Raw genomic sequence first — 576,716 nt, forward strand, 5'->3', positions numbered from 1 at the left:
TTTTGTTCTAAGATAGAATGAAGAAAGGGACATTAGAAAAGAGAAACTTCGTTTTAGCTTCCTTATTTTTCAACAGTTCTTGTTTGTTTGTTTGCTAAATTTGCCTTCTGTTTTCTGAAAGTTAAGCTGATTCTTCCTTTATTCTTGTGCTCAAAATTAATCATGGCCTTGCACTTCACATTTCTCTAAAATATTAGTTACCACAAAATGCTATTCACATCCCAAAGATTTCAAACTATGTTGTAAATGAGAATCACTTGGGTGGTATTGTAAAATGTGAATTGTTTGAGCCCGCTATCCAGGAATATTTATTCATTGAGTCTAATGTGAGGCTCAGAAATTGGTTTCTTTTTTTTCACTCTGGTTTTTTTTTTTAAATCAACTCCATGAATCTAATGCTGGGTGGGGATGGGTCGCACTTTGGGAAACATACTTTAGTCCATCCTGGCTCAACTGATGGGAGGAGTGCTGAGGAAAAATCAAAGCATCCATGTTTTATGTCTTAATTTCTAATTCATTTTTTCTTCAATTTCATTTCTATAGGAACGAACCTTTCTTCTTCTGTGACTCTGAAAAGCAATGTTTATTTCTAAAGTTTTCCAGGTTCCTTAGCCTTTTGTTCTGTTTGCTTGACAGTTTTACTCATTTGCCCTTTTAAAGAGTTTAGGGGGAGTGGGTGGAGAATGCCCCTCCCTGTCCCTAGATCTCCCAATGATCTGCACAACTTCCAATTCCTCTGTCACCTCTCCTCTCTCTTGCATTTCCTACAGCTCGTTCTTCTGAGCAACCCATGACCATGGTATGTGAAACTCACAAGTAATAACCAAATAAACACTAGGCACTTTTGCTATTATTAGCTCAATTTACGGTAATCAGAAAGGTTAGCTATTATATCTAGCATTTTATTTACTTTTTAATTCTCAGTGTTCTAAGAACTGTACAGATACCTTCTGGCAATAGGCAGGTTCAGAGATTCATAAATACTTGCTGTTTCTTGACCCTTATTGGGAATCCTAAACCCCATTTTGACTTCCAATTTTTAAAGGAAGATGAATTTTTTTATTTAGATGCACTAGGATATATTGTTTCAGCTGGCTAACATCTGGATGCTTTCTCAGCACATGCTGAAGCCGACATTTCTAGCACTGAGTAGTTTGTTCCAGGAACACGAAGAGCTCGTTATTTACCATTGTTATTTTCTTTGACTCTAGAGAAAAGTCAGTGCTACAAAAGTATAAACTCGAAGGGAAAAATGAATTAAAGCTGATAGAGTTCAAAATGTTGATATTCTGATTATTGTCTCCTGGATTCACCCTAAAATAATTTTTTCTTTTTTGGAAAAGCAGAAAAGAAAGATGAAGTTAGATTAATTTTATTTCTATTTAAATAGACCATATATATTCTAAATTTTCCATTTTTTAAAAACCTCTTGGAGTCATAGAATGCATCACTTGACCTTGAAGAGACCTTGGAGGTTATGGAGTTCTGCCTCCCACGCAGCTCAGAAACATCCTCTGCTCAATCTTTGGCAGGTGGTCCTTCAGGCTGTCTGCTTAATGGCCCCTATTTGCAGAATGCTCTCCCTGGACAAAAACCAGCCCTTCTTTGAGTTAGTTTGAAATTAGGTTATTAAACACCATTAATAAGATGAAAAAAAATGGGTGCAATTAATCATTCATCTGTTCATTCATTCACTTTTCCACCTGGTTCCAAAGGAGATTTAATGTACTTTATGCTGGAAGTGGTAAAGGATGGTGGGCTTTGGAGTCAGACAGACCTGGGCTTGATTCCTGACTCACAAACTTGTTTCATGACATTAAGATAGTTGGTTATATTTCTAGGCCAAATTTTCCTCATCTGTTAATGGAGATTTTAATAACAATACTGACTTCATTGAGTGATTGTGAGGATTGAATGCATGTTGGGAAATTAGTAAATAATTCATGTTAATCACTATTATGATTTAATAGTTTTTAATAACTTACTGTAGCAGAAAGAAAAAATGCCAGACTTTAACAATGTACAGGGTCTGTGCGTGGTGGCTCATGCCTGTAATCCCAGCATTTTGGGAGGACAAGGTGAGGGGATCACTTGAGGCCAAGAGTTTGAGACCACTCTGGACAACATAGCAGGACTCAGTCCCTACAAAAATAAAAAATTAACCGGGTGACTGGGTGTGGTGGCCTACACCGTCATCCTAGCTACTCTGGAGGCTGAGGCAAGAGGATCGCTTGAACACTGGAGTTTGAGGTTATAGTGTGCCATGGCTGCTTCACTGCACTCCAACGTGGTGGAGAGAACAAGACCCTGTCTCTAAAACAACAACAACAAAACACACACACAAAATATACAGAGATGGTAGCAAGATTCATTTGCTAATTTGGGTGCCATATTAATTTGTTCGTGCAAAGGAAATCTATGATGCTAGTCCACCTTTGGTGAGGAAGCAGATTTCAGAGAATGAGAATGCCCAGGAGCCGTGGCCTATAGGATAGGCAGGCATTACTGAAGGAAAGCCTGGAGCAGCAGGTTCGTGTAAGACGAAGAAACAACACAAAAGAGGCCAAGTAATTCCTTCCTCCTTACATTCCTTCACCTTTTGGATTTTATTAAAATACCCATTGATACTCATATTTCTACTGCAGTGAGGGAAAGAAAATGATAATCCCAGAATACTGGAGAACATGTGAATATTATAATTTATCATTGATATTATTATTATTACTATTATTTTGAAATGGAGCCTCCTCTGTCACCCAGGTTGGAGTGCAATGGCGCCATCTCAGCTCAGTGCAACCTCCACCTTCTGGGTTCAAGATATTCTCCCGCATCAGCCTCCCAAGTAGCTGGGATTACAGGAACCCGCCATTATGCTCGGCTAATTTTTGTATTTTTGTAGCAACGAGGTTTCACCATGTTGGCCAGGCTGGTCTTGAACTCCTGATCTCAGGTGATCCACCCACCTTGGCTCCCAAAGTGCTGGGATTATAGGCGTGAGCCACCACGCCCGGTCTAATTTATTTTTAGATATTATATATGATACAGAATAACAAAAATGAAACATAATTTAGCTATTCATTCAGCAAATATTTATTGAGCTCCTATCTGTTGTAGTTCCTGGAGATGCTCTGGAAAAGAAAAATAAAAGAAAGAAAATCTATTTTTCACAGAGTTTACATTCTAGCAAGAGAGTAACAGAAAATAAATAACTACGTCATAGGCAAGTAGTACGTGCAGTGTCAGGGGATAGTGATGAAGGACGGGACAGGACAGAGGTCTTTTTAATTAAGTGAGCAGAAACCTGAAAGTTGTAGGAGTGAGCTAGAGAAGATGAAGGGATGTGCATTCCAGGCAGAGGGAAAAGGAAGTCCACAAGCGCCAAGGTAGGATTCCATCAGAATGACTGGAGTGGGCACGAGGCTAGGAGTGTGGAGGAAAGGAGTTCAAAGGGGCAGCCTGGGGCAGCTGAGAAAGAAAAGGGAAAATAAGGCTAGGAACAGAAATTGAAGCAGAAAATGATGCATTGTATATGATGAAGAGACATTGGACTAAAGTCTGTGAGGCTTCTCTTAGGGAACTCTCATGACATAGTATCCAGATGTCAGATGAAGGTCAGGCCTGGGGTGCCATCAGTAAGAATGAAGACAAAGTAATGGATCAGAAACTATTCAGAAAAAGAATGAAGGGCTTGGAAAGTTGGACCTAGAGGATGAAGGAGAGGGCTAATCCAAAGACTATCCTAAAGTCTCAAGTCTTAGTGATTGGGAGAATTCTGTCATGATACCACTAACCAAGAGAAGAAAGCTAGGAATGCAACCAGAATATTGAGCATGAGCATGGATACGATTGGCATAAGCTGGTGGCAGCAATTCCTGGGGAAATTTCCAATTAAAATTTAGTCCTGTTATGTGGTGAAAAGGGAACACTTATACACTGCTGGTGGAAATGCAAATTAGTTTAACCTCTATGGAAAACAGCATGAGATTTCTTAAAGAACTAAAAGTAGATCTACTATTCAATCCAGCAACCACACTAGTGGATATCTACCCAAAGGGAAATAAGTCATTACATCAAAAAGACACCTACATGCATCTGTTTATTGCAGCACAATTTCAAAGATATGGAACCAATCTAAGTACCCATCAACCAACAAGTAGCTGAAGAAAATGAGGTATATATACTACATGGAATTCTACTCAGCCATTAAAAAAGAATGAAATAATGTCCTTTTCAGTAACTTGGGTGGAACTGGAGGCCATTATTCTAAGTGAAGTAACTCAGGAATGGAAAACCAAATACCATATGTTCTCACTTATAAGTGGGAGCTAAGTTAGGGGTATGTGGAGGCAGACAGAGCAATATAATGGACTTTGTAGACTCAGACAGTGGGCAGTGGGAGTGACGGATGAAAAACTACATATTAGGTCCAATGTGCACTACTCAGGTGATGGGCATACTAAAATCTCCGACTTCACCAATAAACAATTCATCCTTGTAATCAAAAACTACTTTTACCTCAAAAGCTATTGAAATAAAAAATATATTTAAAAAAGTTAGGGTACCTATTCAAAGATCCTGGCAATGAAAGGAGAGAAGGCACATGGTACCGAGACAAGACAGTAACATCACACTTCTCAGGTTGGGGTGGATGCAGTAGAGGGTCATGAAAAGGACTCAGAGGTGCTATTAGAGGTGGATAAATGTATGGCTGGGCGCAGTGGCTCATGCCTGTAATCCCTACACTTTGGAAGGCTGAGGTGGTTGGATCACTTGAGGTCAGGAGTTCAAGACTATCCTATCCAACATGGTGAAACCCCATCTCTACTAGAAATACAAAAAATTAGCCGGGTGTGGTGGTACAGGCCTGTAGTCCCAGCTACTCCAGAGGCTGAGGTATGAGAATCACTTGAACCTAGGAGTCGGACATTGCAGTGAGCTGAAATCGCACCCTGGGCTGGGTGACAGAGCAAGACTCTAACTAAAAAATAAAAATAAAAATGTAAGTGCAAGGCCTTTTGGAATTTGGCAAAGAATAAAATCTAGAATTCTGTAATGTGAATGGGTGGCTTAATCATCTTAAATAAGGTCAATTTTGCTAAGAGGACCTAGGTTTTTTTAGATGAGTTCATTATTTTGAATAGTTGACAAATATTAATCCAAAACCACAAATTCCTTTGTGTTTAATTTCAGGAGCTCAGGGAAGTAGAAATAGTATTTGTTGGTAATCGGCTATATTTCCATAAATATGAGTCAGAGAACAAATAATCTTATAAAACCAAACTAAAAGGTAGAGGTGGTGAAAGGACTGGAGTAATATAGAGAAGATAAAGGAGATGACAGGCTACACAAGGCTCTGTGAGTTTCTGAGATCCAACTTCTTTTATTTCTTTGCTCAACAAATACTTGTTAATCATGTTATGATGTAACGGTCACTGTGCAGGGTTTTAAAGATTCGGAGAAAAAGTAGAGAAATGTGGCCCTGCTCTCATGAAGCTTCAGTCTAAAGAGGAGAGCAGATATTAAACAAATAATTACACAATTAAGACTGAATATGTTAGCACGTGGAGAAGTAGAGCGTGAAAAAGGCAATCCCTACATTCAGTTTCACAACCTTTCTACGTAATGGTGAGAGTGAGTTCCTCATGTACATTATCTGAGATTGTAATTTTTTTTTAAAGGAAGTTACCAACCCCATCAGTGTTTTACACTTATGGTAACTATATACATCATCATTCAAACCAGTTCACTGGTGTTAATCATTATGCCAGATAATGGCACAAAACAGGACCAAAACTCACTCTTTTTAAAGGGGCAATGAGGAGAGGACTCAAAGCAAATAAAATAATGACAGAGACAACGATACATTTGTTCAGGAAGTAAACAGTATTTTTCCTATGATGAGGTAAATAAATCAAGGAGGAAAGGAAAGAACTATTTAGAGAAGTCCAGTAGAATGTAATTAAGACTAATAGCATGAACCTAAACAGAGGAAAAATTGAGCTAAGTAAAGTACCAGCAACAATTTTCTAACAGCTAAGACAGATTATAAAAATCCTCTCAAGGGAAGGCACTTCAGCTAATGTGAACTGAAATATTAAAAATTAAAATGGAGAACATCCATGATACATATACTAGAAGAACTACGCCTTCACCATTAAAAGATAATTGAACAAAGACATTTTTTCTAGCTCTAATTCTTAATATTCTTGAAAACTTTCAAAGTTTTCATTTTTTTTTTCTTAAGGCAAAAAGCCCTTCTTTGTGACTGTAGTATCTAATCTCACTTGAGGTACTTAAAATCCCAAGACCAAACATTGGCACAGCTCAGATCATATCCTGGTTTTAATCTGTTCACTTAGTTTCTGTCTTAAAAACAACAACAACAACAACAACAACAAAGTCCATGGCTGAAAGGTCCAAGAGTTCTTTCCTAAAAGTTTCATTTACAAAAGACGCAATTTAAATGAACGTCTTCATTGGGCACCACAGAGGGCCAATCCAAGATACCCTATCTCCAAGTGTCTACTTTAAAAAGGCAAGGGAAACTGGCTCTGTCTGGGATAGGAAAGTGGGCAAGGCAGAATTCTAGTTTCTATAAATATTATATGATTCTTTTAATTTGGAAAGAATCAAAATTCATTTGGCCTAAAATATTTGGATACGTGTCTCAATTACTCTGTTAGTGTAAGCCCGACCTCCTCTCTGCTAGCAGAAAGAATTGGCAGACAAAATACATGCTGGTGACTCAGTGTGAGGTGTTCTCTCCTCCTTGGGGGGACGAAGCGGGAGCAGAGAACACTGAAGCCAGAGGCACTGACTTAAAATGGAGCATCTGATCCTTAAAGATCCCCTGGTATTTGTTGTCAGAGATGTCAGCTGGATTTCAGTTCAGATAATTACATTTTGCTTGTCTAATGCCCCTAGCAATTTCCAGTGGGATCTTCATTTCCCATCAGAAATTGCTCTGCATGTGATGCTGTGCTTCATTAAACAACTGCCGTGTGCTAGCTCACAGGTGGTGTTTGTTTCAGTGGTCACTGAAGTAATCTCTCCGCAGGCCCATGCCAGCCATACTGCCCAGACTTGAATTCTCTCCAGAGAAGTTTCTCATCCAAGATCCCCAGTAAAGAAAGTAAGTCAATCTTTAAGAAAGGGGAGTTTAGAAATGAATGACTACAGAGCGGGTTTCAAGAGGGTGTGTTTTAAGAGGCTGAATTTCGACATGTCTCTTCAATATGTACTCCAGTGGACCAATTTAATCTGGGCTGTCTAAGTTTTCTCCTTTTTACAGGGATCTTAGGATCGATTAGTCCTGATAGAAAAAGTGAAATGATGGTAAGGTCTATGGCAATTAACTTTCATTTCAAGGATTTGGGAGAACTTGGATAATTAAACTGTCAGGGAATCCTTACACATGTTTTCTTTGTTTTACATTTTCTCAAAATAGCCTCAGCTAAAACATTTAATTTGATGGGAATTAAGGTGGAGAATCCAGATACAAACTACCCCAAGAAAGCACTGTACTGAACCAAAGGCTGATAGCACACCTCAGGACTCTTTTATTGTTCTTGTAAATGCGTTTTAACTATAAAGTTTTCCATGGGCGTGTCATAATCCAACCACAGAAAAATTTATAATTAAAAAAATAAAAATTACTTTCATATTCTTTAACACAAGTAGGATGAGTTCTTTATAGGGGATATAGAGTGAGAAACCCCACTGTTGTGATGGACACAATATATTGTTCAACTACGTTAAAATGCCAATTTTTTATAAATTAAAATTACAGAGAAGATATTAGTTGTGATTGTCAAAAAGATGGAACATTACAATTTTGTGATTTCACCTATTTTTAGAAATATAATAAATATAGTAAAGAGGGAAAAATCTGGTAAATTATGGAGTTTATTTCTGTACTGGTTCATACAGATGTATTATCCTGTCATGATTTTAATAATAGTACTGTGGTGTATATGGAAGACAAGCCTGTAATCATTGGTAATTTGTGTTGTCTTGTTGTAATATGAATATTGACAATTAAAGTAAGTTCATATTATATTGAATATTTAAAATATCAAATGATTATATATATTTTTATTGAATACACCAGTACATCAGTTGTTTTTACACAGGAGAAATCCTTCTTTCTTCTCATTTGCCAGGGACTACTGAAGGAAAAAGGAAAGAAAATAGAGCTTCTTTCATCTTTATTCTGGGGTTTTCTGCAATTTTTTTAAAGAGAAAGGTAATGCATGTATTCAACTACATGTCTAGCTAAAAATACACTCTAATATAAAGTTTTAGAAGAGAAAAAAGAAACATACATTATTTATCTGTTTTATGAACTGAAAGAAAAAAATCAGAAAATAGTAGCAGTAACATGTTCTCTTATCAGCTACCCAAATCCCCACCACCGATCTCTATTTTTATGCTTTCCAGACAACTTTAGAAGAAAAGTTAAAGTCGGTATTTCCAACTTGTTGCTGATATGATGAAGCTCTTTAGTGAAAAACCAAAATCCTACTGTCTGAGAAAAGCATCACATCAGCAATGTCATAGGTCAGTCTCTCGGAATAAGTTATCACTTTGACACTTGTGATTTAACCACCATGCGAGTTATCTGACACAATTTTTCACCATAGGGTGATGTCTTTTCTGGAATATCTTTCACATTTCTAAACTCTTATCATCCAGTTTTGCTTATTCTTTAGTACATTTATCTCCTTTTAGTGCTAGAGAACCGTTAAGATGGCTTATATGGATACAGAAAATAAGACAAGATTAAATGAAAACCAAATTACATGAATAAAGAAAATGGGCTCACAGAATGAGAATAGGAACAAAATCATGAAGTTAGGAATATGCTGCTAGGTAAATGCTTAAGGGTTCTTCCCTGCTGAAAGGGGGTCATGAATTTCATTTACACTTTTAGTAAGCAATATAAGGGTAAAAGGAATCATTTGCTCAGGAGAAGCCCAATAATTCTTGGTACTGAAACTGACAGTGGCCTCTCCCAGGAGTCCTCATCGAGGGGAAACTGCGATTTAATGAGTAATATCCTTGTAGCAGCCTTACATTTTATGGAGAGAGTGTGGTCCAGTTTAGGAGCTACCTAGTTAGGCCTACATTTGAACAGGCTCTGTACTTTCATCACTGGCTATGTGACCTCAGGAAATTAACTTATGAAGTCCCAGGTTGAGCATTTGTAAAGTGTGTCCACCTCATATGAGGTGAGGATTAAATGAGACAAGGCACATGAAATGCCCAGCAAAACCACTGGTACCTGGTGAGTGCTCGATAAATGTTAGCTTTTACTAATCTGTGGTTACTTGGGGAGTGCAAAGGCACTTCAGTGTTAGCTCAAATAACTATGCATACAGAAGTAATTTGATGTGAAAACAAATAATATGAAGCATTGCGAAGTCTTGAATGTATATATTTGAGCTTACCCACGTGTGTGCACACATACAGAATGTTGATTTTTGTCTATTCCTTGGCCCTCTATTATATATATAGTAACTTTAACCTAGGCATCTAGTGTATGTTGAAGAAAGTTTAGCATTTATGTTTTACCAACTCCCAGGTTGGGTATAAGAACAAAAATTTGCAAAATAGGTGCCTTTTTCAAGTGCTGAGAATGGACTTGAGTTCCTAGAGTCAGCAAAGATGTGGATTAGGAGATAATTCAGACCAGCTAAGTAGACAATAAATGAATCCTATTATTGTTTTTTTTCCCCTTTCTACAAATCATTTCCTCATTTTAAGTAAAGAAGGAAATAGAAGGCTGAGAACTTTGGCTGGACATGGTTTTTTCAAAGCATTTCTCACAAGTGAGAAAAGGAACCGGGGTTGCCAGCTTCTGTAGGAAGAACTCAGTATCCACCACACAGAGATGAAAGAGGCACATTTTCCTAAGTATTTTTCTGTGATTGGAGTTTCAAAGAGTGATGAATTTGAAAGGTCAGCAGTTGATGCTTGTTTTTTAGTGTAGTTCTGGCTGGGAAATGGTATGATCAGAGAATGGAACTCTGACAAGTGAATTCTAAGTCTTCCACAGAAAGAACTTCAATAGTAGCAAAAAATTTGGGCAGACGAGATGGTAGATCCACTAATTTTACTGAACAATCAATTTGGTATGCCAAAATCTGCCGATCCGTTTTTGGTTTTAAGTCCTGAAACAGTATAACATGAGAAATTTTGTTAATATTTGTTTTGTTTTGTTTTCTTAGAGCATGAAGTAGCATAAAGATTATTCTGTATATTTCTCTTCTCTTTATCTTGCCTATGCCAGAAGTTTTACTGGACATGTTATTTACTTTAGGCATTTCCTTTAGGCCTTCTTTGCACAGTTTTAATAGTTTTTTGCTTTAAGAGGCTCCTATCCTGATTTCCTTCCTTTTGTATAAAGAGGAGAACATGATACCGTGAAAAAACCACTGTCTTATGTTAGGGGACCTTAGGTTCTTATTCTAGCTGTGCCTCTAGCTGCTGGTATGATATTGTTCTCTTCAAATAACTTGTCTTTGATTGTTTCACATTTCTGCTTCTAGACCAACTTAGTGGTTATGCTTCTTAAAGTTTCTTTTTTTCAAATCGGCAGAAACATTTTTTGAAGTAAAAATTTTCCTCAGAAGCCCAATATGTAAATTAGATGAAAGCCAAATCCCCTTGTTGAAATGAGATGTCTTACTGTTCTGAGAGCTTCTCCATCCCTAAGCTCTGGCAATAACCTAGGGCAATAACCCCCTAGGGCAGTTTCTCAAAGCATAGTCCATGGAACACTTGTGGCCCCCGATGATCTATGGGTGGTTCATAGGTGTTTTAGTCATTTTAGACTGAAATGTTTTCTCACATACATTTCTTAAATTTGAAGTATAAGAACAATAATGATTTTTTGCAGAAATGTCTTTATGTTCTGAATAATTATGTTTTCAAGGATTGTATATGTGCTACAAGCTCTTATTAATTTGTCTAAATAATTTATGTTTACATATTTCTGTATTATTGTTTTTGCTTACTGGTAATCCTATTTTTGTTGTTGCTGTGATCATAGTGCTGTATATATTCCAAATTCGCAACGTGGATCAAGGACTCAAAATACAGTTCACCAAAACATTAAAATAATAGTAAAATATTAGTACAAATGCTAAATACAAAATAGTTTTTTAAGTACTAAGAATAAAGAAGATTTCAGTTTGCTTATGCAATATGAATATTTTGCTACAGGGACAAGTGGAAATGTAAGTATGATGAATTTATGAGAATAATCAGAAAGCAAAAGCTTGAGTCAGAGACAGGTTGATGAACGTTTAAAAACCAAATTTTATTAGCCCTGTGGGCCATTTGAACCTTGTCCTTAGTGTGTTGTGTGTTACAGAACTTTTTCAAATAGTGAAAGGAAACCATAGAAGGTTTTATGTTGTTCTCATAATTACGCAGTAAAATCTGACAAATCAGTTGTTTTCATAATGAGAAAAAAAAGTAACAAAAAAAGAGTATTGTCACCAAAATGAAGACTAAAGATAGATTCAAATTTTTAGTTCTTATATTAAAACCACATACAAGTTACATTCTAGCCAAAAGGTTTATGAAATCATTCTCAGAATTAGTGATAATATCATACTTGGAAAGAAGGCATAATAAACATTTTAAATATTATTTTATCTCATAAGGTCACGGCATGTTCTGAAAGAGAAAGTATTACTGTATGTGCATGAAAGTAGGTATTTAAATTGGATACAATCATTAAAATGCAGATTAAGAATCCTTGTTTGCTCTATATGCGGCATGCGTATGAGGGAGAAATGTTTGATTATCTTTTGTTTGTTTGTTTGTCATTGAAACTTCTTGGTACTCAAAAACAATTCTTTTTCTTCAATTGGTTAACAGCTATTTTATGAGCTGCTTTCCAAATAGCAGCATTTTTCAATCAGTGACTCTCTTGATTCTTCCTTGTCTTCCTGACACAGCAGCCAGAGTAATCCTCTTTTTTTTTTTTTGAGACGGAGTCTCACTCTGTCGCCCAGGCTGGAGTGCAGTGGCGCGATCTCGGCTCACTGCAAGCTCCGCCTCCCGGGTTCACGCCGTTCTCCTGCCTCCGCCTCCCAGGTAGCTGGGACTACAGGCACCCGCCACCATGCCAGGCTAATTTTTTTTATTTTTAGTGGAGACGGAGTTTCACCGTGTTAGCCAGGATGGTCTCCATCTCCTGACCTCGTGATCCGCCCGCCTCGGCCTCCCAAAGTGCTGGGATTACAAGCATGAGCCATCACGCCCAGCCTCAGAGTAATCCTCTTAAAAAGTGATTCAGATCGTGGCATGCCTACGCTCAAAATCATCAATGGCTCTCATGTCACTCAGAGTAAAAGCCGAAAGTCCTTTTTATGACCCACAAGGCCCTACAGAACCTTCTTCCCACCCTGGCCTGTTTCCTCTCTCACCACAACTCCTCCTAATCTCCCTTTCTCCACCCTGCTCCAGCCACATGTACTTGTGTGTCATACTTTTTTTTTTTTTTTTTTTTTTTGAGATGGAGTCTCGCTCTGTCACCCAGGCTGGAGTGCAGTGGCGTGATCTTGGCTCACTGAAAGCTCTGCCTCCCGGATTCAAGAGATTCTTCTGCCTCAGCCTCCCACGTAGCTGGAACTATAGGCGCGCACCACCACACTCGGCTAATTTTTGTATTTTTTTTTTTTTTTTTAGTGGAGACGGGGATTCACCATATTGGCCAGGCTTGTCTGGTCTCAAACTCCTGACCTCGTGATCCACCCACCTCAGCCTCCCAAAGCTGGGATTATAGGCGTGAGCCATTGCACCTGGCGTGCGTCATCCTTAACATGCTTCCTCCTCACTCAGCACCTCTGGCCTTGTTCTCTGTGACAGTGATGTTCCCCAAATCCATGTGGTTTCTTCTCCACTTCTTTGCTGGTTTTTAACCAATGTCCTTCAGGCTTTGAGTCAAGTAAAGTTTTTCTTGGCTGCACTATCTAAAATCGCAAAATCCACCAGCAAAACAGCTCTTCCCTGCTTTGTTTTTATGTTTTTTGTTTTTTTCTCCACCCCACCCCACCCCGGCCCTTAGCATTTATCACTGTCTAATAGACAACTCATTTTAACTGATCTTGTTGAGGGTCTATCTCTCACACTAGAACGTAATCTACGGCAACACAGAGTTTAGGTATCGCAGCACCAAAATAAGGCCTAACACATTGAAGATGTTCAATACATATTTATTAAACAGGTGAATTAATAAATGCTTTCAAAATTAAAAAAGAAAACTTTGTAAGCTGCTTTTTACTTTGATATACTAGATTCTGTGGGTTCTGGTCTCAAAGCCATATCACTATTGTCTCTATTCTGCTAGTCAGTATGTAACATGGGCTCTACTTATGAATACACATCACATCACTTTACACACAGAAAACCCTTTACTTCTCCAGACAGGGAAATAAAAGGTGTTTTAGATGTGCTTCAAAGGACTATCAGTTAATATACATTTTAGCTTAATTATTTGATCTTTTCATTTAATATACATTTAATGTATATTTTAGCTTAATTATTTGATCTTTTCAAATTCTGTCTCTGTGAAAATGGTATAATTAATATGAAATCTAAAAAATTAAGCTAAATTCCTAGACAGTACTTAGTAGTGTTCTCTGTTAAGCAGAAGTTGAGTATGGCTTATTAAACTAAGAGAAAGGAGCATAGAGGTGGAATAAAAAGTGTAGTTTCCATATGTGGTTAACCTATTTCTCATTTACATTTCAACAGCTGCATGTGTCACTACAATTCTCCACATAAGGTCCAAGCCAAAAATAATGTTATTCCCAGATAGCAAAGTTTTTCTGTACATGGGAAGTAATAAAAAAAAAATCGCAATGATGCCACCTAGATCTTTGAGAATAACATATTTAAAAAAAAAAGAGAACCTAAAGTTACTACATTAGATTACAATTAGCGAAATTCTACCTTAATAACAGATGTAGATATATTAGTTTTCGGACTACAGTGGTAAATTAAGAGTTGCAGGGTGTTTTATTCTTTTAAAGTATATTTTAGTTCTTAATCTAGCTACTCAGTTTCTGTTGTTTTTAATAACAAACTTATTGAGTGAAACTCCATACAGTTGGTTCATTATTTTCCTATTCTTTATTTTAGGCCAAGTGTATTTGATAGTAGTAGTTTGAGTCATTATATATTAAGAGAATAATGAACATTAGTGAGATATTTTTCTGTTGAATTTCAAGGTAGTCCTTTGCACAGTCAGGGTAGCACCAAAAAAGCCACTCTGACTATTCCATAGATGCCTTGTGGGGTGGGGTTACCTGGGTAATTTGTAATGATCCAGACCTTGACCTCCAGCCTTCTAGACTCAGTGGCCTGGTTTTCTAACACCCTAAAAGTTTTTTTTTCCTCTTAGAAAAAGATTTAAACTGCAAGCTCAAAACCCTGATATGTAAATCAGAATGGCCAATTTGTTAACCTACAGCAGCACATAAAAACATCAAATGTACAATGTATCGTTTACATCTGATCAGTATTTATCTCCTTATAGGTAAGCTACATAAAAAGGAGTTTGCTTGGTGAGCAATGGTGGAGTGAGGCTCATGATTTGAGTATTTCAAGATGTCAACTAAGGGCACCTCAACCAAATGCACCTCATGCCCACTGACTCAACAGGTCGAGACCTTAAGGAAATGCGGCATTCCATTGCATAATGCTTCAGTAAGTACTCACTATTTTTGTCTTTCAAAATCTCTTTTTTTTTTCTTTTTTTGCTTTATGGCTACTATTTTCTTTCTTTAGATATGTTATTGCATTTAAATATGATTTTTACACTATTTTCACTTTAAATCATGATGGTTTAAACTCAAGACTTATTGTCCATAGGACACTATTATTTCTCTCATTTTCAAGTTCTTGTAGGCAGAGGGTGTATATCTGTAGTAAATAACATATTTTGCTATATCCAATTTTTAAAAATATAAGCCAGAAACATTGCTTCTCTATTAATTAACTGATGGGTCTGGTTTATTATCAGTCTAGTATCCTGAAGGATTTTAGAGATGTTGCCTTCTAGATTATTTGTCAAAATTAGGTGATTACGGGGTGTGGGGGTCCTAGATGATCATTCATTTTCTATTTTCCTAGAGATGACCCTGCTGCTCTTTTAGAGTTTATTTTTATCTGGAAGTGGGCTGAGGGAAGAGGTAGCTGTATACAGTCACACCCTGCATAATGACATTTCGGTCAACAACAGAGCACATATACAACAGTGGTCCCATCTATTATAAGGGAGCTGAAAAATTCCTATCACCTAATGACAGCAAAGCCATTGTTGTATCTTAGTGCAACTTATTACTCATGTGTTTGTGGTGACACTGGTGTAAACAAACCTACTACGCTGCCAGTCATATAAAAGGGTAGCATATAAAATTATGTACAGTACATAATACTTGATAATAAATGAATATGTTACTGGTTTATGTATTTACTATACTACACTTTCATTGTTCTTTTAGAGTGTACTTCTCCTACTTATAGGCACTATTCACAATAGCAAAGACTTGGAACCAACCCAAATGTCCAACAATGATAGACTGGATTAAGAAATTGTGGCACATATACACCATGGAATAGTATGCAGCCATAAAAAATGATGAGTTCATGTCCTTTGTAGGGACATGGATGAAGTTGGAAACCATCATTCTCAGCAAACTATTGCAAGGACAAAAAACCAAACACCACATGTTCTCACTCACAGGTGGGAATTGAACAATGAGAACACTTGGACACAGGAAGGGGAACACATGGACATGAGAACATGAACAGGAACATGAACAGGAACAATGAGAACACATGGACACACACCGGGGCCTGCTGTGGGGTGGGGGGAGGGAGGAGGGATAGCATTTGGAGATATACCTAATGCTAAATGACGAGTTAATGGGTGCAGCACACCAACATGGCACATGTATACATATGCAACAAACCTGCACGTTGTGCACATGTACCCTAGAACTTAAAGTATAATAATAATAAAATTAAAAAAATTAACTGTAAAACAGCCTCAGGTCCTTCAGGAAGTATTCCAGAAGAAGGCACCGTTATCATAGGAGATGATAGCACCATGCATGTAATTGTCCCTAAAGACCTTCCAATGGGACAAGAAGTGGAGGTGGAAGACAGTGATATTGATGATCCTCACCCTGTGTAGGCCTAGGCTAATGAGTGCATTTGTGTCTTTGTTTTTAACAAAGCACATTTAAAAAGTAAAAAAAATTAGAAAATTAAAAATAGGAAAAAAGCTTATAGAATAAGAATGTAAAAAAAATTATTTTTGTACAGCTGTACAATGTGTTTGTGTTTTAAGCTAAATGGTATTACAAAAGAGGCAAAAAGTTTTAGGAAATTAAAAAGCTTATAAAGTAAAAAGTTCATGGTAAGCTATGGTTAATTTATTAATGAGGAAAGATAAGTTTTTAAAAATAAATTTAGTGTAGCCTAAGTGTGCAGAGTTTATAAAGTCTGCAGTAGTATACAGCAATGTCCTAGGCCTTCACATTCACTCATCACTCACTCACTGACTCACCCAGAGCAACTTCCAGTCCTGCAAGCTCTGTTCATGGTTAGTGCCCTATATAGGCGTAGCATTTTTTATCTTTTATACTATGTATACATTTTTTGAGATGGAGTGTCGCTCTTGTTGCCCAGGCCATAGTGCAGTGGCATGATCTCGGCTCACTGCAACCTCTGCCTTCTGGGTTCAAGCGATTCTCCTGCCTCAGACTCCCAAGTAGCTGGGATTACAGGTGCCTGCCACCACGCCTGGCTAATTTGTTTGTATTTTTAGTAGAGGTGGAGTTTCACTACATTTTCACTGTGCCTTTTCTATGTTTAGATGTATTTAGGTACACAAATACCATTGTGTTACAGTTACCCATAGTATTCAAAACAGTACCATGCTGCACAGGTTTGTAGCCTGGGAGCAATAGGCTATACCATAGAGCCTGAGTGTGTAGTAAGCTATACCATCTAGGTTTGTGCATGTGCACTCTATGATGAAATCACCTAACAACACATTTACAGAAAAGTATCACCGCCATTAAGTGACACGTGACTGTACTCTTAAGGTGAACATTACTAAAGTAGCTCCAGAAAAATGGCTCCATGCACCCACTCTAGGCTCTCCTTTGACTTTACTGAATGCTAACCAGACTCACCACCCATGCTGGTTACTTTATATGTAGACCCTCTGCCAACTGCCTGGACTTCTAGTCTCAGCCTGTGGAGGGCATATGGTCCTTTGATCTTTAAATAAAAATGGCTTGAAGTTCCAACGTGTCCTCACAAAATAAGTGGCACTTTCTCCTGGTCACTTTTTCTTCTAAATTCCTTTTTCCATTCAAGTTTCTACTTTTCTTGAGCCTTTCCACTACCAACTGGGGACTCCGTTCTTCTCCAGGTCAATGGAATCCAGCCACTTTTTTATTTCCTCAAATGCCACTCATATACTTTAGTGATAGGTTTATTAAGAATGATCTGTAGCTCATTCAACAAGGTTGGGGGAGCTACATTGAAGAACAGTTATCATCTCCTTAGATGTTTAAGTCGTACAGCCTAGCCCAACATTAAGAAGAAAAAAAAAAACTTATTTTAAAAAATCTTACACTAAATACTAACCATTTGGTTCCTAAGATTCCACCAGTCATTCCTTCTTCCAGGCACTGCTCTCTTAATGTTCTTTTTTCTCAGGTCCCAGGCCCCTGCCCTTGTGCTCTGTCTGGGCTGGCTTCTCCCCAACTTTCCTCCTCTGCACCCCTCTGTCCTCTCTATTCCTGCTCGTAATACCTTCCCTCTTGGGCCGCTGTTGGAAACCCAGATTTATGTTAGGATGTAAAATTTAATTAATTTCTCAATTGTCAACTACCCTATCAATGTGCTGAGGGTTTTCTTTTTACAACCAAAGTCAGAGGTCAAGTTGATTTGCTTCTAAAAGATAATTCTATTTCAGAATAATTCTCCTATCAGCTTTTATTTTTTGTGCCCTTTACGTGCCCCCAATCATGACTACAGGTATGCTAAACCCAAAACTGGGGATGTTCAACCATGGTGCTTGTTAACCCATCCTGATGTGCCTTGATTCCTAGGCTTTTGATTATCTGGGACTCCTAATTGAATGAGTACATTTGCCCAGCCTTCTTAATAAACACATGCAAAAACATTCACACTTTTTTCCCTTTTGCTTTACAGAACAGTCTGTAGTGTATTGTTCTTTAAAGGCTTACTCAAAATACTCTTACTTATTTCTATAAGATCCATATAGGGTTTTTGACATGTTTGTAAGGATGCTAAAAACCAGAAAACAGTCCTAAACAGCTGTTTGTTCCTATTCTTTAAAGCCTCTGGTTATTTTTTGACCTAATGTTCTGCCAAGAAATAAAATAATTTGAATAATAAAGTCCTAAGTACACCATGATCACCATCTTTAAATAGTGGGGCCAAATTTCCTCTGCACATCCAAGAGATCTAGAAACACTATTTACATTTCTGAGCTAAGGGGAAAATAAAGAAAAAAAGAAATATTTTTCTCCTGGTTTTTTATGGCATGGGAAACTGAAAAAAGAAAATGTTCTCTAAAGCTGGATAGTACTTGCTAGCAAAACATGCATTTCATTACTGGTGGGAGTTTCACAGTGTTCAGCAGAGGGTTGCTCGTTATCCAGTGGATTATAGATGGGCTCTATTCTGAAATTGCTGGGCAGCTTAACTGTGAACCTCAGGGAAGTAAGGGGTTAGGATACCATGATGTGATTGCGGAAATAGACACCATCAGAGTTTGAACATATTATACAAAGAAATAATATGATTCCTAGGAAAAGATCTAGGGAAAAATTAAGTTTTTATTTTGGGCCAGTGTAATCTCACATTCAAAGGAAACTTCCCTGCATTCATTCAGACGTTGGTCTCAGGAGCCACTTAGATAACAAGGAGGTTGGAACAGAAAAAGTAATTTCAACATTGGCAACTAAAAAAAGTTAACTTTTGTTCTTGGGTTTTGGCTATAATTTTGCGGGGGGGCAGTTGAGGGGCCTCTGTAATGAGTCAAATTATAAAACTTTTACATAAAATGTTTGCAAAGTACTTAGACAAATTGAGTTATTCTTTTCCAAGAGATTTTCCTGCAAATTTCAGTCATGCACATTTGGTTCGTTGACATACCTTGGGCTAGATTACAAACAGTTTTTATTAAAAACTAATTTTCAGGCTTTTATCAATCCAGCATCTGGAACGTTGTGCATTTGAACTTGCATTTTTCCATAGGTAGGTAACCCAATTATAATAATTACATTATGGAAAATTTATGACCTTCTTCTTTGCTACTCAGAATTTATTTTACCTGCTCAGAGTAAATTGTTGAGAATCCGAGAATCACAATCATTGCTGAGAGTGGCCCAAAAGTATTTTCCAATCCCATTGCTATGTGGGCATGGGATGCTTCAGAATATAAATTATCATCCATTTTAAAATCATCTAGCCAACACGCCAAATTCTACAAAGGTATTATTCGAATGAAAAAATTATAAATACTTAAAACAAAAATAAGAAGAGGGCTTTTTTGGCATCTATTTCTTTGTTGTTCACTTAAGTCATTTTTCTTATTGTCAACTGAAGTCCCCTTCCTTTATTTCTGTCTAAAAGTGAGTTATTAGTAAGATAAGAAAGTAAAAACTGGGACATAAACTATATTCAGGTATAAAATATTCCAATAAGAAAGTAAAAGTTTACTACTCCCTAGAAGTAAAAAATGGCCAGGGTTGTTGAACTATGGAATGTTAAGTGTCCCCAGGTGACTTTGCAACAGTCAAGAAGGGTGAATGTGCAAATCTGGCTCATCTTCGCAAGAAGGATTTTGTTCAATATTTTGATATGCTTCATTCTACAAAATTAAGTTAATTTGGAGGGATTAGTCACAGTTAGTCGTGATGCTTAGAAGAAACATAAACTGTCAAAAGCAGCTGTGCTCTCAGTTTTATTATCATTTGAATAGTTTTCTAAACACTTAAAAGCCCTAAGGCCTTAAAACTAAAGTTAAATCCTAATGCCTGTTATTTTTGAAGAGATGACTTCCATTGCATACCTTGGGTATCTATGAGTCTTTTACATTTCATAAAATTAGGAGCTCATAATGATGAACTGGAAATATCCTATTTAGTCTTTACAACTGTAGAAAACTGAATTCGTAAACTTAGCACTGTGGAGATCTGTGCTCGTGGGAGAGAAAGGATCATTTACTCAGTTGGCATACACCAAACACTACACCACATTGGTAAATAACTATTGTAACTCTAAACATCTCTGTTTGTTGTCTGTGATTAATTCATTCTATACACGTATATCTATTCTCCCCCTCTATCTCTCTATCATGATTTATATCTGTGAACACGTGTATGTGTAGTTTATGCATGTATCCACACATAAAGATGTATACATATATATCTATATATACATGTGGGTATGTGTTCCTTTCCTTCTTTTAACATTTAACGTATTTCACAAGCTTAAAAAAGACTATTGCATACCACTAAGAAAATTATGTGACTCATTCACTAAAATTATTTTTAATAGTGTGAGGCACGTAAGTTGTTCAATTTATCATGAGCACAATTGATTGATTCATACCCCAAATGGATACTGTGCAGAATATTATAGGCTTCCCTCTCTATCCTTGGGCTATGATTTATAACTTTCTGACAAATTTATTTGAATCCGTGAAAAAATGATTGAATGATTTCAGCCTATATTTAAGTGTTATTGGAGGCAATAAATCATACTTTGAAAGACTTATGGTACTAGAGAATTGCTCTTCACAAGTTGACAGAATTCACTTTTAAGTGGCTTCATCCAGCACTGTGGTGGTCCTTGTAAATAAAGGAACGAATCCCTACTCACTCATGGAATTTAATAGTGTATAATTGGACCATTGGCCTTAATATCTCAACACAGTTACCAGAGACTTTTTTTTTTAATGTGGCTCTTGGAATGTCACCTGCTTTTCCTTACCTTCCATTTAGGAAGAGAATGAGATGTCTATCTGACATATCTGAGTGCCTTAGAATTATGGGAAGCAGGCCATGGAGTTAAAAAAATGTGCTTTATAATTGTGTAAATGAAATGTATATTTCCATGAATAGGCAGTGGGAAAACCTTATGAGAGAAACACAGAACGAAAGCACACTTAGAAAGAGGAGAGATTTTCCAATATCGATGAGGGATTTAAATGATGACCAATACTAAGAGATTTCATAGTTTTTGGAGAGTAAGAGAAGTACAGGAATTAATGGGCAGAACACAGCAGTCAGAATGTGCATTGCAGTAATGCCTTGTATCAATATCTATATTGTTTTATATCATAACTGAATAATGACAACATAATGCTAGAAATTGGAAATGGGTTGAAAGAAAAGCTCAAAGCCTAAGTAATTCTGGCAAACAGAATTATTTCAAAATAATTTCTGCTTTTTTCTTTTTACACTTTAAGTGTGTGCAGTACTCAATCGATGCATTCCTTTCAGTTTAAATCTGAAAGTAACTGCTCTGAACAAGTCGGGATAGAATGGCCTTTGTGGAGAACAAACATAGCCAGTAACTGCCCCAGTCCTCTCCCCATGATTCGAAGGAAAGTCTGATTTATGGCTTCATCTCTGCTGTTGGACAGAGAGGCCTCAGCCCATTGGAAATCTCCAGAGCCGTGGGAGAGGGGTGAGGCTGTGGTCCACCACAGTTGAGGATTTTCAAGGCCTCGTTTTCTTTTGGCCAAGTCCAAATGGTAACAGTGTGTTACGGCCTGACTTACTGACTCTAGCTGGGCTAGGAAACTATAGATTCTAAATGGCATCTCTGTGATTTAAGACAGTATACATAATCAGCTTTCTTTTTTAAAATTTGCCAGTTACACATGAATGTTTCATGGAAAATAAGTCAATTGTAGCGTTCCCCATTTTTCAAAAAAGCAAAGGATTTTTTTTCTTTTACAATATGAGTAGGAAATGGAGCATAATGGGAAGCCAAATTGATCAATTGTTGTTTCTAAGTAGAGTGATTTTAAGATTTGATTTGGGAAGAACTGTTTCAATTTACTCTGCTGTCCAGCCATATTTTTAATAATGCCCCCCTTTCAATCTCAAAAGTCTTCAAGCTTAGGCAACAAATTCTAAGATCATCCTATTTTTACATATATAGATACCTTTTGATTTTCAGGTAGGCGTAATATTTTTAAATGGTAGCGTACTGAAAACAGGCTAGGATTTTAAAAGATGTAGAAATTTGCTTTTTGAAACTCTTCCCACCAAATGAAAATCATCCCCAGTACCCTAGAGAAGCTCACCCAGACACTTCTACAGTTTTAGGAACTAATTTATGAAATAAAGACTCTACCAAGGAAATTCTTGTGTTCTCATATTTTATTCTTAAATTATTTCAATGAGAATGCTTATTTTTTTTTCTACAAGAGCAGGACAAGTGAATTTCCCTTTTCTATACCTTTTTTATCCATATATGAATTGAGGAGCATCTTGAAAATGTGATTTTCAATGTGCAATAAGAGGTCATTTCAACCTACTGAAATACAGAAGTGATTAAAGTAGAAGAGGAAGGATGATCAGAAGAAGAGGTGAGATTAAGAACACTCTGACTATAGAGCTGACCTGCAGGTGGGATCAGTAGCATTTTTGTCTCAGATCTATGCTTTTTTCATTTACTCTTCGTGCAAAGTTGGGATCATGGTTTCCAGATTTCACTGTTAGTTTTTAGTTTAAAAGCAATTGTAAGCCAGTTTTACCTTCAAATAAAAGTAGAAGGTTGAGCATGGTTCATGCCTGTAATCCCAGTGCTTTGGGAGGCCAAGGCATAAGGATTGCTTTAGGCCAGGAGATCAAGACCAACCTGGGCACCATAGTGAAGCCCTGTCTCTTCAAAACTAAAAACTAAAAACAAAACAAAACAAACAAAAAAACACAAAACACACTTGGGTGTTGTGGCATGATCCTGCAGTCCTAGCTACTTGGGAGGCTGAGGTGAGAGAATCGCTTGAGCAGTAGTTTGACGTTACAGTGAACTATAATCATGCCACTGCACTCCATCCTGGGCAACAGAGAAAGAGACCCTATTTCTAAAAATAATAATAATTTTAAAAAGTAGATTTTCAGTTACAGCAGAAGTATAGCTGTATAAAACCCACTGTAATCTAACTTACTTGATTAAATTATACTACAGTTACTATACTCAACATCTTAATTATAAGAACTAAAACCAGATTAAACTACATCAGTATTTTGGGGTAGGTCTATAGTGGGCATCTATAGTTTTGTCTGTTCACCTTTCTGTCCTTCCATCTGTGGGACCAGCCCTGCCACCTGGAGGCTAGAGGAAGACCTGCCCCAAGTGCCAGCAAGATATCCTCCTTTCTGTCCTAATTGGTTGGTTGAAGTACAGACATCTGACCCAAACTGAGCCAACCTGAGACCTCCTTTGGGATTCTTCATACTGTAATTGAAAAAGAATTAGTATCTATCATGTGGAGAGACTATGAGATATGAAATGTGTGAGCTGCCACTGTCATGTGACAGCAATTGTCTATAGGTCTCAAGAATGAAGCTAGAACAGAGAAAGAAATAGAATCAAACTGGAAGGAGGATAAAACAGGATTTTCTCACTGGTTCCAGGTTTTCTGATGAACAGTTTTCCCTCTGTCCATGCCACTTTCTTATTCATTTTTTTTCTTTTTTGAGACGGAGTTTCACTCTGTCATCCAGGCTGGAGTGCAGTGGCACAATCTTGGCTCACTGCAACCTCCGCCTCTGGGGTGCGGTGGCTCATGCCTGTAATCCCAGCACTTTGGAAGGTTGAGGTGGGCAGATCACTTGAGGTCAGGAATTTGAGACCAGCCTGGCCAACACGGTGAAACACCTTCTCATTCTTTAGCTCTTTCTTGAACTCAGTGATCCAGTAAAGTCCCTCCCTTGGTCTAAATGAGTTTGAGTTTGAGTTTGAATCCTGATGCATAAAGGACCAGTATGATCTCAGCTACAGTTGTACTCTCTTTAAAAAATACCTACTATTAGACAGAATAGTGGCAGCGGCAACTTTTTAATGTTAGTATCTGGTAGCTACAGAACAGCCAAGTGTAAGTTCTGGAGAAGAGAAGAAAGATTATAGCAAGAGAGAAAGAATGAAAATTCAGGAACAGTCATTGACTGCCAGCACAAAGACAAAAGATTGCTATTTTGAGATTTGGTGCTAAGAGGAAGGCTCTTAAAAATAAATGGAGGTAAATGGATTTGTTATAAAAAGTAGCAGGGAATGTAATTAGAGAAGGATTCAGGGAATTTGTTTTGAGTGCACCAAAGCACCCATCAAACATTTTTGATATTATAGTAATTAAAAGAAAAGGCTGCATTTTAAGTGTGTGATAGAATTGGGGCCCAGTTAGGTTTAAAATACAGTCATGCATCCCTTAACGATGGGGATACTTTCTGAGAACTGCGTTGCATTAGACAGTTTCATCATGCAAACATCATAGAGCGTACTTACACAAACCTAGATGGGTTTGCGTAAGTAATACACACCTGCGCTAATTGGTATAGCCTAGTGCTCCTAAGCTGCAAACCTGTTCAGCATGTTACTATACTGAATACTGTAGGCAATTGTAACACAATAATAAGAAGCTGTGTATCTAAACATATCTACAAACAGAAAAGGTACAGTAAAAATACAGTATTATAAGCTTTTGGGACCACTGTCATATATGTGGTCTGTCATTGACTGAAAAGTCTTTATGCAGCATGACTGTGCAAAATGTTTTAGCCACGATAGGTTAGATCTGGCTTCGTAATATGCAATTACAATGTCTCAGAGACTCAAGAAAACAAACATTTAGTTCTTTCTGTGGGTCCAGGACAGATGCATATCAACATATGCTGGAGAAGGGAAGGCTAGAGAGTCTTGCGCCATTAATTAAACGCTTTTGCTAAGATGTGACATCATTTCCATGGACATATAGTTGCTGAAACAAGTTACGTGGCCATGCCAAGCTTTGAAAGCGATGGGAAGTATAAACTTTCCATGTCCCTGAAGGAGATAGCCATTAGTGGCACGAATGTCTGCCACAATTGAATTATGAACAGAAAACCTGGAACACTAGGTCATAATACCAAATTTTCCACTTCTTAGCTCTCAATCCACTTGGCTCCCCACTGGGAAAGTTTTGCTTTGATTTGAAAGTGGCTTAACACCTCTAGTCTATGTGGATTCTCTAAGCCCTGTTCCTCCACCTGTAGGAAGAAGTTAATCATGCTTCTCAGATATTACTGTTGTAAGGATTAAAAGCAACTTGAAAACACTGTTCAAATATAAAACAGGTAATAGTGTTAATAGTTGGGTTTTTGCATTCCCCAACCTCCAATTTCTCATGAAACACTATTTTTTGATTGATTATTCATATGGTGCTACTTTAACATGTAAAAACATCCTGTTAATAAGAAGATACATTAAGTAACAAATGACCTTGAATAATATTTAAAGCCATAAAATTTCTTCATTACTTATGATGGCTTACATCAAATATGTTTTTGCTTTCCACTCAAGCAGCTTAGAAATTGTGACCTTCTTCATAAACTTGGGTTATTAAAGAGGCTCACTTCCATTAATTAAAAAACATTAACTACATCATTAGAGTTTTTGTGTGCTGGTTTACCTTTTCTAAATGCACACATTTCTTCTTTAATCCCAATTTCACAATAAGAAGAAAGTTAGTTCATTTTTTTAGAAAGATATTTTGCTGGTTTCCTTAAGATACTTAAGTATACATTCCTCAGTGCCACAAATGTCAAAATGCAAAATGTAAGTATTGTTTACCTAACATATATATAAATCTTAGATTGTTCCTTCAAAGTTTATTTTAATTATGATAGAGATATAAATGAGGCAAACTATTATGTCTTCTTTGAATTCTCAGTAGGAAACTTTTGCTCAGTTTCAGGCAGTTGTATTTCACTGTGAATCATTAAGAAAATTTCCACTGATCTGTGACATAATATTTTAATCTCCTGGGGCTTTATAACTTGATTTATAATGTTGAGGTTGAAAGACTAATTTCAAATAAGGCATTAAAATTACACATAAATGTTCTTTTAATTAAAAAAAGTAGACAACTTTATAACATGCACTTTGTCATACAAGAAATTAGGTAAGGGAAGTGGGCTTCTTGTAGATGATTTAGATAAATCCAGAGAATTAGATTATGTGGATAATGGCTTCAGAAAAGATGTCTTCTATATCCCCAGAGTATTTCTCCTTTTCTATCATTTTCACTTTAAAAAAAATTCACTCCTGATGCTTGACTAAAGTGTATTTTTTCATCGCCTCTTTTCTTCTAATTTCTAAATCAGATTACACATCTTAACCATTTTGTTTTTTCCATTCTTTTTTTTTTTTTTTGAAATGAAATCTATGAAATCTTGCTTTGTCACCCAGGCTGGAGTGCAGTGGAGCAAAATTTCTTTGAGTGAAATTTTGATTGCTCACTGCAATCTCCGACCCCCAGGTTCAAGCGATTCTCCTGCCTCAGCCTCTCGAGTAGCTGGGATTACAGGTGCCAGCCACCTCACCCGGTTAATTTTTTTGTATTTTTAGTAGAGACGAAGTTTCACCATGTTGGCCAAGCTGGTCTGGAACTCCTGACCTCCGGGGAACTCCTGACCTCAGGAGATCTGCCTGCCTCAGCCTCCCAAAGTGCTGGGATTACAGGCGTGAGTCACTGTGCCTGGCCTCCAGCATTTCTGATCTCTTCTCGTGTCTCCTCCTTCTTGACTAATGCTGTGTTTAATTGATTTTCCTCTCTCCAAATGTTTTCAAAGGTAAATACCCTAAGGCATTTTTAAATTCAAATAATTTCATTTTTAACCATTTAAAATTGTATCTATAATGTGATCAGCATCACATTATAGATTTTTCTAGTCCTCTGTCATCTTCTCAGTGGCATTTATATCTAATTTCAATATAATTTATGACAGTTCACAATTACTCATGTGGAAGGACCTGGAAATCACAGTGGCAAAGTACAGTCTTCTTAATTTTGATATTAATTCCTTTGGTGCTGGCCTGTAGAACTTTCTGCAATGAAATAAATGTTCTATACCTGCTCTGTCCAATATGGTAGCCATTGGCCATATATGGCTATTGAGCACTTGAAATTTAGCTAATGCAACTGAAACACTGAATTTTTAACTTATTTTCATTTTAATTACTTTGAATACAAGTAGCCATATGCTGCTAGTGGCCGCCATATTGGATATCACCAGTAGATGATTAGGAAGGATTCATGTGCTTTCCTGCTTAAGCATAACTCAACCCCTATCAAGTAGCGTTGATTCTGTTACCTAACATTGCACTATATTGATGGAGGCCACATTCTGTTTTCATCCATCTTTCCATGAGGAAACCTCCAGAAGGACCTGGAAAGGAAAGTGAAAAGGTTTATGAATAGGTCAATTAGTGAATTACCCAGTTTAAAAAGTGCCATCTCCTCCATGAAGCCACTGCCCACCCTTCCAGAATTTCCTCCCCTGGGCCTCCTGCCGGGATCTGTTTCCTTTTCTCAATCCCATGGCCGTTTATGCCACTCTCATAGTTCTTGTCAAATTCTACCCTGTATTACCGTTATTTGTGTACCTGGCTTATCCTTTTCTAGACACTTTGAGGGTAGAATTCAGAACAGAAGCCTGGCTGATTTGGGCATTCCTCAGAGCACCTAGTGTAGTAGCTTGAACAATAAATACTGGCTGGATGCATGAAATGTCTGTCTTCCTGTGGAGGTGAACATTCTAAAGGTAACCGTCAGTTGGAGGTCTCCCAAAGTCTCCACTGTGTGGCCAGAGCTCAGATACAATGCATGGCCTCAGCCTGGAAAGGTTACCTTTGATTTCTATCCACAAGAGGCTTTGGTGAACTCTGACTTCATACTCATTTGACATGGCCTTCCACTGTGACCAGCTTGAATATTTCCTTTACTTTGTTCTACTTCCTCCTTTTGCCATTTTGCCTCTAAAACTCACAGCACTGTGATGAGTCTTTGGCTTCTAAAGCAAATCACTTTTGTTGCAAGGGCCATTGTCTTTTCATTCATATTTTTACAAAGTGTTACAGTAAGCTAGCAGTGACCACTAGGACTTATTAGAGGAAACACTATTATATTCTATTATTCAATCTTCAGTGACTTTCTTTCCAGACTGAATCTTCAGTGTCTAAAAAGCAACCTGTAGCAGTTATGATTTGGGGAAGCTGTGGTGTAGTTAGGAAAACAATGACATGGTCAACTGAAATGTTGCAGGCCAGAGTAGACAGGTGAACCCTCATCGTTGCACTGCTTCTCTTTGTTAATGGCCACAGCACACTGGGATTACAAATGCAGTAATATTTCCATGCTGGTCTCTGCGTTGTCTCTGTTGAACATCTGTGTGCTGAGAATTATCCATGCTATGTCCCTTTGACCTGTTTCATGTGAACTGTTCTGGATGTAAATTTTTTTTTTAACCATTAAATCTAAGTGCAGGGTGTGAATCACAGCTGGGCGATGATAGGTAATTGGACAGGGAACTTACTAGGGGCATGAGAGCATCAGAGATCTCAAGTTCTCAAAGGAAAGACTTTTTTCAATAAAAGCAATGTAATATTGGGAGGGGATTTTTTTTTTTTATTTTCCTGGAGAAAGCAAGTAGATTTTTCAAGAAATTTTGTTTCAAAAACAGGCCAAATGTTTTAACAAAGTGCCTAAGATTATGAAGCCAAATAGTAAATTTAATATTTTCCCAACACCTAAATTAAGGGATCTTTTAAAAACCTATGTTATGGGAATTGGAGATATACATATATATATATCTCTCCTTCACTATGGGATACTTTGCTGTGATGGAGACCACAGCACTTAGTAGCTACAGGTCTTTCATGTATAATGACGCAATACAATTTTTGAAACTGAAATTGGAAAACTGACGTTTTCCGACACCACAGCACTGTCTTTTAGAGCTAATACTTTTATGTTTATAGGCGTAATATGAAATCTCCTTTGTGAAAAGATAATATTTTGGCCCAATTATAGAAAGAAGATTCTTTTCCCATGCATATTATCGAAGTGTTTGCATTTAAAAAACAGAACACAGGTAAAATGTATGATTGCCCCACAATGAGCACTCTCCAAACATGGAATGAAGTGAAAAGAAATTAGAGATTGAGGCTGGGCGCGGTGGCTCCCACCTGTAATCCCAGCAGTTTGGGGGGCCGAGGCAGGTGGATCACGAGGTCAGGAGTTCGAGACCAGCCTGGCCAACATGGTGAAACCTCATCTCTACTAAAAACACAAAAATTAGCCTGGCGTGGTGGCACGCACCTGTAATCCCAGCTACTCAGGAGGCTGAGGCAGAAAAAATTGCTTGAACCTGGGAGGTGGAGGTTGCAGCAAGCCAAGATCGCACCATTGCACTCCAGCCTGGCCGACAGAGTGAAACTTCGTCTCAAAAAAAAAAAAAAAAAAAAAAAAAGAAAGAAAGAAAGAAATTAGAAATTGCTAAAGGAATTTTAATACAGAGTAGACAGAAAGTACTCTCTTAGATTTATTCAACAACTTGTCCATTCTTGGCCCTGGTCCTGGTATAGCAGTGTTGAACCAAGCAAAATAAACACTGAATTGGTAAATGGAAGATACCAAAGTGCTTCACATATATTTCAGTTCTCTTAGTAAAAATTTGTGTAACTTTTTAAAAAATTACTGATACGGATTATTTAGGAAGTAAATATTTCTAGCACTATTAGCAATTGATTTATCATACATACTGTAATGTCAGACAGAATTCAAATTACCCCAGAGAATACCATATCACTCAGCTTTATGACATTTTCAAATGAAAAAAAAATTGCCTTACAAGCAGACAATTTCAAACGGAAATGTGTTTCTCCAAAATTTTCTGAGTCTTGCCTAGACTAGCTAATTCCTTCTCAGTCCTTACACCTCCTTCCCTATTTGTTTGCTAGTAGAAGAAATAGCATTTGGTTTAAAAGCAAATAGTTTGGTAAGTAATTGACCTAAGGATTTCATTTGGCTCTAAGCTTAAAATGAATCAACGGTGACACAGATGTTGAAAAAAAATGGAATCTTACATAGCATTAACAGAAGTATCATCTCCAGATGTTCTGACAATACTCTGGAAATAGAAAAATAACCTTGACAAAATAATGAGTTTCCACAGGAGGGGTGACCAAAAGGGTGAGGGATTTGTAAAACTCATACAAGTAATGATTGATAGACCTGGGAATACGGAGCTCAGAAAAATATAAATCTAGGTGATTATAGTTTCTTTCTTCATCTCTCTCTATCATATGAATGAGAGCATAGATTTACTTTATGTGGTCTCAACAGGCAAAATAAGACCAATGGTTGGAAGACAGAGGTAAGCGGATTCCAACTTTATATACAGTTGACCTTTGAATAAGGGTTGACCTTTGAATAAGGGTTTAACTGTGAGGGTCCACTTATATGCAGATTTGCTTCTGCCTCTGCCACTCCTGAGACAGCAAGACCAACCCACTTCTTCCCCCTCCTCTTCCTCATCCTACTCAGTGTGAAGACGAAGAGGATGAAGATCTTTCCAATGATCCATTTTCACTTAATGAACATATTCATTAACACATGTTCTCTTCTTTATGATTTTTTAAATTTAAAGTTCAGCGATACAAATTTAACTTTTAAGTGCAGGTTTGTTATCTAGGTGAACTTGTGTCATGGGGGTTTGTTATACAGATTATTTCATCACCTGGTACCCATTAGTATTTTTCCTGATCCTCTCCCTCCTTCCACCCTCTGATAGGCCCCAGTGTCTGTTATTCCCCTCTTCGTGTCCATGTGTTCTCACCATTTGTCTCCCACTTACAAGTGAGAATCTGTGGTATTTGAGTTTCTGTTCCTGCATTAGTCTGCTGAAGATAATGGCCTTCATTTTATTTTCTCTAGCTTCCTTTATTGTAAGAATACAGTATATAATATATATGCAATCTACAGAATATGTGTCAATTGACCGTTTGTGTCACCGCAAGGCTTCCAGTTAACAGAAGGCAATTAAGTAGTTAAGTTTTTAGGGAGTCAAAAGTTATACTTGTATTTCTAACATTGCAGGGAGCCAGTTCCCTTAACTCCTGCATTGTTCAAGGGTCAACTGTAGCTGAGGTTATCTACATGTCAAAGGTGATAAATGGATAAAAGGTGATAAAAAAAATTTTTTGTTTGTTCATTTTTTTTTTTTTATAGTTTAGCTGTCAGTGAGAGTGTCCTGGTGAAAATTGTCCGTGATTTCATAGAAGGTGTTCATAAATTGGGAGACAGGTCATATTTTATAGCCCCCATTCTCCTAATTCTAATATTCTGTCAGATTTTTAAATAGTTTTATATTTATTATTAACTTCAGAAAATATTTTTCATTCATTTTATTAAGCTGAAAGACAGAAAAAAAAATCTAGGCAGATATCATTAAAACAGAGGCAGAGAATAGTTGGCAAAACATTCCAAAACAACTGGAATCATTTCTAAGTATGAGTAGGAAAAAGAAGGTAAAAGCCAACCATATTTCTCTTTAAGTGGTCATAATTCAAATCGTACCATTAAAAATTTACTTTGTACAAGTATATTTTTTATCTCAGAGCCATTTTAGTTATTTGTACCAGATCCCTGAAGAGCTCTAGATTTGGGGTGTTGGCTAAGAAATTACAGATGACAGAGCCAGCTGTGAGCAAAGCAGGGGTCTTGGTTAAATGTGGTCAGAAGTATGCAGAAGTCAGGCAGGCAAGCAGTGGCTAAGCAAAACTATGAGAGACTGGTACAAGGAGACTGCCTCGATGTCCCTAAGCCGCAAAGCAATCCTTTGCCTCAGTGAAGAACATTTCTGCTGGGACCCACAAGTGGAAGCAGAGAGCGCAAGAGCAGGGCGGGAGCAACCCTGGGGCTCCAGTCCCACCGCTGCTCCAGCTGTGCTGGCTGCCAGGTATTTGGCACATTGTTTAATACCAGGAATTCATAGGCCTGCATTATTATTAAAATATTTCACAATACCAAAGTCCTGCTGAGGATAGTTTTCCACAGGCAGCTGAGGATCATATCTTCCTATGGTTTTCTATGACTGATTTTTCCCTTAAATCCCCCACATTGCAATTGACGCCAGGCTTTGAACACGAACCCTGCAGATAACTATAGTGCCAGGATGTCAGAGGAGGCAACCTCTGCTCTTAAATAGGGTGCCGTGCTGCACTTTTACTTAAACCTCGGGTAACTTTTCACCCAGTGTTTTCTCAGTATGTAGAATCAGACAGAAAACAAAAATCTTGGGATTAAGGAAAAGGAAACTTAAGACTTCACTGGCCTCTCATTAACTGATTTCATTCAGTGCTCCAATTCAGAACTCATCAGTACTAGCATAGTTTGCTTGCCCCCGACTATGTTCAGAGCCTCTTCCTCAATCTTCTCCTTTCAATCATCCTTTATGCTACCCTAAGTTGCTAAAACTCATCTGAGGTTCCTCCCTATTTAACATCAGCTTAGGCTTCTTAGTAAAGCAGTCAAACAGCATTTTTCTGCCACTCACCTACACTTCAGTCACTCTAGACTTTACTCATGTTACACAAATACAGCACACAGGCTAACACTTCTGTGCTTGTTTGTTTATTTTGTTCTTGCTGGTTTCTATTCTTGGAATACCTTTACCTTCTGGCCTTCTTCCCTCTATCATTCTCCCCCACCTTTCTGCTGGATGACATATACCTTCTCCTTCCCAACAGAACAAAAATTTACATTTTCCAGGAGACTGTCACTAACTTTTAAAACATTAATTATTAACTCCTTCATGCTCCTGTATCTGTATCTCTGTTAGTGAGCTTGGTCATATTGTAGTTTAATTTTGTTCTGTATGAATTTTTCTTCCTTCTATACTGTGAGCTCTCTAAGGGTGGGGCCAATTATGTCAACTTTTGTAGTTTCAAGATCTGGGACTTAGTAGACATTCAATAATACAATACAATTCTGGCACATAATATATACTAAGTAACTTTTGGATGTCATTGAATTTTATCTGTTGGATATTATCATTTCCCAGGTCCCTTTTGGATCTAAAATTCTATGATTCTTAGTGGTACTATGGGGATTATAAATGTTATTATACAATTCAGATGGAAGTGGCTTCGCTGAACTCTCCTAAGTGGCAAGTTAAATTACCTTGTGGCTTGTTAAATAGGAGAGCCAAGTCCAGAAACTACACGATTCTGGGTCAGCTTAACATTTATCGGCTTTCAAAGTCTATGTGGCTTTTGGTTGTTTAAAGGAACTACTGGTTTGTCCATCTAGGATTCAGTTATGGTTTTTCTGGGGCATCTTGGTAGAAACAGCCACGGGAGCATATAAGGAAAGAGAGTAGGCATGTGTTTTGTGAGATTTTCCCGCTTGCAGCTCCCCTGCCACATACTAGTAATGATAAAAACTCAGTATAAGCATGGGAGGCCTAGGAGATTGTTTGTCCCCTCTAGCAAAATCAGTTCCCCCTGAGTGGATATAGTGTCACAATTACACTAATTGAACTTGACTAACGTTTATAAACATCTGCTTGATGTTTTATTATTTCATATATTTATTATTTTTAAAAGCATTCTCAATACTAGAATAACTCTGGATAGCAGCCTGGGAATGAATGTCACCATTAAAGTAAATATCAGCAAAAGATGATCTCGTGTCAGTTTTGAACGGCCAAGGAAAATAAGATCCATTCTGATAGTCAAGGTATATACATTGATTCTCAAACACACAGGCATATACTTTTTCCTCCATCCATGTTCCCTCAAAACAATGGCAAACTCATATCTGACATCAAGTGTTTCCTCTTGGGTTTTGCCTAAGCTCCAGCTTATTATTTCTGGCACATCTCTCATCAGTGCCTAGCGGTTTTAGCAGCAGGATTTGGCCAATAATGGCTCTGGCCAATGGGTGTAACTGGAATTTAGGCACATATGGAAGGGTTCATCTGTTTATCATAGCAGCACCCAGCGGTGGGTCTGTGAGCATTTCCTTTCAAAACTGTTTTCCTGAGAGGTTTGAAGTTTGATCTTCAATTTCCTATTGGCTTAAAATTCGTCAACAGAGATATTTGGCTTTTTAATTAAAGTCTTGACTGGTCCAAACTTTCAGAAATACTGTTTAGTGAATATATTTTTTTTCCACTGGTTTCAGGGAAAAAAAGAAATAAGATTTACTAAGACTTCATGTTTCTTCCTAGTCTGGTATGATTCAAGTTATTAAGTTCACAAACATTTAGTCATTGTGTCACTTGGAGGGGATGAGCAGTGACCCAAAGGCTCTTGTAAGTTTTCTTAAAAGGTTTTTCTACCAAAGCCAGTCTGCGCTCTGCTGAATAAGCATTTTCTAATATACTCCTGTTTATAATCTTGACTACACAACCCTAAATTGACAACAGATCCACTCCTCATTGCCTAAGGACGAGGACTTTTAGGAGGCCAACTGTTCTCATGGACCTGAAAAAAGATTCATATCAATATTTCCCATTAAATACTCTAGGAATTTGGCAGAGACATCCCACTGCATGAGACTGTAAGAGTCCTGATGTGTTCCTCTCCACCAAAATTCACCATTGTGGCTTTAGTTCCACAAAAAGAATGTAAGATCCTTTAAAAAAAGCAGCCTATATTCTAAATACCTAGGCCTACCAAGGAGTTCCTGGGCCTCCTGGAAGCCTCTAAAAATCCTCCTTTTTTTTTTTTTTTTTTTTTTTTAACACCCAGATCTTATATTTCCTTATGACCTTTTATAAGAATAGCCTACTCGTGTATCTCACATTATGAAATAAAAAAGTTCCTAAAATAATTAAATTTTTAAAAATGAGAGCTACCATGTATTGAACACTCACTTTCTCACTGCACTTAAAAAAAATTAAAATTTTAAGTTTACTTATTTTAAATGGAGAAATAACACTCTATGTTTTCATCACATACAACATGATGTTTTAAAGTACATGTACATTGTGGAGTCATTAAATCTAGCTAATTAGCAAATGAATTACCTCACATAGTTATCATTTTTGTGGTGACAGTACATAACATCCACTCTAAATTTTTCAAGAATGCACTATATTATCATTAACTATAGTCACCTTGCTGTAAGGTATAAATTTTACCTTGCTGTAAATAAATTTCTCTTGAAATTTATTCCTCCCATCTAACTGTAGTTGTGTATCCTTTGACCAACGTCTCCCCATCCTCCCTAAGCCGTAATCATTTCAGCCCCTGCTAACTACCATTCAACTCTTTCCTTCCATTTGATCAGCTTTTGTAGATTCCACATATGCATGAGGTCAGGCAGTATTAGCCTGTGTGAAAACCAGTATGGAGTTTCCTCAGAAAACTAAAAATTGAACAACCAAATGTTTCAGCAACCTCACTATTGGGTTTATCTCCAAGGAAGTTGAAATCAATTTGTTAAAAGAGATATCTGCACGTCCATGTTTATTGCAGCACTATTCGCAATAGCCAAGATATGGACTCAACAGCAAATGTGGTACATACACACAGTGAAATATTATTCAGACATAAAAATGAATGAAATCCTGCTATTTGTGACAGCACAGATGAACTTAGAGGATGTTATGGTATGTGAAATGAGGCAAGGACATTTTCTTTTTATTACTTCATTTCATCCTCATATCAGCCCTACATGATGGGGATATTATCCACTTATCTAGCAGATAAGTAACGTGAAAGAATCAGAAACTTCATAAATGATCCAAGGTCACAGAGGCAGGAAGCTGAGTGATTAAAATTGGAGTGTTTGACACCAGGTCCTGTTTTTCATCTGCAGCAGCTTCCACACATTTCACACATCAAGGACCGTTTTTGAGATCCAAATCACCATGTGATTTTTGGCCTGTAACTAAGAAGGACTTTCGAGATTTGAGGGGCATTCATATAACTAAATTATTTTCATTTCTATTTATTAACAACTTTTTTTCAGTAGAGCCTGTCTCTTGCTAGCAATAGATAATATTTATCCTTGAATATATAAATAATTTTAATAGGCCATTCGTTGTATTCAAAGATGCATTTCTAAAACATGCTTTTTATAATGAATAATCATTTTTACCTTACTAATATATTTATGTTGTTTGATCAGTTGTCTAATAACAGTACTAATAACTCAATCTGGAAAAATTTTTTTTAAACTTAGACCACTATGATCATAGAAAATTTTAAAACTCTCTAATTTCAATTTTGTACCTATTCTATTACAGAGAAATGTAATTAGATGAACAAAAGCAGACTTTTAAGTTTAAAATGTTATATCTGAATAAAATCCTATGACGGATTGTCAAAAGGAAATATGAACTCAGAAAGAAAGTGGGATAATGTAAATTTTGGATCTATGAAAGAAGAGATTGTTCTGCATTTTTCAAGTGGATAATGGTTGGTGGATATCAAATATTTTTGGTATTAGTTTCAACTGAATACATTTAAAGGAGTGACAGAATAGTACTAAGTAAAATGTTCATGTTTATAATATGCTGTTCCTTACATCCTCTACAGTCAGTGGGATGGATGGTAAATTTACAACAAGCTCCCCAGGGCGTTAATGCCCTAATTTGTAGCATTTCCTGATTTTCATAATGTGAATACTTTCACCCTAGCTGATTTCAAGCTACCAATAGTTTAACAACTGAATGACAAAATCTCCAAAAATTTAACAACTGGCTCTCACAATCTCTACAAGCCAGAGCCAGTGCATTACTTATTATATCATGTAATATTGAATGTCGAAATAAAAATATGTGAAGGCTACATTATTTTCAAGTTCCTTCGTTTGAAAGCCCTTGCTAAAATTTTATGAGAACTTCTTTGAAATATAGATAAATCTTCAGTCCTATGTGCACCCTAAACTTCTACTTAAAGCATTCACAATGATCTTGTCTTTTCCTTCTGTCATAATTTCTCAAATTAGCTATTCCTAAGAATTACATATGAAACTTTGGGAAAAAATGCAGATGTTAGGGCCCACCTCATACCTATTAAATAAGAATCCCGGCCGGGCACGGTGGCTCATGCCTGTAATTCCAACACTTTGGAAGGCCGAAGCAGGCGGATCACCTGAGGTAGGGAGTTCCAGACCAGCTTGACCAACGTGGCAAAACCCTGTCTCTACTGAAAATACCAAATTAGCCTGGCGTGGTGGCGTGCGCCTGTAATCCCAGCTACTCAGTAGGCTGAGGCAGGAGAATCACGTGAACGTGGGAGGCGGAGATTGCGGTGAGCTGAGATCGCAACATTGTACTCCAGCCTGGGCAACAAGAGCGAAACTTGGTCTCCAAAAAGAAAAGAAAAAAAAATCCCTAGCAATAGGACCCATCCATGTTTATTTTAACAAGCATCATAGATGATCCTGAGACAGCCAGCCTAGCACTTCTGCTGTCCTGGAAGATACTGCTCTATAAGGCTGAATTGAGAATAGGAATTGAGATAGAAGCCTTTTCTCACTCTTTCAATGTGAAACAATTAGAAAACCTCAATGGGCTGGTTTTGTGCTTTTTTTTACTAGAGAGCTAGAAAAAAGTTGTGAGACTGTTTTTTCTGTACTAGATGAATTAGTTCCTGAGTTAAGTTTTGAAGCAACACTTGGTTGTGGTCAAAGAAACAAGACAAGCCATTTTCTGGGATGACTGTGGGGAAAGAATGATAGTCCTGAGATCTTGACCTGAAGCCAAGGAATGTGCCTGTGAAGCTTTCCATTCCCTAAAAATTCTGTTTCTCTACCTTATCCTAGAGCCTCTGCTATGGACTAAATGTGTCCCCCAAAATTCATGTGTTGGAAACTTAATCCGCAATGCAATAGTGTTGGGAGGTGGAGCCTTTTGAGAAGTGTCTAGGTCATGAGGACAGCACCTTCATGAATGAATTAATGCTGTTATTGAAAGGGCTTACAGGAATGACTTCTCTCTCTTCTGCTCTTCTGCCATGTGAGGACGCAGCATATCCTCTCCTGCCCTTCCTCCTTCCACCCTGTGAGGACGCAAGAAGAACCATACCAGGAGCTAGCACTTTGATCTTGGACTTCCCAGCCTCCAGAACTATGAGAAAATGAAATTCTGTTCCTTTTAAATTACCCAGTTTCAGGTATTCTGTTACGGCAGCAAAAATAGGCTAAGGATGCCCCATTTCTGCCTCTTATCAACTTTTGTGACTTTCCCCAACAATCCAAAATCAGCGAAACTAGGAGGTTGTAAGCATTTAATGAATCGTGTATTTGAAAGTGCTTTATAAAAGTTAAAGGTTCTAGTTTACATATTAAGAGAACAAAGCCCTATTTTAATCCCAAACTGATATAAAAGAACAGCAGCCAATGTCCTCCCATAGAAGTGTATCTCTGAGTTCCAGGCTCAGCATTCTCTGGGACCCACAGTGTGATCATTCATTGTTTGGCAAGAGCAGAGCTGTTCTGTGGGAAAGTCAGCTCTGAAGATGACTAACCATAAGGTCCTTGGGATTCTTTTTCCATGGCTGCACAGAACTCCACCACTGTAACTAGATGTCAAAGTTCAGTCCTGGGCTGTCCTGGGCTTTTCTAGGTGTTAGGACCTCACCTGTGATGTCCACCCATCATATAGGACCTTAGTTGTGTGTGTTCTCACTATTGTCTGTGTCTGTGGATGATAACAACTCCCTCAAACTTACTATTATTAGAAGAGAAATGTTTCAAATTTTGAAGAAGTGCACTGCCTTCTCCCACTCCCACTCTTTTCAATTATCCCTGGTCCCTAGAGTAGGCTTTCCAGTAGGCAGTCCCAATAATGAATCCAAATACAGGACCAAAGATGGTCTAAATCCTTCCTGAGAGTGTGAGAATTGTTCCTCCACTACTGCTTAGAGTAGCAGATTGCCTCAGGGGACCAGGAGCTGCCAGTTGGATGGGGCTTTCCACTTGAATTTCCTTTGTTACTCCCAAGAGGCCCTTGGAATATAAAGTGTGCAATCAAAATCATTATAGGAGGTTATATTCTTGTTCAGGGCATATTAAAGCATTTGTGTGAGCAATTACTATTAGACATTTCCTGCTGAGATATTCCCAGGTGCTAGAGAAGTTGACTTATTTGCTATGAGAAAACACATTACTCACTTTAATAAGTCCAGTGTCTTTTGTCAAGCTAAATTTCTCATGAAGTGTTAAAAACGTACAGAAAATCACAGATAATATAATATAACTAACATCCACTATGCTACAGATACAATAAAATGTTACAGATACAATAAAGCATTTCAGATTTAATTGAAAGGCCTGGATAGCTCTTCTTGGTACTGTTTACTTCTCACTCTCTCAGAAGGAGCCATTCCTCTAAAGTTGGACTGTTTCTTTGTTATGCATGAATTTGTATTTTTACTATATGCATGTATTTCCATAAATAATATGAAAAGATGCATGTTTTGAAATTTCATATATGAGAAATCTGCACTTTTAAAACATGTGTCAGTCCGCACTTTTTCCATGATGGTTTTTTTTTTTTTTTTTTTTTGAGACAGAGTCTCACCCTGTCGCCCAGGCTGGAGTGCAGTGTCGTGATCTCAGCTCACTGCAACCTCCGCCTCCTGGGTTCAAGCGGTTCTCCTGCCTCAGCCTCCCGAGTAGCTGGGGTTACAAGTGCATGCCACCACACCCAGCTAATTTTTGTATATTTTTTAGTAGAGACAGGGTTTCACCATGTTGGCCAGATGGTATTGTTCTCTTGACCTCATGATCTGCCTGCCTTGGTTGGCCTCCCAAAGTGTTGGGATTACAGGCGTGAACCACCACACTCGGCCCCATGATGCTTTTAAAAACATTTATATGTACAGTATATAATTTTATATAATTCAATTTTATTTTTCTTTTCACTATATGTACGTATATACCTCAATTTCTTTATTTTAGCTTTTTTCCTAGTTTTTTACTGTCACAAGAAATTGTAAAAAGAGCCTCTTTGTACATACCTTCTTGTATATGTAGAGTGGAAATTCCTCTAGTTTTTTGGGGGTTTTTTTGTTTTTTGTTTTTTTTACCTAAAAATGAAATTGCTTGGTCAAAGCTCATCGTTGTCAGGTCAGCTTTACTCTCATGATCTTACAGTGTGTTGTCTTCCAAAAGCTTCAGAGTCAACCTTGCACAGTTAGAGTTTTAATCCATCTAAAATTAATTTTCTGTTTTGTGGGAGGTAAGAATCATGAATAACATGCAAAATCATTTGTCCTAACAAAACTGATTGACTAGCTCATCCTTTTCCTACTGATTTTCCTCCACTCCTGTTGTGTACTAAATTTCCAAATTTCTGAGTTCCCTATTCTTTTCCACTGTTCATCTCCTTCTGTACCAATACCACGTGGTGTTAATTACTCTGATTGTATAACAAGATTGAATATATTATAGTTAACTTATTCTTCTTCAGCACTCTCTTAATTATTCTTGGTTCTTTATTCTTCCATATGAATTCTATCATCATCTTTTGAAGTTTTACAGATTTCTTACTAAGATTTTTATTGGAATTTCAGTGAACTATAGATCAATTTTAGGAGACTTAATACCTTCAAATAGTGGAATTTCCTACGTATGTGGGGCTTCTATTATATATTTCAATATTATTTTATTATATCTTGCACAGTCATTTGTGGATTTATTCTTATGTACCTCAAAGTTATTGTCTCTTTCGCCATCACTGGAATTTATTTCACTGCTCAGAATTCAATGAATCCTTTCAATCTGAGCCTTGTGTCATTCTTCAATTTAGAGAAATTTTATTTTATTATTCCTTATTTTTTTTGTCTTGGTTCTCTCTTTTGGAAATTTCTTTTAGACAGATGTTGAAATTCCTTTTTTGTTTTTCTTTTTTCTGAGACAGAGTCTCACTCTGTGGTCCGGGCTGGAGTGCAGTGGCAAGATCTCTGCTCACTGCAACCTCTGCCTCCCGGGTTCAAGCAATTCTCTTGCCTCAGCTTTCCAAATAGCTAGGACTACAGGCACGAGCCACTGTGCCCGGCTAATTTTGTATTCTGGTTAGAGACAGGGGTTTCACCATGTTGGGCAGGCTGATCTTCAACTCCTGACCTCGAGTCATACCGCCTGCCTCAACCTCACGAAGTACTGAGATTGCAGGTGTGAGCCACTGCGCCCTGCGCAGATGTTGAAGTTATGCTAACACTTCATGTCTCAGTTTTTCAAGCTTTTTGTGGTTTTTGTTCTGTGTTTTAAAAGACTTTCTTAATTTCATTTTCCAAATTACTAATCTAATCCTCAACTATGTCCTTTTGAGAATTTGGTCCATCTTTGGATGTTTTTATTTCAGTAATTATACATTTCATTTCAGAGAACTCTTTCTCCTACTCTGATTGCAAAGTTTTCTTGTTTTATGGATTAAATATTCTCTTCTATTCCTGAGGGTACTATTTAGAATATTTTAAAAGTTCTCTTATGTTCTTTATATAATTTATTTTTCTCATCATCAGATACTGTTTGTTAATCTTGGTTTTTGCCCCTTCCAGATTGATTTTTCTCAAATACCTGTTGTCCCTTTGTATGAAAAGCTAGCCTGACTGGGATAGGTAGTGACTACAGATTTTTCCAGTTGTTGGAATATAGGACTGGACTAAACACTACCTCATCCAATTTCCAAAATAAAAAGGTCCAGGCAGTACAGCATTTCATTCACTTTCCTCCTGGGTCCAGTTGTGTTTTTTTCCCCATCTTTCTATGATTGCTATTGACATCTAAGTGGCATACTGGATAAAAACACAGACCTACACAGCTCCCTGAGCATATATCGCAGCTACACTGTGCATTAGCTGTGTGACCTTGGGCAAGTCACTTGACATCTGTGTTTCTCATTAAAATGGGGAAAGTAGCAGAATCCACACTATAGGGTTATCATGAAGATTAAATAAATCAGTGCTTGGAAACTGCTTGAAACAGGGCCCAACACATAATAGCTGCTTTATAAATATTAGTACTGCCTGTAAACTATGTTTTTATATTCATAATAGCATAAATTACAACTCAGCATTCTTTTTTTTCTTTTTCTTTTTTTTTTTTTTTTGACAGAGTCTCACTCTGTTGCCAGGCTGGAGTGCAATGGCACAATCTCGGCTCACTGCAACCTCTGCCTCCAGGGTTCAAGCGATTCTCCTGCCTCAGCCTCCTGAGTAGCTGGGACTACGGGCATGCACCACTGCACCCAGCTGATTTTTGTATTTTTGGTAGAGATGGGGTTTCACCATGTTGGCCAGGATGGTCTCAATCTCTTGACCTCATAATCCACCAGCCTCTGCCTCCCAAAGTGCAGGGATTACAGGCGTGAGCCACGGCACCAGGACAGAACTCAGCGTTCTTAAAAGAAGACTTCCCTAAGAGGATTTCCTCCTTTTTTTAGAGAGCAATTTAAGGTTATTGACCTATTTGAAAATAGTGCTTTTCAGCTCAGTGGGAGAGTGGAGAGTAGCAATAGAGACAAAACTGTTATGAACATCTTTAATTCTTTACTTTGAAGTATCACTGAAAACTTTGGTAGTTTTCTTCTGTGTGGTATTGTGGTCCCCAGTTTCTCCATTCTTATTCTTTTTCAATCTATCAATTTGCTGTTAATGTTTTAGTAATTTTTCAAATTTTCTGCTATATTGATTTTAGCCTTCCTCATTTCTTAGTAAAGTTGTAGATTTATCCTTTATTAAAAATCTTTATATCATCTCAAGAATTATGTTGCAGAAAGTGAGATCCAAAATTATGTTTGCTCCATAACCTTGATCCAAATGGCACCTTCTGGATTTTGCAAAGAGAAAATTGTGAGTGACCTTGGCGATAGCAGGTTTAATGGACTGGTGGAAAGAGTGTAAATTTTAGCGAGTTGAAGAGTAGGTAGTAGATGTTGAAGCCACTGTAGCAAGTATGGACAATGGCCTGGACAACAGGAACATTTCCAAATTCTACTATCATTTGAGATATTTGGCATGCAATATGTATGTCCATATAATAGATATAGTGGAAGTAGCATGTAATATTTCAGAGGAACTGAAAGTGTGGAATGCAGCATGTGTTTCATAGCTGTGAAAATGCATATCTCATATACACAGAGTACAGGACTCAAGAAGCTGGAAGCTCTAGTTCCAACAGCTGTTCAAACAGATTTGTTAACTTGCCTTGAGTAAATAACTTAACCTTGCCAATAGATTATTATTTCTTGTCCCATCCCTTGCTCACTGGAGTTACTCTGGGAGGACTTATAAGCAAAGCACTCACATTTTTAATAGATAAATGTGCATTATATATATATATATATACACACACACACACACATATATGCATACACACACACATATAAAATCTTTCAAGGCTATTCACTGATAGGTCTCCAATTGCTCATTTCTCCTCTGAAGACATGTTCTCTACTCCAGTGTTTCTGTAAGATCCATGGCCCACCTACTTTATAACAACTTGGGTTTCACTGTTAAAAAGATTCCTGAGGTGCAGCCCAAACCTACTGAGTCACAATTTCTATGGATGGGCCTAATAATCAGCATTTTTCAAGTTCATGAGTGAATATTATCCACACCAAGGTTGAAGGACCACCACTTTAGTGTGGGATGCTCTCTATATGACTGTCAACAAAAAAGCAGACTCATGTTCCTGTCAGGTTACATGCATTTCTATGTCAAAGGACAACTACTGTTTAAAAGAGGAAACTGATATTTTAAAGAGCATAATTAGGATGTTCTTCAATGACAGCAACTAAAATTTGAGGAGGAAAATTGGCTTGGTCTATAGCATACATTTGTGGATGATCATATCAAAATGTGGGAGATTGTTTTACATTTCTTTCACCTTCATTTTGGAATTTGTTGCTATCACCTCAAACAGAGTTCTCAAGGCAAAATTTGAGAGTTTGGGGTATTATTAAGCCCTCTTGTTTTCCCTGATCTCCTTTTGCAGAGGGGACTAAGAAGAAACTTAAGAAGGTCTCCAGGTCCTTCCATATATCACTGTAGACAAGTGATAGAAAGGAGGAAAACCACTCTGGCTAAGCAAAACTTGTGTAAGAGGCCCAGCCTTAGAAACCTTTTCAGGAACTGCCAACAATTCTAATGGGGCTTTTTAGTTAAAGAAGCCTGGAGACTGGAACTATGTAGACACAGAGGAAATCTTGTTAACTGTCACCAGGTTAATCATTCGGCCCAGCGTTCTTTAAGTGAGAGCTGCTTTGCCACTCTCCTGTTCTGCGTGCCACAGTGCCTGAGTCCACTCCCAGCCGAGTGCCCTCCTGGGGACAACTAGAAGCACTGGCAGGTGCTCCAAGGTCCTCCTTTCCCTCTTCCCTGCCCCTGCTCCCTAACTGATGTGTGAAACACTCTAACTACTTGACCCATGGTATGAAGGTCTTTCAGTCTTAACATTGAAGGAAAAGCAATAAGTTGAATATCAGTATGTCTTGGTGAAAACTTTCTCTGTCATTGATTCCCCAATTTTAGTTCTAAAACAAATTGATTTTACTATATCAAATAACTGAAAAGTCTTATTTTTACTAAATGAGTAGTTTCTTTGAAATAATTATACTTAATTTATTGTTTTTTTCTTTTTGAAATTCTCATAGAATTTGCATTCCACTAACTGTTGTACTTAAATTTTCTTTCAATAGAAGGATGAATAGAGTCTTGATAGAAGATAACTTTGTACCTCTTACCTCTATAGCCTCTTGTCAAAATTCTTAAGGGAAATGCTAATGAGGTAATGAATACGTTAGAAATCTCTGTCTGAATCAAAGCCAAACAGTTCCCTACATGATCATCATTATAATAGGAAATAATTACCAAGCATGTTGAGCTGTGGAACAGTGCAGGTCTTATTCCTTTAAGGTATCTACTAGAGATAGATGAGGAAAATACCTAAACACACTGAAAATGTTTCAGAGAGTGCCTTGTTACTTTAGACAAATGTTGAATGAATTTCTCAGTCATCTGGGAGCTTCTATATTAGGTCTTAATCAGAGAACACATCAGTTAGCTGAAGAGCTAAATGTCCATTAAGTATAAACTTTGATTTTGTTTCCAATAGTTAGGACAAATATTAGCTAACAGGGACTTGATTTCAGTATTTTCCCAGGAGTTATTCAGAAGAAGTAATGAAGAAAGCAGGTACTTTTATTCAAAGCAAAGCATAGAGTTGAAGAGTCGGTTATTTCAGTGCTGAATACTAATCTGTAATAATTAGCAAAATTTAACATCTGAATGAATCACATCTTTGTTTTTATTTTTCAGTAAAGGCAATGAGACCTTAATGAGTCTCTGTGTATAAATGAGGTATTTAGTCAGTCCCCCGACCTCTCCCAAGCTTTTACTCTCCTCTTCAACTTTTCAGTAAAGGTTTTGGGTTTTTCCACTGTTCATGTGTAATGTCTATCAGATAATGGGCAACTGAGAGGGGAAAAGGCACAAATTCAATAAAATTGTCAGGATGCTTGCCAAGTCAGTGGGGAAACACCCAGTGTTTACCTGGCTATTTCTGTAACAAATTGCATTACAGTGTATGTATTTCACAACAACACTGCTAACATTTTAACTCCTTCATGATTTTATGAACTGTGAGCTCCTTCAAGATGCAAACCAAATTACATTTTCTACTATTTCCATACAGACTTGCTTCATGCCTGGCACACAGAAAGTATTCCATTAACACCTTCTTAATTAAATGAGGTTTTGCCACCCCTTGTTTTGTAACTCACTCAAGTACACAATTTGCAAGTTTAAATGCTACAGATGAGAGTGCATGTAACCTTTGTGGAACAATATAAAAGTGAGTTTTCTTCATGAATCAATTATTCATGGTCTGAGTTCCCAGTGACTCAGAGAGTGCCGTCTTTCAATGCTTTAATACACTAAGGAGAGAAACTCAGTAGATGATTGGTAATTCTAAGAATCTTTAGACCCCAGACCAGGAATTTGAGGCTGTACGGCTTGAGATAACGCACAGATAAAAGATATGTTTTGCTGAAAACAAAATATTTTTATAATAGGGAATTTTGCATTAAAAATATCTAGAGTTCCAACTTCTCTGGATTTCAGGAGGTTGAGCAACCCTTGGCAATAATCCTTTGGAGCTGATGAGGGGCTGCTTTCTTATAATCTCAGTTCTCCTGTGTCATGTTTCCCTTAACTTGTATTGTTTTACTTTGGACCCTTAGATATTTTAATTTGTTACCTCTTTCCTCCCCATCCCCCCATTATAGAGGCTTAAGACTTAAAATTAACCAGGATATGTTGAATATTTTTTGGCAATTTTGAAACTCTGCAGAAAATTTGCTGTGAATTAAATTTCTACTTTTGTGTTCTATCCATTTCTGGAAATTGCTAGAACTCCATCAGGAGTTATATGTGTCTCTCAAGGTCCTACTAGGACATCCATTTCCAAAGTTAACTGGACTGTCACTCAAGAGCATATAGTAAATGGCCCTCATGATAACAGAAGAACCAATGAATAATTCAACATTGTCTGATAAGCCCTGGGGGCCCACCTTCTAACATCCCTAGCTTAGAAGATCCTGGTCCTTGGTCTCAACCGATATCATGAAGGATATTGGTAAGACATGATGAGAGCGCTGGATGACATGACTCTCTGCCACCCTGACCCACACCAAGTCTTTGCCTGCTTCTGTGTCCCATATTGAAGCAATTCTTCAAAAATGGCCAAATTATCTTTATGATAATTTTAATTGTGCGGTTAACATTTTAGCATTGCTTGTGAGTTATTCTAAAGATCCTTGGAATACAGTAATTTATAATTGTGCTGGGTCAAGTATTGGATCAAGCATGGTGGGAGACTGGTAGTTAGAACATTAATGACTTCACTAGTTAGTGAGGCTCACAGACCGCACACACGCACATCTCCATGTGGCGTTGTTGCCACGTTTTTATTTTTAAGTCTGTATTTTATGGTAGTGTATATATGTAACACTGTAATTGTAGTCTCAAAATAGGAAAATGTCATGGATTTACTCTAATGATAACTATGCAATTTAAATAGGCCCTCCGTTTACTCCAAGTGCAGATTTAAAATATTTTTTTCAGATTTGGAAATGATTTTCAGTAATAATTCATAGGACATGTTGGCAGAAACATTTCTCTAGGCTCTGTCTTTAATTTTGGATGTTGCTAGTATAGTTCTTTTGCTCCATCACAGGCCTGCTTCTCTAAGTTCTATGAGGTTAGTAATATCTTTATGCAGAATCACAATAGCCCTATGTCATTCATCCCAGTAATATGCATGAGCTGAAAAGTTGGCTTGTCTTACAAATGCTAAGAAAAATGCTTCATGCCAAACTTCTTAACAGTGGCCCCTTCTTAGAGAATAAATCATTCTATGTTTTCTTTAAGATTCATTGCCAACGTTTAAATATTTATAACTTCAGATGAAGCAGGAATCCTGGTTTTGAAGTCCTGGAGCATGAGCTAAAGTCTTAAGCTCTATAATTAATAATAAGCTACATGTTTGTACAGATACAACAGGTGTGTAGAAGATCTATGTTACCTATTTGACAAGGAGAAGTGAAAATTGAATTTTCAACATGCAGGCTGATTTTTATGTTAGCAGAATAGAAAAGGGGCCTATTTTTTATCAGTTGAACAATTTAATCTCACCGTGTAGTGGTGTCTGTCACAATGATTTGAGGGAAAAAAGTCAAGAGGCAGGCCAAGAAAAGCAGGGCAGACCAAATGCAAGCATCAGAACACTCATGCTGCAATGGCCTGGTAAATGACAAAGTCTGAGAAGTCATGAAGACTATGGAGCAAGACCAAAGGTCCAAAGTCCCTGCAAGTGTTTTCTAATCATGGCATCTATGGGAAAGGGGAGAGCTAGGGCAAGCAACACAATTGAAGAACATGGATGCAGAAAGTTGGGAAAGGGCTTGGAACAATTAGTTTTCCTAACCTCAACTTCCTTTCCTCATTCTCCCTGGTTATTGTCAACTCCAGTAGAAGTTGACAATAGGAGTACAGGTGATGCTAACTAAAAACAACTGGAGGAGAGTGTGGACAGGGTCAGGGAAAAGTCACTGTTCTTTATAACAATGCAAAAAAAAAAAAAAAAAGGAAGTATGAACTTAGTATCATTCTTGAATTCCTCCCTTAAGTCAATTTATTTCCAGTCTAGGAGGCAATGTGTCTCTGTGCTTTATGGCCAGTAGCCAAGAATCTCTCTTCCGTTATAAAGAAACTTTCATAAGGATGCAGAATGGGAATCAGAGAGCAAATGGAGAATGAAAAAGTTGTGGGACTAGCGACCACTCCTGGCCTAGTATTAAACCAATCCCAAAGCCCCACCCCACTCACCAAGTTCAGCCTCCCCTGATCGCCTCCATGTGAGGCTGGCAGCCTTTAGAGAAGGAGTTGCTTCTCTTTGACAACTCTGGTTATAATCCAATCATCTCTTCTACTCTCCTCATTCCCTTGAAATGTTAGCTTTCTCTGCCCTTGTTCTCAAATACAGCTTAAGTTTGGAATCTTCATTCTTAAAGGATCAGCATTGGTTCTTCACGAGAATAGTAGTTAGAATGATTTTGATCTCTTCCATCAACTCTATCCAGACCTGTCAGCTCAGATTGCCCTGAGAGACTAGTAGAAGTTAGATGTGCTGATTTTTAACCCTGATGTCTGGTCAAAAGCCAGAGTGAATTCTAAAGATTTAAAGCAAATATCTCTATTATTTAGAAAGAAATTATGGCCTGTTTAGAAACTCTTGACATAGTCTGGTAGGTATTGTATTAACTACCACTCACTCTTCAGTAAAAAGCTGTCAATTAGTTAACTCCTTCTGGGCCATAATGAGCTAATAATGTAGATTGGTGTTGTCTAACTGACGTATAATGTGAGCCACAAATGTGAACTATACATATAATGTTAGATTTTCTACTAGCCACATTGAAAACAAAGGAAAAAAACAGAAAAACAACCCCCCACCGGTGAAATTAATTTTAATAATATAATTTATTTATCCAAATACATCCAAAGCATGATCATTTCAACATGTAATCAATATAAAACTTATTCATGTAACATCTTACATGTTTTTGTACTAAATATTTGAAATTCATATACTTACAGCATATTTCTATTTGGACCAGCTACATTCCAAGTGTTTAATGATCACTTTCACCAGTGGCTACCAGCCTTAAATAGAGGGCCTGGTGAGGTGGTTTTTCTTTCTCAGATTTACTGAGATTCCTTTGAGCCGCTGTATGAGTCAGGGTTCTCTAAAGGAACAGAACGAATAGAATAGATGAATATATAAAGGGGAACTTATTAGGAGAATTGACTCACATGATCACAATGTGAAGTCCCACAATAGGCATCTGCAAGCTGAGGAGCTGGGAAGCCAGTCTGAGTCCCAGAACCTCAAAAGTAGGGAAGCCAATAGTGCAGCTTTCAGTTTGTGGCCAAAGGCCCCAGAGCCCCTAGCAAGTCACTGGTGTAGGTCCAAGAGTCCAAAAGCTGAAGAACTTGGAGTCTGATGTTCCAGGGCAGGAAGCATCCAGCACGGGAGAAAGATGGAGGCCAGAAGACTTAGCCAGTGTAGTCCTTCCACGTTCCTCTGCCTGCTTTTATCCTAGCTGCCCTGGCAGCTGATTAGATGGTGCCCACCCAGACTGAGGGTGGGTCTGCCTCTCCCAGTCCACTGACTCAAATGTTAATCTCCTTTGACAACACCCTCACAGGCACACTCAGGAACAATACTTTGCATCCTTCAGTCCAATCAAGTTGACACTCAATATTAACCATCAGAGTCACACAGTTCTCTAAAACAAAATTATTTCCTAAGCTCTCTGTAATTTATCTTTATGATTTTAAAATGTATATTTCAGATAAGTTCAGACGCTTTTTCATTGATTGCAATTCAGATTCCTTCAAATGTCTTCCTTTCTCCAAGTAGATGGCTATCTTTGTTTCTCTACTCTATTCCACCTCCCCACTCCCACTCCCTCCCAGAGAAGAATTTTTCATAAATTTAAAGGGCCACACATTTTTCCCAAGGTGCTAAGATTTGCTCCAGACAGATCATTAGGGCTTTCTGCAACTTATCCTACAACCTGAACCCAGCCCACACCATCCTCATTAGAAGGCAGCCTACAGAGCATCAGCAAAAAAAGCTGAATTTTTTAAAGGAGAATGCCCTTCCATAGGACAGAGACAACAGAACAAGAATCTAAGGACTATGGGTCACACTTTCTAAAACTCAGCAGATCTGTCTGGAATCAATGTAGTAGACTTGAAAAATCAATTTTTCTAGTTATGCAAATGAGTTTAACTGGCTTTATTTTAAATAGAGAAGATTGACTGTGTTGGATCAGTCCTCTTTTTATTCCAATCAAATGCAGAGTAATATAAACAAAGTATGAGCAGAAGAAAGTTGGGTAGAAAATTATCTAATATACACTATATAAGAGTTCTCCTATGAGTGTGATTCCTTCTGCAGAGGGTTGCCCTGTTAGTCTTCTTTTCTTCTGGGTCTGGTGTGGTGCCTAGCACCTAGTAGGTCTCAATAAATATTTGTTGGATTAATAAACAAAATACCCAACTTTAAAAATTTCCATTGTGTGTACTATATGAATAATATTGAAAGGTACTCAATTAGTATAGGGTGAAGAATGCATGGTCCAGCTACATTGTTGTTAGCCGAATAGTTGTTAAATTATTGTAATTTAAAAGAAGTTGGAAAACAACTCCCCACCACCAGCAGCCCTGCCCTCACTGCTCAGTCCCTCCCTCATTATCCCACCTCCCAAGATCCACTCACTGAAGAACGAGGGCCTGGCGCCTTCACTGGCCATCAGTTCTAATTGGGCACATTCTGGCTGGCAATGTCTGGATGAAAATATTTTGAATATAATTCTCAAGTGTGTGTTGAACCAAACCCTCTGGAAAAGCATATGACGTAAAGTGCCTTAAGTTATATTTATTGTCCATGAAAAAACATTCCTGATAGAAATTTTTAGAAGTTTTTTATTGCTGATATGTTTTCATAAGACTATGGAATACACTGTGAAAGAAACTAATTGTACATAAGGATCCTTTTGTGAAAATAAATTTCATTCTGATTTAATATAAACCCATTAAAACATCTCATTTACCTCTCTTACAATTGATTTTGTTGTATTGTTAAAAGGTTTTCTGTACAAATTTGGCATTGCAGAAGTATGTTTCGAATAGTATGGGAAAAACAAATTATCAGAGTTTATCAGGGGTGGGGAATATTTACAAATCCTCAACAAAACTTGTAGTGTTTGGTCACACGAAGACAAAAACATGAAAGAATACCTGAGAAAAATACTTGAGACAAAGAGAGAAGAAATAAAGCTGTTAGTCATGGACACTTCTGATGCATTTTGTACAGGTATAACTTTCTATACTACAGTGTATTCTTATTTATCTTGCAGATAAATCCTCCCTTCCATTTTGAGTTTTGAAAGGGGAAAAATAGACAATTTATGAAAGCATGAAATATATTCAAAGAGCTCTCATAACCCGATTATGTGTTCTTAAGCTCTCTCTGAAGTTTTGATATAATCAAGTGAATAAATAATTTTCAAAAATCGTATGTAATACATTTGTAAGAGCATATCTTATTGCAGATAATTTCTTTATAGAATTATGCTTCAATACATGACAGGAAACTGAATTTTATTAGACAACTAAAACCATAAATAAACAAGGTGAGACTGTTTTTACCGAATTGGGAGATAGAGATCTTGTGAAGGTTTTATTAGCAACTATCAGCTAGGCCCAACAAATGATTATGGCGAAGCTTGGAAAGACAGTAGTCCATCTTAACATAGTCAAAAAGATTTCAATACAAATAAGTGTCAGGGTTCAAACAAACATATACATCCAAAATTGCTTTGCCTTGGGATAAATCCTGTCTTTGTACCACTAGTCTCATGAATTTCAATCTTCCATAGTAAGTTTGTAGTAAGGCAAAAGATAAATAAAGACATAGGGCATCCAGTAAAGTCATGGAGCCCTGTGAAGTCTTTACCCTGAGGATTAAAGAAGCAGGTGGTAGGATAATCAGATCTTATTTGTGGGCCTGGTTTTCTCAAATACGGTTTGTGCTTTATCAAATGTTTTCTCCAATTTTCTATACTTTTTCAAATCTCTTTTTTTCTCTCTCTTCAAAATCTTTATCAGACTCTCCCTTAAAAATACTGTTTCCTTTAATAATTCAGAGTATTCAGAGTATTGACGATCTAATAGATTCTTAAATATGCAACATAAAAATAGTTGGATGCGCCAAATAAATTCCTGTATTAAGGTACTATAATTTTATTTTTCACCATATAAAGAGAGCATCATCTGAGAAAGATATTTGGGAAGTAATTACCAAACAAGCTTCCACATAAAAAATGAGGATAGTTGCTGGTCAATCCATTCCCTATTTCAAAACCATTGTGTAATGGATTATAAAACAATTTTATAGCCTATCTTTAAGAATCACAGTGGACTAATTTACACTCCACCAACAGTGTAAAAAGCATTCCTATTTCTTCACAGCCTCGCCGGCATCTGTTGTTTCCTGACTTTTTATTAATAATCACCATTCTAACTGGTGTGTGATGGTATCTCATGGTTTTGATTTGCATTTCTCTAATGACTAGTGATGCTGAACTTTTTTTTCATATGTTTATTGGCCGCATGAATGTCTTCTTCTGAAATGTGTCTGTTTATATCCTTTGCCCACTTTTTGATGGGGTTGTTTGTTTTTTTCTTGTAAATTTTTTTTAAGTTCATTGTAGATTCTGGATATTAGCCCTTTGTCAGGTGGATAGATTGCAAAAATTTTCTCCCATTCTATAGGTTGCCTGTTTACCCTGATGCTAGTTTCTTTTGCTATGCAGAAGCTCCTTAGTTTATTTGGATCCCATTTGTCAATTCTGGCTTTCCTCAAGGATCTAGAACCAGAAATACCATCTGCCAGCAATCCCATTACTGGGTATATATTCAAAGGATTATAAGTCATTCTACTATAAAGACACATGCACATGTATGTTTATTGCAGCACTATTCACAATAGCAAACACTTAGAACTAACCCAAATGCCCATCAATGATCGACTAGATAAAGCAAATGTGGCACTTATACACCATGGAATACTATGCAGCCAGAAAAAAGAATAGGATCATGTCTTTTGCAGGGACACGTGTGAAGCTGGAAGCTCAGCAAACTAACACAGGAACAGAAAACCAAACACCACATGTTCTCACTCATAAGTGGGAGTTGAACAATGAGAACACAGGGAGACAGGGAGTAGAACATCACACACTCGGGCCTGTTGGTGGATGGGGGGCCAGGGGAGAGAGAACATTAGGACAAATACCTAATGCATGTGGGGTTTAAAACCTAGATGACGGGTTGATAGGTGCAGCAAACCACCTTGGTGCATGTATACCTATGTAAGAAACCTGCATATTCTGCACATGTATCCCGGTACTTATAATAAAATAAAAATAAATTAATTAATTAAGAAAAAGAATCACAGTGGAATGAGGGGGCCTTAATTCTTGGAGTTGGGAAAGACATTAGAAATAATCTAGTCTGTGTTCTTCATTTTATAAATGAGGGAACTGAGGCCTGCAAAGGTCCAATCACTTTTACAAGATTATACATCTAGGTAATGGCAAAGCTAAAACTCCTCCCTAGGACTCCTGCTCTCTATTCCAGCACTGTGCACATTATACCATTCAACATCTTCTGTAGTAGTAAAAATATAGGTATCATTGCAGAACATTCCACTTTTGACTGATACACATTCAAATCCCACTATCCAGTATGCATATACAGCCTTAAATGAGAGTCTAGTTTAGAACACAGCAACTGGCAATGTGTTGTTTTCTCAGTTACTTCAATTTCTCTCTATGGAGTCTCCATCTGTCCAGAAAAACATACGTATTTTGATGAAAACCTTAAACTTCTAAGGAAAAATCACTTGAAGGCTAATGTTAGATACATTTTTAAAAAAGCAAATAAACTTTTGTCAATAAGTAAGGAAAAGAATTATAGAGTAAGCTCTCCAAAGAATAGACTATTCGGTTCCAACCTCTCTCTGAGGTGTGTTGAGGTTCCTCTACACTCACGGGGCATTAGACAGTTGATTCTTTTTCTTCTCTAGTGCATCATGTGCATAGAGTAGTATTAAAAATTGGTTTGGACACAGGAGTCCATCTTAAAGCGGATCACGTGTGACCTTGTACATTGTTCCCACACTTAGGTAAACTCCTTCCTCTTCTCTTCCAACCCCTGTGCCAAAGCCCTCTGAAAATCCCATATGTTATTGCTTTGCAAAACTCAAATCCTGTACATTTGTCCTTGAATATGACAGTAATGTATAGTTTATTTTCCAGATGGAGAAAGTCTTTGTCATAAAAATCAATAACTTTAAAATGTATATATTAGTTAACAGTAACTTGGAAGTGATTCAAAGGAAAAATAAAGCTATTTTCACCATTAGTAAGTCCAAGGGACTCATAAAACTTTCAGTGGTGTTTGAATCAAAATATAGGCTGCTCTCTCTTCAATTAATGGAAGTTGCATAGGAATGTAAGATGGCCTTAATTTATGTAAGTTCTTAAATTTTTTTATATTTTTATTATGTATTGCCTTTAGTTTAAATTTCTACATAAAACTAAATGACTGAGGCATATTTTTGCATGTACATATTCAAACAATATTTCTCTCAAAATATTAAGAACAAAGTATATTAATTTCAGATATCCCAAACTTGACAATATGTTAAGGTTATGTATATTATTAGTTTTTCTATATAACTCTCATGCTAAACTAATTGATATTTAATTTAAAATATTATTATATTTTAGGTCACAATTTGGCTCCTTAAAATCTAAAAAGAAAAACATTTTTAAAACCTAATAGAAAGATTTCTGAGAATTTTAATGAAAGTTAAAATGGACTAAAACCATTAAGCTGTACAGGAAAGTAGATTTCGCTGCCTGGATTAAATTAAGAGCTGCCTTAAAAATACATATTTTGATATATAAAATATTTTTTCAGAATGTTAAATACATGTCTATAATAACATTGCTTTAAAAGTGAAACCAATTAATTTTGTTTCAATATTCAAACTGGGAAAAATACTAGAACAAAAAAAAGTAATGAAATAAAATACATAGGTGGTGGCTGATTTATGTCTTTTTTAGTCTTTTAGCTATTTTATATGACTTTCAGTTTAATAATTTAGCATAGTATTACAAGCAAAAATTAAACTTTCTCTCTGTGTATCCAATTTCTTTCTGACCATGCCACTTCCATGTGTTCTCTCAGATATGAGTTAACAAGACAAATGAGCAGAGAAACTATGACTCTCCATGCTGCAGAAGGAAAATGCTCCTAGCGAACATCTGCTTTGGGTAAAGTAATTTAATTGCAAAGATCACGGTGGTATGTTGAGATTTATTTCAAGGGAAGAGCAAGGAAGCAAAAGAGGGCAGTGGGAACCCTTGACACCCTCCTTCCTTATGGAATTTTATCATCAGCGGTGAAGGGGCCAAGAAAAATCTGTCTTCTTTGCTTTCCTTTGTATCAATTTCCTCTTCTGAAATAAGGAAGTCTAAACAAAATAGTCTGGACTTTGAAATATTTTATATATGTATGAAATATTTTATGTATATCTTTTTCTGTACACACATGTGCAAAACATACACACACACACATACACACACACACACACACATAGTCTAGCCCTTGCCATATTTAGATGTGTTCTCTGGACAGTAAAATCCACCTTAGCTTATAGAGGCTGCTAATTTTCCTGAGATTTCCAAGCCTATTTAAATCTATACAACGAGCGAATGTCATTAAATGAATCTGTAGGCTCAGGATAAGTGGTTCACCTATATACCTCCAAGACCAACAATGAAAAGCATTCTAACCAAGGCTTATGTTGAGGCAATGCTCATTTAGGAAGTAACATGGACTAGACTGTGATTTATGGAGAAATGGTGGCATAGATACATGTAGACAGATAGGTAAGTTGATTGACTGCAGCAGAAATCTGCTGTTGTACAATCTGTTCAGATACTTGGCATCATTAGAACATTTATGGAATAATGTCTATTGTGTAAGTCATTACCATAATTTTTTAGAGATAGTGGTTGAGATAGTAAATATTCAGAATTTAGGGCATTCATCGGATCTACTAAGACGGACAGGCAGGGAGCACACAGTGGTGTTATAGATGTCAGTAGGTTCCTAGGGTGCCCAGGTTAGGTCTTCTCTTTCTCTTCAACAATTCCAGTTGCCTTTCAGATACATACACGAACTAAGAACAACCCTTTCCACTTAGAGAAGTGGAAGGAAGCAAGGAGAGTCTTATGATACCATTTTGAATGAAATAAAAAACGTGGACTCCATGACAAGTCAAGCAGATTCAAAACATGCAAATGAATAGATTGAAGTAGATGCTAAGTGACATCTCCCAAAACATACTTCAAGGCTGACCAGTGAGTTGTGAGGCTCATCCGTGGAGGCTCAAAATGGATCTTAACATGCAAGTCCTTTCCTTCATTCCTACATGTGGGTGGTCTGAATGTTCTTGGACCACTTCTATGTTCTTGTATCATTGGAGGTCACTCAATAAAACTGAAGTGCATTGTTGATAGTTGCTAACATTTGGTATGCATAAACTAAAATTAGCATGATACTTAAGTTTGCTAAAGACTTTAATTCCATAATCCTAATAGATTTCCAGTGATTGAACAATATTATACATCTCCTCTTGTACAGGAGCTAATGAATGGTAAAAGTAAAGACCAGAAGCATTTCTCACACTAGCACAGTGCTCTTAATAGTCCATTCAGCTAAATAATAGGTTGGATCACAAAAAAAGAGACTTTTACATACCTTCATAGTCCAGAATAGGAGGTCAAATCTAAGAAGAGGAAACTTGCATAGGAGTAGAAATTGTACACTTTTAGACTTCATTTTGAAATGCCAGATGCAAAGTACAGGATTAGAGAGTCTTTGCTTTATATATATTCGTGATAAACAACATCACATTTCAGTAAGAACGTTGATGAACTTGACTTTGTGCAGGGAAGGATGAATGGTCTGGGAAACATACAGTTGAAAGAACTGAATATGGAGAAAGGATTTAGAGTAAGTAGTTGTCAGATGGAAAACTGATTCATTATTCTGTAGGGTTCTGTGGCTTCATTTGTGAAAATACAGAAAAGAGATGTGTTAGACAATTCCATAAAAGGGGATGCTTTCTTCTGCATCTCAGTTTCCTACTCTGAAAGAGGATAATTTTATTAATCCTTGGGCCAGAAACAATGAGGGAACATCTACTTAGCATCTAAAATCTTTATAACATGTAGGGAATGATGTGCTTTTCCCAGTTCCCCTGTTTGAATGAGGGACTAGTTTTCCTAATTACTGGAAGTGCTTGCCGACTGACAGCTCTCAGGTATCACAAGGCTGTGGAGTGGTACATCCAGAATCAGACACACATAAGGCTGGGACACACAAATAAGCTGCAGGTAGTCCAGATATTAGAAACCCCCTGATACCTATCATTGATGCCCCAGTGCCTCTTTCTCCACTTATTCCTGTTATAATATCAAGGACACTCACTTTATAGCGAAGGAAATGAAGCAGTGGGCAGAGGTCCATGGAATCTAGGGCTAGTGTCCCATATCACAGCCCCAGAAGCTGCAGGGCTGACCAACCTAATCATTTAGGATGCTGCGTACTCTCTAAATTGATAGCTTTATGATGTTGTGCCCCTAGTGGGATAGAATGAATGGGCTTGAGAACCAACATTCTTTCGTCCTCTTGGAGAAAGTTTGCTTCCCTTCCCCAAATCTCTGGGGTTCTGTGCATTTAAATGTCTTGGTTCCCAAAAAGGGAGTGTTTCTAGCACGTGGCCCAGTATGCATCCCACTGAACCTAAAGCTACACTGCTACCTACACACTTCAGAATCCTCAGGCCAAGGTGCCAGCAGGCAAGATGAAGAGTTACCATCATGGCAGACATAACTGACCATGATCATCAGAGGGAGGCACAGGTGATGACATACAACAGGGGCAGGGAGGAATGTGCTTGGCAAGCAGGTGATCCATTTGGGCATCCCTTGCCCAATTTTGATGGCAAATGGATGTGTGCTGCCACCTGAGAAGAACATGATGACAAGAGGTTCACATAACTCAGGGATGAAAGTCTAGGTCATGCCGGCCGGGCTCGGTGGCTCACGCCTGTAATCCCAGCACTTTGGGAGGCCGAGGCGGGAGGATCACGAGGTCAGGAGATCAAGACCATCCCGGCTAACACGGTGAAACCCCGTTTCTACTAAAAATACTAAAAATTAGCTGGGCTTGGTGGGGGGCGCCTATAGTTCCAGCTACTCAGGAGGCTGAGGCAAGAGAATGGCGTGAACCCGGGAGGCAGAACTTGCAGTGAGCTGAGATCGTGCCACTGCACTCCAGCCTGGGCGACAGAGCAAGACTCCATCTAATAAAAAAAAAAAAAAAAAAAAAAAGTCTAGGTCATGCCACCAGGTAAACTGCACAGAACAGCAGAAGTGAGAGTTGAGGGTGAGCAGTGTCTGGAATGGACTGAAGAAGACAATGAGTATTGTTGGTGGCCTTGAGACCAGTAATGTGGGCTATAGTTTGTCCCATCCTTTTCCTTTTATCAGTTTTCCTCAGGAAAAGAGTTCCATCAGAATCATGGAGGAACTGCTCTCAGAACTTCAATCCCTCCTTAGGCTCCAATGCCACCTGCTATTCAAGTCACTAACATCTTTCACCTGAAACAGTGTCTTGTCTCATAGGCCGGCCATTATCCACCACATCACAGCTAGAGGGAACTGTCAGCAACAGAAGTCAGATCATGTTATTTTTCTGCTAAAAACACCCCCAATGGTTTTCCAACGCCCTTAAAATCAACTTGAACTTCATGGCCCCAGGCTGCTCCACAGACCTCGTCTCCTACCGCTCTCCCTCATGCCCACGTGGGCCAGCCATATTGGCTTCACTCTCATGAGTATGCCAAACTCCTTTCATATCAGGAGCTTTCTCTACCCTTCTGTGTCTGGGATGCACTTTCTCCTGATCTTCACACGGCTGGTGGTGTCACTTCCTTTATGTCTCTGCCCAGATGTCACTTCCTCAGAGGGGTCTTTCTAGACACTATATCTAAAATACCCTATGTCATCTACAACCTAACTGATTAGTTGGCTTTATTTTTTTCATTGTACACGTAACAATTTCTAATGAGATTGTTATTTTATTATTAAAATGTGATTTAGGTATTAAATATTATTTAGGTATTACTGTGAGAATCCCTCATTTAGTGTAAGCTACATGTTTATCTTTATATCTCTAGCACCAAGAATAATGCCTGCCATGTGCTAATTCCTCAGTAATTATTTATTGAATTAATGAATGATGCATATATAATGTTTATTAAAGATTAACCAATGAGTGCCTTCAGTGAATTTGTTGCCATCATTTGCAGTGGATTTTGTTGCTTTTCCTTTTAAAGAATAAGCCCAAACTACAGACCACTCTTAAGAATATTATGAATGAAAAATCTGTATATCTATCATATTTTTTAAAACTATGGTTATTACATGACTAGGGTATATAGTATATTACCCTGAAAAAAATTCCACTCTCCAGCTTACTTTGGTAAGAGTATTTAATTTGCCTGAGCCAGATTTTAGTTACAAACTTCCAAATGAGTCATTGTTTCTTTGGGAACATTTATCCTACCTGTTTCCACCACTTCCTCTGGGGAGGTTAATCTAAATTCTGATAATACCAAGAAAGGCAGAACTTAAGTTTTGTTCTTATTATTAACAAGTTTAAATGACTACTTTTGAACTTTTCCTTTTATTTGAAACACATAATTGTGACTTTCTAAATTGAAGTCAGCCATTAATATATAATTCAGAGCCTACTGGATGACTTTTCTTTGTGGATACTGACGTCATTGTTCTCTTTCTCAATGGTACAAACAAAAACACTTCAGAAAGTAAACCCTTGTCTATTGTTACAGTAAGGTGCATAAGTATTCAAGCCTAATTTTTCAAGGTAACCTTTTAGGTAATTACAGACACTGTCCTGCCATTTTATGGAGGGGAACTTATTGATTTATATTTTTTTAAAAAACAAAAGGATTTGATGAAATGTTCAGTTAGCCAACCTGACAACTCTTTTATTTTTGTTTTGTAAGAGTCAAGCTTGACTTCTTACAAAATTACAATTTAGATGTTAAATGACATCTCTTAGGAACATTCAGAAATAGAGATAATTAGAAAAATAAATTTGGAAATTAGCTTGCAGGGCCCTTGGTTAGGGATCTTTGGGCATAGTGAGCCATCTCTTTAAAGAAAAATGAGGTACTATCTTTAAGAGAACTGAAGTTACCTGGACCAAATCACAGCATGGCTTATCTGCTTCCTCCCTCCCTCAAAGGTAAAATCCTCTCTGAGACACAGAAGTATCTGGTTAAATTTTATCTCAAGATAGCCTACTTGGGACAACATGCATTTACCTGCTGTGGTAGACAGAATAATGCTTCCTGGAAGATGTCCATGTCCTTCTTCCTAGAACCTGTGAATATGTTAACTTATATGGCAACAGGCATTCTGCAGATGTGATTAACAACCTTAAGATGGAGAAGCTATCCTGGGTTATCCAAGCAGGCCCAATGTAATCACAAGGGTCCTGGTAGGAGGTCAGAAGAGTCAGTGATGTGACAATAGACACAGGTCAGAGTTATGTGGCCATGAGCCAAGGAGTGTCGGCTGCCTCTAGAAGCTGGAAAAGGCAAGGAACAGACTCTCTCTTGAAGCTTCCAGAAGAAACTGGCTGTGCAAATACTCCATAGGACTCATTTTGGCCTTCTTATCTCCAGAGCTGGTAAGAGAATGAATTTGTTGTTAAAGCCACAAGGATTGTGATGATTCATTACAACAGCAATAGAAAATGAATACACCTACATTACCTTGACCACAATTTTGGGTGAAGACACTAGTTAAATATTTGCCTGAAGCTCACTCTGTACATTTGGGCATAAGAAAAGCTCTTCAGACTGTGGTTTTGAGGCAAAGTGACACAAGGGAGTACAGATCCTCTTCAGCATGTAAGTTTAGTTTAAGCTTAAGCATACTTTACATCTTAAATTTTTTAATGTATCTACTCAAATCTAGTCTAAATCTAGTGTAGTAACTCTGAGCAGAAGGCATAATTCTAATGAAAGCATAGAAAAAATCTCAAGGATTATATGTGTAGTTTGAGTAAGGCATGGCTTCGTTTCAAATGAAATGAAATCAGATCATGAGATTTAAGATTGAGAAACGCTGACTTAGAGGCACTGAGACTTGTCTACGTTTCCTGGGAAATTCTTCTTATACTTTATTTTTCCTCTTCACTATCATTATGACAGTTTCCTATTGTATTACATTTATTTAGTTCCTTAACTACACCATTGATTCCTCTGTGATTAGGATCATGCCTTAATCATTTATGTGATTCACACTTAGCACAGGGATAATGATTTAGTTTATGCTCAATATGTGTTTAATAAATTTGAATTCTCATTCTGGGATTTTAGGATCTTTTGCTGAATATCTATAATTTTAAGATCCTTTGCCAAATATTGTAGAATTTTTACCATGCAGATGCCAATGAAAGCATTTGGTACTGCTGATCAATAAATAATTGTTTGGCTCTATTAAAAACTACACACTTGTATCCTGTGTCCGATTTTTATCTCCCAATTATTTGATAAATCTTCATTGATTGTTTTATTTAAAAATTATTTTTTCTAGAATGTTAATGACAGAGCCTTTAGAAATAAGTTACATAAGATTAATGTTTTATTTTGTTGGTTGACCTCTCAGGGCTTTTTTCCATTTTGGCCTTCAGAAGTCAACAAATTAAATTATGAAACTATTTCTTCCCTTATTCTTTCACATCTTTGCTCCCTATTTTTTTCTTTTGCCTCATCCAAGTGAGGATTCTCCCGCCTGGATTTTAACTGTCTTGATTTGTAGCTGGCTCTTTTCTATAATGTACTTATGTCTTATTTTATCTGTAAACTATTATGTTAATCTGAACCCTAGAATCTTTTAAGCGACGTAATCACTTACAATGTTACCAATATCTCCTTCAGAAAATATTATTTTGATCTGAGAGTTTCAATCTAATTCATCGTGGAATTGTAAATTTCTCTGAACTACTAACTTTAGCTACCACCACTCCTATCCCTCAATGTCCCTGTTCAGAAAGAACAGGGGCCAGAAAGAGTTCTCTTTTTTTTTTGAGACAGAGTCTCGCTCTGTCGCCTAGGCTGCAGTGCAGTGGCACGATCTTGGCTCACTGCAAGCTCTGCCAAGCAAGTTCATGCCATTCTCCTGCATCAGCCTCCCGAGTAGCTGGGACTACAGGCGCCCACCACCACGCCCAGCTATTTTTTTTATTTTTGGTAGAGACGGGGTTTCACCGTGTTAGCCAAAATGGTCTCCATCTCCTGACCTCGTGATCCGCCCACCTTGGCCTCCCAAAGTGCTGGGATTACAGGCGTGAGCCACCGCGCCCAGCCCAGAAAGAGTTCTTAATTTCTTCCCTATATATATCTAAAATAAAAACCAAAAGCTTCACTGGTAAAGGTTACTACCCCATTGGATTTTTTATTCAAGTGGTCATAATTTTAAAAAATTAAATTTTGTGCACTTTGTAGACTAAGTTTTGTCTGAAAGTAGGTAACTTTGAGGTAGAGCAAACCAATGCCTCAAAAAGGGATTTCCTTTATTACCAGCTAAGGAGTATTTTTGAATATCGATCACAGCTAATAATTTCTGAGAATGCATTTACTTTTTAGAATATTAACAATTTTGATCATACAGAATTATTTTTTTTTGCACTGAGAAAGAGAAATCTCTATTCTTCCTATAGTGAAAGTGCATGGCACATAACAGTGCAATAATTTTATCACTTTCACTCATAAAATAATTGCAGAGTGGGAAAAGGCATCCTACCAAAGGAAAAAAAAAGTAAGGAGAAAACCTATGTTAAATAATGAAATATCTAACTGTAGAAATGTTTTTAAAAGTAACATTGTTCCTTTAAATTTAATGCTGACCACAATGCTTTGTAATTTTCCTTACGAAAACTGGATTTTCCCAGCATGACACCCAGTGCTGGCATCAATATCAGACGCTTAAAAATACTCATGCCAAGGAGTTAACAGGAAATATCTTGGCAAATTCAGAGTCCAAAGGAAAGCACAAAATTGTCAGAACGCATATCGTGTTTCTCAGAATTATCTGTATCATGTTGGAAGTTTTTATACGGAAGTGTGTGTTGACACAAATGATTAAGGCCAGGATTCCTACAATTGACAGGAAAATGACCTATAAATAATGACCTCTGATGGACTTGTCATGCAGTCATTAAGTGAAATATTCTAGTACCAGTTTCCTCTCTTTGGTATCCCAGTTTCCGGCTTCTGTGAAGTACTTTTCCTTTGCGAAGATCACTCATTTTACCTGAGACCATCAGATTTTCTCTGGGCTTTATGAAATGATAATTTCATTTACTGTCTTAGCAGATAGCAATATCAATTGAGTTTCACAGCCTTTTTGGGGCACAATTTTGGTTACACGAAAATTTTTTCTGAAGAACCTCTTATTTCTATTGTTATCTAAAATGCAAAGTAAACTGCTTGAAATATTGAAAGTTTAGGATTTTTTCAAGTTTAAGATAAAAGTTAATTTTTAAAGTCATTAAGCAACTAGTTTGCCTATTATTTTATATAATGTATTGTCGATTTTTCATTAAATTTATACATTTCAATATAATTCCTTGGGAAATGGTATTCAGAAACTTGCAAATGAGATATTATATTTCAATTATCTCACCATATATGTATATCATAAATGAAATGTAAATTTCTAGAAAACTAATTTTATTAACCAAACTGAGGACAGTGAATGAAATCACAGTTCACTTTTAATTTTCATAGGGCCCATTCAGGTTTTCTTCTCTTTAGTCATTTCTCCTTCTAACCCCAAAACACCCTATGAACCAGTGGTCTATTTTTTTTCCTTCTTCTTTCCCTTTTTCCCTTCCTTCCTTCATGTCTGTGGGTAAGAGATTGCAGAGGAAAAGTAATAAGTGATAAGCCCTGTCTTCTAAACCCACAAGCAAGATGCATGGATTTAAGCACTTAAAGGAAAAGAAAAATAAAGAATTTGAAACTATGTCACAATATCACCATATTATATTACATCAGTAAATAACATCATTGAAGCAAACATATAATTGAGCCTGAGAAACACTTACAGGAATCAAAAGCTGAGGGCTGCACCACCAAAGAGAGAATCAGTACCCTATAAATTCTACATTTCATGACTTATGTTGCTCATTCTAAATGCTAATCTTGGGATAACATTTTTTTAGGAGCACTTTTTTTAAAATTTAATTTTAATTTTAATTCATTTATTTTTTGAGGCAGAATTTCGCTCTTGTCCCCCAGGCTGGAGTGCAGTGGCACGATCTCAGCTAACTGCAACCTCCGCATCCAGGGTTCAAACAATTCTCCTGCCTCAGCCTCCTGAGTAGCTGGGATTACAGACATGTGCCACCATGCCCAGCTAATTTTTTTATATTTTTACTAGACGGGGTTTCACCATGTTCGTCAGGCTGGTTTCAAAGTCCTGACCTCAGGTGATCCTCTGGTCTAGGCCTCCCAAAATGCTGGGATTACAGCCTGGCCTTAGGAGCACTTTTAAAATGACCACTTTTAAAACTCCCACATAAACAATCTCACATTAGAAGATATGTAAGAAAGAAATAATATATTGATCCTGTAACAAGGTATAGAAATTCAAAATGAAAAGGACCTTAGAATTATTTCATTTAAACTTCTGATTTTAGAGCCAATGAAAGTGAACTTGAGAGAACTTGGAGCCAATGCGACTTGCCTACATCCACAGGGTCAAAAATAAAACTGGTCTCTAATCAACGAGAATCTGATAAAACATGCTGTATGTTCTGAAACCCAATTCTAATCATGAGCCTTGGATTAATTAAAGTCCCTGGAACTTGCAATTTCTGTTCTCTCCCTCTGCCTCCTCATACATTCTCTTTGGATGGCATGTGTACCAATCAACATTGCTGTGTGGTTTACACTAGAGGCTGGAGACTATGAGAAGAGGAATAAGACCCAACACCTACCTTTATAAAAGACTCACAATCGGCCGGGCGCGGTGGCTCACGCCTGTAATCCCAGCACTTTGGGAGGCCGAGGCGGGCGGATCACGAGGTCAGGAGATCAAGAACATCCTGGCTAACACAGTGAAACCCTGTCTCTACTAAAAATACAAAAAAAATTAGCCGGGCCTAGTGGCAGGCGCCTGTAGTCCCAGCTACTCGGGAGGCTGACGCATGAGAATGGCATGAACCAGGGAGGCGGAGCTTGCAGTGAGCTGAGATCACGCCACTGCACTCCAGCCTGCGCGGCAGGGCGAGACTCTGTCTCAAAAAAAAAAAAATAAATAAAAATAAAAATTAATAAAAATAAAAAAAGGACTCACAATCATGAAGGAGAGATAAAACATGCACACATAAAATAAAATAAAAGGAGAAATTCAATACTTGACAGTGAAGTCTGATGCCATCCAGAAGAGTCTTAATTGGAGTCTCTTGAGCTAATATCTTTGCCCCTTGAACCACTTTGATCAAGGCTTCATGAATAACCTTTCTAGAGCACCTCTGTGACTCTACTCTTTTCCTACTTGAAATCAATGGGTGGCCGTATCAGAAAAAAAATCTAGTCAGCACTTAATACAATACGAACTCTCCTTCCACCCTTCCTCCAGATCTTTTCCTAGGGCTAGGTCTCATTAGCCCTAAAATGGAAGTGATCTCCAGCCAAACGGCACAGCCCACTATTGCCTGACACACTATATTTTAAAAATTTGCCTCTTTTCTCCTGTTTGTGACATGCTATGTGGTATGCCTTCTCTTCATTCTTGTCTATCAAAATTCTACCATCATTCATAGCCCAGCTTGAGGGCTGCCTTTGTCATAACGCCTTTCTTGCCCAATCAGGAGTAATCTTCCCATGCCCAGAACAGCTTTGGAAATAAGGCTATATTGGTTTGTAGGCACTTAACACATTTGCCCCCTAACTATACTTCCATTTTTTTTTTCTAGTATAGTGTATGTTCATTGAGAACTAGGAATATCAACCTCAGATAAATAATAAAATTTGGAAAAATGGCAGTACAGCTTTCTAATAGAAAATCTCAGGAACTAATTTTTAAAATGCTAGTTAAGAAGGAATTTAACATTTACTTGGCCTAACTTGTCTCTCAATAAAGAAAGAAACAAAAAGAGCTGAATATTTTATGAGAGAGTAGGTTTCATTTTTAAACAATTATAATTGAAGAAAATCTTTGATGCATTAGAATAAGCCAAGATTTCTTAGGACAATGAAAGCACAAACCATATAAAAATTTTTTTAGTTGGACTTAATTAAAAGTAAAAAGTTTGGCTCTACAAAAGGCACTACTAAGAAAATGAAAAGTCAAGTCATAGAAAAAATAATTCACAATACGTATATTTGATAAAGGCATTGAATTTAGAATATAGAAAGAAATCTCATAATTCAACAATAAAAAGGCAAAAAAAAGAGGAAAATATTTGAACAAATACCTCACAAAAAGACATACAAATAGCTAATAAGATTAGAAACAGATGCTGAACTTCATTAGCCATCAGGGAAATGCAAATTAAAACCACCACAAGATACTACTACATATCTACTAGACTAGCTAAACTTGTAAAAACTTGACAGCATCATCTGTATTGAATACACACAGCAAATAGTACTCTCATACACTATTAGTGGGGTGTAAAATAGTAAGCCACTTTGGAAAACAGGTTAGGCAATTTCTTATAGTTAAATATGTATTTTTAAAAATGGACCCAGTAGCTCACTTCTAGGTATTTGCTCAAGAAAATATGAAAACATATACTCACAACAAGATTTATACATGAATGCTTATAGCAAACTTACTCAACCTGGAAACAGCTGAAATGTTCTTAGGTAAATGATAAATTGTGAAATACCACGTAACGAAGTACTACTCAACAATAAAAAAAATTACTACTATACATGCAACAGGATGAATGAATCTCCAAATTGTACTGAGTGTAAGAAGCCAGACTGAAAGAAATCCACAGTGCATGAGTCCATTCCATAGTGGCAGAAATGGTTCCCACGTTGAGGGTGGAAAGGGGATTATCTGCAAAAAGGCTTCAAGAAGCTTTTGGTGTGATGGGGGTGTGCTGTATCCTGATCATTCAACTCTTATGACTGCACAGTGTAAAAGAGAAAAGATTGTATTTACCTCTACAAAGGGTGAATGTCCCCCTTCCCTGGAAGGCTACTTATTTTTACAGTAATAGGTTAACTATGGAATATATACTATTATTTCAAACTAATTGAAATATATCAATTGAGTGAACTATCACAATCGTTTCAAAGTGAATCATACTGAAAATTCACTCATGGCAGCTTTTCTTTAATTGCAACACAGCAGAAAATGAAAGAGAGACATTCCAAAATTCATTTCCCAAAATTCTTGGGGCTAGATGTGCTCTGGTATTCAGAATTATTTGGATTTTAGAATAATAATGTGGTGCATATATTATACCCCATCTGTAGCAACCCTTAATTAATATATTAATACTTTTGTTGTGAAACACATGAAAATTCATACAAAGTAAGTTAAATTAAGACTATTTATAGCCTCATGTCAGTTCAGAGCATGTTTTTTAGCCAAATAAGTTCTAATACCACAGTTACCCAAATCTTCAGTTTGGATTTGGGAATTGCAAGTAAGGAAATGTGGACCTGTTTTAAATAATCAATTTATCATTGATTATTAAAATGGTTCAATAGAGAACATGCTTGCCGTGTTCCAAGGTTATATACATGCTTGTGATGAACTGGAACTGTTGTCAAGTATAGGAATCTTGGCTCACACTAAATTCATGGCATTATTCTTTGAGCGGGGAAATTTAATCCTAGACGAAGACAGAGTTTTTGGTTTCAGTGGACTTACAATGAGGATAAAGTAACATTTCTTTGACTTGAATGAAACATCCTTTTACTTTTATTTTCATTTTAAAATGTATACCCATAACACAAAACTATATGAAATGATGGATCTCTTTATACAAAATACAGTTTTCCCATTAAAATGAAAAATCAAAAAGTTTAACATGGAACTGAAGACTAAATTTTAGTCTTAAATATTACATTTTTCACTGGAATCATTGCTTAGTTCTCATTCAACCGGGCCTGATAACTTCTATGTCCTGGCCGTGCTTATAGGCACAGGTGTGTGTATGGACATCTGCCTCCATGTCCTAAGGAAACTCTGATAGACATGCTATAAAATGGAGGTAATGTGATACAGTACAAAGAGCATGAAGATGGGGGTTAGTCTCAGATTCTAAGTTCTCTCTTAAAAACCTATGACTGCAAATAATTCAGCTGTTCTGAGCCTAAGTTTTATCAACTATAATTGAGACCTGTAAATAAAACTTTTTAGAATTGTTTTTAAGATTTCATAAGATACTGTCAAGCATTCAATACAGAGTAGGCACTTGATAGGTGGTAATTATAGTGAGTTTATTTTAGTATTAATAAACTTTAACAGAGAAATCTATGGTTAAAAAGAGAAGTATATAATTGTGTTAGAGACTGGCTTAAACTTCATCTTGTGAAAATGTTATTCACTTCTACCTATAAAACTATTACAAATTTCCAGCACAGGAATTTGGCAAGAGATATGTTTCATAGTGTTTGATGAAACCACACATGACCGACTGACTTACAACATCCCTTATAAAACCCATGGTCAGGAATCACAATCCAACTAGTGTAAAGAAAGCTCAGAATTATAGAAGAAAAAAATTACAGGAGAAAAAAATTCATTCAAAAGGAAAGATGTAAACTGTAACCAGTGATGCTCAAAAATTGAAGGTCTGATTCAATTTTGACATAGCGAATGAAATTGGACTCATTTTATGAAAGCTTGGCTATATTATCTGATGAGGCAAATGAGGGAAGAAGGTGTTTTATTGCAAAACATTAACTGTAAACAATCAACTAGAATCCATTAAGCTGTTTATTCTTGAAATCATTCTTTCAGACTGATTACTTAAGTATCAAATGCAATAAAGCAATCAGCTTATTCTTCTTTTATTTATTTGTTTTTTTACTACTTAGTTCTTATGGGAAATTCTATCCAGGTCATCATAACACAATTGAAAACAACTGATAATGAAAAGAATGCTAATTGGTTTCCTCTCTCTCTTATCACTGATCCGTACACAGTAAGTAATGCTTCCACATTCTTCCTCCTGTTTGTATCCAACTTTTCTATATATCTAGACTTTAACATTTTTTGGAAGAAATCATGAACTAACAAAGCAATGCACGGCATTGATAAGCTATGTTAAATAGTAGACAGTGCAATGGAATAGAAATAGTGTGTTTAAAGTCATTAGACCAAATATTTATTGGGCAAGCACTAACACAAGTGCCAAGGTTAAAAAAATGATACCCAGGCTTTGGCTTTGGGAACCCAGAGTCTAGTAGGGGAGATATATAAATACACAAATACAGCACAGAACAATACATGTAATAACAGACTGTAGCCAAAGTAATAAACATTTAGACAAATAATAAACAGGCTGGCCCACAGAGACAGGGTCATTACGCTACTCAAAGCCTTGTGTTCTGCTCTGCAACTTCTGTGACTAAATCAAATCATCTTAAGTTGGGTCAGCCAAAAGCTGTCTGCCATTCCAGTCCTTCAGTACCACCTCCTTCAAAGAGACTACTGGTAGGATTAAATTCCTGAGTTCTCAGGCCTGTAATTCCTGTTTAATCCAGCCAATATCCAAAGTCTCAGTGACATCCTTTTTAAAAAAATAGTATTAATACAATCTATGTGCCACATTTTCTTTATCCAGCCTATCATTGATGGGCATTTGGTTTGGTTCCAAGTCTTTGCTATTGTAAATAGTGCTGCAATAAACGTACATGACCATGGCCATAATCATGACCATAACCATGATTGACTATAACCATAACCATAACCGTGATCATAACCAATACGATAACCATGACCATAACTTTAACCATGACCATAACCATAACCATAACCATAATGCTTCTTATCTTTACTGCCCTCCTCTTCAGCTTGGATTCCACGGTCCCTTTTTTCAATTACTCTTTTCTTCCCTCTGAACTCCAATTTCCTCTGCCTTTTCATTGCCTTTATTTAGCAAAACTAAATCCTAAAGGAATGCATTTTAGAATGACACTTAAGGAAATAATAGTAGGACAAAGTAACACTATAAATTTATCATTATCGTCTAGGTCATTAGCAGTGCCTGCATAGCCCAGTATATTTCTCACTCACTAGCCTCAATTATTCACACTTTTCTTAACTTTTTCTCACTCTCAATTTACACCATGCCAGACCCATCATTTTTCAGACCCAGATGAATTCACTTTCTAAAGAGAAAAATAGAAGGTATCATATGGATATACTCTTAATTCCCTTAATTGGATAGCATTTGCACTCATCCTGTTATTCTCTTGTTTAAAGAGGAGAAACGTTGTCCCCTCTCCCTTTTAAGATCAGTCCTTTCACAACTGCCCTAAATTCAATTCCCTCCCACCCTCCCAGGGAGCATGCAAAGTCCATTGTCTCTTTTCTCTCCTGTGTAATTAATCCCCTTCTTTCTCAAATGGCTCCTTTCTGTGAACATTTAAAAACTTCTTTTCATTTTTAAAACAAAACAATAAAAATACAACTTTCCTTGAACCCAATTTTACCCCTATCATCTTCTGTTTCTTGACTGTGACAGTCAAATTTCTTGAGTATCCAAAGTGCATCTGTCCTCTTTTTAACCCCGCATTCTCTCCTCATCAGACTCGAGTCTGCCTTATGAACTTAAGTACTATGTACTTACATGCTCCACTGACAAATCTCTTACTACCATCAACAATGACCTCCCTGCCACTCAATCCAAAAAGCAGTTTTCTATTCCTTGGCCTGGTTTTCTCTGAGTAGTGCTGATCCCTTTGGGTTAGAAGTTAATATAAAGTAGTAGTTAAAACTGGACTCTGGAGTCAGACGGCCTGGGATGGCTTGCTGGATCTGCCCAGTACTAGCTAGGATCTCAAGCAATTAATTAAAATTTCTTTGTTCCTCTGTTTTCTTCCACGTAAAAGAGAAATACCTGCAATAATAGTACCTTTTCCTAGGACTGGCATAAGAATACAATAAATATTTGTGAAGTTCTTTGAACATAGCCTGATACCTACTACATTCTCAATAATGTCACTTTAATTTTATTGACACACTCCCTCCTTCTTGAATAACTCTATTCTTAGTTTCCCAAACTTCACACTCTGTTCATTTTGGTAGAATGACTATTTATGACTGCACTGGAGAACATACAAAAGGAAAATGATATGCTCAGGGGTTTAATAATGTCAACTGAAATAGAAAGCCTCTCCGTGATCCTAAAAAATCTCTTGCTTTTGTACATACGAATTTATTTTTGTTTGTATGCACCAGGGTAGATATGGCTAAAAATTAAACTCAACATTTAAGTATCTGGGTTAGTATAGAATTACCGTGTAAGAGGTATTCACAGACTTTCCAAGTTTCCTAAGTGGAAAATTAGGGCATTGATTATGAAGAGATAGAAATACTTAGGTACACATGCATAAAAGTGAAAATTGTGAATCTACTTTAAGCATTCTTTCAATGGGCTGCTTATTTTCTTTAAGGCCTATTCCTATCGCCCTTATTGTGTCTAGACCTATAGCTAGAGAAATCTGAGTCCATTTCAAGAGAGACAAGTGAATAATCCAAGCTAGGAAGAAACAGGTTATACTCCAAAGATAGCAATATTATTCTAAATTATATTGGCATAAACCTAGGGGAGCTACATGGGAATCAATTAGTAGGGTGTTAAACCAAGGAGCATAAAACACAACATTGGATCAGACCAAATTAATCAACGCAGGTGCACTTGTTCCAGATTTAATATGGTAGGTTGGACAGATAAGAGTGTTCTCTTTGTGACTTCTTTCTTTCTACATGTCTTAAGGTCCAGCCCTGCTTCCTGTTAGCACCCTAGACAATATTACCAATACTTGGTTTTATATACTATTTATTTTCCAATAACCTTAAATATATATATCTCACTGCCATTTTTTTTCTCTGAGTCCTAGACCTTTCGATTTCAAAGAATCTTCTCAAAATCTCCATTTGGATATTTGAGAGAGAGAAATTTTAAAATCCATATATCCAAAAATAAACTCATCATTCCTCTCCTAAAGATGGACACCCTAGAGTGCTCCTCTCCTACAAATGGCTAGACTATCCACCCATTCACGTAAGTGAGAAAACTGGGATTGACTCTCGTCACTTCCTTCATCTTCACTGCCAATAACCAATCACCAAGTCTTGCTGTTTTACCCACTAACAGCTTTCTAAGTCATTCACTGTTCTTATTTTCACATTTCCTCATTCCTCAAAGATTTCAGCACCTGAAACACTATCACTCTTTTCAACATGTGATATCTGTGTAGATTATCTGTCGATATCTTGGACTCTAAATTCCTTGGCAGTCTGTCTCCCAGTGATCTTTCTTGTACCCTATCCCAGACGCTAACATTCAGGGTCATGCTGTCATCTTTGTCAATGGCAGCCCTGAAGTTCCTCCAAATTTTCAGTTTCAAGCATCACATTCTCCAGCTGACACCTCCTCTTTGCCTGCCAATGCTTACTAGAATAGAACTCTAACAATTATTTCACCAATCTGGTGCCCCAGCACATCAATCCTAATAACTCTTTTCTCTCCTCATGTCCTCTCCTTTCTCCTTACCCAGCTTAAATTCATGGCAGTCCTTCTAATTATTCTTTGAAACTGCTCTGAACCCCTTTGCTTTCTCTCACTTTTGTGGTACTTTTGGCAAAGCAACAACCTTTTTAAATTATTTGCCTAGTCTCTGCTTGCATCAACACAGATTATCTCTCCTTTTCACAGAGATTGGCTAAAACAGTTCACCAAACGTATTTTCCTTTCCTTTTTGGTACAAGGCTAAATGATGTTTCCTGGGTTCTGTTCACCTAAGGTGCAGCCATGACATTGAATTTTAGCCAAGACAATGTGAGTAGAAATGATGCATACTACTTCTAGGACTGGCATAAATAAAATTTATGGAAATCTTGCATTTTCTCCCATCCTCAATTTTCCAACGGGGTATCAATTCCCAGGACAAACTTGAAAAACATGTGTTGAGTTTCTACTGGCCAAGATCACTGAAAGACTCAGTTGTATAATCTAGGAGTTCATCCTCATTATGTCCCATTACCTATTAGGCTTTATGTTACTAGAATAGAAATTTCTGTTGTATTAGGTTACAAGATTTCAGGATTTATCTGTCACAGCAGCTAGCATTACCTTAACAAAACCACTGTAGAGCTATGCAAACTCAGCTGCTAATTGGTCTAACTTTTAAATTCATAATCACTGATCTTAATTGTTTCCCAGCATGAACACTAGAGTCTTCTAATCAGTCTCCTACTCTCCTAGATAACAGTTCATACTTTTTTATTCTTTCCTTGAAACTCACACCTGAATGTCTACAAATCCCATCATTAATACCTTCAAAATATATACAGAATGTAACCACTTCTTTATCCCCATCTATTTTGATTGAAATAGCCTCCTAGCTGGTCGATCCCTCAGTCAATTCCGACACAACAGCCAGGTTGATGCTATCAGAATGCAAGACAAATCTTTTGAGATCTCAAAACCCTCCATGACTTCGTATCAGTTAGAGTCTAGCCAGGAAAATAGGAGCCACACTGGATATCTCAGTCTAAGAGGTGTTTTCCACAGATGTTGGGTGCCTGAAAGAGAAAAAGGGTAACACAGAGATTTAAAAACTCAGGCAACAGCTGATACTGCTGGTTGTTGAAACAAAAGGGAAGGGGTGGGGTTACCAGAATCTAGGAGCTTAGAAGAGGGGCTCTGCAGAGCTGGTTCTATACTTCTAGGAAAATAGCCACTGCCCTAGAGCTGCTGATTCCTCCGAGAGTGTGCCACAGCGCTGTGCTGGAAATGCCACAACTCATGGGAGGCTGGATCTAGCAATGCCGTCAAAGACAGGAAAAACAGGAAGGAAGTTCCTTCTGCTCTTCTCTCTATGCATCCTGCAGATGGAACCTAAAAGGAAGCTTGCTGGCAAGGGTAACTGGAAAATGTAATTTTCAGAGTCCTCCCAGCATCACAGAGTCACCTTCTTTGGTTTCTCAGCACTCCTAATCGCTCCTCTCCATGTATTTTAACTTCCATGCAACAACAGTTAACAACTTCATGCTTCCACCTAGCAGGATGCAACTCTCTTTTACATAAATGAAGTCATTCGTACTTTCTTCCACATATAAGAGACTCAAAGTCCTAACATTTACTATGCCCCATCTGGGAGTGGTGATAAATCCTCTTTTTCAGTTGCAATCACATCAACAATCCTTACATGAAGTAATAAGGGATGAAATAAAGGATGAAAAAAATCCGTGATTCCTATGGCTTCACTTAGACTCACTGGTGAGTCCATGGTCAGCTGCTGGGCTGACTGTGCTGGTCTTTGGACCCTCTCACGTGCCTGGGGCCTTGGCTATAACAGCTTGTCTCTATTCCACATGGTTTTTCCTTCTCCAGATGGTGGGCACAGGCTTTTCTCCATGGAAGTTGCAGGGTTCCAAGAGAGAGAGGAGGAGGATACAAAGTCTCTTGAGAAGCAAGCTTAGAACGCACACAATGTCACTTATATTCTACTGGCTAAAGCAAATCACAAAGGCATCCAAATTCAAGACATTGAAAAATAGATTACACCTCTTGAAGGGAGGTACTGCAAAGATTGCTATTTTGCAATATGCTACATGTATACATAATCAAGAAAGAAGACATACATAGCTTTCCTTTTTCCATTACATTTTACCCTTCAATTGACCACTGTGACATGGATTTTTACTTGATTCCATAGGTACCCACTTTTTGAGCAGTGATCCAAAATGATTTTTGAGTCCCTAGAAGCATTGATTTGGTCTAGTGTACGGTCACCTATCAAATGCAGGCAGGCATGTCTCAGGAAGATCTAGAAAACTTTTACAGTATTCAGTTGTGGCAGTGTTGAAGAGTACTTTCTCAAAAGGACCCAGTCTTCCTTTTGATCAAAGAACTCCAAGTCTGTGAACGCCTTTAGGTTCGGGAAGTAGATGAGAAATTGTGAATACTCAAGTCCGATTTCTGCCCATCAAACATAGAGTTCTCTTATTATGCTGATTAAGTAACACTTTAGAAATCTGCTTATCTATTTTCCTCCTAAGTCATTTCATTTCTAAGGAATTAAGTGAGCATAGACAAAGGTCTCTGCAGGTCAATTCTGATTTCTAATTCTTCCTCGCTATCTTCACAGAAATTACATAACTCTTACTTATTGAAGTGAGTATTACTTCTTGACTTCACTACTCTGCGATCCCATGATATACATTGAAATTAGGGATCCTTTTTCAATAATAGCATCTGCCCTTGCCATCTTTACCCTTCAGAGGATGACTGCCATTGAGCTTTACAAAGATACTGGCACACGCTCTAGAAAAAGGGATGTCTTCTGGGCCCTCTAAACAAATAGAGAGGGGTGGTGGGTGTGCAAGTTTCACGAGTAAAGTCCACTCTAACATTCCTACATCCCTAAGCCATTTTTGACACCAGGCCAGGAAAATTCTCATCCAACCTTCCTGCAAGAAGGCCACCATTGAATCCAGTAAATTAAACAATTGTTAGAACAATTTTAGTCTGCTCAACCTATCATATTAAATCTGAAAGAAGTATACCTGAGAAATTTTATGTGCTACAATGTCACATTCCATTCTTTTTGGTCTAACATGATATTATTATACATATGCTATAATCACATATATCCCCTAGGTTCATGTCAATATGATTTAGAAAAATACAGCAATTCTTTTGGAGTATAACTTATTTCTTCTTACACTGGATTTTTCACTTGGCCCTGTTACTTAGATTGCTTTAGCGGTATAGGCCTAGACACAGTAGAGGTGGTAAGTCTTGAGGAGAATAAGCATCTCGTTGAAAGGAATGCTCAGAGTGGATTCAAGGTTTTCAACTTTATGTTCCATCAGATATCCCTATTTCTTTCCAATCAGTCTTAATTTTCACTTAGGACACTTGCAAAGTCTGTGAATGCCCCTTTCATTGTAATTCCATAACTGACCTAAATAGTTAAATGTTGAATTTGGTTTTCACACATATTTGCCCTGCTATATACAAACTAAAATAAATACATTTGTACAAAATAAAAGATTCTTCTAGGATCACAAGAGAAGCTTTGAGATTATTAAATTCTTGAGTCATTTTCCTTTTGTATAGTCTCCAGCACTGTCAGAAATAGGCATTCTACCCAAAAGTCATCACAGTCATTATTACCACCATATCTATCACCTGCAGCAGTCATTTTATCCCCCAAGATACTCATTTACATAAGCATTTTATCCCAAGCAATCCCAGGTAATAATTTAATTAAATATTGCATGCCATGTCAGCATCCTCATTTTCTACTGATCAAGAACTTAACATTAAGTTCAAGGTCAAGGACGTATCTTAAACATTTCCATAATCCCATCTTTGAGGGTTTTCTGGCATCATTCCCAGTACCTGACACTGTAACCATCAGGAAAATAGAAACCACCTTAAGGATTTGGAACAAAGGGCATTTAAGCAGAGAATTAGTAACATAGGTGTTTGAGAGCTAAAGAACAAAAATGGAACATTTCAGTAACCTGGATATTAAAAACTAAAGAGGCTGGCATCTCTACATCTTTAGGACCAAGGACAGAACCCAGAGGGCTAACAAAGAAGCACCATGGAGTTGGTACACAGACCTCTGAGAACGGATCCTAAATGGCTATCGCTGCTACCTGGCATCTCACCAGAGAACTGGTTCTGGAAGCTCTCAAGGAAGGTTGAAGCTTTTAACTGCTACTGACCAATACAGGAAAAACAGAAATGTGTAAGTCCCTTCTCTCTTTTCCTTGCCTTCTATCGGCAAAACTTAACGGGAAATCATTTGACTAATGGGAAAATGTAGTTTACAGAGTCATCATAAAGAAGAGTACTGAAGGGTGCTTTGGAACCAAGAGCTAATAGGTCAGTAGCTGGCACAGACTCGCCATCTCACCCAGAATAAAAGCTAAAATCCTGTAGTGATCTATAGTTACTACATAACCCAGTCCCTTGTCACTCTCAATTTCATCTCACTCCTCCTGCTCCTGCCATAGAGACGCCTTGATCCTTCTTGAACACACTAGGCATGTTCTCATCTCACACCCTTCGCACTCAGTGTTCATTCTGCCTGAAACGCTCTTCCCTGAGATCTTCATGGCTCACTCCCTCATTTCCTTCCATTCAATCATTACTCTCTCAGCGAGGCCCTCCTTAGATTTTCCTCCTACAGTTTCACCTCACAGTGGCATCTTATTTCCCTTTTCCCTGCTTTCTTTTTTCCATATGTACTTATCATCCTATAATATACTATATATATGCATATATTTTTATTTATTTTATTTTATATATATATATATATATATATATTTTTTTTTCTTTTTTAAAGACAGAGTCTTGCTCTGTTGCCCAGGCAGGAGTGCGATGGTGTGATCTCAGCTCACTGCAACCTCCACCTCCTGGTTTCAAGCGATTCTCCTGTCTCAGCCTCGTGAGCAGCTGGGACTACAGGTGCGCGCCACCATGGCTGGCTAATTTTTGTATTTTTAGTAGAGATGGAGTTTCACCATATTCATCAGGCTCATCTTGAACTCATGACCTCAGGTGATCCGCCCGCCTCGGCCTCCCAAAGTGCTGGGATTACAGGTGTGAGCCACCGTGCTTGCCCTAATTTTTGTATTTTTAGGTAGAGATGGGGTTTCGCCATGTTGGCCAGGCTGGTCTCGAACTCCTGGCCTCAGGTAATCTGCCCACCTCAGCCTACCAAAGTTCTGGGATTACAGGCATGAGCCACCGCACTGGGCCAATATACTATATATTTTATGTATTGATCTTATTGTATGTCTTCTCCAGTAGAATGTGAGTTCCACAAGATAGAGACTTTTATTTGTTTTGCTCATGGCGGAATTCCAGTGACAGAACAGTGCCTGGCAAATATTTGAAATTAAACAAATATTTTTTGAATTAGTGAATATACTAATACAACCCTCATCCTAGACAACACTCACCTGGACACATCCAGGAGTCTACTAACTGCTCTCCCTTAATTCATTCTTGTCTCTGCCTATCCATTTGCAATGCTGCTGGTATAGTAATTTAAATAAAATAATTATACATTAGACTACATTCTGTCCCTGCCTCTTCACCTCAGTCATGGCTGTATAGCTAATATTGACTTATTTAAGTAAACTCTATTCATTCAGGGTTTCCTTAATCATTTAATAGTGAGGATTTCTACCTATGACAGTTATTCAACAGTTTTTCACTTGACTTGTGTTTTTAGTGATCTTTTAAAGAAATCTTTGCAAAGTCTCTCATTACCTAATTTGGCTTTGATACTATAAAAATCAAGTGGATCATTCAAAATCTGATCTTTTGTATGTAGACACAAGATGAAAATATGCCTATCTTAACACAAAAGTTATGCTTTCAAAATGTTGCCTGTGAATCGATATATATGTTAAAGTCTAGGTTTTTATTTCAAAGCTTATAATAAATTGAATATTCATTCTTTTGGAAAATTCTTTGGGAATAAGACATAATAAAATCTCACTTAAGCATTCATGAAAACAAAAGTTGCCTAAATCGTAAAACAGAGATGTATATTTTATATTTTGCATAGTAGATTAAAAGTCTAAAGGGGATCATTGTTTAACAAAATTTCCATCAACCCTTGTCTTACCTCCAAAATAGAATAATATGTCCCCTTTTTTGTCTGTCCAAAACCTATTTCTTTGCTCCCTGTAAAAGCTGTATACTTGTAGAAATGAACAGATTGATGTAGTCTGATGGAACAATAAGATGCAGCAGGAATCCGGGCAACAAATGAGCCTGCCTGCCTGGTTGTTTTTCTTTACTCTGAACTACTGTATTGCTTGAGCTTTGCTTATGCCAAGCTAGTGGTTGGATGTGTGTGCCTTCTCTTAGTGAATTGTAACAGCCTGGAGGTCAAGGTTTTACTTACTTTGTGCCCCACAGAAGGCTTTGCATGGGGTAGGTACTGAAATTGTTTGTTATAATTAGTTTAAAAATTGGACACAGAAAAAATATATGAAGCAACTCTATCAACACATTAATGGAAATTTTAAAGCTAAATGCAAGTCTTCAGATTCAATGCAAAGAATGAACACCCAGAACACCCAGATTTATCAATTATGTCAAATTTGGTGTTCTATACAATGAATTGGGCTGATAGCCATAGACATTTGAGTGTGTGTATGTGTGTAATGGTTCAAGCTAAGTTGAAGGGAAGGGTTTTGATAATTCTCAAAACAAGGCTGGATTTTTTTTTTTTACAACATAGAAATTACTGTCTTGCTTCAAATAATACATTTGAATATAAATGCATGCATGTTCATTTCCTACCTTCAGCTTCTCCCTTGCAGGTCTGGGGTCCTAAAACATTGCACGACTGTGTTTTCCTCCAGCTCAGGCTTCTCTACCTTTCTTCCTTTGGAGCATCTGTTATGCAACGTATTGAAAAGCAAATTGCCTGTTTTGGAAAGGGTGATTTCCTTTTGAGGCCATCTTAATCTCCAAGGAAAATGTAGAGACACACAAAAATATGCACAAACAGCTGGAGTACAGGTTGACGTTAGTGAAACCAAACCTTTTTTTAAAATATATTCAGAAATGTGAGTGAAGTTACTTTTTGTAAAACTTCCCTGCTGTCCTCACAGCACAGCATGCAGCTCTATGAGGCTGAATATGCTTTATTTTCACACAAACTTTTCTTAACATGGGTCAGTATTGACAGTGTAATCTTTACAAAATATGCCTCTGATGAAGAAAATAAATCCTCCACTTCTAATAGCAGGGTTGTAAAAAAAAATACAGCTCAAAACAGTTCAAACAAGTTTCAAACAAGGAAACTTGTTTGAAATACCATGCTGCCGAAACATGTAAGAATATACTTACTTTTTAATCTCAGAATGACTTTCACTGGTTTATCTTTAATGTAATTATTTTTAGCCCTTATGATTTAAGTTTGGCTTCATGTGATCCATCTGGTTGGATCAGAGCCAATACTTATATGTTCCTCTCAGGTTTACTGAGTGCTTACATAAATATTATCTGGCAAAGTAGGTATTTCTCTTATCCCCATTTCACAAACATTTGGTGATTGCTTTTGCAGATGTTACCCAAAGATGTTACGGTAAACTCTAAAAATTCAAAAAACTTAGTCTATCTAATTGTTCTTTTTCATGAAGTGTCAGACATTTGTTTATGGTAAATTTATTCCATTGTATTTTTGTAAACCAATTAAAGTGGAGTGACAAAATGATAATAAATCTAGTTTATGTCTAAACATGTGACAATACTCTTTCATCACTGAAGAGATGTTGTTAAGAAATATATTTGGCTACCAGTAGTTATAGCCTAAACAAGAGACATGTAGCTTTGTCTCATGTTAAAGAAATCTGAAAGCAGGCAGCTCAGGTTGAGGAAACCACGCTATATATATTATATATATTGTGTATATACTATTTCTTAGGGAACTACACGTTCCTTTCTGCTCTGCCATTCCCAGCACACACATGGTTTCCATTTTCAGGGCCCAGGGTAGTTTTCAGAGCTCCAGCCATCTTCTGCATCATTTTCTGTTAGGATGCAGAAGAAAAGGAAAGAAAAGCAAAAAGGTTTTTTCAGAAGTCCCACCCAATAATTGTTCTATCTACATTTCACTGGACATCCTAGTTCCAGGGGACATGGCAACAGTAGATTCCGGGATGGCTCATCATTGCAGGGCTGAGACTGGGGATTTGTTATTGAAAAAGAAAGGATGAATGGATTGGACAACAAAACTTGCTGTTTTTGTCACTCTTCCAGAAAGGGTTTCTCTACTTTTAAGAATAGAATCTATTGAACCCTCCAAACTATTACCCCACATATTTTTTTAAAAAGTCCCACTAATGGTTTAAAGAGTATCCTTGGTTGAATAAAAATGTAATGGAAAAAACAAAATTAAGATAAAGCGAAGGTGACAGTTGAAAATCGAAAAGTATCCACCCCAGATCAGAGACTATATAATAGCAGTGAAAAATGAACTAGAATTTAGTAAAAATCTATGTTATTCCTCTACAGGAATCACTTCCTGTAGGTATCTTGAGACTGTTAAGGAAGCATGCTTAAATTATGACTATTGCTCTATGGGGTTCTGAGAGCTAGAAGGAATGAAAACATCCAGAGTCTTACACATTCCCATCATGAACATGACTTAAAGTCTAAAATCATTATACTATTGACATCGAACATTAGAAAAACAGTGAATTATTGAAAATCAAATTAACTCCTAATCTCAAAATTTACATTATAAACATAAAAATGTGCTAGAGCACGTTAGCAATTCAGTGCTAGTAAATTAAACAAAAGCAAGATAGGATTTAAAATACAGTTTTATTAAGAACCGACTGATTGTGAAAAATCATATAAACATTCCCTTATACTACTTGGAGAAAATGAGTGGCAAAAACATATAGAAACGCTAAATAATGCATTTTAGGCATATGTGTGTGGTATATAAATATATAGAAAAAGTAATAAAGCAGCCACATTCCCTAACCTGGTAATTCTACTCCTGGGAAACTCTTTTTGAAAAAGATGGATCCTAAATCCTGAAAAAAAGGTTTGATGCACAATCTTTACAGCAGCAGGATTTGGAAGTAAAAAATTTAAAATAGCTAGCTGTTCAACAACAGGATAATAACTTAGGTAACTGGTGATACGTTCACTTACTGAAAACAGTATTGCTAATCAAGTAACTGAACATGTAAGAAAAGGTCACAAGAGAACTCTAAGGTATCACAGAGGTACAGACTGCAGGGAGCTCCTGGAGCTGGGAGAGAAAAAGGAAGAGATTGAAGTTGAAACTTAGCACCTTCATGGAGGATCCCTGTGGACCCGTAGCCCAGACCTCTGAAAAGTCAGCCCCCTGGCTGAGGCTGATGTTTCTGAGGTGTTGTGTGCTGAAGCTGGTTCTCTTAAGCGTGGGAACAACTGCAAACTGCATCCACCCACTGCTCTGGCAGGGCGCTGCCATTTGTAGGGTGAAAGAAGCATCTCTGGATGCTACGTAAGAAGTAGATAGAAAGCACAAAGGAAGGAGTTCCGTCACTCCCTTTTCCTGTAGAGCTCAACACTCCCTGAAGCATCTCCTCTAGGCAGAGCCTAACAGGGAACCAGCTATCACAGCAGAAACTCCTGGCCCCTCCCTGCACTCTTAACAGCAGGTCTTTTCAGGCTGTGCTTGGCCCATCTGGATGCCTACCTTCTCCTTCGTCAGCTCCTAGGGCTTCTGGAAAATCAAGAGTGGGTTAGGGGTGACGGGGAGCTCCCTGCTTCCGCAGGGCTGAGTAGGAGCCTATCCTTTGCTCAGTGGGCAAGGGCCACCTTGGCTAAGGTGCCCCACAGAACAGATACCCAAGACTGGTAGGGATGGGGGAGAATGTTCCCAGCCCTCCACAGGGCCTATGGGGCTTTTCCCACATGTGCCACTGCCTGCTGCAGGCAGGATGAGACACTGCCCACCATGGGGGCCTCCTGCTCATTGTTACCATCAACAGTGGGCTTTCTCACTTTTAACTGTGCTGGATCCAGTGGTCTGCAGAGTCCCAGAGCCACCACAGCAAAACTGAGTATAGAAGGCTGGTTTGGAGGTGAGAGGCAATAACTTAACTGGCACAGCCTTACTTATTGCCTGTCTCTAGCTAGAAAATAGACTCTTCAGGGACACAGTAGCTCCAGTTCTTAGAGCAGTGCCCGACCCATGGCAGGTGCTCCATAGGTATTGCTGAATTAATGAAAAGAAACTCTCTGTTATTGAAGGAAGGGGTAAATTGTGAAAAAAAATTATGGCATCTTTATTTCTGCCTTTGGAGTTTTCCTAATTCAGAAATTCCTCTAACAAAGGAAAGGTGCAAACCAAGAGAACGCCTCCCCTCTTTCCTGTTCTACTTTTTCTTAACTATGTGTGACTTCAACAAGTTACTTAACTGTAGGAACCCCGGTTTTATAATCCTGAAGACAGAAATAGCATTTACTTTTTTTTTCTCTTTTGAGATGGAGTCTCACTATGTCACCCAGGCTGGAGTGCAGTGGCGTGATCTCGGCTCACTGAAACCTCCACCGCCCAGGTTCAAGCAATCCTCCTGTCTCAGCCTCCTGAGTAGCTGCAACTACAGGCACCTGCCACCATGCCTGGCTAATTTTTGTATTTTTAGTAGAGACAGGGTTTCTCCATGTTGGCCAGGCTGGTCTCAAACTCCTGACCTCAGGTGATCCACCCACCTCGGCCTCCTAAAGTGCTGGGATTTCAGGCGTGAGCCACTGCCTTCAGCTGGAAATAGCATTTACTTTAGAGTGTGATTGTAAAGATTAGTGTGATAATATGTACAGAACATCTTATATTCATGGAGGGCACACATTTGTTCAATGAATTGTACTGATGAGATCACAAATCACATTTCCTCACCCTTCAACCACTGCGCATCCAATATCATTTCCAAGTAGGTATGATTTCTGAATCATAATAGAAACTAACACTTCTTGGGTATTTCTGTTTTGTGCCTAGCACCACTATAAGTGTTTTACCTATATTAACTCAATTAATTCTCCCAAGAATTTATGAAGTAAATGCTTTTATTTTTCCAATTTTACCGAAGAGGAAATTAAGGCAGAGAAAGTTAAAAGAAAAAAAAAAACCTTATATTACGTAGCTAGAAAGTGTCAGAGCTAGGGTTTGAACCCAAGCAATCTGGCTCCAGAGTCTTAGCCACTGGTACAGTGATTCTTTAATAGGACTACTAATAACTATATTCTTATTGCTAACTATTCTATAAGACTTCTGGGTATTTACAGGACTGTCTTGTGTAATTATTAATAGGGCACTTTACCCAATTCAGCCAAAATTCCTAAGGAGAATCATTGACTTAGAAAAACCACATCTGATTGAATTGAGCACGCCAAGAATGAGGAGAGATGGTGTCTCCTTTCACAAGGGTATCTGGACAGAGCTTAAAGTGTCAATCTAATTATAAACTGTTATTCTCCTATTATGGAAAAACCCTGTAATTGGATACTAGAAAATTCTCTGTAAAACCTTGTCCCTCAGGCAAGGCTTAATACTGGTCTCAGAAGCCCAGTTAAGTATGTTTTAAAAAATTGGTTATCCTTAAAAATACTGAAGGGAAATACTTCCCATTAATGCAGTTGTCATTGGATGGTAACATAATAGGTAATATATATTTTTTTCTTTTTTAAAAGTCTTTTATTCAAAATTTTTCTTAAGAGGAAGAATTGTTATAAAAACAATGTATTTCTTAAGTATAAGAAAACATTTCTACAAAAAGTAGAAATTTTAGATAAGTAAAAATAAAATGAATTATACATAATTAATTACACCATTGCATGTTAAAAATCTGCTATATTTTCCAAATTGTTCTAATGTAAGGATATTCATAAATTGTGTGAGTCTGTATAAAAGATGGAATCATATTCTTCATGTTGCTTTCTATTCTGTTGTGCTTTTCACTTACAAGAATACTGTGAATATACTTCACTATGAATAAATGCACATGTATGTCACATTTTGCAATATATTTACTGTTATTAACATAATATATTTTTTAACCATTCCCTTCTTATTGGATATTTAGGTGGGTTCCACTTTATAGCTATCATAGCTCTAAATTTATACATTTTTTTCTCACTTCTCTTATTAGTCTCTCAGGACAAATTCCAAGAGTGGAATTTCTAGGTCACATTTAAAACTCTGAGTTTTTAAATGTGTATTGACTAATTGCCCTCCAGTAAAGTTGCTGCAAATTATTCTTCTACCAGCAGTGTCTTAGAGTTACTGTTTCCTTAGAGACATGCAATGTTCTTTATTGTCTTTGTCAGTAAGTCAAGCTAAACAAATATTTAAGCTTTATTGTTTATTTCTTTGATAACTGCTTCATGTGCTCTTGTCATTTGTGCATCTTCTGTGAATTGCCTGTTTTTGTCTTTTGCCCATTTTATTTATTGAATTGCTTTTTTAAAAACTGATTTGTTCATGCCTGTAATCCCAACACTTTGGGACTCCAAGGCAGATGGATCACGAGGTCAAGAGATCGAGACCATCCTGGTCAGTGTGGTGAAATCCCGTCTCTACTAAAAATACAAAACTTAGCTAGGTGTGGTGATGCCCACCTGTAGTCCCAGCTGCTCAGGAGGCTGAGGCAGGAGAATCGCTTGAACCAGGGAGGCAGATGTTGCAGTGAGCCGAGATCACGCCACTGCACTCCAGCCTGGTGACAGAGTGAGACTCAGTCTCAAAAAAAACAAAAAACAGCAAAAAAAAAACCCTGATTTGTAAGAGTTCTTTATCTTCAAATATTTTTAATATGTTTCAAAAGCTTTTACACCAGCTGATGAATTAATTATATTGAAATTCCTATTCATGTTTATTCCACACATTACATTTTAAAGGAGAAATCAAAGGCATATCCAGTCCTGGAGTGGACTCAATGTCTAAGCAGAGACAAGGGTAACTTGGCACCAACGTTACAGGAAAAGACAGTGCTGGGCTCATGAGAGACTCTCAGGAAGAAATGCCAAGAATTCAATCTGGGCGAGAACTATTCTCTTGGGCACAGTGAAAAGTTTTCTCCTAACCATAGTTTCTTCATGAAACAAAACTAAAGATTAATATCAAACTTCACAGTGTATCCTTCCCAGTTCCTCTCTGCCTGGTTAGGCTTATTCATCCCTTAGATCTCAGCTCAAGCACCATTTCCTCAAGGAAGTTTTCCCTGACCTTGCCTACTAGGTCAAACCTCCTTTTTATGTTCCTGAGACAGTGTAGTTTTTTGCAGTACTTCTCACCGTTGTGATTTTACATCTATTTACCTGATTGTTTGATTCATACCGCTCTCATTTATTTGAATGGATTCTCCCTGAGGGCAGAAACTGTCTGTTTTTGCAACTCTTCATCTCTCAGCCTGCCACAAAGGAAATGAATGACAAAGATTCGTTAGATAAATTGTATGTGAAAATGCACTTTAATTATAATTAATATCCAAAAAGAGTGAGTTCAGCCATTCTACATGAATACTTTTGACATTATCATGAAGTGCTAATTTGAAGAGCCACTTCCGATACTATCACACAGAAAAATCTAAACTCAGGAGATCATAATTTAACAGCAAAATCAACACTCTATTGCCCCAAGTGAACAGAACACATTTTTCCACCTAAAATTCTCGGCAAACAAGTTCGGTTTAAATAGACCTTTCCATGAAATCCCTCATTATATAACTTTTTAAAATGCCATTGGTTTGATCCATAGGGACATAAAAATTAAAAGAAAAAATCCTGTGTACCTGTGCAGTCCAATACAATAGCCACTAGCACCTGTGACTACTGGGCAGTTGAAAGGTTGTTAGTCCAAATGGAGATATGCTGTACTTATAAGATATACACCAGATTTCAAAGACTTATTATGAAAAAAATGAATAATGTCTCATTATTTTAAAATATATATGTTTAAATAACACTGTTTTGGATTTATTTTTTATTTTTTGTTTTTGAGATGGAGTCTCGCTCTATCACCCAGGCTGGAAGGCTGGAGTGCACTGGTGAGATCTCGGCTCACTGCAAGCTCTGCCTCCTGGGTTCACGCCATTCTCCTGCCTCAGCCTCCCAAGTAGCTGGGACTACAGGCGCCCGCCACCACACCAGGCTAATTTTTTTGTATTTTTAGTAGAGATGGGGTTTCACCGTGTTAGCCAGGATGGTCTCAATCTCCTGACCTCATGATCCACCTGCCTCGGCCTCCCAAAGTGCTGGGATTACAGGTGTGAGCCATGACGCCCGGCCCTATTTTGGATTTATTGAGTTAAATAAAGTATATCATTAAGATTAATTCTGCCTGTTTCTTTTGACCTTTTTATTGTTTCTAGGAGAAAATTTACAGTTAATATTTGACTCACATTATATTTCCATTGGGTAATGCAGCTCTTTGGTCTAACTCAGATGGAAAAACCCCTACCTTGTTACAATTTGTTTTACACCACACTCACCTATTGAAAACTGGGAAAGCTGCCAAAGAGATATTTGAGTAACAGCAATCTGTTACAAGAATCTGAGTAAGAAAACTTACTCAATGGGAGTCCTCAAGTCTCCACAGCATTCATTTTCTCTTATTTCTACCCATAATTTAACACATTCATTTATTAACTTTCTAAAGTCAAAGAAAGAAACGAGAAATGTTGAGAAAGGTGACCAATAGCTTGCACACTTCTATCTGAGGATTCAGACTCTTAATCCTTCACATTTTATTAGATGGCAACCTTGATAACAAGATAATACAAATACTATGGAAAGATAGAACAACAAATCTAAGCTGTTGGGGCCTGCATAGTGTGCATAGTTCAGGAACAAGCGGGCTTTTGAATGTAGTTCAGAATAGTCATTGATGTTAGAAAGAGTTAAGTGATTGATCATAGGACATACTTCATTTAACAAAACAGGATAGTGACATTATATCAGAGGAAGAGTTCTATCCAAAGTGGTGAAAATAAAATATTGAAATTCAGTAATTTTGTTTACTAAGAGTAGCTTATTCTCCCAAGGTAAAGGGGAAAATAGGGATAGATGGAGAGAGGTAATAGCAGATAAGAAGAGGGTTTTGCTCTGGTTAGTCAAGGCTTTATTATTAAAGGAGCTCCCCTGAAAAATTAGGCCTCTTTTATTTACAACATATGCATTTTTAGGTCAAGCATATGTTAGATTAACACAGTGCTGTAAAATAATGCCTTCATATTGATAGCAGCTATTGCAACACACTTATTAGTAGGAAAATGTTCTGCCCTGCCCCCTGAGTCAAATACCATCTTCCGTGGGCTTTTGTGACAAGATCTTAATGGAGCCTTTGGATTATTATACACTTTGGCCTAAGCAAGTGAATGACCGCTAGGTCTGTTCACTGACTTCAAATCACATGTTATCAGTGAAACCTTCACTGCTGGGTTTCCTTTCATTGTATCTCCAGGCTGACCGTTTCCTGTCAATGTCCTTAGAACGGAGAATATACTGAAAACTAGGGTCAGCCACTCAGCCGCTAGCGCTGCACTCTGGCTTTGGAAGATAAAGTCATTTTTATTTTGTTTTGTTTCAAAATATTATTTTTTTCTTTTTTTTTTAAACCCAACATTAGATTTTTCTGTGATTTGTTTCTTGTTAAAAATCAGCAAGGTACATTTTAAACAATATATAGCATTGTCTAAAGATTTATCAATAAAAAAATTAATTTCTTATTGTGCACGTTATGCCTTATTCAAGAATTTGCATGCTCTGTCCAGCATACAGTCTTTGAGGCTGCACAGAGTAGAGGCAACTAAAATTCGAATATGAGCCTTGTAATATGATAACTCATGAAAAGCTACTAATTTATGTGTGATGATTAGTTAATGGAAACTGACTAATTTTTTTTAAGTCCAAAGTGTATTTATTATAACTATAATGCAATATCTTTCAGACTTTGTGTTCATAAGCTTGTTTTTTTCTTTCTTATTTGTCTTTTATTTTTGAAAACATAACTGAGTTATTATTTTGAGCACGTTGGGGGAAAATAAGCATATCAATAAATAAAAGAAGGTAAACAAATCCCAAGACATAAATATCAAGAAAGGAAGACATTAACTGTCCCAGGTCGGGAGAGAACAGTTAGCACAGCTGCTTGGAAGTGTGACGATCATCCTCACCCTTCAGGCTCATCACATTATTAGAATTATTTAACGGTCAAGGTGTGAAGGAGTAGGATAACCAGCTCTCAGTAATTAGCACTATACAACCTGTTTTGATTGGAATGACAGAAGGAAGTAGAAGCTTCTTCGACATGGGGGGAAATGGGATGAAGTAGGCAGCAGCAGAAATAAGTAACTGCTTATTTCTGAAAAGCTTTGTTATTGTGGTGTTGTCATTGCTACCACTTAAGTGAGCTCCAGACCATGTTTCCTGCTCCACGAGGAGAGAGCTGTTCTCATGAGCAAGGAAATCAACTGATAGCAGCAAAAAATTAAAAAAACAAAATCTAGAAAAAGGATCCAGTCATTTTATGCAGTCACATAGTAAAGAATATCCTTAATCAACAGCTCCAAATTAATTGGCAATAGGCAAAATCACAGTACTGGATTTGAACACGGGTAGGTTAACATAATTTTGACAGGTGCAAGAAAGGGCTCTCCACAGAGAGACAGTGCCTGGGCTGGGCTCTCTGAACAAGCCTAACCCAGGGAAACTGTACTATAATATAAAAAGAAAAGAGAACAACTCACACGCAGTGGCGGTCTGAAGAAAACATTTCCTACTTTCCGTTTGAGTTCAGAATAAGCCCCGATCAGGACTAAGATAGGAGAGAAAATTGATCAGTTGCGTTGTTGTCCTCAAATTAGTTTTCATATGATTATTTTGTCTTTTTTGTTTATTTAATGTTTGGTTGGCTGATGTTTTAAATGGAGCAAGTTATTCTATTTCCTTACTGATTGAATGTCAGTTGAACTACTTTTGGCTTCTAGATGGAAATTTCTGATTCTCTTGCAATTATCCACACTAGTGTGATTTTTCTTTCTCTTTGGAAGTTCCAGGGTCCCTGACTCTCTGTTATATGCACTCCAGGGACAGATGGCAGAGGAAGACACCACCTGTCTGACAAAAGACATTACCTGGCTGGTGCTCTGAGTGTCATGCTGAGTAGAGTAGCCATCACTGAGAAACGCTCAGTTGTTATTTAATTGTACATTCAGGCACCTAATTTTATTTAGTTTTGCCTTTAATCACTTATATTTTTTAATTTGCCTTACATTTTAAAATTTGATGTATATGTCTCTGCAAACTGTCAACTCCTGGAAGACAGAGACAGTGTCATGCTTCTTTCAGAACCTATAAATAACAAAAAACACAAGAGAATTAAATAAATATTTGATAAATTACATTCAACACTGGACTGTAATCTTCATGAAGGCAAGTGTTGTGACCATTTTGTTCACGGTGATATTTCTAATGCTTACAATTATTCTTGGTCCATTGCTAAGTGCTTCACGAATATTTGTTTAATAGATGAATAAATAACGTTTTCAAATTGTAAGTTTTATTTTCAACTGAGGTTGAGGTTGCGGTGAGGAGAAAGAAGAGTGGAAGAGGGACATTTCCTGTTCCTGGATCACATGAGGGCCATCTTTTCACAGTTGGTTTTCTCTACCTTATTGGTCTATGATCAAAAATAAGGGCAGATCCAGGAAGCTTGCATGAGATCTAGCTGTTTCTAAATCCTCAGAGCTGGGATGTATGCCACCACTCACTGCCCCATTCCCAATTACCAATTATTTCATCAAAGGATGGACTTGGGCTAAACATCTCCCTTTGTTTTGGTTAGGAGGATCCGCTTATATTTTCTGGTTGAGTAATATTGTCCTTTATGAAATATAAAATGTGCAATTTTGATCATTTTACACTTTCAGCATGAAGAAAAAAATATCCTGTCTCTGTAACATTCTTTGCAAGGATATTTACTGCTCATGAGTACATAAGGACTTAGATTCATACACAAGGCACACAGGTTTCACCCACAATTTGTTAGTTCTACTATTTCCACATATATTTTATCTGATCTTATTTTCACACATATTAGATTAGAGATCAAAATCAAGTGTCATGCCTTAGACATTTTTATATCTCCTGCCTGGAACAACATGTGTTCATTAGTATTTGTTAAATGTGTGAATGAATGAATGGTCATTTTATTTTCTCTTACTATTACCATAATTTCCTTACCCCTTCAGAGGAGTTGCTATTTTTCTGAAAATATGCATTTCTCCTCTGATTCATATTCATGTCTTGTATTTTAAGACTTCATGCTGAGAAATTCTAATTGCCTATATCATAATGTTGATTTGGCTACTCAGAATTTTCTTAACCTTGGTTTGTTACAGCAAGTTCCCAGCATTCCCCTCAAGTTCCCAGATTCATGATTGCCTCATTAAAATCAGAACAAAATATAGAGAGGACATTTTACATAGACCCCTTGTTTGGATTTATTTATTTTTTCAATTTTTCCTCTCTTTACCAACTAGTACTTGGAAACAAGTACTGTAGCTAGAAAGTTGAAAAAAAAAAAGCAAGCTGTTGAATGGTTATTTCAAATTACAATTTGACTTTTCCTGGAGATAAAAGTGAAAAAGAAAAAAACCTTAGTCTGACTGTGATCACCTAATATACTTAGAAATATATTTAGGAATTCATTTAGAAAATACAAATAAAAATAATGAATATTGACGCATTAAAAAAATAAATGGCCTTAACCTCTGAGTTTACAACTTAGGTCTCTTATCACAATTATTTTTTGTTACCAGAAAGATAACATTTTAAATAACTGTGCCCTTTAAAACATTTATATTGTTTTTCTTCACAGTAGTTAAGATAAGGTAGTGCAGGAGTTCTCCCTAATTTTTAGAAGTAATTAGAACCAATTAATTGATTTGGGAAGTTCTCAACAAGGTACTATTATTCTGATTCTAGTACTTTTCCCTCTAAGACTCCTAGACCCTCCTATGAAATTCTTGGAACTTTTTTTTCAGAAACCTTATACTTTCCATCCTAATCTACAAATCTAACTTTTGGAGGTAGTTTTTGAATACACTCCTTTCTGTTTTCCAGTTATAACAATAGGAGATGAAATAATTCAGCTTGGAATAAAAACACTGAGAACTTTCACAGAATTGCCACATAGGTGAAACTTGACCTTGGTGCCATTCCTAGACTTGTCCCTTCCATCTGGCCCCCATCCTCTAGATCTATTTCAAGCCAAAAGGCCTCATTCTCTGAGCTGGTTCTTAAGTGGCATGGAAAAGATGCTGGCTGGTAACTTAAATTGTATCATCCTTAGTATCATTTTGTATCAGAAAATTTATAGACCATATCCTTGAAAATTCAGAATAAATGACTGTTCATCATGGAATTTAGCGGGGCAATATTGCAAGCATCCTGCAATGACCACCTGCCCCAGATCCTCAGAACAAATACTTTAGGAAGTATTGGGCAGGTGACACAGTTGTCTTAAGCTTTCAGTTATAAGAAATACAAGTTCTGGGAATCTAATTTACAGCATGGTGACTACACTTACTATCCTGAGTATTTGAAATTTCTAAGAGAGTAGATCTTAAGCATTCTCACACACGCAACAGGTAACTGTGAGGTGATGAATGTGATAAAACTTATTGTGGTAATCATTTCTCTCTCTATATATATGTACATGGAGATCAAATCATTACATCGTACACATTTATTTATTTATTAATTTTTGAGACGGAGTGTCACTCTGTCTCCCAAGCTGGAGTGCAGTGGCATGATCTTGGCTCACTGCAACCTCTGTCTCCTGGATTCAAGTGATTCTCTTGCTTCAGCCTCCAGAGTAGCTGGGATTACAGGCGTGAACCACCACACTTGGCTAATTTTTGTATTTTTTGTGGAGATGAGATTTCACCATGTTGGCCAGGCTGGTCTAGAACTCCTGACCTCAAGTGATTCAACTGCCTTGGCCTCCCAAAGTCCTGGGATTACAGGCGTGAGCCACCACACCTGGCCCTGTACACTTGAAATACACATTTTTATTTGTCAACTATACTTCAATAAAACTGGAAAAAAATTTTTTTCACAGGAGTCACAACGTACAGGGACAACAACAACAAAACACCAAAAATCCTGCAAATTGCTTGCAAATACTTCTCAGGATCTTCACTGGGTGGTTTTGTGTATATATAGGAAAAGGGTGGATGGGTGATAAGGAAAGCAAGAATGAGGAAAGGACTTGGTGGTATTTGTATCCATCTACAGAAAGAAGTCAGCTATCAGACTCCGGAAACCCAAACAATTTTCTGATGAAGGAGAGGCGTGGTATGACAATTGGCCCTGACCTCTGCACAAGCGATCACCAAGATTCACTGATTCTGCAGCTGTAGAATCAACTCCCAGACTAAGTTATCTAAGAATGAAACCTCAAATCTTCCACACTAAAATCACCTTTAAAAACATAAGCTCTTTAAAAAAAATAATAAGAGGTAACTTTTCTAAAATATTTTGTATAAATATTTTATAATTTGTGTGTGTGTATGCACATTTGTAGATTTTTAATTTGTAGGTACTCTTTATTTGCATTTTTTCACAAAAAAGCCTTCCTCTAATATTTATAAATAAATAAATATAGTAAAGAAAAACGGTTATCAGTATGAACAATAAATACAATTTTTATGCAACTTAACTTTAAAGTATCTAATCTTTGGAATTCTGGGTTGTAATGTGGAGAAATAATGACATCTGATTTGCCTTCCCTGTCATTCCATAAAATATTCTTGAAACCCAAAAAAGAGAAATAGTGACTCAACATTATTTTTATTCCCTCAGTTTAAAATTCTTCTTTAGGCTCCATTTAATCAGCTCTTACCACTTTCGTCTTTTAACTTTTTTCTTTCTTTCTTTTTTGAAATAGGGTCTTGCCCTGTTTCCCAAGGTGGAGTGCAGTGGTGTGATCACAGCTCACTAGGCTCAAACCCGTAGCCTTGAGCAATCCCCTCATCTCAGCCTCCTGAGTAGCTAGGACTACAGGTGTGCCCCATCACACCTGGCTAATTTTTAAATTTTTTTAATGGAGAAATGGGATCTCTCTATGTTGCCCAGGCTGGTCTCAAACTCCTAGTCTCAAGCAATCTTCCAGCCTAGGCCTCCCAAAGTACTGGGATTACACGCATGAGCTACCTACCATGCCCAGCCTTCTTCTTTTCCATTATTTTCACAATATTTTGTAAGTCCAAAAAATACATGTGAAATAGATTTGATTTACAAGGCATATTGACAAAACGAACCAGCACATATCCAATACTCTACACTCTGTTCCTATCCGTTTTCCCTGCCCCACCTTCTAGGTATAGCCATTATTCTGAATGTTTGACATCGTCCCTACCAATTTTAGTTGTATTACATGTGTGTACAGCCCTGAATACCATATTGTGTATTCTTCCATTATTTAAAAATGTTGTTACACAGCCTTCTGGAATTTACTTTTTCACTCAACATCATATCTTTGAGAGTCATCGTTGTTGTATGTAACTGACTTACAATGATTTGTTGTATGCATATACCGTAATTTATTTATCCATTCTGCTACTGGTAGATATTTGAGATCACTCAGGTTTTTGATACTTGAACTGATTATGTGAATAATCTTTTATTTCTGATGCACATATACAAAACTGTCTCTAAAGTAAGTCCCTGGAGGAATTGTGGAGTTATAGTTTATCAACACTTTTTTTTTTTTTTTTTTTTTTTTGAGACGGCGTCTGGCTCTGTCACCCAGGCTGGAGTGGAGTGGCGCGGTTTCGGCTCACTGCAGCCTCTGCCGCCAGGGTTCAAGCGATTCTCCTGCCTCAGCCTCCTGAGTAGCTGGGACTACAGGCCTGTGCCACCACGCCCAGCTTGTTGACCAGGCTGGTCTTGAACTGCTGACCTCAAGTAATCCACCCGCCTCGGCCTCCCAAAGTACTGGATTACTGGCGTGAGCCACCGTGCCCGGCCTGAACACTTTCAATTTTAGTGGGAAGTCTTCTCTTTTTTTTCCTAAATCTGTTGCTTTTATATCTTCACCAATACTTGGTATTATTAAACTTCTTGATTTTTGTCTGTCTAGGGAAATGAAATAAAATATCATTCTGCTATTAATTTGCATTTTCCTGATTATTAATGATGTTAGATACCTTTTCACTATTCTTGTTTCCTCTTTGGGGAAATGCCTGTAGTTATTTTCTTCCTATTTTTTTTTCTATGGCATTATCTGCATTTTACTGATTTATAGAAAATCAGTACATTTATAAATTACTCGTATATTCTGTATACTGTTTATTGGTAGTGTGTTGTAAATAAATTCTTACGGATTGTGGCTTGTTTTTTCACTTCACTTATGCTGTCTTTCAGTGAATACAAAGTATTAAAATAGTGTGGATTATCAGTCTTTACTTTTGTAGTAAGGTTTTTTGTGTTCTTGAGAAATTCTTCACTACTCTGAGAAGACTGGATTTTCCCACGACCATGTTTTCCTTCTTTTTTTTTCTCTAAAAGTTTTAAGTTTGATTTTCACAAATTCTTAATCTATCAGGAAATGATTTTCACATGTGTGGTGAGATAGGGATCCAATTTTATTTTTTCCACATGGACACTCAACTGTCCCTGTTTACTGAATAGCCTCCCTTTCCAGTTATTAAATAGTATCCTTATCCCATATAATACATGTCCAAATAATCATGGATCTGATTCTGGGTCATCTATTGTTTCACTGACCAATTTATCTATCACTGTGCCACCCCACAGCTTCCAACTTACTAGAGCTTTAAGTAAAACAGAATAGTTACAAGGCAGGTCCTCCCACCTTATTCTTCTTTCAGGAATGTTTTTTTGTTTCCTTGGCTATTTGCTTTTCACTTAAATTATATAATCACTTGCTATAGTCTACAAAAAGCTCTAGGGACTTTGATGAGAATTACATTAAATGGATAGATAAATTTAAGTGAGAATTAAAACTGTGATACCATGTTCCCATACAATAAAATTTATCTCCCGCACTTGTGTAGATCAACTTTAAAACCTCTCAAGAAAGTTTTATAATTTTCTCCATGAAAGATTTCCACAAGGTTTGCTAGAATAAGTCTTAGGGAACAATATATTTTGTTTTTATTATAAATAGTAACATTTTAAAAATCTGTTTTAAAAAAATTAGATATCTGAGATTAATATAGAGAAAATAAAGAGTATTTTATTGCTAATCATATCACTAGCCACAACACTCAATTCTTATAATAGTCTGTATATTCGTATGGGAGTTTGTGTGTGTGTGTGTGTAAACAAATTACATCATTTGAGACTAATGACAGTTTTGTTTTTTTCTTCTCAGTTTATGTGACTTTTATGTCTTCTTCTTGCTTTACTATGCTGGCTAGGACTTCCAGTACCATGTTTAATGGAGTAGTCATATGATGTGTCAATGTGCTCATGATTTAAAAATGAATTTTTCTAATATTTTATTATTAACAATGATGTTTTCTTTAGAATTTTGGTGAAAACCTTATCAGGTTAAAAGAGTTTCCTTTTATTACTTGTTTGCTAAAAAATTTTATCATTGACAGTGCTGAATTTTATCAAATTCTTGTTTTGCATGTACTTAATCTTTAATGTGGTGAATGACATTTACAGTTGTTTAAATGTTAAACTACTCTTGCATTCCTGGGATAAACCCTTGGTCATTCATTAATTTTGCTTTTAATTCCCTGGTGTTTTCATTTGGGGCCTATTGCGTTTATTCAGGACTGAGACAGGACTATAATTTTCCTTTTTTTGTATAATCCTTGTCTGCTTCTAGTATTGAGGATTTCTTAACTTCAAAGAAAGAGTTGGGGAGTATTTTCTCCTTTTTAACTATCTTTAAAAGGTATACAAGACCAAAACAATTGGTACTTTGAAAATTTTGTCCAATTTGTCTATGAAACTAGTTTGGCCTAATGTTTATTATATGCACATTTTAACTACTAATTCCCTTATTAGTTTATATTTAGTGTATGTCTTCTCTTTTGGATCAGTTTTGTAAGTGCTGATTTTTCTAAGAATTTGCTGATTTTATATATATTGTGAATAACATAAAGATCTTGTTATTTTTAAAATTTCTTTTTATTATAGTTATATTTTTGTGTTGTCTTTAATGTCTATGATTTGATAGCTGGTTGTGCCTTCTCTTCTTTACTCTCTTCAGAGGTTTGTCTTTTGGCTTGGTTGATCCTCTGTAGGTAACTTATTTCTGTCATTAAAAAAAAATTACCTCCTAACTTCTACATTCTTTGGTTTTATTCTGTTGTTCTTCTGTTATTATGTTAGATAATTAACTCATTAATTTTATTTTCTTCTGAATATGACTTTTTCAGCTATATACAGATATACTCCAAAGTACTGCTTTCACAGCAATTCACAGGATTTAATTTGTAGTATTTGTATAATTATTCAGTTCTAAGCATTTTTAAATTCTCATTATTGTCTTTTTAACCCATAAATTATTTAAAACTGTGTTTTAAGATTACAAAATATATTGTTGTTGTTTTTGTTATTGCATTTTAATTGCACAGTACTTGGAGAACATGGTCTCAGAAAATGATTTTTATACTACCTGAGACCTGATGTTGGCCTAACATTTGGTTAATTCTTATAAACGCTTCATGTATCCATTAGACATTGTATATTCTCTAATGGTTGCACATGGAAACCAAACTTACTAATCCTCTTGTTCAAATCTTCTTTATCTTTTTTAATTTTTGTTGTTTGACATGCCAGTAATTGAGTAAAATATGTTTAAATTTCTCCCATGGATGATGGATTGTCAGTTCTTCCCTTTTGTATTCAATATACTTTTGGTTGTTATATTTTAAGACTAATTTTTTCCACAGAGATCCGAGTTTAGATTTGTTAGTTTTTTTAATGAATTCAAGCTATTATCATTATTTAATGATGTTTTTTTCTAATCTTTAACAATTATTTTGTCTTAAAATAAATTTTGCCTGGTATTAACCTAGCTACCCCAACTTTCTTTTGATAGTATTACCTTGGTGTATTTTGTCATAGCCAGTCTTCAAGATGGCCCGCAGTGATCCCCAACTTCTGGTGATCATATCCTTACATAGTCCTCTTCCACAATGAATAGGGCTGACTGCCTAATCAATAGAACTTTGCATAAATGGCAGTACGGGGGTTTGGGCTCAGGTAATAAGACAACTTGGCTTTTTGGCTTTGAGGAAAGCCAGATGCCATGTTCTGAGGATACCAAGCCTGTAGACAGATTCTTCAGTCAAGCCTTGAGATCATGGGCATCTCTTGCGAGACCCTGAGTCAGAATCATTCAATTAAGCCTCTTCCTAATTCCCGATTCACAGATAATGAAATTTTCAGTTCACATTATGTCAATTCATAAACATAATGCATGTTTGTTTTAAGACAAAGTTTTGAAATAATCTGTTACACAGCAATAAATAGAGATAGATATTATTTTAAGGTAAGCATGTAATCCAATAATCTATTAATTGGGGACTTTATTGGTTTATTGAAATTATTGTTATATTTTGATTTATCTCTACCATCTTATTTTAAAAATTGGTCTATTTTTGATGCTCCTTTTCTCTTTTTTGCCATTTTATTTAATTGGTTTGTGTGTTTATTTCATTTTTTCCTTCTATGAGGTTAACATTTATACTATATTACTTTTCATTCAGTGGTTATTATATCATAATCTGGACTTTATAATGTCTAAAGATATCTGTATCCTAAATATTAGAATACAGAACTCTCTTTCTGACTTACATCCTATTTTGCGCAGTATTTTAGAGTTGCCTTTTAAAATAAAACTATAGACAATTTTTTATGCAGACATATTTGTTTAGATTAAAATGTACATTTACCATTTTGTTTTTCACTATATTTTGTATCTCAGTTTATACTTCTGTGATTATTTTCCACCTTGTTGAAATACATCTTTTAGAAGTTCTTGAAGTAAAGAATTGTTGGTGGTAAACTCCATTTTTGTTTATCTGAAAATGACTCCATTTCACTCTGACTTTTGAAAAATAATTTTTCCAGGTTAAAAAAAGTTCAATTTTAGTTATATCAGCCCAGCACTTGCTGTTGATAATTCTTCAATTGGTCTTATTTTTAGCCTTTATCAGGTGATAGTTTTTTGTGGGGTTTTTTTTTTTTTTTTGGTGCTTTTAATATTCTCTTTGATTTTGGTGTTCTCCAATTTTACCAAAACACATCCAAGTGTGGACTTTATTTAAAAAAAATTATACTGCATAAGATTCATTATGCTTCCTGGATCTGTGAATTCAAGTTTTTTTTTTTTAAACTTTTCAGTCACTATCTTTTCACATATTTTCTTCCTTCCATTATCTCTATTTTCTCCTTTTGGCTTTCAACTACACATATCCTAGAACTACTCATTATCTTCTACATGTTTTAACTTCTGTTCTATATTTTCTATTTATTTATTTTTGTCCCTCTGCATTATATTCTGGACAATTTCATCAGATGCATATTCAGTTCACTAATTATTTCTTCAACTATATCTAAAAATCTACTTCATTTATGGACACTTTTTATTTCAAAAGTTGTATATCTTATTTCAAGAAATTCCATCCAATTTTAAAGTCTTTCTGATCATTACCAACGGTTGTGTATTACTTATTCATATTTGTGGTTCCGTATTTTATTTTCTTAAGCATTTAGGATACAGCTTGTAGTGGGCAGAATAATGCTCTCCACAAAGGCATCTCTGTCCTAATTCCCAGAACTTGTGCATATGTTGGCATACATGGCAAAGGGGAATTAGGCTTGCAGATGGAATTACGATTTTAATCAGCAGATAGGAAGATTATCCTGGATTTTCCATGTGGGCCCCAATATGATCACAAGAATCATTAAAAGTGGGAAAGGGAGACAGAAGAAGTGGGTTAGAGAAAGAGATATGACCAAAAAACAAAAAGGCATGTCAGGGAGATACAGCATTGCTAGATTTGAAGACCAATAAAGGGCGTCAGATCCAAGGAACATGTGTCCTCAAGAAGCTGGAAAAGGCAAGGTAACAGACCCATTCCTTAAGTTCTAGAAAGGAACATGGCCCTGATTTTAAGATATGTGACCCCAATAACTCTAAGATAATAAATTTGTGTTGTTTCAAACCACTGTTTGTGGTAGTTAGTCACAGCAGCAATAAAAATGAATACATAGATATTATATATTTTGTATCTGACTATGTTAATATCTGCAGTCTTTAAGGGTCTTCTGGTTGTTGCTCTTATGACTTACTTATGCTTGGTAATACTATTTTAAAAATTTTTTAATTGACACATAGTAATTATAGATGTGGTGTATACAGGGCATAATGATATTGGAATACATATATAGTGATCAGATCAGGGTAATTAGCATATCTCTCATCTCAAACATCATTTCCTCATGTTCAGAATATTCAACAACCTCCTTCATGCTTTTTAAAACTGTATATTACTGCTTACTATGGTCATCCTATAGTACTATAGAACACCAGAATGCATTCCTTCTATCTAGCTATAATTTTGTATACTTTAACAAATCTCGCCCTATCCCCCTACCTCATTCCCTTCCCAGCCTCTGGTATCCTCTATTTTACTTTGCAGTTCTATGATACCATCTTTTTTTTTTTCTTCCACAGTTGAGTGATAACATTTTGAAATAAACTTATATTTTTCTTGATCTTAACTTGTAGGACTTTTGTAAGGCCTTATTGAGGATGTTTTCCTCTTAAGCCATAGGAGCAATAAAACCCTGAAAATTGATCTAATTCTCTGAATAATTTACTTTTATATGCAGATACAGCTATCTTTTTTAATTTAAAGGAAAAATAATACACAGTTACATAATTTGGGGAAAAATGCTTTTTATTCTTCAATTCCTGCTCCTGATTTCCACATTGTAATGTTCAGAGGTAAAAACAACAATAAAAACCTTTATATTTTTAAATTGAAATGTGCATGCAAATGAGATTCTGGATTGCATTCTTTGTGTTTCATATGCCAAAAGGAAAGCTTGAATGAGTTAGAAAGTCAGAAAATTTTGACTGTTTGTATAACCGATTGAGGGAGCTCATATTTGCTTATAAACCTTTCTAGTCAGGGATTAATTCTATAGGATTTGGTTATCAAATTATAGACATCTGTTTATTTAACTTTAGCCAGTTCTTTTTATTTGTACCTCCATGAGATTTACAGAATGGAAAGCAAAAACATGAAACTCAATATTATTCAGTAAGTTTTGCCATCATAAACTTGGGTGAAAGACTTGGAAGGTAAGACTTGAAAACCAGTGATGGAAATCTGATTTTATATTACTTGTGTCTTTCACCAATCCAAGTCCAACATACATCTTTTTCTTCACAAATAATGTAGAATTCTTTGTATGTCTTTCTTTCTTTCTTTCTTTCTTTCTTTCTTTCTTTCTTTCTTTCTTTCTTTCTTTCTTTCTTTCTTTTTTTTTTTTTTTTTTGACAGAGTCTCACTCTGTTGCCCAGGCTGGAGTGCTCTCTGCAACCTTCGCCTCCCAGGTTCAAGCGATTCTCCTGCCTCAGCCTCCCAAGTAGCTGGGACTACAGACGTGTGCCACCACGCCCGGCTAATTTTTGTATTTTTAGTAGAGACGGGGTTTTGCCATATTGGCCAAGCTGGTCTCAAACTCCTGATCTCAAGTGATCTGCCCGCCTCAGCCACCCAGAGTGCTGGGATTGCAGGCGTGAGCCACAGCGGAATTATTGGTATATCATATCAACTGATTGTATGGCTGTTATGTGTAGCTCTATTTAATTGCTCTGTGGGAAATACATTAAAGTTCTCTGCACCATCCTTGTTACTTAAGCTATGATCTGTGGTGAATGCATCGTGGGCACCTCTGGGATATCATTTGCAAGAGTTTGAGCTAGAATTTATTTTATTTGTTTTCAAGTACATGAATTTACACTTTTGGAATTAAATCATCCTGTCCATCTTCCTTCATTTTAAGATTACATATACAATTTGTCTCCTATTTTATTCATCACAGTACATGCGAACATGACAGACCTTTCAGTAACTAAGTCGGAGACAAAATATACATATAGATTTGTGTTGTGTGTACATGTCAGTGTCAGTGTATCAGATGGAATTATGTTTTAGATATCCAGTGTTGCTTTTGATTCATTGACTGATAGTTTTGAGCATATTCTCGCATCTCTGCCTTGCATCAGCTAGAATTCTTGCATCAGCCAGAATGCTTTCTCCTCAAGTATCCTGAAGTCCACTTAAATTGGCTAAACAATAAGGAAATGCACTAACTTTTATATAACAGGACTTCAAAAGGCCAGGCACCTTTCCAGGTTGATTCAGTGCTCCCCAAGGTCATTAAAGACCCAAGTTCTTTCCACTGCTTGTGTCTGACACCCTAACTTTTAGCTTCTCCTAAAGTGCCGGGAAGCTGTCTGTATCTGTTCCAGGTATCACTTATGCACATGAAAATGTCAGGAGGAAGGAAAGGAATGACTTTTAACATGACTCTCTTCTAACAGAGAAAGAATGTTTCTCAGGAGTCAGATATTCTTCTTGTCTCATTGGCAGAATGGAGCAAACTGCCCACTCCTGAATCAGTCATTGGCAATGAGGTCGGGGTCATTCTTAGAACAGTCATTCCTGCTCTTAGAGCAGGGAGTGTGGTCAGTCTCCACGGAAGCACGCAGATGACTGTGGGAAGATTCTATTAGGAAAAGAAAGGGAGGAATTGATAATGGGTAGGCAAACAAGTGTCAACTACATCATTAAAATATTTGATTTATTTCTTTAGACAGCAGATTGTTATAGGGAACACATATAATCTCAAAATTAAAACTTCTCATGTATATTCTTAATACATATTTTGAGATGGACAGTACCTGAACTGCTAACTTTCTTGCTATATGATTGGAAAGGAGTTTTAGGACTTAAAGAAGGCATCATTGGTCACTCAAAGAATTTTGCAATAAATCAAATCATGGGAGTGAAACACCAAAAATATATTAGCACTTCTGAGCATTGCTTTCACTTTCCAGGCAAGTGTTCAACCGAAACTAAAAACCTTATTTTGTAAATAGAGTATTAATGCTTCAGGAGGAGAGATAAGGCAGCCATTATTAAAGGTGTGGTCACAGTTGTTTCAGGTTATTAACATTCCTCAAAGCTTGCATTAGAAAATAGTTTAGAAAATGTGTCCTAATCTTCTGGATGACAATATATTAACAACAACAACAACAACAGCAAAGCAGAAAAGTCAAGGGAAAGTAAATATATATATCCAGATAATGTAATAATGTATGTGTATATATACAAACACATTACCTATATACCTCCAGACAATGGAATAAAGTACAGCCTTTAAAATCACATTTTAAAGAATACCAAATGACATAGAGGAAAATGTACAATGTAGTATTAATTAAAAAGCAGGATCAAAAGAAAACTCATATTATGATCTCGTCAGTAAACTAATTAGAAAGATGCAAAAAATTTTAATTTTTTTCTCTATGCATGCTATGGCTTCTAAAATTTTAACAGCTGTGATAGATTGTATTGTTACCATGTGTTCTCTGCCCTCCATGTCACATAATTGTACTTTTGCACTCTATCTCTCAGGTAGGTGACTTGTTTTGCTCAATTGTGAGTGAAGTGATTTCTGCCATGTCTGAGTAAAAGCTCAAGAACCACCCTGAGGCTCTGTTCTTGCTTCTCTTCTAACTGCTATGAGCTCAGTGTGTCCAGAAACGGGTCATTCATGACTGTGGACCCCTGAATTAACAACACACATGGAGATCACATGCAATGTAGACAAGAAATAAACCATGGTTGTTAGAAGCCATTGGCTTTTATTGTTGTTAGAAGCCATTGGCTATTTCTTACCTCAGCATAACCTAGCAAAAGTTGCATAATAAGGAAATTTATAAACTTTTGTGTTCAATTCAGAAAAATAATAAATAATATAAATATCATACCATGCAAATCAATTTTATTTAAAAATCACATCATAAACACTTTCAGGAGGAGGAACATGAATATGCGGTGCCCTCTGGAGCTCAGGTAGAGTAAAAGGAAGAGGACTTGTTCTAAGCCCGTTTGCACACTTTTACTGTGCAGTGCTGGAGTTTTCTTTTTGGGATTAACGTCCTTGATTCATCTGGTTTCGCTCTTCCTTGTGAATGCTTCCACTGTCCATAATCAATTATAGATAATCCAGCAAAATACTTAGATAACTTCTATATTTACTTCCTCACTTGGCATCCCTCCTTCTCCTCTTCTACCCACTTTAGTGTCTAACCATCAAACGTTTTTGATAATGTCCTGTCAGGTCAAATGGTCATACTTAGTCCTCATCTCTTTGGCTTCTTTTAGCCCTTGAGTCAGGTGTGCACCCCTGTTTTTATTGAAACTTCTCCTCGCTGGGTCCATGTGGCACCATGATATTTTGTCTCTTCCTATGTTGCTGGGACCACTCCTCTTTGTCTGTTCACCTGGCATTTCCTTATTTTCGCTTCCCTTACACTCATGTGTGCTTTTAGCTTTTTTCTTTCTCCTTTTATTTTTCTGACAATAGCTTCTTTGCCACACTTATCCATTCATTTCAGAGATGTATAGAGGAATGAGCCATGTATTTGTGAGTTGCTTTCATCTATTTTACTGGGAAACAGTGGCATAGCTCTTGGTACATAAATCCCTCAGAAGGCTGTATTGCATCTCTAAGATTAGTATAACATTACACCACTGGAATTAAATCAGTCTTCATTCACTAGTGAACAATGTTCTCATGGGTGAAATTACTCTAAAAATGATCCCATGAGAGTTTTAATATCTAATCTTATTTTCTGGGTTCTTTTCACCTATGATATACAATTGCTATTTCTTATAAACAAACTACTCAATAAGAAACATTACTGATCTTGGCAAGATATAATAAGTTATGTAACTGCTTGGGATTCCAAATAGGAATTCATGGACTGTTATATCCACATAGAAAGAGAGCCAAAATTGAAGTTAATGATTTTATAGGGGCCACAACAACAACACATATGCTGAGAGATATTTCTTTTGAGTGAAGCAATGGAAGCTCCTATAAAACTGCCTTTTCCCAGTCACTCTATTGGAAACTAATTAATAATTTTTTCCATTTTAAGCATTTTTGAAGAAATAACATCTTTACTTATAGTCAGAAAAATTCATATTCTCATTGAAATTATTTAGTGTGATTATCCATCTTCACATACAACTCTGTCCTTGAGAGATGAAATGTATCATGCTTTTAACGACCTCTAGAGAAAAAGATTTCAGAGCTTACTTTTGGTGACTTATTCCAATGACTAAATCCCTTCAGGAAATTATTTTTCATCTAACCTCAGTACTTCATAATATGCTTAAATGTTTCCTTTTACTATGTCCTTGCTGAAAATGTCTATAAAATAACTGTAAACTGGAAACCCATTTTAAAAAATTACTCCTTGCCCACTTTCTTTAATTCAACTCCAGTCTTGGAAAAAAAAAAGTCTTAAATCATTTCTGAGATACTCTGAATGCTTTCCAAATAAGGTGCCCATTTTATCTTTAATTTTAAAAATTTTGCATATACAAATTTATTTTTCTTTTTACAGTTTTATAGTTCAGAGTATTTGATATTGTTTTAAATAGAATATATGCTATTATAAGATATAAGCATTTAACTAGACTTTAAAAATGCTTTTTTAACAACTGAACCTCCCGTCAAGTTTACACCAATAACTGTCAAAACAAAAAGATGGTCTAAGACTCTTTTTGTGCTGTTAATTCTTTTTAACTTCCTGACTTTTGTGGCTGTTGTTACTCTTAGGCAGGATTATCACGGTGTAACATAAATAAGAGATTAACTTTACAGTCACTCTCCATTCACCATAAAACTCCTTGACCTACTCAAGTCCAGTAGGGTCAGCGTTTTCTTTGGCCAGCTTGAGTGGTTGGCTTTGGGACTGTGGGGCTCACGCCATGGAATACTGTCAGCACAAGGGATATCCTTTGGAAAATAACAAAAACTCACTCTCTCACTTTTTTTTTTTCCTTTGCCTACAAACCCAGGGAAACTCTCATTCCTCAATTCATTAATGACAAAGAGTCTAAAGAAGTTTGTAAGGACAAAGAAAAGCTCTGCTAATTAACCATTGTAATGTAATCATAATCAAGATTTACTAAGTACTTTTTGTGCCAGGTAGCACATAGATTGCACAAAAGACAGTTTCTGCTGACAAGTTTTCTGCCAGCCCTGGGTCTCAAGCCTCAACAGTTTGACGATTTGTGCCAAAGGCTTCTGATTAATTAGGAAAATTCAACAAGCGTTTATGAAAATGCCACCCTCCCCACCCAAGTCATTTAGATATAAGGTAGTGTTTTCCTGTTATATTTCCAGTAAACAAAAGGATATTGGTTGATTGTTGGAGGGGAGTTGATTGTAACCTTTTGGCTCTAAATAAATAATAAGCCTGTGTCTTAATTTCATTTAATGGCTTGGAATTCCTAAGCTATGGAGTTCGTGAGAGAAGCAGAGGAAGTACACACATTAAAAAAAAAAAAAAAAAAAAAAAAAAAAAAAAAAAAAAAACAGGGAAAGAGACCTGTTGAACCCCAAGTGGCTTCCTTTTCCCAGCATTAATTTGCAGGTGGACTAAATCCACAGCCACTCCTCATGACAAACAGATGAACTGAATAATTTCCAGTTGTCTCTCATGCTGTCTTTGAGCCTGGGAGCAGGTTGTACATACCCTCAACTGAATCAATGAGGGGAGCAGTGTTGAGGGGCTTTGGACTAAACGAGATTAGAATTACTGAGAAGTTGATAGAGACGGATGTTTTCAGTTACAATTTTAACTAGACATAATGGCTTCCCCACAGGAAAGTTCATGAATCCATAAACCTAGTCCAGTGCTCCCTTACAGGAAAGGAGCTGTTTATTAGTGTGGTCCATGCCACCTGCTCAGCTATCAAATGCACATTTGTTCTCTTGGGAACAGTAGGGTGGAGTAGTTACTAGAAACAGGGCTGGGAGCCAGCAGTATTCCACTTCCAAATTCTGGCTGACTCCTCTAGTGACCTCTGTCTAGTCCCTTCAATAAAGCTAACCACTGCTTATTTCAAACTGAAGCCAGATGGGTAGTGTCTTGGGAAATATCCACACTTCACTGGGATTTCTTTGCCACAGGATTCATTCAAAATTATCCTTGTAATCAACAAATATTTATTGAATATCTTCTATTAACATGCATTAATAAATGAGTCAAAGGGGCATGCTATACCTGGATTTACATGATGTGATTCTAAAAACCAATTTCTTTTTAGAAAGATTGTTGTGTACACTGTTTTGTAAAGCATGGGATTTTTGAGGAAGAATTTATGTAAATTCATCGATCTATCTAAGATTTCTATAAGATTTCTATAAATTGAATTAGCCCTGTAGCAGTTATTAGGTGTGGTCCATAGCATACAAAATTAATTTTAAAGATAAACATCAGTGACAAAACAGAGCACAATTTTTTTCCCCTACAAAGAATCAGGATGCTAACATACAAATTCTTTTTTATTGTTGCTATTAGAACAGAGGGAAAAAAAGGTCCCCGACCTTGGAACCCTATGTTTGTGCAATTAGAATCATGCGGGTGAACAATAACAAAATATTCTCCCCACCCTCTGAAGGGGGTGACAGCTCCTGGGCACAGTGATACTCCATAAACAGCCCAAGTGGCAGAACATCCCTAGCAGCAGAATCCACTGGCTGCTTCCCAATCTGAATGTTTTTGTACTATCCTTGACTTCTACAGTTGGCAGAGAGAGGGAAAAAAATGTTTCAGAAAGTAGAGATGTTGAAGGGATGGATGTCCAGAAATGGAAGATGGGGAAAGAGAAATGTTTCTCTCACACTTTGTGATGCATCGGAAACAATAACGTGGTCACTTTAGAGATCCCAAATGTTTTAGAAGTGCAGAAGGTAACAAAAACCTCCTGATATTTCAAAATGCAAATCACCCAGCTTCATCTCTTTTTAAGAACCTTCGCATTACTGTAGGGTACAAATAGAGAAACAAGTACAACTACAGTCCCAGCGAAACATACTCAGACTCTCATAAAAACTCCACTGGTGAAAACAGTTACTCGAAGAAGCCAAGTTAATCCTGTGCCTGAGTCCTCCGAGTCCTGCTAAGACAGCTCTGGCCAGTGACATTCACCCATAGTGCATTCCTCTCGGCCCACCTGCTGCCGTAGGATCCTAGTTTTTCAAGCCCTCAATGAAGTAAAGAGCTAGAGTTGAAGATGGAAGGCAACATACAGCTAGAAGCACAAAACATGAGCATATACTGTTGGCCAGAGTCTTTCAGCAGCTGGTTTTTCTATGACTCAGTTCCCCATTCTAAGAACGAGTCTACCAGAAATATTTTCTTATCACAAATATCTTATTGACAGCCTCAGGCAAAGCAAATGAGAAATAAGCCAGAAAGAAATAGGTCTGAATTGATCCCAAAGAGAAACTAGCCTTTTCCAGTCATGTATCAGGGATTTGCATGGTAGATGTAGGTCATCTGAGAGGGCTCTAAGCTCTGCCCTATGAACACAATGCTTTCTTTTCCTGGTTTTGCATATGTAACATCATTGTCCTCAGAAGTCATCAAGTCCCCATTAGCTTGATGGGATGTAGTAATCAGCTGGGGTTGCCATAACAAAATAAAAGCCACCCAAAATGGGTGGCTTTAATGACAGAAATTTACTTTCTCAAAGTTTAGGAAGCTAAAAGTCCAGGATGAAGGTGTCAGTACAACGGGGTTCTTGTAAGCTCTCTCTTCTTGACTTGCAGATGGCTGCCTTCTTGTCTCTGTGGTCTCTGAAAGAGAGATATCTGGTGTCTCTTCTTTTTCTTAGAAGGACATCGATCCTATTGGTCGGAGTCCCATTCTTATGACTTAATTTACTCTTAATGATCTCTTTAAAGGTCTTATCTCTAACCTGGCTGTGGTGGTGCACACCTATAATCCCAGAGACTGAGGCAGAAAAATTGCTTAAGCCTAGGAATTTGAGACTGGCCTGGGCAATAAGCAAGACCCCATCTCAAAAACAGAATGAAAGTTTTAAAAGGCCCTATTTCCAAATAGTTTCATTGAAGGTTAGAGCTTCAAAACATGGGTTTTGGGGGGACAGAATTCAACCCAAAGCAAATGATAAATATTGATTAGTAATTATTAATCAGTCATATGCACAGAGCACTCATATTGTCCAATTAAATTACTAATACTAGCTAATATTGTGTAGATTAACTGAATTAATAAAATAAGCCAATTGAAACTTAGCAGAAAACATCTCATTTTATGCCATAGGCAAATAAAACAGGAGACACTTTACAGAATTTTTTTAGAGCCAAATAAATTAGTCTGAAATCCCAGTTCTGCCACTCATTAGCTATAAGGACTTGGGCAAGCAGCTTAACCATTTTGAACCCCAGATCTTCTTTATGGGTTAGTTAAGGATTGAAATAAAGTACTTTATATTAAGTGTTCAGTGCCTGACATACATTATACACTCAGTAAATGGAAATTAATATTATGAATTATCATTTCTATTATGCCAATGTAAATATCAAAATTGAACTAACTTCATTAGCAAGTGGACATCTGTCAGACTTCTATGGTACATTAAGTGTTTTGTATGCTTCTTACTTTCAAGTAGAAATTTTCCTGGTCTGCACTGGGGTTATAATTCAATGTCAATGTTTTTCTCTCTGGTGATAACCAAAGCTCTCAAAGAGCTTAGTAACTTGCCTCAGGCACAGAGACAGGCAAAGGGCACGTTTCCCACATAGTCCCAGGTGTCTTCTTGAGAAAAAAGTACCAGTCAGTGGTTACCACAGAGCAAGTGATTTTGATGGGTCTTTGATTATGATACCTTATATCATCTTGGTTATACACCAGGGGCACGAGTATCATTCTTAGGTCAAAAATACTACCTCAAACCACAGAGCAGCATTTGCTTATAAATAAGAGTGAAGATGGAAGTTTTGTTTTCAGATATAAACCTTTCATTTCTTGGCCACACTGTCTTCAGTGTATTTTGGGCCTTATGAGCAAAGCAGTAGAAGATTTTGTTGTGATTATTTTTTAAATTACTACTCCTTACAGAGCTTTTGACATTTATAAGCAATTCAGTTCTTTCCTAAACCTGATTTTATAGATTTTTCTAGGTTTGGCACGGCCCTTGCTTCTTGGCACAGCAGTATGTTACTATTTTTAAAGATGAGCATGACAGTGTAGATAATGAAATGGAAACGTAGAGCCAAAACAAAGTTTGGATTCAACTGGAAGAACCAAGAGGTTGACATTCAAATGTCAATGGATTCCCCTAACTCATCTTTCATGTGCTTGTTTATTTATTTATTTGCATTTTAAGATTTACTTTAAAGTCTGGGTTGCTATCACATTAAGCAATATCAATTTAATTTCTATCACAGTGAATATTAACAAGTGCTTTTATTATAATTTCAGTTGCCTCCTAATGATTTTATCCTTGAAAGTAGCTTTTATTTTATGCTGTTCAAGTACTTATCTCCAGTCATCCTTCCTCTTCATAAAACACTTAAGAACAGGAGAGATTGTAAAACCTTTTATTAGATAAAAGGATGGTAGCTGTTATTACATAAAATTCAAGAAAATATTTTAATTTCTCATTTGCTGTTACAGTCTTGATATCCATATTTGATTTTTCTGAAGTTAAACTTCATCTCAGCTTAATCCCTCCAAGTGGCATGATTATTTTAATACCTTACTTGATAATACTCCCATAGCCATATTTTTCCTCTCCTAAACCTGAAAAGGTTAACAGTTGTATCTGAAGGTTTACCTGTTTCACACTCAGGCAATTTAGTTTCTAAAAAGAGAGAATTAAGTATCAGATCCTTTCAAAATGTATGCAGTACAATTTTGGCTGGTCATTTTTGAGAGACCAAGAAAAATGCTGTCAGCCATAATGCTAAATTTGGAAGTGCAATGTCGTGCCAGCAAGTATTTTAGCAAGGCTGATGCTATACTTGGGAATTTGTCAAGTACATCAGTAATATTTCATAGCACATTTGGCTGTGTGCAAAGTTGATACAGAATTTACTCTTCATTCTCACTATGAGAAATACCACACATTTATAAATGTATTAGGGTGACTTCCTTCATTCTGTTCTTCTGTTTATTTTTAGGGTGCTTATTAAGGAAGTACCTAAGCTTCTTTTAAAATGTCATATCTTCACTAATGTCATGTGATTTTATTCACCCACAGAAACTTAAGTTGTATTCAGATAACTAATGGAAAAATAAATAATTTAATCTGGACACTTGGACAGCTAATCTTGTTGGGTAACCCAGCTATAGTCTGGTGCAATGAAGATATTCTCCAGTTGGCTAGCTGTGAAACCCACTCAACTCCCTCTCTCCTGTCACCAGCTATTACTCTTCCAGAGCCTTCGGTGAGGACAATGGCAAATGCGCAAGGCTAATTGATTATGTCTGTGGTGAAAATATACCCACTGGGGAAGACTTTCTACTGCTTGTAAAGACTCAAAATTCTGGAGCTCAGAAGGACCTTGGAAAAACAATTCTGACTTCTTGGAGAATTTCTTGCAGCAAAAGGCACTGAGTCTCAGAAGAGTCAAGACTTGACTTGTCAGACACAACCCTCATCTAGGAACCCCAACAAGTCAAGTCTCAGATTGACTGAGGCATGACCTAGTTGTCATGTGTTGCCATTGCATCCTGGTACCTCTTGCCCCAAACAGGTTATTTTTATTCCTACATTGATAAAGTGCTATGATAATTTGTGGGTATTTGTTGATGCTTAGCCTTTTGTGTTTTGACACTAACGATTGAAAAGAGAAGAGTGGTAGTCCAAGCTACCTTCCACAGATGAAGAGACTTCAGTTTTGGAGAAGAGATTACCTTGTAAGGGGAGGCCATTTTGTCCCCCTTAATAACCAGAAGTCTTAGATCAGAGGCCTCAGACACCATCCTCATCTAGGAACCCCCAAAATGACGTCAGGACACTCCCTAACATGCTCAATTTGGATACCAGGAAAGCAGGATGGGGGGTCCTGACTGCCCAGTCCAAGAGTGGCAAGGAGGAGGTGACAGCATTCAGCTGTTGGCCAGGCAGCTAGGCCCTTCCAAGTCACTTTCACTACTAATATTGGTGATTAACATTTTTTGGTGCACTTTACACATTTTAAGCCCTAACACAACCCCATGATCACTGTCATTCTTATTTCACAGAGAACTGAATAACGTGTCCAAAGTCATACAGCATGTAGAGACAGACATCAGAAATTGAAATGCGGAAAGCCCAATTTCTGAGCCCAAGCTTTTAACTGTTTCTCCACCCCTTGCCTCCTCCCTACAGAATTTAGTGGCATCAAAGGTCATGTTCTAAGTAACAGCGATGAATATCTTTTATGTTTTGGCATCTCTCATAATAGGGAAAGAAGTCTTTCATATGTTTATTTCAAAATTATGAGAACACTTTTAACTAAACAAACTACTTCTTTTATAACTTTATAAAATTTAGGCAAATCCTCAGTTTACAGTACATTATAATCATTGGTCCATGTAGGAATCCATCTTTTACTTAACAAGTTTAAGATTCTATAATGACTATATGGGGGCCTATCAGTCAATTTAAGAACTAGGATGTTACCACTAATTTATAACTACATGGGCTCAGCTAATTTTTACATGTTTTTGTAGAGATGAGGTCTCACTGTGTTGCCCAGGCTGGTCTTGAAATCCTGGGCTCAAGCAATCCTCCTGCCTTGGCCTCCCAAAGTGTGGGATTACAGGCCTGAGCCACCGGGCCCCTCCGAGAGTAATAATCGCTACCTCGAATGTTATTTATTTTGTTTTTAGAAAGTGTTTTTATCATATATATGATAAAATATCTTAAATCTTACATCTTTTTGAGGTTTAAATAATATATTGTGTGTAATCTTACAGTAATGGATGTATGGATATAGCTGTAGTTCATTCATTTTTACTTCTGAAAAAATTTAATTCTAAACATACTAAAATTTATTTATCCGCTCTAATGATGGATATCTGGGTTATTTCCAGGTTTTAATGTTTTACTAATATGGTGATATAAATATCCTTGCAGTCTTCTGGTGCACATATGTCTCCCTAGGTATAAACCTAGTAGGACAGGCACTGCTAGGTTGAGAATATGCAAATATTAAAATTTACAGGATAATGCCACACGTGTTTTCAAAGTGGTTGTACCAATTTATACTCACACTAATAATATATAATTAATACTAACAATTAAATGGTAGATCATTAAGCTTAAATTTAAATTTCTTTAATTTCTAATATTGGTTCTATGCATTTACTTTTAGAATAAATATTCCGATCTTTCCCATTCTTCTACTTTTTTTTTCTTTTTGCCTTTTTTCTTATTCATTTGTAGGAATTCAGTATATAGTCTATAGCAGTTATCCTTTGATGGTTATTTGTATCGCAAAATTATTATAGCTATTGTTTTATTGCCTTTTTGAACATTTCCTTTGTTGAACAGATATTCTTAGTTTTCATGTAGTTTAATTTGTCCATCATTAAAGACGTACTTGAAGTATATTGCAGGTTCAATTTCACACCACCACAATAAAGCAAATGTCACAATAAAGTGAGTTACATAAATGTTTTCATTTCCTAGTACATTTAAACATTATGTTTACACTATTTTGTAGTCTATTAAGTGTGGATAGCATTATGTCTAAAAAAATGTGCTTTTGTTAATTACCAAATATTTTATTGCTAAAACATGCTAATGATCATCTGAGATTTCGGAGAGTCATAATCTTTTTGCTAATGGAGTGTCTTGTCTTGATGTTGATAGCTGTTGACTGATAAGGGTGGTGGTTGCTGAAGGTTGGGGTGACTGTGGCAGTTGCTTAAATTAAGACAACAGTGAAGTTTGCTGCATCAAGTGACTCTTCCTTTCATGAAAAATTTCTCTGTAGCATGTGATGATGTTTAAAAACATTTTACTCACAGCAGATCTTCTTTCAAAATTGGAGTCAATTCTTTCAAGCCCTGTGGCTGCCTTATCAATTAAGTGTAGGTAAAAATCTTGAGGTGTCATTTCAACAGTGTTCACAGCATCTTCACCAGGAGCAGATTTCATTTCAAGAGATCACTTTCTTTGCTCATTTATAGGAAGCAACTCCTCGTCCACTTAAGTTTTATCATGAGATTGCAGCAATTCAGTCACATCTTCAGTCTTCAATTTCACTTCACACTTGCAGCATGTCTTTAATTATGATCTTTAATTCTAGTTCTCTTGCTATTTCTACCATATCTGCAGTTACTTCCTCCATGAAAAATCTTGAACCCCTCAAAGTAATCCATTTGAGTTGGAATCAACGTCTTTCAAACTCCTGTTAATGCTGATATTTTGATCTGCTCCCATGAGTCACAATGTTCTTAGTGGCATCTGGAATGGTAAATTCTTTTCAAAAGGTTTACGATGTACTTTGCTCAGGTCCAAATGCATCAGAAGAATCACTATCTATGGCAGTCATAGCCACACAAAATGTATTTCTTAACTAATAAGACTTGAAAGTTGAAATGATTCCTTGATCCACGGGCTGCAGAATAAATATTGTGTTAGCAAGCATGGAAACAAAATAAATCACCTTGTATATTTCTTTCAGAGTTCTCGAGTGCCCAGATACATTGTCAATGAGCAGTAATATTTTGAGAAAAAATATGTTTTTCTTAGCAGTAGATGCCAACAGTGGGCTTAAAATAGCTCATAAACCATGGTGTAAACAGATACGCTGTTATTGAGATTTGTTTGTTCCATTTATAGAACACAGGCAGAGTAGATTTAGCATAATTCCTAAGGGTCTTAGAATTTTTAGAATGGTAAATGAACATGGGCTTCAACTTAAAATCATCAGCTACATTAGTTCCTAACAAGAGAGTCAGTCTGTCTTTTGAAGCTTTGAAGTCAGGTATTGTCTTCTCTCCTATAGCTATGAAAGTCCTGGACGGCGTCTTCTTCCAATAGAAGGCTGCTTCATTGACGCTGAAAATCTGTTGTTTAATGTAGCCACCACTGTCAATTGTCTTAGCTAGCTTTTTTGGATAACTTACTGCAGCTTCTACATCAGCACTTACTGTTTTCACTTTGTACTTTTATGTTATAGAGATGCTTTTTTCCCTTAATCCTCATGAACCAACTACCTCGGCTAGCTTCAGATTATTCTCCCACAGCTTCGTCACCTATCTCAGCTTTCATAGACTTGAACAAAATTGGGGCTTTGCTCTGTATTTGGAATTAAATTTTTTTTTATTTTTATTGTATTGGGTTTTGACTTAAGGAAATGTTGTGGCCGGTTTGATCTTCTATCCAGGCCACTAAAACTTTCTCCAACTCAGCAATAGGGCTACTTTGCTTTCTTATCATTTATATGTTCACTGGAGTTGCACTTTTAATTTCCTTCAGGAATTTTTCCTTTGCATTCACAAGCTAACTATTTGGCACAAGAGTTAGCTTTTGGCCTGTTTCAGTTTTGGCATGCCTTCCTTACTAAGTTTTATCATTTCTAGCTTTTGATTTCAAATAAGAGATGTGCAACTCTTCTTTTCATTTGAACATTTAGAAACCATTGTAGGATTCTTAGTTGGCCTAATTTTAATATTGTTGTGTCTCAAGGAATAGGGAGGCCTGAGGAGAGGGAGAGAGATGGAGGAATGGCCAGTCGATGGAGCAGTTAGGACACAAACAACATTTATTGGTTAAGTTCACTGTCTATATGGGCGTGGTTCATGATGTCCCAAAGCCATTACAACAGTTAACATCAAAGATTACTGATCACAGATCATCATAGCAGATATAATAATAATGAAAAAGATTCAAATATTGTGAGAATTACCAAAATGTGACACAGAGACATGGAGTGAGCACATGCTGTTAGAAAAATGGTGCAGTTAGACTTGTTTGACTCAGGGTTGCCATAAACCTTCAATTTGTAAAAGCCATAATATCTGCGAAACACAATAAAGTGAAATTCAATAAAACGGGGTATGCCTTTATTTTTATTCAGAAATTTTACATGAATTTTTATAGCTTATTTAAGGTTGGATTTAAGACCTGATGTGTATTCTTTAAAAAATTTTTAAGGTTTTGATTTTGATATGTATTTAACTCTTTTATCCATCTGGAGTTAATTTTATGTAAGCTGTGTGGTAAGGATATAATCTCATTTGCTCCCCCTTACCACTAACTACTTTTCCTAGCTTGTATTTACTATATTGATTTACCATGATACCTCTGACAATATTAATATTCCTTTTGTATGTGGGTCTGTTTGGGGGTCTCTAGTCTCTTGCACTGATAAGTTTATCTGTCTCTACATCTATTGTACAATAACTTAATTACTATCATTTTACTATAAGGCTTACTGTATTGTAGGAAGTCCCTATTTCATTTATTTAAATAAACATAGATTGGCAATATTTAGCTATTTGCTTTTCCATATAATTTTAGAAACATAGCAAATTTTATGAAAATTACTACTGCAATTTTAATTGCAGTTACAGCAAATTTATGAGTCAACTAGGGAGAATTGACATCTGTTACATATCACTTTCCTGTGCATGAATATGCATTATCTCTGCACTTATATAGGTCTTAGGTAACTTCTCTTAGTAAAATTTATCATTTTCTTCAAGATTGTGAAGAAATATCTTTTTTTCAGATATATTCTTTGATACTTTGTTATTTTTGTTAACAATGTATGTGGCATTATTTTAAATTGTATTATGTGTGTTTTTCTTGTTGTATAAAAATATACTTGACCTTTATATGTTGATTTTATTTCCAGAAATCTTGCTGACATATATTATTATGTATAAGGATTTCTGAAGTTTCTGAATTTTCTGTTTAAATAGTATATTATCTGCAAGAAATTACATTTATATTTAAATTTATTTATATTTTCTTTTGCTAAATAGGCTTTATAACAAAATATGTATTAGAAGTGATGATAACTGGCCTACTTGTATTCTAACATTTCCCCTAAAAACATGCCCATTGTGATAGTTGTTTTTTTTCCCCCAAAAGCATGATTCCAGAGAGCAGTATGCATAGAGAATTTTAGTGCACAATCAGCAAAACCACATGTGATAGTCCTATATATTCCTCATGAGGTCAAAGAATTACCCTTCTATTTTTATTTATTTAAATATATATGTATATATATGTGGGTGTTAAATTATTTGCATTCATTTAATAAAAAATTCTTTTATTATTTAATCTGTTAATCTGGTGAAGAACATTTACTGATTTTCTAAAATTAAACTACCCTTGCATTCTGGGGATAAACTAAGTTAGTCCTGGTTTATTAACCTTCTTCCCCTGACTCTCCATCTCTCCCCACACACATACTGCTGATTTCAGATTGCTATTATTTTGTTAGGCGTTTTATTTTCTTTTTAACCAATTCGTATAAGTAAAATGGGCTTGCAAATTTCCTTTTCAGTTCTCAACTCATAGAATAATTGAGAAATAGTCCTGGTTTGTTCTCTAGAAAAGCTTATAGAAGATTGGAATAACATGTTTTTTGAAAAGTTAGTAAAATGATTTTACAAAATGGTCTTATCTTGGCGTTTTCTTTATGGGAAGATTTTAATTACTGCCTCAAATGCATTAATAATTATAGCATTATTTAGGTTTTCTATGTATTCTTGGGTTCGTTTTTGATGTTATATTTTTCTATTAATTTAACCACTTCATGTAAACTTTCAAGTATATTTGCCCAGAATTGGTGATTATAATATTGTCTTTTTATTCTCTTATATCAGCATGTTCCTTTTTTAATCATGCTATTATTAATTTATGCTTTCTCTATCTTTCTTGACTGGTCTGATACAGATTTTTTTTTTAAATATACATGCTTTTTGTCAGTCTTTTCTAATGTATTATTGTTGTCTATTTCATTCATTTCTGATTATATACTTTTCCTTTTATCAAATTCCTTCATATTTATTATTTTTCTCCCCTTCTTGAACTGGACAGATTACTATTAGTCTTTCTTTTTTTTAATTACCACCAGCACTTAAGACTATAATTTTCCTTTGTATCTCAATTTGCATTACATCTCTCGTTTTTATATATAATCTTTTCTTATTCATTCAGTTATAAGCATGTGTAAACATTCATTATGACATTTTCTGTAACACATGGGTTATTTAGAAATGTGCTTTCTAATTTTCAAACATTGAGGAATTTAAAGTTTTTATCTTTTTTATGACTTCCTAACACAATTGCTTTGTGGTCAGAGTATGGAATGTTTTGAAATCTATTTTTCTGATATTTATTGAGACTATACTTGTGTTCACCTACTTGGTCAATTTCAGTCAATTTCCATGAGTGCTTAAAAAGAATATGTATTTTTACTTAAATGTATGCAGAATTTTAAATATACCTATTAGATAAGTTATTTTATTTGTGTTACTTCTTAAATTTTCCCTATCTTTGTTGATTTGCTTGTATGCTTAACTCATCAATAATTGAGAGTTGTATTGATTTTCTCAATATGCTGGTAGTTCTATTGATTTTTCCCAGTAGTCTTACCAGCTTTTCTTTCACATATCTTAAGTCTCTTGTATTAAGTGCAAAAGTGTTTAGAACTGTATTTTTCTGGTGAATGGCATTTCTGGTATAATTAGTAAACATACCCAAAGTTTTTTTGCCCTAAGATCTATTGTGCTCAGAACTAAAATGGATATGCCCAGATTTTTTTTCTTAATATTTGTCTAATATATATCTTTTCAGTTTTTTCATTAAACCATTTTTATACTTATGTCTATTTCTTATAAACAACATATAGTTAGGTTTCTAAAAATGAAATCTGAAAAATACTGTATTTTATCTGGTGAGCTTACATGTATGCTAATTATTGATATATATGTACTTGTTTCTACCTTCTTTTTTCAGATTTATTTTTATTCAGATTATTACAGTTTTCTTCCCACCTATTCTTCTATTGTAAGGAATGACTGACTTTTTTGGTTCCCTTTTCTCCCATTTTTTAGTTGCACTAGCTAAAAATTTATAACTTTATTTTTATTCCTTTTTTGTGGTTAATCTTATTTTATAAAGAATCTTTAACTTGACAAAGTTCAAAGTAAAATTTTTAAAAATAGACTTCCCTACATAAACAATAAGATTTTAGAAAATTTTAGCTTCAATATTAAGTGCTTAATTATTTAGCCTCACAAATTAAACACTATTTTTTGATACAGAAAATGTTATTTATATTTTGCTACTTTAAATGGCTTATTTACAAGTTTCTTTACAGCAGCTCTTTTGGGAATTTTCTCCCAGTTTTTATTTAACTGTAGTTGTCTTTATTTTGCCTCTGAGGGCTCTGTTGAGAAAAGATTATAAAAGGACAAACATGGTAGTTAGCAAATGAATAGTCAAGGTGCTTATGTAATAATCCAGGCACAGGAAGATGGTGGATTGCATAGATTGGTAGAACTGGAGCTGTTGAGGAGTACTAGTTGTATTTTCAAGATTTAGCCAACAATATTTCCTGATTGAATGTCAAGAATGAGAGAAAGAGGAGTCAAGTTTGAGAAGGAGTCCAGGGCTTGAGAAACTGGAAAGATGGATCTGCTATTAACTAAGATGAGGAACCATAAGTGAGGCACATTTGGGAACGAATAGGATTTTAGTATGGGATATGCTCATGTCATATTTATCAGACATCAAGTGGACATTTTAAATGTGTGAGTCCAGAGTTCAGGAAAGAACTCTATTTGTCAGCCATTTACACATAGAGGATATGTAAAGCTATGAAACTGTATGAGATCTCCACGTGGAGTGAGTACACAGAGGGGAAAGGGTCAAGAGCTGACCCTCGGAAGACTCCAATGCTAAGACATGGAGGAGTAAGCAAAAAGAAAAGGTGCATCCAGTGAGGTATGAGGGAAAACAGCAGTGTGGTATTCTTGAGTTCAAGTGAACAGGGGTTCAAAGGATAAAGAGTTAATTATCTGTGTATATCATGCGTGTGGAGGACAGAAAAGTAACCACTGATTTAACAACATGAAGATAACTATTGGCGACCTTGACCCAAGCAGCTTTGGTTGAAAGATGGCAATGAGAGACTGATGGAATTATGTGGTGAAGAGTAACTGGAAACAAGAGCTTTCAAGGAAATTGTATTTAAATTGGAGACAAAATTGGAGATAACTCTTTTATGAAATTTTCCTGTTGAAGTGGAGAAAAATGGATCAGCACCTCGCAGATAAGGAGGGTAGAGACTTAAATTCTATTGTGAGCTAACCAGTAATCACTAGCCATAAGTGATTATTGAGCACTTGAAACGTGAATAGTTGAAACTAAGATGTGCTGTAAATAGAAAATATACATCAGACTTTAAAGATTTTTACCAAAAACCATAAACTATCTCAGTGCTTTTTAAATGTTGATTGCATGTTAATATGACAATATTTCAGATCTATTAGATTAAAATATATTATTAAAATGAATTTCACCTGCTTGTAAGTGTTTTTTAAATGTGTGTATCGGAAAGTTTAAAATGACATGTGGCTCACCTTATATTTCTACCAAACAGTGCTTGTTTGGACAATCATATCGTGTCCGGAATTGGTGAGTTCTTGGTCTCACTGACTTCAAGAATGAAGCTGCGAACCCTCACGGTGAGTGTTACAGTTCTTAAAGGTGGCATGTCCAGAGTTTGTTCCTTCTAATGTTCGGATGTGTTCGCAGTTTCTTCCTTCTCGTGCGTTCATGGTTTCCGGCCTCAGGAGTGAAACTGCAGACCTTAGCAGGGAGTGTTACAGCTCATAAACGCAGTGCAGATCCAAACAGTGAGCAGCAGCAAGATTTATTGCAAGACCAAAATAACAAAGCTTCCACCATGCAGAAACGGACCTGAGCAGGTTGCCATTGCTGGCTCAGCAGCCTGCTTTTATTCCCTTATCTGGCCCCACCCACATCCTGCTGATTGGTCCATTTTAGAGAGCTGATTGGTCTGTTTTACAGAGAGCTGATTGGTCCATTTTGACAGGGTGCTGATTGGTGTGTTTACAATCCCCCAGCTAGACACAAAAGTTCTCCAAGTCCCCACTAGATTAGCTAGATACAGAGCACTGATTGGTGCGTTTACAAACCTTGAGCTAGACACAGAGTGCTGATTGGTGTATTTACAAACCTTGAGCTAGACACAGACTGCTGATTGGTGTATTTACAATCCCTTAGCTAGACATAAAGGTTCTCCAAGTCCTCACTGGATTAGCTAGACACAGAGCACTGATTGGTGCATTCACAAACCTTGAGCTAGACACAGAGTGCTGATTGGTGTATCTACAATCCTTTAGCTAGACATAAAGGTTCTGTAAGTCCCCACTAGACTCAGGAGCCCAGCTGACTTCACCTGGTGGATCCTGCACCAGGGCAGCAGGCAGAGCTGCCCACCAGTCTGGCCCTGTGGCCCGCACTTGTTAGCCCTTGGGCGGTGGATGGGACCAGGAGCTACGGAGCAGGGTGTGGGGCTCGTCGAGGAATCTTGGGCGGTGCAGGAGACCAGGGCGCCGGGGTGGGAGGCTCAGGCATGGCCGGCTGCAGGTCCCGAGCCCTGCAGCCTGGGGAGGCAGCTGAGGCCGAGCGAGAATTTGAGTGCAGAACCGGCGGACTGGCACTGCTGGGGGACCTGGCGCACCCTCCGCAGCTGCTGGCCCGGGTGCTAAGCCCCTCACTGCCATGGGCTGGCGCGGCTCAGAGTGCGGGCCTGCTGAGCCCACGCCCACCCGGAACTCACACTGTCCGGTGAGCCCTGTGCGCAGCCGCGGTTCCCACCTGTGCCTCTCCCTCCACACCTCCTCACAGCAGAGGGAGCTGGCTCCGACCTCGGCCAGACTAGAGAGGGGCTCCCAAAGTGCAGCGGCGTGCTGAAGGGCTTCCTCATGCATGGCCAGAGTGCGCGCTGAGGCCTAGGAGGCTCCCAGAGCGAGCAAGGGCTGCCAGCATGCTGGCACCTCTCAATATCATCTAAGCAACCTCTCTAAGCCCAAGGGTGTGAGGTGGGAGAGACAAAGTAAGAAACTCATACATGCTAAGAATTTAGACATTTAATGACAGTTAAGCAATCCTATCTAAAAATCTTTTCTGGGACCCCATAATTTATAAATGAAAACCTTCAGAATAGTGAGGATATTTGAAGTAAAGCTAATGACACAGAAATATAAAAAATGAAAAGGGCTACCTTTCAGACACTGGGAATGCTTGTTTTGAAACTATGAACAGAATTTCCCAGAGACTGTAATGAGTTAATTTTCTCAATTAGTAGAAATTAGCAGAATTTGGCAGTGTTAGCTACTATACAATTTTATAAATATTGGGTCTCTTTGAATATATTATTGCATAAATATGCAATAGCTAATAAGCTTCTGTTTTTTTCTGTCATTGATATTTTGAAATTAAGTTTATATTATGGTACTTCAAGCATGAAAGTGTTGCAAGTTTTACTAAAAACTGCTTAATCTAGTTATCTGGCTATCTGTATTCTTACTGAATGCTTGCTAAAGTTATGGCTTCATCTCATCCACAGTAAATCTATAATTACAGCATTAAGGATGGAGGAAACCAGCTGTGTTTTGGTTTCATTGAACATCTTGAACTATTATTCAAGCATTTTGGGTAAAATAAAATCTAAAATGCATTTTGACAAGGATGTTTCACGTTTATTTTTAGACCCAAGTACATTTCAGAAGAAATTTAATTCATACGTTTCTGATTTATTTACAATTAACTGATCAAAGTTTTTGCTGAGAAGTGTATGATATTAAAGAAGCTAAATCACCATTAATAAGGGATCTTTACCCACTTCTTTTTCCTTCATTCTCCTATAGAAAGTCATTTTTGCAAAGCAAACATAATTTTAAGTCATTTGACATAATACTCAAAATCTACAATGTTGTATTTAACTTGAAGAGATTCCTCAGTATTGTAAGATCATTTGGAGAGCTGTTATCATTATTAATTTTTAAAAATTTAAGAAGCCTAGTAATAAAAACGTCTGATTTTGTGTAACACTCCTTTTCATTGACAACATTAAACAGCAATTAACTATTTGCTGATTACATTATCTACTGCTTTTAACTTACCTAAGATAGGCAACAGCAATCACAAAGCCTAGTATAGCTTACCTGCTTAACAATTAATTTTCAAAATGGTTAATGAACAAATGATGAATGAATGACTGAAGATATTAAACAACTGGAAAATATCGTAGATTTTCGCTACTATATTTTAAATTTCATTTAATAGGACACTATGTAAACAAAACAATATACTAATCCCTTGATAATTTCTTATTTAAAATTGCATGTCTAACACAAAATATATTTATATAAAATGAAAAAAATGTATATAGGCTTAGTTAACTTGAATGAGATACTAATTAATGTTTTACATTCATAGAAATATTATACATCTATATGCACTTATATAAGCATAATCTATACACTCATTATATATTATATGTAATATGTATATTACATATATGCTACACTATACATAATATGCATATGTTATATGCATATTATATGCAATATATACACATTAGCATTTTATATATTATATACATTGCAGGATATGTTATATAACTATATGTGGACATGTATTCTTACACTATTTCATTTAATCTTAAAGATTCAGAAGGAAGTTTGTAAATAAATATATCAACAAAATCTGATCTATTTTCAAGTAGTTTCAAGATGAGATATTACTGTAATGTACTCCTTTTGTTACTCTCTTTAACTATATTCAAAAATATACATTCTTTTGACCTGATCTAGATTTTACAACAGAATTATACAGTAGCAGAATTTACTCAACACAAGAGTTAGGGTAATGGGGCTTCATGTGAGACTCCAGAAATCTTGCCAGGCCAAATTCTAGAAACCACTCATCTAGAATATTTTCCCTAGAACTCAGCTTTATTGGATATTCTTCCTTCCATCTCTCTTTAGTCTTTCTTCAATCGCAAGAAGTTACAATTATATAACTGTTGTAACAGGTTATTCTGTCCTTCAATTTCTTTGTACTTGGAATTAATAATGTGATGGAAAGAAATTGTAAGGTTGTACATAAACAGTTTTCAGAACAGGTGCATTTCATTTTGCTTGTTTGTGTCAACGAGTAGGAAATAAGCAGTTTTGGGTATTCTTTACATATTTTTACTCAAGACTTGCTATCATGGTTGTTGATGAACTTCCAGAAGAGTGCACAGTTAGCAGAAATTTGTGCTGTCTGATCTGTTCTATAAGTTGTAAGACATGGAGGTTAGATATTCACAGAAAAATTTTCCTCCTTTTCCTTTATAGTTTGTGAATTATGCACTTAAGGGTGTATTGAAAAGCTCAGTTTATCTTAATCAAGTTTTCACTACAATTCATCAAAAGCTCAGCTCTTTTCTTAATTTATTACAACACATTGTTCTTTGTTGAAAATGTGCCCAGAGACATGTGCATTGTATGCCTTTTCTTAAATTAGAGAATAGTGAACTCTGTGAAGTGAACAGATGCCATAATTCTGTATTTATCACCAGACTGTGAAATCATCTCTTTTTGAGAATGGCTAGAACATCAGTTCTGATTTTAAATGATATTTTACTGACAGGTTTGCACATGCCATCTGAATTTTATCTACACATGTGAAGCATGGCCTATGGCTCTGCTGTCAAAAATAAATGATTCAGGAACATGATGGCTCTGCTGTCAAAAATAAATGATTCAGGAACATGATCAGTTTCTGATACTGCCAGCAACCAAATTGGTTTTCTGTATGCATAGGAGAATAAGTAATGCTGTTCCAATTGACGTCTCTCCTTAAGACAGAGATCCTGTTAACTTACTGCAGGCTAAATGTTCAAGACAAATATTCTCCGTTTCTTCCATTGGATCCCAATTTAGATTAACTTCCATAGTAGGTGAAATGTGTCTTGGTTTTGTACTGTAAACTGTTCACAATTCCTCTGTCAACCTTTGCAATTACATAAGCAATGCCTTGTTTTATTTAAGGTTTCCTCAATAGCCCTAAGAGGGAGCCACACCTTTCTCTCAGCCACCTGAGCCTATCCATGTAATAATCTCACCCACACAGGAAATTAATCCAGCTCACACTGGCCACACACACTAATTGTGCAGTTTTTCTTTTTTTAATAAACATTTCCCTGTGCTGTTTTGGTTTGCAGCTGGGAACTGCCCAACCACACACAGAGCTAAGCTGAAACTAACCTTTCCACTCAACTCAGCAAAAAGGACAACTTTGCCTAGGCAGATGGTGATGTGCACTGCTGTGTGCAATGCATTTCCATGTCACTGGGCATTCTGAACTTTTCAGAAGCAATTTCAAATATATTTTAAAAGAAAATGTGATGTGAAGGGCTGTGAGCTAAGTTTGTGCTTTAGGCAGACACACCTCTTATTTTTCCCTGATTTAAGAACTAAGTTAGGTAAATGAAATCAAGTTAACAATACTATGCATTTCGTGTGTGGAGAGTGGGAGGATACATTTTTGCCTAAGTAAAGCAAGAGTTTTAGTGAGTTTCAACCTATGTCAATGACAATAATTTGTGAAATAAGAAAATGTGGCAAAACTGCCTCCTAAAAAAATTAGTTCACCACCATATTATGTACATATCAGTCAGAAAATAAGTTTTTAAAAAATCACTAGACAAAGTCAAGATTTACTGTTTCTAGTTCTGTCTCTGCCATTTTTCAGGCACTTAATTTTTCTGGACTCTAGTTCTGTTGCTTAACAGAGTGCTCAATTTGTATTAGCACTTCTGAAAGAAAACTTATATCTTAGCTCTTCAAGATCTGCAGCAGAGAGTTCCTTGATCAACTAAGTTCAGGAAACATCAATGCTATATTCTCTTGATGTCACATTTATTAATTCATGTAGAAATTTACATTTGAAAGACTTTGAGAAGTACAGCAGTAAAGAAACCTAGTAACTTTGTTTAACTCAATGTTTCTGAAAATTATTTTTTTTACACCATGAGACAATGACGCTAGGAGATATACTTTGCGGATCATCGTTTAAATAACCCCTAAAGTCCTGTTCTAAATTTTATGGATATTTATACTTCACTGATAAGTGTGTTAGTAACATTTATTGAAAATCTAAAGTTTTAAATCATTATAACATTCTTTTTTTATATATTATTTTAATTTCACTATTTCATATATTTAATATCTCATATCTCAGAAATGAATGAAAATGGCACTGAGATAATTAACAAGCTCTGGTCTTTAAATTCCATGATCATGTTCTTTATTGTCATAAAACTTATTTTCAGTTTTATTTCAATTGTTTTTTAATTAATTTATAATTTTAAACTCTATACCTTACAACCACTACATATATAGTTAATTTTATTATTTTATCCTTAAGTTTCAAAAGAACTTGAAGTCCAGTCAAAGTTAGAACTCAATGTTCTAACCTGTCAAAGTTAGAACTCAAAGTTCAAATTCATTATTCCCTGGCTCAGCTTACTGGGCTCTATACTATCCGAATCTAAACACTACTTTTAAAAGAAAGTAAAACATTACTTTTAAAAGAAATTACTTTTAAAAGAAAGTAATAGATGACTTCTATTTAGCATTCCAGACAATTCACTATAATGCTTGTGTTTTTGAGCAAAGTTTACAGTAGAGATAATAAAGTTTTGGGGGAGGGTACAATAAACTGATGAAATACTATGGGAAGTAATTGCTGTGGCTTAAGAATGGTACTCTCTATACTTACATGATAAGAAAAAGGAAAATATTTGGACACTCAGATTATACAAGATGCCTTATAACCTTGTTACTTGAAATGATTCTGGCAATAGTTTGGCAGCTGCCACACTGTGGGTGCCATATGTCTGATGGTCTAACAGAGCTGAGATGCTGCCTGCTGAATCCATTTCATTACTGTAATCCTTACTCTGCTAGAAAGCCTCCCCCATATTTTTTACCTCTCATGCTATTTCAGCCTCTTTGTCCTACTCTGCACCTCATCCCCAGAATTAACACGTAATTATTCCAGAATGAATAACAAAGAGACAGGGAATACCTATAGTGCTCTTCATGAATGTTTCAGAAAATACCTATCATCCATTTAAGAGGCAAAAATTGCCTCATCTATTAGTATTTTTAAAAGTAACACTAATTCTAAGCTGCCCTCAACATCTCAATAATATGAAGAGCTAACATTTGTTGAGTACTTACTATGTCCTGGGTAAAATGCTAATCATGATCATGATTAAATCTGGGTCAAGGATTCTCAAGTCCATTATACCATTCTCTATGTTTTTCTATACATTCAAACATGTATATAATATAAATTTAAAATGACATGAGGTCAAATGTTCTCAGGAGAGCATACAGAGACCTTTACAGAATAACAAATTCAGGGACTCAAGCATTTACACAAAGAATTTGGAAAAAGAACAGAAACAGAAGGAATAATTTTTAAAATGAAATCATAAGTCAAAATGAAAACAATTTTGAAAATTAAAAAATTATATGTAAAACTATTTGAAAAAAGCAATATATTTACATTGCTAGTCAAATAATAAGTAAAACATAACTTTAAAACACTATGATTAGAAGGAACATATAATTAGAAGGTTTTGGAAAGTTTTGAAAATTATGCAAACTAGACAAATTACATTTGAGAATTTTGTATAAAATATAAATTTCCAAGCTTAACAAAAACAAGTTGGAAACTTGAAAAAATCAAAGTTCATGAAAACTATTTAAAAGTGGCAAAAAGACCCTCCAAACAGAAAGGGCCAGTTTATCTTATGTTTTGAAAGTATCATAAAATTGCATTAAATAAAAATGTGTGGAACAGGAAACAGAAATAGATCAATTAGAACTGAATAAGAAATCCAGTAGACATTCATGTTTAAGTAAATATTTAGTTTTTTTTAAAAAAATAATGGCATTAATTTGGGTTTAGAAAAGATTAGTTGTTTGAGGAATTCTTTAGGTATTCAATTAGGTTGATAACTCAGTGTTTCCTGAAGTATGCTATTGAACACCAATTCTACATCATATTAAGAGGTGTTAGGTGAGGTAAAAGATTTCAAGGTTCAAAGAAGACTGCACGACAGGCTAGATAATGCCAGTTTTATTAACTTTAGACATATGAAAAAATAGAGCTATAGGGTATAGGACCTGCTACCCCAAAATATGGCATTTTAGAAAACTGCAGAAGCAGGAAATTTTCTCTGACCTCTCCTCTCCCATCTCCACAGGTCATCAAATCCTAGGAGGGATTTTCTGATTCTATCCTGAAACAGGTCATGAGACCCTCATTCTAGAGTTGCCCAATATGTGCCTAGAGGAAATGAGCTCAAGATACAAAGACACCAAGAATCTGAACAAATAAGTCTTTGTAGTTTTCTCCCAGTTTATTACTAATATGTCATACCTTTTTATCCGCCAATCATATTTCTCTACAACTGTCCACTCATTATCAAAGCTAGCATAAAAAATACCCAGGTTTATCCATTTCTTTGTGCCTTCATTTCCTTATGAAGGCTCCTGTGTCACACAAAATTTATGTTAAATACATTTTGTATGTTTTTCTTGTGTTAATCTATCTTTTGTTATAGAGGCCTCAGCCACGAACCTAAGATAAGATGGAAAGATATTTCTTTTCCCTTACAAGAGAATACATATACAAAACCATTCATTGTAGAAAGTAAAACAGCCAAAAAATATGTTTAAAAAAGTTAATCCTCTCTGGTCAAAAAATGCAAATAAAACAAGATACTTTCTTTCAACTCTGCAATTGGCAAATATTAAAAAGTTGTAAAATACAATATTGCTGACTATTTAGATAAATGTCATATACTGCTGATAGGTGCAATTTTTTTCTGGCATGTAAATTGAAGATAGGTACCAAAAGTCTTAAAAAACATTATATTGTTTAATTCAGAAATTCCACTTCTAGGAATTTATACTTAAGGGCATAATATATTTAAAAATGCTTCTACAGCTTTATCCACTGAAATATTAGAAACAGCCTCAATGTTTTACAATATGGGATTGTGGCAGCCTTTTATGCTGATATAGTTTATTTTCTTGAAAATCATTTTTTGAGGCTATGTTGTTACATGTAAAATCTGAGAAAATATGTCTCCTGATAAACCTTTAGAGGAAGTTTATTTTCAAATACCTTATCTATTCTAGGAAAAAGGGGGTGGGACTCACCAGAAATAAATGTTTATATGTGCAAGGATGCAACTGTATGTAGCCATTTTAAAATGTCATCATGGAGGAATAGTTTCTCAGGTGTGATCCTTAGAGCCTGAGTGATTCTATGAAGACACACAGAGGTCACCTAGGAGGAGGGCAACAGAGCTGTGGACCTTCCATCTGCCTCTTTGTTTCAAAGAGGCATTCTCATGTTTCTGATTTTTACGTTTAATATTTATTTTTTGACATAGGTTTAGATGGTTAAAACACCATTGAGAAAAAAAACAATGAAAAATGTTCATTAAATGTCAGAAAAAATTTTGAAAGATTTTAAAAATACAGATGATTGAGTGTCCTATCTAGGTGCACCTGCCTGCTCGTATCTGCTTTTCATGGTCCTTGAGCTATTTGACAACTCTGGAAGTTGTAGAAAACTGATAATACAAATTATTTGGGTCCCTAGAAATGCAAATTAAGTGGGTCTTCACAGAATGCAATTGATTAGGACATTTTGCATCCACTTGAAAGTGCATTTTAACACTCCTTACTTGTGTATGCATGTATGTGTGGTTCTTTGAATTTTCCTTTGAACTGGCTATATCACCTCATTAGTTCCTCATTAATGATTGAGTAAAATAAATACATTGATGTACTTATTTTATGTACACATAAGGGTCATAATTTTGTCTTTAAAAAACATTTTCTAACATATGTTTGTATAATTTTCTAGTAAATTTTATTTTGAATACAGGTTTGCTTGGCTAAAACACATTTGAAAAAATAATGGAAACTATTTCATGACTTGCAACTTGCTTACAAAACAAGTTAAATGAAAAAGTAGGTCATAAAAGAGAATGTGCAGCATTAACTCATTTTTGCCTTACATTTTTTACAAATTTATCTCTCATCTCTGTCTCCTGAATGCTGCTTTGGGCTTTTCCAACAGTTCTGTGTTTTTGTAGCAAATCTCCTTAATTGACTTCATACTGAGTGTGCATAGAAGCTTTCCCCTTAAATTTTTGAAAACTCAACTCACACTAAGCTTAGAATTTAATAAAATGTTATTGAAGACCTTGAGGAAAACAGAGTGGAATTAAAATGCAAAGAAAAGGAGACAATTCTAAATGCTAAGTATTCTATATCATTCTTGTCCATCAAGATTGATGCTCCAGAGATGTCCATCATTCATCATTGGCCTTTTGTATTCCTAGCTGTGTCATGATGCAAAGTTGAAGAAGCTACCCTACTTCCAGTAATCTAAAATGAGAAAATGCTGCTGTGTTAGGCTGTTCTTGCACTGCTGTAAAGAAGTACCTGAGATTGGGTGATATGGTTTTACTGTGTCCCCACCCAAATTTCAACTTGAATTGTATCGCCCAGAATTCCCACTTGTTGTGGGAGGGATCCAGGGGGAGGTAATTGATTCATGGGGGCTGGTCTTTCCCGTGCTATTCTTGTGGTAGTGAATAAGTCTCACGAGATCTGATGGATTTATCAGGGGTTTCCACTTTTGCTTCTTCCTCATTTTCTCCTGCTGCCACCATGTAAGCAGTGCCTTTCACCTCCTGCCAGGATTCTAAGGCCTCCCCAGCCATGTGGAACTGTAAGTCCAATTAAACCTCTTTTTCTTCCTAGTCTCCAGTATGTCTTTGTCAGCAGCATGAAAACGGGTTAATACACTGGGTAATTTATAGAGAAAGGAGGTTTAATTGGCTCACAGTTCTGCAGGCTGTATAAGTAGGAAGCACAGTGCTGGCACATTCTGGGCTTCTGGGGAGGCCTTAGGGAACTTACAATCATGGCAGAAGGCAAAATGGGAGCAGGCATGTCACATGGCAGGAGCGAGAGCAAGTGAGAAAGTGACACACACTTTTAAACAACCAGATCTCATGAGAACTCACTCACTATCATAATGACAGCGCCAAGCCATGAGAGATCTGCTGCCATGATCCAATCACCTCCCACCAGGCCCCACCTACGATATTTGTGATTACATTTTAATGTGAGATTTGGTAGGGACACAGATCAAAGCCATATCAGTTGCCTTCATAATAATCTCAACAAAAATCCAATTTTGTCCCTAAAGAACAAGTCACTTAACATTTCACTTAGAAGCATCTACATTTAGATTCCTTTATCGTTGCAATATTAGAAAGAGGCCAACCATACATCTTCCTGTCTAATCTGCTTGAGAACCAGGGGAGATAGAGCCTAAAACACCAAGCCCATCTTTCACCCTAAGAAGAAACAGTGTATGGACTCCCCAAATGGAATCCTTTATAATGTCTAATCTCCACATACCACATTTAGCAACAAGGTAGAAATTTTTGACAATATAAAAAATAGCAGCTTCTCAATGTTACATATATTTTCCCTGTTTTCTTCAAGACAATAATAATAGTAATAATAATGAATAATAAGAAAGGAACAGTAAGTACTATAATGATAATAATGATTGTAATGGCAACAAATAATTTAATAAAATAAAAGTGAAAAAGTTATCTAAATTAAAGGATTTGAGTGATGCTGTAAAGGTTTCCATTTTAACAAAACATGATATTTAGTGAAAATTAATTAGTTTTTATTATTTTTTACAGTAATTTTATTACCCATTAAAGTACAAAGCTTGGCCACCAAGCCATCTGATGGGCATCTCAACTGAATAAATTCACAAATAAAAATAAAATCCACATTCATTTATTACTATTTGGTTTTCTAGACAAATTATTTTCCAAACAGTTTTTGTCTTAGGCCTTGAAGAGAAAACACGGTGAGACTACCAGGGTGATGGTTGTCTCTCAGCTCATCAGATTAGATATGGCATAGATAATCTGTGTCCATTTAAATTTTGCTAACGTATTAGAGATTTCATTAAAATGCTTTGATGTGTTGAGATCTTAACATATTTTGAAGTCATAAAATCACACACACACATACATACACACACACTCTTTTTTAAGTGCTTTCCAGTGTCTATCTAATTTATTATTATTATTATCATTATTTATTGTGGCACAGTGGTCCCAAGGTTGTGTTTAATCCTTTCAGATCTACTTAAGTTCTCTAAGTGGCAGTAGACAATCATTGGTTTTCCTGATCACATCCATAACTCATCTTTCTCAATTCAAATAGACAATAATTTAATTATTTTATTCATTGTGTGAGTTTCCTTTATAATTTGCTTCATGTACAGGTTGGAAATATTTAGCATATCCTACTGAGAAGATACAGCCTTTGGGAAACCATTGGCAGAAATGAATAGTTGTCTTTGTTACTTAGAAGTATTGTCCTCTGGAAAAACTGAAGGGTCTAGAGCAGTGCTGAGAAATATCTTTTAGTTCTAAGTATCACTTTAAATTAATAGACAGTGAATAAAATTAAATCAGTAGCAGGCTTACAAAGTAAAGAATTTAGCCAGATTTTTTTTTAATCTTAAGAGAAAAAGTAATTTGAGTTTTTAAAGAGTTGTATGAGCAGTTTAAGTTTTGGTCCTTGTCTGGGGAAGGCAAACATAGTGTCAGATTTTGTTATTCTTATTTTTAAAATTGAACGATAGCAAATGAGAATTTGCTGCAATAAGATGATTGAGTACATATTAAGTATGTATTAAGACCTCCTTATATATTTGATTTCTATTGTCTTCTTGCCTGGTGAGAGAGAGAGTATGTCTCTGTGTGTGTAATACACACATACACACACACACACACACACAGAAGATTACTGTGATATATGAAATCCAATTCCTCATCAGAAAAGTAATAAATCTGAAGAGAATTTAATTGATTCACCCTCAAACCATCCTCGGAATTTACTATGAGACAATCAGTTCTAAGCGTAGTGCTTTTCATCATACTTGTATTTATTCATGCAACCTGTTTTTTATTTAATCTCCACTTCAGGAGCAGAAAATCTTCTCTAACCTTAGACTACTATTCTTTCACTCCAGAAAGATGTCTAAATATTTAGAGTTTAGAAAGTGTTTAACTAAAATGTTGGGTAGTGATTGCAGTTTTCTCAAAACCTTTCAAAATTTAGAAACTTCTTTGTTGTACAAACAATAAGAATTGTTTGAAGTTTGGTAGAGATAAGAAAAAAGATTACACATTAGGAACACAAAATAATTGAAAGATTTAAGGCATTAAAAATTCTTTGTAATCAAAAACTGCATTTCTTATCTTGATGAACTCCTTGTTCTCCTGTTTTATCACATATTGCATTAGATTGCCTTCTTTTAATTTTAATACACACAAATGTAAAATAGGGAGTGTAGATTATGCTGATAATTCAATTGTAAAGTACTTTCTCTGCTTTCATTTTGTACCTTTTTCTTTGTAATTATTTACTTGATGAAGCATTTGTAAAGCGTTTTTTTTGAAAAATATCACCAAACTGGGGTAAGAGTTTTTGGAAAGTAGTAGGCTTAAGTACTAGTTTTTTTGGGCTGCTATAGAGTGAATCCCTTGGTAGGAAATGTATTTGATTTATTTTTTCTGCAATGACTTCTTGCATCTGAAAGACAGCCTGTATATAAACAATACATTCTTTATAGCTGATCCTACCACAAATTAAAAATGTATGTATTATTCTATCACAGACTTATGAGAGTATGTGGTAACAAATAAATGTGCATTGTATTTATTATACATGCACATAAGGCTAGCATTGAGGGATTCAGTCTTACTCTCTAACAGTCTGGATTTAATTTTTTTTTTTTTGAGATGGAGTCTTGCTCTGTTGCCCAGGCTGGAGGGCAGTGGCATGATCTCTGTTCACTGCAATCTCTGCCTCCTGAGTTCAAGCAATTCTCTTGCCTCAGCCTCCCGAGTAGCTGAGATTACAGGTGCCCACCATCACACCTGGCTAATTTTTGTATTTTTAGTAGAGTCGGGGTTTCACCATGTTGGCCAGGCTGGTCTCGAACTCCTGACCTCAGGTGTTTACCCGCCTTGGCCTCCCAAAGTGCTGGGATTACAGGTGTGAGCCACCATGCCCAGCCCTGCATTTAAAATTGATGTACGTGTGTTATGTGTATTATAGTCACTGTATGTGTGTATCATAGTGGTTATTTGCTCACTGTTGATAGCAGAATATTGTCCTGAAGAGCAATCTTATTTTTAGCTTATTTAAATCACAGACCTTTTCTATTTTGGTAAACTCTTATTTCTCCTGACATATTAAACTTGACATTTCACAGATTAAAATATTACTTGAAGAAATAACTTAGCATTCTTACAGGAAACAACTTTTATAATTCAAAGATGCTTGGAGTTTTTCACATTCTGAGAACAGAATTATCTGTATGTAGAATGGTCAAATATTTAATATTATTTTAGATGAGTATTTCTAAAAGTTACAATCATTTGAAATGTATCCAATATGAAAGTTGTCTGGAAGATTTTATTATTTCTTATACATTGTCAAATCATATGTTTAAGAATAATTACAATGGTAATAAATAATAATGACTCTTTATAGCCTTAAGTCAACTTTCTACAATAGTAAAAGAGTGGGAAAAGATTCAGAAGCTAACATTTTATAGGTGAGGGAACTGAAGTTCAGAGAGTGGACAGTTTGCCCATGGCCGCCAAAGATATGTGAAGGAGTTAGGATTTGAACCTAGATTCGTTAGATTTTTTTAGATTGACACTAAAATCTATGCCCTTGTAAAACTTGCAGTAATGACTGAGAGAAGTCAACACTGCAAGTTACTGTGTTTTAATATTCAGATGCAATGGGGTTGACCGAGTTAAGAACTGCATTTAAGAGGCATATTATCACTTTACAACCTTGATGCACTTCATTTAATTCAAGCATTTAGTGTTCTCTATGTGCTCAGTATCAAGAACACCTTGTTGAGCAACTCTACGGACCCCATTCCCATTGTATCCTATGTCATTTGGATCCCCAGAAGCACATTTCTTGGCAGTGCCATAGACCTTATGAGAGACAAACAAGAATTACAGCAGTGCTTGTTTTAAAATGCTTGTAACCTTCGTTGGTACACAGTTCTCCCACAAGCGAACAAACAAACAAAAAACCGTGGAGAACAATATGAAAAAAAGTGAAAGAATTTAATAATGAGTTAAACATGTGGTAAAGTCATGACTTTTTAGTAAATTATGGAGCATTCTATTTTTCTTTCTATTTCTGCTTTCCTCCGCTATTTTTTTTTTTTTTTGTAAAGACTCCTGTGTCACCATGCTGGCCTTCCCAACAGTTTAGCATTGCAGTCATGTGTCAGCCCTTCGAGTCATTGTATGGAACTCCATTAAAATTCTCTCTCTTTATCTGGCCTTGTGAGGGGAGATGATGTTAGGGAGAGGAAGTGATATCTGACCCAAAAGACAGGAAGACTTCACCCTTTTCAGGAGTATCTGAATGTCAAAAGACATGATCTAGGGATCGAAGAACCAACTTGATTTTTGAAGAACTGGTGGGTCATGTATCTGTGTTGGAAGTGCCTTTCTTGGGTCACACTTATCAACATAAGTGATAACTCACCAAAAGATGTGCTGGCCACTTTGCCAAGAATTAGTTATATATGTAGCTCATGACTTTGATCTCTTAGTTCTCAAGAGACCAGAGTTAGTGGCAGTGAGCATCTAGCCATGATAAGCTTCATCTGTTGCAACTCAGTGAGCCACAAATATTCAGTATGAGCCATGACTGGTAAAATTGCTGGAAAGCACAGGCTTACTCTACTCATGTGTAAGGACCAATTTTAAATATGTGCTAATGGTCAGGAGAAAGAAGAGTATGAATTTTAGCTCTGGATAGCCTTCATGAGAAGAAACTTCAGCTTGATCTTGAAAGCTAAGTTGGATCTTAGAGGCAAGGAATTAAAATGCTGTTTGGGACTTGGGAAGAAACAGGTTGGCAAATTTTTCTTAAAGGAAAAAATAGTAAATATTTTAGGCTTACAGGCGAAACCATCTCTGTTACAACTACTCAGTTGTACTGTTGTATTTCAAAGTGGCCCAGATAATATGTAAACGAATGGATGTGGCTTTGTTCCAATAAAACTTCATTTACAAAAACCAGTGGCCAGTTGATTAGGCTGCAGTTTGTTTAATCTGCTGTGGTTTTTAACACCATAAATGATCAGTGTTTGCCCTTATTTTTAATATGCGGGTAGAATAGAACTTGAAAATAGTAAAAAACTTAAGAAATGGAGTCTATGTCATTCCTGCATATTAATTTCTCTGTGACTCCCAGCTGTTCTTAGAACCTAGAACCTGGCTGAATGCCAGCTTGTCATTATTAAATTACTGAGTACTTGCCGTGAGCTGGCACTTAATATGTATGATTTCATTATGTCCTCACCTCATAGTGAGAAGCTGAGTCATAGTGAACTTGGGTTGGTAACATGCTCAAGACTGTGTAGCCAATGAGAAACAGAGGATCTAACCCAAATCATTTGGTCTTGGAAGCCTAACCTTAAATGTCTTTCCCCCAGGTCTCCGTTAAACTCAGCTTAAAGATAGTCTTTTAAGTATTAAAGATGCCATCAGAAATATTTCTAGAATAATATGAGGCAAAATGATATATCCTCAATCTTTAATTCTAAATATTAAATAATGCACTCTCCAACCATATCCATGACTTTGCTTTCTGGGTTACTGAATCAGAAAGAGTCACCAGAGGTTGCTCCATTCTCAGTGAGTACAGAATCTTAGTTAATCCTCTTTTATTCTCTTCAGTAAGGCTTGCTATGACAACAGAAGTTAATAGTGAAACTAAGACTGCCAAAATTATGATGTAGTTCAGAAGGCATCTTTCATTTTATTTTTCCGTTAATACCTATTAAACATTATTAAAATGGGCCTACCTACACACACATAAACAGCATTGTAAAATCATGAAAACCTAGTGGTTTTCCATATTGGAGACCTGTCACCTAGGACTTAAGTTAATAATACAAAAGAATATTTTCCACCTTTCTTTCTTTTTTGGGGGGTGGGGGAATAATGTTAAATATCAAATTCTGTTTTAGTTCTTCACAACTTATTTTCCTTTTCATTAGCCTTCAAGTAGAAAGTGCCTGGGCAAGATAGAGGAGCAAGAAAATCCCAAAACTTGTTGGTTTTCATGCTTCAAGTCTAGTGATAGAAAAAATGATAACTCTAGTTGTCTCCTAGGATTGAGCAAGGGAAGGAGAATAGAAGATTCAGCAAGAGAAAGTTGTTGTTACTCTCGAAGTATCGAGAAAACAGAGAGACAGAGTCAAGCAGGTTAGACGTCACTATTCACAGTTTGACTCTGGGTTAATCTAAACTTGTTCTTTTTTTTTTCCAATATGACAAGATCCTGTTTCTTAAAAGTATTTACTCATAAGATCTACTTTCCCTTATATTGACTATTTTGATTGATTATTCTAGGAGCTGTGTCCAGTTTTCCTGTATGCCTTTAAGTTTTCTGAAGACAAAACACACCCAAAGGAAATTGATATTGGCTACTGGAAATACAGGATAATATTTTCAAGGTGTGTGAACTAAGCCCCTCATCTTAACATTGTGTTCTGAGAATCCCAAGGGATATTTTGTTTTGGTTTTGCCCAGATGTTCTATTTCCTTATTCCTCTGATGTGATCTTTGTTAGTTTGCATGGTGTTTTCTTCTTTATTTTTAAAAACTAATTTGGGGTTCTTTTTGTAATCTGGATATCCATGCATCTTCCATTATAGGTGTTAAAACTGTCTTCTCCCCATTTGTAGGTTGCCTTTCTTTAAATTTTGGGGTTTTTTAAATATACTTAAATATACTTTTTAAATATACTGAAGTATACTTTAAGTTCTGGGGTACATGTGTAGAACATGCAGTTTTGTTACCTAGGTATATATGTGCCATAGTGGTTTCCTGCAACCATCACCCCATCATCTACATTAAGTATTTCTCCTAATGCTACCCCTCCCCTAGCCCCCTACCCCTATAAAGACACATACACATGTTTATTATGGCACTGTTCACAATAGCAAATACTTGGAAATTTGGGAGTTTTTTTTGAGAAATAAGTTTTTGGATAAACAATGGGAAAAGGATTTCCTATTTAATAAGTGGTGCTGGGAGAACTGGCTAGCCATATGCAGAAAAATGAAACTGGACCCCTTCCTTACACCTTATACAAATATTAACTCAAGAAGGATTAAAGACTTAAATATAAAACCCAAGACTATAAAAACCCTAGAAGAAAATCTAAGCAATACCTTTCAGGGCATAGGCAAGGGCAAAGATTTCATTACAAAAACGTCAAAAGCAATTGCAACAAAAGCAAAAATTGACAAATGGGATCTAAGTAAACTATAAAGAGTTTCTGCACAGCAAAAGAAAGAAACTATTCTCAGAGAAAACAGACAACCTACAAAAGGGAAGAAAAATTTTGCAATCTATTTGACAAAGGTCTAATATCCAGAGTCAACAAGTAACTTAAACAAATTTACAATAAAACAACAAACAACTCCATTAAGAAGTGGGCAAAATGGGAGGGGAGTGAGGGATAAAAGACTACAAATATGGTGCAGTGTATAGTGCTCAGGTGATGGGTGCACCAAAATTTCACAAATCATCACTAAAGAACTCACTCATGTAACCAAATATCACTTGTACTCCAGTAACATATGGAAAAACAAAATACAAAAGGGCATGAACAGACATTTCTCAAAAGCAGACATTTATGTGGCCAATAAATGTGTGGAAAAAAAGCTCAATATCACTGATCATTAGAGAAATGCAAATCAAAACCACAATGAGATACTGTTGCATGCCTCTCAGAATGGCGATTATTAAAAAGTTGCAACAACAGACGCTGGAGAGGTTGCAAAGAAAAAGAAACACTTTTACACTCTTGGTGGGAGTGTAAATAAGTTCAACCATTGTGGAAGACTGTGGGAATTCCTCAAAGATCTGCAGGAAGAAATACCATTTGACCTAGCAATCCCATTACTGGGTATATACCCAGAGGAATATAAGTTATTCTATTATAAAGATACATGCATGTGTATGCTCTTTGCAGCATTATTCACAATAGCAAAGACATGGAATCAACCTAAATGTGCATTAATGATAGACTGAGTAAAAAAAGTGTGGTACATATACAACATGGAATACTATGCAGCCATAAAAAGGAATGAGATCATGGCTTATTCTTTTTCTTTATTGTAAAGGCCTATTTGTTTTTATTTCAAGTTTGTTCCAGACTAAAAAAAAAAGTACGGGGAAGTATGTGAAAAATTGCTGCTTTTTCGATGTTTTAAAATTATTTTGTCTAATTTTAGGATAATTAAGTACTTGAGTGTTTGTTAGTATATTCCTAGAAAACCATGTGGGTCTATGGTTTTTTTAAAAATGGAATTATGTTAATAGTTATAGGCCAACATGGGTTTTCTATTCTTGAGTTAATCAAGTTACACTTAATTTTTTTTCCAATTTAATATTTCAAATTTATTGGTATAAAAGTATTGATGACATATGTTTTATCTTCTCTGAATCTGTTAGCATCTACAATTAGATATGTTTATTTCTTTTTTGTCATAGATCCAACTTTGGGGTTTTAAAATTTTCTCTATTATATGTTACTGTTCTATATTACTGCTTTATTATTTTCTCATTTTTACCTCCCTAGTTTTATTCTACTGTCCTTTTTCTAACTCACAGAGTAATTATTTTAATAATTTTTCCACTTTTCTTCTTTTCTAAGGATAATGTTTAAAGCTATAAATTTTCCTTTAAGAATTGCATCAGCAATTATCTCTCAACTTTTGGTATGTGTACTTTGAAACTTTTGTTGGGTTTTGAAGTATTCTGTATATATTCTACTTTCAATGCGTTCTTATTTGTCTATGAGTTGTTTAGGATTTTTTTCCCTTCTTCTTTTTTTAGTGATTATTTTATTCAACTTAAGTAACATCTTTAATCAATTATGGAAATTTAACCATTTAATTTGATCATGGACTCTACTTTATTCTTTCTCTGTGTTAAAACTGATTTTGTATATGTTATTGATTTTTAACCTAATTGGATTGTGGTAGATCATATAATATGAAACATTCTAATCCTTTGGTATTTGTTAGGATCTGTTGATGGCTTAGTTCATGGTCGCTATTTCTGGACCTAAAATGAATATGTTTTTCTAAGTACAAGGTTTACATACACACACAGACACATGTATACACACACACACATATATACACACACACACACCCTTTAGATAAACCATGTTTATTACACTATTGCAGTCTGAGATATCTTCACAGATTATTTTTTCTTGCTTGGTCTACCATTTTTTGAGAGATCCTTCAGGTATCACCACACTGTCTTCCACAATGGTTGAACTTATTTACACTCCCACCAACAATGTGAAAGTGTGCCTTTTTCTTCACAACCTTTCCAGCATCTGTTGTTTCAATTTTTTAATAATCGTCATTCTGATAGGCATAAGATGGTATTTCACTGTGGTTTTGACTACAAATATGGTGCAGTGTGTACTGCTCAGGTGATGGGTGCACCACAATCTCACAAATCACCACTAAAGAACTTACTCATGTAACCAAATACCACCTGTACCCCATACCTTACAGATAAACAAAATAAAAAATAAAATAGGGCCGGGCATGGTGGCTTATGCCTGTAATCCCAGCACTTTGGGGAAGCCAAAGCAGGTGGATCATCTGAGGTCAGGAGTTCAAGACCAGCCTGATAAACAAGGTGAAATCCAGTCTCTACTAAAAATACAAAAATTAGCCAGGGGTGTGTTCCAAGATGGCCGAATAGGAACAGCTCCAGTCTACAGCTCCCAGGGTGAGTGACACAGAAGATGGGTGATTTGTGCATTTCCAACTGAGGTACCAGGTTCATCTCACTGGGGCTTGTCGGACAGTGGGTGCAAGACTGGGTGCAGCCCACCGAGCATAAGCCGAAGCAGAGCGAGGCATCGCCTCACCTCGGAAGCACAAGGGGTCAGGGAATTCCCTTTTCTAGCCAAGGGAAGTGGTGACAGACAGCACTTGGAAAATCAGGTCACTCCCACCCTAATACTGTGCTTTTCCAATGGTCTTAGCAAATGGCACTCCAGGAGATTATATCCTGCGCATGACTCGGAGGGTCCCACACCCACAGAGCCTCGCTCATTGCTAGCACAGCAGTCTGAGATCTAACTGCAAGGCGGCAGCGAGGCTGGGGGAGGGGTTCCCGCCATTGCTGAGGCTTGAGTAGGTAAACAAAGCAGCAGGGAAACTTGAACTGGGTGGAGCCCACCTCAGCTCAAGGAGGCCTGCCTGCTTCTGTACACTCCACCTCTGAGAGCAGGGCATAGCTGACCAAAAGGCAGGAGAAACCTCTGCAGACTTAAATGTCCCTGTCTGACAGCTTTGAAGAGAGTAGTGGTTGTCCTAGTACGGAGTCTGAGATTTGAGAACAGAGAGACTGCCTCCTCAAGTGGGTCCCTGACCTCCGAGTAGCCTAACTGGGAGGCACCCCCCAGTAGGGGCAGACTGACACATCACATGGCTGGGTACCCCTCTGAGATGAAGCTTCTAGAGGAATGATCAGACAGCAACATTTGCTGTTCAGCAATATTTGCTGTTCTGCAGGCTCTGCTGCTGATACCCAGGCAAACAGGGTCTGGAGTAGACCTCCAGCAAACTCCAACAGACCTGCAGCTGAGGGTCCTGACTGATAGAAGGAAAACTAACAAACAGAAAGGACATCCACTTCATAACCCTATCTGTACGTCACCATCATCAAAGACCAAAGGTAGATAAAACCACAAAGATGGGGAAAAAACAGAGCCAAAAAGCTGAAAATTCTAAAAATCAGAGTGCCTCTCCCCCTTCAAATGAATGCAGCTTCTCACCAGCAACGGAATAAAGCTGGACAGAGAATGACTTTGATGAGTTGAGAGAAGAAGGCTTCAGATGATCAAACTTCTCCGAGCTAAAAGAGGAAGTTCGAACCCATTGCAAAGAAGTTAAAAATCTTGAAAAAAGATCAGACAAATGGCTAAATAACCAGTGTAGAGAAGTCCTTAAATGACCTGATGGAGCTGAAAACCATGGCATGAGAACTACGTGACAAATGCACAAGCTTCAGTAGCAGATTTGATCACCTGCAAGAAAGGGTATCAGTGATTGAAGATCAAATGAATGAAATGAAGCAAAAAGAGAATTTTAGAGAAAAAAGAGTAAAAAGAAATGAACAAAGCCTCCAAGAAATATGGGACTATGTGAAAAGACCAAATCTGCATCTGATTGGCATACCTGAAAGTGACGGGGAGAATGGAATCAAGTTGGAAAACACTCTGCAGGATATTATCCAGGAGAACTTCCCCAATCTAGCAAGACAGGCCAACATTCAAATTCAGGAAATACAGAGAACACCACAAAGATACTCCTCGAGAAGAGCAACTCCAAGACACATAATTGTCAGATTCACCAAAGTTGAAATGAAGGAAAAAATGTTAAGGGCAGCCAGAGAGAAAGGTCGGGTTACCCACAAAGGGAAGCCCATCAGACTAACAGCGGATCTCTCGGCAGAAACTCTACAAGCCAGAAGAGAGTGAGGGCCAATATTCAACATTCTTAAAGAAAAGAATTTTCAACCCAGAATTTCATATCCGGCCAAACTAAGCTTCATAAGTGAAGGAGAAATAAAATACTTTACAGACAAGCAAATGCTGAGAGATTTTTGTCACCACCAGGCCTGCCCTAAAAGAGCTCCTGAAGGAAGCACTAAACATTGAAAGGAACAACCGGTACCAGCCACTGCAAAAACATGACAAATTGTAAAGACCATTGAGTTTAGGAAGAAACTGCATCAACTAATGAGCAAAATAACCAGCTAACATCATAATGACAGGATAAAATTCACACATAACAATATTAACCTTAAATGTAAATGGGCTAAATGCTCCAATTAAAAGACACAGACTGGCAAATTGGATAAAGAGTCAAGACCCATCAGTGTGCTGTATTCAGGAAACCCATCTCACATGCAGAGACACACATAGGCTCAAAATGAAGGGATGGAGGAAGATCTACCAAGCAAATGGAAAACAAAAAAAGGCAGGGGTTGCAATCCTGGTCTCTGGTAAAACAGACTTTAAACAAACAAACATCAAAAGAGACAAAGAAGGCCATTACATAATGGTAAAGGGATCAATTCAACAAGAAGAGCTAACTATCCTAAATATATATGCACCCAATACAGGAGCACCCAGATTCATAAAGCAAGTCCTTAGAGACCTACAAAGAGACTTAGACTCCCACACAATAAAAATGGGAGACTTTAACACCCCACTGTCAACATTAGACGATCAAAGAGACAGAAAGTTAACAAGGATATCCAGGAATTGAACTCAGCTCTGCACCAAGCAGACCTAATAGACATCTACAGAACTCTCCACCCCAAATCAACAGAACGTACATTCTTCTCAGCACCACATCGCACTTACTCCAAAATTGACCGCATAGTTGGAAGTAAAGCACTCCTCAGCAAATGTAAAAGAACAGAAATTATAACAAACTGTCTCTCAGACCACAGTGCAATCAAACTAGAACTCAGGATTAAGAAACTCACTCAAAACTGCTCAACTACATGGAAACTGAACAACCTGCTCCTGAATGACTACTGGGTACATAACAAAATGAAGGCAAAAATAAAGATGTTGTTTGAAACCAACGAGAACAAAGACACAACATACCAGAATCTCTGGGACACATTTAAAGCAGTGTGTAGAGGGAAATTTATAGCACTAAATGCCCACAAGAGTAAAGCAGGAAAGATCTAAAATTGACACCCTAACATCACAATTAAAAGAACTAGAGAAGGAAGAGCAAACACATTCAAAACTAGCAGAAGGCAAGAAATAACTAAGATCAGAGCAGACCTGAAGGAGATAGGGACACAAAAAAACCCTTCAAAAAATCAATGAATCCAGGAACTGGTTTTTTGAAAAGATCCACAAAATTGATAGACCGCTAGCAAGACTAATAAAGCAGAAAAGAGAGAAGAATCAAATAGACGCAATAAAAAATGATAAAGAGGAGGATATCACCACTGATCCCACAGAAATACAAACTACCGTCAGAGAATACTATAAACACCTCTATGCAAATAAACTATAAAATCTAGAAGAAATGGATAAATTCCTGGACACATACACCCTTCCAAGACTAAACCAGGAAGAAGTTGAGTCCCTGAATAGACCAATAACAGGCTCCGAAATTGAGGCAATAATTAATAGCTTACCAACCAAAAAAAGTCCAGGACCAGATGGATTCACAGCCAAATTCTACCAGAGGTACAAGGAGGAGCTGGTACCATTCCTTCGGAAACTATTTCAACCAATAGAAAAAGAGGGAATCCTCCCTAACTCATTTTATGAGGCCAGCATCATCCTGATACCAAAGCCTGGCAGAGACACAACAAAAAAAGAGAATTTTAGACCAATATCATTGATGAACATTGATGCAAAAATCCTCAATAAAATACTGGCAAACTGAATCCAGCAGCACATCAAAAAGCTTATCCACCATGATCAAGTGGGCTTCATCCCTGGGATGCAAGGCTGGTTCAATATATGCAAATCAATAAGTGTAATCAAGCATATAAACAGAATCAAGGAAAAAAACCACATGATTATCTCAATAGATGCAGAAAAGGCCTTCAACAAAATTCAAAAGCCCTTCATGCTAAAAACTCTCAATAAACTAGGTACTGATGGGACGCATCTCAAAATAATAAGAGCTATTTATGACAAACTCACAGCCAATATCATAACGGGCAAAAAGTGAAGCATTGCCTTTGAAAACTGGCACAAGACAGGGATGCCCTGTCTCACCACTCCTATTCAACATAGTGTTGGAAGTTCTGATCAGGGCAATCAGGCAGGAGAAAGAAAGAAGGGATACTCAATTAGGAAAACAGGAAGTCAAATTGTCCCTGTTTGCAGATGACATGATTGTATCTTTAGACAATCCCATCGTCTCAGCCCTGAATCCCCTTAAGCTGATAAGCAACTTCAGCAATGTCTCAGGATACAAAGTCAATGTGCAAAAATCATAAGCATTCTTATACACCAATAACAGACAAACAGAAAGCCAAATCATGAGTGAACTCCCATTCACAATTGCTTCAAAGAGAATAAAATACCTAGGAATCCAACTTACAAGGGATGTGAAGGACGTTTTCAAGGAGAACTACAAACCACTGCTCAATGAAATAAAAGAGGACACAAATAAATGGAAGAACATTCCATGTTCATGGATAGGAAGAATCAATACTGTGAAAATGGCCATTCTGCCCAAGGTAATTTATAGATTCAATGCCATCTCCATCAAGCTACCAATGACTTTCTTCACAGAATTGGAAAAAACTACTTTAAAGTTCATGTGGAACCAAAAAAGAGCCCGCCTTGCCAAGACAATCCTAAGCCAAAAGAACAAAGATGGAGGCATCATGCTACCTGACTTCAAACTGTACTACAAGGCTACAGTAACCAAAACAGCATGGTGCTGGTACCAAAACAGAGATGTAGACCAATGAAACAGAACAGAGCCCTCAGAAATAATACCACACGTCTACAACCATCTTATCTTTGACAAAGCTGACAAAAACAAGAAATGGGGAATGGATTCCCTATTTAATAAATGATGCTGGGAAAACTGGCTAGCCATATATAGAAAGCTGAAACTGGATCCCTTCCTTACATCTTATACAAAAGTTAATTCGAGATGCATTAAAGACTTAAATGTTAGACCTAAAACCATAAAAACCCTAGAAGAAACCTAGGCAATACCATTCAGGACATAGGCATGTGTAAGGACTTCATGTCTAAAACACCAAAAGCAATGGCAACAAAAGCCAAAGTTGACAAATGGGATCTAATTAAGTTAAAGAGCTTCTGCACAGCAAAATAAACTACCATCAGAGTGAACACGCAACCTACAGAATGGGAGAAAATTTTTGCAATCTACCCATCTGACAAAGGGCTAATATCCAGAATCTACAAAGAACTTAAACAAATTTACAAGAAAAAATCAAACAACCCCATCAAAAAGTGGGCAAAGTATATGAACAGACACTTCTCAAAAGAAGACATTTATGCAGCCAATAGACACATGAAAAAATGCTCATCATCACTGGCCATCAGAGAAATGCAAATCAAAACCACAGTGAGATACCATCTCATACCAGTTAGAATGGCGATCATTACTGTCAGGAAACAACAGGTGCTGGAGAGGATGTGGAGAAATAGGAACGCCCTTACACTGTTGGTGGGACTGTAAACTAGTTCAACCATTGTGGAAGACAGTGTGGTGATTCCTCAAGGATCTAGAACTAGAAATACCATTTGACCCAGCCATCCATTACTGGGTATATACCCAAAGGATTATAAATCATTCTGCTATAAAGACACTTGCACACGTATGTTTATTGCAGGACTATTCACAATAGCAAAGACTTGGAACCAACCCAAATGTCCAGCAATGATATACTGGATTAAGAAAATGTGGCACATATACACCATGGAATACTATGCAGCCATAAAAAACGGTGAGTTCATGTCTTTTGTAGGGACATGGATGAAGCTGGAAACCATCATTCTCAGCAAACTATCGCAAGGACAAAAAACCAAACACCGCATATTCTCACTCATAGGTGGGAATTGAACAATGAGAACACTTGGACCCAGGAAGGGGAACATCACACACCGAGGCCTGTTGTGGGGTGGGGGGAGGGGGGAGGGATAGCATTAGGAGATATACCTAATGTAAATGACCAGTTAATGGGTGCAGCACACCAACATGGCACATGTATACATATGTAACAAACCTGCACGTTGTGCACATGTACCTTGTAACTTAAAGTATAATAAAAAAAAATGATTGGATACAAAAAACAATTAGCCAGGGATGGCAGCGTGTGCCTGTAATCTCAGCTACTAGGGAGGCTGAGACAGGAGAATTGCTTGAACCTAGGAGGCAGAGGTTACAGAGTGCCAAGATCACACCACTGCCCTCCAGCCTGGGTGATGGAGTGAGACGCCGCCTAAAGAAAAAAAAATTAATAAAATAAAATAAAAAGGAACTGGAAAAAGACATGAGCATACACTTCTCAAAAGAAGATCATTGATCATTAGAGAAATGCTTCTACCAAGACTAGACAAACAAGTTTTCTTGCTATATATCTCTCTTCTCAGTTTTATTTTGGGTTTCCCTTATTCGAAAAGCACACAGCTCTTCGTGTTCTCCAGTTTAGTTCAGTGTTTCTGTTAGCCTTTTTGCATTGGGAAGCCTATAGAAGTTGTTTTCCCAGGCTTTTAACACAAAACCAATGCCAAAAGTCTCCAAGAATTGGTGAATGATCTCAAGTTAGAAGCCACCTTCAGAGCTCACTTACCTCTCTGGATTCCTGCTTTTACCTTATTTTTGTCCTCTCACATGTCCTTCCTTTTTGTCAATTTAGCAGTAAATTAAGAACATTTTAAAAATATTCTATCACTATCATCACTTAAGCAAGCAAGCAAGAAAGTAGAAAAAAAAAAAAGGAAAATACTACAGGTAAATTTCCATTCCAAAGAATGACTGAACTAGGCAGAAGAGAGAAACAATGAAGTACAAAAGGAAAATTTGCTGTGGAATATCAAGTGATATGGTTTGGCTCTGTGTCCCCACCCAAATCTCATCTTGTAGTTCCCATAATTCCCACATATTGTGGGAGGAGTCCAGTGAGAGGTAATTGAATCATGGAGGCGGGTCTTTCCTATGCTGTTCTCATGATAGCAAATAAGTCTCACAAGAGCTGTTGGTATTATAAGAGAGAGTTTCCCTGCACAAGCTCTCTCTGTTTGCCTGCCACCATTGATTTAAGATGTGACTTGCTCCTCCTTGCCTTCTGAGGCCTCCTCAGCCACATGGAGCTGTGCGTCCAGTTAAACCTCTTTCTTTTGTAAATTGCCTAGTCTTGGGTATGTCTTTATCAGCAACGTGAAAATGGACTAATACATCAAGTATCAGTGTTCTGTAATCTGTCCCATTTCATAGTGGAGAAATATTCCTAATGAGAATGCCATTGATCTGTTTATCCTACAATCTTTATTCCACCCACAGAACTCACATAGATTTCCCCTCAGTGTCCTTGTGTCTTGCACTTGAGCATATCTCTGGGAGCTGTGGCAAAGCCTGTGGTGTACCCACAGCCACTCTCTGTTGTCAACCCTGTAATGTTGGACTTAGAAAAACAGAGAAAGGGTGGAGGGGGTGGAGGTGGAGGTACTGAGAGAAGAAAATGAGTCATATGTAGGTTTTCAACCTTTGTACCATATTTATTATTTAACCTCAATGTTGTTCCCTCCCTCCCCGCCTTCTCTCCCAAAACCCCATGTTCTCTGAGACCTCTAGCTCCAGGGATTATTCTCTTGACTACACCCCAATTTAAGTCTATTTTAGCATCTCTAACCTGACCAGAGGAACACATGCTGCTTTAAAATATTAACACAGTCCTTGTTTCTGTTTTCTTTGATGTCTCATAATTTTTGAGGTTGTAGTTATCTACACTGAAATTGGAAAGAAATGTAGAGGGATTTAGTCCAGTGGACATTGCCTCCCCACCTCCTTCCTATTTTCCATTTTATTTTTATGGGATGTGTAATGTTTAATAAATAAACAATCTGCATTGTTTTGTTTTTGTGTTGTTAATCATTTCTTTAAAATTCTAACTAGCAATTTTACATGGTTTGGGTGGCAAGGTTTTCAGGGACTTTAATTCTCCTTATTACTTGAATCAGAAGTCCCTGCTAAATTTTTCTCAAAGAGTATTGCTTGTCCCCACAGAGAGTATTGACTGTCCCAAATGTGGTTTTGGAGCCCTTGACTTATATTTATAAGGAACTTACCAACTGGCAAATATAGAAAACACTGACATGGATAATTTAACTAGGTAATTCTGGTAGCTTTTCCACTTACTTAGAAAGCCATCAGAACTCAGAAGGGCCCTCAGTGGATCCAGTCCTGTGGAAGTGTTACTGTATTTCTGAGGTTCCTGTTAGTAACAGGAACGCCCTGAAGCCATTTGGGAGCTCCAAGGATGCAGACCTGTCTAACAGCAAGCACTGAGGACTAAGAAGCTGAGATTTGACCCCTACTGGGCCTTTTTGGCACTCTGTGTTCATGATCTTATGCAGGAAAGATCAGTTTACCTTGATTTCTTCCTTTGAAACAGAGAGTTGTTACAAGAAACAAATAAAATAATATTGAAAAACACTTTGGAAAAGGAAAATGTTCCACAGACATGTAAAATAACACAAGAGCTGTTATAAATACAAATGAAGTCCCTTGAGACCATTTAAACCAGTGCAGGGGCCTATGGAGTCCAACCAGCGCTGAGGTGACTTTGGAAACTCAGCCAGGTCAACAGGTCCTCAGCAGCAGCAGCCTGGGGTGGCTCAAATCTTGCTTGCATTTCTGTTGCCCTTCCCTGTGAGCTGCGGGTTGTTAGGCTGATTAAGTTTAAGAGTTAATTTCTAAACACCTTAAGAACAATGTTAACAGTTTATTAAACTACTGTTTATTAACCACTAGTGTAACACTGTTTAATAAACTACTGTTTATTCTCCTGCAAATGGAAGTTTCATTCTAATGTCCTCTGTTCTCCAGTCCTTTGCAATGATCATCTGAAATGATTCTCTAACAAGCACTAAGCAACAAGAGCATTTCCAGGGCACTTCTCAGATTGTTCTCTAATGTTATAATTGCTACTCAAAATTCTAGATTTTGGTTAAAAAGGAGTTTCAGCAAAAACTGTGGTTTGCACTGCAAATACATTCAACCTGCCAATAGCCTTGTTTTTCATCTAGTTACTGTGTACACAGATACAGAAAGAGGCAGAAAGAACATGGTGCTGAGGAAGGGGATGCCTTCCCAATAGAGAGGAAATTGCCAATAATTCACAAAAGTGGAGGCTTAGAAAGTTGAAAAGGTCACTCTCCAGGCTGTGACAATAGGAGGCATTTGTTTTATACAGGAGTTATGTTCAGTGTTATCTGTTATATGCTATCCGTATAAATCATTTTGACCCATGTTACTTCTTGAACAAAATTATCTGCTTTACAGTTGCTTCCTATCCTGATGTCATCAATATTTATAGCTTTTTCTTAAGTTAAAATTGCAGTGTAATTTTAATACACTATTTGTGAAGCTACAATTTTTACTCTCAACATTTTCATGTAATGTGTGAATTTTAAGACAAATTTGGAAGTTTTATGAACCAGATTTTAGGAGTAGGAGAATTAACCTCTTCTGTGGATAAAATAGAAATAGAAGCTTTCCAAAGTGACTGCAGTTATTGTTAAGGTATTAAAATATTAATTCAATTAGGAGTCAATTTTAAACTCAGAAGCAGCACAGTGCAGATTTAACACTTAAAAGGCCTTAAAAACTATTCTACCTAGTAAGTCATTTACTGTGAACAACAGTGTTCCTACCAGATGATGGTATACATAAAGAGGTATTTATTAACTTAGAAAACTTTCTCCTTTTTTTCAAAGAACTGTATTAAAAAGGTATCTAATATGTAAATTTGATTATAATTACCAGAAGGAAAATTGAAAAAGAAGAAAAGAAAACTGTAGTTATCCTACAGTAGTCATTTTCTCTGGATGTGTATAAATTGTTTTTAATACCTCTTGTAGAAAACGTATGCCACAAAAAACTCGTGACAAGTGCTGGTCAGAATAGTGTACAACAAAGACACATTTTCCTTTCTAGAAGTAGCAAGGCATTGCCTAAATTGTTCCTTTTAGAAATAGTTTTATTGCATATTATCTTCAAATGTTGTGAGAGTAAACACCTCAAAAGTAATGTTTTGTTACCCATGTCATTTGTCTATTTCTTTCTCTTCTCTATCTTTTCATTGAATGTCAATTAGGCTATTCCCTAGACTGTAAGTGTGAAAATCTTCCTCGAGGATAGGATTCTGGCCAAGTGCCACCTTCTTAAGCATGCTCTGACATGTTCTAAAATGCCTTCTGATCTACCAAGTCTTTGAGTTCATTTCGTGAGAAGTATTGCTCTCTTTTATGTTTGTTTCTTAATTTATCTTTCATAGGCCCTTCAGGACATATTGTTCATTAGACCATGACTGAAAATAATGTGATTTCTGGTATAATTATATATTTTTTCACATGCTATGTTTAATGTCCTTTAAAGAGCATAAAGAAGTGCTCCAAGTCTTTCTTTGTTTTTTTTTCTTTCTCATCTCTTTATATCTTATGTCTTCTTCCAAGCATAATATAAACAGGCTGAAAATTGAGTCAAGTATTAATAACATCCAATAATAATAAGGTAATGCTATCATTGTTAGGGTTTTTTGTTTTGATTGTGTTCTCAAATCCTCCATCTTTTATAACTAGTTTCTATTGCCAAATGTAACTTATGTGTTTGTGTATATGTGTGTAGATATATTTAATGGAGACATAAACAGAAATGTTAGTACCATTCAAATGCCCATTGATGTAATCCACATAAGATAACCTAATAAATCTGAGAAAAAAAAATAGGAAGAAAAAAATCCATTACAGTGTCTCATCAGGATCATCATTTATCTGTTGAACATAAGGAATTATTTAAGTCATAGCATCTATCTTGTCCTTCTTCATGTCCTTCTCCAAAATATTTATTCAGTTTACTTTGCGCTTAGTAAAACTTAAAAACACAATTTGAATTGTATCCGCTTGGCAATAAATACCAAAAGGAAGAAATTTGGATTACTAATTGCAAACTACCAGCCAAACCTAAATTTAATAGACAGGGTTGTTTCTGTGAGTTTTGTTTGCTCCAAGTTGGTTTGTGGGGACAAGCCAAATAGAAATGAAATATCCATTGTTGATAAAAATAAAACATTTATCTAAAAATGGAGGCAAATAGAAAACTCAAAGAAAGGTTATATTTCAAGTGACTAAACTATCAGACCAAGTCACACTGTCCCATGCTGTGATCAGCAAGAAGATAAGGTCTTCACCATCTGTTCTCTGGGGGTCTTGAGTTTAAATCTCAATGGGAGACTACTGCAGGATGCCAGGGGAAAGGAAAAGGTAATTTGGAAATTTTGCATTTTTTATGCCAAAGCAATAAGGATTCTTACATATATTTATTTATAAGAACAGATAGCATTCCATCCCAACACTAATATTAAACAGGCTACGATTTAATAAAATATGGAGATCCATTTCAGCTTACACTGTATGTTTCAATTTTCACTTACAATGTCTGGGATATACCATGTACACACAAAATAGGTATCAACAATTATACTTAACACTGTTTAGTTTGTCTAACCATAATGCTGTTGGATTAACAGTGTTCTAATTGGAATTGGCTGATCAACTTTAAAAGTATTTTAAACTTCATCAAATGTGATCCTATATTTTTTCCTCATGTCTGATGATGGGAGGAGAGTTCACAATCAGGTTGAAGTCACTTTAGTACTAAAGCAAAGCAAACACACTTTTAGATGTGATGTGAAATAACCTCAGAGATGCTGGCATCTGGTGCTATCTAGACTATAATACAGCAGAGTGATGTGGTTGCAGTGGTTTTTACAGGTACTCGAGAGGAGAGAGTGCATACATCAGGTTCTTTGCATCATGTCTATTTTAGTTTTCTATTATTTCTCCTGGTTTCCTGGGGAGACAGCATTTATGTCTCAAAAAAAATCTTCAATACTGAAAGCATTTATGGAAAGCATAAATAACATTTTCTTTCTCAAAACAATAAATGCCCTCAAAATGCAAAAGCCTACTCCTCTTTTCCTCTTCTTTCACAACTCACATCCCTCTCCTACCTCCATGCTACAAGTAGTCATTTCATAACAAATAAAATGATTGTGTCTAGACAACTATGTTGGATGTTTAAAGAAAGTGTTTATTGTCTGTACCACCCAGCACATCATGCAGTCCCTTATACAAAGACCCTAAAGGAAAGGTCTAATCTTTCCTTTGTCCTGAACACTGCAACCAAAACAACCTTAGTTTGGTAGTTCCTTGGTCAAAGCCTTATTTCTGCACTGCCTACTATATTTAGTACATTCCTCCATATCTGCGGGGGATTGGTTTCAGGCCCCCTCCTTGGATACCTAGGCTTTCATATAATATGTATTTGCATAGAACCTACACACATTCTCTCGTATACTTTAAATCATCTCTAGATTACTTATAATACCTAATACAATGTAAATGCTACACAAGTAGTTGTTATACTCTATTGGGTTTTTTTTTCATTATTTTTTAGGGTCATATGGTTATTTTTATCTATTTTTTTCCCAAATATTTTCAACCGGTGGTTGTTTGAATCTGTGAATATGGAACCCAATGGATATGGAGGCTGACTGCACAGACATTCAAGGCCTTCACAGTCTGGCTTCACTCGATCTCTCCCAGGCTATTCTAACTTTTCACAGACAATTCTCCTGCCAGTCACGCATCATTACTGTAACAAGTTATGGCTTATCCTTCCTTTGTGATTTTGCTCAAATTTGTTCTTCCTGGAATGTCCTTAGGACCTTTCTAACAGTTCTGGTGATTGGCGTTCTAAAAATTTTTCAAGGCCTAGGCCAAATACCACTTCATCCATGAAGACTTACCAAATCCCAAATGAGAAAAGATTTCTCCTTTTTAAATATTTTTAACTATCTTTTCTTTCCTCGTAACTTTCATTTTAGGTCCAGTGGGTACATGAACAGGTTTGTCATGTGGGTAAATTAGGTGTCCTGCAGGCTTGGTGTACAGATTATTTTGTCACCCAGGTAATGAGCGTAAGTAGTTTTTCAACCCTCACCTTCCTCCCATCCTCCACCCTCAAGTAGGCCCCGGTGTCTATTTTTCTTTCTTTGAGTCCATGTGCACTCAATGTTTAGCTCCCACTTGTGAATGAGAACATCCAGTATTTGATTTTCTGTTCCTGAGTTAATACACTTAGGATAAGCAAATTTCCATGTTGCTGCAAAGGACGTGATTTTGATCTTTTTTTATGGCTGTGTAGTATTCCACTGTGTTGTAACTATCTTTTAGCATTTATCTTGTGCAATAGTATTACAGTAAACCATACATAACTAATTTCATTAAAACAAGTTGGCCAGGTGCTGTGGCTCACGCCTGTAATCCCAGCACTTTGGGAGGCCAAGGCAGTCGGATCATGAGGTCAGGAGTTCAAGACATGCCTGGCCAAGATGGTGAAACCCCGTTTCTACTAAAAATACAAAAATTAGCTGGGCATGGTGGCAGATGCCTGTAATCCCAGCTACTTGGGAGGCTGAGGCAGGGAATTACTTGAACCAGGGAGGCGGAGGTTGCAGTGAGCCAAGATCGTGCCATTGCACTCCAGTCTGGGTGATAGAGTGAGACTCCATCTCAAAAAGAAAAAAAAAAAAGTTATTCCATTCATCTTAACCAATTGTTTTCTATTACCTTGCATACTCCTTTATGAGAAAGAACTCAATGATTATTAAACTGAATTTTCTAAAGATGAAATAGATGTTGCTTGTGAGGTTCTAGTGCTAAAAGTATAGAGGGCAATCCTGGTTTCTTGTCTTGGTTGTCATTCATTCATTCTTCCAGCAAATATTTATCAAGTGCTTGCATGCCACTTTGTGAAGCAATAGGGATACAAGAATCAATAAAATAGATGTGGTCACTCCTTTTATGGAGCAACCCTCTCTGGATTTACAGATTTTATAGGATTTCAGTTTCTTTATCTATAAAATAAAAAGTTTATACAATTTCAAAGGCTACTTCCAATTTGAAAATTATGAAGACTCACAAGCAGGACACACTTTGTAAGATTAAATATCTATATTAGAGACATGAACTAAGTTATGCATTATACAGAGTTTTATATTATATGTATGTTTTTTCACACATACCATGTCATAAAACATGGTAATTATAAAACTTGGAGTTTGGGGGGTGGAAAACTCACTTGCTATTTAGGTGTGGTAGTCAAAGACATTATCAGACATTTCCTACATCTTTTTGAGGTTTTGGATAAAAATGCTACCCTTCCTTTTAGGAATCAAGAATTTAGATGATGTTCAAAGATGGGGAAATTTGCATATTATCCTTTTTTGTTGTTGTTGGGTGTCTGTATTCTTTCTAGTCATCAGGTCAACTTCACTATCATGTTAAAGTCCTTTTCTGGTATGTATTTTACAAATAGCACTGGGAACGTTTCTGGTAGAAAATAGGGTAATGTTCTTGATATAGTGGGATCTGATTTAGCTCTTAAATCACTTATTTCAAGTAGAAGTTACATGTCACCAAGTCTTCAACTGAGGAGACTTTGTAAATTTTCTTCACGCTTTCTTTTTTTTAATTTTTTACTATACTTTAAGTTCTAGGGTACGTATGCACAACCTGCAGGTTTGTTACATATGTATACATGTGCCATGTTGGTGTGCTGCACCCACTAACTCATCATTTCTTTTACAGGTGACAGTGTCTACCACCTTGGATGTGGTTAGAAATACCCTGCAGCAATGAGATTTTCTTTAGCCACTTAATCTTGCTGTGTAATATAATGACAGTTAATCCTTTTAAATCTTTTAAAACACTTTACAATGGGAAGACACAATGCATTTCTAGCTATGTGTTAATGCTGATTTCCCCATTGTTCAAAAACCTTTAGATGACTTCAATACATTAAAAATGAATAAAATTATTATTTTGAGAGCCCGTATTCTTAGAACTAGGCAAGATGAAGAATGAAGATCCAGAAATGTGATATCATGATTATTTTATATTGGAGGAATGTCTTTGGGGAGAGCTAACTTTGCTTTTGATTGGGTAATCTGGACATAGCTTATTCTCGGTGGAAGTGATGTAAAGTAGCTAAAGAAAAAAAGTGAAAAGGGTAAAATGGAAGAATTACTTAAAATCAAAATAAGATCAAGATAATAATTACATTGTTATCAGTTAAATATAGTACTTACACTATTAGGAGAAATGACCAGACTGAATGAAGGGTGAATATAGGTTTATTCAGATGTGAATGTGCTGTCCAGGCCCACTATCCCATCGCAATTCAGTAAAATCATACTCTCAAAGGAGAGTGATTTGTTATATTTGTGAACAGGTGGCAGCTTCATCTATTCAGAGACCAATTATGTAAAGCAGCATGAGAATAACCAGGGTGCCAATGTTGGCAGAGAGAGAGGGAGGGAGAGAGAAGAGAACAAATCTGTCACATGTTACAAAAGCAATAGTGATTTAACTCTTGAACAAGGAAGATTCTTGAAAATAGAACCAGTGAAATAATTCCCTGCACAAGTGTCTATCATGTGAAATCCCTCTGAGTACCCGGTAGTGATACTATTAGTGCAGGTAGTAGGAATGAAGCTTACCTCCATTATATTTCAATGATATTTTGCTTTAAAGTATGTTACTGGAACTCATTTTGAAGAATGCTGACCCTTAATATATTAGACTAGGTGTTAAAATTAGGAAAATACTAACAGATCAGAGCCCTGACTGCGTTGTACCTTCCTTATTTAGGGTTAAAACATAGTTCATCAGTAGCCCACCAAAGCTACTATTTATATGCGAATGTATCTGCTTAATAAATATTCACCATTTATGTATGTATTTATTTATTTATTTATTTATTTATTTGAGACAGGGTCTGTGTCAACCAGGCTGGAGTGCAGTGGCTCAATCCTAGCTTGCTGCAGCTTCAAACTCCTGGGCCGAAGTGATCCTCCTGTCTCAGCCTCCTGAGTAGCTGGGACTACAGGTGCACATGCCACCACACTCAGCTAAATTTTATATTTTTTTTGTGGAGACAGAAGTCTCACTATTGTTCAGACTTGTCTCAAACTCCCGGTATCAGGAGATTCTCCTGCCTTGGCCTCTGGAAGTGTTGGGATCACAGACGTGAGCCGTCACACTCAGCCAAATTTGCTTATTGAATTAATTACTTATCTCCTGGAAAAGTTGGGAGAAGAGCCGCTAGAGAAATAAGGAACAAGTTTAGTTTAATGTGTAGATGGTACAATTATCAGAAAAGATGCTGGGAGATTGAGGAATTCCTAGGAAATAGGTGCAGGGTGAACAAATGAGACTTTGAGTGAAGCTGCCTTCAGTTAGAGGAAGAAGTCAACTGTTTCCCAGAGTCAACAATGACTGGATCTGCACACAACTAAAAAAAATCTTTCTATATTTTTTCTTGGTAAAGGCTGTTTATATTAAACTTTGTACGTTTTGGTGGGGAATTAATTTATTTCATTGTCTAATAATTTTCCCACAAGCCCAAAGCTGAGATGATGAAAAGCTACTATTATTTGTTAAGCCTGGAAATGACTTAAAGAATGGTAAACAAGTTAGAATTGTAAAGGTATTTAGATAATTGAGCTTTGACCTAACTTTTTTTTTTTCTAGTTGCAAAGCTTTCCTTCAGGAAGCAAAAATATGAGCAATGATCAAAACACTGTTTGTTGTGAATGTTGGGTAAATAATGAAGTTTCTCCATTTTGAAGAAAGTATTTATTTCAATATTTGTCTGGGATTCAAATTCTCTACTAAATATATTGGTTTCATACAGTCAGCATCACTGGATTTTGGCCAACATGACATGACCACATAGGATATTTAAAATGTATCAGGAATCCTTCTGTTTGAGTTCATCTTGACTTTGCTGTGATGTTGTGTGTAATCATGAGCTTCTAGGTTTGGGAAAAAAATTGAGTTTCTCATGGAAAATTTTTTGTGACGTGAGCGCTATAATTGCAAACTTCTCTGATGACAAATAGTTTCTTCTGGCATTTGGGAATGAGGTACAGCTGAGTCTGGGAATAAACATCCAGGTGCACCTATCTAAACACGTCATTAGCCTGCCTGAGAAGTCTTCAGGGTGATCTGCATTAACTGAGTGTCTTTCTGTTGTAGCTAGTGTTGACTAGCTCCTTAAGGTCTTACGTGTCTTTAAGCTTAGGTTGATGGCCCCTGGTTAAATCTCCTTTACTATATAGATGTTTACACATCGTTTAGATTATGGCCTACATTCAAGTTTAATTTGCCTGTCTCTGAATGAATCAAAATTTCTAACTATATTTGGCTTACATTTAGATGTATTTTTTGTAACTTCTGTTGTCTCAGCTTCATGTTTGCTTTTCCACGATGCTTACCAGAAGTCTCCCCATGTGGTTGTTTCTACATAATTCGGGATAAATCCCTAAGATCTATTAGAGATATAGCAGAGGAAATGTACAGAATTGAGAATGTGAGAATAGAATGTTTTTCAGTTTTTAGAAGTTAGATTAGTCAGATAGGAATGATTAAAACAGCCTTTTTAATCTGCCTACAAAATTAGTTGGAGTGGAAAGCAAGCTAAAAACCTTTGGGGTTTGTAATATCTGTTAATTTAGTATTATTTATAAATTTAATTAAAGTGCTGCTTACCTTTTTAGGCAGATTTAAATACAATTAGGCTGTTCTCATCCCTCTGACAGCACCTAATTATCCCCTCATTTTTCATTACCTATTATTAAGCCTGCACTCCAGTTGTTTTTACCCATCGTTGATGGTTTAGACAATATGCCTTCTTTTTTTCAAGTCTTTTTTATCTTTCCATTATGTTCCATTTCAAATAATTCATCTTTAGTTACATATGCCAATCTCCAGTCTACCAGTTTGTTAATATGCAGACCACGAATTCATTTGAATTCTGTGCATACTAGAAAACTATTCTAATGCAAAAAACAAACAAACAAAAAAACCAGCAGCAAATACCTGTTATAAATATGTTTTGTTTGTCTATTTACTTATTTTGAGACAGTGTTTCGCTCTTGTTGCCCAGGCTGGAGTGCAATGACACGGTCTCGGCTCATTGCAACCTCCGCCTCCTGGGTTCAAGTGATTCTCCTGCTTGAGTAGCTGGGACTACAGGCGTCCACCACCACGCCCAGCTAATTTTTTTGTATTTTTAGTAGAGACAGGGGACAGGGTTTCACCGTGTTAGAAAGGATGGTCTCGATCCCCTGACCTCGTGATCTGCCCGCCTCGGCCTCCCAAAGTGCTGGGATTACAGGCTTGAGCCACTGCGCCCGTCCCAAACTGTCTTAATGTCTCATGAAATACAATCAAGACCTCTGTACAGCTCAGGTTAGGTTGTCTAGCTGGAGTCTGTGACAGGCATGAACATTTAGATTTAACATACTCTCTTTTGTAAATACAAAGAATGACAATGAGTATGTTGGTAAGAGAAAACTTTGCTAGGGATTTAAACATATTCAGGATTGCATGGATAATATTATATATGCTAACCCTTTTATCTTGTCAAGTAAGTTTTGTGCATATACAAATAACATTTTCCCATCATTCTATACATGAAAAGTATCTCTTTTCTTATACTATGGATACCCTTCCCTATAAAAATTAATTGCATGGAGAATCCAAAACAGTCTTTTTCAACTTATTAGACAACAATGGAATATAAAAAGACATATATTACGGCATTTTTATCAGGAATAAAGGACAATTTCCACAAAGTAAAACAACAATTTTTCTCAAGCTGAGGAATCTCATTTATCAAAGAACCAAGGATCTAGTGAGCCATGAACTAAACATATCAATGTCTGAAAATTCAGTAACTAGATCTATTTTAAAAATTACATAGTTAAAAAAATTACATTCTAGATGATATCCAGGATTTTTAAGCATACTATGATTTCTTACAGATCTGAACTATAGCTCACTTTCAAATTCAGTCTCATCTTCAAGTTGCCCTCCAAACACAAAATTTAACTGAACTCCATTACCCATTCATTTCTCATAATTATTTATAGCTGCAGATATGGGAGAGCACACATTTCCAATGTCTGCATTTCCACAATTTATACTTAGCCTCCTCTCCAACTTTTCATTTTTCTTTATTTTCCTTTTTTTTTTAAACAGAGTCTCACTCTGTCACCAGGCTGGAGTGAGTGCAGTGGCATGATCTCAGCTCACTGTAACCTCTGCCTCCCGGGTTCAAGGGATTCTCCTGCCTCAGCCTCCTGAGTAGCTGGGACTACACTACTAATATAATTTTTGTATATTTAGTAGAGATGGGGTTTCACCATGTTGGCCAGGATGGTCTCAATCTCTTGACCTCATGATCCGCCTGCTTCTGCCTCACAAAGTGCTGGGATTACAGGAGGGAGCCACCACGCCCAGCCCATTTTTCTTTTTTAACAGCAACAACTATAATAACAATACCCCTCCATTATGGGAAAACATATACATATTGTGATATGGTATATATGTCTGTGGGGTACACACACACAGTGTCCTAAGATGTTTCTATTCATGAGCTTTTTTTGTGTATATATATTTCTTGCCCTTTTTTCACCAGACATCTAAAACTCTCAGAAAGTGAAAGACTGATTTAACAAATTATTTTATTTACTGCACACTAGAGCTCCATCTCATAATTAAACACACTTTCAGTTCATTGAAATGAGACAATGCCTTTACTCAGTCTGGAGAGGATATACTATCATGGAAAGCAGCCAGTTGATTCTGCCAGAGAATTCTAACTCCACAGTCATTGGAAATTTCTCACATAGAGATACCAGTATCCCTGGTAAGGACAATGATGACCTGGCTTAAAAAAAAATGCTAGCTGTGATTGGTCAGATTTGGAATATATCAAGCTGTTTACAAATTGTTCTACTAATATATCTTCCATGAGTATAATTGGGAAGGAAGTTACGCAGGCTAATAGAAGTTTCCAGGATTTCCCTGTTCTCCTTTGTTTGGCCTTTGCCTCCATATTTATTATTTTTTTAGTTGCTCTGACTCCTGCCTAAGACTTTTTTTAAATGTAATTGAAAATTCTCAATGTGAAAATCTTGGATTGTTAGATTTGCTTCTAATTCCCTTTTTTAATTTACTTCTCTGTGTCAAGATAAAATGAAATTATACATAATTGTATTTATGAAGTCTTTTATATTTTATTTTCTCACCCTAGGATTTACCTCCATTCTTCTTTCTGTAGTTTAAGATGATTACACCCTTTTATTTTCCACAATCTCTCCCTTTTCTAGGCCAAAAGAACGATGCTTTTTCTTAAGTTGTTCATGAAATAATCACCCGTTCTTTACTATCATTATATTAATAACAATAATTTCTATTTTTGCATCACTTAATATATATGAAGCTAAATGTTTTGTGTTACTTCCTTCAACCTCCAAAGTAACCCTTTCATGTGGACGCCGTTTTAAGATGGCAACACTGAGGCACAGAGCATAAGCCATCCACCCCACATTTTTGGTTGCTCTCCAATTCACCTATTCGTTGGTTCGATTTTTGCCAAAGCTCTCTTTTAAACAATGATTCTCTACCTCTGCAGCTGTCTGGGGCTCCTTTCCTTTGCTGGCTGTCCTCTATCTTTTTCCTGCACTGACTTTTCCTGACATGATTCTGTAGTTATGCTTAGTTCCTTCCAAATCCCCTTTCCACTTAACTGATGAGGTGCGTGTGTGTGTGTTTTGTTTTGTTTTGTTTTTCATCTCATACATCCTCAGCATTATCTGGGTATCCACACTAAATCTGGAAGTACACAAGGCCCCATTTACAGGTGTGTTATTAGATCACAAGATAACTGGAAGCTGGGAAATTAGTCATAATGAGTGTTTCTGTCAGTAGAGGGCAGGAAAGCATGTTCCCTCCGTCATGATCAAGTTGATTACGACCGCCTGGAATTCTTGCTGGGACACAAGGCAAAAACAACAAATCATTATTTGATTCATCCTTTTGGCCAATTAGAGTTGTGTTCCACTGAAAATGTTTGTTATATATGAGTCTTCCCTCTTGTTTGGTAAATGGTGGGAATAGGGTGAAGAGAGGGGAAGTAAGTTCATTTTGTTGTCTTTCCCTTCCTCCAAACCTGGTGTGAAATTCCACTTGGCATAGTCTCTAAAGTTTGGCCCGAGTAGCACACACAATGATACATAGTGTATACAGGAAGCAAAATTCAACAGAGCACCTTTGGCTACCACCCATGCTTATACAAAAGAGGAAATGGGCCATTATCCCACTCTCTACTTGCTGAACTTTGGCTACCATTGCTGTGAGGACAATATTTATCCTCATCTCACTTCATTCAAACTACTGTATTGTTTTCAAGACACAGTGAGAGGCAACAGGAACAAGACCCAAGCAAAACAAAAACCTTACCTACCACAGCCAGACAGCAAGTAAGACTAAGAGAAAATAACTTTACTAAATCAGGTATACTTAAACCTTGCTGGCATTTGGAGACAAGGTAGTTTATAACACAGGAGTGGATAAACCACCAAGATTTACTTCCTCAAGGCATTTAAAGTTTCTCACATCCTAGGATTTATAAAGGGAAAGGACATTAGGAGTTGTCTAATTATTAGACAGTTTATCGATTTTACAGATGTTCAGAATACAGAAGTACAGAAATTCAGATTCAAAAGGATAAAATCCATTACTCAGTGCTAGGAGCTAACAAGAGACAGAAGCAAGACCTGGACCAGGGTCTCTGGATGCTGAGACTAACATCGTTCACACATCTTCCATGCTTCCATATTGCTCTCCAGAGTAAGTGACAGGCAGTCTGAGTAGCTACAGGATGTAGTCACCTTTTGCTTATCCACATTTAACATATCCCATTAGTAAATTTTCTACCACAAAATTCTAATCCTGTGCTAATCTCCATGATGGGGCGCACATCATACCACCTCCAACCCCAACTAACATTATTTCATTGTAACAAAATATTATAATTAATATACTCTTTCAGCAGAAATACAGAAGGATTATTTCTGTCTGGAGGAAATTGAGGGAGCTCTCATGGAGTCTTTAGCTCAGGATTCAAGAAGAGAGGAAGTTTAACAGAATAAGAAAGAAGGGAAACATGAACTGAGTCAATATTTTGTGTGCTTAAAGTCTAGGACGATGGCCAGCCCATTGTAGGTGTTAATTAGAAAAAGGCAAGGTTGTAAAAAACTACCTTACTGGAGGAAGGGAAGAAAGGGGGAGAAATACAGACAGAGATAGGATTACTAAAGGGGGTGGAGGGAGAGAGAACATATGAGAGAGAGAGAAAGAAAAGAGAGAGGGGTGAAGAAAGAGGAGGAGGAGGAGGAGATGCAAGGGAGAAGAGAGGGAGGGGGAGGTCACTGAAGAGAGAAGACAAGAGAAACAACAAAAAATCCAGAATGTTGTGGCAGAGGGAAAAAGCAGCTATTTCAATCATTGGTGACAGAATCACTCTTAGTGAGAAAACCGTATGGTTTATTAGTATATTTGTGTATTATCAAACATTTTGTTGGGTTACTTCAGTGTGAAATTATTGACTCTGTGAGACTAGTTTCTAGAAGGAGCTGGCATAACAGTATATTCAAAAGTAGGTATAGTTACACTGCCTTAAAAAGAGAGAAAAAAATCACAAGAGGTATTAGACAAGAAAAAATATCTTAGAGGAATCCAAAGTTTAATTTATATGATAAAGTCAATGGAGAACTGAGCAATGACAAAAAAATAGTATTGCAGTGACATTTCAGTTCTGTTTATATGTCTAACAATATTATAAAATGCAGCAATAACAATGACATCAAATTAGTATTATTTAAATTCCCATATAACCAAAGACACTCAATCATATTTAGCTCACATCTAGGATTAGAAGGCAGAAAAACGTCATTCACATACTGAATGCTTGTACTATTGAATCACAACTATAGTGTCTCATGTGCCTATGAGCAGCAAACAGTTGTTTCCGTGGGATTGTACAATACGGCATGATATGCAGGACTTTTAAAATCCATCATAATAAATTCTAACAGAAGCTCTTTGAATTTAAAACACTGTGTGCAAATAACCTTCTCTGTAACTCTTAGTTTATTTAACCACAAAATGAAGATTATAATGCTTACACGTTGCTTTTCTGAGAACTAAATCAAGTAAATTATGGGAAGCATCTTGTGCAATTCCTGGTATACACAGGGTATGTTCAAGTGTTTCCTCTTGCCTGTCTAATCTAAAAACTGATATTCATTTTTTTCCTATATGGAGAAAAACATAATACAAAAGACTCATGAAATTGTTACCTAGTAAATGTAGGCTGGAGAAGTATTCTTCAATCTTTAAGAAAATACAATCGTATCTAGTATTAAAAAAATCAATGCCAAACATCCAGCTAACTTGGTGCTGCATAAATCCTCAGGTTATTTTTCTGAATGATCCCATAGTCATTGGGCACTAATGCAATTTTCTTTGTGACTAAGAAATTTTGCCCTTGAATTAATGCACCTAATCAGTGTAAGCAACTGCCAGGAGGGACAAACATAAGCAAATGTAAAGCCGGCAAAGTACCTGGTAACCCGATGTCGTAGCTTACCTCTCTTTCCAAATGAAATAGATTCTAAATACACGGGCTTATATTGGCCTATTGCTCATTCTTTGTAAAATCGTGAGCAAGAAAGCACTAAAAATAGATTCAGATCCTATGTAGGAGGTTTCTCTGTTAAATGGATATTTCACAAAATGTTGGCTCCTCCCCATCTCTACTCCCCACCAAAAAAATAAAAAAATAAAAAGAATAAGAAAGCCTCCTCTGCTAATATTTACCTGAGTTTTTTTTTCTGACTATTAATTCAGCTTAGGTGAATGGAATGGATCATCAGCAGGTTAATGTCACACAAGGGCACTCTAGATCTCTGAATACACTTCCATCACTGTCAAGGAATAATAAATGCCCTCATGGAAAGTGACATTTTTGCTGTCTTGACTGTTTTTATTCTAAACTCAATTGTCTGAAGGACAGAAAAAGATTGTCTGATTTCTCACTATGGGAGAACATGTAATGTTAAATATTTTATTGACAATTTTGTAGATTACATTTCTGGTTAGTTACCATTCTAAGAGAAACTAAACTCATAATACCATGTGTGTCCATTGGATCAAGACCCCTGTAAAATTCATACCTCTTTTTATTTGTGTAAAGGTTTATAATGAAAAATCAATAATGGTAACAATAACCATATTGAAAATGCTATACAACTAACCTAATAGGTTTTCTCCTCTGTATTTTTTCAAGTGTGAGTGATAGTGAAATAGTGTGTATGTGTTCAAATGCCTTGGTTTAGGCTTACTAAGCCTCCTCTAAACAAATAAGGTTGGAAAATGAGAGCCACGATAAATGTGAAAGAAAAAATGAAAGTTATTATTGATGGGATAGAGGAATTCAAAATATACCTTTTGGATCACGGTTTGACTTCCTGTTATCATTCTCAGAACTACTTAGATAAAGAAACACAGTCTTCCACATCTCACATAGCATATGCCTCACTGCAAACCAGGACTAAACACCTTCTCTGTTAGAACCATTCAACTCGGAACCAATTAGTTCACTTTTTCTCCCAGAAGCAATACACCTCTATTATGGGAAAGCTCCACTCTTGTTAGCATGATGTCTGCGCCACTTACAGCGTTCATGCTGGTCTCCAGCACCTTCTGCACCTCCGAGTTCCCTTTCCTAGTGCCGCACTATCCAGGATTACCCAATAAGTAAACTGTGCTATGCCAGGAGCAAGAGCAAAGCACGGGTACCATTTTTAAAATTTGATATTTGCTATTTCAAAAAAAATTAAAAAGTTTTATTTTTGGAAACATAAAATATTTGATGAATATGTTGAAAATTAGTTTGGGGTGAGTATTCACATTTAGTATTTTCAGGCCTTCATCTAGCCCAGTTCCTGCTCCTGAATGCTAGAGAAGCACTTGACTCCCTCACTTCAATCTTAAGTCCTATTCAGAACGCTCTGTTCTTTTGTTGACACCCCATTGTATCCTCTTCCTAGCATGCAAGCCCTTCTGCCTCCCATTATTGCCTTTTAAAAAATTTACACTGGATTCCAGCTAATTAAAATAGAAAGATTTATTTGTATTATATTTTAATTAATTTTATATACGCATTGCTTGAAAAATACTTTCCTTCCTACATAGACATTTTTGAAACATTTCTCAATCAAATTTTAAAAATTTCCTAATAATGTAACTTCTGTGCATCCTTTTTCTTTAATGTGAAAAACATCAAGCCTGTTTTCTGACTTGTGTCTGGCCCAATGAATAAAACCATGTTTGACTCTGCACTCTAATTAATGGAGTTCATTTTCCGGCCAGGTCTCTATTGGCAGCCCAGGATGGATCAGAGCCAAATTTCTGAGGTTGATTGTTCGTTGAGTATCCTACACACACACACACACACACACACACGCTCACATACACACACTCATATACACACACACGGCATCAGAAAATTAGTTTTAAGGTGGTCGTATTGTAACAGCTTCGTTGCAAACGATAATTTCTTCCTTCCTGCTCTTCAAAAGCTCTACTTTAAGTTATATTTAGGAATAAAAACCTGCTCCTGAGCTCTCATGCACAGAGGAGATACTGAAAACTTGCAGTGTATCTCCTCTCACTTACCCAGATATTTGTTCTGAGTAATTTTGGACTAAACTGAAACCTTTAGATGGCAAGGAACAGGGTGGTGGTGAGGAGTGCAGGCTTAACAATGGACAACATTTGCTCATGATTCAACTGTTTTTAGCTATATGATGAGGGCTATTACTCAACCTCTATAAATATTAGCTCTCCTATCTAAAAAATGGGAAAACTTTGGTGCCTACCGCATAATGCTGTTACATAGATTAAATGAGATATAGCAGTATCTAAGTACTTAATAAATAGTAGTTGATATTTTATTATTACTATTATAATTCCTGGTTTTTAGTGTTATCTTTATGATGAAGACAAGGACTATGATTAAGTGTGTACTGTTTTAACCTGGCTAAAAGCGATCATCAGTCCCATCTAACTTAGAGATATTTTAGCTGCCAGGATCTCTGAAATATTTATAGCAGCTAGGGGAATTCTACCCAGGCCTTCCAGGAGACAGGAGCACAGCTCCATGCATCTCTGACAGACACCATAGCCTAGAATGCTTTTTGTTGTTGTTAATTTGAGAAAAGTCTATGTCCTATTTAAGAACCAAAATATTTAATTTTTTTCTCTCAGCAAAAACATTTTAGAAATTTTACAAGGCAAAACATTTTTTTCTCTCAGCACAAATGTTTTAGGAATATTGCAGCTAAGTCAGGACTTTAGTAAATGCATTATTTTGAATCAGAATCAAAGATAATACATATTATTGGGGGAAAACACCTTAGGTAACCATATGGAACAGTGTTTCTGCAGCAACATGGACAAATGTATAAGCAAACTTGTATCCCTGAAAGCTTCCAAAGACACGGAATTCAGGTGATACATCTTCGGATACAATGTTACGGAAGAATGGCTTGCCAGAGTTCAGTGTAGTCTTGTACACAAAAGTTTGGTGGCTGAGGCAGGAGAACTGCTTGAACCCTGGAGGCGGAGGTTGCAGTGAGCCAGGATTGTGCCGTTGGACTCCAGACTGGGCGATAGCGCGAGACTCCGTCTCAAAAAAAAAAAAAAAAAAAAAGTTTGGAATTAACACAATATACCAGGCAAAAGTTTCAAAATATATAGAAAGACTTCTAAGATGCACCATTGTAATTATTGGTCCTTCCCAGAGGGTACTCAAAACATAATCATGTGAAATTGAATGCTCTTGAAATTTCTTTATCTTCAAAGTAAAGATTTGAAATGAGTCTTTTCTTATTTATTCTCACTGTTTTCCAAAATCCTTCTGTCTCTGGAGTATTAAATTTAAGGTTTTAAAATATCAAAAATATAGCATTTAATTATAAAATGATAAAAATAACTCGTTCTATTTCAAGCACAAACAACAGGACAAAAAAGAGAATGATCTGACTAAAATTAATCTTAAATTTCAGTGTGTAAACTCAAGAAACATGGCAGGAATTTACTTATTTTGAAGTCCTAAGCAACAAAATTTTTTAGTACTTAACTTCTTCCTCCCCTGCTTTCTTAACCACTAGCCAGAGTTCTGAAACTTAAGTACAATCAAGAGGTATATTTTAAATTTTATTCAAATTTGGAGACATTAGGAACTCCAAATTCTATCTTCCGTAATAAGTTTAATTCACTATCTCTTTCGGAAATTCCAGATATTGTAGCTAGAAACTAAACAACACATTGAGATGTAAACTATTAACTCAGGAATGGTCATTTATAAAAAGTAATAAATAAAACAAAAATGAAGTACTAGGTTTTATGTATTTTAAAAGTTGGTCCATACTTTCAACCTAAAAGGAAAGGCTTGTACTTTAAAGAATCTGGTACTGATCAATAAACATTCATACTTTGCATGAATTACTGCCATCATTAATATTTTCATTCTAATAAAAGAGATATTTAAACAGGTTTTATTTTTCTTAAGCAATAAGACATAGAGGTACTTGTCAAATCATACTGTGAAATAACTCATATCACTAATCTAGGTCAGACTGAAAATCTTTAATAAAACAGTAACAACTCAAGATCATGGATTTGAAGAAGCAACATTTAACATTTGATAAAACTTGACATTTTGGCATAGATAATAAGATTAAAAATACTTTTAAATTAGTCACTTTTCTTTCCAATAGCATCAGGAAATTGTCCTCCGTGGTGTCATCTCCACCTGCATCTGGACTTTAGGCCTCCAATCACATTTGGGAAAAAATCCATTTCCTTGATGCAATACTTTTCAGGCCTTGACAATATTAAAGTCCAATATTTTGGAAGAAAAAATGTCTTGTGAGTGGAGGTGAGGAAGAGTGGACATAACTGACATTTAAGATTTTCAAGTGTCAACCGGGCACGATGGCTCACGCCCGTAATTCCAGCACTTTGAGAGGCCAAGGCGGACAGATCACCTGAGGTCGGGAATTCGAGACCAGCCTGATCAACATGGTGAAACCCTGTCTCTACTAAAAACACAAAATTAGCCAGGCGTGGTGGTGCATGCCTGTAATCCCAGCTACTCGGGAGGCTGAGGCAGGAGAATGTCTTGGACCCAGGAGGCAGAGGTTCCTGTGAGCTGAGATCACGCCATTGCACTCCAGCCTGGGTAACATGGCGAGACTCCATCTCCAAAAAAAAAAGATTTTCAGGTGTCAATCTCCATGGCTCTTATCATTTGCCTTCTCTCATGCCTGACCTAGGTCTTCTATCAGTGCCTGTGTTCACAGCATGAACTCAGTATTTTCAAAACTCAGTATTTTCATCTGGGGCCAATACGCACTCAGATTTTATCTTCTGGCTTCAATCATTTGTGGGTTTTGACTACTTGAGGAAAGAATAAGAAAGTGAATTCAATACACTTTGCAAAACATTTTTATAAAGGATGTACATCCATTTTGATCCTGTTTTGTTATCAGATCTTCTTGAGCCAAAATGTAATAATTGATCTTAGAACAATAATACCCTCTTGAAAACTCTAGAAGACTGTAGGCAAGCTAGTGAAAACTGCCTGAAGAATATCTGGTTGGCTCCTCCACGGTGAACCACACATGACTGTGGACAAGTCTTCTCTTTGTAACTTATGCACATACACACTCACACGAACAATCACAAGAGTGCACACACTTGCAAAACCACAGGGATGCCTAGCCATGGGAATCTGTTTATATGTCCTGTAGATCACACACGCACACACACATGTACGCACAATCTGCTTCCCTATATGGACATTTGAAAAGTTAGGCTTGCTATTATTCCTTAAAAGACCATAAATTAAATAGATTACATAACAAAATAAAACAGGAAAGAAGTGTACTTGACATTCTTCTTTCAGCAATTCAACCAAATTCAGTGTGAGGCGCTGGAGTCTTGGCTGTGTATGATGTGGATTAATCATCATCATTGAGAATTTATCAAGTACCTACTGAGGACATGGCATTATTGCAAATAACTTTTCTTCAGGCTGTGGTTCCTTAAGAGAACCTTTAAAAGTATCATAAACAAACAAAAATAAACAAAATAATATTCACTCAAAAAATCCTACTTAGTCTAAAAAAGTTGATCTCATGGCAGTAGCAAATAGAATGGTGGTTACCAGAGGCTGGGAAGGGGGCAATGAAGAGAGGCTGGTTAATGGTACAAAAAATACAATTAGATAGAATAAATAATTTCTGGTGTTTCATAGCACAGTAAGGTACCTATAGATATCAATAATGCATTCTATATTTCCAAATAGCTGGAAGAGAAGAGGTGGAATGTTGTCAACACAAGGAGATGATGATAAATGTTTGAATTCTAATTACCCTGATTTCATCATTATACATTGTATACATTGTATGCATTTTTCAAACCACATCTACCCCATAAATACATACGTTCATCATTATGCATCAATAGGAAATGTTTTGCCGGAAGAATTTCAATTTAGAATTGTAATACCTTGCCTTTTAAAGAAAATCTCAAATTTTTTAAATCAATTTATAAATCTTCTGTTCTCATGGGTACAAATAAAGTAACAGTTTTGAAAATATGTTTCTATTGTGCCACAACTCTATGAATAAATAAATAAATGTATGTAGAGAAAAATATTTACAGTAAATTTGTCATTATCTTTATCTGGGTCAGAAGCTTCTGGCTTCAAATTTGCCAACTTTGGAGCAATTATTAGTCTCAGTTTTTCCAACAGATAATTAGCTGATGTTGAAGGCTAGAAAATAGTGTGTTCTCAGCATAGTCTAAAACATTTTACAGATTGTGAAGATGGATTACAATTTGCTATTAGATATTTACATTAATTAGATCTAGAATTATTTTCTTAGTGAAAACTTAGCCATGCAGAGTATGTTAATTGAAAGAGTCCCTGTCTTTCCAGAATGGACTAGCCGGAACTTAAAAGCAGAGAGAAAAACAACTACCTTGTTGAATATTCTAATTTAGTAGGTTTTTGTTTGCTTGCTTGCTTGTATGCTTTTTTAGAGACAAGGTCTTGTTCTGTCACCTCGGCTGGAGTGCAGTGGTACCATCCTGACTCTCTGCAGCCTTGGAGTCCTGGGCTCAAGCGATTCTCCTGCCCCAGCTACCTGAATAGCTAGGACTACAAGCACATACCACCACAGTTGGCTAATTTTTTATTTTTATTTTTTGTAGAGATACTTTTCACTATCTTGTCCAGGCTGGTCTCGAACTCCCGGGCTCAAGTGATCCTCGTGTGTCTGCCTCTCAAAGTGCTGGGATTACAGACATGTTTTATTTTACAAAGAATAGAACAGATTTTCCCATGTTCATTAAGTTAAATTAAAACAAGGTCACTTCTCTTATGTTAGGCTAACTTACAACACATTCTCAAACATAATTTTTGTCAATATATAAATGTACAAATAAATACTATATTGATATATATTTAATATAGTGTGCACATACAATTAATATAATACATGTTGATATACATATTAATATAGTCAAGGTTTATATGATAGGAAAATTCCTACTTTGAAATATCAGAAGAAGCTCTCTAACCCTTCCTTACTAGACTTCAAGAAAAAGATTATTCTTTTTGTTTGCAGCAGAGTTGTTTGATGCTTATGGACATATGGAATATTACAACTATGATTGCCTAATTTTCTAGAAAACTTAAGCCCAAAGTGTCCACCTTATCAACTCCCAAGTTCATAGTATCTACCTCTCCTTAGCTAAGCAGTGAGTTGGAAAGCAGTGGAAGGGAAAAATGATGCTAGGATTTCTCCCTGTGGCCTGGATCAAAGCCTAGGGCCCACTACTGAGAAGGTTCAGAGCCCAGACCAAAAAGGTGTAGATCCAGGGAGCAGGTACACCCACATGAATTTAGGAACTTAAGGCGAAGGCCAGTTGTCTTAGTCCATTCTCACACTGCTATGAAGAGCTACCTGAGATTGAATAATTTATAAAGAAAAGAGATTTAATTGGCTCACAGTCCCGCAGGCTGTACAGGAAGCATGGGTAGGGAGGCCTCAGGAAACCTTCAATCATGGCGGCAGGCGAAGGGGAAGCAGGCACGTCTTACATGACTGGAACAGGAGGAAGAGAGTGAAGGGGGAGGTGCCACACACTTTTAAACAACCAGATCTCATGAGAACTCACTCACTATCTTGAGAACAGCAAGGGGGAAATCCTCCCCCATGATGTAATCATCTCCTACCAGGCCTTACCTCCAACATTGGGGATTACAATTCAAAATGAGATTTCTATGGGGGCACAGAGCCAAACCATATCACCATGTTGGTTGCACCCAAGTGTGTCAGGACTACCTGGCTCCCGAGGAGACCACAAGGAGCCTTAAAGGGAAGACCAAGTGTGCACAGATTTAAAAAATAAGTTAAAATAATAATTAAAATCTTAAAGAAGGCATCAAGATAATTTAACTATATAGCTTCTATTCAGTAATCTCTTAGATATCGCTGTACTCATCTTTCCTTGTTTTTTTGTGCTTTACCTAATCTGGATACTTCGCCAGATTAGAATTGTTCTCTTTATTATTAGTATTCCTTTTCATTATTCTGCTTAGAGTTTTAATAACTTAATGAGGGTTGAAGAATACTGAAAGTCATGCAGGCTCAACATTGGGCAACAATCTGACAAAATAATACACTTAAAAGAGGCCAGGTCATTTGCTTGATGCCATAATTTCTGGGCCAAGCAATGAAGGCAGTGTCACAGGCCATTCAAGTATATAGCTTTGTTTCTCCTCTCTGCACTTAGGGAAGCTGAATCCCAGTATTATCTCTTTGAAATGCGAGGTCCTACAAGTGTATATCCTCATATTAGCCTTAAGTTTAATTAATCAAATGGTCTCTCCAGTGTATGACTTGATTATATTGTAATTCCTTGACACAGTTGATATTTTATTTATAATTCAGTATTAACTGTAAGGAATTTAATTTTTTCAGGTTTCTAATTGAATTCTGAAAAATCACGCAGTCCTCTAACTGAGTCTCTTATGTTACATTGATATAGCACGAGTCAAATGAAATATTTTATCATGAATTTTTTTAAGCAATATGAAAAATTACATATAGATTCCTTTTTTTATTTAAGGATATATTATACCAAAACTATTACTGTACATTAACATTTTAATTGTATTAATTTTTTCTGTCACTTGTATCTTCCTTTGTATCTTCCAGTTCAGAAGGGAAACCCTTTTTTCCTCTTAAATCATTTCTTGCTCTGTGAGCTACTATGGTGGTTAGGTTGGCAAGAGCCATTCCAGGCATGTGAATGTGGTTAAAAGCTATTTTTTTTCTCTCTCTTTCCCATATACACATTGCCACATATAGCCATACACTACACACACACACACACACACACACACACACACAGAAAGCCACTATTAATCTGTAATGATCCGGAGGAATTCTAGGTATAAGAATGTTTGGAATGCCCCTAAGATAATGAATTTTTCATTCATGATCTTTCGTGCCAGGACTGCTGTGACTGCTAAGACACGCCACACAGTTTCATGGGAAGAAACAGTGCCCCTTTGCCAGAGCCCAGTTAGCAAATTAGTATTATAATTATTATCAGCCATCTTACAACATCCGGCAGCAATCGAGATATCATTTTTTTCTCCTAAAATGCAAGTTAAACGGTGTAATTACATATGGTTCTATGAATTATCTTTTACTGTCAACCTCGATCATCTCCAAACCTCAAGTTAAATAATTCAAGATTATAAGCTCAAGTAACATAATATATAAAAATTAATGTATTGCTAATTTTAAAGTAGTCCTGACAGAGAGGCTGATGTAAATGAGCTATTTTTACCATGCTTTTTGCCAACTGTACTGTCTGAAGATGCTGGCCAATGTTTGAAAGCTCTTTTAACTCAGAACTCCCTCAGATGTTCTTTTATGATAAGGAATAAAGGAGAAAGCAGAAAAGCTTTGTATCTGTGGTAATGAAAGAAGGTCAGAAGCTATAGCATGTAGATTTTTGGAAAAGAGTCAGAACTTTTTAGAGAGAAAAGATAAAGATTATTAGCAACACTGACCTTGCAATCCACTGTAATCATTCCTAGGCTAAACTGAAGCTTTTGTGGAACAAATAACATGTTGACCCCCAAAATAACCTCATTATGACTATGAACAATAGTAAAGTACATAGGCAGAAGCCACAAGAGGCTTTGTTTTAAATTATAGCAGCAACATCAGACTCACATAAACTCTAAGCAGAACCTCCTCCATGTTTTACCTTTTTTGAACATAGGAGGATTGCATATACTGTACTTTTCTTGTTTGCATTATCACTATACTGATCATATATTATCATCTTTTGATAGTGACAGGGATGCTATTATTATTATGCAGGAAGAGGAAGAAACCGAGACTGTCCACGGGAAGTGAGACTACATAGTCATCCTAGAAATATATTCATGATGAAGAAAAGATGTTATTAAGCATATGTGCCCTCTGGGATTTGAATAGTGGGTTCTAGTTTGTGACACAATCTAACAATAAATAAGTTCAACTGGCAAATTTGATTAACATAGAGATTTGTTGCCAGGAAAAAAAAAGTGATCTATTTTCACCCAAGTTTCAGCCACAATGTTTTAAAAGTTATGTTCAACGGACAGTGATAATATGATCTAACAAGTATCAGAAATGGAGTCTCCTGTATGAATTGCAAGTGTAATAAAACAAGTTGGTGTAAATATAGGTCTATCAGTAGAAATCTCCTCGGGTGCAGTTTTTGTTTTTAAAGACCTGCAGAACATTGTGGGAATTCCAATAAAATATATGTATGGATCCCCACACAGAAATTCCAGTATGTTTCTGTTTTGTAGAAGGATATTTAACAATCAGTCTAGAGAATTCAGTAGTCATAATTAATACTATTGACAAATCATTTAGGAAAAAGGAAATTTCTGTCAAAAATAGTATCAAAATACACATGAACACCAAAGATTAGGCCCAATTTAGTTATTCCTTCAATTGCTACCTTAATTTTTAAGGCTGCTTTTATGTGAAACTGTGGTATTTCACTAAAATATTCCAAAGTTCGTTTATTCTATCTAAAGGGCAACTAGTAAATACATACATCTACTTTGAGTTTTAATTGAATAAATTATTTAAAACACCTAAACCCGTCATATCTAGTGGTACAATCTGACTCTGTTTAGACATTCCAAGTCTAAAACTGATCGATAGGTTTCTGGGATCAATGAAAAGAATACTGAAATAACAACCAGGAGGCCTAGCTGGATGGAACTAGTCTTGTGAAACTGTGGGTGAATGGTTAAGTCTCTTTGAGAGTTAGTTTTCTAACCTATAAGGAGGAAAGTACTGGATTAGATTGTCCCTTAGGTCCTTTCCAGCTCTGACATTGTATACTTTCTGTCCCAGTGATTCAAACAACCAAAACTGTTTTACTGTTATCTGACCATTAGACTCTAGAAGATGATCCTCTTATCTTGTAAGCATTTATGAGTCAGAAAATGGCTCTCATGAAAATGCATCAAAAGTTAATTGTATTTAAATGAATACTAGAAAAAAAAGTTTTTTGTTTTGGATTTCCAACCTAGAATGATAATACCTTTCTAAAAGTTTCCCTCCAAATACCTTCATGTTGGCAATCAGCTGCTCTGAGTGGCATTATCTAAATACTGTGTTTCCGTATGTCACATTTTTTAATTTCACTTTTATATGAGAAAATAATCAAATTTGGTTCATAAGGATTCAATTTCTGGAGAAATTTGGCGGAAATTTCTATTTTTTTTTTCTTTGCAGAAGCATCTCTGCCAGCTACAAGTGAGAGTCCATATGTTGTGTGGTATATAAAGAGAAACTGCTCCTGATTTCTTTCACACCTGAACTACTCTATTGCAGATGTTCCAAAGAATGTCTACCTCAGAAGGAGCTGCAAAATAGATTATAAAATTATCCTGGCATAATTTACTGAAGGAAAAATGGATAGTATTTACTAACATTTTCTCACACCATTACATAGAAGAAGGCAGCTAGTAACTTTGCTAGATACTAGAGTACCATTTAAAGAAACTGGGTGAACAGAAAGGCTTATTGTCCCTTACTAAAAATGATTTCCACACTGAATAGTTACACCTGGCTATGTGCTTTCTGAGACCTTGATTTTTCTCTGTTACATTTTTAATTACAGTAGTCGTTTACAATTTATAATATGCAATCATTTACAATTATAAATACCTGTAATCTTAGTTTTGCAAGTTGGGTTTCTTGTAAGCATTGTGCCTCCATAGTAATTCCAACATGCTTGTATTATCCACCATCCTGTAGAGAATGAGAGCCATAGCTGGGCGCAGCAGCTCATGCCTGTAATCCTAGCACTTTGGGAGGCGGAGGCAGGCAGATCACAGAGTCAGGAGTTCGAGACCAGCCTGGCCAACATAGTGAAACCTCGTCTCTACTAAAAATACAAAAAAAAAAAAAAATTAGCCAGGCATGGCAGCATGTGCCTGTAATCCCAGCTACTTGGAAGACTGAGGCAGGAGAGTCGCTTGAATCTGGGAAGCAGAGGTTTCAGTGAGCGAGCTGAGATCGCGCCATTGCACTCCAGCCTGGGTGACAGAGCCAGACTCCATCTCAAAAAAAAAAAAAAAAAAATGAGAATGAGAGCCATGTACACAATGAATACAGGTCTCATGACAGAGGCTGTCCATAGCAGGACTGCTTGCAGGTGCAAGTTCGTATGCACAAAGCATTCAGATTCTACTACTTTAGGATTTCATTCATCTCTAAGTCTCTGAATCAGAAAATTGCCCCAAGAATAGATACCCTCCTAGTGTGAACATAAATTTGTATATGTCTTTCCTTCTTAAATAGGCACTCCCTAGATTGAATCCTAATAACTTTATCCAATAAAAAGTCTGTGTATAATTAGTTCAAACTGTGAAAACAGTGATGTGGTGGTGTCTGCAATCTAAATCACTCCATAGAATGCTATGTTAACTGTTCTCCCGACAATAAATAATGAATGTCGTTTCTAAATATGCCAAATAGAATTAGGTTCTATGTATGCTGTATTGTATATTTTCAAAGCATCTTATTTTAATATCCAGAGAATGCCACGTAAAACCTTGAAAGTACTTATCCATGCCTAAAGAAAGACAATAAATATCCATTTTTTTCCAAGCTGATTAATCATTCAGTCACATTTGTGATTAAGAAATACAGAATAATCCAGGAGATGTCTTAGAGACTTAGAGAGGCCCTTCTGGTGTTTAACTAGAATTTAACATGAAAGTTACATCCTATGACATGATGAAAACACAGTTCTGTGCATAAGACTATTACAAAGCAATGCTGACACCTACAGAGAATGTATGCAAATATCCAAGTTTAATTGGTATATGCTTTACTGACTGGCATTAATACTTTGAATTACAACTACCTCAATATATAAAAACAAGACAAATTAAGTTTGATGTGGTACATTTAAAATGACATTTAATTTGTAATGAAAATGCTCATTTTGTTATCCTTTCAATAAACTTCACATTGTAACATTATTGTTTGACTGTCAATATTTTAATAGTCAAGGGTGGGGCCTACCTGAACAACTCCATTGCTGTGGACCCATCTGCTGATGCAAACTGATGGTATATGTAAAAGAGATAATGAGAAACAAATATGTTTTTTCCTTTCTCTCCTACATTTGTGTAGTATTTCTAGCGAAGGAGAGTTATTGTCTTCTCACTGGGAGAACTAAGATAGAATTTTCCAGAATAAGTAACTGGAGGCCAAGGAGAAGCACAAACTACCCTTCTCCAACGTTTCCTCTACTGCCTCTTAATTCAGTATTGTAATAGAACTAGTCTTGAGAAACTTAAGGCAGAACATGAATTTGGTCCGAAGAATACTTTTTTGTGTGTAAGCAAAACTCACTACCCTTTTAATAAGCATTAACTAAAGGAAGGCAAAAATCATATCTTTATTATTTATTGAGTGCCTCGTAATCACATGAAGAAATTAGGCTGTGACAATGATGAAAAATCAGAGTCCACAGATTGTAATTTAAAGCTAAATATGCTACCAGCAATTCTGTTAGAAAATATCCCACTTATTTGCAATAAAAATGCCTAAGAATAACTTTAATCAAGAAAGTTCAGTGACTCTGTGAAAAAAAGTATGAAATTTTGCTGAGAGACAATAAAGCTCACTTAAATGAATACAAGAAACATGTTCCTGAATAAAAATATTAGAATAGGGATGTTGATTATCTCCTAATTAACTGTAGTTTTATATAATTTAAAAAAAAAAACTCCATGGATGCTTCAATAGCTTAAACTTGTTAGAAGTTCAGGGAAAAACAGCTAAATGCATTTTTAACAAGAAGATTAAAGAGAGAATAGTGCTAGCAAATAACTGTATACTGAATAAAATGTATGTTCTATAATATATATGATATACCAGTGGTCCCCAACCTTTTAGGCACCAGAGACAGGTTAATTTTTCCACAGACGGGGTGGAGATGCTGGTTTCTGGATGAAACTGCTCCACCTAAGATCATCAGGCATTAGTTAGAGTCTCATAAGGAGTGTGCAACCTAGATTCCTCACATGTGCAGTTTGCAAAATAGGGTTCGTATCCCTGTGAGAATCGAATACCCCTGCTGATTTGACAGGAGGAGCTCAAGCAGTAATGCTCACTTTTCTCCCCTCACCTCCTGCTGTGCAGCCAGGTTCCTAACAGGTCACAGACAGGTACTGGTCCACAGCTAGGGGTTTGGGGACCCTATATATATTTTATATATATATATATTTATATATATGTATATATAGTCCCCTATATATAAAAAAATAAATATAAATATAAAAAATGTGTGTGTGTGTGTGTTTTCAGATGGAGTCTCGCTCTCTCGCCCAGGCTGGAGTGCAATGGTGCGATCTCAGCTCACTGCCACCTCCACCTCCCGGGTTCAAGCAATTCTCCTGCCTCAGCCTCCCCAGTAGCTGGGAATACAGGTGCCCGCCACCACACCTGGCTAATTTTTGTATTTTTAGTAGAGACGGGGTTTCACCATGTTGGCCACGCTGGTCTGGAACTCCTGACCTCAGGTGATCTGCCTGCCTCGACCTCCCAAAGTGCTGGGATTACAGGTGTGAGCCACCACACCTGGCCCTATATACCATATTAAACATATATAATATGAAGCCAAAATGATTAGAACAATGTAGATCCAGAATTATATGGGCAGGTACTTCCAAAGAACAGGATCTATAGTTGAAAAGTAGACTTTAGTGTCACAAACTATAGTGAAAGGAAGAATATTTAATAAGAATGTGTTAGGAAAATTGATTTCCCAGTTTATTAAATTAGGAAAAACACAGAGAATGCAGAAAGCAAAGTGCACATAATATTTGAACTTTAGCAATGAACATTTTACTTTCATGAAGTAAAATGAAATCACAAAGTAAAGAGCAATTAAATTGAGATCACAAATGAAAATTTCTGTATGTCGCAAATATGTCACACAAATTAAAAAGAAAATAACAAACATGGGGAAAATACTTGCAGTGATTATGTAAGAAGTACAAATCCTTAAGGGAAATCCAAAAAATTCAATTGAAAACTAGTCAAAGATTATTAAAAAAAAGGTATTTCCAGGAGAACTAATACAAATGTTCAACCAATACAAGAAAACATTGAGCATGGTGGCAGGTGCCGGTAATTCCAGCTACTTGGGAGGCTGAGGCAGGAGAATCTGTTGAAACCAGAAGGCGGCGGTTGCGGTGAGCCGAGATTGCGTCACTGCACTCCAGGGTGAAAGAGTGAAACTCCATTTCAAAAAAATAAAATAAAATAAAATTTAAAAATAAAAGAAAACATCGTTCAACATTACTGTTTTTCCCAATATACAATTCTATTCCAGAAAACCTGTATCATTAGGTTCGGCAAACATTCACTATATTGTCACAAGCCCATCGTTATTTGCTCTCATGGGCTGTAACTCCTCCTTTTCTGTAATCTCAAATCCTCCTATTTTAAATCACATAAAATATCTTGTCCTATGTGGTGCCTTTTTCCAATCCTCACAGACAAATTTTTTTTTTACAAAACTTTCTTGTTTCCTATTATTACCTTTTTAATTAGATTTACCTCATACCAGCCTATATTTTGCTCCTATGCTAAATGTTTTACTTTGTTTCCTAATTGTAAGTCATTTTTAGCAAAATTGGCGACGTTTACATATCCCTGTCTTTAAAAGATGTGTCATGCCCAAAACAAAACAAAACAAAATGAAACAACAACAAAGCAAGACCAAAAGCAAGGGTGCTGACAGTTTGATTAATGTAAATAAAGACATTCACACATACAAATTCAGTTTTTTATGCTTCTGTAGGAAAAAACCTGTTCCATTCACATGCCCATGAGGCTTCTGCAAAAGCTGGTTGTATTTTGACTACAAAGAAAATGTGACTATATTCCAAACACACAAAAAATGTGCAAGGCTACCTTATTTGATTACACCACAAAAATATAATAAAATAAGAATTAATAATAAATTGGTAAAGAAAACTTAAAATTTTAAATGCAGTACTTGGAAGTTAAAAAAATAAGCTCTCTGGAAGATTAAAAAATAAATATTCTAAATAATTTTGGGTAAATAAAATAAAATTACAATAAAACTACATAGTATCAAAGATCATTGCAATGAGAAAACTAAGTTTTAAACCTCATGAAGTATTGCCTGAACTTTTTCCTAAAAAATACTTCATGTGGGCCGGGCGCGGTGGCTCATGCCTGTAATCCCAGCACTTTGGGAGGCCGAGGCGGGTGGATCAAGAGGTCAGGAGTTCAAGACCAGCCTGACCAACATAGTGAAACCCCGTCTCTACTAAAAAAATAAAAAAAATTTAGCCAGGATGGTGGCAGGCAACTATAGTCCCAGCTCGGGACCTATAGTCCCATTCTCCTGCCTCAGGAGGCTGAGGCAGGAGAATGGCGTGAACCCAGGAGGCAGAGGTTGCAGTGAGCCAAGTCCGCCACTGCACTCCAGCCTGGGCGACAGAGCGAGACTGTCTCAAAAAAACCCAAAAAACTTCATGTGGAAGATATAGTGGCTTAGCACACTGAGTATCTCTCAGCTTCCAGTTAGGGGGATTTTTCTGAATGACAGAAACTAGAAGGCTAAAATCTACTTTTCCATGACTTTGTTGCACCTAAATTTTTGGGTGTGAAATTGATTTGGCTAAGAGATATGTTCTTATGAGTTCCAGAACAACACTGCCCAATTGAAATATAGTGTGAGCCACCTATACAATTTTAAATCTTCTAGTGGTCACATTACAAAAGGCAAAAAGAAAACAGCCAAAATTAAAAATTAATTTTAAGAATGCATTTTATTTTACCCAATATATTTAATATTGAATACATTTCAAAATATTTTCATTTCATTATGTCATCAAGATTTAAAAATTGGAATATTTTACCTTCTTTCTTTCTTTTTCCCCATTATGTCTTTGAAATCTTGTGGTATTTTAAACTTAGAGCATGTCTCCATTTGGATTAGTCCTATTTCCAGTACTCAGTAGCCACATGTGATTAGTGGCTGCTGTGTTGGGCAGCAGAGGTCTAGAAGATGAAAGTCAAGGAGGCGTTTTCCTGGTGCTGAGGCAGTTTCTCAGGGTAGAAACTATTTCTGCAGCAGTTCTCTAGAGTTCCTTCAGAGGAAGATGTGATGGTAATAACATCTTCCTGATTTTCTGCATCAAAGCTAAAGGGGTGTGTTCTTGAAGTCAACCTTTCCAGTGATAGCTTAATTCTTCCTTCTCTGAGTCTATCCAATGGGTGCCTCCCTCGGCAGGCCAGGTTTGTGATCTTATTCTGGGGTCGTTCTTGAATTAGAATCAAGCCTGTTTCTCCAGGCCTTCCAAGATCTTTCTAAGCATACAATTCCATCAGATTTCCTTCTGCTTAAAATAGAACAGTTTTTGCTTCCTGCAACTGAACTCCAAATGTATACTACATCATCATAAATCTGCTCATTCCTGAAGAAATGGAAATAAATGAACTGGAGACTTAAGATGTTAACAATTTTCAATAAAATGAACATGAAATTAAAAAGAATTAACAAAGAAATAGATAAATTAACTAGAAAAAGAACATGTTTTGACTAGTTTAATAAAGTAAAATACGAAATTTATAAAACTGGGAACAAAAAAGGCATGAGATGTACCAAAACAGAGAAATGATAAAACACTGTACACATAAGTATTTACAAATTTGAAAACATTGACAAAACAAATGAAATGGGGTCCATACTTTTCTAAGAAAAATAAAATTTTCAAATTTGATTCAAGACATGGGGAAAACCTAAATATCCATGAAAGAACCAAGCATCTCAGATGACAAAGCATCATCTTTCTAAAAAAGAACTTCCACTGGTGGAAAAATCACTCTTCTTAATCCCTGTACAAAATGAAACAATCTGAAAAAATTAAAAAAATAGTCATCTGAGATAAGTCTTCAAATTGTTTAGATTCCATATTGCTAGCCCTAACTCTTAGTACACTTAGCACTCAGAAATATTTATCAAAGGTAGCAAATAAAACCATAATTTTAAGTGATAAAAAATATGATCCAAACAATCAAAAAAAGGCTGAATATTTTATTTTTCTTGTAGCAGTTTAACACTTATGAGCAAACACTCTTTGACAGGTTAATAGAAGCAAAATATTTTCTCCAACATTGCCAAATTGAGTGCACCTTTCAGTTTAGCTAATCAACAAAGTAGATGATAAAATTACTCTAGAAGGGAGATTGGATATCTAGCATTTGATTTATGTAGCATAATGTTTACAAACTATTCTTTAATTATGAAGGAAGTAATAGAGAGAGCCTATTCTACCTAGTGTTGTGTTCATGAAAGAACGAATTAAAACAGACATAGAAAACATCAAACTTAAAACATACTTTTCCTTTTACTCTTCATTTTATGGTGGTGAAGCCATTTTGGATTTCCATGGCAGTCAAATAATCAGCTAGTAGGTGACTATTTCTATGTTATAAAAGTGTACTTTTCTTTAGGTCAGAAACCATGTCCTTTTTATTTTATTCCTTGGAGTACACAGCAAAGTGCTGGTTGACTTGAGTTGGAAATAAAGTAAAACTGAATTTACTTCACAGTATTGGTTTACTTTATGGGTCAGTTTCTTCATAGAGCAGTAAAATAACTACAGGAACAAATTATGCCATATAATCTTTGAATAGCATTAAACTTGTTATCAATTTCTCTCTGCATCATAGAGAGCTTGCAAGTGACCAGTTCTGTTTCAGGCATAAGATGACTTAATAAACATGAGAAATAGAGAATATAATGCCATTGCTCAGTTGTCCCTCATCAATCATATAAAAGAAAGTATCTTTATCCATCTCCTTTTGCATGTGGAGACATAGCTAAGTAATGCTGCTCCCTATGGCAGGCTGCATTGAGTCTCAAATAGTTTCGAATATTCACATATATTATAAAGAACTTGTGATGAATGAAGACTCAGTCATCTAGCTCAGATCCTGACTCATAAACTTAAAGGAAAAAGTGGAGCCTAAAACCAAAGAACATGAAAATAGCTAAGATTTTTATTGGCTACCTGCCACTCTTGCAGATCTACAAGGTATTAACAGGATTTCAATCATTTTAGAAATGAGAGAGTTGAACAAGATCATTTTAATTGCTATGATTCTGATGATCCATGATAAAAAAATTATTAAAAGAGTCAAATAACTAATGTTTTTAAATTTAATACAACTTTTGATTCTATGTCCCCTCATCATATATATTGTAGTTTAGTTGAATTATATTGGGTGATTAATTGAAATTATTTTCAAAATTACTAATTACAAAATTGGAAACTAGCTCAGTACTGCCAAATATTATAAAGAAAACAAATGCAAACCTCTAGTGTTTCTTACAATATTCTTATTTAGTTTAAAAATGAATTTTAAAAAAGTTTAGAATGCTAGAGCCAAAAGAATATCTCTAGAACTATTTAAACTAAATTCCTTACCAAAAAAAAAAAACAAAAAAACTAAAAAAGAAAGGAAAGAAGGAAGGGAGGGAAAGATGAAGAAAGGGAGAAAGGGAGAAAAAAGAAGAAAGAAGAAAGACAATCAAAGCACGCAAGTCACAATATGGCCCAATTTAATCGATAAATTTTGTATTCTATTGATTGACTAAATGATAAAATATTTTGTCATTATATTGGTAGAGTTTATCTAATAGAATCTTTAGGACATAATGAGATCCCCATGCTCAAATCCCCTATACTGAAATCTAAGCAAAATTACATTTCCAGTAATAACTACATACCTACATACATACACGTATCTATTTTTACTTAGTTATATAATTATATCAGAACATTATAAATATATTGTGTCATATGTGTGAGTATAAAATATTACTGCTGTGTATAAATATCTATAGGAATGTTTCCCAAAAAGTAATCACTGGAACAGAAATTTTAAGAGATTGTCAAAAAGTTTGAGATAGTTAAATACATTTGATATATATAATACATATTAAATATAAAATATATATCCTATGTATATTAAATATATATAGCTTACAAATTTCCAGGACAAGGTTTATTTGACTAAGAAATCTTACCTTTTTTCTGGAAAAAATCTTTGAACTCATGTTTTTGGAACACTGTTAAATGTGATAGCACTAAAGAATAGGTATGAAGTGTTCCAGTTTTTCTAAGTGAAGATAACATTTATAATTTCCATAGCAACTGTAGTTCGGAAACATTGAAAAACTATTTTTAAGTGTTTAAGTGTAAAATCCATTTTCAATGAGTATTATTTATACCAAATGTCCTAGTGCACACAATGCATTAATATGTTCACTGTTATTAACAACAAAAAAGTGAAAATGCAGAAAGTTGAAAGTCTAGGTAAATTTGGGGAAAAATATATGATTAGTATCCAAGGTATATTTTCCACATTTATCTTACAGATTAAGTGAGGCTAAAATAAGGCTGAAAAGGATGAACAGAATTTACAGAGCATCAAAGAAGGCAGAAAGGTACTTGCTGCCACTTGTTTCATTCTCCCTCATTCTCCTTAGTCTCTATTTAGGTCCAAGTCATGTAGCATCTGCTATATAAATCCTTCCCTCATTTCCTAAAGTGAAAATGATCATTTTTCTTTCTTTCTTTGTTTTTTTCCTTTTTTTTTTTTTTTTTTTTTTTTTTGAGTTAGAGCTTCGCTCTTGTTGCCCAGGCTGGAGTGAAATGGTGCAATCTCGGCTCACCGCAACCTCCTCTTCCCGGGTTCAAGCGATTCTCCTGCCTCAACCTCCCGAGTAGCTGGGATTACAGGCATGTGCCACCATGCCCAGCTAATTTTGTACTTTTAGGAGAGACGGGGTTTCTCCATGTTGGTCAGGCTGGTTTCAAACTCCCAACCTCAGGTGATCCACCCGTCTCAACCTCCCAAAGTGCTGGGATTATGCCCGGCCGACAATGATCATTTTTCGTAGAACATATAGAATTCTTCGTTTGTTCCTCGTGTCAGGTATTTATCACATTCTGTGAAGTTATAACTGTTGTCCACCCATTAGATTGTATGTTCAGTTTGGGTGCTGGTCATGTGTTATTTATCTTTCTGTGCCTATATTTTATTGTTAATAAATACACGTTGCCTTTAAGCAACTAAGCATCTTTATAAAAGTTATAGCTATTGCAAGGAAACTTTTCAGAATGAGCAGTATATCAGGTACTCTGCTATACATGCTTTGGGAGTTAAAGTCAGGACAGTCTCATTTAACCTTATGTACTTATTTTGTATTGAAATCCGCTTGTTTTGTATCTTATTTTCAGTGAATAATACTATGCTTTTAGGATTAACCAAAAATATTGTATAATAGAACCATTCTAAAATTTGAGCATATAATTTGTAAAAATGTTTACTGAAAAACATATGTGAGATAACAGTCTACTTTTGCTTATTTGTAATATATAGTTGAGACACATTTTTTTTACCCTTAAGACTTACTTCATATTTTCATTGGACTTTTCACGCTTTTTTATTTTTACTAACTTTAGAGTAGTAATTGAAAGTACTGAAATAATGATTGAAGGTACTGAAATAGTAATTGAAGGACTGAAATAAAATTTCTAGAGATTTTGAGGAAAAAATTTAAAGGTATTTAAGAAAATAGTTTCATCCTCTCAAGCCCAAAAAAACGCTGTGATCTGAAAAAAGCAAAAGTATTCTATGAGTCTAGCTGAGGGGCTTTTCTTTATCTGCTGCTCCTATAGAAACTCAGACTGGGCAAGGAAATTTATGTTGGCTGACAACTTCTGGTTCTCACTAGAGGTCGCAGGATGTCAAAAAACTGACCAGCCAACAGGGACACAGCTGCCAACCTTAGTCTACATAAAGCATCCTTTTTGTACATCTGGGTAATGCCTCGACAGTGTGCCAATTAGAATACCATACTCTAAAACACATTAGGGCCAATTAGTGTCCTGACTCCTGAACAGTTTCTTTGAAATTCAGAGTTTCAGTGCCATGCAGCCTTTGAAGGCCTAGTAGAAAAACAGGATCTGAAGGATTGTTATAACATTCTCCAGAGCAAATGCTTCAATCTAGTTAAGGTTATCTGATGACTTAATTATTATCATGTTCTCTCCCTTTTTAGGGAGTGTTAGAGACATTTAATTAGCATCACTCTCAATGTTATAAGTTCAACACTTACAAAATCAGTATTTCTTTAAGAGTTCTAATCATTTTGCTTGAAGAAGAGATAATATTGTCCTGTCCTTAACACACTTAGGTTCCACACGCAAATATTAGTATTCCTTTGGTAATCTTAATTTTCAAGATTCATTTTATACAGTACTTTCAATATTCAAACTTTAATGTGGAGCTCATACTTTTAGTTTTTTGCTCATCATATTAATTAGAACATTAATAAAATATTGCTTAAAACACATACAAAAATCCCTCACAATTGTGATATAGAAGTATAAATTATAAATATGGAAGTAGAAATGATAAATTATAAAAGTACAAAGTACTTTTCAACAGAGAAATCACTTCAAAAACTTACACTGAGTGACATAGTTAAATAATTAATCTTATGAAAAAGTGTATTATAAAAATTGAAGAAAAAACAGATTTTTACCTTTGATAGAAATTCAAAAACCATAGGGAATCTTATAGTTCTAAAATATAACCATTACTTTAGCCTATAGTGCTTGATATTTGAAAGAAGAAGCAACTAATTTTGCAATAAAATACATTCTATTTCACTAAATTAAAATTTATCATCCCATTATTCACTTTGATGTTTATTATTTTGGGAAATTATTTATTAGCAATGAGTCAGATACCAAGCAATTTTAATTTAATTTAATTTTAATTTAATTTAATTTAACTGGGGTGTTGGAAGAATCGAAGTTAGAAACTGATTTACTGTGTCATGCTTTTTACATAGTTAAGATCATTAACAAATATGTTTGCCAATTTTATGAAGTGCTTCTTATTTCATGATAATTCTATTTATTTTTGCTGGGCATGTCCTGTGAAAGGAAGCATTTATTTACTATATTAGAATAAAAATGGCTAATAAAAAGTCCCATTACATATTGAATTAATTGCTCTAATAATTGCTTTCCTGTTTTACTAGAATTAAGAGCGAACAGCTTCAGGTTCTCTGCATGTGGTCTCATGGTTTTAAAAGAGTAAGCCATAAACTTTGCACTGATTTTATAGCCAAACACATGACAACTTCCATTTCTCATAGCAATTATTACTATAGAGCAAGAAAACAAAGGAGAACCAACTAATTTTTACAGGTTTTCTAGAAATGTTTCAATCTAATTCCTTGAAATTATTAAAGTGTTTTATTTTTAAATGAGAGCTGTAGTAAAACATTATTCTAGCAAAGGATTTAATTACTTTTAATGTTGATGTTGGAACCCAAATGAATGAGCAGACTTTTAAAAATTCTTCTAAAGAGCAGTGCGCAAGAGAAAAAAAGATAGCAACGCTCTGCTTTTATGTTACAAGCAGAATACTTAATAGTGAGGTGTGAGATATGAGGCTCAGACTCACAGATGAACTGTGACCTCAACTCACAAGTGGTGGTGTTTTCAGAGGAGTGGTAATAATTTACAAAGCACCGGTATAACCTTCTGTTGAATACATGCGAACTAAAGTAGAAAGCTGAGGAAATTATCCAGATATGTCAGCACTTTCTTGCTAGGAAAAATTAAAACACCACACCCGTTTTCATCTGAAATAGCTAGATAATTGAGGATCAAAACGTTGTCTGAGTAATTAGCTCTTGATAACCCAATCTCCTGTGTACCCTGGCAAAAGCACTGTGGATGTGCTAGTGATCTACTGACATGCGAGACAGTGGGAGTCCACTGTTAAGATGGTTGACATCCCTGCTGGCCCAACCCTGCCTCTGTTTTCAAGATCTCTTTCTTTCTCTCTCTCCCTCTTCTTTTTTTTTTTTTTTTTTTTTTTTGGTTGTCAGACCCAGAGTAAATATGAATGAATTCTTTCCCCAAGAGGTGAGGAAGAAGAAAACTATGAAGGAAATTGTTCCTTCTGAGCTGTAGCCACTTCAGTGTCTCAGGCTTTTAGAGTTGGTGTCGTGAGACTAGAGAAAACCATCTTCACCTATTTTAGGGGCCATTAGTTAATGTTGTTAAAGTGCTTTGGAGATGAAAAGCAATAAATATATAAATAAACACACTTCAGATGTTTCATATTGATTGGAGGCTGGTTTTATAGTGTAAAACTATTGCTTTAGTGGTTGGAAAAGCCACCCAAAGTGAGTTATAAGCTGGAAGATGAGGGCCAAGGTCATTAATTATTGCCACCCGAAAGCCCAGGGCAGCTTACAAAATAAATTTGGCTGGGTCCTGGAACTAAGCGCAGAGCATAATGGGGAGTTCAGAAATACAGAAAAACTAGTGTTCAAGTGCAGCTGCATATTATGAATAGAGTTAAATTAGTTATAAAATAACTTGGTGATTTTACAATGCATCATAAAAAAATGAAATCACACAAGTTTTAAATTTATGCCAACCAATTACCCAACAACGTATGTATTCAAGAGGTCAGTAAACAATATCAGCCTTTTCAGTTTAACTTATTTCAGCACACTGTGTTTTTATTTACTATTAAGATGTTTGTTCTCATAGATCCAGAACAAAATTTATTTTATCAACTTATTTTCACAAGGTTTATTTTGTGAAGGTAAATTAATAAAGTTAGCAATAGGGTATTACTATTATTTGGACATTTAGTTATTTATGGGTGGGAATGGAAAGGACAGATGAAATCCTCAAGTGAATGAGTCCTGTTAGAAATTTAAACCTTCTACTTTCTTTACTGCTTTCTTCATAATCTTTTATTACCTGCCAAGGAAAAATCTTGCTTTTCTCAACCGTTTCATAAATACTTATTAAAAGTTTCATAAATACTTATTACAAATTTCCTTTCAGATTGGATTGCTGGTGCTCTGGAATTCCGTATCAGTGGGCAGAAGAAGAGGTGAGGACTTCATAGCTACGGGTTCCTGTCACGTGCCAGGCTGCATGCGAAGTGATTTACATACTTGATGTGTTTGCATTGCAAAATAACCATATGAGGTAAGCATTTTATTTTATTTTATTTTAAAGGTGAGAAAAATTGAGCTAAGAAAGGATAAGTGTCCAAAGACATCTAACAAGGAGAGCGACAAGGACTTAAACACGTTTTCCCATCCCAAACCCTGCTTTTATACTGAATGTATAGATTTTTAAAATTAATTTTCACTGATATTTTAGTGTTCAGTGTTTCCAGTGATGGAATCTTTTAGAATACTACTTCGATTATAAAATCGAGTTAATTTTATTTTTGTCCATAAAAAATTATTTTGCATCTTGTATGTACAAAGTATTTTGTGGGATTCATTTATGGAAAAGATGTGGCTCCTATCCTCTATGAGATGGACAACTTGAATGCAAGGCAGAGTAGAGGGACTTCTTTGTAGACTATCATCTGGGGAGTCAGGAAGGATACAATGCAGCCAGGATGGAAGGAAGAATGGGCTTTAGCTGGGGATGGAGGTCATTGGCCATTGTTAGGCATATAGCTCTCCACTGCCCAGCACCTGTTTAGCAGGATTAGTAGAAATGCAGGCTCCCAAAAAGTGGCCAGCCAAAGGAGACAGTGGAGGATCAGGGGTTATAAGGCAACCATAATATGTCCATGAATCACTCACTCATTTCAACTCCCTTTCCCCATCTTTAAAATAGCTTAAGACTCTAAAAACTTTGGCAAGTGATTGACCTGGATAATGTGCCTTAAGGAGTTGAGTGTATTCCTTTCTTCCAAGAAGCTGATAATACTCCATCATTATAGTTTTAAAACTAAATTATTCTCATTGTGTTGGAAGTATATAATACGATCCATCAAAGGTTTCAGAGTCTATTTTTTAATCACCTATGAAGTAAGTAAAATAAAATACAAATTAAATTTTATAGGGAAATTGCTTAGGAAGTCTTGGGAGACATACTTTATGCTCATAATGTAAAAATATGAAAACAGTACTATATTAGCTAAATAAAGGGGACAGAAAATGGCCAGATGAGAGGCGTTCTAATGTCAGTCACTATATTATTGGGGAATTTATAAAGAACACCAGTAATGTTTATTTTTTAGTTTGAGGGGTTTTGTATTATTAATGGAATTTTTCAAAGAAAATTATCCTAGTTTTATTTAATCTGTAGCCAGATTTGTGTGTGTGTGTGTGTGTGTGTGTGTGTGTGTGTGCATGCTGAATTTCTTGCCTGCCAGTGGAAAAACTATGTATAGATTTTGCCGATCACTAGAAAAATACCAATTAATAATAATAACCAACTTTTTTAATGTTGCTAGCTTACATCTGCTAGGGAGTACATTGCATGCATAATTTTATCTAGTTCTCAGTTTAACCCTATTAGGTATTTCATTTCTGTTTCAAAAACCAGGAGAGTGTAGCTAGGGAAGTAACTTGCTCAAGGCAAGATAGCTACTAAATGGGAAAGTGAGTATTAAGTCTGTGTTTTCTGTGGCTGAATTCTGTGCTCTTAACCGATTTGTTCATTGCTTCTCTCCAGCATCACTTTGAGTAAGTTATTCTGCTTTAGGTCAAGTGAAGAAAGAGAAGCTTCTTTTCAAATAATGTAGTTAGAGGGACTGGAAATAATTTGACTTTTTAGAACTCACTTAAAATGATAATAATAACAGTTACCAAAAGTTCTTATGTACTAGGAACTAGTATACACATAGTTTCTATATATGAGGAACTATAAAAAATATCACATATATTAATTAACTTATTCTTTGTAACAACTCTATGAAATATCACTATCCCTAAAATTATCTGCGTTTTATGAATGAGAAAACTGAGGACACTTGAGGTTACAAAAGCAGGTACAAAGTTACCAAGCTAGGAAGTAGAGAGCTGGAAATTGCACTGAGGGACTGTTTCCAAGCTCTATACTCTTGTGCCTCCTTAACTAGGTGTTCAGGGTACAACAGTGAGGATTCAGTAAAGGAGCAGAGGTTACATAATTGGAAACCTACTAGTGGACTCAAGCCTTTGAGTCCCATTAGGTTGGAAATAAGAAGACCTCCTTCTTATTCCATTCCACTGCCCCCATTTCACTTTGGCCAAGCTGTTGCCCAAAGGAAGAATGCAATCATTTCTGGATGTCATTAAGCAATTATATATGTTTTTTTAATACACAAGTCAGTGGATATTCTGAAGAGTGATACAGCAAGTGATGCCTAAAACAGCAAACAAATCCAAAGTGCCAACAATGAATACATGCAGCTTCCCCGTCCAGACTCAGACCTTTTGTATTGAAGGACTGGAAGTGAAAATGACTGATAAGCAGGTACGAGAAGGAAGCAACTGTGGGACAGGTGTGATGGAGGAGGCAAATGGCAGGAACCCACAGGCAGTGTGGTGTAGCAGAGGACGGGAGCTGAACTAGATCAGTGTTTATCAAACATTAGTCAACCTTCACCTGCTACCTTCATCACTGGCTTAATTTCACAAAGCAAGTGCCTTGGTTTTTAGCTTAAGCATGATTGTAAGAACTATATATGCAATGGCAAATTTAATAACTATTTTTTTCTGATACATATACACATCTATATGTAGTTTATTACTACATTACCTAAAATCACTTCATGTACTCTCAGCAATTTAAGTACCACACTTTGGGACACTGAACTCTACTATTAGGAGATGCCATGTAGAACTGAAAGAAAGCTCATGAAATAAAGCTGTATCTATCCAGTAGAGGGTCACATCAGAATGGGGTGAAAATAAGAGTTAAATGGTCTGGAGTAGCTAAAAGCCATAAAAACAAAGGACATCTCTGTTCCCCACAGTGAGGGCCAGTGAGGGCATGGTAGAGAGAAAGACTAGTACAGTAAACTATTAAAGAATAACCAGAGATTCTGTTTAGGGGCCCCTATTCAGATTATAATCCGGAATCCATTGCAGAAGGAAAGCTCCTTTTATCCCCTGGGTATTTTTTTTCACAAGGGACAAAAGGGAAATATATTCATTCATGTATTACTTGGTCTTATAACACAAAAAGATCACATCTAGCTTTGCACAAATCTAGATTAGAAAGAGTACATGTCTAATTGATATTTTCTACAAGGGAAATTTATTTTAATTGGTATTTCCAACGTGATATACTAATTGGCATAGAGCTTGCCTTTTGCAGCACTCTTGGTTGGCTTCATTCCCTATTATTGCTGAGAGTGATGGGGTCCTGTTGTAGGTGGCAATGGTGATCAAGAGAGCTTGTCAGCTAGAAGCCAGGGCAACATCAGCACATGTCTTACTAAGGGAATCAATTTCTCCTTTTTGTCTTTCTGAGGAGATTGAATTCACGTACTGCGTGTCTGCAGCTATACTATGACACAGCAATCAACTCCTTGCTCACATACATATTCTTGCAAATTTATGTTTCTTTCATGGACAAGGAAAAATCTATTTTTAGTTTGTAATCATAACAACTATAGAGACAAAATTAGTTTAAAAAAATGAAGTTTCTTATTACAACCTAGAGTTAGATTTAATATTTAAAAATAAATCAGGGATTAAGCCTGGGTATTGTGATGTAGGTATTCTCTGCAAGTATATTAGCTGTAAAGAAACATTCCTGTATTTTGACTTGAAGTTCTACTATGAAAATCATTCTAACTCTCTGGACTACAAATTCATAAAATTATAAAACCAAATAATGAAACACATGTTAAAAGTAATAGGTGTCATTATACATAATGAAGCTATTATCCCTATACAGTACTTTTTTTCCCAGAACAAATGAATAAAACATATTTATTCCTGCAAAGTAAGTGATGTTTAGGCAAACCACAGGTAAAACTTCTTGCAAATTTACACATGATAAAATAGTCTAAGGAGATGTTTGCAGGCATTTAGATTAACAAGGGACATTTTTAAGGTTTGGGATAGGGAATGGGAACACTGTCAGCAGCTCAAGAGCAGGAATCCTCTAGATGACATATGCATTCTCTAGGCTTTCAGATGGGCTAAGCAGGACATATTCTTGTTGAGCTCTGCACTAGGGCAACACTATTATTAATTATGCAAACTTTTTTTTTTTTGGATGGGTAAGAGAATTTGAGAATGACTCAGCAAGAGATTTCAAAATCAAACGCCTCTACCTGCTTATTGAACATGTTCTTTTTAAAAATCTACTTCTGCTCTGTATCCTGGGCATTAAAAGCTTAAGATCTATGGAAGGGAAGCTCCATCATTGCAGTGGCCTCTGAGAAAGACCCAGTTTTGCAAAGAACACTTGGTCAGTTCAGTTCCACCTAGCCTTCCTATACTTTTAGTTTAAGTTGAAAATACTTGGTACTTTTTCAAGATTGGCTTCTTACTTTTCTCTAACAAACATGAATAAAACCTAGTAAAATCTCCAAACCAAAGATGACTTTATCTGTCAAAGTTGTGTGTGTGTGTGTGTGTGTGTGTGTGTGTGTGTGTGTGTGTTTACCTTCATACATTCCTCTAGATGATAACTTGGATAGGGGGAACACTAGTCAAATAATATGTAAGGCTTTTTTTTTTTTTACAAGTCCTTGCTAAAGTGACAGTTTTAAAGATTTAGTTGGAAAAGGAAAGCTCCCAATCACCAGTCCCTTGGAAGCTTGTTGGGGGAGAAGTCATCTCACCTATTTTGGAAACTACTTGCAGATGTGGGGAAACCTCGGAATTGCTCACAACAGGGGTTTTACAGAGATTTCCTCTGATTTTTTTCCTCCCCAATTTCCCACAACCTGTGTTTGTCTTGAGTCTGCTCGGCTGACATGTGGTTTACCTCGCTGACCCTCCTGCCAGGTTTTACACCCTCTCCTCTGAAGAAGTAAAACATTACTGAAGCCGAAGGATACTGAGCAACTCTGCTCATGGGCGCCAGAACTGTCACAGAAAATTTGCTTCCCGAGTATTCCATCCAGCTTCCCTTCCTGCGCCCACGTGAGCCATAGCGCCAGCCCATCGGCAAGGTCTCAGCGTTTCCTGCTGCTGCAATCTGTAACTCGATTTTGGATTTTTTTTTTAATTGCAGTTCTGAGGATCTTAGTTCTTAGCAAAACTTTGTTGGTTAGGAGACCAACAGTAGTCTGTTTATTTTCTTACCAAAATCGTGAAGACTCGCACACTTTTCCTCCATTCCTGCGCTGCTCTAAGGTTAAACAGCAGCAAAGGAAAGAAATACACACTCGCTGTTTATTTGGGGGGAGGGGAAATATGGATTTGCAGCTAAGTTATCACGATCCTTCGCTCCACCCCCGGTCTGGCACTCTCAACTGACACGTACATCATCTATTAATTGCTGTTTGCGTACACAGATACATAATATATTCATTTTTATCTTTGGTAAAATATAAATGGAATTGTCAGCGCGCTCCTGTCTGTTTGTTTGTCTAAGGCTATCAAAAGAAGTCAAGAGAGGAGGCTGTGGTCCGGATCCTGACCCTGATTGTATGAATAAGTAAGCAGGATGCAAGTGATTGGGTTAGATGGTGCGAATATTTTTTTTTTTCAAGTTAGGAAGAGGGTAAAAAGACAGGCTGGCGGGGGGAAGGCAAACAGTGCATCCCCAAATCCTCACACTTTTGCTCTCTTGCAGTCAGTTGCTTTGCTGGCTTCTGCAGGCTTTTAAGGTCTCGCGGCGTAGAAATGCCTGGCCCCCACCCCCTTCCTCGGTCTCCCCTTTCAATTCAGATGTGCTGATGTGCAGACCGGATTCATCTTCTCGGAGCTGCGGCGGCGGCTTTGGGCTCAGGCGGCGGCGGCTCGCGCTCGGCCGCGGAGTCCTGGCAGCAGCGGGGACGCGGCGCGGGAGTCCGAGCTCTGGTGGCAGCTGAGCCCGCGGGGCGCCGCTCGCCGAGCCGCGGCCGCGGGAAGTTCGGCAGCCAGAAGGACGACCTGGCAGGCTGCGAGCGCCAGCGCCGCCAGAGCCGAGTTTGCCTGCGCCCTCCCCGCCTCCGAGTGCAGAGTTCCTTACCTGCCCTCCGCCCACCCGTGGGCCCCTAGCCAACTTCTCCCTGCGACTGGGGGTAACAGGCAGTGCTTGCCCTCTCTACTGTCCCGGCGGCATCCACATGTTTCCGGACACCTGAGCACCCCGGTCCCGCCGAGGAGCCTCCGGGTGGGGAGAAGAGCACCGGTGCCCCTAGCCCCGCACATCAGCGCGGACCGCGGCTGCCTAACCTCTGGGTCCCGTCCCCTCCTTTTCCTCCGGGGGAGGAGGATGGGGTTGGGAACGCTTTCCCCGAGGATGCTCGTGTGGCTGGTGGCCTCGGGGATTGTTTTCTACGGGGAGCTATGGGTCTGCGCTGGCCTCGATTATGATTACACTTTTGATGGGAACGAAGAGGATAAAACAGAGACTATAGATTACAAGGACCCGTGTAAAGCCGGTAAGTGGCTCTCCAGGTTGGGACGGTGGCGCGCCGGGGGCCGCTGCGCTGGGTTTCCCATGGGTGGCGGTGGGAGCTCACCTGTTTCCTTCCCTCCCGCGTCAGCCCCTCCGCCGCCCCTCCTTCTCTCCCCCTCCTTTTCCTTCCCTTCCCCACCCGCAAGTGGCAGCCGCTGCGGCCCCAGTTGACTAGAGTTCTGTGCCAGTGGGATCCACTGCCAAGCTCCCATCTCCCAGTTTGGGAATAAGGTCCTAGAGTTTCTGATCCCTCTCCCCTCCCCCAGCAAAACGAAACAAGTCGTAAATATAGCTTGCTGCTGTAGGTTTTAAATTCCAACACTCAGCGGGCTTTATGCATATGGAAGGGACACCGTCTTCTTTCCCCTCTCCCCCAGGGCGCGGTTTCCCAGCGCTTGTTCGAGAGCGAGTTGGCAGGGTTCCCCAAAAGATACAGGAGGATGGCATTGCTACCTGGAGACACCTTGGCTCCCTCTTTTACCAGGAATTTCAAGTGTGGGTTCCAGGCTAGAAAGGGATTGTGACAATCTCGGAAGAACTCACTTCTAGATGGGATTCTGATGCATTTGCCCATTTAAAATAAACTGAAAAGAAAAATGTTTTTAAGTTGCTACCCCATTCAAATTTGTGTCTTCCTTCCAGCTAACACCCCAGGGAAATGCAGTCGGACCGGCACTGCCTGAAGCTCAGCTTCTTGCCTCGCAGGGTCCCTGAATGTCCCAGGTCCTTCCCCTCCCTTCTACGCCTCTGGCGCCGCTGCCAGCCTCTCGCGCGCGCGGGGCGGCGCTTCCCTCTCGCCGCCTAAGGTCGGAGGCGCACGTGCCCGGGGCCGCTACCACGTGAGCGCAGCGCCTGAGGGCGCCCAGCACTGGCCGCGGCTCGTGTCCGGGCTTCGGGAGCTCCTGGTTCCTTGCTCTATTGGGCTGTGGCTGAGGTGATCCGCGCTCAGTGTGGACGCACAAGTAACTTCGTAAAGGTTGCATGGTGGTTGGGGCTAACCTAGCAGAGCGGTTTGTAAGCGGAAGGCACGTTAGGTTCCATCCCAAGAGGTGTGGGCTTTAGCGAAGCGCAGAGGAAGGGAGTGGACAAAGTCAAATATATCTAGGGTTCTGCAGATTCCGTGCGGGGTTGCTCTGTGACTAGCTTTTCTTCCCTTCCATAACTAGATAAGCATTATTCACCCTCTCTTGGGCCTGGAGGAAGGAGAGGTGTACACAATGAAGAAAAATGCTGGAAATTCCCTAGTTAATTTTTACCTTTGATGACCCATTGTTCTGACAAAAAGGGTATGTGTGTTGTGTTCACATTATCACATCTTTCTCGGTGCATCCTTAAATGCAGGTACTTATTTAAAAGCCAGAGTAGCTTAGCAGGAGCCTGTTAGGCTGGAACTCAGAATTCTGATTTAATTCAGTTTTGCTGATGAATTCCCTGCTGTCACTTTTAATAACTGTATCTATTTTCCCACTGAAAGTTTCTTGGGCCACCCCGGATGGTTTGGACAAGGAGATGCTGATTGCTGTGGTGGGTGACTAGTGGCTGGGCATTCAGAATCTGTTCTCTGCAACTCCTTAAATGTACTTTTTGCTAAGAAATTTCTTTTGAATAATGTTGTAACTTGCTGAAAATTGTGCGTTTTCTTGTTTGTGGTAAGGTAGAGATGAAGTACATTATTTCAAAAGATTGTCTAGGAAAACATCTACTTTGATACCCTGTTCTGTGAAAGATTCAAGCAGATAAGTATTTGCACCATGTGTATTGAAACACACCTCAGACATTAGTGTTTAGTTTCCTCAGCAAATAAACATCTAGGCAAGGAAAAAAAAAAACTTTAATAGCATTTACTTTTTGTTTCCCCTTTGATGCTGGTTTATTTTTGAATATAGCTGTTGAAAATAAAGCAACAATAAAACCAACGTTGAATGGATTATTACCCTAATCTTATTTCTTCTCTGTTTTTGAGAAGAGGCATACCAGTGCACACCTGTGTGTGTGTTCACACGCATGCATGTGTGTGTGTAATGAGAGGGAAATAAGAATGGCCTAAGTGGAGGGCTAAGAAGTATGCACAGAATGTGAATCCCTTTTAAAATTATCTACCCTGCTTTTGAATTTAGGCTTCAATTTACCATCTTGGCTCAATACAGGCAAAATTTTAGTGCCTCCTTTTTACCACTGGGAAAGTCAAATCAAAGTTCCAATAACAGAAAAAAAATGAAATACTACATTGAAATCCCAAGCAAGAGTCAAAAAAAAAAATCACTGAAATAAGGAAGATGGGGACGGGTCTGTGAAAGAAAGCCATGCAAAAGCAAAAGAGAAGGTACTTTCCAGACACTTGGGGCATCTTTGATCTGCCCTTTCCAAATAACAGATTGGAGGGCATGGCCCATGAAATAAAAGGCCCTTTCTGAGCTCCTCTAATAGGGTCTTCATATTCCTCAAAGTACACAGAGGCTTGATATCACAATGACAATCATGGCTTCGTGGTTTTAAAGCACTTTTGAGTGTTGGTGTTCACAACAGCTCAATATGGTAGAGTTTGTTACTCTTCCCATTTTACAGATAGGAAAGCAGAGGCCCAGTGAGGTTACATGTCTTCATTAAGATTATTCAGAACTCAATTCCAAGTTTCCTGGCTGCAAGTCTGGCTGTATTTGACAATTACACTGCATTCTTAGTTGGCCTTTTGGAGGCTTTCATTGAGATGATAACAATAGAAATTAGTCCAGGTTTACCAGGAGTCCAGACTACTAGAGATGCGATTGCTTGCATATCTGATATAGGTGAAGCGAAGATCATAGCTTCATATTTTTGAAACTCAAATCCTTGAGGACAGAGACCATAACTGGTTTGTAATGTTTATCACAGGAATGGATTACTACTGTTAGGAATTTAATATGTTCTCAATACCTTCTCGATATCTATAGACTGTTGATACTGCCATTTACAAACTTTTTTCTAAACAAGATCAAACGTGTGTTACCCAATGAGATTTGTTTCTGAATTACAACTTTAAAAGTTACACTATCCTCAACACATTTGTGAAATAGAATACAATTTGTTTACCTATCAGAATTCTGATTTCAAGTTCATGAAACTATAGGGTAGGAAGGAATCCTTGTGTTAATTTGATAGGATTTTTATTCAGAAAGACATTATAGGTATAAGTGATAGTAGGTGAGTCAGTGCAGCACAGCTGCGGATATATTTACATAGCCAAATCCATTAGGACAAAATATAGGTACTTTATTTCTCTATATAAGTAGATATACACAAAGATACAGATAATTCAAATGAATATCTGTCTGTCTTTCATCAGTGCAGTACACAATCATCTGAATATACAATCAGGTTTCTCTTACTCTCTAGGTCAGGAGGCTCCCAAGGGACACTGGGAAGCTGATGCTGCAAGAGCTCATTCCAGAGCAGAGACTGAGGTGTCCTGTTTCATTGTTGTACTATAGAAATAAATGTGAATCTGAGTATTAATATCTGTGAGGAGCCTGGGCAAATTTAGTTTGTAAGTTAGTCTTCTGCCAAATATGTGTACAGATTACATGGAAAAGCAGATACCTGATGAACTGCGTATTAACACATACCCTTCCTTCTCTTCTCTCCTTCTCTTCTTCCCTCCCTTCCATTCCTTGCTTTTTTACTTCCTTCCCTTCTTTCCCTTCTTCTTTCTTTTTTTTTTTTCTTTTTTTGTATTTACGGGAATATTAAGAAAGCTCAGGCAATTGTAAATAGAATATCTAATAGGAGAAATTGAAGAAATTAGTATTTTTAATTTTGGGTAGAGGGGTATAGAATTGGTGGAGTAAGATGTTTTTGCAGAACAATATCCTTATTCTCTGTAGACATTTGTGAACACCTGACAAAAGACTTTCTACCTAGAAGCTCCTGAGTGAAAGTCCAAAAACCTAGAAATAGGCTTTTGGCATTTTAGAAAACTATTTCTGCTTTTCTTTATAGTCAGTGCCCCAGTGTCCTAGTATGCTAGGCCTTGTGATAATTTTCCTCAGTTTATAATTTCTAGGTAACATTGCCTCATTCTTTTGGCCCTCAGTGTTGTACTTTCTAGCTGAACTGGCCATTTTCGAATTTGATGTTCTTTTCCATATCTTTATTCCATCATAATTTTAGATATGCAAACATTTATTTCTTAGTCGGTGCCTCTCTAGACTGCTGCACTCTCATTTAAAAATGCATTTCATAGAGCTGCTTCTCCTAATCTGTTTCTTCTGTTTTAGTTTTCGTTTCCTCAGATCTTGATTTTTTTTTTTCTCTTCTTGCCTTGGGTGCCAACTCAGAAGTCGCCAAAATACAGTGTTTGCAGAAGGGATGGATAAGACATTATATTCCATACACTTGAATTCTGCTCCTGGTTTGTCAGTAGTAAGTCGTTAGTCCTTGTCTTGAGGGCCCACATCCATATTTGGTCCACAATGGCAGTTACTGTTGTTAGGTGTGAAAAAGATAGATTTTTTTTTTCCTAAATATATTCCCTCAGACTGAGCAAGGTCAAAAGCTCTTCTTTTCTTTTCCTTTTTGTTTGTTTACATAGTCTCCTGAGAGCCTCCCACGTTTTGCTTCTGGGTAGTGTCATTCACAAATTCAAAACCTAAGTGGAACCTCTTCTCTTAGCTAGTTGCTGTAATAATGCATAGAATTCTTGATTCAAGTAGGTGCCCAGTCAACCCTACTTGACTCAGTGTAGGCCTCCTTAGACCAAGGTGAAACAGTTCGTATGTGTAGAGCCTAGAAAAGGCTTTTTGAAAAAGTTAACATAATTCCACAGCTTTCCCTCTTACCCTGATGATGGCTTCCTTTTTTTTTTTTTTTTTTTTTTTTTTTTTCTGAGACAGGACCTCACTCTGTCACCAGGCTGGAGTGCAGTGGCACAATCTTGGCTCACAGCCTCGACCTCCTAGGCTCAAGCAATCCTCCTACCTCAGCCTCTGTAGCAGCTAGGACTACAGGTGCATGCCACCATGCCCAGCTAATTTTATTATTTTAATTTAATTTAATTTTTTTGTAGAGACAGGGTTTCACCATGTTGCCTAGGCTGGTCTTGAACTCCTGAACCAAGTGATTCTCCTGCCTCAAGCTCCCAAAGTGCTGGCATTACAGGCGTGAGCACCCGGCTGACAGTTTCCTTTTCTATGAAAGCCTAATATAAGCCATGTATGGTTCCTCCATCAGAAACCATATTGTCTTCCTCTATTGTGTATGCAGGAATCCTATTTTTGAACATCTTAGCAAATTTCTCTCATGTGAAATTGAGACTTACTTGCCAATAGTTAAAACAATATTCTTTGCAAACCTTCTTATGGCTATTAGTCACCTTAATCATCCTTCAGACCTTTCAATTATTGAGGCCTTGATATGATCGCTTACAGAAAAGAGGTTAGCCTTTAAATTCTTCTGGAACTCAGGTAGGTAGTATTAAGTGCTGATAATTTACCATCATTCATTTTAGAATATTACTTATTCTAATAGTTCCTTAGACCCATCTGCTTAAAATATTTAAAACTAGGACCCTCCTTAAGCTTTTCTAAGAATGCTTAGAGAAGACAGAGGCAAATAATCCATTTAAAATGAGGCATTGCACATCCTGCTGAGACCATCTGGTGTCTAGGGAAGTGGTGGGGGTGGGTGAGCCATGTTGCTCCCCTGAACTGTCAGAACTCCGCCCTGCAGCATCTTGAGCTCAGACTTAGGCCAGGACTCGGGGGCCTGGCAAGGTTCCTGAGGATGTAGGATTTCCTCATCCTCAGGATGAGGGGAGTTTGGAAACCTCTTAACAGTTCTTTCATATTCCAGGATCTGGAATTAATTGTGGACTTATCCTTCCTAAATTGAGGAGTGCAGAGTCCTCTCCCCAACCCTGGATATGGCAGAATGATTTAGCAATATGGCTTTCGTGGTTTTTGTCTTTAATTATCTATTGAATACTAACACTTGGGAAGGAAAACTTAAAAAATATATAACCTCAAAGCTATGGAATGAATGACATAGATCGTGTTCTTTTCCAGAAAGCAGGAGGAGAGAATCCCTTGCTTATTTATTTCATTCTTGTCATTGTGAGCCCTAAAAATGGAATACTGACTATTGGACTTTGAGATATTGTGGACTGGCTAATGGACTGCTAGTTTTGTCAGCTCCTTATAGAATGTGTGCTAATCCTGTCAAGCTGTTCTGAAGAGCTCAACTACATATTTTGTATTAAGAAGTCTAGTAAATTAGGTGTTAATTGAAATCCAGAAAGTGAAGCAAGGTGGTGTTTATCTTACTCAGCTCTTCTCTTGCCACTTACATTTAGAGTTTAAGCTAAAACAAATGCTATCCATTGTATTTTTTAAAAGAACTTCTTTGAATGATAGTAATTTTAAAAAGTTGAAATCATATATTAAATGGGTCAGAAGTGCTCTAAATATATTATTTTTTCCCAATCAAAATCTAGTTTTATGTATTGGTATGCTACTTGAAGCATTCAACTCAGTGTTTAAAAAAGACTTCAACAGTTTTTAACACACCATACCATTTTACAAGTCAGGGGAGTTGTTACGGAGGTGGAGATAAAAGCCATATATTTACTCTCAGCATTTTAAATATTCTGTGTTGTTGAGTTTTCCATTGACGACATTTAATTTGTGTGATGAGGGAGGCAGAGATGGAGGGGTAAAAGGGTGAAATAGTTCCCTCATTCCTTACATTTCTCATCTATGTTAAACTGTCAGCACATGGATTGTGTACCACAGAGCCACCTCTGGTAGCTCCTGGCCGGGTTGCTGCTGTAAGTGTCTTCTGAGCTCTCTTCTTTGCCTCTGAGTGTATTTGAAGAGTTTATTGGGATAATCTCAGTTTCTTGTTAAGTGTTGGAAACCACCTTGGCATTAGCTCAGTTGATTGACCATCCAGAAAAGATGGAACTTTGTTCCTCTGCCCTATTCTTTTCAGAGCACAAATACCTAATAGTTGAGGCTTATGGTATTTTGTGTTTCGTATTCAGATTAAAGATAATTAAGTATATGCCTCATTGCATAGAAGTTAAGATCTTTCAAATATCCCCGGGAGAAACACCATGAATAATTAGGAAACACCAAATGGAGAATATTAAAGAAGGGAATGAGTCCTCACCTATCTCAAGTACCTCGCATATCTAGGAAGTCTCTTCATGGCTCACATCATAACATAGTTTACATTTTTGCATTAAAAAATCTAGAGCCTCCTGTCTTCACCATATCCCCATCAATTAACATTATCCCTCCTTCTGGATACGTGAGGAAAACAGGCAAGTGGTGAGGGCTTGAACCTGAGTTTCTATATTTCTGATGACTTTCCTTTTTCAAATTTCTCACACTTGGCTCTGCAGTGAGACTGTCAATTTACATGGTGGTGGACATCCATCCGTTGTGATTTCTTTGTTGAGAATGCCTCTTGCTTTTAGTGTTCTTGCGTTTTTATAAGCCACGTACTGTATTGTCAGAGTAAGACCAGTGTTTTATAATCACATGGAGTTTAGTGCAGGGCCTCCTCCTTCTTGAGAGCATTCTCGTAGTGTGAGAAGTTACGAGTGAAATACCTACTTATGGATGAAACAAACAAAAATGCAAATGACTAATTTTAATAGGATTAGAGACATGTTTGAGGGTGAATAGTGTAGGGGAGACAATGCTGTATGTAGCCTCAAGTATATGCATTGTGACAGCAGGCTTTCCATGTCCATTAAGACAGGGGCTGGGTTGGATGTGGGTAGAATTTAGTCATGAGTGCCCTGCTGCTGGCACAGGCTCTGACATTTTGTATGGTAACATGTTGTTTCACACTTTAAATTTACTCGGAGTATTCATTGAATTCATGATTATGAGCCCATACAGAGTGCAAGAACATCCTTTCAAATGCAGGTGAAAAAAATTCAGGAAAGTGGTTTACAGTGTACACTATGTATGTAAATTATGTGTGAATGCCTTTGAGAAAACAAATATGCTGTGTGAAGTTACTTAAATAACTTCACCTTTTTCAATCCTAACTTGTCTAAAAGCCTAAGGTCAAATGCTTGAAAACTCCTAGAGATAATAGGATCAAATAAACTGCTTGGAACTCTGGCCTGGTTTCCTAAGAGGAGGAAGTCTGGCAAATTCAAAATATATACCATATGTAATATTTACTATACGGGTATTATAATTTTTTTGAAGAAAACATATTATTATTTAGCAAATTATCATATTTTCTAGGATGAAGAATTCCTGCTTGTACTTGTTTCCTAACAAGTGGTAGAACAAAATCTGGTAAAACAGGCTTCTCATTTTTTTCTTGCCTCTTTCTTTTCTACCTAAGACCTAGTGGAAAATTTTCTTTTATATATGTATATTCTTTAGTCCCAAGAGAAGAAATAGTATATAACTAAACCTGAATGCAGTGTAGCTGGCAGGCAGTCACCAGGGTCAGAATAATTGGGTTTTGGTATCTGGAACGGGTAAAGGAAATAATGACCTAAATCAGGGCCCCTGTGTTGCTTTATGTTTCTTTCAATTTTTTTTGAGACGGGTTTTGCTCTTGTTGCCCAGGCTGGAGTGCAGTGGTGTGATCTCAGCTCACTGCAACCTCCGCCTCCCAGGTTCAAGGGATTCTCCTGCCTTAGCCTCCCGAGTAGCTGGGATTACAGGCATGCGCCACCACGCCCGGCTAGTTTTATATTTTTAGTAGAGACGGGGTTTCTCCATATTGGTCAGGCTGGTCTCGAACTCCCAACCTCAGGTGATCTGCCTGCCTCAGCTTCTACTTGGGAAGAGATTTGTGAGCAGTTTGCTGGGTGAACTCCTGACCAAGAGTTAACACACAGAAAGAAGATACGTGTTCGAGGATGAAAATAGTTACAGTAAGAACAGATGAACTAGTGACCAAGAGTTAACGCACAGAAAGAAGATATTGATTGTAGGATATACTTCCAGTTTGTTCCAGGATGAAAATAGTTGTAGTAAGAACAGATCTCTGGCATATACAATGGAACTCAGAAGTAGCATGGGGCTTCATACGCAAAACTGTATGCTTCAAAAACAAGTGTCCTATATTAAATCTTGTTCTTGTATTGAATGGCACGTGTAGCTGAGTGTTTTAAGTTAACTTTGTTAATATCTCCCAGTGATAGAATCAGATTTTGAATTCAAAACTCTGGACTCCATGAGCTGCCATGGTCTGCCTTTCATTTCCTTTCTTTTTTTATGTGGGTACTTTTTTGCAAATTGGAGTTGGTTTAAAAATTATTTTTTCAGGTTTCAAGGAGGCAGAATAATGATCTATTAAAAATGTGGGCTTTGGAGTGAGAGGGCCATGAGTTCTAATACTAAACCCCCCACATAATAACCATGTGTGGCTTTCAGCAAGTTATTTAACCTCATTACATTTCTGTTTTTTGAGCTATAAAATAAAGGTGATATTATAATCCTCATGATGTTGTTATAAGAATTAATTGTAAAGTACACATCGCTTTTTCTGGAACATAACAAACACTGTATTATTTTATCCACAGTAGTATAAATATATAAGATGTGGAGGATTTTTAATCACAACTACTTATTTGTGGAGAGATGATCTTTATGAAATCATTTGTGGGATAAATGTCTTTGTTTCTTCCCATGCGTAAAAACATTTCATATCTCAAGTCCTCTGAACTTTTCAATTGAGAAGATAAATCCCCCCAATAGACCTTGTTTTAAAAGATACCAGAGGCAACCGATAGAAACATTTTCCGTATGTTGTTCTCTTGGCTATTTGCTCATATGCCTAATACACTCAAAATATATTGACAATTTTCAATTCACGTTGACTAAAGTGTGAATAGAGTCTTGGCTATATATATAGTCTTTCGGTAATTTCTGGTTCAGATTTTGTTTGCCATCTGGATCAATTTAAAGAGCTTAGATATTCACAATCTATGTTTACACAGAGCTAAGTTTGAGCACATGGCTCTAAACTACAAATATTCATTAATTCATTAAACAATTTTTGAACATTCTTATGAAGGAAACATAGATTTACCCGAGGGATTTACAGAAGTATGCCTCACCTAGTATAGTCTTCACATTGCCATTTGCAGGTAGATGATTGCTCATGTGTAAATAGTTGTTTATGTATTAATCACATAATTGCATGCTAAGTTATTTTAATTTAGCATTTGAAAATAGATACTATTATAAATTATGGTAATCTGAATATGTGTTCTTATACATTTTTGCTGGATTTTTCTTTACTCAAGATAAATGAAGATTAATATAATATTAATATAATGCTTTGTGGGGAGCACTGCAACTTTTAAGTAAGTACTTTGTAGGCTTTGTTATTTGGCAGTGGACTAGTACAAGTGTAACCAATAATTGCTTATGCAGATATTTGGAAGTAGTCTGTGTAAGCAGCTTGGTTTTAAAATCACACAACTTGATTTTAAAATTTCAACTTGTGGCTGGGCGCAGTGGCTCATGCCTGTAATCCCAACACTTTGGGAGGCTGAGACAGGTGGATCACCTGAGGCCAAGAGTTTGAGACCACCCTGGCCAACATGGGGAAACCCCATCTCTACTAAAAGTACAAAAATTAGCCAGGCATGGTGGTGAGTATCTGTAATCCCAGCTACTCTGGAGGCTGATGCAGGAGAATTGCTTGAACCTGGGAGGTGGAGGTTGCAGTGAACTGAGATTGCACCACTGCACTCCAGTCTGGGTGACAGAGTGAGACTCTGTCTCAAATAATAATGATAATAAAAATAAAATAAAATAAATAAAATTTCAACTTGTTTCTTGTTTTCTCCCACATTATTTGGTAGAGCACAATTCTGTTCTTCACACTGTATCCTTATTCTTAAATACATTTGAAGTTACCGGGTTCACTTTTTCTACATTTATAGGTCAGTAGAAGCAAAAATAAACAGTAAAATGAATGAGGTGAATCTTTATTCTTTTTACTTCTCCTGTTCTACTGTGATTTTGAAAAGTAAATATAAGTTTTGCTTTTTAAAGAATAACCGTATCTGGGTAGTGGTATGAAAACTGGAAAACAAACTAGACTGGTAGTCAAGAAATGGAAACTCCAGTACTGGCTCTATGGCTGTATTTGTGTTGCCCTCAGGACATCCTTTGGTTTTCCTGGGCCTCAGCCTCTGAGGCTTGGAAATCTCTAAGGCTGTTCGAGGCCTAAAGCAATCTGAATCCTGGTGTCTCTGACATCAGAAGCAAGAGCTCCTCTCAAGTGGTACCAAGAAGTTGCAGTGCCAGGGGGCATATGCTGTACACCGAGAGGAAGGGGAAGGTGTTCACACCTCTCCTGGGGTCACTCTTGCTAAACCCTCAGGTTTCTGACAGTTTTGTTCATATCATGGCAGCCACCATAGGCCCTGAAGTAGGCCATGCAATTTCATGACTTGTCTGCCAGAATTAGCCCCGAAAGCAATCAATGCCTAAATTTCCCTCCCTCTTCCTATCTCATTACTTCTGAAAACAAACAAACAAACAAAAAAAAAACTACCAAAGAGTAGCAAGGTATGTGAGAATAGCAGATATCTTACGTGTGTATCAGAGCATGTTAGTGTCACATTACCATCAGAATTGAAGGTTGTTCAGTCGGATGTTTTTTCACAGGAAAAAAATGGATTGGTATATTGGGATGAGGGAAAGCCTATTCTGTCAAGTTTGAGGTCAGTGTTCATAATGGAGAGAAGAAGAACTATAGGCAACAAAACTACAGGAAAATTGTTCTGGCTGAAAGCATTTTACCAAGTACATGACATGTTAACAGATATATCCTTATATTAATTAATTACTTGAATATATCCTTGAAAATATACTTCTGCTTGCCACAATTGGATGTTGTTATTTATCTTCATAAAATTCAGCTCCACAAACCTTTAATTTTTCTTAAAGTGTCTAGTAAGGAACTATTCTTGTTAACTCATTTTATGTATTTTTTTGATGAGTTTAAATTTTCAAATCATCGCCAAAGCAAGTTTCACTTTTGTGGCTTTTATAATAGTAAGAAGGAAGTCCAGTAGAAATCAATAAATGAATCTAGGTAGTGTAATTGAATTAAAAGAGCACTGGATATTCTGTAGGAGACTTAGGTGCAAGTGTTGGCTGTTTTGTTTAATTATATTATCTTGGTCTACCTACAAGTGCTTCAGAGCTTAAGTTCACACATTTGTAATGTGGGGATAGTGATCCCTAGTCTATGAAACATGTAATGATTACATGTGTAAGGTCTTAGTAAACTATGATGCACTGTACAGATTTAAATTAATACAAGCACTATTTTGTATATGATATGTTTCAGGAATATGCCTGGGGGGTACACAAATAAGATGTGTTCTCTTCCTAAAAGGATTTCAAAATCTGCTAGAAAAAAAGTAACAAATACTTTAACTATCAATATAAAAATGCAGTAAACAAAGTACAGTCTCCCTTGGTATTCATGGGGGATTAGTTCCAGCACCCCTCCAGGTAGCAAAATCTGAGAATGCACTAGTCCTATATATAAAATGGCATAGTATTTGAATATAAACCATTCAATCCTCTCATATGTTTGAAATCATCCCTAGATTCCATATAACACTTAATACAATATAAATGCTATGAGAATAGTAATACTGTATTTTTAAAATTCATATTTTTTAACCATTGCATTTATTTATTTATTTTGGAATATTTTCCATCTGTAGTTGGTTGAATCTGTGGATATGGAGGGCTGACTGTTCTATGGTAGCACAGAGGAGGGAATGCATTAATTATGCATCTCAGGGAAGGTGACATTTAAGCTGGATCTTGAAGTCCTGTGATTTTCTTCCTGGAGAAAAGATGGGGCAAAACTTTAGAGTCAAATAACTAAGATAAAAGTTGAAGCTGTGAAAGTTCTTGAATTTTATGAAAATACAGGAAGTGGCAAATGGTCTAACATGGACAGAGCAAAGGATGTGTAAGAGTTAATGCTTTGGCAATAAATGATTCTGAAAAATAGTGTAAAGGGATCTTTAGAGCCCAGGGTGTGACCTTGATCCTGTTGGCAATGAGAAGTGAGCTTACTGAAAATCTAAAGCAGATCATTGGCTTGATTATAGTCATATGTTATAAAGATATGTTAGGAGGTAAAGAGTGAGCTGGTGTAGTTGGTGGAAGAAGTAATGAGAAAGTGGGAGGAGGGAGGCTTGTTAGGTTATAGTAGAAGTAGAGGCAAGCACTGGATGAGTGCTTGCATTTGCACCGTGTCAGTAGCCACAGAAAAGAGGGATTGGAGGTAAGAGACCAGTGACCAGCTGGATGGCTTTGGGGTGAAGGTCAAGAAAGTAAAAGAAAAGAAAAGAAAAGGAGGAGTCAAAGATGACTTCATGGCTTCATACTTTAGTGACTGGATAGACAGTGATACAGATGAGCAAAGTATTAAACAATAAAAAGCTAAGTTTGTGTTTTGTAAAGCAATTGAATTTGGTTTTGAGAACCCTTTGACTTGCATACAATCCTTTATTTGGTATCACAGGTCCCCTCATGTTGTTGTTTTTCAGGCGTATATTGGTTAAATTTGGACTTTGTATGCCATATTAACTTTGAAATCAACTTGTCAAGCCTCAACATTTACATTTTGATTGCCATGGCATTGAATCTATGGATTATTTTAAAGAGAATTGTTTTTATAATATTGAACATTCTAATCCATTAACATGGTATATATCTGTATTTGTTTAGGCCTCCTTAAATACTGTTTAATATTTAATATTTTTATCTGTAATTTGTGCCTGCTTTTGATATAGATTTATTCATATATTTTTATTTTTTGATGATATAATGTAGCTTTAAAAAATTATTGTTAAGACCAGTTGTTGCTATTATGCAGAAATGTGTTTGATTTTTTATATTTTTACTTTATTCCAACATTCTTGACAGTCTTGTACGTTTTAATAATTTATATGTATATTCTTCATATAGGCAATCAGATTATCTGCAAATAAACGTGGTTTTATTTCTTCCTTTATAGTCCCTCTGTTTTTAATTTAATTTAATTATTTTTTTGCTGTGCTGACAGCCTCCCAGTGTTGCACAGAAGTGCTGACTGAGGGCTAGCTTGCTCTGTTCTTAATTTTAAAGGGAATGCTTTCAATTATTTACCAATTATTCTATTTGGTATTTTTTTAAACATAGGCACTTTTTATCAAATTAGGAATTCTGTGTTTACTAAAAATGATATAATTATCCTTATTTCACCATTTAAAGTGGTAAATTAGAATAATTAATTTACTAATATTAACCTACCTTGCATTCCTGGGATGAAGACAATTTAGGCATAGTCTATTCCTTTTTTTACATCTCTGGATGCAGTTTATTGTTACTTTGTTTCTGTGTTTATCAGTTTAATTGACTTAAATCTCTCCTCATTCTACTCTTCCTGTTGGGTTTTATTTGTTCCTTTAATACACTGGAAAATATTTTTTTTTTTTGCCTCCGTAACAGCACAAGATCACTTTAAACTAAATTCTCTGCTTGAGTGTATTAGGCTTCTGTCATAATGTCAATTCAGAATGCAGACCTATTACCTATTTTGGGTATGGTTCTTGCTTATGTGGTCTCAGAAGATATTTGTTTTTCTCCCCTCTACTTAGTTTCAAGCTTCCAGAAAATTCTCGTGTGCAAGTACCTGGGGTGGTATGAGTTTAATTTTCATTCTTCCTTATACTTAGAAGCCCCAGATGTGGGAATCCCTGATTTTGGAGGGATTATTGTATTACACTTTCCAGCCTGGGTGGGCCTTGCCCTATGTCTTCTATCCTTAAAGCCCTATGAGACATCAAAATTCAATGGTCATGCCAACAAATTTTGGCAAATGCCCTCAGTTGAAAGCTGGTTTTAGTCCTCTGCTTATCTCTCTGGATTCTCTCATTCACTCAGTGATGAATATATTTCACTCTTCTGTCATCTATTGATACATTCAGGGCTTTAAAAAATACTTTATCTAGCATATTGAGTTATGCAGGAAGCTCAGCGCCAGTACCTAGTCTGTCATTGTGACAGAAACAGCAGTCATTAACATGGACTTTTAAATGTTAAACATCATCAGGGAACTTTGTTACAGAACTTAGATGTTATGATGATTAAATGGCTTTATTTGAAACTCATTTATCGTTATATATCAAATATAACCCTAAGGTCCTCTCTGAAAATATATCAGATATCTAATTTGCTTAACATGGGGATTTTATAATAATCAAACTACTATTTGTTTAAGCTGACTTTTGAGGATATTCATTCAGTCCTGTGCATGTGTGATAAATCCAGAAGTTTTTTGAATTATTTGTAAACATTTCATTGTAAGGGTAAAAATTTTTGTACCTTTCACTTGAAAAGATTCAATTCAGATTTCTTGGGAGAAGAACATCCAAATGTAACTCAAACTACCTATTGTGATTTGCAGAGGAAAGACAGTGTTTGCGTAAAGTGGTATCACAAGTTACCTGTACTGACTTGCTGCCTTCAGGCAGATTTGATTATTCTTTAACTTTGTGGAACAGCTAAGTAGGATTATGCTTTTCTTTGTCAGTGAGGTGGATTGGAAATATGTTTCTGCATCTTTTGATGCTTAGGTGATACTTATTGCATTCTGTTTTATTGATATTAATAGAGAAGCAGCTCACCATCATCAGTCATTTCAGTTTTTTGAAAACAATTAATAAGGTTTCCATTTTTTCTTTATTTAAAATAAGTTGAATTGATTTACATTGTTGTGTGGTTATTAAAACTTTTAATAATACAACTTTGACCTCAATTAATGTTTACAGTCTATTAGTCTGTTCTCATGCTGCTAGTAAAGACCTACCCGAGACTGAATAACTTATAAAGGAAAGAGGTTTAATTGACTCACAGTTCATTCAGTATGGCTGGGGAGGCCTCAGGACACTAACAGTCATGGCGGAAGGGGAAGCAAACACATCCTTCTTCACATGGCAGCAGCAAGGAGAAGTCCAGAGCAAAAGGGAGAAGGCCCCTTATAAAACCATTAGGTCTCATGAGAACTCACTATCATGAGAACAGCACGGAGGTAACTGCCCCCATGATTCAATTAACTCTCACCATGTCCCTCTCATGACATGTGGGGATTATGAGAACTACAATTCAAGATGAGATTTGGGTGTGGACACAGCCAAACCATATCATTCTGCCACTGGCCCCTCCAAAATCTCATCTTCACATTTCAAAACACAATCATGCTTTCCTAATAGTCCCCCAAAGTCTTAACTCATTCCATCATTAACTCAAAAGTCCACATTCCAAAGTCTTATCTGAGATAAGTCCCTTCTGCCTATCAGCCTGTGAAATCAAAAGCAAGTTAGTTACTTCCTAAATATGGTGAGGGCTCAGGCATTGAGTGAATACACCACTTCCAAATGGGAGAAATTAGCCAAAACATAGGGGCTATACGCCCCATGCAACTCTGGAATCAAGGGGGGCAGTCAAATCTTATAGCTCTGAAATGATCTCCTTTGACTACCTGTCTCACATCCAAATCACACTGACACAAGAGGTGGGCTCCCATGGCCTTGGGCAGCTCTGCCTCTATGGCTTTGCTGGGTACAGCTTCTCTCCTGGCTGCCTTAATGGGCTGGCATTGAGTGTCTGCACCTTTTCTAGGCACAAGGTGAAAGCTGTCAGTGGATTTACCATTCTGGGGTCTGGGGACTCTCTTCTCACAGTTCCACTAGTCAGTGCCCCAGTGGGGACTCTGTGTGGGTGTTCTGACCCTACATTTTCCTTCCATACTGCCCTAGCAGAGGTTCTCCATGAGGGCTCTGCCCCTGCAGCACACCTCTGCCTGGACATCCAGGCACTTCCATACATCTCTGAAATCTAGGCAGAGGTTCCCAGACCTCAGTTCTTGACTTCTGTGCACCCCCAGGCACACCACCACATATAAGCCACCAAAGCTTGGAGGTTGCACCCTCTGAAGCAATGGCCTGAGCTGCATATTTTTCCCTTTTAGCCACGGTTCAGATGCAAGTCACTAAGTGTTGAGACGCACAGAGCAGGAAGACCCAGGGCCTGGCCTGTGAAACCATTTTTTCCTCCCAAGCCTTCTGGCTTGTGATGGGAGGGGCTGCCATGAAGACCTCTGACATGCCCTGGAGACATTTTCCCCATTGTCTTGGAGATTGACATTTGGCTCCTTGTTACTTATGCAAATTTCTTCAGCTGGATGAATTTCTCCTCAGAAAGTGGGTTTTCTTTTTCTATATCATCATCAGGCTATAAATTCTCCAAACTTTTATGCTCTGCTTTTATTTTAAACATAAGTTCCAATTCCAAGCCATATCTTTGTGAATGAATAAAACTGAGTGCTTTTAAGAGCACTCAAGTCACTTCTTGAATGCTTTGCTGCTTAGAAATTTCTTCCATCAGATACCCTAAATCATTTCTCTGAGGTTCAAAGTTCCACAGATCTCTAGGCTGGGGGCAAAATGCCACCAGCCTCCTTGTTATAGCATAGCAACAATCACCTTCACTCCAGCCCAATAAGTTTCTCATCTCCATCTGAGATCAACTCAGCCTGGACTTCATTGTCCATATGGCTATCAGTATTTTGGTCAAAACCATTCAACGAGTCTCTAGGAAGTTCCAAACTTTCCCACATCTTCCTGTCTTCTGAGCCCTCCAAGTCTCTAAGAGTTTCTAAATTTTCCCACATTTTCCTATCTTCTTCTGAGCCTTCCAACTTCTGCCAGTTACCCAGTTCCAAAGTTGTTTCCACATTTCCAGGTATCTTTACAGCAGTAACTCACTCTACAAGTACCAATTTACTGTATTAGTCCTCATGCTGCTAAGAAAGACAAACCTGAGACTGGGTAATTTGTAAAGGAAAGAGGTTTAATTGACTCACTGTTCAGCATGGCTGAGGAAGCCTCAGGAAGCCTACAATCACGGTGGAATGGGAAGCAAACACATCCTTCTTCAAATGGCGGCAGCACGGAGAAGTGCAGAGTGAAGCAGGGGGAAAACCCCTTGTAAAACTATCACAGCTCATGGGAACTCATTATCATGAAAACAGCATGGATGTTACTGCTCCCATGATTCAATTACTTCCCACCGGTCCCTGCAATGACACATGGGGATTATGAGAACAACAACAGTTCAAGATGAGATTTGGGTGGGGACACAACCAAACCATGTCAACACTCATTCAAAATTTCCTCTAATAACTTTCAGTTACAGGGCCTCAAAGGAAATCTTATGCTTCAATTTATGGCAATGTACCTTTTAAAGGACTGTTAGAGATTATAACCCCAAATTCCTCATGTAAGAGGCACCATAATGCTTTTCTGAAGTCATAAGCCAATTCCAATTATCATGCTTGACTTGTATGTATGAATAGAGATGCCCTACAAGGTGCCATTCACTAATTAATTGTGGCTTCCTGAAAATATGCCATTAATGTTTTTTTTGAGTTAAGCATTGATCCCTTTATGCCTCTTTTCTTTTAAAATTCAAGTACTCTTTTCTGAATAACTATTAATTCATTAATCTGAAAATCAGGAAAGTGAAAGATCAGGCCCATTTCATAAATGTGCTAAGAACATATTCACTAGGAAGGCAGGAAAGCAACCCTGAGAATTATTCTAAACTACTTCACATGTTTGTTTTGGGACAGCTTATAGTCTGAGCACCTCAGTGACTCTCTTACCCTTTAAACTCTTGCATTCCTTATATTGAAGCCTTTGTATTATGTTCATTCTTTGTTAGCCTTTATCTGGTTACAGAGTTTTTTTTCTGTAAAGAAATTATTCTGACCTTATATTGGATTTCATTTTCAAGATGGTAGCTATTTCCCTCAATGCCATTTTTTGATGTAAATCCAAACTGTGCTTGCACTGAGTCATTAATGACTGCATGTAAGTCAGCACTGACCATTTGAGTGAGACTATCACTCTATAGGCACATTACCTCCCAAAGAATGATGATAATTTTTAAACTCTATCTTTAGTAAGGATTTGTAATTGAGTGTTTGCTACTTAAAGATATTTGGTCCAAATTGAGTTATTATATTTCTTGATATAGGACTACATAAAATCTTAACAAATCCAAGCAATGTGAACTTCTGCTTCTGTACAGGATGGAGTAACAGGGACTACATTTATCATTGTGACTGAAACAACTAAGAAACTGGACAAAATATATGGAGCAATAGTTCTCAAGACACTGGGCATCAGGCAGCAAAGAAAAGTTATTGCTGGGAGATGGAAAAGAAATAAAGTGAGTCCTGTGAGTGCCTCAGTTTACTGTCTATACAACAGCGTTGAGGAATCCAGGCAGAGACCAGAGTCTCCTTCTGTTGAAGAGGTGGAGCTGGGAATTCAAAGAATCCAATGCAGCTAGAATTTCCAGGGTGAAGTGTCAGAGTGGAGAAAGCTGCATAGAGAAAGAACTCTGGAGACATGCAGAGAATCCCTACCTTGTATTCAGAATATCCAACCCAAAGATTTACCTCACTACTGATTAGTACTTCCATGGGAGGACACTCCCTATGGCTGAGGAAATAACTACCAAAAGAAAAAAGAAAAAAAATTCCTTGGGGCTCACCCAGAGCAGGTAACGGTACCTATTCTCATGCAGTACACTTGTACAACTTCATAATTTATTGAGCGTCACATAGAATATTGAGAAGAGTTTGCCACAGTTAATGAGGAGATCTTAACCCTAATTTAAACACTCTGGTCCCACCTAAAAAAGCTAGAAAAAAATACAGAAGGGATCCAAGCAACTTTACTGCTTCCTAGGATAAAACTCAAAAAGACTTATTGAAATATAAACATTTCCAGCCACCAACAAATTGAAATTCAATCATTGTTGTCTTGCACCCAATTAGTATTACAGCGTTATTTTAAGAGTCAAAAAATCCTGGAAACAATGGAAATGTTTATCATTAGACAAATGGTAGCTAGAATATCTTATATTATAACACTGAAGTAATCAGAGTTGCTGGAGAGGGGATAGATTGGAGCAGGGGAGGACAATGTATAGAATAATGTCTGAAGCGATAATGGCCAAAAATTCCTAAATTTAGTGAAAACAGTAGATCTGTGTGATCTAATGATCTCAACAAATCCCCAAGTACAAGGAACATGAAGAAAACTGCACCATGTCACATTACAATCAAGTTGATTAAATTCAGTGATAAAGAGAAAATATTAGAAGAAGCCAGAGGGAAGAACACACTACAGGGGAACATACAGAGGAGTTACTCATGGAGAATAAGAATGACAGCAGATTTCTTATTGTAAGCAATGCAAACTGGTACTTAACGGAGTAACATCTTTAAATAATGAAAGAAATGCACTGTCAACTTAGAGTTCTCTACCCAGCAAAAATATCTTTCATGAATGAAAGTGAAATAAATACTTTTCTAGATATACAAAATCTGAAAGACTTCATTGCCATCCAACTTAACCTATGAGAAATGTTAAAAGAATTCCCTTAAGTTGTGGCAAATAACAGATTAATGTAGACGTTAAATAGATTAGAACCATGTTTATTGTGGAACAGAAGTTGTGAGAGCAGACATTCGTATTTTTTCCTTATCTTTAGGGAAAAAGCATTCAGTCTTTCATCACTAAGTGTGGTATTAGCTGGAGATTTTTCATGGGTGACTATTATCAGGTTGAGGAGGTTCCTTTCTGTTACTACCTTTCTGGAGTTTTTAATTAGGAATGCTAGATTTTGTCAAATGATGAGTGTGTGTGTGTGTGTGTGTGTGTGTGTGTGTGTGTTATGTGTGTGACATTAACAGTTTAAATGTAAAATGTGGTTTATACATGCACATGCATTTTATAAAAATTGACTATATAATTTTAAAATTATATAATAAACAGATTGTGTGACCATCATTCAGTATAACTTACCACATTTACATGTTTTATATGTAATCTATTAATGAGATAAATTACACTGATTGATCTTCACATGTTAATTTGTTAAGGCCTGCTTGCATTCCTGGGAAGAACCACACCTGATCTTGTCAATGCAATAAGTCAAGTTCTAGTTAATGCAGTAAGCCAAGAATAAGAAATCAAAGGAATACAGATTGGAAAGGATAGAGCAAAACTCTGTTTGCAGTCAGTGTGACTGTCTATGTGGAAATCCAATGGAATTCCTAATAGAGCAGTTCTTATAAACTGCTATGTGAGTTTAGTAAGATTTCAGGATATATGATCACATACAAAAATTGGTTTCACTTCTATATAATGAGTGATCAATCAGAAATGGAAACTGCCAAAATTGCCATTGACAATTGCATTAAAATATGTGATTTTAAGGATAAATCTTTCAAAGTATGTGCAAGATCAGTACACTGGAAACTACAAAATATTGCTGAGAGATTTTAAAGAAAACCTAAGTAAATGGGAAGATACACTTTGTTCATCAATTGGAAGACTCAATATTGTTAAGATGTTAGAGACAATGTTCTCTAACTTGATCTACAGATTCAACACAATCCCCCAAAAAGCTCAGTAAGACTTTTTGTAAAAAAAAAAAAAAAAAAAAAAAAAAAAAGACACTGTAATTCTAAAATTCATATAGAAATGCAAGGAACCTAGGATAGGCAAAATAATCTCATAAAAGAAGAAAAAGGTGGGAGGACTTATAGCTCTTGCCTTCAAGACTTATTTTACAGCTACAGTACTCAAGACAGGGCATGTTTTGGCATCAAGAGCAACAGATACGTAAATAGAATGAAATAGAGAATGCAGAAATAGGTGTATACTTCCATTTCTGTTGCTTTCTGATAAAGTTGCAAAGACAATTTGGCAGAGAAAGTATAGTCTTTTTTTATTATTATTATATTTTAAGTTCAGGGATACATGTGCAGAACCTGCAGGTTTGTTACATAGGTATACATGTGCCATGGTGGTTTGCTGCACCCATCAACCCATCATCTACATTAGGTATTTCTCCGAATGCTATCCCTCCTCTAACCCCCTACCCCCAAGAGGCCCCGGTGTGTGATGTTCCCCTCCCTGTGTCCATGTGTTCTCATTGTTCAATTCCAGCTTATGAGTGAGAACATGTAGTGGTTAGTTTTCTGTTCCTGTGTTAGTTTCCTGAGAATGATGGTTTCCAGCTTCATCCATGTCCCTGCAAAGCACATGAACTTATCATTTTTTATGGCTGCATATTATTCCATGGTGTATATGTGCCACATTTTGTTTATCCAGTTGATCATTGATGGGCATTTGGGTTGGTTCCAAGGCTTTGCTACTGTGAATAGTGCTGCAATAAACATACGTGTGCATGTGTCTTTATAGTAGAATGATTTATAATCCTTTGGGTATATACCCAGTAACGAGATTGCTGGGTCAAATGGTATTTCTTTTTTTTTTTTTTTTTTTTTCAGACCGAGTCTCACTCTGTCACCCAGACTGGAGTGCAGTGGCATGATCTTGTCTCACTGCAAGCTCTGTCTCCTGGGTTCACACCATTCTCCTGCCTCAGCCTCCCAAGTAGTTGGGATTACAGGCACCCACCACCATGTGCGGCTAATTTTTTTGTATTTTTAGTAGAGACAGGGTTTCACTGTGTTAGCCAGGATAGTCTTGATCTCCTGACCTCATGATCTGCCCGCCTTGGCATCCCCAAGTGCTGGCATTACAGGCGTGAGGCACCGCACCTGGCTGTCAAATGGTATTTCTGGTTCTAGATCCTTGATGAATCGCCACACTGTCTTTCACAATGGTTGAACTAATTTACACTCCCACCAAAAGTGTAAAAGCATCCCTATTTTTCCACATCCTCTCCAGCATCTGTTGCTTCCTGACTTTTTAATGATCACTATTCTAATTGATGTGAGATGGTATCTCATTGTGGTTTTGATTTGCATCTCTCTAATGACCAGTGATGATGAGCTTTTTTTCATATGTTTCTTGGCCACATAAATGTCTTCTTTTGAGAAATTTTCATATCCTTCACCCACTTCTTGATTTTTTTTTCTTGTAAATTTGTTTAAGTTGCTTGTAGATTCTGAATATTAGCCCTTGTCAGATGGACAGATTGCAAAAATTTTCTCCCATTCTGTAGGTTGCCTGTTCCCTCTGATGTTACTGTGCAGAAGCTCTTTAGTTTAATTAGATCCCATTTGTCAGTTTTGGCTTTTGTTGCCATTGCTTTTGGTGTTTTAGTCGTGAAGTCTTTCCCCATGCCTATGTCCTGAATGGTGTTGCTTAGGTTTTCTTCTAAGGTTTTTATGGATTAGGTTTTACATTTAAGTCTTTAATCCATGTTGAGTTAAGTTTTGTATAAGGTGTAAGGAAGTGGTCCAGTTTCAGTTTTCTGCATATAGCTAGCCAGTTTTCCCAACACCATTTATTAAATAAGGAATCTTTTCCCCAATGCTTGTTTTTGTCAAGTTTGTCAGAGATCAGATGGTTGTAGATGTGTGGCATTATTTCTGGGGCCTCTGTTCTGTTCCATTGGTCTATATATCTGTTTTTGTACCAGTACCATGCTGTTTAGGTTACTGTAGCCTTATAGTATAGTTTGAAGTCAGGTAGTCCAGCTTTTTTTTTTTTTTTTTTTTTTTTGCTTAGGATTGTCTTGGCTATATGGGCCCTTTTTTGGTTTCATATGAAATTTAAAGTAGTTGTTTCTAATTCTGTGAAGAAAGTCAATGGTAGCTGGATGGGGATAGCATTGAGTCTATAAATTACTTTGGGCAGTATGGCCATTTTCATGATGTTGATTTTTCCTACCCATGAGCATGGAATGTTTTTCCATTTGATTGTGTCCTCTTTTATTTCCTTGAGAAGTGGTTTGTAGTTCTCCTTGAAGAGGTGCTTCACATCCGTTGTAAGTTGTATTCCTAGATATTTTATTCTGTTTGTAGCAATTGTGAATGGGAGTTCACTCATGATTTGGCTCTCTGTTTGTCTGTTATTGGTGTATAGGAATGCTTGTGATTTTTGCACATTGATTTTGTATCCTGAGACTTTGCTGAAGTTGCTTATCAGCTTAATGAGATTTTAAGCTGAGACTATGGGGTTTTCTAAATATACAGTCATGTCATCTGCAAACAGAGACAATTTGACTTCGTCTCTTCCTATCTGAATATGCTTTATTTCTTTCTCTTGCCTGATTGCCCTGGCCAGAATTTCCAATACTATGTTGAATAGGAGTGGTGAGAGAGGGCATCCTTGTCTTGTGCTGGTTTTCAAAGGGAATGCTTCTAGCTTTTGCCCATTCAGTATGATATTGGCTGTGGGTTTTTCATAAATAGCTCTTATTATTTTGAGATACATTCCATCAATACCTAGTTTATTGAGAGTTTTTAGCATGAAGTCGTGTTGAATTTTATTGAAGGCCTTCTCTGCATCTATTGAGATAATCATGTGGTTTTTGTCATTGGTTGTGTTTATGTGATGGATTATGTTTATTGATTTGCATATGTTGAACCAGCCTTGCATCCCAGGGATGAAGCCCACTTGATCATGGTGGATGAGCTTTTTGATGTGCTGATGAATTTGGTTTGCCAGTATTTTATTAAGGATTTTGCATTGATGTTCATCAGGGATATTGGCCTGAATTTTTCCATTTTTTTGTGTCTCTGCCAGGTTTTGGTATCAGGATGATACTGGCCTCATAAAATGAGTTAGGGAGGAATCCCTCCTTTTCTATTGTTTGGGATAGTTTCAGAAGGAATGGTACCAGCTCCTCTTTGTACCTCTGGAAGAATTTGGCTGTGAATCTGTCTGGTCCTGGGCTTTTTTTGGTTGGCAGCCTATTAATTACTGCCTCAATTTCAGAACTTGTTATTGGTCTATTTGGAGATTCAACTTCTTCTTGGTTTAGTCTTGGGAGGGTGTATGTGTCCAGGAATGTATTCATTTCTTCTAGATTTTATAGTTTATTTGCATAGAAGTGTCTATAGTATTCTCTGATGGTAGTTTGTATTTCTGTGGGATCAGTGGTAATATCCCTTTTGTCATTTTTTTTATTGTGTCTATTTGATTCTTCTGTCTTTTGTCTGGCTAGTGGTCTATCTATTTTGTTAATCTTTTCAAACAACCAGCTCCTGGATTCATTGATTTTTTGAAGGGTTTTTGTGTCTCTATTTCCTTCAGTTCTGCTGTGATCTTAGTTACTTTTTTTTGTCTTCTGCTAGCTTTTGAATTTGTTTGCTCTTACTTCTTTAGTTCTTTTAATTGTGATGTTAGGGTGTTGATTTTAGATCTTTCCTGCTTTCTCCTATGGGCATTTAGTGCTATAAATTTCCTTCTAAACACTGCCTTAGCTGTGTCTTAGAGATTCTGGTATGTTGTTTCTTTGTTCTCATTGGTTTCAAAGAACTTATTTATTTCTGCCTTAATTTCGTTATTTACCTAGTAGTCATTCAGGAGGAGGTTGTTCTGTTTCCATGTATTTGTGCGGTTTTGAGTGAGTTTCTTAATCCTGAGTTCTAATTTGACTGCACTGTGGTCTGAGAGACCATTTGTTATGATTTCCGTTCTTTTGCATTTGCTGAGGAGTGCTTTACTTCCAATTCTGTGGTCAATTTTAGAATAAGTGTGATGTGGTGCTGAGAAGAATGCATATTCTGTTGATCTGGGGTGGAGAGTTCTGTAGATGTCTATCAGGTCCACTTGGTCCAGAGCTGAGTTAAAGTCCTGAATATCCTTGATAATTTTCTGTCTCGTTGATCTGTCTAATATTGACAGTGGGTGTTAAAGTCTCCCACTGTCATTGTGTAGGAGTCTAAGTCTCTTTGTAGGTCTCTAAGAACTTTATGAATCTGGGTGCTACTGTATTGGGTGTATATATATTTAGGATAGTTAGCTCTTTTTGTTGGATTGATCCCTTTACCATTATGTAATGCCTTTCTTTGTCTCTTTTGATCTTTGTTGGCTTAAAGTCTGTTTTATCAGGGACTAGGATTGTAACCCCTGCTTTCCCTGATTTTTTTTTTTTTTTTGGTTTCTATTTGCTTGGTAAATATTCCTCCATCCCTTTCTTTTGAGCCTATGTGTGTCTTTGCTTGTGAGATGGGTCTCCTGAATACAGCATGCCGATGGGTCTTGACTCTTTATCCGATTTGCCAGTCTGTGTCTTTTAATTGGGGCATTTAGCCTGTTTACATTTAAAGTTAATATTGTTATGTGTGAATTTGATCCTGTCATCATGATGATAGCCGGTTATTTTGCCCATTAGTTGATACAGTTTCTTCATAGCGTCAATGGTCTTTACAATTTGGTATGTTTTTGCAGTGGCTGGTACCAGTTTTTCCTTTCCATATTTAGTGCTTCTTTCAGGAGCTCTTGTAAGGCAGGCCTGGTGGTGACAAAATCTCTCAGCATTTGCTCGTCTGTAAAGGATTTTATTTCTCCTTTGCTTATGAAGCTTAGTTTGGCTGGATATGAAATTCTGGGTTGAAAATTCTTTTCTTTAAGAATGTTGAATATTGGCCCCTACTCTCTTCTGGCTTGCAGGGTTTCTGCAGAGAGATCCTCTGTTATTCTGATGGACTTCCCTTTGCGGATAACCCGATCTTTCTCTCTTGCTGCCCTTAACATTTTTTTCCGTCATTTCAACCTTGGTAAATCTGACAATTATGTGTATTGGGTTTGCTATTTTCAAGGAGTATCTTTGTGGTGTTCTCTGTATTTCCTGAATTTGAATGTTGGCCTGTCTTGCCAGGTTGGGGAAGTTCTCCTGGATCATATCTTGAAGAGTGTTTTCCAACTTGGTTCCATTCTCCCCATCACTTTCAGGTACAGCAATCAAACATAGATTTGGTCTTTTCACATGGTCCCATATTTCTTGGAGGCTTTGTTCATTCCTTTTCATTCTTTTCTCTCTAATCTTGTCTTCATGCTTTATTTCATTAAGTTGATCTTCAACCTCTGATATTTTTTCTTCTGCTTGGTTGATTCAGGTATTGATACTTATGTTTGCTGCACGAAGTTCTCGTGCTGTGTTTTTTAGCTCCATCAGGTCATTTATGTTATTCTCTAAACTGGTTAGTCTAGTTAACAATTCCTCTAAACTTTTTTCAAGGTTCTTAGTTTCCTTGCATTGGATTAGAACATGCTCCTTTAGCTCAGAGGAGTTTGTTATTACCCACCTTCTGAAGCCTACTTCTGTCAATTCATCAAACTCATTCTCTGCCAAGTTTTGTTCCCTTGCTGGTGAGGAGTTGTGATCCTTTGGAGGAGGAGAAGAGACGTTCTTGTTTTGGGAATTTTCAACCTTTTTGCACTGGTTTTTCCTCATCTTCATGGATTTATCTACCTTTGGTCTTTGATGTTGGTGACCTTCGGATGGGGTTTTTGTGTGGATGTCATTTTGGTTGATGCTCATGCTAATCCTTTCTGTTTGTTAGTTTTCCTTCTAACAGTCAGGCCCCTCTGCTGGAGGTCTGCTAGATTTTGCTGGAGGTCCACTCCAGACCCTGTTTGCCTGAGTATCACTAGCGGAGGCTGCAGAATAGCAAAGATTGCTGCCTGTTCCTTCCTCTGGAAGCTTTGTCCCAGAGGGGCACCAGCCAGATACCAGCTTGAGCTCTCCTGTATGAGGTGTCTGTTGAACCCTGCTGGGAGGTGACTCCAGTAAGCAGGCACAGTGGTCAGGGACCCACTTGAGGAGGCAGTCTGTTCCTTAGCAGAGCTGGAGTGCTGTTCTGGGAGATCCATGGCTCTCTTCAGAGCTGGCAGGCAGGAACATTTAAGTCTGCTAAAGCTGCAACCACAGCCACCCCTTACCCCAGGTGCTCTGTCCCAGGGAGATGGGAGTTTTATCTATAAGCCCCTGAGTGGGGCTGCTGGCTTTCTTTCAGAGATGCCCTGCCCAGAGAGGAGGAATCTAGAGAGGCAGTCTGGTTACAGTGGCTTTGCCGAGCTGTGGTGGGTTCTGCCGAGTTCGAACTTCTGGGCATGTTTGTTTACACTGTGAGGGGAAAACCGACTACTTAAGCTCAGTAATGGTGGATGCCCCTCCCCCCACGAAGCTTGAGCATCCCAGGTTGACTTTAGACTGCTGTGCTGGCAGCAAGAATTTCAAGCCAGTGGATTTTAGCTTGCTGTGCTCCATGTGGGTGTGATCTGCTGAGCTAGACCACTTGGGTCCCTGGCTTCAGCCCCCTTTCCAGGGGAGTGAACAGTTCTGTCTCACTGGCGTTCCAGGTGCCACCAGGTTATGAAAAAAAAACAAAAAAACAAAAAAACAAAAACAAAACAAAAAACCTCCTGCAGCTAGCTTGGTGTCTGCTCAAATGGCTGCCCAGTTTTGTGCTTGAAACCCAGGGCCCTTGTGGTGTAGGCACCTGAGGGAATCTTCTGATCTGCAGGTAGGCAAAGACTGTGGGAAAAGCACAGTATTTGAGCCAGAATGCACCGTTCCTCACCTCATGGTCCTTCATGACTTCCCTTGGCTAGGGGAGGGAGTTCCCTGACTCCTTCTGCTTCCTGGGTGAGGCGACGCCCCACCCTGCTTTGGCTTGCCTTCCGTGGGCTGCATCCAGTCCCAGTGAGATGAGCTGTGTACCTCAGCTGGAAATGCAGAAATCACCCACCATCTGCATTGATCTTGCTGGGAGCTGTAGACTGGAGCTATTCCTATTAGGCCATCTTCCTAGCCACACACCAAGTATAGTCTTTTCAACAAATGAGGCTGGAACAATTGGATATCTATGTGTAAAACCTACCCCCAAAATGTTGATACATATACAGCACCATATAAATCATTAATTCAAAATGAATCAGACTTAGATGTAAAACCTAAAGTTCTAAAACTTGTTTAAGAAAATATTGGAGAAAATGTTTGTGACTTTCAGTTGGGCAACGATTTAAGATACCAACAACACTGTGCATAATTGATAAATTATACTTCATCAAAATTAAGTTCTGCTCATCAAAATTAATAAGTTCTGCTCATCAAAAGATACTTTTAAGAAAGTGACAATAGGCCGGGTGCGGTGGCTCACACCTGTAATCCCAGCACTGTGGGAGGCTGAGGCACGCAGATCACCTGAGGTCAGGAGTTTGGGGCCAGCCTGGCCAACATGGGGAAACCCCATCTCTAGTAAAATACAAAAATTAGCTGGGTGTGGTGGTGCATGCCCGTGGTCTCAGCTACTCAGGAGGCTGAGGCAGGAGAATGGCTTGAACCCAGGAGGTGGAGGTTGCAGTGAGCCGAGATCGTGCCATTGCACTCCTGCCTGGACAACAGAGCAAGACTCTGTCTCAAAAACAAAACAAAGAAAGTGACAATACTGTATTGTATACTAAAAATTTTTCTAAAAGGGTAGATCTTTTTCTTGTTTTTTTTTTTTTTTTTTGAGACGGAGTCTCACTCTGTCGCCCAGGCTGGGGTGCAGTGGCACAATCTTGGCTCACTGCAACCTGCGCCTCCTGGGTTCAAGCGATTCTTCTGCCTTAGCCACTTGAGTAGCTGGGACTACAGGTGTGTACCACCATGCCCCACTAATTTTTGTATTTTTAGTAGAGACGGGGTTTCACCATATTGATCAGGCTGGTCTCAAACTTCTGACCTTGTGATCTGCCTGCCTCGGCCTCCCAAAGTGCTGGGATTACCGTCGTAAGCCACTGCGCCCAGCAGAGGTTAGATCTTAAGTTCTTATCACACACACACACACACACACACACACACACAAATAATAATAATAAATAATAAGGCAGAAAGACACTTGGTGATCACAAGAGGTTTATGGCACATATTGTGGTATAATCTATGGCATAGGTTTCATGGGTGGATGCTTACTTCCAAATTCATCAAGGGGTATACATAAAATATATAGGGTTTTTTTGGTATAAAAGTAAATAAAATACATTTACCACCATTATATTTCAGGAAAAAATCTCATTTAGTCTTTTTATATTATACGTTTAACAAACGCTAGTTTCTTGTTGCTGATATGTTAGAATTTTGCATATATCTTTTGTTATTTTGTAATTTTTTTTTATATGGCATCTTTTTCAAAAAAGTCTGTATTAATGTTACAGTCGAGTTTTCCTTCATTCTCTATGCTCTGGAGTCTAGAACAGTTAAAATCCATGAAATGTTTCCTAGAAAATGGAAGAACTTGCCTATGAATACAATCTTATATTGATTACTCGGCCAACTACTTGCTCTGAAGTCTAATAAGATTATTACCTCATGATTCCTGGAAAAATGCCATGTTTTCTCATTCATCCATTCCTACCTGTGTTCAGGTCTCTTGGTTTCTAATTTTGTTTCTGTCCCTGTTTGTTTGACTAGTTCAGTCTTGGCATTACACTAGCTCTCTTGGCATTTGTTCTTAGTTCTGTGAAGGTGAATTTGATAAACTTTATCGATATGAAGGGCAGGATATTTTGCCCAAAGTGTGTACCCCTTATAAGCAGGCAGGGAAGAAGGAGGAATTAGAGGAGACAAAATGAAGATGTCAATCATTTGAACCCTTAGATAATTCTATGATAAATTATAAATTGTAGAATATTTTCTGATATGTAGATTTATCTATCAGCTAATTAATTCCTTCTTAATTCATAAAAGCACCATGTTTTGTTTTCCTGTGTAATAACAAATATTTTCTAATTTCACAAATTATTTCAATAAATGAAAATGTGAGCCACGGATTTAAGAAAATCTTTTCAATTCACATCTTTGATGAAGACTTGCATATGCAACCTATAAAGAAGTCTCAAAATCTAATAAGAAAACTAGCAACTTAATAAAAAATAAGCAATGTATTTAAATGGTTTACCAAATATACTTCATCAAAAAGAGAAATTGGACGGAAAATAAGCACATGGAAATAAGCTTAACATCAGCCATGAGGAAAATGCAAATTAAAGCCACAGTGAGATACTTCTTTAACCTATTAGAACGTCTCAGATAGACAGACCATTAGGCAAATGAAGGGCAATTTACAAAATACTGGACCAGTACCCCTCCAAATGCCTGATAATAAATACCAAGTGTTAGTGAAGTAACTGCAGTGCTCATACAATACTGTGGGAGTGTAAAGCAATACAATTTTGGAAGACTATTTGGCAATTCCTAAAGAATTTAAACTTATACCTGCTATGCGATCCAGCTATCCCATTCGTATACATTTACCAAAGAGAAATGAAAGCATATGTCCCTACAAACCTTTATTCACAATAATTTTATACCTAATAGTCCCAAATTGGAAACAACCAAAATGTCCATCCTTAGGTGAATGAGTAAACAAAATGTACATGTTAGAACGTGGATTACTTTATGTTGATTTTATTCAATAAAGCTGTTAAGATTGAAATTCAACTTATGTTGGATTTTAATTGAACAAAAATTTAAATATTTCCCTCATCAGATTAAACTCATATTAAACTTTCCTTTAGCCCTGTATTATAATGTCTTGATTCACAAAGGATTTCGTGTACTAAATTCTTCCTGGTTATTGTGATTTTCTGTTGACTCCTGTTTAGATCTTATCTCCTGGGCCTTATTCACCTCGTCATCTTCTCCTCCTGTTGTCTTCCTGTTTACTGGCATGCCCTGCTTGCACCTCCTCCCTGGAATTACACACACTCCTACTTTTATAGAGGTGAAATTTGGTTGAAATTAGCATCACATACAACTTTGAAGTGAGCATAGAACAATTAAGAGTGATAATGTTGGAACTGGTTAGGATTAGGGGTTGAAGTGAAGAGAAGGTGTCTGAATGTGTTAAAACAAACATTAGGATTCCTAATCTATTTTTGAAAAGCGTCATCGGTTGCTTTTCTGACTCATTTCCCAGTCCCTCACCGTGAGACACCCCACAAATGTCTGCTGAGGCAGATACCATCATTACGTTCTAGGAATGATTCTGCTTGCCTTTTGAGAGTCATAATGGCATAGTTCATTTCTAGGATAGGAGCAGTTTTGTATACATTATAATTCAGGAGTCAGCAAACTAAGGCCCGATGCCTGTTTTGGCAAATAAAAGTTTCATTAAAAAAAGTTTTATTGGAACATAGCTGTGCTCATTCTATTTTGTATTGTCTATGGCTACTTTTATGCTACAACAGCGTATTTGAGTACGTGCAGCCACTATAGATAGTGTGAGCCTCTAGAAAGCCTGAAATATTTATTTTTCGGCCCTTTAAGAAAATGCATGTTAACCTCTTAGTTAATTAAAATTAATAATAACAAACACATAGTATGCACTACGTGCCAGCTTCTTGTCATATGTTAAGTAAAAATATTAGTTCTAATACTCTTAATAACCTTATAAGGTAGATATTGTTCCAATACCAATTTAACATGTGAGGAAACTGAGACATAAAGAGGTTAATCTTCCCTGTCACAAAGTGAAGAAATACAAGGGCTAGGATTTGAACAAAAGTGGCTTGACTCCAAGCCTGGGCTTTTAATAGCTTCTTGTACTGCTGCTCCATTTGGAGAAATAGAGGAAATACAAACTATTTTAATAAACAGTGAAATTATAATATACAACCAACCAGTTTAGTGAAAATCTTGGAAATATTTAAATTATAAGAAAGGAGATAAGATATATTTAATTAATTTGAGATTAATTATTGCAGTTTTTCAGGCTCATCCATGAAAGAATTGTGAGTAGACAATTCTTTTAATATTTGGTTTTATTCACTCTTAGTAAATTGTCTCTTTGAATTAGGCCTGTATCTTAGTGTAGTGATTTTATAGGATAGTAGACTACAGATCCTTTTGTCAGCTTATTTCTCCAGTTTTTTTTTTTTTTTTTTTGGTTCAGTGTCATATCCAAGGAACTGTTCCACCAAGGAATCAGAATCATTTCCAAATTTTTAGTTTCATAACTCTGATTTTTCTTTAAACCTGTTTTATATTTTCTGCATCATTGTAATAGAGAAATCAGTCAACATTTATTTCAGTAATTGTTTGCAACTAAAACATGTGAAACAAAACAGGCTCAAGAGATTCTGACAGCTTGCTTATTTTTCTTGAAACTTCAGTTTGTGTTTTTGACATACATATATCAATGGTCTCAAAAAAGTTTAAAAATTAAGAACATACAGTTTTGTGTTTGTCCTCATGAAGATTACACTTGTGACCCCAGTTTAGCATGAACAAATATTTAAGAGTATGTCATAGTAATGTTTTTGTTAAAAGACTGTCTTTGGACTCAAGCCATATTTTTTTTTGTTTTTTAGGGCCATAGTAGACATTTCTTTTAACATGGGAAGCATGATTTTGCTCATCATGATACATTGAATCCAAATAGCCTGTTCATTGAATCCAAATAGCCACAATGGCTACAAAAATGTGTGTATTTTATTTTACTAGGTATGTGTGGAATATGTGAGGAATTAAAAGGGTAGCTTGTAAAAGGCATCTTGTCCTGCAAAGAGAGTATGTCTGGTCAGGAGTAACACAGTAAGTATACAGATTAGTTTAATAAAACGTAGAGTAAGATTAATTTAATGCAAGCCTTTTTTTTTTTTTTTGAGACGGAGTTTTGATCTTGTTGCCCAGGCTAGAGTGCAATGGCATGATCTTGGCTCACCGCAACCTCTGCCTCCCAGGTTCAAACGATTCTCCTGTCTCAGCCTCCCGAGTAGCTGGGATTACAGGCACGCAACACCACGCCCGTCTAATTTTGTGTTTTTAGTAGAGACAGGTTTTCACCATGTTGGCCAGGCCAGTCTCGAACTCCTGACCTCAAGTGATCCACCCGCCTTGGCCTCCCAAAGTGCTGGGATTGCAGGCGTGAGCCACCACTTCTGGCCTTGTAAGACACTTTTATAAACTTCTGATAAGCAGCATTCTAATATTGAAATACCTGTTCATTATATCAATTGATAAAAAGTATTACAAATGTTTCCAACAAACACTGCTATAGGCCTGTAAAGGAAGAGATACTCTTTACCAGTTCACCACGGAAGTGCTTCACAATAGGTGTGAGCTGGGTTTTGAGTAGACAGGAAGGATGAGATTACAATGAATACTAAATATTTCTCTGGCACTTGATGTTTTTCAAAGCAATTTCAAATATGTAATTTGATTTTACAGCAACTTGATAGAATAAGTAGTAATTGTTATTCTCATTTTAAAAATAATTTGACATTTAGAAGAGTTAAATGACTTTCTTACACAGCTGGTAAGTGGTGGAGGTGCTACTTATACTCCGGTCTTCCAACTCCAGATCATCTAAGTTTTGCATTGTAGCACCCCTTAAATAGAAGGATGGGTCAGGCACAGTGGCTCATGCCTGTCATCCCAGCACTTTGGGAGGCCAAGGCAGGAGGATCACTTGAGCCCAGGAGTTCAAGACCAGCCTGGGCAACATGGCAGAAACCCCATCTGTACTAAAAATTATCCAGGTGCGGTGACATTTGCCTGTAGTCCCAGCTACTCAGGAGACTGAGGTGAGAGGATCACCTGAGCCTGGAAGTGAAAGGCTGTAGTGAGCCATGGTTGTACTGTACTCCAGCAGCCTGGGTGACAGAGTGAGACCCTGTCTCAAAAAAAAAAAAAAAAAAAGGGAAGCGTGGAAAACACTAAACTAATAGCAGTCTGCATGGAATTCAGGTAAAGGAGGTTGGAGATACAGAGTCAGAGAGGGACTCAACTTTTAGCTTTTTAAATGGCTGAGAAAATACCTGTGATGGGAAGGGGTAGGTCAAGCACAGAGGCAGGAGAGACTGTGAGTAAACCCTTGCAGTAATCCAGGCCAGGCATGGTTGTGGCACAGGCCAAAGTGTTAGTTATGGAGGGAAGTATATGGATTCTGGATGTATTTTGAAGGTAGAGCCAACTGGATATGTTGATGAACTGATTGTAGGGCTTGAAGAGGAGGAAACAAGAATGGCTCATGCCTGTAATCCCAGCACTTTAGGAGGCCGAGGCAGGCTGATCACTTGAGGTCAGGAGTTTGAGACCAACCTGGCCAACATGGTGAAACCCCATCTCTACTAAGAATACAAAAATTAGCCGGGTGTGCCTATAATCCCATCTACTCGGGAGGCTGAGGCAGGACAACCACTTGAACCCAGAAGGCAGAGGTTTCAGTGAGCAGAGATCGTGCCACTGCACTCCAGTCTGGGTGACAGAGTAAGACTCCGTCTCAAAAAAAAAGAAAAAAGAAAAGAACGGCTCCAAAGTTTAAAACTTGAGCAACTGGAAGTATAAAATTATGGTTGAATGAGATGGGAAACAACTAAGAAATGAGGAGGCCAGGGTTGACTTAGACCTGTAGAGTTGAGATGCCAATTAAACATTCAAACGGTAAGTTCAAGTAGGCAAGTGGACACAGATTTAAAGTTCAGAGGAGAGTCATGAATTTAGAAGCCGTCAGAATGCAGGTGATGTTTGTAGTGGTAAGATTAGGTGGCATCACTAGGGGAATGATTGTAGATAAAGAAAAGAGTTCCAAGGACTTAGGTCTGGGACATTTCAGCGTTTTGAGTTCTTGGAGATGAGGAGGAACCAGTAAGGAGCCCGATACTTATGCAGTTGCTTTAGAATGAGCTGAAGTGAGGCCACTGAATGTGGGAAAAGCTATAAGGGTTTGTTGAAACATAACTTCAAAGCAACCTAGTGAGTTTTGTCTGTAGACCATGCTGTGGGCCTCATGGTATGATAGGCATTGAATTGTTCAAGAAAAGTCCATAATAAAACACTATAGTGATCAAACATTTTTATTTATGGGATTAAGCCGTTACTTAGTTCTCATAACAGCAGAGTGAGAAGTAAGTAACAGGGATCATTACCCTCATTTTTAACATAAAGAAACTGAGACTAGAGGTGAGAGGGTTACATGTAGTTTTGCAAGTAATAGTAGCACAGTTTTTTTCCCCAAATACCTACTGACAAAGATCTTTATAAATTTCTAGAATGATATATTTTATAAGCAGGAAACAGAGGCCAGAAGAAACTAGAGAAAAGGAGCTGCCATTAAGGAAAATAAGAGAACACTTGGAACCCAAACAGAAGCATGATCTACAAGGACAGGAGGAATCACGCTGTGGTGAAAAGCACTAGCTGAGAATCAGGAAACTTGGATACCAGTCCTGGCTGTTTCACTTTCGGAAAGCCTGGAAGCCAGTTTCTTAAGGCTTAGTGTGTTTCTGAGAACATGACTTTCTTACAGGATGGATTTGTAAGCTCATTAAAAAGGCCTGGGAGGATGCCTAGATACAGGAGTAACTTCTTGGGAGCAGATGAGCTTAGAGGGGGCAACAAATGGAGGGTTTTTTACTTTCCTCTTCATTATTATTTGAATTATTAATAATGTGTATGTGCTACATTTTTTTAGTTTCATCAAAAATTGAAAATGGGAAAAACTGTAAGACAGAATTCAATTAAGCAATTTCTAGACACCAGTAGAAAAATGTGGCTCATATCCATTGATTCCTAAATCTTAATTTCTTCTGCTATAAAATTAGGGAATTTTCAAGAGTCCCTAAAACCAATTCCATCTCTGGCATCTTGTCATCCTATGTAGAGCCACACATTTCAAGATGTGGGGCCCTTTTGTAACTAGTGTATAGAAGACAATCTTTGCACTGATGTTTTCATGAAAATCAGTTAACTGAAATGCTCTGATAACACTATAAGGCTAAAACTGGAATTTGCACCAGTACTAAGTAATTTAATAAAACAATGCATTATGTCAAATAACTACGCCCATCACTTGAATTAGTTAATGTTGTTATAGCCCATTATCCAATTTTACACATGAGAACACTGGGGCTTATCAAGATTAAGTAACATGCCCATGATTATATAGCTGCCAAGTGATGAAACCCAAGCCTGAGTACTATGCCTAAAATCTTTGTTTGTTGATAGACACATAATATTGGTACATATTTGTGGGGTACATGTGATATTTTGTTACATGAATAGAATGTGTAATGATCAAGTTGGGGCATTTAGGATATCCATCACTTTGAGCATTTATCATTTCTATGTGTGGAGAGCATTTCAAGTCCTCATTTCTAGCTATTTTGAGATATATAATGTGTTATTATTATCTATAGTCACCCTACTCTACTATCAAACACTAGAACTTATTCCTTCTATCTAACTGTGTTTTGTTGCCCATTAACCAATCTCTATTCATCCCTCTCACACCCACGTTCTTCCCAGTCTCTGATAATTATTATTCTACTCTCTACCTCCATAAGATCAACTTTTTTTTAGCTCCCGCATGTGAGTGAGTACATGCAATATTTGTCTTTCTGGGCTGGACTTATTACACTTAACATAATGATCTCCAGTTCCATCCATGTTGCTGCAAATGATGTGATTTCATTCTTTTTTATGGCTGAATAGTATTTCATCGTGTATATATACCACATTTTCCTTATCCATTCATGCATTAAGGAACACTTAGGTTGATTCATATCTTTGATGATGAGAATAGTCTAAGCCTAAAATCGTAATCACTAAATACATCTGCTGTCTCAGTCTTTTTGGTGGTAAACGACTTCCTTGATATAGGAAAGCAGTGATTTATTTTGGTTTACAAAGAGAGAAACCAGAATCTGCTTGATTTTTGTCAAGTGCCCTCATTTCTGAACCCCCTTTTTTTAATTTTCAAGTTAACTTTTTTAGTTAACTAAGTAAACTGCTCAATGTTCTTCCTGTGTCTCGTATTGATATAACCCTACCTTCATGTATTTCATTCATAAAATGCATTGCCCCAGCTTGAATGTTTCTGAAACCCAAATGTCTTGTAATTAATGGGTCTGTTTAATGTGACAGTATTTCTTCGTGCTACAGGAAAAATTAAGTCAATGGTGTTTTTTTGTTTTGTTTTGTTTCGTTTTTTGAGACAGAGTCTCGCTCTGTCGCCTAGGCTGGAGTGCAGTGGCATGATCTTGGCTCACTGCAAGCTCTGCCTCCCGGGTTCACGCCATTCTCCTGCCTCAGCCTCCCGAGTAGCTGGGACTACAGGCACCCGCCACCATGCCCGGCTAATTTTTTGTATTTTTAGTAGAGACGAGGTTTCACCATGTTAGCCAGGATGGTCTCGATCTCCTGACCTCATGATCTGTCTGCCTCGGCCTCCCAAAGTAATGGTGTTCTTAAACATGGTGTTGTCCCTGGAGCCAGAAAATAAGACAATAGTCTTTCTGTTGGAAGCACTGTTGCCTTGTTCAACAATCTAGGGACCCATACACCTAGTTTCCTGACTGCGTTCCTGGTCTTAACACACTGTGTTATTCAGATGTCCAGCTTGAGTGTCTGACTTCCACTTCTGTCTTCATTGTCAGCCACGGAGCCCTCTCAGATCTGATCCACTCCTTTGTTGCTTCCTACTTTTCATTCTAAAACTTGATTTGGTTTGCTTACGGTTCTGGTTTCCTACTCAGTGTCCGTGACCCATGTGAACAGCTCTCAAACCTGCCAGAGTATTAGAAGCACCTGGAGAAATTTCTTAAAATTAAAGACTCTAAAGTACACATCAGAAGTGCAAAACCAGTTGCTTGGATTGGAATCTGGAAATCTACATTGAAAAGAGCGCTTTCAGGCACAGCCTGATTAGAATCCCTGCCCATGTGATAGCTTTACTGGAAGCAGGTTGCCAAGTCGATTTCCTCCTCGTTCCATAGTTGTTCAATAGAATGTGAGAAGTTAGGGACTCCGGTATCGTTCTGTCAGGGTATCTTGATTAGGAACTTTTTTATTGAGAGATAATTATAACAAGACTGCATTCTATTCCCTTAAAAAAAGTATCTGTTTATACTTACTGTTGTGTAAACACATCATAGAAAATTACATTTGAAATTACATTTCCCATAGAGGTGCTTATCTTACCATAGAAAGAAAAAAAAAAAGCTTTTGGATTGAGCTGTTTTCTTTTTCTCATTTTTCTTCTTTAATCAAATATAAAATACCTTAATTATGCATTGGAGTTCACCAGCAAATATTTGAAAAAATCATCACCATGCCACATGAACTATGAAGCAATTACGTGTTTATTCCAAGCAGTTTTTGAAATAAGAGATTTCGGCCAATTTCCCAATGGATACTTTTCTTATTTAAATAACAAGTCCAGATCATTGACTTAAAAAAACACCAACAAAACTCCCTTAGTACATGATAGTTTGTTATAATTAAAGTCTTCTGTGAAAATGAAATTATTTATGCTTATTAACTCAATGAATCTTTAATACATGTCTCTGAAATTCTAAGAATCTCAATAGGTTCTGGAAACATAGTTTATATCCTTATGTTGCTGAATGTTGTCTGATTTTATTGTGAGAGAAGGCCTTCTCAGAGCTGAGTGTTTTTGTTTGGTATCTCATACTGTTTCTCAGAGACAGCATATATATGTTAGTTTTTGAAATACGGTTTAATTAGAAAGAACTCTTAAACCAAATCAATGATATGTAGCTTACTCACTTGAGAAATTCAGGGCAAAGCTGATCCTTTTTAGGTATGAAGGTCTAGTTGAAAATATGTAAGTGCTGTGTTGCAAAACAGAATCCTATATCACTGAGCCTTTCCATTCTGCATATTGCCCTTAATTTGCTGTTATACAATTTAACAGCTGTCTCTTAATAGCCATTTAAACTGAGATACTATGTAAGACAGTTATATTTTAGTTTATAATTATTTATAGCATCCACTGGGGAAGTTTAGGTACTACAAGAAGGCAGTGTAGGCTGGGCACCGTGGTTCACACCTGTAATCCCAGCACTTTGGGAGGCTAACACAGGTGGACTGCTTGAGATCAGGGGCTCGCAACCAGCCTTGGCAACATGGTGCAACCCTATCTCTACAAAAAATACAAAAAATGACCAGAGTGTGGGTGGTGTGTACCTGTAGTCCTAGCTACCCAGGAGGCTGAGTTGAGAGAATCTCTTGAGCTGGAGAGGTCTAGGTTGTAGTGAGCCATGATGGCACCTGCACTCCAGCCTGGATGCCTGGGTGACAGAGTGAGACCTTGTCTCCAAAAAAAAAAAGAGAAAGCAATGTAGTAAGTCTCTAGAATCCTCTCATTCTTTGCCTTCTTTGGTTGCTTCTAGCACCATCAAGAAATGATGTTTAAACTCTTTTCAGGAACGCTTACCTATTTTTCACAATCATTACCTTCATTAGATAGCATTTCCTGTTTGGCTTTTTCTCTATTAGCGTGTGAAAAATATTCTTATGGTTTATTTATCCATCGCTACCCCAGAAAACAATAGTCCCTACTAAAAATGTTATATTTATATAGATATAAAGAAGTCTTGAACTTACTCATGCTATTTTTTTCCCCAGAATTTGTTTTCTAAATAAACATTAATAACTTCTTGATTCTATGAACTGCAATTTGTCTGTCAGGAAAGTTATGTAGAGGCATGATGTTTAAGCTAGTTCAGTGTTACCTGAAAGACTGAATGATTCTTCAGATGGACAGAGATTGCACCCAGACAGCAAGCATGGATATTGACAATGTCCTTGTGAAGAACTGTGACATTTAACTTGTTAGGCTGCCACAATTTCATAGATGCTCACAGTAGCTCTTTCTTCACAGATAAAGACTTTTATTATGTCTAGCATAGCAAACGGTATGGAATTCATTTCTGTGATGAGTTCCTCTTGCACCCTAAGTCCCTTGGGGGTGACATGGAGTGCGAAGGTGGATACTGTGAATGCAGAGGACCCTTGTCACAACTGAGGACCCTGAACTTAGGGAACTCTTTTATAATAGGCTGGAAGCAAACCTGTCCAAGATTTTCCCCAGAGAGAGATGTTATACTGATCAGCAAACAAATCTGCCCTCTGCTGTATCTGGCTAGTTTGTCTTTATACGAAAATGTTTAAAAATATAATCTAGAACAAAGGACATCAGATCGGTACTTCTACTGACAAGATGTGCAGAAACCCAAGAGATCCATGGAGAATTGTCTGCCAACAGTCCTGAGCAATGAATATGCTCATGGTTCAAACTCTTCCCACCAGAATTGTCTCCCCACTCTACTAATTCTAATTTATTTGAGTTACCCGTGGAGTGGGTCTTTTTATATTACCTTTATCATAGGCATTATTGATGATCAATAGACTGGCTAAGACATAAATAACAAGAAGTACAGAGGAGAGCTCATCATTGATTTGGCCCCATTTCATACATATGTACTATAAGTAATATTGACCTTTTTGAAGTTCTAGAAAATTCATTAAATACTAATAGCTCAAACTGGAATTCTTTTTAAGGAAGATAGTCTGGGAAAAAAAAGAAAGTTTTGTGTTGGAGAAACAAGAATCGGCTATTTAAAAAGATCTATATAAATACTGAGAACAGGATTAAGTCTTCCTGCAGTCTGAGTCAAATCTGTGGTTAGGGCTGAATGTTTATGACGATTGAGTGATCTGATGAATTACAGGTTTATAGCTTTCTTTTCTAGGTACTTAATTGTCTGCAGGAAGCTGGCTTTTTTGAAGTGAATTTTGTGTTCACTGTTCATATGATTGAAGTTATTAATGCCAAGGATTATTTAGTCACCCCTCCCTCAGTGTTACCAACCAGAAAACTGAGGCCCAAGTCGGCTGGGAGAGTTGCCTAAAGTTACATGTGAGGGAGGAGCAGGGCTAGCCTCTCACATTTCCCTGGAGGGGCTTTGTTTATTCAAAGGGTACAGCTTATGTTAAGGTCAGAGAGACAGAGGGAGCGTGCATGCTCCCAAGACTGATTGATCTCAGCAGGAATTGTAATTCCTCTATGTATAGAAAACTCCACTCTTCACTGTAAATACCAACCCATAGTAGTATTGTATTTGGTAACTGGCCATAATGTATGAAAGCTCATTCCAGTTTGTGACTAGAGCTTGGCCCTAGTATAGAAAAATATTAATTACCATTCAAAATCACTTAAAAAAAGATGACTATCCAAAATGCAAACCCGGGGTTGCCTTAGGCATAATAAACAAATAATTAAACCAATTATAACTTACCAGTGAAACTTGCAAGCTTTGAGAAGTTGGCCTTGTTTCATGTTTGGTGAAAGGCAGAGTGGTTTAATTACTTTCGTCTGTGGACAGAGGCATTTCCATAGAGAGCTGGAAGGGATCTTTGAGAGCAAATGATCAGATGATTTTCACCCGTTTGAAGAACTGCGAGCTCTTGGAACCCCAGAGATAGGGTAGAGGGACCCACTGAGGGTGAAGATCTTCACTCTTACTTATTTCTTATAAAGCCATTTTGCTTATACCTGTTTTGTATCTTGATCTCTGTTACTTAGAAAACATATTTTAAAACACACTAATACAGTATTTTATATTTTGACAGGCGTTGGGTGCATGCATTTATTAAAACTAATTGAGTGCACACTTAAGATTTGTAAATTTTATGTAAAAAGACGAAAAAGTTACTGAACTCAATTATGGCATGCTGAAATATTTAGGGGGAGGTGTACATCAGCGTCTGTGAATTACTTTGAAGTGAACCAGAAGTAAGGTGCATTGATGGGTGGATATAAGGTGGATACCCAATAAAGCAAGTATAGTAACATAGTAATGGTAGAAGGTAGATAAAGGATATATGTAGGGGTGCTTATTGTATGATTCTTTCAACTTTGCTGCATGATTGAAAACTTTCTTAAAATATTATATGGGAAAAAACTCACCAATATAGTTTAGCCCTCTCATTTTTGTAAATAAGGAAAGTGATGCTCAGGGAGAATATGATCAAATCATTGGCAGAATAAGATCTAGTACCAAAAAATCTTCAGAGAACTGGTTCTGCTGCCTGTCTATACATTCCGATTTTAGCATTTGCCCAAGAATTTTTGCATGAATGCCAGAAAAATCATGTATTTTTGATGAAATAATAGTATTATTAATGATGAAAAAAGGCATTTTGCAGGATTATTGGAACTCTTACTTTCATGATGCTATCTTCTCATGCCCATTTGTTAATTTTTATTCTGGTAACATTGAGGCAATTTTTGTGCTGCTTGTAGTTTAATACATTAGAGTTTATTGTGAATTTCTATATTATGTAGTATTTACGGCTTAAATTTTCCTTGTTTTCAATTCACAAGTACCTAAATGCATGATATTTTATGATGAATATCTTCCTTTGAAAGTTCAGAAATGAAGGTAACATCTTAGAAAAGGTCCGTGAACGTTCTATAGATTATTTTGATGTCTTTTCTGAAATTGAAAAAAAAATCGCCTTGCTTCTAGTGTTTGACTAGCATGTCATGGTAAAGGACAACCTAAAAGTGATTTCTCCATTACTCTTGTACTGTTCTAGAACACTTACAGGGTAAGAATCTCTGGAGTCAAGTCTGCCTTAGGTTTGAATTCTGGTTATGGTATTTCCAGATGTGAGAACATGGGGAAGTTACTAAACTTCTTTGAGCCTTTTTTTCCTTGGGTATAAAATGGGAATAATACTAGTATCCTATGGCTCTTAGTATTTAATAGGTATCAGGTGTAACTTTTATTAGTAGTAAACTTAGACTTTGCTAGTGAATGATATATCTTTGTTGTATTATATTTGTACTTATAACATCTATTTATATATTATCTTATTTTTATTTATTGTTGATATTCATCTCTACATGGGATTGTGCTTCTGCATATTTACAGGATTTACATCTTGCCTGTGCAGTGTTTGCTCTTACAGTTGTTTACCCCAAAGCATGAGTCATCTACAAAGCACATTTTAGTTAAGATTGGGCATATTTATTTCTCAATTCTGTTTTCCTTTAAATGACTCTTTTGGCCTTCTTAAATTTTGGCATTGATTACTGCTTTTCAGTTTCCTCCCTAGAATCCAAAATGTAAGAATTATAGAATTGTAGCCTTGCATAACTCAAAATGTGAGAAATGTATAAGGCCGAATTAGTAACTAATTAAATTTTTTATCATTAGCGTAACTTTAAAAAATTGCAGTGCAAAGATGCTACTATTTCTTATTAAGTTGATAAAAAATATTGGTGTTATTTGAAGATGTAATTTTAGACAAATGGAAATTTTAGTTGGAAGATTATTAGATACGTATCTTACCCCCCACAGCATACATATACACATGCATAAGAAGATAGTATAGTAAGTAATGTACATGTAAGATAATAGTATACCATTTGAAGGAAAAATTGTCAAGGTTATATTTATTACAGTTCAATCGTTGTGTAATTTTTTTTGGTCCATCATTTGAAATCCTTTTTTTAAAATAATGTGATACTTCTTAGATTTAAGGGTGACAGAATGAGCTTAAGGTACAGCATCATAGAATTTGGAGGCACACAGTCATAGAACACTTACAGGCTAAGAATCTCTGGAGTCAAGGAAGATGCTTTGAGCTCATTTGGAATTTCAGATTTGTGGTTTTTAACACTTGCTGCACGTTAAAATTATTTGGGGGAGTCTTAAAAATACTAATATTTAGGTTGTATCCCAGATGCATGAAATTAGAATCTCTGTGAGGGGTCCTGAATATTCCTAGTTTTTAAAAGCTCACCTGGTGATCCTACAATGATATCAATTATAAAAAACATTTTCTGGGTTTTTTTTTTCTTTTCCACTGTTTCAAGAGGAAACAGATCACTGCTGTAAATCTTGGTAAAGTCATAGAGCTATTTATCTTTAGAATTGAAATAGCATCTTGGTCTCCTCTTACACGGTGGTTTCTCCCCTCTCCCACGATGCTATCATTTTCATTTCCTCTAGTTTGTGTTTTTTATTTTGAGTTTGTGAGGGTCCCCAAAACCACTGGGGTAGGAGCTACACCTGTAGCTAGGCCTGGTTTTGGTGGATGACCCCAGATGAATCACCCATTTGGATTTCCTGAAACACTGGAGAGTAAATGAAGACCCTGGCGTAGCTCCAGTGTACCTCAACTGGACTAGTCAAACTGCTCTGTAAATAGAGTTCTTCTGTGGTCAGGAGAAAACCCTGTGGCATTTCTAGTTGGTTACTCTAAATCTTATGGACTATGTATTAATTATATTGTACTTTATTCAGTAATAATGGAATATATGTGTAATAGAATAGTTTTAGTTTCAGGCATATATTAGGTTTTTTGAAAAGATGGAAGAATAGGCCAGGCACAGTGGCTCACACCTGTAGTCCCAGCAGTTTGGAAGACCAAGGGAGGAGGATCACTGGAGCCCAGGAGTTTGAGGCTAGCCTGGGCAACATAGGGAGACCCCACCTCTACAAAAATAATAAAAAATTAGCCAGCTGTGTTGGTGTGCACCTGTAGTCCCAACTACTTGGGAGGCTGAAGCAGGAGGATCACTTCAGCCTGGGAGGTCAAAGCTGCAGTAAGTGGTGATCACACCACTGCACTCCAGCCTGGGTGACAGAATGAGACCCTGCTTCAAAAAAAAAAAAAAAAAAGAATAAACAAAAATCAATATTACTTTGTCATTGGAACTTAATAACTTAATTAAAATAATTTTACCTATTTTATGATATTATTACAATTTTGTTGTTATTTATAGACAATATAATTCATATAGTATATATATAATTAACTGACTTTCTGTGTATTCCATAATTATTTGGAATATGGAGTTGTAATATTATCACGCCATCAAGGCTAACCTCCAAATGAATGGCAATATGGAGAAATGTGTTTGTAACTCACTTATGATACATTCTTTGGATAAATACAGCTTATTCTAGGCTTTCATCCCCATTTCTTGCTGTGGCGGGATAATGTTGTAGTCTGAAATGGCATGTGGCCAGACGTGGATGCAGTATTAGTGCCTCTTGCAGGCCTTGTTTAAAACACTCACTCTGGGATACTACTGTGCTTCTTTACTTCCAGACTGACCACTGCTCTAAGCAGTGTTGGGGCAATGCCTGGGCTGCCCGAGCCCTTGAAGTTCAAGAAGAAGCACCTGGACTTCTCATGAGGGGAGGTCAGAGTCAATGTAAGTGACTTCCTAATTTGGGGGGCTAAATCCCTTCAGTGATTGAGGTCTGTATGAAGTCAGCCATATAAATAGCTATTTCCAATGTGTTTTATGTCAGCATCATACCCCAAAATACTGCCATTGACCTAAAATAAAACTTTAGAAGTGTTTCTCAAGTAATAAATGCCATGCGTCTCCTGTGAAAATCATCATTTCCCTGAGTTATCCATTGATATTTTCAATTCCATGAAAATACTACTTTGAGGACATTGGAGTTGCTTTGCACGTTGGCATCAATTAAGAGAAAACTTAGAAAGTCTAATTTAAAAATTACTTGGACTTTATAGCTAAGTAGAGAGCTTTATTTGTCAGGCAGAAATGCATATGTGGGCAAAGGTGAAACATTTATAACTTTGAGAATAGTTTTAATTTTGCTAGAGTTAGAGAATTGTTGTTGAGCATTGTTGGTTAATACAGCTTTATATCATTTCAATGATGTTGCTTCAGGAACTCCCAATCATGTAATAATTCTCAAAAGTAACAGTTCAGTAAATTGTATCAGAAAATACTTGCCATGTACACAAATGGACAATAGAAATGGTAGAAATAATGTTTATTTGTGAGAAATTGTAGGGGAATAGAATTAGGTTTCTCCTATAAGGCAACCTAATTTGATGCTTGTATTAAGATGGAATTTTCATTAAAAACCGAGATAGGTGAGAAAGTGATGAAAGAATAGAAAATATTACAATCCCATTTTCATTCTTATCAAATCCTGAGGATCTAAATATCTTTTCAAATATTCTTTTTGTTTATAAGTTATATGGTAATGGTGTTTGGAGATCATGTGAGGATCATTTATCTAGTACAGTTCAACTTTAGAACATTTTGCATAAAATTATAATAATTTGAATAGGAGGGAAAGCAAAGGTCTACAATAAGTAAAGGTTCAAATTAGCTTATTTTTTTCCTTTGTCATGGCTTAGATCCAACTTAGATAAATTTGAGCAATGAATATTATACAAACAAATGTTTTACAAATAGTACTTTCCTTAATTGAGTCTATCCTGTAACACATTAAAATCACATGCATTGGGAAGAGCGTGGAACATGCAGTTCAAAAGCTTCAGGTATACTCTAAGTTCAGACACCCCTTTTTACTACAGTGTCATTTATGTTCTCTCAGCATCAGACCTGATAACCTGTCCTGCCTACCCTCCTGGGTTGTTATGGGGCCCAAATGAGATGACATATGGCATATGCGAAAGTGCCTTGCTAAGTATAACAAGCTAAATAAAATTTGTTATTCTTTTGGATGCAGCATTTAGAACAAAACTTTTATAAAAATCAGGATATTTTATCCAACAACCTTAGAGATGGTTGTCTTTTTTATACGTGTATTTTGGTTAAAGCAAGAAACAAAGTAATTAATATAGAGTAGGCTAAAATGCATGGCATAACAACATCAAAATGCAAAATAGCTTCAGTTACCATGGCATATTCTGGAATCAAACTGTTTTTATTAGTTCCCCGTCTCCCTTTCTTTAACTTCTCCTCCTTCCTTCTCTTTCTTTCTTAACACTGTTTCTTCCAAATTGAAACGTCTTTTCTGTTTATCTCCTGACCATAAGCTTTATACCCCGGGGACCCTTCTTTCAAAGTGTTATATCACTTAGTTATTCTGGCAGATTTTGTATAAGGCATTTTTGACACCCTTCCCTTGATGTCTTATAGTTAGACAAGGTGACGTTCTAAGCCACTGGACCAGAAACAGGAAAAGCAGTGTTTGGTCCCCAAGGAGTGATAAAACTACAGGTAGTGTTGGCAGGTGTGTATAGTCACACTTCAGCTGAGACTGTTCTGTGGTTTGAAACTCTTTAGCTGTATCTGTCATACCACTTACAGTTTTTTTTAAAAAAAAGTTTAAACATTGCATCACTGCATGTTTAGAATAAAGTAACTCAGAGCAGAAACGTAGAAAAGTAATGCATACAAAGGAAAGTAAACAGAGCATGAGAAGAAATACAGAGAAACCTGAATTATATAATGAAAATGGCAAAGATAAATTTTAGGTTGGGAGATGAGGAGAAGACTTGGATGAGAGAGAAAGAAAAGAAAACTGATTTTACCAGGATTGCTCTAGCTTTTCAGGGCTTATTTCAGAAAAGCTGACTAGGGCTCTGGAACCCAGGGAATCAGTGCTCCCCAGTTGACCTATGCCAAGAACACTGGGAAGGGAGAAAAAGCCAGAAGTGAATGGGTAACAGAAGGTAAGGACTCATTTATTCTGGCCTTCATAGTTTAAACAACATAAACTTAAGAGGAGTATTTGTTTTGAAACTATTGAAACTTATTAGCATCAAATACTTGCTATGATTCTTTGTTATTGGTTGGTTGTTTTTGAAACCTCTGGTTGAAAGAGTGGTTTAGAAAGCTCAATATTTCCGTAGCTATGGTTTGCCATCCTGTTATTACCCTAAGGCAGAAAATTGGGGTTGCTTCTTCTCTATTATTCTTCTTCCTTCGTTTCTTTAATATAATCATCCCTTTTCTTCCCTGCCTTTCTTCCCATGTCTCTTTGTTCTTCCTTTGCTTACTTGTTTTCTGTTCCCCTACTCCAAAATTTTAGAATGATTTATTCAGACTTACAAGTCATTACATGACACTGTAAAATCTCAGAAATATTTTTCTTCAGGCATATCAATAATAAGTAATATCAACTCAAAGAAGATTAATGTGCCACTTTGAATTCTCAAATTTTCTCTACTGTGAAAAGAGACTAGTATTTGAGAAAAACATACAAGTTAAAACCAGAATATTCAGAAATTTGGGCTATTTTTGAGCATTAGCTTATGCTTCTCAGAATTTATATGTATGTAAACACTGGAAATTTTGGACTATGATATTTAGATAGAGCCTAATCTTACTGAGGGTTACTATCTGGTAGCCAGCACAGGATTTGTGAAAATCAGTCTCTGATTCCTTGAGATTTCTTTGTTTACCTGGTTTCTGCATTTGAGTGGTTATTGAGCTGCTGTAGTGTACTTCTGTCTCTCAAGTAGGGATATCATTAGCTGGCTTGTACTTGTCTTGGAAACATTACAAAAAAAGTGCCCCTTCTGAGCCAAAGAATTATAAACCACTTTTCAGTTTGGCTTGGCATTGAAATTGGGCTGAGTTTAGGCCCCTCATGCCACCCAGGAACTTCTGCACATAAATAAACAGTACAATCATATGCAGTAATCCCTAGGGAAAATGTGATTTTTTTTCTCTAAAAATGATGGTGCTTTATAAATCATCAAGTCTTCAAACCACAGCAAAATTTTTTTCAGTCTTAGTCAATAATCAGACATTGCTGACTTTTGTAAGTAAGAGATTATCAACATTTTATCTGTCAAATATTTAAATATTTGACAAATCAAATATTCAAAGCTTTAAATAAAGTAATATTGTAGTAATATGATATAAATAGGAAAGTGCATCGGAAATATAGGTATACCTTTTTTTTTTTTTTTTTTTTTTTTTGAGACAGAGTCTTGCTCTGTCGCCCAGGCTGAAGTGCAGTGGTACGATCTCGGCTCACTGCAAGCTCCGCCTCCCGGGTTCACGCCATTCTCCTGCCTCAGCCTCCTGTCCTGAGTAGCTGGGACTACAGGCACCCACCACCACGCTCCACTAATTTTTTTTGTATTTTTAGTAGAGACGGGGTTTCACCGTATTAGTGAGGATGGTCTCGATTTCCTGACCTTGTGATCCGCCAGCCTTGGCTTCCCAAAGTGCTAGGATTACAGGCGTGAGCCACTGCACCTGGCTGGTATACCTGGTTTTATTGCACTTTGCTTTATGATGCTTCACAGATACTGCATTTTTTTAACACAATTTAATGTTTGTGGCAACCCTGTGCCAATGCCATTTTTCTAACAATATGAGCTCGCTTCATGTCTCTGTGTCACATTTTGGTAATTCTCACAATATTTCAGACTTTTTCATCATTATTATATCTGTTATGGTGATCTGGGATTGATGATCTTTGATGCTATTCTTGGAATTGTTTTGGAGCACCATGAACCATGCCCATATAAGACAGAGAACTTTATCAATGTTGTGTGTGTCTTCTGACTGTTCCACTTACCAACCATTTTCCAGTATCTCTCCATTTCCTTGGTTCTTTCTATTCCATGAGACACAACAGTATTGAAATTAGGCCAGTTAATAACCCTACAGTGGCCTCTATATTTTCAAGTGAAAACAAGAGTCTCACATCTCTCACTTTAAATCAAAAGCTAGAAATGATAAAGCTGACTGAGGATAGTATGTCCAAAGCCGAGATAGGCCAAGAGCGAGGCTTCTTGGGCCACAGAGTTACCCAAGTTTTGAATGCAAAGGAAAAGTGCTTGAAGGACATTAAAAGTGCTACTCTGGTGAACACATGAATGATAAGAAAGCAAAACAGCTTATTTCTGATATGGAGAAAATTTAAGTGGTCTGGATAGATCAGTCAACCACAACATTCGCTTAAGCCAAAGCCTAATCCAGAACAAGGCTCTAACTCTATTCAAGGCTATGAAGGCTGAGTGAGGTGAGGAAGCTGCAGAGGAAATGTTGGAGGCTAGCAGAGGTTAGCTCAGAAGGATTAAGGAAAGAAGCCTTCTCCATAACCTAAAAGTGCAAGGTGAAGCAGAAAGTGCTTTTGTAGACGCTGCAGCAAGTTATTCAGAAAATCTAGCTAAGATCATTGATGGAGGTGGCCACACTAAGCAACATATTTTCAATGTAGATGGAGCACCCTTCTATTGGAAGAAGATGCCATCTAGGACTTTCATAGTTAGAGAGGAGAAGTCAATGCATGACTTCGAAGCTTCAAAGGACAGGCTGACTCTTTTGTTAGGAACTAAGGCAGCTAATGACTTTAAGTTAAAGCCAACGCTTATTTACCATTCTGAAAATTCTAAGGCCCTTAGGAATTATACTAAATCTACTCTGCCTGTGTTCTGTATATGGAACAACAAACCCTGTAATACAGAACACCTGTTTACAGCATGGTTTATTGAATATTTAAGTCCACTGTGGAGACTTACTGCTCCAAAAAAAAGATTCTTTTCAAAATATGACTGCTCATTGGCAATGTAGCTTGTCACTCAAGAGTTCCAAAAGAAATGTCCATGGAGATTAATGTTGTTTTCACACTGCTAACACAACATCCATTCTATATCTCACAGAGGAGCAATTTTGGCTTTCAAGTGTTATTGGTTAAGAAATACATTTTGTATGGCTATGGTTGCCATAAATAGTGATTCCTCTGATGGATTTGGGTCTGAGCAAAGTAAATCGTAAACCTTCTGAAAAGAATTCACCATTCCAGATGCCATTATGAACAATGAGATTCATGGGATGAGATCAAAATATCAACATTAACAGGATTTGGAAGAAGTTGATTCCAACTCATATGAATTACTGTGAGGGGTTCAGGATTTTTAGTGGAGGAAGTAATTGCAGATGTGATGGAAATAGTTAGAGAACTAGAATTAGAAGTAAAACCTGAAGATGTGACTGATTTGCTGCAATCCCATGATAAAACTTGAGTGGATAAAGAATTGTTTCTTATGGATGAGCAAAGAAAGGGGTTTCTTGAGATAGAATATACCCCAGGTGAAGATGCTTTGAGCATTGTTGACATGACAACAAAAAATTTAGAATATTACATAAACTTACTTGGTAAAGCAGTGGCAGAGTTTGAGAAGACTGACTTCAAGTTTCAAAGAAGTTCTATTGTAGGTAAAATGCTACCAAACAGAATAGCATGATACAGAGAAATTCCTTGTGAAAGAGTCAATTGATGTGACAAATTCCATGTCTTATTTTAGGAAATTGTCACAACTACCCCAACCTTCAGCAACCACCACCTTGATTAGTCAGCAGCTATGAACACTGATGCAGGACCCTCCATCAGCAAAAAGATTACTATTTACTGAAGGCTCAAATGACTGTTAGCCATTTTTAGCAATAAAGTAATTTTAGGTTAAGGCATATACTTTTTTTTAGAGATAATTCTATTGCACACTTAATAGACTACAGCGTAGTATAAATATAACTTTTGTATGCACTGGGAAACAAAAAGGTTTGTGTGACTCACTTTATTGTGACATTCACTTTATTGTGGTAGTCTGGAATCAAACCTGCAATATCTCCAAGGTATGCCTGTATAAGAATTGTTTCTATGGTATTTAATGAGATTTGGGGCTAGGAAAGCAATTTGATTTAAATGAAAGATTGAAATTTCAGGAAGTATATATTGAAATAGAAGTACTATACCAGATAATGTTTCTGTCCATCTATCTATTTTTTGACACATTCATACAGCTTTAAGACAATACAGAGAAGGTAGAAACTAGGATGGGGAAGATTTCTGGTTAAAAACTTCACACTTGAAGTCATGATACTTAAATGCATTTTAAACACGCGAGTGACTTAAAATTTGCACGAGAACTGGAATTTGGATATAGTATGATTTTCAGTTTGTTCTTATCTCTGGTAGAAGTTCTTATCTTGTGGGGACAGGAATTCCACAGAGGAAGGTGATGCGGATAGGAAATGGGATACTACTCTGTCTCAGGAAGCAGAAGGCAGAGGGGGGAGTCCTCTGTCTTAAGTACATTTTGGGTCTAATTTGCACAATCTGGTGATAGAATCACTCGAGTTCCATGTATCCCTGCTGCTGTCTTGGACATCAAAGCTGGCATTAGTGCCAGGTATCGTGTTTATTGATATTTAAGCCAGAGTGGACAGTTGCTACCCAGTGGTGCCGTACCAAAGTCAGGAGCTAGAAGCCAGACTCCAAGAATTCCCAGCCAGCTAGCTTTACTGGCAACTCTGTCGTTTCATTAACTTTGCAGTAATGGAAGTTCCTGGTTTGTGCAGTTCAACAACGGTGGTTTTGGACTGTATCTACTTGTAATGATGAAGTTTTATTGCACTAGATGGATAAAATATACTAGGTTAATGTTACTCCTTTTTTCAAAAAACAGTCTCAGTTTCTTTTTCAAAAATAAAAAGTACTAGCTCTGGCCATTGACTATTTATGTTTGTTCCTACAGTCCTGAAATGTGAATTTGATGTTATGCTGCATATTTAGAAACTAGAGTAGAACTCTGCAAACTATGAAGCAACTTTAAGGGTTAAAGAGAGGAAATCCCAAATTCCTAAAATGCACAAGTATGTATAAAAATCTCAATTAGAAAGCTTTATATACCATAAAACAATAGATAGTTTTTGGAAGATATATACTAAAAGCAAATGAAGGACATTCAATCACTCTCTTAGTAATTTTATTTCCGTAGGCGATGTTGTGTAGTAATACTGAATTGCTGGTTCTTATGCTTAATACTGAGCAAGGAACTTTAAGTTTAAAGTCAAGCTAAAGTAAAAATTATTAAGATTATCTTAAGAACTTGTTAAATGTGTTTAAATTTTTTATGAACTGGAAGTTTTAGTTAGTTTTTTTCCCTTTAGCTGTTGCATTAGCAGCCATAGACCAAGTGACAACATCGTTGTTTTTAATAAAACGGATTAATAAAAATGTAAGAGGATTAAGCATTTCAGGTTCTGGCTTCTATGCTTAATATGAGAGTATTGGTTTGAAGCCAGTGTGCCATACATGCTAATTGATTGCTACTTTGCTTGAAGTAATGTAGAAGATTATCTCCTGTAAGATTGTTCATCTAGGGCGGTTATTCCCAACCAGGAGCAATTTTGCCTCCAGGGGACATAAAGCAATGTCTGGAGACATTTTTGATTGTCACATTTGGGGGTGGAGTGTGTTGATACTGGCATCTAGGGAGTAGAGGCTGGAGATGTGGCTAAATAACCCACAATGCAAAGGAAAGCCCTCCACGACAAAGAAATATCTTGTCCAAAATTACAGTAGGGCTGAGGTTGAGACCTCTTTGTTCTAGGAATATTTCCAGTTTGGTTTCTTCTTTATCTCCTTTTCCTTTCCTTCCTTTCCTTTCTTTCTTTTTCCCTTCCTCTTAGTTAAATAGGTATGTGTCACTTGGTATGGAGATGAGTAAGCGTCTCTCTGTTTTACGCTAAATGTAAGCTTTTCAGAGTGATTTCTCAGGGTGTGGTTTTGTACAGAGTGGAAAGGGAGTCGAAAGCCATGCATTGTAACTGTATAACCTTGGGCATGTCACTTATGCTTTCAATTCTTTGTTTCTAAAAATCAGAATTAAATGAGATCTAAGATTTCTTTTAGAGCAACAAATTCAAACTAACTTGGTGAAATCATTGACTCAACCGGACTTGAGCACCCATTTTGTCAAACAATGTGCTCTAAGATTCATATGATACAGAAGACATAGTTCCTGATGTCTAAACGCCTGAATCTAGTTGGGGAGACGGCAGGCATGTAAACAGAAATAACCATACACTGTTATAATAGTTCTAATGAAAGTTCTACAGTAGAACAGGGTAGGAAAGCCACTCTCTATAGGAGAGTTGGGTAAGTCCTCTGAGAGAGGATGGAATTTGAATTGGCTATTGAAGGAGAGTAGGGATTTGCCAGGAGAAAAGGAGGAAGAGCATTTCAGGCAAAAGGAACAGCAAAAGCTAAAGCTTAGAATTACAAAAAGCCCTGGGATGTTCTGGAATGTTGAAAGCTTCTGTCTGTCTCGAACATGCAGATCACTGAATAAAAATATTCTTTTTGTATTGCTTTAACATATCAAAAATTTCCAAAACAATCTAAAACCAGGAAAAATAAATATTCCCATCTAGCCATTGCTGTTGGACTTTAGCTGTTCACTCCTCTAGAGTGTGTGCATCACAAGCACACACAGCCTCATTTACAGTCCCAAGATTCCTTCGGACTTCATTCTCCTACTTTGCTTGTCTTAACTTGCGCCTCATTGTTTATACTGGGACTTGTGATGCAGACAAGTTCAAGTACAACAAATCCAATTTTTTAAAAAGTGTCTGATTTTTTTTCCTCATCAAATTCTCTTGAAGTACTTTTGAATTTTAATAGCCCCCTTGGGGCAGTGGATTTGGGTAATTAAAAATGCTGATTTAATTCACAAACTCAGGAGAAGCAAGTGTCGGACCATCCCATTGAGCCCTTCTACACCACGTGGAGAAGTTGACGGCAGAAATAGTGCCAAGACTTCTGGCCTGGCACAATCTGATGACAGGCAGCACTAATTTTTGGCTTCGGGCAATCAAATGCTGCTCAGCATTGTTTAACAAGGGGTTCTTAGTGTGAACTAAGCCACCAACACGATTTTCTTTGGTAGCCGTGAAAGTCAGCTTAGAGAATGTCACAAAAGGAAACTGTGTATTCTGAGGGAAACTCATCTTTCTATTGTTTAAAGAAGTAGAGGGAGGCCAAGGTGGGCGGATCACGAGGTCAAGAGATCAAGACCATCCTGGCCACCATGATGAAACCTCGTCTTTACTGAAAATACAAAGAAAGTAGCCGGGTGTGGTGGCACATGCCTGTAATCCCAGCTACTCAAGAGGCTGAGGCAGGAGAACCGCTTGACCCCAGGAGGCAGAGGTTGCAGTGAGCCAAGATCGTGCCACTGCACTCCAGCCTGGTGACAAAGCAAGACTCCATCTCAAAAAAAAAAAAAAAGTAGATAAATTTTACTTGAGTTTTTCCTCAGCAAATCTGACTTTTCTCAGGAGAAGGGAGTTTAAGTGGAATAGCTCTGTTGGTTTCCTTTAGAAATATCCAGATATAAAAAGAAGTTTTGTAGTAGATATCACTGTGACTTAAAGAAAGTTCAGGAAATCTGACTTCTATTTCTAGCCTAGCAGATAACTTTTTGTGACACATTATTCCTTGATGTCTGAGATTCTTTCTAGAAATCAATCTAATAATACCTGCTGTTCGTTGCTCAGGACTTCTGAAGTAATGTCTGCAGACTATGTGAGAAGAAAAAGGTTCTATCACACAAAGTATTTTTCCACTCTTGATATCAGCTCATTCCTTGTTTATATGATTAAGTTTGAAGTAGTCTGACATTTGGCAAACTCTTTTTTTTTCCCACCAGAAACTAAAATTCATGATTAACTCACTGCTCGCTATGAATTTGTCACAACTTCACTTAACCTAATAAATATCCCAGAAAGAGCAGACTTGGCTGGAGTTGAATCAGTACAGCTTTACTGATTTGGCCACTAAGTTAAGCCCATACTTTTTAATCTGGATTGAGCTAAGGGGGAATGTTCAGAAATCAAGGTCTGGGTGCATTCTCCCAGAAATCACTGGAGCTCAGCTGGCTTTATTAGCCTGGTGAGAGGAGGGGGAGGTATAAATAAATGCATAGCAGACACCACTTTTTCCTCTGGTATGTGTATAGACCTTTGGCGGTAGTAGTAGAGGGGTTATAATAAACAATTAATGGATGATCAATCTTAAGTATGATATAGGAGAATTTAAAGTATTCTGAGTTCTTAAAGACTATTCACTATATAATATGTGATAACTTATATTCTTTTATTCTGTTAGATTTTGCTTTCTAAATGAATAATCATATACTGCATGTTTTAGAGCAGGGATAGCTAAAATTTTACTGAAACACAGTAAAATTTACTGTGCTTTTGTGCCACAAAGGCAGAGTGAAGTACCTCCAACAGAGGATTTATGGTCCACAAAGACTACAATAAAATATGTACTATCTGGCTCTTTACAGAGAAAGTTTACTGACTCCTGCATTAACTAAACACCTTTTAAAACAAAAATGAATTTCTGCAATTGAGATCAGTTCTCTCAGGGTCATTATTCACCTAGACAAATGAAATTCTTCTTTTGAAAAAGTGATAACAAATACGTTTTTCTCATCATATTTGCTTTATAATACTTGAGAAATTCTTTTAAAATGCAATTGTTTAAATAATGTCAAAAGAAACACTTCTTGTAATTTATAAGCACTCCAGAAAAAAACATATGCATATATGTAGTATAGTGACTGTAAAGTGATCTTGAATAGTATGTTATTGGTTGTGTTAGGGAAATGAATAAATAACAATAACAATAGCAAATGCTTCTAAAGTGCTCCTTGGGTGTCAAGCACTGTTCTAAGTAATTTTACATTTCTTTTTTCAGCAACCATTTAAAGTAGGATAATTGTTACCTCTCTTTCATAGATTATGTGTTTTGTTGTTGTAAATAAAGTTGAAGAATAGGTAAGAAAAACAACTTATAAAATATCATTTGTAATTTATTTCATAGGTTTATGGACACAACAATAATTATATTTATTGAGATCATAAAGCCAAGGCATTCGACTATATTCCATAATTAAAGCATTAAAAATGATAGAGAATAGTTTTAATAGCATAGGAGAGTTATCTTGAATAGGAATTTGATAGTTTTCAGTTCTGAGCTTAATTTAATTTTCTCAAGCTTCTTCTATGCCTAATTTAACTTTATACAGTTAGGTTTCTTTTGGGTTTACTTTTCTCATCCTTTAAAGTTAAAAACATTCAGCTGTGATTAGAAATTGCAGTGATTGGCCAGGCGTGGTCATTCACACCTGTAATCCCAGCACTTTGGGAGGCCAAGGCGGGCGGATCACGAGGTCAGGAGATTGAGACCTCCTGGCCAACACGGTGAAACCCCGTCTCTACTAAAAATACAAAAAAAATTAGCCGGGTGTGGTGGTGGGCACCTGTAGTCCCAGCTACTTGGGAGGCTGAGGCAGGAGAGTGGCGTGAACCAGGGAGGTGGAGCTTGCAGTGAGCTGAGATTGCACCACTGCACTCCAGCCTGGGCGACAGAGTAAGACTCTGTCTCAAAAGAAAAAAAAAAGAAATTGCAATGATTAACTTCAGATACTGCACGGGGTAGTTCTCCATTGAGCAGCTCATTTCACGATACCACACTTGCACTAAGAGAAAGTGCCCTGAGGCAAAGACAAATTCTTAGCAGGTGGCTTGATAATTGATAAGCAGATGTATGGCATTTAGTAGTAAAGTAGAAGCTATGCTAAGTTGATTAGCAAGGAGGTCAGGCGAGTGACTCAGAATTTGGTTGTGAGTAGAAGCCCTAGTGGGGACTTTCCTTTGCTGGAAAGCCAGGTGATGGTTGGACAAGTAGGTGATAAGCAGATGTTTGCAGTTCCGTATGTCACACCACTTCTTCGCCTACTCTGGAATTTGTCTTGAGAAAGCACAAAGGATACAATAAAAAGAGGTGAGAAGCAAAGGTAAGAAACACCACCAGAGACATTCAAAATCAGAAGGTCTCCTAGTTAGGCAGTCCACACTTACGAGATTCACCCTATTCTGCTTTTATGAACCCAAGCACTGCTGTTTCAGCTATTTGACATGTATTATATGCTTTTAACTCTGAAAACGCTGTGTGACTTGTTCCACATAGCACCATCTCTTCCAGGTTGTTTCTTTATACTGAGCGTTTCTCAGTTGATTAAAAAATGTTGTGTGAACAGGAAGTATTTCTAATAGAAAGTATTCCTCATTCCTGATTAATACCATTTTTGCAAAGTTCTACCACTGTAACTGTTTACATCAAGGCAAAAGGCAGGCTAGTGAATAAGGATGACTTATAAATCCTTCAGACTGGGAATGCCTATCAGCATCTGCAGTAACTGTGCGTAACTGAGGATGGAGCTCAGTCATGGGGCTAGAAATGAAGACAGAATGGGAAGTTAGTACTGCTTTTAACTGGACGTTCTGATATTTAAGCTTCAGATTTTCTTCTTTTTTTTTTTAGAGTTTGTTTGTAATCTGTTGTTATTGAAGAGATTTGGAATTTCTTGTCAGAAAAGTGTTTAAAACATCACTTAAAGTCAGTTGCATTCCTTGTTTGCTTGACTCTGCAAAAAAGGCCTTCTATTTTATATGCATTGATTTGACCATTTAAACTTCCTCCGAGACAATAAACTTGCTGAACTGTGGAATAAATTGTGATATTGAATTGTTCAATGTATGGAAAAGAGCTGTTAAAGCTGCAGTGTAAATTCCAGTTGGATATAATACCACTCTCATCAACTATACATAAGACACTTATGTTACCGGGGTACATTTACAGCTTCCGATTAGAAAGTTAAAACATCTTTAAGTATATGAACTTTCTCAAAATATTCTTGCATGAGACATCACAATTTTATACTGTACTATATGTGCAAAACCAATACTCTAGCCTATCACATGTATTTTTCAAGCCTACTTTGTTTGCTGCTGGTGGTGTTGATTGCAGTAATGGGTACTTAAAGCATCAAGTTATCTCTGCCTCATTCTGCATAATTGTTCAGTGGATTCACTTCCCTGTCAGATCAATCTCCCCCCATACACTCCCTGAGATGTTATCTGGGTACATAGAGCCCAGTGTTGTCCTGTGACATCATGGTCTTGTGGGGAGAGGACGCCTCAGATCTGAGTGTTGTTCCCCAGGTTCTCTCTGGCCTCCCCTGGGAGGCAATGATTCCGGTGTTGTGCCCGTACAGTTCACTATGGAAATCAGGGATGATGGGTGTGTGTCTCAGCTGAGGCAGACTGCACAGACCGTCATCATCATGGCGCATCTCGAGGTCTGCAGTCCATTCCATCCTGGCAGCCTGTCCATCAGCTATTAATTTCAGAACCACTTTGACTCTGTTGCAGTGACCATCCTTGGAAATTTTATCCAGCCATATCAGGTACCTTCTGCCTCTTGCACAGGACTTAGAGAAGTATCCCAAATGTCATCTTTGCCCATGGGAATTGAGGAGGGCCTGGGAGTGCTAGCGTGGATGGCTTCTTACCTAGAATAGCAGCCCTGTCTTTTTATTCTGACAGGACCACACCACCTCAGAGCAGGTCCGCTCCACAGACACTTCCCTCCCAGATTTTCAAGCACTCTCCACTTCTGCTTTTCTTCCAGTATGTCCGAGCAGCTCCCCTCCACTGCAACCTTCACCATTTCAACACTTGATGTGGGAGCTGGGACACATTTGAATGAGTCCTCTGCTGCTCCTCTTATCCCTCAAATTGTTATGAACTCCTTTTAGTTCTCCTTTCTGTTTTACTGGAAATTCCTCTGTGTCTCATCCACCTTCCACTGGTGACGTTCATCCTCTCTTTCTTTTTTTTGAGATGGAGTTTTGCTCTTATTGCCCAGGCTGGAGTGCAATGTCACGATCTTGGCTCACTGCAACCTCTGCCTCCCAGGTTCAAGTGATTCTCCTGCCTCAGCCTCCCGAGTAGCTGGGATTACAGGTGCCTGCCACCACGCCCAGCTAATTTTTTGCTTTTTTTTTTTTTTTTTTTTTAGTAGGGACGGGGTTTCACCATGTTGGCCAGGTTGGTCTTGAACTCCTGACCTCAGGTGATCCACCCGCCTCAGCCTCCCAAAGTGCTGGGATTACGGGCATGAGCCACCATGCTTGGCCTCATTCTCCATTTCTAAGTGCACAATGCCTGCTGGGAAACACTTTTTATGACATAAAAAATAAAAAAATACAATGATGTTTTTAAATATTAATCTCTTGCCTTTCATATGTGACTTAAACTGACTACATTTATCCTGACAACTAGAAGTTGGAAGATGAGGCCTCTGTGTCAAGTGGTGATAAAATACCTTGTAAAGATGGCAGAAAGTGGTGTTTACAAATCAGACACAAGACCTGACATCCCCCTTTAGGGAAGTGTCCCAGTGTGCTGATGGCACTGAGGAAGAGATTCACTTAAAGAGAAAAGGGCAGAGGTAAAGGAACAGATTTTCTTCTTATTCTGTACCACGTTCTTTCTTTAACACCTGGGTTGATTTGATTCCAACAGACTCCCTGGATCACCTGTAACCCATCTCCTGGTGGCCTTTGTGGCTCCTTAGTGGCTCCAGGAAACTGATACATTTTAACATGTTTGTCACAATGGCCGTAGGATTCCATAATAAAAAGATAACTGTACTATTTCTTACTGATTAAAAACACCTGTAAGCCAATCATAGAAATTGGAGTAAAAATATTAAGATTAATTAACCTGAACCAAAGATCTGTGTTTTCTTTGTTATAGAATACTGCTGGGGAGAGTCAGTATTTTGGGGTTTGTTATTTTGTTACAGCGAATACTGAGATTATAAAGGGAATTTCTGTAATCAGAGTAGCAGATAATATTTCCCAAGTGCCTTAACTGTTTCTAGGCACTTTATATAAAATGTTTTTAAAATAATAATAATATGCAGTAGTTACTCTCATTTTGCACATAAGGAGATGGAAAATCAGAAAGGCTAAGTCACAAAACTAAAAGGCAGTGGAGTTGGGATTAAAATTTAGACTTGTTTAAGATCAGCATCCATGTCTTTTCAAGTTAATAAGCCTCAGTAAATAAATCATGCTAGAAATACCTCTGTGACAGAAAACCTTGTGGGAAATAAATAATGCTTAATGCTTAGTTACCTTAGGAACACACTTGGGAAGTTATGCTGAAAGAGTCAGTATTACCTGTCTGGCATCTGTCTCTTTTGCTCTAGCAGTATTTAAATTTAATGTAGTACTAATTTAATGCACATGATCTATGCTTAACCTTTTTAGACCTTAGTATTATAAAACTCAGATGGAGGAAAACAAATAAAAATAAAAAACATACAGCTTAGCGAATTACAAGCTGAATACCCATGTAACTACCACCCAAGTCAAGAAATAGAACATTTCCACTGGCTGCAAAAGCTATCCATGTGCCCTTCATGATCACAGGCCTTTTCCATTCTTCAAATGTAACTGCAATCTTGATTTTTATAATAACCACTTTTCTTTATGGATGTATCAGCTAAAAGTGCATTCCTACACACTATAGTTTAGTCTGGCCCATTTTAGAAATCTGATGTCTTTTAAGTCTTTTAATCTACAGGTTCTTCTTCAATCTCTTTCTTTTCCTTATAATCTATCTGAGGGAGAATTTGTACTTGTACCCTTTAACTAGTATAATTTACCTTAATCTAGGTGTTACTGACTTGGAAACTTATAATGCATTCAACCTGTTCCTCTTTTATATTTCCAGCAATTGGCAGTTGGATACAGAGATGTAATCAGAGTTGAGTTAATCTCTTGAGTGGTGGTGTGTTCTTTTATCAGGACACACATAATGTCTGGTTTTAACTTTTTTTTTTTCATGTCAGCAGCTGTTGATTCTTAATGGTTAGAAAGATCGTTGATTCCTTGAGAGTTGAAAAATGATGATACTCTATCATTCTTTTTAATTTATATAATTTTAAATATTTGATGTGTTCTAGCCCACTATAATTAAAATAATTAGAAATTCATTTTGCTTCATATATATATATATATTTTTTTTTCTTTTTTCTTTTTTTTTTTTTTGAGATGGAGTCACACTCTGTTGTCCAGGATGGAGTGCAGTGATGTGATCTCAGCTCACTACAACCTCCACCTCCTGGGTTCAAGTGATTCTCCTGCCTCAGCCTCCCAAGTAGCTGGAATTACAGGCATGCGCCACCATGTCTGGCTAATTTTTAATAGAGACGGAGTTTCGCCATGTTGGCCAGGCTGGTCTTGAACTCCTGACCTCAGGTGATCCGCCTGCCTCGCCCTCCTAAAGTGCTAGGATTACAGCTGCACCTGGACTATTTATATTTTTTAATTGTATTTGTTTGTATAATTTGATTGTATTTGTTTGTATAGTTATAATGCCCAGAGCAACTACAGTATACATATGTAACTGTATACACAGTCTACTGGTATCGGCGTTTTACAACACTGAATGAAATGTAGAGATCTGCCGGTCATGGTGGTGTAATCCCAGCACTTTGAAAGGCTGAGGTGGGTGGATCACCTGAGGTCAGTAGTTCAAGACCAGCCTGGCCAACATGGTGAAACCTTGTCTCTACTAAAAATAATTTTAAAAAATTGGCTGGGCATGGTGGCAGGCGCCTGTAATCCCAGCTACTCGGGAGGCTGAAGCAGGAGAATAGCTTGAACACGGGAGGCAGAGATTGCCGTGAGCCGAGATGGCCCCACTGCACCCCAGCCTGAGTGACAGAGTGAGACTCCATCTCAAACAAAAAGCAAAAAACGAAAGACACCCAGAAATGTAGAAACCTTACTTCCACTTAGGTCTCTTTATTGTCCCTACTTTTAAATATCATTATCTTGAGTATCAGAGATGGTGTTATAATTTTTGTTGCAATTATCCAATATGATTTATAAAACTCAGGAAAAGAATAGACTATTATGTAACCCCAAATTTCTGCTACTTCTGTTCCTCTTTCTTCCTTATTCATGCTCCAAGATCCCTTCATTTATCATTTATTACTGTTTCTTAGTCTATTCTGGAAGAACTAGGACACATCTATTTATTTTTAACAATAAAAAAACCTGATGTGTTTGTTCAAATATGTCCAATTCCAATTTTGGATGACTGGGTTTTTAGTTATTCTCTTTATTTCACTTTGGCTCTCAAGGACACAGGGGACATTAGAATTAGAATATTCCATAATTATTCTATCCCACATTTCACATACACATTCTCAGAATAACTATGCTAGTACTATTACTACCAATTCTGATTACTGAAAACAACAAAACAAAATGACTTTGTATATGCTACATCTATTACCTACTACTTTTTAATTGTCAGAGCTTATAGCTGTCACATACAATATTTTCTTCTCTCTAACCCTCATTTATTTTTATTCTGCAAGTGATTTTTTTATTTAATGCTCTGCACAGTTTCTTCTGTTGATCTTCCTGTTGTCATTTTGATGTTTTTTATGCAATTTATTTTAATTTTTTGAAATTTGGTCTCCAGTAGATTTCTTAAGAAGGACTAATAGCAACCACATTTTGGATCTACTTAATGTTATGAGCAGTTTTTGTCCTTTATATTGAAGGGTGTTTTACTTGGTATAAAATCTTTGACTCACATTTTTATTTTTCTGGGCATCTTAATTATACTTTCTGGTTTATTCCCTTCCCCACCCCCCCCCCAAAAAAAAGCATTGCTCTCAAAGAAAATTATTTCTTTTTTCTTTTATATGTCATATGCTCCTTTTATCTAGATACCCATAGGATTATTTTTTCTTTCTTTAAAGAATTTTCATTTAAATTTAAAGAAAATTTAAATTTTATTTTAAAAAATTTCAGCATTTCCTAGATTATGTATTAACGTTGGCATTACGGGTTGATACTTTCTGGTACACCATGTGCTCTTTGGATACACAGTTTGATATGTACTTTAGAAAAAAGCTTTTTGAATTATAGTTTTAGTGTTTGTTTGGTTCCCTTCAGGGCCTAGATAATAGAGTGGATGTGTTTTTCTTTAATTATTTTGAAAGTACCATCCCATTGTTTTTTAGTGTCTTATGTAAAACTTCAGAAGCCATTCTGAGTCATGTTTTATTGTAGGTTTCTCTTTTATTTCTGATTATTTTTGGTGAGCCTTCATGATCTTGATTTTATTCCCAGTGTTCTGCAGTTTCTCAAACAGGTGCCTTAGTGCAGGTCTTCATTCTTTCAATGGATAGGCACTAGGTGAACCATTTTTATCTAGACAGTCTGGTGCTTCCGCCTGAGGAATTTTCTTCCATTATTTCTTTGAAATTTTCTCTTCCTTTCCTTAATTTTCTAATTTTACAACTCATTAGTTGAATACTTGGTCTTCTGGATGAATTTTCTAATTATTTTTATCTTTATTTGTCTACTTTCCATCTTGACACCTTTTTTAAAAGTGTAATCACCCTTTTTAAGTATACAGTTTTATATGTTGACAAATTACAGTCATTTAACTGCCACACAGTCATTGCAAAAATTCCCTGTGCTTATTTGCAGCCAGTCCCTTTCCCTACCTTTGGCTCCTGCCAACCACTTTCTGGAACTTTCTGTTCCTAGAATTTCTCCTTAAAATCTTTTTTTTTTTTTTGTACTCCTTTCTGTAGGTTTCCTCAACCTGTATATAATATTTTTAAACTACCCTTCTAATAAGTATTTTACTTTAAGTTACATTTAAACCTTTTTAAACATCTATTCTTGCTTCATGGTTGCAATGTCATTGTATCTCTTTGTGAATATTAATTATGATTTCCTGGAAGATTGTTTTCGTGTTTCCTCAGAATTCTTTTTCTCTCTTTGTTTTGCTTTTTTTTTTAAAGTTGAATATGTTTCTCAGCTATCTGATGGTTCTTAATGATGTAATGATATTAAGTTTGAAGTGCAGAAAATCTGATCAGAAGCTCTATGTGCATGGATGGATCTTGCAAACTTTGAGGCTTCATCGTAGAGTGATTGAATAACTAGCTGGTCATTGATTGGTGACCCTCAAGTTATCTGTAAATGTTTTTCTTGGTGTGGTTTTCTACTTTCAGAGAAATAGCCACCAATGTCCTTCTTGATTATATAAGCTGCCAATCTTCTTGATATGGGGCAGGAAAAGGGGGCTTTGAATCTTACTAATGACTATGCAGAATACCACTTAACCCTCTTGTTGTGACTCTTATGCCTCATGCAGGTTTATTATATACTTAGTGTTCCTATATCTTGCATCTGACTAGTGCATTTCCTCTGATATCTGTAAAACTTCTTTATTCTATGTAGCTTAATAGATCTGAATAGGGTAAAATCTGGGCATACAGACATTTTTTTCAACAGATTTTCAAATGACCCACTGTTTTTCACAGCGAGCTTCATCTCAGCCTTCCATTACCCTTGGATCCTCAAGCTATTGAAGCTTTCTAGAGTTCTACAGGGCAAATTGGTTTGTTTCTTCTTCATTATTACTGTAAGATTCATTCTTCACCTCTGCTGGGCCACTAATTCTCTATCTACTTTTTCTTTGAGTCACAGGTATTTTTTAGTTTCATTTAAGATAGTGTCTAGATTTTGGTTTCTTGTTTTATTTATTGCTTAAGGGAAGTTTTTGAGAGTAGAAAGGTATGGAAATGTCTTCACATCAATCTTGAAATGGGAAGTCTACAGCAGCTATTTGCTTAAATATTCCTATGGACTTCTTGTACATAAACTGCAGCCTTTTGTAGCATTCGACACACGTATTTTTCGTGCTGGAATTTTCTTTCCTTTGATTTTCATTACTCTCTTTTAAATCTTGCATTCTCTTTTGTCTATTTTTATGGTGCCACTTTTTATCTATTCTACCTCTTATACATGGATACAATTCAGATTTTTATTATTGTCCTTCTTCTGTCTTTTCATCAGTGATCACTTTTACTATCACATCTAGCATTGACCTAACTAAAATTCCACATATCTATCTTCTTTCTGGACATTTTCATTTATGTTTTTTTTCTGTTTTCATGACAGCACAATTTTTCTATGTAATTAGGCTTGACGTTTTGGAATTACCTTTAACTATAATTTATGTATTTAATTGGCAATTAAATCTGTTTGGTTCTTTCTTCAAAGTTGTATGTGATTACATTCAATGTTTCCATTCCATCACTGCTGCTTGAATCCAATTTGAACTATTTTTTTCTCTTTCTAATATGAGTTATACAGTGCACATTCGTATACTAAAGAAATCTACTGAGTGTAAATTTCATAAAACTGATGTAAGGAAGTTGGAATTTCTAAGAACTTAAAAATACATACGTGTATTTATATTAAATTCAACACACACACACACTGACACATATATATATTCATTAGGCATAAAATTCATTAAAGAGGTTGGTAATTTTATGGTGGCTGAATTCGTTATATGAAAAGGATAAATTTATTTCTTAATTGTTCAAAAAAATGTTTCTCATTAATATGCACATATGCAAAGTAGAAATGGTTCCAAGCAAAATACCATGAGATTTTTTCCTCCTAGATATTCCTTCCTATGTTATTGTTAGGAAAGATATGATGAGGATATGTGACTTTTTCCTTATACCGTCAATTTTATTAGAGAGCAGAATGCACATGGCCAACCTTTGTTATTTAATTTCTGGACTGAATATGATATTGGGCAGAGCCAGACTTGCTTTCATTTGATAAGCCTTCACCATTTTGGGGGCTATTTCTTCCTAGGCTGTTCTACATTCTGCCATTTAGCTGAAAATGCCATACATTTGCTCAACTCTGTCTCTTAGATTGCTTATTTTATTATTTGTACAGAATAACTCAGAATTTAACATAATTCTGTTATATCAGAGATTTTATGATCATTTTATATCATTTAGATCTGAGACAGGTAGGTTTTCTCCCTCTTCAGGTCTTCGTAATTGTGTCAAGCTCATATAAAACTTAAAATGGATGCCTTCTTGGTATGTAAGTTTGAAAGACATGATTTGTTTGTTTATGACTCGCGCTATTGCCTTTACTTCTGAACACAAAGAACTTACTTAATGGGTCCTTGCTGTGTGATGATGCAGAGATGATTTCTACTCCTTATTTATCAGTTTATAAAAGAGAGACTTTGAGAAGGGGTAATTTTTCTGATGTCCTACAGAATAAATTGAACTTGTCGTAATGATGAGGCAAGAATCCCATTTTAGGAAAGAGTCTAGAGTTAAGTGGAAGAGAAGAAATCATTTGAAAGCATAGATAGCATGTACCATGAATGGATGAACCAAAAGTGCAAGCCATTAGAGCATAGTGTAGAATTTATGCAGAAGGTTAGAGAGAGAGGACAAGCTTGCTGAATGGATGACAAAACTAATATAGTTTGTAATTCATTGTTGCTGAGATTTAGTAATTGATCTAATTTGGCATTACTCCTTAACAAATTGTTTAGATATTTAATGCCCAGTGTCAACATAAAAATGTACCTGATTTGAAGTATATTCATTTGAAAAGAAACTTAAAATTAATCTAAATGTAGGAAATAATTGTCTAAACAAAGCACTCCCACATACAAGGACAAAATCCTATAACCAATAGCTGTTTATTAGTGTTTATTTTTCTAGATTTTAAAACATAATTACTGCATTTCATAGGCCACTAGGGTTCAGGTAGTGTGATAATCAATGACTTTAGGGTTCCTTCAGTCTGATTTTAGGTCTTGGCTAGTACACTTACTAGCTGTATGGTCTGGACCCAGTTACTTTTCTTCTATTAGTAATAGCAAATGATTCAATGTGTAAGGTGTCCTAGTCAATCTTGTGTTTTAAGTTTTGGATATTAACACCTTTATTCCTCAGAGAAACTCTAGATATTATTGACCCATTTTACAGATGGAAATGGGCACTCAGAGAAAGATTAAGTTGCTTTCCCAAAAGAACTCAAATCATGGTTTCTTCATCAGGAACATTTTGCTGATATATTTTTATTTTTTGGCCATTTCTCTCCACAAACATTATGCTCCCAACAACATTGGCATTTGCAGTTGCTGGAATAAGTGAGCCATTTTATATCTGTATGGCTTTGTCATGCACTTGCCTCCAAGGTGCTTCCCACCACCCTCCTTTTTTTTTTTTTCTAGCTAACCCTCCATCCTCCGCCAAGACTCAGTTTGAACAACAGCATCACTTACAGCAGGAAGCCTTCCTTCTCTGTCCACCTTAGGCTGAACTAAAAACAATACTGTGGGCTCCCATGTCATTCTTCATGTTTTATCTTTTCATTTTGCATTGCAGTTACTGTTTTGTCTATCTCCATGATTGGGTTGAGGCAAAAGTAACCTCCTATCTGTATTTGTATCACCAGAACGTAATCTAACCGAATACCTTCCAGTATAAAGTAGTAGGGAAGTAATTGAGAGCAGAATGTGTGTGTGTTTGTATGTGTGTGTATATATTTTACATAATTATATATATACTATATATATTAATTATAAGCTGTGGAATTTGAACAAATTATTTATTTTTAGCTTCTGCTTCTTCCATTGTAAAAATGGGTTCAATACTATTCCACCCTCATGGGATAACTGTAAGAATAAAGATAATATATGTTAAGCGCATACATGCCCTTAGAATGCTTACTTAATAAGTGACAGCTGTTTTTATGATCATTATTAGTGTCTTAGATTATATGGAGACTTTTCATGTAATCACATATGGACATTTTCTCAGGAAACCAAAATGTGTAGTTTATCACTGGTCCTGGATCATGGGCACCATTTATTTTCATGTCAGATATTTTCACTGAGAATATTTCAGTTAATTGTTGAAAAGAGCAGAAAATAATTCTTCACTTACCAAAGGTGAATAGGACATTCAAGTTCCCTTTATTCGCCTTTAAATTTGCAACATTTGTCTAGGTACGTTAAATCAAAATTAATTGTATTGCAAGATTAACTCCATTATTCATTTCCTTTACTCAGCATATGAGTAAAGATTGCTAGCTCATTCAAATAGAATCATTGCTTAAATGGATTTTTCTTCCTTGCAGTCTAATTATTTAGTGGTTTTAAAACCTGTATTCAAAACAGAAAATTTTAAGCTTTCATGCAAAAAAGCAAAATGTTTAATTTCTTAAGAGTCATCTCCACGATAAGATAGAAAAACTCTCTTCATTATTTGTATGTACTGTAATGTTAATTTTATTTATGCTCTTATAAACCTTCTGAGAGAGCCTTGTGAGTTCCAAATTTTAAAAGATCAGAAGTTTTTTCCTCCTTAGTAATATTTTATATTTTTTATTTCTTTCTTATACTCTTCAATATGATTTTTCTTAAGCATAGATTAAATGCACGTAAAAGAGAATGCTTCCTTGAAATAAAACTGCTTATCTCCTTAAAAATTGGACCTTTAAAATACTCATGCCAGGGAATATTAAGTAAATCATGAGTCTGAGTTCTAGCTGTGGTTATTTGGAAATTGTTTCCTATCGTCTTCCTAAGCCACATTTGGAAAATGTGAAGCAAAATACTTATTACTGACCTCATCACTTAAAGCCATGAAAAAAAATGCATCTACTATATAAATAAAGCTGCTAAATTAGATTGGAGTTATTTTTTATTTCTGACTTCTTGCTCTATATTTTATTGGGAATTGATCATTTATAGTTAGGATATTTTATTGCAGCTACATGTGCACAGTGTATATTGGCTTCTGCTCATCATGGTATTATTAGGTTTTCCTATTCCGCTTTCCTTTTAGGAATTGACCTCTTTGTGGTTGTACATACACATTTTTAGTAGTTTCAGATAAAGTCTTGTTTTATGCTTTATGGGCTCAGCTATTTGAGAATAAGCTGTCTTCTGATATATCTTTATAATAAAATAATGAAATGCCCCTTTGGAAGTACATGTAGCATTTGAAGATGCTTTTATTATTGGTACTTCCAACAGCTGGTTTTAAGCTATGTCCGATGAAAAGATTTTTTAAAATGTACTGTATTAAAGTTATTTTTGTACATCAAATTTTGACATTCTATTGCTCTTTTAAGCAACAGAGTCTAAATTATTTGTCTTCTCTGACCTACATGGTAGACTTTGAAGACCTGGAATTTATCTGTATTTTTAACAGCAGTCTATGCGTCTAACAAAGTGATTAGCACATGATTTATACTCAAACAATGTAAGAAAAAGAAAGAATGAGTGGTTAAGGGTATATTCCTTCACACACAAATAACATCTTATGCAAAGTTCCTGAGGCAGGAAGAAGCGTGATGTGTTCCTGGACCTGAAGGAAGACCAGTGTTTCTGGAGCATAATGGGTGGCAGGACTATGGCATGAGGTGAGATTATCAACTTTATCAGGGACTTAAGGCCATATTTTTTAAAAATTGGATTTCTTTCACAGTATAAAGAGAAATAATTATGGGGTTTTAAGCAGGAGATGACAAAGTGAATTTTAGAGTGTTTAAATTTGCTGTTCTCGGAGACTGGTTCAGATGTGGGCAAGAATGAAACCAGGAGAAACCCAGTAGGAGGCTTGTACAGTATCCAGGGAAGAAGATGGTGACTCTTGTGGTGGTGGTTAGTGGAAAAAAATAAGATTGAAACTGGGAGAAGATAAAATCTGTGAGATTTCTGCAGATGTGTAATTCTGGCATTAAGGCTACACATTAGGGGTAGTAGATCAAAAGATTTTAGATATGCTATGTGGAAGATGTCTGAGACATCCAAGTAGAGATATCAATTAGGCAGTGGATATGGGAGTCGGTAACTCAGAAAAGAGGTTTTAATTCAACAAATGAACTTGGTAATCTTTGATATATCACTATTATTCAAATACACAGGCATGGGTATAATAATCTGGGAGGCAGTATTGAGAAGGAAGCAAGTCCAGGGATAAAGCTTGAGAAATTCAGACATTTAGGAAATAGAATTTTGCAGAGTTAGCAAATAGACCGATGAGGAATAGCTGATGATATAGGAGAAAAAGTAGGATTGTGAGGACCGAGAATGAGTGGTCAGCCTTGCCTGATGCCACTGAAACATTACTAATCTTGGCAAGAGAAGTTTTAGTGATGTGAATGGGACAAAAATTGAGTAGGATTTATTAAGTAGGAGAGGAGGATCTAACGGCAGCATATCTAGACAATTTTCAAACATTTATCTGAATGATTAGCAGATAATGGTATAGAAGTATTAGGGACACTTGGGATCAGGGGATGACTTTGAAAAGAATGATACATATTGGAGCAATTTATATGTTGACAGAAGTTGTCTAGTAGAGAGAGAATGGTTGGTGATTCATCAGAGGGCAGAGATAATGGTAGGGCTTTCAGTGTGATGTATATGACAACATCATAGTGAGAGAGGGTAAGGGAGCTATGTACTTGTCATTTTTTAAAATTTGAAATGATAAAGTTATTCTAAATAGGTGATATAAAGTATGAATTGTATATTGTAAACACTAGAACAACAACTAAAAAGATTATATAAAGAACTGTATAAATGATTATAATAAAAAAGCCAAGAGAAAAATTAAAACGGAAATGTAAAATATATTCAGATATCTCAAAAAATGGCAGGGAATGAAAAACAAGAACATAAATGTGTTAGGCAGATTCGAAAGATGTCTTGCCACCTCCACCCCAAGATACCTGTCCACAGGCTGTTCAGTCAAGCTAATCCAGGTACAGTACTGCTCTGAAGGGACTCTGCAGAGGGAATTAAGTTTGCTAAACAGCACACGTTAAAACTGAGGGATTATCCTAGATTTTTCAGGTGAGCCCACTGTAATCACATAAAGCTCTTAAAAGCATAAGAAAACAGAAGAGTCAGTTGGAAAGATGTAGCAGAAGAGAGAAATTAGAGAGAAATGAAGCCTGAGAAGATCTCAACTTGCTGTTGTTGGAGTGGCTAGGTGAGGAGGAATGCACGTGGCCTTAAGGAGCTGAGAGTGGTTCCGAGATGACAGCCAAAGAACTGGGACTTCACTCTCTAACTGCAGGGAACTGAATTCTGCCAACACTGAATGAGCTTGGGAGCTGAGCCTTTTCCAGAGCCTCCAGAATGGAATGCAGCTCTGCTGACACCTCAAGATCAGCCTTGTAAGACTCTAAGCAATGAAAACAGCTGAGCCAAGACCGACAGGAGTTGTGAGATAAATAATGTGTTAAGCCACTAAATTTGTCATTCCTTTTTTTTTTGAGACAGGATCCCACACTGTCATCCAGGCTTGAGTGCAGTGGCATGATCATAGCTCACTGCAGCCTTGACCTCCCAGGCTCAAGTCCTCCCACCTCAACCTCCCAAGTAGCTGGGACTAGAGGCACATGGCAGCATACCCAGCTAATTTTTTTTTTTTTTTTTTTTTGTAGAGACGAGGTTTTCCCATATTGCCCAAGCTGGTCTGGAACTCCTGAGCTCAAGCAATCAGCCCATCTCATTCAACCAAAGTGCTCGAATTATAGGCGTGAGCCATGGTGCCCGTAAAAATTTGTCATTCTTTATTAAGGCAGTAATAAAAACAAATGCATATTTTCGTTTCTGAAGTAGGGTGCTTCAGCAACAAATACATAAAAATGCATGAGTGGCTTTGGAATCAGACTATGGGAAAAGACTGGAAGAATTTTGAGGAACATTATAGAAAAAGCCTAGATTACCTTGAACAGGACAATAGTAGAAATTTAGAATCCTTCTGATGAGGACTTAAAAGGGAATGAGGAACATGTGATTGGAAACTGGAGAAAGAGGAACAATTGCTATATGATGAAGAGAGACTGGCAAAATTATGTCTTGTAGTTATGTTGCAAGCAGAACTTTTAAGTGATGAACTTGGATATTAAGATTTCCAAGCAAAATACTGAGAGTATTACCTAGTGTATTTGTCAGCAAGATGTCACAGACTGGGTGGAATAAAAACAAATTTATTCTTCACAGTTCTGGAGGCTGGGAAGTCCAAGATCAAGTAGGCAAAGTAGGTTCATTCTGAGGCTGCTGTCTTGGCATGTGGGTGGCCATCATCTTACTGTGTACACATATGACCTTTTCTTTGTGTGAGCTGGTGGGGACAGGGTGCTCCCGGATGTTTCTTCTTTTGAGGATGCTAATCCTATCAAATCAAGACCCCATCCTTAAGACTTCACTGAACCTTAATTACTTTCCTACTCCAGATACAGCCACATTGGATGTTAGGGCTTCAACGTATTACTTTCCTTGGCTGGGGTCATGGAGGAAGAGGCACAAATATTCAGTCCGTAACACCTGGCTTCTTCTTGCAGCTTATAGAAATATGTGAGAGGAAAGAGATAAACTGAGGGGAAAAACTGTCAAACAAAAAGGAGCAAAGACTTAATGATTTTAGAAATTTTCACTTTACCCAGCAAAAGACTAAAATTAAGAGATTCACTGTCAGCAAAGAATGCACTGGAGAAAAGGCTAACGATATGATTGTATGATTCTTCTCTGAAATCTCAAGAGAGATTAAAAGATCAGAGTATTTAGTTACATAAAAAACTCTTTAAAGAGATTAAGGGTGTGACTTACAGAACCCCCTCATTCAAACCAGGGTGCTTCTAGAAATCTGAAGGGTGTTGTCACTGATCCATGTTTGCAGAAGCCAAACAAGATCATCTAGGAAAAATCTGTAGGAAGGCATCTGGTCTAATGTAGTGAACCCCTGTTAAATTAATGCCAAACTCACAAGATTGTTGAGAATTGTATACCAGTAGAACACTGCCAGCATGGACAGAAAGGGACAGAGGCTATAAAACGAAATAAGGCTGTTTGAACCCTCAAATTCTACTGGTAAATAAAACTACTGATGAAACTCTTAGCTGCCAACACGTGCTACCTTGCAGGAAAAAAGTTGACTCAGAGGGCAGAGTAGCTTGCCCAAATCGTGGCATTTTGAGCCTAAAGGATAGAGCTGTGATCCACAGAGGAGTTTTCCCAGGCCTAGAAACCTAATGTATTTTGCTGACCTGTACGTGGATACTGCTTTGTACCCGTCAGCTTGTTCTACCATCCGTGTTCCCCCTGTTGGAACTGGTGTATTTATAACTGACATCCAATGCCTGTCTCACAATTGTATGTTACGAGCAGATAACTTGTGTCTTTAATTTCACAGGTCCACAGATGGACAGAAATTGTTCCCAGGAGTTATACCCAATGGATTATTCAACTAAACTAGATTTAGTTGAGAGATTTTGGATTTTTGAGCAAATGAGATTTAAATGAGATTCTTACGCTTTGAGTTGTTGCTATAATGGAATGAGACTTGTCTTAGTCCACTTTCTGTTTCTTATAACAGAACACCTGAAACTAAGGAATTTATAAAGAAAAAGAATTTGTTTCTTACAGTTATGGAGGCTGAGAAACCCAAGGTTGACGAGCTACAAGTGATGAAGGCTTTCCTGCTGATGGAGACTCTGCAGAGTCACAGGCAGTGCAGGGCCTCACATGGTGAGGGGGCTGATTATGCTAGCCCAGGCTTCTCTTCCTGTCCCAGTTTTGTGATAATCCATTAATGCATTAATCCATGAATGGATTAATCTATTCATAAGAGCTCTTCCTCTTAAAGTCCCCACCTCTCAATACTGCCACATTGGTGATTAAATTTCAATAAGGGTTTTGGAGGGGAAAAACATTCAAAGCATAGCAGTGCTCTTGGAAACACTGAAAGAAGTATGAAGGTATTTTGCATTTGGGAGGGGCTTGAATCTTTGAGGGTTAGAGGGAAGACTGTGGTAGACATAATTCTAAAGATATTTCCTCAGGCTTCCTCTCTTCTGGTTATTCAATCAAGTGATGATACAGGTATAGCTGTGAAGGGACTTTTCAGATATAATTAAGATGTAATCACCTGATATTAAAATAGGAAGATTATCCTGGATTATCTGAATGGACCTACTGTAATTAAATGATCTGTTAAAAATAGAAAAGCAAGGCAAAGAATTAGAAAAATTCATCAAAAGGGGAAGTAAGAGAGACTGGGAACATGAGAAAGACCCAACCCACTGTTACCGGAGGGCAAGGTGAGGAGAAATGCAGGTAATATAAAGATTTGAGGAATGTTCCCAACTAACAGCCAGTGAAGAAACCAGGCACCTCCACTCTGTTGATGCAAGGAACTGAATTTTTTGAATTTACTTGAGTGAGATTAGAAGCCGATTTTTTCCAGAACCTTCACAAAAAAATGTAGCCCTACTAATACCTTGATTTCAGCCTTATGAAGCTCTAAACAGAGACACTAACTGAGCCACACTGTCTCCAGACTTCTGACCAACAGAAACTATGAAATAATAAATGAGTATTGTTTTAAGCCACTCTGCTAATTTGCTACAGCAGTGATAGAAAACTCATACAACTGTATTAGTCCGTTTTCATGCTGCTGATAAAGACATACCCGAGACTGAGCAATTTACAAAAGAAAGAGATTGTTCCACGTGGCTGGGGAAGCCTCACAATCACAGCAGAAGGTGAAAGGTACATCTCACATGGTGGCAGACGAGAACAGAGAGAGTCAAGCAAAAGGGGTTTCTTCCTGTGAAACCAATATAGTCTCATGGTACTTATTCACTACCACAAGAACAGCATGGGGGAAACCACTGCCATGATTCCATTATCTCCCACCGGGTCCCTCCCACAATATGTGGGAATTATGGCAGATACAATTCAAGGTGAGATTTGGGTGGGGACACAGCCAAATTATATCAACAACAAAACGTAAACGACAAGTAGAAAAATAATAATAAAATGGCAGGCATAAATCCAAACATATTAATAACCACATTAAATGTAAATGATCTAGCCACACCATTAAAAGGCAGAGATGATCAGATTGGATATAAAAGAAAGGCCCAATTGTATGCTTTCTACTGGAAACTTAACTATCATTATACTATTAAGTTAAAAATAGAAGGATGGAAAAAATATACCACACAAACTCAAATTAAAACAAAAGCTAGAGTGTCAATATTAATATCAAATAAAGAAGACTTCAGAACCAGGATAATTACCAGGGAGAAGAAGGAATATTATGTAAAAAGTGTCAACTTAGCAACTCAGAACTATTTATATAGGTTTTTTTGTTTGTTGTTTTATTTATTTTTACCACAAATTATCACAAGATATGAAGCAAGAACTGAAAAGAGAGAGAAATACACCATTGCATTTGGAGACTTTAGCATTCCCTTTGTCACTTATTGGTAGAACAAATAGGCGATAAATGAGCAAATATATTTGGAAAACTTGAGCATCATCATCATTCAACATGACCCAGTTGATATTTATAGAACATTTTACCCAACAACAGCAGAATAGAGATTCCTTCAAGTATGCATGGAACATTCACCAAGATAGACAACATTGTTTGTAAAAAATATCTAAGTTAAAAAATCGAAATTATTCAACTTTTACAATAATAGAGGTAAAGTAGAAGTTGACAACAGAAGGATATGTTAAAAATCTCACATATTTGGAAATATTAAATAACGTATATAACATATCAATAAATACTCAAAAGGTCAAAGAAGAAATATCAAAGGAAGGGAGGAAATATTTTGAACTGAAAGAAAATATATATGCAACATCAATATATTTGTGATGTTGCTAAAACAGTTCTTAGGGGAGAATTTATAGCATTAAATGCTTATATTTAAAAAGTTCTCAGATCAATAATTTTAGCTTCTACCTACAGAATCTGGAAAAAGAACAGAAAACCTAAAGCAAGCACAAGGAAGGAAATCATAAAGATCAAAGCAAAAGTCATTTAAGCTCGAAAGAGACAGACATTAGAGAAAAATCAATGAAACCAAAAGCTGATTCTTTGGGAACAAAATCAATAACATTGATAAAGTTCTAACCAGATTGACCAAGTGAAAAATAATGCACAAATTACAAATACCAGGAATGAAAAGAGGGGATGTAATTACTGATATTAGCATCACAAAAAATGGAAAACTATGAAAGTTCTATGCACATACATTTGAAAGACTAGATGAAATAGACAAATTATTTGAAAGATGTAAACTACAAAACCTTACCCATAAAGAAATGATAACCTGAATAGCCTACACCTATTAAATAAATTGAATTACTGTTTAAAATCTTACAAACAGAGAAAATGTCAGATGCAGGAGGGTTGGGATTAGAGTAAGGAATTCGAATGAGAAAAATAGTGGCCAGATGATGTCTGGGCAGTCTGTGGTGTAGTGCTGAAACATAGGGGAATCTTCGACTCAGACTGCTGGCAGGAATGGAATGGAACCCCTAACAAAAAGTCTGTCTTGGTCATAATTGGCCCATGCACAGCTAATGCCAGTTATTATCTTCATTTAGACAGTTAATGCCATGGGCAGTGAATGTGGTCAGTGGCTACATTCAAGAAGGTCTAGGTGATCTTTCAAGAAGAGAAAGAGTCTCAAGAGGACACCATGTCATGTTAAAAAGAAAGAGCTATATTAGATGTGTTACCCTAATGACATAGTACTTATGTGGAGGAGAAGAATTTGACTAAGTTGTGTATGACTTCAGGTCTTGGTGCTACTGGTAGTGGAGACAGTTCCTGTGGGCCTGAGTGCTTTCATAAGCTCCCTACTCAGCCATTGTGTTCTACACTGGAGTGAAGTTTTCCAGGCAATGAATATAAACATCTTGCTATATTCCAGAACTCTATTATAATAATTGATCCATTATTACCAAGTTAATCTAATTGTAGTTGTTGATAATTTTTTTTCTTTTTATAGCAATGTTGTTGATCTTAAAAGAGAGCACAGTGCTAGAGCACTACTAATCTACTTTGTACCATTCTTTATGTGGCATTGTACTTATTTTTACCCTTTTATTATAAATCTGAAAAACTGCTCTGTTATGTTTTATGTTGAGGTAGCTCTTAAGAGATAGAAATAAAAAGTTGACTTTTCAAAATTACAAATAGTACTTGTGGTACAAATATTTCCCATGTGATTAAAAAGGGAGAATTTCCTGCTCACCAAATTATTCTTACAAACTCCACAATGTTGGCCAAGTCAAGGAAAATGTGAAATGATGCTCTTCTAAATCTGAAAAATACTAAAGGATCATACTAAATTTCTGCAGTACTTTATAGTTCCTTGTCCATATTGTTGATCTATTAAAACTACAAAATATTATGGATTCAGTATAACTTTTAAACATTTTTGTACAGCTTCCAGAAAGCATTTGGAACATTAGATTATATTGTATTCTGGTTTTGAAGAAAACTTGCTTGGGAGTTAATTCTAAATTATGCATTAACTTGAATATTTTAAACAATGGTTTGAATAGTTATGGGATGAAGTAGACAGGGAAGGAAATAGTGGGTTTTAAATATTGATTTTCAGTTTATGAATTGGGACCCCTCACTTAATAATTTCCCTTGCATCTCACAGATTTATTTTTAAGACTGATGAGAATGGATGAATTCAAAGTTTTGAAAATATAAATAAAGACATGAAGTTATAGCCCCAGAATAGTGTACTCCTTCTAAGGACACCAACAGTTATTGTTTTCATGATTCTAATGTATTAGTAGTCAGTGGAAGGCATGATAAAATTGGCACTGCCAAAATATTCATTCATTATATTTCATATTATTGGTGGCTGGGGGGGTAATCAATGTTTTCAAAAGTCAAAAAAATAAAAAAATTTAAAGAAAAAATGTCATTTTTCCTTCAAATTATAATGGACATAGCATCCCCCCACTAAAGAGCAAGAATGGGTTTTAAAAGAAACAGAAAACTTGAGGTGTTATATAGATTTCATTGCTGACATTTTTTGCTTCAATTTCCAACGTCACTTGTGTACGTTTACTTACTTCTAACCCTGGTGGATTCAAACTTTTTTTGGCAGATGTTTTCAAACACAAAACAAGTCTAAAAATATCAAATCAAAATGAAGGTCAGAATAAGATGTTAAAAGCAGTTGTTGTTTTGTTGAAGCCATAATACAAAAAGTATTAGGTTTGATATCATGATTATCAGAGTGCCATGGTGAAAGGATGAGTGACTTCTACATGTTGAAACTAAACTATAGCTTTAGGTCATGTGTGGGAGACGGGTCCAAGTGAGTGTATATAGTATTTGTCCTTTGGTATTTATTGTTGTTGTTCGGGTTGTTGCCCAACCTGCAGTTTTCAGGAACCGTGAGGTACAGCCAGATGGACAGCCTGTGCTTTCACATGCTGCAGCTCCCCCATGCTTCCCTCTCCATCTGGAGTCTGATGGACTTTGCCAACACTGCAGCACCAGGAGCTAATTTCTACCTGCCTCTCCTCAGCTATGTTCTCTTGACGGAGCATCTATTTATATATCACCTCATGCTGCAGCATCCAGCTGGTTTTGTTGTTGTTGCTTTCCATTTGCAGAGATGTTAACTGCAGTGGTATTTCTTTTTCATTTAGAAAAAAAAAAAAAAAAGAAAGAAGGAAACACCTTCGAGATAGGTCATCTATTTGCTCTGTCATATATATATATATATATATAAATATTATGTACAAATGAATAGAGTGAATTTCACTCAGTCTAGTCAAGGACGAAATGCCATTTACACACCTCTTTATTTAACACTGGAGTGTACTTTTCTTTAAATCTCCTTTTGCAGCTTTTTAAGGGAGAAGGGGTTTCTGAAATGGAATTATGTGAATGTTAGCATTTTATAATTGAAATTATAATTACATTGGAAACGTAAGGTTCTAAGCCCAAGAAGGGATCCTGTGGCAAAATCTCTTGTAATAAAGAGTGATAATATTTTCTTATATTTTTACTTTTCAAAAGTGATCTTTGTTTTCAAACATTGGTGCTCACCTAATTTATTTATTTCTTTTCAATTTTACTCTGATGGCTGAATTCCTAATTTGGATATTATCTTACTGTTTTTACTTTTAAACTCAAGATTTACTTTTATTATGTCTTTTTTGAGATCTTTATTTAACTCCTCAAATAATGGCTGGCTTCATTCAAATATTCACTAACTGGCTGGATATCAGAATATTGCCAACGGCTATACAACATTACCCAATAATAAGAAGAGAAACAAAAGGATATGGGGAGAGGAGGAGGATTTTAAGAATGTTTTGGGGTGAGATTGACTATTTGTCTGAAATACCCAGAACACATACACGCTTGAGAGGAGTGGAAGGGATAAATACACTTAGAAGGAATAAGTAGGTTCTCCAAAATGAAGATTTTTTATGATTCCAGAAAATATTGATGGGCTTATAAAAAGATAAATGGAAAAAATTATGACCACAAACTTAATAATAGTACTGGGAGAAAAACACAGTAAAGCACAGCATTAGGAGTGTGAGAGCGAAAGAAAGAAAAGAACTGGATTCTGGTTTCTTCTTCATGGCTCTGTGTCCTCTGCTTTTGGATGCCTATGTAACTTTGCCAGACCTCTCTTGCCCTGTGACCTGCAGGTATTGGGAGAGCCACAGCTAAGATGTCAGGACACCCTGGAAACCAGAAAATGCACACATTGCATATGAAACCCAAGTCAGGAACCTTGCTGGAAATAAATATCCCATAGAGAGCCTTGGCACTCTGAAAGCACCCAGAAACAAAGGTAATTGACTGCACTCAATATAAACTATGGTCAAACCCCAAGAGAAATAAGGAATATAGAAACAAAAAACCCCATCCAATTGACAGCAACTTCACAAAGATAAAGGAACATCAGCCCTCTCAGATGAGAGATAATGAACGCAAGAATTCTGGCAATGGCAATTCAAAATGTAAGAGTGTCTCCTTACCTCCAAGCTGTCACACTAGGTCCCCAGCAATGGTTCCTAACCAGACTGAAATGGCTGAAATGATAGACAGAATTAAGATTCAGGAGAAAGTTGAAACACAATCCATGTAAGCCACTAAAATGATACAGGAGTTGAAAGACAGCGTAGCCATCTTAAGAAAAAACCAGTTGAACTCTGGTATTGAAAATTTCATTGCAAGGATTTCATAATAGAGGTGGAATCAGTAACAACAGAATAGAGCAAGCTGAGAAAAGAATCTTGGAGCTTGCAGACCAGTCCTTCAAATCAACCCAATCAGACCAAAAAATTAAAATAAAAATAAAAAGAAAGAAAAAAGAAATTATAAAATGAACAAAATCTCCAAGAAATATAAGATATAAAGAGCCCAAATGTGTGACTTATTGGCATTCCTGAGAGATAAGAGAGAGTAAGCAATTTGGAAAATGGTATTTGACAATATGGTCCATGAAAATTTCCCTAGTCTCACTAGAGAGGGCAACATGAAAATTCAGTAAATTCAGAAAACTCCTGGGAGATATTGCATAAAATGATTCATTTAAAGACACATAGTCATCAGATTCTCCAAGGTCAATGAGAAAGAAAAAATTATTAAAGGAAGCTAGAGAAAAGGGGCAGGCCATTTACAAAGGGAAACCCATAAGGCTAACAGCAGACTTAGCAGAAAGGCTACAAGCTAGAAGAGACTGGGGACCTATATTCAGCATCTTTATTGAAAGAAATTTCAACCAAGAGTTTCATATGCTGCCAAACTAAGTTTCATAAGTGAAGGAAAAATAAAATCTTTTCCAGAAAAGCAATGCTATGGGAAGTTGATACCATTAGACCAGCCTTACAAGAGGTCTTTAAAGGAGTTCTAAACATGGAAATGAAAGAACACTACCTGATTATCAGGGTAACCTGCCCCCAATATTTCAATGTAGGTTCTTTCTATTTTCCATAAGTGTTGGCCAGCTGAGAAATAAAGAGAAAGGGTACCAAGAGAGGAATTTTACAGCTGGGCCACTGGGGGTGACATCACATATCAGTAGGACCGTGATGCCCACCTGAGCCTCAAACCAGCAAGCTTTTTATTAAGGGTTTCTAAAGGGGAGGGGGTGTAAAACAGGGAGTAGATACAAAGATCACATGCTTCAAAGGGCAAAAAGCAGAACAAAGATCACATGCTTCTGAGGGAACAGGACAAATGGCAAAAGCAGAACTACTGACAAGGATCCAACAAAGATCACAAGGCAAAGGGCAAAAGCAGAACTACTGATAAGGGTCTCTGTTCAGTGGTGCACGTATTGTCTTGATAAACATCTTAAACAATAGAAAACAGGGTTCGAGAGCAGAGAACCGATCTGACCACAAATTTACCAGGGTGGAGTTTTTCCCCACTCTAATAAGCCTGAGGGTACTGGAGGAGACCAGGGTGTATCTCAGTCCTTATCTCAACCACGTAAGACAGACATTCCCAGAGCGGCCGTTTATAGACCTCCCCCCAGGAATGCATTCCTTTCCCAAGGTATTAATGTTAATATTCCTTGCTAGGAAAAGAATTTAGCAATATCTCTCCTACTTGCACGTCCATTTATAGGCTCTCTGCAAGAAGAAAAGTGACTTTTTTTGCCTGACCTCACAGGCAGTCAGACCTTATGGTTGTCTTCCCTTGTTCCCTAAAAATCACTGTTATTCTCTTCTTTTTCAAGGTGCACTGATTTCATATTGTTCAAACACACGTTTTACAATCAATTTGTACAGTTAACACAATTATCACAGTGGTCCTGAGGTGATGTACATCCTCAGCTTACAAAGATATCAGGGTTAAGAGATTAAAGTAAAGATAGGCATAAGAAATTATAAAAGTATAATTTGGGAACTGATAAATGTCCATGAAATCTTCACAATTTATGTTCCTCTGCTGTGGCTCCAGCCGGTCCCTCTGTTTGGGGTCCCTGACTTCCCGCAATACCTGATACCACAAAAACACACTAAAGTACATAGCCCACAGACCCTATAAAGCAGCTTCACAATTGCATCTACAAAACAACCAGCTAACCACAGACAGGATCAAAACCTCAAATATCAGTATTAACCTTAAATGTAAACAATCTAAACACCCCACTTAAAAGGCACGGAGTGGCAAGTTAGACAAAAAAATAAGACCCAACCAATTGCTGTCTTCAAGAGACCCATCTCAGATGTGATGATACCCACAGGCTCAAAGTAAAGAGAAGGAGAAAGATCTATCAAGCAAATGGAAATTAAAAAGAGCAGGGGTTGTTGTTCTTACATTAGACAAAATGACTTTAAACCAACAATAGTCAGTAAGGACAAAGAAGGGCATTACATAGTGGTAAAGGATTCAATTCACAAGAAGACTTTACTATCCTAAATATATAGGCGTCCAATGTTACAGCACCCAGACTTATAAAACAAGCACTTCTAGACCTATGAAAAAATGTAGCCACACAATAATAGTGGGGGAACTTCAGCACTCCACTAACAGCTTTAGACAGATCATTGAGGCAGAATATCAACAAAGAAATTCTGGATTTTTTTTTTTACCTTTTTAAATGTAATTTATTTATTTACTTTTATTTTTCCATAAGTTATTGGGGTACAGGTGATATTTGGTTACATGAGTAAGTTGTTTAGTAGAGATTGATGAGATTTTGGTGCACCCATCACCCGAGCTGTATACACTGCACCATATTTGTAGACTTTTATCGCTCGTCCCCATCCTACTCTTCCACCCAAGTACCCTAAGTCCATTGGATCATTCTTTTTTTTTTTTTTTAAATTATTATTATACTTTAAGTTTTAGGGTACATGTGCACAATGTGCCAGTTAGTTACATACGTATACATGTGCCATGCTGGTGTGCCGCACCCATTAATTCGTCATTTAGCATTAGGTATATCTCCTAATGCTATCCCTCCCCCCTCCCCCCACCCCACAACAGTCCCCAGAGTGATGTTCCCCTTCCTGTGTCCATGTGTTCTCATTGTTCAATTCCCATCTATGAGTGAGAACATGCGGTGTTTGGTTTTTTGTCCTTGTGATAGTTTACTGAGAACGATGATTTCCAATTTCATCCATGTCCCTACAAAGGACATGAGCTCATCATTTTTTATGGCTGCATAGTATTCCATGGTGTATATGTGCCACATTTTCTTAATCCAGTCTATCATTGTTGGACATTTGGGTTGGTTCCAAGTCTTTGCTATTGTGAATAGTGCCACAATAAACATACGTGTGCATGTGTCTTTATAGCAGCATGATTTATAGTCCTTTGGGTATATACCCAGTAATGGGATGGCTGGGTCAAATGGTATTCCTAGTTCTAGATCCCTGAGGAATCGCCACACTGACTTCCACAATGGTTGAACTAGTTTACAGTCCCACCAACAGTGTAAAAGTGTTCCTATTTCTCCACATCCTCTCCAGCACCTGTTGTTTCCTGACTTTTTAATGATTGCCATTCTAACTGGTGTGAGATGGTATCTCATTGTGGTTTTGATTTGCATTTCTCTGATGGCCAGTGATGATGAGCATTTTTTCATGTGTCTTTTGGCTGCATAAATGTCTTCTTTTGAGAAGTGTCTGTTCATATCCTTTGCCCACTTTTTGATGGGGTTGTTTGTTTTTTTCTTTTAAATTTGTTTGAGTTCATTGTAGATTCTGGATATTAGCCCTTTGTCAGATGAGTAGGTTGCAAAAATTTTCTCCCATTTTGTAGGTTGCCTGTTCACTCTGATGGTAGTTTCTTTTGCTGTGCAGAAGCTCTTTAGTTTAATTAGATCCCATTTGTCAATTTTGTCTTTTGTTGCCATTGCTTTTGGTGTTTTAGACACGAAGTCCTTGCCCATGCCTATGTCCTGAATGGTAATGCCTAGGTTTTCTTCTAGGGTTTTTATGGTTTTAGGTCTAACGTTTAAGTCTTTAATCCATCTTGAATTAATTTTTGTATAAGGTGTAAGGAAGGGATCCAGTTTCAGCTTTCTACATATGGCTAGCCAGTTTTCCCAGCACCATTTATTAAATAGGGAATCCTTTCCCCGTTGCTTGTTTTTCTCAGATTTGTCAAAGATCAGATAGTTGTAGATATGCGGCGTTATTTCTGAGGGCTCTGTTCTGTTCCATTGATCTATATCTCTGTTTTGGTACCAGTACCATGCTGTTTTGGTTACTGTAGCCTTGTAGTATAGTTTGAAGTCAGGTAGCATGATGCCTCCGGCTTTGTTCTTTTGGCTTAGGATTGACTTGGCGATGCGGGCTTTTTTTTGGTTCCATATGAACTTTAAAGTAGTTTTTTCCAATTCTGTGAAGAAAGTCATCGGTAGCTTGATGGGGATGGCATTGAATCTATAAATTACCTTGGGCAGTATGGCCATTTTCACGATGTTGATTCTTCCTACCCATGAGCATGGAATGTTCTTCCATTTATTTGTATCCTCTTTTATTTCATTGAGCAGTGGTTTGTAGTTCTCCTTGAAGAGGTCCTTCATGTCCTTTGTAAGTTGGATTCCTAAGTATTTTATTCTCTTTTAACTCAACACTTGGCCAGTTGCATCTAATAGACATCTATAGAATATTCCTCCCAACAACTAAAGAATATACATTCTTCTCATCTCCACATGGAACATACTTGAAGATCAACCACATGCTTGGCCATAAAACAAGTCTCAATAAATTTGAAAAAGTTGAAATAATATCTAGCATACTCTTGGACCACAGTGCAATAAAAATAGAAACAAATAACAGGAGTATCTTTCAAAACCACACTATTGCATGGAAATTAAACAACTTGCTCCTGAATGACTTGGATGAAACACACAATTAAGGCAGAAATAAAAAAGTTATTTGAAATTAGTGAAAACGGAGACACAACATACCTAAATCTTTGGGATGCAGCAAAAGCTGTGTTAATAGGAAAGCTTATAGTACTAAACACCTACCTCAAGAAATTAGAAATATCTCAAATTAATGATCAAATATCACACCAAAGGAACTAAAGAAACAAGAACAAACTAACCCGAAAGGTAACAGAAGAAAATAAATGACTATATTCGAGCAGAGCTGAATGAAATAAAGACCCAAAAATCCATACAGAAGTTCAGCAAAATCAAGTTGGTTGTTTGAAAGAATAAACAAGATTGGTAGATCACTAGTTAGATTAACAAATAGAAAGAAGATCCAAAATAGCCCAATTAGAAATGACAAAATGATATTACAGCAGATCCCACGGATAAACAAAAAATTCCTCAGAGACTATTATGAAACTCCTATGTTCACAAACTAGAAAATGTAGTGGAAACACACAACCTCCCAAGATTAAACCAGAAAGAAATTGAAACCCTGAACAGACCAATAATGAATTGTGAAACTGAATCAATAGCAAAAAAACTGTAAACAAGCAAACAAAAACCCTAGAATAGATGTATTTACAGCCAAATTCTACCAGATGTACAAATAACTGGTACCAGTTCTACTGAAACTATTCCAAAAGTGAAGGAGGAGGGACTCCTCCCTAACTCATTCTAGGAAGCCAGCATTATCCTGATACCAAAATCTGGCAGAGACACAACGAAAAAAGAAGACTTCAAGCCAATATTCCTGATGAACATAGATGCAAAAATTCTCAACAAAATACTAGCAAAACAAATCCAGCAACATATCAAAAAGTTAATTCACCACAATCAAATAGGTTTTATTCCTGGGATGCAAGGTTGTTTCGACATTTTCAAATCAATAAATGTAATTCACCACATAAACACAATTTAAGAATATATATGATCATCTCAATAGATGCAGAAAAAGCTTTTGATATAATCCCGCCTCCCTTCAGGATAAAAACCCTCAACAAACTAGGCATCGAAGAAACATGTCTCAGAATAATAAGAGTCAACTCTGACAAACCCAGAGCCAACATCATACTGAACAGGCCATACTGAACAGGAATACTGGAAGCCATTCCCTTGAGAACTGGAACAAGACAAGCATGCCTACTCTCACCATTCCTACTTGAACATGGTACTGGAGGTTCTACCCGGAATAATCAGGCAAGAGAAAGAAATAACAGGCATCTAAGTAGGAAATGAAGTGAAGTTATGTCTCTTCACTGGCAATATGATTCAATACCTAGAAGACCCTAAAGATCCCACCAAATGGCTCCTAGAACTGATAAACAACTTCAGTAAAGTTCCAGGATACAAAATCACCATAAAAAAATCAGTAGCATTTTTACACGCTAACAATGTTCAAGCTGAGAACTAAGTCAAGAACACGGTCCCATTTACATTAGCCACAGAAAGAATAAAATATCTAGAAATACACCTTACAAAGGAGGTGAAAGATCTATACAAGGAGAACTACAAAACACAGTTGAAAGAAATCAGACATGTCACAAACGAATGGAAAAACCTTCTGTGCTCATGATTGGAAGAATCAATATTCTTAAAATGGCCATACTGCCCAAAGTAATTTACAGATTCAGCATGATTCCTGTCAAACTGCCAATGTCATTTTTCACTGAATTAGAAAAAACTATTCTAAAATTCATATGGAACCCCAAAAGAGCCTAAATAGTTAAAGTAATCCTATCCAAAAAGAACAGAGCCAGAGGCATCACATTACCTGACTTTGAACTATACTGCAAGGCTACAGTAACCAAAATAGCATGGTACTGGTACAAAAACAGACACAAAGACCAGTGGAATAGAGCAGAGAACCCAGAAACAAAGCTGCATACCTACAACCATCTGATCTTCAACAAACTTGGCAAAAATAAGCAGAGGGGAAAGGACACCTTATTAAATAAGTGGTGTGTGGATAACTGGCTAGCCATATGCAGAAGAATGAAACTTGATCTCTACCTGTCACCATATACAGAAATTAACTCAAGATGGATTAAAGAATTAAGTGTAAACACAATTTAAAAATATATATGATCATCTCAGTAGATGCAGAAAAAGCTTTTGATATAATCCTGCCTCCCTTCAGGATAAAAACCCTCAAAAACTAGACATCGAAGAAACATGACCTCAAAATACAAAAATCCTGGAAGAAAAACTAAGAAATGTTCTTCTTGACATTGGCAAAAAATTTATGGCTATGTTCTAAAAAAAATTGCAATAGAAACAAAAATTAACAAGTGGGATCTAATCAAATTGAAGAGCTTCTGAACAAAAAGAGAAACTGTCAACAGAGTAAACAAGAAGCTTATGGAGTGGGAGAAAATATTTTCAAACTGTTTATCTAAAAAGGACCTAATATTCAGAATGCACAAGGAACTTAAATCCATAAACAAAAAATAAATAACTCCATTAATATGTGGGCAAAGGACATTAACAGACACTTCTCAAAAGAAGCCATACAAGTGGTGAACAAAAGTATGAAAAAATTCTCAACATCACTAATCATTAGAAATGGGAAATCAAAACTACAGTGAGACACCATCTTACACCACTCATAATGGCTTTTGTTAAAAAGTCAAATAATAACAGGTGTTGGCTGTGCTGGCAGAGAGAATGAAACCCTTACACACTGTTGGTGGGAATGTATTAGTTCAGCCACTGTGGAGAGCAGTTTGGAGATTTCTCGAAGAACTGAGAGTCAAATTACCATGTAACCCAGCACTCTTATTACTGGGTATATACCCAAAGGAAAATAAATTGATCTACCAGATATAAGCATCTGCATGATAATTGCAGCACTATTTACAGTAGCAAGGTAAGCCAGGTGCTCATCAATGGTGGACTGGATAAAGAAAACGTGGTACATATACACCATGGAATACAACCCAGTCATAAAGAAAAGAAAGAAATCATGTTCTTTGCAGCAACATGGATGCAGCTGGAGGCAATTATCCTAAGGGAACAAACACAGGAACAGAAAACCAAATACCAAATGCTCTCATTTGAGGTCAGGAGTTTGAGACCAGCCTGGCCAACATGCTGAAACCATGTCTCCCTAAAAGTACAAAAATTAGCTAGGCATGGTGGCACGTGCCTGTAATCCCAGCTACTAGGGAGACTGAGGCACAAGAAACACTTGAACCGAGGAGGCGGAGGTTATAGTGAGCTGAGGTCGTGCCATTGCACTCCAGTCTGGGTGACAGAGCGAGGCTCTGTCTCAAAAAAAAAAAAAAAAAAAAAAAAAAGTGGTAGCTAAACATTAGGTACTCATGAATGTAAAGATGGGAACAATAGATCAATAGATAAATACTGGGGAATACAAGAGGGAGAGGGAAGGAGACAGGCAAGACAGGCAAGGAATAGAAAACTATCTATTGGGTACTATGCCAAATGCCCGGGAGTTCTGTCATACTTTAAACCTCAGAATCATTCAATATACTTTTATAACAAACCTGCACATGTACCCCCATCCCCCAGCCAGAATCTAAAATAAAAGTTGAACAAAAAAAGAAAAGAACTGTTGAGTTGGAGAATCTAGGTTTTTAAGATTCCATATTCTTGAACAAAGGCTGAAATGAGCAAATATTTGGATTATAGTTTCTTTTCATGATGGCATTTTCAGTACTTTATGCTTTTCATATATCATTTTTTTCTCTCTTTATCAGGTAAGTGGGGGAGATTATATTCTCCTTACAGCTCAGATATGTTGAACTTAAATGTTGTAATTTTAAGATTTTTTAATTGAGAATTGAAGAATAATAAATTAACAAGAAAAGGTAATCCAGGGGAAGGAAAGAAATACACAGAATTTTTGGAAGACTGAAAGGACCATAATTGTCTATAATTTATCATAAATTATAAGGAGTACAAGTGATGCTCAACAGATAACACACTCTGTCTTCGCCTGGTAGGATAGAAGAGAACATGTTTCCACAGTGACAGTGCTCAGGTTTACAGATTGGGAGCAGCTGTGCTTGGCTCAGTATGGACCTGATGAAGTGAAAATGTGTGGTTGGGGAGAAGTGGAAGAATGGAAGACATGGAGATATCAGTTCAGCTGCACGTTATTAAAAATTTCAGCAATTACTGAAATAACATGTGTTAAACCATATCTTTATGAGAGGTGTGTTTCAGTATCTCCTACTGCAAATCTCCCATCTGCCATGCTGTATACTAGAATCTCAAAATTTTAGGCTACATTTGGCAGAGTCTCATTAAAATTTTACTACCTAATGGGGAGATACATCTTAGCATATACATTAAAATGAATTAAGTGCTTCAAAAGAAAGATACTAGGAAAGTCATCATGGTTAAATACTTGGGCTCTGGAATCAGACTGTCTGGGTTTGAATCTGTTCTGTGATTTACTGGCTGAATTTCTGAGTTTCAATATCTTCATCAGTTTTTCAAAATCAGGGGAAAATAACTGAATGATTTAATAGGCTGTTGTGTAAAATTATTTTCACCATACTAACTTTGGTGCTAGTTACACATAGTAAGTTAGTTATGAGGATAATTATGCATAAAATGTTATGAGAGCAACATTGTAATGTACAAGCTATAAAGTATCAACACTTAATGCCTCTAGGTATGTTTGTCTGTGACTGCATGTGTTTGGGCATGATGGACCTAAGAGCTTTGACTTTAAATTCATCATGCAGATCTGGGTTCCTCCAGCCTTGATGTTTGAGATGTAACTCTGGATAGTTATTAAATCTCTCTTATATTTAGTCTCACATGTTGCAATTCCTACCTCCGAGGGTTGTTGTATGAGTATTCAAGATACTTTCCAAAAGTACAGTCAAGGCTAGGTGTGACAACTCATACCTATAATCCCAGCATGTTTAGTGGCTGAGGTGCGAGGCTAGCTTGAGGACAGGAGCCGGGAGGACAGGAGCCTGGGAAGCAATAAGAGACCTTGTCTCTACAGAAACAAAAATCACCAACAACAATTAGCTGGGCATGGTGGTGCATGACAGTAGTCCTAGCTATTCAGGCGGCTGTGGTGGGAGGATTGCTTAAGCCCAGGTGTTAGAGGTTAGAGTGAGCCATGATCACACCACTGCACTCCAGACTGAGTGACAGAGTAAGACCGTGTCTCAAAAATAAATAAATAAGTAAATAAATAAATAAATGCAATAAAAATAAATAGATCCATCTATCTTAATTACCCATGTATAATTTTAAGCATTTATATATTTTTATTTTTAATATATGAAATTATGTTGATTGATGTTATCTGGTTATGTTCAAATCATTTAGATTTCAAAAACTGCATTTTTAGTCTGTCCTTGACTTTGTTTCTATGTTAAATTAGAATAATTAAATTCTAAATATAGGTATATCATGTTGGGATAGTATTTAGACTCTGAAAAGACATAATATGTTTCTTTGTAGATAAGTTTAGATAATTTTTGATGAGGTTATATTTACTTTAAAAACCCTACATACAAAAATCTCTTTGCAAAAGATTTTATGTCAACACCCCTTTACTCTAAAGTCAGATTTAGAGCTATTTCAACCCTATGGAGCACAGCTTTGAATTTTGCAATAAATGTAGGACTCCAATATCCAACACAAATCTGTGTCACAAAACCCTGTGTTAAATTGGGCACTTTATTTCTTGGATTTTCTATCAGAGTCTTATTGACTCTTTCTTAGCACAGTATTTTTAATAAGCTTACTTATCAGCTGCATTAACCCACAGCATATTGAGTCTGAGAACTAGAAAAGGACTGAGAAAAGGTTTTGGAGGTAAATAGCAATGGCTGGAGAGAAGTACCCTACATGATCAGAGGAGGAGATGGGCACCTTCATGTCAGCATAGATACGTATTCCTGCAGTTTCCAATAACGTTCACATTGCCTACAGTGAGTCACTGAGAAAGAATGTTAACCACTATTTACAAAGACAGGCACATGTATCTTCTATTCATACTTTACTATATTGCCATCTAAGAATTTGATGTGGAATGCTCACTTACCTGAAATTCTAGAGCACATCATAGTATTAAGAGTGGTAGCATGAAGGACATTGAGTTGAACTTAGAAAATACAAGGACTAGACCGGGTGCAGTGGCTCACACTTGTAATCCCAGCACTTTGGGAGGCTGAGGTGGGTGGATCACGAGGTCAGGAGTTCAAGACCAGCGTGGCCAAGATGGCAAAACCCTGTCTCTACTAAAAATACAAAAATTAGCTGGGTGTGGTGGTGGGCGCCTGTAATCCCAGCTACTTGGGAGGCTGAGGCAGAGAACTGCTTGAACCTGGGAGGTGGAGGTTGCAGTGAGCTCAGATTGTGCCACTGCACTCCAGCCTGGACAACAGAGCAAGACTCCATCTCAAAAAAAAAAAAAAAAAAAGAAGGATTAGAGGACAGGGAGCACTAGCAAACCACCTCAATAAAGACAAAAGGGTAGAACAAAGCCATGATCACTAGACGATTGGAAAGCTGACAAGACTGGAGCAAAGGATCAAACCAGACTTTGAGGTGTGGGGACCTCCTAACTTTGTGGCTTATGGAAGTCACCCAGCATTCCAGTTAAAATGCAGATTTATGGGTTCTGTCATCACACATATGTTCCAGTGGCAACAGGTTAGGCTCAGGAATCAACATTTTTTTGTAACTTTCCAATTAATTCTAATGTTCACACTCTGAGAAATCTTACCAGGGAAGATGTATCGGGGGAACCAGCCCCCGATATTTCAATGTAGGTTATTTTCTATTTTCCCTAAGTGTCGGCTGGTCTGAGAAATAAAGGGAAAGACTACAAAAGAGAGAAATTTTAAAGCTGGGTTTCTGGGGGAGACATCACATGTCGGCAGGTTCCGTGACGTCCCTTGAGCTGCAAAACCAGCAAGTTTTTATTATGGATTTCAAAAGGGGAGGGGTGTACAAATAGGGTATGGGTCACAGAGATCACATGCCTCCAGGGCAATAAAATATCACAAGGCAAATGGGGGCAGAGAGAGATCACAGGACCAGGGTGAAATTAGAATTGCTGATGAAGTTTTATGTCCCACTGGGCACGCATTATCATTGTTAAGATCTTATCAGGAGACAGGGCTTGAGAGAAGACAACTGGTCTGACTAAAATTTACTAGGCAGGAATTTCCTAGTCCTAACAGGCCTGGGGGCGCTACAGAAGACCAGGGCTTATTTCATCCCTTATCTGCAACCGTGTAAGACAGACATTCCCAGAGCAGCCAGTTTAGATACTTCCCCCTAGGAATGCATTCTTTTTCTCAGGGCTGTTCCTTGCTGAGAAAAAGAATTCAGCGATATTTCTCCTATTCGCTTTTGTAAGAAGAGAAATATGACTCTGTTCTGTCTGGCCCCTCGGGCAGTCAGGCCCAATGGTTATCTCCCTCGTTCCCTGAAAATCGCAGCCATCTTGTTCCTTTGGATGCCCAGATTTCATATTGTTCAAACACACATGCTCTACAAACAATTTGTGCAGATAACACAATCATCACAGGATCCTGAGGTGACATACATCCTCAGCTTATGAAGAGGATTAAGAGATTAAAGACAGGCCTAGGAAATTATAAGAGCATTGATTGGGGAAGTGACAAATGTCCATGAAATCTTCACAATTTATGTTCAGAGATTGCAATAAAGACAGGCATAAGAAATTATAAAAATATTAATTTGAGGAACTCACAATTTATGTTCTTCTGCCATGGCTTTGGCCGGTCACTCCGTTTGGGGTTCCTGACTGCCCACAACAAAGATGGAAATATTTGTTAGCCATTTTGCAAAAGAGTGATGTTAAAAGCATTCCAGGAAGATTAATCTGGTTGAGTGGCATGCCAGAGGCCAATATGAAAGCTACTAATTAGTTCAGCTCAGAGGTGGTGAGAGCATGATGGGACATGCTGACAGGAACATTAGAAGGGCAGAAAAGTTATAGGGGTGTGTAAAGGGCAGAGTCAGTGGAATTTGATGATTCACACTGAATATTGGATAGAGAAAAGGAGTAGAGCAATGCAAAGCTGATGTACTAAGATATAATTGGAAAGGAAAACAATTTTAAGGCAATAGATAGACTTTATATTGAGTGTATCCTTTATCTGGTCATGATTAGCCTATTTAAGGTTTATTTGGATGTTTACATAACAACAATACAATGCCTAGGTTTGAATTCCACTTTCTAACTTAGACAAGTGTCTTCACGGCACTGAACTTCAGTTATCTTTACAAGGGGCGAACCACCCTCACAGAGTTGTTAAGAAAAATAAGTGCACATACAGTGCGGCTTTTCATCCCTTCTCTAAGTTGTAAACATCAGAGAAAACTTTCTATGAGCGTTTTACCTGTCTTTGGTCTCCAAATTTTGTTCCCTGAACAAGAGTTTTGTGTTTACATGTCTTTTTCTTTTACAACATAGCATTTCTAAGCAAGAAGTAAATATCTAAATTTCAGAGGTTGTTTTGACTATTTTTGAAGAACTATTACATTAGTAGCCATCATATGATATACCTAAAGGACTGCCATTCTTGTAATAGTAAACAAACTGCTTGTTGTCCAAAGGATTTCAGAATACACTTTTTCTATTCCTATTGCCAATTCTGAATTCTTATCCCTGATTCCTAATTTATCAATTCTCTACATAGGAATACAGACTAAGCAATGATTGGTGAAAACACTTTTTTCCCCACTATTCTATAGAGTAAGGTTATCTGTTTAAGGTTCAATCCTTACTCTTTTTGAGCTAAGGACTATTTTTGCCAAAATAGTTAGGTACATGAATATTTAAGTGAATGTGGAAGTATTGACTTTTTCCCAGAGAACAATCTAAGTCAATTTTACCACATTCAATGGCCTAAAAGGGGGAGATGATGAGTTTTGTCATGTCAATTTCTTTTAAAGAAAACTATTTCAGTCATAATGTTTTCTACCAAAATGTCGTTTTTTTCTATCTGTGAGATAGAATTGTTGTAGTAGTTCATCTTTTAAAAGTCAGAGTTTCTCCCATTCTGTGATTGTAGCAATAGTTATGATGACCTACATAGAGAACTGTGTTACTTTGAGTCAAAGAAATACTGATTGTGGTTTAGAAAGCTACTTTTATTGCTGCCTGAGTGGTGAAAAGAAAGAATGTAAATGTGTATGTGTTAAGCCTTGTAGAACCTGGAAGTGTTTTGAGCTGGGAAAAATTGAATTTCACATTGAGATGCTTTGCGTTTAGCAAAACCCAAAACGTATTTTGAAAACTTCTTTCTCCCTTAAGTTTATCCCTCTGAGTATTTTAAGTAATATTATTTTTGTTTGAGTTATTTCCAACATGTTATGAGAGATTTTTGATAACCGTGGGACGTTTTTCTTTGAACCTGGAAATTTTATCTTGCCAATATTAAATTGTATTCTATTCCAGAAAGCCTGAGATCAGTTTACAATTTTTAATTTGTTTCCTGATGGTTGACCAGATATCTTCAGTCATTCATTTTATGTTTGTATTTAATTTTATTGAAATGCTTAAGTAGTCTATCTTATCATTATAAATGTAGTTTTACCTTTATATATTTCAGTAGACATTCATTTAGAAAGAGTTTACAACTCTAAGCCATTAAGCATCAGGATTGCTGTATCTTTTATTTGATGGAGGTGGAGTGCATAACATTATAAGTATTTATACGTACACACATTTTTGAAAAATGCTGCATATATGTTGTTTATATTCGAATGGGTTCCAGTGTCTAGCTTTAAACCAAGTTCTGAGAAAAACGTATGAAAAATGTCTTCTCTTTCTTCAAACCAATAAAAGTTATGATAGCAGAGAATGTCATAAATTGGTTGTGGGGTTTTTTGGTTATTATTTTAGGGATAACCTAACACACATTATTCAGGGCCTGCTTTTCTCTCCCTTGAGGGATCTGTAGCATTCTTGATGTCATGAAAATAGAGCACAAGATTGGAGTTATTAATCACTGTACTTCAATGGACTTTTTCTTATTAAAATGTTAACTTATTAATTTTTATTAACTTATTAAAGTTTAACTCGTCCTTTGAAGAATCTTGTATGTATTCTCACTTGGACACATTCTTATCATATCAAGTATATTAGAAGTTGTTACTCCCAGGTAGGGTCTTAATCTATGTAACGTTGTATGTGTAATTTTACAGAAATTTGTAGTTCCTACACGGATTTTCATCCTGTGTAACTCTAAGGAAATTCATTAGCCTGAAATATGCAAGCTACAAAGGATGCTAAATAAGTCTCATTACTTTATAAGATGTAAACATTGAGCTTTAATGAGTGTTCTAAGGCTGTAGAAGACCTCTTTTTTGAATTAAGTTTGTTAAGAATGTTTTAGTCTTTGCTTTTGTCTGTTAATGTTTATAATTAATCAGACGATATTTATGTTTATTATTTACTTTTGTGATTAGAGATGCTCTATTCTATTTAAACATATTTTAAAATATTGTAAACATTGCTGTTTTCTTGTGGAACCTTTTTTTCTTTGATTTCTAACAAAATCAGGAAGGAATATAAACATAAACATTCACAGTGGTTTTGGAAATGAAACAGTGGGAATCTACCACAACAGAGTGTTTAACTGAAATATGACTACATAAAGCAGGTGAATTGTTTGAGACATTTAAACTCTATTTGAGAATGTTAATTCCCATACTCAATATTTATTTTCTCCTGGCAAGTGAAAGTGGAGGAGGAGGTTGGGTTAAAACCTTCTTTCTTCACAGGAGGCATAAGAATGCTAGCATTTAAAATAGACATTATTCTTTTGACCATGTAGGACTGGACTCTAAGAGTCTTTCCCTTTACTTTTTTAACCTATTCAAATTTCCCGCATACTCTAAAATAAATAAATAAATTATTATTTAGTAATAAATGACACACGATAATGATTCTAAAGTCCTTCCACAAAGGTGCCAACAGTCATATCTTTGGATAACCATATACAGGCATTTTAAGGACTGTTGGAAACAGGATCATTGACACTGATACGTGCAAAATCAAAGAGCTTTCATGGGCTTTTCTGCAACTAATAAATTGAGTCTTGTCCCAGGTTTGACGCATAGTCTGTCCACTATGTCTGTGATCTACCTAATGGTTATTTTCCAGGTCATAAAATATATATGATTCACACAGGTGGCTGGCACAACTTCCAGATTGCTTTCTTAGCTCAAGCAATCTGTCCTAGAGGGAAAGCCTCTTGGACTGCAATCCACATTCCCCACCCCAGGCAAGATATTAACTTAAAAACAATTATCCTGATGATTCTACTTATATGTAAATAATTAAATAAATTATTTAAGTGATTATAATTATTCTTCACTGGTAATCTATCATGCACAACAGGAATTGGAATTCATGGGGGTTCCCCCGCTAAGATTATTCAGTGTGTGTTGTCAGTATTAGATTTCCCTTGGCCAGTCCAGGCAGCTTAGCTAGTGATATCACCCCCATGCATGTCCCTAAGGACTCTAAGCCACTGCTTGCCATGCCCCTTGTAGATTCAGCCATAGGTGCTGCATCTACAATAAAAATTGATCAAGAATATCATGAGGGTGCCCAAGGGCTTCATTTGATGCCAGACGTATTACTCCATTCCCATTGTTGTGTGACAGCACCCCAAATCCTCTGATGATCATGTTAAAGGATTCTGCCAAGACGGTGACTCCTTATCTTGCCTGCTGATTTTTTTGCAAAAAGATCCCAAAGTGCCCAGCATTAGCTTAAAATTCAGTGGCATTCTTGCCATGGCTTCTGGTAGAAAACTGCTTTTCTGTGAATCAGGATCTCTGAATGCTGAGAGTCCAGAAACGTGGGGGATGAGAAGCCCAAATTTCTCAGTGCGTCACTGGGAGAGCTTGCTTTTCCCTTTGGCTTTTTATTCTAATGCAAGTGTACACTCAGCCTTTTAAAATTTTTTAAAAATTTTAGATGTTTTCTTCTTATCCACTTTTAGGATGTTGCCTCTTCCTCTCAAGCTCTGCCAGAGGTGAAATAGTTGCTGTGTCCTGTCTCTTTTTGGAGGGGCTTGCCACTCGATGGAATTCAGCAGGACTTTGTAATGTTAGCTCTCTGGGTTCCAGAAAAATTACAGTTTTGTCAGTGATCTGTTTTTTGTTGTTTATTTACAGGGTTAGAGTGACAGCAACATTCTCTTCCAGCTTTGTGTAGCCTACGTATAAGTAGAACCATCAGGATAATTGTTTTTAAGTTGATATCTTGCCTGGGGTGGGGAATGTGGATTGCAGTCCAAGAGGCTTTCCCTCTAGGACAGATTGCTTGAGCAATCTGGAAGTTGTGCCAGCCACCTGTGTGAATCATACTTATATATTTTATGACCTGGAAAATAACTATTAGGTAGATCACAGACATAGTGGACAGACTATGAGTCAAACCTGGGACAAGACTCAATCTATTATTTCCAGAAAAGCCCATGAAAGCTCTTTGATTTTGCACGTTTCAGTGTCAATGACCCTGTTTCCAACAGTCCTTAAAATGCCTGTATATGGTTATCCAAAGATATGACTGTTGGCACCTTTGTGGAAGGACTTTAATATCATTATCATATATTCTTTTCATGATGCTACATGGTTGTTCCTCCTGGAAATCTGTTTTTTCACTTCAGCATATGGGTTCCAGGTTTGAAAACTGGCTCATATCCTGAATCTCAGTAAGATATTTTTGGATGGTAGGTGGTGGGGTGGGGAGTAAACACATTCTATCTTCTGATCATCCAGCATCCATTCTTTTGATTGTACACCCTGAATAATACTCTTGGTTGACTGTCTGTCTATTTTACTCCTTGGACACCATGTTCTATTAACTATCTCATAACTCTCTAAGGGTCAGTGTTCCTGCATGTGACTACAACCTTGACAAACATTATAATTACCTCTACCTGGCTTATAATAATTGGATATTACCCTATCTATCTTTTCAGGATTCCATCATGTCCATTGTGGTCAGTGAGCCCATTCCATAATACCACCTTCTACCATCAGTCTTGGCCTTCAGAGGAACATCAAGTCTGAACTTCTTAGTGATGTTTTTCCTTTCACCAATGTGTTCCTTGTAGCCTTGGTAAATGGTCTATCTTTAGTGCCTTTGTATGAAGTATAGTCATCTGATGGGCATTCTGGCTGAGAATAGTATATTTGTTCAAGCATGCTTACTTGAGCCTTTTAATCTCCCTGGCATTTCTCTATTACTTAATGCAGGTCCGTGCTTTATTATTTCTTCCAGGAGCTGTCTGTATTAGTCAGGGTTCTCCAGAGGGACAGAACTAATAGGATATATGTATATATGAAAGGGAGTTTATTAGAGAGAATTGGCTCACACTATCAAAAGCTGAAGTCCCACGATAGGCCATCTGCAAGCTAGGGATGAAAGAAGCAAGTAGTGGCTCAGTCTGAGTCCCAAAGCCTCAAAGAAGGGAAGCTGATAGTGCAGCCTTTACCATCTTAAAGCATGTTTACGTTGTCTTTCAGTCTTCTTTTAAGGGCATCAAATCCTGTATCCCAGGATTTCCTATCCTGGGATAGCACCATCCCAGGATGGTGCTATCAAATAAATAAACTATCTTATACAACTTCATGTTCTACCTTTGGAATCGAGTCCTTGAGTATTCTCTGGGCTACAAGTAGGCAAGGTTTTGTAGATCCTTTTGGTTACAGTCCCTTGCTTCCTGTTTCAGGTGCAATTCATTCTGCTTGGGTTATGTTGTGATTTAACCCTTTTATTGGTTTAGTGGCTGGAAAGGGGAGGTAAGGGCAGATCTTGAGGGGTGCATTTTGTCTTTCAGGGGAGAAAATATTGCAGCACTATCCTTAACAAGGGAGTAAGCATTAGTTCTTTTTTTTTTTTCTTTTTTGAGATGGAGTCTTGCTGTGTTGCCCAACACTGGAGTGCAGTGGTACAATCTCGGCTCACTGCAATCTGCACCTCCCAGGTACAAGTAATTCTCTTGTCTCAGCCTTCCAAGCAACTGGAAATACAGGTGTGAGCCACCATGCCCAGCTAATTTTTGTATTTTTAATAGAGATGGGGTTTCACCATATTGGTCAGGCTGGTTTCAAACTCCTGATCTCAGGTGATCCACCTGCCTCGGCCTCCCAAAGTGCTGGGATTACAGGCATGAGCCACTGTGCCCAACCAGCGTTAGTTCTTAATAGGATCAGAGAAGTCTGGAGTTTCAAGATTATATTTTTTCATCCCATGTGTCTGGGTTTCAAAGTAGAACTGTACCCTGGCATAGCTGACCTGCTGAGATCAAGAGGCCAACTGCACTCTGTAACTCTTAGGATTAAGTCCTGGACCTCATCTTTTTTTTTTTTTTTTTTTTTTTTTGAGACGGAGTCTCGCTCTGTCGCCCAGGCTGGAGTGCAGTGGCGGGATCTCGGCTCACTGCAAGCTCCGCCTCCCGGGTTCACGCCATTCTCCTGCCTCAGCCTCCCAAGTAGCTGGGACTACAGGCGCCCGCCACTACGCCCGGCTAATTTTTTGTATTTTTCATAGAGACGGGGTTTCACCGTTTTAGCCGGGATGGCCTCGATCTCCTGACCTCGTGATCCGCCCGCCTCGGCCTCCCAAAGTGCTGGGATTACAGGCGTGAGCCACCGCGCCTGGCCTCATCTTTAGTTTTCTCTGCTATCAAGCTGTAGGAGATGACAGTATTTTTGTATATTACCGAGAAGGTTATCTGGCTTTCACTCATAGCTTTTAATGATTCATTAATTGTGACCAATCTTTTGTTAACATTTAACAAGCATTAATGGAGTTTAGCATTAGCTACCCAATTTACTATCCTTAGAGTTACTATTTTCCCTGTATTGCACAAACTCTGGATATATAACACCAGCATTTATTTTTACAATTTACCATCAGTACAAGAGAAAGATTTAATAATTATACTTATATTATATCCCAGAGGCTATTTTTTGCTGAAGCTCCAACAACCCAGGATGGGATTCTCATTGCCAGCTCCAAATCTCCATTGCCAAAATACCGTGGCAGTACCTGCTTATGTGGACCAGTACTGGCACCAACTGTCACAGGTTGCGTTGCTTAGGAGGCAGACCCTGTGATAGAGATTATTATGTCGGGAGTTCTCAGGGACAGTTCTCAGGATCACCACTTGTGAAAAGGAAGGGGAGGAAGCAGGTGTGAGAAGAGGAATTTATTGGGATTCAGTGTAGTTTCAGTGTGGGTCTTAGACAAATCTGAAACCCTGATGCTAGGATGATCCATCAGAGATGTCTCATGTTGGTTGGAAGGAGCTACGCCCTTATATACCCTTCTAGACCAGTCATTAGATGCTGGCTACCCACAGGAAGTGGGTTTGGCGATGGATGAGGCAGCTTTTCAGCCAAGAGAGCTGACAGCTGAAGTCTTTCAGTGAACAGCCTTCCCAGAATCTGGGAATAAATTATTCAGTCTTGAGGTTGGAACTGGGCAGACCATCAAAGCATCCTCTAAAAAACACCATGGAAAAAACTCTAGTAGTAGTACCCCTTCCCCCTCCCCCACGCCACCCAACCCCTCTCCATATTTATAGGGGCAGTAGAGGCAGGGAACATCTAAGATACTGTATAGGAAAAGAAATCTGCCCTTAAATGTAATGCTATGCCTAGATACATTTACAAACAATTTCTGCCAGCTGTTTAAGGAAAAAATAATTCTAACTTATACAAATTGTCTGAATGACTAAAAAAGAAATAATGTCTTCCAGCTCATTTTATAAGGTGAATATAACTTTGATACTATAACTGGACAATGAAAATAAAAGAAAAAATATTATGGGTTAGATCTCTTATAAAGCTAAATGCTAAAATCCAAAATGGGAACTAAGGGGTTTCTTTGACTTGATAAAGTAACTGCTAGAATCTTTTAGCTAAAACCATAGTCAATGGGAAACTATTAGAAGCCTCTTTAGAAGTTGTAAGATGACCAGGCATGGTGGATCATGCCTGTAATCTCAGCACTTTGGGAGGCTGAGGCGGGTGGATCACATGAGGTCAGGAGTTCGAGACCAGCCTGGCCAGTATGCTGAAACCCCGTCTCTACTAAAAATACAAAACTTAGCTGGGCGTGGTGGTGTGCACCTGTAATCCCGGCTACTCAGGAGGCTGAGACAGGAGAATTGCTGGAATCCGGGAGGTAGAGGTTGCAGTAAGCTCAGAACATACTACTGCACAGCCTGGGTAACAGAGTGAGATTCCATCTCAAAAAAAAAAAAAAAAAAAAAAAAGATTATAAGGCGAGGATTCCTGCCATCACTACTTATATTCAGTATTATGGTTTGGATTCTAGCATTTAGCTAAAACACACATACACACACAGAGCAACTGAAAAGAATGAATATGACACTACTTTCAGATGGTAAAAGTGACTTCACAGGAAATGCAAGAGATCTATTGGAGCCAATGGAAATGTTCAGGATATCTGATGAATACAGGATCAAAGTATAACAATTCTTTTATTATATACAAGGAACACTTAGAAAATATAGTTTAAAATGTTAATATTTGTTAAAGAAATACAGTCTGAAAGTTTACCTAGAAATAAACTTAACAAGGCATACGTTAGGAAGAAACTTACATTCCCTTTATGGGAAGATGTAAATAAAACCAAAATAAGTTGAACTATGATCTTTAAAATGACAATTATTCTTATATTAATTTACATAGACAATGCAATTCTAATCAAGGTCTCATTGGGTTTTTCTTGTAGCTTGACTGTCTGCTTCTAAAATTTATATAGAAAATCATATTGCTAAGAAAAACAGAAAATTTGATAACATAGGTATGGGACTAATTCTATTAGATATAAAGATTCATATAAAGTGATTGTTACCAACATAGTAGGATATTAAAGCTATACACCAATGAAACAGAATAAAAGGCTTAGATATATGACAGAGACAGTATTTAAAATATTTGGAAAAGGGATAGAGGTTCTTTACATGGAACTGGGACAGTTTGTTATCCATGTAGATCAAGCATGTCCAACCCATGGCCTCTGGGCTGTGTGCAGCCCAGGATGGCTTTGGATGCAGCCCAACACAAAATCGTATACTTTTTAAAAACATTATGCGGTTTTTTTGTATTTTTCTTCTCTTTAGCTCATCATCTATAGTTAGTGTTAGCGTATTTTATGTGTGACCCAAGACAGTTCTTCCAGTGTGGCCCAGGGAAGCCAAAAGATTGGATACCCCTGAATGAAGAGATATTTAATCTTTAACTATAACAAAAGAAAAAAATAGGTTAATGTGGACTAAAGACATAAATGTTAGAAGTTAGATTTTAGAAGTTTTAGGAAATATAGGCGATATGGTTGGCTCTGTGTCCCCACCCAAATCTCATCTTGAATTGTAATCTCCACAATCTCCACATGTCGAGGGCAGAACCTGGTGGGAGGTGATTGGATCATGGGGGGCAGTTTCCCCCATGCTGAAAGTTTACTGAGTGAGTTCTTGTGAGAGTGAGTTAGTTCTTATGAGATCTGATGGTTTTATAAATGTTTGACTGTTCCTCCTGCACACACTCTCTCGCCTGCCTCCATGTAAGATGTGCTTGCTTTCCCTTCTACCATGATTGTAAGTTTCCTGAGGCCTCTCCAATCGTGTGGATCAGTGAGTCAATCAAACCTCTTTCCTTTATAAATTACCCAGTCATGAATATTTCTTTATAGCAGTGTGAAAATGGACTAATAGAATAGTCAACTATTTTTATGGTCTCAGGAAAAGATATGTTGCTTAAATTGGACTCAGAAGCCCAAAATCTAAAGGAGAAATGGTTATAAAATTTATTGCACTAAATTAAATACATTTATTTAAGTTGAATGCACTAAATAAACTACATCCAGTGTAACTCAAAACCTGTACTTGGAAAAGCTTCTTCAATGAGAGAAAATTAATATCTAGCAATACTTATAATCAATAAGCATAAGACAAATCTTACAAAGAAAATACATCCCAAAGGAAAGGAATAGGTCGTTCACAAAAGAGGAAGGATTCCCAAAACGTAAATACAAATGTCCTTCTCACTAGTTATGAGGTAATGTGTTGTTTAAAATACATTTCTGTATATATATGTTTGCAAAATAGATGAGTTGATTTCCTAGCATCCTCTAATTGTATTTTTAGTGTTACTATGAACTAATGGGTTTAAACATATTTGATAATGTGTTTCAATCCAATCAATTATTCTCTTTATTGATATTCATGTTATCCTAATTTAGGCCAGCAGGAGCTTACACAATTTTTCCTAACTCTTTTAACAGAACACTTTCATATTTAGAAGCCTTATTGCTTTCTGGTATTACAATAGCCAAGGCTTATTTTACTCAGATTCTGCCTCAACCCTGAAATCATTTTTTTCCAAAAAGCTCTGATTTTTTTATTGGGGAGTTTTTTGGGTGCCAGTGGTTTTTATTACCACTGTGTTGGTTGTTCATTGTTTCCAGGTTTTTTTTATTAGTGAGAAAGAGGAAATATATATACATACAATTCTTAGTTATAAAATTAATTATAATTTTATATAGATAATTCCAGTTCATTTTTGGGGTCCAAAGCTTTTAATTAACCTCCCCAATTTCAGAATCAGCCTTCTTCAAACATAGTAAAAATGTGGGTTCTTAAAGATAACAGTTTTTGCTTTTTACACTTTATCTTATAATACATACACAATCTCAAAATAATATCACCATCACTGCCTACCACCAATAATATGATTATTGAAAAGTTTACTTTTTAAAATTCTTTTGCTTTTAGGATACATTTCAATGAGGATATATATATTTAAGTTGCTGTTTTTTGTTTTTGTTTGTTTGTTTCCAAAGAACTTCGGATGGTTTCTGTCTTTGTGGCTATGCCACCAAATATGTGCATACGTTCATTTGTTTCTTTGCATTAAGTTGTAAATTGGATTCTGCAAAACTCTCTCCCAATTTTAGCTGTTCTCAGGTTGGTCTGCTGTGCTTTCCAATGAGTATCTTGTCAGTGATTTTGACATATTCCTGTCCCCCTGCCCATCAGAAACCTAGTTGTCATCCTTTATTTCCTTACTCATGTGCTGTTTACTGTGTGGTTCTTGTAGCTGTTTTCACAGCAGAAGAGTTGTAAAATAGTTTGTTCCCATCCACTTGTATTTGAAAGTTTGAGGTGATACTTTGTAACCTAGATCTATGCTATATATTGTCCAAGGGTCTTTGGGGTTTTCTTTAACTGGTTGTTCTGTGTTTTTTTATAGCAGGATCAGAGAATATTCCATTATTACGTGGCTATTGCTGCTGCCATTATTACTCTGTATTCAAATTCTAGGCAATTTCTAAAAAAGGTGTATACATGCATATCCTATGACCCACTGATTGACTACCTAGGTATATATCCTAGACAAGTCTTGTGCAATACATGGTGTTTACTAGAGCATTGTTTGTATTAGGGAAAAGTTTGATGCTATGTAAATTTATATTAATAGAAAAAGATACAAATAAATGTTATATTCGTATAAAAGACTAACTTAGAAGTTAAGAAAAGCTGTAGTCAAATGTGTGTAACAAACATTATATATTAAATATTATGCAAAATCATACAGATGAAAAAGAAAACAGTTTAATGATATTTATATAATAAAAATTATTAAGCAAAAAGAAGTACTATACTTTTCCACAGATACATATGAGTTTGGAAGAATAGAAACATGTACAGGAGTGACAAATACTATATTTGTGATACTGGTTACTCTGAGAGAACATGGGGTCATGGTAATTAGAAGGGAAACATAGATAAGGTAAGAACTATTCTAATAATAAAGATCTGAAATAAAAAATTTGCCAGGCATGGTGCTGTGCGCCTGTACTCCTAGTTACTCAGGAGGCTGAGGCAGGAGAATTTCTTGAGCCCAAGGAATTTGAGGCTTTCAGTGAGCTATGATTGCATTGTTGCACTCAAGCCTGGGTGGCAAGGCAAAACCCCATCTCTACATAAATGAACAAATAAATAAACAAAGATTTGAGGCAAATTTTGCAAGCTGTTCAGATTTTTGCAAAACTCCGTGGTGAATATGCTTTTCTATACAGTTGAAATACATCATGATTTCTAAATAGAGAGGGAGAACCAGTCTTGTTGACTGACTGTATTAACATGGATAATGAACGTGACAATCAGAAAGGTTTTGGTTAGATGTGAAAACCAGGGTAAAACGACAGTTTCAGAGGCAAATGTTGCAAGTGCCTATCCAAACCGTATCCATGTTATCATTAAACATTGGAAGCATATAAGTAATCTTCCTTGTTCTGGCTCCATGTTTAACAAGCACTCTTCCGAGCATGGTTTTTCTTCACATGTTTTTATTTATATTGAGAATATGTTGGGCAGACACTCTGAGTGTCCAGTCCCCTTATGTTCTTACTGTGAGCTGGCACTTTATTTTCATGATAGCAATCTCATATGCGCTGTCTCAGGGATGTCTGTATTTCCAAGTGTAATGGATTCAGGAACATGGGCAAGACCAAGTTTCTGACTCTGCAAGGCTCAACCCAGACCTTAAATTCATCAAAAGTTTGCATCTCCCCAGGAACATCCTTCTATTCTCTATAGCATATTCTTCTTGAATTTAAATTAGTGATCTCTTGTGAAGTAGAAAATTAATGGCTGTTGCAGGCATAGCCTAAGAAAATAAAGTAATTCAAACGTGCAGCCAATTGTAGTGATAAGCTCTCATTCAGAAATAACTCAGAGTTGTATGTAGTTAGCACCAAATGTACAGAACTGGTAAAACTAGACACCTTGTGAGCAGTTGCTATGGTAATATGATTAATTTTGGCAGAGAAGTCTATTTTTAATATTCAAAGTAGCCTTCAAATACCTGAGCCTACTGGAATTTTTTAAATGGTAAATAGAAGGCAAAATAGTCCATTTAAAATGGACTTTAAGTTGTTAAGAGAGCCTACTTGATGTTGTTAGTTATTAATCTCTAAGGGACATTGCCTTATTTTTGAATTCCTATTGCCTAGCACAATATCAGACACAAAATATAAGTTCAATACATTATAATGATAATTAAATTGTCTCAATGTCTGAGTAAAATAAAATGTTTTAAACAGTTTTTTAAAAATTCTGTTCTTTTTGGAGGGCTTCATTTTAGACATTGGTTTGTTCTGTAAGCCTCCATGGCTTCATTAAAGTGACTTAGTATAAATGAGCTCTTTATGAAATTTTAGGCCCAATTGGTGAACTACTGTATTTCTAAAATTTTGCACATGAGAGAGTAACCAATATAATTATCTGAAACTCAGTTAATAACAGCAGCAGATGATAATTGCCTTCTTCCTCTATAGAGTTTTTTTCCCCCATGGTTCTTCTTGTTTTACTGAAAAGGAGGTTATCTTTCAGTTAACCAGATAGTTCAATAGATTTTGACACTCACTCCCCAAGAGACAGTGATTACTGAAATGTTTTGGATGTTATATTGTTACAAGCAAAATAAAATGCACAGAAACCTGTGGATTTTTTGTTTGTTTTCCAAAGATTACAAAAGGATTCCTTCAACAATCTTTTGCTGTGAATAATTTAAGTGGAAAATTAAAGTTCTATCTTGAGTCCAAGATTTACAGAGTTGATAAGCTTTGAGTCAAAGTATGAATTTTAAATTAGTTAATCAGTAATGCTGCAGGGAGATTGGAGGTTTGGATGGGCCAAATTTCCAATTTATATCTACTAGCTAAAACTTATGTCAGTTCTAAATATGTAAATTTTAAAAGGACATACCAAGGACCGTGATTTGCAGTTATTTATAAAGATTTTATTTACTTAGTATTCATGTGTATATGGATTCCAACATCTTTTTCCTTTATTATCTCAAACAAGCTTTGAAACAACACTGGCGGATTACTTAACATTGAAATTACACCTAGAACATGGGCATAGCCCTGGGTGGTTTTGTTGCTACCAGGATGCAAATTATGATGAACTCCATTTTCCTTTAGTAAATGTTTTCTTTGCAGATTGCTTTCATTTTTCAATAAAGTGTATCATCTCTGTGTGCCATTGCAGGCACCATCCCTGTTTCTGCAAACCCGAAAAGAAAAGAATCATCTATTTCTTCATTCCCTATATGAGATTTTGCAGTGGTTAAGATGGATCATCAGCATGATTTCAAAGGGAAACTCTTAGACAAACGATGTTTCTGACGCGGAATAATTTTGCTTTAAGAAATGACCTGTCTGTTATCAGTGCTAACAGACTCTGCTATATTAAGCAAAGTGTAGACGCCAAATAATGTGATTGATAGACAATAAGAGAATGGGAAGTTTTTTCAAATGTAAATTATGTCAGCAAGTTAATAGTATTAATTAATATCACTTAATTATCTGTGGCTCAAATAGAATAATGTCAGGGAGGGTGCCTTATTAATATTAAACATCATGCATTTAATAGCAATATGTGTTACTGACACTATGAAACTTCTAAAGCTGTAAAACATTACAAATAATATTGAGAGGAATATTTCATAGATCTTCAATTTTGTGCTTGTTTTAGAGTGAGTAAAATTATCTTTAAATATTCTTCCCATTGTTTAAGGTCTCTAAGACTATGAAAAGAAGAAATAGAAATCAATATATTAAGTCAAGTTTCAGAGAGTCAGTGAGTTTTTAAATTTTGGGAAGTTTATTTCGCTGAGGCCATGTTGTTTTATGGCTGTGCAGTGTGAGGTATTAACCAAAGAGAAAGGACTCCGGACTTTGATTTGTGCCAAAAGGGAAGTCTTTTACAAAGAATAATAATAACCAGAAAGGTTGTAGTACAGTTTTTCTCAACCTATCATAAAAATAGACTAAATAAAAATGCAGAAAAGTGGGAAAAAAGATTCTTGTGTTTGTGTGAAGAAATGACCTTCCAGTGGGTAAGCCATAGAGCAATGTATGTAAAAAAAAAAAAAAAGCAAATTTGCATGAACTGTCTTACTTCCAGAAAGAGATCAAGATTTACTCCAAGACCTAGTGTCAATATTTAGAAAATAAGGAAACTTAATTCAAAAAGACGTATCAGGGTTGACTCCCACCCTGGCCACAAACGTAAACAATTACAGGCATAAGGGAAGAAAAAACAAATGTTTGCCCTGTCCTTACAAAATATATGACGTGGGAAATATAAATAAACTAAATCTTGCTAGTGGTTGATTGTATACTTAATATTTGAGCAGTGTAAGAATGGAAGTTTTTTTAAAACTTCTGAACTACAATAATTTATTTTCTTAAAGCTCAGGAGAGAAAATATTAGGCCATACACACAAAAAAGTTTCAATATTTACTTTTACGTTTCTGGATCAAAGCACTTTTCTGTCAATGTTTTCTCTTTTGAGACAAAGAGTTCAGAATGAATATTTGTGGTATGGATGATATTTTAAAAATGTCCTGAGAAATCCTATCCGCAGACATTGTGGGCTATAAGTGCAGATTGATATGATATTTCAATGGATCTTTTGTTAGGGGAACAATTTTGTTTTCTGACCTAAATAGAAAGATATGTTTATTTGGAAATTTAGCATTTAATCATTTCCATAATGTAAAATTACGTTAAAACAGAAAAGGATTGAAAAAGGCAACATGCTGCTTGTGTCTAAGTTCAGAATGGATTGATCAATTTTGATTCATCTTGAAACTAACAAACATCATGAAAAATGTCTTTATTATCAAATATTTTCATATTCTGGCGGAAGAGTCCTTGTACTAACAGAATGTGTCTGTATCTGTATATGTATATAGATTTGTTTGTCTTACACTTCAGATTCACATCTGATTGTGTATTGAGATTATATTCTATTTCCTGATTTAAAAAGTAATTGAAGAAGACTGTGTTTAACTTGAGGAGAAGTTCTATGCCCTTTGAAGGAACTTCTAAATTTGAAGTATGTTTGGACAGTTTCTTTCTTTATTTTTTTCTTCCTAGAGTCAATTATCCAAAGTCTAGCTTTCTTATATAGTACTCCTACCATCTTTCAAAAAATCTACACTGGGTGAAGACATACTGTTTTCAAATGGCCAGGTAAAAATCAGGTTACCTAGATGCTCCTTCCAATCCAGTGTGCGAGGAAAGGATGAGTGAACAATTTTATTTAACTCATTAATAGTACTTTACTGCAAGCACACTTTTTAATTGTAGATTAGATGATTTTGTTGATTTTATATGGTAGTGTATGGTAAAAGTGGAAAAGTAGATTTTGAAAAAAATGATAATGTTTTAAATAAAACATTGCATGGGATGCCTTTGTATGAACAAACACTAAAATAATGGACTGCAGATACTTCCTTTTCTATTATTAGGAATTTAACAAAGACACATACTACCTTAAAACATGTCTTTTTCTGAAGAATGTTTCTGATTCTATATAAAATATGTTTGTATTTATTTTTCTATTGTATCAAGAGCTTTTAACATTTTTGATAATTGTTTCTCAAATTTGGAATTTGTGATAACTTTGTGTGTCATGTTGGGGGAGATTTATTCTATGCACATGAAATGCTACCAGAAAATTATTTTCTCTTTTAACTGGTGTAACATTAGCTAAAATATATGTCTTAGAACTTTTGCCAAGTCTTACTTTTCCTTGGGAATTTGCTCAGTGGTTGTCAATCATGTAAAAATAGTTGACTTTTGAGACTTCACTGTTGCCTTTGTCTGAGAAAATTTTCATTATGCCTTCATTGTGAGCAAGACCGGTCAGAGCAGCCTTTTCAGACCTTCACATGACATCATCTTTCCTCCCTAAATCCAATATCAATAAAAGCAGAAAGCTTAAACTGTATATGGAAAAAGTGTAATGAACAAATGCTCTTGGCTATTGTTGAATCTTTGAGCTATCTCTTCCAATCCCATAAATCTCAAGATAATGAATCTTCTAGCTCAATCATGTATTTCCTGGGCATATAAGTGTGGTGTTTGGAGAAAAGGGGACACAATTCCTATAATTACACTTAATAATATATGTCACTAAAATCAAAAAGGCACCTGTCTTTTAATTGCTTTAAAAATGTTTATAACAGTAACCACTAGAGATTGAGGGGCTTGTAAATATTTATTCTTGGAATAGTTAAATATTTAGTATTTTGGTTCTTAAAGCAAATTTGTCAAATAGGTAGCACAAGCAGCCTCATAAACTCTTATATGGACTCTTTTGTTATACACAACTTATACTCCAATTCACGGTATGTTCTCATTCACATTTTTGTGCCTCAAAATGTGTATATTGAAGACCTATTTATTTCTGGTACTATGGCATTAAGGATATTAAGGTGAGCAATACATACTTCCTGTTGTTAGTATTTTCAAAATTAGTCGAGGAAGCCGGCTGAAAACAATTATGAAATCTTGTGTGTTGCCTTATTATTGGCAGAAGCACAGTCAGGACATGGAAGTAGAGACACTTAATTAGGGCAAATGGGAAGAGCAGGTTTCTAGGAAGGTTTTTCTGGGAAGGCCTAAAGAGACTCAATTTTCTTGTCAGTGTGCTCTCGACTGGTAACCAGCTATCAGATATCTTAGTGTTAATTCAAATAAATGTATTCATTTTCTTGAGGATATTTGGTTTCCAAGTATTTTCTCCTGAGTGGACAGAAAGACTTCACCCTTGGCAAAAGTAGTGGTTCTTTACTTTGTGTAACCCCTTTTGACAATCTACTGTGGACTTGTCCCAGAAAAATACATGGTGTTTGTGTTTATAAATTCGTACATATTTTTGCATATAGTTTTTCAGAAATCACAAACTTAAAGCCTCCTTAAAGCTGACGGCCTCAGCTTCAGACTGAAGTGTTAGAGCTCACTGAGGAATTGGGGACATGGGTGGAAGTGGCATTTTTTAAAGTTAAGGCCTAGGGAATCACAATCTTGAATTGCTTATTCTCATCATACATTATTTTATAAAATGCACTTATTCTGCATACTATAATAAAAGCAGTCTTTCTGTTTTAGTCTCTGATTAAAAAAATGTTTGTTGTGCATTAACGGCAAATAACCTTTAGGAGAAAAACAAAACCTGTGGTTTTCCCTGTAGCTTAAAAATTGTTCTCTCTGACATTTAATTTTGGCTTACTGGTTAGCTCCAACCCCCTATTTGACCATAAGAATCCAAGCAGAATTCCAAACAGATAGTAAATATTCTAATTGCACTTGAGTATTTTCCTAGTATCGTCCCAATAACCATTTTCCCATTTTTTTTTTAGTTCTGATCTCACTAACCTCAAATCATGTATTAAATGGGCCAAATGAACGATAATTCATACTTTAAGACTGTTTATCTCCAACTTTGTTTTTTGAGGTAAAATAAATAGAAAATACCACATAAAAACGAAAACAAAATTCCAAAGTGGATTCGAGAATTTCATATGTATTTTTGCACCTAAGTGTCAGATATATATTAGATTATAATGCATCCTAATACATATGAGTATAAATTGTCATGGTCCAACTTACTGTGCCAACGCATAAGTAAAATATTTTAGTACACAGAAATAGGACACAGATTTAAATAGAAGGCGAATTACGGAAATCTTCAAATGTGTGCAGTATGAAGAAAGAAATGCATTTTAAACTGTATGACAGGTTGAAAGTTCTAACGTGCCTTTTTTTTTCTGTTGAGAATATCAAGATTTAAAGATGTATATGGGCTACAGTGTGTCAAGTCTGGCCGTAAATGAATTGGCTTAGTCACTCACTATTGCTTTCTCTCAAAGAAATATTTGGTTTTCTCCTAAAGCAATTTATGGTGTATTCATCACTACCAAACTATTCTGAAGTTATTAGTTTAGAAAATATGGCAATAAATAAATGGGCTTATGTCCTCCAGAACTGTTTTTTCTCCTTTAAGTATCATCTAGCCTGGTGCCCTTTCTTCTCCCCAGAAGTAATGTTTTTGCTTCTGTGAAGTGACTTATCCTTGGACTGTTGATCTGTGTTTGATATAATCCATCAAGACATGGATCCTACTGCATATAAAAAGCCATTACAAGAAAATAAAATCTGAAACATATTTGAATTTTATTTTATGTGTACTGCTTTTATCTGAAATGCAGTATTGACAAAGTACATTTTGCTTAGTTGAGTGCCTCCGTTTTCAAGTCAACCATCTGACTCAAAGAAGAGTGGGAATTTATTCTTGCAGAAAAAATTAATACTAATAAAGATGATGACAATGATAATCATTTGTAGTGATTGGGAGCTTGTTAAAAATGTAGAATCTGAGGCTCCTCTCCAGACTTACCAAATCAGAGTCTGCACTTTGGCCAGATTCTCTATGATTCTTATGCAAATTAAAGTTAGTGAAGCACTGCTTCAGTGTCTAGTGGCCACCACACTACCAGCACTAAGAAAGGAAGAGACAGGCTGAGAGTCCCTGCCAGTGGATGATCAGAGCTATTTGCATTGTAAATGCACCTGATGGAAGTTTCATATAACTAGTCAACTTGGATTTACCTTACAGTCTTAAAAAGTGTAAAATGTATTTTTATGAAAACCAACAAGCCTTATATTATAATTGGCAAAATATTTAACTTGGGTAAGTTTCTTGCGGGGGTCTGGCTTTAGGGATGCTGGAGCATTAGTGTTTTCTGCTGCGTCTGTACGAAGCTGATTAGAATCTCGATTCAATTTCAGGCATCAAAACCACCCTCTTAGCTAGTGTTATAAACTATTCTGTACACTCTTTGTGGCTTTGCTGCTATGAGAGTAAACGAAAGTAAGCATTTCTTTGCTTCTTTAGACTGCCTTTCCATTGGAAATAGGGCCAGTGAGGGGTTTAAGAGAGAAATCTAATTATAGTAAAGATTTTTCTATATGTTGAAGTGATAACCTACATTTTACTAATTTCTATTTTCTTCCTTTCTAGATTCCCACATAAATCTAACCCCTTCCTTCTTATCTCATGTCAGTTTTGCACTGGGTAAATAATTTTATATGATAAACCTTTGATCAAAGCCTAAAACATTGCACAGCTTTTAGGACTGAAGTTTAAACTTCATAAATAACTAATTCTCTATAGTGGAAAAGTTCATAAATATTAAGATTTAAATCCAATGAAAGACAGTAATTTGAAAAGCATGGATTTTGTCACTTTCTACGATTTTAATGTATTTTCTTTCTTTTCCTTTTGGTTTCACAGAAGAAAATCTGAAGAAAGGTTTAAAAATAAAGAAAATTGGTAAACCTGTAAAAAACAAATATCCCTGTATTTCTAGGTATTTTTCAGTGTTCTACTGTCTCATGATTAATTTCTTATTTCTCGAGTTTTTTGTGCTTCCTAAAGTTACTGTGCTTTGACTCTGGCAGTACTAAGGGATTGGTTGGTGTAGCTTGTATTCAAATAAGCAGGGAGACTATTTTATTGTTACACTAATATATATGACGAACTTTAAAAGAGAAATTCACATACTAGTTATCAATGAACTCTCCCATGGTTTCACAATGGTTTATAGAGCTTTGCTTTATTAAGTAGCATAATACACTAGGTAAAAAAGATAGAGTCAGACTGAGAGCAGTTGCTCACTCCTGCAATCCCAGCATTTTGGGAGGCTGAGGCAGGAGTATTGCTGGAGGCCAGGAGTTCATTATCAGCCTGGGCAACATGGCACAACCCTTTCTGTACAAAAAATACAAAAATTAACAGGCATTACAAAAATTAGCCCAGCGCAGTGGAGTGTGTCTGTAGTCGCAGCTACTTGGGAAGCTGAGGTAGGAGGACTACTAGAGTCTGGGAGGTTCAGGTTAAGTCTACAGTGAGCCGTGATCGCACCACTGCACTCCAGCCTGGGTAACAGAGAGACCCTAACTCAAAAATAATAAAAATAATAATAATAGAGTCAGAGTGTTTTCAGGTTTTAGGGTAATGACTTGGTGGCTCTTGAAAATATGGACCGTGTTATATTTGTCATTAAAGATAAAAAATCTGGCATCTAGTTGTTGCCTAAATAAATATTGACTTAAGTATTACTTTTGGTAGTTATATATCCATTTTACAGAGACTCAGAGGCAATGCCATCTTAAGATAAAGTGTATTATAAATTGTATGAAATGTGGTGAATGAATTGCTACAATAGCACTAGGTATTCTTTTGTCTTGATTGCACCTTGCATTATAAAATTATCTTAGTTTATAAAATATCACATGGTTTAGTTGTTACTGCTTTTCCTTTTTCCTCTCAGTGAAGACCTGCTGCTGGTCATAAGAATCCACAGAAGATGCAGACATTCTTATCCGATTTTCAGATATTTGCGAATTAGCTCATGATTGCCTATTTCTCTTTATTTAGAATCTCCATAATCAGTAACCTTCTTATTCAAGGAAACTACTTTCCCCCTCTCCACAAGCAACAATGTAAAAAAATGGAGTTATGCCCTTTTACAGGTAGCTAATATTTGTCCTGTAACAGGTCCAGTGCATTCAGTTATGATTACTTTCTGAAAGATCTGTCTCTATCCAGACCACGTTTCCATATTTTTAACAATGCTTTTCTAATTAGCTTTGTGTGTATTGATTTCACGGAAATATTTTACATTTTAATTCAACTTTTCTTTTTTTAGCTGTATTTTGGGGCGATATTGCCTTAGATGATGAAGACTTAAATATCTTTCAAATAGATAGGACAATTGACCTTACGCAGAACCCCTTTGGAAACCTTGGACATACCACAGGTATGGTTGATTGTTTCAGAAAATTTGTCTTTATTTTGGAGAAAATATACTCTTGAAGTGCTATAAATATTTTTGGATCATTTTTCATCTCCTGTTGATCAACTCTGACTTCCTATACACAAATATACATATTTAGAAATGCAGGTTTTATTCATAGTTTTCATTTTATTAATTTTTTTTTTTTTTTACCAAACAGGTTGTAGTATTTGCTACATACTAGGTCTGGTTTAAGTGCTTTGCAGGTATTAATTCTCTGAATCTTCATGACAACCCCCTCAGGGTAGTTACTAATATTACTATGATTTTAGAAATCAGCAGATTGAGATTTAGAAGGCTATACAGCTTTCTTATCGTCACATCATCAGGAAGTGGCCATGTCAGAACCAGAATTCAATTCTGAAAAAAGCTTGATTTTGTCCTCTTGAGTATTATATTAAGTTGCCTCTCATTTGGATATTGAGTTGCAAAATGTAAATTATTCTTAGAGAAATTATATAGGAAATGTATTTGAAATTATATAGGAATAATATTTGGAAAATTTATATATCTATATAATTTTTGTAAAAACCCCAGAAGGCAATTTTAATTTTAGTTGATTTAAACATGTTTGAATTATGCCTGTAAGAAACTTGATATATGTAAAAGATTATTTCAGTTCTCATTTAACAATTTTTTAAATTAAAATTTCAAAATTCTTTGTAGTATCTTGGTAAAATTTTTATCTGTGTATTATTCTGGAGAAAATTGCAAGGTTAGAAAGTTAAAATCTCTTTCTCTAATTATATTAATAGCTAAAATATTTATTTCATGTCATGCTTTTGATTTCATTGCATTCTCCCTTTTTAGTATTTTTATTTTCTCCTATTCTGTGGAAGTACAATATGTGGTCCTTTCTGATATCAAATGCACATATATATTATGGACTTAAGACTTTTTACTGTGACTTTTTACTTTGCCCAATTTACTTTTTTTGCCACTTTTTACTATGACCAGTTTTAAATATATCGAAATATTTCTACCTATTAGATTGTAGAATAGTGGTATTCTTACTTGTTAGATTCAGCAGTTTTTAACAGTTTATGATTTTCACTGAATGTGTGTGTGTGTTGTGTGTGTGTGCATACATGCATACGTGTGTTTAAAACAAATTTGAAGTCAACTGCAGAAAACGCACTTTAATATTATTAGGTAGTCTAGCATGTACTTTGTAAGAATAAGGATATTATTCTATATAATCAAAATACCACTATCAGATATAAAAATTTATTTAAAGTAGGGAGTATGTAAGAGAAAGCCTAAGGAATTCATCTAAAATAATAACACCATGTAAAAATAGGGTGCTTTGGTGTTTGTTATGCATAGTGACAATCTTTTCTAAAACATATATCAGTATGGGTGCTAATATTGCTGTGCAGTGTCACCACAGATAGCGTATCCCTCTAGATTATGTTTCTTGGCCAAATCTCCAGTTGCTATATCACCTGTAACACTGTCATGGAGACAACGCATTCTGGACAGTAGAGCAATGATACAACAATAAAATGCTAGAGTTATTATAAGTTGCATTTCCAACTTTTATTAAAATTTTCATTAGCTCTAAGCTTTAGATCACTTCTTTGACCTCCCTTCTCCCATTATTTTGAAGGCATTGATTTTCTGTGATTTTAAATTTTTAAAATGTTGTTATTTAATTTAATTTTATTTATTGTTAAACTCTGAGACCATAATAATTGGAAGAAAAATAGTGTTATTTTAGACATAGAATAAAACAGATCATACTGATAATAATAAAAACACTTATTCTAAATTTTTCTGTGGAAGGTACATGTTTGAAAGTTCAATAGTAACTTGCACTACTCAGTTGAATTGCAAACAATGTAATATAAATATAGTTGTTACATAATGGTCATTTCAAACATCATTGATGCCATACTTTTAAAATGTTTCTCCTAATTGCTTAGGAATGAATGTATTTAAGTATTACCTCATCTTTCTAAAATGTGCAATGAAAAAATTTCAAAAATGTTTCTCAAGATGCACAGCAAAAATGTGGCCATGTAATGGAAGTAATTAAGTAGATTATTAGTCAGTGAACAAGCACTCTAACTTATTTGCCTTATAAGGACTTATTTGATTTTTCCCTTAAGAGGCTTATATAGCAATAGATTTTATCATTTTTTTTTAGCTTCAGTCTAGGTAATTAGGTGCATCACAATTTTAAATAAAAAAATAGATATTGGAAGGAAATAGTTCAAGTGATTTGTGAATAGTTCAAGTTGTCGTCGTGGAATTATAGCTTTCTTTGTCTTAGCCCAAAGATACTCTATGAACCATAGATACTCCATGTTACTACAAATTCATAGGCACTTGTTAAGATGTCATTAGTGGCTGTATTGGTTGTTTGCTGAATGATAACTTTTTCCTATTTGTCTAATAAAAATTCAAGGAGAATAGAGAAAATAGGTGACAAAACCGAGAGTAGCATTTTATAAAAGCCCTGGAATGAAAATCTGGAGACTTGAATTATTGCCAAATGCTATGCTTTCTGACTTATGACAGGAATCTACCTTTTCTAGGTTTTGTTGGTAAAATTGCAAGAACACATATTGCCTTATTCCTACCGTTTCCTATTCCTTTTGCACTACAGACTTTTTTTACACTCTGTTTTTTATAAATTTTTCAAATTACACAGCGTAACAGAATATATTTTGCAGCTGAACATTCGTTTGGATTCCTGTGGCTTTTTCCAAATTACGTTTTTGATTTCTATAAATTCAACTAAATTTTCAAAATGCAGTTGAATATATTGTTAAAATGTGATATGCTTTAAAAAGTTTTTGAAATTCATGGAAGCTTTGGAAGAAAACATGCATTACACATTTGCTCTTCTAATGTTTTTATTTCCATTTGCTGATTTGGCCTCCGAAAATATTCAGTTTGCACTGGGGAAATAGCTGGCATGCAATCAACAGGGCAGAACAACTTGCTGTCATTCTATGTAGCACTATGTGATGTCAAGGTCACAGTAAAGAAAAATGTTTCAAATTATCAATAGATGACTCAATTGTCATGATGTCCAAATAAAGTTATTTACATTGCTCTCTGAGTCTCCCCATCCCCTTATTTTAGTTACCAACATTGGTTGCTGTAGAGTTTTTACCCCCTTCAAAGATTCATGGATATTCATAATTTCAACACTTTAAGACCACATAAAAAATGACCAAAGAGAAATCATTGTTGCCTATGACTGTTTTTTATTTGCAAGAACTTTAACATATTTTGAGTTTAACTTGTTTCCTTTTATTCTTTAAGGTGGACTTGGAGACCATGCTATGTCAAAGAAGCGAGGGGCCCTCTACCAACTTATAGACAGGATAAGAAGAATTGGCTTTGGTATATCAATGTTTAAAGTTGCAGACGCTTGACTTGATGTACAGTAAATATTATACTCATAGCAGTTCAGTTTATTAAAATCAGTGTGCCATTATGATGTGAAGTATGTAAATGATATATTCTAAAACTTTTTATTTTGCTAGCTCATATCTGATCAAAGCCTTTTAGAACTCATTTGGAATAATTTGAAATGTTCCTTTAATTTATTTTAAGCTTCTCTTTATTTAAACATGTATCAGGTGTTTATTTTATTATTGATACTTATTTCCAGGCAATTCAGCATCACACCAAGGTATTTTTATAAAGCCTGGATCAATTTTAATCAAGTGAAAAAATATCATGGTTATTTGTTTTGAAATAAATCTACTTAAAGTAAAATGAAAAACTTATTACCGGATTTAAAAAGTTAAAATGTTTTGACCATTCAAAAAATAGAAAATAGTTATAAATATATATAAACATTCAGAACTAATTATGCCTCTGGCTCATAATTAGTTAATATTTACAGTATTGAATGTATTAAAAATTATTTGTAGATTTTAGAGGTTTGTTTAAAATCCTGTATGCATAGCTCATATTCTAACGTTCCTTAAATTGATGGATTACTAATTAAATGCTTGAAGTACATATTTCCAAGGAATAATTTTCCCAAGCAAAAGTGCTTTGCTCCAGGCTATTGAAAAGACAGACATGTTAGAGACAGAGTCCCTATTTGTTGTGTCAAAGTATACACCAGTGGCAGGATATTCATATTGACAGTGATAGATAAGAAAGAATAATCATGTAAATTTAGGAGAAACAAAAACAGCAACAAAAATATTATGAAAGGCCATTAAGAAAAGGAAAAGACTATAGACTTGAAAGCTGCTCCAGAATAGAATGCATTTTGTTCGTGTTGTGTACTGACCTCTAAATCATGCTGCATTCCTTAATATGAATACTGAGGAAACTGGAATGGAGATAGCTTGTTGTACGGGAGGCTGAGACCATATTTGTCTTAATGTTACTTCATTTACTACCTGTATAATATAGTATTCTTAATTTTAGACTGTACTGTGGAATATCAGTTCAGATTTGAAGGATTAGGAAACTAGCAGGAGTAACAAGAATCTTAAATATCATGGGACTTTATTAAACAATATTTGTTTTAACTGTTGGTGAATTGATAGTGACTAGCAAGACATGAAACAGAAAACAAATTTTCTGTGGCCTATAAGCCTGACTGACTTCTATCCACTTTAGGCTGTTGTATGGATATCCAACAAAATTCACTCACAGAACATTAAGATATAGTATTTTGACATGAAATACTTCAATATTTTAATGCTTTTGTTCAAGTATGTAATATAACTGAAGTTTTTCTTTAATGCATTTTGACTTCTGGCATTTATACAAAAAATATGTAAATAAGACATTTTAACTTTTGTCCTTTAAGAGGTAAATGATTCCCTGACCAAGAACTTCTGTTTCACAGAATGTTTTAAATGTCACTGCAGGCTTGGAGCAAAACAACACAGTTAAGGGAAAAGTACCTCTACAATTCTCAGGGCAAAATGAGAAAAATCGAGTTCCCAGAGCCGCTACATCAAGAACGGAAAGAATATGGCCTGGAGGCGTTATTCCTTATGTTATAGGAGGAAACTTCACTGGTAAGATACTCCCAGCATGTCTGTTTTCATAAAGAAATAAAAACTATCATACAGATTAAGTGTCTATTTTTATAGAATATTAACATAAGATACATAGTATTAAGTCAAGGTTGGAAAACTACTTCATTAACTTAGGTTATTAGTGTAGAGTGTCTTTGAAATTGAAAGCATATCTTTGGTATTGTGTTCTAAGAGTTTAAAGCACTGTTCTGGTTTTTAAACAGAGTTTCAGATGTGCCTATTAAATTTGGAAGCTGATCTCTTTCAACTGACAGGAAGAATGTATGCCTCATTTATAGAGCCTTGTAGACACATATTTGTAGAGATAGTGAGCTTTAGCCCTCTGATTATAAAGTGAGTGTCCGTTCTTAACAATGACTCATTTGTGGTGCCATAAACTAGTATTCTTTGGTTGATGATAGTGGTGGCATTCTGCACTGCTCAGCCAGACTTAGGGTAGAGGATGCAGCAAGAAGCATTCTTCCTGGGGATGCCACCTTTTCATTAACATCACACATTTTTTCTAGGCAGCCAGAGAGCCATGTTCAAGCAGGCCATGAGGCACTGGGAAAAGCACACATGTGTGACTTTCATAGAAAGAAGTGATGAAGAGAGTTACATTGTATTCACCTATAGGCCTTGTGGGTAAGTAGAACTAGGTAGGGACTGACTTAAGGAAAAAAAAAATTAAAAGGAAAACAATTAAATGTCCATAGGTAAGATTTATTTCTTAAGATTTGCTTTGTATTTTGGCCATGAGAAAGTCTGGATTTTCCATAAAAATATTATATACTAGGTATGTGTATTCTTTGATCACAGTCCTCTGTGCATCTACTGCAAGTGTATTCTTTTCTACCACCTCAGTTACTTTCTAACAATGACATTACCAACATCCCACTCACCTGAGCTAGAAACTTCAGTATAGTCAACTAGGGATTCTGTTGTGTTGTCTCTAAAATAGTGCAGTAAGTTTTTATTGATAGTCACTGTATCTTTTGATTTCAACTTCTATTCCATGTCAATGCCCTAGTTCATTCACGTATTTATCATCTCACACCTGGTCTGTTTATACATCATTAACCTAGATATTTTTGGATAGTTCCATAAATTTTTAGTTATGACTTATTCAGCAGTGTTTCCTTCTAAATTAACTTTGGCTTGATATGTTTTGGTTACATTTGAAATACTTCCTCCATCTTATCTATTTAATATTTAAGAGATACAAATCTAGGCTATCCTTGTATCTTTCTGCTTATCTAATAGGAAAGGATATAAACTCATCTTGCATATTTCTAAATCCATAATCTATTCAGATCAGTACATCTTTCCTCCTTCCCACATATCAATTTTGTAAAACACATCCAAAGTTCTGATCACTTATTATTTTATTGCCTAATATCTGTTTTCAATAAATTTATATTTATATAAATTATCTTTTTTTAATAATCTCCCATTTCACGTGTTTTATCCTGCCAAACTGTTTTTCCTCATTCACTATCACATCTTCATGTTTTTGCTCATGATAGTTTTGATGCTTGGAATGCCTTTACCTTCCTTTTCTTATCAGTGGAAATCTTTCACATCTTTCATTCTTACCCATTCCTGAGCTGCCCACATTGGGATTTTGCTCCTACCCATAGCTGTAATCATAATATTACCACAGTTTATCCAAATGTCTGTCTTTCTCAATGATGAGGATGGTTAAGTTACCTCTGTGTCCCTCATGATACCCAGCCCACTACTTTACACGTAGGCGATCAAGAAAGTACTGACAATTTAAACATCAACTAAGGAGCCGGGCACGGTGGCTCACGCCTGTAATCCCAGCACTTTAAGAGGCCGAGGCAGATGGATAACTTGAGGTCAGGAGTTCGAGACCAGTCTGGCCAATATGGTGAAACCCTGTCTCTACTAAAAATACAAAAATTAGCCAGGTGTGTTGGCGCGCACCTGTAATCAGGAGGCTAAGGCAGGAGAATAGCTGGAACCTGGGAGGCAGAGGTTGCAGTGAGCCGAGATTACGCCACTGCACTCCAGCCTGTGCAACAGAGGAAGACTCCATCTCAAAATAAATAAATAAACAAACAAACAAACAAACATTATGTAAGTACATTGTGCATATTCCTCACACACAATAAAAGAATGTTAAGAATTTTTCTTTTACGTTAGAAGATTGTGAGACTTTCAGGGGATATTTAAGGACATGTATTTCAATTATTTTAGAAATGTGAAAACTAAATGTAGTTGCACTCTTGAAGTTAGCCCCTTGAGTATTAATATATACATATATAGTATTAATTAATATATACATCTATATATATAATTCATATAATGTGATATGTATATATTAATATTTATTTGTACATGCATATACATATGTGTGTTAATATATACCTATATTTGTGATTTTTATAGTAGTAATGCAGTAATGCTGAATTTTGGTAATTTATCTTGCTACTCATTTTACAGTTCAAACTTTTCTCTGTGTTGTGTTTTTGGTGCTAGGAAGGATGATACTTGTATAGGAATTGATCACTGACTGGCAAAGCATTATAATCATTCTAACTTCATTTGGAATTACCATTGTTGACACAATTTCATAAAACATCATATTTCATGATGATTTTTCTATGATAATGCTTCACTTAAATCTCATAAAAATTCATTTAAATTATTAAAGAGCTTGGTAGTTGGTGTGCACAAAGTACTTCAGCTCAACTAGAATAAGATACTTGTCAAGTCAAGCACATTAGCACTCCTATGGGGCTTCAATATTGGGTCTTTCATCTCATAAAAAAAGACAACAGTGTGGCAATAAATGTGTAGCATTTAACAATATCTAGTGTAATTGTTCATTGAGAACCTGCAAGGTAGTGTCATTGATATTGATGGAACATAAATCAATTCTATTTCTAACTTTAATCTAATAAGAAACACATCTTACCATCACTTTCATTTAGCTCTCCCACAAAGTTAGGCAACTGGTAACTCTTGCGATTTTTTAAAATAAGAGCTAAAATAATCTTGCCCATATTTATAGGAAGGACTATTATGCATGAAACTACCTGTGTCTTTTAGAACATTAACTATTGTTTCCCACCTTATTCTACTATAGTCAGCTCTTATTCATTTAACATTTATTGGTAACTTTTCTGTATCAGGCCTTTAGTAGATGGGAAAATAATAAAATATAATAAGCAAAAGGTGGAGGTCAGGACTTTTTGCCACTTAGCTTCAGTGCATTTCCTCCTTAAATTGTATTATAAGTACAGTTTATGTATGACTGCAAGCATATTTGTATATATAGGCACATGCATGTTTCTAAATATATGATCTCTTTGATTCATCTTCAGTGGGACATATGCTTTAACCCTCACCCTTATATTGGTAAAAGGTTTGAACTGAGCTATAAGTATTTTATTTACATTTGCATTTAGTACAACAGTATGAGAGAACTCTGGTTGTAGCTGATTAGCAGGCTGCTCATCAGACTTTCTCAGCTACTTATCCTTATAGAGACAGGTAAGAGAGGAGGTTCTCTAACTGCCTTCTTATTTCTTCTTTTCCTTATTTTTTTCTTCAACGAAGTATTTTTCAGTGAACAGTTATTGTCATCAGTGGCATTTATTTATTTTGCAAGATGATTGATTATTATTAGCAAAATGTGAGATTATTTTATGATAGAGATTGATTTCATTCTTTGTGAGAGATTTATATAACTATGTTTATTACCTCAGTCTATTATGTAGCCTTTTATAGCTAAATAGATTCTATTTACATGACTTCTCTCCTTTTATTAGATAATTTTTGTGGAACAATCTTACTTTTTTTAATCTACTTATCTTTAATGATTGCCAAAAAAGTAAATAAACAAAAAAATTACAGTTAACCTGTTTCACTAATCTTTAAATTTTATGATTAAATGGTATTTAACTTTGGTCTATTTGATTATTCAGGTTATAAAAGTAGATACTTTTGAGCCGGACGCGGTGGCTCATGCCTGTAATCCCAGCACTTTGGGAGGCCGAGGCGGGCGGATCACGAGGTCAGGAGCTCAAGACCATCCTGGCTAACATGGTGAAACCCCGTCTCTACTAAAAATACAAAAAAAAAATTAGCCGGGCGTGGTGGCGGGTGCTTGTAGTCCCAGCTACTCGGGAGGCTGAGGCAGGAGAATGGCGTGAACCTGGGAGGCGGAGCTTGCAGTGAGCCGAGATTGCACCACTGCACTCCAGCCTGGGGGACAGAGCAAGACTCTGTCTTCAAAAAAAAAAAAAGTAGACACTTTTTCATCCTATACTTGTTGAATTCTCATTTTGTCCCACTTAACATACTAAGTTTTGGGAATGTAGAGTTGAACATAAGGTGTTTTCTCTCCTCAAGAAGGTTATATAGTTAGGCAGTACGGGTGTGCTAGCCAGGATTCTTCTTTGCGAACAACAGAGACTGGCTAACTTAAGCAGAAAAAACGATTTATTAGAAGGTCCTCGTCTCCATTTGAGACCACCTCAGCCTGGACTTTGTTGTCCATATCACTATCAGCATTTTGATCAAAACCATTCAACAAGTCTCTAGGAAGTTCTAAACTTTTCCACATCTTTCTGTCTTCTGATCCCTCCAAACTGTACCAACCACTGCCCGTTACCCAGTTCCAAAGTTGCTTCCACATTTTCAGGTATTTTTATAGCAGTGCTCCACTCCCAGTACTAATTTTTTGTATTAGTCTGTTTTCACACTGCTATAAAGAACTACCTGAGACTGGGTAATTTATAAAGAAAAAAGGTTTAATTTATTCACAGTTCTGCATGGCTGAGTAGGCCAAAGGAAACTTACAATCATGGTAGAAGGCAAACGAGAAAGCAAGTACCTTCTCCACAAGGCAGCAGGAGAGAGAGAGAGTGCAGGGGAAACTGTCACTTTTAGACCATCAGATTTCGTGAGAACTCCCTTATTATCACGAGAACAGCACAGGGGAGACCACCCCCCTGATCCAATCACTTCCCACCAGCTCGGTCCCTCGACATGTGGGGATTACAATTTGAGATGAGATTTGGGTTGGGACACAGAGTCAAACCATATCAGCCACAAAGTCCAGCTAATTTTTGTATTTTTTTTTTTTTTGTAAAAATGAGGTTTCACCATGTTGCCCAGGCTGGTCTCAAACTCTTGGGCTCAAGTGATCCACCTGCCTCAGCCTCCCAAATTTCTAGGATTACAAGCATGAGCCACCATGCTCAGCCCTGGAAAACTTATTAAATCAAAACAAAAAAGAAACTGAGTTATTTTAATGAAAAGGTAAATGGCGATTAACCTAAATAATTGAAACTATTTCAAATACAGCACATAAAAAGGCAGAACCAGTTCCACCTTCATGGATAATCTAATAGATTAGCTTCCAAAGGGGTTTTGTTCCAAAAGGGTTTGGTCTACCAAATAATGTTCCAAATGGGTTTTGTTCTACCAAACCAAGGCAAAAGTAGGAAGTAGCAGATTTTGATTTACCTGATTACCATCTATGACTTATGGAGAGGTGAGGCTTTTCTGTTGATAGGGAAAGTTTTTGCTCGATGCTACAGGTAGACCTTAAAATGTCCAAACTTTAAAAGTGGCACACAAATGAGAAACAAAAATCCAACAGCCGTATACAAGAAAACAGCATCAAACCTGGATGACATTAGAAACTAAGATAATATTTAGACATTTTAAAATCACATTAAAAATACATATTACCCTTGTCTTTCCATGACTAATATTTGTCTAAGCATATATGTAGTTATTTTCTTAATCTGAGAGTCTAGAATTCATCTGTCTCCAAGACCTTTAATTAGTTGGGGATCAAAACACCACATTTTTGTTTTTTCACAGGACCATTGTAAAATAATACCTCTGAATAAGGCAGTGTGAAATCTATTTTTCCTTTCCAGTGTAAAACCTCATCTTATAGGAAATTGCTATGAGAGCAATTATGCTAAAAAGGATGTTTTAGATGAAATAAATTGACCACATTGCTTTACTGTCTCCCACATTTTGACTTGCAAATAACTATATTCCCTGAATAAAGCCAGTAAGAATGACTCAATAGGGGTAATTTAGTTGCTGTATAATCATCAGATGCTTCAGTTTCCTTACTATTGACTTAAGGTAGCAAATATTTTAGTTTAAATATCTCCAAAATTTGAAATTTTTTTTTGTTTTTTTCTTCATCTAATATATTTTTAGGCATGTAATAATATTCAAATACATAATAGGTACCTATATATGAATTAAAGCATATTATTTGAACAAAAAACTACCTGGGGCAAAAACAAATTTCATTGATTCCTCTTTTCACCCACCAATCACCTCTTTCTTCTTTCTATTACTGATTTATTAAACTCAGTTAACTGCTATAATAAATTTGTAAATGATGAGTACAAATTAATTCATCTAACTGGCGTAGTATGGATGAAAATTATTAGGCGACTAAAGCCTACAGAAACAATTTGAAAATGAAAAAAAAGGGTAGGGGGAGAGGGAGATAAGGATTTATATTTGTGGAAAATCAAAAGGGCTGTCAAATGTCCTTATCCCAGAAATTGAAATAGTGAAATTCCTTTTAATCATTCGGTCAATTAGTTTTTGGCATTTTTCTCTTCCAATTTAATATATCAGAAGAGGCGGTTGGCAATGTCTGGTGCATCATGATCCCAACTATTCAAAGCCGACCATTTAGTGCCCTCTGTTGCTGTGCTATTGATGTTATTTTAATTTAAACTCTAATTATTAAAGTTTTAGATATATTTATAATTGTAGCTACTATAATATTATGCCATTTAAAATTTATTTTAAAGTGGGCATCCTGTGTGCTCAGTCTTTCCCACCCTGTGTCCCAAGAATATTTGGGACTGTCATACACTCACACACTTAGACTTGCAGACACACACAATGACTAGATGGAACTTCTATATTTTGGATAGAAAAACATCATTTTTTCTATCCATTGAGGCTGGCCACAATGGCCCACACTTGTAATCCAAGCACTTTGAGAGACCAAGACAGGTGGATCACCTGAGGTCAGGAGTTCAAGACCAGCCTGGGCAACACAGTGAAACCCCATCTCTACTAAAAATACAAAAATTAGCCAGGCATGGTGGCAGGTGAATGTAATCCCCGCTACTCTGGAGGCTGTCAGGAGAATCACTTGAACCTGGGAGGCAAAGTTTGCAGTGGGCCGATTGTGCCACTGCACACCAGCCTGGGTGACAAAGCAAAACTCCATCTCAAAAAAAAAAAAAAAGAAAAATGTCATTGAATATGTATAAATATCAATCAATTGATGAAAATTTGCAGAAAGACATTCCTGCATGTTTCACATTCTATTTGACAGTCCAGGAGATTCTTTCAGATGATGAAATAAAAAATCAATCTCAATTATTAGACTGCTCATTTGACACAAATCATAAATATCATTCATTATACTACTCCCAGTTGTTGATTTTTCTTTACTACTTGTCTTAGTCTAATCAGGCTGTTATAACAAAATGTCATAGACTGGGTGGCTTTTAAACAACAAACATTTATTTCTCACAGTTCTGGAGACGCGGCACTGCAGAATTGGTGTCTGGTAAGGGCCTGCTCTGGTGCATAGACGGATGTGAGATGTGTTTTTGCTGTGTTCTCACATGTCAGATGGGATCAGGGGAGCTCTCTGGGGCCTTTTTATAAAGGCAGTGATCTCTTCATAAAGGCAGAGTCCTCCTGATCCTCAAATCACCTTCCAAGGGCTCTGCCTTCAAATACTATCACCATGAAGATCAGGTTTCAACATGTGAATTTTGGGGGGATATAATATTCAGTTCCTAGCACCAGTTAACTGTTAACTTTACTGTTAACCTTACTTAATTCATCTTTTGAAAATAATGTTCTTTCCTTTCTTTTTTTCTTTTTTAAGAGACAGGGTCTTACTCTGTTGCTCAGGCTGGAGCGCAGTGGTACGATCCTAGCTCACTGCAGACTCAAACTCCTGGGCTCAAGTCATCCCTCCACCTCAGCCTCTGAAGTAGCTAGGATTACAGGTTTGCGCCACTATGCCCAGCTAATTTTTGAATTTTTTGTAGAGATGGGGTCTTACCATGTTTCCTAGGCTGGTCTCAAACTCCCGACCTCAAACAGTCCTCCCAGGTTGGCCTTCCGAAGTGCTAGGATTACAGGCATGAGCCACTGCAACCAGCCAAAAGTAATTTTCTTTAATTAACTTCTTCTTTGAAACGTTTCTTTTATTAACAAAATTCTTCCATGAGTAGAAAAAGTAATTTCTTCTTTTTGATAAACCAACATCTTTGATAAATAAGTTTAACTCTCTTTTTCTCAAAGAGGAAAAATAAACTTTCTTTACTTTCATATTTAGTACTGAAATAATATTGAATTATTGTCAGATAACCACACTGACAAAGTAGTAACCTAAGTAATTAATATGAATTCTGAGGATAAAATTATATTAGAAATAAATGTGTATTGATGGCTTCAGCTTAACTATATGTCTTAGAAATACAACATCGTCATCATGATATAAGTGTCATCACCATGATAATTAGTTTATTTTCTGATGTATTTCCGAATGCTTCTAAAAATGATGTAAGCATATTTTCTAATATATAGATAATTACAAAAGCACTTGAACTGATTATTTGGAAGCTTTTGTTGAACTTAAATTTGAAAGGATACCAGAAACTAGTCATATGTAGTAATAAGAGGTTGTTCTGTTCCTGAATGTGTCGGACTTTATAGCTCATCACTATTCTTTACAAAAAATTCACCATATTGTCAGTTGTCCAGCACCACCTTTCCACCACCATCTCCACTTTCTCTTTTATTCCAGATGCTGCTCCTATGTAGGTCGGCGAGGAAATGGACCTCAGGCAATCTCTATCGGCAAGAACTGTGATAAATTTGGGATTGTTGTTCATGAATTGGGTCATGTGATAGGCTTTTGGCATGAACACACAAGACCAGATCGAGATAACCACGTAACTATCATAAGAGAAAACATCCAGCCAGGTGAGAGGCATAGAATGTGTTGGGTTTAAGGCTGACTGGGTATCTTTGAATTGTATTTATGCAGTTTATTATTTCACTTTCCCAAAAATGTAAACTGATATTTTTGATATGATAGAGTAACATTTTGCTTGATTAAAAATCACCCATGATGATTTTATATTTTATTTTATTTTTCCTGGAGACTGTGTGATTTCATGCATTTTTTAGACTTGCTTTCTTTTTTAAGATTTAGCTGTTTTATTTCTAAACTTTGGTGCTTTCCAAGAATGAGTGTGAGCTATTGAGCCATAAATTAATATTATTAAATATTTCTTTTTTACTGAAGCATTTTTTGTACTTAGTTCTATAATTTATGTTATAAGGATTTTAAAAAGGCCTGGGGTTTGCCATAACACGTGCTGCTACCATAGGAATCTGTGTTATACCAGGTACAATTTCTGGAGAAAATCCAGTGAAATGAGTCATTTCCAAGCTAATATAAATAGTTTTTTCTGAGATTTTCCTCTTAAACTTGACTACCCTAAAGACAAATTCTTAGGAAAATTTTCAGTAATTGAAATATAATTTCTACTTAAAACCTATTTTTCTCTGATAGTTGATATTTGATAATGGCCTCAATGTAAGACTTTTTAACTTTTACGTGCATAAAGATCAGTATATTTCAGTTGCCGAAAAATATTCTGTTGTTTGGAATTTTCTTGTAAGGTATTTTAAGCATAAGCAAAGTAAAAATGTGTTTTTATTTTCTTATTCATGATCAGTTTTGTTACAAACATTGAATTCCTTCTGTAATTAACAATACTGATCTCTTTATTTGCTCATTATATATTTGATGCCGATTATTTATTGAGCCAATGTTAGGCGTTGAAGATACTGTCATGGAAAATACAAAGTTTAGTGTGGGATATGTGCATATATATAAATGATTGCAAGTGAGTGAGAAAAGTGACAGTAATTAGTAATATATGTTGAAAATACCATAGAGTCCAAGCAAGGCATGACGAAAAGTCCCTTAGTGAGTCAAGGGAGTTGTAAAGGAATGGAAATTTAGAAGTAAAGCAGAAGTATTTCAGGCGGACAGAAGAGTGATTAAATTTCAAGCGAAAAGGACTTCATGAGCAAAGCTACAATTACAGAAAATTGAATTATTTTTATGTGACCATTATGGTTGATGGTAAGTTACAAGTGGGAGATTAGTTGGTATCTTATCCTTTACTTAGGAAAGATTCTCTATGATGTAAACCTGGGGAGGAAATTCAGGTTTTATTCTCTAGCTAGTGGGGAATAATTAAAGGATTATAAGCAGGAAAAGTTCAGATTAAAATAAAGAGAACTCATTTTCCCAGTCAGACTTATAGCGATCGTTAACTGGGTGGTGGCGGGGGGGTGCCTGAAGTCCAGGAAACCTAATAGAAATCTAAATAAGTAGGTATGAGAGGTGACTAAGTTCTTAGGGTAGTACACATCAAGAGGAAGAAGAGGAAATAGTCTTTCAAAAATATTTTAAGAGGAATATCATCATGTGAGGGGAAATCTTCAAAAGTTTTCTTTTTAGACAACAAGATGAATGTTGGTACCATCACATGAAACATTTGAGATATTGAAATATTGATAAAACAGCATGTTTTTGAGAAAGAGAAGGACAAATAATGATTCAATTTAGCATATCCTTGAATTTAAAAAGCCTTTGTATGATCCTTATTTTGTAGAGAAAGGAAAGGTGAGTCTGGACTTCAGGATGTATCTAAAGATAAAAAATTGACATAGATTTCACTAATTAGGGAAAAACTGGATGGAGAATAGAAAAAGGTTGAGACTATAAAATGGGTAAAAACAATATTTAAGCAATACTTGGTAGAGTATGTCCTAAAAGACTAAGAAGGTATTGCCTGAAAGGTAAGAGAAAAATCAGTGGATTGTGGTGTCCTAGAAGCCAAGGAAATAAATAATTTGAAGAATGGTGAAGTGATCTGTAGGGTTAGATATCAAAATAAGTTAAAAAAAAGTATTCTCCTCTATATAGAAGACTCTAATGAATGAGCCGACTATCAAGATTCGTCCTATATACCACTAGGAGGGAAATAAAGAGGAAATAAATCTGAAAATTATTTCAACTACCACATAAATGAGAACTTTGCTGTTACCAAGAATTATTCGTGTTTTTTATTTGCCAAACATTTAATTACGTGGAAAAAATTTATAAAAGATGTAACTTTCAAAAATGGTTTTTACTCTTAAAAATAGGATCCTGTTTCAATATAAATATGTACCTGAAACAAGGAGAAGTGTATATAATGTGTAGTATAAATAAATGCGCAATCCTAAAACAGTGCTAAGGAAATTATGGTTTGTAATATTTTCTTTTGACTAAACATTATGGCCAACAGAAAAAAATCTATTGGGTGAGATTTCCTGAATGATGGGAACCACTGTAACAGAGCAATTCTGGTATAAAAGTGCTCATGTTGAAGATTAATCTTCAAAAAATTTATGATTTGCTGTCACTCAGAAACTTAAGATCAAGTCTTAGTCAAGGGTGATGTCTAATAAGCACAAACTTTGGCCTCACATTTATATGCAAAATCAGTGATTATGATAGGAACCAAATTGGTATAAGGATTGGGTTACTCTAATTCATGTTAGAATATGATTTCAAGAAGGAGGCTTGCCATTTTTAAAATTGTCAAATGTGGTTTCCCTTAGTGCTATGTATTCTGCTTCTCTTTCCTTTCATGTAATAAGTCTACTTTTCTGTTATTTGGGCTGTGTATGGCTATGTTGTTTTTAACTAACAAAAATTGTTGTGTCATATGCACGTTAAGTTCTCAAGTTAGATGCATTAAAATGTATTGCTGAAGTTGCGTAATGTTCTACTTTCAGAAATTTTTATGGAATATTTTGCTTTAGTTAGAGAATCTGGTCCCATATTAAGTTCTAAATTGAAATCTTACAGGTTAATAAGTATAAAATTAGATCCATAGCTTTTTGAAAATCTGATCATAGATTTGTTATATTAGACTTCAGATTCCTTATGAGACAGGTGTTTTAACAGTTGCCTCTATCATGGGTTGAAGAGTATGTTGAATATTTCCCAAGAATGGTTGTAACATAAATAGACCTATCAGAGATTTGTGGAGCACGTATTTCATTATAAGGTCTGGTTAGTTAATTTTAAATTATGTATTGTGTAAATTCATTCAAAGACAGACTAAAACACCTTGTTCTGGGACTTGGGTTCTGTAACTTCAGGTTGATTCTTCATTCTTAATTCTCAAGTGAATACCCCACATTTCCTTTATCACGTATTGGAGAGACATAACTCAATTTCTTTATTGCCTTTAGAAAACTCTGTATTAATGGGATCTTTTTATATTTGATTGAAATATGACAGTTGGAATTAAAAACCTAAGTAGATGAATGGCATAATAGTTCCATTTTTAGCTCCAAAAGTGAATTTGGAATTCCTTTAGCTCATCTTTCTTTGTATTTTGATGTTTCAAAGCTTTTTGTTACATAAGTGATATGATTTGTACAATCTTTGGGTACTTAAATTGTGAAAACTGAGTCACCAAAGCTTAAACTCTGTTTTAAGAAATGTGTCTTTCCGGAATCATTGAATTTAAGTCTGTGTTCTTTTCAAATTTCGAGAAATAATACTACAATACAGATACAAACAGGCAATTGAAAAATCTGTTAAAAATGAAGATGTCCAGAAGTTAAACTAACAGATGTGGAAATTTGGAAAAGCATTTACGTTCTGAAGCATGTTCTTCTTAATCTCAAAGGAGAACTGCCTTTTCATCAAGAATAAACTTGTTTCATTTTTAAATGAAAGTAGAGAATTTGCTGTTACTGTTTGATCTTCAGTGATGAAATCGTGGAGCAAAAGCCTGCAGAGCTCTGTTTAACTAATATTGCTTTTATATCTTCTCCTATTGTTTCATAGAAAGGATCTAAACCAAATAGGAAGATGATTTTTGTATGACCTGGAAAACCTAGTCATAAAAATGGGAAACTCATAGATAAAAACATAACTTTGTGTAATTATTTGTACATTACCAAAAGTGCAGTAAGATTTTAAAGAAATAAATATTATGAGGTGGTAAAAGAGCATACATATAAAAGAAAGTATGCTTTTTCATAGTCCACCTTTTTTCAGAAATTAACACTTTGTTCCAATTCAATATTGCTTTTCAATATGATGGTAGAGTGAAGACAGATGCTTTCTGCATGTGCCTGTGTGTTTTGTATGTAAATTCGATCAGCAAGATCAGTCATTTCACAAAGAACAGATGCAGGTGTAGGAAAGGCCTTCTGGTCTATTTTCTGTCAGTTAAAAGGCTTCTGAGATTTTGTTTATCCCTGGTTCTTAGGTCAAGAGTACAATTTTCTGAAGATGGAGCCTGGAGAAGTAAACTCACTTGGAGAAAGATATGATTTCGACAGTATCATGCACTATGCCAGGAACACCTTCTCAAGGTTGGAGTCTCAGGTTATACCTTTTGACTTTTAATTCCTTTCCTCCATGTGGCTCCTCACAAAGCTATGCCTGACATTAGAACTAGAATTACTTTCAAATATTGCTACCTCACTGCAGAAAGTAGAAAAATAATTCATGAACATTTATAGACAAGAGCAAGTATTTAAAAGGCATTTTAAAAATATATTTTTAAATTCTCTACCAAATATATGAATTTAATATATAAAATTTATACCAATAAGATGGCATAAATTATGTAAACAATTTTATATTCCTAAATCATTAAAAAGTTGAATTAAAAGCATTACCAAACCAATCAGCATGTTAAATTGGCAAAGAATTGTTTAATGAAAATTGGATATTTATAAGCTAAATAGGTTATTTAGCAGTTCTGTTAAAATGTCACAATCTAGGCGACTTGTGCTTTATACTGTGTATTTTCTACTGCTCAAGTACAACTTACACTCAAAAATTGATATTACTAAATGAATTGTCAAATAACAAATTAGAAAGATATTTTACCTCATATAATTTAGAATTATAGTTCATCACTCATTAACCCTAAAATTATGTCATTAATGACTTAAAGCTACTTTTAAAGAATGCAATAAATTTGGGTTTTGATCTACTTCATTCTAAAGATGATGTCATCAAGCAAATAGTTCCCAGGTAAGGAATTTGGAACTGTTAAACCATTGAATTCACCCCTTTTTCCATTTATGCCCATTTTATGCTCGTATGTCATTTCAACTCTTTTTTTTTTTTGCCCACTTATGTCCATTTCACAGTTCATTGACATCTATTTCTGAAGGCAAGGTCAGGAAAAGGGAAAAATATTCAAATGTATTAAGCTGCTTTTATAAAACTTTCTTGGTAAAAAGTAGAGAAGGGTGTGTAAATGAAACCTTAATACTTGGACACATTTATTAATTACCCATTTTTTCCAAACCAAAGTTTATTATTTAAAAAATTTGTGTTAACTGTATTTTTAAAATTATGCTTTTCTAAAGTACATTATTTATAGACATACGCATTCATTTGTTAAAATATAATTAACTGTCCAAATGTTTATTTTTTCTAGAATATGAATTTAAGTTTTGATAGAAATAACATGCTCAGTAATTTGACCTGAAATTAATCATAAAGAGTTACAGAATTTTATTTTCTGGTAAATGCTTGGAATGGAGTTTTCCATAAAACATTTAACAAATGGATATTTAGGTTCCAGTTCAGTCAAAGTGCCTCTCTTCTGCTACTGAGTTATATTGTTTAGAACTAACCTGAGTTTTGGTTCCTTGGAACAGAGAAGGTACTGGAGAGTAGAGAAAAACAATTTATTCTTTTTGTCCTTCACAGATGATAAATCTTTAGCAAAGTTCTAACTGTATGTTTCCCCTTATTCTATACTTTTTTCCATGTTGCATTGTGTATTTTCCCATAAATTAATCTGCTCTTGTTGCCCGTAGTCCACCTCACCCACACCTGCTTATGAGTTGAATGCCAATCAGCCTTTGTTTATTACTTATCTTATTGTTTCAAAACCATCCTATGCATTTTTCATAAATAAACTCAACACTTTTACAATACAGGAGATCATATCCACCTGTTAGAAGGATAGCCTGATTGTTTCATTCACGTTATTTTATTTTTTAAGTCTTTAAAGAAGCTGTTTATTAACTTATATTTAAATGATTTTCAGGAAAAGAAAAATTTGACATAGGTCTCATTCTGCTACTCCCTCAAAGTTTTTGAAATTTCTTTTTTTTTCAATTATGGAAAAACACAAAACATCAAATTTACTGTCCTAACCATTTTAGGCATACAAGTCAGTAGTGTTATTTAAGTATATTGACATTACTGTAAAACAGATGTCCATAACTTATTCATCTTGCAAAACGTAAACTCTATACCTATTAAACAACTTCTCTTTTCTACCTCTTCTCAGCCTCTTGCAATCACCATTCTATTTCCTGTTTATATATTTGACTACTTTTGATATTGTATATAACTGGAGACATATAGTATTTGTCCTTTTGTGATTGGCTTATTTCACTCAGCATTATTTCCTCAAGGTTGATCTATGTTGTAGCATGTGAAAGTATTTTCTCACTTTTAAGGCCAAATAATATTCCATTGTAAGTATATATCACATTTTGTTTATCTTGTCATCCATCAGTGAGCATTTGTGTAGCTTCTGCCTCTTGTGAATAATGCTAATATGAACATGGGTGTGCAAATATCTCTCCAGCACATTATTTTTTGTTATTTGAATAGTAGCCATTCTGAGTGTGATGTCATATCTCGTTGTGGTTTTGACTTAACATTTCTCTGATGATTAGTGAACATCCTTTTATATGCTCGGTGGCATTTGTATATCATCTTTGGAGAAATCTTTATTTAAGTCCTATGCCCATGTCTAAATCAGGTTATTTGATTATTTTGTTGTTGAGTAGTAGAAGTTCTTTGTATATTCTGATTAAACCACTTAATTTATATATGTATATATATAAATATAAATATTGGAAATTTTTTTTCCATTTCTTAGGTTGCCTTTTCATTCAGTTGGCTGTGTCCTTTGATGTACACAATGCTGTATGTTTGATGTCATCCTGTTTGTCTATTTTGGTTTTATTGACTGTGCTTTCTGTGACATATCCAAGAAATCCTGGTCACATGCAACACCATGAAGCTTTCCCCTTGTGTTTTATTCTAGAAGTTGTATAGTTTGGGTCTTATGTTTATTTATTTAATGCATTGAGTTAATTTTTTAAAGTGTTTTTTTTAAAAAAGAGACCAATTTTATTATTCTATATGTAGATATCCAGTTTTCTCAGTGTCATTTGTTGAAAAAACTGTCATTTCCTAATTGAGGAATCTTGACACCCTTGTCAAAGATAATATGATCTCGTATATGATGGTTTATTTCTGTGCTCTCTCTTTTATTTCACCCGTCTATAGATCTGTCTTTATACCAATACTGCACTGTTTTGATTACTGTAGCTTTGTAATATGTTTTGAAATCAGTTCTGCAAAGTTGGAGTGTGAATTTTTCAAATATTTTTTCTTTTTCAAAACTGTTTTAGCTATTTGGTGTATCTTGAGATCATATAGGATTTTTAGGATAAATTTTTCTATTTCAGCAAAAAAAATGTTGGGATTCTGATAGAAATTGCATTGAATCTGTAGATCACTTTGGATGTATTAACATCTTAACAGTGTTAAGTGTTTCAATTCAGGAACAAGGGATCTTTGTCTCTTCTTTAATTTCTTTCAGCAGTGTCTTTAGTTTTCAGTGTAAAATCTTTCACTTCTTTGGTTAAGTTTTTTTCTAAGGTTTTTTTTATGCTGTTGTGAATGGAATCAGTTATCTTTTGGATTGTTTGTTGTAAATGCATAAAAATGCAGCTATTTTTGCATTTTGATTTTATATCCCATGACTTTGCTTAATTCGTTGACTGGTTCTAACGGATTTTGTGTGTGTGTGGAACAGTTAGAATTTTCTGTGTATAAGATCAAGTCATTTCCAAACAGTGAGAATTTTACTTCTTTCTGTCCAATTTGGATGGCTTTTATTTTGCTTTATTTTTTCTCGTTGTCCTGGCTGGGGCTTTCAGTACTGTGTTGAATATAAGTGACAAGGGTGGGCATCCTTGCCTTGTTCCTTATCTTAAAAGAAAATATTTCAGGTTTTCACCATTGATTATGACATTAGGTGTGGGATTTTTATATATAGTTTTTATTATGTTGAGGTAGCTTCCTCCTATTCCTAGATTTTTGTGTGTTTATTATGAAAGGGTGTTGAATCTGTCAAATACTTCTTCTATATCAGCTAACATGATCATATGGTTTTTGTTCTTTATTCTGTTAATGTAGGTATTTGAAGTTTCTTAGTTTTAAAAATTCTGAACTCACAGAGTCTATAAAAGTTCCAATTGTTTTTATGATGTTGCCCATCAATATATTTAGGAAATCACTTATGGGAAGAACAGGAATGTATCTATAGGGTCTTTATATGAGTGACTATTTTGTAATATACATGCTTCTGAACTGTGGACTGCCCATTTTTCATTTAAAAAGTCGTAAAATTTTACAAATTTTTGTTAAAAGTATAGCTGATTTGCTCTTTCAATGTAGTTAGAACAAATCAAGAATAGTAAGTGAACCATGATATGATCTGTCTCTGCCTATTGATAGTGGCTCACTGAGGAGGTTCAGTAAGATTTTGCATTGCTTACTTGTCAGGATATGGAGAAGAATAATTGTTAACTTCCTGACCACAAAAAAGAAGAAAAGCATGAGTGACTAACTCCCTTGAAATGGAAGGGAGATTACCTTAGTAGACAGAATGAAACAAAATTCATAATTCTGTTGTCTGAAATTGAATATATTCTCTCCAAGATGTCATTGACCTTTTCAAATTGAACCTTTTTTTGGAAGTTAGGAAAAAATCGAACCCCAGAGGCCACAAATTTGTTTTTAGAAATAGAAAAAGAAAATGGTAAATGCTTTGTTAGTACTGAAGTACTACAGAAATTTAATACTCCATTAATTTGGGTTTATGTAATTAATGTATCTGTTGACTCATGCCTCAAGTTACAAGGCCTTTCTCAATGCTACCTTGTAACTCATTTCTTTTTCAATTACACTGGCCTGCCTGGAGTGGTTTCTTATGAACTATGCACAGATCTCACTTTTGATGGTCAATTCCCGTAAATCACTAGCTCTACTTCTCTCCTGTCTTTTCAGACAATGTACATATGGAGTTCTGTAGATGTTTAGATCTTGTAGTAAAGAGTTCCAGTCTCCCTATTTGAGTTAGTGTTATCTATAGATCAGTGCCCTTTCCCTTACCTTGGAGCTAGGGCAGTTAGTAATAAAATTGCTCATAGATCATATTACTCCTCTGCTTACCATTTTCCTATAGATTAACAGTTGTCCTCAGAGTAAAAGTTAAATTATCTGGCTGGTGCTCAGACATTTTAGGGGTCCTCTCATTTCTGAGCTGTTGTGTTTCTTGTTCTTTCTGTCTGGAAACACTGTACTGCCCGTTACCCATATTTCTCTGATCTTCACTTTCTTCATGTGTGACTAAAATGTCAATTTTCAAGTGAGTTTCACTTTGATCACTCTATTTAAAAGCAGCCCATCACTGCACAATCAATATCCATCTTCTCACCTTTATTTTTCTCGATAGTACCTATTACTACCTGGATTATTAATCATTTGTTTAATGTCTCTTTCCTCATATTTGAATATTAGAATCATAAAGGAAGGAATTTCTGTTTGTTTTATTTACTGCTACAAATCCAGACCTAGAACTATTTCCTAATGGAGGCTAAGTAGAGCTGAAAATGCTGTTCTTTTAATGCAAGCGTTAGTTTAAATGCATTAAATTCATTTATAAGTTTTGGAAGGAAGTGCTGCATCATTTTCTCAATTTAAAAGATATTATAAAATTTTATTTCTTAATTTAAAATATTTTTATAGAAAGGTTTTTTGTTGTTGTTTGTTTTTGGTAAATCCACAAACACACAACTCATACTTCTCAAACCCTTGGAATAGCCTCCCAGTTCATTTAACTTTTAAGCTCCCACTTCTTTAGGGCTATAAATATTTGACATACATTTAAAAAATTAGAAAGTATTTTTAGGGCACTATATTCAGAACTTTAGATCATGCATATTAGGAAAAATTAGTGAATCTTTTACCACAATCTTGAGTCCCAAACAACTCACTATCTGTAGTTTAACATTATTATGCCATTGATTAGGTTTTCTTATTTACTAGTTTTACCATAGAAAAATTGAAAAAATTGCTTTAAACTGCCCTAAGTTTTGGCATTCTTTGTTTTTTTTTATCTTTTTTTTAACATATGCTGTAATACTTGGACTTCTAAGAATACTTAGGTTAAATTAGTAGTTTAATTCAGAAAAATTAACCTATGTATATTTTGTTTTACTCTTAACAATTTTAGTAACTTCAACATTATTTACTGTAGTTTGCTATTGGGGAAATAGACCTCTATGAGGAATCATTGTTTCACAACCTGATAATCTAAGGAATTCTTAGATCTGCTTGGGAAACCAAAACAAATGTCATGGTGTACTTTGTGGGGGATTATAAGGTATTCCATATTTTTAAGAACATACATGTTTCAAGGAAACAAATGAATGTCATCATTGAGTTTATACTAGGCATACACATTTAACATGCTTTTTTTTCTACTTTGATGAAAGTGTTTTGAAAGCCTGATACACTGCTTAAAGCACACAAGGTGTAGTTCCCCTTTGATTGACTTGAGTTTGAAATAAATACCTTATAAATGTAAGGAATTCATGAGTTTTCATTTGGTGACTTAGGTGTGGTTTGCTTCTGCTTTTTTTCAGGGGGATGTTTCTGGATACCATTCTCCCCTCCCGTGATGATAATGGCATACGTCCTGCAATTGGTCAGCGAACCCGTCTAAGCAAAGGAGATATCGCACAGGCAAGAAAGCTGTATAGATGTCCAGGTATTGCACTACACAAACACAAGAGCATGACTGTACTTGATTGTGCTCTTCCAGATGAATAAGCCATGATTTACTCAACTGTTTGTTTGTCTCCCTCCCTGTTGGCAAGTGACGTGTACAGTTCAAAGTCAGTAATCATAAAATGAGGCAGGAGGGAACTCTGGAACACCTAATTGCTGTAAATAAAAACAAGTTGTTGAAATCAAAGTTCAAACACAGGGATAGTATATTTTATTTCTTTTAATTTAATGAGTGAAAGAGCAAAATAGAATGGTTGCTTGATAGTCATTAATTAAATAGTTGCATGATTTCATAGTCAAATGCTAAGTTTCCTTTCTGACATAAAAAGAATATCCTTTATTTGAACTTCAGAATTGGATCCTGGATGATATTTTTTTGCAAGTACCATGGTTAATGGCATATAAATTACAATTTTATCAGTAGGAATTTATAACTTTGTTGTAAAAAAAAATGTTCTAACCGGTTGCAAGTGAACTACTCTATGTTTTGCCCCTAAATAAAGTTTCAAAAGCAGATTCATGAAACGTCTTAATGTTCTAAGGGAGCACTATGCCTTAATCATCCAAGAAAGAAAAAGATTCTGTTTTCCACATTAGAAATCTAGATTCTATGTACCTCCAGTATACTCACAATATTTGAAATATCCTACAGCAAAGAAACATGTTTAACTTTGCATAACACAGTCTTTTCCAAATTATTTGTCCAAGGAAACCTCCTTTTACCCAATACTTACTTGTAGAATTCACTTTTGGAAGTATTGTTCTAGATACTTAAGGTTGCAGATACAATAAAACAATAACTATAAAAGTTTTAATTGGCTGCAAATCTGATAATGTTTGCAGAAAATCAGAGAAATGATGGATATCTTAATCATTGGAGTTTTACATAGATAATTGGTTATGTTTATTTATATATTGTTATTGGGAAATTCTTATATTAATTAAATTTTTATGATTTCTGGTGTCAGTCCAGGGAACTTTTAGGCCATAGAAGAGGGCTAGCTAATTCATTCATAAAAAATTAATATGTACTCGTTGACATATGGTATAGAACCCTTCTGTTGGACAGATAAAACTCAAGTGCAAGCAAGAAAAAGTGAGTTGTTTGAATAATCCCAGGAAATACCTGGAAACTTCCCAGGAAGTTCATAATTCTGTATGTGATGGTACGTAATTCATTGATTCAACCCAGTGGATTCTGTTGACATTCCTGCTGAGAGAAGGGATTTCCTATTCCTTAATACTAGATTTGCTAAGGAAAATTGTAAGAAATTATGTTTTTTTTTTTCAATTTTACTGTAATTGTTAGTTTTCTTGTAACTTAGGACTATTAAGTTTTAAAAGGGCCAGTTGATATTTTTGGAATTTAAAGCTGTATGTAAAACTTTTTGCATCATAATGATTCAATAATGAAAGTGAGTTTTCAAAAATTTTTTGTGTATAAATATATGTCTGCCTAATTTTTCCATGTACCAAAAGACATTTCTACTTAATATTCATTAATTTATTACTTCATGCTGTTTACTGAAGTTGCATTCATATTTACGTAAATCCCTTTAAAATGTTTTATGTATGTATGTAAGATACACATGTATATGTGGTATATTTTTTAAAATCAAATTTCCATAGGAAAAAATGAATTTATAAGAGAATGATACTGCTATGAAAAAAGATATGGGTGATCCTTAACTAATGTCTAGTAACATTGGGCATATACTTTTCAACTTTTAAAAAGTGAAAATTATTTGATTAACAGCAACTAAATAAGTGAACACTTTGTGTATAAAACTCTCTTGATTATATCTCTAAATGTACGTCTACATACATTACATTTGAGAAGCACACTGGAGGTTTGTATGCACACTGAACTGTAGGAAAGTCAGGAAGAATAAAAAACTAACCTTATGATATTGTAATTTATTTTTTAGCCTACAATTCTTGGATATTTCAGTTATAAACAGGAAGATAATTAGAAGTATAGTTTCTACTTTAGATTTCAATTGTGTAAAATACATTAATGGGCCATTTTCTTACCTGAAATATAGAAATAATAATGTGTACATTATTTTATTTAATACAATAAAACCACATTGAAGAAAGCACTATGATCTGGGAAAAAGATATTTTGTATTTCTGAAACAGTATGAAAAGCAAATTACTGTATTACAGCTAATAAAGTACCGGGAGTAAGGGACAGCTAAAAGAGATATATAAATATACATACAGATATATAGAGAGATATATAAATATACATATATATAGATATCTATTTCTCTCTGTATATATATCTTTTAGTGTTAAATTTTAGTTCCCCAAATCTTTGGGAATGACTTTTTCTTCTATCTTGGCCTTTTTTTAAACTTTTATCTTTGACTCAGTGGCTATATGTGCAGGCTTGTTACGTGGGAATGTTGTGTGATGCTGAGGTTTGGGCTGCGAATGAATGATCCTGTCACCCAGGTTCTAAGCATAGAACCCAACAGGTAGTTTTCAACCCTTGCCGCCTCCCACTCCCTCCCCTCTAGTAGTCCATACTGTCTATTGTTCCTGTCTTTATGTCCAAGTATACTCTATGTTCAGCTCCCACTTATAAGTGAGAATATGTGGTATTTGGTCTTCTGTTCCTAAGTTAATTCACTTCGGATTATGGCCTCCAGCTCCATTCACATGGCTACAAAGAACATGATTTCATTCCTTTTATAGCTGCGTAGTATTTCATGGTATGTATGTATCACACTTTCTTTATTCAATCCACCAGTGATGGACATCCAGGTTGATTCCATGGCCTTGCTATTGTGTACAGTGCTGCGGTGAACATACCAGTGCATGTGTCTTTTCGGTGGTACGATTTATTTTCCTTCGGATATATGCTTAGTAATGAGATGGCAGGGTTGAATTGTTGTTGTGTTTTAAGTTCTTTGAGAAATCTCCAAACTGCTTTCCTCAATGGCTGGACTACTTTTTATTCCTAACAACAGTGTGTAAGCATTCTCTTTCTCTACAGCCTTGCAGGTGTCTATTGTTTTTCATTTTTTTAATAATAGCTATTTTGATTGGTATGAGCTGGAATTTTAAATGTTCAACAAATAGCCCCCTCCCTTCCTCTTGTTCTTTCTCTTTTTTTATGTTTCTTTCTCTGCCCCTCTCAGCCACTCTGTGCATGTGGATATATCTGTCTCCCTTTTTACTTCTTTCTCTTTCTGAAATAGTTAGCTTTGAGCCCTACATATAGTTGTATGTTTAAGGTTCTTCTTTTCCTTAAATGAAGTGCACTCATGACTTATCAGGATAAGGACAATGATATTGGCATAAAATACTTACCACAAGCCAAATGACATTAAGCTACACTGATGCAGTAGGTTTACCAATAACTGCAAGTATATAAATGGAGTAGAGTTAAAGATTCATAACTGTACATGTGAGTCTTAATAGGGTGACTCATCTGTGAACAACCCAGAAGAGAGTAAGAGTTTATAAATTGAGTTCGGATTGTGTTTGGTTTTCATACAGAGAGGAGGGGGTTATAAAGCTGAGTATTCCTTTGGAGTTTGTTTTTTTCTTACTCTTTTGTCAGAAATTCCTGGTGGAAAGGCAGACAAAAACAAGCAATGGGGAAAGGACTTCCTATTCAACAAATGGTACTCGGATACTTGGCTAACCATGTGCAGAAGAATGAAACTGGACTCTATCTTTCACCGTATATAACCATATACATAAATTAACTCAAGATGAATTAAAGATTTAAATGTGAGACCTCAAACTATAAGAAGCCTTAAATAAAACATAGGGATCACCATTCTGGACATTGGCCTTGGGAAATAATTTATGACTAAGTCCTCAAAAACGATTCAACAAAAATAAAAATTGACAAGTGGGACTTAATTAAACTAAAGGGCTTCTACACTGCAAAAGAAACTATCAACAAAGCAAACAGACAACCTACACAATGAGAGAGAATATCCACAAACTACACATCTGACAAAGGTCTAAAATCCAGAATCTATAAAGAACTTAAACCAATCAACAAACAAAACAAATAACCCCATTTAAAAAATGGGCAAAGGATATGAACAGATACTTCTCAAAAGAAGAGATACAATCAGCCAACAAACATATGAAAAAATGCTCATCATTGCTAAACATCAGAGAAATGCAAATCCAAACTACAATGAGATGTCATCTCACACCAGTCAGAATAGCTGTTATTAAAAAGATGAAAAATGACAGATGCTGCAGAGGCTGTAGAGTAAAGGGAACACTTACACACTGTTGATGGGAATTTAAATTACTTCAGCCATATTGGAAAGCAATTTGAAGATTTCTCAAAGAACTTAAAACAGAACTACTACTCAACCCAGCAATCCCATTACTGTGTATATATCCAAACCAAAATAAATTGTTCTGCCAGAAGGGCACATGCATTCTCATGTTCATCACTGCACTATTTCCAATAGCAAAGGCATGGAATCAATCTAGGTGTCCATCAATGGTGGGTTGGATTTTTAAAATGTGGTACCTATAGACCTGGAATACTAGGCAGTCATAAAAAATAATGAAATCATGTCCTTTTCAGCCGCATGGATGGAGCTGGAGGCCATAATCCTAAATCAACTAACACAGGCATAGAAAACCAAATACTGCATGTTCTCACTTATAAGTGGGAGCTAAATATTGAGCACACATGAACGTAAACATGGAAACAATAGACACTGTGGACTACTAGAGGGGAGAGGGTGGGAGGCGACAAGGATTGAAAAATTACCAGTTAGGTTCTATGCTCACTACCTGGGTGCAATATGCCTATGTAACTATCTTATACATGTACTCTTTGTATCTAAAAATAAAAGTTGAAATTAAAAAATAAAAGAAATGCTGGCAAATGAAGCCAATAAAATATATTTGGCTACTTTTAATGCCAGCTTTTTTTTCTCATCAGTTTTTGCTCACAGCTTTATTAGGGCATTTTATGGCACTGTTTTGTAGAGGTTAATCTTGAAAAAAATACTGACCTGATAAAGAATATAGTTAGATATACAAGACTATGGGTTTTATGGTCTGTGATAAGTGGGGCCTTGGGTCCAAGAGGGCAAGTTTCTAACAGGCAGACTGTAAATACTGCTGAACTTTACTAAATGATATATAAATTTTTTAATGTATCAGAAGAGTGATGGCATTAAAATGTATACATTTTAATTTTCCTTAAAATCATACTATCAGTTTATGAAATTTATAGCTGATAAATACCTTGTAATACATTCTTATATTTATTCATATATGCCAAAAATATAAATTAGGTTGGTATATGAAACCACAATTAGTTATTACACAGTCAGTGCATACTCATCATGAAAAAGCTCAATACAGAAATAAGGTTAGGAAGGGGATAGTATGAGGATATGTTTCCTTCAGTTTGCAGTTGTTTTCATTGCCATTTCTTGCTCTTGGCTTTAGAGACAGGAGAGTAGTCTTTTTATGCATTGTTGTGTTAAGAAAGAATATGATCCCTTAGAGCTCTGGCAGTCTACTGCTATAAGACACCCTCATTCATTGCCACATCACGTAGCCACAAGCAGGTGGGAAAGGAATGTAGAGCTGCTCGACATTGGGGTTGAATAGGTTTCTGGACACTGCTTCCAAAAGGCAAATCCTTTGTCTTTATGATGGTTTCCAAGCCTTTCACGCATAAGGCATTTTAAAGGACAACTAGTAGCTAATGCTACTTGCCTGTCTTACAATCTTTTCTATTCCATGTACTGTGACAACAGTATTCCATATACTGTGACAACAGATGTCCACATAGGGAGGAGAATGGTTATTATTACAACACTTCATCTTCCCATTAACCCAATAATTAGCAGTTTATTTGTGAAGGAGATCATTTCTAAGGTATACGAGTTGTAACGTATTTTCTCTCGTCTTAAATGATTGATTTGTTCTCAGATTTTCTCTCTTTTGGGGTCCCCTTTTTCTATGATTCTCATTTTCTAAATGCGTTGACCTCCACTTTACCCTACTCATAGGATTACTTTCCCTTCTTATTACTAAGATGCTTAATTTAACTATTCTTTTGTTTTAATCTGCATTTTATCTTAATTTAGTTTTTCTATAATCCCATGACCTTTTGCTTATAACTGTTTAGTATTTAGACCAACTATTGTCCCTAATATTCTCTCAGTAAGTCTTCCTTAATTATGTCAAGTAACATAGTGAAATTTTTAAAAGTATAACATAAATTGATAATCTAAAAATAAAGGGATTTTGAGGATTAGAATCTCTATTGTTATGTAAAAGTGTTGCCTGTTCCCACAGGAACATATGTACAACCTATGTTCCCAAATATGCAAGTGTTTCTACTTTTAATAAACAAAGAATACTTATATAGAGTGTACATATCTATGGATGCACATTTATGTGGAGGCTGTAGGAATGGCAGGCCAGTTTCAACACACATGGAGTCTGAATGCATTGTTTTAAACAGTTGCTTCACTTAATTTAGCGTTAAAATGAATTAAAGCTTCTTTTCAATTACTTAATTCATAGTTACTTATATTTTGAGAGAATTCGCCTATATTCTGAATGGAATATATTTTATATAACTGCTTTTGTATATGTGATTCTTGGCTAAACTATATTGCCAAGATGCAAAAAAAAAATGCATTTAGCTATTTCTTTTAATTTATTCATGGATATGTTTATTCATCTACCCAGCAGATATTCCCTCATTTAGTGAATGGTTGCCAGGGCCATCCAGCAGCCCAAGCCAGAACTGTGGGGAACATTGTTGCCTCCTTCCTCCCTCTGCTTCCCTCCTGATACTCAATGAGTTCCTGGGTTATTACTATTATTTTTGCCTTTTTTTTTTTTTTTTTTTGAGACAGAGTCTCACTCTGTCACCAGGCTGGAGTGCAGTGGTGTGATCTTGGCTCACTGCAACCTCCGCCTCCTGGGTTCAAGCAATTCTCCTGCCTCAGCCTCCCAAGTAGCTGGGACTACAGGTGTGTGCCACCATGCCCGGCTAAATTTTGTATTTTTAGTAGACATGAGGTTTCACCATGTTGGCCAGAATGGTCTTGATCTCTTGACCTCATGATCCACCCGCCTCGGCCTCGCAAACTGCTGGGATTACAGGCGTAAGCCACCGCGCCTGGCCTATTTTTGCCCTCTTAGTATCTCACATTCCTGTAGTGAATCCCTTGTCTAGGTGTCATCCTCTCTTTTCTGGACAGCTTGCAGGACTCCTGTTGGCCTCTTGCCTTTATTTTTATATCCTATCTGTTCTCCAGCTATGCTGCTTGTTGTCCGGGCTGCATACTGAATGAGAAAAGCTTCCTGGAGTTGATATTGGTGCTTCGTTTTAAAGGATGGTTTGGGCTTGGCTATGCAGTTATAACGGAAATGTATTTTAAAATGTTCTAGTAATTTATCTCTTTTAATATTTCCTTATTTAAACATAATTTTAAACCAAAATTGTATTTATGATATTTTAAAATGGAAAGGAACTATGGATTTATGAATAGTTTAAATTTACCAACTACTAAGTTGATTCAACATCTTTTTATTTCTTTCTTTGCCCTAAAGATTCCTTTTCCTTTTTTTTTTTTCGAGATGGAGTACTGCTCTGTCACCCAGGCTGGAGTGCAGTGATGCAATATGGGCTTACTGCAATCTCTGCCTCCCGGGTTCAAGCGATTCCTGCCTCAGCCTCCCAAGAAGCTGGGATTAAAAGTGCCTGCCGCCACCACATCTGGCTAGTTTTTGTATTTTTAGTAGAGACGGGGTTTCACCTGTTGGCCAGGCTGGTCTGGAACTCCTGACCTCAGGTGTTTTTATTTTATTCAGCCCGCCTTGGCCTCCCAAAGTGCTGAGATTACAGGCATGAGCCCACTGTGCCCGGCCAAGTTTATCTGTTGCTTTGGAGACTTACCTAATACAAATTATTGTGTGTCTACTTATGTTATCATTACTCTTAGTAAAATTATAAATGTGTTCCTACAGAATATGGAGAATGGGAAGTTTTCAACCTTTGAGATATGATGGGAGCTATAGACATTAGACAGCAAAAATATTTGCAGATGGATGTGGAGTCAGCTATAAAAGTAACTATGTAATTAAAAGAATGAGAGTTTATTATAATAATTCCTCAACAATGCACAATCTAAGTGGTGTTTACACAATTCAAACACAATTTTGTATGCTAGAAGGAACATACATATGGATTATCTAATTTAAAATAAGATGGATCACATGATATAAGGTTTTGTAAATTTAACTTCTCAGTTGTTTTGTTTTAAATTTCTTGTGATTAGAACATTGGTATGCTTCTTTATATTAATAATTCTTTATGCTTTTACTTTCCCTAATATTATTGCAGAAGTAGTTGTATTGCTCACACATTATTACTCTCACAAGAAACACCATTGTGAAGTTTATATTATCATGATAGCCATTTTACAGAAAACTGGGATAAAGCTTTTGAGCTTTGCATGCGATGATGTAATTAATAAGTGACAATGACAGCATTTAAACATGTCATCTTGGCCAGGAGCAGTGGCTCACGCCTGTAACCCCAGCACTTTGGGAGGCCGAGGCAGGTGGATCACCTGAGGTCAGGAGTTCAAGACCAGCCTGTCCAACATGGTGAAACCCCCATCTCTACTAAAAATACAAAAATTAGCTGGGAGTGTTGGTGCATGCCTGTAATCCCAGCTATTCGTGAGACTGAGGCAAGAGAATCACTTGAACCTGGGAGGTGGAGGTTGCAGTGAGTTGAGATTGAGCCACTGCACTCCAGCCTGGGTGACAGATTGAGACTCTTTCCCCAAAGAAAAATAAAAAGTTTATGTCATCTCATCCACTCACCTTGCTGTCAATGAACAGTCTAAGTAAGCATTTGGACTTAGTAGTGCCCACTTTTTTGTTTTGCTAATTTTCCTTTAGTTTTTTAAATAATAAAGTTTGACTTTTATATCTGAGAATAAATCAACAAACTCTGAAACATCTTATGTAGTAGGGGTCAGCTAGCCTGGGACAATCACATTTATTGAAGAAAATTCACAAGTAATTACCACAACTTGAATATACATGTTTCCACTTCCTGCATTATAATCAGACACTATATTATCTGGACTTATTAATTTTTAGTGTATGTTGTATTTTGTTTAGCATGTATTTATCTTCTTAATCAGAACAGTGTTGTATGCATACATTTATGGATTAAGTATATTTAATTTATTTAATTGTACTTGAGGAAATTCAGTACTGGCATTCTCTGTGGCTTAGTGGGGTTTTAAATTATTACAGAATTTATTTTTAAACTGCTGTTAATTATAGGTTTGGTTTTTTTTTTATAGAAACACACTCAACTCCCAAATCATTGTTTAGCATTTAACTGATCCTACTTAGAAGCACATTGTTTGCATTAATAAAATCTGAGTACATTTTCATTTTTCTAAGACTTCTTTTAACCTTACATTTGTCAAGTGCCCTGGATGATTTATAGAACAGTGCCGATTTATGTATTCTTGACCTTGAGCTTTGTTGTCCCAAAGTTGCTTTTGTCTGCCTGTTCATCAGACTAAACATTGTTTACTCCTACTTCAAATATATTGTGTTGTACAAACATAATACCTATTTTTCTGAATAAACATTTATATCATATCTATTTTTAGAGCTCTATGCTTTGTTTTCATATTCACTATCTTTCTTTCTTTAACACAAGCTAGAAGATCCATTTATAATTTATTGAGGAGTTGATGAGATGAGAGTTCACCTGCTGGTAGCTAAGGCCTTGTAATATGATAATAGCTCTGTTTTGATTGCAGTGTCCTTCAGAGGGAAGGAACTGTTCTTTCAAATTGTTGAGTGAAGGTTAGAAAGAGGACTGGCTGCAGTGGAGGAATTATTCTTAAGTTAAAGATACTTCAAACAGCCTAGGTTCATGGCACATTGCATCTCTTGCAAGAGCAACAGGGAAGCCCGTTGTAGAATGGTGCTGAGAACTAGCCCTGGGTGAACACAGATCCTGATGCTATGCAGCTAATAATTTGCTATTTCAAATGACTGAAAATTGGTTCCAGGGAATTAGACAAGCTTAGCAAGAGGAAAATACACAAATTGCTTTTTTAGCAATTTCTGCTTAACCTCAACCGAGAAAAGTAAATAAATATTTACATCTTTTTGGAAAATTTGAATCTTCCATGATGTTTATATACATATATATTTTTTCTTATTTTGAAAAAAAAGTTTATTGTTTCACATTTTGATATTACCTTTGTTGACTACTCATTAGCTATTATGTAACATTTTTTAAACTTGATATGATATTCACTTAAGCTTAGCCTCAATTTAAATCAAAAATATTAGTGAAATGTTTCACGTGGTCCCAGAGCCATATCGTCCAGGTATCACTGGCCTGAATCTGAACATGGGTGTGCTTTAGAGGGGCTACTGGCTCCTTGGAAATGAATGAAAAAGGTTTCCATGAGGAAGAATTTTATGAATGCCACATTATTTCTCTTATAATCTTATTCGGTGATTCACCATAATGATGCCATTAAATATACTGGAATTCCAGTAAGGGACATAAAAATAAATTTACTTAGAAAGGAAACGTCTTCTATAAAAGACAAACATTTAGTCTTGTCTACTACCAAAAAAACCCTTCATGGCTTTGTTTATGATATTCACGTATTTTATATAAATTAACCAATGATCTTATATATTTTTTTCCTTTCAGCATGTGGAGAAACTCTACAAGAATCCAATGGCAACCTTTCCTCTCCAGGATTTCCCAATGGCTACCCTTCTTACACACACTGCATCTGGAGAGTTTCTGTGACCCCAGGGGAGAAGGTAGTTTATACCGTCAAGCCCACTATTTTATTCTTATATAAGTACAAAAGTTCATCATCCTTCAAATATAAATTTGCTTTATCCTTTATTCTTGTTTGAGTTTTCAAATGGACTAAAAAGTTCAGAAAATTCATAATGGGAATTGCTTAAACTCCAGGAATTTTTTTGAAAGATATAATTTTAAACTTTTTGATGCAATAGGAGGGTTGAAATAATACAAATTATATTCTCAGACACAAATGAAATTGTGGTAAAAATCAGTATCAGAAAGACGCTTAGAAAAATCCCCATATATTTTAAGATTTAAAAATATATATCTAGATGTCCAGTTCAACCAGGAAAAAATTATAATGAAAATTGTAAACTATTTTCAACTATAATATCAGAAAAATATTGAAGACCAACCCTGTAAAATGCAAATAGAGTAGTACTTAGTTGAAAGAAAATTCACAGACTTAAATACTACAGTAGGAAATATGAAATTCAGACCTCAAACTAATGAGCCTAGACGACCATATGAAGAGGTTAGAAAAAGAGCAATAAAATAAAAGATATTTTAAAAGTAAATAGTAAAAGATAAAATTAATAACATGAAAATAACATATGATTGGAAGTATGAACAAAGTTGATAGTTTGAATTGATTAAAAACAACAACAACAACAACAAGGAAATGGGTCAGGCGAGGTGGCTCACGCCTGTAATCCCAGCACTTTGGGAGGCCAAGGTGGGCGGATCACTCGAGGTCAGGAGTTTGAGACCAGACTGGCCAACATTGATGAAACCCTGTCTCTACTAAAAATACAAAAATTAGCCTGGCACTGTGGCACACAGCTGTAATCCCAGCTATTCCGGGGGCTGAGGCAGGAGAATCACTTGAACCCGGACAGGGAGAGTGCAGTGAGCTGAAATCCCATACCACCACTGCACTCCAGCCTGGGTGACAGAGCAAGGCTCTGTCAAAAACAAAAACAAGGCCAGGTGCGGTGGCTCACGCCTGTAATCCCAACACTTTGGGAGGCTGAGGAGGGTGGATCACCTGAGATTAGGAGTTTGAGACCAGCCTGGCCAACATGGTGAAGCCCCATCTCTACAAAAAATACAAAAATTAGCTGGGCATGTTGGCATGTGCCTGTAATCCCAGCTTCTCGAGAGGATGAGGCAGGATAATTGCTTGAACCTAGTAGGCGGAGGTTGCGGCGAGCCGAGATGGCGCCGTTGCACTGCAGCCTGGACGATAAGAGCGAAACTCTGTCTCAAAAAAAAAAATAGACAAAAACAAACCCCAAGGAAATAGATGAAAACATGTCTGATCAAGAAAGATGAAGAATAATAGAGAAAGCACAATTATCTAACATTTGGGAAAAAAATTTAAAAGATTGTTAGAACCATAGAGTCTTTAGACAACAAAATGAGAGTAAAAGAATCTTTTGAACATTATATCAATAACTTAAAAACAATGAGTAAAATGGGCAAATTTCTATAAAATGTTACAACTCAGTTCTTATTCAAGAAGAAATTAAAAAGTATTCACAATAGCAAAAACATGGAATCAAGCTAGATGCCCGTCGATGGTGGATGGGATAAAGAAAATGTGGTACACATACACCATGGAATATTATGCAGCCGTAAAAAAGAATGAACTCATGTCCTTGTAGCAACATAGATGGAGCTAAAAGGCCATAATCCTAAGTGAATCAATGCAGGGACAGAAATTTAAATACCACAAGTTCTCATTTATAAGTGGGAGCTAAACATTGAGCACCCATAGACACAAACATGGGAGTAATAGACACTGAAGACTACTAGATGGGGGAGCCTGAAAAGGGGGAATGGGTTGAAAAACGACCTATGGGTAGTTTGTACTTTGTCTTTGATTCTTATTTACCTGGAAGAACTTAAGTACTCTCATTAGCCGTGGTGGGAATGCAATTGCAATTTTTTTAAAAGTTTGATGTTCTTGATGATAACTGAATGGTATTAGGAGATAATCATGGGTATGGAGTTGTCCAGGATTTTGTAATATTCGCAGTGGAAACTCTAAATGAAATACTCATGTAACATAAATAATTTTTAGGTGCAAAAAGTTACAACTGACTTGGAATACATGAATGCATGCATAGTTCTTGATATAATTTAAAAATTATAAGTGTTGTAATATGATCATAGGTGTTGATCGATTTTTATTTAAGTTCTTTTAACAAGAGCCAGAAAATATATTCTGAAGGTCATTCTTACTACAACACTGAAAAGTGAACTTTAAAAGATACAAATTTTGAGAACAAGTTTAAAGTATACATGATTTTAAAAAGAAAACCTCATAGAATATGAAAAGTTTGGGAACAAGGTTAATCAAATTAAATTGTTTCATAACAGCAAGTTAATATCTGGGAAAAACATTTCTCCTGTCCAATTCCAAAACTCTCGCCATTAGCATTGAGCTAATTTATTTTTCTTGTATGTATGATTATCTATAAAACTATATTTCCAAAAATGTTGTAAATAGGAAGAAAAAATCTATCATCTATTATTTTTCTTAATATTATTTATGACGATTAGCAAATAAATTGGAGTGTTATAAGAAGCCAGTGAACAATTTTAACTCATTATAATCCTCGTGTCTTTATTATTTTCTTATTTTCTTTCTCCTAATATTTGGTTTCATTCTGCTGGGTTTTTTTTCTTACTTCTTGAGCTGGGAATTTAACTCATTAATTTCAAGCATCTTTTCTTTTCCAAAGCAGACACTGAAGGCTGTAATTTTCCCCTCAGAAATACTTTACCTGAATTCCACCAGCTCAAAATAGAGGATTTGTTATGTTTCAATTCTACTTTTTTCTATTGTTATTATTTCTTCTTAACCCACATATTTTTTCAGTAATGTGTTTTTCTTCTTTGCAAACATTGTTTCTTCAATCATCCTTTTCCTATTTATCTCTCCTTGAGTCACCTTTAGGTAAAGCACTATCTTTGTGTGTCAGTCTTTGCAATAGCTTCAGGCTGATATGACCTTGGAAGTGACTAGTATTCATAAGACTAATCTTTGCTTTAAAAATATGTTTTGTGCAATGGTTGGGTGCATCATCTTAATTGTGATGCTCATAGATTCTCTATATTATTGTTTTATCTGTTTATCAGATATTTACAAATATTTGTCACTATGGTAGATTTGTTAATTGCTCTTCATAGCCTTGTTAATTTTTGTTTTATATATGTTTATGCTATATCATTTTATACACATGTTTACAACATTTTATCCCCCTGATGTATTAAACTATTATCACTGTATAATGAATTTCTTTATTTCTAGAGATGGTTTGGGTTAAAACTCTATTTCGTCTATTATTAATAAAGCTACACTTATATTTTGATTAATATATTTGCCAGGTATATCTTTGTCCTGTTCTAGACATCTAGACATTCAATAATTTCCAACCTTTTGTTTCAGGTATCCAATTCAGTTTATTTTTATTTAATCAGTGGATGGCAGGTTTTGTCTTTAATTATAGTGCTTATTTTAATTCTATTTATTGTGACTATTGGTGTGTTTTAGACAGTATACAGTCCAGTTTATTTTTCGTTTAACCCATGATGGCAGGTTTTGTCTTTAATTAGAGTGCTCATTGCAGTTCTATTTATTGTGACTATTGGTGTGTTTTTATTTCTTATTTGCATTTTAATACATCCCTTTTTTTGTTCTCCCCCTTTGCCTTCTTATGCATTGAATTATGTTTTTTTATCATTTCGTATTTTTCTCTCTACTGGTTTGAAAGTTTTAAATGTATACTCTATCATTTGGTACTCTCTACCAGCTTTCTTTCTTAATCAAATTATATTTAATTTGTATCTTTAGCCTCTTCCCATTCAAAAAAGGATCTTATCCCAATTCAAAAAAGGATCTTAAAACATATAAGATTATTCGCTTTTTATAAGATATTGCTTTGCATATTTGTTGATACCTTTTTTTAATCAAGCAAATGAGACACTATTGTCTTTTGCACTTAACATTAGTTTTACATGTGCAAATGCTACCATGGATTTTTGTTATTTATTGTGGTAAAATAAACTATAATATTATTGTGGTAAAAACTACATAGCATAAAATTTACCATCTTAACCATTTTTAGGTGTACAGTTCAGTATGTTAAGTATATTCACTTTGTTGTGAAACAGATCTCCAGAACTTTTTCATCTCGCAAAACTGCAACCCTATACTCATTAAACCCAACAAATCCCTTTTCCTTCCATCCCTTTGTGCCTGGCAATCATCATTCTACTTTCTGTTTCCATGAATTTGAGAAACTTCATATGATTGGAAGCATAGAGTATTTGTCCCTTTGTGACTGGACTATCTCACTTAGCATAATGCCCTCAAGATTCATCCATGTGACATGATTTATTTTTTATGCCTGAATAATATTCCATTGTATGAATACACATTTTCTTTATCCTTTCATTCATTGGTAGACATTTAGGTTGCTTCTACCTCTTGGCTATTGTGAATAGTGCTGATATGAACCTGGGATTGCAAATATCTCTCAGAGACCTTGTTTTCAAGTATTTTGATTATCTATCCAGAAGTGAGGTTGCTGGATCATATGGTAGTTCTATGTTTAATTTTTTAAATAACCTTTATACTGTTTTCCATAGTATTTGCATTATTTCACAGTCCTCACTAAGACTGCAAAAGGGTTCCAATTTCTGTCCATCCTCACCAACACTTGTTATTTTCTGTTGTTTTGATAGTAGCCATCCTACTGGGTGTCAGGTGATATCTCATTGTGATTTTGATTTGAATTTTTCTGATGACTAGTGAACATCTTCTAGTGATAACTTGGGCATCTTTTTGTATGCTTAATAGCCATTTGTATATCGTCCTTGTAGAAATATTTATTCAAGTCTTTTGCCTATGTTTAAATCAGATTATTTGATTTTGTCTTTCAACTGTAGAAGTTTTTATATATTCTGGTTATTAAGCACTGATTAGAGATATGATTTGCATATATTTTCTCCTCCTTCACAGGTTGTATTTTCACTCTGTTGATTGTGTCTTCTGATGAACACAAATTATAAAGTTTGATGTCATACCACTTGTCTACTTTTAGTTTTATTGCCTGTGCTTTTGGTGTCATAGCCAAGAAATCATGGCCATATGTAATGACATGAAGTTTTTACCCTGTGTTTTCTTCTATGAGTTCTATAGTTTTACAGTCTTATATGTAGGTTTTTAATCAATATTGTGTTAATAGAAACCATTCTTGTACATGTGGATATCCAGTTTCTTCAACACCATTTGTTAAAGATTTACTAAATGTTTTTATTCAGCATTCCTGCTCATGTTTCTGACTTCTATTATGGCTTATTTTGGTCCTGCCTATAGCTTACATTATAGATTATTTTTTAAATTAGCGTTTTTGTTTTTTTCTGTTTGAAAATGTGGATTTTTTACATGAATTTATAAAACTATAGTTTCACTGGATATAGTTGGCTGCACATTTAACTTTGTTTTAAATAAAAGCTTGCAAAAATACCTTCATTTCAAACATTTTTAATGTACGATTTTGCACATTAAAGTTATCAAAAGTGATTTAACAAGCACTAAAAATTTAATAAGTTAATACCCATGTAAAATGAATGAACAAAGAATTACTCATAAAATGAAGCTGCTTAAGATGATTTCTGAAGGCAGTTTTCCCAAATTCTTGGATACCTCTCATGTAACAAAATGTATCTTAAACGTATTATAAATCAATGTGAAGTCCATTTATTTATTTTTTAAACAAGTAAAATTCTGAAAGGCACACCTCATACAATCCAAAAAAATAGAACTATGTACGGCTTATTATATGAATATAAACACATGACTGTTATATAAATAAGTTAAATCAAGATGTATCATTTATAAATTTTATAAATTATGGCGATTGCAAGGTCTTTTTTTTTTTTTTTTTTTTTTTGACATGGAGCCTTGCTGTGTTGCCCAGACTGGAGTGTAATGGCATGATCTCGGCTCACTGCAACTTTCACTTCTCAGTTCAAGCAATTCTTGTGCCTCAGCCTCTTGAGTAGCTGGAATTACAGGCATGCACCACCTCACGTGGCTAATTTTTGTATTTTTAGTAGGGACAGGGTTTCACCATGTTGCCCAGGCTGGTCTTGAACTTTTGAGCTCAAGTGATCTACCTGCCTCAGCCTCCCAAAGTTCTGGGCTTACAGGCATGAGCCACTATGCCCGGCTTTAAGTTTTTTTGATTCCAATAATATGAGTTTATTTCAATGTTATAAAATATGTTAATTTGAAAAGTAATAGGTCAAAATTTAGCAAAAACCTGTCTCAAAATTTCCACAAATACTGAATGAATTAGAATTCAACGTATAATGATAAACAATTGAATAAATAGGAGTAGAAGGAATTTTTTAAAAATACAATAAATAGAAAAAACCTAGTATTTCTTGAGTGCCTACACTACACTAGGTGCTGTGCCAAGCTTCTCTAATCTTCTCAGCACCCTACTGACATTAGTACTAGAATTATCTTCATATTACAAAGAAATTGAAGTTGAGAAAGGATTGAGTAACTTATCTAACGTCACACATGTGGCATCTGACATTTGCCAGAGCTAATTATTAAATTTTTCTTTAGTTATAGAGAATGTGTTTTTTCTTTTCTCTAAAATCAAAATAATCAACCAAAATTTAAGCAAGACTAGAGATATTCAAATAAAAACAAATATATTAAAATATAACATATTTTAGAAAACTAGAAACTTTACTGTGGGACTAAAATAAGCAGAATAACATGTCATGAACCGAAATGTAAAAGTGTAGTATTACAAATTATCAGTTCTTGTCAAATTAACGTATAGTAATTCCAAATTAAATTCCAATAGATTTTTGTTTTGTACCAGACCAAATTTTTCTAGAGTTTATCTTAAAAATAAAATAGTTGGCAAATTCACAAACAATGGTAATATGGGGGAGTGGGTTGCACTATAAGATAGAAAAACATTATGAAGCCTCAGTAATTCAAATTCTGTGGCAATGTCAAAAAGTCTTCTGTATCAATGGACAAACTAAAAAGACCAGAATTATGCCTGAGGGCATAGAAGACTTCTGTCATATACTTGTAAGGATCATTTTTCAAATAAATTGGGAAAATGGATTTTCTCAGTAAATAATACTTAAATCATTTTAAAGGATATGTGAAAAAATTAAACAAGTTCTACTTCATATTGCATAGTTTTCTAAAGAAAACAATGCTTTATTTGCTTTCTGAAAAAGATTATGTTGAATACATGAGTTGAAAATAAGAAAATTTAAAATAACTTGTTCAGATTATCCACGTAAAGTTGTTTTTATAAAAATACAAAAAGCACAAATAAAAATGAAAACGGAGACTATTATAACACATAAGGATGAGGGACCATTGGGTCATTCATATGTAAAGAGCTGTTATAAACTGATAACTAAAGATTCACCCCACAGCAGAAAATGCCTGAGAAAGTAGAAAATTTAGTGAAGTATCAATGCAAGTAGATATTCAATGAATATATGAAATTCTTTAATCTTATTCTTTATCAGAGAAATGCTATTTGAACTAACAATAATTTGTCATATTTCACCTGTAATATTGGTAAAGATAGAATTGAATGTTAATATCAAGTGATCATAAAGATACGCAACTCCTGAAAGTAGAAATTAAAATAACCTTTTAGAAGCACATTGGGTAATTTGTATTACACTTTACAAAATGTACCTGCGCTTTTGCCCAGATATTTATCCTAGAACAATTATCTGAGTGTGTGCAAAGGCAACTGTTTATTATAATAGTGAAAGTTGGAAACAAAATAAATTTTGAAAACTTAAAGAAAACTCTGATTTGAGAAAATGTTTACAATATATTATGAAATATTTAAGGCAAATCAAAAGTTAGTGGTATGAGAAGTTCTGTAATTTAAATTATGTACATTAGAGACAAATTTATGGAAGAATATATAAGAAAATGATGCTTATTTCTACCTGCTGAGTTTGCAAATAGTTTTTATGTCTTCTTTGTTCCTTTAAAAAATTACCAGCAATAAGCATATGTTATTTTGGGCAAGAGAAAAATATTGTCTTTAAAAAATACAGTCATTGTAGGACAATGATGTGAATGTACTTAATGCACAGAACTGTATACATAAGTATGGTTAAAATGGTAACTTTTACATTGTGCACACATATTATACCACAATTTAAAAATAAGGGTTTCAGTTCACATGCATATCTTTCTTAGATTGAGACTCTCAAAGTACAGAGGGATTTCTGTTCAATCTAAGGTTATCCTTGATGTTGCATGGTTCATGCTGGCAACAATCCAAAATGTGCAGCGAAGAGGGTAGCTGTGTTGAGCTGATAGAAGCGCATGGTATTGATTCTTGCATCCCTTAGAATTGACTAACCTTTGAACAAGGGCAGATTGCTTATGTCTTGAATGGACTTAATATTTTCTATTTTCCTATATAACCCATTTAGAAGCTATTGACTATTTTTTGCAGATATTTCTTTTTAATCACTCATCTATGATTTACACATATGGAGTGAATTCGCAGTAGTGTATTTATATTGCCAAAGACATTGCTTAAATTTAGCAATTACTATTAAATTATTCTATTAAAATAGATGTATCTTTTGATGTGTGAAATAAATTATTGCTATTATAAACTTATAACCTAGTAATATAATGGTTAAACTTTGAAAAATAACTGAAAAAAGAAAATACAATTTATCATGGACTTTAGGAAAGCTCAGATCTTGTTGGAAGATCCATGCATGACTGAAGAGATGGTAGCATTCAATAAAGATTTTGAGCGATATGAAGAATTTCAAGGAACAAGGAAGGGGAAAGTAGAGTCCACATAGAATTATGTTCACTTTAAGTAAAGGAATGGGAATAGAGCTGAGATTGGAATACTTTGTCAGAGCACAATAGCAAGCAGTTAGGGATGAGTGGGATGAAGTTTATGTGCTTGAGATAATGAAAGATGAGGCAGCAAAATTGGGTTATGACTAGAGTCATTGATTCCAAAACCTTGATGGGAAGCAAACTCTATTGAGATTACTATGGCCATAAAGTGTAGGATGAAATGGAGAAGAGTAAAATTAAAAGCCAAAGCACATCTTGTGAAACTATTACATTATATTCAGAAAAGAAGTATAGCCAGCATTGACATGAAAAAGGAAAAAGAAGTGGAGGAGTATTTTTAGGGATATTATAGAATATCACCTATAGGATTTGACAATTAACTAGATGTAGGGGTGTAGTGGGAATTTAGGAAAGAGAAGTCTGAGTCCATTAATGCCTCTATAACAAAGCTCCTCAGACTGAGTAATTTGTGGACAATAGAAATTTATTTCTCACTCTCAGAGGTAGAAGCTGGGAAGCCCAAGGTCAAGGTGCCTGTAGATTCAGGTATCTGGTTAGTTCTCATTCTCTGCTTCTTCTTGCATTCTCACTTGGCTGAAGGGTTGGAAGGGACAAAGGGATAAAATGATGAACCTGTTTCCTCAAGCCCTTTTATCAGGGCACTAATCTCATTTCTAAGGGCAGAGCCCTCCCGGCTTAATCAGCTTCCAGTGGTCACTTCTTAATACTATCACTTTGAAATTTAATTTCCAACATATGAATTTTGGAGGGACATACACACTCAAACCATAGCGAGAGGTGTAAAAAATGTTCTGATGACTAGTGAGTGATGATTCATCAAAATTTCAAAGTCAGATGTTATCACATAGGTTTAAGCAGAAAAGTTATTTTAATAGAATAATTCAGCTCTTGGTTTCCACCTGTCATCAAACTGATGTTTGTATGTTTCAGAGCATAGATGGAATAAGGAAATGGAGTAATACCTTATTTTATATATTTTTTCAGGGTTTATATTGTGAGGAATGTCTGAATATATACCATGAAAATAATAATACATAAGAATCTTAATAGTGCTTTGGGATTACCTGAGTATTTTTCTCCACATCATTCAATTAAACTCTTGCGAGTTAATTCTGGTGAGATAAGCCTGATATGGTGACCTCCCGTTTACAGCAGTTAAGATTCATTCAACCTCAGAATGTTTAAGTAAACCAGCGAACTGAGAAGTTAGAACTTGAACCCAGGTCTTCTGACTCCCAATCAAGAATAGCTTCCAGATGTAGAAAAAGTTGTATTTTTTTTTTCCTATAACATGATATAATTTCAGAGCTGAACAAAAGCTTAATGATCAGTTATTCCAGAGACTGGCAAACATTTCTGGAAAGAACATAGAGTAAATATATTGGTTTTTGCAGGCTGTACAGTATTTGTCACAAATACTGATTTCTAACATTGTAGCATTGAAACAGACATAAACAACATGTGGTAAAGGAATGGTCCCGATAGAACTTTTACAGAAACAGGCTTCAGGCAGAATTTGATCCATGGGTTATAGTTTACTGATACCTGATTTACTCTCTCTCAGCCTTATTTCTGAGGCAAAAAAAATATCGCCACTCTGGAAAGTTTACTAGACTTGTGCAGGCTTCTTCTGGCTATAGCATAGCAATCTAGTTTATCTTGCTGCTTTTTCAGTCTAATTGGCAAGGTTTGTACATTCTGTATCTTCAGCCTTATAAGGTATGGTGCAAGTATTACGCTAATTGGCTTTTTTTGTGGTGCTCATGGAATTTGTTTAGGTAGCCAATAATATCTTAATTGTGCTGAAAAAAGTTCATTGATTATATCTTTCTCTGGAGACTCACAGACACCCAGTCCCTTGAACTGCTGATCTGCCTTTCTTCAGGATTCTTCACTCTCCAGCATTGGAAAACAGTCTTTAATAAGCACAATTGGCAGCAGTGACATCTATTCAACGTTGCAACTTAGACTCCTAACAGATCACAGGAAATCTTAAAATTGTTCCCTCAATCTCATACTCCAAGGGAGCTATAATTAATTTTGAGTTGTTACTTATACTTACGTCAAAAATAAAATATTTATATAGTTGTGTTTTGTATTTTTCATTTGATCATTCTTTGGGGAAAGATGCAATATGTTCACGTAAAATAACATAATGTAAAACAAGCAGATATTTTCCAAGTGTGTTTGATTTGTTATTCAAGTACGAATCCTGCTAGCAACCTTAGTCAAAGGCCAGAATTTTATGTCTATAATCAGAGCCCTATGATTTGATTTTAGAAAACCTATCTTTATTACATTTTCTGCTTTTAAAGGACTCTGTGTTTTATGTTAATGTCAGGCCAGTTATGTTCCTCCATGGTGCTTGGTGTTTAAACTAGAAGATTAAAAACAAGTTAGAAAAATTTTCTGCTTAGAGTTATCCCTATCCAACTGTGTGTGTGTGTGTGTGTGTGTGTGTGTGTGTGTGTGTGTTTCAAGAGAGCAAATATTAACTATTTCTTTGCAATCCAAATGCACTTTTTAATTTTGGATGAAATTGATAATACACATACTTCTAATTTAGCTTTATTTTTTTTCCTCATGAAGAAGGCAGTAGAAGCTATTTGCATATCATTATAAAACTACCCTTTCAATCTAAGAGGGAAGCCAGAACGTGAGCCCTGGGGGAGTCTCTGTTTGTGTCTATATTCAAGTTTTGCTGTCTCTGTTTTAATAAATGAGTTCTTATGTAATCATATAGAGTTGAAACCTTGGTGGTTGCTATAGGGAAAACATAAATGCAAAATGAAACATAGTATCAGGCAGTGATAGTATTCTCCATGTGGAGCAGACTTAAAGTAAACACAAAGTTAAAGGGAAAAACCAGGTATTATTTCCTAGTTATATCCTGAATATAGTCTAATGTTGCGTTGGTATTTAGAGATGTAGGAGAAAATATTGTGGGAAATTCATAAAAATAAATTAGATACTAAAGCATTTTGATAATCAAGTGTTGAGGATTATTGGTAAAAATGATCAATGCTTTGCCTTTGGATATTTTGAAAATTTTTGTAAACACTTAAAAAGTGGAACCTTACAATGAGGTGAAGAAAAAGAAAAACAGAAAAAAGATAAACTGCAAAGAGGGAAGATAAAAATAAATGAACAATTCTATTAAAACCAATTTATGGCCAGGCACGGTGGCTCATGCCTGCAATCCCAGAGTTTGGGAGGCTGAGGCTGGTGGATCACCTGAGGTCAGGAGTTCAAAACCAGCCTGGCCAACATGGTGAAACTCTGTCTCTACTAAAAATACAAAAATTAGCTGGACGTGGTGGCGGGCACCTGTAATCCCAGCTACTCAGGAGGCTGAGGGATGAGAATCGCTTCAACCCGGAAGGCAGAGGTTGCAGTGAGCTGATACTGCTCCACTGCACTCCAGCCTGGGTGACAAGAGTGAAACTCTGTCTCCAATTAAAAAAAAAAAAACTTATTCCACAACTTAATGTACTACATTTTTAAAAAATTCCACCCCTATTTTCTTATCCTTGGCAGATTTCTTTCTTTGTTACTAGGAAAGTACATGTTAGTCTATATGGATATTTGAAACCAACTTTGGTGTACAGTTTCATCACTGATCACTGTGGTACCTAGATATGAGATGCCCTGAGAAATATTTATAGTTATCCTGTGTCATTTGGGAAAGAAGTAAGTTCATTCAGCATTGATTTGTAATAATTAGTGCTTACCTTGATGTTAAATATTGTGTTCAAGAAAGGGGAGAAGCATATACTTTCCAGCACAGAATTGGTAATACTTCTCTAGAATATGGATTCAGTATTGATTATGTTTTTATTTTCCTTCTTTCTTTCCTTCCTCTCTCCTTCTCTGCCTTTCTTTCTTCTTTTTTTCTTCCTTCCTTTGTTATTCCTTGAGACTTCTTTCACATTCAGCCTTTTGTATTTTCACAAAAGGGATTTTTGAATATTGCTACAAACTATAGTTTTGTAGTAGGAGCATTTGGAATACTCAACATTTGTTGCTTTTGGCCAAAGTCCATCACAATTTCTAGAGTAGAGAACTGGCTTACTATGAGCCTTAAGCATCTCAGATGTTTTAAGCAGAATAGAGTTAGAATGAGTTTTTGAATGTGAAAAAAAAAAAACCAGATGAATTCCTTTGCATCAGATAAGCATACTTCTCGCGTAAGTTTGGCTTTACTTTTGGTGTAATCAAGTAAGAAGAAAAAAGTTGTTTGGAAAGTAAAGTCCATTTATAAAGCAGTAAGAAAGTTGTCTTTCCTAGAATTGTCTCTTGAGTTATCTTTACGCAACAGCATCATTTTGAAACAAAGCACAGAATAAGGGTCATGTACAAGATGCTGTAACTTGAAAGGTCTTTGTATATACATCTTTGGATCTAGAGAAACATAGTGACATCTGCCTTTGATTATCATTAGATGGACAAATTCTAATTCTAGGACTGTATTTAAAACATTTCAACATGCACAATGATATTATATGTTCTGGGAAAGTGGCACATGGTGGTTATTTTTAACATAATTATAGATGTCTGACTGGTCATTTTTGAAATAAATTATTTTTTAAAAGACTTTCATGAAAAAAATAGAATTCTTCATGGCTCAAGCCATGTTTATCTTGGGAAAATTCAAAATAAACTATTTGAATAAAAATTTCTGTTTGCTTTACAATTGTCCAGATTAACTTTACAGAAACTTTTTGTTAATTGCTAACATATCTAGTTTGTTCAACTACTCATATTGTACTTCTCCTGACATTGTAAAACAGTTAAAGAAAATGGGAAAACATGGTTTCAAGGTTTGGTTCAGAAAAAAACTATTAGGATAATTATAGTATAGAAAAACAATTAGCTGCACATGCATTTTTACTGTAGACCAGGGTTCCTTACCTTTAGGAATCAAATCACTATATGTAGATACAATCATTTTTACTCTGTGGGTTGCTTACCTCCATTTTGCAGATTGTTTTAAATTTTACAACGATGGATCTATACAAGAGTAGTTTGTGCTGGTATGACTATATTGAAGTAAGAGACGGGTACTGGAGAAAATCACCTCTCCTTGGTAAGATATCCTTTCCCTTTTATGTGGCTATGTATCTATTCTGTCCCGTCCAAAAAAACCAACCGATTCTCTCAAGAGTCATCGTAGAGTTAAAAATGTGTGTGACTAACATTATTTTTATGTTAGTTATACTTTTTTCAACCATACCAAAAATACTCAAAGACAAATGGATAAATACATTGACTGATTAATTAATTTGAGCTAGCTTAACTTATGAGGTACATACTAGGATTTGAATATAATGATTGAGAATAGCTTTCTCATATATTGTGCCTATCATGAGTACTCCTCACAGTGTTTCTGTATTTTTGCTTTAAAAATCAGTTTTTGATTAAAAAAAACTAATTGTGGGTGTTCATGTTGTGTGTTTGTGTGTTTTGTTTTTGTTTTGTTGCTAAGCCAGTATAATGTAAACTGTTAGGTACATGTTTGGTAGCTGGCTTCCTATGCCAAGCATATTAACTCTTATTATATTATAGATGTCACAATTTTGCTTCTCAGAGAGTTTTCTGTGGCTGAGAAGAGACATTTGTAGTTTGTGTCATAAACTGTAGCTCAGATCTGGTGCTCATGAAAGTCTGCTGTCAACGTTTAACCACAGACCACACTATTAACTTGCATAGGCAGTTTACTGTTGCCCTCTGTTTTACTTAAAGGTGAGAGCTGTTTGGAGCATGCAGGCATCTACTCTATATTGATCTTTTTCTGAGATTGTAACTTTTTCTTTACTTTTAGAAGTAGTTTTGCTCAGTTGCATTGATGAACTGTACAGCTCTTTTAACATCTAACACCTACTGAATGGGCACAATTGTATTAAAAGTGACAGCAGCCATAGTAAATCCAAGAGATCTGTAGAAATATTTAAAAATAAAGAATTGAACTAATGTGGTAAGTCAGGTTGAGGAAAACATTGTCTTCCATATTTAGTTTCTTAGCCTAGATGAAGCAATTTTTTACATATGTATGCACAAGCCAAAGAAAATATTTCATTAAACTCATATTAGAGAAACAAATCTAGAGCTAAAATTCTGAACGACACTTCTTTTTAGAGCACCATCAGCATTACATGGCTCAATGTATAATGGACCACCAGAGTGAGGCAGTGTAATCATGGTTTTTGTGTGAAAAGCTTTCCTTACTATTTCTTCTAAGACCTTGCTCCAAAAAGTGCAGCACTTAGATTGGTAGCATCAAAATCATCTGGAAAGCTGTTAGAATTGTAGAAACTTGGCTCTCACTCTATATCCTCTGAATTAGGGTTTGCATTTTAATAGATTTCCTAGAAATTCAGATGCACACTACAGTTTAAAACACACTGCTCTGTGTTATCTGCCTCTAATTTGCTTTGCAATTTAGGACAATATGTCTTCACCTGTTAGCTGTTAGTATGAACTTGCTTTATGCAAGTCAGCTACATTTTTCATACACTAAAACTATGTATGCCATTTCCAGAGACACAAAAATGGATAACATGTTTGTAGAATTATTGCATGTGCTTTGTTATATTTAAGCATTTTGTGATCATGTGAAAGCTTTGAGCATAGAGGCAGACATAAGCATAAATATTTGTGGAAAGATAAGGAAGGAAGGAATGACAGGTATTATATTTATTTGCTGTAATTCATATTTCTGGATACAGAATTAGAAGAAATTAGAAATTATGCTCAAGTCTTCTGATAGTATTTGTTATTCTGCCTAAACAGATATAATCTACAGATTATAGCTTTATAGATGAGATGGAATGTGTGCAGTGATAAAAGATACCAAGAGTAGCCTTGGGGTTTTCCTCAGGAGTGCTGTTGAACCTAGGTGAATAAAGAACTCCACTTTGAGCTGAGAGCACATTCTTTCTTTCTTTCTTTCTTTTTTTTTTTTTTTGAAATGGAGTCTTGCTCTGTCGCCAGGCTGGAGTGCAGTGGTGCCATCTCGGCTCACTGCAACCTCTGCCTCTCGGACTCAAGCGATTCTCCTGCCTCAGCCTTCCGAGTAGCTGGGACTATAGGCACGTGCCACTACGCCCAGCTAATTTTTGTATTTTTAGTAGAGACAGGGTTTCACCATATTGTCCAAGATGGTCTCGATTTCTTGACCTTATGATCCACCCACCTCGGCCTCCCAAAGTCCTGGGATTACAGGCGTGAGCCACTGTGCCTGGCCGAGAGCACATTCTTAACCAAGTCATTTCCCTGCTATTGGCCAGGTTGACAATTTGAAACCACTTTCTTAGGGTGACTTGCACCTTTTTTCTGTTCCCCATTAAATAATATTCCCCACCTTGATGCATCATTTGACCTTTTTCAAATATTGTTTTTGAGTAACCATCTTACTTCTACATATGGTAACAATACTGACATCAGTCAGCTACTCTGAGGCTGATGGTCAAATACTTTATAAATATATATGAAGACATTGTTTTGTTTATCTACCATTAGTAAGTAAATTTAAGGCACAGTTGTGGCTGCAATCACTTGGAATAGAAATGTGAACCAAATCGGTGTTTACATATTATTTGTGACTAGTACAAAAAGAACGTAGAATATAGAGTCCTATTTAGGAGTTTCTCTTTATTCTTTTATTTCTTTTAGGTAGATTCTGTGGGGACAAATTGCCTGAAGTTCTTACTTCTACAGACAGCAGAATGTGGATTGAGTTTCGTAGCAGCAGTAATTGGGTAGGAAAAGGCTTTGCAGCTGTCTATGAAGGTAAGTCACATTGAATTTTAGAGAGTAGTTCATCTTATATCTCAACAGAAATGTTCGTTTCTTAATTTCATTACAATGACATTGTGACCATATTGTAAAATTATGAATTTTTCTGAATCTGTATTATAATATTCATACAGATAATTTTAACAGTAAATTTAAATTGCAAGAACAACCTGTTGTCTAGTATCAGTGATGTAATAATATCTAAATGTGTTCAGGATGTGTGGAGAAAAAAGCAAATGGCTCAAGAATTCTTAAAGTTTAATTGTTTCATGATAGTTTTAAAACATTATGAAGAAATTATCATTTTCCTTTGTACTGATTTTGTGTCTGTTTGGTCCCTGTATTCCCGAAATACTTTTTATTAGAGGAAATTGCACAGAAAGTAATTGTGCCGATTTCTGAGGCATGCTTTATCTAAATAAGAGAGTCAGCATTTGAGGAAGGACTTATTAAATGCTTTGTTTTATGCTTCTCTAAAACAATAAACTGGCATTGTGCTTTCTTGGCTTTAAAACCAGCTCCTTTCTTGCCAGGTTGTGGGTGGAGGAGACACTTCCTAGTACAGCAGTTTAAGTAATTTTGAAGACAGAAGATTTCTGCTTCCCTTAAACTTTTAAGTAAACGGAAGCATTTTGTTTTAAGGATTAACTGCCTAGTAGTGAAGAGGATTATTTGGAGGGAGTCACGGACGCTGCGCACATGACACTAACTCGCTGCCAGAGACCCAGTGAGTTCTGTTCAGGATGAGGCTCCTCTTCTGATGAGCTATTTTACCTGTGGTCGAAAGACCAAAGGAAGCAGCTCAGAGAATCACAGAACAAACTCACAGAGAATAAATTCACAAAGCCACTAAAGGTTTTTAAAGGTTAAAAAATACCTTTTCGTTAAGATAGGATTAAAAATTATTTATTCCTTGACCATTATCTAATATTTGTAGTTACTTTACTAGGTTTTTTTTACCACATAAATATTTGCTACATTACAACCAGTCAACTTTGATTTTTATAGCCTGGTCTTTATGTACTGAGCTACAGGAGCTGAACTTCAATGTTACCCTAGAAGAAAATGAAAATGAAATAGCATGTCCAGGCTTAGTTATTTGTTTATTTTTTGGCTTTCTTCAGCGATCTGTGGAGGTGAGATACGTAAAAATGAAGGACAGATTCAGTCTCCCAATTATCCTGATGACTATCGCCCGATGAAAGAATGTGTGTGGAAAATAACAGTGTCTGAGAGCTACCACGTCGGGCTGACCTTTCAGTCCTTTGAGGTAAAGTCTTTTAGGCTATCTTCCTGGCAAATATTCTCCATAAACGACAATGGCATTTAAGAGAATCCTCATTAAATCAGCAAAGAAACAGAGAGTCAGCCTTTTAATCAGCAAAGAAGCAAAGGATCGCTCATAAAATGCAACATCAAGAGCAAAAGGGTTTTTTTTCTTCTTTCCTCGTTTGGAGACGTTTTCAAGAAGATTAAAGTGAGTTTACATTATCTGTGCTATTTGAATTAGAATGTTTGAAGTACTGACAATAGTTTCTTTTGACAAATGCACAGGCTTATTTCACAAGAGTGTCCATTAAGTAATAGAACTTTTATTTCTCTTCTAAACTAAGAGATTAAAAGGTAGAAAGTCTTTTTTGTAAGAGGAACAAAACATTTTTCACCTTTTTTTTTTTTACCATAACACAGATAATTGTTTATATCAAAAATAGGGATTTTAAGTGTTCTTACGAGCTTTCAACCTCGTTAAAAATATTCATCAGGGAGATCAGCAGCATCGTTGTGTTATTAGATGACGGGTCAGAAGAAACCAAAGGCCAATCAGAATTTTTGGATCAAAGTCTGGGTCCAGAACTAACACGCTGGCCCGTGAGTCATTTTTGTGGGTTGAAAGGGACTGAGTTAAACATTTAAAGCCAAGAAATAGAGGAATTTCTCAGGAACTCCAGAGTATGTTTAAATCAGAGTTGGTCTAGTAATTGAGAGCCCAAGCTGAAGTGGAGAAGAACAATGAGATGCAGGTGGTAGGTCCCAACCAGGGTTAGAAATTTAGATACATGATTGGAGATGGAGTCTTTACTGATTGGAAGACTAATTCACTAAGTGATCAGAAGGTAGTCATGAGCCCTACTACCCAGTGGGTAGTAATGAGCACTATGAACACTACTTACTGAGGGCAGTGACCGTGGTCATGGTTGTGTGTCTGTACCTGCAGCAGGAGCACCAGGAGAATCCAGGGATTGCCAGTAAAGCCAGAGAATCTCTCATCCTCATCTGGAAGCCTGTAAATTCTATTTCTTCAGTACTTGTCTCTGTCCCCTTGCATGTACCATTTAACTTCCCAGATGTATTTCCTTTTGTTACCAAAAAAATATATACTTTCTACTTTAATCATTATGTTGTATTTTATGCTCCAGACCATTTTTTTTTTGTACTTTTGGAAACTGGTTTTGCCATTATTTGATTGACAGTTGAACTTTGTTAATTTAATGGACTAATAGGTTTGCAAATACTGTTCAAATAGACCGGTTTATTGTTGATAGTTAATTAAAATTGAGTAGAAAAATTTCACCCATGATTTAGACAAAAAAAAGGCTCATAAAAATTATCCACCCAATGTCTGTGTTTGCTGTTTTGTGATATTTCAAGAATTAAGAGATTAACTGTCTTTTAATATGTAATTCAGTTTTTTTGTGGAATTCTATTATAGACATGATGTCAGAAAATGCATTCATTCCATCAGCCTGAAAACTGATGCATGAAGTTGCTACCTTAGTTGATTTGTAGTTTATTTTTTTATTTATCAATGCAATAGCAGTGACAGTCTTCAAAAATAAGATAACATAAGGACAAATGGAAAAGATATGCACCTCAGGCACTTAGAACCATGCCTGACACACAGTAGTTGCTTAATAAATACTTGTTTACTGAATGAATGAATCAGTGATGACTACAGTTTATGACCTGGGAAAAGTCATGTCATAGAATGGCTGAGAGTACATTTTATTTATTGTCTCTAGTTTCCTGTCCTATCTTCATATTACTTTATTTCTATATGTTTCTGCCTCCCTCATTTATATGTTAGACATATTTTGATATCTGGTAGATCTCTTGTCTTTACATGACCAAAACCGAACCCTTGCTTATTTTATTTTACTTACTAAACCCACTCTTCTTCTATTTATGTCAGTACTATTTCAGTACTTTTTGTCACCGCTTACCCAAGGAACATCCTTAATTCTACCTTTTCTCTTAAGCCCTGCAGCCAATCTATCAGCATATATCAGTTGCTTTGTCTTCAAACTATACCTCATACACGATGACTTTACACCACCACTGTTCTCATCATCACCCCTTTGCTTGGAACTCACAGGAAGAACCTCAGGTCTCTACTCTTGCTCTGCATATCCCGTTCTTCACCTCAAAACCAGAGTGATGCTTTTACAATGTACGTTAGATTATGACACTGCGCTACTGACAGGGGATTTCCATCACACCTAAAATAACATCTAGACTCGATTATCATGGGCCACGGTACTTTTGATTGGTCTTTGGCTCCTCCTCACTCCCTCTGTGTCAGCTCGTCTCGCCCTCTTTCTCTTTCTCAGAAACACCAACCTCACTCCCACATCACAGCATTTACCACTGATGTTCCGCTGCCTCAGATCTTTGCTTTTACTCTCCTATTACTTTATTTGGATCTCTGCTTAATTACTGCCTTCTTAAAAAGTTCTTGGCTGATAACACTACTTAAAATACTTTCTTACCTACAATTACCTCTAAATCATCACTCTGTTTTATTTTTAGTAAATTGCACTTCCAACTACCAGAATTTATGCTGCATATCTCTTTATGTACATGTTTATTATCTGTCTCTCTCACTAGAATATGTCCACCAACGGATTGGGATCTTACCTGTGTCTCTGATCATTTTGTTAGGATTTTACCTGTGTCTCTGATCATTTTATCTCCAGCAACATTGTTTGTGAGATTAATGTTGGGTAATAGATGAGAAAAATGGATGGATGGATTATATGTAAGTCAATGTATGAATGTGTGATGGTTGGCAGATGAAAATGAATATATCCTTTATTAAAGGCATGTAAGTTTCCATGCAGAGGGAAACAAGCCTGGATACATAAGAAAGATTTAGATTATGGAGTACCTGGTATGGTGAAGTTAGACTGACTTTAGACTAGAGACGCTGAGTTTCAAGAAATTCACAAGTCACAGGATTTAAAGGTGCCTAATAGACATCTAAATCTTCTAGGCAAGGAAACTGAGTTTATGCCGCTAACCTAGTATCACACTGGTGAGTACTAAAAGAGCATTAAAACCCAGGTACATTTGATCCTGATTTTGTTTGCAAATCTGCTTATTTACTAAAATTTTGGAAGCCTAAAATTAATATTTGCAGTGCCTTCTAGGTCATTCACAGACATGTACACAGCAGCAAATTTTGAGTCACCTAATGTGCCCATTGCCAGCTGTGATGTGCCTTACTGAGAAAACACGTGTGTCAGATTATCTTCGTTCAGACATGTATGGTGTATATATAGGGCTGTTGGGTAAGAGTTCAGTATTAATAAATGGGCAACCTGTATTAATGCGTCTTTAAACAGAAACGCACAAAACAAAATGTTGTGACTAGAATCTCACAGGAACTGTAACCCTAGGAGCAATGAATCAGTACTTGCCAGTTCAGTATTCCGAGCAACTTAATAGAATGTAACTAGCATGAATATCAAGAATCAGCTTTATATATTTTCTTATTTGTTCTAATAGTCATTAGGTGGTTGTTTAATTTAGTCAATTATCTGTTTATATCAATTTTTTTGTTTACATATGTTTTCAATATGGGTATTATACATTTTATACATATTTATGTTGAAAATGTATAATCAAAATGTTTTCATAAATTTTCAATATTATATGATTTTACCTGATAAAGTACAGTTTTTATTCACTGATTCTAGTCTTTGCCTTGTTTCAAAAACTGTTTATATTTTTGTTTATTATTCTTTTTTTTTTGAGATGGAGTCTTGCTCTGTTTCGCCCAGACTGCAAGGCAGTGGCGCGATCTCGGTTCACTGCAACCTCCACCTCCCAGGTTCAAGCGATTCTCCTGCCTCAGCCTCCCGAGTAGCTGGGACTACAGGCGTGTGCCACTGTGCCTGGCTAATTTTTTGTATTTTTAGTAGAGACAGGGTTTCACCATGTTAGCCAGGATGGTCTCGATCTCCTGAATTCGTGATCTGCCCTCCTTGGCCTCCCAAAGTGCTGGGATTACAGGTATGAGCCACCGCACCTGGCCTCATTTATTATTCTTTATAGTAACTAATATAATATATAATTAATAATATATTATATTATATTATTATTCTTCAGATATAAGGACCATGAAGATAAACTTGTCCATCATGCTGTTGAAATCTACTTTAAAGAACTTCTTAGCTGTCCATCATTCATGCTTCTATGTGAATTTATGTCATGGCTTTACCTTTGCCAGTGCCATTTGCATTTTCATGAAAGTGCTCAAATAAAGTTTATGTGTCTTTGTGAATGAGTTTCAGGAATCTTTGAGCAGGAAGGAACACTATTTGGCAGGTAATAGAATCTTGATGCCTCTGTAATTATACCATTTGGGAAGTGATGTGGTCTGGATGTTTGTGTCTACCCAAAATTTATATGGTGAAACACTGATTCTAAAGGTGATGGTATTAGCAGTGGGGTCTTTGGGACATGATTAGTCATGAGAGTGGAGCCCTCATGAATGAATCAGTGCTCCTATAAAAGAGGCCTAGGGGCTAGGTGCTGTGGCTCATGCCTGTAATCTCAGCACTTTGGGAGGCCTAGGCAGGCGGATCACCTGAGGTCAGGAGTTCAAGACCAGCCTGACCAACATGGTGAAACCCCGTCTCTACTAGAAATACAAAATTAGCTGGGCGTGGTGGTGGGCGCCCGTAATCCCAGCTACTCAAGAGGCTGAGGCAGGAGAATCGCTTGAACCTGGGAGGCAGAGTTTGCAGTGAGCCAGGATCGTGCCACTGCACTCTAGCCTGGGCAACAAGAGCGAAATTCCGTCTCGGAAAAAAAAAAAAAAAAAAAGGCCTAGGGAGCTTCTACCATGTGAGGGCAAAATGAAAAGGCAACGCTTATGAAGAGGGCCCTCACCAGACACTGAATCTGCTAGTGCCTTAACCTTGAACTTCCAGCCTTGAAAACTATGGAAATAAATTTCGTGGTTTGTAAACCACCCTATCTATGATATTTTCTCATAGCATCTGGAATGGACTAATACAGGAAGTTTTCTCTCCTCTGGTAGTTATTGGATACATTATTTTTTAAGACCAGTATACTGAAGTGAGTTTGTATATGAATATAGATTCCCTCTGAAAGTAATTTGGAAAGCTTGTTCTCTATTTAGCAGCAGAGTCATTTGTAAAGAAGCTTCTAGTACTATTATTTTATTTGAGAATTTTCAGTAAGAAGAAATACAAAAGAGAAAAAGTTTGGAAGGCTGGAAATGTTTACAGTAACAACTTCAAAGGAATGTCACCAAAGCAGAAAAGAAGTGAAATAAACCTGGAGCTTACTTGTGTTTAAATTGAAATTACCACGTACATTAGTTCAAACGGTATTAAGTTTGAGGTACTTGTCAACATTACTACACATTCTGATTTGGTGATACTTTCCTTATGAAAACCAGAGCTGATTAATACCGTTAACCACCACAGCTGCGAGCTGAAACATTCTAAACTATGTGCATAAGTTTTTATCTTGGTACTTGGTAGATTGCTTGTCTAAAAGTAATCCTCTAAATCCTTTAAATATTTTTTATTAATTTAATGATAAGTAGACTAGTCTTTGTGAGTGAACTAAAAAGCCGAGATAAGGAGGTTTTAATTAGTTAAGGATTTTCTGCTTGCCATGTACTGTTTCTGGGAACTTAGCTGAGAATATATTTTAGTAATGACTATAAAACAGAGGAGTTATGCAGCTCTTCATGAATTACGGTCTAGGCTATCCTTGTGTCTGAAAGATTAGCACTTGTTAGTTTCAATCAACTTGCCCAAGGTTGCACAACTGGTAGCACTATGATCGAAACCAAGCCCTGGCTCTGTGCATTTATGTCACCAGGTCTAGTAGTAAAGAGAAGCGTCAGTATTCTATTGATATAATATTACGGCATTCAAATCTTTCCTTTTGTAACTATCTTCACTTACACATTTTTGTTGTTTAATCATTATGTGTCAGTCCATCAGAGGCATGTCTGTTTTATTCACCACTGTTCACATACTGTCAAGTGAATATTATTTGGCCATAGCAGGTTTACAATAAAATTATTAAATTTATGAGTAATCAAAAAATACTTGAATCATGAAGAAAAAAATGAAGTGGCAGCAGTTAAATCATTCACATGAAAATAAACCTAAGCAAGACCTATGATGTTGCTTTTAACATGTTTGAACTTTTTTTTGAGCTGTAATTATTCATGTGTTGTGTCAACTTAATTTTAAATATTACTACTAATAAATATTATTAAATAAATAAGATAATATAATTTAAAATAATTATGTTTTAAACTTTTCACCTTTTTATTCAATGTTCCTTTTGTTTATACTATTATTTCCTAGACTTTACTAGATTTTTCTCATTATAAAAATTATTTTTAATTTTTAATGATAAATGCTCATTTGCATTGTTTTTATTAATCAGAGTTTTATTTAACATTTTCCCCCAAAGCATAAACAGCTTTAACATTGCTCCAAGCGTATATCATTTAAAATAATACTATCTATACAAGTTGCATCATTTAGATTGCATTAATTATATCTGATTACATTAGCTATGTTTTAAAGCTACATTGTAACAGTCATGAGAGCTATATTTGATTAAAGCAAAATATACATAACATAAAATTTTCCATCTTAACCAGTTGTTAAGTGTACAGTTCAGTAGTGTTAAGTAGATTCAAAATGTTCAAGCAATTTCCAGAACTCTTCATCTTGCAAAGCCGAAACACTATCCCATCACACAAAAACACCCTATTTTTTTCCTCCTTCCCCTAATTCCTTATGGCAACCTCCATTCTTTCTGTCTCTATGAATTAGAGAATTTTAAGTACCCCTTTTTAAGGTGGAATAATATTCCATTGTATGTGTATACCACATTTTATTTATCCATTCATCTATCAATGAACCTGTGGATTGCTTCCACTTTTTGGCTATTGTGAAAATGCTGCTATGAACGTAAGTATGCAAATATCTCTACAAGACTGTGCTTTCAATTCTTTGGGGTATTTACCCAGAAGTGGTATTGCTAGATCATATGGTAATTCTATTTTTTATTTTTTAGGGAGCATGGGATACCTTTTACTAAAAATTATTATCTAGAAATTTCTAAGTTTTCAGAGATTTTTATAAATAACTAGATACTGCAATAGATATTTGTGCAATGGTATATTGATTTGGAAATTTGGTTATCAAATGAAGGCAAGCATGTGAGTGTGTCCCAAGCCTGGCCATGACCCCTACCTCCAGGGCTGGCTTTCCTTCAGTGCCAGAGCTCACCCACATGCACTGACCACTAAACTCTGTACAGGTTGGCAGGTTTAGAATGAGAGGTTGACCACTTTTGGTTAAATTTATTTTAGTTGTTGCTAAATAGAAATCACTTACTTTTTCTATGGTTCGTCTTCATTCTGCATTAAAGATATGAACCCTCAGTAGTGAAATGTACTATGAATCCCTTCTGACTAGTCTTTGTACATGTTCTTCCTTCTTTGTGTATTTGGCTCTACTTCTGATATCATTTACTTACTAGTTTTCTGAAAATTGTTCAGAGCTTACTATCACTTTCCCTATATTCTCTATGAAGATATTAGGTCTGTTTACATTATGATAAACTTGTCATATTAATACATGGTTTATGCTCTGCTTACCTTAAAGTGTGTAAGAAATCGGCATCATCTTTATTTATTATATGTTTATTGTGTGTTTAATTATACAAGACATTGAGTTCAGCTCCCAGTTATCTGAACTGTATCCATGCTTTAACTCAAAAAGAAACTGCTCTTTCTCTTTTCTTTTTTCTCTTTTTTCTTTTTTCTCCTCCCTCCCTCCCTCCCTTCTTTCTTCCCTCCCTCCTTTCCTTCCTTCCTTCCTTCCTTCCTTCTTTCCTTCCTCTTTCTTTCCTTTCTTTTCTTTGTTTCTTTTTCATTCTTTCTATAAATCATCGCCTTTGGTGTTCTTTTACTGATGAAGCTTAAACTTACTGGCATGACATCGATGGACTTGATTCACATTTTAGTTTCAATCATATTTATTTCTATCCATTCCATATATTAATTGATGAAGTAATTTGATGTAGCTCAAGAAAATGTTACACAAATGACACAAATAAAGTAACTCAAATATTCATTTGTGCTCATTGTTATCACTCGTGTTGATGTAGCTGATGAAGTATAATTATGATTAGTACAAATGGAGTAAATTCATTGTGCAAGCCTTGCATTTAGGATTAAACTGGAAAAATAAGTAACTGAAGACCATTCAGGTAATTGACGAGATATCTAGAATTGTTGTTGTAAAGATATAATGTATTTCCAAATATCATAAATTCATGTAGATGAGGCACATATTATTTTCTAGGCAACTCAAAATCTGTGGCATTCACTGTGTGAGAATGCTGTTGCCCCAAATACCAGGTACATATTTAATATGTAAATAATATGTAATGCATAAATATGTACTAGTGAATTTAACCCTATAATTAGCTATTTTTACCTGTGAAATATTTACTCTTTGTGTATCATATAAAATATTTAAAATTACAATTTTTACTAAGTAACCAGTGAATACACTGTAAATTAAAATGTAAAGTGAATGATTGTATATCTATTAAAGGAATAGAGTGAGTTTTATAGACCAGGCAATATATAAATTATCCTATTTCTTTTTAATCATTGAAGAAATCTGAAATTTTGAGTTTCATTTTCAATAGGAACTATGTTGTCTTCCTTGTTTGTACCATAATTTTTAATAATAATCTTCTTAAAATAGTAATTAAAACCCTTTTTAATTAACATTTTTAATTTTTACACTAGCCTGATTTCTAATATGAAGCAATGTAATATTATCTTTTTTAAATTTATTTTATTTTGTGATGGAGTCTCAGTCTGTTGCCCAGGCTGGAGTGCAGTGGCACGATCTTGGCTCACTGCAACCTCCACCTCCTGGGTTCAAGCAATTCTCTGCCTCAGACTCCCAAGTAGCTGGGATTACAGGTGCCTGCCACCATGCCCAGCTAATTGTTTTGTATTTTTAGTAGAGACAGGGTTTCACCACCTTGGCCAGGCTGGTCTTGAACTCCTGACCATGTGATCCACCTGCTAAGACCTCCCAAAGTCCTGGGATTACAGGTGTGAGCCACCGTGCCTGGTCATAATATTATTTTTATTAATGGACCTTCTACTACAAGATGTTGCTTCCTTCATTGTGTATTCTCAATTCTTGTGGTTTTCTATCTCATTCTTTCTCCCCCTCTTCCAATAGGATTGGTGAATCAGGAGCAGTTCATTCTGTGCTGCTTTAGCAGGGGAGGATAGTTTGGTTTGCCAAGACTTTGGTTATTTTGTCTACAGTTTTGTCATTTATTCTGTTATCAAACTCTATAACTTGAAATCTGAGATATTATTTTCTGTATTGTCCCCTTGACCAAGAACAGCCTTTGGCCATCTGGAAATGTTCTCATATTTATAGAGAACCCTGATTTTGAAGGGATTAAATTAAAGACTGAGATAAGAGGTTATGTGTATATATATATATATATTTGGCCAAATTGGGCTTGTCACCCCTGGTGACCAATTGAGTTAGTTTTTAAAATGTGCTTTTAAAATTAGATATTCTTTATATAAATATTTTCCATTTATTCCCATAATTGTACACTCACAAAAATAATTTATTTTTAGGAAAAATATGGATTTATGAAAAGTATCCAATGAGCACCTACCTTAAAATCACAGCCTTCTCTCCCCCACCCAATTTCTCATACATCTCTCATCCAGTTACTAACTAGACCTGTTCTTAATTAATTTCTGAGATCAGATTATATCAGGAAACTTCAGGGTGGTAAGGCCATAGCCATCTTCTCACACTTCTTATCTTGCTACGCTTTCTATTTTTCCATTGAATTTATGACTTTCTAATATTTTATGATTTAATTATTTATTTTGTTTATTGTTGCTTTTCTGGCTACTCATCAGTAGAATGCAAGCACCAGGAGGGCAAGGTTATTTGATATTTTTCTGAATGATGCATACCAAGCAGAGAGAGTGCCTAGTGGAGAGTAGGCACTGAGTATTTTGTGACTAGGAAGCAGCAAATGTAGTACCTAGTTCTAACTAAATCTGTGCTTCAAAGTGTATTTTTTTTGTTTGTCTTTATACTACCTCATTTGAAGACTATTATTGTTAGTGTTTTGATAAGGCAGAAAACATATTTTTCTACCAACTATACTGGCAGTTTCATGCGTTCAAGTTGCAGTTCCATGGACATTCCCCGATATTCCTTGACATTCTACGTATTCCTTAACACTAGTAACAGAGTTCCATAAATTAACGAATTGTATGTTGAGTGATATTGACAACATTTGATACTTTTCTTGGTGTTTTAATTGTAGATATCTCTGCTTTCTACTTTTAAATACCTAATAAGCAGTTGACTCTTTGAAGACTTTAGTTCTAGTGGTCAACTTCTGTGAAAGGTGAAAAACAAGAATTTTACATAAAAATTGTCTTACAATTTTTAAAACAATTTATAAATTTTGTTTTTTTTTGTTGGTTTGTTTTCAGAAGTTCAGGGCTGAAACATGGGTCCATGAACATATAGTTCCCCATAAAGTGTCATAGGCCAATAGTCTCACCTGATATTTGCATTCATTTGTTAAGGAAAGAGATTGAGTTTCCCCTGATTATCTGGGCTGAGAGGAGTGTGTTGAGATAAAAAGCCTCATCCAAACAAGGCCATATTTCCTTGGGAAAGGGAAAACCACTGTTGATTCTACTATATAGTAGTCTTTCTCTACACAGCCAGGTTAATTATGGAGAAAGAATTCAATAGACTGAGGAAGAACAGTAATCCCATATTATCAGATTTTCGTTTCAAAAAGAGATTTATAACCAAAAATAGTGCTACATTTGTTCAGAGTATTTGAATCCAAATCTTCTATGAATACAATAATGATTTTATTGAAAGACTATGGAGCAATTTTTTTTTATTATACTTTAAGTTTTAGGGTACATGTGCACATTGCGCAGGTTAGTTACATATGTATACATGTGCCATGCTGGTGCGCTGCACCCACTAACTCGTCATCTAGCATTAGGTATATCTCCCAATGCTATCCCTCCTCCCTCCCCCCACCCCACCACAGTCCTCACAGTGTGATGTTCCCCTTCCTGAGTCCATGTGATCTCATTGTTCAATTCCCACCTATGAGTGAGAATATGCAGCAATTTTTATAACTATGATTCAGAAGAAGTTATATATTACTTGCAGCAGTGTATCAGGCCCAGATTTTTAGTGATAATTTTTAATTTTGGATTTTTTTCAGCCTCTATTGAATGAAGAATTTCTACTTGTAGTTTAATTTTCTTTTAAAAGACAACTAATTTCTGCTGATCCTGACTCATGTGGATGTACTGTTTCATAGTTATTTTTTATCCTTCCCTGTCTACCAGAATAACATCCTTTGTTCATGGATATTACAGTGTACGTTCATGAGAAACATTCAAGTACACTCATTTGATACAAATAACTTTTATATTAACAAATCAGAAGTATGGCACTGAGAAGACATCTATCCTCCTATATAAAATGTTTTATCTATAAACATATATTTTCACATATTTTTTTCTGTTGCAGATTGAAAGACATGACAATTGTGCTTATGACTACCTGGAAGTTAGAGATGGAACCAGTGAAAATAGCCCTTTGATAGGGCGTTTCTGTGGTTATGACAAACCTGAAGACATAAGATCTACCTCCAATACTTTGTGGATGAAGTTTGTTTCTGACGGAACTGTGAACAAAGCAGGGTTTGCTGCTAACTTTTTTAAAGGTAATTTGAAATAATTTTCAAACGTGAGATTTTCTTTATCAAGGATACTTGTAGTGTTTAGCTTTGATTTAGGGGAGAACTAGAGAAAGTTGTATTGAAAGTTGAATATGAATAAGGATATTTTGGAGAGTTTCGATAGAAAAGGTTATTAATAAAATACTAGAGTTTAGAACTTCATAGCACAGGATAGGAATTCCATTAGGATATTCTACCATCTGTTTTTTATGAAATGGTCAAAACAGCAAGTTCCAGAAAAGGATATACAGACAGAAAGAAAATATTTGCAATGAAAATAACCAACCAAGAATTCATGAACAGAAGAAGGTTACTGACATGAAGTTTATCTATTTGTTTCCAGGTGCCAGCATTACTCCCTTTCAGACTAGTATTCCCCCACATTGAAAATAATTTATGACCTCCTTAGCAGAATATTCTGGTATCTCAAATGTCTTTTTGACAGATAATTATCTCTGATCAGCTTTGATTTTGAAATGCATAACTACATTTCAGTTTATTCTTATGTCCCATATTTTGTATGTATTGTGAGGTGAAAGGAAAGCAAATATTTTGGTGAAAATATTAACATCACATATGCATTTAGGAAATTCATTGACACTTATGTTGTGTGTCATTATAGAATAAAATTTTTCTATGGGAAGAGAAAACAAAATTTTCCTCCATATTGATTTTATAGGATAAATGATATAGGATAGGATAAAGGATTCGATTGTGTATTGCAAAACTTAGAGTGATAGATATGTAAATATTGTCATAATTTAAAGAAGATCAGTGTAATGGATTTTCCCTGGAAGCTATTTTATTCATCATATGAAATGAAAGATAGAAAAGCTTGGCACTTTTACTACAGGTATTAAAAGAATTCATTAAAATCTCCATTTACATGTTTGAAATTTTCTGTATGTGATATATTTCATAGAAGAAACATGCTATCAAGCTTCTTTCATGTGATATTCATATATTTACTTATCAAAATCAAGTGTCTTGCTGATGCATAATTTCTTCAGAGGATGTTTACTATTTGTCTAACTCACATGAGGTTATTCCTGAAGAGTGAGATTATGGAGTATCCTGTCATATACATTTTAAAAAATATTATATATTGTATATATATACTTTATGTATATTTTGGGTTTCAATATACAATTATACAGTATGTATATTTATTAAAATGGGGTTATCATATTTTCTGGAGCAAAATGTCTATATAAGAAACACAATGTTTTAAATTTAAAGAGATCCAGTCAATTTCTGAGTTTTATACCTTTTAATTTATGTTCACCACAATCTATTTCTTAATAATGATATTTCTTTAAAAGAATTTTTGCTGATATATCTATTAAGCTATAATGTAAAATTAGCATTGCTGAAGCTATGCTTTTTAGTAAGTTTTTAAATTTCATTCTGAAAAAAGGCTAGGCTTCATTATCCTCATTTGACTTCAAATTCAGAAAAACACACACTGTGTCTGAGATAAGGTGATCTTCAGTTGGCCCAGCAATAGGTTTCCAGGCCTTCTGTGGGTTTTTTGACAATGCTCAGTTAGCAGCAACATGAATTTGTATACGTTATCCATCAGGGGCTTATACGTTGTTCCTGCTCCTTTGCTGATAGAAGCAATGGAAGAAATGAATTGTTTCCATTTTATTTGGAACCATTAAGCATGGTAGTTTTTTAGAAAGATTTACGCCCTCATATATATATATAAGAATAGCATGGAAAAGAACCCCCAACCATGATTCAGTTACCTCTCACCAGGTCCCTCTCATGACACGTGAGAATTTTGGGAGATATCATTCAAGGTGAGATTTGGGTGGGGACACAGCCAAACCATTTCACATACATACACACATATATATGTATAGTTGTTCTATAACTATGACCATTTTCATAGAGGAAGATGAGTGTGCCAAACCTGACCGTGGAGGCTGTGAGCAGCGATGTCTGAACACTCTGGGCAGTTACCAGTGTGCCTGTGAGCCTGGCTATGAGCTGGGCCCAGACAGAAGGAGCTGTGAAGGTATGACTGCACTCCTTCCTGGACCCCCACCCCCCACAATTATTTATTTCTTATATTCTCATTCTCTGTCTGTCTTCCTCTTTCTTTCCCTTTTTCCTATAGTGACCTCTTTCCTCAATTAGTAAGACTCAATTCACAGTCACAGCTGATGTGAAACCTTACCTGAATTCTTGTTATAGAATGGGTCCTTTCCTCCTTTGATTACCAGGCCACCTTGTTTATATATGTATAACACACCATATTAGTCCATTCTCACGCTGCTAATACAGACACATTAGCATATTTATTATGCTAATGAAAACATACCCAAGACTGGGTAATTTGTAATAGAAAGAGATTTAATGGACTCACAGTTCCACATGGCTGGTGAGGCCTCACGATAATGGGAGAAGACAAAAGAAGAGCAAAGGCACGTCGTATATGGCAGCGAGCCAGAAAGCATGTGCAGGGGACTCCTTTTTGTAAAATCATCAGATTTCGTAAGACTTTCTCACTATCGTGAGAACAGCATGGAAAAGACTCCCCCCAACCATGATTCAGTTACCTCCCACCAGGTCCCTCCCATGACATGTGGGAATTATGGGAGCTGTCATTCAAGATGAGATTTGGGTGGGGACACAGCCAAACCATTTCACACATATATAAATAAATGTATCTATACTTGTTTCTATCTAGATTCATCTATATATAAATCTACATCTAGACCTAGATTTATATCCATCCCTCCTTTCATCCATCCATCCATTCACCAGGCCACTGTGTTTGTACATATTAATGTATCTGTAGATATCTCTGTCTAGATCTAGATTTTTATCTATCCATCCTACCATCATTCATTCATCCATCTCTCATACCAGGCCACCATGTATATGTATGTTACTATATCTAGATCTATTTCTGTCTCTATCTAGATCAGATTTTCATCCACCCATCTATATATCTATTCATCCCTCCATTTCTCCATCCATCCATCTGTCTATCCATCATTTGTTTTTATCTTTTTCTTAATATAGTCTTTAGGTATATCTCCCTTATTAAAATGAGAAGTCCTGAGTTAGAATCATCTTTGTATCTCTAATATCTAGCACAGTCAGACATAAAGCAGGAGATAAATATGTGTTTTATCAATAAAAGATTGATTTTTTTAAAAAGACTTTTTGTCGTGGTTATCTGCATTTCGTCTTTATGTTTTAAGATGAGGTTTCTTGTAAAGCATTTTCTTACCATTATCTATGATCTCTTCCTTCAGATTTTAAAGCTAACTCTTTTTTATTTTCCCTGCCTCCACCCTATTACAGGCCCCATACCGCTATTACAGGCAGGATGAATTGGAAGATCTTTCTTACTCCAGTCTGTTCCTCCTTTATTCCTCTTTTAAAATTTCTGCAAAATTCATCTTCATAGAATGTGTAGCAGTTTAACATTATTTATATTTATGTATTTATTGGTTTACTGTGATGTCTCCCATCAAAATGTTAGTCCTCTGAAAATGAGCACCTGTTCTCTACTGTACCTGTAATAGAGGATATAATAAGTGGCAAAGGGGAAAGAATTATTTGCTTAATGCACGCCCCCCTGCTGACCTATTTAGCAAAAATCAGAGACTCCCTGTTTCTTCTTAAAAGTCTGAACTTTCCTGTTTGGCTTCCAGAAGTCTCTATCCCACCTATTAACCTACTAATCTTCCCCCTTTACTAGAATAAAAAAGACCTAGTAATGAAGCAGTATATTTTTAAAAGAGGACATTGTATATGAGACAATCAAAAAATAACAAGACTACTGTTTCTGTGGAGCAACTAGAAATACTTATCTTATCATAATTTACCAAGAAAGTGGTAAAAGTAACTACAGGTAGTGTTTGTATATACTTATAAATATAGCATATATGTATATGTGTATACACACACACACACACATACACGTGCACAAAGACAAAAAAGGGACCAGTTATTTTAGGTAACTCTTGACTCCTTAGGAATTAATTATGAACTGTGTACAATGTATGTTCTTTTTACTCAGCTTGCTTTTGGATACCATGATTTTGCTAATTTCACTGTCAATAAGGAAGAGATGAAATTTAAATAGAACCTTTTAAAAATAGATCATCACAGATCTATTTAAAAAGAAAATCAGTATTTAAATTGGACTTTTTGGAATAACAAATATGCTCTATTTACCATAATTTATCTTGTCTGGTAGCTCAGGTAATATTGAGTTACTTGTCTTGGAAAAAAAGTTTGAGGAAATGAACAATTGATTTGGTTTTATTACATCATCCTAAACTGTGCTTTACATGTATATTTTCCTTAAATCTCCTAACACCCTTCTCAATTCCGACAAAAAAAAAATTTTTTTCCTTAATTCTGTAGTGGCCAAGGCACTACAAGATATTATTAGACCAACTCTAAAGATAAGAAAACTGAGACCTAGATTTTTAATTTTTTTTAAATTGCTCCCCCTACTTTAAAGTTACTAAAATTTAGTACAGCCATAATATTCTCGGCTACTAAGCTACAAAATAACACCTTAAAAATGAGACTTAATGACCACAATACTTGTATCAAGACTAAGGAGCAGAGACTGCCATTTCTGGATTTTAAAATCCAGAAGATAGTTGAAATTTAGTGCTGAGATGTTTGGGTATTAATTAATGGACAGGTGCTAAGAAGTGGGTGACTTCATGGGGAGAATATACCTTTTTCTTTTCTTTTCTTCTAGCTGCTTGTGGTGGACTTCTTACCAAACTTAACGGCACCATAACCACCCCTGGCTGGCCCAAGGAGTACCCTCCTAATAAGAACTGTGTGTGGCAAGTGGTTGCACCAACCCAGTACAGAATTTCTGTGAAGTTTGAGTTTTTTGAATTGGAAGGCAATGAAGTAAGTGAACAATAACTGTAATTTTTTAAATCATGTTTTGGAACTCCCTGAAGGCAAACTGTGAAATTAAAAAAAAAAAAGATGTAGTAAAATAGTATAGACATTGTATTCTTTCTTTGTCTTACTGCTCATTTCTGCAACTGCTTATGAATCTCGTTGGCATTGGATGATACTTTAGACTCTTTCTGGAAGATTGAAAATTACCTAGAGGGAGTTTTTATTTAGTGTATTTAATATTTACCATTTTCTTGATTTGTTAAATAACTATGGAGTATTTAGGGTCAACTTCATGTCACATAGACACTTCTAGAAAAAAATAAACCAAAACCCTGTGGCTGAGTCATAACAAAAATATCATTTGGAAGAACCTGGCATATTTTACTTATGGAAATGGGTATATTTACATTATATATGTAGCTTTTCATTATGAATGTGCTCGTGGTTCATAAAGAAGGAAAGATTAATTTTTTAACCTCAGTAAAAGATGTATTTAAAGCTATCCTTTTTTAATGCAGAATATAGCTTACTCTACTAAAGGTACAGTTTCTGTCAGGTGACTACATTTAAACAAGTGAAATCATTTATTTGAAAATTCCTTTGTGCTAGTGCACACACACACATCAAATTCAAGTGGAATGTCAAGCCTGAAATGGGAACTTTTAGAAAAACATCCTTTGTGTGATTGGTCAACACTGGTTTAATTCCAGAGGAAAGGTTATAAACGTTTGTTTTGTTTCGTCTTCTGTACGTTCTCTTCTTTTTCTAACTTCCTTTGCATCCTTTTCTCCCAACAACGTTTTTAACGTTTATTAAATGAACATGATTTTTATCCATCCATAAAATAAAATTAACCCACAAAAAATATTTTGTCTTTGATGTACATCAGTTGGACACTTTTGTCTCTGATGTATATCAGAGAACGGAAATGTAATGTATCTGTGCCACTGAAGCAGTAATTGTTGGTAATATTTGTGGGTTTTATACCATAGTTTTGCTTTTGTGTGTCTATTTTTCTTCTTCCTTTTTTACTGCCTACTTTTCCTCCTTTCCTTTTTTTTTTTTCTTTTTTTTTTTTGAGACAGAGTCTCGCTCTGTTGCCCAGGCTGGAGTGCAGTGGTGCTATCTTGACTCACTGCAACCTCCGCCTCCTGGGTTCAAACAATTCTTCCTGCCTCAGCCTCCCGAATAGCTGGGATTACAGGCATGCGCCACCACACCCAGCTAATTTTTGCATTTAGTAGAGACGGGGTTTCACCATGTTGGCCAGGCTAATCTCGAATTCTTGACTTCAAGTGATCCGCCTGCCTCAGCCTCCAGAAGTGCTGGGATTACAGGCATGAGCTACCGTGCCTGGCCTCTTTCCTTTTAATTACTTTTTTTCCTCTTAATTCTGCTTGTAGTAACCAAGGAGGTTTTAGCTTTTTACTAGTGGCTTTTAGGTAAAAAAGAGGTAGCTGACTTCTGTGTTCTCTTAAAGAAAATTAAAGTTTGAAATATGATGAACTTTTGCTGTGCAGAAGCTCTTTAGTTTAATTAGATCCCATTTGTCAATTTTGGCTTTTGTTGTCATTGCTTTTGGTGTTTTATTCATGAAGTCCTTGTTCATGCCTATGTTCTGAATGGTATTGCCTAGGTTTTCTTCTAGGGTTTTTGTGGTTTTAGTTCTAATATTTAAGTCTTTACTCCATCTTGAATTAATTTTTGTATAAGGTGTAAGGAAAGGACCCAGTTTCAGCTTTCTACATATGGCTAGCCAGTTTTCCCAGCACCATTTATTAAATAGGGAATCCTTTCCCCATTTCTTGTTTTTGTCAGGTTTGTCAAAGATCAGATGGTTGTAGATGTGTGGTATTATTTCTGAGGGCTCTGTTCTGTTCCATTGATCTATATCTCTGTGTTGGTACCAGTACCATGCTGTTTTAGTTACTGTAGCCTTGTAGTATAGTTTGAAGTCAGGTAGCATGATGCCTCCAGCTTTGTTCTTTTGGCTTAGGATTGTCGTGGAGATGTGGGTTCTTTTTTGGTTCCATATGAACTTTAAAGTAGTTTTTTCCAATTCTGTGAAGAAAGTCATTGGTAGCTTGATGGGGATGGCATTGAATCTATAAATTACCTTGGGCAGTATAGCCATTTTCACAATATTGATTCTTCCTATCCATGAGCATGGAATGTTCTTCCATTTGTTTGTGTCTTCTTTTATTTCGTTGATCAGTGGTTTACAGTTCTCCTTGAAGAGGTCCTTCACATCCCTCGTAAGTTGTATTCCAAGGTATTTAATTCTCTTTGAAGCAATTGTGAATGGAAGTTCACTCATGATTTGGCTCTCTGTTTGTCTGTTATTGGTGTATAGAAATGCTTGTGATTTTTGCACATTGATTTTGTATTCTGAGACTTTGCTGAAGTTGGTTTTCAGCTTATGGAGATTTTGGGCAGAGATGATGGAGTTTTCTAAATATACAATCATGTCATCTGCAAACAGGGACAATTTGACTTCCTCTTTTCCTAATTGAATACCCTTTATTTCTTTCTCCTGCCTGATTGCCCTGGCCAGAACTTCCAACACTATGTTGAATAGGAGTGGTGAGAGAGGGCATCCCTGTCTTGTGCCAGTTTTCAAAGGGAATGCCTCCAGATTTTGCCCATTCAGTATGATATTGGCTGTGGGTTTGTCATAAATAGCTGTTATTATTTTGAGATACATCCCATCAATACCTAGTTTATTGAGAGTTTTTAGCATGAAGGGCTGTTGCATTTTGTCAAAGGCCTTTTCTGCATCTATTGAGATAATCATGTGGTTTTTGTCTTTGGTTCTGTTTATATGATGGATTACATTTATTGATTTGCTAACATCAGAGTGAACAGGTAACCTACAGAATGGGAGAAAATTTTTACAATCTACCCATCTGACAAAGTTCTAATATCCAGAATCTACAAAGAACTTAAACAAATTTACAAGAAAAAATCAAACAACCCCATCAAAAAGTGGGCGAAGGATATAAACAGACACTTCTCAAAGGAAGACATTTATGCAGCCAACAGACACATGAAAAAATGCTCATCATCACTGGCCATCAGAGAAATGCAAATCAAAACCACAATGAGATACCATCTCACACCAGTTAGAATGGTGATCATTAAAAAGTCAGGAAACCACAGGTGCTGGAGAGGATGTGGAGAAATAGGAACACTTTTACACTGTTGGTGGGACTGTAAACTAGTTCAACCATTGTGGAAGACAGTGTGACGATTCCTCAAGGATCTAGAACTAGAAATACCATTTGACCCAGCCACCCCATTACGGGGTATATACCCAAAGGATTATAAATCATGCTGCTTTAAAGACACATGCACACGTATGTTTATTGTGGCACTATTGACAATAGCAAAGACTTGGAACCAACCCAAATGTCCATCAATGATAGACTGGATTAAGAAACTGTGGCACATATACACCATGGAATACTATGCAGCCATAAAAAATGATGAGTTCATGTCCTTTGTAGAGACATGGATGAAGCTGGAAACCATCATTCTGAGCAAACTATCGCAAGGACAGAAAACCAAACACTGCATGCTCTCATTCATAGGTGGGAATTGAACAATGAGAACACTTGGATACAGGGTGGGGAACATCACGCCACACACCGGGGCCTGTCATAAGGTGGGGGGAGGGGGAAGGGATAGCATTAGGAGATATACCTAATGTAAATGATGAGTTAATGGGTGCAGCATACCAACATGGCACGTGTATACGTATGTAACAAACTTCACGTTGTGCACATGTACCCTAGAACTTAAAGTATAATAATTAAAAAAAAAAAGAAATGTGATGAACTTACATATTTCAAGGAATTGCAGAATCTTGGAACTCAATGGGCCATTTGAGCTTCTTTTTAACATTATGTGTAAGTTTTATAATGAGAAAGACTGCAATTTATCATTTTAACATACTTTACATGAAATATAATTTTCTTTTAATAAGTAAAGAAAATTATTTTTATACTATTTTTAGAGAGGTTTTTCTTTTTGAGCTACACCTTTTGAAAATGGGAATTTCCCTACCAATTCTGGGATTGATGTGAACTTAGTGTTGAATGACATCTACTCCCATAGTTTTCCCTTAAGCTATTACTGTGTTGGGTGTGACATTTTGATTTATTAATTGATAGATATTTGTAATAAGTCTAGAGGTCTGCATTCAGGAGAAAGCAGGGGAGATGGTTTTATATAATTGAGGTATTGTGTTCTGAAAGCATTATTCTCATAGTCAGGGTCACCATTCATAGAATGGCTGTTTACAAACTGTGTTAACATATTCTTGTGTTCTTTAATTTATAATCATGTTACTGTGTAGAAAGCTGTTACAGAATTCTCTGTATTTTCATAGTTTGATATCTTAGCTATTTAAAATAAAAGGCCTGAGCAAAAACTTGACTTACAGAATAATGGGTTAGGCTTAAAACATCATTATTTTATTCATTATATTGCTATTCCAAAGGAAAGTCAATGACAACATCTTTAGCCTCGGAAACAGTCTTTTATACTATATTGGAACTCTCCAAACAAAAATTGCAATTGTAACAAAGTAAGTAGAAAAGTTATTTCATTTTCCCTAGCAGCATTTTGCTTATTCATCACCTATTTAGTAGCAGAAGAACCAGTAATTTGAGTTGACATATTTCAAAGCACAGATCTTGCCCCAGGGTTCAATCATATGCATTGTTAAACCTTGCTAATTACATATTTATGTAATAAGGTCATTCATGCAAGATTTGTTCTTGAACATGTGCCCTGTTGGAACTTTGGAAAAGTATATTATGGAAACATCTGTTAGTGGCCATAAAATTGCTTAAGAATACCTGGCATTCATTTAGCTTCTTCCATTTTAGTGTTGTTAGTATATTATATATAAATCAGAATGAGGCTACCTTATTTTAATATAAATTCTTACCTCCTTTGCACTGAATAGAATTCCTATGTGTTTGCAGTCCTGCAGCAACCCTACAGAGTAACTTCACAGCACTCAGCAACAAAAAGAAATTAAGAAATATCAGTCCTTTTAGTAAGTTTAAAAAGCAAATAATCTTTTTTATTATACATCAAGTATCCATCTTTCTCTTTTAAAGTTACTAATGGTGCTGTTCTCATTAGAATGTGGTGTTTCTGGGAGACAGTACTGGACTAAGCCGAACTCCTTGTTGTTAATCACCAGTGCCATGTATGACAAGTATCATTTTGGACAAGCTATATAAAAATCTCTGAACTTCAGTTTTCTCATCTCTACAATGGAAAGAGCTATTTCTATTGCTAGTAGTTGTGTGCTGGGATTACAGGCATGAGTCACTGTGTCTGACCTGATTTTTTTCCTTACCTGTTAGTTCTAGTTTGACTACCGTAAGAGTAAAATGGGAAAAATAAGATATGTTTTTTTAAGATAAATGTCAATCATCTTGTACTCACAAATCTGGCAACTGATAACCACATTTTTTTCTAGGTTTGCAAATATGATTATGTGGAGATCTGGAGTGGTCTTTCCTCTGAGTCTAAACTGCATGGCAAATTCTGTGGCGCTGAAGTGCCTGAAGTGATCACATCCCAGTTCAACAATATGAGAATTGAATTCAAATCTGACAATACTGTATCCAAGAAGGGCTTCAAAGCACATTTTTTCTCAGGTATAAGCATTCACATGTTGTATGTGTATATTACAGATTTTCAATGTGGGTTGGATTAAATTGTATGTGATCTATTTTTCATAGTTTTCTGTAAATGCAACTTGAAGATAAGTAGGCCTTACAAACAACACAAAAATAATTATAGCAATATTTTTATACAGTGACTTTACTCTTTACAGGTGGATGGGAATAATGATACAAGACCTCCAAAAAGGGGCAGATTTTTCAAAATAATTTTGCTTTGTGTTCGGAAAATGTAGTCTCATTTTAGCAACAGTTTTTTATCTTTTTATTTAGCAATGTATTTTTTCTTATTTTAATATATTTTCATTATTATTAAGTTAATATTAAAATTGTGCTTAGCCTCATCATTATAGAAATGGTTGCAGTAAGAAACCTAGGAACATGGAAATTATAATTTTACTAAATATAATATATTGTCAGCTGTATTTAATGGTTTGCACTTTTGTGTTTCAAATTTAACATTTAGTTTAAGCAGCTCAAAGTAAAATTTCCTTCTTAAAGAGCTGAAATTTTATAAAACTCCCCAGATTTTATGGAAATATATAAAAAACCAAGACATTTTTTTCTCAATCTCAGAATCATGCTTTATAAAAACATTATTTTGAAACTTCCAAAGTAGATAAAATTGCAATAAACCTTAGTATAGCAATCTATTCTGTCTTTGCAACTAGCAAGCAATTTAGAGCAACTGAATTCCAATTATGTTTTAATGTTAGGTAATTTGGATTGAGTTAATTCAAAGGCCGTTTATTCTGGTCCTCATGTGTTTAAAATTAATGAGATTTACAATGTCTAGGGTTTGTTTGGGGTTTTCAGTATAATTGAAGTTAATGGTTCACAAGCTCCATTGAGTTCCAAGTCATACAGAAAAGAGCCTCCAGAATACAATGGACCTCGGCTCCCGTGTTCTCATTCCCTTCTTTTTTCCCAGGTTAAATGACCTTTTACAAATGCTTCTCAGGTATTCATTTAAGATTTATGTTATTCAAAGTATAGTTTTAATATTTTAATGAAAATAAGACTTTTTAAGACTTCACTATTTTATAAATATTATGTGTGTTATAAAGTTTAAATGATCCCATGGTTAGGTAGAGACAAGGTTACTTATCTTAAAGCTATCTAAATATTTATTTTAAAAATTGAGATTATGAAGTAAATGATTTTTGTCATAATAATTAAAGTTACTAGTGAGTACTGTGTTCACTATTTGGGTGATGGGTTCAATAGAAGCCCCAAACCCCAACATTACGCAATATACCCATGTAACAAACCTGCACACATCCCACATGAATCTAAAATGATTTTTAAAAAGAAAGTGTTCAGGATCCTTTTTATGTTACTTTAGTCATATATTTAATTTTAAATTTTTTTAAGAAAAGAAACATGCTACAAATACTGACTACAAAGTATGATTAAATTTAGTTACCCAGAAAATTTAAAATTCCCTTTCTGATATTTTTGGTCAGAAAAAATTTTCCAAATTATAAAAACAGATTATTCGTGTCCTTAGAAACAGTACTGTTGAAATATAAGATATGCTTCCTTAATTGTTTGAAATACAGCTCTGAAGCCTTGTGCAGAAGATGCTGTTCTCCACCACATGAGCATATATGGTCTTTATTCTTCATCTCTGTGGAACTGTGCTTTGTAAAAGTAACTGAGCACCTTGGTAGTACTTGAGCCAATAACAGGTAATTTGCTGTAAATCATGTTCACTGATGCATACTTAGAACATGGATGATTTCAGAAAATCATCCATGTTTTAAGTATTTATCAGTGCACTTAAAATATATATATATGAATCAATTAACATGACAATAGTTTTCAAAGAGTCTAGCCTAGATTGTTTGATGGAGTATAAGCAGTTAACTAAACTGAACAATGAAGTTCATGAAGAAATTAAACCCCAAAGTTTCATTTCATATTGTTATATTCATATATTTCTATGACAGATGAGGCAGCTGAGGAGTTAAGTAAGCTGCTCAGTGTCACAGAGCATTTAAACCTAGTATCTCTTGGTCCAAAGACCATTCTCTTAACCGTAAGAACTGATCATGACCTTGGCAAATGGCATTAGTTCTTTTCCTTATGACCTGGAAAACAACAGCAGATATAATTTTCCCTTCTTTATTAGATTATTGTTTTGTAAAGTCCAAGACAATTATTATTAAGTATAAATTTTCAGGGTTCACTTTGTGAATCATTGAAAAGTCTTGGCTGTTTTTCAGATTGATATTTAAAATACTGTGGTTCTGGATGAGTGATTAGATCTATTTCACATTTAATTTCCTGGGAGTTTCTGTTAGTGGGAAAGATGTTTGCCCAGGAAAAGGGAAGGTTAAAAACATGTTTGTAATAAATTGCTGTTGTATTATCAAGAGATGGCAGAAAATAAGAATTTAGGTGAATAAATATCCTCATTATGATGATCTTATGAAGTCATAATTTACAAAAGATTATCTAATTTAATTGATGTCTGTTCACATTGCAAATATTAGATTTCTAATAATGCTTTCAGTGTGATAATATATAATCATATGTCAAAAGCCAAGTAATTCACTGTAACTACATTATTATAAAGTAGGTATGTCAACTATAAAGATATTATACTTCACAAACAAAATTGAAGTTTTCTTAAATGCTAAAACTCACTATGGGGGCTTTGATAAACTTCGTTACTGGATTTATTGTCACAAATTCTATAGAAAGAAATTTGGCATAGAAATCAAGAGTCATTAAAATGACTATTCTATTTGCCCCAGAAATCCCATTCATGGGACTTTTTCATCAAGAAATATCTCAAAATCCAGAAGAAGAATTTCAAAATAATATGATAGTGACAGAAATTTGGAGCTACCTAATAATTACGACAACAGGAAAATCGTAAATAAGTTATGGCAAATGCACTTTGTGGACTCTTCTGTGCTACAAAGATGGTTCAGCGATTCCACAGTGTAAAATGTTGTACGTGGTAAAATGTCAGTGGAAATCTAGGCATGAAACAGTGCATGCAGTGTCTACACAGCTAAGCATACAGGTTGGAACAAACCTGAAAGTTGCCATATAAAAATACCAAGAATGCTTGGTTAGGGTGGAAAGACGATGCATTATGGTTTTCTCCATTTTCTTCTCAGTTTTCTTTTAATTTAAATATAAAAATAAATATAAAAGAAAAAACTCCTATCATGTTTCCACCTATTACTGTTAGCCAAGTATTTCTAGTTTGCAAACACTGCCTTATAGACACCTATTTCTTCATTAGTTAATAAGTATTAATACAAGTGTATTTAATTGAGTTAAATTCCCAAAAATTTTATTACAGGCAATCTAATAAAGATGTTAATATATTGTATACATTAATCAAGAGATATTTTATAGACACATAGTCTAAAGTGGTTATGTTTATAGCCAGTGTTCTAAAAATTTCCGAAGTGGTTGTGGCTTTATGAAACCTTAACACAATATAACATGTTCAGCTATTTGTTCCACACTCTTTTTCCAAGAACTTCTAAGAATTTTCAAGGAACTCAATAATAGTAAAAAATAATATTTGGTAATAAGTGATTCTATAGTATTTGGAAAAGAAAGCTATTAAAAATAAAACTCTAGCTTTCTTTCAGTTAAGTGATACATCAGGAAAAAGACAAATATATTTAAGTTTTAACATACAATGAAATAATATATTTATAGTATTATTTTCAACATATCATTGTCTAATAAAATAATTGCATAAGAGATTTTAGCTATCCTTGCACATAGCCTCAGATTTTTAAAACAAACACTTTTTAGATTTAAGAAATAACATTGAAGGGATGTCTCTAAGAACTTTTTAGAGGAATAATTCACATCAGTTCCATGCTCATAAAATTAAGAAACTCTCATCTATCAATTCTGACTAAATATCATAAATGAATCATAAAAATGCTGTAGCTTAAAAATTAAGAAGTCATTGGATTTTATAACAAAATAATTTATAAGCTGCTCTATAAAAATCAGTGTAATATGCTACACTTATTCCAGGGTATATTTAAAGAGCAATACAATGAAGTAATATTAAAGCAAATAAAGAAATTAGGAAGCCAACATAAGACCATTTGGACATTATGTAGAATTATGTGTGTATTCACTTATTTTCAGGTAATTGAGAATATAGTGCCATAGACATTTTCTAGAAGATATATAGTCCAACAATAGATTGGTGTTATTTTCTTCGACTAAATGAGATTTGTTGCTAGATTAACAATAATGATTTCATTTATGTGATAGTAAAAGCAAACTTAATTTTATATGATATATTTGAGCACAAGTCTGCAAGTCTGCATAGGTATACATGATGCAATTTACTTAATTTTAAGTGAGGAAGCAAAGCTAAGAGTATTCCACTCAGAAGAGTTTCTTTTCTTTAAATGAGTTGAGCATAACAGAAATATTAGTTGGACTTTATACCTGAAAAAAATAGCACATTTGGGAACTTGACATATTTTAAATTTTTAATTATAGCATTTATTATTTGGGAATAATATAACAATGACTTCAGGCAATGAGAGTTGAGCATAGGCATTCTGCCTTTTATAGGCAACCCTGTATTAATGAAAAGATTCAGTTATGACTCTGCAATTCTGAGAACAGAAAATGTGAAGAATAATAGCAGTCTCCCTTGGGGAAAAATCTATTAGGAATGTGATCTAACTATTGCTGATAAGCCTAGGGACTTGCTCAAGGACAGAAACGGACTAAAACTCGTTTTCCGACTCCCAGTTCATTTCTGTCTGTAACAAATGGAGGAGTCACTTAAAATAATGTGTGCATTGCAATCTGTCTAGCTCTAAATTCAAGTGATTTCAATTGACATGCTCCTCATCTATCTTTCTTTCACTGTGTCTCGATATTTGTAAGTGTCCTTCTTGTCCACTGTTTCTCTCATGGAATGGTTGTTGATATTTGCAAATGAAATTCGACATGATATTACTCTAACAAAACTTTAAAGTGCTTAATTCCACACAGTAAGACAACTACAACTTTCTTGTATGATTTTGAATCCTGCTTCCAAGTTTTCATCATTATTGAAATTTAAATATTTGCATGTTTATAGAAAGAGAAAATTGTCTCTGTTGTAGCTCTCGTAGTGTTTATTGGTGCTTTTTGTAGGCGATTATTTACTGGATAGTTTTATGTTGGGCCTGTGTGTGCTGTGCATGTGTCCATTTATTTCAGATCCTGAACATTTAATTTGAGAATACCTGCTCTTGTATGTTTCTGTTCTGTTGCATGGACCATTGACTTCTTTTTCCTACAGATAAGGAAGCTTTCTGCAAAGAGAAAATTTTTATTTTTGAATCTTGCAAGAACTTGATACAGGTTGCAACTTCAGTGCCATCCAGTATGTATCATTCATAGACTGATGACCTCTGATAGTCTCAGAGGTTCGCTGCAGGCCTCTGATGGAAGAATACCCTCTTCCTTTTTCCTAATGATGGGCCTTTTCTTTATCTTCCATGAAGGAATGGAAAGCAGACATGTCCATTCCAAAGAAGGGGGCTAATTTCCTTCTGCAGAAAATAAATGCTTTTATTTCTCCTCGATAAAACATTTATTTCTAGCACTAAGTAAAACACTTTTTTTCTTCATTTTGTGTCTAGTGTATGAAAATGCCAGAAAATTTCAAATAAATTATTGATAGAAATTTCAATTATTAAATGTGTTATGCAGACATTATGACAAATGTTTAAATGTCTCTCCTTCTCCCTTTTCTCTTTCCTTGGATTTGTATTCTTGAAAACAGAGTTTTTGTCCTAAGAGCAGAAATAGAAAGTGAAAACAGAAGTTAATTATGTTTGCTAATAGCTTTTTCCCAAGTTTGATGACCTTTTGTAAATAGGAAATCTATAATATATTTGCAGAATTTATCTTTTATGAAGTTGCCATTTCTCATCAACATAAGAAATCCAAAATTGTATTCACTTTAATTAGAATAGTCTATTAACTCCCGTTCAAACAAGTGGTTTTAAAACAACCACACCATATTTACTACTCCGCAGACAAATTAAAATATTTTTCAAAATATAGTGCAAAATACCAAAATTTTTTTAGTCTGCATGATGTAAAACATCTGGATTATTTTGAGTATTCCAATGATTTCCTGAAATTTTCTCTTTTCATATGACTATTTGACACATGGAGGCACAGTTTTACATGCTGCATTTCAGGATATAATAACTTTCTTCTGCTGCCTTTAGATGCTATTTTGATTAGTTCAGTTTTGAATCTTAGCTTAAATTTAGACTAACTCATAAGTATATTCTAGCCGCCTAACAGATAACTTTTCATTTTCATGCACCCTTGATTAAATTATGCTATATCAGATGTGCGAATGAAGGCAGGAAACTCTGATAAGTTGGGAAAGTAAAAAATGACAGATACTTAGAGAATAATGACTATATAAATAATAATAATAACTCTTCTTCTTCCCTTTCTTATACTTGTTCTCTTTCTTTTCCTTCCTCTTCTTTCTTTTCTTTTTCCTTTTGCTCCTCTTCCTCCTCTGCTTTCTCTTCTTCCAAAAATTATTCTGAAATCATTATTATTATTATTTTTAGCACAACAAGAGTATTAATGATTGGCTACAAAATCATTGAAATACAATTGGTTTCATTTTTAATTTTATCTCTCTTTAGTTACTATTACTATAGGTCAGTTTTTTTTTTAACAAATCTTGAAATTAATTATACTCAAAAATATGAGCAAAGGACTTAACCTTTCCACTAGAATGAAGTTTGGATATTAGGGATATTTTATGTTTTGGAATTATTTTTATTATAAAATGACTGGATTTAAACACAGCAATAATGCATGTGTTATTGAATAACACTTGTGTTCACATTTGTATTTTAACATTGTTGTATGTTTCATGCATGGCAATCCAAATAGGTACCAATAAAAGGGTGATTCAGGCCATCTCTGCCTCCACACTGTTCGTCTCTGAGCAGTTCATCTGTTTATTAGTCAATTGCAAATGTGAACTAATTTTCTCTAAGCTGCTTTGCATACAGTTGTTAGGTTTCCAAGCTACTCTCAAAAGCCTGGTTGACCCAGGGTACAACTGAGCTTCACTCTATCGGGTCTTATATTAAGTATACCAAACCATCATTTTATAAACATTTTCAAAGGAAATATGTGTCTATTTCAGAATAATTCTGCCACCAGCATTTTCTTAATTGGTTCTTCCATTTAGCAGAGATAAATTCTACATTCACTCATAAGGAAGCATCTTTCTGAAGCTTCGTAAGGTAAAGAGCCTCTAGAAAGTCAGAGTGAAAAACAAATTCACGCAATTTACTGCTTAACTGTCTGCATTAGAAAATGCAGGCAGCTGATACCATGGTGGTAGGAAGTATCGTTTACTGTCCACCCATTCTGTAGAAGTCATTTATAATTCATAAACTATAATTCTCACTGTTGATACAGCTAATGGAATAGGAGTTCAAAATTATGGTAAATTTCTCTAAAATTAATTTTACAAATCTAATTTTCTATTAACTCCTGATTTTTTCTACATTTCGGTGTTTGATGCTCTTTCACAGAATAATTTTCTTTATTCTGCTTTCATTTTGTTTTGCTTTTTGCTTATTCTCGATAATAAGTGTTGAAAGAATAATGGAAGTGTCAAGGATAGGTGGAGAACACATAAATCACAAATACACTAATTATGATATATTCTTTAAAAACTGAGATTGCCTGTATGTATTTAAAATATTCAGATATTGCCAATGCATTCATATCACCTGTAAGCACATGTGTCATGTAATCCATCTTCAAATGTAACAAAATAGATGTACCTTTAAAAAGTACTATCAGATTCTTTGATGAAAATATCTTCCCTAACCTTTTTCCATGGAATGAATATTGAATTGATAAAAAAGCAAAAATAGAATAATTTCTAGGCCACCAAGAGCTTGCTAGTGCTCACTAGCAAAATCAGCTGAGAGTAACAATTTGAATTCAGCCTAACTCCTCATATGACTGTAACACGTCCTTTTCATTCTCTATGTGTGGGAGTGATGAAAGTCTGAGTGACGTGCCATCATGAATGTGTGTCAGGAGCAATCTGCCAGTTTTGACGTTAATGGACAGGCCAGCTATGGAACGACAGATGAGTGACATAGAGTGATGGTTGATGCCTCACCGAATTGACTGCCTGTTAATCTAGTTTGGCTTTTTTCCCTGTAGTGAATTTGTTGGCTATTTCTTGGGGCTCGTATTTCCTAGTCTAATCTTTACCTTACTTCTAGCACACTAAAAGCCCTTTTAGGGGATGACTTATTAATAAACTTGTCTACCAGAGTAGATTTGTTTAAAATATATAAATTTCATTTCTTCTTTAGAGTAGTTTAATTATGCCTTTTTTCTGCTTGGAGTGCTATGAAATGTCCAAATTCATTAATGCTAAGCATAACTGCAGAGTTAATGGGGAAAAAAATCAACTACAGTAATTATACTGAGTGATTTTTTTAAGTGATTACATACAAATCTTGGAACCTTGTTTAGCCTCTGTCTGTATACCATGGTTAATATATTGAAGGATATCCCTCTACTTAAATGCTATTTCTTGCCGCTATTCAAACTATGCACAATTTTAAATTTATTTTTTTAAATTGGCAATAAATGTTTAGGGTTAATTTGAAAAAAGATCTATTGATTCCCTCTTTCTCCTACCTAAAACTTCTACTCCAGCATAGGAATAAAAGAGGATTACAAGTTATTATCGTAGCGCTAATAGTCTTGGAAACTTGATTCATGGTACAACGCTTCAAGCTAAACAAGGAAAGGGTAAAACTAAGAGATCATACATTTTTGTTTGTTTTATGTTGGGAACAGGAGAAACCATGACTTAGTTTACCCTTTGGCAGTGTTAACCACAACTAAATGACTCCCTTTGATATCCTCTGTTTTTAAAGTTACTTACTAGACTATGGGATTGATCTCTTTGCTAGACAAAGATGAATGCTCTAAGGATAATGGTGGATGTCAGCACGAATGTGTCAACACGATGGGGAGCTACATGTGTCAATGCCGTAATGGATTTGTGCTACATGACAATAAACATGATTGCAAGGAAGGTATGGAACGGAATACACTTTTTTTGACAACATGTAGAATTTCATGTGGTTTGGGTAAAGCACTGCTTCCAAGTAGAGTTAATCATTTCAATGAGTGATATCATGGTGGGCTATCCAAATGTCAAAAAACAAAATTCTGTGTAATGTCCAAAGATCCAAGGCAGATGACTGGATCTGTACTTCGCACATAGATGGCATTAGAGTAGCTTTGTATAGCAGACATAGTAGCTGCTAGGATACCATCTGGTAGCCAGAAAAGCACCAAGTTCTCCCCAGGTCTTTGTGGAACAGACCTTATAACACTATGCATATTTAAACTTAACTTCTGCTAAATGTTTTGCATTTGATGTAATATTCCTCCCAAAAATATCTTGTATATCTTGTGCATGTGCTACATAAGTGATGTCCCTTTAAATACCAGGAGCATCAAACTCAAATGCCTACCAAAGGGAAGACATTTGAAAATGGTAGACACTGTGTCATTTAAAGTTTTAAGTCATGGTTTTGGTCCAGAAAAGCTTAATAGTAGCACAATCATACCCTACCAGATTTCGTCCCCAAGGCCTTACAAAATTCCAAAACTTTTTTAAAGCAGTAATCCTAATCCCCTTAGCCACTATGAACTGGATGAGAACAATAAATAGTTATTCAGCTCTTATTTCTTCCTTTGACAGTCTGTTCCCGAATTTTCTACTTAAATTGGATTTATGCATGTTTTGAGAGGAGAACTACTAAGGCAAATTTTATAACTTTAGTCACCAAATGTACATTGGAAGGTACCTGACTCTAACCACAGTTAGATAAGAATGTTTTGTGTAAACATTGGAATAATAGAGAATATCCTGAGTTGACCCTTGTTCCATTTAGCTCCTTTGAAATATGGTTACATGTCAGGGATTTTCTTTTTTTCATTGAGCTAATTACATTGTGCAGAATCATATACAAACAGGAATTTTTCTTTCTCTGCTTTCATGGATAAGCATAATATCCATAACTTGGTAAGATATGATATACTATTAAATCAATAGATTAGGAAATAGGCCCAGGTTTTTGTGGGTTTTGGGGTTTTCATTTTTGTTCTTGTTTTGAAACAGGGTCTGCCTCTGTCACCGAGGCTGGAATGCAGTGGGGTGATCTCAGCTGATTGCAGCCTTGACCTCCCAGGCTTAAGCAATTCTCCCACTTCAGCCTCCAAAGTAGCTGGGACTACAGGTGCACACCACCATGCCTGGCTAATTTCTGTATTTTTTGTAGAGACGGGTTTTTGCCATGTTGCCCAGGCTGCTCTTGAACTCCTGAGCTCAAGCAATCCACCTGCCACGGCCTCCCAAAGTGCTGGGATCGCAGGCATGAGCCACTGCACTTGGCCCAGGTTTTTATTTTTTGTTTTGCAGACATTGAAGGTCATTCAGAGAAAAAAACAAGACAGCTTTTATAGATTATACATGTAGCCTGTGGATCACAGGTAGCAAATTTGTCTGTTCATTACATAAATGATATAGGAAACTTCATAATAGATAAAACAACATCCAGACGCACTTTCATAAACTTGTCCTATTGCCAGGAAAGGGGTTGGATCATCTTTTACCTTCACTACGGTACATGCTCCTTGTGCAGTTTAGCAATGAGCCTCTCAACCTAGTCTCAGTGTCATCGCCACATCCTGCAGAGTTCACATTTCACATTGTGAGGCAGAGACAGGGACAATGGAATTTAGAAAACCCTTGTCATGACTGGATCCAAACTTTTAAGGCTATGTCTTGCTACCATAATCATAGATTATTAGACAGGAACTGAATTTTACCTTCCACTTTATTGTAATCTTCTGTTGCAAATACAAATCTCCCTGTGGAAACCTAGCACAATTAAGGTGAAGGTCTAGTATTAATGATTGCAGCAGTGGGGGCAGCAGCAACTACAGCAGGTGCACTAACTAATGTTGGGCATGTTACCCTTGCTGTGTGGCCCCGAAGGGTATAACAAGTGTGTTGTCCATTGAATAAAGTATTTCACCAAATATATTGCTCTGGAAATTTTAGAAAGTTATTTGTATTTTAGAATGGGATACACAGTACCTAACAAATAATCCCAGTCTAAACAAGGTTGTATGTTATAGAGCTTCCTAAATTATATAGAAAGAGCACAGCTTGAGGATATTAAATGTTTTTGAAATTTAACATTAACCATGTGGAATGATCTTGTCTAAAATGAGGTTATTTTAATTGTAAAAAAAAAAAAAACCCTTAAGTAATTATACTGATTGAATGAGGTATCCTTTGAAGTTGGTTCAGAAGCATCTCCAGGGCTAGTAGCTGTTCATTTATCATTCCCCTTAGTGCTTCCATTTGCTTTGATAAAATTAGGGCTAATTTATTTTAGAAGCTAAAATTATGATGTAGGTATTCAAGTGTATATTTAACTAAGAGAGAGAGAAAATGTAAATACATGATTCATAAGGTGCCTTAATGATATTAATTAGCTGTAAATGATGTTTCCTTTATAGGAAAAAAATTGAAAATGGCATAGTCCAATGATGTTTGTTTGTGACATTGGATTAAATACACCCAGTGTGGATATTCTCGACTGTCAATATATGTTGCACTGTTAAAGTCTGAGCTACAGACCCATCAGTTTAAAATAAAAGTTCATTTTCTTTTAGGCATTTATCTGATTTATGGTAAATACTTAATTTCATGTGAGGCAGACAACAAACATTGCCTGATTATACTCAGCAACGTATTTTCCAGAGCAGATGAATATAATAACCGACACGGGAGTGAAAATTAGCTGGTATTCAGGAAAATCTTTCAACAGGGCAGTGGGTAAATAGGCTGCTTGCTTTCTGCCTCAAACCTGGGCTGGATTGCCACACTGTCTGATATTATGGTTATTGGTGCAGCTGAGTGTGAACAGAAGATCCACAGTCCAAGTGGCCTCATCACCAGTCCCAACTGGCCAGACAAGTACCCAAGCAGGAAAGAATGCACTTGGGAAATCAGCGCCACTCCTGGCCACCGAATCAAATTAGTAAGTGAGCACATCCTTTTTCTTTCCATTAAGCTGACTGCCCTTGTCTTTCACTACAAGCACTTGGAAATAAAATGGAGGTTTATCTAATTGAATCGAATCGTAGGCAGCTGGAAAAGATTTTTTGTCTCATGCTTTCCTACTTGCACTAAAATCCTTGACTTCCTAGATCAAGGTGACTGCCACGTTGTTCTCCTCTAGGGTTTCTTATCCTGGATGTTTTAAAAGGCATTACCAAAGTTGCTGCAAAACAGTAGTCTTTACTTCCTAATGTATTACTGGTAATTATATTTCCAAATTTGGAAAATAAACGATGGAACAAAAAAATCGGAATTTGCCAGAAAGCGATAGAATAATATTTCACTTAAACCCGGCATAACATATTCTACTGGTTATGCCAATTGCATATACATACGTATTTTTCATAATAGAATCAATTTTGTCTTGTGGTTTACAGAATATTATTTTTGCATGATGTATTGCCCTCTGTACAAAGATCCTGATTTCCTTAGATTTTGCCCACATTTTATTCGGCATGAGTAATTCAAATATGAGTATAATGTCTCATCTCTCCTGCATTCTTTGCATTCTGCATTCTGGCCTGGTCATAAATAATAACCTGATAATAAATGTTAAATTTCATTATAGGCCACAGAGTGTTTAAACAGTATAATCTAAAGAAATAAAATTATAGAATGTAGAAATGTTAACAATTTCCTGCAATATGTTGTTTTTAGAAGCAGAAGGCAGTGCCAACTAACAAGGCTCAGGAAAGAGCCTAGCAGGCACTATAATATCAAAAATTGTCTGAGGAGTGAGACTACCAGTCCAAGGTAGCTCACTAGATCAGTCCAATCATAAGCTTAATTTTTAAATTTCTTGTTTTGACTCTTCCCTTCAGTGAATATTATTGGCCAATAAAAAGGCCTTATTTATGTACAACATTATAATAAAATCAGAGACAGTCACCAAGAAATTCATATTCTTAGTATGGAGGTCCTTCCAATCTCTATACTTGTAAGTGACTTCCCAGACAGAGTTATCAATTCATTTCAGCCACACTGTTGAAGGATACTAAATGCTGAAATGACAGCACTAGAGGAACTCAACTGCTCTCCAGTCCTGTCCAAGGTCCTGATTGAGAGGATGATTCCCTGAACCTTATGGTAGCTTCCTGAGCCTTATGGGCTGAAATATAGAGGCTGCATTCTTTTAAGGCGTTCATTTTCTTAAGAGAGTTGGAAAAATTGATTTTCGTGGAGACATTTCTTTGTCTCAATCCAAATTTTTTTTGGGTATCATATTCTTTCTGAAGAATTTATTTTTATATTTTGTATAAAGTATGTGCATTAGCACTTTTGAAAGCTGTTTTCATTGCATATAGAATTCTAGGATGACAGTTTTCTTTCTCCATCTTGAATGATTCCATTTTTTTTCTGGTTTACATAGTTTTCCATACTTCTTTTGTAAATCTTATCTTTATTTCTGTGTTAAGTCGTAATTCTTTTTCCTATGGCTGCCTTCAAAATTTTCTTTTTATCAGCAATTTGAATATAGTGTATGCAGGTGTATGTGTTTGTGTGTGTGTATATTTCTGTTTAGTAATTTTTTGGTATTTTTCCTTCTCAGAATTCTCTGAATTTCTTACATCTGTATTGTGGGGTCTGTCATTAATTTTTGAAAATTCTCAATTGTTATTTCTTCATATAATTCATCTGTGCCATTGTCTGTCTTCTGGGATTCAAATTACTTATGGGCTAGATTGTTTGCTGTTATTCCTCAACTCTTGGATATTCAGTTCATTTTTTGCCCTTCTTTCTGAGTTTAAGTTTCAGTAATTTCTATTGACCTGTCTTCAAATTCAGTAATTATTTCTTTGGCTGTCTCGAATCTACTGATGAATTTGTCAAAAGCATTCTTTATCTCTATTACCATGTTCTTTATTGCTAGCACTTACATTTCACTTATTATAGTTTCCATTTGTGGTAGTCTGTTTGGGCCGCCATAACAGATTATCACAGACTTATGGCTTAAATGACAGAAATTTATTTTCTCATAGTTCTGGAGGCTAGAGGTCCAAGATTAAGTTGGACTTAACAAGGGTTAGTGTCTGGTGAGGCCTCTCTTTCTGGCTTGTATATGGCCTCCACCTCACTGTATCCTCACATGGTATTTTCTTTGTGTATTCATAGAGAGAGACAGAGCTCCAGTGTCTCTTACTCTTCTTATAAGAATACCAGCCCTATAGGATTAGGGCTGCATCCCTATGGTTTATTTAACCTTAATTACCTCCCTAAACATATCACATTGGGGGTTCGGACTTCAACATTAATTTTAGAAAAACAAAATTCAATCCATAACACCATTTATCTGCTGAAATCTCCCATCTGTTCTTGCATATTCTCTACATCTTCACTAGAACCTTTAACTTATCAATGTTAAATTCGTAGTTCCTTTAAATTCCATTTGATATAAACATAGGGGCCATGTGCTCGAGTCTGTTCTGTTGATTGTTTTGTCTCTTAGCAGTGTTGTTTTTATTTTTCTTGCCTTTTTGTGTCTCTTTTTTTATTAAAATAAGACATTATGTATGCAATAATAGAGACTTTATGTCTGGAAACGGATGCATCTCTTGTGTTAGGTTATTAGTGTATTTATGTGTATGAAGGAGGGTGTTAGGTGGATCTAATCAGGAATTAAGCCAAGATTGGGTTTTCTTGCCCTATTATTATCTTCATTGCACCACTGGCTTCAAATTCCTTTTTCTTAGGGTGGAGGCTGGGATTTAAGAGGTGTTTTCTCAATGCTTCTATTTTACCCTTACCTTCTCTGTTCATCCCCAGTGCAAATATTGTTCCTCTCCACCCTTTTTTGTCTTTATCAGTGGTAGGTGGCAGTTGCTTGTTACTTGGTGCTTGTTAGTCTGGTGGTGAAGGCGAGGGGTTCTTTATTATTTCAGTACAGACTCCACCTTAGGCAGGCCCTGCATGTTCAGGTCTTGGTGTTGAGCTTTCTCAGTGATCCTATTTCTTCTCTTCATGGCAGTGAAACTCTGTCTATATATCTTATGAGTCTTCCATGGGAGAGAGTTTCTTTTCAGTCTCCTAGTGGTAGAAGATCTCTAATATTACTGGCATTTGATCCTGAATCCAGGACTTCCCCTAGGGGTAGTAGGTTTTGTTTTTGGTTTTATTTTGTTTTGTCTGTTTTGTTTTAACATTTCCTCTGCCTCCAGTGGGTCTGTACCTTTGTCGTAGGGGTGGCAGGGTTTTCTGCTTCTCCTTCAGAGGCTTACAGCTGTGTTTTCTGAAGAAGGATTACAATGAGGCTTCAGACTTTTCTCATGGCAGTGACCACTTCCCTTTCTCAAGCCTGAAACACCAAGGAAGGCACTCATGCACCTCCTGCTTTTTCCACAAATGTTCTTGTGAGCAGGAGATGGAGGTCCATGGAAAAGGATCTGTAAGTGTGTGCAAGCTCCCCTCGTATCTGCAGTTTCCGTTAGTTCTATCCTCTTCTCCTCATCCACACATGACCTTCACCAACCCATCACCAATTTTATCAGAATGCTTTTCACCTGGCTGTATGATACCAACATCTCTTCCTCTTGTAGTCTGCCACTATCACATCTTTCCTTGGAAGGACCTGACATTCAGTAGACTTCAGACTACTGTGATTTCCATACATTGATGTGTTCAATCAAAGTTGTTATTTTTTTTTTTTTACACTCTACATCATGGCTTTTTCTTGTTGTCAGGGTAGAAGCAAAACTAGTTCCAGCTTTCTATATCCAAGGGGAAGTAGAACTCCTGATATACCCCGGTTTTAAAAATAGCAATACTCAATCCATTCTCAATTATATATCTTTCAGCTTGAAACATCCCATCTAACTCTAGGGCAATCTGTTCCTTCACACATTGCAGGATTTATTTTTCTTGCCAATATTCGACTTGAGAATTAGGACATAAAGCATGTCTGTTCAACAATGGTCATACCTGCTGGTATCCTAAGAAGGTAATATTCAGAAGCAAAATGAGAGCTTTCACACAGTATTAAACTTTATTTTAGGAATTGGAGTTTGTGTTTTTTGTGGAAGTAAGTACAGTGTAAGCCAGGTTTTTTCAAATGCTAGCATGTGTCAGAATTACCTGGAAGGCTTGTGAAAAGACGCATTGCTGCCACACCAGAACTTCTGATTCAGAGCATAATATTGACTCCTACCATCCTATCCCATGGATCATATTCATATAAAACCTGACTCTCAATATCATCCTAAGAGCCAGGGTTAGTAGAAAGTGTGTCACAAAGGATTAGCCACCAACTCCAAGTAACATTTTTGTTCTATATTTTTTAACTCTTGCCATTTTGACATTATAATTGCTTGTGTTTCCCCGATTGACTTTCTGCATGTAATGTAACTGTTATCTAGTGTTATCTACTTTAAAACTGAAATCACTATTATTGCGTATATCAGCCAATAGTCATTTAGTGAACAATACTTTATAATAACAGTTCAAACCATTCAATCATCTACTCGTGTACTTTGACATTTATAATACAGGAAATTTCATCAAGATGTTACAATGCGCAAAATAAAAGCATTTTGCCTGATTTCTTTAGGATCTTTAACTTTTTTGTTTTTGTTTTGTTTCGTTTGTTTTTTTGGAGGTGGAGTCTCGCTCTGTCACCCAGGCTGGAGAGCAATGGCGCAATCTCAGCTCACTGCAACCTCTAACTCCCAGATTCAAGCAATTCTCCTGCCTCAGCCTCCCGAGTAGCTGGAATTACAGGCGCCTGCCACCACCCCTGGCTAATTTTTGTATTTTTGTAGAGTCAGCGTTTTGCTATGTTGGCCAGGCTGGTCTCGAACTCCTGACCTCAGGTGATCTGCCTGCCTCAACCTCCCAAAATGCTGGGATTACAGGAGTGAGCCACCGTGCCCTGCTAGGTGGAAGAATTTCAACCAAAACTGTAATTTAGAAAACAGTTTCAATGAAACTTGAGAAATTATGAAATATTTTAATCTTCTTAGGTCAAGAACTCCTGATAGATACTTGGTTACCAACTGGCTTCATTATGGGCAAGGGCAGCGATGAAAGGCAAATAAAACACTTGGGTCCCTATGTATACAGTGGAACTTTCTTCACAGTTCATGGATTGATACCCCTTTTTCTTTAGGCAGGGTGGGAAAATAAGAAAGAAAGAATTTTTTTTCTTTTTTAAATTTATGTTCTCATTGACAGATAAAATTGCATGTATTTACCATGTACAATGTGATATATTGAAGTATATGTACATTGTTTAATGACTAAATTTAGCTAATTAATATATGTATTATTCATGTTTTGATCATATTTGTGGGGAAAAAACACTTAACATCCACTATCTTAGCATTTTTAAGAGTATATTATTAACTATAAGTCACCATGTTGTATGATAGTTCTATTGAATTTATTCCTTCCATCTAACTGAAATTTTGTATTTTTTGACTGACATCTACTCAACCCTTTCCCATCTCAACCACCCTAGCCTTTGGTCAACACCATTCAACTCTCTGCTTCTTTAAGTTTGATCATTTTAGATTCCACATGTAAGTGTGACCATGTAGTATTTATCTTTCTGTGCCTGGCTTGCTTTATTTAACATAATGTCCTGCGGTTTCACCCATGTTGTTACAAATGACAAGATTTCCTTCATTTTGTGGCTGAATATTCCTCCACTGTGTATATATACCACATTTTGTAATCCGTTCATCCACTGATGGACACTTAGGTTCATTCCGTATCTTGGCTATTGTGAATAGTGCTGCAGTGAACATGGGAGCAACAGACATTCCTTCAACATCCTGATTTCATTTCTTTTTGATATATACCCAGTAGTGAAATTGCTGGACCATAGAGTAATTCTATTTTTAACTTTTCGAGGAGACTCCATACTTTTTTCTGATGGCTGTACTAATTTACATTCCCAACAACAGTATGCAAGGATTCCCTTTTCTCCACATCCTCACCAACACTCGTTATCTTTTGTGTTTATGATAATAGTCATTCTAGCAGGCGTGGGGTGATATCTCATTTTGGTTTTGATTTGCATTTTCTGGATGGTTAGTGATGTTGAGCATTTTTTCAAATACCTGTTGGTTATTTGTGTCTTTTCTTTTGAGAAATGTCTATTCAAGTCCTTTGCCCATAAATAAGTTTATTCGTTTCCTTGTTATTGAGTTGTTTGAGTTCCTTTTATATTTTGGATATTAGCCTGGTATCAGATGTATGGTTCATAAATATTTTCTCCTATTCTGTAGGTTGTCTTTCCACTCTGTTGATTGCTCCCTTTCCTGTACAGAAGCTTTTTAGTTTGATGTAATCTCATTTGTCTATTTTTGCTTTCATCGTCTGTGTTTTTGGAGTGAAATCCAAAAAGTCATTGCCCAGACCAATGTCATGGAACTTTTCCCTATGTTTTCCTCTAGTAGTTTCATAGTTTTGAATCTTATATTTACGTCTTTAATTCATTTAGAATTGGTTTTTCAATATGGCGTGACATATGGGTCTAATGTTATTCTTCTGCATGTGGATATCCAGTTTTCCCAATGCCATTAGAGGAGACTGTCCTTTCCCTATTGTGTGTTCTTGGCATCTTTGTCAAAAATCAGTTGGCTGTAAATGTGTGGATTTATTTCTGGACTCACTATTCTGTTTTATCAGTTTATGTGCCTGTTTTTATGCCAGTATTACGCTGTTTCGGTTACAATAGCTTTGTAGTGTATTTTGATATCAGGTATTAGGATGATTCTAACTTTGGTTTTTTTGTTCTTAGGTTTTTGTTTTGTTCAAGATTGCTTTGGCTATGCAGTCTTTTTATGGTTCCATACACATTTTAGTGTTTTTTTTTCTATTCCTGTGAAAAAATGTTATTTGTGTTTTCTTTCATCAATGTTTTATAGTTTTCAGTGTAGAGATTTCCACTTACTGGGTTAAATTTATTTCAAAGTATTTTAATTTTTGGAGCTGTTGTAAATGGTATTGTTTTATTGATTTCTTTTTCAGATAGTTTATTGCTAGTAAATAAGAATGCTACTGATTTTTGCCTATTGATTTTATATCTTGCAACTTTACTGAATTTATTTATTACTTTCTAATAGGTTTCTGGTGGAGTCTTCAGAGTTTTCTCCGCATGAGATTGTGTCTTCTGCAAACAGGGATAATTTAACTTTTTTTTTTTTTCAATTTGGATGCCTTTTCTTTCTATGGCCTAATTGTTCTGTCTAGGACCTCCGGTACTATACTGAATAGAAGTGGTGAGAGTGGGCATCCTTGTCTTATTTCAGATCTTAGAGGAAAAGCTTTCAGCTTTTCTCGGTTGACTATAATGTTAGCTGTGAGTTTGTCATACATAGTCTTTATTGTGTTGTTGCACATTCTTTATATGCCTAATTTGTTGAGAGGTTTTTTTTTTATCATGAAAGGATGTTGAATTTGCCAAATGCTTTTTTCTATTAATATGATCAGATCATTTTTGTCCTTCATTCTGTTAATGTCGTGCATCACATTTATAGATCTGTGTATGTTGAACCATCCTTGCATCCTTGGGATGAATCCCACTTTATCATAGTGAATGATCTTTTCAATGTGCTGTTGAATTCTGTTTGCTAGTATTTTGTTGAAGGCTTTTCATCTATGTTCATTAGTGATACTGGTCTTCAGGTTTTTTGTTGCTGTTGTTGGGTAATTGTCTGGTTTTGGTATAAGGATAGCACAAGATTTCTACATGTTCCCTATTCAGTTTAGAAGCAAGGAAAAGAAAATTGTCACTGAAGACAATTTTATGAGACAATTTTTTAAATCGTAGTTTATGAATTTTGAAAGCCTACTGTACTTTCTAATCCAAATTGTTCTCTAATTTGATATATGGTTTCACCGAGTGACATGTAGGTAGTGGCTGATAGGTATAAACAAGCTTTCTTTCACTGTGTCTGAGATAACAATTATTTTGGTTAATTTGGGTTATAAGACTATAAGCTCAAAAAGATATTTAGATGATCTAGCAGTTATAGATAATAGGAATTACAATAAAATTCCTATGTGCCCTTTGTGAGATAGGAGCATTTGTGTGCATGGTGTTCATTCACCGTATGTATATTCACTTTACAGTATGATTATTTAAATATAATATATATTACTGTACATTAATATGAGAACTGAACTATCAGAGTCAGTTTATTATAGATTTTTATCGAGACTTAGGCATTATAATGCAGTTATTACCTTTTATGGACTGTTCTAGTTATCTACTGCTGCATAGCAAATTATCCCAAAACCTCATGGCTTAAAATGAGCACTGTTATATCTCATAGTATGAGGGAGTGGCATCAGTATTTAAGTAGTACTTTGCTGGTAACTTTTCTGTTGCATGTGACATTGATTGATTCACCTGGGAGCATATGTAAAGGGTCAAGGTGGTTGCAATTGTATGTCTGTCATCTTGATGTGGAGGGCTAAAAGGCTGACTCAGCTGGGACAACCATAGCACCTACACATGACCGTTGCAACATGGCGGTCTCAAAGGAACCAGACTCTTTTCTGTCAATCCTGGATCCCCAAAGTGTCCCAAGAGGCCATGGAAGCCTCAGAAGCCCTTGAATGTAACTTTCGGAACATTCTGTTGGTAAAGCAAATCGCTAAGTCTGGCCAGGATTCAAAGGGAGGAGAATTAGACTAGAAACACACAACCTTGCCTTCCCAATTTAGACTACTGACCTCCACAGCTGTAGAAGAATAAATTTGTGTTGTTTTAAGGCATTAAATGTTTGGCAGTCTGCTACAGCCAAGACACACAAAAAACACATTTGCTTTGTTTTTATTATGCGTGTGTGTGTTTATTTAAGCATGAGGTACTGACTGCATGATTATAGCTTTAAAATACAAAGAAATTGCAGTCAAAAGATGCTTGGGGAAAAAAAAGTCTTCTTGCTAGAAAAGGGACAAAGTTCTAAATGTGTAAGTACAAGTATCTGTTATCCCTGTTTTTATCCTGTCTTGGTTCTGAAAGACTCTGATCATTAAATTTGAGGGTACCTTTTTACCTTTTGAATTAATGTTCATTCAAAACAAAATACAAACAAACAAAGTTCTAGGCATCCAAGCATACTTCAATAAGCTAATGTGCTTCTATCATTTTTAGTTGATTTATCATATCCTTGAGTTTTGGAGTTCTGCTATATAACATACAGTTACAAGTTATAGCTTTATATATGGGATATTTAAAAAACAAAAACATCTACAACTGTTAAATAATTATCCATCATAAATCCATAAAAATATATTTGATCACAGTTATAGAGGACTCATGGAGAAAAAAGGTTCTTTTGAATCAGGAGACTGAGGTTTGTACTCCATGACGCCATTTTTTTCCAGTGGCCTCTAATCCTTCAAATATTTTGTGGGAAACCAAATGCCAGCTTTTACCAAAAACAGGATAAGGTGAAAGATGGCTGGGACTGGGGACCTCTAAAGCTTATCTTACAGTTGCTCAAATTGCATCAGTCTCTTTACTTCTTTTAGTTTAAATGTTCACCCTTGCTAAATTTTATTTCTGCATTAAGTGCTATCATTTTACTATCTTGTCCTTTGTGAATATATGCAGTTACTCTGTAAGGCCTCATTCTTTAGCTATTGCCTGTATGTTCAATAAAAGAACCTCTACAGATGTTCATATGAGAGAACAGCGTCTGGAAGCCTGGCCAGGGGCCAGCCAGGTAGATTAGGCTTGCTTGGGTGTTCCAGAAATAAAGTTATTATTTCCACAGCCTATAACGAGAGTTCAATTTTATTTCTTTTGAATTGGACTCCTTAATCTCTTAGCTTGCTTGTCTTGTGGGAAATGCATTAGGATTTCTGACTAGGGCCCATGGTTATTCACTTTATTTTTGGCCTTTCTAAAACCCAGATTAGTAACCCTGAAATTATAGAAATATAATCATGGAATGAGTATGCTTTAAAGTTTTTTAATACCCAAATACTTATAAAGTCTTAAACACTTAAGAAAAATATTTAAGTCTACCAAAGGAAGATAGTGCTTGAGTGGAAATCCAAGTTCCTTACAGCTTTATACATTCAGCCTTGCTGGCTATCCTGTCTCCATTGTGAACTTCCAAGACTTTTCGGGAAACTAAGTGTCTTCTGGGGACATTTCTGCGGCATTGGTTCCTGGTGGTTGGAAATGTGCACATTCTTTATTATTTAGATATTGAGATTCATGGTTCAGCTTGTGTTGTAGAATAAAGTGATAAATGGCATATCACACCTTGTCATCATGAACTCTGAAAAATATTTTAGAAGTTTTTCCTTTCCGAAGAGTTCCTATAATACATTTCTATGGCCTGGAAATATTTTCTGTTGATGTAAAGTCACTGTGTATGGAAGGTTCTCTGTGTGGGTATCTTTACTATACAAGGGACAGACTTCCGAGATCTCAGCCTGTGAATTAGTCACACCTTTGCTTGTGTGTGGTGGAGCTTTTAGTTCAGGCTGATTTCTGGAAAAGGACCACCCAGCCTTGGCATTTGACCTAACAAGTTGCTACCTATTCCAAAAAGAAAATTCATTAATACCTTAATGAATGAGAGTTGTCTGCATTACTAGAGTATATGTCAGCTATGGAACCTTTGACTAATATGACTCTTACAGACTCAGTCTGATTCCACCAGTAATTTGATAAAGAGCTGTAGCCAGTTGGCACCAGACCAGCTGTCAGTATGGCCCCCAGCACACCAGCTCAATGCTACTTTGTGTGGTGTTGCTCCGTTCTGTTAAGCAGATGTTATGATTTAGGCCAGACGTCCTGCGTTTCATTAGGAAGAAAAATAGTCACCTATTTATCTCATTCATTCAGTCTTCAATGGACCAATCAACGGACTGAACATGTGTGGTCTGTAAACTCTGATTCCAGCTTTAGCCATTACTTATAGCAAATACTTTAGAATGCCACTACCTCCAACTTTCTTAAAATACTCTCTTCTATGCAGCAGGTTTCCCTGGTTCTTTGCTCTTTATATTTACAGATTAGTGACTTTAAATCACAATCAAAAGAGATACTTGCTCAACATGCAGTGGTTTTCAGATATTCTTTTCCTGAACCAATGTTTTTCCTCTTGAAATAACATTATATTTATAATTCAGAAGCTTAGTTTCATATTTAGTAAAGAACTCTAGGTGCGGTTAAGCCAATTTTCTCATAGTGGTTTCCTATCAATTACAAACTGATGTTAGGAGTGTATATATGTACACAATGGTAATAGAAGCAGACTGCTATTTCATGAGAGGCAGAAAATGAGATTTAGTAGGCCCTGTCTGTAGAATTTTCATACTTGAGGTTGGCCATAAACGTCAGCTAGGTTTTTGGGTAAATACATTGACAGGTTTATGCAAACATCCATATACTTATTCAGAATCTTCTGCATCCTACGCAATGTGTGTACTCCACTGGGTTACAGAGATTAACAAGTGACACATTCCTTCAGTTATCACCTGCTTTGCATGTTGTGCTTCAGGATAAATAGACTCTACTGATGTCTCCTTGTTCACTGTATTTCCCTACGCTGTCTTCTCTTTCCAGTGAGATTCTTTGTGGTATGTTCAGTCTTTTTGTACTAGCCAGTATCTTTGATCAAATGAAGTAAGCCTTCCTTTTCATCCATAATGATTATAACAAACAATTACTCTAATGCTTATTGGTTATAATTTTTTTTATTTCTACTTTTTAAGTAGAGTGCAGTGGAAAGAGACAAAAGAGAGATCAGCTTTTTTTCCCCCTTTTCTTTCTTCCGTTAAGTAACTCCATTCCTTTCTTCTACTCCCTAGTTAATATGAATTGTTTATTTCATTTCTTTCCTCACTCCTCCGAAGTCAGAAGTGATAGTGGGTGATGTAGTGTGGTATGGAATAGACAGTGGATTCACACTGAGACAGAGCAATTTTTAGTCTCTTTTGTTTTGTATGTCTTCAATTAGACTGAACATTATGATCACTTCAGTAAAACTGTATCAAAGAAAATAAGTATATTAAAATTTATGTGCCAATATTTTGTTGGAGGGATTATAGCAAATTAACAAAGTTTGAAATATATTTCATACTTTTTCATGTTTATTTGCTTTATAATATTTTAGTTTTCTTCTATAGACTTAAGTAGGAATGGCGGCTTTATTTCTTCAATGTATGATGGTTTTTCTGGGGAAAGGAAAGAGCCTTTGGCAATGGCAAATAACCTGTAATTTATGTAATTATTAATAGCTTGGACAATATTATTTTCAGTCCATCTCAATTAAACTTTGCTTTGTGATCTGTAGTGTGTTATACATTTAATTATTTTTTATTTTAAATGTGCTAAGTCACACAGATGAAAATTACAACACAGGTAAATTAGAATAGTTTTTAAATGTCATAAATAAGAGCAAAGCATTCAAACTCTCCAAGATGTCCAATATTAAAATAAGTGTACCATCTACATGAAAAGTAAATTAAAAATATTCTAGCATTAAGTATTATCAGTGTTTGCTAATGATATGGTTTGTAAGAGCTAAATAAACAAATATATAGTGAAAATTATTCTCCTTTCATTTATGCTATGAAGATTTGTTGCATTTAAGTTTTGTAAAAATATAATAATACTTTATTGAGTTTAGTTTAAGTGCCTAAGGGTAGGATAATGTTCAACGGGTTCTATGATTATCAAACCCAGAAGGACCCAATCTTTTAATATGATTGTTTGAAATTTTCTGATGAATCCTTTGGATTAAATTCAGAATAAAATACCATTTTTTATATTCTGTTTAAATTCTGAGATTGAATTGCAATAGTAGAATTGGTTTTAATAGCCAAATAGTGGAATTTCATATGAAGTTATTACATTGTTTTCCTCATTGTGTCTTTTTAGAGATTACATATTTTATTGATTTCACCTTTCTTAATTATGCTGTAAATGTGTTAAATTATTAGTATGCCCTGAACATATTTTATTGATATGTATTTCTGTCCCAAAAATTATCTCATTTTGAGTGATTTGTTTTTTTTTAAAAAAATTATTTCTTCTTTTTAAAAAAGGCCTTTAGTGAATTTGAGATTGAGCAGCATCAAGAATGTGCTTATGACCACTTAGAAGTATTTGATGGAGAAACAGAAAAGTCACCGATTCTTGGACGACTGTGTGGCAACAAGATACCAGATCCCCTTGTGGCTACTGGAAATAAAATGTTTGTTCGGTTTGTTTCTGATGCATCTGTTCAAAGAAAAGGCTTTCAAGCTACACATTCTACAGGTCAGCAAATTCAAGTCATGCTTCTCTTTTTTGACTGAGATCCAGGTTTTTCTTCTGGTGAATTTGGTTCAATAATAGGATTGTAAATAAATCTCCAAGCATAGCAGATAAAATTTCACTGAAGCACTTTGTGAAATATTTGCAGAACCATACAGCATCCTACCTAAAGATCTTTGCAGTTGTTGAGTTTTAGGAAAACCCTAGTTTCTGTCTGATTTGTGATCAGTGCAGTTTGTTTAAGTAGAACAGTGCAGTTTGTTTAAGTAGAACTGTACCTAAATATTTATACAATGTATTTCATATTAACATTAGCAGTTTGATTTACATGTTATATTTAACAGATAGAAATCTATGGCTTGTTATTAAAAATGTGTGTTTTATCTAATAACCTATCTGATTAGCTAGATTTTACATTAATATATTTTTATAAATAAGTTTAAGACTGATCTATTTGACAGAGCCTCTATTTTTCCTTTGTTTATTTGGTATGCAACATGATCTTTTGCCTAATCCTACTCTCTAATTTACTCTTACAGATTTCGACTAACTGCTCTGGAAATCTTAAAGAAATAGAATTTAATTTAGAAAAATATGAAAAATTTTAGACAAAAATATAGAGTAACATTACTTATAGTTTGGAGACAGTTTAGTTATATGTTCCATAAAATATCTAGAGAATGTGCCCTTTTCATTCAGTTAAGACAGTATATCAGTTAAATGTATATTAGCTAGTCATTTAGCTTATACTGACACCTAGTGGCATTGCTGATGCATAAACGATTGATACACGGGAGAAATTTGCCTTGGTGGAAAACACAGTATAAAAACAATACAAATTCATCCATGAAATAATTTTAGTGAAATTTTGTCATGAATTTCTGCAGATTGTTTTTATTCTTTCACTTGATTTTGTAATTCATAATTTTAACTATTCCATTATCCAACATTATTTTTCATTCTAGTATATTTTATTATGAGCATTAGATTTATATTGAAGTCTGTGATAAAGATATTGTCAGGATACTAATCTGATTAATAATAGTAATCATTGGTCTTCTATCAATAATGCAAATTAATTGCTTCTTATGATTAATATAAATATAAATATTATGGCATGAGGAAAATCTTACATGGACCAGAGAAATGTCAGGCTAATGAGAGATTTTCCACACATTTGACATTTACTCTTTGAATATTTTTCTTATAACTTGTCACCTAATGAAGGGGTGGAAAAATAAAATCCTATTACTTAATCAATATTTCACTGATAGCGCAGAGTTCATCAGATTTTAGAAAATATCGTCATCATAGGTTCCAAGAAGGTAGTGTGAAAATATACTGTCAAAACTGTTTAAATAGCTGATGATATAGTATTTTAAGATTATGTATTTTTTCTTAGTTTTATAAAAACTTACTTTTATACTGTCTCTTTTTACCCCTTGTAAGTGGGATAACTGAGGTTCCATTATGTCCCAGTGTGTTGGTACATCTGGGTTCCTGCTACAAGTGAACCCTTAACTAGCAGGAAACTTTTGAAAAGATCATTTCTTCAGATCTCAGTTTTCTCATCTGTAAAATAATACTCCCAAGGTTACTTACAGCAGTAAAACTCCATAACTCCCTAATTTGCATGACTTCTGCCCGTGCACGCCATTTGCGGTGTTTGCATTATGATTAACATTCCATTGAGATGATCTAATTTTATCTTAATAGAGGTCATGTGAAGGGGTGGCCTGCCTCTCCACACCTGTGGGTATTTCTCATCAGGTGGGACGAGAGACTGAGAAAAGAAATAAGACACGGAGACAAAGTATAGAGAAATAATAGTGGGCCCAGGAGACCGGCACTTAGCACACCAAGGACCTGCACTGGCACTGGTCTCTGAGTTCTCTCAGTTTTTATTGATTATTATTTTCACTATCTCAGCAAGAGGAATGCGCTAGGAGAGCAGGGTGATAATAGGGAGAAGGTCAGCAAGAAAACTTGTGAGCAAAGGAATCTGTGTCACAATTAAGTTCAAGGGGAGGTACTATGCCTGGATGTGCACATAGGCCAGATTTATGTTTCTCTCCGCCCAAACATCTCAGTGGAGTAAAGAATAACAAAGCAGCATTGCTGCCAACATGTCTCGCCTCCTGCCATAGGGCGGTTTTTCTCTTATTTCAGAATTGAACAAATGTACAATCGGGTTTTATATCAAGACATTCAGTTCCCAGGGGCAGGCAGGAGACAGTGGCTTTCCTCTATCTGAACTGCAAGAGGCTTTCCTCTTTTACTAATCCACCTCAGCACAGACCCTTTACAGGTGTCGGGCTGGGGGACGGTCAGGCCTTTCTCATCCCACGATGCCATATTTCAGACTATCACATGGGGAGAAACCTTGGACAATACCCGGCTTTCCAAGGCAGAGGTCCCTGCGGCTTTCCGCAGTGCATTGTGCCCCTGGTTTATCGAGACTAGAGAATGGCGATGACTTTTACCAAGCATACTGCTTGTAAACATTTTGTTAACAAGGCACGTCCTGCACAGCCCTAGATCCCTTAAACCTTGATTCCATACAACATATGTTTTTGTGAGCTCAAAGATGGGGCAAAGTGGCTGGGGCAAAGTGGCTGGGGCAAAGTTACAAATTAACAGCATCTCAGCAAAGCAATTGTTCAAGGTACAGGTCAAAATGGAATTTCTTATGTCTTCCCTTTCTACATAGACACAGTAATAGTCTGATCTCTCTTTCTTTTCCCTACAGTCATGTATTGTGATCCAATGGTAGAGAATGCACTGGGCATTTTAGGCATACACACATAGTTTACATAGATATTTGAATCCTCAAAAGAACTGTATGACATAGATATTATCCTCATTTTGCAGACAAAGACAGTGAAAATCTGGGTGATTAATTTGCAGTTTCTAAAATAGTGTCAAAGCCTGGATTTTATTCTAATTCTGATTGTCTCCAAAGATAGTGTACTTGCTACTATAGTAATACTTTCTCATGTAAAACTTTTGGATTAGGAAGAAAATGAATATAAAACTGTCATTCTTATTAGGTGAAGATTGAATTCTTCTTTATAGAAATATTAAGTAAATCTTTTCAAAATATATAAGTGACTAGGCTCATTTTATTTCCCTGTTTCATTCACAGCCATTCAGATACCCACGTGAGGAACCCCAATCACAATTTGTTAGGCAAAACGGGCCATGGATATTCTTTAAGCCTGCCCTGTCATTTCAGAAATGAGAAATTTGAGGCTAAAACATTTAATGGTAACTGAAATAGCACAAGAAGTTAATAACAGTTGAAATTAGAGTCCTGGCTTCGCAATTCCTGTTCCTTTATTATTCTGAGAATTTTTTATGTTACTTGTTTGTTTTTTCAGCTAGGTTGGAATTTTTCTGGTAGACTTCTTTTTTCTGTTACTTTCTAGTAGTCATACATGCTGAAATACTCTTACTTATGTCTGCTTTTATTTCTCCTCAAAATCTCTTTAACAGGTTCATTTATTCTACTCTTTCATCAAATATTTATTTTGCATCTGCTTTGGACAATGTAAATGTGTGGGAATTTTTAAGACAATAGAAGGGAATCCTGCCTATTGACAGCTTACAGTCTGATAAGTTAAACTTATGATTTTCAATTTATCTTTCAATTTCTGCTGACAAGACAGCCAAGTCCAGTACCGTATCTGTCAGCATTTGCTACGTGTATAAAGCATTTATTCATTATTTACTGTCTTCTAGAATATGGACGGCTATTTTTGATGGATCCTTAAGTATACAGTTTAATTTGCTTAGGTAAATTTATATTTCTGTATACAATTTTAATTTTATGCACAAGAAAAATTTCAAACACTATGAATTTTTGAACTAGGTGATTAGAAATGTTGTAATGTGTAATGATGGCTGCTTTTCTTTACAAGTCAAAAAAAAGTCCACGGAAAATGGACTTAATTGGAAAGAGTTCTTTTTTCCTCTGATAGTTTGCTCAAATTCTAATTCCAAATTTATTTTAATAGGTAACAAACAGTATTACTCCAGTCTTAAATAAGTTAATTAAAGGAAACAAATCTTTAGTAAAGAAAAAAATCCTGTGTCTTTTCTAAGAGGATATGGCTACAAAACAGAAAAACAGGAGAAACATGGAGAGAAAATAATTTTTAAAATCAAAGCATTTTCTCTTGGGACTTCTTTTCTGTAACATAAAACATCATGCTCTTTGTCAATGACATTCAAAAATAATATATTATTAAACTCTTTGGAAAGGAAATTATTTGATCTAAATCAATTAAATTGGAATGTTCACTAAAAGCATTTATAGGTCAAATTACAAGGTATCTCCTGGAGTTTAATACTTTACCAGGAAATAAACAAACCTGTCTTTCCAAATTAAAATGAAGTTCACCCTAGGCTTCTCTTCCCTTCTTGTTACCTTTCTTATTCAGCTTCATTTTCCATTTCTCAGAATTCTGTAAGAACCGCTTTGGCAGCTGTTCTTTAGTTGCTGTAAAAATGCTATTGCCAACATACTAAATAACTGGTTTTATATTTTTCTGACTTGGTAAATGAATAGGTAGATTTGATGAAATCTGTGATGAAAATGTGTTCACCGTATTTAAAAAGCATCTTTTAAAATGACCTATTACAATAAATGACCTATTGACCATTGCTTGAGTGGCCGGGAGGATTCTGGAAAACACTCAGAAGCAATTGCCCTCAGGCTGCCTATTTTATTCTGGAATTTCTCTCAGGGCATATTATAGGTTGGTGCAACAGTAATTACAGTTTAATAAAATCACACCTCTTTTGCATATAGCATTCAAATGTTCATTTCATTCTTTACAAATTCATCCTGTGGACTGAATTCTGTCATGGGTGTGTGTGTGTGTGTGTGTGTGTGTGTGTGTGTCACGGTTAGAAATTAATTCCAGATTTATTAGTTTGAGCGGTGATCCATAGGAATGAGGGTGTGCACTGCAACAGATAAACGAAAGCAGAAGCAAAACCGGGGGCGGGGGGAACTTCTTGTTGTCCCTAAATGCAATTTAAGGCATTTTTTTTAAATGTAGGCCATTTTTCTAGAAGTGTTTAATAAAGTTCCATAAAGACAACTTCCAGTGATTTTCAGATTCATAAAGCCTCTATGAACTCATTTTTCCTCTTCTGTTTAATTTCTTCAGTTCTTCCTTGATTTTTATTCCCAGCTGTGGCTGGCGAAGGGTTGCTTCTTCTGGATCCTGGTCTTTGTGGTGCTAACTTGTATCTGTGAGGCAGACACACAAAAGGCTGCCTGTACCAGATCTCCAGGTCCTCCCCTGCAGCTCTTCCTGGGCTGTGGAATAAAGTAATGCAAGTGCTGAAGCTATTTTAAAAAGCTGAAAGCAAAATATATCAGTCAATTCTCAAACTTGGAGAAGAGGTAGAATTTTTAAAAATCTGTAAATGAGATTACAGTGATTTACATATTTACATGTTGAATTCAGAAATATTTTTCACAAAATATTTTACTGGCCTTCAAAAATAGAATTTTTCCTTTCTAATAGAAGATTAATAGTGCTTTAAATTGTTGTTCAATTTTCCTGGTTTTTCATTTCATACCTGAGTGGATCGTAGAGTACAGATGATGGCATTTACATGTGCTCATAGGAAAATAATAACAATAATAATGGTAGCTTAAATTTATATGGGTTTTACTATGCCAGGCACCTTTCAAGCATTTTTCATATATGAACCTAAGCACTCTTCATCTGGACCCTATGATGTGAGTACTATGGATGATTCCCTTTTTAGAAAAGAAATTGTGGAAAAAAGTCCCCCAGCTGGTAAAGAACAGAGCCAGATTTGCACCTGGGCAATTTGACTGGGAGTTCCATCCCAAGAAGGGGCAAATAATTCTTGGAGTTACTGAGATAAGAAAACCACCGTAGTGGGAAAGGGAAGGTGCTTGGCTTCCAGTTTGTGGGACTTGGGAGATAAAATCCCAAGGCTAATTGGTATTCCAGCTTTCAGGAATATTTCCTCACATAAATACATTTGTAATAGTGGCACCTCTATCAGTAGGTTGTGTGAGATACTCATCTACCATTTGGAAGATGGAGGGACATTTACATTCACTGTGTAACACAGCCCAATGGGGAAGTCATTCTTGTGATTGGAACCCTAGCTGCAAGTTCCTTCATATGTTAGTCACACAAAGGTCTCTGAATTTGCTGTTGTTTATGACAATGCCCATAGATTTGCTTGGGCACACATGAATTCAGACATATGTGAAAGGGGTTCCATACCCGTAATTCAGAAATATTTTGTTATTTAAAAGTCAACAAACCACAATATGGGTAAACTATATTCAAATCTGAAAAGTCCAATTTAGAATTTCAGCTGCCTAACCATCTTCACTAAGGACTATCTGGTCACAGACTACCATCACAGTATTACAATCGTACTTGGCTATCCAGTGGTTTTGCTTCTCCAGATCTTACCACATTGGATTTCCCCTGGGATATTCCTCATTTTAGCAGTGAAACTCCTGCTTCCCGGAAACTCTTTCAATCCTTGACAAACAGGGACAGAAAGAAACTCTACTTTCTCCTGACACTTTTCATATCCCATTCTTTTATCTCCCTCCTAACCACCATGCTTGCTTGGATAGGTTGGTGGGGCATTGTAGGCTTTCTGCCTTTATTTAATCTCCAGTAATTAAAAAGTTATAGGGCTCTGGCCAGGTGTGGTGGCTCATGCATGTAATCCCAGCACTTTGGGAGGCTAAGGCAGGTGGATCACTTGAGGTCAGGAGTTCAAGACCAGCCTGGCCAACATGATGAAACCCTGTCTCTACTAAAAATACAAAACATTAGCCACATGTGGTAGTGAGCGCCTGTAGTGCCAGTTACTTGGGAGGGTGAGGCAGGAGAATTGCTTGAATCTGGGAGGCAGAGGTTGCAGAGACCTGAGATCACGCCACTGCACACCAGCCTGGGTGATAGAGCGAGAGTTCTTCTCAAAAAAAAAAAAAAAAAAAAAGCTTTGGGGCTCTGACTACAAAGTGTTCCTGAGAAGTGTGTTTGAAACCTTTTATTCTCTAAATTATACTAACTAAAAGGTTTTATGGACACTTATTTATTTCTTTGGTGTATTTACCTTGAGCAACAAAGTTCACTCAAAAATAACTGGTATAGCCTATGCTTATTAATTTATCTTTTTTAAAGGAGCTTTGAGGAACATTTACTATTTTTTCATGTAATAAACACAGGCTATTGTTGGATAGGTTGTAGAACTGCGAAGATAATTATAATTAATGATATATGTAGGTTTTTCCCCATCAAGTGAGATAAATATTTCTATCGAAGTAAAATACTACTATTGTATATATTCTATATAGAAAGTTCTATATAACACAAACACACGCAGAGGAGTTTTATATCTATTGTTGAATTTTAAGTTACTTCTTACTTCTTTGCATTTGGGGTTCTTAAATTGTTACGATTAAACTTGAGTTAATACTCTGGCATCTTCTTTATGAAAATAGTTATTTGAGACTAGAGACAGTATTAGGTAGAACAATTTTAAAAATTATTGAGTTACTAAGTGGTAGATTCTAAGTGATTTTCATGTTTTAAATTCTCAGACCTCACTAAAATTGGTACCATTATTTTCATCTGTATTTTACCCTTGAGAAAAATATGGCTCAAAGACATCACTTACCCAGAGTCACAGAGCCAGCAGGCACTGGGACTGAGATTCCAACCCAGGTCGTCCATGTCTGGGGCCTGGGTGGACACCCATGACACTATCTGACTCTCCAGTTGTGGAAAACATATCTGACGCTGGAAGTAGAAACAGAAGTTAGACAATGGCTAGGCTACACTGAAACTACACTGAAATTTAAATTGGACCCGTTAAAGCTCATTGACCTTACTCATCTTATTTTTCTTTCCTGGGCAGAGTGTGGCGGACGATTGAAAGCAGAATCAAAACCAAGAGATCTGTACTCACATGCTCAGTTTGGTGATAACAACTACCCAGGACAGGTTGACTGTGAATGGCTATTAGTATCAGAACGGGGCTCTCGACTTGAATTATCCTTCCAGACATTTGAAGTGGAGGAAGAAGCAGACTGTGGCTATGACTATGTGGAGCTCTTTGATGGTCTTGATTCAACAGCTGTGGGGCTTGGTCGATTCTGTGGATCCGGGGTAAATATACCACCAACAGAATACCCTAGACATGATTAAAGATGCCTATTGATTCATGATTGATATGTGTACCATTCACAAGTTGGCAATGCTTTTTGCAAAAAAAAAAAAAAAAGGCTACATTGTATTATAAATGGCTTGACAAAATATAACACGTCTCTACCCTTATCACTTCTCCACTTCTAATGAATTTGCCTGAATAATATCAGGTGAAACCGATGAAATCAGTAGGTATAATTTCTTGTCACTTTTCCATTGTTCTAACTTCTTATTATGCAATAAATATTTAAATACTTAATCTAACAGCAGCATATTTACACACACACCATAGACAATTCTGTCACGTTTCTGAATTAAAGCATAAAGGAAAAAAATAATATGCACACCATTCTAATTCACATTCTCTTTTTAACAAATATATTTGGAGGCGGTGGCAGGGTCAGCCACTGGTGTGTGTACACAGGCAGTGCTACAGAGACACTGTTCCATTGCAGAGTGTCACTTGTGCAGGTGCAGAGTGCAGGTACAGGTCAGAAGACGTCACCATGAGAAATAAGGAAAAGAAAAACATAAGGTTTTCTCAGTGCTTTTCCTCCAGGATTCACTGCATTAATATTTATATATTTATAGTCTTCTGAATACATATTTTGTCCTGAAGATAGTAGTCCCAGTTTTTCAAACGTCTACCAGTAGCTATTGCTTCAGTAATACTGTTGAACTCCTGCCCAAATGACAACTGAAATATAATGAAAAAGCTTCTTGATGCTTAGAGTATTAAAACAAGAAATAATGGACAATTTGGATTTTGGAAGTGGCTCTGCTCCAGAGCAGCTTCTGAAACACATTTAGTATCTCTTTACACTCTCTGAACCTCACTTTACTGATTTGTAAATCAAGAGAACTTGGCTTAAAAGTTTAGGGAAAAACACTCAAGTTCTAGAGAGAAAAGTGCCCAGAACTTAGAAAATGTAACGTATGTTCAGAGCTCAGCTACATCACCGACTAGTCGCGTGAGCTCTAGCATGTCATTTTCTTCTCCGAATCCCATTTTCTCCTCTATAAAGTGAAGAAGTTGATTACACCTACTCTCCAAGGTTGTTGGGAGGATTAAATTATATTCCAAAGACAAGTATTCCCAAACATGCGTTACACTGAAGAAAAAGTGATTCGTTTTATTGCTTGTTTACTTGCTTGTTGTTTTTGTTTTCCTTCAGCCACCAGAAGAGATTTATTCAATTGGAGATTCAGTTTTAATTCATTTCCACACTGATGACACAATCAACAAGAAGGGATTTCATATAAGATACAAAAGCATAAGATATCCAGATACCACACATACCAAAAAATAACACCAAAACCTCTGTCAGAACACAAAGGAATGTGCATAATGGAGAGAAGACATATTTTTTTTAAAACTGAAGATATTGGCACAAATGTTTTATACAAAGAGTTTGAACAAAAAATCCCTGTAAGACCAGAATTATCTTTGTACTAAAAGAGAAGTTTCCAGCAAAACCCTCATCAGCATTACAAGGATATTTGAACTCCATGCTTGATGGTATTAATAAAGCTGGTGAAAGGGCATCATATACTTCAAGGAAGACTCTACAAGCTTTTGTTCACAGCTTGAAATAGATGCCTCACAATTCAGACAGTTTAATTCAGGAACTGTGACCCTGCAGTGTTCTTTTTGACAATTTGTCAAGATTTAGGGACATAAAATGATCTTGCAGGTCGTAAACTGGAAAACAGTATTTTGGTTGTCTTAGGATAATTGCTGACTTTGTATCTTGGATACAGTGTAAACCAGATCCATATAAGGTGAATGTGAAATGGGAGTCTTCTGAGGGTGATTTGTACTTTCCATGTGTATGTGTGTGTCTGGTGTTTGGAAACTGGGATATTTCAGCTTCATTATTTCCACTTGCAGGCCAGCTTAACCTCTGAAACACAAATGATCTTGAGACCACTTTAGTGTACTTACATTTAGATGAGTTTGAAATCTCAATGGTGTCTAATTATTGCAGTTAAATTCTAGACATCAGTTCTTTAAGTCTCAGAAAACGCCCAGTGAATTGGTAAACTTAGTTCTTTTTTTTGGAAGTGCTGCCTTTTCACACCAAATCCAAGAAGCCTGTGATGTCTTATGAACCTTATGAGAAAACTCCGAAGAGGTGTGAGCAGGATTCTTCTGAATGACTGTCTGGATGGTTCATTACTCAAGTTACTGCTGCTGCTATTGTCTTTCCTTTGTTGTCGATCTGTTATTGTTGTATTATTATTGTTGATGTTGTCATGGTTAATCTATTTTTTAAAATTGAAATGAAGCAGAAGTAGGCCTTGTGAGAACTGAAAGGTCTCTTTCATTTTTCTCTTCCTGGGATTCATTTTTTCAAAACACAATGCTGGAAAAAAAAGATTTGTTTCTGAAAGACTTCTTATGGTGCTATTCCATAAACTTTTTTTCAAACAAGTTTTTGACCTTTGAGCCAACCCACCCGTAGACTACGAATGTCTCCCTATGGCTGGTAGCATTTGAAGACTAAAGACTTGTCAAATATATCAAGAGTATATCATTGCAAGGGCAGCACTTGTCCTGTGGAACAACTACTTATAATGCCTTAGAATTCCTGCACATGATCAAACAGATCCTCCTAAAACACACCTTTTGAAATGTTGAACATAATAGTGTATGTTAATTAACAGCTCTATGAAGAAAATCCATTTCCATGACTGAAGCATTGGATATAAATATGGTGTCCTGCTTTTTTTGTAGAAAATGTAATTTGAGGATGAATTTTCTGCTTTAAAGGCATGTGTGTTTTTAAAATTAATGAATGTAGATGTGTGATTGTCTGAGTGAGTGAAACTACAAGAGGTAAAAAATAATGGGTGGTTGAAAAGTTAAAATGTATGTGCCAAGTTCTACTAGAATTCCATTTGAAATAGCACCTTCCTTAGGTTTCATGGACAAATAATGGGAACTTCTAATTTTGATCAATCCCATTAAAAAAAGGCTCTTTCCTTTAGAGAAACTCTATTTTGATGTCAATATAGATTACTGTATGAAGTAGCTTTGTGTCTGTTACCTGTCCATGAGCATACAACATTGAATACAATTGGGTGTATTCTTTCAGTTTTACACAATTAAAGTATACACACAGATGTAGCTTATCTGTTTTTTTCTTAAATTGTTGCCCTGAAAAAATTTCTTGCATATGAATTGTAAAATGTAAATACATTTTTATAACCAATGTTTTGATCTTATTGAATGTTACTTTGAAAATGTATAACTATTGCCTGCAATGTAGATGAGCCTTTTAGTAGAGCTGATTTATTCCAGTAACTTCTTCCATATTTTCTCACTAATCTCCCGTTAGCCAAAATATGCCAGAAATGGGAAAGAGAGGAGAAAAAGTCATTAACATTAACACCTATACTGTTCTATACTACTCCTACCCGTGTGCTAGGAATGTGCACTAGCTCTTTTTAAATTCCATGCTACACTTTGAGGACTGTCATCATGTTCTCGTTTTGTAGTTCAGAAAGTGAGGCTCAAAGAATTTATGTAACCTTCCCAGAGTCACAGTGTAAAGTTAGATGTTGAAACCCAGTTTATCTTATACAAATGAGCCTCTGCTTGTTCTACAAAGGTAGTAGAATCAATCTCGACCTATATAAATAGTAGATTTTTTATGGTGAAACTTTCCCACATAAAGTAAATTTTAGGGGTGAATTAGAGTAAAACTTACAGGATAAGCATTTTGCTCTTTTTAAGAACAGCATGAAATTTAGAATACCAATGATAGCTATCTTTAAGAATCAGAATTAGTACTAGAAATTTAAAAAACCCTATAGTTTGGAGTTAGTATGAGCCTTTTGTGAAAATAAATATATTAAATTATTTTGCCTGATGTGGTAGGGGAAATGTATTGCTCTATATTAAGAAATATTCTGGATATTCTGATTGACATCTTATTAGGCCATAGTGAGCTATGCTCTGCACAACTGAGAAATTAGGTATTTAGAAGGCATATAGAGATGTTGTCATAACTAGGTCTTCAACGTGAAAATTAATTTTTATTGTATCATGTCAAGTATCAGTTTACCACATATTATTTTTATATTAATTCAACATTTGCCTTAAGTGTGTTGTTAAATGAAAGTACAGACAGCTTCATTGTTGTATTGTTAATAATTGTTACTTACTGCTCCAGGCATTTTATTAAATTAATTTTTTAAATTATTTTCCACCCTACATCAGTATATTGGTTGTGCTTTATATTTGCCAAAGTCCTAACTGACTATACATAGAAAAAAAAAAAAACACTGTTCTCACTTGATTTTATTAAATTATTTTTAAAAGTCAATTTTGAAAATAACTGTATTTTATTAAGGAGATCGTGACTTAACTTAAATGGACAAAATAACTTTTTAAAAGAAATGGATGAGAAGTAATTGTGTTTCCAAAACCCTCAAATATCCCATTCCTATACTGGCTGGATTTTTGCTACCTGTCGCTCATTTTAATATGTCACAGTATGAGATTCAAATTCTGTTTAACTTTGTTTTAAAATAGCTTGGTCTCTTTTATTTGGTTTGTAATACTGCTGTATTTTTGGTGGTAAGCTTCAAATATCAAATTTTGTTCTGCCATGTAGAAAAATCTCTAAAAGCATCAAATGACTAATTTTATTTTTGCAAGGTTAAAATTTATTTTTAAAAGAAACATTAAATTATATCTTTATGTAGATTTAGAAGGACTGCAACCCTATGTGACATTATAACTTACTTAAAACAGTTATCAAATATTTGGAAACTATTGTTTACTAATAAGAATAAGACTTGCCTTATGGAAAATTTTTGATACCACTTGTTAAATCAGGCATGGGAGGAGGAGAGCAGAAAATATAATTGCCTTCTAAAGATATATAATTCGAATTGCAGTAATGCTTTCTATTTTACAACAACAAATGTGTAATAAGAACTTGTCAAAAAGAGAAAAAAGGTGGCCTGTGAATGAATTGAAAGTTCTTATGCTTCAATGCATGGTAATTGGTTTCCAATGAATATTTAGCTTTTGGTTTTTTATGTTATTGTTATAAAACTGAGAAATTTTGTCATTAGATTAGGAAACAAGAAGTGGAAAGGCTGACTCTGATATTTTGTGAAATAGTGTTATTTGTCCCCAAACTTTCTTCTGACATCTACATTTTCACTGTCTGGTTTCCAACCTGCCTAACTTTCCCTCACTCCAATATATTGAACCTGAATCCAAGCTGGTCACGTGACTCCAGTTCCAGCCATGACACCCTAATGCAGGTACCCATGCAGGATGAAAACAAAGGAATTATAGGGCTCTGAGCACGTTTCACTATATATAACCTCCCTCTCATCCAATATTCTAAGCAGCAAATGAATACAATGAATATCAACTTCTAACTTCAAAAAACTTGTAGGTGGAAATGTATCTGCATAAAAAGCAGTTGAAAAGAGATCTATTAAACTCTACACAGATTGAGGCACTTAGAAGGTCCTAGCGATCAGGGCTTATCTTTATTTATTGCCAGGTTGGAGGTATATGAGTAAATATTGACACTGTTTCTGTTGTTATATTTCTATATGAATACAAGCTAACGGCTTCACCAGTCCCTCTGACCTTACTTTGTCTGTCTGTATTGTCCTTATATCTGGAAAGTTACTTATATAACATTTTATTTTTGCTCAACTATCAAATTTTCAGAGCATACTTGCATCTGAAAACAAATAGCAACGAAGGTTACTAAACTGATTTACACTATTTTAAACATGTGCTCAATGTTTCAGTGTATTTTGCAAATTACATATTTAAAAATAGATTCAATGGTGCTTCTTCTATTGAATAATATTATAGGATGATTATATTAGCCACAATATTTAATTCTACAACAAATCTAAGAAAGAAAAAGTTGCATTATCATTCAAAAGCTGTTAGGTTTTTTTTTTTTTTTTTGAAGAGCAACTGTAAACATTTAGCTAAATATAATAAATTTCCATCAAAATATAAAAATGCATCTATATTCCCTTGTAATATTTTTATGTTAGAATTAGTGCCTCACAAAAGTGATAGCTGACATTGAAAACACAGTAGTAATGTCACCGCGGTAATAGAGTATAAGAGGAATTACTTTAAGGAATGACATTAAGAATGTTTAAACAGAAAGATTGCCCAGAAAGGACAAAGTGAAAGGATTATAGATAATAAGGCTTCAATATGTCAACCTCCCCTAAAAATTATTTAGTGGCTATTCCTGAAGGGACTATAATTGAGACAAAATGTAAATAGCAGGAAAATTTTCCTTGGGAATCATAAATTTTTCAACGTTTCTTTATGAAACATTTCTTTATGAAAAATTTTTTCATAAAGTTTTCAATTTTTATACTTTTACTATATGTGTATTAGATGTGTTTGAATTCCCTGGGATTAAAAGGTCGCTCATAATAAGTTTTGCCATTTTCAAACCAAAACGCATAGTACAATGTATTTTACTCACTCATTTATTCTGTTTATTCACTGAACAATATGCTTCATACTGTGGTAAGTACTATGAATTCGAGATAAAAAAAGAAAAAGTAGCAACCTTTGCTCTCATGCAGTTTACATACTAAAGAGATAAGCATTAATTTAAATAACCCCCCAAAGTTGAAATTTCAGTAATGAAACATGCATGTGTATTCTACTGCCATTTGGGAGCATTCTGCAAAATTGTGTGGTTTGTATTTTGAGACTAGCAGCAACATAAACATCCTTGGTTCTGCATTTGAGCATTTAAAAAAATTCAGTTGTCCTATAAAAGTAAGTTTTTCTTTGCATGTATTACTTGTATTTTTAATTTATAAATTACTGAACCTCAGGATGGACAATTGGGGCTTTTTGTAAACAATATGTTTTACAAAAAGAGTTACCGAATACTAGTACCAGCAGCACTTGATAAATTGTAGTTCTAAATCTGAAACAGATTTAACCCATTATCTCCAATCAATGCTGCCCTAACTGGTGGAAAAAGGAGTCTTTTTACCAATAGTGTGATTGCAGGACAGTAAAATGCCTCACTGTCTCACTATTTGCTTCTCTTCCAAGTCAACGAGTGATTTTTTAAAGGTGAGTAAAGTCCCTAGAATGCCTAGCTCTCTCAAGAGCATGCGTACAGGTGCATGCACACACACACACACACACACACACACACACACGTGTGTATATATACAAAAGATCTTTGGACGCACATACCTGCAACCTAGGCAACCTATTATGCACACAGATAACGCCTCATAGAATATGATGCCACAATTTAGAAAAATCTATAGAAAGATCAGGTAAGAGTAATCCCAAATCATAAGTAACAGAATTAGACTCTAAGAATTTTAAATGCTGGAATGATCAAATGTAGAGTATAAAGAAAAGCACATTAAAATAATTAAGGAAAGGAAATCGAAATATGTGGAAAAGCTATAGACACTTTCAAAATATTGAGTAGATTTTTAAAGAATAAGTTAAACTTGCAGAAATGAAAAAATACAGTAATTGAAATGAAAAATGTAGTCGATATGGTTGATGGTACGATTTATGAGGTGGAAGTATATAAGAATCACAGAACACAACAGAGAGACAAACAGATGAAAAAATATATTTTAAGAGACATGAGAAGTAGATGTGAATGTTCAATATGTATTTTTAGGAGTTACAGAGGAAGACAATATAGACAGTGAAGGAGAATAAAATATTCAATATAAATATGTGAAATGCCCCAAAACTTTTGGGAAACATGTATCTTCACATTCAGGAAACACAAAAAATTCCCAAGGAAAATACATAAAAATAAGGCTGCACTTAGAAAACGCATAAAAATAAAGCTGCACTTAAAGCTAAATACATAAAAATAAAGATTAGACACATAGTACTGAAATTGATTAATACAAAGTTAAAAAAATATTAAAAGTAGTCAAAGAAAAAGGCAGATCATCAATAAGAAGGTACTTTTAGAAATATAGCAGACTTTCCAATACCGAATATAGTGAAATCAAGTCTTCCTGATATCAAGAGTAAACAATTGTCAACCTAAATTTTTATATCCTGTTAAATACCACTTACAAATAGGAACTAAATGATATGCAAGAAGGATTAGTTATTCAAGAATTGGTGGTTAGGTGTCAATTTAAAATATTTACTACTATAAAATAATATTATCTTGTTACAATTAATGTGATTAATTATAATATTAATGAATAATTCTAAAGGAAAGTGGAAGTAAATATAAAACAGTAATATAATATCATGTACAACTAGAGAGGATTAATTGAAGTTGAAAAGTTCTAAGGTCCTTGTAGTGTTTAAGAAGAGGATTACTTTAATATTTTGTTAAATGTTCAGGGTAAAATGGTAGGCTAACCAAAACAACAAAAGTAGGATATATAATTTCTAAACCAGTAGAGAGGGAAAGATAGCATAAAAATAATAAATCTTAAGGATTTTATAAAAGGAAGATTAAGAGGCATAGAAAAAGTGAGAAACATAGCACAAAATAAAATGGTAAAAAGACAATAATAAGTAATATTTAAAATGTAAAACACATCTTCCAGGCATTTTTCTAAGTGTCTGAGATAGTAGTTCATTTAATTCTCACAGATATGTGAGTTAGAATTTATTGTCCCCATTTTATGAGTGAGGAAATAAATAAAAAATACACTAGTAATTGCAATAAATGTAAGTACACTAAAATTTCCAATTTAAGAAGAGGCATATTCAGATTGGATTAAAGTGTCATCCATGAGCTTTTAGAAAAGATGCTTGTAAAAAAGTATGAGAAAAGCTGAAAGTGAAAAAATATATTGGGCATATTTTAAGCTAATGATAGCTGATGTTTTTAGGCATAAGAGACTATTTGGAATAAGATTAGCAACTCCAATGATAAAAGAAACTGCATCTAGAACATTTAAAAATTTCTGATTAATGTAAATCTAGAGCCTCAAAATATATACAATTATCAAAATCATAAAAATGTAATTCATTATGATCATATGAAGATACTAAGATCTTAGTAAGAGAGATAGTATGATATAAGGTATTTGCAAGATATATATCTGACAAAGGATTAGGAACCAGATTATTTTTAAAACCCTCAAATTCAATGAGATACAAACAACCCCATCGATGAGGAATTGGCAATCTACATCTTGTGAGTCAAATTCAGCTCACTGCCTATTTGTGTCCACTCCATGACCTAAGAATGATACATAAAATGACTGTTAGCCTTTTGGCAAGAAAAGTTAAGACTTGAAGACATTGTCTGTTGGCCTAGAAATCCTAAAATGCCACTTGGTCCTTTAAAGAAGAAAATAGGCAACCTATGTAATCGATAAATGTGCAAAGGATACACACAAGCAATTCACAGAAGAGGAGAGCAGAATGGTTAAAAAAAAAAAACAGATGAAAACATGTTTGACATTGCTGTTATTTTGGAAAATTCAAATTTAAAGAATAGTATACTATCTTGTATCCATTGCATTAGTAACTAAAGCCTTAAACACTATCAAGTGTTTGCAAGGATGTATAGCATAGAAACTTCTACGCACTGCTGACAGAAATGCAGTAACCAGTAATGCAAACATTTTGGATAACCATTTGACTCTAATACTTGCAGATGCTCTTTTTCACTGACCATAAATTTAATTCCTTGCTATAGAAAAACTCTCATTTTGAACTGGTTTTAGGAAGTCACCTGAACTCCAGTAGCTGGGCTACAGGGAAGCTGTGCGGTCTTCCAGAGCCTACTGAGAGAAGCAGAGAAGGACACCAAAACTAGGAAGAGAAGCCCCTTCCTCCAGCAACATCCTGCGTGGTTCTGTATTGATGCAGCTTCACATCAGGAGAGCAAAGGATAATTTTTCAAAGGGACCAGCTCCATTTTCTACAGCAGGCAATGAAAAACATATTTAGAATTGAGAAGCAATAAATAGACAATTGGTACATATAATATGACATAATATTAGAATATAAAGGTACATTATGTATTTATGACCTTTACACAATTTTAATCAATCCACAATCATAAGAATTAATTATCTGGCTATATTAAAAACAAAAATTTATATGTACCATAAATTATAAAAAAATTGCCAGCTAGGAATGCCAATCTCCTCCTTCTCTTTCTCTGTTTTCCCCTTTAGCATTTTACAACATGATCTATGATTTTTTAAAAAACATGTTTTCAAGAGATTTTAAGATAAAATGTTATAATTCATGTGTATGTAGATTTTTAATTCAGATTCAGCATTTATAGAGTGCACAATAACCTTGTGAGATAAGTATTATTATTCCAATATTACAGATGGGAATCTTGAATATAAAATACATACAAGAGCACATGATGTCTGTGATGAAGAGAATCCCTTTAAAGAGGGGTAGGTATATAAATTATATTTAAATTTAAAAAGTAATCATAAATTCAGATTTTCACTTTGCTCTTTATAGTGTGATTTTAAATGCTAGTATGTTCAAAATTATTTCCCTTAAAAGCAAAAAAAGTCATTAGCTTTCCCATTAAGTACATGATTTTCATGATTTTATGCAGTTTGATTAAATTTTGTTGATTTCTATTTAGAGTTATAATAGAGTAGCTTGCCTAAAACTAATATATTCCATCAAGAATAAACAGAAAAGTGGGTTAAAACTTTTAAAAAGAAAACAATTCTATGTTTAAGGCATCCTCAAGCTTCCAACAGAGCTAGGACTTGAGGGATCAAATACTCAGATAGAATGGAACCTGTTAACAATGAAGCAACATTTTATGTTGTACTTTTACTATCCAGAGGTAAGCTCATTCTTGATGCAGAGTCAAGGGCTGTAAATCTGTGCAGAGGTTGACTGTTAATCTTTGCCAAAATGTACTTGACAGAAAATGCTGAATCCATAATTCAATTAAATATCTAATTACGGAACACTGTAGGAAAATTGGAACTATTTTTGAACAATTATTTTTTGAAAAATCACAGGAAATCTATCTCCTAAAGTCACTATCGTATATTAGAAGAAAAAGGACAACAAATGATGTAGTTACTAAGAAACAAAATGATTTTAAAAACCTAATAATTTTCAGTGGAAGATAATCGTCAATAAATACAGTTAACAACTCAAATGAGAATCCAGAAGTAAAAATGTATTTGAGTTATCCTTAATTTTAGCCTTCTACAGAGGATTGTCCTAACTTCAAGGAACATTATTAAAATGACAATTTCATAAATCATTTTTATTCATGTTTTCTGTTTTATTAATTTTAATGAGATCAAGATTGTACTTCAATGTGAGAAAAATATTCCAAATGCCAGATATTATAAAAGATTTCTGTTAGCGTGTTATCTATGAATTATAAAGATAATATGCATTTTATGCTGCAGTTTCCTTTAAGTAATTCTGTAGAGAAAGGCAAGGTAAATCAATTTCATACTATATCGTGCGTCAAATATATAGCTTTTGTTATAAGATAATACGCTTTAGAAAGCACTACAGAAAAGGTTTTGAAAATTATCTTGAGTGCACTTCTCAGTATGCTCCCAAATTACTTGTCACGCTGATTTCGTTTATTCTTATGTTGATACTTTTTCTGTGCAATGTTTTGAGATCCTCAAAAGCAAGTAGATGCTATTTATTTTTTTCTGTACTTACACAGAACTGCACACTAAAAGACCTCCTATATAGATTGCTTAAATTGAATTGAATTGAAATGAGATTGAATTAAATTAAGTTGAACTAACCTAATGTGCTAAAAATTACATAACTCAAAAAATGAGTACTTGTCACGTTAAGATCTGGAATATTTTCTGAGTAACACTGATATGAAGTTAATAAACCATATGAGTAATACAGAAAGAGATTGTCATTTATAATAATGAAGATGAAATATGTTATCCTTCTTTCTTCATAAGTATGTTTAGTTTGGTTACATTACAAAACTGCGAAATTACTTTTCTAGAATAAAAAAGAGACTTCTCTCTTTCTCTCTCCAATTTGTCTCATCTGTATTTTAAAACAAATTTGGGTTAAGATGCTAGGGTCATTTTACAGCAACTCAAATAAATTAGATTTTCAGCAATAAGGAAAACTTATATTTCAATTTTTAAGCAAGTATTTTTCTTAACTACCTTAAGCTACCTGTATGAAAAGATAAGTCATTTTTTAATCCCTTAAAAAGACTAGCTTATCAACCTATAATTTAATCTGTAAATGTAAGAGTTGTTTGTTTAATACAGAAGAATGATGCTAAACTTGTACATATTTTACTTCCAGTTGATAATTTGTTTTTTCAAAATGACATCTTTTGTTCCTTTAAAATTTCTGAAAAGAATAAGGATCTCAGCCTTAACAGGTAACCTTGCAAATTCAAAGAGATAGGAAGTTTGAGATGAAGAGAAATTTCATTTTTATTCTACCTTAATCTTCAGCAAACCTGAACCTACTTTATCACAGATTGAGAGCTATTAAATACCTCTATTCATCTGAAATGAATAATATTGGATGAAGTCTTGCTTTTGTGGAGTCAAATGAAAAGACTAAGAATTAAAATTCTGTCTAGAGGTGGAGAACTGTGCCAGAAAAAGAGATTCTTAGTGATAAAAAGGAAGCAATTAATACACCTTTTTAGTGCTACCAAGTGTTATTAATGTAATCAAATTAACCGCATGTTAGAGTATTACATAAAGGTGACCATGCATAAGTCTATTATAAAAATGTAAATAGATATTGCATATATTTTTTGAGAAATGTCTATGCAGGCCCTTTTCTCATTTCCTAATCAAACTATATTTTCTTCTATAGAGATAATTTAGTTTCTTACGTATTTTGGATATTAACTCTTTAACAGATATATGGCTTACAAACATTTTCTACCAATCCACAGGTTGTTTCTTCAATCTTTCAATTGTTTCCTTTGTTGTGCAGAAGCTTTTTATTTTGATGTAATCCCACTTGCCTATTTTAGTTTCTGTTGCCTGTGCTTTTGTTATCAAATCTAAAAAAAACATTACCTAGACCAGTGTTGTGTAATGTTGTGCAGTTTCTCACCTGTGTTTCTGTTTTAGCAGTTTTATAGCTTCAGGTCAAAATAAGGGTCCAATTTCATTTTTTCTGCATGTAGATAACTACTTTTCCCAATACTTTGTATTGAGACACTGTCCTTTTCCCTTTGTGTATTCTTGGCAGCTTTGTTGAAAATCAATTGACTATATACATGTGTCGGTTTATTTTTCAGCTCTCTATTTTTGGGTTCATTGATCCATTTTTATGTTAGTATGATGCTGTTTTAATTACTATTGCTTTGCAATATAGTTTGAAATCAGGTAGTGTGATGCCTTCGGTTTTGCTTTTTTTCTCTTGTTTATGATTGCCTTGGCTATTTGAGATTTTTTTATGGTTGCATATGAATTTATAAAAAATGCTATTGGAATTTTGATAGGGATTGTATTGAATCTATAGATTGCTTGGAGTCATGTAGACATTTTAACAATATTAATTATTCCAGTCCGTGAATGTGGGATTTTTTCATTTATTTGTGTGTTCTTCAATTTTTTTCATCAACATTTTATGGTTTTCAGTGTAAGGTCTTTTACCTATTTGGTTAAATGTATTCCTAAGTATATTAATTTATGTAGCTATTGTAAGTGGAGTAGTTCTCTTGATTTCTTTTTCAGAAAGTTTGTTGTTACTGTGTAGAAATGCTACTATTTTTTGCATTGATTTTTTATCCTGTAACTTTACCATATTTGTTTATTAGTTCTAACAGCTTTTTGCTGACATCTTTAGAGTTTTCTCTATATAAGATTATATCATTAGTATCATTAGCAAACAAACAATTTCACATCTTCCTTTTCTATATGGATGCTTTTTATTTCTTTTTATTGAATATTTGCTCTGGCACAAATTTCAAATACTATGTTGAATAGAAGTGGTGAGGGTGGGCCTCCTTGTCTTGCTCCAGATCTTATTGGGAAGAGTTTTAATTTTTCATTATTGAGTAGAATGTTAGTTGTGGCTTTATCACAAGTGACCTTATTGCATCAAGGTACATTTTTTTTCCTAATTTCTTGAGATATCACTAATAATTAGGGAAATGCAAATTATAATTATGATGAGATATCACCTTATATCTGTTAGTATGGTGATTATCAAAAAGACAAGAGATAAGAAGTGTTGGTAAGGATGTGGAGGAAAAAATACCTTTACACACTGTTGGTGGGAATGTAACTTAGTATAGTCAGTATGGAAAACTATACAGAGGTACCTCAACAACTAAAAATATGACTCAGTCATCCCACTTTTGGGTATTTACCCAAAATATTTGAAATCAGTATGTCAAAGAGATATCTGCACTCTCATATTTATTGCAGGACTATTCAGAATAGACAAGTTATGAAATCTACCTAAGTGTTCATCAACAGATGAATGGATAAAGAAAATGTGGTATATACACACAATGGAATACAGTCAGCCTTAGAAATTTTGTCATTTGTGACAACATCAATAAAATCAGAGAATATTATACCAGGTGACATAAACCAGGCAAAGAAAGACAAAATTACATATATCTTCACTTATATGTGGAATCTTAAAAAATCAAACTAAAAGAAAAATAATAGAATGATGGTTATCAGAGGCTGGAATGGGATGGGATGGGCAGAATGTAAAGATTATGATCAAAGAGTACAAAATCTTGGTTATTCAGAAGAAATAGTTTTTTTTTTTTTGAGATATATGGCACATCATGGTGTATATAGTAGGTAGTAATGTAAGGTACATTTCAAAATCATTAAGGGAGTAAATTTCAAATATTCCCACCATGCAAAAATAAAAAAAATTGAGGTAATGGATATGTTAATTAGCTTGATTTAATTGTGTGTGCATCATATTCATAAATCATAACATCAGTTTAGGCCCAATAAATATATACAGCTGTAATTTGTCAGTTTACAATTAAAAAATACAAACTTTAAAAAGCCACCTGATCAGGCCATGCCAAGGTAAAGTAAATGCCTTATCACACCATGCCTAAATAAGGCCAATGCCTAGCTGTAGCCAGTCAGGTGATTTCTCTACTTTGCTTTTGTTTCTGGATTATCAAAGCTTGCTGCTCACACTACTGAACAGAGCTCCTGAAGCTCTTCTGGCTCTTGGTGCTGCCCAATTCATGAATTGTCCCTTGCTTGAATAAACTGTATTAAAATTAAAAATAAATAGATATTGGAAAAAACCCAATAGATATAGCAACTGCTTTTTATAAGTATGAAAAGCATGAGTTTGAGTTCAGCATAATAATTAGAAGCTATGTTGGATATTTTAAGCAAAAATAGAATTAATTCATGTATTTGTGAATTAATAGACAATAGGGGTACTATTGTCTCTCTGAGATCACAAAAGTAACCTGCTAGAGAATTGCTACCTGTGCCACAGTCTGAAAGGCAGAAACTCAGAAGACTGCCTGTTGAGTTTTTAGGTTTAAGAACACATGGCTGTTGCAGATAGAAAGAGATTTTCATGGCTATTAGTGCCTCCTGACCCCCTCAAAACTGGAGAGTAGATCCAGGAACACTGCTGGAGAAAATCATCACAGACCCGTGACGAAGCTGCTGAGCTGAAAACAGCAGCAGAGAGATGGCTTCTACCTCATTTTGCCTTCCAAAATTCACACATTTGCTTCTAACTATCAGAATTTAATTATGTTCAATCAAAACCTCAGCTTACAAGGAATCCTAGGAAATGTTGTTTTAAATTTTGTAGCCCAGAAAGTATGCTGTTATGAAAAGAGATGAGAATAGATTCTAAACAGATATCCGTCCAAAATATCTAATACATTTGCTGTTGGCATCTATATTAGTTATCTGTTACTGTGTAATAAATTACCCTGAAATGAAGCAACAGCAAGTATTTTTTTTTTTACATCACAGATGCTGTGGGTTAGAAATAAGGTGATGCAACCTGGGTGCCTCTGCCTTAAGGTCTCTTGCAAGTCCCCAATCAAGGTGTCTATTGGGCCAGTGATCTCATCTGACAGCTTGATTGAGGAAAAGTTGTTTCTAGCCTCATTCATGTGGTTGTCAGCAGGATTCAGTTATTCACTGGCTGTTGTACAGGGGCCTTCCTCAGTTCCTAGATATGAGTATCTTTCCATAGGGCAGCTCACAACATGTAGCTTCAATAGAAATGACTGAATGAGAGACAGAAAGAGAACAATCAAGATACACATTACAGCCTTTTTATAATCAATTTCAGAAGTGGCATTCTATCACTTTTGCCATATTCTATTTGCTAGAAGTTATTCACTAGGTCCAGCCCACACTAAAAAGGAAGGGATTATACAGGCAGGCAAGCATCAGTCGTGGTTGCCTACCACAGAATCTCTGTGACTTTCACTACTGTAATATCATCTTAAATTTTCTAAAGAACTTTCAAAACAAAAAAAGCTGTTGAATTTAAAATTGTTAGATTTACTTTCAGTAATTGGCATTTTTTTCTTTTTATTTTAATTGGGGTATTGATGCATTTCAAATGCAAGTTACCAAATAAAGATATCCTTTGTGGCACAATCCCAGGAAAAGGTGAAAACAAAATAAAAGTATGAAGGCATTGCTTATGGCAGGTCTACTAATTATAGATGTTTACCGTATATTGGACCTGGAAAATGTCATAGTGGTAGGATTTAAATTTCCCTTCCTGTTTGCTTCTCAGGGTGCATAAGAGAAAGAAGTTTTAGTAGTGAACACATGCTGTTGCCATCTAGCATAAGTCTAAAGCCAAGATCCTCATGTTTTCTAGATTTTTTTCCACCACCTTTTCTTAAATATTCCTTAACATGTTTCTGAGCCAAATAGAAACAAGAGAAATGCTGCATTTGTTATCATACAATTTGTAGCTAAGTGCTGACTCTTGCTATGAGACCATTGAATTCCAGCTGTCTTTAATATCAAAAAAGACAAAAAAACCCCAAGGAATCAAAAATAATTTCCTCTGGAAAATAAACGTTGTAATTAATACAGTAAGAAAGCAAATCCCTCGAAAAATATCAGGGCAATGCCAAACAGCTGAGGGCGGTAGTGGGTGGAGGAAGCAAGAAAGGGAATCCCTTTTCACGCACTTGTTTGGTTTTTGTATTTTGGGTTTTTTGTTGTTGTTTTGTGTTTTTTGTAGCTGTTGTTCGTTTGTTTGTTTTGCTAGCTGGTTTGTATAATTTCTAGCATTTCTGCAAACTTCTAATGAGATTTTAAAGAAAATTTTTTGAAATGAAATACATAAGAAAATATATGTTTAAAGCAACTATCAAATTTCACTTTTCAAATAATTTAAAAATATTTAGAATATTTTAGAAAATCATCCTTGAAAAATACTATTTTTTTCCATTAACTACATTTCTTTATGGCACAATATTATGAAATATCCTTTAATTAAAATGTGGCTAAAATACTTTAATTTTATATAATCTACAACATTTACATTTGTTTTTAATCTTAGGTGCTAGGTAAAATCCAGCTTATTAGTATAATTTTTAAAGCTATTATTTCATTTCATAGTCTCTTTTCTTGAGTTATGCCAATTTAATTAATAGAAAAGACTTAGAAATACTCATTTTAAAATGATGTCACTGAAGGAACAATGAGTTTTGCAACAGTTTTCATCCTGGTGCCAAAGGGGAACTTGGAAAGAAAAATAGGGATAGGCAGGTGCAATGTAGAATGCTTGCTATGCTCACTTCCGTTTCCTTGCCCCGACCAAGGTTAATTTGTTCTTTCTTTGTCTATAATAAAATTAACTCCTTTCCATGCTCCATTTTGTATCTCTTCTCTCATATTCTATTTTCATTTTATCACCAATTGCTATTTTATTTTTCCTTATTTTGTGTATCTTTGTAAGCAGACTATTTTTTGTTGTTGAATTAAGAGTAAATAAGAAAATATTAGAAGACAGAAAAAGAGTTAACCTCAGGGTTTTTTTCCTTAGTATCAGTAATTTCAAATTTTCAGGATTGAGATATAATGCTAGGCTATTACAGCTGGAAATTATAATGTGCATCATGTTAAGTTAAACAAATATTGCATTAAAATCAGTACATATAGCCTGGGCGCGGTGGCTCATGCCTGTAATCCCAGCACTTTGGGAGGCTGAGGCAGGCGGATGACCTGAGATTAGGAGTATGAGATCAGCCCGGCCAACATGGTGAAACCATGTCTCCACTAAAAACACAAAAATTAGCCGGGCGTGGCAGCAGATGACTGTAATCTCAGCCACTCGGGAGACTGAGGCAAGAGAATCACTTGAACTCTGGGGGCGGAGGTTGCAGTGAGCCGAGATCGTGTCACTGCACTCCAGCCTGGGTGACAGAGTGAAACTCCATCTCAAAAAAAAAAATCAGCATATATAAATTATAATAAAATTTTATATATCTATATTTATTTCTATATGTATATCTATAAAATACCTGTTGGTGCATATGGTTATATGTGCATACATTCATATAAAATATCTGGAGTTTAGGAGAAGATGAATGAATGGGAGAGTTGAGACAGCAGAATCATTGTATATTGGTTTTGTGGGGCAGAGATGGAAAAAAATGGTTGAGAGCAAGATAATTTCTCTGAAATATAAAGTTTTGGAATATTCATGAGTAAAAGAGATTTATTTTAAATGTTTGAGTATTTTTAATTCTAATTTCTCCATCTGCTACCTTTTAAGAGTTTCTCTTGTTTAGGCTTTTAAATTTGAATTTGTGATTTTTGGAGGCAATATTTTGCTAAAATAAAACTTAAGGTGAGAGTAGAAAAGTTTATATATACTCGTATGCACTATTTTGAAACAAGTGGTAATTGAAGAAGAATCTAATTTATAATCTATTTGGAATATATAAAATGCTCATTTTAGTACAAAAGTACCAAAACGAAGGTAAATTCTATAATGAAATATATTTTCTTAGAATAATGTAGAGTTTGAGACAAGGGTTTGCATACAAGTGTGGTATTAGGAACGTGTTCCCAGGAGAAGCCTGGGAAGAGAGTAGGGGAAACTGAACAGGGAAGGAGAAGAGAACAAGTAACAGATACGACTTCATGGAGGCTGTGGAATATAAATTATATTTCAGAGTGGTTCTCACCCTGAGTCAAAGGAGCTGTGTGTCCACACTGGCCCATTGATTAGCCATTAGGTAAGAGCCATCCTAGCATGGTGGTAATGGGGAGATCAACTCCAAGCATTTCTGGTTCTTGATTTTCTGACTTTACTTGTTTGCAAGTGAATCTATAGCCAAGGGCCAGTTCTTGGAAGATAGTAGCTGGTATGGGCCATGGAAGCAAAAGCCCACAGAGAAGCCAGAGAAAAGGCTGCAGAATGGGTAAAAGTGATCCAAAGAGATTTGGGCAGAGAATCAGCAGTGTCCATAAGATTTTTATGTAACTGATTAAATCCCAAATGAATCTCTTAAATAGGTATTGATGTAATAGATGGTAACTAACAAAAATGAGTATTTCTGACTGGCCCCAGTGGCTCATGCCTGTAATCCAAGCACTTTGGGAGGCTGAGGCAGGTGGATCACCTGAGGTCAGGAGTTCAAGACAAGCCTGGACAACATGGTGAAACCCTGTCTCTACGAAAAATACAAAAATTAGCTGGGCATGGTGGCATGTGCCTTTAATCTCAGCCACTAGGGAGGCTGAGGCAGGAGAATCACTTGAACCCAGAAGGCAGAGGTTGCAGTGAACACAGATTGCACCACTGAACTCCAGTCTGGGTGACAGAGGGAGACTCCGTCTCAAAAAAAAAAAAAAGGTATTTCTTAAGCTTCTACTTTGCATTGTATTGTACTAGGAGATGTAATGTATAGACAGAAAAAAATTACATTCTAAGAGAAAAGATATTGACCTTTAAGAAATATTAAAGTGTTGTTAATACAAATAATTTAATAAAGTAATAGAACATGACTGATTGACATAGTTTTTGGAATAAAATTGTGCCATTTATTTTGTTTTATTGTGTTTTACTTTACTTTGTTTTATTGTCAGATTCACTAAATGTTAACGTTTTACCACATTTGATTTTCTTTGTGTATGTGTTTGCGTGTGTAATTTCAGAGTAAGTTACAGGCATCATGACATTTCATTCCTAAGTATTTCAGAATTTATACCCTTAAAACAAAGACATTCTCCTATAATGACTATAGGACAAAGGCATTCTCCGATAATGATTATAACACAATTCTATTATTCAGAAAATGTAATATTTATACAATGCTGTTATTTTACATAGTCAGTGTTCAAATTCTCCCAATTATGTCTATTATAATAGCTGGTTATCACTAGAGAAATATCTACACCTACATCGATATCTATCTATACACTTATGTATCCAACCATGTATTAATCTACATATAATTTAAGAATAATAAGTTATCCCTGTAAAGCAGTTGGTCTATTATGTCTTGTTTTCTTCCTCAATAGATTCTCATATTAATGATCACTCATGCATTTAGTCATCCAAATGAATTTAAAATATTTTTAAATTACTCATGATAATTTACCCTTTACTTATTATTTCAGTTTTAGAAAATTTGGTGCTATCTCTAACTATTAATGAATTGGAGCCAACTTTGTTTCTTGACTATTTTCTTTCTAAAATTAATTTTTAAGTAAATAATAATTTTAACAATATAATTTTTAAGTGTACATTAGTTTACTCAAAAGTGTGCCAAATCTCTCAATCATATAATTTATACTATTTATTAAGCTCATCCCATATGCCAGGTACTAATTTAAGATCTTTAGTTGTATTAACTCTTTTAATTCTCAGAAGAGTCCACGAGATAAATACTATTATATTATCAATTTTTACAAATAGAAAAATTGTGGCATATTTAAAATAAAAAGTTCTGACCCCCTCATTCATTCTGAGTCTTCCACAATCTTTCACAGAATATAATTTAGCAATTTTGTCTAGGACAATCACTTAACTTGGTGCTATTTTCTTTTTTCCTTGGGACTTACTTGCATTGATGGTCTATATCTGCACTGATCTTCTGGTTATTAACCAATTAAAGTTTATTTAAGATACATGTTCAAAGTAAGCTTGAGAAGAGTGTTAAGGAAATCAGAATTTATTTTAAAATGTATTTGGGAATAATAAACTAAATGAAACCCAGCTGTGAATAATCAGATAATTCTTTATTCATTATAGATTCAGCAAATTGAGGTCACTTAGTATAATGGAATATGTCAAGAGTATTATCCTTAATACTATTACTGTTAATTATCAAATGTGTTTGATTTCTCAATATTATACTTAATTATTAAACAACATTTATATTAAAACTATTTTATAACATGCTTTGAAATGTCTTGTCTTGCTTCTTTCAGTTTGGGATTATCTGTGTCTACAGTCTTCACTTCCTATTAACAAGGATTTCTAAGAGTTGACTTAAAAAGATATGAAGTACATGTATTCGTTTCTAAAAGGTATGGATTAGAGTATTAGTGTGATAATGTCATAATGCCTTTGAGAGTGCCTCAGGTCTCAGTCCTAGGTGTATTTTTATTTGAAACTGTTTCCCTCTCCTGCTATCCTGATCTGAAACTGTTAATGTCCACATGTATAAAGCCAATTTAGACTGCTTTACAAAGTTTGAGATCTGAATATCAAACTACCGTCTATTTCAAAAACCTTTCAAACTCAAGACATATAAACTGAAGTTAGGATCTTACCCCCTAAATGTAATTTTCTTTCAATGTACTCTGTCTCCATGAGTGATATCATCTCTCCTCCAGTTGTTAAGCCCTAACCTAGGTGTTATATTAGATATCCTTCTTCCTTTTTACATTCCATATCCAATTCCATACCAAGTCCTGTCAATATCATCTCCTAAATCTCTAAAATCTGTCCAGTTCTCCCCATCTTTATTGCTACTTACCTAGTACAAATAACAGTCATTTTTTTTGCCCTTTTGCAATAGTTCACTATGTACCAGTCACCCCAAATCTTTATGTATATTAACTTATTTAACCCTTATCCTGGGAGGCCAGTACCGTGATTATTCTGATTTCACCCCAGGAAGTAACCTGCTAAATATCCTGTAAGTAGAAGAGCTGCAATCTAAACCTATTGGACTCCTGAGTATTACACACCATATTGTAAAATCTGATCTTGAAAAACAAATATTTTTCTGGCTTTGAATTCTATGAAAAACAGATTGTGAATATTTAAATCACATTTCTCTTAAGTCTTCAATTTAACCTTACAAAACAGAAAGTAACTATTTTTCATCTTGGAATTCCTTAAATTACAACTCTGAGCAAGATAGAAAATATAACGTCAAAATTTTAGTTCACTAAAATTCTTCCTACAGGGAATCATAAGGAATCTGAACTAGATCTTATTTTTTTTCCACGTATAATCTGACATTTGACTTAATACAGGGAAAGAGTTTGGAGAAAGTTGAGGAATAAAGAGCTAGCCTGTCGTTAGACTGTGCCTATCATATATCAGCTCTCTCCAGTAAGCCTCAGGCAAGTGCTGCATCACAGCCTATTTATAGCTGCATCCTCTGACAAGTGCCTGAAGTACAGCTCTTCTACCGGTATTGATTATAGAAGTATCCATGTGATTTAAATTCCAGATGAACAGGAGGTATACATGACATCTTGTTTTGACAACTGAGGAAACTGACCTGCATTACCTTCCAAAGTCCATCTCAAATTAACACAGATGGACTCCATGACCGTCTACAGAGCTATTTAATTAGCTCCTGCATTTTAAAATGACTTTATTTTCCTAGGTGACGTTCTACATTAGGACGCAATGGAAGGGTTTAAAATCAAAATCTCTGTGGTTGAGTTGAGACTATATCCAGAGTTACAAAGCCTTGAAACCCACAAGTTTACAGGAGGAAACATTTTGTTCTCTCTCCAAAAAAAGGGACGTTTTGAAAAAAATTGACAATGTATATTGTCTTTCCTGGTGTCATGTTTTCAGCCATTATTGGATGAAGTTAAGTCAGCTGACCCTGATGCCTGCCATCTTTGAGAGCTCCCAGTTGAAAGGCCATCTTTTAACAACTATTTCAAATATTGGCTCTTCCTTTCCCCTCAATTCCAAGGTCTGCTGAAGCAAGCAGCAGCTCTCAGTAACTTTCTTTACTGTCAGTTGTGACAGCTCTTAGTAGCTGCCTTTCATTGAGTTAGTCTTTCTGATCTCTCTTATTTTCAGGCAGGTTCTAGGTTACTAATGTAGCCTCTAGTTTATTGTCTCTATACAACTTACAGAACATGGTAAAAACTTGGCAAGCTCTCCAGTGACATTCATGCAAGCCCTGTGTAAAACTAAAAGAACATTCTGAATCTGTGTCTCTTTGGAATTTTGTTATTCTTTTTGACCCCCTCAGGCATAACACAGACCCCAGATACACTGACTTTCAGCAGAGAATGAAGTTTCATGCTCAAAGAAGCTACTATATACATTTATGAATCACAATTTTTATTGCTTAGGGTCCCAACTTAAGATAAAGGTGTTAATCCATAATCTATGGTATTTATGGGAGAAACAGTTACAGGAAACTTGAATATTTCCTCACCTCATTACCTCTTCTGCACCAAGCAGTTGTGATGACTTGACATAAGAATGTTTAATAATGTTTCCAACTTTGGAAAGAGGCAAGCTTGAGGTTAACACTTATTTGATTGCTCTTCTGTTTGTTGATGGAAACATTAGTTTTGTAGAGATAGGTGAAGGGGGTATATGTAAAACCAGGGCTGCCTTTTTATGTAAAAGTAAAGGTGCCATTTTATAAAGAAATGTTAGCTTCAGAGAGGCAAAAGAGAGGAGCTCCAGAAATTACAAGGTTATTTCCATCCCAAACATAGAATATACCATTCACTACGGAAAATGAACCTTAGGAGACAGCTGTTTTGTTGCAGAACACAGGACAGAGCCCCATCCCACCAATAATCAAAGGGACCCAGTTCAGCTCTCCCTTTTTCCCCAAAAGAATATAACCTAAGCTAAGCCCTCAAACTGTTATAGCCAGAGAATACAAACAGCTTTCAGATAATTTGGAAATGGAGTCTCATAAAAGGGAAAATTCTGCCACACTCTATAAAAACAATTAGAGATTCTGAACAGAGCTTCAAAGTTAAGCATGAGCAACATAGCAAGAAATGATCTGGCAAAATGCCATACAGTCAAAAGAGCAACCTGCAGAACAAATGAAATCTCAAAAAGGAGAACAGGCCCAGTTGAACATTAAATTGCTAAAGTAGAGGAAAAGATTGAGATGATCATGATACAGAGGGAAAATATAAAAAAGATTAAAGTAAAAAGGGATCATAATAGGGAAAGACAGGTGCAGTAATATGACATAAAAGAATGAGTGTCTCGGAAATACATAACCTACATAAAAGGGAGATGTATTAAATGATACATCACCGAAAAATGTCCCTGAAATGAAGAAATCACTGAATCTGTAAACTGAAAGGGCACACACTAAATCTTACCTCAGTAAAGCTATGGAATTTTACAAGAATGAAAATATAATCATTCATGCATTCATTCTCATTAAAGCAAGAAGCATGAAAAAGGAAAAATCTATTTGGTCTCAGACATCTTCACAATAACCATCAATGCCAAAAGAGAATGGAAATGTGTCTGTAAGTATCATCTAGATAATATCCAAGACAGCAGGAACCACTTATTCACTGTTATACACACAGCACCTGTAGCAATCCATAGCATATAGTATAGGCACATTCTGAAACATGAAACAACTCAGAAAATGCACCTGCTAGTAAACATTCTTGGAAAAAGTCCAGTCAAGCAATAGTTGAATCAAAACAAGAAGCTTGAATGCACCTGCTAGTAAACATTCTTGGAAAAAGTCCAGTCAAGCAATAGTTGAATCAAAACAAGAAGCTTGAGAATGAAGAAGGTGTGATACTGCAACACTTTTACAAAATAATACATTCATTGTCCCAAGAGAACAGCTGGAAGAGCCTAAGAGAGGAAGAAAATTAAAACTCACCAGAGCTAGAAAATGGAATGATTTGGAATACAGGACCAAGAGTGAAGGTTTCATAGAATGAGAAATAAGAACAGTGTTGAAGAAACTAGAAAACAGAGAAAGGGAACTTTAATACAATATTATGGGAGACCTGAAAGTAAATATCAGCATTAGTTAATATTTGTTGTTTTGGAATGTATTCTTTAAATGCAGCATCTTCCTGAAACTTAGTTGTATTGTGCCCCAACTGTATGTTTGAGTGTGTATGCGTGGGTGAGTGTGTAGTTAGAATGTGAGACTCATGACTGCAGGCGTTTTTATCTTTTCACTACTATATTTCTAGCACCTACAATAATAGACTATCACCTACCTTGTGGCAAAGTAGTTGTTTATAATATTGGTTTAACAGATAGTTATTGAATAAATGATATTTTATTTTAGTTACTGCATTATTATGCAGTAAAAATTTTCTTATTATGAGATAATTATTTCAAAACTAGTGATAAGATTTATTACCAAATATTTCAAGAAGCCAGCTTTTATTTTGGTTGTTACTATCAACTAGGATCTTCATATTTAAGTAATTACTCCTTATCTACAATTTTATTTCCCTACAGTTTCTATCTGTTACCTCTTAGAATTATAAGATAAATATTTTGTATGCCAAACTACTTATATCAGAAATAATTTTTCAGAAGTGTATTTATTTTTGAACTTATATCAGTTTAGATGTGTAGGAGAGACATCACAGATAATGCAGTCCAACCATTTCATTTAAGAGAAGTGATGAGGTAATCTATGTTACTAAGTGAGCCGCCCAAGGTCCCACAACTCTCCATCGAAAGTTCTTTTCCTTCTATTTTAACTCCTTGCTTTATTGTTCTTCTTAAATGTTAAGGTACTATAGCATACAATATTTCAATCATTGCAAAATATTTCAAATAAAAGTATTTTATTTGAGTGTTTACTTCCAACATGAAAGTCTAAAGGGACTTTAATTCTCTAAACATCAGCTTCTCACTTTCCTCTCTGATGCTTGGGTATGTGTAGTTATATACCTACTCATCTGAACTCTTATGAACAATCTGCCAAATTTCAGAACCTATCCTCAAGACTTTGTTTACACAATCAATTTCCTGGACTCTGCCTTAATTCAATGTCCTTTTTTTAAAAAAATCACCCACTTAAATCCATAGTGGATATGAAAGGAAAAAGAAGACATGTGCCTCGTGTACAAAATTGTGCCTATTATTAATATTGTGGTAAGAACAGTTTTCTGACAGTGGGCAATTTTCCAAAATGTAAGCTTCTTGGCCCATTCTGCATGCAAAGAGAAACAGCAGAGCAAAATGCTGATAAAGAAAAATATGGTTTTGTAAGTATAAGACAAATGTATTATTTTAATCTTGGGGGAGTCTAAGGAAATTTTATTCTAACTTTTCTGTTATTGAATCTGAAGTTAAGATCTCATATATGAACAAGAAGAGTCGAATCCAGTATAGTGACCACTATTATTACATTAATAATAGTGTTACTTTAAATTAGTTATAAATTAAATTTGAATAGATTTCAACATCTTTTTTTTACATAAGAGAGTGAGTTCTTTAAACTTTAAGAAGTAAGGGAACTCAACATCATGTTTATCTATTTTTGTTCTAGATTAAGGGACAATGACTTAATTCTTGTGGATTTTCATGCAGGATGAAAGCGATGCAGACTCTGGGTAAATGTGTGTGGTCTGTTCTTTTTTTCAGATCCCCCTTTAATATCAATGACAGTTTGAAACTTAGGACTCACCTTTTCTACTCATACTGAACGTGCCACTCAGTTACTCTTTCTAGTTTTTCTGTCTGTAAACAATTGCGAATATATAATTCCACTGAGCGGGGTGATTAGGAATCATGCTTCATCGGTAAAATAAAATGTTTCTTGACCAAAGCAAAACCATAATGACTACAGTAAGTATTAATTTCATGAGTGAAACACTTCATTATCATTAAATTCTATCTCATTTGGTAAGATGTTGAAAGTAAATACAGAACTGTTTTAATTGGACAAAAATATACTAAGTAGCTAAAACAATAGAAAGTGTATTACAATATTAATACAGTGTTAATCCTAGCTCCTGAATTACTTTATAAATATAACCTTAATTATCTTTTGTAACTCTCTTTTTTTTTATTGTACCTCAAGTTCTAGGGTAGATGTGCACAATGTGCAGGTTAGTTACATATGTATACATGTGCCATGTTGGTGTGCTGCACCCATCAACTCGTCATTTACATTAGGTATATCTCCTAATGCTATCCCTCCCCCCTCCCCATACCCCACAACAGGCCCCGGTGTGTGATGTTCCCCACCCTGTGTCCAAGTGTTCTCATTGTTCCATTCCCACCTATGAGTGAGAACATGCGGTGTTTGGTTTTCTGTCCTTGTGATAGTTTGCTCAGAATGATGGTTTCCAGCTTCATTCATGTCCCTACAAAAGAAATGAACTCATCCTTTTTTATGGCTGCATAGTAACTCTTTTTTTTTCTTTTTGAGACGAAGTCTTGCTCTGTCTCTCACGCTGGAGTGCAGTGGCACAATCTCAGCTCACTGCCACCTCTGCCTCCTGGGTTCAAGCAATTCTCCTGCCTCAGCCTCCCAAGTAGCTGGAATTATAGGCATGCACCACCACGTCTGGCTAATTTTTGTATTTTTAGTAGAGATGGGGTTTCACCATATTGGCCAGGCTGGTCTTGAACTCCTGACCTCAGGTGATCTGCTGGCCTCGGCCTCCCAAAACGCTAGGATTGCAGGCGTGAGCCACTGCACCAGGCCCATTTTTTAACTCCTAATGAAAATAACACTGTAAATCTTGCCTAGAGCTTGATGACTGGGCACAAGTGTTGTAGAGTCAGACAATCTGCAGTGAAATCCAGTTCTACTACTTAAATTTGAGTTTTGTTATTTAGAAATAGGACTGACGATTCTAGCTTTTTATGTGCTATTTATTGTAACTGATTATATGCAACAAAAGAGGAAGAAACAACAGGTAGTGTGGGATTGCTGTTCCTGCCTGGTATATGGGTAATAAATGAGATAAGATTAGAGAGAAAAGAACAATCTTTTCTGCCTTGGGTGTTCATGGGGTTTTGAGCAAGTTTTAAATTATAAAAAGGAATTGAATAGGTTCCTAAGTAGAAGAGAGACATTCCAAAAGAACAGAACATTATGATCCAAAGTGCTGAGGTTAGATACTAGGCTATTATTCAAGAGAAGACAGTAAAGAAAGACATTAAGGAAAAGAGGGAAATTGCATGGGTTGGAAAGCTTTGGTGAGGCAGCGGCTGGCAGGCAGGGCCAAACTTGGTATTTCTTTCTAACTCTGCTTGAGAATATTAAATTGTCCCAGAGCTACACATTATTTTTTAAAAGTACATGTTAAAGTTTATTTTCTTCAGAGTTCAAAGTTTTAAACAATTATTAGAGTATATCATATATATATGAATATATACATATATTTATAGCTACTCTATTAATGGATAAGACAACTGAATACTTTCAATTAAAATACTTGAAATGTTGCTATTCCCCACTGTTAGCTGGCTTATAAATCTAGGTGAAAAGTTATTACAAATACAATTCAGGCTTATATTTGCATGTGTTTTTAAAATGAGTTTGGTATATATTTCTTCTCTAGAGGTTAGAAACCTGGTTTTAATTCAGAACAGGGCCTACTCTCCAACATAAGATTATGCACACTGGCAGATTTCAGTAGTAAGCAATTTATAGGTGTTTCAAGTTTTCAAGCACTAAATAAATTAATTTAATCTTTTTTTCTAGATGTGAAGATATGTTTGGTGGTCAAATAACCAGGAAAACTATCATTTATCAACAGAAGGGCTTCATACAAACTAATGACTGTGAAAGATGACACAGGGTTTTGCAACATGCCCACTTCATTTCATTTTTGGCACAGCAAGTTGATTTAGGAATCACTAGTTTTTCTCTGTTACTAATAGTTTGTAGAACTCAAGGAAGAAACATGATCAGTAGCCACACCTCTGGAATTGTTGCCAAATAAAATAAGCTCTACAGGAAAGATTTCAGGAAATAATATGAGTCACACATGTTGGTTCTATAGCATTTGTTTTGTTCTTCCTATTCTCTACTCCTGAAGAGGGGAAAACTCACAGAGTCTGCTTTGGACACGATTCTATTTGTCACAGTCTGATTTAAGTACTCTGTGCTCCTGGAACATATTCGTTTCTTGCTTCAGAGAAGATAAGCTTCAAACTCCTCAAAATATGCTTGGCTACCTACAGTTATTTTTAAAAAGTGCTTTGGAGGAGTTATTCAACATTTTCTTTTTTTAATTTAATTTAATTTTCAGAACAATGGTACATGTGCATGATGTGCAGGTTTGTTACATAGGTAAACTTGTGCCATGGTGGTTTGCTGCAGCTATCAACCAATCACCTAAGTATTAAGTGCAGCATGCATTAGCTATTTTTCCTGATTCTCTCCCTCTCCCCACCACCCCAGTATGGACCCCAATGTGTGTTGTTCCCCTCTCTGTGTCCATGTGTTCTCATTGTTCAGCTCCCACTTATAAGTGAGAACCCACTTATAAGTGCTGAGGATAATGGCTTCTAGCTCCATCTATGTCCCTGCAAAGGACATGATCTCATTCCTTTTTATGGCTGCATAGTATTCTATTGTGTATATGTACCATATTTTCTTTATCCAGTCTATCATTGAGGGACATTTGGGTTGATTCCGTGTCTTTGCTATTGTGAATAGTGCTGCAACAAACATACGTGTGCATGTATCTTTATAACAGAATTTCCATTCCCCTGGGTATATACCCAGTAATGGGATTGCTAGGTCAAACAGTATTTCTGGTTCTAGGCCTTTGAGGAATTGCCACACTGTCTTTGACAATGTTTGAACTAATTTACATTCCCATCAACAGTGTAAAAGCATTCCTATCTCTCTGCAGCCTCACCAGCATCTGTTGTTTCTTGATTTCTGCCATTCTGACTGGCATGAGATGGTATCTCATTGTGGTTGTGATTTACATTTTTTCTGATGATCAGTGATGTTGAGCTTTTTTCATGTCCGTTGGCCACATGAATGTCTTCTTTTGTAAAGTGTCTGTTTGTGTCCTTCGTCCAGTTTTAATGGCGTTGTTTTTTCTTATAAATTTAAATTCCTTGTAGATTCTGCATATTAGACCTTTGTCAAATGGACAGATTGCAAAAATGTTCTCCCATTCTGTAGGTTGTTTGATCATGCTGATGATAATTTCTTTTGCTGTGCAGAAGCTCTAGTTTAATTAGTTCCCATTTGTCAATTTTTGCTTTTGTTGTAATTGCTTTTGGCATTTTTGTCATGAAATCTTTGGCCATGCCTGTGTCTTCAATGGTATTGCCTGGATTTTCTTCTTGGGTTTTACATTTAAGTCTTTAGTCCATCTTGAGTTAATTATCCTTTCCTCATTGCTTGTTTTTGTCAGGTTTGTCAAAGATCAGATGGTTGTATAGTTGTGCGGTCTTATTTCTGAGTTCTCTGTTTCATTCTTCTATGTGTCTGTTTTTGTATCAGGACCATGCTGTTTTGGTTACTGTAGCCTTGTAGTACAGTTTGAAGTTGGGTAATGTGATGTCTCCATCTTTGTTCTTTTTGCTTAGGATTGTCTTGGCTATGTGGGCTGTTTTTGGTTCCATATAAATTTTAAAATAGTTTTTTCTAATTCTGTGAAGAATGTCAATGGTAGTTTAATGGGAATAGCGCTGAATCTATAAATTGCTTTGGGCAATATGGCCATTTTCATGATCTTCGTTCTTCATATCTATGAGCATGGAATATTTTTCCATTTGTTTGTGTCCTCTCTGATTTCCTTGAGCAGTGATTTGTAGTTCTCCTTGAAGCATTCCTTCTCTTCCCTTCTTAGCAGTATTTCCAAGTGTTTTATTCTCTTTGTAGCAATTGTGAATGGGAGTTCATTAATGATTTTGCTCTCTGCTGTCTGTTGTTGGTGTATAGGAATGCTTATGACTTTTGCACATTGGCTTTGTATCCTGAGACTTTGCTGAAGTTGCTTATCAGCTTAAAAAGCTTTTGGGCTGAGACAATAGGGTTTTCTGGATATAGTATCTAGATAAATGCCTCTTATTATTTTAAGGTATATTTCTTTAATACCTAGTTTATTGATAGCTTTTAATATGAAGGAATGTTGAATTTTCTGCATCTATTGAGATGATCATGTGATTTTTGTCTTTAGTTCTATTTATGTGATTAATTATGTTTATTGATTTGCATATGTTTAACTAGCCTTGCATCCCAGGGATGAAGCCATCTTGATCATGGCAGGTAAGCTTTTTTATGTCCTTCTGGATTTGGTTTGCCAGTATTGTATTGAGAATTTTTGCAGAGACACTGGCCTGAAGTTTTCCTTTTTTGTTATCTCTCTGCCAGATTTCAGTATCAGGTTAATGCTCACCTCATACAATATGTTAGGGAGGAGTCCCTCCTTTTCAATTGTTTAGAATAGTTTCAGAAGAAATTGTAACAGCTTTTCTTTGTACCTGTGGTAGAAATCAGCTGTAAATCTGTCTAGTCCTGGGCTTTTATTTTTTTCGGTTGGTAGGCTATTTATTGCTGCCTAAATTTCAGAACTCGTTATTGGTCTGTTCAGGGACTGATTCAATTTCTTCCTGGTTCAGTCTTGTGAGAGTGTAAGTATCCAGGAATTTACCCATTTCTTCTAGGTTTTCTAGTTTATTTGCATAGAGGTGTTTATAGCATTCTCTGACGGTTGTTTGTATTTCTGTGGGGTCAGTGGTGATATCCCCTTTATCATTTTTTATTGTGTCTATTTGATTCTTCTCTATTTTCTTCTTTATTAGTCTAGCTAGTGGTCTATCTCTTTTATTAATTTTTTCAAAAAAACAGCTCCTGGATTCATTTATTTTTTGAAGGTTTTTCGTGTCTCTATCTCCTTCAGTTCTTCTCTGATCTTGGTTGTTTCTTGCCTTCTGCTAGCTTTAGGGTGTGTTTGCTCTTGGTTCTCTTGTTCTTTTAGTTGTGATGTTAGGATGTCAGTTTAAGATCTTTCTAGCTTTTTGATGTGGGCCCTTAGTGCTATAAGTTTCCCTCTTAATACTGCTTTATCTGCATTCCAGAGATTCTGGTGTGTTGTCTTGTTCTCATTAGTTTCAAAGAAATTCTTGATTTATGCCTTAATTTCATTATTTACCCAGGAGTCATTTAGAAGCAGGTTGTTCAATTTCTATGCAGTTTTGTGGTTTTGAGTGAATTTCTTAATCTTGAGTTATAATTTGATTGTGCTGTGGTCTGAGAGACTGTTATGATTTCAGCTCCTCTGCATTTGCTGAGGAATATGTCACTTCCAATTATGTGATCAATTTTAAAGTAAGTATCATGTGGTGCTGAGAAGAATGTGGTGCTATTGTTTTTGGATGGTGAGTTCTGTAGGTATCTATCAGGTCCAACTGATACAGAGCTGAGTTTACTTCCTTAATATCTTTGTTAATTTTTTGTGTCGATGATCTGTCTAATATTGACAGTGGGGTTTTAAAGTCTCCTACTATTATTCTAAGAGCTTGTTTTATGAAACTGGGTGCTCCTCTATTGGGTGCATATATATTTAGGATAGTTAGCTCTTCTTGCTGAATTGAACCCTTTACCATTATGTAATGTCCTTCTTTGCCTTTTTTTTTTTTTACCTTTGTTGGCTTCAAGTTTGTTTTGTCAGAAACTAGGATTGCAACCCTGATTTTTTCTGCTTTTCATTTGCTTGGTAAATCTTCTGTCATCCCTTATTTTGAGCCTATGTGTGTCTTTGCACATGAGTCTCTTGAATAAAGCACACCGATGGGTCTTGTCTGTTTATCCAGCTTGTCATTCTGTGTTTGTGCATTGTGGCATTTAGCCCATTTACACTGAAGGTTAGTATTGCTATGCATGACTTTAATCCTGTATCATGATGCTGGCTGGTTATTTTTCAGACTTGTTAATGCAGTTGCTTCATAGTGTCATTGATCTGTGTACTTCAGTGCAGTTTTGTAGTGACTGGTAACAGTTTTTTTCTTTCTGTATGTAGTGCTTCCTTCAGGAGCTTTTGCAAGACAGGACTGGTGGTGATGAATTCCCTCAGCATTTTCTTGTCTGAAAAGGATTTAACTTCTCCTTCACTTATGAAGATTAGTTTGGCCAGATATGAAATTCTTGGTTGGAAATTCTTTTCTTTAAGAATGTTGAATATTGGCCTCCTATCTCTTCTGGCTTGTAGGGTTTCCTCTGAGAAGTCCACTGTTAGTCTAATGTGCTTCCCTTTTAGGTGACCTGGCCTTTCTCTCTGGCTGCCCTTAACACTTTTTCCTTCATTTCTACCTTGGAGAATCTGATGATTATGTGTCTTGGGGTTCATCTTTTCATGGGGTATCTTCCTGGGGTTCTTTTGATTTCCTTGAATGTTAGCCTGTCTTGCTAGGTTGGGGAAGTTCTTTTGGATGATATGGTGAAGTATGTTTTCCAACTCGTTTCCATTCTCCATGTCTCTTCCAGGTACCCCAATCAGTCATAGGTTTGGTCTTTTTACATAATCCCATAGTTTTTGGAAGTTTTATTCATTCCTTTTTCATTCTTTTTTCTCTAACCTTGTCTGCCTGTCTTATTTCAGCAAGATAGTCTTCAACCTCTTCCTCCTCTTGGTCTATTCAGCTGTTGATACTTGTGGTGCATTGTGAAGTTTTCATGTTGTGTTTTTCACCTCCATCAGATCATTTATGTTCCTCTCTAAACTGGTTATTCTGGTTAACAGCTCCTGTAATGTTTTATCATGGTTCTTAGCCTTTTTGCATTGGGTTAGAACATACTCCTTTAGCTGAGCAATGTTCATTATTTTCTGAAGCCTACTTCTATCAATTTATCCATCTCAGCCTCTTCCCAGTTCTGTGCCCTGGCTGGAGAGGTGTTGCAATCATTTGGAGACGAGGCACTCTGGCTTTTTGAGTTTTCAGCATTTTTGCATTGGTTCTTTCTCACCTTCGTGGGGTTTTCAACCTTCGATCTTTGAGGCTGGTGATCTTTGGATGGGGTTTTTGTGGGGTCTTTTTTGTTGACGTTGCTGTTGTTGTTGTTTATTTCTGTTTGTTTTTCTTTTACCAGTCAGGCCCTTCTTCTGTAAGGCTGCTGCAGTTTACTGGGAGACCACTCCAGACCCAATTCACCTGGACCTGAAGATATCACCAGGGGAGGCTGCAGAACAACAAAGATGGCTGCCTGCTCCTTCTGCTCTGGGAGCTCCATCCCAGAGGGCCATCGAGCTGATGCTGACCATGGCGCTACTGTATGTGGGGTCTGGCAACCCGTTAGGAGGTTTCACTCAGTCAGGCAGCGTCAGATTGGGCCCACTTAAAGAAACAGCCTGGCTGCCCCTTGGTGGAGTGGGAGTGCTGTGCTGGGGGGACTCACACTTGTCCGGACTTCCTGGCCTCTTTAGAGACAGCTGGCAGGAAAGACTAGGTCCTCTGAACGTGAGACCATGGCTGCTCCTCTCCCCAGGGGCTCCTTCCCAGGGATATAACAGTTCTGTTCATAAACCCTTGGCTGGATTTGCTGCAATTCCTGCAGCAAGGCACCACCCAATGAGGAGGGATGGATCCAGGTAGCGCCTAAAGAAGCAGCGTGGCCATTATCTGCTACAGCCGCTTTGCAGTGCTGTGGGGAATTCCTGTTGGTCCAAACCGCCCAGTCCCCCTGACAACAGCAGGGGAAAATGGCTGACTGGAGCTGCAGTGATGGTGGCTGCCCTTCCCCAGGAACTCAGTTGTCTTAGGCAGTGTCCAGTCTGTTGCTGCCAGCGGCAACTCAAGGGGGATGCACAGCTCCGTGCTTGGGTTCCAAGGCCCTGGTGGCATGGGCTCACGAGGGGTTCTTCTGATCCACAGGATGCACAGATCTGTGGAGAAAACATGGTTTCCTGGGTGAGGTGGCACAGCCACTCCCCACCTCTCTTGGCTGGGTGTGGGAGTTCCCCTTACTCCGTGCAGTTCCTGGGTTATTGCTCCACCCTGCTTTTCTTTGCTTTGTACTGGACGTGCCAAATGCCTAGTAAGTTCCATTGAGAGAACGTGGATACCTCAGCTGAAGTTGTAGGATGCACTAGCTGTTTTCATTCTTCTCCGCGGGAGCCACAGACCAAAACTCCTTCTTTTCTTTCTTTTTCTTTTCTTTTTTTTTTTTTTTTTTTTTTTGACGGAGTCTCACTCTGTAGCTGGAGTGCAGTGGCACGATCCTGGTGCACTACAACCTCCGCCTCCCAGATTCAAGCGGTTCTCCTGCCTCAGCCTCCCGAGTAGCTGGGACTACAGGTACGTACCACCAAGCCCAGCTAATTTTTTCTATTTTTGTAGAGACGGGGTTTCACCATGTTAGCCAGGATGGTCTCGATCTCCTGATCTTGTGATCTGCCCGCCTCGGCCTCCCAAAGTGCTGGAATTATAGGCATGAGCCACTGCACCCGGCCCAGAGCTGCTTCTGATTGGCCATCTTGGCTCCTCCTCGTAGTCGACATTTTCAAGATCCGTGGTGGACTCATGGATCAGTCCATCTCTCGAGGTGCCAATTCCAGCAATTACGTAACCAGGCCACTTGGAAGTAATATAATGTGGGACACCTTATGACACATATTTTTTTCTGGTGCTTCTTGATTCAATATGCAGACTAAGTTACTTGTAGGTGTGCATTTTTCTAAAACAAGGACATAAGTACTGGATAATGATGCTATATTGTTCATTGAATATTTTAAACAAGTTTGGTAGAGGATAATACAGGTAATGAAAGCCAGAAACACCTGGCAGTTGGGGAGGAAAGCATCGTGCCAAGTATTCTTGCCATTTTGGCTAACAGTCTTGTTACCCCATGAGCAAGAGTAAGAGGCAGAAGGAAGACAAGCAATTGCAAGCTCTGAGTTGAGTACATGGGATGAATGGGGAAGACGGTGGCAATTCAGAAAACCAACGAACAGCCAATTCTGCTGCCTGGGCCTTACAATGATTTTTGTTTCCTTCTGTAGCTGAGGCAAAACAAAACAAACTCAAAACCAAAAATCCAAAACAGAAACGAAACAAAACTTAATGGACCATGGACAAGCAAATAATCAAAACTACATATTTGGGTTTTTGGTGAGAACTGACAATTACAAGCACAAGGGGTAAATACAAAGTACCACCTCGTCGACATACCTCACCGAAATCTTATTTTTGAAAGTTGTATTTGATAGCAGAATCTTCCCCAAGAAATAGAGATTTGTCAATATGATAAACTGGTCTTCTTCACGAAGACGTCAGGTAGCTTACGCTCTGGGAAAAAGGCAGTTAAAGTTATATTAGTTTGAGAAAAAACACTCTGTGCTATTCTGAAAAATAGGTTGAGATTCGAAAACAATAACTTAAAGATAGGCTGATGTATTTTTGAGAATATATTAAAGGTCACAAAAGTTAATTTCTAAGAATTAGTAATCTGTTAAACTTGATTTGAACAGACAGATTTGAAGTGCCTTGGTTTTATTCATTAAGAAGAAAAAGGTATATATTTAAGCACTATTGGTTGATGTAACATTGCAGGTTTGAATTCAAATGAATTGAAAAAATAACCTAAAAAGTTATCCAAGCGTGTTTTCAGTAGTACAGCAATGGAACATTTGTTTATTCTGAAGAGCACAGGGAATGGAGCCTAGAGGCTTTGTGATATTAAGAAGCAGGTAGAATGAATGACCTTTTCCTGAGGCAACTCAATATTTGGTGTTGTTTTCTTTTGGACATTTTATAAAATATATTAACAAATAGTGAAAAAATGTGCAAACCATGTAGGAATGAGGGATTGAGGAGGCCATTGCATGAAGTGTTTAGAGTGTGATCATCTATGATACACCCATCTGTTCCTATTAGAAGAAACAAGATGTTCTCAAGTGCTTCAAAGTTAAGTGAGTTAGGAAACTGTTACAATTATGTGTTAAAATTATTGGTTACCAGGGGCAATATTCAGATTATTTTCCCTATATTCTGCTTGGGGTTGCTACCACCTCCCAATTCATTCTCATGCTATCAGAGCTCCTGAGGGCTTGAGGCCACCAGATCATCACTGGGGAAAGTGTTGAGATACAAACTGGATTTACAGCTACCTACTGGTTTTCTTGATATATTAACAGTCATTTAGTCATTAGTCTTTTAACCCATGAAAACCTGAAGTTATAACATCTGTTATACTCAAAGCTAGTTTTATCTAACACCTGACATTGATTGAAAAGGACGGCAAGCAATTATATTTGCTGGAGATTTGGGATCTCTTTATCTCGCTCCCTAGCTCTATCTATATATCATGCCAGTATCCACTAAAATTGCCAATGAAAAAACAAAAACAGATTAGTTGTTTATATTATCATTGAATTTCAGAGCTACTTTGAATCAGCATGAGTGGTTTGTTGAACTCCTTTGTTTCATTTTCTCTGAATAGCTGAGGAACATAGAACTAATTTGTACTATCATTGAAATGTACTTTAATTTGAAGGCAGACAATTGTCAAGTTACAGGAATTATGTCTTCAGGTTTTAAAAGATGCCTTGTGTCCCGTAAAAGCTGTCAATGTTTTTCACTCAAAGATGCGTGATTATCATCTTCTTCCTGAACCCCATGTTTCCTCTGTGCTCCAACACACTTAATCCCATTCACCTTCATCCAGTCACCCAAGCTACAAACCTAGGCATTCTCTTTGCTTCGTATCCCATTCTTACGTTTAATGTTTAATCAAATTACTGTGTACTGCTTATTTAATTCCATAAACAGTTTTTGAATCTGTCCCTAATTTTTTATTCCTGCTAAAAGAGCTCTGGTGTAGACTCTCACCATCCTTTGTCTGCATTATTGCAAACAGTCTCCCTGCATTGAGATTCTAGACTTCACTCACCTCAGAGCTGCTGAAGGGATTAATCTATAGTCTGGCGAGTCCTTGAAAAGCTAAAAGCAGAGCTACCATTCAACCCAGCAACCCTATTACTGGGTATATACCCAGAGGAATATAAATCATTCTACCATAAAGACACGTGCATGCGAATGTTCATTGCAGCACTATTCAGGATAGCAAAGACATGGAATCAGCCTAAATGCCCATCAGTGACAGATTGGACAAAGAAAATGTGGTACATATACACCACGGAATACTATGCAGCCATAAAAAGAACAAGATCATGTTTTTTGCAGGAATATGGATGGAGCTGGAGGCTATTATCCTTAGCAAACTAACGCAGGAACAGTAAACCAAATGTCACATGTTCTCACTTGTAAGCGAAAGGTGAATGATAAGAGCTTATGAACACAAAGGAGGAAACAACAGACACAGACACTGAGGTCTACTTGAGTAGGGAAGCTGGGAGGAGGGAGAGGAGCAGAAAAGATAATTATTGGGTACTGGACTTAATACCTGGGTGATGAAATAATATGTACAACAAACCCCCGTGACACGTTTTTACCTATGTAACAAATCTTCACATATACCCCCAAACTTAAATTAATTTTTTTAAAGGGGTGAATCTAAAACAAAAATCTGACCATGAAACTCCATCTTAAACTCCTTTAGTAATTGATCTCCATTTTCTGCAGCGTAAATATCAAGCTACTAGGCATGATCCTTCATGAGGACCTTTACCTATAGCTTTAGTTTTTCTAAGATTATTAGAAGTCTTTTCCATGAAAGTTTCTCTTTTTATATATATGTTGTAGTATGTTAATAAGATCATTTCTTATTGCTCCAGATTAGACTACAGGGGCAAACTGCCCCACCTCTAAAAAGTGGCTACTCAAGTAAAAAGTAATGCATTACAAAATAGAACATATATTTTAAGGCAAACATCTAGTAACACTTGGCTTTTGCATGAAATTTTGCTTCTCTCATTATCCTTTCTTTTCATTTGTTTAAAGTCTCACTATTTACCATCACAGATATATCTATGTTTATGTTTGCCTCTTCCCAAATCACTGTTGAGTTATGCATGTATATGAAGACTTAAGTAAATACATAGGAAATATATTGCTCAGTCATATGGATATTGTCTTACTGAAAAACTGTAAAAATCTGTAGCTCTGGCTACAAGAAAAATTATGATCAAAAAACTGTTCCTACTTATCTTCTATCCAGTCATGTTGGAAATTCATTTAGATCCATCTTTAAAACCATAACTAGGATATCCTCTTTCTGTAATATACACATATCATTCTTGAGCTTGAAGAAATATTAAACATATGCTTACAGAGAAGAATTGTTTGAATATGAGCACTTTTAGATATGGAGAGTCTGACTTTTACACTGCTTTACTAATATCTCTGCAGTTATTCATTCATTCAACCTTCACAGTTTGAACATCTACTCTATGCTTCATGTTGAGATAAAATATAAAGGACTTACAATGTCTTCGTTCAAGGAGCAGTGAGAGAGAAAGTTGTAGATTTTTTATAAGGATTCTCAAATCAGTGATACAAGTATAAAATTTCTCTCTTTTTTTTCTAATTAGTGAGTCCCATTATGCTATGCAAAATCTCTTTCAATTCATAAAGACAACTTGAGAAAAAATTTTAAAATTTTCTGATAACTTTGTTATAAAACACCCAATTTAAAAATTTAATCTCAGATGATTTTGAATTTCTGTTTCTCACATCCCTCAACCAAAGGATCGATTTGTCACCTGTGGTTTGAAAGAGAGGCCTCCCTGTGTGCCTTTGTGTCATCTCTTCTACACTTCCCACATCTGAGTCCAGGCTTTTGAGAATGAAAGTGTACAGGTGAGTGGGGAGGCTATGCCAGTCATTGACAGGTGTCCATGTCCCCACTCTGCTTCCAGTTGCTCCAGTTAGTTCCTAGTAGCCCTGTAGAAATGGTGATCTCCTGGTAGGTGACATGTATGGTTTTCTCGGGGCCTTGCTCTTGCTCTGCTTCCCTCCAGCCCACTTATTCACTGAAGACCTCTTCAGAGAGGAGCAGGTAGGTCCTCCTTCAGGAATTCCGTGCCCTCCATTTGGGGCACTCCTTAATGTGGAAAGCTGAAAAGCTTCCAACAGGGTGATCTTCTGTGCTTCATCACATGGACTCAGGAAAGTCACAGAGATGCCCTCTGCGCAAGACAAATTCCCAAAGGGAAACTCACACCTTAATTTGTTTCAAATATCATCAAATAATAGTTCCTCTGTTCAAAAGAGATTAGTCAATGACAAATTATGTAAGAGTAAATGGTTTACTGCATTGTAATGATCCACAGAGCTTATCATAATTTCTATATTCTAAGTCTTCAAGAGAGTTATATTAAGTAATGATTTTACATTTACTTATGACTGTTCTTCAGAACATACTTTAAGAAAAGTTCATCAATGCAAATTCTGAATTTCCTATTAGGATAAATAAAAATTAGAAGATTAAATAGCATAGGATATAAGACACCTTAGCAGAGGATACTCTCTTTATACCCAATTTTGTCATTTAAAAAAGCTTAAAATAAACATTTTCTCATCAATTTTCCTGATTTAGACCCATACAACTGGCTTCAAATTTCAAAGGCAAATCATAGGGAATTAATACCTACATTTTTCTGAATCAATATTATGTCCAGGCTTACCCAGTATATAATTCCATCAATTTGCTGAATTCTTTAAAAAGACTGCCTTTGAATAATGTAAAATTTTGTATGGAGTTGAATTAAATAATTATAGCACTTAATAGGATTGCTTTGGGCTTGAAATTTTATATTTTTATGGTTTCGAGTAAAATATTAAGCCATAAACTAGAAGTTTTTCTAAGAAAATATTTGCATTTAGTGTCAAAGGCAATTGGATTATATTAACAAAAGGCTTATGTTACTATGGGTTTTGATCCTAAAATTAATGTTCTCTTCTTAGGGTTAAAAATGCATATTGTAAAAGAAATGACTTTTGAACAATATAGCTTTCTTTGCAAGCCTATTATAACAATCAACCATCTCTTTAGTCTATCTGTATATACAAATAAATTATCCAAGTCATAATATGAGAATTATTGACCCAACAAAGAAAAACTTTATGATAATAACGAGAAAATTATCGTAGTGATAAGGGCAAACATATTGGAATCTGATCTTGCATGAATGCTAACTTTGTGATTGGACACTGTATGATTATAAATATAATAATTTCACTGAGTTTTGCAGGGTTGATTAAACTTTACTGGATGTTGTGAAATTGAAATATCAATTTCTAGTCTTATGGAGGCACAAAGAATGGTACAGAAATGTTAACTGTGGAAGTCTTCATCAAGAAAATGCCAGTTGAGTTAGACTGTGAAGGATGAATAGACTTAGGCGATTGCCTGTAGAGAGAAGAGAATTCAGATAAGATAAAACATGAGGAAAGAAGAATATGCATCGATTAATGTGGGTTCAGGAAAATGCTCAGTATACCACTGAGAAATGTTCTGTGTGTGTGTGTGTGTGTGGAAAAGGCAGCCTAGCTACGAATAGTGCAGATTATACAGGTCCTGGAATGCTGGAATGCTATGCTAAGGTATGCAGACATCATTTTGTAGATCATGGGGACATTTTAAAGGTTGCAGTAAGGTATGCCATGAATGGTATATATCTTAGCTGGTAGCACTGTAGCCCGTGTTAAGAATATATTAGAAATTATGCTAAGACGAATAACCCAGACACAGAGAGACACATACCGTGTGATATCACTTATTTGTGGAATCTAGAAAAGTTGAACTGATGGAAACAGAGTAGAATGGTGGTTGCCAGGGGCTGAGAAGTGGAGAAAATTGGGAGATGTTGATGAAAGGGTACAAAATTTCAGTTGTAAGATGAACACAATAACTTATAACACTTATAATTTATGAGTTATAACTTCTGGGCTCTGATGTACAGTGCGGGTGGTACTGGCTGTGTTAATTAATTTTATTATAATAATCATTTCACAATCTATATCAGGCCATCATATTGTATTCCTTAAATATATATGATCTCTATTTGTGAATGAAATATTTTAAAATTAAGAAAGGGAATGTATTAAACCTGAAACTACTAAGAGTGCTATTACAGTACACTCAGTAAGACATGAAGGTTGCCTGTAATTGGTGCTGATTTTGAACATGGAAATTAAGTATTTTAAGTGAAAGTCATTCGGTGGCAGGAAAAACGATTAGTGGAACTAAAAGAGAATTCTTGTAAAAAAGTAGCTTGATCTTTCAGAACTTAGAGGCTTGCAAGGTATAGAAAAACCGTCACTCCGCTTGAATGTCTCTGCATGGTTACCTCTGTCTTTTTTATGTTCTCATCTTCTCTCTGAGTCTCTCTTTGGATTAGCTTTCTCTGCTTGCCAAATTCCCAGGCAAGAAAATTTTATTAGTATAAGCTTTATTAGTGTTTAACCCTGTCCCCGTTTTATTGGAATAGTGAGGTGGTTGCTTTTTTCGCCCCCACAGGGCTGTTCTTAATGGAGAATAAGCTGGGCAATTTCTCTAAGGTAAGATATATTGTTTCAGTAAGTAAGTTTCAGACTGAGAAAATGAATGGCTTCTTCAGGTTAGAGGAAATAGGTTAGAAAGTAATAGAATTAGAACAACTTAATGGTAAACTAAATGTTAGATGAAGGACAAGAAGTTGTTAAAATTCTCAGTCTTGGGAAGATAGGAGGAGTTCCTTCTGAGACAATGAACTCCTTGAGGGAAGAGACAATCATGTTTCCAAACTAAGCAATGATTGACACATAGAAGCATTAAATAAATATTTATCCACAGGGAGAATATATCAACTAACTTACCTACTATGGAAGGTCAAGTGTGTTTCTGTAAATAGAGTAGGAACTTTGGGCCCATACCTGGCCATGGAGACAGTGGATGCCCTAGAAGAGAGGGAACAGAACAACTCCCATTCTTCCCAAGTCCCTATGAGTAAGAAGGCCATTGTCACAGGTGCAGGTGCAGATCTTGGTGGCAGTAGCCAATATTCAAATGAGAACTTTGAAGGCTGAAGAGGAACTGGGTCCCATGTGAACAGCAATTGAAAGGGGGAGTCAGTGAGTCCTGAGAAACGGGCAAAAGCTGCTCAGAAGGTCATGGAGCAATAAAGGTTGTCTTAGCTCAAGCTGCTCTAACAAATTACGTTAGACTGGGAGACTTATAAAATGCACACAATTATTTCTCATAGTTCCGGAGGCTGGAAGTCTGAGCCCAGGGTACCAGCATGGTTGGGTTCTGATGAAAGCCGTCTTCAGAGTTGCAGATAGGCGACTTCTGATTGTATTCTCACAGGATGGAAAGAGAGCAAGTTAGTTCCATGGCCTTTTTTTTATAAGAGTACTAATCGTATTCACAAGGGCTAAACTCTCAAGTCCTAATTACCTCCGGCAGTCCCCACCTCCCAATACCATCACACTGTGAATGGGGGTTCAATACACTAATTTTAGAGAGACACAGAAAGATTCAGTTCATTGTCAAGGCAGAAGTTCCTGTCCAAGGTGAGATCTGGAGGTATCTCCAGCCTAATGCACACACCTTGTGTGGAGGCAGAACAGGATCCAAGAGACAGAAGTTGTGCCTGGGAAGGGCGATGCCAAAGGGCTCTTCACCTGGAGATTCCTACAGATCCTGACACAAACCTGTCATCTCAGCTCCTTGTAGGGGAGAAAGACTAATTGAACTACCCAGTAGCTTGCTTCTCTAGTGTTTCCCTCAGAATATCTGTGGTGCTCACCTCAACCACACGTTTTTATCCGGCAAAGGAAGTGATTAGAGCTTGTCTTGAGGCTGAAATGATCTCAGTCTGTTCTCCACTATTTAAATGAGTAAGAAGCTCAACCTGATGACGTGGAGCTGCGGTTTGAATGCCAGTGTCTTGTGGGCTGCTTGTGGTATAGGCAGGATATCAAGCAATTAAATGAAAATATTTTCAAGAGGAAATTTTGCATACATGTAAAGTCATCCTTCGGTATCCCCGGTGGATTGGTTTCAGGACCCCTGTGGCTACCAAAATCCGAGAATGCTCAAGTCCCTTTATATAAAATGGTGTAGCATTTGCATATAACTTATAAACGTCCTCCATTACACTTTAAATCATCTCTAAATTACTTGTAATACACAATACAATGTAAATGTTATATAAATCGTTGTTATACTGTATTTAAAAAATTTTTATTATTATTGTTGTATTGTTATTTATTTATTTTTCCAAATTTTGTTTTGCTTGTTTTGTTTTGTTTTAACTTAAGCATACCCTGGGATTCCCAAATATTTTTGATCCAAGTTTGATTGAATCTGCTGATGCAGGGACCATGAAGACCAAAGATTGACTATGTATTTATACAGACAGACAGTCCCCAACTCACAAGGATTTGAGTTACAATTTTTCAACCTTACAATGTTATGAAAGTTATATGTATTTAGTCAAAACCCTACCCCAAGTATCCATGCAACCATTCTGATTTTCACTGTCAGTACAGTATTCAATAAATTGCATGAAATATTCAACACTTTATTGTAAAACAGGCTTTTTGTTGGATGATTTTGCACAGCTGTAGGCTATTGTAAGTGTTCTGAAAATATTTAAGGCAGGCTGGGCTAAGTTATGATGTTGGTAGGTTAAGTGTACTAAGTACATTTTCAACTATTGTATTTTTAGTTTATGATGGGTTTATTATCTGGACATAACCCCACTGCAAGTTGAGGAGCATCTGTGTATTTCCCAATCACATCCCAGGCAGGAAAGAAAGCACAGAGTATAAGCCAAAGTATAAAAACATTTTCAAAATGAAGGAAATAGTTGCTAGCATTTATGTTAAATAAAAGATCTTTATAAAAACTAAGTTTTAGTGGAAATGTAGAGAATTTTTCTCCCTCGGTACAAAAGCTATCAACCTCTCAACTATTACTTTTTTTTACCTACTCTTAATGCTTCTAACTGCAGAATTTTGGAATTTGTGAAAATGCTAACTTGAGTGAATCATATAGCTCAGTTTGTAATTTTGATAAAGAACGTAGATTTTCTGCAATTTATAGTTTTTTTCCCTCTGTTTGAATTGCTAAATTTGTTCTTTTTAAGAGCGTAAAATGTATTATAGACTTGCTATATCCTGACTCATTCAAAGTTTATTTTATTCTCTACAACAGCACAGGAAAATTTCTCTTCCCTACCCTGGTGCCAACTCCCCCACATGCCGAGAATACCTAAGGAGAGTGATCTTTCCTTCCTCTTGGCTTTTTTTCCCCAGTCTATCTGTGATGGTGGAAATGAAACAATCTACTGAGATAGATTTGCTTTGACAAGGAGACTGTATGCTGTGGTAGAAGGAACCAGGATTGGATTAGGAATCCAACTATTTGAATTCGAGCTCTGTTATAGAGATCTAAAAGGGCGATAATTGTCATAAAACTATCTCGTGCATAGAACATCACTCTTTTGGGTCTCAGTAATTCCATCTGTAAAAGAATAAGATAGGGTTAATAACCTCTATAGTATTTTCTGACTGTATTCCAACAGAATTCTAGGAATACTTCTCTTATTCTAAGTATTTTATGTCTTTTTTATTTTTTTATTATTTTTTTTTTGAGACAGGATCTCACTCTGTTGTCCAGGCTGGAGTGCAGTGGCGCTATCACTGCAGCCTTGACCTCCTGAGCTAAAGTAATCCTCCCACCTCAGCAACCTGAGTGGCTGGAACCACAGGCATGCACCAGCATGCCTGACTAATTTTTTAAGTTTTTGTATTTTGAAAATTTTTTGTAGAGAAAGCGCCTCATTTTGTTGCCCAAGCCAGTCTCGAACTCCAGGGCTCAAGTGATCACCTGCCTCAGACTCTCAAAATGCTGGGATTACAGGTGTGAGCAACTGGGCCTGACCACATCTTCGTTTACACATAGTTTATGTAGTAGTTCATCTCCATAGCATGATTTTAATAATCCTGGTAGGATTTTCCACTTCTCACATACCCCTAAATCACTTGTTAAAATTCCATTATTAGCACATTTATTTTGGATTAAGAAGTTATTCATTTGAAATACCAATGACCATTGATACTCTTGATGGAGCAATTGTAGGGCACTGATTAAAGAAGAGACACTCCCAGGAGGGGACCCTAGGGAAAATTCTGAAAGCTCAGAGGGAGGGGTACAGTTTTTCTCATGGTCTGCTTTTCTTTTTCAATGGCACGGCCTTGCTTATGTGCTCTGCTTGTCTGATGGCAATCTTCCCATTGCCCCCATCTGCCTTCAGAGTGGTTGAAGGAAATAAGACGGGAGCTTGAATGTCCTGTCTAATCACAATTCTCGTAAGAGCATTCCCTCAATTCAACTATACAAATGGTCATCACAAAACTCTTAATATTAGATACCGCTCTAACTCTGGGGGATGGACCGGCACATTGTAACTTAGCATCATCTTGGAGAAGTGCTCATTTTAACAGAATCAATTCAGAAATATTTATGTGCATTTGGTTAATTTTAACTGACAACTCTATTAATTTCTTTAAAAGTGTGAAAGTCTTTAGTCAGCACAGGCATATTGCAGTGTAGTTTATCTTATACCTAAGCACTCCCATTGGATTTCATCTGCTCCTTTTCACTTAGGAATGTCACCCTGATGACTCCCGAAGTAAATAGAGTCTCTGATCCTAGTGGAGTATAACATAAGCAGGTAATGCCATTTGGTGCTTATAGCTCACTACAGTGGTGTGATGATGTGGTAGGGTGGAAAATGACAGGGGCTGCATCTCAAAGACCTTCTTCACCTCCTTCTGAACCATGCGTCTATTCTCAGAAACTCCCAGGCCACCAAGTTTCTACTTACAAGGCGCTGGTATGTGCAAGGATAAAAAAATCATCCTTCAAAACTAACTATGAGCTTGGAATGTTCCTGGAGAAGAGAACTTAAATTTGTGGAACATATCTTATTTTAAATTACATTTTGATATGGTTGTCATTTCAGTGATGTTTTGATTCAATCGTTTATATTTAGGTTCTCACCCTTATGTCAGGACACTTTTGGCATCAGGCAATATGATGGACAGTGCATTAAATAAGGCAGAGATTATAAATTCCATATCTTGGATTCTTGCCTTGAAAAACATAGTTTAAAAATAGAAAACTCTTATGGAATGAGATTATTACCTTAATCCTAAATCCTGCTGAATTTCTGTTTTATTTACAACTGTGTAACCTCAATTCTTTTGACATTCAGCTTAACAATGTTGCTTTCAGTTATGGCTCTATAGTACAACTTCCAGCCTGGAACACAGCTTATGGCTAATGTGATTTAGAGTCTGTGGAAATGTGTTTTACGGCAGACGTGATGATAACACAGACATGGTTACAGTGGCGTGCAAAGTGCATTCACCATCCTATTATATTTGTCATCATTTGTGGTCTCTGATAGGATGTCTGTTTCAGATTGCATGAAGGGAGTGGACATACCTGCATGATGCTTTGTTACACATTTCCTGGGGAAAGAATTGCTGTATTGGCATCTGCCGTGGGAGCTGTGATAAGAAATTTTCCTTTCAGAACCTTCTCTAACAACCATGCTTGCTTTCAAAAGACCAGAAATGCTCGTTTGGAAGGGCAACCATTATTTCTTGCTTTACAGAAAGATTTTTCTGAAGGTTATAAAAAGGAAAAGCAAATAGAGAAAATGGGTAGTTTTGGACATCTTGTGCTTGGAGGTCAGCCAAACCCATCAAATATCAGCCTATGGACATGCTTTGTACTCAACTCTCAGCAGGGAACATAAAACCAGGGCAACAAACAGGTAGGCCTTCCCTTGCAATCTGTGCAATCGGCTTGGTACTACCATTTATACATTTATTTCCTGGACTCTGAGTCTGATTTATTCATTTAAATTCTCATTGTTTACCTGCTCCTTTTGTTAATTATTCAAATTGGGGGCACATGTGTTTGTATTATTTGTGTATGTTTTTAAGGGATTAAAGTGATTCTGTTGACAGTCCATTCCAGTTTGTTCAGAACTATAACATACACTGTGTTATTCTTGTTCACCAGGCTTTTAGGCCTGGTTTATTTGATTGGGTCTCTTCTTTGCTCTTTATAGCTTAAAATGACAGTCCTCAATCATGGACAGCCTCTCAAAAATTCTGAGCTTTAGTGAAAATAAAATGACAGATGTGAAGATTAGAAAAATAATCCAGAAACTAGGCTGAGGTAATGCAGCATCACTATCTTCACTTTGACACCTGAAATATGGCACTTTTGAGTCTGTGTCTTTTTAGCCTCATAACCTCAAAGAAGTTTGGCTAATGTAAATAAAAGACCCCAACCTGTATTGTGTGGCATCTATTGATTTTCTCAAGGATGTCCATTTATTTAAAATGTTATGATTATAATTAACAGCAGAAAGCCTGAGAGACATTTGTAATATATAGAAAGAAAAGTTATTATGCATAGTACTTTATGATCTTCTATAAATCAATGACAAAAATTAAAAAATGCTTAATTTAAAAAGCAACAACACAGTAGAAAGATCACCAGAGAGAAATAAAAACTAAAACCATGATGAGATAACATTTTTCACACATTATATTAGTGAGAGTAAGATAGTAACTTCCAGTATTCACCCATAACCATTGCTGCCCTCCTTCACGGCACATAAGAAAATTATGTTTCCCTACTCCTTTGCAATTAGATGGGGCAGGTGATGAGTGCCAAGATCACTGCTGTGCCTGGACATTTAAACATCATCTCTCTTCCAGACTTCTGCAGCAAATTTCAGAAATATTGCTTCCAGATGGCTTAGTGACAAGTTTAGGAGGAGAGAAAACTTTGATGATAAATACATAAAATTTAGATTTTGTTAAACCATTGGGATTTGGGGATTACATATTTATGTAAAGTTCTATGCCAAGGTACCACTATCTTGACTGATGCAAAAAGTAAAATCGATTGGTAATATCTGGTGTGGGTGGCTATGTGAAGAAATGGGCACCAATTGTGGGAGTGTACATTGCTTGATATGATTTAGCTGTCTCCCCACCCAAATATCATCTTGAATTGTAGTTCCCATAATTCACACACGTCATTGGAGGGACGTGATGGGAGGTAAGGGAATCATGGGGGTGGTTACCCCCATGCTTCTGTTCTCATGATAGTGAGTTCTCAAGAGACCTGATGGTTTTATAGGGGCTTTTTCTGCTTTTGTTTGGCACTTCTACTTCCTGCCATCATGTGAAGAAGAATGTGTTTGCTTTCCCTTCTGCTATGATTGTAAGTTTCCTGAGGCCTCCCCAGCCATGCAGAACTATTGGTCAATTAAACCTCTTTATTTTATAAATTACCCAGTTTCAGGCAGTCCTTTATAGCAGCATGAGAATGGACTGATACAGTAGACTGGTACCAAGTAGTAGGGCACTGCTGTAAAGATACCCAAAAATGTGGAAGTGACTTTGGAACTGGTAACAGGCAGAGATTGGAACAGTTTGGAGGGCTTAGAAGAAGACAGGATGATGTGGGAGTTTGGAACTTCCTAGAGACTTGCTGAATGGCTTTGACCAAAATGCTGATAGTGATATGGACAATGAAGTCCAGGCTGTCATGGTCTCAGATAGAGATGAGGAACTAATTGGGAACTGGAATAAACGTAACTCTTGCTATGTTTTACCAAAGAGACTGGTAGCATTTTGCCCTTGCCCTAGAGATCTGTGGAACGTTGAGCTGGAGAGAGATGATTTAGGGTATCTGGAGGAAGAAATTTCTAAGCAGCAAGTATTCAAGAGGTGATTAGGTTTTGTTAAAAAGATACGGTTTTATGTATTCACAAAATATGGTTTGGAATTGGAACTTACATTTAAAAGGGAAGCAGAGAATAAAAGTTTGGAAAATTTGCAGCCTGACAAGGTGATAGAAAAGAAAATCCCATTTTCTTGGGAGAAATTTAAGCCTGCTACAGAAATTTGCATAAGTAATAAGGAGCCGAATGTTAATCACCAAGACAATGAGGGAAATGTCTCCAGGGCATGTCAGAGACCTTCACAGCAGCCCCTCCCATCACAGGCCCAGAGGCCTAAGAGGGAAAAAATGGTTTAGTGGACTGGCCACAGGGCCCCTCTGTTGGGTGCAGCCTAGGGAGTTGGTGTCCTGTGTCCCAGCCACTCTAGTCATGGCTAAAATGGGCCCAAGTACAGCTTGGGCCATGACTTCAGAGGGTGCAAGCCCCAAGTATTGGGAGTTTCTATGTGGTGTTGAGCCTGCAGGTGCATGGAAGTCAAGAATTGAGGTTTGGGAACCTCTGTCTAGATTTCAGAGGATGGCCTCCCCAGCCATGTGGAACTGTGAGTCAATTAAACCTCTTTCCTTTATAAATTACCCAGTCTCGGGCAGCCTTTTATAGCAGCATGAGAATGAACTAATATATTGGTACATTCTTTTGGGAACAATTTAACAACTTGTATAACAATACAAAATAACCAACAATTAGTCTGCCAAATAACCAACAATTTTACTTCTGTTATTTTATCTCACTATGATACTCTTCCAAAGGTGAAAGACAATATTTCTTGCAGAAATATTATAAATAAATGATTGAAAATAAGTTAACCATCTATGAATAGACAAAGTGAATTTTTCCAAAAAAATGAAAGGTATGCAATAATAAAGAATGCTTATATTTACTACCAGGGTGAAACAACCTTGAAATTTTTGCATGAACAAACAAGGCTTAAAATGATAAAAAGCTTTTTGGAGTCTTCTGTGATATAGCTAGCTATATGTAGAAGATAATACAATTTTAAAAACTGAACAGAAAAATCTGTGATAAATGAATAGATGTGAGAAATAGAAAAAAAACTTGAGTAATACTCACTAAAGCTGTTGAACAGTTGTAGTTTACTATAAATAGGAGCAGGAGAGAAAGAAGAACAGTGGGGTTTATATCATACATTTCTGAGTCATTCAGAATTGTTAAGATAATCATGTAGTATTTTATAAGTTCAAAATCTACACATGGTAAAACATTTATATATTTTTATGATTTTTGAGGTGATTCATACATTAGCTTTTAATAGTCATAGTAGGAATCTGACTATACCTTTTGGTTTTATTGCCCACAGATGCAAAGTGTTGCTATTTGTGAATATTTTAATTTACTGGATATAAGCAAATCTAAACCTTTGATTTGTAAAACCAAAATGAATGAAAGCAGCTATTATATGGGACAAATTTATAGCTTGAAAGGTTATGGGCATATGTGTTTATCTCTTGCCCTCTTCCAAATTTCAGTCAAATGACACAAAGAACAAAAATACATTATAAAGCAATTTGGTTTTTGTGTTAAAACTAGGATTGGCTGTCCACCATGAGATGGACATAGCACGGACACTATTAGGGGATGAATACCCCAACAAGGGAGTTAGGGGAAAGAATCTTCAGAGCAACACCATTAATGCTCCCTGGGGCTGAAGAAGAAGAAGAAGAAGAAGAAGAAGAAGAAGAAGAAGGCAAAGAAGATGCAGAAGAAGAAGGCAAAGAAGATGACGAAGAAGAAAAAGAAGAAGAAGAAGAAAGAGGAAGAGGAGAGTGGGATAGTTTATAAAGTGCAAGACTTGATCTGATCTGTGTCTTCAAAATATAAAAATTCTGTGGTAGGCCTCACTTTCACTAGATGTAAGGAAGAGGGTGTCTTAGTTCATTTTGTGCTGTTGTAACAGAATACCACAAGATATTCTGATGAAGTTAGAAATTTATCTCACAGTTCTGCAGGTTGGGAAGTCCAAGATCAAGGCATCAGCAGGTTCAGTTGTCTGGTAAGACAGGTATGCCGTGTGCTTACACAGCAGAAGGCAAAAAGTCAAGAGACCCTAATGTGAAGCCTTTGATATAAGAGCCTCAATCCCACTCAGGAGGGAGGAGCCCTCATGAACTAATCATGTCTTAAAGCTCCCACCTCTCAATGCTACCACATTGGCCATTAAGTTTCAACACCTGAAGTTTGAAGGGGACACATTCAGACCATAGCATGAGATGTGCCAAATGAAGCTTGAACACTACTTGAACTGGCCCCAAGCAAGGAGAGTTCTGATTGTTAGAGAAAAGTTGTCACTGCCAGCATGTAGGATTCTAGCCTAGGAGACACATGATAACATGCCTTGTGAAACACCTGACTCCTGGAAAGCAGATCTTGTTTTTAACAAATATCATTGGCTGGGCATGGTGGCTCACGCCTGTAATCCCAGCACTTTGGGAGGCCAAGGCGGGCGGGCGGATCACAAGGTCAGGAGATCGAGACCATCCTGGCTAACACGGTGAAACCCTGTCTCTACTAAAAATACAAAAAATTAGCCGGGCATAGTGGTGGGCATCTGTAGTCCCAGCTACTTGGGAGGCTGAGGCAGGAGAATGGCATAAACCTGGGAGGGGGAGCTTGCAGTGAGCCAAGATCCAGCCACTGCACTCCAGCCTGGGTGACAGAGTGAGACTCCATCTCAAAAACAAACAAACAAACAAAAAAACAAAACAAATACCATTGTAGTGACTTTATGTCCAATACATTGTACTAAATGATTGGTATATGCATGAATTGTTAAAGAAACTAAAATTATTTGGTATGTAAAAGAAACGAGTAAGAGGTAATCATATAATGATCTTTGGGAACATCTTTTCTTAATTTTTTCTATTTTATACAAGATGGTGTTTACTGGTGGAAGGATTAGTCAGTTATCTAATGACTAATCTACTTCTAAAAGGTCTTTTTAAATACTTTCGAGATTTTTAAAAATTGATTATTGGAGTCTGTAGAAATAGCTTCCTTTAAGCTCTCTCAAGTTACTGCTAGGTTATTAGAAATTGATTATTCTATTATTTATTTAATAAGAACAAAAGAAATATACAGCGAATATTCCTATCTTATTGGAGTGTTGGCCAAATTGTATTTCAATAATGGGTTTTCTAAGAAAAAGTCCTCCAGACAATTGCTTAACCACTAGTTAATTTGTTTCCTTTCTGTAGATCAAATCAGAGCATTTATTTTACTTACATGCATTGTGAATCTGTAGGGAACGTACGGGACATGCAATTTTCCCATATTGTTTAATCATGGAGAACTTCTTAGAATCTCTTACCATCTCATAGTATTTTAGTGTTTCACAAAATAGTTTTAAAAATTGCATTAAAATACTTTGCTAAAAGTACCAGATGGTATAAAAAATGGAACCTTTAAAAATACTGAGTTTGTTTTTATACAATATGCTATTTAACTTAAAGAAATGTCCCTCTTGTATAAAATGTATTAGTGTTAAAGAAATTACATTAAAAAAATTTTTAGCGAACTTGTTTAGGAAAAATAATTGATTGAAGATTAACTGATTGGAGTATAGGTTCTCCCTGATAAATACAGTTATTAATTTTTACATTGGTTCTTCCATTTTAAATACTCAAGATTGGGAAAAGCAAGCATAATATACATTAAAGAAGATATGCTGGAGGGGAACCTCATTTCTTCCAATGTCAAGAGATATATCCGGTGGTATAAGATACAAGACATAGATACACAGACACATCTAAAATGACCTACCCTCTGTTCACTAGATGGATTAAACTATTTTATAGAAACGATTTAATAGAATTTTATAGATGGATGTAAAGCTTAAAGGTTCCTGGAACAATGGTGCTAATCTAATTAGCTGAACCTGCATGGGGATGTTTGTAGGGGAGAAGAGAGGATGGAGCAAAGGATATTCATGGCATAAAATAAAGAATGCTGCAGTTGCCAGGCAGATGTCATATCAGTTCAAATAGGTCAGTGTAGACAATGCATCTGTCTTTACAGTTGGATGCAGTAGTTGCCTCTAATTTTTAAGTTCTAAATGAAAATGGAAAACACCGTGGCCTTGTACCAGCTCTTACAAGAGAATTTGAGCAGGTACAATTCTGATCTCAACGGTTGGACAGCCTTTTAGGTAATTTAAAAAGAAATTAGTATGTCAGTGAATTTTTCCTGGAAAATAGAAAACAAAGTTAGCAATGACAAGCTGACCTTGATGCTTTACTCAAGAGCAATCTGCCTAAAGCTATTTGCAACATGAATATGTGCTCCTCCTCTGTTGGTTTGGCTCATGAGTCTCTGGGGGAATGAGTTATTAAAGTTGGATTTAATACACAGCCACACTGTGTCAGTGTGTGGGCTGCAAACAAAGCTGCTGACATAACCTTACTCCACCCTACCAGGGTTTTTCAGTGTGAGGCCAGCTCCCATGAGAAGAAATCTGCCAAGTTCAAAGAAGATGAGGGGAAAAGGAAGAATGTCTTTTGTGTTCATAACTGTTCAAATCAAATATAATTTTTAAATGTTACATGCCAATTTACTAGCAAACACTTTCTTAAATGGAAATGGCACGGCCTTAGGAACATGGGTTTTTATCCGTGTATTTGAAATGAATCTTTAGTAATGGATCTCAGAAAGAAACACAGAGTATTTTAAATGAATTTTTCAACAGGGAGGTACCTTTCAACTAAGATGGAAATATCTTAAAATAAGCACTCTCCATCTCTTTTGCTTTTCTTCTAGGCCTTTCTCACATACAGACACTGCATATTTCCCACAGACTTTAACTTAAATTCTTGGAAGGTTAAGTTTATGAAATGACATAATTTTCTATGGTTGTATAAAGAGTAATGGCATTTTGTATTTCCTCCACACATTTCGAAACCTGATTATATGTATGACAACAGTTCAATGAAATCTTTTGGAACATTTATATATAAATTGGTTCATGAGTGATGTGTAAATTAAACACTAACGATGGGGAAACGTTCCCTCATTTTCATACATATGACATTTTGGCATATATGGCATTTTAGCAAAAATGCTCATCTCTAGCTTCAGCCTTTTGAAAATAAATGTCTTGCTAAGCAGTGAACCAAATGTGAGCATGTATTATTTATAAGATTTTTGAAATACTTTCTGATTCTTCCACCTTTCTTCATAATATGCCTGTTTACATTAAAATCCAAAAAAAGGAGACTGGGAAGGCTTGAGAAAAGGGGAAAATGGCAGAGTGGAGTGTTTGGGAAGTGAAGTGCTTTAACAAAGAGGGATTGGTTTACTCTGCCCAGGGCTACAAAGAGGTAGAATCAAAATATGGGGACTAAAAGTTGACCATTGGAACTGGTAAAATAGAAATCAGTGGAACTTATAAAAGCATATTCAGTGAATCAGACTGGAGGGGCCAGAGGCCTTAATGTAGTGGCTAAGAGGAGAGAGAAGGGTCCTGTGCATAAGCAAAGGAGTTGGCTCTAGATTAGAGTAGGGTGGATGTATAATCTATTTTTTTTAACATGTGGGAAGTGAGAATACGTGCATATAAATGCATTTGTGCTGACTGGTTCATAGATGTGGTGGTGAGAAGATGAGAAAATCTCTTTGGAGTGATTTTATTTTCCCAGTGAAATAAGAAGCAAAATCATGGAATTGAAAAGAGGAAGAAGAGTGGATGTTGAAAATTTAAATGGAGAGGGTAACAATGAAATGATCATCCTGAAGAATGAAAGGGTGAATTGACTAGGAAAATGTAGTAGGGATCCTGGCTAGTGCTAAAGTTAGAGATTCAGGTGGTGAGGAATCAGAAAGGTTGGGCTAATTGATTAGAGATGCTCATAGTATCAGGGAAATGCTCTAACTACTAGAGTAAGTTAGCTAGGAAGATTGGGGAGGTCGTGACCAGAGAGTGGGAGCCATGCAGTAATTAAAAATGACAAAACTACAGAATGGCTGTTGAGTGAGTTCGATAGTTACCTTTTGAACAGATATAAAAGCCACCCAGAATGATGACATGACTATTTGTGGAAATCCTATAATCTAGTACTGCAGTAAATGAGGGAGGATAACAAGGAGGTCAGTAGTTGACCTCTTTAACACAGAGGAAATGTCAGTGATATTATCTGGTAATTTGAACTTCAAGGGGTTATGCTTTTTCAAGGAAAAGAAATGTTCTGGAATATGCAGTAAAGTTTAATGAGGTTACCTACTGCCTTTGGGAGATATTAAATCACAGAGATTTTTTTCAAGGATGAGCTTGGAATCAAATTAACTTATGTCACTCAGTAAACGTGGTGATCTTGGGTAAGTTACTTAAATTCTCAGGATATCACTTTCCTCATTGGTAAATTGAGAAGGACATTTTCTATCTCATAGGGTAATTTTAGGGATTAAGTGAGTTAAGCCTAATACAAAGTGATTGTTCAATAAGTTGGCTATTACCCGCTTTCAGTCTCTAGTTAAAAGGATTATCAGAGGAAAATGATGTGTCCAATCTTGACAGTACTGCAGGGTAAGTTATGCCTTCAGAGAGTAGTTTGATTGCTGATAGAGCAGTACAATAAAGTGAATATTCAGAGTACCTTGAGGATGTTGAACATTTTGCTGACAGCCAACTCAGAGTCAACAGGGTTCAGTGGAAATGTCAGATATGTGAGGAAATTGGGTCACCATTACATAGACAGAAGAATCCTAGTGGTTATGGAAGAAATGGAAGTCTTCCATCAGTGTCTGTGGCAAACAGCTTTATAACTTGTGGTGAGGTTATTCTAATATTATTTTCAGAAGTATTTTCTAATTATCATCTCCTTCTCAATTTGACCTCTCAAGCAGTTGGTAGATGTGGGATAATCATGATCTAGCATCTCGAACATTTAAAGTATTAGCTGGCCTGACACTTCTAATTGAATGAGATAATAGGAAAAACAGGAATATCTTAGCTCTACCAAAATACTGTGCATTTATTTTGATACATCTGGAAAAATTTAAATAAGAAAAGCAAAACATTATTAACTTAGAACTATAAACAAACCTGGGTCTAATTTACCCAAACAAATCCAACTATGTAAACCATAAAACAAAAAGATAATTGAATAACCCTGAATTATGTAGAGATCTGGAGAATTTCACTTAAACATGTTTCCAAATTTGGATTTTACTTAACACTTGGAAGTCTTCAGCTTTTTGTCAATTTGTCTTATAATTTGTACACTGCTTATCTCTCCTGGAAATCAGATGCATTCATGCTTCTCCCAGTAAGAGAAGTTATAATAAAAAGTAAAACACATAGAATTTTGCAAGGAATCAATGAAGCAGTTGGGATGCATAGTAAATCTTAGGGGAATGCACAAAGGTACTACTTACTGAAAAAAGAGGAAATGATCACAGACAAGTAGAAGAGGTAAAAGATTTGCAAATGGATGCTTGTAATAAATGCAGGTGCCGGCCAGGTGCAGTGGCTCACCCCTGTAATCCCAGCACTTTGGGAGGCCGAGGTAGGCAGATCATGAGGTCAGGAGTTCGAGACCGGCCTGGCCAATATGGTGAAACCCCGTCTCTACTAAAAATACAAAAATTAACCGGGTGTGGTGGTGCACACCTGCAGTGCCAGCTACTCGGGAGGCTGAGATGGAAGAATCGCTTGAACCTGGGAGGTGGAGGTTGCAGTGAGCTGAGATCACACCACTGCACCCCAGCATGGGCAACAGAGCGAGACTCCATCTCAAAAAAAAATAAAGGCAGGTGCCAATAGCGCTCAAAACTTTCCAATCCCCTAAATCTCTGAGGCTTTAGAGTTTTACTTTGGAGATCTTGTTAGTACAAGCGTAAGAAAATTTAGTAGTTGTCTAAATTGTAAACTTTTTTCTAGATCTTATGCTCTTAAGGATCCACACACTATGCATTTAGTAGGAAGTGAGTGAAAACAAGAAGAGCCAAAAAAAGTACATGATGTGAAAATCAAAAAGTAATAAAGAAAACATATGAGAGCCATCACAGATGTCTGCACAAATTAGAAACCCCACTGAGTTTTTAGAGCTTTTCTAGGTCAGCATAAATGAAATATCACATTAGGGATAGTTTTCCCCTTGAGGAAATTTCGTCCTAAATTTATCAGCTGGCCTAATAAGCTATACTTCACCATAAGCAACTATTAAATATTTATGGATGTATCTTTTTCAGGGAATAGTACTGTTTGTGCAAAAACAGCATTAACGATTATCAGGTTGCCATCCATATCTTACTAATAAAATCAAAATTTTAAAATCTTATTCTTAAATTGTTCTTCTTCTCTTCCTTTATCTTTTCATTTTAATGCCAACCTGCATTGTCCTTCTTTATTTCTTTATCTTTCTTTGCTTTTTATATTTTATGCTTTACAATGACAGTTTTACTATGACAGATAAATATGAAAATGAAAAATGTCAGTCATGTTTAAGCCACATAATGCTTTCTTTTAAAGACTAAGCTTGCTGAAACTTGGAAGATGATCCAATAAAAGAGTAAAAAAAAATGTCTGAAAGGGGCTTGACTTTTTCTGATATCAACAATTGCATTCAAAATCATAGGAAGGGAGTACAGGGAAGCAAGGAGAATTTACATATTTAATGATGACCACTCCAATGTTAATACAAGTCACATAATGTAGTAAATTCACAACCAGAAATTTAAAAAGTAAAAATGTTTAGCGGAGATAAAATCTGAGCTCTCCCACAGTTATGCAGAATTCAATATCTTAGTAAACTGCCTAAGTGCAAAGTCTGTCAAACATTCTTTAACCTCTGCATAAACACTCAGATGAAGTAAAATTAAACAGACCAAAAAGGATTTGGTGCATAAAAACGAATTAACACTGTTAAAAGCAAATCTGAGAGAAATGGCTAAGAGTGCAGTGACACTGGCAGCATAATTTTTGATCTTTCTGAATCCTTATGTTAAAACACACAGAGAGACTAGAGGTGAAAACACAAATGCATATGGAGAATATTTACCATAAAGCTAGAAACAAGACATTCCAAAACTACTAATGGGAGGGGAAATGTACCATCAACCACACGACCTATGTTTTTATCATCTGCTCTGGAGAAAGCAAAGAGAATCTGACAGGCCTGAGAAAAGGAGAATCCCCGAATTTCTAATGGATTTTCACTGAAATAAAAGTGGTGCAAATTTTAGAAGAGCTGATGAAACCAGGTGGGAATTTGCCAACTGTGCTAGTGGGTAAATGCAGGTTTTTTGGTAAGAGCTAAAGTCACTGGAGCAGTCTAGCTGCCATGAACTTGGGAAAGTGAACCACTAGACATTTATTTCAGAGTGAGGCCTCCTCACTGAGCAGAGTGTAACAGCAGCAGGATAAACGAAGAAGAAGGTCCAGATAAAAGTAAGAATAGATTACAAAGTGAGGGAATCTCAGAAGGCAAGACTTTATGTTTTTTAACACTACTTACATATAACAGAGGAGGAAGCTTTGTGAAGTTAGAAAAGCTGCCTTAAACTTCACTCTAAAATTCAGAAAGAGAAATTTGCATAAAAATCAACAACAGGAAATATTTTAAAAAGAACAAAATCCAATTAATGTTAATATATTAAAAATATTAAAGAGAAGAATCACCTTCTTACACAAAGTACAACCTTCAAAAAGACAATCTCTCAAAACAATTCAGAAAAGCTGAGATATTTAAAATGATATAAATTATGAAAGAACATCACAAATCAGAATTGCAAAATCTCTGAAATGAAATGGTAAAATCTACGAAAGAATTAGAAACAAGAGAAAAAATATTTTAAAAATTAAGACTTCAATAAAAGAGATAAAAGAGCAAAAAAAGTCTTTAAGTAGATAAAAAGGAGAACTTCAAAGAAAATGCTAAAAAGGATTTCAGAAGAAGTGGCAAATATTGAAAATAGCTGAAGAAGGTTCAAGATACAGAGAAAGTCAATATTTAAGGAAGAAAACCAAAGTAAGAGAACAATAAGAACAACAAAATACGATAAATGTTCATTATATAATAAACAAAATTCGTCCTAAAATAAAGGAAAAGATTTAACAAAACATATTAGAAGAGCAAATGGGAAGACTAATACCAGCACTTAATCTAGTAAAATTACTGGACTTTAAAGAAAAAGCCAAAAGATTCTTAAGGTATCTGAGTAAAAAGAATATGTAATTTATAAGGAAAATGCAATTTAGCATCAGACTGTTCAACAGTAATATTTTATGATAGAAAAAAATGGAGTAATATATTTAAGAGTCTCAAGGAAAAAAATTGGAAGCAAACAATTTTATATCCAGCAAAACTGACTCTCATCTAAAAAAGAAAGTGTTATTGACATGCAGTAACTCTTAACATGCAGTAACTCAATATATTTTAATGGGATTTTTTAAAGGAATCTACTAAAAAATGAGCTTCACACAACCATAATGACAATAGAGTCATCAAAAAACGACTGGTGGTTAGCATTGCTTGACTATGTAGTTACTTACAAAATTAAGAATGAATGAGGGAGAAAGGGACAGATTATGGGACATAATAACAATATATGTAACAATGGGGATACAGAATAAATGCTAAAAAGGATGGCATGGGCAAAAATAATCATTTTTATTAATCTAAATGAATCTTGTTAGCATGAGAATTGTTATTCTGGCTGTTCTACATTTATTGCATTTTAAAGCAAATTGGTCTACATGGAATGCTCTAGTTCTGTCATTTTCTTTGCCCTTAAAAACAACGACCCCTGGTGTGAAAAAAGAAGTTATCAATGCCATACAGAAAATGTTAAGTAGTAGAAAATGTTAATAGTATATCTACTGTTACTTCTGCATGTTATAGCGCTGACTTAAATTGGAAATTAGACTATGATTTCTTAAGTTATTTTCTAACTCTGTCCATTCCAATGACCTAGAAATGATGTGTAAATGGGATCCTTGGTATGCAAAATGTGAAATTTAAATTCTATTTATTGTTAAAAGACACCAAGAATTCTTGGAGAAATAGCTGATTTGAGTTGGAGACCTAGGCGGGAAATGGACAAGATGAAACTGGAACAACTTAGTATAGCAAACAATAAGGTAGCTATCAAAGATTATTAAGATCATCCCCAAAAAAAGAGACAACTTAGGAATCTTTATAAAGATGCATCTATTTCATCTTCCTAATTTTTTCCCTAATTATTCCTAATGACAAAAACCGCAATTACTTTTGCACCAACCTAATACTTTAATCGTATATTTTTTTCTGCTGTATGAACAAGGAGTTCCATGTTTTCATTTTTGTGCTAGCCTTGGAAACCACAACAACATATTGTTCCATTCCCCCCAAAAGTTTCATCACGTCCCTTTGCAGTTGATCTCCTCCTCTGTTCAACATCTGGCAAACATTGATTTGTTTTGCACCCATATGGTTTTGCCTTTTGCAGAAGGAATGAAATCACACAGTAGCTTTTTGAGCATAGCTTCTTTCACTCAGCATAATGCCTTTGAGATTGATAGACTACATATTGTTGCATTTATTAATAGTTCATTGCTTTCTATTGCTAAGCAGTCTTCCATCTTTTATCCATTCATCTGTTGGTGAATGATGATTTCTAGTTCTTGGTGATTATGAAAAACGTTGCTATACATGTGATTTCTTTTTCATTTTTTGATAAAAGATCAAACAAAACGGCCTGAGGATCTTAATCACTTACAGTGCTATATTATATACATTATATCCTGAAAAACATAAATGTCTATGTACAAAGGAAATATTATGTCGAAATATTGCCCCAAATATTACTGTCTTAAAAGTATATAGATTCTATTTTTCTATTTAATTTTGGGGATAAAAGATGGTAGGGTAAAATGAAGAAAAAAACTAAAGAACAAAATAAGAGTGAGATGAAGTACCTAATAAATATATACATCTATATTAATTTTACCCAAATAAGTATAAAATATGACATTTGTATGAATATGCTAATTTATTCAAGGGGCTGAAATATTATCACTTTCTAATTTTGTCTACTCTGTTCATTCTTCTACTGCGTATTTCTGTTTTGATTGAACTAATTATAGAATTATATATTACTGTTCTCAAAAAAATTGTTAGTGCCATGAGTACCAAGTCAGCAGCACCATAATTAAGAACTACTATTTGTTGGGTATGTAGTATGTGCTGCACAGCATACTTCGTGTTTTTCATTTATAGCATAGATCTGTAACAATACCTCATGGTAGGTTTTATTATCCCCATTTTATAAATGAAAAACTGAAGTATAATTAACTAAATCAATATAATTACTGCTGAGATCCAGTATTAAAATCCAGCCCCGTCTTTTTCCATGGCTAGCAAGTAGAAGTGTTGGATGTGAAACAAGAGTTATACAATATACTTAGATATGTAAGTAATTTAGCTTTTCCTTACAGTAATTTTTCGATATAAAAGCCAAAGAAATTTCCTTACTTTTTTTTTTCCAAGTTTATACTTCAACTCTCTTTGAAATCTAGAATAAAAAACAGACACACTGCCCTTTTTCTGTTTCACTGATATGATTTACAATTTATAGTAAGTGACTGGACACTAGGCTTACACAAAATTGTTTCCAAGTAAGGAACAATGTGACAAAGGTGTTACAAGCTCTGGCTCTCCTGGATTATGCTCAAATCCCACCTCTGGGCTTGTTAGTTGCACAACCTTGAACATTTTGTTTGAATCTTCAGTACTTCAGTGTGCCCTCAGGAAAATAAAAATAATGTTAATAAAACTAGCTCCTAGGCTTGTTGCGAGAATTAAATTAAATTATGTGAACAAAGCTTGTGGAAAAATGATATCCCATAGCAAAAATTCAATAAATGCTTAGTTATTATTCACACATGAGAATATACTAAGTATACTATCACTGTTTTAGATTTTTCTTCCATCAGATTTACTACATGAAAGTAAAATACGTAAAATCAATGCTAACTAATGTGCACAAATAATTATCTGAATGTACTATAAACAAAGACTTTGAAAACTGCAAGTCCTATCTACTTAACGAACACCTGGGTTGAGTGAACTAAATGGCCTCTATCAGAGACATCGATGACTTGCACTGAACTTTGATCTTGTCACTAAATGTCATTCATCACTGGCAATATTTCACACACCATTTGGATTTGCTTGACAAGCTATCTATCCTCATGGAAATCTACATCTTGCTCCTTTAGCTGCTCTCAGAGTAAGAGTGCTGTTACTTAACATATTATCATTCTTTCAAAACCTTGTATTCCTGGAGGTTATAAAAATAGGTAGGTGTCTGATTTAAAATTGAAAACGAAATGTGGAGCTGTTCTTACTTCCAGGCATAAAAATTACGATAGGCAATTTCCATTATTATTTGAACATAAAATTTCATTTCTTAAGGCTTTAAGCTTTTTTAAAAAAGTTTATTGCTGAATTTATTACTTTAGAGATAGAATTGCCCATTTTCTTTGTATTTGTCATCAAATACTATTAAGTAGTTAATTTTGTCAGAAAAGGTACCAGACATTGTTCAGCATAAATAAGGAGACTCAGCCTGAGCTCTTCATTAATTTCTTATTTAATTCTGTCAGCTCTCAGGTACTCAGATAGCACAAATTTCAAAACAGAAACTTTGGCATATAGGATTTAGCCATTATACTTCATTTTGTGTTTTGTGGTTAGTTTCATTTTAATGAGGTAGGCAAAGACGTTTCAGTGGATTTTTACAGAGAAAACTTGCACTTTGTACTTAAGAACACACAATTCAATCTATGTCTTTTTCTTGCCTTAAGCTCCATTTTAAAAACATCTCTGAGTTTGCTTGTGAATTGCACATAAATGTAAATTCAGTGCAGGTTTTTAAAGTTATGTTTCTCTTGAGTCCTAAAAACATATTTCACCTTAATTTTAACATTTTGGGTATTTTTAATCTCAAGATTTTATGCCCTTTGCAATTTGCATACTTTTAAGAATTTACTTCCCTACATCCCCACTTTAAACTTACTTAACACACATTTGCAAAGGGGTGGTTGCAAATGCCAAATGCACTCTATACTTGGAGTGTGTTTGTGTGTGTATGTGTGTGTATGTGTGTGTGAGAGAGAGAGAGAAAGAGAGAGAGAGAGAGAGAGATTTCCCTATCTTTGAAATTTTCTCAACATCTTCTTGCTCCTAAAATGTGGGCTAGGGGCTGGGTGCAGTGGCTCATGGCTGTAATCCCAACACTTTGCGAGGCTGAGGTGGGAGGATTGCTTGAGGCCAGGAGTTTAAGACCAGCCTGGGCAACACAGAACCTGTAAAAGTCAAAAAAAAATAAAAGAGAGAGAGAGAGAAAAGAAAAAGATAATGTGCTGTATAGGATGACCTGCCCAAGCTGTCTCTTGCCTAGTAGGCTGCTTATATCTTTAGCTGATTGTTCCAGGTGCTTATATACTGTCCCTCACTACATTACATTATTCTATGAAAGAATAAGTTAGATAGACCTCCGTCTTTGATTAAGACAATAAATACCTTCTTCCAAGGCTTCATTGGTAGAGCAGCAGCATCTTGTTCTTCTATTGTCAGGGTCATAATTATGATTTTTACTCACTTCCCTTGAAAGTTTCCTATTTTTGTGTCCCTTTCCCTTAAAAACACATCATCATTGTGTTTGTTTATATTTTAATAACAAGGGAAGGTCTCTGAAATAATGACTATTAGCATCTGTTCACAACAATATTTGTGCCAGATATTTGTTTTTAAAAAATGGAGCAAATGTATTAGGTAATATTTGTAGAGACACACTATACATCAAGGACTATCGTTAGGTGGTTCTTTTGATTCAGAGCCCTCTGTGCCTCGCCAAACAGGAGGAATTCTTTAATAGAACTTTTGTGAGCAATTGGTGATCACCTTCCAAATGTAATCTGATTCAGAATATAATAGTTATTCTGTTTAATTATCAGATTGTAACCATGGAAGACACATCTAAACTCAAAAAAGAGAAACGTCTGTGAGATCTGAGAATTACCTGTGTTCATTATGAAGAAGTAAATAAAATACAATGATTAAGAAAACATATACAACTTTCCCTACTACAGAGCAACTTCATGTATGTATTTGATTTCAGTACATAGTTCTCATTTGTCATTTTGTTTCTAGCTGCCTCAGTTAGGGTGGAAACTTGACTGTATAACTTTCCAAGGTAGTAGAGCTAAACATGGGGATTTAGGACTGTTTTGGGGGCAGGAAAGGAGAGTTCTGGTTCTCGAGTTTCCCTCTGGCACACTTAATGATATCCAGTGCAGGTATATACCTCAATAAAACCAGAGCCAGAGAAAATAAATGTAGACACGTTGTTCTTGAATCATACTAATTTTCTGTAGATGTCTCTAGGAAAATTTAAAATGGGTGAAATGGAAATCCCTGTATATCCAGACTATGCTTCCTCATGGCCTCATTTAAACGATAACCTGGCCAGTAGCTTCTTTCTGATGCCTTTCCTGAATAGTGACAGCAGACGAAGTTATTCAAATGCCTATTGAAGAGTTCTGGAGTATGCAGGAAAGCGCTGCTGTGGAATAATGCCTAGAAGGCAGGGTAAATTTCCACTTAAGGTCTTTTCCATAGCAAGTATTATTTTTAAGGCAGTGGAATTATTTGATCCTTTGAGGGAATAGAGTTTGCAGCTAGCTGAAGTGAGTAGATGAGTCCTCAGAGTTGGCATTTGTGGGCTGTTGTACTATTTTTTTTATTTTACTTTAGGTTTGGGATACATGTGCAGAACACGCAGGCTTGTTACATAGGTATACATGTGCCATGGTGGTTTGCTGCGCCTATCAACCTGTCATCTAGGTTTTTAGCCCTATAGGTATTAGGTATTTGTCCTAATGCTCTCTCTCCCCTTGCCCCCAACACCCGACAGGCCCAAGTGTGTGATGTTCCCCTCCCTGCGTCCATGTGTTCTGTATGTTTACTGCAGCGCTATTCACAATAGCAAAGACATGGAACCAACCCAAATGCCCATCGACGATAGACTGGATAAGAAAATGTGGCACATGTACACCATGGAATACTATGCAGACATAAAAAAGAATGAGTTCATGTCCTTTGCAGGTACCTGCATGAATCTGGAAGCCATCATTCTCAGCAAACTAACACAGGAACAGAAAACCAAACGCCACATGTTCTCACTCATAAGTGGGAGTCGAACAATGAGAACACATGTTGTACTATTTTAACTTCAGTAGCTTCAGCAGTTGGCATCTCACGGATGCCTACCACTCCAGGGATTTAAAATGAATGCTTATGTCACAATCTCTACCATGTTCTTAGCTTCTCTTTCTATTGTCCCAGTACTAGTTGTCTTCACTTGGTGGGTGCAAAAGTCTGAGCCCACATAAACTGACTATGGACATCTAGTTGCTTTTTTGTCAGCAGTAAACAGTTGTTTCAAACTCTTGTGTTTTTCAAGAATATAAACACTTTGTTAGATGATTCAGAGGTTGTGTCATGAATTGGCGCTGATTATTTTACTTGTCTACAAGGGGGTCTCTGCCTATTCCCTCAATGTGATACATGCTCTTCGTTAGAATGCATGTTTTTAAAGTAAAACACCCTCCCTGTCTTATAACTCATGAACGCTAGATGTCAGTATTGCTCTTTTTCTTCCAAACCAATGCCCTTAGTGAATGATGTCATAGCCTGCTCGGTCTTTCAGCAACGTTGTACACACAGAAAATTGTTCAGCTCAGAGTCTTTTACTGAAATAGTCGGAACCATATACTCTCTGGCTTTCTATGATATGGTTCACGTTGTTTTAAGGAAACATTATCATTTCTCTTCTGCAAAGAGCAGTATTTTTATGAAAAAATTAAAGGTAGAATCAAAATAATAGAAAAAAAATTATATTTGTCAAGGCCTTTTTAATAATAATGGTTTTATAAAATGCAGCTGCCACTAATCACTTTTGGATATAGCTAAATTGCAAACATCTCTGAGATCTTGATGGATGAATAGCAGAAGATATAATACAAGTAATAGCATTCAAGAAGGCAAACTATCAAATATTTTCAAAACTATATATAATTTGTTTATATTGTCTCATTTGAATTATGCATCTTTAAAAAGGTTGTTAGAAAGCAATATTTAAGCATTTTGTTTTTGCCAGGAAAAAAAATCAACAACAGAATATCTTGAGACAAAATCCTCCAAACACCTTTGTATCTAAAGCCACACGGTCATTGTCAGTTGGCAAACTCAGATATTTATATTAGCATATAAAATCTTCTTTAGGGGCTACATGTTACTCAGGGTTTTTACCGTCCACTTGCTTCTTTCAGAAAGTTTCATTTGGCACCCATTCATTCAGTCAGTCTTTATTTCATTCAGCAAATAGTTATTGAATACCTACTCTATGCTCTATGCTATATGGTGTTCTACACCTTGGGGCTACTGAACAAAAACTATATTATCATCTTCATGGAAATTACATTTAAAGGTAGCAGGCAGAGACTGACAAAAAATGATACAAGTAAATATATTATATAATTTCACAAATGTTAAGTTCCATTAAGAAGAACAATGCAGAGCCGGGCTTGGTGGCTCACGCCTGTAATCCCAACACTTTGGGAGGCCGAGGCGAGTGGATCACGAGGTCAGGAGATCGAGATCATCCTGGCTAACATGGCGAAACCCCGTCTTTACTAAAAATACAAAAAATTAGCCAGGCGTGGTGGCACGCGCCTGTAGTCCCAGCTACTCGGGAGGCTGAGACAGGAGAATGGTGTGAACCCAGAGCTTGCAATGAGCCGAGATCGTGCCACTGCACTCCAGCCTGGGTGACAGAGTGAGACTCTGTCTAAAAAACAAAGAAAAGAAAAGTAAAACAATGCAGAATTATGGGACATCAAATAGTATAATTGGGACATCACATAGTATAATTAGTTTCACAAGAGTAGTCCTGGAAGACATACATGTGAGGGTGACATTTATTTCTTCTTATTATTTTTTGAGAGGGAGTTTCACTCTTGTTGCCAGGCTGGAGTGCAATGGCGCGATCTCGGCTCACTGCGGGTTCTGCCTCCTGGGTTCAAGCAATTCTCCTGCCTCAGCCTCCGGAGTAGCTGGGATTACAGGAACCGACCATCACGCCCAGCCAATTTTTGTATTTTTAGTAGAGACGGAGTTTCACCATGTTGTCCAGGCTGGTTCCGATCTCCTGGTCTCAAGCGATCCACCCGCCTCGGCCTCCCAAAGTGCTAGGATTACAAGCATTAGCCACCACACCCGGCCTGAGACACCAATTGAGCCTAGATCTGAACTAAGTGAGGCAGCGAATAAGGAATTACAAGGCAAGGATCAGCAAGTATAAGAACACTGAAGTAGAAGTAAACTTGCTGTATTTGAGGAGGCCCTGGTAACATAAATGTTGTAGACTGAAATGAGATTGCAAAAGGTCAGTTTGAGAACATAGCAGGATTGAGGCCATGGAATCTACGATGATGATGATGATGGAGATGATAATGACAGTAAACATTTATTAAGAGTAATATATGCCAAGTGGTTTTATAAACACTTTACATATATTATTAAATAATTTAATTTTTACAGCAACCCAAAGAGAAGGACAGTATTTTTCCTTCTTTGGAGAGAAGAAAACTGGGTAATAGAGAGTTTACGTTCACAGGAACTAGTAGAAGCTGGTGCAACTGGCATATATATTAAATCATTTTGGCTCTAGAGCCTGTTCTCTCAACTATTAAGTGATTGTAAGCAATGAACATTTTTTTCTAGTTCTTTACTTATGTGTCATATATCTACTGCTTTGCTGCAGCATGAAAGAGGTGATACCATAAGGTATAAAAAAAACAGACACTAAAACAGCGGGTAATACTGAGATTCATATTTTAGCTCTCCTTCTAACTTGCTTTTTGGATTTAGAATATCTCTTTGCCTCTTCGGATGTCGGTTTCCTCAACTGTAAGATAACTGTAAGGATGCAGACTAGAGTTCACAAGTTGGCAATCCTGAGGACAGTGATATTTCTCCATATGTGTTTCCACTAGACCTTTCATTAGACAATGGTGTTGTCATTGCTGTTATTGGAATGAAATTGTTTAAAACACTTGAAATTGAAATAACTTGTATACGACTGTAGATTTATGGTTTGAATTTTAACATCTGAATATGTAACACTATTAAACTTGTATTCAGTGAGCCAGGTGGTCACCTAGACAATGAGTGGACCTCCAGAAGGAGCACGAACTCTACTTCCACAGTTACACAGCAACAGCCATTTATGTCACCTGTCAGGCCGTGGGATGTATTTTTAATGGAATACCCAGGTCCAACTATTCTCTGAGATCTTTTCTAGCGCTAGATTTTATGTCTCCACTTAATTTTCTTCAGTGATATGAGATTATGGTGTAAAAGGGGCTGATTGAGGCCGGAGAGAGATGGTACAGAAAATACCAATTGTCATTCCAAAGTTTTGCAACCTTGTTCTTTTGAAAGAGACATCCCTGTTCAACAGGCAAAGGGAAAAGAATGAGTTTGAGGTAAACCAGAAGTTTTGAGGTAGAAAAAGATGACTGTTCTTTATGCCTCCTTCTACTGGTTCTTTGAAGGTTGCTGACTTCATTTTGTTTAAAACGTGAATTTACAACCTATCAGCATGTAGGTGCAAATATAAATATAAAAATACAGTCCAAAGACAAATAAAATTATTTTAATTAGTTGCTACTGTAAATTACCAATTTCTCATATTTTTCCCACATATCTTTTTATTGAATGAATCTGCATCTATAAATTAATTCCAAGACTCTTCTGTAGACTCATAATAATCCAAATAAAATTCATTCAGAATGTATAGGATGAAAATGTATTGCTGTTTCTATCCTCATACCCTGTTTCACTTTCATGTTCCTCCTCCTTGGGGCGCTGTAGTTCACTCTGGTGAGTGTTCAGCCTCGTGTACACTATTGGAAGCTGGAGAGACTTAGTTGCAAAATGAAAGAGACAGGGAAGTGTGGGATTATTTTTTTCAACTTTTTTTTTTTTTTTTTTGAGATGGATTTTCACTCTTATTGCCCAGGCTGGAGTGCAATGGCGTGATCTCAGGTCACTGCATCCTCTGCCTCCAGGGTTCAAGCGATTCTCCTACCTCAGCCTCCGAGTAGCTGGGAATACAGGCATGAACCACCATGCTCGGCTAATGTTTTCTATTTTTAGTAGAGACGGGGTTTCACCATGGTGGTGAGGCTGGTCTCAAACTCCTGACCTCAGGTGATCCGCCTGCCTTGGCCTCCCAATGTGCTGGGATTACAGGCATAAGCCACCGCACCTGGTCCACTATTTTGTTTTTTCACCTTAATTTCCTTTTAGTGCTGTATTTTTTTATTCCCTCATTTCCCAGGTAACAGGCAAGGTGAAAGATAAGAGAAAAAAAAATCTATCTGCCCATATAATTTACAAAGGATAAGAAGTAAAGCATGTTATGAAAAACAAATCTAGTATCAAGACATAATAAAAATAGCACATAAATGTGTAAGCATCCCCCACCCCCAGATATAAACTATACTGTTCTAGTTGATTTTCCTCAAATTCCCTTATTGAATTCATTATCTTCAGGATTGCCACAAAACTCAATTACTGGAAGGGACAATGTGATACATAAAAAAAAATGTTTCTGTGAATATTCTGGTAATATCTTCTTTTTAATCACAACTAATCTTTGTTCCGTGTTAAGTTTATAATAATCTATGTGTTTCCTTACAACAGATCTTTGTTCTGTGTTAAGTTTATAACAATCTATGTGTTTTCCTCCAAGGATCTATCCAGGATAAAATTCCTGGTAAAAGCTGTGAATTTTACAACTAGGTCAAACAGAAAAGTATGTTGACAAGTTTCTTAGAGAAAGAGAAATTGAAAAAATTTTGTGTTTTTCCAGAGATCTCAGCAGACATCTGTCTAAAACCAGAGCAATGTAGATGAAAGTAGCATATATATGATTCAGATTCCTATTCAGGAAATCTAGAAGAATACATGGTGACTTTGGTTTTTTTGGAGGAAATATATGAATAACAATTTTGTGATTGTCCTCAGGTGTCATATTTTCACACATCAGTACTGAAAGTATCCTGTTAGTCTGGGAATTAACTCAAACTCTGAAACTATATTAAGTTCAAACCTTGGTTCTAGCCCTTGCTAGCTGTGTCATCTCGGGCAGATTACTAAACCACTCTGGACCTCAGTTACCTCATGTAAAACTGAAAATTGTATGAGCTAATTTTTGTAAATCACATCAAACAAGGATTGTCAAGTAGTAGTTACCATATTTTATTAAATCAACAAAACTTTATGCTTTAGTGTATATATTTCAGATATATTGCTTAGAAAGACTTTGAATGTTTCTTTTTATTATTTAAATTTTCTCTATAAATAAGTTCTTCAAAGGATTGTCAAATTTAAGAATGCTTCCTCCATTTGAACTAGATTGTAATTTGTTTAATTTATTATTTTTCTTACAATGGCATGAGCATTCAAGGACAGGAGGCAAACCCCAGTCAGCGGATTTTACAAATCCTCTATACTCTTTCAATTCTGCAGAGATAGGAGAAAAAAACATTAATTGTAGAGAGCTATGTATTACATTATTTAAAATGAAAGAAATATGTAGAAAATTGAACCAAGTGTATGTCTCAGTCATTGTAAATACCAGGACTAAATATTCCTAATAGGATCATAAATTACTGAAAAACACTAGGCTTTAGGGAAAGGTTGTACATACTATATTGAAAGATTAATTCAATCTTACGTTTGGAGAAGAGTGACCTCTTCAAAGGTAACACATGTAGATCACTAAGATGAGAACTTTGGAAGCCCCACATCACTGCTCTTTCCCATGTGACATATTATTATTTGTCAAATAAGTTTTGAAATTCATACGTGATATAATTTTAAAAGCAATACAGATAATACTGACATTTCTGTTTGACTTTGGAATACATCTTTTATATTCGCTCATAATCTGTTAAGTAATAAACTTATGTGTTAAGTAATAATATTTTAAATAAAATGAAGCAGTCACAGGGTTCAGAGATACCTGGAGGAGATGTGAATACTACCCGGCTCCTTTATTTGCTCACTAGTCTAGGTGGGTTCATCCAATTCTCGCTTTGTGTTGAAAGAGCTAGTCTTGTCCAATAGTGAATTATCTGCCAATTATTTTATTTTTTAACCTTGTATCGTCTCTTTTGATTGTATAATTTTTATTGACCTATCTTTAAATTCACTAGCCCTTCTTCCTCTTGTATCTAATTTGCTCTTAATCCTGTTGAATATAACTTTTATTTGAAATATTAGTATTTCTAGCTCTTGAATTTCCATTTTTAGATACAGTTATTGTTTTTTCTGCTAATATTTACTATATGTTTATTCATTATGAACATATTTTATTTTATGTCCTTAAAGCATGGATATAATAGCTGACTTAAAGTCCTTGTCTACTAATTTTAGCAACTGAGTTTTCTTAGATTTGATCTCTATTAATTTATTTGTCCCTTGAGAATGGGTGTCATTTTCTGATTTCATATTGTAAACAGTAATTGTGAACTATATTCTGAACATTTCAATGTTATCTGTTCTGACTGTGGATTCTGTTATGTTCTTCTTAAGAGTGTTTTTTTTTTTTTTTTTTTTTTTACAGCAATTGGTTAACTTGGCTGAACTAAAAATCCATGCTTTGTCTTCCCTGCAGTCAGAACTGCTGAAATATCTGTTCATCTATTTTGGGCTTCACTGGGCTGCTTGAAGCCTACTTTGTACATTTATAATTCAGGGGTCACTCAGAAATGTGGCTAGATTGTATTTGCACAGTTGGCCTTCCTCTCTGGATCTCTGTCATTTCTCACATTTCTTCTCTACTTCCAGCTATTATGGTAGCACTGACTTCTGTCCTCGGACTCTTCAAGCCAGTAAGGCTAGAGCCTGATCAGAATCAAAGAGCCTTAAAAGGAAGAAAGTGCTGGACCTTTCTTCTAGTGTTGACTCCCTTCCAGTTTCTGCATTTTTGTTCCTCGACAATTGCTTCAGAAAATTGTTTGGTGTTTTGTTCAGAGTTCATAATTATTATATGTAAGAAAGTTCATTTTTTGTGATGCAATAATCACTACTGCTGGAGTTGGAACTTTTATATTTGATGGCTTTTAGTGGAAAACCTGAGGACCTAAATTTATAATGCTTTTCTACATAGAATTTGCATGTGCTTTTGCTTGTAAGGGGAAGCTACCAACCTGGCGTGATTTCGGTCTTTTTTGGGCTAAGAATATGTTCCTTCATATTGCTTCTTGCCCAAAGACTGGCCTTCCTTCCTCAGGGAAAATTTATTTCCCCTTTAGGTTTACAGCTCAAGTTCAGGTCAAGTTCCAATTCATGTTTCCTTTCACTTTCACTCCCTAAAAGCCTGAGCCCAAGAATGCAATAACAACACACCTAAGAGGGTATCTGTTTTGTTGTAGAGTGAGAGCTCTTTAGACTATTAAGCTGCCATACTGCTAGGTATGAAATTTTTAATTCTACAAATTTTTATACTTCATTTACAAATAATAGTTCACATTGAATCATCTGGTTTCTTGCACAGCTTAAATTCTCTCGTGCCAGTTTTGTTCATACTTTTGAATTCTTATAAATATTCTACTTTTGTCTTAAAAAATCATGTCAGTCAATACACACTCATGTACATTTTATAGATACCCATGATTTAATTAACTACTGGGAAAGGCTATGACCCATCTCTTTGGGTCACACTCTTGTGCCTGTGTCAAGCCAGTTGTGCAGTAAGGAGCAGGTGTGAGACCCACCTTAGAGTCTATTGGGATAGTGTTAATCTTTTCCCCCTATATTCAAAGCTTGTTTTTAACTCTTAGGTCTTAATGTGCCCTATACAACTTAGGTTAAAAAATCTTTTATGTAATATATAATAATTTCCCCTTCAATTTAAAAGCAGAAATTTTTAAAACTTGCCAATGAATGAGGTTGATAAAAGGCAACAAGAATAAAAGCCATAAAATTCAGGCAGCTACTGAATCTTCAATAGTGTTAATCACAGTTTCAGCTGCTTATTAATTGAGAATCAGATGTCAAGAATGCACAAAAGTTGCTCAAAGGCAAGACAATATTATGACAATTATTAGCAATCATATCATCCTTTAGGTAACACTACTGAAGAGTTGTAGAAGGGGCAAGACTCAGGAAGTAAATTCTATTAAAATGGTTACATAGACAAACTGATTGACCCATTAATTTATTTCCAATATTTAAAAATCCAGTGAAGAAAGTTTTAAAAACATTCTGCAGAAGTATTTTACACTTTTCTGATTCTACTTCTCTTATTCTCTTTTCCTTTTCTGAGGCATACAATCTTTGGCATGCATGTTCCAAGGATTTTATCTACATATTTTGCTAACAAAGTACTCATTCTAAGGAAAAACAGAATGTTTGATTGTATTTAGTTTTATACTTTTAGCTAATGGAAGGCAAACAGACATGAAAATTAGTTTATGATAATTAGGTCAAGACTGGTTAGAATTATTTTGTAAAATTAAGGTGAGCCTAATGATTGATATGTAGCCAGGTACCAAAAATCGTCAAGAGCTTGATGATTTACTACAGCAAATTAAAACAAATCAGGTTGAATAAACACATATAATTTTCAACTTCTTTCAGCATAAATTGAACTGCGTAATATGATATTGATAAAACTTTATGTAAACAAAATTAAATCTGACAATGAAAATGCATTTTAGCATCATTTGAAGTAAGCTAACAGAGGAGCACAAACTATTGGCAAAAAGATTATTAAGAGTTGTGCTATTGACATTACAATTAAAATCGTAGACTAGTGGGCTGTTACAAAAAACACAGTTAGTAGCATTGTCTAAAAATGAAGCCCAGAAAAAAATTCTAGCATTATATCCAAAGTGCTTGATGAATTACTTTGGAGGCTGAGATTATGTAAAATCTCTATACAGTTCAACTGGATGACAGTATAGACTTTGTGAATCTCTCCATGTTTGTTTTTGTATGGTGTGTTCAGGCAGGTGAATACGAGGAAGATGTATTACGTTTTAAAATGCTTGTCACATAAATGTAACTGGATAATGGAGCAGTCTGAACTTTTATCTTTTCCAATCACATCCTTCTACCACGCTCTGTCAAATCTCTCATTTAAAGCCCCTTAACAGCATTCCAGGCAGACCTCATAGCCTTCCTTTCATTTCCAGTTATCTTAAGTTCAATCCAGTTGAAAACTCCAATTTTGTCTCTTCTTCTATCCTCAAGCAATGGCTTAACTCTTTACTAAAAGGACCTGCATGAAGAAGCGTCTGCTTTACAAAACACCATCTCCCTTTTTTTGATTGAATTCTAGCCACTGTGGAGACAGGCAGGCATTAGGGTGGATGGGCAAAAGCCTTCTTGCATAATGGTGCATGTGATTACACTCCATGTTTCTGCTGCTTCACTGGCTGACACTGTCTGAGTATGAATGTCTTCTGTGAGGCAGGCATCTGGGTGATGGCCCTTTTATGCAGAGCCTTTGGGTCTGCCCCAGTGCCCAAGTTCCTGACTTGGGAAAGCCAATTCTGATGAAGTTTTTTCTACCCATTTACTTCAGCTCTTTATCAATGGTACAAACTTTCACCTTTTGAAGTTTGATTACCTTACGTGGGGAGTCAAGTTCTTGTGTGGGGCAAGAGCAAAAGGGAGCAAACCTGGCTACTTTCTAAGCTGAAGCATTCCTTCTGTGAAACAAACAAACCCTTGCAAACACAAATGGGGAACATGCAGCCTTGTCTATAGCTGTCCTGCTGTCTCCTCTCATTTCTCCTGTTCGTTATTTACACAGATTCCGAGAAGACTAACAAATGCATTGTACAAGCAGGCATTCAGCCTTTCCTGAGAGATGTTCATTTCCTGTTGAGTCACTCCTAACTTTTATGAGATTTGTTCTTAAGTTCCCTTCACTTGACTTTACAGGACTTGGGTGCAAGCTTCTTCTCCATGGATATTAATTTTAATAGAAACTTTAAGGTTTTTGTTTTCCTTTCCCCTTCCTTTTTTTTCTTTTTTTAAAAAATACTATCAATCGTAGGATGCAGCATTATCTTATGTTGTCACTAATTAAGTAAACATCAATACTGCCAACTGAACCGTGCCACAATGGGACAAGAATGTGTGCCATACATTGGTTAATGTATTTCTAGAACTGTCTCATAGCAGGATTATAGTCATCAACTTCCATGTTGTTCATTTATTATTGTACTTTGTGTCATCAGGAGTTGTAGGGATGAGGTATTTTTTAATAGAATCCATAAACAACCCAATAGCCAGTGTCCTATACTCTTAGGTAGGCTTTGTGATTATACATATCTGGGGAACTATGGATTCTCCCTTGCAACTGTCTCTATGATTGACTTCTGTACGTACCTGCCCTGTACAAACAGTGTTAACAGTGTTCCCCTATTGTCTCCAGGGTCTTCTTCCACATCACTAGTACACATTTTGCAGTTGTGCTGCTGGCTCTTTTGTACTCCTTGTATCATATGAACTGTGGTGGTAACTATATCTGAACTTCTGCCAGGCCTAAGTAACTCTACAATGGTATTGAACATAAGAGCACTTGATTTCAGACATTTTAAAACATGAAAGAATTGTGTATCAGACAGACTTGGGATGTGCTGCTGGGATCTGCTGGGATGATTATTACTGAGCTACACTGGCCATCTGTCTTTAAGTCCTGCAGGCATTGTCTGGTCATAATTGCTGGAGACTTTCTTTAGAAATGTTCTTCCTTCTGATTTGAGCCCCATGTGCCCATTTGGGGGTGACAAGAAAAATTTCACTTTGTAGTATATTACACATACAAAAGGCACTGAATTTTAAAGATTTTAGAGGAATTTTTAAGATACTATCAAATAATGGCAATTCATTAACAACCTGTATGCTAACAATGATAATAAAATGGCAGTAGAAAAGAAAACCTGCGTAGGAAGAGTAGTCTTAAATATTTATTGAAATCATCGTGTAGTTATGATTTGTGGCAAAGGCAAAACACAAACCCCTAAAGAAAGGACAGCAACTTTCAAAAGCCTTGTATGCTTATATAGTAGCTTGCCTTAGAGAATGGAGACATTTGTGGTTTAAAAAGATTCAATTAACTTAAAACATGGCACATGATTTTATTATGGTGTGGCAAGATGGTATTTTTGGGGTATTCATTTACATTTGTTGCTTACTTTCTGTTGCCCGTTGCTTCTTCTTCCAGGCAAGCATTGGAATCTTTCTGTAATCTCACATCAGTGCAAGAATGTGATTATCTGAAAACAGGGTGAAAAAAAGATTTCTGCTTTTGGTTCATAAAAATCAAAGTCATACAGAGGCCAGTTGGTGGGGGTCTTAAAATTAACTAAATGTTTGAGGGCAGAGCACATGAAACTGGTAGGTTATTTCTTCTTCATCTGCTGCCAGCTCCCATTGACCATTCGCCTCCCAGAACAGACTAGAAGAAAATTTCTCAGCCTGGAGAAAATGAAAAGAGCTACTAAGGAAGGGGAAGCAATGCTTTCACTCACTGCACTATACCACTCTGTAACGTAATTCATTATATTATCAAAAGAAAGAAACAAATCACTTGAGTGTACAACATACTAAGAAATATTTCCTAAAATTCAATGTAATGGAGAGATCAGGTGCAGGTGTGAGAGGCAGCTACACAATTTGCATGACCCAGTACAAAAATGAAAACATGGGACTCCTTGTTCATACAGCAGAAAAAAATTTGATTAAAGTACCGAACTATAAAGATTTTTCTTCTGCAAACTCTCCTTCAGTTTCTTGTGTTTTTGTATGTTATTTCACGTTTTAAGTAGGGAAAATTAAAATGTAAAGTTATTTCGATGACTTTTACTGATCATCTTTATATTGTGAAGTTCCAGTTATAAATGCAAATATAAGAACATTTAACTCATGTAAAGAATCACCAAAATTACATAATTCATATTTCATAGCTCATACATGCATAAATATTTTATTCCTGCCAGAAGAATAGAAGCATGACACAAGATTCAGTAGTTTCTTTTAAAAATTTATTTTATTTCATTTATTTCTATTCCTTTTAGACAGGGTCCTTGCTCTGTGGCCCTGGCTGGAGTGGAGTGATACAGTCATGGCTCATTGCAGCCTGGAGCTCCTGGGCTCAAGCAATACTCCCACCTCAGCATCTCAAGTTGCTAGGACTGCAGGTGTGGCACATCATACCCAGATAATTTTATTTTCATTTTTATTTTTTTTGTAGAGACAGGTTTCGCTATGTTTCCTAGGCTGCTCTCCAACTTCTGGGATCAAGTGTTCCACCTGCCTTGGCCTCCCACAGAGCTGGGATTACAGGCATAAGCCCACTACTCCCAGCCTCTCAGTTTTTACTTCTTCATACACACATGTTCTATGAACACTCTCCAACTCCAGCTTGCTTATGAGCAAGGAGAGACTGAAAGGAAAAGGTGCTATGAGTTTCTCCATCTTTCCCTTTTTCCCATATCATCATTTTTAGTGTTAATGATTGGCTAATAGATATAATATGAGTAAGAATGGACATGATAAAGTTTCTTGCTTAAACATAGTTCTCAGAATGTCATTGCCTTCCTATTGTTTTGGAAGCAAATTATGGTTTAAAGAAAAATACGTCCTCTTGGAGCTGTCAGCCACCTCTCCACCTCCCTTACTCAATAGTAGATGTAAATGCTTTTCCTTTATGGGCTTCAAGTGTCACCAAACAGCCACATATCCTGGTCCACTGAAATTCTGTGCTCAGGAGGTATCACAAACATTATATGTGAATGGGGAGAAAGGAATGGTGGACATGTGTCTTGCACATATCCGTTTAGCTCACATGCATGCTCTGTGGACCCACCAGTACTAGAAAACACAAACTTAAAGACAAAAGTGTTTAGAATTTTAAGATGGCAACAGCAGAGCACTAAACCAAGCATGAGGTCCTTCTGTACTTAGGGCCCTGTGCAACTGTATAGACGGCATCCCCACATACCCAGTGCTAATAATCAACAAGCCTTGTCTAAGTTCCCAGACAACAGTAGTATTAATCGGCAGACATATGAGTGAAAACATCACCCCAGGATACTAACCAGGAGCTATTGACTACCTCCTAGTCTTTAAGTATTTTTGGCTGAAGTCCCAGACACCGACAGATTACCCATTTGAAAATGTTCCCATTTTAAAAGGGCACGTTAGATTGAGTAGCCTTCAATTAATACAAATGAAGAGAAATCAGCAGGGTAAAGATGTTTGGATGCATCTAACACAATTTCAGGCTTTAGTGGACAGTATGTTTGGGTGCATGCACTTCTCATCACCTAGAAATACGACCCTGACTGATGCAGAAATGGTGTTAAGTGTGGCAGACTTTTATACTTGTGTTTCGCCTTCTTTTGGATTGAGGAAGTTAATTTGGAAAAGCAGTATGGTAAATATACATTTTAAGGAAGTGGTAAAATGTGGACCCTAAACCCAGACTTTCCAGGGTTTGAATAGTGGCTTTATTCCTTACCATTGAGGTGACCTTGGGTTCGTTACTTTATTTTTCAGTGCCTGAATTGTTTTCTTCGGAAGAATGGAGACCATAGTAGTACCCATCTCATAGATCTGTAAGTAATAAATAAGTTACGCATGCAAAAAACACTTAAAAGAGTATCTGCCACGTGACAAGCACTCATATGCATTAGCTACTATCATTATTAGTTTAGTTACAAGTTTAGTTAATTAATAATTTAGTTATTTTATAGAGGAATAAAAGTACAATTTGATATGGAGTTGTGTCTGAGAAGATTGTTATTGATTTAGCAAAGATATAACATATGCTTTATATATTTCAAAAAATAAATAGTCCAATATATAAGAATTTCTACAGACAATTTATAACTGATTCTCAAATTATAGTATGTTATGATCAACAAATACAATAAAATCTATAATTATAAAAACATGACATTAAATAAACTTTATTATTTGAAGTCTACATGCACTTATAAAATGTTCTCTGGACCTTCAGATCAAAACTAAATCAATATCCATTATTTGGACAAATAACCCATGTAAGAATAGCAAGCAGAGAAAATTACTGAAAAAATACCCAGTGACATCTATTACCCAGTCTCTACTAATCCACAGGGATGAATTTAAACCTGTTGCTTTAAATTTTAGCTACTTACCACTGAATGACCTTGAGAGCTATGTTAGAGTGGTCATTTTCTCCTGACTGTCTCTGCTGATTGCCTGACTTAACAGTTTCTATTGCTGCTGACATGTCTGTAAATGACCACAAACAATGCAAGGATTTTGGTCTTTTTAATAACTTCAATTGCTATGCATTTATTATTATAAGTCATTCTCAAATTAACTGGTGAGAATAGCCATCAAAACTGGTTGTAGTTTGTTCACAGGGTGGCCTTCTTAGGCTAACTGTGGTAGCTAAGCTGTGGTCACTAACTGTGGTAGCTAAGCTGATGGAGAGAGGTACTAGGGGCCCGTGCAGTGGCTCACGCTTATAATCCCAGCACTTTGGGAGGCAGAGGCAGGCAGATCACTTGAGGTCAGGAGTTCCAAACCAGCTTGGCCAAGATGGTGAAATCCCATTTTTACCAAAAAAAAAAAAAAAAAAAAAAAAGAAAAAGAAAAAGAAAGAAAAAAAAAGGAAAAGAAGACAATTAGCCAGGCATGGTGGTGCGTGCCTGTACTGGCATGTACTTAGTAGGTTGAGACAGAGAATCGCTTGAACCTGTGAGGCGGTGGTTGCAGTGAGCCGCGATCATGCCACTGCATTCTAGTCTGGGTAACAGAGAGAGATTCCATCTCCCCCGCTGCCCCGCAAAAAAAAAAAAAAAAAATTAAAAATAAAAACACCAGGGAGTTAACTAGCTTTGTGCTCTGCCTAGGAGTGTGGGTGAAGAATGTGGCAGGTATGTTTTGGTAGAAGGAAGGAGGTTCAGGTTAGGATACTATTGAGACTGGTTAAACATGTTCAATGAGAAAATGTTATTAAAATGAATAAAAACAGCATATTGTGGCTGTGGAAATCATTACTATGGGATGTGGGAAGTTATTATATTTGTGTGTGGCTGTGGCTGTTGTTTTTTTTTTTTGATCAGGTGCAAAATGAAACTCTCAGAATTTTTGGAATATAGAGACAGGGATGGAAAAAAACATCCCTGTGTTTAAAGGAAATAAAAGACACCCCACAAAATATTACGATATGATTTTAGCTTAGATTTCTCTTCACAGCATTTGGTTGTTTCTTTGTTTTCCAATTACTTCCTTTTCTGTGTTGCTTTCCTGATCTGGATCTATGTAGCAAGCTATGTTGCCTCTGTCATTGAAATGGACAAGATAGGAAATTGTATTCCTAGTGAGAAACTAGCAGCTATCTCCCCCTCCACACACACATGAACCTCCAAAAGGTATTATTCTACACTGGCAATTATTTTGAACAATAACTAGCTTCAGTGAATTAAATTCATTTTTCCCCTATTCCTACTGCCACTTAGCTGCAGGTTACAGCATCTGAAAAATACTTTATTTCAGGCAGTTGGACTGTCTATTTCTTATCTCATGGAGTGCACAAACAAGAGCCAAAGATCGTAAGATTTCTTTTCCTTTTCTTTTTGGTCTACTAGGTTGTTACCTTGTAATTCATCCTTTGTAGTTACCTTAAAAGCATAATAATGATAATTTGCAAAACTTCGGTAAAGATAAACCAAGGAAAGTTTATCCCCACATGTTCAAGCTTACTATTTCCCCTCGGGTTACATAGTTTGCAACAACACAGCAGGTTGTAATATCCATGAAATAAGAATCTTATGAGCGGAGGAAACCCATTTCTAAGGACAGTTGGAAACTGCTTGCCTGAGATGCTGCTGCTTAGAATCAAAGATACCATGTGGTGACATATTTCTAAAGAATGAGATCCTTCTGTTTGTGGAACTTTACACTGTTTGACAATTTATTTTTATTTCAAAAAAAAAATTCAAAATAGAAGGCAGTTTGATCTCATAATTTAGGGTAGTACTCTGAAAGGCACCCTCCTTGTCTCCCAGGGAATTTTGAAGCCAGTAGGGTTGGTAAAAATGATATGGGTCTGGGAAAGTGCTGCATTATCAAACTTCTAACTAAGGAACCAGATGGTGTTTACATGAGTCAACTCCCACCCAATTGGCTTTCTCAGCTGTATTTAAAGTAGAAAGATGAAGACAGCAGAAATTACCAGAATATAGTTTGAAGAAGAGATTTAACTATGTCACAGCTTATGATGAAGCAATTTCAAGATAATGTTTCTGAGGATGTATCTTATACTGTCTTTCCTCTAGGAAATGCTTGGAATAGACAAAATTATATATATATACATATGTGTGTATATATATGTATGTATTTCCAATCAGTCCTACATGTATCTACTCAATATATCATATACACATAATGATTGTGTTAAAAATAAGATCTAATTATAAAGAAATGCATCTATTAACATATATCCATGGCATTGATGTTGAAGAAACGTGATGTTGAAATATCCCATGTTTAAAAGTGAATGTGCTTTCAGAATCAGCTAAAACCAATGGGAATGTGTGTTGAGAGGTGGCAGTGTGATTCTGGAATTTTCTGAAACCTTAGAGAATGCAGGTATATGATAAAAAGCTTTTCAGAGGAAGTAGAGCTTTAGTATTAAGTAAAGAAAAGATGAAGTATAATAAGAATTTTAGAATGGTGATATATACATACGAGAAGGTTTAAAAAATGTGCTTGGGAAAGGTTATTAGCACAATCATATTAGACAGAATGTCTGCGTCAGACTCTTCTTAATGCCTAGAGGCTCTGATTTATTAAAACTTCCTGGAAATTAGATCTTGCCTTAGGCCATTGGAGTAGCTAACTTCTTTGTCAATCAGATAAAGCAAACCATATGAGGCAGAAGAATAACTGCCACTTAAAAAGAGCAAGAAAATAAACCATATAAATTTTAGTTAGGTTTTTATTGGTAAAGCATAAGAACATACCAAGCCTGAGATTGTGAGCTTTTTAGAGTGACAATTGCCAATTTATGATAGAGCAGCTTCCCTTTTTTATTTTGTCATTTTGTCGTAATTCATGGATAAGGCAATAGACTATGAAAATAGGGGATATGTGAGATTTGGAAATGCAAACCTTGCACAAGAAATTAAATTAGCTCTTGGTGTATAGAAGTTTTCTGGTGGTAGTATATTTTTAAGAACCATAAAATTGTCAACTTTTCTTATGTATTAAAATTAGCTATTTTAGTTTCCATTTCTAAGTTCCTGTTGAATCATATTTGTTTCAAACTTTCTTCCTTAAATTACTATATATGCCCTATACTTTGTTAAATGTTGTAGCTTTGCATTTTGTAAAATGCATACTATTCTTAAAATTGACATACGTGTGTATTTTAAAAATGAGTAAAATACTTTTTGATCTAAAATAAATGCATTGTATATTAAAGATGAAATATTTAAAATTAAAATTAATCATTGATTTTACATATATATACTCACGTGTATGTTCACAATTTGGAGTATTAGCAGCTAGATATATCTATATATATATATATATATATATATGAGATAAATAGCACACAGGGAGAAATATATCTTATTTTAGCAACATTCCATTAGAAGTATTGCTCATTTGATTTTTGCTTTTTTGCAAACTAAAATCTTGACTTTAATACAAATAACTGATTCTTTCCAATAAAAAATACCTGGGAGTTCTTTACTTGGGCTTTTATGGATAAAACAAATGGATTTGCAGAGAATGACTAATCCTAAATGTGCGTTGAGAAGCATGTGCATTTTGCTTTATGGTTAGTTTAATATAATTCGCATACAGCAAACTACAGGTGCTTTGTACCAGCATACTGACATTTATGTCCAATGTGCCCCTTTTGCACCGATCTCATCCTTCAGATGGGTCGCTAAACAATTATTTTCTAAAAAAATAAAAAAGATGGATATGGTTAAAATTAGTTTATTTTTTGGTCTGTAGTATATATTTATTTAAAAATATAGATCTTAATTTTAAGTATAATCAGTGGATCCTATTCAGTACGTCCCAGGATTTTCTCACTTGTTGGCAAAAAACAATTTATCACTCTACAGAAAAGTTCCCAAATTTATCATTTTAATGTTAAGAAGGCTTTGTTTCCCTCCAGTGAATCTGAACATCATCAGCTGCCTCTTTGCCTATGTATCTAGGAATGAATGTGCAGTGTCGTAGCTCTGCTATCTCTTTCTATCTCAGAGGCCTCTGTTCTTTTCCTTGTTTTTGTCTATTGCCTTGGAGCCATAGAAAGTATTAAATGAAGAGATAAGTTAGACATTAATATGTACAATAGTAGATTCCCATTCAGCAGAGAAAACAAGACACACTTTTAACTACTAATAACACAATATGGAAATTAATACATGCCTTAGAATACTACATTATAAGGAGCTGTAGAAATTGACAGATAGAGAATTTGCTTAAATTTAGAGAAAGGGGGTTTTCCCAGAGAGCTAGAATTTAAATAGAGCTTTGAAAGATTTGAACATATGCCCTCATGAGGGGAATGTATGAGCTAAGGTACACAAACACAAAATGTTTACAGAAACCTAAGCTGAAGTGTAGAGTAGGTTACATAATAGAAAAAAGTTAGTGAGAAAATTCTAAAAGCTATGGTGAGACTGGAAGATAGAAGATCTTGATACAATGGACTGAATGTTCATGTTACCCCAAAATTCATATGTTGAAATCCTAATGTCCAATGTGATGGTATCACCAGGTGGGGACCTAGGGAGGTGATTAAGTAATGGTGGTGGAGCTCTCATGAATAGAATTCTTGCCTGATATGGTTTGGCTGTGTCCCCACCCAAATCTCATCTTGAATTGTAGCTCCCATAATCCCTACATGTCTTGGGAGAGACCTGGTTGGAGGTAATTGAATCATGGGGGTGGTTACCCCCACGCTGCTGTTCTCGTGATAGTGAGTTCTCAAGAGATCTGATGGTTTTAGAAGTGGCTTTTCCCCCTTCGCTCGACACTTCTCTCTCCTGCTGCCTTGTGTAGAAGGACATGTTTCTTCTTCTGCCATGATTATAAGTTTGCTGAGGCCTCCAAGCCATGTGGAAGTGTGAATCAATTAAACCTCCTTTCCTTATAAATTACCCAATCTTGGATATTTCTTCACAGCAGCATGAGAAGAGAACAATACAAGGCCCTTATTTACAAAAACGTCCCGAAGAACTCCCTCACCTCTTCTACTATGTCAGGTTACAGTGAGAAGAAGGCAGTCTATAAACAAGGTAGTGGGCCTTCACCAAACACTGAATATATTAGCACCTTGATTATGGACTTCCCAGTCTCCAGAACTGTGAGAAATAAATTTTTATTATTCATAAGCCACCCAGTCTATGGCATTTTGTTATAGCAGCCTAAACAGACTAAGACCGTAGATAGGAATCTGATAATTGTATCTAACACAATAAAGAGAAACAAAAGGTTTTTGAAAGAGGAAATGACATTTTGCGCACCCTAAAGAGATTAATATGGTAAACCTGTATAGTCTGAGTTGAAGTTAAACATGACAAATGGAAACTAAATTAGAAGAATATTTCAGGAAGACAGATTATACATAATTGGTGGCTAATCAAGATCATTGTGTAAGAGGATTTAAGTTGACATTAATAATATTCCATATGTTAAATAATTTTAAAATAAAGTAGAGTAATATATGTGAGCTATTAAAAGCATGTTGTTAATAATTTCAAATGTTTTGCCAGTTCAGAAGATATTTAGGATATTATATTTGTTAAAGACGTGTTCATCACTTTAAAAAATATATTAACAGGTAATTTGGTGAATCAATTATATCCTAGACACTGTGCAAGGCTTTGAGTATATATAGAATCATAAGACCCATTTTCTGTTCTTAAGGAACATATAGGATAACGGGGAGAGAGAGGCATACTGATGGTTATAGGACAGTATGGCAAGGGCTCCAATACATTTATATGGAAGATGATCATCAAATAGGAACTTTTCTCAAATTAGGGGTGGTTGGTGGTGCTTAGATAGTAAATCTAACATTATTTGTAAAAAGCGGAAAGCTCTTCATTGCATGAAAAATGCAGTGTGGTCAGTCTTGGCAGAAATAAAATTCTATGCAAAGGCACAATGACAAGGAAGTCCGATGTGTCCTATACAACTGAAGTATGATGTATGATTTAGGGAAAGGGGATATTAGACTTCACAGGTAATGCGATGTTGAAGTGTGCTAAGATCTTCAGATTATGTCTTAAGATCTATCAGAAGCTCTTATGTATGAGAGTGACATCATCAGCTATGTAATTTAGAAATTCACTAAAAGAGATAATTTGGAGTATAATTGGAGCATGGAAGATTGGAGGGAGTAAGATCGCTTCTGAGGTTGTTGAAGTAATCAGAGCAAAATTTGATGTGATTCTGAAATAAAGCAAAAGCTGACAAGGTTTAGTAATAAGAGACATGTCTGAGAAGAATTAGTGGAATTTAAGAATTGATTGAAAGTGGTACACTGAAGAATAGAGAGAAATCAGTGACAATTCCTATGTTTCTCATTTGGGAAATTTCTTATTTGAATGTTTTATGCACTGAGAGAGAATATAGAAAGATAAAGTTCGAGAAGATATATGGATAAAATCAGTTTGTACATGGTTTGAGTGACGATGGAGCAATCATGTGGGAATCTCCAACAGACAGTTGGATGTAAAGATCTGGCACTCCAAAGAATTGTCTAAAGCTTTGCTAATCAAAGCATGGTATTTGGAAAAATAGCATTGGCACCACCTGAAATGTTATTAGAAATGCAGAATCTCAGGACCTAACTCAGATCCACAGAATCAGAATCTTCAGTTAAATCAGATCCTTATGATTTAAATACATGTTAAATTTTGAGAAACACTGACCTAGAATACGTGCACACATCAGCAAACATGTACCCAGTCGTAAATATACGTTGTTAACATTTAGGTCGTAGTTGGAGCTATGCAAATGTATAAATTGAGCAAAGTGATAAAAATATAAAACTTTAGAGAACTCCAATATTTAAAGGAGGATGATAAAGGATGAACCCCCAAAATACAACTGAGGTGTATTTCAAAATGAAGACAAACCAGGAAAGGAGTGTATAAATGAAATTGTAGAATAAAAGAATTTCAAGTTTAAGGAATGATATAAAAATAAAAGCAGCATTAAGCATGGAGGTAAATATCCCCATTTATCCAAATTTGCATTAATTCTTTAGAAGTTAAATATTCAGTCTTAAAAGTAACATTACATTCATTTTCTGTGTAAAAGACCAAGAAGTATACATTTTCCTGTTATTTTTCATTTTTATTTTGTTCTGAAATTTTCCAATTTTTTTCTCTTACTCTTATTTACCATATTCTAGATTCTTGCCCCCAAATGTTTATCTTCCAACCTTTTCTTTTTTTTTTTTTTTTTTTTTTTTTTTTTTTTTTTTTTTGAGACGGAGTCTCGCTCTGTCGCCCAGGTCGGACTGCGGACTGCAGTGGCGCAATCTCGGCTCACTGCAAGCTCCGCTTCCCGGGTTCACGCCATTCTCCTGCCTCAGCCTCCCGAGTAGCTGGGACTACAGGCGCCCGCCACCGCGCCCGGCTAATTTTTTGTATTTTTAGTAGAGACGGGGTTTCACCTTGTTAGCCAGGATGGTCTCGATCTCCTGACCTCATGATCCACCCGCCTCGGCCTCCCAAAGTGCTGGGATTACAGGCGTGAGCCACCGCGCCCGGCCTCTTCCAACCTTTTCTACATCCTATTCTTTTTCACTTGTTGTACACTTAAAAATATAAAGATTATATTGTATTGATCTAAAGAAATCAATCTTTTTTTTGTCTTTATTCTGGTATACATATCCAACATTCATAAAGGAAAATTCTCCATAGAAATGCCTCTTTCATTTTTTGTAGACCAAGTGAAAATAATACAGTCTTTTCTACTGGTTAGCAGTGTGTTTATGGGTGTGGTTAGGCGTATGTGTAGTACAGGAGTCAACAGTATGGCTATGCCTCATTGCTCTGAGCTACACAGTAGAAACATAAACTAGAGCTACATTTTGCCTCTTCCCCTATGCTACCCTCTTTCTGCTTTTATTTTTCTTTAACCTGGGATCTTGTCTCTGTCTTGGTGAAAATTCCTATAGTAAAAACATCTCTGCTGTAATTTACATTACTGGTTCCCTAAGGTATAATAGAACAAATTGGAAAGTCCAGTTATAAAATCAAGTCCATATGATAATTTGCTATATGTGAAATACTTGTCTTCACACTATCATCAAATGTGGATTATAATAATCGCAAGAAAAATATTAACTTAGATATCTATCTCATATCTAATACAAATGAGTTTTGATCATATTAATAAATATATATTTATATTATTATTCTAAATTATGGTTTCACATATAGTCAGTCCTTCCTGACTGGGTTATATTAATAAATATAAAAGTATAAACAATATTTTCATAATTTTATAAAACCTCAGTATGGGAAAGGGTTTCTAAGTTTAAAGCTACACCCAGTAACCACAAAAGCATAGTGAATTTTACTTCATAAAAATACAATTTTCCATTTGGCAGAAAATACCATAAACATAGTCAGAACACAAGAAACACATTGGAACAATACACTTTCAGCTCATCACAGGCAGCAAGTTAATCCATCAATCTATTAATTTAGAATTTGTAAAAATTAATAAGAAATATATCAAGTACAAAAATGAAGAAAGTACATAATGAGAAATGTCATATGATAACTCAATATATAATGAGATGTTAAAGCTCTCATATAGGAAGAAAAATACAAAGAAAAATTAAAATGCATCTCACACCAATTTCAAGTGCATAAGAAGCCTACATGAAAGGGAAAGTGATCACCTGTAATCCTATTTACTCGAGAGATTGGGGCAGGAAAATACCTTGAACCTAGGAGGCAGAGGTTTCAGTGAGCTGAGATCATGCCATTGTACTCTACCCTGGGTGACAGAGCAAGACTCCACCTCAAAAGAAAAAAAAAAGCAAAACTATAGAGTCTTTAGAAGATTGTATAGGAAAAATCTTTGTAACCTTGGGGAGAGAAGTGTTTTTAAAAACAATACATAAGACTTACTAAACCTAAGGGAAAAGAATTATAAGAGTGGTTACATTACATTAAAAGTATATATTCATCTAGTATCTTAAAGAGAGTAACATCAGAAGCCACAACTAGATGCTTGTATCAAAGAAGCTGAAGTGATACTACTTCTAAGGATGCTAAGGTCTAGTATTATACTGTGAATATATGTAGACTCATATTAATTTATAATGAGAATTATAACAACCAGGTTGTTAAAAATATAATTTTATCAAATGTTGGTGAGAACTTAGAGCAATGCAAACCATCTTAAGCTATTGATGGGATGAAAATTGCTACCATTCTTTGTCAAACCATTACATAGTAAAATTGAAGATCTCCATCCAGTGACCCAACGGAGAAACTTTTACACGTGTGGACCAGGAGATATGTATATGAGTGTTTATTGAAGTATTATTTGTAGTATTTCCTAATCAGAAACAGCCCAAATGTCAATCATAGTAGAAGGAATAAATAATTTGTGACATCTTCATTCAATGGAATACAAGAAAAGGTGGAAGTGAACGAATTACAGCTACACACTTAACAACACGTACGAATCTCGCAGTGTTGAGTGCAAGAACCCAGACAGGAAGGACTGACTATATGTGATACCATATAATTTGTACGCAATCTCAAACCTGGGCAAAAGTAAATTATATTTCTTATGAGTGCATATGTTGCAGCTCCAGTAGTTTGGCAAGTGGGAGGGAGTGGTGCCCAGCAGCCTTTTCACTCCTTCACTCCGGCAGCTTGGCAAATGAGTGGAAGTGGTGCCCTGTGGCTCTTTCGCTCCCATAGTTCAGTGAGCAAAAGGGAGTGGCACCCAGTGGCTTCTTCTTTCCCATTGTTCAGTGAGCAGGAGGGAGGGTTACAGTTATTTTATTCCCACTGCACACAGCTCAGTGAGCAAGAGGGTTACAGCTCCTTTATTCCTGTTGCCTGCAGCTTGCCAAGTTCCAGGTTCTTGTCTTACAACAAAGAAGAATAAGGTATGCAGATAACAGAGAGTGTATAAGGCAGAGAAGAATTTTATTGGATGACAGAAGGAAAACTCTCAGCTGCAGGAGAGGAACCTGAAAGAAGTAGCCATCTGTGAGGCTAAGTCCAGGGTTTTTATGGGCTTAGAATGGGGGAGCGCATGCTGATTGGTGCATAGGTGGTCTTGGAAAAAGCACCATTCAATTAGTTAAACGGCATCATTCAAAAAAAAAAAAAAACAGTTGAGAGAGAGTGGGTAAGGCAGGGATGGAAGTTCTCACTCTGTCATGGACTCTGTCTGAAACTGGCATTTCAATTTTCAGGCTTCAGGCTGTCTTTGTCCTGAAGGTCAAGTTTCACTAGGGAGCCGTCCCTGTCTACCTAAGAATTGTTGCTATCACATATATATATATATGGTGAAACTATAAAGTTTGACGAAAATGCTGATAATGATATGGGCAATGAGATCCAGGCTGAGGTGGTCTCAGATGGAGATGAGGAAATTATAATGCAAAACACAGAACGGATGACAATAAAAGTCAGGATAAGCTCTCTTCTGGAGCAATAATCCCCTTGAGGGTGGGGCCTGTCTTTTCATCTTTATCTTCATCTAACACAAGCCAGGCATACAATTGTCATTGAAGAAATTTTCGCTGGGTGTTATGTTATTTAAATATAAATCACTGAAGTTTATTATTGAATAACCTGTAGTCTAACATTGTCTCTCAACCAGGCCACAGGTTCCAGGCAGGACAATGACAAAACAACTCCTTTTCATCACAACACCCTCATGCAGTGTTTGCTCTATGGACCTACTATCATTTCTCATGCTCCTTAGGCAACAATGTATTTTAGGAAATAGGCATAAGACCCACTGATCTTTCCCCAAGATCTCACATCATGAAGGGGAGACAGGCAAAAAAAGAGATGATGGCAAAAGATTGTAGGGCATTAAAGCATTGTTAGTGATTGTTTATATTATAGTTCCATGCCATTTTTATTTATTAATTTGGTTGATGATGTGATTCACTGTGTCCCCATGCAAATCTCATGTTGAATTCCCATGTGTTGTAGGAGGGACACTGTGGGAGGTAATTGAATTATGTGGGCAGATCTTTCCTGTGCTGTTCTTGTGATAGTGAATAAGTCTCACAGGATCTGATGGTTCTACAAGGGGGAGTTTCCCTGCATAGTCTCTCTCTTTCCCTGCTGCCATTCATATAAGACGTGACGTGCTCCTCCTTGCCTTTCACCATTATTGTGAAGTCTCCCCAGCCATGTGGAACTGTGAGTCCATTAAACCTCTTTTGTAAATTGCCCAGTCTCGTGTATCCCTTTATCAGCAGCAGGAAAAGGAACTAATACAGTAAATTGGTACCAGTAGAGTGGAGTGCTGCTTAAAAAATACCCAAAAATGTGGAGGCAACTTTGGAACTGGGTAACAGGCAGGGGTTGGAAAAGTTTGGAGGGCTCAGAAGAAGACAGGAAAATGTGGGCAAGTTTGGAACTTCCTAGATACTTGTTGAATGGCTTTAGCCAAAATGCTGATAATGATATGGACAATGAAATCCAGGCTGAGGTGGTCTCAGATGGAGATGAGGAACTTGTTGGGAACCGGAGGAAAGGTGACTTTTGTTATGTTTTATCAAAGAGACTGGTGGCTTTTTGCCCCTGCCCTCGAGATTTGTGGAACATTGAACTTGAGATAGATGATTTAGGGTATCTGGCAGAAGACATTTCTAAGCAGCAAAAAATTCAAGAGATGACTCGGATGCTGTTAAAGGCATTCAGTTTTATAAAGGAAGCAGAGCATAAAAGTTTGGAAAATTTGCAGCCTGACAATGCAATAAAAAAGAAAATCCCATTTTCTGAGGAGAAATTTAAGCCAGCTGCAGAAATTTGCATAAGCAATGAAGAACCTAATGTTAATTGCCAAGACAATGGAGAAAATGTCTCTAGAGCATTTCAGAGGCCTTTAAGGCAGTCCCTCCCATTACAGGGGAACTGATGAGAAAAAGATGGTTTTGTGGTCTGGGTCCAGGGTCCCCATGCTGTGTGCAGCCTAGGGACTTGGTGCCCTGTGTCCCAGCTGCTCTAGCCATGGCTAAAAGGGGCCAAGGTACAGCTCAGGCCATGGCTTCAGATGGTGCAAGCCCCAAGCCTTGCCAACTTCCACAAGGTGTTGAGCCTGTGAGTGCACAGAATTCAAGAACGGAGGTTTGGAAACCTCTGCCTACATTTCAGAAGATGTTTGGAAATAACTGGGGGTCCAGGCAGAAGTTTCCTGCAGGGGTGTGGTCCTCATGGAGAACCTCTGCTAGGGCAGTGCAGAAGAGAAATGTGGGATCAGAGCCCCCACACAGAGTCCCTACTGGAACACTGCCTAGTGGAGGTGTGAGAAGAGGGCCACCATCCTCCAGATCCCAGGATAATAGATCGACCAACAGTAGCACCATGACCCTGGAAAAGCCACAGATACCCAATGCCAGCCCATGGGAGCAGCCAGGAGAGAAGCTGTAACCTGCAAAGCCACAGAGGCAGAGCTTCTCGAGACCACGGGAACCCACCTCTTGCATCAGCATGACCTGGATGTGAGACCTAGAGTCACAGGAGACCATTTTGGAACTTTAAGATTTCACTGCCCTGCTGGATTTCAGACTTGCAAGGGGCCTGTAACCCCTTTGTTATGGCCAATTTCTCCCATTTGGAATGGCTATATTTACCCAATGCCTGTACTCCCATTGTATCTAGGACATAACTAACTTGTTTTTGATTTTACAGGCTCATAGGTGAAAAGCACTTGCCTTGTCTCAGATGAGACTTTGGACTGTGGACTTTTGAGTTAATGCTGAAATTAGACTTTGGGAGGCTGTTGGGAAGGCATGATTGGTTTTGAAATGTGAGGATATGAGATTTGGGAGGGGTCAGGCGGTCGAATGATAGGGTTTGACTGTGTCCCCACCCAAATCTCATCTTGAGTTCAGAGATACCCAGTGGGAGGTAATTTAATCATGTGGGCAGGTCTTTCCCATGCTGTTCTCATGACAGTGAATAAGTCTCACAGGATCTGATGGTTCTATAAGGGCAAGTTTCCCTGCACAGTCTGTCTCTTTGCCTGCTGCCATCCATGTAAGACAAGACTTGCTCATCCTTGCCTTCCACCATGATTGTGAGGCTTTTCCAGCCACGTGGAAATGTAAGTCCATTAAACCTCTTTCTTTTGTAAATTGCCCAGTTTCAGGTACGTCTTCATTAGCAGTGTGAAAATGAACTAACATAGTAGACAAAAAAATTTAATTATATTAAAGTTATAGGAAAGTAGGTATTCATTTATTATTGGAATGTAAATTGATAAAATTTGAGGGAAGTTGTGAATGTCTCAATTTATAAAAAAATAAGATAATTGACAACATAAAAACTATTAAAGACATTTTTGGGTCAAATATACTTTTACCTGATAATCTTCCTTTCAACAATTTATTCTTTATATTCATTTTATATTTGTAAAATACTTTCATTTACATATGGAAATGTAGGATGCAGAATGTTAATTAAGAGGAATAGTTAAAATCAATTATTGTACATCAATACATAAAATAATAATGCTATTACAATAAGGGTCTTTGTGTTTGGATATAAGAGTCATTCAAAGATATTGTTAAAATGAACATGTAAAGAAGCATAAATATATTACATTATTTTGTTATTGTATATTTTAAAATACAATACAATTAATTTACAGCATATATGTGCATAGAATGTTGTTCATTGACTATAAACACACAGGAAGTCATAGTGGTCATTGTGGCTTCTATTGCAAAATAGAATTGAATGGCTGAGGGACGTTGATAGTAGAGTGGCAAAGTTAATAAAGTTTCCAAATACTACAAGATATTAAAAAATGAATATGGAATTCTATATTATTGTCTATTTTATTAAGACTATCAGTTTTTAATTTGTATTCATTTTTTAAATGAGACTTTTGAAGGAAAAGAAAAAAGTACAGTCTATTATAGCTGTTAAGAATGCTGAATTATTAAAAGAGCGTATCAAACCACTTTGGCTTGAAATAATAAAACAGACACAAACAACATATTTAGCATTTTCTAACACTATCATTATTTTTTCAATTTTTTTATATTGTCTTGAAAAAACATTGGATGATATTTCAAAATAGAAGTTGATTACTATTTCTATCTATTGTGTCCGTCTCTCCATAAAGAAATCAGTTTACTGTTCAGATAATTCAGTAACAACTAAACTAACCATCAACTAACTAAACAACATAAGTTCTGAATGTGTTTGTGCAGTTTATGTTAACTAAATTCGTTGAAAACCTATAAAACTTTATATCTGCTTTTTTTATTTAAACAGAGCTGGTTCTCAAAGTTTTAATATGTAAGATACAATGAATTTCTAGCTTTAAGAGTATTTTATAGATGCAAATGCTTCCTTAAAAAGCACTGAACCTGATCATAATGAAATCATATAGCAAATCCTAATGTAAAAACTTAATGTTGCAAACTGTTTTCATTCCTCAAAGCTATTAAAATGGTACCTTTACAACTACCATTGTCACTTTTACACGTTAATAAAGTGGCATAGATAATGAAATGCAATAAAATCATTACTTGCTTCCATTAACACTGGTTAGTGGGAGAAATGTGACTGGGTGGGATAGGAATTAAATATCTCATGAACTGGATAAATAATTTTTTTTGTCTAAACACAATTTCAAAGTTAAACTCAAGACTCCTTCTCTTCTGATAGCACGTGATATAAGATCAGTACCTCATTTTGGCAGAGCAGTTGATTGGAGATGAAAGACATCCTATATCTTTTACAAACTCCATAGCCAGATGGGTGAGAGGTGGTAAAGCTTCCTCTCACTTTCCTGCCCAGGAATTTATGCACAACTGGGCTGCCGTAGATGATTAAAAAAAATCAGAACAGCTTCGTTGGGATATAATTCACATACTATAACAGTCACCTTTTTAAACTGTAGAATTTTGTAGGTTTTTTTGTTGTATATTCTTGGAGTTGCACAACTCTCACTGCTAATTAATTTGAAAATATTTTTATTACTCAAAAAAGAAACTACATACTGTTAATAGTCACTCTCCATCTATCTTGAAAACCACAAATTTACTTCTTGTCTCTCTTTGTCTATTCTGTGTAGTTCATTTAAATGGAATGATACAATGTCATTTTTGTGTCTGGATACATTTATTTAACATAATGATTTCAAGGTTTATTCAGATATCAGTACTTTATTCTTTTGTTTATTGTCAAAAATGATTCCATTGTATGGATACATGCATTTTGTTTATCCATTCATGAGTTGATGGGCATTAGGTTGATTTCCTCCCTTTGGCTATTCTGAATAATGCTGCTATTCATGTAGTTGTTGTTTTGTTCTGTTTGAAGCTTATATTTGCATTTATTGGTTATACATAAGAGTGAACTTTTGGGTCCAGGAGGAAAAGCCAAACTGCTTTTAAAATGGTGGCATCATATTGCATTCTCCCCAGCAGTGCTGGAGGTTTCAATTTCTGTATATCTTTGTCAATTCTTGTTATTGTCTGATTTTTAAAAATTTTAGCCTCACCAGTAAATGTGAAGAGGTATTTCACTGTGGTTTTGATTTGCATGTCTTTAGTGACTAATGGTGCTGAACATTTTGCCTGTGGTTATTGGCCATTTGTGTAACCTCTTTGGAGAAAGGTCTATTCAAATCTTTTGCCAATATTTAAAAAAAAATTCTGTCAGTCATTTTACTTTTTTTTAAACTGAGGCAAGAACATTTAATATGCAATCTGCCCTGTTAACATTTTTTTGTTCCAATACAGGGTTTCATTCTGCTACCCAGGTTGGAGTACAGTGGTGCTATCAGGGCTCACTGCAGCTCCGACCTCCCAGGGTTCAGGTGATCCTCCTTCCTCAGCCTTCTAAGAAGCTGGGACTGCAGGCAGACACCACTATACCTAGGTAATTTTTGTAGAGATAGGGGTTTGCCATATTGCCCAGGCGGGTCTTGAACTCCTGGGCTCAAGCAATCCTCCTGTTTCGGCCTTCCAAAGTGCTGGGATTACAGGTATGAGCCACCATGCCTGGATGTTATTAAGAAAATTTGGAGTGTACAATACAATTTCATTTATTACAGGTGCCATGTTGTAGTGCAGACCTCTAGAACTTACTCTTCATCTGCAACTGAATTTTTATACCTGTCTTTTACAGTTTTTTTTAAATTGGGTAATTTGTCTTTTAATAGCTGAGTTGTAAGACTACTTTACATATTCTGATATAAGGCCCTTATCAGATATATAATTTGCCAATATTTTCTTCCATTCTGCATTTTCTTTTCATTTTCTTGATAGTGTCCTTTGAATTCCAAAATATTTTATTTTTGGTGAAATAAAATTTATAAATTTTGTGTGTGTGTGTGTTTGGTGTCTTTTGTAAGAAACCAAGGTCATAAACATTTATTACTATGCTATTTTTCTAAGAGTTCTACAGTTTTAGCTCTTACATTTAAGTCTATATTCCATTTTATGCTAATTTTTTACATGGCGTGAAACACAGATCTAACTTTATTTCTTTGCATGTGGATATTAAGTTGTTCCTGCACCATTTGTTGAAAAGACTAATATTTCATCATTGAATGCTCTGGCAACTTTGTCAAATATCAGTTGATTATAGGGATTTACATCTGGATTTTTAATGCAATCTCATTGATCTGTGTGTCTATCCTTATTATGACACCATCTTGTATACTGAGGTACGTTTTCAAATAGGAAACTCTGAATATTCCAACTTTTTCAAGATGGTTGTGGCTAGTCTGAGTCCTTTGCATTGTCAAATGCACTTTAGGAAGGGTTTGTCAGTTTGTGCAAAGAAGGAAGCTGGGGTTTTTGTTAATCATTGTGTTAAATCCATAGATAAACCTGGTGAATTTTAACAATATTGTCTTTTTAATAACATATGGGCTGTCTTACCATTTACTTAGTCCTTCTTTAATTTCTGTCAACAATATATTATAGTTTTCAGTGTACAGACTTGCACTCCTTTTGTTAATTTTATTCCTTAATGTTTTATTTTTTGAGACTATTTTAAATGGTTTTCCAAATTTTACTTTGGTATTATTCATTGCTAGTGTATAGAAATGCAGTCAATTGTTATGTAATCATGTTGTATCCTATAACCTCACTGAACTTGTTTTTCAATTCTTAGTAATTAGCTGATTGCTTAGGTTTCTCCATGGGCAAGAATGTTATCTGTGAATACAGGTTTACTTCTATCTTTATTTTCCTTCTTTACCTTGCCTAATTCCCTTGGCTAGAACTGCCAGTACAAGGTTGAATAACTTTGCATATAGTCTGCTGTATAGTCATACTTATAATACGAGACAGTTATTATATTGTTTAATATAACTATTAGATAAAAATTCCTGAAATCACTTTTCAAATATGACTTTGGGCAAAAATATTTTGCTACCTTGATTCTTAACAGAAAACAGTGTGATACAATATGGAAGTTAGTATGTTCATGCATAGATAACTTATTTTGGATTTCCATGGAAACATTCTTTTTATTATGCCTATAAAATATACGGAAGTCTTTTGGAACATCAATTAACTCACAAGGAAAGTATTTGAAAAAAGAAGCTCGAAGTTCATAGTGAATCAGAAACAGACAACCTGTCTGTCTGTAGAAATATGCTTTTAAAAAGCATGACTAAAGGAAATAGGCACCGCATAAGGAAGAAAAAAGTTATGTATCTCAACCAGGGCCTCATGACTCATTACCTGAACAATAACTGTGAGAGCTGATAGCTGTGCATATTCTCTTTCTAAATTGTTATGTATTTATAAATTGAATATATATATAAATTAATTTCTTATTGCCTCTCTCCTTTTTCTGATTATGTAAGTATTGCTATGGGTTGCTAACTTCACAATGTAGTCTTTACGCAATGAAATATTCAGGTAGGACCTCCATCCAATTTGAGGAGAAGGTATCATCTAGTCATGGATACTACCCTGTTGCCCATAGACGCACACCATTGTTATTGGGACTTTGTGTTTCCTACTGGTTTTGGAAGTGAGAAAATACTCATGTGTATGAAACACAATTGCTTATTATTTAGCGACAACATAAGATTATTATCATTGCTATATTCAAATGTGTGTAGCGAAGTAGCCAAAAGAGTGGACTGTGCCAATTCTTAATTGCTTCTTAGCTCTAAATCTATCTTCCTATCCTGTGGACTATGATGTAGGAGCCATTCTATTTGGTTGGTCTTCCACTCGGTGTCGTCCCAGCCAATGGCTCTTCATCCTGGTAGTGAAATTGGATTCAATTTTCAGCGCTTTTTTTTTTTTCCACTCTCAGAAGCAGTCTGTTTGTGCTTCGTTAGTATCAAGAGGCAGTGTCGTCTCCTTAGAGGTATAAGTTCCAACCCCAAGGGCCCCTCCTCTAAATTTCAAGATTCTAAAAGTCCTCAGCCTGTGACTTTTGTTTCTCCAGTGAGACACCAGGTGGAAGGCATTCCCTGGAGAAACTCTAACCAGCCTGCCCACTGGGGTGGAGCCTTGGGAAGTTCACTGACATTTGCAGCTGGGAGGAGCCTGGCCCCTCCTCTTCCCGTGTGGAACCCAGGGTTCAAATGGCTGAGCGGGAAGCGCTCTAGTAGGGACTCTGGCAACTCTGTTTTCTCCTTCTCTTCCTTTTCACCCAATAATACCCTGTCTTACTCATTATTTCAAATTGTCTAAGAGCCTGAATTTTCGTGGCTCTAGGGCAAAGAACCCCGTCTTTAACTGAACTAAGGAAAAGTCCTACAACATTTTTGGCACGCAACGTGGGAGCTCGAGAAGCGGTGAGTGACATGGGGACTCAAAACCTGTCAATGGTTTCTAAGCCTTTTCATCTTTGGACTTCTGAGCTTAAAGAAAACTGCACCCCAACCCCCTGTTGCTCCTGGGGGTCGGGGGACTTTTCATGGACTTTCCTTTCCCTTTTCAGGAGGGACTGGCCAGCAGCGGCTTCCCTCCATTCCCTACTCCATGCGTGGCTGGGAGGTATGGCTCAAGGGTCCCACACGGTGGCCACACACAGTAGCAGCCTTCCCTTTCCCCAGCCAAGGGGTTTTACTCCATAGGACGGTAATTAAGCTTAAACTTTTCTCCCTGGTGGAGGAACCAGTTGCATAAGAATAAGAGGTTCTTCTCCAGGCATTTTAAAACTGTTTTTTCCCTTCTCATCTTCACCCTGTTGGCAGTTAACTTTTAAAGTTTTTTTTTTTTTTCAGAAAATGTTTTACTAAGCCAGACCCCCTGTCGGCCCTCCCGCGCACTCCTTTCCCCCAGCAAACTGTCACCGTGAGTATTCTCTGCAAAGTTTCAGTTGTGAAATCAAGCCTCCATCTTGTTTTATATCCTGAGGGCATGGCTTGTAACTCCAGTGGCAAGGCTTTGTTTAGCAGTCCTGCCTTAGGGAATGTTTCTTTCTGGTTCGATATTTGCATGTTTTCCTACCTCTAAAAGTCCCCACCCAGCGACTAGGTTTTTTTTTGTCTGCCTTTGTGTGGCCTGTGCGTAATGTCTGTCAAAAAAGCTCCAATTAATCTGGCCTAAAGAAAGACAAATGCTTGGATCTAATATTTTTTAAAGGGAAGATAAAATCTATGGTACTTCACAAGGTCAGGAGATCAAGACCATCCTGGCCAACCTGGTGGAACCCCATCTCTACTAAAAATACAAAAATTAGCTGGGCGTGGTGGCACGTGCCTGTAATCCCAGCTACTCCAGAGGCTGAGGCAGGAGAATTGCTTGAGCCAAGGAGTCGGAGGTTGTAGTGAGCTGAGATCGCTCCACTGCACTCCAGCCTGGCGACAGAGAGAGACTTTGCCTCAAAAATAAAAAATAAATAAATAATAAAAATAAATAAAAACAGCCCTAATGACTGTTGGTAAAATGCATGTCAGATACAAGGTTTGCTAAGTGTTTTAAGGTTAAAAACTGCTTTTTTGGTTTTGAGATCTGTTTGACTTGCCGGCTTCACAATTGGTAAGGCTTGGGGACATATGGAACTAACCACATCTTTAAGAAGGCAAACCTTGGCTTTAAGAAGGCAAACCTGGCTGCAGTTAGCACACAATTAAAGCAACTTACCAGGTTTTACCCTGAAGTTAAAAATTGATAGGAGTTAATTGAAACTACTGGAAGTAGATTTACATGCAAGATGTGAAACAGCAGTAAAATGTGTTTTTTAGGAAAAGGTTATAAGAAGGCATAGAAATGTAAACTGCCTGGGGTTAAAGGATTGTTTTAAATTAGATAGAAAAAAGCTGAAAATTCAAAGAAGTGGTGGAAAAATTGTGGAAATGAATCTTGCAGAAGAGGTTCTCTATGTGAACATACTGACTAATTCAAAAGGGTATTATATGGTTTTTCTGTAAATTGTGCATTGAAATAAAGCATAACAAGGTTTTACTAAGGCACTAATCTGCTCTTTGGCAAAATTTGTAAAGGATTATAAAAGGTTTCTGGTTCTTTAAAATTTCTGAGTCATCATTTTGGCAAAATAAATAAATTATGGTAATCTGAAATTCTATTTCATAATATCAAGTGCTTTAAACATATTTAAAAGGCTTCCCCAAATCAAACTTCAGTTTCAAAATTGTTTTTCCTGACATCTGGCTTTTCCGATAGTTCAAAGGGCCCCTGGAATGTCTAGAAAAAAGAGGTAAATAGGATTATTTGCCATGTTCAGGTACATGGGATTGCCAAAATAATGTTAATCTTCTTTAGGTTAAATCTTGGGAAATAATGCTAATATATGTTCCAAAATTGTGTGAGATTTCTAAAATTTTAATATCTAAGTATATGCTATCAATCATAATTACAACTTTTATGTTAAGTTATTGTAAACCATGGATATAACCAAACTTCTTTATCAATTGTGTTCTTAATTGTAACTACCCTGGACATTTTGCTATTCACAGACAATTGTTGTCTTGTTTTAATCCTTTTTGAAGATGGTTTATAATGAGCTATAGAGCTCTGACAGGTGCTTTCAAATGCAATTTCTGATTGTATTTGAGACAATCAGGTTTCTGATAACTTTGGAGATTGTGACATTGGAATAAAGGAAAAGGTATAGAACTCATAAAGAGTGAAATGTTCACGAATATCAAGCAAAACCAGAGTTAACTAAATGGACTGAACTCAGAAAGGTGAAGCAAATCTTTTTGACTTTTGGTTGGACTATTGCTGATCCTTGTTTTGTTTCTCAGAGTCCAGGAAACTTACTTTGAGCTATTTACAGCCTTTAATAATTGAGTAAGGTATACTCCTATGATCAAAATTTGGAGCATGTTTGTTTCTCTCTGCCTGGTTCCTCTAGAATTTGAAAACTATCTGTGAGTATTGTTATGGCAATATAATTGTCTGCATCAGTGCAATAAGCATCCATTTTTATTTTGCAATAGGACACAATTGGAAAAACTGGCCATTTTACCAAGGTTTTGACTGGAAGTGTATGCTTCCATATAAAGAGTCAGACTTGACTTGTAGAGCTGATAAATGCCCCATGGGAGACTGGCCTCATGCTGTCATCTACACAGTCCCTGTACAGGGTCCCTGACCTGTGGTCAGTAAAGAATGTCACTTTCTAACAGGTCCAGGAGCTCCAAGTTTATCTTGGGACCATAAGAGGGGAGGATCACCCAACTCACAGGTATTTGAAGATACATACCCATGGGTGAGCTTGGCTTTAGAAGGTCTTATCTGAGATTCCTTGTGGAACAAACTTTCATCAAAGCCAATCCAAAAGACCTATGTAGAAATAATTATTCTTGCTGCACTTTATGCAAATAATCAGGCCAAGTATAAAACTAAAGTCTATTTTTTCAAACAACTCAGTCCTATGATGAGTTTTTAACAAAAATGAAGACTGGAGAGAGAGAAATCATGTTTCAAAACTTACACATTTGTCATTAAATTCTAAACTCATTAGTTGCTATTAAGTTTTCGCCTACCTTTTAGACTAACCTTGTGTGTTCCTGTGAAACAACCAGCAGTATCTGGCTGCAGCTCAGAAAGAACAAAAGGGATGGGTAATGCAAAAATCTGGGTCAATATTCTAGTTCTGAGCAATTATCCTGCAAATCCTGCCAGGTGATGGAATACATAGGGAATAAATAGGGTGCCTATCACCCAGAGGTTTCCTTTTGGAAAAATAGGACCAAGGAAGCTAACCAAAGTCAACACCATGCACCCAAATCCTAGCAAGCATGAGTATAGCCACCAGTTACCTGGGTGTGTCACAAGACATCCATTTCTCTCCCTTGTTGGAGGAGGATTCAGTTCCACTGTTCCCCCTTAGCATTCAGCTTATGATTAAGGAGTCCATGCAACTCCTTGAGACACATTTTTTCCTAGACTCAATTCCAACCTTTGGGTTAAAGCCCTAGGAAGGAAAACTGGATCTGAGGTATCCAGAGACAGACAACAAGAGAGGTTAAAAGGCACAGTGCAGGTGAGCAGGACTGATTCTTGCCAATTAAACCAAGCCAAGCTTCCTTTTAATGGATAAAGGCCACATTAATATCCATGGCATATATGAGGTCTGGGGAACTCCAAGGCTACTGACAGTAGGGGAAATAGAAGCATAGGTGAGAGCAGATAGTTTCTGTTCTCTAGGCCCCTCCCTGCTTCATGGGTGCAAGCCACATTTATACTTATGGCAGCATCTGCCAAGGTCACCGGGACTTAGGGATCCAAGGACCGAAGAAGGGAAAGAGGACACTCTTCCTTCTCTCCCCCACTTACCCTGGTTATCTACTAGGAAGAGAAGGGAACCAGGGACACCTGCTCCCCTCTTTCTAGATGGGTAGCCATTCATCTTCAGTCCTTACCCCTTTCAAATGCATCCTTAACCCCTGGGACTCCTTTAAAAGGTGCCTTCTTTTTCCCTCTCTCCTCCTTGGTTCTCTCTTTACTGATTAATTATGTCTCCCTACTATGAGATACTCGCCTCAGATGCATCCTCCAAACTGGAAAGAGTTAGTTTCCCAAACCTTAAACTAGTTGGTTTAGGATTGGACTCTGGGAAGAAAACCCAGAAGCCTGATATGCCAGCAAAAGGGTAAAGTTTTTTTTAACCAGTTGGGCTTTTGGACTTCCTCTCCCTTTGCAAACTGGTAAAAGCCCTCCGGATTTTTGAGCTGTCCTTACCCCTCCCCTTGTTTCCTTTTCATACATATTTTCTAATAACCATGTTTGTCTGTTCTTGCTTTCGGGCCATCAAACTCCAAACAGTCATGCAACCAGAGCCTCTGATGATGGCCTCTTTTGCTGGGAACCCTTAAATAGGCCTCTGAGGGAGATCTGACTGCTGTTTTCCCCAAACAGCATCCCTGTCAGCAGGAAGGAGTTAAGATTGGTCTTTGTCCTTTCCCTTAATCTTACAGCAGTTAGATGTATTTCCTCAGAGGGGTAATGAGACAGCCAGATGGGAGGGGGTCCCTGGAGAAACTCCAACCAGCCCGCCCACTGGGGTGGAGCCTCGGTAAGTTCATGAAGTAGTGAAGAGTCTGGCTTCTCCTCTTCCTGTGTGGAACCTGGGATTTGAGCAGCCTGGTGGAAGCGCTCTGGCAGGGACTCTGGTCTTGCGAGAGTCCCTGTTTCCCTCTTTTCTTTCCTTTCATCCAGTAAAATCCTGTCTTACTAATCAAATTGTCTGCAAGCCTGAATTTTCATGGCTGTGGGACAAAGAACCCCACCTTTAGCTGAACTAAGGAAAAGTCCCGCGACACCAGCACCAGGGGTAATAGCTCTTCCTGCACTTACTACTTGAAGTATTTATCCATGTTGCAGTTTGCATTTTTAGTCTTCAGATACCTGTCTCTTTAGCCAGTTCACAATATCAAATTGTCCTCCTTATTTTCTAAAATTGTGGTTTATGCTTTTTTGTTTTCTGATAAAATCATAATTTTTTCAAACATTGCCAAATTTTTTAATATTTAAGAATAAGCTATATTGAAGGGTGGAGGAATCCTTTGTTTTTAGGTGTAAAAATTTTTTGACATATGAAATCATACTGTTATAAAGTATTACATATATAAAAAACTTGTGCTGTTAATATTGTACTTAGTATATATTCTATTTAATAGCCTTTAATATATTTCATTTTAAAATGTACTACACATACATGTCAAAATTGAATTTGGCTTTATAAAATGAGAGATTTGCTTGCAGTCCTTCCTTGGCTTTCTAAGAAAACAATTTTAAGAGAATAAATACATCCTTAGAAATGAAATAAAGAGAGTTATGCACAAACTTCACTTTGTCCTTAAAAATGCCAGTATCTTTCTAGTTTTTTTTTTTTAGGTAAGACATTTTTTTCTATTCTATTTAATTTACTTTTAAAATTTGTTTTTATCATTAATACTCTAAACATTTTAAAGGAAGTTTATTCCTCTTTGTCCCAGTGGGAAGATTTTTGTATGAAATTTCACAAAATTAGATGAAGAACTCTGTAATTCCCTAAGCAGAATTCCTATAGGTTCTTATTACACAAATTAGCTTTTCAAGTGAGGTGAGGTAGCAGCTGCAGCACTAGGTAGGGGCTTCATGCCGCTTGGCAGGTAGGGGAGGGCTGGAGAAGAGGAGGAAGAAATAGTCTCTTGTCTTATTCTTTTAGTTCCTAGGGTTTGTGCTAGTGAAATTCACAGGAATCATCAATATATTTCTGTCTGCGTATTTCTTAGCAGGTCATATAACTCCTTTTGATACGGGATCCTCTTGGGTAATAGTTTAATTGTTCTATGTATAGACTTATAAAGCTTAATAAACAGGACATGAAGGAAGGTTTAAATGTTATTGTGAGTTCCCAATGTCAGTGAACAGATTATGATTTTTAATAGATTTAAAATAGATTTTGATTTGTTTGGGGACTATCTTAGGATGCACAGAAATGCTGTTCTTCGTATTAAGATTGTGGATGCTTCCTCATTTGTAAAATCTTAGCAATTGTAGCTTATAGAGCATTTGTCTTTCCTAAAGAGATTTCTACAAGGAGAGGAACTGCTAGATTGTTAATGATAAGGTTTGCTGCTTTTCCTTAGGTACATGTGTTTCTGGTATAAATACTTACCTGAGTTGCTGGTGTTCCTTGCTGAGTGAACATAGTTGCTCATTGACTATTAATAAATGTTACTCTAAACATTCTAAATATTAGAACAACAGTTTTTAATGAAAATAATATATAAAAGAAAAATCCACCAATAAAATGAATAAAGTTTTTTGGGGTTTTTTTTTTAGGTTACTCTCTCCATTGGGTCTTAAATTTAAGATGGGACAAGGCATCTCATGCTAGATATTTTGAAAAAATGGTGTTTTTACTAAGAATTAATTTGTAGTTACATTAATTCATTCAACAAATATTAACTGGGTTCCACTTTTTTCCAGGCTTTATTAATGTTGTACCATATTTTTTTAAATGATTATTTTTAGGCCTTAAAATCCCGTGTATCTGTATGATTTTTTTTGTGGAGTTTTCATTTTGTTTTGTTTTAGTGATAGAATTGAGCTTTTCTTTTATCTGCTTTTCCAATATTTTCTTACCATTTAACTTTGAGGAAAAAAATTTCATAATTGGATGTCATTTTCATATATCAAGTAAGGAGCTATTGAAAGTAGCATATACCCACATAACAGGAGTTTACATTATAAAAGATTTAATTATCTAATGTAACAAAAATTCCACTTCCAGGGTTGTTTCAGTGTCTCAGTGGTGTCTGTTGCAGCATCCGCATTTAGATGGATTCTTTGGTGAGACGGAGTCTTGCCCTGTCGCCCAGGCTGGAGTGCAGTGGTGTGATCTCGGCTCACTGCAACCTCTGCCTCCCTGGTTCAAGCGATTATCCTGCCTCAACCTCCCTAGTAGCTGGAACTATAGGCTCACGCCACCACGCCTGGCTAATTTTTTGTATTTTTAGTAGAGACGGGGTTTCACAGTGTTAGTAGGCAGGATGGTCTGTATCTCCTGACGTCGTGATCCGCCCGCCTTAGCCTCCCGAAGTGCTGGGATTACAGGCGTGAGCCACCGTGCCAGGCCTAGATGGATTCTATTGACTTTTTGTCTCATGGTCACAGCTTGACTGCCAGAGTAATCTGCATCATATCTTCTCACAACCATGTAAAATACAAGAACATGAAAAAAGATTTCTCTGTCTCTGCCTATTCCTTCCTCCCTTGTTCCCTGTTCCTTTACAAAGAGAAACATCTTTTCCTTAGTACTCCAGCAGACTTTCTGACTTGTATCAAGGCCGAAAACTGAGTCATGTCTAGCTTTAGCCCTAGAGGAGATTGGGGAATAAAATACCCCTCTCACATTTAGCCTCTTTAGCGGGAGACAGGCAAGAAAAAAAGTCAAATGGAAAAATTTGCTGGGTAAGCTACCAGTGGGGTCTGCCATAGTTGGTTCTTGGAATAACAAATAATGGACTAAAGTTCCATACAAACACATTCAGCCAATAAGATAGTAAGGCTGAAATTAATGCCATACAGAGGAAGGGTTGTTAAAAGAATTTGCTCCAGGTGTCAAATATTCTACGTGTGTCACTGAAATGCAGTGCAGTGTTCTTATGAAAACACGTAAAATATGTCAAAATGATTGGTACAGTCCCTGCCACACATTAGTTGCTCAATAAACATCAGTCTCTAACCTTTAATATATCATTTTTTGCAACATGTCTTCTAAATTTTGCCCCCAAAGGTGGCTTTATCAGATCTAGTTTGGTTACTTAAGAAACAAAACAAAAGCAACAAACAAAAAGAACACCTAAAATTCCTATATTCATAGACAATTTTACTTTTATACTCAATATGAAAACCGTTTAGCTATTATTTTAATTAATGTGGATAAGATCTTTCTCCTTCTCTCTTTCTGTTTCATATTTTGCATTCTATAATTTTCCCCCATGCCTGAGAAACAATGTATATCTGCATATACTTATATTTATTTAGATGTAAGCATAAGGTTGAAATTTATAATTTAAAATCCAGCAATAAAATAGTCATACAGTTTTCTACTTGTTTTAAATACTTCAAAACATTTAGTTTTTTCCAAATATTACACATAAATTTAGTCATAATCCTGTTTTATTTTAATATAAATTTTGTTTCTAGACATGATTTTGACTGCTTTCTGCATTTATATGAACATGTAATATTTATTCTATTCCTAAATAATTATACATGTATTTTGAAACCAGGAAGAATATTTTAGGCCATCTACATATCAATTTATGAGTTATGAAACAGAGCACTCCCTCAGAGAGGTGAAGCATTTTGCTCATCAGCTAGTTGGAGGCGCTGTTGGCCTAAATCATAAATTATCACTATGCAAAAGAAAAACTTTCGGTTTTGTTTGCCTCTACTAAGAAAATCTTTCCAGAATTTCTTATTACACATACAAAAGTTCTTCATCAGTGCTCTATATTTCAAAGTACATTTATATATATATAATTATTATATATCTATATATTAAATAATCATACCAGATGTTAGCCAATAAAGATAACAAAATCATTCTGGAAAATTCAAACAGCAAAACAATAAGCAAAACAGAAACAAAATATAATATATTGGATACAATAATGTTTGTTACTGTAAATTTAGTGTGGTGTTAAAGTTCTTGTTCTCCTAGCAAAAGTGCTTGGGTTCAAAATCCTGCCAACAGTTATGACATGATCAATACCTGTAACCTCTCTGGGACTCAGTTTTTATTATGTGTAAAATGGAGGTATCAATAACATATACCTCATACAGTTATTATGGGATTAACTTAGTTTATACATGCAAAGCATTTAGAATATGACTTAGGAAGTAAGGAAGTAGAAAGCATTAGCTATTATTCTACTAACACTACTACCGTTATTATTGACACTGGTGATAATACCTGTCATTTTTGTGTTTATAACTGGCTGTCTACATTGTGCACACTTTACACACATATCTCATTTAATACTCCCCAAAATTTTTAAATTGGGAACTCTAGTTTAGGAATAAATAAACTCAGTTGCAAAGTTATTCAAATACATATCCAAAGTCCAAGAACTATATTCCTGATTACCAGCCATACTCTTCATTAGTGTCCTGTATTTGAAGGGCAACTCAAGGTAAATGGGAAAAGTAGGTGTTAATAGGCAGAGAGGCTGGACAAAAAAATATTCAGAAAAATAGTGAGAAAAAAGAGGAGGAAAATGAACAGAAGAATAAGTAATAATGAGATTGTGAGTTAAGATAGGGCATGATATTGTGTTAGAGAATGCCAGTTGGGGGCCATTAAAAAACTAAACCTGCCCGATGGAGTCCTCATGTGCCATATTTTAAGGGCATGAAGAGTGGTAACATGTATTAATCTATTGAAATTCTTAAAATATGACAAAAAAGTATTGATAGCTATAGTCCCATTTCATCTGAGAAAGTCAGTTGAATGGAGAAGATTATTCCTTAACTTCCCTGTAATGCTAAAGAAAGGACAGTAGAAGATATTTAATTTTAGTTATATTTAAAGAGATATCCCCCTATAACCGTATAGGTTTTTAAAAGACAGCTTAACTCCTTTTATTTATTTATATTCAATTTTTGATTGTTAAAGTCTGATTTAAATGTTATTGAGATAATGTAAATATTAAATAGATCATATTACTTTGAAATCATTTTAATTGTTGAAATTAAGATGTTTATAATTTTTGCTGACTTTGAAGTATATCTTGCTTACCAGCCCAATGGATGTTTTGATCATAAATCCAACAAAGGCTGGAATTGATGTCTATACTATCTCCTTAACAATGTTTATATCAGTTTAATAATTTATAGTCTTTCAGACCAATTTATAAGTATTAATATTAAAATCAGTAAGAATATTATTCTTTGGAAAGCTGCCCAGTGAGATCAATGGTAACTATATTCAAAACACTTTTAGTTTTAATAAAACTAAAATGAAAGTTTTAGTTTTATTTAAAATTTAATAAAACTTAAATTTCATTTAAAAATGAAATAAGAAATTCCATACCCAGTTTTTTTGTTTAATTCTTCTACCCATGAATGAATTTCTCAAAGGTCATATTTTCTCTCTTATCTCTTATTTGAAGACTTAATTCTTAAGATAGATCAGCTTCTTAAATGATCATCTGTATTCAACGTAAAAATCAAAACCCACTGAGTTCTGACACTTTGTGGTTAAGTCCCTGAACTCTAGAAATGCAGTTCCTAATATAGAAAATAAATGATAGCCTTTTATATCAGTATTTTTGCCAGACCATTGAATCTTATTGTAAAACAGACAAACTATAAAATTCAGTGGCTTGCATAATTATACCTCAAGACACAATGAACAAAATTGAACATCTTTAAATGCTCTTGTTCAAATAAATAGTTCAGTATTGTGGAAGATGTAGGTAGTAATTGTGCTGAATGCAGATGAATTTTAAATTTAGTCATCCTAAAAGAATATATTTAAATACGCAATGTTCCATAGTACCAAAAGATAATAGCCAAAAATCTTAAGAAAAATTTGAAGAAAATACTGTTGATTATATTTCAGGTACAAATGTTCTTTATTCAACCTATATTTCTTGGCCACCTGATGTACTTAAATAAAGGTATATGGAAATTATATGGCCCTTTCCAGAGGTAACTGTTTTATATTAGATACTGTAAAATAATGACCTTTTACAGCGTAAATTGAAAAAGTGCAAACTTCTCTTTCAAGAAATTTGCTCTTGAGCCAAAATAAATTCTTTGGTAAATTTTAAGAAAATTTTGCTACGTGTAATCTGCTTAATTCAGTGAATCATCATCAGCAGGTATGTCATTCCGTTTTTTGGAAAGGAGTAAAATGGGGATTCAGACCTTGTTATTAGCATGTCACATGGCCATGGCCATGGCCATGGATAAGCCACTTGGGAAGGGTGACCTGCATGCTTTTCTAGATCCTTTTCTGCTCTAACATCCTGAGTCTATAGTTTGTATCCCCTATGTAAAATATTATACATAACATTTCAATGTATTTGATGATATTATAATCTACTTAAGGGAATTAACTACCAGATAGTTTATCAAGTGATAGAATTCTTTTTACAAAGTTAAGAATGTTTGTTCGAAATCGATCACTGATTTTTGCTTAAAGTAAAACTATGTAGTTTTTATTTTTTTCTTGAGATGGAGTCTCGCTCTGTCACCTGGACTGGAGTACAGTGGCACGATCTTGGCTCACTGCAACCTCTGCCTCCCAGGTTCAAGCAATTCTCCTGCCTCAGCCTCCCAAGTAGCTGGGATTGCAGGCACCCGCCACTACACCCAGCTAATTTTTTTGTATTTTTGGTAGAGATGGGGTCTCACCATGTTGTCCAGGCTGGTCTTGAACTCCTGACCTCGTGATCCACCTGCCTCGGCCTCCCAAATTTCTGGGATTGCAGACATTAGCCACCGTGCCTGACTGAGTGTTTTTTGGCTGAAAATTATGTCAAAGAATCTTTGTTTGGGTGTTCAGACACTGTTTTTGCAGTTAAAAATTTAATTAAAATTTATCTCTGGAACAATAATTGAATAAGAAGATAATTTATTAGCTTTTCACAGCTCATCTTTATCTCTAAAAATTTTCAAGCCATGTTGAATATAACACCCAACCTTTGAAATATGGGAAGAATTCTGATATCCATTCCTCATCTGAGAATAGATGAAAATACAGATGCTGCTTGTCTTAGGATGGGGTTACATCCTGATAAACCCTTGAAGTACATGTTTTTCCAAATGTGTATCTCTTCCTTACCATCATAAATGTAAAAATTGTAAGTGAACCCTTGTAAGTCAGGGACTATCTATATTGCTTTCTCTTGGAAGTTTAGAAGCATGTTTTAAGCATTACACAATAGATTATAAACTGTATTAGTCCATTCTCATGCTGCTGTGAAGAAATATCCAAGACTGGGTATATTAGTCTATTTTTATGCTGCTGATAAAGAGATCCCAAGACTGGGAAGAGGAAGAGGTTTAACTGGACTTACACTTACGCATGGCTGGGAAAGTGTCAGAATCATAGCAGGAAGTGAACGGCACTTATTACAAGGTGGCAGCAAGATAAAGTGAGGAAGAATTAAAAATGGATAAACCCATCTGATTTCATGAGACTTATTTACTATCACAAGAATACCATAGGGAAGACTTGCCCCCATGATTCAATCACCTCCCCAGAAGTCTCTCCCACCACACATGGGAATTCTGGGAGATACAGTTCAAGTTGAGATCTGAATGGAGACACAGTCAAAGAATATCATTCTGCCCGTGCCTCCCCCAAATCTCATATCCTCACATTTCAAAACAAATCATACCTTCCTGACAGTCCCCCAAAGTCTTAACTCATTTCAGCATCAACCCCAAAGTCCACAGTCCATTGTCTCGACTTTGAAAAGTTAAGTCCCTACCACCTAGGAGCCTGTAACTCAAAAGCCAAGCTAGTTACTTCCTAGATACAATGGGGTTGCAAGCATTGGGAAAGTACGGCTGTTCCAAATGGGAGAAATTGGCCAGAATAAGGTGGTTACAGGGACCATGCAAGTCCAAAATCCAATGGGACAGTCAAATTTTAGAACCTTTAAAATAATCTCTTTTGACTCCAGGTCTCACATCCAGATAATGCTGATACAAGAGATGGGTTCCTATGGTCTTGGGCAGCTCTGCCTCTGGCTTTGCAGGGTGCAGCCTCCCTCCTGACTGCTTTCATGGGCTGGCATTGAGTATCTGTGGCTTTTCCAGGTGCACGGTACAAACTGACAGTGGAGCTACCATTCTGGGGTTTGGAGGATGGTGGCCCTTTTCTCACAACTCCATTAGGCAGTGCCCCAGTAGAGACTCTGTGTGGGGGGGCTCTGACCCCACATTTCCCTTCTGCACTGCCCTAGCAGAGGTTCTTCATGAGGGCCCCACCCCTGCAGCAAACTTTTGCCTGGGCATCCAGGCATTGCCATACATTTTCTGAAATCTAGGCGAAGGTTTCCAAACCTCAATTTTTGACTTCTGTGCACCTGCAGGCCCAATATCATGTGGAAGCTGTCAAGGCTTGTGGCTTCCACCCTCTGAAGTCACAGCTCAAGCTGTGCCTTGGCTCCTTTCAGCCATGGCTGAAGTGGCTGGGATATGGGGCACCAAATCCCTAGGCAGCACATAGCATGGGGACCCTGGGCCCAACCCACAAAACCACTTTTTCCTCCTGGACCTCTGGGCCAGTGATGGGAGGGGCTGCCGTGAGGGTCTCTGACGTGGTCTGAAGACATTTCCCCCACAGTCTTGGGGATTAATATTAGGCTCCTTGCTACTCATGCACATTGCTGCAGCCACCTTGAATTTCTCCTCAGAAAATGGGATTTTCTTTTCTACTGCATCATTAGGATGCAAATTTTCTGAACTTTTATGCTGTTTCCTTATTAAAATGGAATGCTTTTAACACTACCCAGGTCACCTCTTGAATGCTTTCCTGCTTAAAAATTTCTTCTGCCAGATACCCTAAATCATCTCTCTCAAGTTCAAAGTTCCACAGATCTCTAGAATAGGGGCCAAACGCTGCCAATCTCTTTGCTGAAACATAGGAAGAGTCACCTTTGCTCCAGTTCCCAACAAGTTTCTCATCTCCATCTGAGACCACCTCAGTCTGGACCTTATTGTTCATATCAGTGTCAGCATTTTTGTCAAAGCCATTCAATAAGCCTCTAGGAAGTTCCAAACTTTCCCACATTTTCCTGTCTTCTTCTGAGCCCTCCAAACTGTTGCAGCCTCTGCCTATTGCTCAGTTCCAATGTCACTTCCACGTTTTCAGTTATCTTTTCAGCAACACCCCACTCCTGGTACCAATTTATTCTATTAGTCCATTTTCGCACTGTTTATAAAGACATACCTGAGACTGGGAAGAAAAAGAGGTTTAATTGGACTTACACTTCTTCATGGCTGCGGAGGTCTCAGAATCATTGCGAGAGGTGAGAGGCACTTCTTACATTGTGGCAGCAAGAGAAAATGAGGAAGAAGCAAAAGCAGAAACCCCTGATAAACCCATCAGATCTCATGAGACTTATTCACTATCATGAGAATAGCACTGGGAAGACTGGCCCCCATGATTTAATTACCTCCCCTTGGGTTCCTCCCACAACACGTGGGAATTCTGGGAGATAAAACTCAAGTTGAGATTTGAATGGGGACACAGCCAAACCATATCACTGGGTAATTTATGAAGAAAAGTATGGGAGAAATTGTCCCCATGATTCAATTACCTCCACCTGGTTCCTCCTATGACACATGGGGATTCTGGGAACTGCAATTCAAAATGAGATTTGGGTAGAGACACAGTCAAGCCATATAATTACACCACTGGCCCCTCCCACATCTCATGTCCTCATGTTTGAAAACATAATCATGCCTTTCCAACAGTCCCCCAACGTCTTAGCTCATTCCAACATTAACCCAAAAGTTCAAGTCCAAAGTCTCATCTGAGAAAAGGCAAGCCCTTCTGCCCATGAACCTGTAAAACCAAAAGCAAGTTAATTACTTCCTAGATACAAAGGGGGTACAGGCGTTGGGTATATTTACCATTCCAAATGGGAAAAATTGACCAAATCAAGGGGGCTTCAGGCCCAATGCAAGTCCAAAATCCAATAGGGTAGTCATTAAACCTTAAATTTCCAAAATAATCTCCTTGACTCCATGTCTCACATTCAGGTCTTACTGATGAAAGAGGTGGGCTCCCACAGACTTGGGCAGCTCCACCCCTGTGGTTTTGTAGGATACAGCCCCACTCCTGACAGCTTTCATGAGCTGGCATAGAGCAACTCCAGTTTTTCCAGGTGCACAGTGTAAGGTGTTGGTGGATTTACCATTTTGGAGTCTGAAGGACAGTGGCCCTCTTCTTACAACTCCACTAGGAAGTGTCGCAGTGAGGACTCTGTGTGGGGGCTCTGACCCCACATTTCCCTTCTGCACTTCTCTAGCAGAGATTCACCGTGAGGACTCCAAACATGCAGGAAACTTCTGCCTGGACATCCAGGCATTTCCGTAGATCTTCTGAAATCTAGGGGAGGTTTCCAAACCTCAATTCTTGACTTCTGTGCACCAGCAGGCCTAACACCACATGTAAGGTACCAAGGCTTGGGGCTTGCACCTTCTGAAGCAAAGGCCTGCACTGTACATTGGCTCCTTTTATCCATGGCTGGGACCTAGTGTAACAAGTCCTGAGACTGCACAAAGCAGTAAGCCCCTGGGCCCAGCCCACCTAACAATTTTTTCCTCCTAGGCCTCTGGGCCTGTGATGCGAGGGGCTGCTGTGAAGACCTTTGACATGTCCTGGAGACATTTTCCCCATTGTCTTGGAGATTAACATTTTGCTATTCATTACTTATGCAAATTTCTGCAGCTGGCTTGAATTTCTCCTCAGAAAATGGGTTTTTCTTTTCTACTGTGTCATCAGGCTGTAACTTTTCTAGACTTTTATGCTCTGCTTTCCTTTTAAATATAAGTTTCAATTCCAAACCATATCTTTGTGAATATATAAAACTGAATGCTTTTAAGAGCACCCACGTCACATTTTGAATGCTTTACTGCTTAGAAATTTCTTCTGCCAGATACCCTAAATTATTTATCTTAAGTTCAAAGTTCCACACATCTCTAGGGCAGGGTCAAAATGCCACCAATCTCTTTGCTAAAACATAGCAAGAGTCACCTTTGCTCCAGTTCCCAACAAGTTCCTCATCTCTATCTGAGACCACCTCAGCCTGGACTTCATTGTCCCTATCACTATCAGCATTTTAGTCAAAGCCATCCAACAAGTCTCTAGGAAGTTCCAAACTTTCTCACATCTTTCTGTATTCTTTTGAGCCCTCCAAAGTGTTCCAACCTCTGCCTGTTACCCGGTTCCAAAGTCATGTTCACATTTTCGGGTATCATTACTGCAGGGCTCCACTACCTGGTACCAATGTACTGTATTTGTCTGTTCTCATGCTGCTATGAAGAAATACCTGAGACTGGGTAATTTATAAAGAAAAGAGGTTTAACTGACTCACAGTCCACATGTCTGGGGAGGCCTCAGGAAACTTACAATGATGGCAGAGGGAACCTCTTCACAGGCGGCAGTAGAGAGAATGAGTGCAAGGGAAAACGGCAGATGCTTATGAAAACCATCTGATCTCATGAGGCTCACTCACTATCATGAGAACAACATGGGAGAAACCAAACCCATGATCCGATTACCTCCACCTGGTCCCTCCCTTGACACATGAGGATTATGGAAACTACAATCCAAGATGAGATTTGGGTGGGGACACAGCCCAACCGTATCACCAACATTACTATGAATTAGGCATTGTACCAGGTGTTTGTTATAGTTGCTCACATATTAATTCATTTAATACTAACAATACTTACCTAAGAAATGCACTATTTTTATTTCAATTTTAAAGATGAGGAAACTGAAGACACAACAATATTTAAATTATACAAGGGTTAGGAACTAGAAAGTGGCAGAACTAAAATTATAATCCAGACAATTCGCTCTAGAACCTACCCTTCTAAGCACTAACTTGCCTCTCAGTTTGTAAGTTCTAAACATACATGACTCCAAATAGTTTTTCACAAATGATCACGTGGTACATGTGTTCCACAAAACCCACTACGCTACGGAAAAAAGTCCCAATTTTAAATAATTGTATATTTAACTTTACTTGGACATCTTTTTAACACTATATGTTGGAGTAAAACTACTGTTACAAATTGATCTTCTGTTAAAATATAGAGGGCTTCATGCTTTAATTAATAGTTCCTTTTTTATTTTTAAATATTTGGTCTGCAGTTAAGTTTTAATTGTCAATTTATATTTGGCTCTATTCATTTTGTTAGTGAATACCAAAGTAGGTTAATAAGCATTCCACACCTTGTGAAAAACTTTCAAACTGGTCCTCAAATTTATTATAACTATTTTCCTGACAGTGCATCCGTCAGTTGATTTTAAAAAGAACTCTTTAAAATGAAATCAAGCTGCTTATGCACAATTCAGAGTCTTATCTTTTTATATTTGCCCTGAGGAAACTGCGATAGCTTAGATTTATGCATGTCTTATTTGGTTATATTTGTGAAGTATTTGATAGTGTTTCTGAAGATCTACAATTGCTTTTGTAGTGCAGTCAGGTGGTTTATTTTCTTCACTTTAGAAATGGCTGTGATTTATGCAACTGATAAAAAACTGCTTTCAAGTTAACATATACAGAAAAGAGTATATAAAGCTAATAGCCAGAACAATCTGCCGAAAGCCATTGCTTTTTCAGGATAGTTGGAAACTGTCAAGTTGAGGAAGCAATGAATATATAAGTTTTGCACAATCCAACTTTAGATGTCTCCTGAGACCAGGGCTAACATTGCTAACAGTTGACTTTGGTAGATAATAAAGTTTACAGATAAGGCTCATTAGAATTAGTATGCACTTAGAAATACATTTAAATTATGTATGCCTACCTTCAGTCTATATGAACATTAGTTGCATACTAATGAGTTGCAAGAAAAAATTAAAAGAAGTCATATCAATCGTATCTTCTGTGCCAAAGTTTTAGGTACTTAATATGATCTTTCTTTGGAATGTTTGCAACAAAGTTCCTCTATTAAAAATATTTTATTTTCTTCATTTTTCTGTGTGTCTTCTCTTTGCGATAAGGTATGTGCATTTGAACAATGGTTGTTACCTAATTAGGAAGTTAATATTTCATCCTATTTGCCATTTAATCTAATTAAAAATAGCTAGTTGTAGATCTTTGAATCTTTATGTTTTCTTAAAACATGATATGTATCCTAATGTTATGCTTTTTCACTCACTTATTTTTTCCTTATATCTATGTACTCATAACACTTTCCTCAACTATTTTAAGCATTTTATTTTATATTATTTTTGAAATTTCTTTCTAATATCTTAATTTACTGAATGTTCTCTATTTCTCCGATGCAGTAAGCAGGTCTCATTGCTTGGCAAAGAATCTCCAAAAAAATCTCTTCACAGATTCTATTCCTTCATCACAGTCTAACCTCTATATGTTCTTGATGTAGTTGGATAGACATTTGCATAGTAAATTCTACACTTAAGGATCTTTCTGTGTTAATTTTACATCTACTATAATTGTACTTAAAACGTCTATTTTAATAGCCCATTATATGTGTTTATAATGTTTTACATGTATGGGATCTCATATTTAATATCCACCTTTCTCTTTCACTGGGGCATGAAATAGAAAGATGAGTTATTGAAGTATCTCTCAAGAATGAATTTCCGTTTCTTTCTCCCCATTACCCATTTCCATCCTTGCTCCTGGACAAGAAAGAAGCCTGTTTTGAGTCACATGCTTTATAGAGGTTACCTATACACATTGCTTAATCTATGCAATAATTCTTGAAGTATGAACTATTTCCCAGTTATACAAAGCAACATGTCCTTGTTTTCTTTGTGTTTCAATAGGAGTCTAACAATATTTTTGAATTGACTCAGTTTACCCAAAAATTGCTCCTACCACTTAAGAATGTTAAATTTGAAACAACTCGTATGTCCTGCAAATAAATAGATAATGTGTGTGTTTGTGTGTGTACATATATGTGTATATTTCCTCCATCTCATTAACATTTTATAAATATATTACTATATTTATATTTAATATATTCTGTATATATGTACATCATTACCCTTATCTATTTAAAATTGAAAAATGAGAGGGACATTAATGCTAGAGTTGTGAATAGTATATTTGTATGAAAATATAAAATACTATAAACATAAATATAAAATATTAAGTGTAATTTTTGCTATTTTATGTTAATTACAATTTCAAATATTTTGAAGAAATCTAAATAATAAATAAGCTTTATTAAAACATTCATTTAGTTAGTATTTTGCCTTTATATTTTCACAGATAATTTGGACTTTTAGAGGAAAACTTTCTTTTTAAACATCTGAAGATCATTTACATTTTTTATTTTTATGTTAAACATTTATTATTACTATATTTCAGGTTGTATCTAGTATTGATGGAGTGCAGTTGCGCGATTTCAGCTCACTGCAACCTCTGCCTCCTGGGTTCAAGCGATTCTCTGGCCTTATCCTCCCAAGTTGCTGGGTTTACAGGTGCCCACCACCACGCCTGGCTAATTTTTGTATTTTTAGTAGAGATGAGGTTTCACCATCATGGCCAGGCAGATCTCGAACTCCTGACCTTAGGTGATGCTCCCACCTACGCCTCCCAAAGTGCTGGGATTACAGGTGTGAGCCACCACTCCTGGCTACTAGGTATTCTTAATAGGAGGCTTTCTGCACTACCATGATCTACCATTTGCTTGCATCAGAAATCACAATATAATACCTGCCAGTGGCACCAAGTACCATTTAATGAGAGCTCTAAGTAAACCATCTTAAAATTTGAAGGATGTATTTCAGAATAACTCTAAGAGTATGTTATTTGTCTAAGTTCTTTTTACCTGCTGAGTCTCTTATGGGAAGTTAGTTTAATACCTATAATACCCATGGGATAAAATAATATTTTCTATTAATTTTGATTTTAGGGTGACTCTTAGTTTGGTAATTACAAGATGGAGTAAGAAAAATCTATATTTCTCATCCTATTGTATATTTTACTTGAAGTTATTCTGAAATAATTTAATTATTATTATCCAGAACTGAGTTCTGGGTTTTTTTTATATATATGTGCCAATTTTTCATATAGTTTTCCATATTTTTTATAATTTTGGTCTGCATTTTGTTAATCATTTTCAGAATTGAATAAATTCTTAGCTCATTAGCTTCAAAAATCCCCGCTTCCCCTCTGTGTGTGAAATAAGGACAATAAAATGTAAAACCCTCCAGTCTTTTTCCTCAAAAAAATTCTAAAAATAAACTTCAGTTTTATTAAAATAATCATTTATTCATTTAGTATTTTTTCTTTATATTTACAGATTATTACATATTGAAGAGGAGAAATGTAGATAATTTTCCATCATTTTGTTCTTTGTTTTTCTCTTGTTGTCCTGTCTGTTTACTTAATAATAGATAGTGTCTTGATGTAGAATCATAATTGCCAAGTTTCTTCAAGGTAAAATATTTTAACCTTATAAAATGCATTATACTTTGCTATTTTTGGTAAATATATGCAGACTAAAATAATGCCAAAGAGAAACAAACTGTATTTTTTAATAGAAAATGACATTTTGACCAAGGGACTGATAGGGTTTGGTAGGGTAGAATAAAAATAAATTTTTTTTAAAATCTTGGGTATACTCTAAGAACATATATATTTGCTATATATAAATACACACATATATATGTTCTTAGAATAGAAGGCATGGTTTTGAATATGACATTTATTGATCAGTAACTTGCAAAATATTTGGCAAATGTTTACCACTAATTTGGGGACTTTGGCCTATTTTTCCCCCTGCTTTGCCTCTCTGGAAATAATGAACATATTGATGGAGTAGCACTTACCCACCTGAGGTTATGTATTAAGATGTTCCTGTAACATGAATACATAAATACTGAGATTTAGCACATTATGAAACAATTTCATTTGTGAACAAATGAAATTCACTGACTCCTAGACAACTATTCTTTATCAATACTAACAGTTGAACTGAAAACTATAACTCTAAAGGTAATGGTTTTCTGCAGCTTCATGCCTTCTTAAGTTGAAAGGATTCTCCAAGAGAAGCATTCTTATATGAAAGATTTTAACTGACTTTAAAGTTTTACGTACGATTTTTGAAGTACAGACAGGAGAGAGGCAAATATTCCCTTTATAAAGTGCTGCAGATATCTGATTTCATGAGGGTTCAAGATGTAAAATTCAGACAAGAAAAGTTTTCAAGGATCTGTTTCTCATCCTTCCCAGAATTGCCCTGGGGATGTGACATTGCTCCAGGTAAATTCTTTAAATAAATAGAATAGAAAAATATTTAAGGATACATGTTGTGTCCTTCCTTCTGTAGGCTTAGCTAGAAGTGATGCCTTAGTAATTTTCAACTAGTTCAGGCTTTAGATTGGAAGGATTAAAATGGCATTAAATGACCTGTTTTTTTCTTTAAGTTGACCAGATATAAGATACCTATGTAAAAATAGTGGGTTTTTAAATCTTCCCAACAAACCACTAAAAATGCAATGGAAAAATATCAAACTCAAACAAAGGAGGAAACTTATGAGATAATTAGGAATAAACATTAGATGTGCTCAAGGTCTTTATTAGAAAAGTATAAAACTTTAATAAAATATTTTTAAAATCTGAGTAAATGAAGAACACAAAACTGGAAGACTCAACAATAAATCTAACATTGATTCATGTTTTCCTCACTTAATAAACTTATTTAATTAAAAATCAGTCATAAAATAGGAAAATTCTTAAATGGAAATTTTTTTTCCTCCCTAGTCAGGGAGAGTTCTTTGTTTTGTTCCAGAGACAGCCTTAACCTCTATTTTTCCTCTCTTCCTTCAATATTTTAATCACTGACACTTTCTAGTATGTTCTAAAATCTAATAAAGTAAGTACTTTATCACCGATTTTTTAAAAGAAATATTTGTTTTTGTCAAAATTTAGGCTTCATTGTTTTGACAATAAAATGTATATTAATTTTAGAGTTTACTATGAATTTATAAATTAACTGATGGAGGATTGGCATTTTTATGGTGTTATAATTTTGAAAACATGGAGTCTCAGTTTTTGACAAAAAATAATATGTTCTTTGTGAATTTCAAAAATATTTTTAATGTAGTGGGTTTGTACACTTTATATAATCTGCTGTATTCCATATATTTGATTTTTGTACTATTAAATTTGATCAATCTTTCCTCAATTTTTATGAGTATTATAGTTAATTGTAAAAAATAACTTTTTAGTGTTTTTCTAGAATTATTTGCTCTATACAATTTGTTAGAATTTCTTTATAAAATCATATAGGCATTGAACTTTGTGGGAAATTATAACTTTATAGCTTTTTCCATTTCTCCAAATTGAACTTTTTTCTCTTCTCTCATCTAGTTTTCTTAAATTATATTTCTATAAAATTTTATAATTATCCATCTTTTCAAGTGCATGTGCATGAAAGCATATAAAACAGTTTTTAATGATTATTTTAATGTTGATATTACTAGGCTTAATTTCATCTATTTCTGTTGATTATGGTGGTAGTTCCCTGACTCTGCACTTGTCATATCTCATCAAATTGTACTTTTAAAATTAGTGACTTTCCTGTATTTAAGTTAGACCCATCTATAGCTGATAAATTGCCATTATTGGTATTTCATAATTTGTCCGTTTGATATAGTAACTTTGACTTCCCTCTTTTACAAATGTGGCCACAAGCATTCTAACTTTCTTCTTTTTCTTCCAATTTTTAAAATCTATTTCAGTATTAATATTGCATACAAAATTTTTATTTCATTTTATTTATGTAATCCTCACTTTTATGTGTTAAATAAAACACATTAGTCTTAGCGTGAGTTGGACTGTTAAATATATTCAATGCTCATTCCTGATTCCTTTTGTGGTAAGTTATTCAGTCACTACTTGGTTGTCCAAAATGAAATCTCCAGTAGTTTTTCCGATAAGTACCCATAGGAAAAGCAATTCATGAGATTTTCCAGCTTCAAAACTATTTGTAACTGGTCTTTATACTTGAGAGTTTGGCTAGGCACAAAATCCTTGACTTATGTACTTTTTCTCCTTGTGTGTTTGTTAAGTGCCCTTCATTGCCTAATGGTGATAAATGTGGCTCTGAGAAAATTGAAGTTGGGTTGGCTTTCCCTCCTAATAATTCACTGCTCAATTTTCTTCACTGTCTGTAAGATTATCTATCTTTTGGGACCAGCAATCTTAGTGTTGAATGTTCTGGGTAACTTCTTCCCGGATTTTCTTCAAAGTGAAGTTACATGTCTACTTCATTTTAGAAGGCTCTTTTAAATTATAATTTTAAATAGTTGCTCTACTCCATTCTTGTTTATTTTCCATGGGAAATTAACTAGGTGCATGTTGGATCTATTCTATCTAACTTCAGTATTCTTATTTTGTCTTTAACTTATGTTAACTCTTTTCTCATAACTGTTTCAATTGTTATATTGTTTTATATATATCTTCTGATGATTTCCCCTAATTCTATTCTTTCATTTAATATTTCTAATACCACCTTGTATTTGAGATGGTTTTATATGATCTTTCTTTTCCTTTCTCTGTCTTTGTTCAAATCTGATTTCATACCCTTTGCTCTCATCATCTTTTTTGAATAGTCATCTGTTCTAATGTTCAGTGTTCTTTATGGAAGTTCCTTCAATAAGTTTTGGGTTAAAAAATAAATCGGAAAATCTTTATTAATTATTTCAATTGCTTCATAGCAAATCACCTCAGATATACCTTTTCCAATTGTTAGGATCCTATCTATTTCATAAAGTAGATAGTATCTTAAATATAAAGTTTTTACATAACTTGGTAAGACTGTTAAATCATGGATTCTGTAATTTAGCAGCACTTAGTTAGATTCAATCATAATACTTGTATGTTGGTGATATCAGCTCTAAGGGGATATTAATAAGAGATTACTATAACATGATGAGAAACTTCCATTATCTAATTTCAAACTAGAATATAGAGATTTTGCTGTTTTTAAAATTTTGCTTTGATTTATACAATGCTATAAAGGTAATCAACATGACACATACTTCAAGATTTCTGATCATTTAAAAAATCTCTATTTTGAAGTGAATACACGGCTGACTCAAAGCAAACAGAAATAAACCTCTGTTCATAGTTTGTGTTTATAGGTTAATATCACATTCCACCCTGATACTCTATTGTGACATAGCTAATTAAATTATTAATTTCTCTAAAGATTTATTGCCTGAAGTCTGTTCTGGCACAAATATGTGTTATAGCTAAAGTTCCTCTTTTTTTTTTCAAGAAAGAGAAATTGACTCAGAATAATGTACAAAAGAAAAAATATGTATATGTAGATATATACATACATATTATATACACATAGATGTGTATGCTTGTGTATATGTAAGGAAAGATTATAAAAATTACCTAATGAGAATATAAAAACAAATAATCCCTACAGATTTATGCTCAAGGAAAGACTCTTTAGGACACCAATGTTAAGATAAATTAGGCCCAACCTTTTTATCTTGTTGTTTCATTTTTCAAGATACAAATTTCTGGAAGTAAGTTCCAAATTGAATTATTTCTGAATGGATGTTCACTCTTTGGCTAGGGAAGAGAATGCCATCCTTTATGGTAGAACACTCATCACCTGATTAGATGAAAAGTGTTTCTCCCAATCATAATTATAATGCTATTATAAGAAGAGAGAATAAATTCCAGGCAGACAAAATCAGCAAACATCTATTGTCTCAGTGTCCTCTTTGACTGTCATTGAAAATAAAATAATAAAATTTTATTTTTTTTTTGTTTCTAACAATCATTCTTAATAAAAAATTATTTGATCTTCACAATATAGCCATGAGTACAGTAATTCTCATTGGCTTCACATTAGAATCAACTTAGAAGCTTAAAAAAGTTTCGATTTGAATGATCTAAAATTGGGGGTAAGGTTTTCTTTTAAATTAAAAAGTAACTATTTTTTTTTAACTGCTATCCCTGGTAATTATAATATGCATTAGGGATGAGACCAACCAGCTTTGCGGTTAACAAGGTTCTGGATGGAGTCAGACTGCATGAATTCAGATCCCAGCTAAATGTCTCATTTGCCTGGTGACATTGAGCAAGTTATTTAAACTCACTTGTTAATTGGACTTCTTGCAAAGATTACATGAAATAATGTATTTAAATGCACTTAGTAGAATGCCTGGCACATTATAAGCACTCAATTACTGTTAGTTATTATGATTGGTGCTCAGTTTGGCTTCCCTCTTTCGAGATGTTTATCCTCCTCATACATCTTGTACTGCTCAATATTCTTTTATAATTTCAACTTCAGTAGGTAGAAGGACTTTTCTGCAAGTGTGCTCCTGGAGCTGGTGGGCATTGGGCTTTGTCACATGTATCAGTTCACAACAGGTGGTCTTCTCAATGAGAGTGGAGACCCCTAATAAGATGTTGAGAGGATTGAAACTTTCATCCAAATTGCTCTACCAGTACCATCATGATGGTAACTTAAAGTTTTGGATACATTTGTAAAATGGTTTCTGGATTTAAACAGGTCTGTATCTTTTTTATATTGATTTAGTCATTTCAGTATGAAATTTAGGAAGGGGTTAAACATGCATATTTTGTGAAATATTGATTCTCTTCTGTATTTGTCCATTTTGTGCTGCTATAACAGAAAGCCACGGATGATTGGGTAACATATAATGAATGAAAATGTATTGATTGACACTTCTGGAGGCTGGGAAGTCTAATATCAAGGTACCAGCATCTGGTGAGGACCTTCTTATAATGTCATTACATGGCATAAGGTGAGAGGATGAGAGAATGGGAGGGGCTAAACTCACCTTTTTATTATGCCATTACACCCATAAGGGCAGAGTCTTCAGTCTGATCACCTCTTAAAGGTCCCACCTCTTAATACTGTGAAAATGGCAATTAAATTTCAACACGAGTTTTAAAGGAGACAAACATTCAAACCATATCCCTGGCCCTTCAAAACTCATCTTCTCACATATAAAATACGTTGATTCCATCCTAAAAGCCCCACAAGTTTTAACTTGTTCCAGCATCAACTCAGAAGTCCAAGTCCAAAGTCTCATCTAAATCAGACAAAGATGAGACTTAAGGAGCAATTCATCCTGAGACAAATTCCCCTCTAGCTGTGAGACTGTGAACTCAAGCATGGTAGTTATCTACTTCCAAAATGCAATGATAGCACAGACACAGAATAAATATTCCCAATTTAAAAGGGAGAATTACACAAAAAAAGGACAAATAGGTTCTAAGTAAGTCCAAAACCCAATAGTGTAAACAACATTAAATCTTTAGCCTGTAGAAAATCTCTGATTTCCTGTCCTGCCTTGTGGGCTCTTTAGGGTGGGGTTTGGGCTCCCAAGGCCTTAGGGAGTATTGCCTCTATGGCTTTGCTAGGCTCAGCTCATGCAGTAGCTCTAATAGGTTGCCCATACCTCTTCCAGGCTGGTGGTGTAGTTTAGTGTTTATATAATACTGGGTCTCAGGTGTGGTGCAACCCCTAACCCCCACCCCTGTGGACTTTCTGTGGCTACTCCACCCTTGTTTCTGGTCTCCATAGCATCCTTTGAAATTTAGGTGGAATCATCTACTACTCCCCAACTCATGAACTCTGTGTGCCCACAGAATTAAAACTATGTGGACACTGGTGAGGTTCATCACCTGTACCTGCGAGAGCAACAGGTGGAGCCAACCTAGGATGGCTGGAGCCATGGCTGGGATGGCTGAGGAATGCTGTACTAGAATGTGGGGAGCAGTTACTTGAGGTAGTACAGGGCAGTGAATGCTAAGCTTCCATGGGCATGTTAAGCCTCTCCTTTGAAATTTTTCTGCTTTCAATGTCCTAGCATTCCAGGCTTATGATGGGAGGGCCAGCTTTGAAGATTTCTGAAATATCTCTGGGATCATTCTTCCATTGTATTGATGAGTAGCACCTGGCTTTCTTCTATTCAAACTAATCTTATCAAAAGGCTGCTTGGTCATACCCTTGGTTTTCTCTCCTAAACAAGCCTTTTCATTCTTTACCTGACCAGGCTGGAAATTTTCTGTATCTTTATATTCTGTTTTACTTTTAATTATAAATTCCATCTTTAAATCATTTCTCTCTTCTCACATTTTACTATATGCAATTAAAAGGAGTCACACAGCACCCTGAAAGCTTTGCTGCTTACAGATTTCTTCCATCAGATACCCTAGTTCATTGCTCTTCAATTCTGTCTTCCATAAAGCCTTTGGGCAGGAACACAAGCCAGCCAATTTCTTTGACATTTTGTAACAGGGTGACCCTTTATCCAGTTTCCAATAAGATATTCCTCATTTCTAAGACTTCATCAGAATGTTCTTCAATGTTCATATTTCTATCAACATTTTGATATTAACCAGTAATGTAATCTCTAAGAAGTTTGAGACCTTTCTTACACCTTTCCTCTTTTGAGCCCTGAACAGAATTACCCTACATGCTTCATTCATGGAAATACAGGTTTGTTTGTTTTTTCCAGTGTCTACTCACTACCCAGTTTCATAGCCATTCCTGCATTTTCAGGTATTTGTTAAATCAACACTCCATTTCTCTGGTATCAATTTCTGTCTTAATATATTTTGTGCTGTTGCAGAATACCACAGATGGAGTAGTTTATAATAAACAGAAATTTATTGGCTCACAGTTCTGGAGGCTGATGCCATCCAAAAGACCATCAGGATGGCTAAATAGTAGAAAGGAAAGCTTTATTGGTGATATTAGTTTGCAAATGGGGAAGAAACAGTCTTCAGCATGTGCCAAAGGTGCTCTCTCTTTGATGAGGTGAAGAGCAGCTTGGTTTTGTGCCTCACATAAAACATACATCCCATGTTCACTTTGGGGTGGAGGGCAATAAAATGAGGTAAAATTTGGCTCTTTATGTCAAAAAGTGAACTACAGAACATAAAGATGGTTAGTGTACACCCTCTATAAGCTGGCTGAAACTGGCTTAGGTCTGCAGTAGCTTATCAGAAAAGAACGTTTTTAAGGCCAGTCCTCTGTCTGATCAGAGTTGTCTGCTCTGGGTTGTAAATCAGAGTTAGAAAGGGCTTGATAATTTCTATTTTTAGGGAGTTTAGCCATTGGAGTTTAGGGAGCTACCATGCTGGATGCCTTGAATCTTCAACTAATAGATGACTTTGTTTCCATAACCTTAGTGTCCATCTGACCTGATAAAGGGGCATGTATTTTGGTCTTGCAGATTGCACTGGTAGGTCCAATATCTTGGTGCTGGCATCTGGTCAGGGCCTTCTTGCAGTGTCATTGCATGCCTGGCAAAGACAAAATGGTGACAGAGCAGGAGGGGGTGAACTCACCCTTTTATAATGGCTGTAATACCACACTGGGATGGCACAGGCCTTCATGGACTAATCATGTCTTAAAGGTGCCACTTCTTAATACTGCTACAATGTCAATTACATTTCAACATGAGCTGAAATTTGGAGGGGACATTCAAATCATAGCACCTTCTTAATTCACATTTTATCTAGTACAAAGAAGTTAATGAAAATATCAAAACTACAATTGCTTTTTTCAAGAATTGTATATTTATGAACTTCAACAATAGTGATGGTGACAATGGCCCATATGGAGCGGCCACTGTGAGGATACTGGCTGCAGTGGGGGAGGCACAAGTGGGGCTGTGTACTCTGTGGAACCAGTGGGAGCTGGGAACAGGCGAGAGCCCTGCCTCCTGAGTTGGCGGGGCAGGAGTCTGTGCTCCCTGGCACAGCCACAGCCACCCCAGCATCCCTGAGCTCTTGGGGACCCAGGAAACCCCCTGCCCCTGCAACCTTGAAAGTGCTTGCTCTTGCTCCCTGACTCTTCCTGCTCCTGGCACCCACTTCAGGGCAGAGCAAAGTTGTGACTGTCACAACCTGGCCGGGTGTGTGTGCACTCAGGGAAGTGCTGACACACCAGCCCACTGCTGCCTTGGCTGCCTCTGGACTTTGAGCACCAACGAGCATGGGAGATGGGCTGGGGATGCTGAGGGTGGCTTGGTATGGGCCTGCAGGTGCTTCCTGGTGCAGACAGCCTGGACGCCATGGATTGCATGCTAAAGGCAGACAAGTTCCCAGGCAGGAAGTGGCGGGTCCCTGGTAAAACCCCACCTTCAATCCAGGGATGGCCTGAAGGCTGGGGGCCAGGCTGTCAGTTCCAGGCAAAGTCTGCAGCACAGAGTGAGAATTTCATTGATGACCATTTGGCCAATTGAATGGTACTTTTTCTAGGCCTGCCCATGGCCACTCATGGACCAGTCAGTATGCACTTCCTCAATTGTGAGCATATAAAAACCCCAGATTTAGCCAGACTCACACACTTGTTGGGATGATCTGCCTGAGAAAAGGAGCTACCCACTATGAGTCTCCTCTCCACTGAGAGTTGGATACTCATTGGGACATCCTGCCTGTGGAAAGGAGCTACCAACTTTGGGTCTTCTGAGAGCTGTTCTGTCGCTCAATGATGCTCCTCTCCACCTTGCTCCAGTTGTCCATGTATCTCATTCTTCTCAGACATGGGACAAGAACTTGGGACCTGCTGAATGGAGGGACTGAAAGAACTGTAACACAAATGGCTGAAACATACACCTCCCCTGCTTGCCATGTTGCTGGTGACGAGAAGGAAAGAAGAGCTGTGGCCCTTCAGGGAGCCCAGACCTAGGGGCTCCCCGAGCCAGGGCTATGACATCCTCTTTGGGGCTCTGCAGTTCTTGGTGTCTCCAAGCTGCCAGGTGCCTCTATGTTCCCCTTGTCTAGATGTGAGTGCCCACAGTGGAAGCCGCTTGCAGCACATCTATTCCAGCTGTATCCTTGCACAGAGCCAGCATGGGTGCTGGTGCCTGGGACCACCCAACCTGCCGCAGCAGCCGGCATGCCTGGCTGTGTGCAGTGGCCGGACCCTGCGCTTGCTTGCTCATACATCCCTTGCCTCTCGGTGCCTGACATGCCTTTGGCAGGCATGGGATCCGGGCCAGTGGTGCAAGCCAAGCTCAGCCAGCTTGGGTCGAGTGGGCAGAACGAGGCTAGCGGTGGTGAGCAAAACTTAAGCACAGGTAGTGTCAGCCACAGAGGTTTCCTGCTGGTGAAGTGACACCCTAAGAATCCTCTGTCAATACTAAACTCTTTTTTAATCCAAGAATGTTTTTAGTGATATAAACTCAGTTAGTGACTAGGAAATATATGCAAGTATCACATGGCTTGAATGATAATAAGCTTAATTATGTGATGATTTTATCTCTGAAGTCATACAATATGTAATTATTTCAATAATAAGATTTTTTACTTGAGTAAAAGGGAGAAAATGATTACTGAACACTTTTAAATAATTTGATGGTATCCTGTATGGTGTCAATGATATTCTTTATTCTAACTTTTTGATACCGAACTTATGGTTGTACATAGAGAGCAAAGAACCAAATAATGGGTAATAGAATCCTTTGTTGTGTTTGTTTTCTGAAGAAGACAGATATAGTAACTTGGCATGAAATATACGTATAATAATAAAATTCGACATAATAACAGCTTCATAGATTATTTTCACCAAGAATAAAGTCATAACAATTCTAAACTAGATTATCATTTTATACTCAGTATGATATTAAAATAAGTATTTTGCAACCAAGTAGTGACCTAGAGATTATGCAATGTCAAGATTAGAACATGCTTTCCAGCTGGGCACAGTGGCTCATGCCTGTAATCCCTGTACTTTGGGAGGCCAAAGTGGGCAGATCACTTGAGTCCAGGAGTTTGAGACCAGCCTGGCCAACTTAGTGAAACAGCATCTCTACTAAAACTACAAAAATTAGCCAGGCGTGGTAGGGGGTGCCTATAATCCTAGCTGCTTAGGAGGCTGGGACATGAGAATTGCTTGAACTCAGGAGGCAGAGGTTGCAGTAAGCCGAGATTGTGCCACCGCACTCCAGCCTAGCCTAGGTGACAGAGCGAGACTCTGTCTCAAAAACAAATATATATTTTCTGTATTTGATCATGTTAATGTACTATTAATATTATTTATAAATAAAAAGGTATAGAACAGAGCTCTTAAGTATTTATCCCCATGACATTATCTTAGAACATTAATGATATTCTTCTTCCTTTTCCCCGTATACCTCAGTCTCTTATGATTACTTCTTCTCAGGTTGGGATCAATGCCAAAAAGAAAGGTCCTTTAACTCACTTGCTGATAGCCTCTAGGTTCCTTTAGTCTTACAGGTACTCTTGGACTGTGTTCATGGAATCCTGCCTTCACTGTTCCCTACCCCTTCCTCAGCCTCATCAATAAAAAATACTGAGTATACACAATTCAGCTCTCAAATAAATATGTACATTTAAAAATAAATATAAAATAACTGGTCAAAGAGGTAGAACCACAGCTGCCCTGTCTCAGGGAGCATGTATATAAAAATGACAGTTTTTATATGATGCATCTGATACTCTGGGGGGAATAGGAGACAATAAGGGGGTTGGACATGCCAATTTGAGAAGCCATGGCTTTAACTGCTCTTGTAGTGTTCTTAGAATAATAAAAGTTCTAAATTGCACCCAACACATACATATATTATCAGATTATCAGTTTTATTTATTTATTTATTTATTTATTTATTTATTTATTTATTTTGAGATGGACTTTCACTCTGTCACTCAGGCTGGAGTGCAGTGGCATGATCTTGGCTGGCTGCAGCCTCTGCCTCCTCAGATTCAAGCGATTCTTCTGCCTCAGCCTCCTGAGTAGCTTGGATTACAGGAACCTGCCACTATGCCCAGCTAAGTTTTTGTATTTTTAGTAGAGATGGGGTTTCACTGTGTTGGCCAGGCTGGTCTCGAACTCCTGATCTTGTGATTCAGCCTCCCAAAGTGCTGGGATTATAGGTGTGAGCCACCGCACCAGGCCTATATGTTTTCTAACTTCCTGTTTCTTTGGAAAGTTGAATTGCCTCAGCAAGTAAATTTGATTTAAAAAATTCTTGCATTTGTCTTTCTTTGCTATATAGTTTATGAGAAGGAAGTCTTCAACGAAAACTTGTGTATTTTAAGCAATGAGATCTTTTATTTAAACTTGCATATTTAGAATGTCTTGCTTTTTGTATATTATCCAGTTAATGGAAAGCATCTTCCTACTAGCTCCAGTGTTTATGACTACATATTATCTTGAAGAAAAAAATGAAGTAATCTATCCCTTTTAAAGAAAAACATAATTTGAAATGTTTGACATTTTTATTTTGTTTTGATTATCTTCCTGAATTTCATGAAGCAAAAACATGGAATATAAAATATTACTTTTCAATAAAAAAACTTCCATAGAGAGTTACACTGAGAATCAAGAACTTTTTTTTTTTAAATTTCAAAAAGATTATCTACTTTTTTACTTTAGTTTCCCTAAGGCTTTTTTCTTCTGAATGAGAGTGCTTAAATATATTATTAACTTTACATAGAACTTTACTATTTAAAGACAGTGTTTTGCAGCCTCAGGAGACAACATAAAACTAGTGTGAGGAGGTTGTGAAGACTCAGACTGAAGAAATGGTTACACAAGGTCTTGAGTTGTCCTTACCATTCCTATTGTTTTCATTCATCTAACTTCTGGACCCTGAAGCTACTGCTTTTTTTCTCCAAGTAATACTATCTTTATGAGAAGTATAGGATGATGTAAGCAAAGCATTCAGAGGCAGAATTGCATTAGAAAATTGTTTTAAAAATATGAATCATTGTTAGGAAGCTCTCTAACATACGGTCACTTCAGGCATTCTAGCAAAGGAGGTCTTATTTGCTTGAATTGTACAGAAATTGTTTCTCATCTAATAATTTTATCTTTAGACAAAGTGTCTCCCTTCTCCTTTTAAAAATGAAATCTACTTATTTTTCTACTTATGGAAGCTATCTACAAATATACCAACTTTATATATGTTTTAAAATATTAATTATGTTAAAATAAAATTAGATGAGTATCAATTCCACAAGGGCAGCGATGTTTTATTTTTCTATCTCCGGAAACTTATGGACACAAGGTTACTTAATAAAACTAGACCCAGATTATTGCGATAAAACATTCTGCACATTTCTCAGTATGGTGTTTCTTTGTTCTTGTTTTAGTTTTATAAAGTTTGAGGAATTAAAAAATTTTAAAACAGTTTGATAACCATGGAAACTTTTCTAAGTTAATAGTCTGTCCACAAATTATCATTTTCCTCTATAGTATCCTAAACTGAGAGCTCTAGGAAAGTGTGGGATTGATTACATCTATTAATAAATATCTTTGCAAATCTGAGTTGTACTGCATGGTATGAGTTGTATTGCATGGCATGTATGGCATGAGATAAATTTATTTCTAGTCCATCTTAACACAATGAATGATCCATAAAATTATTTCAGCACCAGTTATGGGAGAAGAAGTGACAAATTTTTTTTTCTGTAAAATATTTCACGAACGCATGAACATACTCTGATACTTTTTTCCCGAGGCACACACAACAAATTGAATCTATTATAGAATATCATTGGTTTTCAGTTTTATTTTCTAGAAAATATGACCACATTTTAACCAAGGGGGATGTTACCAGAGTTGTTTCATTACTTTTATAGTACCTGCAGTTTTTAAGTCTCAACATTTATATTGCGAAGGGACTCTTCCCTCTCTAGTACTTTAAAATGTTATCATATCCATTGGGTAAATCAACATTGCTTCATACCAGGCTAAGAAGTTTTATTGTTGGATATCTGGTTTTTGTGAATTCAAAACATTTTAATGGTTTTCTTTTTCTTATGATTTGGTTATTTTATGAACTTTTCTTTCAATTTTGAAAGTTATCGATAAAGAAAATTTCTTTATGGAGATACTTTTCTCATGTAGGGGATATTTCAAACTCAACAATCCTCTGGATTTCTGCATCATTTATATGTAGTGCACGGATACAATTCCATCTAGTTACAGTTGAAATGGCTTGCAGTTTTATGATTTTTTATAGGTTACATAAACTTATGCACAAGCACTGATATCTTGGCTTGATGTGTAAAGTCATTTTCAAACCTTTCAGTGACTTTCAAAATATGACTTATTGACCTCTGTGCAGATGCTTCAGCCGCCACTGCCCACAAAGTGGAGGGCTTTCCTTGTCAACTTTCACCCTCTCCATCAGAGCAGTTCTGCTTTTATTGGTTGAATATATGTCCTTATGGCTGAAATAAGTTTGAAAACTAATACATCCCCTTTACTTCATGAAGCAATTCATTTATTAGGTAATGCCTTTAAAGGTAAAGGCAAAACCACAATTACTTTTGCACCAAAATAATACAATGACTGTTTATTTGAGATTTGCATGAGGTGTGATTCAGGCAGTGAATTAAAGTTATTTGTAGAGGGTAAGAACAATCTAAACGTTGAAAGGTATCTTACTTTCTTGAGGGTTCCCAAAACTGCCCTTAGGCTCAATTCTTTGCAAAAAAGACTCAGAGGACTCAGAAAAGTTATTAGGCTTATACAGCACCTCCTCACCACTGACACATACAAATTTCTTTCCCACATTAGATGTGCAACCTTACACTGTCTAGAAGAATGAAAGATTGAAATTCTATATGCTTTTTTCCCCTTTTCTTAGAGAAATGCCTTTTGTTCTCTACTTGGTTGGGAGAGGATATAAGATGGTATTAAATTTAGTCTCATGCTTGTGAGTCATTTTTTTTTTCTTGTGTTAAGTGCTGTGCTTAGACAGGAAAATGATTGCACTTCTAGCTCTACTTCTAGCAAAGTTGTTCTCATTTAGACCATTAAATACTCCCAATGGAACAAGTCAAGCTTATATCTCTAAAGAAAGAGGAAAAGAATATTTTAAAGGAGTATGTTTTTTCCTGCCTGTCTTGGCTTCATAAACATCTCTTGGCATTTAAGTGCAGCCAGAACACATTATCTATCAATATTTATATTTTCCCCAGGAACACCTGTATTCATTCATGAAGAAACTCTTATGACAAAAGGCAGGACTTTGATAAACAACATGAACAATATGTACCAAGAAATAGATGTATAAAACAGTATGGATTCAAGGCACCACAAACAGTCCTCTCTTTTTTTCCCTAGAGAATAAAGAGTACTGCTGGGTAGGTGGCATGTGGACGGCTTTTCCAGAATGGCTTTAAATGAAGTTTGCGTAACATATGAGGAATTCAAGACTTTGAGACCAGTTATTTTCTGCTTGCCACCCTGCAAAAACAATACTAGAAGCAAGGGAAGGTTAAAGTTTAGAGAGAAAATCAACATAAGAAACCAGTTTTCAGTTTAGGTGTGCAGGAGTTAAAGGTCAGGTGCTGGAGTCAGAGAACTTTCTCTGCCAGGTTGATAAGGGATTAGAGAGAAGAGAGAGACAGGGGTGAAATCTTGGGCTCTAGAACAATTTTTGATTCAAGACACCGGTAAAGCTCAGTGAGTAAAAGGTGTGGTGGCTCGTGCCTGTAATCCTAGCACCTGAGGTCAGTAGTTCACGACCAGCCTGGCCAACATGATGAAACCCCGTCTCCACGAAAAAAAACACAAAACTTAGCCAGGCATGTTGGTGGGTGCCTGTAAACCCAAGTACCCAGGAGGCTGAGGCAGGAGAATCGCTGGACCTGGGAGGCAGAGGCTGCAGTGAGCAGAGATCACACCACTGCACTCCAGCCTGGGCGACAGAGCAAGATTCTGTCTCAAAAAAAAAAAAAAGAAAAAGAGTTTCTGCTTCATTTTTGCGGTTTGATCCTCCAGAAGTAAGTTCCTTTAGTTTCCTATCTACATGGTTCCCAATTTACAATGGTTTGACTTATGATGTTTTGACTTTAATATGGGTTTACTGGGAGGTAATGCCATCATAAATCAAGAAGCATCTCTGATTGCTATGTTATGCTATGTTTCTGGAAACTGTGAAAAATCCCAAATAGAGGACGATTCAGTATTACTTGTCCCCAAAGCAATCCTAACATTACTAAAATTTTCTTGGTCTGCTTCATAAATTGACATAAAATGACTTTGGAGAATCTTTTCCTAAACATTTGCCATCCACAAGTATTGACTAATGCCTACAAGTTCCTTAAAGGGGTCAAATTATTACATTCCGCAATTACTATTGTAAATTAATTTGTAAATAGTCTGGAGAATAAATTGAACAAAGTTTTATTCATTTCAGTTCTATGATTAAGCTGAATTAAAATCACAAGATAATACAGATTACAGAAATTGAACAAGTAGTTCTAGGCCAAAGATGCAATATATGAGGACACGGAGAGGGGATGGAGAAAGAACATGCAGTTCGCCAATTTGAAATGATTTTTCTAATGTGTTTGGGAGTTTAGAAATAGGTAAATTTTTTAATGTAGTTACACAGATTATGTCATTTCTAGAATTTCATTTAGCATGATAATCAGGAGATGAACAACTTTCTGTGAATCATCTGAGGAATATACCCGAGAAAGTTAAAAAAAAATTGTAGAAATGTTCCTTGACTTTATGATGGCATTAAGCCCTTATAGATCCATGTATGCTGAAAATATTTTAAGCCAAAAATGGATTTAATACACCTACCTTAATAAACATCATAACATAGCCTACCTTAAATGTGTTCAGAACATTTATATTAGCCTACACTTGGGCATAATCATCATATGCAAATCCTACTTTATAATTAAGTGTTGAGTATCTCATGTAATTTATTGAATACTGTACTGAAAATGAAAAACAGAATGGTTTCTACTGAACATGTATTGTCTTTTTAAAATTTATTATTACTATACTTTAAGTTTTAGGGTACATGTGCACAATGTGCAGGTTAGTTACATATGTATACATGTGACATGCTGGTGCACTGCACCCACTAACTCGTCATCTAGCATTAGGTATATCTCCCAATGCTATCCCTCCCCCCTCCCCCCACCCCACAACAGTCCCCAGAGTGTGATGTTCCCCTTCCTGTGTCCATGTGTTCTCATTGTTCAATTCCCACCTATGAGTGAGAATATGCGGTGTTTGGTTTTTTGTTCTTGAGATAGTTAACTGAGAATGATGATTTCCAATTTCATCCATGTTCCTACAAAGGACATGAACTCGTCATTTTTTATGGCTGCATAGTATTCCATGGTGTATATGTGCCACATTTTCTTAATCCAGTCTATCATTGGTGGATATTTGGGTTGGTCCCAAGTCTTTGCTATTGTGAATAGTGCCACAATAAACATACGTGTGCATGTGTCTTTATAGCAGCATGATTTATAGTCCTTTGGGTATATACCCAGTAATGGGATGGCTGGGTCAAATGGTATTTCTAGTTCTAGATCCCTGAGGAATCGCCACACTGACTTCCACAATGGTTGAACTAGTTTACAGTCCCACCAACAGTGTAAAAGTGTTCCTATTTCTCCACATCCTCTCCAGCACCTGTTGTTTCCTGACTTTTTAATGATTGCCATTCTAACTGGTGTGAGATGGTATCTCATTGTGGTTTTGATTTGCATTTCTCTGATGGCCAGTGATGATGAGCATTTTTTCATGTGTCTTTTGGCTGCATAAATGTCTTCTTTTGAGAAGTGTCTGTTCATGTCCTTCGCCCACTTTTTGATGGAGTTGTTTGTTTTTTTCTTGTAAATTTGTTTGAGTTCATTGTAGATTCTGGATATTAGGCCTTTGTCAGATGAGTACGTTGTGAAAATTTTCTCCCATTTTGTAGGTTGCCTGTTCACTCTGATGGTAGTTTCTTTTGCTGTGCAGAAGCTCTTTAGTTTAATTAGATCCCATTTGTCAATTTTGTCTTTTGTTGCCATTGCTTTTGGTGTTTTGGACATGAAGTCCTTGCCCACGCCTATGTCCTGAATGGTAATGCCTAGGTTTTCTTCTAGGGTTTTTATGGTTTTAGGTCTAACATGTAAGTCTTTAATCCATCTTGAATTGATTTTTGTATAAGGTGTAAGGAAGGGATCCAGTTTCAGCTTTCTACATATGGCTAGCCAGTTTTCCCAGCACCATTTATTAAATAGGGAATCCTTTCCCCATTGCTTGTTTTTCTCAGGTTTGTCAAAGATCAGATAGTTGTAGATATGCGGCATTATTTCTGAGGGCTCTGTTCTGTTCCATTGATCGATATCTCTGTTTTGGTACCAGTACCATGCTGTTTTGGTTACTGTAGCCTTGTAGTATAGTTTGAAGTCAGATAGTGTGATGCCTCCAGCTTTGTTCTTTTGGCTTAGGATTGACTTGGCGATGCGGGCTCTTTTTTGGTTCCATATGAACTTTAAAGTAGTTTTTTTCCAATTCTGTGAAGAAAGTCATTGTTAGCTTGATGGGGATGGCATTGAATCTGTAAATTACCTTGGGCAGTATGGCCATTTTCACGATATTGATTCTTCCTACCCATGAGCATGGAGTATTCTTCCATTAGTTTGTATCCTCTTTTATTTCCTTGAACAGTGGTTTGTAGTTCTCCTTGAAGACTTCCTTCACATCCCTTGTAAGTTGGATTCCTAGGTATTTTATTCTCTCTGAAGCAATTGTGAATGGGAGTTCACTCATGATTTGGCTCTGTTTGTCTGTTGTTGGTGTATAAGAATGCTTGTGATTTTTGTACATTGATTTTGTATCCTGAGACTTTGCTGAAGTTGCTTATCCCAAATCAACAGAATATACATTTTTTTCAGCACCACACCAAACATATTCCAAAATTGACCACATACTTGGAAGTAAAGCTCTCCTCAGCAAATGTAAAAGAATAGAAATTACAACAACCTGGCTCTCAGACCACAGTGCAGTCAAACTAGAACTCAGGATTAAGAATCTCACTCAAAACCGCTCAACTACATGGAAACTGAACAACCTGCTCCTGAATGACTACTGGGTACATAACAAAATGAAGACAGAAATAAAGATGTTCTTTGAAACCAACGAGAACAAAGACACAACATACCAGAATCTCTGGGACACATTCAAAGCAGTGTGTAGAGGGAAATTTATAGCACTAAATGCCAACAAGAGAAAGCAGGAAAGATCCAAAATTGACACCCTAACATCACAATTAAAAGAACTAGAAAAGCAAGAGCAAACACATTCAAAAGCTAGCAGAAGGCAAGAAATAACTAAAATCAGAGCAGAACTGAAGGAAATAGAGACACAAAAAACCCTTCAAAAAATTAAAGAATCCAGGAGCTGGTTTTTTGAAAGGATCAACAAAATTGATAGACCACTAGCAAGACTAATAAAGAAAAAAAGAGAGAAGAATCAAATAGATGCAATAAAAAATGATAAAGGGGATATCACCACTGATCCTACAGAAATACATACTACCATCAGAGAATACTACAAACACCTCTACACAAATAAACTAGAAAATCTAGAAGAAATGGATAAATTCCTTGACACATACACTCTCCCAAGACTAAACCAGGAAGAAGTTGAATCTCTGAATAGACCAATAACAGGCTCTGAAATTGAGGCAATAATCAATAGCTTACCAACCAAAAAGAGTCCAGGACCAGATGGATTCACAGCTGAATTCTACCAGAGGTACAAGGAGGAACTGGTACCATTCCTTCTGAAACTATTCCAATCAATAGAAAAAGAGGGAATCCTCCCTAACTCATTTTATGAGGTCAGCATCATCGTGATACCAAAGTCGGGTAGAGACACAACCAAAAAAGAGAATTTTAGACCAATATCCTTGATGAAGATTGATGCAAAAATCCTCAATAAAATACTGGCAAACCAAATCCAGCAGCACATCAAAAAGGTTATCCACCATGCTCAAGTGGGCTTCATCCCTGGGATGCAAGGCTGGTTCAATATACGCAAATCAATAAATGTAATCCAGCATATAAACAGAACCAAAGACAAAAACCACATGATTATCTCAATAGATGCAGAAGAGTCCTTTGACAAAATTCAATAACACTTCATGCTAAAAACTCTCAATAAATTAGGTAATGATGGGACGTATCTCAAAATAATAAGTGCTATCTATGACAAACCCACAGCCAATATCCTACTGAACGGGCAAAAACTGGAAGCATTCCCTTTGAAAACTGGCACAAGACAGGGATGCCCTCTCTCACCACTCCTATTCAACATAGTGTTGGAAGTTCTGGCCAGGGCAATTAGGCAGGAGAAGGAAATAAAGGGTATTCAATTAGGAAAAGAGGAAGTCAAATTGTCCCTGTTTGCAGACGACATGTTTGTATATCTAGAAAACCCCATTGTCTCAGCCCAAAATCTCCTTAACATGTATTGTTTTTGCACCATCATAAAGTCAAAAAATTGTTAAGTAAAATAATAAGTTGGTGACCATCTGTAGTTGATGAAGTCAAATTTTCGATGTTTACTTATTGGAAAAATATATCTATCTACTACATTGTTGAAAGAAAATAACTTTATGATGAATATTCCTTAGTATGGTATTGGTTTTATATTATTGTTTAATGGAGGATGTTAGATCTTTAAGTGATTTCTGATAGAGTTTTAATTAATCTATTTGTTATTTGTATATTAGTCATCAATAATGGATTAAGCCTGATTCATTAAACACCGTTAGTTCACTTTCCACTCAAAACAGTGGCCACTACGGCTGTAGATGCATTCAGTTGTCTAGTGTTCTAAACTCCATTGCCAATTTCTACATCATTATATCATTTCTTAAAGCCAATTAAAATGCATATGTTAAGAATTTTCTCTAAAGGGAGATATCTGTTAGTGCGAAGAACAATTACAGTTGTTGCCTGTGGACATCAGTTCCAAGAATTATTGCAATATGCATTGTTTTGATCTGTTTCAGTGTCATGTTGTGCATACACTGGTCAGCTTCCAGCAATATTCTGTGGGATTTAAATTAATAACCAGATTATGAGCTGATATTGAAAAAAAGTTGGGACTCAAATTTAACAAAACGGAAAATTCATCACCGGAAGTCAAGATAGACAGTGAAAAAAGCACTGTATTTTAAATGAGACCGCCATACTTTATATAATCTTAAAAAGCAGATTTGAAACTCAAAAGTAAAATAACACAAAATAATAATTGATTATTAAAAAGCTAATTACCCAATGGTAAAACGTTTCAAAATTCAGAAAAGTAAAATGTTTATCTCCCCTGATAGAGGAACTAAGGAAATATTTTTTCACTCGTTAATAAAAAACGATGAAAAGAAAATTGCAGACTATGCAAATACTTCCAAATTGTCTCAGTAACTTTCAAAGCATGTCATATATTATGAACTAATCAAAATTATTAGCTTCCTAAAAGCCATACATTTTCTTGATTGTATAGCAATACGGTAGAATACTTGAGGCTAAGATACTTGAAACATTTTAAAATATATATATCTGTGCAAGCTTGGTTTAAAATTTTCTGCTATCCATATAAAGCAATAAAATCATGTATTTTGCAGCAATATGAATGGAGCTGGAGGTAATTATTCTAAATGAGTTCATGCAAGATTAGAAAACCAAATGCCACATGCCCTTACGTATAAGCGAGAGCTAAACATTCAGCAGCTATGGACATAATATGGGAACAACACTACTACTGTGGACTACTAGAGGGGGAGGGTGGGGGGGGGGACATGGAGTGAAATCTACCCACTGGGTACGTGTTCACTATCTGGGTACAATATACCCATGTATCAAACCTGCCCATGTGCTCCTTATATATACAATAAAAGTTGAAAATAAAGAGAAAAAACTTAATATATCATTGACTTTAGCTTCTTTGTTTCATAGAATGTAAATGGACATGCAGGGAGTTAAATAATTGGATTATAATTTAGATATCTTCCACTCAATATAGAAGTCTTTCTCCCCAGGAACTTTAATTAGCTTTGTTCAAAAATGTGTATTTATTTATTTATTTATCAGTGTTTGCATTTTGTTAAATCCAGTCAGTAAATGTAATTGAAATTGAACTTATTTCAAAACCTTATGAAATAAATAATAATTTAGAACTTTCATTAACTTAGTCTGGCCATTCCAATGGCCATCCAGATATTAATTTATTTTTACTCTCTTTTTAAAAGTAGTATATATTTTAGCTTTTTTATCACAAATTTAGTTATTGATCATAAACATAAAGGTTATGCATTCCTGAGCTCTGATGAACTCTTTCCAATGTGGAGAAAAATTATAATTATATATGCATATTAAATTAAAAATGTATATCAGTAAACAATTTCTGCTATTTATTATTAAATAATAATAGAAAAATACATGTTTAAGAAAATATATAAGCAAATAATTCACTTGTTCACTTTTTAAGAAAGGGGTCACTGGGGAGTTTCTATATGAAGGGCATTTTGATAGAGGAAATTGCAGAAAGTATACTATAAAATGTTTTTATCAAAAACTAAAGCAGTCAAAAAAAACACCTAGAATAAATGTAAATGTTTTTGTTTTTTATTTTTTGACTAATACTTTGGAAATTCTAATAGCAACACTTGAGTAAAGTGTTAATTTATAGGTAAAGGAAATATTTATTATTAGCATTAATAGTAGGTGTAGATGGATTATCTGCCCCACTGCAGGAAATGTGTCCTAATGCAGATCTCATAGGTGCTATATTTGAACAGTTTCCACAGTAGACTAGCAGCCCTTTAGCTGCAGTTTTTGTGTTAGCCTTACTTCAAGATGGGTTACACATCAAGTAGTACCCTTTTCTTCAGCCTATCATTTTAATATTTATGAGTTAATTTGAACTCTATATCTAATGCTAGACTGTAGAAAACAGGTAAATTTTATCTTAGGCATAACTAATCATTTACTAATACAATTCACTTGATTCCTTCTCTCCTGACTCTAACACGTTAAAGGCTAAATGTTGAATAGGTGACGTGTCAGTGCATTTGAGCTGCAACAGTGGAAATTTATTTCTCACAGTTCTGGAGGCTGGGAAGTCCAAGATCAAGGCACACATTGTTTTTTTTCTGTTTGATTTATCTCATTTAAGATTTCCAATTGATAGAGTTTTGTTATCCATTGTATTTGTTAAGAAATTAGTGTCAAAAAGGAAATTACATGACTCTCCCTTCTTCAAAAAAGGAAGACTAGAGCGAGACTCCGTCACAAAAAATAAAAAGACTAGAAAGAGAGGAAAGAAGGAAGAGAGGAAGAAAAAGTGAGGAAGAAAAAGTAAGAAAAAAGAGAGGAAGAAAAGAGTAAACAGGATCATGGCCACTACTTTCGGCCATTAGGGCTGTTAACAGCAACTGTACAGTGTGTCATTTGGAAGATCATTTGCTAGGTGGCATTTGCTATGTGGTATATTCCAAAAAGAACCCCTCCTTTACACACTCATCAAAAATAGTCTCTCCTCTTGGCCTCAACCTACGCAGATGCATTTTGTGCTCTGCACAGAGGTGCTTAATATAAAGGCATTTTCTGTGAAGTGGGGCCAAAAGTCAGCTCAGGCTCTCCTATCCCAGTACGTTGTGTGAGGCTGCTTCAGGCTGGAATCAGGGGCCACTGGAGAAGGCATTTGGTCATTCCTGTGAAAGCCCAGGGTCTGCTCCTTCTTTCTGCTCACTTGCTCTGTGTCTGCGCCCTTCCCTACTGGGGCCTGCACTACTCACATCAAAGAAAATTGATTTGAGCTGACAAAACAAAACAAAAAAACAAACAAACAAAAAACCCAGGGATACCCCTTCTGGAATGTATTGCAAAATTACACTCATTTATCTTTTCGTTAAAGGGATCTATATTAACATCAGATCCTAACATTGTTTACATTTGGACAGTAGGTCTTGCTTTTGAGCAGAGATATATTTGCTTCCACCACCATACCCTTTCGAATTTCATTCCAAATGCATTTTGTTATTCCCGTATAATCATAATCATAAAGCACCATCCAAAAGAAAAGACAAATAACAGAGAGAAGAGATTCCTGTGTGTTATGTCTAGGCTGACAACGGAAACCTCTGTGACCCTGGTACGTCATTTGCTTTGCTATACACTCAGTTCTCCGTTTGTAAATTGAGTTTTGCTTTTTTTTTGTTTAACTTTAAGGACCTCTTGAGTGCTAATATTTGTGTCGCACAATATGCCAGTTCCAAGGAGGGAGAAGGAAAAAAGAAACAGCCTATGGAAGCAGCATGAGCTTTCAGATCTAATAAATTCAAATAAAGTTCATGGTTTATAAGGCAGGGGTTAGTATATAATTTATCTTCTAAAAGAATATGAAATTAAAGTATAATAATAATAAAAAAGGTAAACTTCAAAAAAAGATTTCACATCAAAAAAAGAATATGAAAATAAAATATTGAGAGAAAAAGAAGAGATAAAATAACATAATTAATTGAAATATTTAAATTGGTTTCATGTTATAGTAAGACCTTTAAAATTGATATGTTCAAAATTATTTTCAAAAATATAAAATTCTTTAGAAAATTTTAATAAAATTTTGTAGAGTACAGCCAATTAGAAAAACTATTTACATTAATGATTCAGCTATGTAATGTATGTATGTATGTATGTAATGTAATGTATGTATTTACATACATTCAGCTATGTAAAATAGCTGAAGCAGAAAAATTATTTTTATCAGATGATAGGGTAGTTCAATTTTTAATTTTTTGAGAAAGCTCGATATTATTTCCTATAGTGGCTGTACCATTTATATTCCCACCAATAATGTATTAAGGTTTCCTTATCTTCACATCCTCTCAAATATTTGTTAAATTTTGTTTTTATTTTTGATAGTAGCCATACTAACAGTTGTGAGGTGATGTCTCATTATGTTTTACATGCATTTCTCTGATAATTAGTGATTCTGAGCTCCCTGTCGTATACCTGATGGTCATTTGAATGTCTTCTTTGGAGTAATGTCTACTCAAGTCCTTTGCCTTTTTTTAATTTTATGGGTATTTTTGTTTACTATGTATAATTTAAATTAATTTAATTAAATTATTTTATTTAGGAACTACTTATATATTTTGGACATTAATCCCTTGTCATTTAGGTAGTTTGAAAATATATTTGCATATTCCTTAGGTTATGTTTTCACTCTGATGAGTCTTGTCTTTGCTATGCAGCAGCTTTTTAATTTACTACAGTCCCATGTGTCTATTTTTGGTTTTGTTGCCTGTGCTTTTGGTGTCAAATCCAAGAAATCATTGCCAAGACCAGTGTCAGCAAATGTTTCCCTATGATTTGAGGAGTTTTACAGTTTTAAGTCTTATGTTCAAGTCTTACACCATTTGAGTTGATTTTTCTGTATAGTATAAGATGGGGATCTAATTTTATTCTTTTGTATGTGAATATCTAGTTTTCCCAACACCACTTGTTGAAGAGATTGTCCTTTCTCCATTGTGTATCATTGACATTCTAGTTGAAGATCAGTTGATTGTATATGTGTGGGTTTATTTCTGGGCTCTCTATTCTGTTCCATTTATATATGGGTCTGTCTATATACCAGTACCATACTATTTTAATAACCGTAGCTTTGCAATATATTTTGAAAGCATGAAGCATGATGCATCCAGCTTTGTTCTTTCTCAAGATTGCTTTGCCTATTTGGGGTCTTTTGTGGTTTCATATACATTTTAAGACTGTATTTGCTGTTTTTATAGAAAATGCCATTGGAATTTTAATTGAGATCATATTGAATCTGTAGATTGCTTTGGGTAGTATTGACATTTTAACTATATTAATCATTCTAAACTAAGTATGGGATGTCTTTTCATTTATTTGTATCACCTCAAACTCTTTCAAGAAACTGAAGAGGAAGGAACACTTCCAAACTGAATATTACCTTAATGCCAAAGTCAGACAAAGATGCTGCAAGAAAAGAAAATCACAGGCCAATATTCTTGATGAACATACATGCCAAAATTCTCAAAAAAATACTAGCAAATAAATGAATCAATACATTAAAAGGGTCATACACCATGTATTAGGGCTCTCTAGAGGGACAGGACTAATAGGATAGATGTATAATTAAGGCATATGGGCTCACATCAGTGAAGGTGAGGTGAAGTCCACAATAGGACATCTGCAAGCTGAGGAGCAAGGAAGCCAGTCCAAGTCCCAAAACTTCAGAAGTAGGGAAGCCAACAGCGCAGCCTTCTTTCTATGGCTGAGGGCCTGAGAGCCCCTGGCAAACCACTAGTGTAGTTCCAAGAATCCAAAAGCTGAAGAACTTGGAGTCCGATGTTCCAGAGCAGAAAGCATCCAGCACAGGAGAAAGATCTAGGCTGGAAGACTCAGGCAGTCTAGTCCTTTCAAGTTCTTCTGCCTGATTTTATTCCAGCCACACTGGCACCTGATTAGATGGTGCCCACCCAGTTTGAGGGTAAGTCTGCCTCTCCCGGTCCACTGATTAACAAAGGATGTTAATCATCTTTGTCAACACCATCACAGACACACCCAGGAACAATAATCTGCATCCTTCAATCCAATCAGATTGACAATATTAATCATTACACACCAGGATCAAGTGGGATTTATCCCTAGAAAGCCAGGATGGTTCAACACCTGATGCAAATCAATAAATATGACACCCCATTTTAACAGAATAAAAGATAAAAAACATGATCATTTCACTAAGTGCAGAAAAAGCTTTTGACAAAATTTGATAATTCATGATAAAAAACACTCAAAAATTTAGGGATAGAAAGAATAAAGTACATGCTTATTGCTATAGAACTATAATTGGTGTAGAAAGAATGTGCTTTCATTCTTTCTATAATTTCATAATAAAGGCTATATGTAATAAGCCCAGAGCTGATATCATACTTATCAGTGAAAAACCAAAAGTATTTATGTCGTGAGCAAGACAATGATGCCCACTCTCACCATTTCTATTAAATATAGGACTGGAAGTTTTTGTGAGGCAATTAGACAAGAAAAGGAAATAAAAGACATTAGAATCAGAAATGAAGTAAAATTGTCTCTGTTTGCAGATGGCATGATTTTATATATATATAAAACTCTGAAGAGTCCACAAAAAACTTGTAAGAACTAAAAAAACAAATTCAGCAAAGTTGCAGCATATATAGTCAATATACACAAATCAGGTTTGTTTCTATACACTAATAATAGCGTTACTCCAAAAATACTTTATTCATTCATTTATTAAAACTTACGACATTGCAATAGAATTATTTATCTTATTTTCAGCACTGTAAGGTAAGAATGCTAGGAGTGGCCAGAAGCACAGCATATAAAAAGGGCAGAAAAAGTGTTTACTGATTAGACAGAGGAAGGGTAATTATTCAGTTGGTTTGCACTGATACAGTTGTAAGAGTTATTAACATATTGATGTCTAGGTGTACTGGTTGTTAACAGACCACGTAATTCCCTATGTGCCTTCCTGCTGCTTTGGTCACCCAAACCCATCCCTCTGCATACTTGGTACCTCCCATAATCTAGCAACTAAGGGATTACTTGGGGAGGGAGGAAAGGGAAGAACAACAGGCTGATAAATATTTCAACTGTATCATGTGGGCAGACAGGATTATGGACATATGGATGGGTAGACGTAGATATGGATGTATGGATGGATGGAATTCTGAAAACCCTACTTTGTGCGACTCTATATCTAATTGTAAATTCAGGATTTCATTTCTTGCTGCCACAACAAAATCACAATTATCTGCATCAGGTACAACACGGAAACATTAAACTATGGGATTCAGAATTATTATTTCAAGAAGCTCCAAGAAAAATAAAGAGGTTGATGGGGAAGACATTTCAGAGGAAAAAAAAAACAACTCTTGACTTTGTTTTCCTGTTGGAGAACATGTATTCTTTAATGATACTATTTTTTGTTCTACATAAAACAATTCATTTTAAAAGAAATATTTCACACCAAAATAGTACATTATTTTTCCCTGCATTTGTTGTTATTTGATTTCAAGAGTGCCATATTATTCAGCATTAATGTGATCCTTTCTGTAAACAAACAACAGCAAAGTAAAGAAAATAAAATTACTTCCTTTTCTGATGATTAGGGCATATATGTGAATAATACTCCATTTTGCAAATCATAATGCTTTGTCATTTTACTAGAAATCTAACAAATGCTTTTTTCACAAACTTATGTTTCAGAAATCCATTTATAGTATAATTGAATTCTCTCTCCAGGAAGTATGGTCTATAACTTTGATGAGGAGACTTATTTTGAAAATGTTTGTATAATACTATTTAAATATAAAGTTGATTATTTAACTTCAATATTTAACATGTTTATTCAGCTGTTAATCTAATTGCTTTATAAAGAGTGGGTTAATCTGCTCATTGTCTGAGTGGTACATACCAGTCTGTGTAAACAGTGAGTTGTGCATAGATCTGTGCTAAAGGAAAAACAGCATATTCACTATTGGGGGAATATATGTGTATATGTGCGATGTCTCTGAGTATCTACTTGGGAAAGAGAAAGAAGGATTAACTTTGAGCCTAAATATTTTAAATTCTTATAACTGTTTAAAAATGCAATGAACCCAACAAAATCAAGCAATACGCAATTCTGTTTCCCTTCAGAAGTATTTCTGGTAGTCTGGCTGGCGGCATAAAAAATATACATTTATTTTATAACCAAGGCAAGCAACAAACAAGAAAACAAATCTAAACAAACTTAAGGAGATACATTCACAACAATATAATCTATTAATTTACTGCGTCTATAATAAAGATGTTTAATGCACATAAAAAGCATTTCAGAATATTTCTACCACAAAATAACCAATAATAGCATGGTTAAACTATACATCTTTTTTCACACTCTTAGGAATAAGTTCTTAAATGTCTTTTTAAATTGTGCATTTAAAAAAATTGCTAGACTCATGAAGCACAAATGAGCAATCTAAACTATCAATTAATCTGTACTCAATGGTTTTGTCACTGTGGATTTTACAGAAGAATGATTTTTATGTGGCAACAACAGAACAGGTTTCAAAGAGCAACAGTGAAAGATAATTCTAATAAACTCTCATGTTTCTTATAATTTACTGGAATGTTCAAATTCCTAAATTATGTAGAATTACCTTTGTCTGAGAAAGTAACAAGATCTTAACCATCTGCTTCAAAGCACTTCGTGATTTGTTAATCGAAAGTCTGTAAGTAACTTTTAGCAAACAAAATTTTTTTTTTGGTTTGTTTGTTTTAAACTAACTTCTGTGTATTACAGCTAGCTGAGTTAATTTTGAGGAAGTACATTGAGCTGTTTTTATGCAATTTTCCTCTTTTTATTTAAATAAAAATAGTATTTCCTTTGTATTCTCCACTATGCTGAATGGACAATAAGTATCTTGATAATTTATATGAATTTAGTTTTTCAAAATGTTCTTGTTATAAAATCACTTCATTTATTCAACAAACACTATTTACAATGTGTCAGACCCTAGGCAGAAACTTTCCCTTTTCTCATTAAAATTTAAATATGAGGGTTGAGGCACAAATAATTGAACAAATAACACAATAGTTTAAAACATATATTAAGTAGAGTTTAAAAGGATAAACCTCGGTGCTAAAAAATCCATACATGAGATCTATAATCTCCTTAAGGTAGGAGGAGGTAATGGAAGGCTGTAATGGCATTTTTTTTCTAGATAAAGTCACATCTGTGTTGAAGACTATTTAATAACAGGAGCCACTCTGGAAGAGACAGAGTTTTATCAAAGAGTATAGGCTAGAAGTATCAAGAGAGAGGAAAAATGATGAAGAGATGGATGTAGAATGGTACACAGGATACCAATTTTGAAAAGATTTCTAAACACATTAAGAAATTTAATTTTTTTCAATAATAATAATGGAAAAGCAAAGATTGATTTTATTTAGGATAGTAAAATTGTTAGATGTATATTTTAGAAACATTCTGAATAAATTTCAGTGACACTGGCAGTGGAATTTTTGTAGATCATTTTATTTGACCCCGGAGGAGAATTAAACATAATGAACAGTGACATCAGACTCAGCCAGTTTAAGGAGAAGCAGTGAATGTGTGGCTTCCAAGCAGAAGCTGTATGTGCCACTATGGGGTTATATTATCTTTCTTTTACCTCAATTTCAGACAGAAGACACTTTTTGAGCTTGGATACCAAATGAAGAAGTCATAAAACAAAGACAAAGCTGACCTGTGAGGGAGAACAATGTAAGAAAGACATAAATCTTACTTGTAAGACACAAAGATTTGGGGCAGTTGCAACACCTAAGTTAGTAAGAGCCCGCTAAAATAGAGGTGGGCAAGATGCTTGGAGATCTGTTAAAAGACTATGATAGTAACCAAGGCATAGAATGTTGATGACCTGGACTTCGGGAGTAGAGATGGGAGTGAAGAGAAATAAACAGGTTTGGCAGATAGGAAGTGAAAACAGGATTTGTAATTGTTGGAATGTGGAAGAGTGAAGGAAGGCTGACAGATATATGGATTAAAAAAAATAGGTGGACAATAGAGGATCCACACTTTTGGAATAAAGCAGAAGGACTAGGATAACGGTGAGAAAGATGCCCTAAGTCATGCTGTTGAACCTACTTGCCTATCTCTGGGATTTGTTCTTGCCATTTCCTCAGCCTGGAACAAGCTTCCTCCAGATAGTCACAGATGCTTTGTCATGTATTGCAGATTTCCAAATCTTTGGAGATGCTTTTTCTGACAGCCCAGTGTAAAACGGTGGGCCACAGCCTCATTTTCTCAATAGCACTTATATTATATCATATCATATCATATTTATTTTATTATTCGGCAGTGGTGTCTGTCAGAATATAATGTGAGCCACATATGTAATTTTAAATTTTCTAATGGACCCATGAAAAGCTAAAAGAAGTTGACAATACTAATCTTATTAATATATTTCATCTGATCTAATCGGTCTAAAATATTTCAATATATAAATGTAAAATTATTAATAAAATATTTTACTTTTTGCTTTTTGTGTGAAATCTCAATTTGGATTAGCTATATTTCCATTTCTTAATTGTCATCTTTGGTTAGTGGCCACCACATTGGATAGGGCAGAATAAAGTACTAAATTGTCCTTTAATTATTGACTGCTTCCCCTAGGAGTGTGTTGGTTCTTCCTCAATGATACGAGAACTAACATACGTAACCTAAAGAAATAACTTTAGTAAGCACAAAACATTTTTTGAATTATTAAATGAATGAATATAAAACTCGGGAAAAAAGCCTGGGCCAGATTTAAGGGAATCATCAGCAGAGTGATACTTTAATCCATAGATGAGAATGAGTTCATCTACAGTAAATGTGTGTAATGAGCAGAAAAAATATTAAAAATTACCCTACAATAATTTTGAATAAATATTTCACACATTTTATATTGGCATCTAAAAATTTGTTATCACAGATTCAGTTGCAAATAATGAAATTACCAGCTGTTATAAATATTAACCTAAAAATTTAAATAAACTAAAATAAATATTAAGTATCAGCTATATTCGCCAACATTCATGTGTAAAACACATGAGCAATTTTTTCAAGTCAGATGCTATACATCATTCTTCAATCTATTGAAAGTTTCTTAAATTTATATTTTCATTCCATAATAAATTTTATCTAACATCTTGAAAATGGATTATGTGTTAAAAATTTTAAGACAATTTAATTTGAGTAGAGGGCACAAATACCCAAGGAGAAGTATATTTTCCTAACACAGATCTTTAAAGATTTCATTGCTCAAAAGGAGAGATTTTAAAAGTACTATTGTCCCAAATCTGGTTGAGGATGAAATCTTACTGAATTATATAATGCACAACCTCATTTTTGAGGAAAGAATATTGCTGATAAAATGTTCAAGCAAGACATAATTTGAGAAACATGTTACCCACCCAACAAATTGATTATTGCAGCCTAAAGGTCAAGAGTCTGGTATCTTTTAACCAAATATTTTCTTTTGTCTACAAAACTGTTAATCTTTTCCTATTAAATTTTTTTAAAAATAGTAAAAATTTGAATTAGTCTACTAGTGGAATTACACCTTACATTTGAGATAGACACACAATTTCAGATGTTTTTTCACGTTAGTTTAAGAGCAGATATTATTTATACATTCTTACACTTCCTGGTTATATAGCCAACAAACTCAGTGTAACATGATATAAATGAACCACTAAGATCAGAGAATTTAATTACATGCCCTTAAGGATCATTTGTTCTATCACTTCTGCCATACCAGAAATATTTTTAACTGCTCACACCTACCTGGAGAGCAGGAACCAACCTTGATTCACTTTATTTCCAGTTGATTTCATCTGCAGTACCTTTAGCCATGTGGTATTTCTCTTTCTGAGAATCTCTTGAGTTCCCCCAGTTTCCTGGTCTGCCAGGGAGAGATATTCTTAAATGCCTGTAAAACAGGGGTGTTGTAGGACATAGAACAGATACTGTGCTAATTTCTTTATAGCCTTTTGTATGCTTTGTTTCTACAACATATTGGTTCCTCATAATGAACTTATGATATCAAATTAAATAAAATGTATCTTTAAATAAAAAACGTGATCATGCTTTTTCCCCCAAACACGTTGTATGAAGGAGACACAATTGTAATGAGCTTATCCAAACAGGTACATTGTCTTAAAATACTGCATGTTCTCACTCATAAGTGGGAGCTGAACAAAGAGAACACAAGGACACAGGGAGTGGAACATCACTCACTGAGGCCTGTTGGCGGGGGACTGCGGGGGGCGGGCATGTGGGGCTTAAAACCTAGATGATGGGTTGATAGGTGCAGCAAAGCACCATGACACATGTATACCCATGTAACAAACCTGCATGTTTTGTACATGTATCCCAGAACTTAAAAGTAAAAAAAAAAAATAGTAAAGAGAAAATGAAGTCTCAGTAAAGGAATTTTACATAGTATGTGACCATTTTCAATAATTTTGCAGCTTAGGACAACTCATATATGTCACATTTTTTTGCAGAATGTATGTAGACTCTGCCACATTATTCATGTTTTGATTGTTCATGTATTTAAGAGAGTTAGAATTAGTAAAATTTAACTTCATGTCCATTAAAAATGGTAGCTATGATTTTTTTCAAAGGATTACACATTTTAAATCTCTCCTTTGAAATTCAGTGGAATTAATTGCCCTTTAAAAGTACATGGAAATTCATTATTCATTATAAGGAACTCTAGTATTCCGCATGAAAACGTTCTATATAATATCTGTTTTCTCAGTCAGACAGTACAGGAAATTTCATGCATTTGTGGGTTCTGATGGCATGGATTCATTGGGCAAAGTATTCTGAAGAGTTCATTCTCTCACTCCCTCATTGCATCAGATGGTTACTCAGTGTTATTAATATTATCATTAATTTTGAGATAAGAGCTTAACAATAAAAAAATTCAGGAAAGATTTGATTTTAACTTGGCAATTATCATGGAAATTTAGGCTATTTCTTAATAGATACTTAAAGAAGGAGTTCATTCCTTCTCAAGTTAGAGTTATAAGTAGAGGCAGAAGGAAGAAAAAGGCTCTTTGTCTAAAAATAGATCCTTAAAAATAATTTCGTGATTAATAATCATAATTACTTTTCACCTAATTACCTTCTTATTCTGCTGATCTTGAATTAAAGTCTATTTCTATAATGCATTTATTTTTGGACTAAAATATTCCAAGAAATCTTACATTTTAAAAGCTTTGGTGAAATCTCACAGTAATAATGTCAACTTAAAATAGAATCCTTAGAACTGAATTACCTGGTAGTGTCAACAGAAAAAAGTTATCCTTCCATATACATGGGGGATTGGTTCCAGGACCCGGCGTACCCTGAAATCCACCTGTACTCAAGTTCTGCAGTCTCCTTTGCAGAACCGGCAAACAGGAAAAGTTGGCCCTCCAAATATGGATTTTGAATCCCATGAATACTGTATTTTTGATTTACATTTGTTTGAAAAAAATCCTGCATATAAAGGTGGGGGGCACACAGTTCCATCCTGTATCAGTTGTACCTGATATATTTGTTTTCACTGAGATTCTGAAAGTGACCTTTTGGTGCTTCACATAGAAAAATGTGGTTTTTAGAAGGGGGTCTGCAAGCAAATTGTAAAGCAAAGCAAGCCACGTGTTGACAAAACTAAATGGCTTTGGTTAAATTATTTAAAAATACCAAAACAGAGGAGAGTGGAATTTCCCATCAGGATGCAATACATAAGCAAGTGAACCCACCCATAATTACTTAATAAGGATTTGGTCAATGATTGACATGAAGTAAAGACTGCATTGTGGACATTGAAGGCACTGATGTACGAACATTTATCTGGTAAACTTTGTGTCATAACACCTTCAATTGTCAAGGATATTTTAAATGTGGAAAAAAAGTCATCTTAGGAGAAATATTTTTGACAGTGTCAGCATTTATAATAAATATGAATGTGATTCTATACATTCCTAAAATGTATACAATATGTCTTCATTATAGGAAAGTAGGTCAGTTTCAGGACAGATTGAATCCTTTCTTTTTATTTTGACAGCACCCCCGTGAAATATCCCCATATGGTAAACCTGATAAACAGAGTACCTTATTTTCAAGCTAATTAAGAAAACATGAGACATAGCAATAATGCCTAATTACTGCAGCATCCCTATATCCCCCCCATCTCAGTGGAAAGTCTTAATTAAAGATATAAGGAAGCAAGCCCTTGATGCCACCTGGTGGTCATCTAAGCAGCACCAAAGCTGGTTCTGGTGTGTAAAACCTTGTCCTTTTCATTGACTCCAAATTTCAGGCTTGCTCCTGGGGAAAAGATATATCAAAAAGAGTATTCAGATAAGAACACAAGAGCCCAAGAAGGAAATATGGCCACAACTTTGGCTTTTATTAACAAAAATAAAATTACTCTAAGCATCATAACAGGATGATAAAATAATGCTAGGAGAATTTTAAGTTAATTTTTATTATATATTTTTGAGGTATACAACATGAGATTTTGATATAAATAGTAAAATGATTACACAGTCAAACAAATTTACATACCTATCACCTTCCATAGTTACCTTTTGTGTCTGTGTTACAAGCACTTAAAATCTACTCTCTTAGCAAATTTTCAGTACACGACGATACAATCTTATTATCTTCAGTCCTCATGCTACACATTAGACTTCTAGGCTTATCCTGCCTAACAGCAAATATATAACCTTTGACCTACTTCCCTCTACACCATCATTCTACTTCCTGTTTCTATGTATTTGACTTTTTAAAAGGATTCTGCGTACAAGTGAGATCACACACTACTTTTTCTTTCTGTGTTTGTATCATTTCATTTAGAATAATGTCCTCTAGTTTTATTCATGTTGGCACAAATGGCAGTATCTCTTTTCCAAGGCTGAATAGTATTCCATTGCGGGTATACATGTACAGATATATACACACACCCATACACATACACAATGTAGAATATATACACACACAATATTTTTATATATATATATATATACACACATATATATATATACACATATATATATATACACATATATATATACACATATATATATATACACATATATATATACACACACACACACACACACACACACACACATATATATATATATATATATATATGCATGCCACTATTTCTCTATCCATTTATCTTGAGAAGTCATGTGTTTGCAATTATTGGAACTGGTGAAGTGAAAAAAATCTGTCATGCTGTAGAAAGCAATTTTGTTACTATCTTTTACCAAGAATTGAGTGTATACTCAAACAAGCACTATTTTTATTGTTAGTATTTATCTCTATTTTATTATATATAAATAATTTTATTATAACTAATATGCATATATTTTAAACACAAATATAAATATACAAAATAGTAATGTCAATGCTGTTTAATTTTAAAAAATTTAATAATCTTAAAATGAATATCTAAACAGTTAAATCTCTTAAATGATATTTTAAGAAACTTTTTACCATATTTATGTTTTTTCAACTTATTTTTTCACCATTTATTTTAATTTCTAATTTAATATTATGCTATAGTCTTAAAGATAATTTG

The 576,716-nt window shown here is 35.9% G+C and overlaps 1 protein-coding gene, 3 long non-coding RNA genes and 1 pseudogene across 5 annotated transcripts, besides 7 other annotated features; 2 read left to right on the top strand and 3 right to left on the bottom strand.

Annotated features, from left to right (window-relative positions):
- The first annotated feature begins 7,017 nt into the window (after positions 1-7,017).
- LINC01179 (long intergenic non-protein coding RNA 1179) lies at positions 7,018-85,157 on the top strand. Its single transcript, NR_121676.1, has 6 exons — positions 7,018-7,132; positions 8,163-8,245; positions 14,555-14,724; positions 55,474-55,559; positions 77,180-77,365; positions 83,635-85,157. It is a non-coding gene; the product is annotated as a long intergenic non-protein coding RNA 1179 (long non-coding RNA).
- Positions 41,191-41,350: a silencer, noted in NCBI's record as "fragment chr4:166639964-166640123 (GRCh37/hg19 assembly coordinates)". NCBI's record gives its function as "represses an EF-1alpha promoter that drives an FKBP-Casp9 reporter gene in an ReSE screen in HepG2 liver carcinoma cells {active_cell/tissue: HepG2}" and the evidence as "EXISTENCE:reporter gene assay evidence [ECO:0000049][PMID:32094911]".
- LOC101928131 (uncharacterized) lies at positions 53,158-65,450 on the bottom strand. The gene is made up of 4 exons (NR_121677.1): positions 65,398-65,450; positions 60,710-61,074; positions 57,052-57,282; positions 53,158-54,063 (listed from the first exon to the last, which is right to left on the bottom strand). It is a non-coding gene; the product is annotated as an uncharacterized LOC101928131 (long non-coding RNA).
- Positions 65,510-66,010: an enhancer, noted in NCBI's record as "H3K4me1 hESC enhancer chr4:166664283-166664783 (GRCh37/hg19 assembly coordinates)". NCBI's record gives its function as "activates a minimal SCP1, AML or CMV promoter by ChIP-STARR-seq in naive H9 embryonic stem cells {active_cell/tissue: H9 hESC(naive)}" and the evidence as "EXISTENCE:reporter gene assay evidence [ECO:0000049][PMID:30033119]".
- Positions 85,158-167,985: 82,828 nt separating the features above from the next.
- On the bottom strand, positions 167,986-178,083 carry LOC105377521 (uncharacterized). The gene is made up of 3 exons (XR_939420.1): positions 178,033-178,083; positions 176,668-176,751; positions 167,986-168,023 (listed from the first exon to the last, which is right to left on the bottom strand). It is a non-coding gene; the product is annotated as an uncharacterized LOC105377521 (long non-coding RNA).
- TLL1 (tolloid like 1) lies at positions 195,616-426,836 on the top strand. 2 transcript variants are annotated; one of them, NM_012464.5, is made up of 21 exons: positions 195,616-196,452; positions 311,760-311,870; positions 315,183-315,263; positions 316,760-316,912; positions 317,440-317,557; positions 325,770-325,948; positions 330,322-330,427; positions 336,815-336,939; positions 347,695-347,810; positions 361,718-361,820; positions 364,406-364,522; positions 365,653-365,798; positions 377,455-377,650; positions 379,563-379,688; positions 382,407-382,567; positions 388,062-388,242; positions 397,257-397,382; positions 400,282-400,409; positions 413,507-413,720; positions 421,656-421,906; positions 423,121-426,836. In NM_012464.5, the coding sequence occupies exons 1-21, from the start codon at positions 196,284-196,286 to the stop codon at positions 423,253-423,255; spliced, it is 3,042 nt and encodes a 1,013-aa protein (NP_036596.3). In that variant the 5' UTR covers positions 195,616-196,283; the 3' UTR covers positions 423,256-426,836. The 2 variants fall into 2 exon arrangements, with proteins under 2 accessions (NP_036596.3, NP_001191689.1); NM_001204760.2 differs by lacking the exons at positions 361,718-361,820; positions 364,406-364,522; positions 365,653-365,798; ... (7 more) ...; positions 421,656-421,906; positions 423,121-426,836 and adding an exon at positions 352,832-353,338.
- Positions 289,243-290,442: an enhancer, noted in NCBI's record as "MED14-independent group 3 enhancer chr4:166888016-166889215 (GRCh37/hg19 assembly coordinates)". NCBI's record gives its function as "activates an origin of replication core promoter dependent on BRD2, BRD4, P300/CBP and CDK7 cofactors, and independent of MED14, by STARR-seq in HCT116 cells {active_cell/tissue: HCT116}" and the evidence as "EXISTENCE:reporter gene assay evidence [ECO:0000049][PMID:35650434]".
- Positions 336,836-337,130: a silencer, noted in NCBI's record as "tiled region #2915; K562 Repressive non-DNase unmatched - State 24:Quies". NCBI's record gives its function as "represses a minimal TATA promoter and a strong SV40 promoter by Sharpr-MPRA in K562 cells {active_cell/tissue: K562}" and the evidence as "EXISTENCE:reporter gene assay evidence [ECO:0000049][PMID:27701403]".
- Positions 365,011-366,210: an enhancer, noted in NCBI's record as "BRD4-independent group 4 enhancer chr4:166963784-166964983 (GRCh37/hg19 assembly coordinates)". NCBI's record gives its function as "activates an origin of replication core promoter dependent on BRD2, P300/CBP, MED14 and CDK7 cofactors, and independent of BRD4, by STARR-seq in HCT116 cells {active_cell/tissue: HCT116}" and the evidence as "EXISTENCE:reporter gene assay evidence [ECO:0000049][PMID:35650434]".
- Positions 367,966-368,025: an enhancer, noted in NCBI's record as "active region_22120". NCBI's record gives its function as "activates an Ori minimal core promoter by ATAC-STARR-seq in GM12878 lymphoblastoid cells {active_cell/tissue: GM12878}" and the evidence as "EXISTENCE:reporter gene assay evidence [ECO:0000049][PMID:35858748]".
- Positions 375,566-375,666, bottom strand: RNA5SP170 (RNA, 5S ribosomal pseudogene 170; annotated as a pseudogene).
- Positions 488,216-488,510: an enhancer, noted in NCBI's record as "tiled region #13283; K562 Activating DNase matched - State 12:CtcfO". NCBI's record gives its function as "activates a minimal TATA promoter and a strong SV40 promoter by Sharpr-MPRA in K562 cells {active_cell/tissue: K562}" and the evidence as "EXISTENCE:reporter gene assay evidence [ECO:0000049][PMID:27701403]".

This window comes from Homo sapiens, chromosome 4 (genome assembly GCF_000001405.40).
Source record: "Homo sapiens chromosome 4, GRCh38.p14 Primary Assembly".
Classification (NCBI taxonomy): domain Eukaryota; kingdom Metazoa; phylum Chordata; class Mammalia; order Primates; family Hominidae; genus Homo; species Homo sapiens.

Coding starts and splice junctions, on each gene's coding strand:
- TLL1 (NM_012464.5), top strand. CDS start 196,284: ATGGGGTTGGGAACGCTTTCCCCGAGGATGCTCGTGTGGCTGGTGGCC. Junction 336,940..347,694: donor AAAGCTGTATAGATGTCCAG/GTATTGCACTAC, acceptor TTTTCCTTTCAG/CATGTGGAGAAACTCTACAA. Junction 377,651..379,562: donor TGCTGCTAACTTTTTTAAAG/GTAATTTGAAAT, acceptor CCATTTTCATAG/AGGAAGATGAGTGTGCCAAA.